Source organism: Prionailurus bengalensis, chromosome D1, assembly GCF_016509475.1.
Source record: "Prionailurus bengalensis isolate Pbe53 chromosome D1, Fcat_Pben_1.1_paternal_pri, whole genome shotgun sequence".
Lineage (NCBI taxonomy): Eukaryota > Metazoa > Chordata > Mammalia > Carnivora > Felidae > Prionailurus > Prionailurus bengalensis.
In genome coordinates this window covers 15,215,331-15,780,206 of record NC_057346.1, presented here as the reverse complement: position 1 = coordinate 15,780,206, position 564,876 = coordinate 15,215,331, and the positions used below count along the sequence as shown (strand labels likewise).

Genomic DNA, 564,876 nt, shown 5'->3' with positions numbered 1-564,876 from the left:
GAGGCTGGCTGGCAGAGGGTGTTGGCTACTGGGTTGGGGGTGAGATGGGGAGGGAGGAGTCTGGGCAGATCCAGGTTGTGTGGGGCCGGAAGCTTCTAAGGTTTTGGAGGCTTCTTGGAACACGAACACCAAACTGGGCAGAGGGGCTTGGCAGGGTGCACCTAAGCGAGAGATCTGAGGCTTAAGCTCATTAGCTGCATGGAAAATCCCCCTGTGCGTGGGAGACACATCTGTGACATCTTCCCTGCCTCCTTTTAGATTTCCTGCCTGCCCTCAGCAGCTGGCTTCCCTCGGGCAGCAAAGAGTTTCTGCTTTCTCCCTCCCTTCACGGGTGCTCCAGAGCCTCCGGCAGTGGTTCGGGACCAGATTCACGAAACCAGAGTCTGGGGCTCTCCTGGAGGCAGGAAGGCCGCACTGCTCTGCTGGGGGAGGGGGCTGGGGATGGCTTTTCACACCCAGTCTATGCAAATAGTGGCCCACAATTTTTCCACGGGGCTTCTGTAACTCTGTCCAGGTTAACACCTTAAATAATTCACAGGTGTGGAGCATTTTCTGTGGCCCAAGCACTATTCACACCTCGCCGCACCCGGGTGAAGGGCAGGTAAACCGTTCCCGCCGCAGAAGGCTCATGATTGGCCCAAGGGTACCTGGCGTGCTGTACCCTGGCGGGTGGACCTCACGCTCGGCGCCCTCGCTGCTTCACCCTGTTGCCTCTGGCTCGCTGTCAGCTCGACAGATACTTAACCCCGAGATCGCTCTTCTTGGGCACCTGCACAGGGCAATGATTCACCATGGAAGTGAAACCACAAATGATGTGGCTGGCTTTGATACTCTCCTGTCTTGCTGTGTTTTGATGGTAAAGGCATACGCACAGGTAGGGTGGAGCTTGACCGCCTTTCTGACCCTGTCTGTGTCGACACGGTGGTGAGAGCACGTTCTCACCTTCACCCCCTTCCTGGGCTGATGGGAGCGCTCACACCTGGGTGACCTCTCCATCTCAGGCTGTCACCCGTGCAACAGATCTCTGAGACTCAGCACTGATTTGCAAGATTGCCTAGGTGGCTTGAAGCCTGTATTTAATTTGGGCGTCTCAGCCAGGGCAGGGCCAGGAGAGGGGTGGCTGCTAATTCCAGCGGCTTTCATCAAGCAAGCAGTACTAAGCATCTGCTGTGTTAGACACTGTGCGAGCCCCGTCGGGATAGAGCTGAATCAGCCGCACCTTGTCCTTGCGGCTCGCTTCGGCATCTGCCTGTTCCGGGTACGGAACTGGGCGGGGAGACAGGAACATGGACGAGCAGCCAGCCATGTGTCTGTGCACGAGAAGCTCATGGAATATTTCAGGGTGTCAGCAGAGAAGAGGAAAAGGCCTGACATCATCTCTACAAAACTGGGAAGGACAGTTTCCCTGCTTCTGGTGCCATCAGCTTCAGTGAAAAGCAGTGGCTTTGACCTAACCTGATTCTTGGCCCCAGACACAGGCAGAGATGAGCCTCTGACCATCTTCACAAAAATGTAGAGTAGAGCCTTCTCTCTCTGTCTCTCTCCTGCTTCCCCTGATGGCAAGGATCAGAAATGGTGGAGTATGTGGAGTCTAAGCGTATTTCTGCTCCTGGACAAGTTCTTTGGCAGGGACTTAAGGAAATAGGGTGGGAATGGGTCAGGGGAGGTCAGTGGAGACATTTTCTCCAAAGGCTGCACAAAGGTTTGGGAGCCTCTGGTGTGGGGTTTAGTACACATCAGGGTGGGTAGGGCTACAAGAGAGAGAAAAGGGGGGGGGGGATCACCCAAGGATTCAAGTGTTTCTAGATGCTTCAAGGCCAGATGCAGAAAGCCCCAAAGCCTCCGAACCTGCAACCGTACAAAACAGCCCGAGTTTAGTGTATTGTCTGCAACATGCACGACTCAGCCTGTGCTGTGGCCAGGAAGCAAGAGGCTTGGGTGATAAGGATCACCTCTGAGGCTAGAGGACCCCTGGGGTGCTCAGAATGAGTACCTGCCTCTGTGTGTGTGTCAGCTGTCTCCCCTCCTCCCTTCTCCCCCTAAACATCTGGCAGACATCGACAAGAAGAGTCAAAGAGTGAAAGCCTCCTTGCCCTTGAACTTTCCCAGAAGCTGCGGGAGCCTGGAGACAGCAGAGGTGGCTGATGGTCGGTATGAGTGGCTGAGAGCCAGCGCTCTAGCTCGCCTGGGCTGTGCATGACTTCTGGTCTACTCGAGCAGGGGCCTGGCTTTGGGCAGGGGCCTCAGCGCAGGTACCCCTGGCTGGCCCTGCAGCACCTGCTCTTTGCAGGCTTTGGAGCTTTGGGACCTCTGGGGCCACCCCATGCCTAGGATAATACTTGGGAGAAAGAAAATGCTGTGTGATTTCCCAAAGCCCTTTTGTCTTCCCTCGTATGAGTCTCTCAACAGTGCCACAAGGCATATATATATCACTTACTAGCTCTTCATTTGACGGAAGATGAGCTTGAAGTTCCCAGTGGCTCACCCAGGATTGCACACTACTGTGTGCTGGGGCTCCAGGGCGCGTCCCTCGGAAGGTAAGCTCTGTGCTCTGTCTGGGACTCTGAATGGACTTTACAGAGCCTCCCTTAACCCTTTGCTCCTGAGAAGCCTGGGTCCTCCAGTCCCTAGAGACCCTGATGCAGCAGAAGGTAGTGTGAACTCAGTGGGACGGGTGCCCCCAACAACTCCTCAAGCCCTCCCTCCCTGCCTCCCTCCCTCCCTGCCTCCCTCCCTCCCTCCCTCCCTCCCTCAGCATCTGGTCGGGGAGATACAGTTTACGCAGAGGAAGTGTTGACGGCAATCCGGGCAGGTGGAGTCAGATCCTGCCCGGTTTTTGATCCCACCTCCCACCCATAAGCCATTTTGAGTATACACTTGGGTATTTATGTATTTATAAATTATATTTGGATTATGCTCTAGTATAAATGGCCATTAATCACACACACACACACACACGCACACACGGGAGAAAGATGGGACAAACCTGCAAGAATACAGGATTACAGCCTCCTTTGAAACGCTCCCAGAGGGCGAGGGCGGTTTACCTTCACTCTTTGTGGACTGCCCTCTCGGCCACCCCCTGCCCCAGGCCAGAGCTGTTCCCTTCTCTGGCTCACCGTGGCATCATCCCCATTAATGCCGGGGCAGTGGCCGCACTCCTGCCCTTGAGGTAGGGCTCTCATGTCCAGAGCCTGCTAACAGCATCAGGGAGACACTTGTCTCCTGTTGCCCCAAAGACTGCTGCTTGCAATGTCCCATGGAAAGTTGAGTGAAACGGCACTGTTTTTTTTTTTTAAAGCTAAAATAATACTTGTTACAAAAGTAGCACATTATGATTATTGACAAAACTGCTGTGGTTTTTACTTGTTCTTTTTTGCAGCTCTTCAGCTTGGAGGCAGGCATGAGTTGTGGGCGGAAGGAAATGTGAGGGGTGGTTTCCCCTCCCTAACCTTACCCAGGGCCTGTGGCGTATTGTTCCTTGAGGACATTTTCCTTCCCAGAGGGCATCTCTCTGTCTTCTGGGCTGGCCTGGTGTTCGGCCATTACTCATAAGCTTAATCCAGACCTGTGGTTTTCCAGCCACTTTGTCACCTGTGCCTTACCCCCAAGCCACTTGTACTGTTGTTTATTTTTTTTCTTAAACCTGGCTCACTTGCAAGAATTGAATCTCTTGTTTCTTGAAACTTGTCCTAAGTCACGAAATGCACAAAATCCAGATCTGCTGTGCTTAATTTCTCTTCTTAAACACATTAAGATACATGCACGACTATTAAAAACATGGCACCAGGCACCGGCATAATCTCCTCCTGATCGCCCGTGGGTGCACCCACGCTCTGGGGAAGACCGATGTGGAGGGGCGGTGGGGGAATCCTTGGCCAGGTTCCGTCTGAACCCGACAGCCACCTCCTAAAACACCGTTGACAAGTCTTGAAACACTCAGGGATGCTGTCGCCATTCCACACGTCCCAAGACACAGACCCTGTCCAGCAAACCTTAGGCACTAAAACTGGTGCCCCGGGGTGGGGGTGGAGGGCTACAGTGATCCCCAGCTCACGGCAGTCATTTACTTAAGCTGATGTAATGGCACCTTGGCCTTGAGTCCCCTAAGGTGAGTGACCACAGCTTATACCTCAAACTGGCTGAGACTGGCTGCAGATGTATGATGTATGCCTCCCCCAGATGATGTTTTGGCTCTACTGAGACACCGTCAAGGCTCTGTTCGGACCACAAGAGCTTCTGGGTGTCATTTGTCACGAAGGCCCTAGAATGCCAACCTTACCACCCTAGCGCAGGGCCAGGGCTCCGTCTATGTTTTCTCTGTCATCAGATACCCATTGGATCCCTTCTCTCAAGATCGCCACGTGAGGAAGTGGGGGCTAGCTCTCAGTAGTCTGCGTGCTCCTAACGTTCGCTTATTAGAAGTGGGGCTGGCTTCTAACTTTCTCATTGACTTTATCTTGCTCAGAGAAGTATTAAAACCAAGTATTCTTGGGACTAGAATCTATCAAGACACCTAAATAGCTGTTTATCTTAAAGGCTCACTGAAAACAATACATTTACAAACCTAAACACCTTTGTGTCCAACCTTAAGTATATTCACTATGACTTTCTCACCTTCTTCCTCTTCGGTGTGAAGTAACCAGAACGATTTTCTTTGGGAACCCCCTATGCCCTCACATAATAGACTTTGGTGGACCCATCACGCTGTCCTTCACACCCAAATGGTGGCAGTCTGCCTATAAGAGAGTTCCCTTGGGGGCTTATTGAAAATTACTGATTCCTGGGCTCCCACTCCGCAGAGTTCGAGTAGACAGGTCTGGAATGGGTTCCAGGTAGCTCCATTCTTGGAAGGATCCTTAGGGGACTCTGAAGCATTTGGGGGCACCTGCTCTCCACTTGCCCTGACTTGCCTAAATTTTGGAGAGAGCTTGACTCAAGCCTTAAGCTGGGGTCTGTGTTACACAGGGGTGTATTGAGGCCCAGGGCTGAGTAGGCAGGGAACCAGCTGATATCAAGATTGCATTTCTGCCTGGGCAGTTGGTTACCAGGACTAAGAAGCTGTTGAGGTTTCCTCCTCCATAAACCCTACCATTACCATAAAGGGTGATGGTTATCTTCCTGTGCGCTTTGGAAAGAGACTGTATCCATCTAATCTAAGAGTGCCATCAAATCATGTGGCGTCACTTAAAGAGCAAGGGCCCCACCGCTCAGCCTTGTTGTAGGTCCTGCGAGATGGTGATGCGTCTGGAGACCATTTCTGCCTACCCTCATTCTTATATTGGAATCAAAGGCAGGCTTTTGAACAATGTCGTCGGATGGTGATTGCTGTGTGGGCTCATGTGGCTTGGTGCCTAGCTGATTTCTGTCCTGGGGGTCAAATGCAAAGATAGATGAGTGCAAAGCTGCACACTCTAATGCTGTTCTAGATTTGACCTTCCGAAAGAAAGTAACATACTGAATATCTATTAGGTATCAGTCCGTGTATGTATCCTACTACCCCCCATTCTCCCACATACCTCCTTTCAATCTCCACAATAGCCATTGGAAGTTAATATTTTTATGTCCACTTTGATACAGGCAAGGATTGAAACTTGATCTTGTTCGAAGTAACAGTGTTTCACTCTGCAGATGGCCTGGTGCTCTCACACCATAATGTCCTATCACTAAAGCGAGTACTCTGGTGGCCAAGAATTAGGAAGAGCCGTCTGAAATCTGCTGTCTGCTCATTCGGGCCACTGGATCAAAAGAATGGGAGAAAGGTTAAAGTTTGAGGGGCAGTAAACGTTATCATTGTGTTTTTTTTTTTAATTAAATTTTAAGAGCAGTTTTAGGTTCCCAGCAAAATTGAGAGGACGATACAGAGATTTCTCATAAACACCGGTGGGGACACTTGCAGAGCTTTCTGTAATATTAACCTCCCAGAATGCTACATTTGTTACCACTGATGAAGCTACACTGATGCATCATCATCCCACAGAGTCCATAGTTTATACTCCATAAGCATTTCTTTTGTAAAAAATAAAAATGGTATGAAATTGCTGATATCTGTTCTTGACTTACAAAAATGGCAATTTTATGTGGTTCACTTAATACAAAGGCAACGTTGAAAATCTCTCTTCACTCCTACCCCTACCCCACTCCCACACAATTAGAGGGTCCTTTCTGTGTGTGCATGCACACCAGTGTGTGTATAAATAGGATCATACTGTATCCTTTTGCGACTTGGATTGGTCTTTTAAAAATGGAATTGACTTTTTAATTTGGCTTTAATTTGGAGTAATTGACGTAAAAAAGAAATACAGCTGACCCTTGACCAACACAGGTTTGACCTGCCTGTGTCCTCTTATATGCAGATTTTTTTCTTCTCCTGCCAAGAGCTATACTGTTTCCATTTGGTTTATGGCTTGGGCAGGGCTAGAAAGCTGCCTAGCGGCTGCGTGCAGAGGCTCTGGCAAAAGCCCCCACACCAGGGGGTGCAGAAGGACCCCTCAAAAGCCGTGGGCTCCGGGGGCTCCTAGGGGGCAGGAGGGTGAGTCTCTGGAAGAGGCGCTGCGCAGCCCGGCCCCGGAGCTCAGGCAGGTGCACCCCATCTTCCTGACGAGGTTCACCTGCTCCTCTAGGATCCGGTTTTCCGGCAAGACCCAGAGTGTGTGTGGGCGGGGCTTGCAGATCCAGAAGGGCCTGCTTCGGGGTTTTCTCCTGGGCTGGGGCGGCTTCCACGGAGTTCAGGGTTTGGCCCTGTCAGTCTTGGGAGGCTTCTGCTCGTCCTGGAAGAGGGCACAGCCGCGGTGCGGGGTTGGCATCGAGGGGCTCCCAGTGCCTTGGCGCTGGTCCTCTGCCCACTGGCGGAGGAAATGCCACATCGTCGCGGTGCGAATGGAAGCCCAGAGAGAGGTAGGGAAGGAGGCCCGCAAGATGCAGGTAGACCAGGGCTGACCATGGCTGGCACTTGGGTGGAATAATTCTGCAAATCTGGAAGCTCTTGTAGCAGGTGCAGATAAGGGGCAAAGCTCAAAATCTGGTGTTGGCTGGTCCCGGAGGCAGGGGGCAGTGAAGGTGGTGGGGAAGGTAGCTCCTATCGAGGAGGTTGGAGGGTGGTTGGAGGCTGGAAGAAGGGGCGTCCCTGGGTGGGTTCCGTCCAAATACTGTTGCAGCAAGAGACAGAACTGAGGGACCTAGGGTCACACTGTCTGTATAGGTTTGTTTGTTTGTTTGTTGCTGCACCGTGCTGCAAATGTATTTTCCTTATGGTTTTCTTAACATTTTTCCTAAGCCGAGTTTATTGTAGGAATACAATCTATACATGTTATATAGAACGTGTGTATATATATGTAGATACATATGTACGTATATAACACATGTACAAAACGTGTTAATTATGTTATCGGTAAAGCTTCTGGTCAACTATAGGCTATTAAGTTTTGGGGGGAGTCAAAAATTACACTTTGCACCCCTAGCCCTGAGGTTGTTCAAGGGTCGGGTGTAAATTTTAGGGTTCACAGTTCAGAATGAGTTTAAACAGATTGAGAGAAAAGAGCTGACGTTTGCATCATTTTATAGCATTGTTTGATAACAGGAACAATGGAAAAAAGTGGGGGGCACTCTGGGTTCCAACTGCGAAGTGTAGGCTCCATAAAACTTGACGTATGGGGAAGCAAAGGGAACCAGATTTACCAGAAGTCCACGGACGTCTACACATCTCGTTTTCTATTGCCAAAGCTGTACCCTGGCTGCCCTTTGTGGCTGCTTTCACCGTTAATCCGAGTACTGAAGCCTGGGTCTTGCCACTAGGGTTCATTATAACGAAATTTTGAATTTTAACTCTTCGGTCTGATTTTGTTTGATGCGGTTGCTAATTTTACTGTTTGTTTTTAAGCCCCTGGCCGCAGGAAGCTAAAACCTAAAGAGACCCAACTACCTGTTAGAGCTTCCCTCTAATTGATCAGATTGGAATTTTTTTTTTTTTTTTTTTTGGTCAAAATAAATTGGTAACTGGGAGTTGGAGGAGAATCTGGAGGGGAAAATCATGGTGTAGGTGGGTGGGCTAACCATTTGCAAACTTGGGTGGTTTTGGGTCGATTCATCTGCATGGTTTAGGGAGCACTGTGTTGCATAAAGAGTCATGGCTGCGTCTCCCCAATCCTGGCAGCTTTCCCAGTGACCGGCACACCTCTTTCTAGAACATGAGCAGGTGGGACCCTAACTGTAAGGATTTTGGCACCTCGGCCTTTTGCGTGGGCTCTAAATGTTACGTGCCTGCACGATACCTGGATCATACACAATCCATGTTAGTGCCTTTCTTCGAGTTTAAGGATTTAGGGACCTCTTCTTTCTAGCTGCGAGAGGGCATAATTAGAGGTAAACGTAAGCCGGCATTTCATTTTTTAAAAACAGCTTTATTTAGATGTAATTTACATAACATACAAGTCGCTGTTTTGGAGTATGTAACTCGGTGATGTTTAGTGTATTCACACGTATCTGCCACTATAGTCACAGTCGATTTTAGAACGTTTTCATCACTTCAAAAGACCCCCCCCCCACCAAATCCCATACCCTTTATCTATAAACCCCCCTTACCTTCCCGTCCCTCCCACCTCGTACCCCTAAGCAACCAATGACTGGTTTCTGCCTCTGTGGATTTCCCTGTTCAAGACTTCTATATGAATGGAACTGTATAATATGGACTTTGGTGACTGACTCCTTTCCCTTGGTCCGTCCAAGTAGTTTATCACGTATCAGTACTTTATTCCTTTTTACGGCCAAATAGTACTCCATTGTACGGATATAACACATTATGTTTTTCCGTTTGTCGTTGGTGAACGTCTGGGTTGTTAATGTCTTTCAGCTATTAGAAACAGGGCTGCGGTCAACATTCATGTACATATTTTTGTGTGGGTGTGTTATGTTTTCATTTTGGGCGCCTGCCTGGGAGTGGAGTTGCTGGGTCGTGGTAACTCTGCTTTGAAGGATTGCCACATTATTTTCCAAAGAGGCTGCACCATGTTATTTCTGTCAGCATTGTCTGAGCTTTCTAATTTCTCCACGTAGTCACCAACGCTAACCTGACTTTGTGATTCTAGCGGATGTGAATCGGTATCTCTCCGTGATTTTGATGAGCATTTCCCTAGTGGCTAATGATGTTGAGAAAATCTTTTCTTGTGCTTATTGGCCCTGAGTATGTCGTCGTTATAGAAATATTTATTCAGATCGTTTGCTTATTTTTATGTTGATTTATTTGCCTTTTTATAGTTGAGTTGTAAGAGTTCTTTTTTTTTTTTTTTTTTACGTCGATTCATTTTTGAGAGAGAGAACATGAGCAGGGGAGGGGTAGGAAGAGGGGGGGAGAGAGAAGATCCGAAGAGGGCTCTGTGCTGACAGCAGCAAACCTGATGCGTGGCCCAAACTCACTAACCGCGAGATCATGACCTGAGCCGAAGTCAGACACGCCACCAACTGAACCACCCAGGCGCCCCTGAGTTGTAAGAGTACTTTATATGTTTTGGATACAAATCCCTTATCAGATAGATGATTTGCACATAATTTCTCCCAATTTGTGAGTAGTCTCACTTTATTGATGGTGTCCTTTGAAGCACACAAGTTTTTCATTTTCATGAGGTCCAATTTTTTTCTTTCATCGTTCATGAAATGCTCACTCACACTTCGGGTGTCTTATTTAAGAATCCTTAACCAAATCCAGGGTTGTATTTACCCCTTCATTTTGGTCTAAAAATTGTGTAGTTTTAGCTCTGTTAGGTCTTTGACCCATTTTTGAGTTAATTTTTGTATATGGTGTGAGGTAAGGGTCCAGCTGTGCTCTTTGGCATGCGGCTATCCAGTTGTCCCAGCACAACTTGTTGAAAAGAGTTCTTTTCCCATTAAATCGTCTTGGCATCTCTGTAAAAAATGAGTTGATTATGGTTGCATGGATTTATTTCTGGATTCTCAGCTATATTCCATTGATCTATATATTTATCATTGTGCAAGGCTGCATTGCTTTATAGTAAGTTTTGAGATCAGGAAGTATGGATCTTATTTTTTCTTCTTTTTTTCAGGACTGTTTTAGCTATTTTGGGTCCCTTGTAATTACGTGTGAATATTAAAATCCACTTGTCAATTTCTACAAAGAGGTCATCTGGAATTCTGATAGGGTGTGTTGAATCTGTAGGTTAGTTTGGGGAGTATCGCCATGACATGCCGTTAACAATGAATTAAATCTTCTCGTCCTTGAACGTGAGATGTTTCCCATCTGTTTAGATTTTCTTTTTTTTTTCAACAGTGGTTTGGAATATTCAGAGTTTGGTTTTGCACTATTTTTATTAAGTTTACACTGTTTTATTAAGTTTATCCAAAGCACATTATTCTTTTTGATGCTATTGTGAATGATGGGTTTTGTAATTTTGTTTTTGTTTTTAAATTTTAATGTTTGTTTATTTTTTGAGAGAGAGAGAGCTGTGGGGAGGAGCAGAGAGAGAGGGAGACACAGAATCGGAAGCAGGCTCCAGGCTCCGAGCTGTCAGCACAGAGCCTGACGCAGGGCTGGAACCCACCAACCATGAGATCGTGACCTGAGCTGAAGTTGGATGCTTAACTGACTGAGCCGCCTAGGCACCCCTGTAATTTTGTTTTTTCATTTTTCATTTCAAGGGTATAAAAATACAACAGTTTTATTTATTGATCTTGTATCCTACAGCTTTGCTGAGCTTGTTTCTTCTAATAATTTTTTAGCGGATTCCGTAGGATTTTTTCATATGTAAGATGATGTCATCTGTGAACAGAGATAGTTTCATTTCTTCCTTTCCAATCTGGATGCCTTATATTTCTTTTTTTTAAATTATTTTTTTAACGTTTATTTATTTTTGAGAGATAGAGACAGAGCATGAACAGAGGAGGGGCATAGAGAGAGGGAGACAAAGAATCGGAAGCAGGCTCCAGGCTCTGAGCTGTCAGCACAGAGCCCGATGCAGGGCTCGAACTCATGAACCACGAGATGATGACCTAAGCTGAAGTCGGATGCTCAACCGACTGAGCCACCCAGCCACCCCGCCACCCCGAGGATGCTTTATATTTCTTTTTCTTGCCTTTCCTGCCCTGGCTAGTACCTCCAGTACAGTGTTGAACAGAAGTGGTAAGAATGGACATCTTTGTGTTGTTCCTGATCTTGGGAGGAAAGCATTCATTGTTTTTACCATTAAATCTGATATTAGCTGTGGGTTTCTCATAAAGGCTTTTTTCAAGTTGAGGAAGTTCCCATTTATTCCTAGTTTGTTGAGTGCTTTTATCATGAAATGGTGTTGGATTTTGTCAAATGCTTTTTCTGCGTCTATTAGATAATCATGTAATTAAAAATTCTGATATTATGTGTTATATTAATTTATTTTCAGATATTGAACCAACTTTGCATTCATGGGATAAATTCCACTTGAATGTGGTATATAATCTTTTTTATATGTTGCTGGATTCAGTTTACTAGTATTTTGTTGAGGATTTTTGTGTCTATGTTTATAAGGAATATTTGTCTGTAATTTTCTTGTGATATCTTTGTCTGGTTTTGGTATTAGGGTAATACTGGCTTTAAAAAATGAGTTGAGGGGCATCTGGGTGACTCAGTTAAGCGTCTGACTTAGCTCAGGCCATGATCTTGCAGTTGGTGGGTTCGAGCCCCACGTCTGACTTTGTGTTGACAGCTCAGAGCCTGGAGCCTGCTTTGGATTTTGTGTCTCTCTCTCTCTGCTCCTCCCCCACTAACGTTCTGTCTCTTTCTCAAAAATAAATAAACATTAAAAAATTTAAAAAATGAGTTGGGAGTATTCCCTTCCCTTCTGTTTTTGGGGAAGAGTTGGTAAAGAACTGGTATTAACTCAGAAGCGAAGATATTTGGGCTTGGGCTTTTCTCTGTGGGTAGGTTTCTGGTTACTAATTTTTTTTTTTTTAACGTTTATTTATTTTTGAGACAGAGAGAGACAGAGCATGAACGGGGGAGGGTCAGAGAGAGGGAGACACAGAATCGGAAACAGGCTCCAGGCTCTGAGCCGTCAGCACAGAGCCCGACGTGGGGCTCGAACTCACGGACCGCGAGATCATGACCTGAGCCGAAGTCGGACGCTCAACCGACTGAGCCACCCAGGCGCTCCTCTGGTTACTAATTTTAATCTCTTCACTTGTCATGTCTACGTAGGTAGTCTACGTCTGTCTATTCAGGTAATCTATTTTTTCTTGAGTCAGTTTTAGAAGTTTGTGCCTTTCTAGGAATTTGTCCATTCCACCTAAGTTATCTAATTTGTTGGTGTACCGTTGTTCGTAGCATTCCTGTTAAGCCTTTTTATTTCTGTAATGTCAGCAGTAATGTCCCTTTGTTCATTTCTGATTTTAGTCATTTGCGTTTAGTAATTGAGTAATTTTTTTGTCTTGGTTAATCTAGCTAAAGGTTTATCAGTTTTGTTGGACTTTTCAAAGAACCAACTTCTGGTTTCCTTTATAATGTCTGTTTTTCTATTTTCTATTTCATGAATTTCCTCCCTTCTGCTTGATCTAGGTTTAGTTTGTCCTTCATTTCCACTGTCTTAAAGTGGAAGAGTAAGCTATTAATTTGAGATCTTTCTTCTTTCTTAAAGTATGCATTTACAACTGCACAATTCCCTCTAATCACTGATTCCGCTGCACCCCGTAAGTTTTGGTATGTTGTGTCTTTATTTTCATAAATAATTGTTCTATCCAGTATTGAAAGGAGGATGTTGAAGTGTTCAACTATTACTGTTTAGTGGTCCATTTCTCCCTTCATTTCTTCCAGTTTTTTACTTGATGTATCTTGGTGCTCTGTTATAATTATTATACCTTCCTGATAGATTGACCCTTGGATCATTACGCAATGTCCCTCTTTAGTAATGTTTTTAAGTCTATTTTATCTGATATGAGTATAGCTATTTCAGCTTTCTTTCAGTTGCTCTTGGTATGATCTTTTTCCATCCTTCTGTATTCCACTCTTTGTTTCTTTAAATCGAAATGCTATCTCCTGTAGACAACGTTTAGTTGAACCATGTTGTATTTTTAAGCCAGTCTGACAATTTCTGCCTTTTCCTTTGATTGTTTCATCCACTCCTCTTTTTTTTTTTTAATTTTTTTTTTTTCAACGTTTATTTATTTTTGGGACAGAGAGACACAGAGCATGAACGGGGGAGGGGCAGAGAGAGAGGGAGACACAGAATCAGAAACAGGCTCCAGGCTCTGAGCCATCAGCCCAGAGCCTGACGCGGGGCTCGAACTCACAGACCGCGAGATCGTGACCTGGCTGAAGTCGGACGCTTAACCGACTGCGCCACCCAGGCGCCCCTTTAATTTTTTTTTAAACGTTTATTTCTTTTGGGACAGAGAGAGACAGAGCATGAACGGGGGAGGGGCAGAGAGAGAGGGAGACACAGAATCGGAAACAGGCTCCAGGCTCCGAGCCATCAGCCCAGAGCCCGACGCGGGGCTCGAACTCCCGGACCGCGAGATCGTGACCTGGCTGAAGTCGGACGCTTAACCAACTGCGCCACCCAGGCGCCCCCATCCACTCCTCTTTAATGCTGTTATTGATACAGTTGGATTTATGTCAGCCCTTGTACTTTTTGCTTTCTGTGTGGTTTGTGTCTCTTTGCTTATCTAGTCCTCCTTTACTGCTTCCTTTTGCACGAAATGGATATTTTCTAATATAGCGTTTTAGTTTCTTTAATGTTTTTTCACTATTTAAAATTCTTTTTAATGTTTAGTTTTGATAGAGGCGCGAGTGACGAAGGGGCAGAGAGAACGGGAGACACAGAATCCCAAGCACGCGCCGGGCTCTGAGCTGTCAGCACAGTGCCTGACACGGGGCTTGAACTCATGAGCTGTAAGATGACCCCAGCCGAAGTCAGATGCTTACCTGAGCCACCCAGGCGCCCCTGTTTTTTCAGTTTTTTAAAGTAGTTGCTCTAGGGTTTACCATACACAGTTTAGCTCACCAGAATCAGTTTCAGATTTACACTAGCTGAATTGTAGTGACATACTACATTTCTACATACTGCATAGAAACATTATTTCTATATAGCTCTATTCCATTTTCCCCACTTTTGTGTATTATTGTTATACCCATCACATCTATTAACGTTACAAACCCAAGTATATGTTGTCATGTTACTTTACTAATTGCAGTAATTTCCTTAGCCCAATATAGCTTTGCTCCCACCCATCTCCTTTGTGTTGTTATTGACAAATATTACATTTCTGTATGTTACAGGCCCAACATGTTAACTGCTACAGTTCCTTTTCAATTAGTTAAAAGAAGGAAGGAGAGAAATGTGCACTTACACTTTAAACATAATTACCTTTATTCGTGCATAATTAACTTTGTTTTCTTTGTGTGGAGTCACATAATCATGTAGGCTCATTTCTTTGCAGCCTGAAGAACATCTTTTAATAGTTCTTGTAAGGTGGGTTTGCTAATGACAGATTGTCTTAGCTTTTGTTTATCTGGGAAAATCCTTACTTGGCTTTCATTTTTGAAAGATAGATTTACCAAATATAGGATTCTTGGCTGATGCTTTTCTTGCTTTGAACAGTTTGAATATTGTTATTTCACTGCTTCTGGCCTTCATTGCTTCTACTGAGAAGCTAGCCGCTAATCTTTTTGGGAGTCCTTTGTAGGTGACGAGTCATGTTTCTCTTGAGGCTTTCAAGATTTTCTCCTTGTTTTTGACTTACAGCCTTTTTTTTTTTAATCATAGCATATTTGTGGATCACTTGGTGTTTATCATATTGGGGTTTATTGGGTTTCTTAGATGTATAGATTCTTTTTCTTTTTTTTTTTTTTTTAATTTTTTTTTAATGTTTATTTATTTTTGAGACAGAGACAGAGCATGAGCAGGGGAGGAGCAGAGAGAGAGGGAGACACAGAATCTGAACCAGGCTCCAGGCTCTGAGCTGTCAGCACAGAGCCCGACGCGGGGCTCGAACTCAAGGACCGTGAGATCATGACCTGAGCCGAAGTCGGACGCTTAACCGACCGAGCCACCCAGGCGCCCCGTATAGATGACTTTTCAATAAACTTGGGAAGTTTTTCTGCCATTATGAAAAAAAATGTTTTCTTTGCTTTTTCTCTCCTCTCATCCTTGTTCTTCTATTACATGTATGTTGATGCACTTTTTGGTGTCTTCTGTTTCTCTGGGCGTAGTTCATACTTCTTCATTCTTTTTCTTTCCTGTTTTTCAGCTTGCGTAATCTCTACCAATCTAGCGATTCATGTTCTTTAATTCTTCTGCTGGTTTAAGTCTGCTGAGCCCTTCTCCTGAACTTCTGATTTCAGTTTTTGTACTTTTCACCTCCACAATTTCAGTTGGACTCTTTTTTTTATATAGTTTCTGTTGCCCTATTAGTATTCTCTATATTGTGTGGCATCGTTATCATCCTTTACTTTTTATTTTTACAGTTTTATTTATTTAGAGAGAGAGATTGGGTGAAGTGCAGAGGGACAGAGAGAGAGAATCCCAAGCAGGCACCTCGCCATCAGCAAGGATCCCCATGCAGGGCTCGAACTCAGGAACTGTGAGATCGTGGCCTGAGCTGAAACCAAGAGTTGGACGCTTAACCTACAGGAGTCCCTATTTCTTTCTTTCTTTCTTAGTGATTGGCTGGATTATTTGAGTGAAGCCTATTTTTCCCTGCTAGCGTCCAGCCTCTGATGCCATTTGCTCCTCAGGGAGACGCAGCTTCGAGCACAACCACAGTTACCCTGGGATGACTGGTGTTTATAATGCTCTCTTCCTCGCTTTTCTTGACCACGCCCAGCTGTTCAGCTCCACTCAAGGCTGGTTGATGGCTCTATTGTTTTCAACCCGCTCAGAGGTGTAAATTGCCCTACAAATGAATCCAATCAAATTGTGGCTCCTTGGAAGGAATAGTTTCTGAGGTCTGTGTTTGAAATATGTTTGGGCCCCCCGCAAAGGTTTCTCCCAGGTGTCAGTCCTGCAGGCTAGCTAGCCTGCGGCCAAGCTGTATTATCTTCAGCAAGTCCCTGAATCTCTCTCCATTTGCTTTTCTCTGCAGACTCCACTTGTGTAGAGAGCAGATCTTAGGTTTGAACTCCGTCAGGTTCTGCTGCAAAGGAAGTCTGCTCCCGTGGGCAGAATACTATGAGCTGTTTTATGCCCCCGCCCCCTGGGGAGAATCTGAGCCAAGGCTATGGAGCTGGGGATGGGGACGATGGCGAATCCCTCTCTGAGCGCCACCTTGCCTCTGGGAGCCAAGCACCAGCAGCCTGAGGTCCTCTTGGTTTGCCTCTCCTGGTGTGGAAGCTCTCCCTCAAAAGCTGAGCCAAGAGTAATCGGGGGATTGAGGTTTGAGGGTGACGGGTTCATGGGGTTCAGCGCTGACGGCCAAGAAAGAATTCTTGAAGATGTCTTTGGTGCAAAAAGGTGATTTTATTAAAGCACCGGGATAGGACCCGTGGGCAGGAAGAGCTGCCCTGGCGTTGTGTAGAATGGCTGGTTACCTACCGTGGACTTTGGGGGAAGTAAAGTCAAAAGAGAAGTTTCCAAAGAGTCTTTCATAGGCTACAGACTTACAGATGATTGGAGGCCTAGCTGTTGTCAAGCTCAGGTGGTTTTTCCCTCTAGCAAAGCATTAACAACATTAAGACAGTAGGGAGTCCTTGGAGAAACGTTCCACCCCATACTGGCTTCAAGTATTTGTCAACGGGGCTGCAGGTTATAAGAAACTTGAATTTTACCTGCTGGTTTCCTTCTTGCCTTTGTTCCCCCTGTCACTGTGGAGGGGTGATGTTGGGGCCCCAGGAAATTGAGTCTGTAGGTTTCTGGAGATTAGGCTATTGATAAGATTGCTGTTTTCTCGTAATTTGCCGAGGTATTTGTAAACTGGTGGAGACTGGAGTTTAACCGTTTGTTTTCGGTCCTTTCCTTTATGCTTGGGCAGCCAGGAGCACCTGAGGGATGTCACACATACCCCGCCTGGGGGGTAGGGGTGATGCCAGCTTGTGCTTGGCCCTCAGCTTGCCTTATTGTTCCTCATCAGGGCGCCCCGCCCCCCCCCCCCAAATTCTCAGCATGCCGTGCCCGTCCACTTCTCAACTGCACTCACCCGGAACTTAGCCTCAGCAACAGTGGCGAGGGACAGGATGAGAAGTGCTGAGGTCCTGTTCCTCCTGGGAGGAAAGCCCTCTAACTGGGCTCGATGGGAGAGGGAGCCCTATGTTCCTGGATGCAGCAGTCGGGTCTGGAGTGTTGCTGAGCCGAGAGAGGGGAGGGAGGCAGTGGTCTTCGTTCAAATAGCGCATATCGCTGCCTTTCTTATCAAATTTTTGTAGATTTTCTTGCGTAGATGTTTCGTCCTTGGCTGTTTGCCCTTAGAACCGTCTCCAGAGCTTTACATGTTTTTGTTTGTTGTTGTTGTTTTAGTTTTTCATCAGTTTCATTGGAGAAGGAGCAGTGGATCTTCTCATGCTGTCAGGCTAGAATTTTCTGTCTCTAACTTCTTTATTCTGGAACAACCTTAAAGAGGCTGCTACAGAGCTCCTGGACCAAGGCAATCAAATACTGTTTTGGCCCAATCTAGTTTTCTAATTAACTGAACATAAGCCTTAATACGGTACCTCTTCCAGCAAAGCTACCTGTTCGACTGCTGGGTGTTCGGATTCCTGATTCCGTGTACTCCATAGCCCAGATGATAATTACTCAAGCCCCTCTCTGTCTGGTCTCCCTGCCTGTCTGTTTGCTCTCCCCTAATTTATTCTGCACACATCAGTCAGAATGGTTTTTAGAAAGAACAGATTTGGTTACGACATTACACCGCTTAAATGTTTGATTGGTTTCCCATCTTACACTAAAGTTCAGAATCCTTACCGTGTACTACAGGACCCCATTTATTTCTTCCATTTCCTCCTGTGCCCCTTTCTCTCTGTGCCCCACTTCCTGCTGCTTTTCTCCCCCATCCCACACCAGCACATACTCTAGTCTCACAACTAGCCTTTCCAGTTTCTCTTGTGCACTTCCCTTGCTGTGTTCTAGTTCAGGCTCTTTGCACCCAGAGTTCTCTTTGCCTTAAGCTTCTCTTAACTTCTGATTCAGTCTTGCTTGAATGTCACCTCCTCTGAGGAGGCTTCCCTCACCTCCCAGAATAGCTCAGGTTCTCCTGTTCTGATGGCATTCTGACACACCATATTTCCTAGAATGTGTGTTTTTGATCAACTGATTACTAGGATGGTTATTTAGCCTACGTCTTCCCTGTAGAACACGAACTCGTGAAAGCAGGGATCCTGTCTGTCTTGACCACTCTATGCCCAGTGCCCCTGGCACAGAGTAGGGACTCTATAAATACTGTTGAGTGTGGGAATGAATGCTGTATGGGGGTGGAGAATGCCAGGTATGGGAGGGTGGTCCTGGGGCTTGACGTAGAGCTTGATAGGGGACCAGGAGAAAAGTTCAGAAGGACGCTCCTTGCCACTTACCTTCATGACTGCAACCTGGTCTTACCCAGGGTCTTCTACCCTTGACACTGTGGTCCCTGAGCCTGCTTTCACTCAGATTTGGAATCGTGAGGTGGGGAATATAGATTGAGACAGTGATGATTTTTATTAAAAAAAAGTAAACAACAACAACTATAATTGCTACTTTTAAGTGTGCTCTTTGTGATAGACATAAATTATTTCAAAGCAATCTATGTTAATTTCAGGCAGTAGGCACTTTTATTTCCATTGGGTAGATAAATAAACTAAACTTTGGAGACATTAAGGACCTGGCTCAAAGACACATGATGAATAGAGATTCAAACTCATGTCTGTTAGGCACCAGCAGTCAAATTCTTAACCTCCGTTCTGTATTGCCAAGGGATTCTAGAGTTCTGTAAGTGATTTCTTGCTGTCTGACGGTCTCCTGAAACTTATGTGAACTTTCATCTGAAGTGCCTTTTGAAACTTCTACCTGTAAGTGCCTCGAGAGAGGGAGGTTTTCTTTTCATCTCTTATCATGAGATCATTGAAAACTAAAATCTCTTCGAAGCTTTCTGTGTTTGAGTAGACTTTCTCACTCTAGACTTTCTTGATTTTACACGGACGTTATCAGGAAGCCAAACACAACAAAAACAGTAGGAAAAGCCCCTTGACTGTACTAATAAGGCAGCACGTAAACAAAGGTGGAAGAGAACACGCAGGGGTTTTGTCTCATCTAAGCCCTATTTAAACTTACTACCTCTAAAATCTTTTAAGTTGGGAAAATGCTTCTCAAAGGTCTTAGAACCAAAAGGAGGGTAGGTTTGAAACCCTATCTACAGGATGAGGTTTTGGGGAGATAATCAGTGAAAGCACAGACTTAAATTAATAAATGAGAGGGTTGGGGCACCTGGGTGGCTCTCAGTTGGTTAAGCGTCCGACTTCGGCTCAGGTCGTGATCTCACGGTGTGTGGGTTCGAGCCCCGCGTCGGGCTCTGTGCCGACAGCTCGGAGCCTGGAGCCTCCTTCGGATTCTGTGTCTCCCTCTCTCTCTGCCTTCCCGTGCTCGCAGGCTCTGTCTTTCTCAAAAATAAATAAATTAAAAAAAAGAGGCTTCTTTTCTTAGCAACGTGGTAACTGCCCTGAAGTCCTCACGTTCTAGAATCCTTGCTAACTGGTCACTGAGAGAAATTCCTCAGATAGATCTTTAAATTAAAAAGCCAAAATTAAATAAAACACCGGGTAAAGTCTTTCTGCTGCCAAAATTGTTCAAAACTTGACTCAATTGAAGATGTCTGATCCTTGTTTAAACTTCACCCTAATTACAGACACTTTTAAAAGTGTATGCGTGCCAGTGCTTAACATAGTTATTCATTCATTTGAATGCATAAAAATAGAAACAAAAATGGCGCATCATCTCACTTTCCAGAAGACTTCTCCTGTTGTTGTTTTTTTTTCTAAATTAGACTAACATACATACCTGGTAATAAAACGTAAACCATCCAGGAAGATATAAAAAATAAAAGCATCTTCCCACCATCACCCAGTCTCTCCACCAGGTCACCCCATTATTTTTCTTCTGCATCTCTCCAGAAAAACTGTGTGTACCTGTGTAACAAAATATATTCTTGCGAAAAGTAGACCAAAAATTTATAAATGTACATGTGCAAATGTATGTACAAAGTATACACACGTAAGAAAAAATATATTCCTTTGAAAATCAAAATATAGGGGCGCCTGGGTGGCGCAGTCGGTTGGGCGTCCGACTTCAGCCAGGTCACGATCTCGCGGTCCGTGAGTTCGAGCCCCGCGTCCGGCTCTGGGCTGATGGCTCGGAGCCTGGAGCCTGTTTCCGATTCTGTGTCTCCCTCTCTCTCTGCCCCTCCCCCGTTCATGCTCTGTCTCTCTCTGTCCCAAAAAAATAAATAAACGTTGAAAAAAAAAATTAAAAAAAAAAAAAAGAAAATCAAAATATATAAATATATTTGTACAAATATATGTGTGAGACATATACATAGACATGCCACATTCTTTTAAATTTTGCTTTTTCATTTTTAAAATGCCTTGGCGATCTTATAAACCAGTAAATAGAGGCCAACTGTGTTTTTAAAATTTTTAACTATTTTTCGACATGATTACAAGCTTATAGGAAAGTTGAAACTAATATACCGACATATGAAGCAAATCACAACTTTTTCCCTGAATGGTTTGAGAGTAAGTTACTGACCTGATGCCCCCGTCACAACTGAATACTCTAGAGTATGTTTTCCTGCAAAGATGCTTCCCTACATAACCATGATACAGTGAGTGATCAAAATCAGGAAAGTAGTATCAGCATTAATTACTTTTGTCAGATGATTCCGGTTTTGTCTGTTGCTCAACCATGGCTTTAATAGCAGGAGGACCCAGTTCAGAATCACAGGGTGCGGTTAGCTGTCCTGTCTCTGGTAAACTGCTTCAGTCCGGAGCATGCCTCTTGCATTTTGTGACTGTTACACTTGACAATTGCAGGCCAGCTCTTGGGTAAAATGCCCTCCATGTAGGTTTGTGTGTGATGTCTCTTTGTGATTAGACTCCGGCTCCGCATCTTTGGCAGGAAGGATGCACCGTGTGTGTGTGTGTGTGTGTGTGTGTGTGTGTGTGTGTGTGTGTGTGATTGCTGATGATGTTTGCTTTATCGCTTGATTAGAGTGGTGTTTGCCAGGCTTCCCCTCTTTAAAGTTACTCCTCTTTCTCTGTAATTAATAAGTATTTGTGAGGAAGGACTTTGAAACCGTGTACGTATCCCGTTATGCACTAAACTTTTAATTAATTAGTTAATATCTATATGGATGTAGGTTTCTGTGTTTTTCAGGGGGTTGTTACTGCTATTATTTCTTTTGATGCTCAAGTTTTCACGATTTGGCCAGTAGAAGCTGGCTTATGTGTCCCCTCCCCTTTTTAAAAATAAGCTCTACATTCAAGGTGGGGCTTGAACTCACGACCCTGAGAACAAGGGTTGCAAGTGCTCCTGCTGAGTCAGTCAGGTACCCCTGTCCAGGTCCTTTTGACACGTCCCAGTTATTCTTTAGGCCCTTTTCTTTTGTGGGGAAGCAGGAGACCAGAAGATTTACAAGTTGGTCCTGTACTTTGCATGCCAGCCCTGGAATCAGCCTTTTATCCAAAGAGCCCTGCTTTCCTAGAGCACAGACTGGTATTTAGAAACCAAGATTTTGGTGTTAGATGTGTTCATTGATATCGGGGCACTGCTGTTCTCAAGCCCTCTTAGAGGACAGAGCTACATACGTACGCATTTCCATTTATTTCTGTATCTTTTCGTATGTAGAAAATCTGAATTTGTATCCATAGCTCCAGTCCAGCACAGCACCAGAGGGTGCTGAGAGATTTTACATCTCTCCCTTTTTGTGTGTGTAACTCCTTTATCCAAGAGTGAGAAATCCGGCCTCGATTATTAATATGTTTATTTATTTGGTTAATTCCCCGATGTATTCACTTGCTCATGCTGCTGCCCACCCGCTCTCTGTCCCCATCCTCTTATCACCCTGCTTGGGATCTGACGCCTCCTGTTGGGCGGCCCCATCGTGACTTTTCAACTCACTCTGTGTGGGCTCTGACCCTGTGCCAGGCCACTTCTCCAGGGGTGGGGGTGGGAGGGGGCTTGACTCCCCATGCTGGGCCCTCCCCTTCAACCCCGCCACGGGTGTCTTCCTCATTCTGCTCAGGCTCTGATTGCATGTGCCAGGTCACCCCTTCAGGAATACCCTCCTTACTTTGCTTGGGCTCTGATGTCTCATGTCAGGCCGCCCTCGCCTCCCGCGCGGTCTCCCTCCTCTCTCCACCTGACCCTGACTCCTCACCCCAGGCACCCCTCCTCATGGCTACCCTCCTCACCCCACATGGAATCTGACACTTTGCACTGAGCAGCTCTCCTCCACAGACACCCTCTTCACCCCGCTTGGGGCCACCATGGTACCACTCCTCCCGCCAAACTGCTGTTAGGACCAAAAAGAACGTGGGGGTATTCTGTTTCTCCAGTTCTTTCATATTTGAGAGTGTCTGCCTGCTGTTTTCATATTTCAGCAACATCTGGGCTGGATGAAATATTTTTGGGGTTTCGCTTTTCCCCCTTAGAACTTTCTAGACATTGCTCCATTGTCTCCTGGCGTTAGGTTTCTGTGAAGAAGTCTGAGGTCAGCCTAAACGATGTTCCATCCTCTTGCTCTTCCCCCAAGAGATTTTTATATTTCTGCCCGTCGGGGGGGTTCAGTAAGGAAACAGAAATCACACCAAGTATCGTAACAGAGTTTATCCCGGAGGATTGCGAAGTCCTCTGTCATCTGAAGTGGCATCTCTACCTGAAGCGGCAGGTAGAGAACACGAAGATGTCACGGAGGTAACAATCACAAGAGGCAGCCACTACCCTCTGGACTGACTGGGAGACCAAAGGGAAGAACTTGGCAGTGTTAAAACAGAGCTTTGAGGGGAACCTCAGACCTCGGGGGGAGGGGGCTTTGGCAGTCTGGTGCTCATGTTTCTGGAGTGGCGGGTGGGGAGAAATGAGGCTGGTTTTATGAATTTGAAAAATTGCAAAGCAGACCCAGTGGCTTGTGGAAGAAACAGCTGGGATGAGGCAGCGGCGGGTGGTGCTGACAGGAGGAGGCACTCCAGGGGAAGACGGTGAGAAGCAGACAGGACAGTGCAGCCGGAAGTGGACAGGTGGGAAGTAGTTACCCCCTTGCCTTTCAGTCTCCTCCCATCATTCCCTATTGGCAGAACCTGCCCCAGCTGGCAAAGGAGAAATGTGGTTTGCAGGGTCCCAACTGCATCATCACAAAGCTGAATATGGGGACTGGCCTTGAGGTTGAGACACGATAGCTTAATAACTGGAACAGCACTTTAATTAGAATATTCATTGATCTTGAGTGCTTCCAATCAATTTTTTCCCTGGAGCCTAGTATACTCTTAGTCTTCATATGCTACCCAGTCTTTTCAGGGAAATTCTCTTGTGTCCTTTAAAAAAACTTTTTTTCTTTTACTGTTTATTCGTTTTTGAGAGAGAGAGAGAGAGACAGACAGACAGACAGGGGGCAAGAGGGCAAGGGGCAGAGAGAGACAGAGGGAGAGAGCAGGCTCCAGGCTCTGAGCAGAGCCTGACGTGGAGCTCGAACCCACAAATCGTGAGATCATGACCTGAGCCGAAGTTGGATACTTAACTGACTGAGCCACCCAGGCACCCCTCTTGTGTCCTCTATTTTTGCAAATATTTTCTATTTAATTTATTGGGTGCTCAACCTCAGAATTACCAATTTTCCTTTGATTGGGTTATCTTTGTCTTCCATAACTGTTAGCTTTTTCTCTAATTGCTTTAATCTCTGAGTTTTTCTTCCCCATCCTCCATGCTTTTCTTTTTTTCTTTAATTTTTTTTTTCAATTTGTTTAAATTCAAGTGAGTCATCCTAAGTTTAGTATTGATTTCAGGAGCAGGACCCTGTGATTCATCACTTACGTATGACACCCAGTGCTCATCCTAACAAGTATCCTCCTTAATGCCCATCCCCCTTCTAGCTGATCCTCCCCCATCCTCCCTTCCAGCAACCCTCAGTTTGTTCTCTGTATTTAAGGGTCTCTTATAAAAAAAAGTCTCTTATGGTTTGCCTCCCTTTCTGTTTTTGTCTTATTTTTCCTTCCCTTTCCCTGTATTCATCTGTTGTGTTTCTTAAGCTCCACAAATGAGTGAAATCATATATTTCTTTCTCTGACTTATTTCACTTAGCACGATACACTATAGTTCCATCTACGTTGTTGCAAATGGCAAGATTTCATTTTTTTCATTGCTGACTAATATTCCGTTGTATATATGTACCACATCTTCTTCATCCATTCATCAGTTGATGGACATTGGGCTCTTTCCATCCTTTGGCTATTGTCGATAGTGCTGCTATAAACACTGGGGTGCATGTGCTCCTTTGAATCAGCATTTTTGTATCCTTTGGATAAATACCTAGTAGTGCGATTGCTGGGCGGTAGGGTAGTTCTATTAAACTTTTTGAGGAAACTCCCTACTGTTTTCCAGAGTGGCTGCTCCAGTTTGTATTTCCACCAACAGTGCAGAAGTATTCCCCTTTTTTCCACATCCTTGCTAACATTTGTTGTTTCCTGAGTTGTTAATTTTAGCCATTCTGACAGGTGTGAGGTGGTATCTCATTTTGTTTTTGGTTTGTATTTCCTGGATAATGAGTGATGTTGAGCATCTTATGTGTCTGTTAGCCATCTGGATGTCATCTTTGGAAAAGTGTCTATTCATGTGTTCTGCCCATTTCTTCACGAGATTAGTGTTTTGTTTGGGCGTTGAGTTTGCAAATGACATATCAGATAAAGGGTCAGTGTCCAAAAACCTCCATACTTTTCTTAGGCGTTGTCTCTATGTCAGTAATGTAGTTTTTCTAAAAAAAAAATTTTTTTAACGTTCATTTATTTTTGAGACAGAGACAGAGCATGAACGGGGGAGGGGCAGAGAGAGAGGGAGACAGAGAATCGGAAGCAGGCTCTAGGCTCTGAGCCATCAGCCCAGAGCCCGACACGGGGCTCGAACTCACGGACCGTGAGATCGTGACCTGAGCCGAAGGCGGACGCTTAACCGACTGAGTCACCCAGGCGCCCCAATGTACTTTTTAATAATGGCGATTCTATTCCTTGCTGTTTCTGTTGAATATATCATCTCCATTGTGATCTTATATGGTCCTCAATTTGTTTCCTTAATCTTTCTTCCCCTGTAACCTTCCTTTATTTTAATGCATGCTTTTAGTAAGTGCTTCTAAAGGGTGAAACTGTTTTGAGGAGTTTCATCCTACTTTTTGAGTAATGTTCTGTTCTAGGTTGGGGTTTTGGTCCCTTCTTTGCATTTGGTTTCATTTATATACTTACGCTACACTTTGCATGTGTGGTTGCTGTGCCGTTGATTTGGGTGGCTAAGTCCCGACATTATATTTGTCCGACATAATGGCAGCTGACTGTATTCTTGATCATGATTCTGTTTTCAAAAAGGGAAATTACGATTTTCATCCCAAACTATATATATTCACTCATTTCTTCATCTTCTCTTAATTCTCTTTTTTTTTCTCTCTCCACCCCTACCTCCTTAAAAAAATTTTTTTTTTCAATGTTTATTTATTTTTGGGACAGAGAGAGACAGAGCATGAACGGGGGAGGGGCAGAGAGAGAGGGAGACACAGAATCGGAAACAGGCTCCAGGCTCTGAGCCATCAGCCCAGAGCCTGACGCGGGGCTCGAACTCCCGGACCGCGAGATCGTGACCTGGCTGAAGTCGGACGCTTAACCGACTGCGCCACCCAGGCGCCCCACCCCTACCTCCTTAATACCTCTCACTCTTCTTTGTTCCCAGATTCTTTTTTCCTCTCTCACTTTTTCCTCTTTCTTCCTCACCTTTCCAAGTATATTTTCTACCAGTTTTCTTCCTTACCAAAAACCTGAGTTTCCTAGGTCAATAATTTATATAAGGACAAGCATAGGCTTGTTTGTGAAGTCAGCGTGTACAGGTTTTTTAAAAGGCGTTTTAAGGAATTGATGACTTTTTGGCCATATCCAGAGATATAGAAGCCCTACCACAGACGACACAAAATCTCCAAGATGTCCATAAAGAAACGGGAGGCACATGTTAAAGTAAGATAAAGTAGTATCGTATTAGAGGTTTTGTGTCTTAAGTCCCCACCGGTCTAACTTGCAAACTTGGCGGGAACTTGGCTGAAGATGCTTGGGGCATTTTTCCCCCCCTCCTCCTTACCCAAATCCAAATCCAAATCCAAATCCAGAATCTTACCATGCTCTGGCCTGTAAGGACAGGGAACTGTTGTAAGGAGAGTGCCTGAGCCTAAATGAGGGACGCATGATGGATAGACTGGGTCCTTACTGCTCCAGACACATGGAAGGAGGAAGTGGAGCAGGACAGCCATCACCATGGTCTTTTTGGCACTCACTGACCCAGCCCAGTAGGCAACTTGGGCCAGTCAGCCTGACTCAGGGGAGTAGTAAAGTAGGTTGGAAAAGAAGATGTCAAGGGTAGTCTTGAATGCATCTCTTTCCTTAGAGCCCCACGGTCCTTGTGTGATCAGGCTAATAAAATATTGTAATAGGGACTCCTTATTAGCCTTTGACTCTATGGCCACTGAGCCACACACAAATCTGCCTCTTATCGATAAGAGTGGGGAGTTGAGAGAAGTGGCCTCCATTTTTATTATGAAGCCGTAGTAATTAAGATAAGGTAGGGGTGTTAATGTGATAGACATTCAGGCCAATAGAAGGCAACAGAAAGCCCAGGAAAAGAAACATACGTGTACGGAAAACTTCATACACGAAAGTGACAACAGTGAAGACCATTAGGGAAAGGTGCGGAAAAATAATTTTCCATATAACACTTGGATCCTTACCTTACACTGGATCCAAAAAAATGAATTCCAGGTAGATTCCTGCTCTGTGAAAAACATAACTTTAAAACTTGTAGTAGAAAACTAAGGAGTAGGGGTCTTTTTAAAAAAATTTTTTTTTCAACGTCTATTTATTTTTGGGACAGAGAGAGACAGAGCATGAATGGGGGAGGGGCAGAGAGAGAGGGAGACACAGAATCGGAAACAGGCTCCAGGCTCTGAGCCATCAGCCCAGAGCCTGACGCGGGGCTCGAACTCACAGACCGCGAGATCGTGACCTGGCTGAAGTCGGACGCTTAACCGACTGTGCCACCCAGGCGCCCCAGGAGTAGGGGTCTTAATAAGAGTTGGAAAACCACAACTCTATGCCCTAAGCAAATTTGTTTTTTATGTTTTTAAAAATGTTTATTTCTTAGAGACAGAATCTGCAGCAGGCCTCTACACTGACGGCAGAGAGCTCGATGTGGGGCTCGAAATCATGAACCGTGAGATCATGACCTGAGCCACAGTCGGACACGCAACTCCCTGAGCCACCCAGGCGCCCCCCCACCCCCACCCCTTCCAGCAAGTTTAAAGGACAAATCACAGCCAGAGACACCAGGGGACCCCTTTGCAGACTTCTGGAAATCTCTCTGTGCAGCCAGCCTTCTTCTCTGGTGTTCTTGTCCCATAAATTTGAACTGTGGTGGTCTCCTGGATGCCAGCTTTTTTTTTTTTTTTTTTCCCTCAGCCTGGACTATTGGACTCTCTTTGGGTCTCACCTCCCTGTGTTTGGAGTTGGGAGCCGACCCCAGGCAGTAAGCTGGACAGTCCCAGAGCATACCCCAGTTCATCTCTGCCTCTTGGGAATCATCCTCTTGCGTGACCTTTTTCTCCATTATTTTACCTACTTTTGTCTGGTGTTCTGGTGATTTAAGCAGGGAGGGGAGTGAATCGGGTCTCTCTTCTTCTGCCACGGCCAGAAGTGGAAGTAACCCTCCTATCATTTTTGTAAAGTTTGAAAAGCAGAACAGTGATACAGATAGATACGCAGACACGAACCCATTTAATGGGAAAACAATGAAACCGCATAAAAAATGCCTAGGGCAGCTAAACATCAAATTTGAGAGAACAGTGTCTTAGAGGGAGAGGTGGGAGAAGGCTACTCTGAAATGAAGGTGACAGACGATAACGGCAGAACTTGAGGATTCTTTGAAGATTCCTAGGAGGTCCGTGGAAGTCCACCATGTGATTCTGTGTAGTTTCTGTGCACGTGAAGTCTAAGAAAAATGGAAAGGTATACCAAAGGGGGACTAAGTACAGAATGTTAGTTCCAGAGCATCCCCGAGAGATGAAGAAGTGAAAGAGAGTAGTAACTGTGTCTGGAAGCTACCTAAGCCAGAAGGCACCGTTGGTGGGGACAGAATCGCAGCCACAGAGCTGGTGCATCTCCTTTCCTCACCAGCCGGGTCTCCGGAAGGCCTGTGATTTCCCTGCTGGTGCTTTCCTCCTGGTACTTTTCTGTGATGAAACCCTTCAAAATCTCAGCTTCCACGAACACCGCGTTGCTGAGTCACCCATCCGCTCACCTCTGGGTCGCCCCCCCCCTCGCTCCCGAAGACTTGAGCTCTTGGGTCGTCGTCACGTTCTCCGTTATGCCCACGGATGGCCTCTCTCCGACTTTGGCCTCTGGGTTTCTCACACCACTTTCCTCCAGTGAGCGTCTCCTGCTTGGAGCTTCGCGGTGGCCTCTTGACTGGTTTCCCTTCGTCATCATCATCATCACACCCCTCACCCCGCTCCAGTCTGTTCTTCGCACGGTAGCCGGCAGAGTGTCCTTTTATTATTATTTTTTTTATTTAAAAAAAATTTTTTTTTTTCAACATTTATTTATTTTTGGGACAGAGAGAGACAGAGCATGAACAGGGGAGGGGCAGAGAGAGAGGGAGACACAGAATCGGAAACAGGCTCCAGGCTCCGAGCCATCAGCCCAGAGCCCGACGCGGGGCTCGAACTCACAGACCGCAAGATCGTGACCCGGCTGAAGTCGGACGCTTAACCGACTGCGCCACCCAGGCGCCCCCAGAGTGTCCTTTTAATATAAGGTCGTGTCCTTTCTCTGCTCCGGATCCTCTGGTGACTCCTGCCCCTGCCCGCCACTTGGGCCTCCTCGACCCTCCTGGAACCTGCTTGGCGTGCCCCTGCCTCGGTTGTGTCCACTGCCCCCTCTGCCTCGTGTGTTTTCTACTGCAGCTACCCACGTGGCGAGTTCCTTTCCTCAGCTTCTGTGGCACCTTCTCCTCAACTGTCCCCTTCTTCACGAGCCTGCCCCTGACTGCTTTATTTAAAACTGTACTCACATCCCCACAGATCTTTCCGTCTCTTCCTCTGCTTTCTTTCCTTCTCCCTGCCACCTATCGGTATGCTATAATTTATGTGTTTACTTTGTTTGTTGTCTGTCTCTCTCCACGGGAATACAAGGTCCTTGAGGACAGGGATTTTTACGTTTTACTTATTGCCGTAATACAAGTGTCTACAGGTGCCTGGGTGGCTCAGTCGGTTAAGCATCCGACTTCGGCCCAGGTCGTGATCTCGCGGCTCGCGCGTTCAAACTGACGGCTCAGAGCCCGGAGCCTGCTTCGGATTCTGTGTTTCCCTGTCTCTCTGCCCTTACCCTGCTCGCACGCGCTCGCTTTCTCTCTTTCTCTCTTTCTCTCTCAAAAATAAACATTAAAAAGAATGTAAGTGTCTAGAACAAGGGCCTGGCACAGAGAAGGTGCCCTTAGTGGCTTTGGGGATCCCTGTTGCCCCCATTTTGGGCTTTGAGTGTCAGCTGTGTGGGGTCCTGAGATCCCAGCTGTGTGACTCCTTCCATTCTCGAGGGTCTCTCCGTGACCCCTCTGCTTCTCCTGGGGACACACAAACCATTTGGTTGCTCCCGTGCCACGAGGGGACACAGCAACACTTCAGGGCTGTCTGAGGCTCCATCCGCCGAGGTGCTCCACGAAACTCTTCCTTGCTGGTCTCTTGTCTTTTCTGGGGCACAGTTCTGGCTCTCAGATCCCACAGCTCTGCCTGGACGTTCTATTGCCTTTGGCTCAGGGAACAAGGACTTGCTCTCTGGGACCCTGTTGACATCTTTTCAGTATTTTCCCGTGCTTTCCCCCCCCCCTTTTCTGGATCTCGCTTTTTCCCTTCCCTCCCCCAGGCTGGAGACTTTTTTCCCTGGTGTGGCGAGGAGGGCCGTCTTGCTTTGGCTCATCTCCTGTCCAAGTTGTGAATCCGTCCCATTTTTCTAAGGGCCTGGGCTTTTGAAATCTAAAACTAGGAGGACGGGCCCTTTCTTTCTGCACCGGGCTCTCCCCTTCTCTTTGCTGAGTAGATACTCACTGGTAATAACCGGGATGCTTTTCTGGAAAGAAGGGGCGTGGGGGAAAGGAAAGGCTAGGGCAGGGGAAATCGTGAAGTATTTAAAAAATACAGTCCCGCCATGTGATGATGATACCGACAACAATAATGTCATTAACGTTGTTCACCGGAGTCATCCGAGTGCTGTCTGTATGACGCCTCCGTCAACCATCACAACGACTCCATGGGTGTATGTTCTCATGCCTTTTTTTTTTTTTTTTTCCCATAAAGGCAAGTTGAAGTCTAGTGAGGGAAAGGGATTTGCTCAGGTCCCACATTTGGCAAATAACGGACCTGGGCTTCGGAAGCAAGCCTGCCCTGCAGAAGGCTGTGCTTAGCCACTAACCTCCTGGCCCCTTGGCACCCCGCCCCTCTCCCCCCACCGGAGCCTCGGGACCCTGGGCCATGGAGACGGGGGGTCGGTTGATTCTTCCACGCTCCTGGCACTCATCCAGCAAGAATGGCGCTGGCCTTTCTCTTCCCTCCCTGGCCGGGCAGGCGGGTCTCTCCATGGTGCTCCTGTTGTCAGCCTCTTCCTGAAAAGCTGGCGTCCCTCTCTGCTTCAGGCCCACGTCATTTCCCGGGAGGTGTCCAGTCCTCCCTCCCCCCTCCCCCCTCCCGCCCCCACTCCCTGCTTCCCCTTCCCCCCCTCCCTCCACCTTCCCTCCTTCTTCCCTCTCTCCCTTGGGTTTGGCTTTACAAATAAAACATAAATTTAGCTCGTACCACAAAAAGGGAAGAAGCAGCAATAAGTATAAGCAGCACACAGTTTAAAAGTAGACACCCTCCCAGTGGGGCCACAGGCTTTGCAGGGAGGGTACCGAAGGTCTTGAGGTCTCTGGGCTCTCCTCCACCACCCAGTGAGGCTGAACAGAGACCTCCTGGCCTCTCCCCCCAAACAGCAGTGCCTTTTCCAACAAGCAGAAGGCCTGTGGCTTCAAGAGGCCCTCCCAGCTCCATACTATCTCTGTTGTCAAGGGCTGTTCCTTTGGGTAAACAGGCTAACTCTCAAAATCTCCGGTATCAGACTCTGTATCAGTCTCCAGTATCAGTCTTAGTATGACTTGGCTCATCTAGCTAGCTCAGGTCAAGACTCCTAGGGGGCAGTGGGGAGGGAGGGGAGGAGACTTGGGACATGGGGTGGGGGACTGCGAGAGGGCTCTGGGCAGCCGACCAAGGGTGCCGTGTGTGTCTCTGCAGGTGAGGACTCCATCAGCACCCTGGGCCTGATCCTTGGCGTGGGGCTCTCGCTGCTGCTCGTGTCCGTCCTGGGCTACAGCCTGGCCAAGTGGTACCAGCGTGGGTACTGCTGGGAGGGTGAGTGAGCGCCGGACCCTGCCATCCCAGCCCCTCCTCTCCTGTCGCGGTGGGCAAGTTCGGGTGCGGCTGCACACCCTTCAGCGTGGCATCATGCAAAGATATTTCCTGTGGCGGCTGCAGTAGTTGAAGCCTTGAGTGGGAGTGGCTGAGCGCTTGAGGAGGGGGGTGTGGGGTACTGGGCTTTTATTGAGGGAGTGAGGGCTCCTCCTACCCAGCGGGTAGCTGTCTTTCTTTTCCCTCAGAGCCCACAGGAGTCCATCCCCAAGGCCCGTGTGGGGCCCGAGGCCAGGGGCCCCACTCGGGCTCCTTGTGTCTCTTTTCCCCTGCCCGTGGGTCCTGGGCACCCCCCTCCCGAGTTCGCTTCAGCTTCCCTGGGAGCCTTCGGGAATTTGCTGCGGGACTCCCAGCTCTGAGCCACACCTGTGCTTCCCACAGGACCGGGGAGAGTTGGCAGGGCATGCGGGAATCCCCAGAGGGAGAGAACATTTCTCAGGTCTGCAGTGGATGCCCACAGCGTCCAAAAATGTTTGTTGAGCACCTACTATGTGCCAACGCGCTTTCGCCCTATACGATTTTCTTTAAAATTCCATGTAAGGATGGGATTCTTAGTCTCTGGTTTTTATAGACGAGGCTGGAGGGCCGAAGTCACAGGGTTAGAGACAGGCGTAGTCCAGGTTCAAGCCCAGCTCTCTTTCTTTTGGACTCTAAGCTAGGACTGTCTCTTTCCCAGGGTAATCAGTACCGGTAATGGAGGGGGGGATGCCTAGCGGCAGGATCTGCCCCCCAAAACTGGTGGTTCTGTCTGGGCAGATGGGGTACACCAGTGGGCGTGGGGCAGGCAGTAGACAGTGAAGCAGCGTGGGGCCCTCCCACAGCATCCTGAGGTCCAGCCCAGCCACCCCCCTCCTCCCAGATGGGGTGAGGGAGCACCAGATGTTCTCAGACAGCTGATGGGCAGGTCTCCCTGGAGGTACTAACTCTCTCTTTTCTGACTGTCTTCCTAGGGCCTAATTTTGTCTTCAACTTGTATCAGATCCGGTAAGTAAATCCACGGCAGGGGTGGGGTTAGGTACAGAGCCAAAACTTAGGGTTTCTCTTCCTTGTCCCTTCCCCATCCCCCTAAGCACACCAGGGAAAAGGAAGGAGCCAGGGTCTGTTTACAAAGTGTCACGAATGAAAACTTGAACTTGGACCGGATTATGTAAGGCCATGCTGATGGTGACCCTCCTAGCATTTACCACCCTCCCCCCCCCCCCCCCCGGCAGGGACCAGTCATCCATTCCTTCATTCACTCATCATTTATTCAGGAAGGATCTATTGTCACAGGGGCTGTGGAGTTAGTGTCTAGGGGTACAGTGAGTGTGGTCTCTTGTCTTCAGCCATTTCACTGCTGGTGGTGGACACAGGCCTGACTACAAATCAGATAACCTCGGGCACAGCGTGACGTCAAAGGAAAGGAACAAATGAAGACCACCAGGGATTTAGGGAGTGGGGGTTAGAAAGTCCTCCCAAGCCGTCTTGTCCACTCTCTGCCACAGGGCAGGCCTCCTCCTCCTCTGGCCCCAAGTAATGGTCCTACTCCTGTTCTGAAACGCAAGTCAGTCTGGGAGTCACTGCTGGAAAGTTCTTCCCATGCGCTGGTCTAGGGAGTTGTGGTCCCAAGGAGAGATCAGGTTCTCAGCCCCAAAAACCCGATCGGATCATCTTTCTCAGGAACCTGAAGGAGCCGGAGGCGGGCCCACCCTTCACCATCAGTGGCCACCTCAGCAGTTCAGATGGCGGCTATGTGAAGTTCTCCGACAGGCTAGTCTGATGGGGGAGTGTCAGCCTCTGGAGCCCTGGAGAGGTGAGTGAAAGGTTGGCGAGCTCCTGGGTGAATCTCCTGGCCTGGTCAGGTCCACAGATGGTCGAGACACCCAAGCACTGCTCGGAAACCAAGAGGTGATTCTCTTCATCCCTCCCCGCTTCTTGAGGGGTGGGGTCTCTGGGAGGTGACCTCAGGAACCGAGGCCCAGCGTCACACTGTCCCCACCACCTGCCAACACCAGACAACTCCTTTCCACCTGTGCATTCAACCCGGGTCCTGCCTTCCCTTCCTGGGGAGGTTCTGTTTCTAATCAGATGGCAGCTTCTAGAGTCAGGCTTTCTATCTCAACTCTTTGCTCTGAGCCAAAGGGTCTAGATGGTCACTCGTTCCAAGAAGCATCGCTCCAGAGTGTCATTTCTGAACCGAATGCCTAGGCCATCTCTGCTTTGTAGCTGCCTGGCCCTTGGGTCACATCTTCCCTCCGCCTGCCTTCAAGCCCCTCCCCCTCCACATCACAGTTGCTTTTTCCCATCCGCCTTCTCTCTCGAGCAGTTCCTCATGGACCCTCCCCGCCCCTTTTTCTCTCAGCTTCTCTTCCTGCCTGGGAAAAACCTCGCCTGATGCAGTGATTTAGAGGAATTGTTTCCAAGCCTCATCTCTTTGTTGCTCTCCCTTTGCTTTTTCTGCAGGAGGAGGCTCCTGACTCAGCACCTGCTCCTCCGGGGTCCCCGGGCTACTTTCACCCTCCTAGGTCTTCAGGGTCTGGCCTGGTCCCTTGTTGTGGACAGTGAGGAGTCACTCTCGGTGCACCTGGGAGAGCCCCCAAGAGGGGTCTGGGCTCTGGAGACAGTCTGGTAGAGTAGCAGTGGCTTTCTCATACAAACCAAAATGGCAGGCATTGCCTAAGAGTAAAGACTCCTTCCTAGGTGTCCCTGGGGTTCCTGAGCCTGTGGGGGGGTTCCAGGTGTCCTGGAGAACAAAGCCCTCCCAGCTCAGCCCTGTGTGACCAGGGCCTGCAGACCCAGAAGGGTGCTGTGCATGGGGCATCCCCAGTCACTTCCCCTTAAAGGGCTGACTCCAGAGGCCGGAAAACCAGTCAGATCTTCAACAGGCAAAGTCATGTGGGAGTGGAGGTGATTCCAGATACTGTTTTTAACCTTCCTACCATAAACCAACTTCCTCTAAGAGCTGAAGGCTGAGCTTGGCCTTTGCCCTGCCCTTCCCTGCTCTGTGCTCAGTTCTGGTGCTTTTCAACCCTCCCGTGCCCCTGTCTGCCACCTGGGTCTGTTTTCCCTGCTGCTGACCAGCCGCCGTGCCTCCCAAATAATTTGGAGGTCGCTACTTAAAATAGTCTAGAAACATGATCTTACTCGATTTTCTAGGCTCCTGCAACGGGTGGGCATGCGTTGGCGGTGGAGAACTCTCCCTGTGTTCTGCATTTCCTGTGCAAGGCTTGACCTGTGATGGGGAGGGCAGACCAGAAATGGTAGGAGTCGGGGAGGAAACCAGGCGAGGCTAAAAAAAAAAAAAAACAAACAAAAAACCCAGCTAATGCACGAGGGAAGTCACGAACCAAGTGTAGGCTGATGGACGGTAGAGCTGTCTGCCTTGGGAGTCATTACTTGTTCCTCGGGTTTGTGCCCTGCTCGACCTGAGGTGGAGGCTGCCCTGGGGTGTCTTCTTAGTAGGCCTTTAATGCAGAGTTGTTCAATCCAGAGAGACTGAGCTCCTGGGGCAGCTGTGGACAGAGCAGAGCCTGAGAGAGGCACTGCCAGTGCTGAAACCTGAGTGAAAACAACCTGCTGACGTCCCAGGACCAAGGCCAATATGATGCCGGAGCCCAGGACAGTGATAGGCGAGGAGGAGAGAAGTCATATTATTCGTCTTCCTGTCCTTGCTTCCTCAGGGCATGGTTTCTTTCTTGCTTTGGGCTCTAGCCGATTGAGAAAGAAGGAAGGAAGGAGAGGGGGCATTACCAGCCCCTGTGCCCTCCCTCCCTGCCGGGATCCGGGGGCCATTCTCTCAGCGTAGCCAAGCTCTGACTTAGTAAACCAAATCTCTAGATTTGGAGGTCTTCATCTGGGTCTCAACTCTCTTATCCCTGAGTTGGTGAGAGTCGGGCAGAGCCTTCACAGGCTTTCTATCCCTCTCTCCCTTGAGGGCTTTATTGGGAGAGCGGTGGGAGAGCAGTGAGGAGGTTTGGATGGGCTGACTTTGACATCGTTCTTGGGTTTCAGTTCTGAGGCCGGGCCCCATTCCTGAACTCATGGGGCGTCCAGCCTCAAAAACACTCTCGACAATGCCCTGCTCAGCATGGATCCTGGGTCTGCAGCCCGTACAGGTCCCTGAAGGTGCTCAGGGCCTCAGCAACCTCAGCAACTTTGGGGAAACATGAAAGGTTGGGGCCCGGGGCCCAGGTGGCCTGCCCCAGGTTTGGTGGCTTCAGGTAGGGAGGCAGGAGCAGCTGCTGAGGGCTGGGAGAACGGAGGGTATTTCCCATCTTTGGGAGCGGAACTGAGACGGGGCTACTTCCTCTTTTAGGGTCCTCTGACGTGCTCCCTGTCCCCTCTGCCGCCTTCTTGTTTTCCTGACTTCCGCAGTCCTCTGGGCTAACACAGCTTTAGCCTTGACCCCGGGCCTCACCCAAGGATTTGACCTGAATTTTTTGAGAGCCCTGAAGTGGCGGCTTCCAGCGTATTCAGGAACGATTAGGGAACACGTGCCTGGAAACCTGGCTACTGGTCCGGGTGGGCCGGGCACTCAGACCCATGGCCCTGCCGGGGCCTCCCCCACAGCCTCCTCTTCCTCTCGACGATCCTTTCTGCTAGCCCCAAGAGCCAGGATGCAGTCAGGAGAGCCAGCAGTTCTATGGGCTGGCCATTCCCGGTCCCTCTGCCACCCTGTTCCTCTTTAGTGCCTTTGCCAGGGCTTCCGGAAATGTCTTCTCCCTCCCTGCGACCCCCTCCTAGCCACAGCTAGTCTCCAGGGTTGCCTCAAGTGTCCTCTTCCCTGTGGCTTCCTTCAGGATTCCCAGCTCATTGTCACCCGTTAGATCCTGATGGGAGGTGGCCACGTGTCCTCCATTCGTGCTGTTCCCCCACCAGGGTGAGCCCTTTGTGGGCAGGGTTATTGTCCCATAGGTCTTTAGTAACTGCCAGAAACAGGCCACGTAGGAAGTGCTCCAGAATACAGTAGGCACCCCCCAGCGTGGCTCCGGAGGGCTGCCTCGTCCTAGAGAAAGACGCCCAGTGACCGGAAGAGCCATACTACTTACACAGCACAATGTGCAGAGAACAAATTATCTTCACGCGCGTCACTGCGGCTTAACCCCTGTGGCAGCCTTGTGACGTGGGGAGTCTAGTAGTGGCCGCATATTGCCTCTGGTGACGCTGAGGCTCAGAGAGCTAGCCTGCCTTACCTGAGGCTGCACAGCTGCTGACTGTCCGGGAGCCTGAGTAGAGTTTGAGGCCTCACAGATGGAGCCTGACCCACAGGCTTAGTGGGCTGACGAATGAACACTGTCGAACAGGGTCCAGCCCTGGCCTGCCCTGCCGTGCTGGGTGGGGCCACGGGCTCGTCACTTCACCGTGGATCTGTGTCTCTGCATCTGGAAATCGAGGGATCGGACTATTTCTCTAAGGCTCTGCTCTCTTACCTGAAGGAGCCAAAGGAGCGTCTGTTTTTGTTGTTGCTTTTCTCTCTGTGTTGTGGCTAGCGTGAGACCTGGCACATAGTAGGTGTTCAATAAACAAAAGATGCAAATACAGAGTATATAGTTCTGATTTTCTAACTTAGGAGGTGGGCGGTAAAACGTGACTCCTGTAGCCCCTTTAGACTCCGGTGGTCTAGGATCCAAAATACTACTCAGCCTCTGACCAGCATCGAAGACTGGACCATTCCCAACCGAAACTTCTTTATCAGCAAACTAACGTTTGCTGAGCACCTGTGAGGGCGGGCAGGGGCTCTGTACGCACAATCTCCCTTCATCCTCACAGGGGAGGGAACAGAGGATCAGGGTCTGGTGAAAGGATTTGCTTAAGGCCAGGCAAGAATGTATTTTCTTTATAATCCTTTGTCAGCCACTTTGAGCCTCGGTCCAAGCTGGCAGCTTCCCTGAGTCCCTGGTCCCCCAGGAAGCTGGCCCCTCCCACTAGCTTCTGATCTCTTTCCCGGGTCCTCTGGTATGGTGAGAAAGGGCCCTGTCCTCAGCTCTGAGCTTCTCATTGACCCATTCCTTAGTTTTCCTTTTATTTTTTCTTACACCCCCCCCCCCCCAGCCTCCAAATCATCAAATTCTGCCCCTTCTTTATGCCAGCTCTGTTTTCACTTCCCCACTGGTGGGTCTTGTTGTCTTCTCAAATTTAATTACAAATACTCTCTGGCTTCCTTAACTGAATCATTGACTATTCCCTTCTATTCATTCATTCACACAGCTTCTCTAATAGGCCAGGAACTGTGTGTGCCAGGCACCGTGGGGGTCTCCCAGTCTCTCTTGAGATTAACTGAGCCCCCCTCCTGTTTGATGGGTACTTTGCCACAGGCAAAATTCAGGCCTGACACCTTTTCTGAATTTTCTGTGGCAGCTTGCATGGCTCTGGCCATAGCCAGGAATGTCTCAGGAAGTCATAAGGAGTATTGCTCAGTCTTTTCGGGGAACCTTGGGCTTTGCTTGATCCCCAGTCCAGCTTTGGGTGCTCTAAAAACCAAGGCTTTTGATTTTCTTTGCTCGTCCTCAGTCACGTGCAACCCTGTGGCCATGATCAGAGCACACACGAATCAGAGCACACACTCTGGACCCAGAGCACACACGAACGGTGACTTTGTCTGTTTAAGGGCTACCTTAAGGAAGGGTCGAAACCAGGAAGAGGCTGGGCAGGTGAGGAGGGGTCTCGGCTCCCCTCTAGGTTCTCTCTCAGTGGTACTGATCTTGCTCCCATGCCAGTGGGCCTGCGGGGCCAGCTTCTGTGGTGCTCTCTCTCTGCCCCAGTGGTAGGAGAACCTCAAAGTGGGGGCACACGGGAGTATCATTACCATATTTAAAAAACTGCTTAGTGATCAAAAGCTGTCTAGAAGCAGTGGTATTTAAGCAGATCTGGTACAAAACAGGAAGCCAGTGGCCTGGTGAATTCTCACATTTGGGGACCAGAAGTGAAAATGTTCTGTCTGCCCAGAGTAGCAAACAGGCCAACAAAACAACAGGTGGGGCGGCGCTGGATGTCAAGGCCTTGGTGGGCTTCCTGTGTCCTGGATTTTTCCCTGCAGAGCCGTGTGTGTGTGTGGTAGTGGGGGGGGGGGGTGTCTCCCCACTCCCCAAAGCCTAGGATAAGGCTTTTCATATATAAGCTGGGAGCCTTTGGGAGGGAGATGGGTGGAAAATGTAAGAAGCCTCCAGTTTCACTGTAGCCCCAGTAGCTGGTGGGCCCCAGGTGCCATCGGACCTGAGGACGGTGAGTTCCCTTCCAGCTGTGAGGCTCTTGCAGAGCGTGGGTGACTTCAGTGCCACGGTGCTGGGGGAGGGGAGCAGGGGAGGAGGTAGGTGGAGACACCTGTGCGTGTGCGTGCGTGCATGCTGCAGAGATGACTTAGCCAAGGATGGAGAAGGATCTCCATTGTCGCCCGCTGTGTTCCCAGAGGGCCTGCCCGTGGCAGGTGCTCAGTGAGTGTTAGCTGAAGGAGTGAATGACTGCATGCTGAATATCGTCACGGTCCTTTGCCTTGCCTCCTGACCACATCCCCTTGCATTAGGCTTCCTGTTGGGTCTGTAGCCCCGAGTTCCTACAGTACCTGAGAGCCATAGGGTGCAGATTGCAGGGAAGGGCATAATCATGGTATGATGTGACTAAGCTAAGGAGACAACAGGCCTGAAAACAAAATTTAAATCACGTTTAGGTGTATCGCCTGCTTTCTCTTGGGCTCAGTCTAGTGTGTCCCAAGGAACCACGCAGCTTTAGGTTACGTTCCCAGCATTGCCATATGATACGTCTGGACATCAGACATCTTCACCGTCTGTCATGTGCTTTTCCTTGTCAGGAAATCCGTGCGTTTGTGCGTTCGTGATTCATCAAATTTACCGAGCACCTAGGCATCGGCGGGGCGTGAAGGATACAGAGATGTTTCTGCTCTCTAGAGCTCTTAGTGAAATGAGCCCTAATGTGGTATATTCAGTGACAACAGTATGCCCGGGGCACGAAAGAGAGAAGTCAGCGTGAAGCATACTCTCTGCATTTGGCTGGGGAGACTGAGGCCCCCGCGTTGATACGACGTGACCTAGCTGGGTGATCCGAGAACCCAGGTCTCCTGAGTTCCGGGCCAGCCCAGTGTTCTTTCCACTTGGTGGCTCTGTGGCCTGTTCGTCTTTGTGGGCCGTCTCCAGACTGACAGCCTTGCCATGGAAACTTGGCTGTGGTCCTGTCCATTAGTCTGAGGGACTGGTGGTCACTCCCTCCGTGTGAGGGTCCTGTTTCCTTCGCTCCAGTGCATTGTGCCCTCAGCACCTGTTGGACGACCTGTGTCGTCTCTCGGCCCCAGGTTTGAACTGTGGGCTCGGATCTTATAATCTCAAGTTTTGGGAGAGTCTCCCAGCCTCATTTTGCATAATTTAATAAATCTCATTTTACTCCTTTTAATTCAGTCCAAAAAATGTGCGTTGAACACGCCAGCTGGGCCAAACACCCCCCTCTGTGACCCCCATGAACGTCTCCATCACAGCTCGGGCAGCAGGTGCCCCTGTGCTGTGCCTCCCATCCTTGGATCCACCTCTGATTCCAGCCGGTTGTCAACAGGCTACAACTTTGTGCCGACACGTCTCGTCTCCAGTGTCCGTTACATGTCACTTGCTCTCTGCCCTGGCTCCTCGTGTTCTCGGGGAGCCCAGACAGCCCCACGCACCAGCAGCTTGAGAGCGCAGCACCTCTGGCGGAAGCCTCGACCAGTGCGGGAGCTCAGGACTTCTGTCAATGCTCAGGGGACAATTGGAAGACGCTTCTACACTCTTTAAGGAACATTCCAGTGGGATCAAGGCCAGCACAGCCAGCTTGGTGGCAGGTCCTTGTTTTGGCTTTTTCTTCTCCTGGTTTCTCACTCTCTTGTTCCCTGTGATCACTTTCCAAAGAAACTACCTGCCCACAGTCCTTGAATCAAGGTTCTGCTTCTGGAGGGACAGTCTAGGCTAAGACCATACTTACACCTTCCATTGTACGTTTGCCCTTAATCATTTACTTGCTCATTCATTCTGCAAATATGGATGTCTGCTGTGTGCTCTTAGTTGTGGGACTGCGGGAGTGAGCAAAAGAGAGGAGGTCTCTGTCTTCATAGATCTTTCTCGGGAGAGACAGGCTGTGAGCAAATAAACACATAAATAGGTCATATAATTTCAGGTTATAAGTGCTCGGAGGAGAAAAGCTAGGGGTCGGGAGGGGCGGAAGGGAGATGGGGAGGAAACTTGGATAGGGGTTCAGCAGAGACCTTCCCAAGGAGGCTGTGTTTGAGAAGACACTCGAATAAATGACCTGAGATGGAGATTAGCTAAAAGCAGGATGGGCGAGAGAGAGAGTGCAGGAGGTGGTGTTGGGGAGCTGGCAGATACCAACTCATTTGGACTTTGCCTCTCCTTTGGCCCAAGAGCAAAGGGGAGGGCTTTCAACAGGGCAGTTGTATTTTATGAGGATCATGCTGGCTGCCGTACTAGACTACGCATGTGGTACGAATCCCACCGTCGGAGGCTAAGGCAGCAGGCGTGGAAGCAGAGGGACGCTGAGGGGATGAACTGTGGTCCCGGTGAGACGTGGTAATGGATTGGACCAGGAAGGTAGTGTGGGGGTGGGGACCAGCGATTAGACTGACCACATATCTGGAAGGTAGGGCTGATCGGACCTAACTGATGGATTAGATACGGAGTGTGAAGGAATGACTCCTGGTTTTTGTCCTGAACAACTGGGTGAATGGTGGCATCGTTACTCAGGAGGGGAAGATGGGAAAGATTGAGCGTGTGAGGGAATCCGACCTTCTTTTGTGGACATTACAATTTCGAGGTGCATGCCAGACATCTCCATGGAGCTGCTGAGGAGGTGGGGTTCAGGAGAGAAGTCCTGCTGGGACATTTGGAAGTCCTCGGCCTCCAGGTGGGATTTGAAGGCATGGTCTGGGTGACACCATCTAGGGGCAGTGGGGGGAAGGGTAGAGTTTAACAGAATAGACATCCAATCATCAAGTTCTTTAAAGCAGTGGCCTTTACATTTTAGTGTGCATGGGGGGGGTGGGTCACCTGCACCTCCAACACCTGTCACCTGTTTACTAAGCCGGACCCTGGGAATTCACATCCATAAATCCTGGGCCTTGGGGAGAAGCTTAGGAAAAACCACCCTTGGGTGATTCTGATGTGGGTGATACTTTGGAAAACTGCCCTTGGGTACAGGTAGATGGGCGTGTTAGGCGGTGGAGGGCAAGGAATACCGCCAGGGTCACGGTGACCAGGATCCTGAAGAATGCTTTTCTTCTCTCCAGAGCCATCATGAGGCCTTGACCTCCACCAACCCTTCCTTCCCTGTGTAGGTAGAGGTATATGGGTGCACCCTCTACCCAGGCTTTTGGCAGTCCTGTACCAGTGTGCTCCGGCCCCCCCCCCCCCCCGCCACGTCCGCTCCAGAGCTCATCAGCGCTACGGATCCGCTGATGTACTAAAAACTCTCAGCTGCACCTTTGTCTAAGCGACGATGAGGCGTTGATGAGGCTCCCCTGGGGTCTACGAGATGGGTGCCGAGCACACACACGGCTTCTGTCACTCTAAGGGCAAAGGGCTGGTAGCCTGCTTTTCCTCTAGGCGGGGGGTCAATAGGTGAGTGTTTCAGCTGCAGGTTGGCTGCGGGGTGGGGGGGAGTGTGTGGCCATCATATCTGTGTCCTCAGTTCCACACCCAGGTGTGGGCTCTCCCATCCAGTGGGGGCAGCATGAGCACAAAGGCCATCGCATCTGAATCCCCAGCTCTGAGCCCTCGCCGACTGCCAGGCCTGCCTTGCCAACTGCCGGAGGACTTCTTCTTTGGGTGACTTGTCCTAGGGCGCCAGAACTCATCCCCCACCGCGCCCCCCCCCCATGTCTCCTTCCCATGTGCGTATTTCTCTTTTCTCGTCCATGTTTGAGTGGGATCAGTGCCTCTTTCACTGCAGCCTGCCACTGAGTCTTGCCAGTTCTTTCTGCAGAATGCCTTTTGAATCGGTCACCTGCTCTCCATTCCTGCTGTCCCTGTTCAGTATTGTCATCGGATCGGATTGTCATTGAACCCTGTGGCGGACTGAATGTGTCCCTTCCAATTTCACGTGTTGAAGCCCTAACTCCTAATGTGATGGTATTAGGAGGTGGGGCCTCTGGGAGGCTTTTAGGGTTAGATGAGGTCATGAGGGGGAGGACCCCATGGTGGGATAAGTGTCTTTGCGAGAAGAGGAAGAGAGACCAGAGAGCTCGCCTAATGGGAGCACACACTCGCTCTCTACTCCCTCTCTTCCCCCTCTCCTCCCCCTCTCTTCCCCCTCTCTTCCCCCTCTCTTCCCCCTCTCTTCCCCCTCTCCTCCCCCTCTCTTCTCCCTCTCCTCCCCCTCTCTTCCCCCTCTCTTCCCCCTCCCCCTCTCTTCCCCCTCCCCCTCTCTTCCCCCTCTCTTCCCCCTCTCTTCCCCCTCTCTTCCCCCTCTCCTCCCCCTCTCCTCCCCCTCTCCTCCCCCTCCTCCCCCTCTCCTCTCCCTCTCCTCCCCCTCTCCTCCCCCTCTCTTCCCCCTCCCCCTCTCCTCCCCCTCTCCTCCCCCTCTCCTCCCCCTCTCCTCCCCCTCTCCTCCCCCTCTCTTCCCCCTCTCTTCCCCCTCTCTTCCCCCTCTCCTCCCCCTCTCTTCCCCCTCTCCTCCCCCTCTCTTTCCCCTCTCCTCCCCCTCTCCTCCCCTCCCACCTCCCCTCCCCTCTTTCTCCCTCTTCCTTTAGTGAGGACAAAGGAGGAGGGGGCATCCACAAGCCAGGAAGACAGCCCTCGCCGAGAACCAAATTGGCTGGCCCCTTGATCTTGAACTTACAGCCTCCAGAACTATGAGAAATGTCTGTTATTAAGCCCGTCCCCAACCCGGGTGTGGTATTTTTCTATGGCAGCCTGAGCAAAAGAAGACAGCTGCCTCTTCCTTCCCCTCCTCTTGCTTCCACCATCCCTTCTTTTTCCATCTCTGTTCCTCTCAGGGCGCCTGTCACTGATTGTAATGATGTATCTGTCAGTCCGTTAGCTTGATATTCATCTTCGTAACCGGATGGCTTCCTCCATGAAGCTGCACCTCTTTTGTTCACTGCGGGCCAGGGCTGAGCACCCTATCCGGCACATAGTAGGTGCTTAAAAATGCTTCTTGAAGAAATGAAATGCTGACTATAAGTGCTGCTGGCCAGGTCTCAGTACATCCTGCCTTGTCCCTTCTGACTCATGCCATGTGCTTTGGCCAGGGTTATCTTTTTAAAACACTGACCCAACCCTTCCTTGTCAGAGTGTTTATCGGGTCCCCCCCCACCCTTGTCGAATATTTATGGGAGCCATGCGGACCGAAGATGAAGCGGCTAGTGAGGAAAGGTGCTGTGAATCGTTAATAAAAATGCATTTAATTTTAAATTGTGGATTTGCTTTAAAAGAAACCCTGAAACCCAGAAGCACTACAGGAAATGGATGAGTCATGCCTCCTACTACCTGGTGTCCTCTAGGCTGGGGCTTCAGAAAATCTGCCCGAGCTGCCCGAAACACTCCCTCTCTCAGTCGCAAGTGCTCTGTCCCGGTTGGGCATGGCCCATGGCATCCCTCTCTCCGCCGTTCCCACGTGGGGTTCCTACAGTTTCCACCCAGCGGGGCAGTGTGGGCTCTGCGGCCATGACCACCCTCGCGACCCTGTGACCGTGTGTGTTCTGTGATAGTGTGTGCCTTGCAGGTGGGGTGAGGAGGGGTAGAGATCTTCGGGGAAGACAAGGCAGATTCTTTGACATAGCTATTTAGAAAGTTGGGAAAACAGTTCAATAGAATTTCCTGTTCGGTCAACGTGGGTCCATTTCCCCCCGTCTCCTGGGTAAGAGGAAGTTCCGTTAGCTCATAGAAACGCAGAATCACACATTCCTCAGCCTGGAAAAGCCCTTGAGGGAGATTACTCAGTTTAAGAACAAAGAGGGCCTTCTGTTGGGGACTTGAATCCAAATGGGCCGAGAAGCCTGTGAGCATCTCGGCACCGACTGTTGGAAGATCGCTGTTTGCCCCACGAGCCTTGGCTGTCTGGGCTGGGCAGGCAGAGAGGGGCTTCAAAGCAGGGGGGACCCAGCACAAACTCCCACTCATGCGTCACAAGGGAAGCAGGCGAGCCCACATCAAGGGACTCCGTTCTTCAAGCTGCTCTGGGTTTGGTCTCTTCCAGCTGAACTGTCCACGGTTGCTGGTTCCTCTTACTCTCTCAATCTGTGTATTCACCTCTCTGCCTGCCGCTCTCCACCCAGCCTGCCTCGGGGGCCTTTTCCTTGGGGCTGAAGCCTCTGCAGCATTCGTTTCCAGGAGTAAGTGGCCAAATCCACACTTCTTAGGAATAGGACAGGGAGGCCTCCGGGGCAGAAGTCTGAGCAGGTCCCAAACGGCATGGTATTAGTCAAGTTCTCTGAAGACGATAGGATCAGCACTTCCCCAGAACGGCTGCTTTTCTCAGAGTGGAATGGGGAGAAGCATCATTGGAGATAACCCAGGGGAAAGGAGATGAGGTGTCCCCATTCACCTCCTCGAGGATCCAGGCTGTGACAAAGGGCAAAGTGCACCAGAGACCCTGGCCCCGACCCTGAGTTTGCTCCATCTGCCGGGCTGAGCCTGGGGAGAGATTCAAACCCACGTGTGGCTTTTCGTGGAAAGCGAAGGTTGCTTTCAGAATCAAATGCAGATGGCTTCCGCACTTATGAGAAGCGCCCGTGGGTCACACCTCCAGGTCGAGGGGGTCAGGTGGCGGGGCTCCAGGAAGGTCTGCTCTCTTTTCCAAGCGGTCAGAATCCACACTCAAAACATTGTCTTGGGGGCACCGGGGTGGCTCAGTCGGTTGAGCGTCTGACTTCAGCTCAGGTCATGATCTCATGGTTTTTGAGTTCGAGCCCCCGCGTCGGGCTCTCTGCTATCAGTGCAGAGCCCGCTTCGGATCCCCTGACCCCTCTCTCTGCCCCTGCCCCCACCCCCATGTTCTCTCAAAAAAACAAAAACAAACAAAAAACCTTTGTCTTCTACATTTCCTTTTGAGCTTTCCAAAGGAGTGTTTCTTTCGCTGACATACAGTGTCATGATCTCTTTCATTACATTACATACCCATTTCGTCATGTTAGCACGAGGGCTCAGACCTGTGTCCCATTTGAGCCTAAGCCTTCATCCCTGCTAAAGCGACATCACCCGTTTTATTCCTTATCAACCTCCATGAGCAACCACTTGAGTCTCCCACCAGCCACCGTGTCATCAGAAATTTGGTTTCACAAGATTCCTGTGGTCCTGACAATTTATTGAAATAAAAGAACATACACCACCGACGTACAGAGCTTTTCTTTTAAGACCCGTTCATACCCACCCCCTCGGTGGAAACTCACGTCCCTGGGAATGAGACGCGTCAGGCATGGTTTTCTAGATTTGCAGATGAGGACACCGATGCTCTTCAGTTTACAGATCAGGAAATGCTATGCACAGTGGGGTCAGAACTGGAACCAGGGGGGTCAGAACCGGGTTCTTGAAATACCCAGAATTCTTTCATGGTATGGTGCTCTCTCTCCAATAAATAAGGGAACAAGATAAATAAATAAACCTTCCGAGGGAACCCTGAGGAACTCCTCAAGCTTCAGTGTGCAGAGGGAGTCATCAGATACCTGAGAACCTCTTGGTAGAGTGTGGTGGGGGAGCAGGAGCGGTTCTGGCTGGATTCTCTGAGCTGCTGTGTCTATTCTTGGAATGCCACAGAAAGATGTAGGGCTGAGTGATGACTCTTCGGGGGTGGCCGTCAGGCCTGTCACACCTCCCAGCTTCCTTGCCCATAGACTGTAAACTGGCTTTGAAGACAGAATCTTAACCCCGAGTGTGGGGAAGCAGGGCCCACAGCCGCCCCCTTTCTGGGCCCAGGGTCTGATGGTTCTCTCAGCGCGACACCGTGGACTTTTGCTAAATCTGTTAGTCCTCAGCGTGAGAAGGAAGCTGGTTCTCTGCAGATGTGGGTTCTACGGTCTGCCTCTTCCCAGCCCAGGCTCACACCGGGCCGGAGTCACCCCCGAGGCCAGCTTGGTTAACGTCCAGCGGGGAGGGGCCCCCTGGAGACTGAGTCCTTATTCCAACTGTGGCTGGCCCCAGCGCACACAGCTGAACCCTGAGAGAGCAGTGACATGTCCTGTGGGCCTGTAGCTGGATGTTAGCAGTAAACCCAAGTGCAGGTCCCAACCCGGACCCTCTGGGGCAGGCGAGCTGGCGCCCAAGTCCACAGACAACCTGGAGGGCTGAGTTTTGACCAGTGACCGGTACAAATAGCCACGGCTTCTCCAGTGCTGTCAGCAAGATGGTGGAGGCCACAGGGTAGGGTAGTGAGTGGCTTGGACACGGGGGCTTCGTCCCCTTGTGGCTCCATAATGGTGGTTAGTAGACTGGCTGACCAGGGCAGATTCATCTGAAGATCTTCTGTGACAAGCTCCCTGCCTGGGAGGACTGCCAGTCTGGAAGATTCTCCGTGTGACCATCCTAGAGACCACACCTGATCCCCGGGTCCTCCTGTTTCCTCCTAGAAATGACCCTGCAGGGAGGCTCTGAAGCCCCCACCCTCCCAGCCCTGCATTCTGCTGGAGGCCCTAGCACATGGTTAGCCTGAGACAGAGGGCTGGGTCTGAACCGACTTCAGCTTGGTGCCCTCACCACAATAGCTGGCCTCACCACATTTCCAGAAAACCCTATGATTCCCCCGAGCAAAGACTCTTTTACAGTATAGGAAGAGCCCCTAGAAGGGAGGAGATCTCCGCCCTGCCCTTCCTGGTCCTGCCAGAGTCTCTGGGGCCCTGTCTGCATAACCGGCCAGTGCCATCTGGATACCCTGCAATAGTATAACAAGATAGCCTCTTTCTGCCCTGGGCACCTCAGGGAGCCCTGCTGGGCCTGGCGAGGGCTGGACCTCCGGAACTTGCAGAAGAGTGCTCACACTGGCCTCATGAGTCACTTCTGACCCCTGCGGCCCCTCCTCCTGGTCCAGGAAGGGCACGGCTGACATCAAAAGCATCCCCTTAGCCTGAGTCACTCATTCGAGTGCAGGCTGGAGATCAGAGGCAGAGTGACCAGGTTTGAGTCAAAGCGGTCCAGGAGACCACCTGGGGCTGCCATACAGTCCAGAGGGGCCAGGTCATGGGCCAAGTTGCAGTCAGATGCTCCTAGGTCCCTGGAGCTGGTCAAACCCAGAAGTGACCACTCCTCAGTTGGCCGACTCCACTGTCCGGTTGGGGTCCCTGATGCAGGGCGAGTCGTTCCTGGGTCCTGTTTCAAATAGCCCTTGGCCAGGGCCAGCGGGGGCCAGCCAGCCTCGGCATCCAGGCATGTCCTGAACTTGGGGCCGAGGCCATCTGTCGAGGCAGGCTCTTCCTCCAGGCAGCCTGCCGTGGTTGCACTCTCCTGTGTGCATCTGGTCTGCTTTAGGTAGCCCCGGAATGCCACTGAGGCTGGGTCTTCCTCCCCAGGCACCTCAGGCCCTGGGGGATTGACACGGCCCAAGTCTGAGACCCCCTGCACATCCCCAGGCTGCCCTTCTGAGTTTTGGGCTAGACCGAGGCCGCTGTCGTCCTGGCCCTGGCTGCCCTTTCTCACCCGCTGCTCCCAGTGGGGTCCGGTGCCAGGACTCGGGCTGGACTCCTGCAAGCAGATCCCGCTGTCTGTGCTGTTGCTGCTGCCCCCGCTGCGGCTGCTCTCCGGCTCCCGGGGCGGCCCCTTTCCCACAGTCCCCGCCGCCTGGGGGTGGGGGACCGGCAGGAGGAACTGGGACCCCTCATTCTGCAGGGATGACTTCGCACTGCCAAAGCCGCTGTCTGTGCTGCCGTGCAGTTCCGAGTTCTTCAGCTCCGGGGACACTTTGGGGAAGGCCCCCTCGTCAAGGGGATGGATGGTGTCCTGGGGCTCTGGGCAGGGGAGCTGGAGGACCAAGTTGAACGGATGGGGCTTCCCGAAGACCTGGAGGGGAGAGGGCAGAGTGAGAAAAACAAGGGTCACCTGCAGCAACCCACTCCTGCGTTGCAGGTGAGGCCCTGGGTCCGGGAGGTGAGCCCAGGGAGGCTCCGCTCTAACCGAGGGGCCCCTGTGCTTTTTGTTGTCATTTCAGAACCGACCTTTCCTCTTAATGCAATTCTCAGTTTGGCTCAGGCCTGTGTGCTCACAGCCCGGGTGGAAAGGCAGGCGGGACAGGAGCCTGCAGGGAGTGGAGAATGTTCTCGGCTCCCTCGGCACTGCTTTCCACACCTGAGAGCAGGCCGGATTCCTTTAGATACATCTAGAAGTGAGTGCCAAACTTTTTTTGACGATGTCCCCAAGTAAGGAATGTGTTACAAAGTAACCCACCTACAAATAGCCCGTAAGCCTGTAACTCACGTTTAAATAACTGAAACCAGTTTCACAAGATAGTACTTACCATTACTAGCCGTGTACTTCGATCTACACTGCTACTCCATTCTATTCTATTCCTGTTTTAGTCTGTCCTACCTTTCCTGTCCCATCCTATCCATTATCCTAGCTTGTCCATTTCATTGTTTGAAAATGCTGGATGTGAGACACCAAGACTTGCACAAACACAGGTGGCTGCCACGTGGGGCGGTGGAACAGGCACAGAACTAGTGGCTGAGGAGGACCTGCTCCCCATTAATTGCCGGGAGTCCCAGGGAAAGTCACTTAACCCCTCTCCCCCTTGCTGTTCTGTCTCGGTCACACTGGGGTTCTTTCTGCCCTGGAACGCATCAGCTCAGTGCTCTCAGGGCCTTTGCACATGCTGTGCCCTGTGGTCGGAACACTCTTCTCTCAGCGCTTTCTACGGCTGTGTCCTCCTTAACACTCAGGTCTCCGCTCAGCTCAGCTCTCCCCAGAGAGGCCTTCCCGATCGTCCTGGCTAGAGCAGTGCTCCACACGGTCTCTGCATTAACCTAGTTTTTAAAAAAATTTTAAGTGTATTCATTTTGAGAGTGAGAGGGGGAGGGGCAGAGAGAGAGAGAGGGAAAGAGAGAATCCCTAGCAAGCTCTACACTGATAGTATGGAGCCTGATGCAGGGTTCGAACTTATGAAATGTGAGATCATGACCTGAGTCGAAACCAAGAGTCAGACTCTTGACCGACTGAGCCACCCAGGCGCCCCAGCATTAACCTAGTTTACTTCTTTCTAGTACTTGGTTCCTGGAATTATTTTTTAGTTTATTTTCCGCCCCCTGCCAAGACCCACGATACACACTACCCACACCCAGCAGAATACAAACACCTTGAGGGCAGGACCTGCCTAGTTTTGTTTGCCACAATGTTCCCGGCGCTTAAGCTGAGCTGGCACATACTGGGCACTCATAAGGTCTGCTGACTGACTGACGGACCCACTGTTGCACATCTGCCCTAATTCCCTTTGTAAGTTTTGACTCCAGCGCGACTCTTACTGGCTGAGTTCCTATTGCTATCCTGTAGGTTGGCGATTAAGGACAGCTGTTTCTAGAACCAGACTCCATGGCCCAAATCCCAGCTCTGCCTTTGCCAGCCGTGTCACCTTGGCTCAATTATTTGTCCTCTCTGTGCTTTGGTGTCTTGCCTGTCAAATGGCAATAGGGACGGTACCTGTCTGGTCATGTTGCAGTTAATGCATGGAGAACGCTTTGAACTGTGCCTGGTACATAGAAGGCACTCGGTGAATGTTCGGTGAATCGAATTTTATGCTCCCATCTCTAAGGAAGTGTTGTTTCTCCATTTCCTAGAGGAGGAAATGGAACCTCAGAGAAGTTAAATGACACGCCCAAAGTCACAGCAGCAAAGGACAGACCTGGGATCTGTACTCTGCTGGCCTGATTTGAAATCCCCATTTGTCCAAAGATCAGATCAAAACAGCTAATGAGTGGGACTAAGCAAGTGAGTGTGAAGGTGCTAGAAGGTGCCAGAAGTTATTGGTAGAGTTCGTAATGGCCACGATCATTTGATGAAGGGAACTGGGTTGCCTTTATCTTGAGGAGGCAAAAATTCTCAAGGAGAGATCAATTCTGTGATCCAGATGTCACAGAGGAGCAAAACCCCAGAGGTTGCTTGCCCTCTCCTTTGGCATTTTGGATCTGTGTCGATTTCACTGGGTCGCATTAGAGTTAAAAGAATATATATACGTCAGCTGCCCCAACAGGCTGTGATCAAGCCCCTTGGGACCAGGGGCCACTGCCGGTTTGTTCATCTCTTCCTGGACACCCGTCCTGATGCCCAGCTAGGAATCCCCGCTGCAGTTACCAGGACCACTCCTCCCCCACCCCTCTGCTTTCCGGTTATCCAGCCCGAAGGGCAGCCGCCATGAGGCACTCACCTCTAAACCTCCCCCATCCCAGCCCCAGGCCCTGCGTATCGGATATGCTCCAAGTACCTGTTAAACAGGCCAGTGCATACACGTTTATAGAACTGAATCTCCCCAGAGTACAGAGAAGGAACCGTGAGTTACATACTTCAGTTAGACACAAGGGAGAACTTTTTAGTCTCCTAAGGTACCCAGGGCACAGGACCACCGTCCTCTGCTTCCTGGACAAGGCTCTAAGTAGGGCAGGCAGTTGCTTCTCTCCCTGCCTCCCCACTTCCTGGAGTTCTTACTCAAAATAATTCCAGAGGACCTGTGTCTCTCTTCTTATTTTTCCCAGAAATCGTGGGATCCCTCTGAGTGGGGGGATACCCTTCCAGCGGTGGCCTTTCCTAGGGCCCCTGGCTCCCTGATGGGGCCGGTCCTCCCCAGCACAGCCCACGGCTATCACAGTGATGGCGGCTGGGGGGGGGCGGGCACAAGCTCTGGAGCAGCCTGAATCCCAGGCGGGACAGGCGGGACAGTTTGGAAATGCTGGCTTACTAGCCGTTGCTGGCACTGTAGCGAGACGAGACGCTCTGGAAGAGGGTCAGAGACCCTGGCCGTGACCTCCTCGGCATTACCACCCGCTCTGCTCTCTGCCACTCTGGTGGCAGCACTAGGTGGGTGCTTCTAGGCCTGAGTTCTTCCTCTTCCGGAGCACTCGTCATCACCAGCCGGTAGGTGGGGGCAAAGACTGGGCTTCGGCCTGACTCTTCCTGGCCCTGTGACCCCTGTGCGTGGAACAGTCACTCTATGCCTCCCCATAGGGGAAGATAAAATGAGGATAATACCTGCCTCAGAGGTACTAATAGTAAATAGTAACAAAAACACCTTGGGGGTTGGGACTACTCAGTATGTATCTTATCGGGGCTATTAGAAGATAATGTTCTCAGCACCGGGCTCTGCATGTAAGCCCTGCCTCTGTCCCCGTGGTCCCTGAGGAAGGTGCCTGCTGATAACGTCAGGGCTGAGGGAACGGACCGTCTGGGGGGAGCCCGCTGCCTCCTGGAGCCCTGGTGCGGCTAGGGAGGATGGGATAGTGGCCCCTCCTGGAGACTCACCAGGACGGTAGGCAGCTTCCTCTGGCGTCGCACGTACAGCTGGAGGGCCAGGCAGTAGGCCAGGGCTCCGCAGAGCAGCAGGACGAAGGTGAAGAAGATGATGAGGTTGGTCACGGTGAAATCTGTAGGCCCAGAGAGATGTGTCTGTGGCCCGGCAGTGTGGGACGCTGGAGGGGTGGCTCCCGGGAGCCACCGAGTGCGGGGCCCAGGTGATCCCCCAGGCTTCCTCTAGGCTATACAGCTAGATGTTTCTGGATTCTTGAGAATCCCTGCCTGGCCTTCCAACCTCTGTCCTGAAGGATTCCCTCACTAGGCACACTGACTCGGCTTCCGGCTTTGCGCTCGATTCACGCTACGGCACGTGGAACGGTGGGGCAGGGTGGTACAGCGGGTGGGAGTGGAGGCTTTGGGAGCAGCCAGACCTGGGCTAAGTCCCAGCTCCAACACTCACCAGCCGTGAGGGTATGAACAAATTACACAGCCTCTCTGAGCCTCCGTTTCCCCACACAAGGTGACTGTGAAGGACACAGCACCTGCGGAGAGCCTGGCTTCAGCAGCTGTGGCAGGGGGCAGCTCAGTTCGGCTTCCTCGGAGGGGGAGGCAGGGTTAGAAGGCCCTCTGTGCCCAGCTCCAAGGAAGGACGGCTGAGGAACGTAACAAACGGGAAAGACCACAGGTGGCGGAGGTAGGCTGGGGTGGGGGTGGGTTCTTGGGAAGCACGGCTGTGCTCACGTGGAAGCAGCAGCAGAAGCAAGAGGCCTGGCTTTGCCACCATGTCCTAGAAAGTTGTTTATACCCACAGAGCCTCAGTTCCGGCGTCTCTAAAATGGGGACAATAGGAGCTCACCCACAGGGCCGTGGGGAGGAGCGCCCGTGGCATTGGCAGCCCTCAACCGATGCTTTTCGGGTTGTGTGAGGCCCTTCCTGCCTCCCTCCCCACCCGGACAGCAGCCCTGGCCGCAGACTCACACTGTGGGGTAAGCACAATGCACTCCTCCTTGGACCACAGCCCCCTGTTCACTCGGGAGGCCACAGATGGCTTCACCTTGACACAGAATTCTCCCAGTTCTCCAGGAGGTGAGAGGCTGAAGGTTTCACGGTTTATCTTCTGCTTTATGAACTGAAACGAAAACAACACAGCCATAAACAAAATATCCCTGGCTCATGGGCTGCAGGAGCCGAGAGCTGGGGAGCCGTCAGAGGTGCTCCAGGCCGACCTTTCTTCAGTGTCCTTTCTCAAGCATCACAAACCCGCTATCATCAATGCAGCCCAAGAGCTCTGTGATTAACATGATTTATCTCGTACTAAAAGAGAAGTGGAACATTTTACGGGACACTGAGGACCTTTCTAGAAGGGGCTGGAATCAAATGGCGGAAAGAGCCTCCTCTTTCCTGGCAGATTCCAGATATCCCACATACGGGGTGTCCACGGGCAATCACATAGCCTCTCGGAGCCTCATTTCCCCACTTTCAAAAGGGAGTAAAATATCCACCTGCAAGGGTGTCGGAACTAACAGCTATCAGATGTGTGGCATGGTGCCTGGTGCTAGCAGGCAGGGTCCTCCCTGCCACCTGGCAGGTGCATCTTAACCAAGGGCTTCTCAACTCCCTTCCCCACCCCATGACCGCCCTCTGCTCTGCCAGCAGAGTCCCCCACGGGTGCACAAAAGGTGCTGCCGGCCCGGGGTGACAGGGAGCCCAGGGACTGCGGCCCTGAGGAAGTCCATACCGTAGAGTTCCCCGGCACCTTGCGCAGCTTAATCTCATACTCTCGGAAGTGTTGGAAGATGCTTTCGTAAGTGTCGCCTGTAGGGGCGATCCCGGGCCTGGGGAGCTGGATCCGCCCGAGGATGATGCCGTTGTCCACCTGTAGCTTCACGCTGACCATCAGAGTCACTGAGGGGGGAGGCAAAATCATGAGGCCGGCGGAGTGGGGAGGGCCTGGGTGCCCCACCCGTGCTTGGCCTCTAGAGTCCAGCTTTACCCACCCTAAAACCTGGGCCACTGGTTTGCAACCCAGCAGAACATCAGGACTTCCTGGGGGCTACATTAAAAATGTAGATGCCCCAGGCCCACTCAAGACACAGTGAATCTGAAGTTTTGAAACTGGGCCCTGGAAACTATTTTATTTTATTTTATTTTATTTTATTTTATTTTATTTTATTTTATTTTATTTTTTTAACGTTTATTTATTTTTGGGACAGAGACAGAGCATGAACGGGGGAGGGGCAGAGAGAGAGGGAGACACAGAATCGGAAGCAGGCTCCAGGCTCTGAGCCATCAGCCCAAAGCCCGACGCGGGGCTCGAACTCACGGACCGCGAGATCGTGACCTGAGCTGAAGTCGGACGCTTAACCGACTGCGCCACCCAGGCGCCCCTGGAAACATTTATTTTAAACACACTGCCCGGGTAATATTTCTGCAGCCAGCTGAACACTGGCCTGCGGGCCGGCGTTTGGGAGCCAGTGACCTCAACGACCATTGGTTCTGGCTCTGAATTTTGGAGAGTGGGCTCACCACACACACAGAGTATATGGTCAGTTCCAATTTGCCGAATAGAAGGATCCCATCAAGTTTGGGGCTTACCCTTTTATCTCTAGAAAGAGAGACCCCCAACTCTTCATCAGCATCTCCCTGCCTCAAAGCCTCAGACCCTGACCCCTGGGAATTCAGCCTGAAGCAGGTGAGGACTAGATCTAAGTCTGCCTACTGTTTGCTGCCCCATGCTGAGAGCTTATGGATTCACTTCCTCTTCCAGAACTCGATAAGTACACAGGTCTGGCCCTTGTGACTCAGCTGCTCCAACTCGCCCCAAGACTTCTCTTCTGTAGGATAAACAACTCCAGTTCCCTTTTAAATCTTGAACAACTTGGCTATTTTCATCTAAATCTTCCCCCAAAGTCCTGACTAGTTGTTTGGGCAACGCGGTGCCCGGCCAGGAAGCCCGGCTGGCTGGCCAGCTACGGGAGCAGAGTAGAGTTCTAGACTAGAGTTTCTGGCAGGAAGGGACCCCCAAAGCCATATTCCAGGTCCAGGGGAGTTTCGAAAAGCACCTTCATCCAGGGAGAAGCGGGTGTTGGTGTTGGTCCAGTTGGAGTACCGGTTTCCAGCCATTGCCCGGACCCTGGCTTTGTAGCTATTGTCGTGGTACAGGTCCAGGGTCATAATAGTGAGATCACAGGACAGCACCAGGGTCTGGTTACAGCTGGGGGTGGACTCCCAGGAGTCTCTTCCATACCTGGGGAGATATCCGGATCAGAGCATCAGTAGGGAAATTTGTGCTCAAACCTACCTCCTTTAAGAGGAAAGCAAGGGGCCCGGGGAGAGAGCTCAACGATGGTCCAGCCCTCAGGGCATTTTCTCTGGCCCAGGGCATCTAACTGCAAGAATCTCTCTCTTGGTTCTGGAACCGCATACCAATTTCTCTTAGATTGGAACATCTAACGGACTTCCCCTTCCTCCAGGAAGCCTTGCTACCTACTGCCACACGGCCTCATTTCTCCTTTCTCCCGACTACATTTGCAGTCCTTTGGGCTTTTACTTGTTTTCCGACCATATTATGGATGCACTTCCTGTTTTTCCAGTAAGATGGAAAAAACCTTGAGGGTAAAGGCAACACCTTGGCCTTTTCACCCCAGAGCTCCCAGCGCACTGCTCAACGCACGAGACTCAAATCAGTACTCGTCAACTGATGGATATGCACCAGGGTCCTTCCGGGAGTCACTTCAATGACAAGACCGATTTATCTTCCCGTGCCGGGAAAGTGCAAGGCGATGGGTCCACCCCCTCCCGCGCCCACCTCTCTCCTTTCTCCATCTCCCCTTTCCATACCTCAGAAGCTCCACTTCATAGTAGGTGCTTTCTGACTGATTCGGGATGGGAGTCCAGTGGAGGATATGGGAGAAAAATTCTGCTTCAAACCACACAGATGGAGGGCTGGGAAGTTCTGTTCCTGGGGCAAAGAGTGTGGATATCAGAGCTGGTGGAGCCCGCCTCCCGGGGATAATGATGCTGACGGTGGCCATCAATCTCACAGCCTCCATTTATTGAGTCCTTTGAGCTGAGCACTCTGCTAAGTACTTTTTCTATGTTGTGTCAGTTAATTATCCCGGCAGCCCTCCAGGGTAGGCATCTATTACTCCAATTTTACGGAAAAGTTAGGTGACTTGCCCAAGGCCCGTGGAGTGAGTGAGGGTCAGGGTGAATCCAGATGGGTCTGATTCCAGAGCTAGTGTGGTGTCCTTAAATTGCTGTCCTGTGCTGTCCGTGATTGGAAGCAGGAGCGGAGGCTGAGAAGCGTCAAGCTGAGTCGGATGTTATCTCAGCAGGGAAGGCACAGGCTGAGGGCTAAGGTATGTGTGTCTGCAATGGGCTCTCAGATGAGCTAGTCCCTGGCTCTGCCCGATCCTTGTCCCTGTTCCCGCCTCATCCCCAGGCCTGCTCCCCTCCCCATAGCTGGTCCCCATCCTGGCTCCAGCCCCAGCCCTCCTCTCTGCAGTTCTTGGGGGTACACAGATGTCCTGCTTGTTGGCATCTGTTTCTCTTCACAGCTCTCCTGGGCAGTCCCAAGCTGTGTGCTTGCCCCATTCCCCCGCTTCTAGAAGGGCTTTAGGCTGGCTGACAGACAGAACGAAGCAGTTTTGGTTCTACACAGGGCTGACGGCATTTCCACCCAGAGCCAGCACCCTTGGCTCCACGGCGAGATACTCAACACCACAGCCGAACTCCCATCTTCCGCCCTTGCTCCTCCCATTCACCAGGGGGAAACTCCAACTTCAGGAGGCCTCAAATGAACTTGCCAGTGTGACTTGGGCAAATTACTTAACTTCACCAGACCTCTCATTTGTAAGAATGTAATAAATACACCTATGCTGAGAGTCTTGCCAGTCAAGGGCAATGAGGTAGGTCAAGGCCAATACCCAGTCAATCCCTCTTCTCTCCTCCTTGATCCCTTAATGTCTCTCAGTCTGCCAGCCACTCTCCCAGGCTTCCTTTGTTCTCTAATGTCTCACCATCTCTAGTAATACTTCTTCTAGAGTTGACATTCGCACTGAGTATATTTCCCCTGTCCCTTTCTTTCTTTCTTACAATGTCTTTGATCCTCAAGGCGGTGTTTCGGTTTCAGAACATTGGATGGAAAGTGAAAAATGCAGCGGGTCTCTGTGGTGTTTGGGCTGCGCGTCCCCGACTCAGCTCTCGATCATGTGAACGGCTGCCTGCATGTTTTACTTTGTATTTTGGTGTAGACGCGGTTTCAGTCCCTGCTCTCCCTGCCGCCACCTCGCTGCCCTTTCATTCTCTCTCCAGGCTTGCCTCGGCTCCCCTGCAGAAACTTTCCGGGATAGCTGGCTGGGTTAGAAGATTGAGCTAAGGGGTAGGAGGAGGTAGGGGGAGGCGGGTGGCAGTGGGAGCACGTTAGGGGCTAAAGAAGAAGCAGGGGGTGATCAGCTGGAGCCACAGGTGACAGTGAGGGGAAAGGGCTGGGATGAGCCAGGGCATGGCACGGGGAAGAAACAGGTTAAGTGGACCTCTAAGGGAAGGTGGAGTCGGATGGGGAATCGAAGTCATTCCCCAGGGTGGGGAAGCAGTCTTAGCTGGCCGAGAACAACAACAAAAAAGGCCAAGGCTAAATTTCTGATCGGCCTGGAAGTGGATGGACGATAAGCCGGGCGCGGGGGTGTTATCTGACTTCTCTATCCACCCCCTTACCCCCCATCCATTTAATGCTCTTACACTTCCACAACGGGGAGCCTAAGACTCAGGCTTGCCGGAATGAGGGAGCTTCGGGGGGGGGGGGGTGTTGGACAATGGACTCCCCTCTCCCCAGAGGGACAGCCAGACGGGGTTCCCCGTGGAGCGCACAACTTTAATGCAGGGGCGACGAAAGGCGGGGGTCGCGTGCGGACACGCACACAGCCCAGCCGGGCGAGCGCGGAGCGGGCAGGGGAGGGCCGGGCTGCGATCCTTACCGTGCGCGCCGGAGCAGAGGCGCAGGCTGAGGAGCACCGCTAGCGGCACTACCAGGCGCGGCAGCATCCTGGGCGCGCCGCATCCTCCGGGGGCCGGAGCCGGGCTGCGCGCGTCCAGCCGCGATTCCGCGGCTCTGCCTCTGAGAGCTCCGGCTGGCGGGCTGCCCCGCCCGCACTCAGCCAGGCTGCGTCAGAGGGGCGGGGCCCGAGACGCCCCGCCCCCTCCCCCCCGAGGCCGCGCCTCCGGATGCTCGCGCGGGCAGCTGCCCACCGCCCTGAGCCCGCAGCTCTGCGCTCCCCGCCCACTCGGGTGGGGAGGATGCGGGGGTGGGGGAGTGGGCGGGCACAGGGCTGTCCCGGGGAGGGGACGCGGTTCCGGCGTCCCTTCCCCACTTCCCAGCCCTCCACTCCCGGTTTCCAAGGCCGGCCAGTGCGATCGCGTTAAAGCAAGCCCGGGCAGTCTGGGCGGGGGTGCGGAAGGTGGGGTGAGGGTGTCAGAGCTGATTTTGCGGGATGGACAAACAGGGTTGGGATTGGAGCTGTGGCCAAGGCCAGGCGCTCGCTCGGAGCTGGGGAAGGGAGGAGAGTGCCCCAGGCGCTCAGGCAACATTGTTAGGACACGTGTGTGACTCTCGACGTGGCCCTAGTGCCTGGGTGTAGGGTTATAAGCCAAGCCAGCGGTAAAATAGTTTGGGAGGGGTGTCCGAGGCCTCCTTCAGCTGCTTTTGGCTTCTGTCGCTTGCCTGAAATCTCACATTTAGAGCCTTTCTTTTCTTTTCTTTTCTTTTCTTTTCTTTTCTTTTCTTTTCTTTTCTTTTCTTTTCTTTTCTTTTCTCTTTTCTTTTCTCTTTCTTTCTTTCTTTCTTTCTTTCTTTCTTTCTTTCTTTCTTTCTCTCTCTCTCTCTCTCTCTCTCTCTCTCTCTCTCTCTCTTCCTTCCTGCCTTCCTGCCTTCCTATAAAACTCCTGGGGGACTGGGTAGCATATTGTCCGTTACTCATGCTTCGGTATCACTTGACTCAAACGAGACTTCACTCCAGGTGCACTGAAGATGTGAGAGCATGGGAGACAAACTTGTCCACTTCACTTTGGTTGTGCGCTGACACCTGCTTAAGAGCATGTGGGTGTCTTGGGGAGGGAGTCCTCTTCTGGGCTGAGGGTCTACTGTAGGGCTAGTAAGACCTCACTTTTTGATGATGATTAGTGAAGGTCAGGGATGCCCCACCTATGTGGATAGTGGAGAGTGGTATAGGGAGGCAGGACACGGCGTCAGTCAGAGAGCCACCCTAAGGGGACCGCTCTTGTTGCCACACCCTCAGATCAGCTGGGAGAAAGAGTTCCAGGGTTTGTAATGTGTGAGAATGTTTTCTGCACTCTCTGTTGCCCAACTGGAAGATTAAGTGGCCAAAAGTATCCAGGTATGACCCAAGGGGTGTGGCCGCCTTCTGAAATGACTTTTCAGTTCCCACTGACCTTTTGGAGGAGGAGTACACGACAGTTTCTTGTTGAGCTTGTCTTTACTTACTTTTTTTTTTCAGTTATAAGAGTTTAAAAGTCTTACCCCACTGCCATTGTGAGGGAGGGTCAGGATTCTTAATTCATTCACATGACAGTTTTTTTCTGTACACTCGGTTTGGGCCAGATCCTGTATTAAAGCTGAGGATAAAATGGTGATCAGAACAAGGTCCCTTCCCCCAAGAACTTTACAATTTAGCTAGAGATGGAAAGTAAACAGAGATTTTAATATGCCATGGGAAGTGTTCTGGGAAGGAAGTATAGGCCAAAGTGGGTACACAGGAAACGGGCACTCAACCATAACTTGGAGTAGAGGATAGGGAACGCTTCCTGGAGGAGGTGACATCTAAGCTGATGCTTGAGGGATTTGTAGGAGGTAGCTAGCTGGGTTGAAGAGCAGATATGGAGGATGTTCCAGACAGAGGGCAGTGTCCGCTTAGAGATGGGGGAACATGGCGCTTTTGAAGAACCTTGTAAAATGCGTAAGTCAGCTTTCCTGTTTTAAGATGAGAGTCACCATGGCTGACATAGATTAATGTTTTGCTCAGGCAGAGCCTGCATTTGAATACAGGCTATCCCCATGTGTCCTGCTGCCTCATAGCACTGAGAACAGGAATTAGGTCAGACATATGATTACCATATCTTTTCTTTTTTTAATGTTTATTTATTTTTGAGGGAGGGAGAGAGAGAGAGAGAGAGAGAGAGATACAGAATCCAAAGGAGGCTCTGGGCTGTCAGCACAGAGCCCGTCGTGGGACTCGAACTCATGAGCTGAGAGATCATGACCTGAGCTGAAGTCAGACGCTTAACCGACTGAGCCACCCAGGCGCCCCACCATACCTTTTTTTTTTTTTTTAAAGAAATTCATGTGTTTGTTTTGGTTTGTATGCAGTTATGTATTCTTGGTGTTCTGCTCTAAGGTTCTGCTATTCATAGCAACTAGATTTCCTGCTTCCCTTGCAGTTAGGTGGAATATGTGACTGGGTTTTAACCAATGTAAAGTTGAATTGATGGGTGCCACTTCCTGGCCTGGCCTGTAACTTTCCCTTTGTTATTCTGTCAGCTCACTGGAAGGGGTCCGGTGGAGGATTCCAAGGGGGTGGAAGGAACCTGGGTCCCTGAACCACATCTCAGAGGAAAACGATTCGGTAAAAGACGCCCAAACTGTGTGAGCCTGTGACTGGAGCGAGGAGTGAATTCTTGTCGTATCTAGTTACTGAGATTTGGGGATTTTTGTTACGCCGTCTGGCGTTGGCTATCCTGGTTCATGCACAGACGTTGTCTCGTTGAATCCTGACTGCCACTCTATGAGATGGGCTTCGTTACCCGTGTTGTAGAGACGGAGTGGTGAGGTCCGAGACTAAGTCGCTTGTCTGTATCACTCAGCCGGTGAGTGGCAGGCTACAGCCCAGGTCTCTCCAGAACTCATGCTTCCAACACTGTGTAAACAACGCCATTTCCTATCTTGGAAGAGCTGTTGGGGAAGACAAATGTGTGGTGAGTTGAGAGAGAGAGAGAGAGGGTGGGGGGAGGAGGAACAGCTCAGGGCTGAGGGTTGTGGGTGGAGGGAGTGTGGTGAAGCCCCAGAAAAGCTGTGGGTGGAGCTGGGTAGGGATCGTGTCCCCATGGCCACACTGGGAAAGTTTTAGGGCAAATTTTGAGCTCTGGATGGTTCCATTGTCTCATTTTCGCTTTACTTCATCTTGGTCTTCGGGATGACGCTTCTCAACGGGCATCCCTGGGGGGGAGGGTGGACATCTGGGAGGGTAGGAAACCCATGTTCAGTTGTGGTTATAGGCAGGACTTGCAGTTTCTGTCCCTGACTAGTGACTAGGGAAGTTCCAGGCCTTGTGATTGCTGTGTCAGAGCCACCCATAACAGAGAGCGCCCTAGAGGGAACAGACCCCGAGAAGCAGACAGAGGGAAGGAGACTGCCTGAGGACACTTGGTAGTCATTGGGTCGAGGACAGCCACAGAGGTGAGGTGAAGGGGCCACCGAAGAAGAGGAAACTCAGAGCACGGAGGTGACCCCCTGAGGGATTTGCTAGTTAATGGCAGAATCAAAACCCTGGTCTTCAGATTGAGGTTCAAGTCTCTTTCCCTGACATTCCACAGCAGCTAAGCTTGTGGAACACTAGGAAGCCTACAGCAGAGTGTCTTGCCCATCAGCCTAGAGGAAAGAGGAAGATATATATGTGTATATATATGCGTACACGTATATATGTGTATGTATATACATTTAAGCTTATGTATTTATTTTTGAGAGGGGGGTAGGGACAGAGAGAGAGTGAGAACATCCCAAGCGGGCTCCTTGCTGTCGTCACAGAGCCCAATGTGGGGCCTGAGCTCATGATCCATGAGATCGTGACCTGTGCCGAAATCAAGAGTCGGACGCTTAACAGATTGAGCCACCCAGGAGCCCCAAGAGGAAGAAATATTGATTTACCAGTTGAGGAACCTCTCCTGCTAATTCCCTTGAATCAGCAGAGTTGGAGCAAAGAGCTTTCTCACGCCTGCAACCTCACGCTGGGACATTGTGCTTGGTCAGTGCCCAAGGTTCACAAGGCTCCTGGGAGAAGACTGTGGGTCTTGGAAACTGGAGACCCAGTTCTAGCCCCGGCTCGGCCATGGCCGGCCGTGTACCTTTGGGCCAGTGCTTTCACCTCTGTTAGCCACTGACAAGACTGGAATCATTGTAACCCTTCCTGGGCTGTTGTAAGGCCGGATGCAAAGCGTGCTGACAATTGTCAGAGGTTCCCCAGATGACAGGGGGTGTGGTTGTTAGAAATGTTCAGCAGAAAGGCCTCATACTGGCCAGAGGGAGCCAGTCCTTTTTCTGGGTCTGCATGCACTTGATTTTCCTCCAGGCTGTATATGGTGCTGAGTCCCACCCCACTCTAGGGACTGGGGCCTTTGATTGTACTTGGGACCTCTCCCCGGCCAGTGACGTTTAAGGCAATCCTCTTATCAGGGAGGGAGAGGTCCTAGTCCACTGTCATTGCTTTGTGAACTTGGGGTGCAGCAGGTTAAGAACAGAGCATTGACAAAAATACCCCATGTCATTTCAAGAGGCAGCTGGGTATTCGTTCCGTGGCCCAGATGACCTTGATTTCTCCGGTTGTTAGGGGTGTCATTTCCCTTTAATTCTGAAATTAACAGCAGCCTGAGCTCCCATCCCACGAATGTAGGAAGTCTACCTGCTCTTGGATTCTCATTCCTGGATCACTTGTGGAGTTCTCCAGGGAAGCCTCACATGCCCGGAGCCATCGGGGGACCTCACAGCTCAGCTCTCAGTGCCTCACAGTGGTGGCCTCTGGGCTGAGGCTTCTCACTTCGTGCGTGGACATAGTGCCCATAGCATTCTTCTTTTAAAAAAATTTTGTTTTAAACATTTATTCATTTTTGAGAGACAGAGACAGCACGCGAGTGGGAGAGGGGCAGAGAGCTAGGGAGACAGACTCTGAAGCAGGCTCCAGGCTCCGAGCTGTCAGCACAGAGCCCGACGCAGGGCTCGAACTCACAAACCGAGAGATCGCGACCTGAGCTGAAGACGGACACTTAACCGACTGAGCCATCCAGACGCCCCTTGCATATTTCTTTACATCTGCCTTAGTCTTAAATAACAGTACAGGTGAGACAGTAGCTGTGTGGCCTCAGGTGGTGGTGGCGTGTCAGGCCCAGTCCAGGGCCTTGCCACAGTCATTCCTCCTTGGGTGGGGGTGGGGGTGGGGTCGGGGTGAAGACCAGATCTGCCTGCTTCTCCTGCCCTTGTCTGGGCTCCCGGTCCTCTGCAAGTAATACCGGGAGAAAGAACAATGATTTTACAGGTATTGGACAGGACAGCCCAGACTCAGACTTGGGGAGGACCATTTCTCTAACTTTGCAGGGCCATGGTTCTGCGAAGGAGATACGCAGTTGACATTGCCCAAAAATACCTAGAACGCTTCACCCGAGACACCCGCCTTGGACCCACGGCTGATGTCCAGGGCTTTGCCCAAAATGAGGGACGTGCACTTACTTTACATTGACGTGACCCAGGAGGTTCACCCAGGACAGAGGGAGGCTCCCACCTAAAGACAATCTTAATGCCTACTTTGCGGTATAGAAACTGCCTGTATCTCCTTGCGTTACGGTATTTAGTTTCAAGTATTTTAGTTTTTCCTCCAAGGTTTTATTTATATAACAGTTAGTTAACATACAGTATAATCGTTTCAGGTGGAGAATCAAGCGATTCATCACTTCGTTCATCACCCAGTGCTCATCCCAACCAGCGCCCTCCTTAATACCCATCACCCATTTAGCCCACCCCCTTGCCCACCTCCCTTCCAGCAACCCTCGGTTTGTAATTTCAAGTATTTAAAGGTTTGTGTCCCACTACGTCTCTGCTGGCAGCAATTGCGTGATGGGAAGACCCAAGACAGGGGTTCAAAGATCCAGTCGTTAGCTGTCGTCTGTGACTGGGTCTCAGGTCTCAGATTTCTTAGCTGTAGAATGAGGATGATACCTCTTCATTGAGATGCTGACACAGGAATAATGTAAGCAAACATTTTTAGGTGCCCTCCACTAGGCACCGTGGGGTACAAAAATTAGTCAACACTGTCCTTATCAGATGTATGGACTTTCAGGGGATTTAAACCTGTAATAAATAACTCTGATATATTATCAGAAGGACCAGCTTAGATAGATAGTGTTTTGTCAAATCCAAGGTGTAATACGCATGTAGGATATTGGTATTGTTTTTATCTATCTATCTATCTATCTATCTATCTATCTATCTATCTATCTATTGGATCAGGTCATCTATCTATCTATCTATCTATCTATCTATTTATCTATCATCTATCTATTGGATCAGGTTATCTATCTATCTATCTATTGATCTATCTATCTATCTATCTATCTATTGGATCAGGTCTCCTGTCTCTCTTTCTCTCTATCAGATCAGGTCTCCTATCTATCTATCTATCTATCTATCTATCTATCTATCTATCTATCTATTGGATCAGGTCTCCTCTCTCTCTCTCTCTCTCTCTCTCTCTATCAGATCAGGTCTTCTATCTATCTATCTATCTATCTATCTATCTATCTATCTATCTATCTATCGGATCAGGTCTCCTATCTCTCTATCAGATCAGGTATCCTATCTATCTATCTATCTATCGGACTAGGTCATCTATCTATCTATCTAATCTATCTACCTACCTACCTATCTATCGGATCAGGTCTTCTATCTATCTATCTATCTATCTATCTATCTATCTATTGGATCAGGTCTCCTATCTCTCTCTCTCTCTCTCTCTATCAGATCAGGTCTTCTATCTATCTATTTATCTATCTATCTGATCAGGTCTCCTATCTATCAGATCAGGTCTGTCTATCTATCTATCTATCTATCTATCTATCTATCTATCTATCTATTGGACCAGGTCATCTATCTATCTATCTATCTATCTATCTATCTATCTATCTATCTAATCTATCTACCTACCTACCTACCTACCTACCTACCTACCTACCTATTTATTGGATCAGGTCTCCTATCTATCATCCATCTATCTATCGATCGGTCGATCGATCGATCTATCTATCTGATCAAGTCTCCTTTTTGTTCACTGCCAGTCCAAGCATACCTTGATCAGCTCACAACCCCAAACCGTCTCCTCCCAGTCCCTCATATCTTGAGATTCCGATGTCCCCATAGAATCCTGAAATCCTTGTATGGAGGTCAATTCATCTGCCCACAGCTTCTGTCCCAGGTCATATTAGAAACACAGTCTTTCCTCTTTCACAGAATTGGCAACGAGTACAAGAAACGGTAACTAGAGGCCGGCCGGGGATACTGAGTGGTGAGTGTGCACACATGTCCGGCAGATGGGTGTGTGGGAGGGGGTCACGGAAGAGGGAAGCTACGGTCCTAGGGAAGTTCTTATAATTTATAAGAAAATGAAAGTCAGAGAGGAAGAGCTCGTTTAGACAATGGCAGATTCACACCTCACCCTCAGATTCATTTTGTGGCCATCTGACCTTTTGGGACATAAGAACGAGTGAGTTGATGCTTTTTGCACCTTCTTCCAAGCTCTTTTTCATAAGCCAACTGTGGGTGACTAATGCGGGGGGATCCTGCCGGCCTCTCGCATGTCCAGTAGCCAACATCCTTCCTGCCTGCACTACCCTGCCCTTCCCTCCTGCCCCGAGCCCCTGCTCCCAGGACACCGAAGAACCCCACGTGGAAAATTCTCAGGACCTGCGAGAGGAAAATTAGCATTTCTTCTGCAGCTTTTTTTTTTAGCATTCTCGGGTATGGCACGCTTGTTTTTACATTTCTTAAAGCTTTGGTTTGGTCAATAAATTTCTAACGCACAAAAATCCCTTGATCGAGTGATAGATGTTCAGAAATATATACCATTTTTATTGTAACTTTGATGCACGGTATGAATTCCACATAGGTGACTCATGCTTCGTGGTACAAATTTGTAGAAATTCCAGTTTTAGAATGCTGGAGGAAACAAATGCTCTGAGGTTCATGAAATTCTCATCAGCGGTCACTACTTGCTTTATAAATTATCAGAAGGGTTTCCACGTAAGTCCTGGGTGTTTGTGCACCCACTGGTCCCAGGAGAGGCTCCCTGTTCAACCACATAATGAGATACTTCTGGCTGTCAGTCCAGTAGCCTCTTTCTGTTACACTGTGTTCTTGAGCTCAGGACTTTATTCTTTCCCCTTGTCCATTTAATTTTCCTTCCCCAGTCCAACTGTGGTCACCGCATATTAAGGCCTAAGTCAGTAACTCAGCTCTTCTGATGTCCCACTTGATGACAAATCCATAAGTGCCACACCTTCCTCACGGCCCTTGTCCCTCGTGGGTCAGTAGCTCAAATCTGCTAACATCCATTGAGTACTTGCTTTGTGTCAGCCACTGTGCTAAGCACTGGGGTACAAAAATGGAAAAGGTATGGTGTTTGCCTTGGAAGCTGTTTAGCTGGAGAGAGAGGAGGTAAGGACACCTGGCACGCATTACCGTGCCAAGCTAGTGTGCTGCCATTACTTCCCCTGATCCTAGACGATGCAGTCTTTCCCCCTTGACACGAGGGGAAACCGAGTCTCAGGTTATATGGTTTTCCCAAGGTCATGCAGCCAATGGTACAGCCCGGGTCTGTGTGACTCCTCCACCATGTTCCTCCTCCTCTCCCCGCCTACCCCTGCCAGCCACAGACAAAAAGCAGCAGATGGGAGGATTCCAGCTACAGGCCCAGCTGGGGGCCGCCAGGCAAGGAGCCAGGTTGGAGCCTGCTGGCGGGAGTCCGGGGCCCCTGTGGCTCCACACGTCTGTCCCCGTGAGAGACCTGGAACTGGAAGCAGCCAGGGTGGGGTCTGTAATGACTCTGCGGTGCCCCTTGGGCCCCCTGGGTATGACAATGACTAGGAATGGTAAGAAAGGCTCCGATTTGTGGCGAGGGGTGGGGAGGTGCCTGGGTGGCTCAGTCGGTTAAGTGTCCCAACTTTGGCTCAGGTCATGATCTCACGGTTCCTGGGTTTGAGCCCTGCGTGGGGCTCTGTGCCTGGAACCTGTTTCAGATTCTGTGTCTCCCTGTCTCTCTCTGCCTCTCCCCTGCCCTCGCTCACTCTCTCTCTCCCTCCCTCTCTCTCTCAAAAAGAAATAAACATTAAAAACAAAGAAAGGCTCCGATGGGGTCTGTGTTTGGCACTGAGATCTATGGAAGAGGTGGCTGGGCGGACGGCTTCCAAAGCAAAGGCTTTCTTATCCTGCTCCCTGCCAGCTGTTCCCACCTGCACCTCTCCATTTGCCCCAGAGAAAGGCCCTCTGAGAATGTTTATTCATTCGGCAAATAGTTATTGACCACCTACCATGTGCCAGGCCTACTTTTAGGCAAAGTAGCCTGAACTCCTGCCGCATAGAGTATTCATGCCGGGGGGAGGCGGGGGAGGAGACTTGTAAATAACTAATAAGTTAGATACATATGTAGTATGTCAGACGGTGGTCGGTGCTACAGGGAACAATTAAATAAGGAAGGGGTAGAGGGAATGGGGTGAGGGATCGCAGTTTAAATAGGGTGATCAGGGAAGGCCTCATCCGGTAGGTGACATGTGAACGAGGACCTAAAGCAGGTGGGGAATGAGACGCGTGGATATGAGGATGGAGAGCATTTCAGGCAGAGGGACGACAAGGGCAAAGACCCGGGGGTGGGGGTGTAAATGGCAGTGTTTGGGCAAGGCCAGTGTGGGACTGGAGGCCAGGGAGTGAGGCTCGCCTGGCTGTAGGTTGGCTCTTCTATGGAGGTCATGGCCAGGGGGTGGGGTGGGGGGCATGAGGCCGAGGAAGGACTTGAGAACTCTCAGCCTCTCCCACTTCCGCTTGAGAATATTCATTGGGGAAGGGGAGGGGAGGCATGAACACGGGGCTCCTCTTCGGCAGTTGTGGCCCTGGCTGCAGCATCTGAGTAAAATCCACTCCCCCTACCCACTCACACTCCAGCCTTTTGTGCTACCCTCTCCTCTCCTTCTTCTTGATTACCCCCTTTCTTTTTTCATCTCCCTCCCCCCAATCTGAAGTGTCTGCTCATGGAGGGGGTTAGTGGAGGAGGGCCGGGGGGTCACAGTGAAGAGGCAGGTCAAGCTTGGGAGGTGTATCAGTTTCTGGGGGCCGCTGTAACACATTAGCCCACATGTGGTGGCTGACAACAACAGAAATGTGTTCTCTGACGGTTCCGGAGGCCAGGAGTCCGAAATCAGCTTCCCCAGGTTGAGATCAAGGTGCTGGGCCGGGTCTTCCTCCCTCCTGGGGATCTAGGGGAGAATCCTTCCTATCATAAAAATTTCTTTTTTTTTTTTTTAAAGTTGATTTATTTTTGACAGAGAGAGACAGAGCATGAGCGGGGGAGGGGCAGAGAGAGAGGGAGACATAGGATCTGAAGCAGGCTCCAGGCTCCGAGCTGTTAGCACAGAGCGCAATGCGGGGCTCGAACTCACAGACTGCGAGATCGTGACCTGAGCCGAAGTCAGACACTCAACCGACTGAGCCACTCAGGTGCCCCATCACAAAAATTTCTTAAGAACTTCAATGTGATGGCATTTAGGTCCCTCCCTGATAATTCAGGATAATCTCCCTGCCTCAAGAGCCTTTATTTATTTATTTGTTTATTTATTTATTATTTTTATATTTTTTAATTTACATCCAAGTTAGCATATAGTGCAACTGTGATTTCAGGAGTAGATTCCTTAATGCCCTTCCCCATTTAGCCCATCCCCCTCCCACAGCCCCTCCAGTAACCCTCAGTTTGTTCTCCATATTTATGAATCTCTTCTGTTTTGTCCCCCTCCCTGTTTTTATATTATTTTTGTTTCCCTTCCCTTATGTTCATCTGTCTTGTGTCTTAAGGTCTTCATATGAGTGAAGTCATATGATATTTATCTTTCTCTGATTAATTTCACTTTGAGTAATACCCTCTAGTTCCATCCACGTAGTTGCATATGGCAAGATTTCATTTTTTTTTGATTGCTGAGAAATGCTCTGTTGTATGTATGTGTGTATATATATACACATACATATATATACATATATATATATATATATATATATATATATATATATATACATATATACCACATCTTGGATCAAGAGCATTTATTTAATCACAGCTGCAAAGATCCTGTTTCCATAGAAGGTAACATTCACAGGTTCCGGGGGTTAGGACCTGGCTGCCTTCTGGGGAGCCATTTTCCATCCTAATCACAGAGGGTGATTCGTTTCTATGTTAATTCAGTCATTCCTGTATCCAACATATGATTATTGAGCATTCACGCAATACCGTACACTGCAGGATGCAAGGAATGTACGATAAACAAACTCCCTTCTGGAGTTTGTGGATTAGAAGGGGACATGGATGTTAATCCAATAATCACCCAAATAAGATGGAAGCTTGCCACTGTGGTAAGTGCTAGGAGGGTCTGTGATTGACCCTTGACTTGGTGAGAAAGACCCAAGAAAGCTTCCATGAGGTGGTGCTGCTTGAGTGGGGAATCTGAGGGCCAAGTTGGGGTAACTGATAAACAGGGGAGGGAAGAGTGTTCTAGCAGAAGAGACATGGCAGAGTTGGGTGCCACCAGCACTGGTGGGATGTGCTGGGCTTGGGGCGGAGCCCGTGGGAAGAGGGATATGGGTTTCAGGGGCTGTGTGGCAGTCAGTATTCTATGTCACCTCCCCACACTTTACCCCAATCCTAGCCCATGGCCACTACTCGGTATCCAGGGGCCCTGCCCCACTGCTCTGCCTTCACGCCCCATCTTTCCATTTCCTGCCCAATATGGCATGTGGTTTAGCAAGGAAACCCCCTGAGTGAGTGTTGGGCAGACCTCTGAGCTTTGGTCAAGCCTACCGTGTGGCAGCCATCGTGTCAGAAGTTATGGGGAATAGGATGAGAAAAATGACATTATTCTGGTCCTCGAGGCAAGATAGTGGAGGGTGGAGGGGCAGGCACACTGGGTCTTATGTGCTGAGTAGTCTGTTGACCTGGGTTGAATCTCACTTCTGCCACTTACAGGCTTGTGTGGTCTTGGGAGAATGACACCCCTCTGTGTCTCCGTCCCTTTCAGGAGCACCTAACACAAGTCAAGAAGCATTTAGTGTGGCTCCACTCTGTGCTTAGGCGGTAGGCCCAGAGCTGGCAAGCCTCGGAGGTCTGTCTGCCTAGAAGGAGAACCCTAAGGTTTCTAGTTTCCTCTCCCGCGACTCCGGCTCCAGTCCTGCTGTCCGGAGTGCTTGATCCAAATGGATTCTCAAGGCACGTGACACCAAGGGGTTCTTACACCGGACCCCACACCAGGCACGGAGCTCCAGGCGATGGCAGTTAGAAGAGACGCGTGTTCTGGGAGTGTGGACCCATCCGGCCTTGTTTCTGCTGTCTCCTCCCTCCTGCAGAGCATCCAACAGTGTCTGCAGAGAACCTTGTCTGACGCACTAGGCATTCTAGTCTTCCTGAATGACCCCCAACTTTGCAGAGCACTGTTGTAACCAACAATTCTCACCTGCCTCTTTATCAGCCACTGTTGCCAGCTGCCTCTACGTGTTTGTTTGTTTGTTTCTTTTCTCTTCCTTTCTTTTTTTCTGCTTTTGTGATGGCAGTGGCCCAGGTCTCTTCCAGCAAATCACTTGTGCGAAAAGCCCAAGGCGGGGGTCGCACAACCTGCCAACTGGCTGTACTGTTTGGCAAATGACTTTACATCTCTAAGCCTCCATTTCTACGGTCAAGTGAGAATCTAAATCCCTACCTTGTCATCCTTTGAGGGCTTTTGTCCAAATTGGATGCGATTCTGCCCCCGAGTCCTGTCTTTACCCCCATTGTGGTGCCCAATATGAGACCTAGGGGTAAGGGTGAGGGGGAATAAAACCTTGAGCATTGAGGGATCGAACTCTCCAGAACTGGCTGGGTCTTTTATTCAGTGATACCCTCCTCCTGGGGCCGTTGTGGGGGCAGGTGGCTTAACTGCCCAGAAATTATCTTGTCTGGTTTCTTTTCCAACCATAGTGGCTTTTATGTCTTCAACTCCCTCCTTGCTCTCTTGCCTTTTAACATCTGGGTGGGGGATTTTGTTCAGAGTGTGAAACAGGCTTCTGACGCTCTCAGGTCTTCTTGGGTGTGAGGTGTTCTTTTTGTCCTTTGGCAGGAGGGGATCTTGCTGTGTGAGCAGCGGTGACCCCCTCGGTCCCTGGGGCTGCTCTCGTGGTCAGGATCTTGCCATCTGTGATCAAGCACTCAGGCAACCAGGGGGGAATCGTGTGGGACTTGATTCTGGGGTGGGCTCTGGGGCAAGCCTACATGAGCGCCCACTGACTACACAACCAGGTCCAGCAGGGGAGAGAGGACAGGGAACCTCAGAGAAAGGCTGGGAAACGTGTGAATGAGAAGATTCGGAACAGGGCTCACCCAGCAGAACAGGATCTGGATGAGCCAAGAGTGTCTGGAGAATGCACTCCATTTTTACCGTGTGGCGTGAAAAGCACGCAGAAGAATACGATGGGGTTCTCGAGTAGAGGAACTCTCTGAGTCTCAGTTTCTCTGGCCATGAAATGGATCTGATAGTATTCACTGCATGAGGTTACTGTAGGGATGAAGCGAAATAAGATACACAAAAGATGCCCAGGTTAGTGCACCACACGTAGTAAGTGTCCAACAAATGTTAGAATTGGGAAGATTCAGTTCAGGTTGGAATGGTGCTCTGGCTGATAGCAACAACAGACTCTGCATAAAATGTGAGCAATCTCAACCGGGAGAAGAGCTGTATCAACTATGTGGAAGAATTCAAAATCATTTAGGTAGACACTTCAGCCTCACTTGAGGGGTGAGCATCTACTCCCCACTCCCCAAGTGTGGGCTGCACATACCGACTTCCTTCCAAAAGGGACAGTATGGATGGGGGGTGGGGGGGGGAGAGTAGCTCTTCAGAGGAGAAACCTGACAAACACAATCTCAGCCAGGTGATCAAGGTCAATATCAGCAGAGGTCACACCTGCCCCTGACATCAGATGATGAGAATAGCACTTAACCTCTGTGATCTTCCTCCCCCAAACGTATAATTCCAGCACAGTCATGAGAAAAGCATCAAATTCCAATGGTGGGGGGTGTGGTGCTCCGGGCTGAGAACAGAGGGTAGGATTACTGGTCTGGGTCCCTGCCCATGGGAGGCTGTAGGATGGGTTGTGCGGTTGTCTGGGGTTCTCTAGCTTCCTAGCCGGGTGGTACTGGGTACCTTACTCGGTAGGTGGGGCTACAAGTGAGCTACCCTGTCCTGGCCACATGGCAGAAGGGACCCAAGAAGGGACCTGCGTGGCTTTTTGGGAATCCAATTCAGGCAAGACTGTGTGCTGAGTTCTCTGGCCAGATGGGGTCACTGGTTTTGCTCTGCAGATGGAAAGAGCCACTGGCCAGTTCTCCATTCAAGTGCCGCTCTAATCGGGGCCACAGGGCAGACTACGGAGATTCCCAGGAACTCTGAATGGGTTTCCTGCCCAGCAGGGTTGCAGGCTGTGTTCAGCAGTGGGCAGAACTTTGAGTTAGCTCTCCTGCCCAGGTGCAGGGGCAGACTAGGTTCCAAGGCCAGCAAGGCTCTTTGAGGTTCCAAATCAGGCGGACTTATCCCCTGCCGAGTTTCCTGGTCAGACTGTGCAGCGAAGCTCGTGGTTGGGACTACTACTTGGGTATTACTAGTAGGAGCTCATTCTGCCCAAATCCAGGTGCTGGTTGCTGCAAACTCCTCCCTCCTCTCCATTGCAGTCTGATTCCCAGTGGTCAGACTCTGCAGATTCCCCCGTGATCCCCTGTGACCCCCACAAAGTGACCCACGATGCTGGGGGAGGGGCTGGGCGTCCATCCTGGGCTCTCTTTTCACTCTGGGGGAACCACAGGCTCAGAGAGGAACTCTCACTGGCCTGTGGGAATTGGAGGTGAGGTCGGAGCATAGCGGCTTCCCTTACCCTTCCAGTGCCTTCTGTCTCAGTCTCTGTGCTGCAGAGGGGCCTCAGCCTCATTTCTGTGTTCTAGGATTCTCTCAGTGATGTCTTGCCCATGGATAGTTATTAGTTGTTCTTCTCGTGAGGGGGAGAGAAGTCAGGAAAGCTTATATTGCCGTCTTTGTGGGGTCACTCCATCCCTGCCTCTGTTTGATGCATAGGTTAAACATTAAAAAGAATACATACGGTTTTATTTGTACCATAAGTGTAATCTGTATTTGGCTTTTTTTTTTTTTTAGTTTATTTATTTATTTTGAGAGAGAGAATCCCAAGCAGTCTCCATGCCAAGTTCAGAGCCCAACACAGGGCTTGATGTCTTGAACAGCGAGATCATGACCTGAGCCGACATCTTGTCCATCAAGAGTTGGACACTTAACCCACTGAGCCAGCCAGGTGCCCCTGTATTTGGCCTTTATAATTCATCTATGTATATTTGTATACATATGATATATATATATATATATACACACACACACACATATATGGTTGCATGTATATGCATCTATGTATACATACATGTATATATGAGATATATAAGATACATCTGTATGTGATTACATGTGTCTATGATACATATGTATATCATATGTGATGTGATATATATTATATATGTTTTTTCCATATTATCAAATGGCAGCTAACATTAATAGCTAACACTAAATGTTGAGCATTGTGTTAATGTTTTTTCATTAATTATCCTTCTTAATTTCACAACAATACTCTGATGTGAAAACTATCATCATCCTTGCTTTACGGGCAGGAAGTTGAGGCTTAGAAAGGTTAAATAACTTGCCTGGGAATTAGTGGTGCTGGCATTTCTATTTGAGTTCAGAATACAGGCTTTTAGCCACTAAGCCATACCACAATAATTAAAAAAAAAATTTTTTTTTAACGTTTATTTATTTTTGAGACAGAGAGAGACAAAGCATGAACGGGGGAGGGTCAGAGAGAGGGAGACACAGAATCTGAAACAGGCTCCAGGCTCTGAGCTGTCAGCACAGAGCCTGACGCGGGGCTCAAACTCACGGACCGTGAGATCATGACCTGAGCCGAAGTCGGCCGCTTAACCGACTGAGCCACCCAGGCGGCCCATACCACAATAATTTAAAAAATTGTGACATAATTGCATACAGTAAAATCCACAGGTCTTAAGTGTATAATTGGGTGAATCTCAACAAACGTATATACGTATGTCTTGATCATTTTTCATGACTGTGTATCTCTCCTCTCAGTCCTATTTGAATTTTGAGCTCTGTAAGTAAGAGGTAACTATCTGTACCATACTCAATCTGTCTTCTACTCCAGGCTGCCTGGGACATCCCTCCTGAGCCTTTTCATAATCTGGCAGCTGAGAGGTTAACCCCAGGTATGGCACACCCTTCAGAGCCCTCATTGACTGGTTGTTCAATGTTTGAATATTATTTCTGCAAACACCAGAGTCTACCTTGCCAATTTCTCTCTTGTTTGATGTTACACTAAAGAATTTTCTAGCTTAAAACACTGTAATGAATGTCCTTATACAACCTAACCTTTGCGTGGTTCTCTGCTTATTTTCTTAGGATAGATTTCCAGAAGTGAAATTACTGGGTTAAAGGGCATGTCATTTAAAAAAAAAATCGCTTTCGATGTATCATTTTCACGTGTAAGTTTCTCCTCTTTTTAAGATCATTTCCTTAGAGGAAATTTCAAGAACTGGGATTACTAAGTGCAAAAACATTCTAAAGGTCTTTGATGTGCCTTAAGGCAAGAGTGTTGCGCCCTGACCAGGCTCTCATCCCCTGGCTCACTTAGCAGATTTGAGTTTTGCCGTAGACTAGTCTTACTTGGGACAGCTGACTGAGGATCGTGCCCATGTCCCTTCCGTGGCCAACCCCGGAGAGGGGACAACTGGGTCTCAGTGGACCACTCCCCAACTTCTGGATTCGTAGCAAATTACCTGGAGGAAAAGAAGGATATTCGTATTTGTGGGAAGCACCCCCGCCCCCCCCCCCCCCGCCCCGCGCTCCGCCAACCTCTTTGGTTTTTCTTCTAGCTCGTGGTGGAGCCAATGCCTGCCTCCTCCAGAACTTGGAAGACACCTTGCAGAAGGGCATCTCCTCCAAGTCATCTTTGCGCCTCCAAAGCTAGCACAGCGCCTGGCACATATCGGCACCCCATAAACAGTTGTCGAATATACAAATGAGCATGTGCTATGCAGGAGGTGCTGCTCTAAGTTTGTTCACATACATCATCTAAGTTAAAGGCATAGCCATCCTGAGAGATAATGGCGTTGCCCTGTCCGTTTTGTAGATGAGAAAACTGAGACTCAAAGAGGGAACATTTGACATTTTGCCTGAAGTCTCGCGGCTAATAAGTTGCAAAGTCAAGATCTGACTCCAGATGTGATACTTTCTTTTCATTGCCATTGGCATGTGTTAGTCACACCATTTTAAAAACCGTGAACGGTGCCGTCTGTGCTGGGGTTGAAGGCAGACATTGAGCCTCAGAGGAGGGGACTGTGGGTGATGCACTCAGGGAGGGGGACGGGGCTCTCTCCCTGTGGCTGTCACTATCACGGTATGTGGCTCCGTCTTTGTGTCTGTAGATGCCCGGGGACTACAAAGAGAATTATCGTCCTTCCATTACGGGATTTCTCAGAGTGCGCTGGCTGCATCAGGACCCTCCCTGCAGCAGGTATAAAAATGCAGATTCCTGGGCATCCCAGAGCTACTAAATCACACTTTCAGAGAGTCAACCCGGTCAAATCTGCATCGCAGCTTTACCAGGCGATTCTCAGAAGCACAGCCTCACGTGTGAGAACCTCTGCCTTACAAGGGAGAGCCCATGGTGGGAGCCGCAGGCCCAGCAGGAGGGGTTGTAATCAGAACACACGTTCTGCGTTTGTGTTTGGGTCACCGAGGTGCACCGGGACTGTCCAGCGTGGTGAGAGGGCCCTGGGCCCGCACATGTGGCGGTGTCACATCTCTGACACACGGAGCTGCTGTGCTGTGATAGGACCCAATCAAAAGTACCATCTCAGCTGACATTTGGTGGAAGCAAGCTGCCATGCCAATTATCCAGAAGACTCTGCCGCCAGACCACAGACCAGGGAAGCGGTGCCTTGAAGCATTAAGTCTGTTTCTTTCCTTTTTCCTTCGTGTTTGTGGGAGTGTCCTTTGCTCTTCGCGTGGCTTCTGGGGTCAGAGATTTCAAGGGCAGAAAAGGAGGATCCAGAGGGGAGTATGGCACTTTATAACTTCCCAAGAGAGGAGCCGGGTGGGGCCCCGTGCTTTATAGAGAAACAGCTGGAGAAAAATGTCAACTGTGGTTGTTTGGGTGGAAGAGACTCTCTGAATTTTTCCTCCAACTTCTCTGTCTCCTCGGGTTTTCTTTAGGAGACACAGAGCTATCACACCTACTGTTATGTCGTGTGACAGCGTCGTAAGCGCTTTATTTACCTCACCCCATCCTCACAACCACCCTGTGACGGGAGTACTGTTCTTTAAAAAAAAAATTTTTTTAATGTGTATTTATTTGGGGGAGCGGGCGAGAGAGTGCAAGGGGGGAGGGGCAGAGAGTGGGGGAGACACAGAATCCGAAGCAGGCTCCGAGCCGTCAGCACAGAGCCGGACGCGGGACTTGAACTCACGGACGGCGAGCTCACGAGCCGAGCCGGAGTCGGACGCTTAACCCGCTGAGCCACCCAGGTGTCCCCTGGGAGTCCTATTCTAACCCCTCTTACAGAGGAGCAAGCTGAGGCACAGAGATGTTAAGTCATTTGCCCGAGGCTGCACAGCTGGTAAGTGGCAGAGGCAGGATCCAACCCGGGCAGTTGGACTTAGGGGCTGTGCGCTAACTTCTGCACCACACCGCATGCGATGCCCACGTGTGTGCCCATATAATGTGAAAAAGAATGTGAAAAAGGTACTCGGCCACAGTTATTCAAGTGCCACCCCTGTGTTACCCATTTCAAGTAAAGTGATAACACCAACCTTCGTGTACTTACTTGGGACCAACAGGTTTATCTCCATGGACTCATTTAATTTTTACAGCAGCCTAGGGCTACACTGTCCGGGGTGGCAGCAGCTTCCCCAGCGTGCCTACTGCGCGCCTGCAATCTCGCCAGTCTGCGCTGAAAATACGCACTGGACTTCCAAGACGGCATGGAAAGGAAAGACTGTCCAGGCGCCTGGGTGACTCGGTCGGTCATGCGTCTGACTCTGGATTTCGGCTCAGGTCATGATCTTACGGTGCGTGGGTTCGAGCCCTGTGTCTGGCTCTGCCCTAATGGCATGGATCCCGCTTGGGATTCTCTCCCTGTCTGCCCCTCTTCCTCACGTGTGCCCACGTGCTCTCCTCTCTCTCTCTCTCTCTCTCTCTCTCTCTCTCTCTCTCAAATACACTGAAACGAAAATTTAAAGAAAGAATATAAACTATCCCCTTCATTTTTAAAATTGACGATCCACTGAAACGATAAGCTTTGGGGTACCTTGGGTTCAATAAAAGATACTAGGATCGACTGCCTCTGTTTCCTCACTTGTCAGAGGAAGAAGCCCGCAGGTTAGGTAGCCTTCTGGGGTCGCGCAGCTGGGAGGCGGCAGAGGCTGGGTGAACACCAGGACCCTCAGGCTCCCCCTGGCCACCCTGCTTTCCCTTCTGCCCTCCTGTCTCAAATCTACACTGGTTAGACAAGCATGTGTGCGTGAAACGAGTCGTGGACAAGGGGCTCCGTGCCGATTCCCCGAGTCAGAAACACGTGCTGGGCACGTACGGTGTGGGCAGCGTGATGTCAGGGGCCAGCTACCCCCGCTGGGCCCCCTTCCGAGTGGCGGCCATTCGGTAGCTAACATTTATTCACCATCCGCCAGGCCCTGTGCTAGGCGCTCGATATGAACTACCTCATAGGATCGTCACCACCCCCCAGGACTGTTCTTGGCCGCCCTGATTACCCACGAGGGAACCGAGGCCCGGTGAAGTTTAAATCTGCTGCCCGGGGTTACGCAGACGGCGTATGGCCGGGACTCCACCTCGACTTTGCCCAGCGTGAGAGTTTGTGCTGTGAGACCTGCCTTGTCACTAACCCTAGACTCAGGGGCAACGTCAACGTGCACACTCCAGGAACTAGTATAGTCTCGGAAGGGACGTGTGACTGGGCACAGGGCCAGAGCCCAGAGGCACGCCCATGAACTACCGCTGGTGAGCAAAGCAAAGGAGAGGGGCTTCCGAGGGCTAAACCAGAAAATCGGCACGTCTCAGGGCAAATAAGGAGACCTGTTGGCCTCAGGCTGCAGGAAGGTCGATGTGCCAATGGCAGGAGGAACGTGTCAGTGAGGAGGGCGTTGACAGTGTGGAATTCAGGTCTCCCCGGGACTGTGAAGCAGGGAGCCTATATTCAGTACTAGAATCTTTCTAGAAGGGTCTGGCTTGATCAGTCCTGGGACGAGGAAGGCACTTTACAAAAGCAAGAAACAAAAAATGTCCATTTGTTTTTGAGAGAGAGAGAGCACACAAGTGGGGGAAAGGCAGAGGAGAGAGGGGGGCGGAGGACTCGAAGCGGGCTCTGCACAGACAGCAGAGAGCCCGATGCGGGGCTTGAACTCATGAACTGTGAGCTCATGACCTGAGCCAAAGTCAGATGCTCAACCAACTGAGCCACTCAGGCTCCCCGAGGAAGGTACTTTTAAAGGCAGAAGAGCCTATTAAGTTCATTCTCCTGTGAGGATTCCCTTCAACTGAACGAGCAGTTAGTTTTTTGAGGGTTTGCTTGTGGGGAGAGAACTCATCTCTACGCCAATGAGAGAATTCTAGACTGGGTGACCCCCGGGTTTCTCTGCGACAAGTTAATGAGTGCAGCTTCGGAGAATTCAGTGGTCTCGGCTGGTGGTATCTGGCTTCCTTCCTGGGTTCTTTCCCTTTGGTTTTATCCCTGTGACTCGGACTGTCTCCAGGTCTGGATCTTTCTAGAAGGGCTGCTTCAAGTGTCTGTCCCTGGGTGCCACCACAGCAGCCCTAGACGGGTGGTGCCGATGCCAATCATTTCTTTAGGACCTCATCATCTCAGAGAATTCACAAAAGCTTATTTCTAGGTTCCACAAGCTGAGAAACTGACCCCCGACGGAGGCTGAACCATCAAGATAATGTCATGCTGGCCAGTTAGCTCCTTTGCTCGACGACACGTCCCGTACAAGAGTTTCTCAGCCTCGGCACTCGTGATATTTTGGTCTGGACAAGTCTTTGTTGGGGAGCCTGTCCTGGGCACCGTAGGATGTTGAGCGGCACCCTGGTCACTACCCACTAGATGGTAGTGGCACCTCACCACCGCCAGCTGTGACAACCGAAAATGTCTCCAGACATTGCTGCATATGCCCTGGGTGAGAACCACAGCTCTGGTGGGTTTCTTTCACATTTCACCAGACCAACTGCTTTGGTGGACTCCAAGGAGTGAGGAGTTTCTTGTGTCCGGATGTGTTAGGACGTATCTGGATGTTGGGGCGAGCAGCAGGAGGAACACTCATGTAACAAAAAAAAAGTTTATTTATTTATTTTTGAGAGGCAGAGAGAGAGAAGCTGATAGCGTGGAGCCTGAGGCGGGGCTCGATCTCACAAACCGCCAGATCATGACCTGAGCTGAAATCAAGAGTCAGATCCTTGGGGTGCCTGGGTGGCTCGGTTGGTTAAGCATCTGACTTCAGCTCCGGTCACAATCTTGAGTTTCATGAGTTCAAGCCCCGCGTCGGGCTCTGTGCTGACCGCTCAGAGCCTGGAGCCTGCCTCGGATCCTGTGTCTGCCCCTCCCCTGCTTGTGCTCTCTCTGTGTCTCTCAAAAAATGAATACGTGTTAAAAAAAATTTTTTTTTTAAAGAGTCAGATCCTCAACCAACTGGGCCACTCAGGCGCCCCGGAACATCCCTTTTTAAACTCCTTCATGTATGTCATACATAGAGCGTAGTTCGGGGCACAGGGTTAGAGTCAGACCTGAATGCAATCCGCCTTCTCCCGCTTATCGGTCACGTGAGCTTTGGCAGGTTACGTAGCCTCTGTTAGCTTTGGCTTCCTCATCTGTCACGCGGACCTAACAGCGGTGCCTCGGTGCAAAGATGAAATGCGACGTGGGGAGTGAAGTGCTTGTAAAATGCACGTTAAACGTGGGAATTACATCCTAAGGATCAGCCGTGCCTCCTTGTTCCCCGGGACCTGGCCAAGGTGGGCTAGGCTCCGAAGCCCTGCTCCAGAGGGCCTGCCGGGGCGGGGGCCGGGGGTGCTGTGAGCTCCCCGCCCCCTCCCCCCCCCCCCCCCATCGCCTGCCTTCAGCTCTCAGCTTCTTTTCGGACGTGTGTTTTCTGTTCTGCTCCATGGGTGACCACCTCAGTTCTTCCCTTGATTTCTAGCAAAACCAGGAGAGAAACAAAAGGAAAAAGGACAAACCCCCCTCGCCAAAAAAACATTCGTGTGATCGACTTGCTGAGAATGAGGGGTCACGCTGTATCCCTTGTTGCACACCCAGCTGAGCTTGTACGTTGATATTCCCGTCCTTTAGAGTTACCTTGGTTACCTTGCGTTTGGGGTCTCTTCCCGACCGTTTCTCTGAGTCCTCTCCCCGCTCTTCCTCACCGTCCACTCTCCTCCCTGTCTCTCTCTGTCTTCTTCTCACTCTTAGGGCCTTGGCTCACCTTCTTGGAGAAACCATCCCTGACATCATTTTGTACGGTGTCTCCCCTCTCCCGCCAGCCGCTTCCTGTGGCTTTATCTTCTTTCTAACATTTACAGCCACGGAAGCCAGGTGTCTGTTGCCCATCTGCTTCTGCTAGAATGTAAACATCACGGGGACAGGACGCCCTGTCCTCGCGGACCTCTTGTCCAGATCTGACCTGAGCTGTCCTGGCGCCCGTCTTCCCGTGACAGAGTTAGGTCTGCGTGTGGCATCGTGTTGACCTTTGCCCTCCCTTGCTGGCTCCGTGTTGACTTGTTTGCCAGTGTAACTTCCTGCTTGATTCCCCCCTTGCTGTCTCTAAACCTTCTGTAAAGTGTGCTACATGCACAGCCTTTGGTAGATGGCACTGGTACGGAAAGGGAGCAACATGTAAAACCCAGAGCAGTGAGCTGGAGTTGTGACGCCAGCAGAATCAAGAGTGCAGATCTGGAGGTAATACTGGGAAACCCAAGTCCTCCTCCAGAATCCCTGGAGGTGTGGTGAGTGTCCCTGGATCCCCCCACCCGCCCCCGATACCTGGCCTAGGAAGCATAGGGGAACCCCAGCCAGTTGGATGCTTTAGGGACATCTAAGAAGCTGGCTACAGGTGTCATTTTTCCCTTAAGAAGGTGTTCAGGGGGGCGCCTGGGTGGCTCAGTCGGTTAAGCGTCCGACTTCGGCTCGGGCCACGATCTCACGGTCTGTGGGTTCGAGCCCCGCGTCGGGTTCTGTGCTGACAGCTCGGAGCCTGGAGCCTGCTTCAGATTCTGGGTCTCTCTTCGCGCGCTCTGCCCCTCTCCCACTTGCTCTCTCTCTCTCTCTCTCTCTCTCTCAAAAGTGAATAAACATTAAAAAGAAAAATGTTCAGGGCCAAGGCCACATAGCAGGAAGACAGGAGGGAGAGGTGGAAGATGGTTGATTCTGCTGTTTTGCAGAACTGGGACCTTGGGGTCCTGGTTTCCGGTGATTCTCAGCCTGGAAGATTCAGAGGCTGGCCAGCCTGGGGAAGGAGGTAGAGTGAGCAGGAGCGCTTTACCTCGGGGTGTCACCAGGTGGCGCCCTAAGCCAAGTGCTGGAAGGCTCAGCGAGCAAAGGGGAGGTCACCCTCCAGGCTACTTCCCAGGAAATGACTCACCACGATGACGTCATCCATTGGGTGTTCTTCCCTAGTTCAGTGGGGCGACACCCAGGGAGACTGTATGATCTCATTATATCTGCGGTGGTGGGTGCAGTTGGGGTAGTCTTCTTGACTCATTCGCTTATTCTGCATTCATCAACGTTCTAACAAGTGTCCGTGAGGCCCAAGACATTGCGTCTGGTCCAGAGGGACCTTGCAAGCACTTCCTCAAAGACACCCCTGTCCTGTTCCTTTGAGTTGCCCAGTGTAGTGGGGGATGGGAGTGAGGGCCAGGGATGGGTGTCTGAGCATGGAAAACTGGGGCGCTGGGGGTCGCAGTGGAGAATACCCCGGCCCAGCCCATAGTTCTATCTTATATTCTCCCTCCTCCGGAATTGGGTACCGCTTGTCTCAGGAGAATCCGGCCCCTCCAGCACCCCACTGAGGCAGGAAGCCGGCATGGAAACATGTCTGGGCGGAGCTAGACTATACCACGTCTCTGGCATTTCTTACAAACCACCCCACTGTCTGATAAGCCTTTTCTAAGTCCGTATCTTATCTCTCCAACCAGCAGAATGGTAAAACATGCTAGGTCAGGAATTACCTCTCTTGCATCGCTATTATCTCAACAGCCCCCACCCCAGCCACTGCCTCCCCGGCTTCCAGTACCGTGACTAGAACACGGGCACGTTCAAGATCGGCTGTTGCTGATAAACCCGTGTGCCATCTGCGGTGAGGCACTAGGAATGTGGCAGAGGCCCTGCCTGGCAAGCCCTGAATGTCACAGCTATTAATAAAGACGTCAGAGGTCACTGAGTCAGGGAGGTGCCTGGGCCGAATATGGATTGAGCAGAAGCGATCGTGTCTCCGGAAGCAGGTAGCAAAGAGAGGCCTCTCCACGAGGCCATCACCACCCCCATTACCATTCCTGTATCTCTATGGTTCGGATGAATATGGATTCGTTTATCCTAACAGTGTGGGCCCCACTGGGCGAGGACTTAACACGTAGCTCCTCCTGGTTTGAAACCTCCTGGTGGTGTAAAGGTACAAGTCAGTGTTGTTCCTTGGGCATGGTGATAGGTAAGGATATTCATTATTCATTCGTGCACGCGTGCGTGCATTTGCCCATTTGTTGAGCACCTACTGTGTGCCAGATACTGCGCTAAGTAGTGAGATGCGATAGTGACCTGAAACAGACACGGTCCCGTCCTCCCTAAGCTTAAAATCTTAACAGACATCAGTCAGGTCATCACACAAAAGTGAGCTTACTATTGTGTTAAGTGCTACAGAGCAGAGGTCCGTGGTGATGTGAAAGCTTGTCTTAGGAGAATTCAGCCCCTCCGGGGCCCCACCGAGGCAGGAAGCCGGCGTGGAAACAAGTCTGGGAGAAGCTAGGTGGGGCCTCCGCTGAGACCACCTGCTTCCACACGGACTTCCGGCCCCTCGGAGGCTAATTGACTGACTGCTTGGATTTGAGTTGGGGAGATGTCGTGTCCCGAGGCACAGCTAGAGACAAAAGCTCTACCACATGATGTGTTTGATCAAATAGCAAGATGCCTAGTTGGTTGCCCAGGATTCACTGATTACCAATTCTATCATCTTAAGTGGAAAGAGCTACTGAAAATAGGGAGCTGAACATTTTAGGTAGAATGGCCAACTCAGCCCGGGTTACCCAGGACTTTCCTGGTTTTGGCACCGAAAGTCCCCTGTGCTGGGACTCTTCTGGCTTTAGAACTGAAAATCCTGCATCCGGGGAACCCCCCGAGTCCCAGGAATTCCTGTCCTAGCCTCTGCGCAACTCTGCTTCTCAACTTCCTCCTCTATAAGATGAAGTTGGACTAGAATGGGGGATCTCAGTTAAAAATCACCAGGGGTGCCTGGGTGGCTCAGTCGGGTAAGCGTCCGATTTCAGCTCAGATCTCACGGTTAGTGAGTTTGAGGCCCGCATCAGGCTCCGTGCTGACAGTGTGGAGTCTGCTCGGGATTCTCTCTCTCTCTCCTTCTCTCTCTCTCTCTCTCTCTCAAAAATAAATTAAAATAAAATAAAAAGACTTAAAAATTTACCAAGGAAGCACTCTGAAATTAGCAATGCCCAGGCTTCACTTCCAGAGATTTGTTTGGGTGAGGCTTACATATCAGTGATGCTGCTATGAGACCAAGATTGAGAACTTTTGCTGTAGATAATCTAAAGTCTTTTCTGTGCTCTGATTCTCATCTATGGTGAGTTGCTCATACCAGGACCCATTTGTTAATTATCCCCAAGCTCCAAGCTCTGGCCTGTGTTGCTATCATTGTTCCTATCAATGACAGAAGGGCACCTTTCTCTTCTCTCTCCCTCTTTCTGTCCTTTACTACTCTCTTGGTCTTTCTACCTCTGATTGCCTGGCCTCCTAATTGATGCCTTCCAGACATACCCACTAGGCCTGGATTCAATCAATGGTATCCCTTCCTCTGTCTTGCCTCTGTCTTGGCCATTCCCTTCCCCAGCCTCTCTCACTTTTCACCAGAGAAGCTGAAAAAGACCTCTACGTCCAGATGGTTAATTGAGTTTTTAGCAAAGCTGTTAAGGTAATTCAAGGGGTAAAGATCATCTTTTCAACCAAGGAACAATCGGATATCCACCATGAAAAAAAAATGGACCTTGACCCTTACCTCACACCATACACAAACATTAACCTGGCATGGGTCATAGATCTAAATGTAAAAGTTAAAAATATAAAAATTCTAGAGGAAAATAGGAGAAAAATCTCTGGGGTCAGGCAAAGACTTTTGATAAGTAATGCAAAACACAAACCATAGAGGAACAATTGATATATTGGATCTCATAAAAATAAAACTGCTCTTTAAAAGACACTGTTAAGGGAATTAAAAAAACAAGCCACAGATTGGAGGAACTACTTGAACACATATATCCAGAGTGTGAAAAATGTATTCAGACTATACAGAGAACTCTTACAGCTCAATAATGAGGAAATGAACAACTCGATAAAAATAAGAGTGGGGAACAAAAAGATTCAAACACACACTTCACCAGAGAGCACATGGAAATGCCATTCAGCGCATGAGAAGATGCTCAACATCATGAGATGTTAGAGAGAAATGCAAATTGAAACCACATTGAAATACTACTACACAGCCACTATTAAAAGAAGGTTGACAACACCAAGTGTCGAGAAGGATGTAGAAAAACCGAATTCTCATGCATGCCTGGTGGGAATGCAAAGTGGCGACATCCCTTGGGAAAAGAGCGGGGCGTGTGTTGTAAATTTAAACATAAACTTCCCATGTGACCCCGCGATTCCACTCCTAGATACTTACTCAAGAGAAATGAAAACACGTCCATACAATGATGGTCGTGAATAGTCAGAGACGCTTTATTCCTAAGAACCCCTAAAAACAATCCAAATGTCAGTCGACTGGTAAAGGGACAAATCGTGGTATATCCATATAATGGAATACCACTAGCAATAAAAAAGGAATAAACTCTTGCCATATGCCGACATGGAGTAGTCTCAGAAACATCATGCCAAGTGGAAGAAGCCACAGCTAAGTAGTGCATATTTAGGATTACATTTATATGACGTTCGGGAGAAGCACAAAACAATGGATCTGTGGTTGCCAGGGGTACGGATGTGGACAGAGGATTGATTGAAAAAAGCATTAGAGAAACTTGCGGGGAGATGGAAATACTATTTTGATTGCAATAGCAGCTACACAACTACAATATGTATCAAAGCTCATCAAACTTTATACTCTAGAAAAGTGAAGTGTACTATAAATAAATTATAATCCACTAAATCGGGGTTTTAAAATAGGTGTTTATGCTTTCTTTTTTTTAAGTTTATTTATTTATTTTGAGAGAGGCAGAGACAGCGCAAGTGGGGGAAGGGCAGAGAGAGAGAGAGAGAGAGAGAGAGAGAATCCCAAGAAGGCTCTGCACTGTCAGAGCAGAGCCCGATGCAGGGCTTGAACCTACGAAGCCGCGAGATCATGACCTGAGCTGAAACTAAGAGTCAGATGCTTAACCGTCTGAGCCACCTAGGTGCCCCTAAATCTGATTTTTTTTTTTTTAAAGTGGGGCACCTGGCTGGCTCAGTCAGTAGAGCTTGAGATTCTTGATCTCGGCATTGTGAGTTCAAGCCGCATGTTGGGTGTAGAGTTTACTTCAAAAAACAAAAATAAATTGAAAAAGAATCAGATCATGCCACTACCCCGCCGCCCCCCCCCCTCCCCCGACTTACTTAAAAGGACACAATGGCTCTTCACTGCACGTAGAATGAAATTCAGATCCCTGCCTGGTATCCCTAGGGCCCCAGGACCGCTCTTGTCCTTGCTCATTCTGCCACCATGATGCTCCCTTTCTGGTTCCTCAAACTCACTGAGCTCTTCCTTCTAATTACAACACTGCCTCCATTTTGCCCAGCTGGATCTTTTTCATCATCCGGGGCCTTCCCTAGCTGCTCCATCCAAAGCAGCTCCCTCATTCTGTCCTGTTTCATTGGTTTTCTTTCCACTGCTGTGTGGGATGATTCTGTTTCCTTATTTTTACTTGCTTGCTGCCTGTCTTATTAGGATTTGAGCTCCATGGGGCCGGGAATCACATCTGTTTTGTTCACTAGAACTTGATCAGATATTTTCACCAGATATGTTCAGAATACCCAGCACCCAGGGGCGCCTGGGTGGCTCAGTCGGTTAAGCGCTTGACTTCAGCTCAGGTCATGATCTCGCGGTTCGTGAGTTCGAGCCCTGCGACTTCCAATTCTGTGTCTTCCTCTCTCTCTGCCCCTCCCCTGCTCACGCTCTGTCTCTCTCTCTCTCTCTCCCTCTCAAAAATAAATAAACATTAAAAAGAAGAAGAAGAAGAAGAAGAATGCCCAGCACCCAGCCTGGGCCTGGCACAGAGGAAGCCTTCAGAATTTTTTGTGGAAAAGTTTCAAAAAAGGTTAAATATGGAGTTATTGTATGCTCCAGCATTTCCACTCCTGGGTATATGCCCAAGAGAACTGAAAGTGTGTGTCCACACAAACACGTATATACAGATGTTCATAGCAGCATTATTCGTAACAGCCAAAAAGTGGTTATTTCCAAATAACCTAAGTGCCCACCAACTGCCACATAGATCAGTTAAGTGTGGTATAATCCTCCAAAGGAGTATTATTGCTCAATGACAAGGAATGAAGTTTTTTTTTTTTTAAAGATTTTTTTTTTTCAACGTTTATTTATTTTTGGGACAGAGAGACAGAGCATGAACGGGGGAGGGGCAGAGAGAGAGGGAGACACAGAATCAGAAACAGGCTCCAGGCTCTGAGCCATCAGCCCAGAGCCTGACGCGGGGCTCGAACTCACAGACCGCGAGATCGTGACCTGGCTGAAGTCGGACGCTTAACCGACTGTGCCACCCAGGCGCCCCATTAAAGATTTTTTAAAAAGTTTATTTACTGAGAGGGGGAGGGGAGAGGGAGGGAGTTGGGGAGGGGCAGAGACAGAGGGCGAGGGAGAGAACCCCAAGCAGGCTCCTGTCTGGCAGAGCAGAGTCTGATGCAGGGCTCGATCCCATGAGCTGTGAAATCCTGACCTGAGCCGAAATCAAGAGTCAGACGCTTAATTGACGGAGCCACCCTGGCGTCCCTAAAGATTTTATTTTTCAGTAATCGCTACACCCCACGTGGGGCTCAAACTCACAACCCCAGGTTCAAGAGTTGCAGGCTCTACCCACGGAGCCAGCCAGGTGCCCCAGGAATGACGCACTGATACAAGCTGCAGCCTGAATGAATTTTGAAAACTATTATGAGTGAGAGAAGCCGGTTACAAAAGACCACATATTGTGTGATTCCATTTAAGGAAATGCCCAGAATAGACACATCTATTGAGACAGAAAGATTAGTGGCTGCCTGTGGCTGAGGGAGGGAAGTTAGGGAGAAATGAAGGGTGCCACTAATGAGTAGGGTGTTTCTTTTGGGGGTGAGAAAAATGTCCTAAAATTGATTGTGGTAATGGTTGCATAACCGTGAATATACCAAATGGCATTAAGCTGTGCACTTCAAGTGGGCGAATTGTATGGAATGTGAATCTTAGCTCAACAAAGTGGTTACATGGTGTGTGTGTGTAGATATGTCGGTGTGTGTATAATGAATGAATGAATTTGCTCCTTCTTACCACGTGCCGGCCCTCAGGGGAGACAAATCAGGTAAGACCATGATGGGGTCTATGGGCCCGCGTGTCTGGACTGAACTCTGTTCTGTTTTGGAAACGCACGATTGATGCAGGCAGCTCAGACCGTCTGTGCCCGTGTCCTGTCCCCCTCGGGGATGCTAGTCCCATGGAGGCCACAGGGGTGTTGTACGAGACCTCATGGGAATGGTGTCCTGGAGGGCCAGACAGGATCCAGGCCCGGAAGGGGCTCCTGGGAATTTTCTCCCCAGCTTTCTGCAGCTAGAGCAAAGCATTCTCTTAGTCACCTGGGCTCTGTTGCCCCACCCGGGGTAATTACCCCTCGTGAGCCCCTCTGAATGTGTCATCTGCACATGTGGATAATTAAACTGAACTTGGGGCTGATGACTGGGGCAGCATTGCATCACATTGGCCTTGGCCCCAGTGCAGACTGGGAAAACTAGATCTTCTGGACGATTGGGGTGAGTGGAAAGCCGGGGCACCTGGTACCGGGAGGAGGGGGGTGGTGGCTGCCCAGGGGGGCTCTCTGGTCTCCCTCAGTCCTCACTCCGAAACTGGAACTCAGAGCAGGTGGGGCCATTGTGGTTCCAGCCAGGGCCGAGGGCAGCTGGCTGGTTAACCCTGTGGTTTGTCTCGAAGCTTTCGTCTTTGTGTAGCAAACCAAAGGTGCCTCGGGCAGCCTTTAGACCCCAGGGTGCGGGCTGAGGCTTGGGAGGGAAGGCCGAATGCAGGAAGCAGGTCTCTCGACTCCCGGCTTCTCCGAGTCTCTGATGCCTCGTGGCGGTGTGGGTTACCCCAGACTCAGAAACTTAAATGAATGATTCAGAAAAGAGGCTTTCTGAGGTTCCTTCTAGGTCTGACACTCGGTAAGTCAGATCGTGAGGACCTACTGAGCACTTAGACCGTGCAGTGGCCCTGCGCACATCATCTTGGTTCATACTCGTGTGCCCCTAATGAGGTGGATCCTCTCCACAGTAATATTTAAAAAAAATTTTTTTTTAACGTTTATTTATTGTTGAGAGGCAGAGGGAGACAGAGCACGAGCAGGGGAGGAGCAGAGAGAGAGGGAGGCACAGAATCCGAAGTAGGCTCCAGGCTCCGGGCTGTCAGCACAGAGCCCGACGAGGGGCTCGAACTCACGGACCGTGAGATCGTGACCCGAGCTGAAGTCAGTTGCTTAACTGACTGAGCCAGCCAGGCGCCCCCACAGTAATATTTTTTTGTGATGGGGATATCAGTGGAAGCAATTTAGGTATTAAGTAATTCCTGATTTGCACATAGTAGAGATTCAATAAAGACTTGTTGACTGACTAACTGATTGCTTAGATATGTGCTCGGTGTGAGAGGGATGCAAAAGAGTCCTATCAATCAATCAGTGCGTACTTATCGAGTGCACGTTATGGACAAAGTATAGGCCAGTCTTGGAAGGGAGACCAGACTTGCTTGGATTTCTAGATGTTGGCAGTTAGCTCAGATCAAAATAATACCATCCAAAGTGAATGAAATACACTGGGAAATAATGAGAAATCCGTATCTTGAGTTTCTGACATAGGGCTCACCGAAACCCTTGTACATAGGGGTGCTAGGAGGATCTCTTGTTCCAGTCTTTAGTCTTTGACCCTGGTTCCTAACACAGGGCTCCTAAAACCCTTGGAATTTCCTAGATGATAGGAGTACCTTTTGTTCTAACGAGGCAACTCCGGATGGGCTCCTGGATGGCTCCTGGATGGGCGCTGGAAAGACCAAGCCGTGATTAGAAGCTTGGAACTTTTAGCCCTGTCCCCCATCCTCTGGAGAGGGGAGAGGGGCTGGAAATGGAGGTAACAGTTGACCATGACTATGTGAGGAAGCATCCGTAAAAGTCCCAAGAGCATGTGGGACATCCAGCCTGTGTCACAGAAGTGCTTGGGGGGGAACGGGGACCCTCACACCCCTGGTGTCAGCATGTTATGAGTGTGGCGACAAGGAAGAAATACCAGAGCAACACGGGTATTCCCAACACAATCGTCTTAATCCAGCTAGAGAGCAGCCAGTTTTCAATGCTTGATGTGGACGTTGTAAATATATTGAAAAGCTCCAATATCCAAGACGACTGAAAAAATTGGGATGAAGAGAAAAGTTGTATATCACGGCACACACTACCCTTTTATTGAGCACTATCTCTAATCCTTGTAATTCCATGGGGCAAAGAAGGGATGTTATAACCCATGGCATGGGTATTCTTCTTTCTCTTTTACAGATGAAGAAACAGATTCCGATAGTAAATTTGTAAGTCATAGCAGAATTCCAAACTGGGCTGTTACTTTATGTTATGTTTTTAACCGTAGTCTACTCTGCATTCCTAACATGATGTTCTTTTGCCGTTTAGATGAGGAGCCAGCTGAGAACAGAGCACCAACCACAGAGAAAGTTGGAAACTTATCTGTACCAAGAACTGTCAGGTAACACTCTCCAGGATGCTCTGAGGGAACAGACCTCATTTCAAGCCTCATGAATTTTCCGGAAGACCGAATGACCACGAGTATTTATATGGCTGAAGTTGACATTGAATGGGGACACTGTCGCCTGAAAAGCAGTTTCAGAAGGTCAGACAGATTTGGATTCAAACCTCATTTCCAGCACGTCTTGGGCATTTGGAGACTTGATTGCTTCCTCCTTTGTAACATGGGAGTAAAAATATCTATTTATAAGGTTGGGGTGGCAGTGAACGGTGCACATAAAGAGGGTTCAATAGACATCAGCTTTCTTTTCTAGTAGCCAAGTCCTAAGGTGAGAAGGGCAAGGATAGAGGGTTAAGGTCCGTGAGGACAGGCACAATGTTGAGCTTTTCCCGCTGTTTTAGTGGCCTGAGCAGTACTTGGAACATGGTAAGTACCCAGTAAATAATTGTTTACAGATGTATACGCATTAAGCATGATCTTAGGGGCTGAGTGAGTGGGCTTTGATTCACTAAACGGAAGGGAACCCATCTCAGCAAGATGATCCATGCACTAACCATAGAGTCATGGGCCTGAGTCTTCTGTTTTTACGCAAGAAAGGGATGTAGGAGTCACTCCAGTTTTGTGAATTGTTAACAAGATTTTAAAAAAATGTTTATTTACTTTTGAGAGAGTTGGGGTGGGGGAGGTGCAGAGAGAGAGGGAGACACAGAATCTGAATCGGACTCCAGGCTCCCAGCTGTCAGCACAGAGCCCGACACGGGGCTCGAACTCACAAACTGCAAGATCATGACCTGAGCTGAAGTCGGACGCGTAGCCGACTGAGCCACCCAGGTGCCTTGGAGTCATTCCAGTTTTGAATGCAGCCTTCTAGCAAGTGGTCCAAAGAGCAGTCATAGCCCAAAGGCTTGGGATGATTTTGGGCATTTTCTGGAAATCTTGTCTTGGCCCCCCCCCCCCACCCCGAGCTTTCATGATTGGGGGCATTATCAGGAACTACCAGGGACACCAGGACGCCTCAGTGGGGGAAAACTAAGGCTGAGAAGAAAAAAAACAATATAAACGTATAACTCCTGGAAGGTTGGACTTGAATTCTGATGTGTTACAAAAGGGCACCGAGTAGAGATCAGAAATGTTGAGTGGAGACCTGTCTGTATAGTTTTAAAGCTTACAGTAATAACGTCTGATGTTCTTAGAGCACTTCAGAGTTTTCTAGATGTCATCTCACGGTACCATTTGGTGTCTAAGGAGCAGGCAGAGCCCACGTTATCTTTACTGGATCCCATTTGAGAGGATTTAAGTAAAGTAACTGGCCAAGGTTCCACTTCTGGGAAGTGGCCAAGCCGGGGCTGGACCTGGGTCAAGACGCATTGTCCCTAAGAAGAGCTATATGTTGGCCATAGGGACAGGTTCAAGGGAAGTATTCATATCTTCCTGGATTTTATGTTGCTCACAGTTATTGAGGCACTTTGAAGCTGTTTGGGATGTATTAATTTGTTCTAGACTGAGAATCGTTTGAGAGCCAATAAACCAGAATGTTTTCTTTCCCAACTCCGAGTAACCTATGGGAGAAATGGAATAATGCGGAGGCACGCTCTGATACGTAACGTTTCTCATGTTAACTAGATTTAAAGTCTGGATAATTCTGTAACTTTGGAAATGATTCACCTTTGAAAAGCAAAAAATTCAAAACGCGTAACATTTCCCTTTTACTGAGCAGACAATATAAATGTCTGTCTCTTGGTGACAGTTGGCAAAACACAACATGATTAATCTGAGGACCTGTGGGGGTTCACCTGCAGTGAGTTCACACTTATCATCTGCTCTGATAAAAACACATCTGGGGCAGCCGAAAAAAATTGAACTAGGAGAAGACTTGCACCGAAATAAGGTATTTCCTTTAGAAGACTCTTGGTGGTAAAGAATATAAAGGTTCTAACAAGGATGCACAGACTTGACACGTTCAACTTTATCATGAAAAGAGCATATTGATATTCAAGAACATTTAAAAGTAGAGTGACCCATTATACCTGTTACAACCGACACTTCTTGGTCCGAGCAGAGATGTGGGGGCTGCAAATGTGGATTTGAGCATTAGTTCTATCCTTATAAGCCGTTGACAGTGGGGAGTTTCTTTCTTTGAGTCTTTGCTTCTTTGTTGCAAAAAGAGAGGGTGATATTAACCGCTGTGCTCTTGTGTTCTGAGGACAAAGTGAAATAACGCGTGGATGCAGAAGTGCTTTGCAAGTGTGAGTTTTTATTTCCTGGTGCCTTTGTTATTTTTAACCATGAATATATGTGTATCGTTTCTACTCAAAAATTTTATTTGTTGCCCGTTGCACCTGTTTTTGCTTTCTGTCTGGTTTCTGATCGTTCTTCTGTTCCTGTGTCTCTGGACAGTATTGGGGGGGTATTTTCTTCCTCCTCAAACCGTGACTCGGTTCGTGTCAGATTCTCCGGTTCTCAGCTCTTTGGCAAGGAGCTCCACGCCACCTGATTACCTTCGTTGGCTTTCTTCTCTGGTGCCAGATCTCTCTACTTAGAGATTACCAGGCTCTCTGGGCTTGAAGGACACCTCACTTTGGAAAGAGGAACTATCTGAGCTCTGGGGGCCCTGGGCAGAAGTTGCTAGAAGTTGTAGCTCTCTTAGCTACAACAGTAACTCAGTCCTGAGTCTCAGCCCGGGGCTTTCTCTGCCGAACTACCAGCTAAGGACCTTTCTGTTTGGGCTTCCCATTCAAAGCACACGTCTGTCTTCATGTTCTCCACACCTGCTCAGGGCACTGCTGTTGTTCAACCAAACATTGTAACCTATCATAATGGCTACTCCTTATTGGTGGATGCTGTGTACCAAGTCCTGTGCCGACTGTCATTGAATGGACATAAGTACTTTTTCTGAGAGGAACAATTATCCCCCTTTTATAAATGAGGAAACTGAGGTTCTAAGATAGTAAGGAACTTGCCCAAAGATGTAGAGGTAGTGCCTGGAAGAGCCGGGATTCCAGAATTATCTGCTCTCCGAGTCCCTTCTACAAACCGCTCGACGCTCACTGCTCTGAATGTTCCTTTCCTTCCAGGCCCGTCAAGCTCCCCGTGACAGCCCCAGAATGCCAGGCTGTGGTACCGCCTGTCTTTCTAGAACCTTCTGGAATCTTCCCCCCTCCTCCAGAAAGCCTTCTCAGACGGATCAGAGGGAAGTAAAGGCATTCCTGTCTGAGTGTGGGAGTCTCGTGCTCCCAGTTGCATGCTTCCGGTTCATCCCCACTTAGGCTGTGAATGTTTGGCTCCAGCTGTGTGCACGTGGGCTCATGTTCGCCTCTGCTGGGCTCAGGCCCCACAAGCCTGTCGGCATCGCCGGTCTGTCTGTAGCTGCTTCAGTTCTGTGGAAATAGCAGCAGCCCAACGGGCAGTTGGCTGGTGTTGTCTGAAGGAGGGGCCCGTGGAAAAATGGCTCTGGGGCCCTGGTTCTGGGCCCGCCCTTCAGGAGGGCCACAGTGTCTGTGGGGTTTGTTTTGGAGAAGTCCACGGAGGTGAGGGGACTTGGAGTAAGTGAAGGAGGTGGGTGCGTTCCCGTGGCAGAGTGCAGACTCCCCAGGCTCCCCACGCTGTCGCCCTCAAGGGAGAGAGGAGAGTCACGAAGAAGTGGGATTTGACTTTTGCAGAATGTCCCTGTGGAGGGGAACTGGGAACTCCAGAGAAACGGGTGTGGGCGAGTCACGAGGAAGAACAGCTGGGTCCAGTCCTTCTTTGGAAACAGGTGGCGCCTAAGTAATACCAGATGGTGGCCGTTCCCTCCCCTGGGAGCCATCTGGGACAGCTGGGTGGCCACCAGAGGGTTCACCTGGGAGGCCTCGGCTGCGCTGGCCCCGGGGGCCCCTTGGGGGGCAGGGCCGGTCTCCCATCGTCCAGTGCCCGCTGGCTGCCCGCTGTTCAACAGGGTGGGGACCAGCGTGTGCCGAGGGAGCCGGGGATTCTGCGAGGGGCTTCTGACCTAGTTTGTCCCATCCGAGTCTGGAGTTTTGTTTTTTTTTTTTAATTTTTTTTTTCAACGTTTTTTATTTATTTATTTTTGGGACAGAGAGAGACAGAGCATGAACGGGGGAGGAGCAGAGAGAGAGGGAGACACAGAATCAGAAACAGGCTCCAGGCTCTGAGCCATCAGCCCAGAGCCCGACGCGGGGCTCGAACCCACGGACCGCGAGATCGTGACCTGGCTGAAGTCGGACGCTTAACCGACTGCGCCACCCAGGCGCCCCGAGTCTGGAGTTTTGATGTCACCACGAGCCCAGTGACGATTACAGGGAGAAGCATGGGGCTTTGTTCCTCTTTGTCCTGGGCTGGTCCTGAATGAGACACAAAGGGGCGGCCGAGCCCATGCCTAAGAGAAACACTGGATCCGTGGTTCACGATTCGAGACTCTCCGAGGTGCAGACCTGCCGTGGGGTCATCAGGTGGTCCTTTGGCCAACCTTACGCTTCCCGCCCGTGTTTATTTTCTGGCTTCCCCTCCTGGGTGTGCCTGTCCTTCCTCCCCCTCCTGTCCCCATCACCCAGAAGAGAGGCCCCAAATCTGCTGGAAATAGGGAGCCTCAGAGTTGCCCCACCAGCAGAAACCCCTGTAAGCCTTCCTTCGGGTGGCTGAGAGGCCAGCTGGGGACCAGGAACTTGGTTTAGTCTTCTGGCCTGTTTTGTCTCGGCTTGAAAAAACAAACAAACCAACCCATCCTACCTGGCCTCCCTTTACAAAATCCAGGAGCACCGTTGACAGAGTGCCTGGTGTGGGTCCGGGGCAGTGACCCAGCTGCTCTGTGCTCAGAGAGAGCCACCAGGCCTAGGGACAGGGGCGTATAGGCTCTGGCTCAGGGGGTTTCTCCCAGCGACATCCCCTTGAGGGTGGGCTCGGTGTCTCCTCTCTGCCTTGTCTGGCCTCTGAGTATGCTGTCTGTGCCCGGCCCCCTCAGGGCCCGAGGGAAGCCCCTCTGTTGTGCTCTGAGTGATGGAGAAGCTCCAAAGTGGGGTGCAGAGCGGGGAAGGGTGCTCAGGGCTTCCACGGAGAGAGCTCAGGAGGTGATCCGGAGTAAAGCTGATGAAGGAGGACTCAGGAAAGAGAAGCATCGATAACAAGGCAAGAATATAAAGGCCAAGAGCCCTATTTCCATCCGTAGCCCCAGGAAGGGGCTCCCAAGGCCTCCGTGGTGGCAGCCGTGAAAGCAGGGAGCCGGGACTTTAGTCTCAGAATAAGGAGTGCGGTGTCTCCCTCTGGCTGCCTTGAGGCCCATGCTTGTTTGCATGGCTGATGTTTTGTTTTGTTTTGTGTTGTTTTGTTTTGTTTTTTAATGTAAAGCTCCACCTCAGATGGAAATGACCAGGAGGTGGGAAATGACCGGGAATGAATGGGCCTGGTGGCTGGCAGGGATCCTGTGGGGGTCGGTGGCTCGGTCAGCAAGGACCCCGGGACAGACCAACTTGTGTCTCTGATAAAACAGCAAGAAAGGGCCTACCGGGTGCCGGACACATGCTCTGGTCTGATGTGTGATCGCCTCTTCCCAGACGTTCGGTCTGAAGACCTCCAAGTTCATGTAACTGGCCTTCACCTCCGAGTCAGGGTTTTCACCTGCTCCACTTGGCCCAGAACCCCAAGTCTGAGCCCTTTCTTCCCAGAGGCTGGTGGGGCCTTCGGGGGAAAAGGTGGAGGGTGACGCGAGGAGGCCGGTGGTCCGGAGTGGGGGAGGGGGGCACGGAGTGATGGACATCACGGCCCAGCAGCAGTAGCTCTCCGGTGGCCAGAGTGGGGGCTGGGTGCTCCCTCGGAGAGAGGGAAGAGGAGGCGCTGGGGACATGATCCGGTGCCTCCTCGGGACCAGATGACCATGTGGTGGTCCCTCTGCTGTGACAGGCTGCTCAAGACAGCAGGAAGGGGACGTGGCCTGCGGCTAAGTTCTGCTCTCTTGGAGAGCCAGGAGTGTGACACCGAAAATAACTCAAGGTTGGAGAACGCCAGGGTCCCTGCCCGGGCCCTCCAAAATCTCTCTCCCCCATCTGCCTCGGAATTAGGTTTTCCTCGGGACACCTGAAGCTGGAGCTGACGGTTTCTACTCTGTGCTAGAAGTTTCTGTTTTCTTGCAGGTAAATGGGGAGAATATGGTCACTTCCTTTAAGTCTTTGCTCAAGTGTCAGTTCCGTGAACCCCTGAAATCAGGGTTGTTTCAAACTGTAACTCTGCTCCCAGCCCTCTTGATCCCCTTCGCTCCTTTATTTTGTTTCATAGCCCTCCCTCCCTCCCTCCCTTCGTCCTTCCTTCCTTTCTTCCTTCCTTCCCTCCCTCCCTTCTTCCTTCCCTCCTTCCTTTCTTCTTTTCTTTTCTTTTCTTTTCTCTTCTTTTCTTTTCTTTCTTTCTTTCTTTCTTTCTTTCTTTCTTTCTTTCTTTCTTTCTTTCTTTCTTTCTTCTTTTTTAATTTACATCCAAGTTAGTTAGCATATAGTATAATAATGATTTCAGGAGTAGAATCCAGTGACTCATCCCCTGTGTATAACACCCAGTGCTCATCCCAACAAGTGTCCTCCTTAATGCCCCTTACCCATTTAGCCCGTCCCCCTACCCAACACCCCTCCAGCAACCCTTACTGTGTTCTCTTTATTTAAGAGTCTTTTATGTTTTGTCCCCTGCTTGTTTTTACATTAGTTTATATTATTTTTGCTTCCCTTCCCTTACGTTCATCGGTTTTGTATCTTAAATTCCACGTATGAGTGAAATCATAGGAGGTTTGTCTTTCTCTAATTTCACCTCGCATAATACCCTCCAGTTCCATCCACGTAGCTGCAAATGGCAAGATTTCATTCTTTTGACTGCCAAATAATATTCCTTTATATGTGTATGTATATGTGTGTGTGTATATATTACACACATATATATACGTATATATATGTACACATGTGTGTGTATATATGTATATGTACACACACATATACATATACATACATTCATATATCTGTCGATGGACACTTGGGCTCTGTCCATGCTTTGGCTATTGTCGATAGTGCTCCTATAAACATTGGGGAGCATGTGCCCTTTTGAAACAGCACACCCGTATCCCTTGGATAAATACCTAATGACACTTCTCACTTTCTAATATACTGTTCTATCACCTATCTGTCTGTCTGTCTGTCTATCTATTCATCTATTATCTATCTACTATCTATCTACCATAGATATCTGTTTGTCTATAATCTATCTATCTACCTATCATCATCATTTATCTGTTTGTTTATTTTTATCCCCATACTAGTGCCATGGCGCGGGGTACTTGCCCGCTCTGTTCTCCACGTCCGCAGCCCCCAGCGCAGTGCCAGGCTCCTAAGAGGCACCGAAATGTTTGTCGGGTAACCGAGTGGAGGATGGGTGAGTCGCATTGTTGTAAAGATGCGTTACCCACGTTACTGTATGTAAAGCGTTCGGCAGGGTCGCCAGCACCTTGTTATTATTGCCGCTGCCGTTTGTTGGATGGGAGTTGTGCAGATCCCTCAGCCTCTCCGGCTGTCTCTCCATCTGTAAAACCAGCAGCTCGAATCACTGGATGGTCCCTGGGCTTCCTTCAGTCTGTAGAAAGTCTGCAGTTCCAGCACCTTCGTGCCCCCAGATGCTCAGCCACGGAAGTTCTTCCCAAAGCCCACCTGAAACTTCTCAGTAGCAGCCCTGCTGGGCTTGGGGGTGCTGAGCACCCCTTGGGAGGCAGCTCTTCCTCTGTTTCTTTTGACAGATCAGCACGGGGCGCAGCTGGGAGACCGTGAGTCAGCTCACTACTTCTTAGAACGGTTTCCATTCAGATACTTCTGTGTTTTATTTTAATTGGCTTTTGACGTGCTGTTTCATAACGTTTTATTGTGTTCAATAGAGGCGATTCGTTATGTGCATAATGAGAAGCCGTTTGATTTTAACTTCTTTGGTAAGAGTTTTCACGGAGAAAAAGTTCGGCAAATGAAAATCTTGCCGCACCGGGTGCCTTGATTTGGGGTTTTGGACACATGGTCCTTGGAGGTGAAGGTTGACACTGCCCTGTCCTGGGTGGGGCTCTGGTCCCTGGCCTTGGACGTTCCCTACAGGAACAGGGTCATACACCTCAGAGGGCCCGGGAGCATCTGTTGTAGGGGCTCAGGTTGCCAGGACTAAGACAGCCTTCACAGGGCCTGGACCTTTTCTCTCAGAATCCCCCTCTGAAAGAAGCATCCTGGAACCCCTTGTTTCCTCATAGCTGACTCTGGGGGGGAAGTTTGAGAGGTAAAGCCAGCCTCACACTCCTGGAATTTGGTATTTGGTATTCACTGAGTAACTGGGATGGCCTCGGAGGAGGGGAGAGGGACAGGTCTGGCCAGTTCTGTGGTGTTGTTTATACTTGAGATTACCTCACAGGTCCCAACCCGCTTCCCCGCCCCATCCGGTGGGGGCTGGCCCTCAGCCTGCCAGCCCCCTTTGCCCACATGCCGGGGAAGCCAGGGGCCAACATGGATCTCCCTGTGGACATCAGCTGAGTCTGGAAGCCTCACCCCTCAGGAGACTATGGAAAGGGACGGCAGCCGGGTGAGTGTCCCCGGGCCTTGGGCCAGAACTTCCCGGCGGTGAGGAAGCAGGGACAGGGCTGGGAGGTAGGTGGGGCGCCACCTGTATGCCTCTGGTTTGGGGGCAGATTGAGTGTGGTTTTCCTCATTTGAAGCTACTTGGGATTGAGACTGTTTGGCCTCCTTTTATCCTGGTTTCTAGGAGGGGCCCCTGGGAGGAGCGGACGGGATTTGGGATCTGCTCAGGAAGCACCACCGGGCTGTGTGCCTGAAGTTTGGGCTCCTGCTCTGTGTCCTGGGAGCACCCTGGCCAGGGCATTAATGCTGTTAGATCATCACTTTTGCTGGTTTGAGAAATCCCTGAACCTTGGCCTTCTAACTGGATTTCGGCGTTATCCTGGCCAACCCCCTCACTAGACTCCTAAGCCATCCTAGAAAAAGTGACTTTCTATGAGTATTTGGGACCTTCAAGGAGACTTGTCATTATCCCTTGGTTACTTTCAGGCTTCGTAACATCCATGCTTGGAAAGGGCTTCCTTATGTCTAACCATAATTCCTTCTGCTACAACTCAGGTTCCTTACCTCTTCTTCTGTTCTTGTTGGTGGTAGAGAGCGGCTAGAATGTCGTCTGTGGAAAAGCCAGTTATATACACGTGAAGGCGTCCGGAGATTTTGTTCCACTGTGCCTCAGCTCTCTTTCCTCGAGGGACGTACTTCTTGTGCTGTAATTCCTCCTTAGGTCTTGCTTTCTCCTCCTCTCCACCTTCTTTTTTTCTTTACCGATGTCCTCTTCTACCGACGTAGCAGAATCGGAGACTCTGGGAAGGATGGGGCAGCTCTGGGTTTGAGAAGGATCAGCTCAGCCTACATTCTGGCTTATAGTTGACTTGTGGGCCATTCTGAACCCAAGATACGTTTCTGCAACTTTCACTGTCACCTTTTCCGCCATTCTTCCAGCCCCCCTCTTGACTTTTCTTTCCCGTGCCTCCCTTTTGACTTCTGCACTGTTCTCCTTGGTTCCTGTCTCCACCTCACCAAGGTCACTGGGTCCCGGGCGTCTCGGGTCACTGGAGCCTCTTGTGAGCAGTAAGGGCAACGCATAGGGCAGAATGGAGTCTTGTCTGAGGTGTGGGGAAGGTGAACCCACAGTTACAGCCATGGGGCATGTTTGTTGGTGACTTTCTGGGAGCCTGCCCTCGATGATCCCTAAATACAGAGGATGAGAAGGGCTGATTTGTCTGAAGGAGGGTAGGGCCAGTCCCCGGGCAGGGTCATAGGGGTGACCTCTGCTTATGACGCTCATCTTTCCAGAGGTAGGGACCAACATGGAAGGTCACTGGAGGGGCACAGTGGCGAGAATAGACTTTTCCTTCCCGATGGAAGAGGTTTTAAGAGGTGTTGTAGGTGCCCTGTTCATTGTGGGAGCCTGTCCTAGCTTACTTTGGAATGAAAGAATTGGACCACTCTTCCCTCATTTAAGGTGCTTAAAGCCACCCCCTTGTTTAGGGTAGAACCTCCAAGATAGTGAGCTTGAGGTGGGGAGCAGGGGGAGCTCCCGGGGGCTCTTAATCTTATCTGCAGCAGATTATTTCACATCGATTAGTTGAATAGGAGCAGACTGGGAGAAACTGGTTGGCTAAGTCCGTGCCTTCTCTCGGAGGGCTTCACCACAGGGAGATGGACGTTGTGGCTTTTGTCCTTCAGCTCCTTAAAGTAGTGAGGCAGATGATGGCCAACGGACGTGAGCCTGATGAAGTTCCTGTGCATGTCGGTTGGGTCTTCAGGGGGACCTTGGACAGGAGGTAGAGAAGGCTCACAGCCTCTCTGTCTTCAGAGGAGGCGCTTCCTCCTCGGTATCATCATCCTCTAGGGGCTAGTCCTGACTCCCCTAACAACGTGTACAAATATCTCTTCTCCGTGCCTCAGGTTTTCCACCCACCAAAGAAGAGGGTTGGACAAATGCTTCCTCCCCCTCCCTCTGGCCCCTTTCTGGCTCCGTGACGGTCTTTGGAATTATACAGAATGGGGTCGGAGGTGCACCACACTGGATATGTGCATTTGTTCTTGAACAATAGTGTGTGTTTTGTGGTTTTTTTCCAAAAGGTGTCACATTCTTCATGCTTACAGAAGTGCAATGCTTATTACAGAAAACCGAATGGACCCGTTGCTAAAACAATAAGACGGTGTAGACGGGTCTTCTTCAAATAGACCAGGTTCTCAGCCAATCAGTCCAAGACCACAGATGCTGTGGACTCGAGAGCAGCTGGTGGTCCCAGGTCGGGTCCAGGATGAGGTACCCTCCCCTCAGGGGGCTGGGCAGGCTCCTAAGACGGAAGGCCAATAGGCTCCGGTCACCGTGCCATCAACCCCATAGTGCAGGCTCCCCCCGGACCCTTGGCGCCTGCTCTTTGCCCTTCTAGGCATGCTGCCCTCCCCTGAGACCTCTGTGTTCCATGTTATCATTGGTGCTGAGCAGCCTTTCACCTGGGCCTGTCCCACCTGCCCCTCCCCCCCTCCCCGCCCCCGCATTGTCCCTGTGACTTGGCAAATGTGAACGAGAATGTGTGGGAGTGTGTGTATGGGGCTGCAGGTTGGGGTGCTGGGCGGGAAGGCCGACTGATGTAACAATAGCCACTTAGCTTAAGTGTGTTGTTTTGGCCAAACAGCTTCCTCTTGGTACAGCAACAGCGGGGTGGACTGTGCCCAGCCAGGCAGGCCGGGTGCTGCAGGGAGGGGTGAGGCAAGCCGGCACAGGGAGCCCGGGGCTTTGGCAGGACCTTGGCAGGACCATGTGGAGTGTGCCTCCTCTGATAGGACCATCGGAGAGCCTCCGTTAAGTACCAGCCCTGAACTGTGTCACCACCCCAGCATTGGCGTGGGAGGGAAAGGGGGGGAAACTGAGGCCACCAGCCCCTGGGCAATCAAATATTAGTGGCTTGGCAGTAACGGGCCCTCGATGTTCTTTAAAGTCTTGATGAGGGGCGCCTGGGTGGCGCAGTCGGTTAAGCGTCCGACTTCAGCCAGGTCACGATCTCGCAGTCCGTGAGTTCGAGCCCAGCGTCGGGCTCTGGGCTGATGGCTCAGAGCCTGGAGCCTGTTTCCGATTCTGTGTCTCCCTCTCTCTCTGCCGCTCCCCCGTTCATGCTCTGTCTCTCTCTGTCCCAAAAATAAATAAACGTTGAAAAAAAAAATTAAAAACAAAAATAAAGTCTTGATGAATGAACACATGCATGAATGAATAAACTAATGAATGGACAAGAAGGTGTTTTGATTCTGGTCTAACGGGGATCTCCGAGGCTTTTTCATGAGGCCCCGTAAATTAGAAGGCACTTTAATGCTCACCCAGGCCGGTCATTTTCAAGTTCTTTGTAGCCGCAGCCTCTTTGGTTCAAATGAAATCGTATGTGGGGCCCATTGTACAAACTGCAAAGTGGGTCTCCTCTGTTTGAAGTGGGGTGAAGGACCCCAAGCCCTTTCCCTGCTACAATGGTCACTGAGACATCTCCACGGAACCTCTAATGCTCCGGGAACACTGCTTGAAAACAGCTGATCGTCTGCTCCCTTCATTTGCTAGATCGGGAGCTGAGACTCCGAGAGGGATGCCGCTGTCCTTCAGGTCACGTGGATATGGGAGCAGAGCAAGCCTCCCCTGGGTCTTCCAGGCCTGGGACAAGGGACGCCTCCACTCGGCTTCTTAGTCTGGAGCCCAGTGTGATGCCAGGGGTTCCCCAGTTTGGAAGGAGGTGCTGGCGAATCTGCCTGTGCTCTGAGGGGAGCCTGTATTTGTGGGATTTCTCCGGGTTCAGGGAGAGGGGGCAGTGGGACAGAGCCCTGTGTACCTGGAGGAACAACAAAGCCCGGGTTGGGCAGTGAGGATGGGGAAGAAGCATGATCCGCTCCGTCCCAGTTCAGACCGGTTCCTTGGAGACCAGTTCAGTCCAGTCCAGTCCACAGTAGAATGGGTTCAGGCCCCCCCCGCCGTGGCCCAGGGGCTCCCCAGCCTCCCAACAGGCCAGGGGGCCTTTTAGCTTCCTTGTACCTTTCAGTGCCTCCCGTAGGGACTGGGGGCATCTCTCCCTGCCTAGCCCAGGGTGGGGGCCTGCCTATGCCTCCCACTCTGAACATGCTTGATACTCACTGTGAGAGAGAAGCTCTCATGGGGCCTCAGTCTGGTGAGGAGTCCTTCCCCATCGGAGCCTGGTAAGGGGCGGTGGGAAAGCACAGTGATGTGCAGCAGCCGAAGAACGGGAGCCAGAAGGTTAGGGTTCGGGTCCCGGCACCACCCCTGACTGGCTGTATAACCTTAGACGAATCCCATTGCCTTTCTGGGCCTTCATCACCTTCTCAAGTGAGGTGATGCAGGCTGTATGAAGGGATGGCCCAGGGCAGAGGAGGGAGGCCCCACCAGCTTGGGCTGGACTCGAACGGGCCCTGACGGACCTGGCCTTGGGTCACGAAGTCATGTTATCATTGCTGCCTGCCGCCCAGGTGGACATTCTTCGGGTCTCGAGGGAACCCTTTCCTAGGCTCTTCTCCCTGGCATTGCCGGCTGGGCCCGTCAAAGGCGGGACCACTCGGGCTCTTGTTCACTCACTGCCATCCCCCACCAGGTCAGGGCCCACGGGACAGAGACTGCCACCAGAAACCATACCTGGGGTGGGGAATCTGCCCCTGGAAGCTGTGGAATAGAGGCCCGCAGACTAGGTGCAAGGGGCCCTGGGTTTTGGTCCCTATTCTGCTGTAAGAGGTACCTAAGTGACTCTGGGGAGAGCACACAAATGTTTCAGGCTTCTACTTCCTTGACTGTAAAATGGGAATAATAATTCTTATTGACTTCTGTTCAGGAAAGTGCTTGGAAAGAACCCCAGAGCTTGGGACTGCTCTTCTCAGCCCTCTCCCTGGCCTGTTGCTCGCTGCCTTCCCGTGGATCCCTGCTCCACCGGCCTTCAGGCCAGGCCACCTCATGCCCCAGGACACCCCCAGGGGTCTGTTGTGAGTAGGGACCCCTGGGGACTGCAGAGGCCCAGGCAGGTGGTGGCGGCGACAGCCTGGGGTATAGGCCTGGTCTGTGATAAAGTGAGGGCTCACGACTGTATTACCCCAGGGGCTCACCTCAGAGAGCACCCTAGGGGGAGGAGGGCGGGGAGAGGCAGGGCCAGGGAAGAGTGGCTGGCAGTGCTCGGCCAGGGAAACGGTCCAGAGTCGGCCACGCTCTGGCTGCGCCCTGTCCATCTGCCCTGCGTGCGGGCTGGGGAGAGCCTGGACTCGGCCATCTGCGTTCCATTCTGGGTCTTCTGCTCACTGGCGAAGGCCAGGATTGGGCCGGTTCTGGTCCCAGCTCAGCCCCTTGTATCTTGGGACTTTGGGCAAGAAGCCTCCTCTCTCCCTCTCCCCCACCTACTCCAGGCATCTGCTCTGAGGGTGAGGCCAGGCCACCAGGAGGGAGGCTGGATGCCAGCAGTTGCTCTCCAGGAACTGAGGAAAGGAAATGAGTTGCTGCTGTCGCAGGTTAGACAGCAGGAAGAACTTCCAGCAGGGTGGGGCGGCACGCCGTGAAATGGGTAAAGAAGGGTGGCGGTGGAATCTTCTATTCCAGTGGCCCCTGGAGACCTCTTCCCAGCCTCCTGTGATGGTCCGGGTTGAGGTTCGGAGTCAGGGAGGTAGAGCGGACAGCCTCCCTGTGGAGGCTGCTTTCCTTGGGTCTTGGGGCTGTCTGTCCATCCTGCTGTCCCTGCTGGGGTTCACGTTCCCCACACGGCAACTCTCCTGTGGGGCTGGGGCTCAGGCCTCTTCTCTTGCCCTGGTCTTCGGGGCCCGAGACTCTGTACGTGCCTCCCCCTGGCTCTGGCGCCAGAGGGCTTGCTCTCCGGAGGCCAGGACTCCCAGGATCCCCAGCTCTTTCTTGGATATTGCCCTGTCAATCCCCACACGCCTACTCCCCAGCCCTGGGCAGACTTTGTGCTGGGTTGAGGCTCAGAGTCAGCGGCTTTAGAGTCTGGCCGGGGACTACTCACCCCCTTGGGTACCGAGCCCAAGATTAGTCCCATTTTACATGCCCCAGCTCTCTCTGGACTCCGAGAAGAGGGACCCATGGGAGTCTCCTGCCTAGACCCTCGCTTGCCTGCTCAGGGGCTCTTCTGGCTGCCTCCTGTGCGCCAAGGCCGTGGGTGGGCACGCTGGGACCTACCGTGCAGGTGGAACATTGGGGAGAAGGTTGAGCAAGGCTCAGGAGGTCCCCCCACCCCGTTGCCTTTCTGGCTGCTCCAGGCTTCCCGCTGTGCCTGCCCCCCGCCAGCTACCCCTCTGGTCTCATTCCCTCCCCCTAGCCTTCCCATCATCCCCCTCTGGGCCTCCACCTGCTGTTCCTGCCATGGTGATGTGGTACCGGGACCAGGGCCCCGGGGTCCTGCTCAGGTGGGGACAACCTGAACTCTTGAATGAGAATCAGAGGCTTATGATAAGTCCCTGCAAGCCCACCAATCAGTTCAGCGGCTTTGGGCATGCTCTCTAGTCCCCTGCACCCAGTTTCCTCACGTATTAACTGGGGATCGTGGTTCCTGCCCAGTTGCTAGCAAGGCCCTGTGAGAATCACATAAAATAATGAGTGTGGAAGCTTTTTGCACATCGTAAGCCTCAAGGAAGGGAAGGAAGTCACTGGGGACACTCGTGATACTGTAGACTCTACCTGCTCTTAGTAGGTCTGGCCGGGACCCCAGCCCTGTCACTTACCTGAGATGTGAGTTTGGGCATCTTCTTAACCTTTCCGGACCGCGGTTTCAAGATCTGTTAAATGGGGCTCACACTATCAGCTGTGAAGAGCTTTGATGAGGTTGAGATGGGATCCAGTTAAGTTCCTAACAGGCTGCCACATTTGTTGTGGTGTGCCACACATTTATAGACCAGGTTCTTTCATGTGTATCCTGCGGTGATCTGGGGGAAGGAGGCGAGATCGGTCCCATCTTACCCGTGTGGAGATAGACTGAAGTGTTCACTTACTTGCCCAAGGCAGCCCGTTCGGGAATGGATGCAGTCATATTTGAGCACACATTTTTCTATTTCAAGTCCGTTGTCTTCAACAAACAGACACCCACTGTCACAGCTGATGGTCCCCAAGTCCTTACTTTCCATATGGCGTCTATAACAAACAACGCTGTGAAGCAGGGTCATTGGCTCACCTTACAAATACGGAATCTGAGGTACAAAGAGGTTAAGTCACTGGCCCGGAGTCACTTGCTGGCGTGGGGAGTGCTTGATGACTGGCAGACTGTCTCTCCTGTCCCCTGGCTCCCCCAGGTCCTGGCAAGTGCGGCACCCACCCGCGATTCCTGCCAGAAAGAAGTTCCACAAGACTGAGATCCCTGTGGAACCACCAGCCCCACTTCCAGGCTCCCCATGGTGCTCCCAGCCCTGCAAGGGCCCAGCTCCCAGTTCTCAGGCCACGTCCCAAGTGCAGAATGAGTGCCCTGTATACAGGTGCAGGGAGAAGACTGTGCCGGGGCTCTTGCTGCTGACTCGAGAAGGCAGGGGAGCTCAGACATAGGCAGGCTTGGGGCAGAATCCCGACTGTGTGGTTCTGGCCAGTCTGAGCTCTGGGCGTTGGTTTCCTTATCTGTCAAATGGGCTTCTAAAAACACCAAAGTCTCTGGGGACGATGGAGTGAGGACCTCACGAGCTCACAGACATGGAAGCTTTTTGTAGATTGTAAAGTGCTTTACATCGTGACCTAATTATTTTATTGTCGCACGTAATGGAAATTGGCCCCCAAGGGTAGGGAAGGCTTATTGTGTGAGCACAGCAGGGAAGGAAGCCTGGCAGGCCAGATGAGCTGCCCAGTGCCAGGGTCCCGGGCAGGTGCTAAGGCTTAGGCCACCACTGGTGGGAGGCACGGGGCTCTAAACAGTCTGGGTCTTAGGAGGGCCTTCGTCTGGCCTTTATCTCCCTAAGATGAGCTCCCGCCACCTTCGGCCCTTTGGTCATGCCTCGTGGCTGTTGACGTTCATCCAGGTGGGTGCTGTGTGGGCCAAGGCAAAGGCAGAGAGAAATGGTCATTTCCTGCCCAGCCCCCATGTGCCAGATACAGGCAAGACATTTTCTATTTTATCTCACTGAATCCTCAGCATCATTAGTCCTATCCTACAGACTAAGAGAAAGAAAGGTTCAGTGGCTTGCCCGAAGTCACGCTGCTGGCTGCAGGATCGAGACCCGGGTCTGCCTGCCTCCGAAGCCATCGGCTGTCAGCTGACGCATGCTGTGTTTTCAACACATCCTCAGCGCCTCTCCTTGCCCCCTCCCCCACCCCAAGTCCTGTTCCCCTTGGAGCGTCTAGGGGCTCACCTGTCTTCATTTTATGGAAGTCTAGCGTCTGAATCCGAGCTCTGGTTCAGCGGTGTCGGCTGCAGCCCATCTTCGGGTCCCTGAACACGTACAAGTGTGTCCCTGCTCAGCTGGTGGGGCCACCTGGGTCCACGTGTATTTACCCACATCCATTAATTAACCCCAGTAACTCCCTGGGATAATGGCTCCTGGTCCCTGCCCGCGGGAAGCCCGAGTGTGGTCAGGGACTGGAGATTCCTTCTTGAATTCATCTCGCAGCCTCGAGAACAATGAGGAAGTGACCAAACCAATTACCTCTGACTCTTAGAAAAGGGAGTTTTAAAAAAGGAAAACAAGAAGCCCCCCCCGCGTGGTGGAGGTGATGGTGTTGCCTTGGGCCGATGTGCTAACGAGGAGGACTTTTTCTTAACTGGTTTGCTTACTAATGACAAATGTTAAGCATGGTGGCAGGTGAGGGTTGTGAACAGGTCCCAGCGGTCCCAAGCCTGTCCCCTCCACACAGCCCTGCCGACTGTGCCCCCCCCCCCCCGCCCCCTGCCACTCCTTCTCCTGGGCTGCCTTCCTGAGCAGACCAGTCAGTGCTCAGCAGAACTTGGGACGAGGGGCAGGTGCGGTCCCTGCGCCAGGTCAATTCCCAGCTCCCCCTGCTGCCCCTGGGGACTTCCGGAGGGGGCTTAAGAGGTAGAGACGGTGGGGCGCCTGGGTGGCGCAGTCGGTTAAGCGTCCGACTTCAGCCAGGTCACGATCTCGCGGTCCGTGAGTTCGAGCCCCGCGTCGGGCTCTGGGCTGATGGCTCAGAGCCTGGAGCCTGCTTCCGATTCTGTGTGTCTCCCTCTCTCTCTGCCCCTCCCCCGTTCATGCTGTCTCTCTCTGTCTTAAAAATAAATAAACGTTGAAAAAAAAAAAAGAGGTAGAGACGGTACAAGGGGCCTGAGGGAGGTGACAGGGACCGGGGGCCCTGCAGGACTGCCCACCCGCTCCCTCTTAGATTTAGAGCACCCCAGAGGCTCCGCTTTCCAGGAAGGAACAGGCCCCACATTCACGGATGGCCTCCTAAGACCAGCTGCTGCACTGTCACCCTCGTCCCTCCTCAGAGAGGCAGGAGAGCCTCGTGGTCGGGTTGGCCACCGAGCCTGACTCTCTGGACTCCCCCTCTGGCCCTGCCACTCGCCAGCTATGACGGCATGATCACATTGCTTAGCGTCTCTGCTTCTGTTTCCCTTGTGCAAAATGGGGGTGACGGGGCTGTTGTGAGGGTGAAGTGAGTGAATACATCTAAAGCTCTGAGAGCGCGGGCAGTCCCCTGTCCCCGTCCGTTAGAGCAGACGACTCCAGCGGCAGCTGCGTAGGGTTGAGGATCTTGTGCAAGAGGGATAGACTCCTACCCCAGCCCGTGCCTTCTTCTGGCTTTGCCTCTCCCGTTTCCCTGACGCGCTGCTGAATCGGTACATGTGCGCCCACGCGAGTGCGTGTGGGTGCAGGTGCATGAGTGAAAGAGAATTCTGGGGTCACTGAAAATGGTGGGCTGCAAGGCAGGCCAGGGTTTTCCCTTGAGTGAGTGCTTTCCACACTCTTCAATGACAGCTCGTAGCAAGAACGTGGTTTTCTCAATCTGGGGCCCACAAAAGACAGGGGCAGGGTGTGGGGTGAGAGAAGTGAAGAGGGGCCGAAAGAGTGATTACTTCCCCCATCGGGGACCACACCTCCCTGAGCGACTCTCAGAGCGAGGGTCCCTATACCCAGGTAGCCAAAGCAAGGGCCCCCAAGCCCCAAGCGGAGGGCCCACGGCCCTCTGCCCGCTCCGTAGATTCCCGTGATGGGAGAGGGGTGTAGGGAGCTGGGGAGAGTAGGGTTTTTGAACTTGCACTCCATCCTGAGATACTCTTCTTCTCAGATGCTTCCCTGCCAGGGGGCGGTGGGGCGGGGGGTGGGGGGGTGGGGGGGAGTTGCTCAACCCCTGGCCACTTGCCCTGGGGCATTTATCTGCTGGCTTAGCAGGGCTGACAGTTGGGGAGTAGCTTCTCAGGGGAGTAGCCTGAGGGATGCCCTTCATTCTGTTTTCAGAATGCTTCCCCCGCACGGACGTCTCCAGCCCGGGCATCCCCTTCCAGGTCAGCATCCGGCAGGTCATTGTCCGCCAGGTCAGCCTCCACGGCCTCCTCTCCGACGAGAGTGTACCTTGTTAGAGCAACACCAGTGGGGGCCGTGCCCATCCGGGCATCTCCTGCCAGGTCGGCCCCAGCCACCAGGGAGAGCCCAGGTAAGGGGGACGCTGCGGGGAAGGCAAGAGCACAGGGAAGGGGTCGGTGGGTGGGGAGGAGGGGGGAACAGTCAGACGTGGGCAGGGGGGGCCCGGGGAGGTAGGGGCCGAAAGGAGCCATCCCATGCAAGCCCGAGACCGTGGAAAATTGTGGCCAGCGGGGTAGGGGAGAAGAAACCAGGTCCAACGAAGCAGCTGTAACTTTGGGGGCCGGGCAGCCTGGGTCAGAGGACAGATTTGGAGAGCTGGGGTTAGAGAGCCCGGTTAGAGACTGGGGTTCTTTCCTCAGGCTGCCCCGTGGGTCTGCCGGGAGGCCAGGGTCTGCCCTAGAGCAGGGTCCTGATCACGGGTCCATCTGTGGTAGAGGAGGAAAGGGAGAGATTCTGACCAGGTAGGCGCTCTCACACGCCAACTCTCCAAACTGGCTTCTGTGGTTCAGGTGCTGGATGGAAGTCACAGCGGCCAGATGGGCCTTGGGGCTGGCTCTGCCCCTAACAGAACAGTGTTCCTGCCCATCCTTACGCTGCCCTCCTCCTATCCTAGACTTCGGCCTGTCCCCACCACCACAATACAGACTGGCCCGGAGAATTGTCCCTATTTGGGGTCCCTTTCACAGTCTTGCCCTCCTCAAGGGCTGGTGAGGGACCCTCGGGTCGTGGCCTCTGGAATCAGACACACCTCATTTGAATCCCTGCTCTGCCATTCACTAGCCAAGTAACCTTGAGCAAGTTCTTTACCTTTTTGTGAACCCCAGTTTCCCCGCTTCTAAAATGAACCTGGTAACGCGCAGCTCACAAGGGTGCCTTGAGAATTACATGAGAGAACGCTTGCGAATGCCTGGCTGGCCCGTAGTAGGTGCTTAGTGAAAGGGAGCTGCAGGTACCGGGTGAGGTGGCGTCACATTCTGGAGTGCAGGGGTCCTAACGGGGCCCTCCCAGGCCAGCCTGCTTCCTCCTCCCTCCTCCGCTCCACCGGACCCCTCTCAACAGCCTTACCCTCCCCTGCTCCTGCCCTGTCCCTAGGTGTCAGCTTGCCCAAGTTCACCTGGCAGGAGGGCCAGAAGCGGCTGCCACTCATCGGATGTATCCTCCTCCTCATCGCCCTCGTGGTGTCGCTCATCATCCTCTGTGAGTTTCACGGAGGGAGCAGGGGCGGGCTCTGGTCATGGCAGGCTGGAGTGGGGTCCCCGGATGGGGGTGCGGCGCGGGGAGTCCTGAGTGGGGAACGCACACTCGCTGGCTACCGTGCCCCCTGGAGACACTCTTGCAAATGGCCTTGGACCACAGGGCCTGCAGGCCCCTTTGAGGACACGGGGTGAAGGGGAACCGGGCTCGGGCTTCGTCTGTGCTACTTCCTGGGCATCTTGCCCGGGAGAGTGAACCACTCTGAGCTCAGCTTCTGCATCTTCGGATGGGGTTAAATTCATTCAGTTCGTTTGACTTACTCTGTGCCCTGTCCGTGCTCATAAAGACTTCACTGGGTTATGGGGAATAAATGAGATGAGGGCACAAAACCTAAAAGTGCTCATTATTTTTTTAAAAACTTAAAAAAAAAAAAAAAACCCAAAAAACAGAGTAGAGAAAGTCAGGCATTTTCAGACAATGAGATAAAGTGCTCAGGGGCTTAGGCTTCCTTAACCTCCCCACCCCCCAAAATACCCCACACATGTACTTTAGAAAAGATACCCAGGACAGGGTCTGGGGCTCTCTGCTGGGGAGCCCACCGTGGGCCCAGCACAGCGTGGGACCTTAGGAGGGAGCACACATCAGGCCACACTGTCCTCAGGGCGATCACAGTCTTCTGAGGGACATAGCTGGAAAATTAAGGTCACATGTGACCGTCAGGAACAGGTGACAGCTGCGTGGGCTGGGACGGTAGAGGCCAGCTCACGAAGGGTCAGGTGACGGCCTGGAAGACGGGAGGGCACGTTGACAGGGGATCTGAGCAGGATAAGCAGCTGCAGGAAACATAGGGGGCAGGTGGGCAAGGTCGGCGTGGGGGAGGGAAGGGACCCACTTAGCCAGAGAGGGAAAAATACTATTTGGGGCCGTGGGGGCCGTCTGGGTATGGCTGGGCCCCACTGTAGAGAGCTTGAAATGCCAGGCCGGGGGTTAGGCTTCTGTTAAAGAGGCAGCACATGTGGTGAGGAGCCGGCTGGACCACTGCAGGGAAACACGGGCTGGCCAGGCTGCTCCAGGAAGGAGATGACGCAGGGGGAGCTAGTGTGTTGGTTAAGGGCATGCCCCGCCCCCCCGCCCACCATAACATCCGGGCTCTGCCACTTACCAGCTGTGCGACCACAGCAAATGGATTAACTTCAAGCCTCAGTGTCCCCACATGCCTGACAAGGTGGCGGCGTCACTGTCACGACGCACATAAAGGTCTCAGCCCGGTGCCTGCCACATGGTGTCCATGTGAACCTCCAGCCAGGACTTGCTGTCCCTCCCACACAGGGCAGCGCTCCGGGGAACCCCCCGGCCATCCTCTGAGAGGGGAATGACCCCTGAAGGGATGAGATGGCATCCAAGGGCCCCCCCCCCCCCCCCCGGATAGGCTTATAGTCATGGTGTGGTTTCACAACGTTTCTTGAAGTCCCCTGACTGTCAAGGTGGCCCCTCCATTCAGAGGGGGACTGACCCGGGTTCCCGGGAGCCTCAGTGCCCAGGGCGTGGGAGGGGGAAGACCAGGGCACAGAGAGGAAGGGCAAGTCCAAAACATTAGGTGGCATTGGTGCCGGGGTCTGGAAGGAGCAGACACACAAGGGTGACCTTCACCTTGGGTAACTGAGCGCGTGGTAGGGTCAGTGGGGGAAGCAGGGGGTCAGGCTGAGGAGCAGATTGAAGACGAGGGGCAGGGTGAGGAGTTAGAACTCGGGTTTCTTGGGCACTCGAGGGAGGCTGTCTCCAGGCAGGAGGGATGGGACTCCCAGTTTGAGAAGAGGTTGGTGTTTGAGACAGAGGGAGTCACGAGGCTGACTTTCACACATGGTTTGTGAAGCTTGTGCATTTGGGAATCAGCCACCTAGAATTTTTCTTTGAATGGAAAGACATTTAAAGGCATAAAGACAAGTAATGGGGCAAGAACTGAGTAAAGGACACATCCCTTGTTTAGGGGAGAAAGAGAAGGAAGAAAATCCAGGAGTTTCTGGGACTAAGGAATGGCCTTGGAGAAGACAGGATGGCTAGTGCTTGCGTGTGGGGACTGTGGAGACAGAAATGTCTCTGCCATGACCCACAGAGCAGAGATGAATGGATGCCAGAAGGGCTCTGAGAGGGGGGCTCTGGGATGCTGGAGGAGGGCTTTCTCTGGTCACCGCTCTGGCCCATGTAGGGCATGGAAGCTTCCAAAGCAGTACCCGCCTCCACGCCTCCCTCTCCCTCTCTGTCTCTCTCTTTGTCCCTCCCTCTTTCTTTCTCTCTCTCTCTCTCTGGGTGGCTGCTTGAGTCTGCCTGGTGCTACCCTGCTTGCAGGAGCTTTCCAGAGCATTCTGGAGCATTCCTGAGCAGCCTTTCTCTCCATACAGATGGGGGAAGAGAGCCCCAGAGTCCAAGAGGGATTGCAGGTCGGTGTCTCAGAACCCCCAGGGCCTCGGGCTGCTTAGCGTCTGGTCTCCCGGGGGCTGGCAGTGACCCGGCTGTCTGCTTCACTGTTTTCCAGTCTACTTCTGGCGGGGCCACACAGGAATCAAGTACAAGGAGCCAGTGGAGAGCTGCCCCATACATGCCGTGCGCTGTGATGGGGTCGTGGACTGTAAGCTGAGAAGTGATGAGCTGGGCTGTGGTAAGGACGCTGGGCACGGGTGCGTGTGTGAGAGGGTGTGAGTGCACACTGCAAACCGCCCATGAGCTTGAATAGGGGGCAGTGGACAGAGAGCCGGAGGACCTGGGCTCTGGTCACAGTAGCCTTGGGTCTGAAACCTGGCTTGGGGTGCTGTGTGACTTGGGCAAGTCACTTACCTTCTCTGGGCTTCAGTTTCTTAATTTGTGAAATGGACGAGATTAGTAGTTCTCAGAATCTGTCTACTCCCGAGTAGCAGACAAAATGAAGCTGCTCTGGCCGGAGGCAGGTGTGGGGTCCAGAGCCCCGTCCACATGCCCCTGCTCTTTGCCCAGCAGGTGACCCCTGACTCGGCACCCCCTGTGGTTTCATAAAGTCAGTTTGTCAACAGCGGGCCTAGATGAGCACAAAGGTCTCTTTGAGCCCTGATCCTCAGTGCTTTCTATGTATATGTATAGCCCCGATGCAGGTGTCTATGTATAGCCCCGTTGTCTATGTCTAGCCCCGATGCAGGTGTCTGTGGGTGCATATCGCCTGTGTGTTTACGCGTATCATTGCCCATAAGCACGTCTCTCTGTGACTGAACACGCAGTCGGATCACAGACCCTATTCCCCTTGTCACTCTCTCGTTCGGGCATGTCACTGCCCTCTTGGGGTGCTGCCTCCTGGCGTTGCTCACCCCGTTTTCCCAGCAGAGGTCCCCTGGGTCCTGTGGCATGGAGGGCTGTCCGCCCTGCCCCAGCCCCTGCCTTGGCTCTGCCTCTACTGAGTGTCTGGGGCTTCTGAGCCCTGGCCAGTGATCATTACCTCCCGGATCTGGCTCCCGGACGTTCCCCAGGCCCCAGCGAGGAGCCTTAGGACAGGAGCATCTCAGAGCCTCACTCAGGACATTCCTCAAGACTTTGGAGCTTCCTGGGTGCTGAAAGCCCGCTCTGCCCTTTTCTTGCCTGGCAGTGAGGTTTGATTGGAACAAGTCTCTGCTTAAAGTCTACTCTGGATCCTCCCATCAGTGGCTTCCCATCTGCAGTGACAGCTGGAACGACTCCTACTCAGAGAAGACGTGCCAGCAGCTGGGTTTCATGAGGTAAACCTCTCCCCAGGGTCCCAGCTTTGGGGATGCCTCGGGCTCTTTGCAGGGGCCTCTCAGGCTCATTGTGGGCACCTTGAAAGGGCACCTGGGTGGCTCAGTCCGCCAAGCGTCCTGTTCTTGATTTTGGCTCGGGTCCCGATCTCGCGGTTTGTGAGTTCGAGCCCCGTGTGGGGCCCTGTGCTGACAGCGCGGGGCCTGCTTGGGATTCTGTCCCTTGCTCTGCCCCTCCCCCACTAGCTTGTACCTGCTCTCTCTCTAAATAGATAAGTAAATAAACATTAAAAAAAGAAGATAAAAAAGATCCTCGAGGACCAGGGATGAGAGCACTAGCTCAGGACACTCTTGAGTTAGGCAGAGACAGTGGCCTCGGGAGCCCAAGCCTGGGGGGTAAGTTGTTCCCACGAGGCCAAAGTAATTATTTATAGATCTGCCGGAGGAGGTCACTCCCGCCCGGTTCTCTGCATCGAAGTGGCCTTGTGTCCAGTGATTGCATTTAATGGTCGCGGTGGCCCTGTGAGGGGGATGGGCTTTGGGGCCTGTCTTGTCTTCTCCTCACGGCTGGGAATTAGGGGCTGGGGCTCTGAGCTACAGCAGTTGTGGCTTGAGCTGGAACTCATCAAAGGGGGAAGGAGGGGCACCTGGGTGGCTCAGTCGCTTAAGCGTCCGACTTCAGCTCAGGTCACGATCTCACGGTCCGTGAGTTCGAGCCCCGCGTCAGGCTCTGGGCTGACGGCTCAGAGCCTGGAGCCTGCTTCCGATTCTGTGTCTCCCTCTCTCTCTGCCCCTCCCCCATTCATGCTCTGTCTCTCTCTGTCCCCAAAATAAATAAACATTAAAAAAAAATTTTTTTAAAAAAAGGGGGGGGGAAGGGGACGGGCAGGTGTGGCCAGGTAAAGTCTTAGAATCTTTGGCTCTCAAGATTTCCAACCAAAGCTGATGTTAGTGGGTGGGGCGGGGAGTAGGGTTAGGACAGCCTTCCTGCTTGAAGGGGTTCCCCATCCTTCCCTTATTTGCAGGCCACAGAGCCAACTCCGTCCTCCCTGCTGGTCTGCGCTTTGGGGGGTTCACCAGGGTGTGTGAGGTCGTGGGGAGAAGGGTTTAGGATGCCGCTGAGGACTCTCTGTAGAAGAAGCACCTTGAGAAGCGGGGCTCGGAGGCTGGGGCTTAGAACCTGTTCTCTGCCCTCACTTCAGCCTCAGAGTTCTGATCGTCAGAGAGGGACCCAAGGGATCCGGCTGGAAGATAGTACACATCTTTCATCATGGGGTTGTGAGGCCTTATGCAAATCTGAGCCTCCCTGGGGCTTCAGTAGATAGTGGCGTTTATTCAGAGAATGTAATTGAGATTTAATATGTGCCAGAGACCGTGTGGCCCCCAGACAAGATCCCTGCCCTTAGAGAATCTCTGGTATGGTGTGGGCAAGAGAGGCTCGAACGAATAACCAAGATACGATGTGACGTGTAATGATAAGGGCAAAGGAGGGGGTGCACCTGGCAGAGAGCAGGGAACGGAGGAGCCCCCAGGGAGAGGAATGGCACGCACTAAGGCCCACTCTCGTACAAGGGGTATCGTGTTCTAGAAGTGCACAGAAGTGCCACACCGATAGTGATCCATGCATCCCCCTCATCCGAATCGCCTGGGGTGCTTGTTAAAATGCACCCCCAAATCAGAATCTGTGGATTGGGGTTTAGAACCTGCTTCATAAATGCCCCGAGGTGATTCCTATAGACACTGTGGTCTGAGATCTGGTAAGCGACTACAGGGTTCTCAGACTTTAATGTACAAACCCATGACGTGGGGATCTTTAAAATGCAGAGTCTGGCCCAGCAGGTCCGGGGTATGGTTGCTGCTGGCCTGTGGATCACAGTTTGGCTAGAGAAGGGCCAGGTCAGTGTTTCTCGAACTTGCATGTGCACCAAAATCACCCGGAGAGCCTGTTAAAAACACGGGGCCAGAGTTCCTGGTTCGGTAGGTCTAGGGTTCAGAGGACCCAGGAATTTGCATTTCTAACAAGTTCCTAGGCGGTGCTGATGCTGCTGTCCGGGATGGGACCACACTTTGAAAACCACTGGGCTGGTGCACAGGGCTAGTGGACAGTGGTGGCCCAATAGTGGGGACTATTGGGCCTTAGCCGCCTCTGGCCTCTCCCAGCAGGACTCTAACACATGCCCGGGGACCGGGAAGGGTGCGGGCTGTCTCAAGGGGGGCTCATTCTTCTTTCCGTCCCCTCCCTTACAGTGCTTACCGGACAACCGAGGTGGCCCACGGGGATCTCACCAGCAGCCTCTCAATCTCCACATACAACTCTACCCTCCAGGAAAGCCTCTACAGGTGCGGTGGGGCAGGCCAGGCTGCCCGCCTGTGCGCAGGGAAACGGCGGAGCGCTTTGAGTCGGGGACCCCCTCTCCTTTGGCCTTTCTGGGACCCAGCCTCCGGGAACCCATCGCGAATGTCAGGAGCATCCCAGAAACAGTCCTCAGTTGCCACCTGTCTCCCGACTTGAAAGTCCTGATTGAAGCTCGGTGCCGAGAGCACCTCAAGGTCAGGGGTGGCACAGAGTTTATCCGGTTGCCGGAGACCGCGAGTGAACCCTGGGGCCACCAGGCAGCCAGGTGTTTGAGCTGGAAGCTGCTGCAGGGAGGGGGCTTGGGGTGGGCGGGGTGGGGGGGAGAAACGTCACGGGGGTGAGCAGGTGCAGGGTAGGGAGCAGGAGCAGGAGTGCCGGGTGCCTGTGGTCAGGGACAGGGAGGCCCCACTGCCAAGCACTGGCCCCCTCCTGGGCCTTGCCCTCTGTCATCTTTGCACTGTGGCCCCGCCCTTGTCGCAACCCCACTCCCCACTCAAGGGGAGGCTCCAGCAGCTAGCAGTGTTTACCCTGGGGAGGGGAAAGAAGAAACAAGACTTCCAGAGCAAAAGGGATGGGGAGGGCGGGGGGGGGGGCGGGGGAAGGAAGGGAAGTGAATCAGCCGTACCCTGGATGCCTGCTTTGTGTAGGTGTTTTGCGTGCTGCGGGGCCGGCAGAGCATTGAGGAACTGTCAGAGGAGGGTCAGGCCACCTGTTCAGCTGTGGAAAGATGCTGGGACAATGAAGTCATGAGTTCAGAGGACATGGATCTATGCAAATGTGTGCCATCTACCATAAGAAAACGGGGGGTGGGGGTGGGGACAAGAGTGGGGATGGTTTGCACTGAGCCATCCCCATTCCTGGAGAAAGCACTAGAAAGATCTGTCTCTCTGGGAGGGACATCAGAATCTCTCTCCGATGCAAAGGAGACGGGATAGGAACTCAGAGTCAACCAGGGAAGGCTTCCTGGAGGAGGTGTTTAATGTGCCCTTTTCACATCTTCTGCGTCTCTTCCTGCAGGTCTGAATGCCCTTCCCAGCAGTATGTCTCTCTCCAGTGTTCCCGTAAGAAGATGCTCTTCCTCCTGGACTGTGTGGCCTGTGTGGGGGGGGAGTCAGGGAGCAGAGGGGTGGGACCTCTCTGGGGGCGATGGTCAGCCCTGGGGGTCCAAGCCAGGAAGACGGTCTTAACTAGCAGGACTGCTTCAGGGCTGGGGGCCCCGTAAGGCACTGAGACAGTCTCAGGGTGGCATTTGCCCTTCTGACTCTGCCCAGCTCAGCAACCTTGTTCCTACAAGGGAAGCCATTCAAATCTCATGGATTCCGGGTGGTGGGAAGGACTGGGAGAGCCAGTCTGGACCAGCTTAAAGCTCCCGTATCAGTAGACGCGGAACTAGATCTAGGGCCAACATTTACTGAGTACCGTCTGTGCCGTAAGGCACCGGGCTCTTGATACACACGATTGCATGGGATTCTCACGGGGCAGATGCCATTACTGTCCGCTCGTTGATAAGAGGCCGAAATGTTTGCCTTGCTTAATGCAGACCGCTGGTAGGTGGGGAGTCAGTATCCAACCTCGGGTCTGACCCCAAACCCCAAGCCATGAATCAGCCCACAAGTGCTGTGTTCTCTGTAATGACCAGGTAGGGATGCTCCCCGGGGCAGGCAGGCACGGGGACTACAGACGGAGTGCCCACCCCCTCCGATCGCTGCTGGTCCTTCACTCTGTCCCCTTTCGAAGAAAAAAGGACACGTGTCTGAACACACTTGGGGACTGCCCTCCTTGTCCACAATTTTGGGGGCACGATTCACTCCTTCTGGAAATGTTCCCTTGGGATCCATACAGGGTCCCCAGTAGCCCTGAATGACCCACTGGGGAGCCATGTGGGCACAGACCCACCCGCACATCAGGGAAAGTTCATGTCTCCTTTGTCTGCAAATGATAGAGGTCCCTGTCACCATCCCCATCAATTCAGGGTCATGTCAGACTTGCTCTGCTTCCCCGACCTCCTGATAGCAGCCTTGGGGTTCACCGTCACCACCTCGATGTTTGGCACGGTGCCCAAAGCTTCAGGCACTTAGTAAGCCTTTGCCAAGGAGAGAAGGAATGAGTGGCAGGAAAGAGGAACCTGCCTAGGATGCAACTTCGTGCTGGGTGATCCCAGAAGTCTGACCTACTGCTCTGCTTTGGCAGGAAGCAGCCGAGCCACATCAGATGAAGTGAGCAAAGCAGTGTCCGTGGGCGGGTGGGTGCCCTCAGGATGAGGCTGCCCGAGCCTGCCCTGGATCCAGGGAGCACGGTGGCGGCTCTGAGGACAGCAGAGGTCCCGGTTTGTCTCTTCTGCCTCTTCCCAGACTGTGGACTGAGGGCCATGACCGGGCGGATCGTGGGAGGGGCGCTGGCCCCAGAGAGCAAGTGGCCTTGGCAAGTGAGTCTGCAGTATGGCACCACGCACATCTGCGGGGGCACGCTGATCGACGCCCAGTGGGTGCTCACCGCCGCTCACTGCTTCTTTGTGTAAGTACCCGGAGGGGGGGGGGCTGACGCCGTGCCTCCCGGGTTGGGGATCACCAGGAGGGCCCGATGGCAGACTCACTTGTCGGTCAGCAGAGGAGGGTTTGGGCTGTGACCCGGCCCCCGAGGGCAGGCGCCACTGGTGCGGCCGGGGCCGTGGTTTGAGGTTGCGATTTGGTCCTGGGGAGTGTGAGTTGGGGCTTCTGGTTCCGAGCTCGGCCCAGAATGAGAAAAGAACCGTGATGACCCCGAAGGGAGGGTGAGGCGGGCCTACATAAGGGCTTGGGAACCTGCCCCTGAAGAGGTCTCTGCTTTCTGCAGCAGGAACTTACAGGAGGGGAGCCCGAGGAATCGGGAACGCAGATCCGGGAAGTGAGGGATGGGGATCGTAGGGAGGGTGGAACAGTCGGCTTCTGACCGTCACCAGCCAGGCTTGTCCCTTTGAGCCGGTGAGCGGGAAAGGGCCTTGCGGGGGGCGGGCGCTGGCTTCCCCAGTCGCGAGTGAGTCTCTGGCAGATCCATTTGTGCCGAGGTGTGGCCTGTCCACCTTGTAGGAAACTTGGTGGCATGACGAGGAGGCGGTGGGGGTAGAGGCTCACAGGTTGTGCCCGTGCCCTCTCTTTATTACTGGGAGGTGCAGAGTGGCCGGTTCACGAGGGGCTTGTGGAGGCAGGGGATTGTTTTGGAGCCCTGGGCTGGGATAGACGGCTCCCCTTAGAGGTCATTTCGTCCATCCTCCTGCCTGTAAGCTGCAGCCACGGCCGCGGCTCCCTGGGTGTAGCAGGTGCTGCCACTGGGCTCCACCAGACCACGGTCTCTTGTGGCTCCTGCAGGACGCGGGAGAAGATCCTGGAGGGCTGGAAGGTCTACGCGGGTACCAGCAACCTGCTCCAGCTGCCTGTGGCGGCCTCCATCTCCCAGATCATCATCAATGGCAACTACACGGACGAGGAGGACGACTATGATATTGCCCTCATGCGGCTCTCCAAGCCCCTGACCCTGTCTGGTGAGTGGATCGACACCGGCCACACCCACCCCGGCTCCTCCAGGCGACCCTCAGGGCCCAGCCTTGTGGCCTCCGTGCACCCCTTTTGGGGTTCCCGAGTCTCAGCACGGTGGCGGTCAAAGGCTCTTAGGGGTCATTTATTGCAACACCTCTACTTTACCATTGAGGAAACTGAGGCCCAGAGGCTAGAAATAAGGTTGTCCCAAATGACACATCTCGCATCGCAAGCTGGTGACAGAGACAAGGCTTGGATACTGGTCTCAATCCAAGTACATAGATCGAATTGTTTCATGTGTCTTTATTGAGCACTTACTAGGGGCTGGGCACCGTGGTAGGCGTTTTACATCTGCGGTAACACTACACTCTTCACAGCCAGTCCTGTAGAGCAGGTACTCTTGCTAGCTTCGGTTTACCTTTGAGGAGATGGAACTTTCCAGAGAGAAGATTACCCAAGGCAATGAAGTAGTAAGTGGCCGCTCCGGGACTGGATCCAGGAGGGTCCCCCTCCCCAGCAATGCCGTTTGCCCTGGGCTCTCCGCGGGCCGATTGCTATGACAGCCGTGGAGAACACATTCCAAAAGTGGATTGCCACGGGGTTGACTAGAGGAAGGACATGCTCGGAGTTGTCAGGAGATCAAAGGAGGCTTCATTCATTAATTCACTCTCTCCTGTGCAAACTTACCAAGTACTTACTGTGTGTCTGCTGCTAGGTAACAGGCTGCACAGTTGCAATTCAGTTCTATTCAAATCGAACAATGGGTGACCCACACAGACAGTCCCCAGAGGCCGATGACGTGATGATGAGGACGGCTGGGGGAGCCACGGTGGCACAGATGGGGCTTCCTTGAAGGATAGCTGAGTGCATCAGGCTCTCCAGAAGCCTCCGAGGGCTCTCTGGTTAGTCCTGCCTTTCTCGTGCTCTGAGCCCGTGAGCTGGTCTTTCTTGGCACATTAATTACAGAGGTGGTATCGGTCATGACTCAGACACTGGCTCATCAGAGTGGGGTGAGGAGGAGGAAACCACAGCAGAGCTCAGTTGGGTGGGGCCGGTCCAGAGCCACACCACCCAGCCACCCAGCGGGCAAGCCCTCCCTGCCCTCTTCCTGTCCTCCAGCCTTGTTTGTGGAGCCTGGGACTGCGAGGTGAGGGGGCATTCCTCTGCCCCCGCCCTGCCCTGCCCCTCACGCCCACCCAAAAGGGGGGCAGTCAGGTCTACAGGACCAGGATAGGCCTTTCCAACCTTGCCGAACCCAGACTCCATTTGGCTAAGCTTCCAGATCTCCAACCACCCCAACCCCCCTTAAATGTTACTTGGAATTCCAAATCAAATTAAGTAATTTGTAAAACCAAATGAAAGGTATTACGATATCTCACGTGCTTTTCAGACTGTGGCAGGCCCCTCTCCAGACTCCGATAGGCCCCTGGGCAGGAAGCACACGTGTAGTCTGAGAAGCACAGCTTAGATTTATGTAGTCCTCTGGTCAGACCATGTGCCCTGAGTTTGGGTTTAGAAATCAGGCAGGTTTTCTTCAACTCCTTCGGCAGGCCTAGCACCTTGAAGTCACGGTACTATCGGTGAAAACTTACAAAAACTCACTGATACATGCAATCCCCCCATAAAAACGAGCGGGATGTATAACAGTGTGACATGTTTTTAAGACCCTACATCTTAAAAAATGAGCATATTTTAAGAAATGAGGTTTTGCTTTTTTTGGTTAATTATTGATGCCATTCCCTCATTTATTTTTTTTTTTATTAAATTTTTTTTAATGTTTATTTTTGAGAGAGAGAGAGGGACAGAGCATGAGCGGGGGAGGAGCAGAGAGAGAGGGGGACACAGAATCCCAAGTTGAGTCTGTCCGCACTGAGCTGTCAGCACTGAGCCTGACACAGGGCTCGAACTCACCAGCCTCGGGATCATGACCTGAGCCAAAGTCAGACGCTTAACCGACTGAGCCACCCAGGCGCTCCCTCCGCCTTTTTTTTTTTAACCCTCATTTATTTTTTGTTTGTTTACTCTCCAGCAGACGAACGTGTTAGACACCAAAACTTAAAGCCCACTTTATGGAAGAATCTAGCATTGATTCTCACTCCCGCCCTCCCTTCCTCTGTGTCTGTCCTTCCTTTCTTCCTTGCTCTGTTTGTTGAGCACGTTGCACGTGTCGGGCACTGTTCCAGATGCAGGAGGCTGCAGTGAGCGTAACAAACAATTGAGGACACTGCAAACATTCTATCACCTGAGAATTTCCTCTTGCAAGTTGGGGTTTGGTGGTCCATGCCCTGGTCTATCTAAGGACGCCAGTCCTCGGAGAGAGCTTGTGAAGTGATCTCCAACAACACCTTCTAGATGTTTCTGAGCACGGGAGCAAGTGAGCAGTGGTTTTGTGGTCTGTGCCTCTAGGGCTGTGCTCTTCCCGCCTGGAGAGGTTGTCTGACCTGGAGGGAGTGCCTCAGGCCCTGACCCACCAGTGGGTGCTCTCCCCAGACCAGGCGGGACACATCACTGAGATGCCATGGTGAGAATGCCTGGAACTTAGCCTGTGGCTGCTCTTTGCTCTGATGGACGGGCACGGAGGAGGCTCAGCCAGGAAAGCCGCTCTAAGAAGGGAGAGATGTGTGGCCACCCAGGATCGGCTTGGCACAGGGGAGCTTCCAAGGCCTATGCTTCTGTCCACAGGGCACCCACTGAAATCAGAATGCTTGAGGGACTCTGGTAGTACCCTTTACAGGCTGGAGGGTCAAGATGAAGTGACTGAGTTTCTTGCCTGGTCAGTTCAAGGGCCCAGAAGATTCAGAACCAGTCTGGGGGCAAGGAGGAGGGTCCTAGGACACTGGGACTCCCGTCCCTTTGAGCTACCCTCCCAACCAAAATCTCCGGCCTTGTCCCCGCACTGATGTCTTGAGGTCTCCTTGCAGCTCGTGTCCACCCTGCCTGCCTCCCTATGCATGGACAGACCTTCAGCCTCAATGAGACCTGCTGGATCACAGGCTTTGGCAAGACCAAGGAGACAGATGGTGAGGGGCCAGAGATGCTGGGGTATGTGTGTGCGTGCATGTGTGTGTGTGTGTGTGTGTGTGTGTGTGTGCATCTGTATGGAGTGGGTGGAGGTGATGTGTTGGGGTATATAGAGGGGGGCCTATCTAGATGAGGGTTTGGGCATTAGGGATTCATGGGCCTGGGTGTGGATGTCTGCATGTTCACCTCACTCCCACACATAGCGGACTGTCTGGTAGCCCGTAACAGAAACTTTTAATCTCGCGAAGTCCACCCTCGACCCAATCTCCCCATCTTACACATGAGGAAACCGAAGACCTCCGGGGCTAAGTCACTTGCCCACCGTCACCCCGGTACTTTCCAACAGACAGAACTGAGTCTAGAACACGGTTCTCCTGCCTCTTTTTAAAAGTGAAAAAAAGAAAAAAAAGGTTGTCTTGGCACGGGCAGCGTTAGTCAACCGAAAGGAGAAGTCCCAAATGTACGAGTGAAAAAAATCCCAGCTGTTGGCACAGGCTTCACTAACCTCAGCTACTTTTGCATACGGCTACGGAAGTTCAGAAAGCTCTCCTGTACGTAGACACAAGACGTGTTTGTACACAGGTCCGTACATGAGGGCCTGGACATTTATTGCCTCCGAACTCTTAGGTGCCACCTCCCGGTGAGGAGGCACCAGCGTTTCATTCCCATACCTTACGAGAAAAGAAAGACTATTTCCAGGACTGACAACACTGTGCTGCCTGTGTTCAGACCACGTAGACTTCGTGGCTCAGATCCTTCCATCGCTGCAGACCACACCAGGTGCCTGCGTCCCCCTAAACAGCTTTGCGCAGAGCGTTCCAAAGTAAAAGCCTGTAAACCAACCCAAGGTGGGGGTGTATATCCCCACGTGTATGTCAAAGCGGTTGGTGTGACAGTGCCCTCCAGCCAAGCCCACCTGGAAACCCTCCGTAGTTGAGAACACCTTGGGTTCCTTGCTTACTGCACTGAGGGGGGGACGTGTACCACGGAGAACCGTGAAAGTCTTACTAACAGAGTGCTAGACAGGACTTATCATAGGACCTGGGTGGTTTGGGGATGCAGGTTCAGAGAAGCGGAGCACTTGTCCAGACTGGATGCTTTCAGGAAGCAGGAGTAATTCCACGATTGGGTATCTTAATAGTCTCCTCTAGGAGTTAAGAATAAACTGAGTCGAAAGCTCTGATGGGTGAATAAACGGTAGCCACTCCTACTGGCTGGGAGAAGGGATATTTGGTATTTTTGTGGTTTGCGCAGTAACCTCCCTTAAGTTTCGTTTATGCTCAAACAAGAGTAAGGTGGCTTCCCCGCCATCACGGACGGAGTGGCCTCGTCCGATGTCGGCTCCGATGTTTGGCCCGAGAGCGCCTGGCTGGCCTCACTGTTAGACTCTGGCTAGCTGCTGGGGGCAGGGCCGCTGTTCCCTTGCTCAGTGTGACGGAGCGGTGACCGGCCCGGGAGCAGCCCGGTCCTGATCTCGGCCCCAGAACTGACCAGCCGTGTGACCGTGGGCACGTCGCAACTTCGGCCACGAGTTTCTCCAACTGTAAACGGATTCATTGCGCCCCTTCCGGGCACCTAGTTCCTGAAAACCAAATGAAATGGTGGATCTGATGGCGCTTTGAGTACAGAAAGGCGCCGTGCAGCGTGCAGGCAGCCTCGTGGGCTGTGAGTTTGAACGTGTACGGACGTGTATGTCTCTGTTAAGTGTGTGGGAGTGTGTGTGCGTCCGTACGTGCTGGGGGGCCAGCCGTGGGAGTGGTGCCCTCCGCTTCCGGGAAGCTGGGAGTCCGGGTCGTGGGGTGAGCGGCTAGAAGGCCGGGAAGCTGCCGGAAGTCTCACTCTTTCCCATCTTCTCTTTCCTCGACTCCACTGAAGAGAAGACATCCCCCTTCCTCCGGGAGGTGCAGGTCAACCTCATTGACTTTAAGAAATGCAATGACTTCTTGGTCTATGACAGTTACCTTACCCCAAGGATGATGTGTGCTGGGGACCTTCGGGGAGGCAGAGACTCCTGCCAGGTGAGGCTGCCTGGGAGAAGGCTGGGGTGTTGGGTTTGGAGTGAGAATCTGGTGCCCACTGTTGCTTGCTCAAGGACCACCTCCCGTCCCCTGCTGATAATGTGTGCTCCCTCCTCCCCGCCCCCCCCCACCCCCTGTAGGGAGACAGCGGGGGGCCCCTGGTCTGTGAGCAGAACAGTCGCTGGTACCTGGCAGGAGTCACTAGCTGGGGCACAGGCTGTGGCCAGAGGAACAAGCCCGGTGTGTATACCAAAGTGACAGAAGTCCTCCCCTGGATCTACAGCGAGATGGAGGTGAGAGCCTGCAGGGGGTGCTGCGCGGGGCAGGCTGGGAGCTCCCAAAGGTGGGGTGCCTGCAAGAGGGCCTGGGCTTTCCCCAGGGGCTCGGCAGAGTTCCCCTCACCCCCTTGTGCTTGGGGTGTTCAGAAGACTGGGGCAGGACAGCAGTCGAATGGTAGGCCGACCCCAGCTGCCCGTGTTTCTGTCCCTCAGATTCTTTCCCCTGAAGGGTTGAAAAGGGGTGGGCCCAGGCTGGGTGCCGGCCCCGGGAGCACCGTCCTCCCCCCCCCCGGGATGGCCAAGGTGTGAGTTCACACAGCCCGCTGGAGGGGCGTGTGCAGGCGGCCTCCCTCCTTGGCAGGAAGTTAGTCTCGTGGAGATGGGGGAGGAGGGAGATTTACCTCCTCCTCTGCTGCCCCTGCTCAGCCCCTACCTTCCCTGAGCCTCCTGTCTTGGCTGTAAAGCAGGAGCTCCGTGCTCCCCTCTCCTTCCTCTGCCAGAGCGAGGGCAGAACAGAGAGCTTGGGTGGGCCACTCTGGAAATCCAGTCCGGTCGGTCTCTCTGCTTCCATGGTTCCTCGTTGCTGCTTGTCTCCGAGGAACAGTGCCCAGTGACAGCTGGACTGGATTTTAGGCTCTGGACCCCCACCTTCGGCCTCTGTATTCCTGGCCCACCCTCACCCTCTTCTCCCTTGTTCTCTTCCTCAGAGTGAGGTGCGCTTCCGGAAATCCTAAGCAGCTGTCCTGTCCCACCTCACAGCCCTGGCTGCATAAAGACTCTGGCCAAAGTGACTGGGCCATTTGCAGTGTCATCTGGGCCAAAGGTTCCGAGGCACCTGCGTCACTCCCACCTACGCTGTCTACTGCCTCTGTGAAAGTGCACGTGTGTGTGTGTGTGTGTGTGTGTGTGTGTGGTTGCTCTCCCAAGGTTTTCCAGAAACCAGGAGAGCTGTCAGCCCTTTCCAAACCCCAGGCTGGAAAGCACCTGGAGATAACAGTTTGGGCGCTGTGGACCTTCCTGTAAGGGCGTCCGTCACGGATGGAGGAGGTTGAGCCCAGACAGCGCCCAGAGGAAGGGCCTAGAAGATCACATCAGAAATTCCTGCTCCTCGGACCCTGGCTCAGAGACTAGCCCAGACTGAGAAGCCACCAGCATCGCCGCCGTCCTGGGATGGATTGCGGGTGTTGTCGGAGTACCGGGGCCGTCCCCGGCGGGAAGGTGCCCCCCCGCGGCATTACAAGCATCCTGCCCTTTCTCAGGCCTCCTGCGGGTGCCCTGGGTGTGGAGGGCTGACTGAGCGGTGGCTGCCCAGGCTGACAGCTGGCCGTGTGTGGTCACAGGCTACTGGCGCAGATTTTTATTGTATTTTTATATTCAAGAAATGGAACTGGATGTGTTTTTAAAGATTCTCCAAAACTTCCAGGAGCCTGAAGAGCTAACATCCATCACCCCAAACACTCCAAGAGACTCTTGGGGGCTGTACCATTCCAGAGTCTTGCTGAGTGTTCCTGACATCCAGGGACCCGAGGAAGGAGCCCCTTCGGGGCGCTTAGGGAAGAGCGTCCTCGCGTGGGCTGGCGGGCAGGCCATCACAGAGAGCCACGACTGTCGCTGCGTCCAAGGGCTACACCCAGGGTGTGAAGACATGGCTGCTGCTGCTTCTCCGTGGGCGTCGGAGCCCGGGGACAGTCCGGGTGGACAGACACCTCTCATACCCAGCGCTGTCCCGGACCTGCCAGTTTCTCTCAGCCCCTCCGCCTTTCAGTTTCTCAGCTGCTTCAGAAACAGCACGGACACGAACGCTGCCGTGGAGAGAGGGTGGACACTGTCCCCAGGCCCTCCAGATAGCCGTCGTGAAGGATCTGAGTTGCTGTGCTCCTGTAAGTTGTCAGTGTGCCTGGCCTCCGTGTCAGCTCGAGGTCTGGGCCTCCCTCAGCCTTTCCTGGCCCGTCCAGTTCTCCTCACTTTCCTGGGACTCCCAGAGGCAGGGTCCAAGCAGGGCAGCCCAGCCCAGCTCACGCAGGTGGCTGTCTGGGGGCTAGACCGCCCAGGAAGAGCAAGGCTGGGCAGAGCCCCAGGGGGCTGGTTGCATGGTATCGAGGCCGGGGGTCCGGGAGGGCAACGTTCATGTCCACGGCATCCCCAGCAATGGTTTTCAGCAATAAAAGTTGTGTGACCCGAAAAATGTCTTATTGGATGTTCTAGGGATCCCCTACGTAGAAAATTGAGATTCCCCAACCAGTGCCCAGGGAGCCTCAGTTTGGGTTCTTAGTTTGGGTTCCTCTGCTGTGGATTCTGCATATATATTTAGCCAGCCGGCCACCTCCCCACCATATCAGCACCTCCTCTGTCCTGGGTACCCACGCCAGGCCCCCGGAGTACAAAGATGATGACAGTGTCCTCAGGAACTCTTGGGTGTGACCCGGTGGAAGGTGGATGAGCGTGGACGCCATGCTTGGAAGCTCCCAGTTGCACCTAGAGAGGTCAGGGAGGGCTTCACGGAGGAGGTGAGGTTTGAAATGAATCTTAAAAAGTAGGTAAACCTTCACAGAAAAGCAGATGGGGTGGACGAAGGACAAACCAGTGCTCGTCCTTTTTCCTTTTTCCCTTCTTCCTCTTTCTCTGCCTCTGCCTTTGTCAGCCCAGCAAGAGGCATGTTTACCAGAAAGCCCCAAAGCCTACTCCATTATTTCCAAGACACTCAGATAGCTGGTCCCACTGGCTTCTGGAAGATCTATCCCTCCTAGCTGTGCACCTACTTTTCCTGCATCTGATATACTGACCTCCGTCATTGTGGTCCCGCTGATGAGTGGCCAGTAGCTGAGTGGGTGAGTGGCGGGGTGGGGGGGGGGGCGGGGAAGGGAGAGAGAATCCCAAGTAGGCTCCACGCTGTCAATGCAGAGCCCGACGTGGGGCTTGATCGCACATGATCTGAACTGAAATCAAGAGTTAGATGCTTCACCGACTGAGCCACCCAGGTGCCCCAGATGTGTCTTCTTTACTCTCTCATACCAACGTGAGGGGAAGTCCGTCCTTCCATTTTTTTCTCGCTCCATCCGACAAAAAGGCGTGGGGGAGGGGCAGCCACCAGGCTTAGTGTGCCAGCAGTGGGGGTAACGCAGCTACCCCCGTAGATCCCACAGCTCCCCACAACCTCAGTGGCTTAACCCAAAGGTTATTTCTCATCGGTCTAAACTTCCAGGGAGGGTGTCTGATCGGTGGGTGGCTTCCTCCCGCATTATTTTTCAGGGGCTCAGATTCTTTCTACCTCGTGATTTTGTCACCTGCTTCTGGCCACGGGAGAGAGGAGAGAGAAGAGGATGCTCTGGGCCAGCAGCGATGTGTGTCAATTTCGCCCCCATTTTGTGGGTGTCGACATGTAGGCACCCCCCAGGTGAAGAGGGACAGGGATATGCAGTCCTCGGTCGGTCCCCGGGCAAGAGCAAAGCCCTCATGTTGGAGGACAACCAGCTGTCTGCGCCCACCAGACGTTCATGGGTCACAGCCAGGCCTTGTGGCAGAGAGTTCAAGTGTAAGCCATTTATTTTCATTTCGCCTTAGAAACCAGACCCTTTTCCTTCTCTGCCTGGCTTCCTAGGACAGAAGCGACTTGTAGGGTTACAGGGATGTGGGTGTTGGAGGAGAGATAAGGTAGAGAAAAGGCCTTTTCTTTTGAAAGGAAAAGAAAAAATGTTCCTTAGGTCCAGGACATTTATAGAGGCCATAAAAATCAGGGAAGGGGGTGACGGGACTTTGCAAATTGGTCCAGAATTTCCAGGAAGATGGTGCGTGTGTGTACGGATGGGGAGGTAGGGGAGGTTGCTGGTGACATCGTCCTCTGGCCAGTGCCTGGTTCCCAGGCATCTGCGGGTACCAGTCAGGCTCTCCGGCTTTGTCAACTCCATTGCCTGCTGAATTCCCCCTGGGAAAGGGAGGGCGGGGCCAAGTGAGTGTCTCGGGGGGTGGGACAGTCTCTCTTTGGGGACAGAGCCAGTTACAGCCTCAGCCTCGCTGCCCATCCAGCTGCCTCTGGAGTTTGGTTAGATTCCCAAGGGCTTTTGTTTCCCAGAATTGCTCAGCCGATGTCCTCATGTGCTATGGGGGGACATTGGAAGATGTGGAGAGCTCCTTGTAATGAGAATCAAGAGGATAATGATGCTAAACGCTAGCACTTGCTGAATGTTCGCTATGCGCCAGATGCTGTGCTCAGCCCCTGACGTCTCTTCTCTCCTGTAAGCGTGAGGTAGGCATCGTTATTATCCCTATTTTATGGATGAGGATGCAAAGGCCAAGGCAAGCCAAATAAGCTTCCCCAAACTACACAGCTACTGAGTGGGGGCGCTGAACCTGAATCCAAGCTGTGTGATTTTAAAAGCCGCTTTCCAAAGTCGGCTAGGGTTCCCCTAGCTGTGACCTCATAGGCTCGGCCGCCTGGCTCGCCGTATCTGTCCATTCTCCACCAGGCCCCTGCTGTGGGAGGGGCAGGGCGGGAGAGCTCCACGGAGAAGGCTGGGCACACCCCTCGGACAGTCACGTGACCAGAGGCTTAGCTCCTGCAGTTTCTAGAACCTGAGAGAAACGCATGATGAATTAGGAACTATGAAAGGGAGGTGGCCCCCTGACTCCTCTTGTACCCACGTCCCAAGTGGATGGTTTCTGGGAGGCCCTCCCGTGCCACAATAAACTGTCACCTCAGGACGCCTCCATGGCTCCTCAGTGTGAGTGGGTGGCTCCAAGAGTCGCATGCCGCTCATTCTCTACCTCCTCTGCCCTGACCCGGGCTTCCCGTTCCTTGGAAACCTGCTGCCCAGCCCAGGCAGCAAGCTCATACGGGTCTTACAACGGGTCCACTCCAAACACGGAGGACCATTCTCTGCAGATAAGCAGCCTGGATTGTCCAGACAGAGATTTTCTTAGATGAGTCCTTGGAGAAGGGGAGGGTATGGCCCGGTCTTTGGTCCTCCATGGCTCAGTTCCTGCCGGCGGGACTTGAGATGTGGACATAACAGGATGCCTCCCCTGTCCAAGGCCCGAGTCTCGAAAGAAGTTCTTCATTTCTCCTACAAGGAGGGGGCTGGGGATCTTCTTAGAATTCCGCCCGATTACCCTGTGGTTTAGTGGCAAAAGCCCAGAAGTTGGAATCGAGGGACCCGGGGGTACAAACTCCAGCCACGCCACGTACTTAGCCGTGTGATCTTGGGCGGGCCGACCTCATGTGACCTAGGTGCCCCTCAGAGGATTTTATAGGTACAGGCAGTAGCTCACAAATCTGCCCCTCTCTGTACCTCTGTACCTCTATTCTCAAGACTCCCGCCCCCTTCCCTGGGTCAGGCTCACGCTCCCTTCTCTTCAGCTTTCAAAGCCCTATAAACAGACACAGTTCAGGCCTGTCTCCATTATAAACATCGCACAAAGGCCTATAAATTCTCTTTTGAGTCAAAGCCATTCCTTCCTGATAAGATCATGGCAGAAACCAAGGTGGGCATAGATTTTAATAATTGTGTACAGATTTTCACGTAACCTAAGTTTTCACTCCCCCAGGATAAATTACTACGGGTCATATGGTGATCGTATGTTTATAAGAAACCGCCAGGCTGTTTTCAGAGGACCTGTACCAGCCTGCCTTCCCACCTGCAAAATATGAGTTCCATTTGCTCTTCATCCTCCCAGGAATCGGTATTGCCCATATTTTTTTATTGTAGCCATTACAATTTTTTTTTAATGTGTATTTATTATTGAGAGACAGAGTGCAAGTGGGGGAGGGGCAGAGAGAGAGGGAGACACAGAGTCCGAAGCAGGCTCCAGGCTCTGAGCCATCAGCACAGAGCCCAGCGCGGGGCTCGGACTCACCAACCGCGAGATCATGACCTGAGCCGAAGTTGGATGCTCAACCGACTGAGCCACCCAGGCGCCCCTATTGTAGCCATTTTAATGGGTGCGGAGGTGTATCTCATTTTAATTTGCATTTCCCTAATGAGTAACGATGGCGAGCATCTATTTTACGTGTTACCAAAGATCCTCTTTGGTTAAGCATCTGTCTGTTCAGATCTTCTTCCTCTTTCTTTGTTGGATTGTTTGTTTCTTCCTTTGAATTCTCAGAGTTCCTTATCTATTTTAGATACTAGTCCTTGTAGGGTATGTGATTTATAAATATTTTCTCCCTACGTGACTTGTCTCTTCATCTTCTGAATTGTGTTTTTATAGAGCAAAAGTTTTTAGTTTGCTGAATCCCGATTTATCATTTTTTTTCTTTTCGGATTGGGCTAAGACCACTTTGCCAAATCCAAGCCCTCAAAGATTTTTCTCTGATGTTTTCTCTTAAGGATTTTGGTGTTTTATGCTTTTCTATTTGAACCTAGGACCCATTTTGAGTTAACTTTTGGATACTGTTGTGGTCTAGATTGAGGCTCATTTGTTTGTGAATGGACGTCCAGTTGTAACAGCATCATTTGTTGAAGACTGCACTTTTCCCATCCAGTTGCCTTTTCGTTTTGTCAGAAAGTCAATTGAGCACATTTGTGTGGGTGTATTTCCAGACTCTATGTTATTCCATTGGTCTATGTGTCTGTTCGTTCACCACCCTGTGAGCTTTATAGTATGTCTTAAAGTTGGGTAGGGTGAGTCCTCCAAATTGTTTTTTTTTTTTTTCAAAATTATTTTGGGTATTCTAGTTCCTTATTTTTCCACACAAGTTTTAGAACCAGCTGGTTTCTATCTACAGAGAATCCTGTTGGAATATTTATTGGGATCGTGGTAAATCTGTACTCCATTTGAAGAGAATTAACATGTTAACTATTGAGCCTTCCACACCATGAACATGGTATGTCATCCATTTCTTTAGATTTTCGTTGCCTTCTTTCATTTAGGTTTTATAGTTTTCAGTATACAGACCCCGTACCTATGTCATTGCACTTGTAGCTAAGTATTTAATCACATGTTAACATAAATAATCATTTTGTTAAACTAACTCTATTTTTTAAAGAAGAAAGAAAAGGTGTTTTACACTTTTGCAAATCTCTTTAATATCTGGCTTAATAAATCTAGCTGGATTCTAATACTTGCTTCAGTATTCAATATTTTGTGATATATTACTTGGGATGAAATATATGAAGAAAATCTGAGCTCACACAGATATGGAGTGGAAAAGTGAGAGTATTTTAGTAGCCCTTTCAAGTGATCGTGATTACTGTGACACGAGACACAAACTTGACAAGTAGCAGTTCTGTAAAGGTCAGTTGCAATGTGGAATCTGAAATCTGTCAATGAACGTTTCGTGCTTGGTTATCTTAAAATCTCTTGGTCTATGTTGCACTCTCAATGGGTCTCTTACCCATGCCTGATTGGATAACATCATACATTGCTCATTTGGAAAATACTGGTTCTGAGTTATGAACGTCTCCCAAATGTTGATACATTCTGGTACAATATAAAAAGTAGTACCTGTCCATATCACCCCTGATCTCATCAGAAAAGCCTTTAAGGATTGCGAAGGTCATGGAGAAGGATCCACATTTTCCACAATCCGAATTTTCTTTTTTTTTTTTTTTAATTTTTTTTTTTCAACGTTTATTTATTTTTGGGACAGAGAGAGACAGAGCATGAACAGGGGAGGGGCAGAGAGAGAGGGAGACACAGAATCGGAAACAGGCTCCAGGCTCCGAGCCATCAGCCCAGAGCCTGACGCGGGACTCGAACTCACGGACCGCGAGATGGTGACCTGGCTGAAGTCGGACGCCTAACCGACTGCGCCACCCAGGCGCCCCCACAATCCGAATTTTCAATTGTAAGTTTATATCATTAGTAGCAAATGTTGTCAGATGTTTTCTTTGAGGTGACAGTCTCATTTTGCTCATTTTCGAGAAAATGGTTGCCAGCTATCAAGTTGGAGTGGTCATAGCTTGTCAATCTTCTTTCAAGTAAAAATGGTGTTTCATGAAAACAGTGGCTAGTTCAGCCTGCAGCTGAGACTTACAAGGGCTCTTTCTCGAAACGAGCTTAGCATCTCGGTGTGTAGCAGGACCGCTTTCATTGTTTTCACACGGAATATTAAAAAAGACATGTACTGGGGATTAGGATTTCAACAAATGCATACATTTGAGTCATGAATAATCTCTGCTGCTTCGATGTTCCTAAGTGAAACTGGCAACTGTGTAATCGTGAAGGCAACAGCGACTACAAGTACGAGCTGGTGTCATTGCCTTGATTCGTGAGAAGGAGCGAATGGTCTTGCCCACCATTGCTTTTGTACCATTGGTGCAAATGCTAACACAGTGAAAAAGGCAACTGACGTCGTAGTATTATTATGGAAATAGTTTTGACCTGCTGATCCCCTGAAAACGTCTCAGGGACCCCCACACTTTGAGGACTGCTACCTTAGACAGCCGAAGACAAAAAATGGAAATCTGCGAGTATTGTCTTTGGATAGTTACTTCCCGGAAATGCTATTGGAACCATGTCTTCATCTGACTCTCACCGCCCACACTCAGGAAAAAGTGAATAATCTCTCATCTAAAGAAGCGGGAGTCTAGTCAGTTTATGTATGCGGTGAGGTTGGGTCTTGTTGAAGAAGAGAGATGTTAATTTAATTGCAGTTTAATGAAGAGCTCAGTAGGTGGGAGACAGAACAGCGGGGATTTGCATTTTCTTAACTTCTTGGGCTTACTGAATCCCAGGGGAGGGCTCTTCTTCTAGTTAGAAAAACACAATCACTCTGCCCCGCTGGGGAAGCATGGCTGACGCCCTCAAGGTCAGCGGTGAAGTCTGGGTGGGATCTGCCTTGTGGTGGGACTAGAGATCAGTACTCCATCAGGTTCTTCTCTGATAAACCTTCTAATAGTTCTGAGTAATAGATGCTCCAAATCCAGTGGAATTCAACAAATTGTCACAAGCACTTACTAATACCAAAAACCATGTTAAATGCTGGGGTTGGAGGTAGAGGTCAAGGACATATACCTATCATTTATCATGGTGCCCCCTCATTGGCCCTTTCCAGCCTGGTCTATTTTTTTTAAGTTTATGTATTTATTTATTTTGAGAGACAGAGAGAGACGGGGGGGGGGGGGGGGCGGGTAGGGCAGAGAGAGGGAGACAGAGAATCCCAAGCAGGCTTTGGGCTAACAGTGTGGAGCCAGATGCAGAGCTCGAACCCATGAACCATGAGATCATGACCTGAGCCAAAACCAAGAGTTGGATGCTCAACGGACTGAGCCAGCCAGGCCCCCCAACCCCCCGCCCCTGGCCTGGTCTGTTTTTTAAAGCTTTGTTGTTTTTGTTATCTTATAATTTAGCTCTCACTACAGGAGAGTTTTTAAAAATCCAAACGATCCTAGAAACTATAAAAATAATGTAAAGAGAACTGTTTATTTGTGACAAGCATCGTGTGATAAACTCTCCACATCCTCACACACTTTACCTCATTTAATCTCTCAACAACATTACGAAGTAGGTACTATTGCAAAGAAGAAAGTAAAAATCACCTTAAATCCCACCATCCAAGGGTGCCTGGGTGGCTCAGTCGGTTGAGCATCAGACTCTCGATTTCCAATCAGATCATGATCTCCTAGTTCTTGGGATTGAGCCCCACATTGGGCTCTATGCTGACAGCACAGAGCATGCTTAGGATTCTCTCTCTCTCTCTCTCTCTGCCCCTTCCCTGCTCATTTTCTCTCTCTTAAATAAAAAAACTTAAGAAAAATTTTTTTTTAAAAATCCGACTCTGGGCGCCTGGGTGGCACAGTCGGTTGAGCGTCCGACTTCAGCCAGGTCACGATCTCGCGGTCCGGGAGTTCGAGCCCCGCGTCGGGCTCTGGGCTGATGGCTCAGAGCCTGGAGCCTGTTTCCGACTCTGTGTCTCCCTCTCTCTCTGCCCCTCCCCCGTTCATGCTCTGTCTCTCTCTGTCCCAAAAATAAATAAACGTTGAAAAAAAAAATTAAAAAATCCGCCTCTCCAAAGGTAAATAGTATTACCATTTGGGGAAAATGCTACAACTCCATGTGTCCATAGAGAGGGCTACAATTTTATGCAAGTAGGATCATATTTTATAGATTATTTTGTACCTTGATTTCATCTTCTCAACAGTAGGAGATAAGCACCTTTCCCAAAGGCATGGGTATTATCATCTTTAACAATTGCAGGATATTCCATTGGACAGATATGTCAACCTGTCAGTGGACATCCAAGGAAGAGTAGTTGGTTTCCAGAGTTTGCTATTATACACACTGCTGCTGTGAATTTCTTTGCACCTGCTTCATTCCGAAACAACGATCTTCTGAGGGTAAATTTCAATAAGGAGGCTCGTTTACATTTCCATTCAAAATGCTGCACGGTTTTCCAGGAGAGCTGAATTAACTTCCATACCTCCAACAGTGTCCCAGTGCGCTACTCTATTCTTCGCAGAATGTTAAGGGCAGCATGAAAGCACGTGTGAATGTGTTGTCGTGTCAATACCTGTGCGTATATGTGAGCTGCCCACGTGTGGGGGCGGGTTCATTTATCCATTTAACAAATGTTTCTGGGCATCTAGCACGAGGCAGACATTCAGGTGGGGCTGTAACTATGAGAAGCTCAACATGATCCCATCTCTCACGGGGTCGAAAGAAAGAAGCCTGGAGAGGCTGGGGCCCAGAGAATGAGTGGGGAGAGTGGAGCCCAAGGATGCAGAAAGGGGTGGCAGGACCTTGTGTCTGGTCGCATACGTCTGAACGTGTACGTGCACTTGAGCACACGTGTGACCATCTGAGAGCTCGCTGGGTGGACGAGGACACGGGTTCTCCATATGTGGTCCCCTGACCAGAAGCACCCACGTCCCCCGGGGGTGGCGCCCAGCAGCTTGTGTTTTAACCCCTGGCCGTTGGGTCTGCACTTCTGTTCGAGAAGCACTCCGGAGGATGTGTTTGTCGGGATGCACCTGCGTGAGAGGCTTTGGGATATTTGACTTGCAGGTGGAGGTTTGCATATAGGCGTCCTCATGGCAGGAGACTCCTTCCGTCTTCTCGGCTTTGTCCTCTCAAAGCACTCCCAAGTCCAGGGCAGTCACTCGGAGGCACTTAGCAGATATTAAATGATGATGATAACGATGACAGGCGGCTATGTCTCCAGCTGAGCCCCCATTTCTTACCAGTCCCCGGGAAGAGCAGCCATAAGGCACCCTTCTTTTATCACAGACAGAAATTTAATCTCAATGGTGCAGGAAGCAGGAAATTCACAATGGGAGAGCAAGAGAAATGGCTTATTCAGAGTGGAAAAATGCCTCCCTGCACCGCCCCTAGCCAGATTCCCAGGGCAAAGAGAACAACTTCTGGCCAGTCCCTGGCTAATGACGCTGGGCGTGCAGAGAGAGAGAGAGGGTGGGGTGGGCGCCAGGGCCTTCGGGCCACACAGGGCAGGGGGTGCGGGTGGCAGGTGGCCATGAGACGGTGTCCTTGTGACATAGGACTGTGCACGGTGGGAGCCCCAGAGAGCAGGATCTCCTCGTGGGAAGAAGGGGCCAGGATGCCCGAAAGCCAGGCACTAAGGTTGTATCTTCACTGAACAAAACCCCAAACATGTATCCGATCTGCACCCAGATTCTCGTCCTGGCTCGGCCCCTTATCAACTCAGAGATGCTGGGGAAGCTGCTTCGGTTCTTTCGGGCTCGGTTTCCTTGTCTCGGAAATGGGGGTGATCACGGGATCTTCATCGCAGGGCTGCTGTGTGGGCTAAGGGAGGTGATGCATGGGAACTCATCAGCGCTGTGCCAGCCTCATGGGAAACGCTCACTTCCAGCTGGCGGTGGCATTTGTGTTAATTCCTGGAGACGCAGTTCTCTGGCCGCACTACCCGAGCCAGCTCAGTGAGTTCAGTTGGGTTGATCAGGGTCCCCGAGACCTGGGGCGGCCAGCGGTGCTTTCCTCCCTCCTGGAACACCCGGTGTCCTGGTGATCTGCAAACGTACAGAGGTCCGAAGCCCAGGGCGTGTTACTTGGACCCCACAGTCGCTGCTGTCTTGTGTCTCTGCATTCCCTCTGTCCCTTTGTCACAACGGCTGCCACGGGGTGGAGCTCACCGTGAAGAGGGCCACAGGGAAATGGGGGTAAGGAACACCTAGGTCTCAAGGTTGCTGTGTGACAAGGTGTGTAACATGCCTACTTTCATGCCTGGCCTGTGCTAGGTCCATAGCAGGTGGGAGTTAAAGATTGAGTCGTATCGTGGGGCTAGTCAACGTGGGTTCAGTTAGTGCAGGAAGTCACGAAATAGATGTTCGTTGAGTAACTGCCCTTGCCAGACATCACAGCAGGTATGTTCCGTGTGGTCTCGCCGTGAGTCCCCACAACAACCCCACGGAATGAAGGCTCTCGTTACCACCACCTTCCCCGATGAGGAAACGGACACTCAGAAAAGTCTGGAACTTGTTCGAGACCAGCAGTCCTGGATTCTAATTCTCATTCTACTAGCCTCTTACTACTTGTCCGAAAGAACCTGTTCTTTGGCGTGGAAACTGCAGACAGCGTTCCTGATTTGTCCACTGAGCGAGAATTATTTGCCAAAGAAATAAATTCACCAACCTCACTCATTTTGCCCACCCTGACCCGAGGGGTAGTTCAACACTCTGCTTGGCCTTGACCTCTCCTACTATGAGCAGCATCCCTTCTCTCTTGTTCAATCCTCAGCAGAGGGCAGCTGGGAGCATTTAAGTTATGTGCTCTGTGCACAGCAGCTCTTGGGAAGAAAGGGAAGCTAAAAATAAACTCGCTTGGGTGGTATCTCTGGGCCTCCTCTAATGATAAAGGTGGGGGGGGCTGGGCTTCGAGGGGAGAGAAGGGGAGAGAGAAGAACCCCAACACTGGGTTGAGAAGACTTGGCCTCACAGAAATAGTTCTGGGGGCCACTTCTCTCCCAGGTCCCAGTCAGCTTTCTTAGCAGCACAGGGGGGCAGCTGGGGACTCAGGAAGTCCGGGTCATAGGCCCTCCCAATTGGGCGGCTGCCAGCCCTGTCTCTCTTCGGCTGGTGGAGGAAGCAGATAAGAAAACTGACCCTGGATGGAATCTTCTAATTCCCTATTCCCTCCCAGCAGGACTTTCTTTCTTACTTTCTTTTGGTTTAAAGAATTTTTTAATGTTTTTTAAATTTATTTTTGAGACAGAGAAAGACAGAGCATGAGTGGGGGAGGAGCAGAGAGAGAGGGAGACACAGAATCCGAAGAAGACTCCAGCTCGGAGCCGTCAACACAGAGCCTGACACGGGGCTCGAACTCACGAACTGCGAGATCGTGACCTGAGCTAAAGTCAGATGCCCAACTGACTGAGCCACCGCCCCCCCCCCCCCCCCCCAGCAGGCCTCTCTGAACCTGCCAAGTAGCTCACACTGTATTTGCCACAATCTCATTCCAACCTCTGCGCCTGGGCTCACTCTTCTACCCCAAACCTCCATCCTCTTCCTTCAAAGGTCAACTCTTCCAGGAAGGCAGCCTAGATTAGTTCCACCTCTTATTCTGATCTTTTCTCTTACCCTGGATTAGTTGGGACATTAATAATCGGTACTCACAAGTACATGGCCTAGTTAACATGTTAAGATATTTACCATGAGTTTAAGAAAGTGTATGTTTCTTAAAACTCATTTACCATGAGTTTAAGAAAGTGTATGTTTCTCAGTTATGACATGGAAATCCTGGGAGAGAGGTCTCATCCAGCTCAGATATCCATCCTGTGGCTCTGTTCAGAGCTCTGCACGCAGAACTCTCTCGTGCCCTGTTTCTTCCAAGACGTGGCCTTGTCTCTCTCGCTGTGTGTGTCCCTGTTCCGGGCTCCTGTGCACTCCAGGACTTCAGACCCACTGAGTCTGCGAGCCATGTATGAAGCAGTTCATGGGGGTATTCAGCTCTTTCCCGGTCCCAGACAGGTTCTGTTAAAAAGCTGAGGCCCAGGCCCCGCTCTTGGAGAATCAGATTCATGGGCCTGGGGTGGGGCCTAATCACCTTGCCTGAGTCGTCTCTTGCTGCAAAACAAAATGCTCCCAAAGTAATGGTTTAAAAAAACAACAACCATTTTATTTACTCAAGATCTGAGGAATAGGAATTCGGGCAGGGCCCAGCTGAGTGACTGGTGGTCAGGGTTGCGCAGCGGGTGGCCCTCGGCTGGGATGGGCCTTTCTCCATGTGGTCGCTCTCCATCTCTTTCCAGCAGGGTAGTCTGACATCTTCTAAGGCGGCTGGCTTCCAAGAGGTGGTGTTCCAAACACCTACAGCAGAAGTTACAGCTCTTTTTCTTTAAAAATTTTTATTTATTTTTGAGAGAGAGTGAGTGTGGGAGTAGGGGAGGGGCAGAGAGAGAGAGAGACAGACAGACAGACAGACAGAATCCGAAGCAGGCTCCAGGCTCCGAGCTATCGGCACGGAACCTGACGTGGGGCTCGAACTCATGAACCAGTGAGATCATGACCTGAGCTGGAGTCGGACGCTCGACAGACTGAGCCGCCCAGAAGCCCCCTGTCAATATCACTCTAATCTTTTGCATCAGTAAATACTGATCATCCACCAATTATATTGGCAGGTGTCAGGGAATGGCTGTTAAAAACATAAAATATAAAACAAACAACTCCCCCCAAAAGACAAAATAAACAGACAGAAAACATAAACTAGACACCCTTCCTGTCTTCAGATTACTCACCATCCAACAGTACCCGGCTTAGGTGATTCCCTGGGTCAAAATCATTGTGTTCCTCCTCCCGATTCGGAAGCTGAAGTTTCTGAGTTAAACTTAGGAAGACAATTGCACACTCTCTTTTAAACAATGTGCCAGGGAGGAGTTGCGTTCCAGGGCTCTATAAATGTTTAATATTAGGATAAATGGCCAGAATGGTGAGAGTTGTAGGCCCATCCCCTCCTGTCAGCCCCATCTTAGGTTCCATCCAAGACCTGAAAAGTGAAAATCAATAGAGATAATGCTTTAAACGGTGGACATCAAATATGCTTTTGGTCTGGAAGGCAATTACATGAACGACATCATCAAAGAGAGAACGGAATGGAACGAGGGTTGAGAGAGACGGAGAAGCCAGTGGACCCAAGAGTCTGTTAGAAACCGACGAGAGAGGCAAGCGGTCTGCTGACCTGCTCGGCGTCCCTCTTGGGTGCCCCTTGTCATCAGAAATGAACCCGCTTCCCGCGACAGGCCAGCCGCAGCCCCGGGATGCCAGGCCTCGGGCTGGTGCCGTCTGCTCCTTGGGAGAAATGCAGTAGGCCCTGAGTTCGCCCTGCAGGGAAGTTGTTCTCCTCTCCTGGAAGTTCATCTGCAGGCCTTGCCTGATTTCCCTATAAAGTTCAGCAAACCAGCCAGCCCCAAAACATTTTATTGCTTCCCTCAACTCTTGCTTGGGCTTTGGGGAGGGGCTGGGTGGGGAGGAGGCAAGAGGGAAAAAGTGGATTCGAGTCTTTCCAGCCTGGAAACGTGACTGGGCTCGTGGGGTATCGTCTGATTGCGGGGCTGGTCTAAAGACTGAATGGAGGCCCCTGCTGTGTCCCTATGGTTCTTTCTGGCCTCTGTTCTGAGCCTGGATCCAGGGGGTTGGAAGAAAGTATATGATGATAAACAGGTGCCTCGCCCTGCAAACGTTGGCGCCAGGCACTCAGGGAGGGGTGGGGAGTTCAGACGCCTGCTTATGCTAAAAGGCTGTCAGCTTCTCTGTGCACAGGGGAAAGCAGAAACGGGAATCTATTCTGGTCTTGTCTAGGGAGCCATTATGTATTGAATCCCCAACGTCATTATCTCCAAAGGGCAACATCACTCGTTTTCTCCCATTTGCCTTCACCGGGAAGAGACAAATGGGTGCATGTTTGCAGCGTGGAAAAGCTGGGGAGAGGAGCGGTCATGTGCCCCGTTTGGATAACGAGCGGCTCTGGAAGAGGCGTGCTCGTAATTAGAGATTGGCACCTTGAGGCGAACTTCACACTCACAAGACAAGTTTAAGTTAATCAGGCAGAATTAGTTCTCCAGACTAATGGGACCGGGGTGGATTTTTCACTTAGAAACAAATCTCATGCATGCTTTGGCATGCCTTGTTTCCTGACATATGTTATAGTTTTCCTGTGGGAAGACAGGGAGAAATTTTGTTTCAGACTTCCCCCACTCTGCCTGCCTCTGCTTTCTTCCCTTTCTCAAAAATCAAGATCCTGAGGTACAGGTAGCTAAGGGAGGGGAAAATGGGGGACCGACTCCAGGAAGAGAGGGGCTGGTGTCTGTTTCTCTTTGGACATGCTAGCATGTGTCACGCGTGTGTGAGTGGGGCTGGGATTGACAGGTAGAGATCCTGCGGCGGGGGGGGGGGGCGGGGAGTTTCGCTCGTGCTCAATTTCTGCTTTCCCATGATGCCAGGCTGTCTCCCCCCAGCTGTTCCATCCTATTTGGTCAAGTTGGGACTGTGTTGGCTGCGTGCAACAGAAAACCAGCTACGGTCCATTTTCTGTAATGGGGGCTGAATTTTCTCAGGTGACAGCAACTCTGGGGGGCAGGATGGCTGCTTTACCTCCAGGCATCACGCCCAGGTTTCTGACCAAAGAGGGTGAGGAGGAAGAGGTAGAGAAGCAGGAGGGAGGAGAGGAGGGGGGAAAGGGGAAAGAGGAGGTGGAAAGGGAGGGGGAGGAGGAGGAGGAGGAGGGAGAAGAAAAGGGCCCAGGGGCGAAAGTCACATGTCTTTCTTAGAATTCTTAATATAATTCTGTTGCTATCTCCTGGGCCAGAACTGGGTCACATGGACACCCCTAGAGAGTCTGGAAAATGAGTAGTTTACACAGAACACACGCACCTCGGTTAGAAAAAGGCGACGATCTGGTCTGGGGAACCTGCTGTGTCTGACATCCTCCCCAGTCCCTGCGGCTCCACACGTCGGCGGAGAAGTCCTGCTTTTCAACCCCCAAAGTCAGTGCCAGGGTCTCCTGCTCTACCTCTGCAGACGGCCTGGCCTGGGAACCCTGTGAGGCTCACTGCTCACCTCTCCTCTACCTGTGGCCTCAACAACACCGCTACTCCGTCCCGTCACCTTGCGAAGAGAGGACAAAACAATGGCAGGGCACACGTGTGGTGCAGGCCCCGGGGTACCAGTGTGTGGCGGGGGCAGGGGGGTAGGGGGGGGCAGATCTGCAGGCTTGGGTTAGGCTGTGAGATCGCTGGGAGAGTGGGGGAAGAAAGTGTTCAAAATGAATCTGGAGAGGTTGGCTGGTTGGGTCACCAGGCAAGACACGGGGGTCTCAGATGGAGCGAGAGGCCGGGCTGACCCCAAGCAGTTCCTGTTCCGTTAGGGCAGCAGATGTGCAATTATACCCACCAAAATTTGGACTCTGATAGGTACCCTTATACGTGTAAGGCACGACACTGTTCCCGACAGCATGGACAAAACAGCCTTAATGTCAATGAGGCGACGTCTGAATTGAGCTTTGTGGGCTAGGTAGGGTTCTCGCAGGCAGGGAAGGGAGAGGGGATGTTTTAAACAGAGAAACTCTACGAGTAAAGATCTGGGGGGCAGGCCAGGAGGCAGCATATTTGAATTTTCATTTTAATGTTTATTTTTGAGAGAGAGAGACAGAGACAGAGAGCGTGAGTGGGGGAGGGGCCGAGAGAGAGACACACAGAATCCGAAGCAGGCTCCAGGCTCTGAGGTGTCAGCACAGAGCCCGACGGGGGGCTCGAACTCATGAACCGCAAGATCGTGACCTGAGCCGAAGTCAGACGCTTCACCGACTGAGCCACCCAGGCGCCCCAAGGGGGCAGCATATTTGGATAACTGAGTGGCCCTCTTGGGCTGGGGGACAGCATTTGCAAGGATTGGGGTGACAGGGGCGGGGATGGGATGGGGAAGGCAGAGCAAGGGGTGGGGTCAGGAGACGAAGCAGAAAAGGTAGGTGGGTGCTGGGCTGTAAAGGCTGAGCGTCGTGTTGAAAAGTCGGGCTGCGGTGTGCAGAAAGCAGGAAACTGCTGAAGGTCTGAATCACGTCCGAGTTGTAGAGAATGACTACTACCAAAGAGTTGACAGCCTGAGGGTGGGGAGACTGAGGCAGAGTCTCCAGCAGGAGGCTGGCAGCAGAGGGGCCTGATCTAGAACCCAAGCAGTCAGGGGAGAGGAGTGAGGATGGCAGGTGCCTTCCTGGGTGAGTGACTGGGTGGGGGCAGTGCCATTGATGGACTCAAGAAAGACACAGGAGGGGAAGCGTCTTTGTTGGGGGTGGGGGTCGGGTGCTGGATTCAGCATGAGCAGGGCTGGGTCCCTGGGGATTACTCCTCTGGGTCTCTGGGGTGAGGACCAGGCTGGAGAGTGCGGGGCCATCGGCCCTAAATGGATGAAAACCACGGTTGTGGAATGGATTGTCCAGGAACTGCGTAAAGCAACAAAGGCCCCAACACAAGCTGCTTGAGGGAGAAGCTGACGGGGGTCTAGAAAGAAAGGTCAGGGAGGGTGGAACAGACCAGGGTCAAGGAGCATTGTGGGAGCGAGCAAGCTCTTTCAGCCCAGGAGTAAGAGAACAGTCCTGTCTTACGGTTTGGGGGCTCGGCATTTGTCTGGGGTTGGGGGAGGTACATTCAAAGTGAGTGTGAATGGGGGCTCCTGGGTGGCTCAGTTGGTTAAGGTCTGACTTCGGTTCAGGTCACGATCTCCCGATTCGTGGGTTCGAGCCCCGCCCCGCGACGGGCTCTGGGCTGACAGCTCGGAGCCCGGAGCCTGCTTCGGACCCTGTGTCTCCCTCTCTCTCTCTGCCCCTCCCCTGCTCGTGCTCCGTGTCTGTCTCAGAACATAAATGAACATTAAAGAATAATTTACAAAGTGAGCGGGAAAGGATCCAAAGTAGCACTCGGCGGAGCTGCTCTGAGCCCACAGTCTGCACCCCAGGACGAAACGGTACCTCAAAAGCCACTTTGGAGGGGTACCTGCTAGGAGAGGTGGGGAATCTCTCCCCGAGACTCCGGGCCTTGCCGCTTTCATTTTCCCTGCTGGCCCTCCGCTTCCGGGCAGCGGCTGCGTGGCCCTGGTGCCGACACGCTGAAGAGCTATTTTTGCCTCCGATTCTGGAGGCCTGGGGAGCGTTCTAGAAACGGTTTCTGTCCTTTCTTGTCCTACTTCCACCATGGCCATGCACCCCTGCCCGGCGCTCTCCTTTTGCTTCCAGCGCCTTTCGAGAAACAGGGTGCTCTTCATTTGGGGGCCAGGCCCCGTGTCTCAGCCTCACACGGGCACCGCTCTCCTCGCAGCCCCTGGCTCCTCATTGAGGGGCGGCCCCTGCATCCTAAGCTAGCCATTCCCCAGTTCTCGCTTGCAACGGGTTTCCTACCGCCCTTCAGTGGCTTCCCAGTTTCCTGAGGATAAAAGCTGGATTTGCCCAGGAACTACCAGGCCTGCCTGATCTGGCATCTGTCTCCTTCTGCGACCCGTCACCCCTGCTCCAGGGCCACCGTGGCTCCTTCCGTGCCGTGCTCCTTCTGCCTCAGGGCCTTTGCACACGTTGCTTCCGTTGGTATGTCAGAATCTTTTCCCGCTCCTGTCTGTCCTTCCAATTCCTGGCTCCTTCACCTCCTCTCTTTTAACACCACCTGACCCTTTGGCTTGCTTTTCAAATGCTACATCCTCAGGGCTCTGGACCAGGTTTTACGTGCACACTTATTTGTAGGACCAGTTGATAAATATCTGTCTTACCCATTAGCCACGAGGGACCCTGACTTTCCTTTCACTGTTGGATCCTGGAGCTTGGCCCAGGGCAGAGTGGCTCCTCACATCAATAAATGCGCTGAAGGAACAGCACAGCTGGTGACCCTTCCTGACTCACGCCCACATTTCATAGGGGCTGGATGCCTCTTTTCTCCCCCTGGAGGGAGATGCTACCCTTCCTAGAACAAGCTTGAGCGGGATCATAGCTACGCCGCCCCACACTTCTTCCCCAGTGGTCCTGGAGGGACTGTGAAGAAGCACCGTTTGAGAGGCAAGCCGTGGCCCTTCCTCCAGGGATCGGAGGTCCTGTTCTACCTCTGCAGCCTTTTGCCAGGCAGGCGTGGCGGCAGGTGTCCCCAGAAAGTCGTGTGGCCAAACGCCTTGGAATTCTCTGGCGGAAAAGGGGCTGGTACTCCAGGTGACCTGGCTTTGGGGTTCCTTTTTCCCCAACAGGCGTGCCAAGCCCTGGGTTTGATGTGTCTCCACCAGTAGGGGACTTTGAAAAAGCAGCACAGAGAAATGGCCCAAATGGCACTTAAGGGCATCTGGGAAGGACGAGTCCACTTGCCCAAGGACATGAGCCTACCAAGTGGTGTGGTTTCGTCTCTCCCCCCCCCCCCCCCCACCGAGAGCAGAAGACAATGGAGGACAGCTGTCACCAAGGTCTCACTTGTAGAGGAAAAGACAGGGACAGAAAGGTTACTTGGTCCCCGTCAAGACCCGTGGATTCGCCAGGATCGAGCCAGCCTTAGAGTTTTAGCTTTCGGAGGCACCCACAGAACTTGGGGACTGTCCCAGAACCATGCCCGTCTTGTCCAAGGTCCTGTGCTCGACGGGTCGGAGCTGTCCCCCTGCCGGTCTCCCTGAGTGGGGGGCTACCCACTTGTTCTCAGTACTCCTTGATGGCGTCCACATCTGTGCAGAGCCTTTTTGAATTCTTGAGTATGTCCTGCCTTGGGATTTTGAGAACTTCTCATTTGTTAAAAATTAGCTAGTCTCCTTCATTCTGCAGATGAAAATACTGAGGCTGGGAGCTGGGGGTGTTGGAGGTGGGGCTGGGTCTCTTCCTGGCCATATCCCTCTGTCCCAGGGTCTGTAAGAAAGTCTCTGTGGTCCCGCCTAGGTGTGGACAACCAGTCTCTCTCAGGAAACCCCTCTCACCCTGACAGCCTCATGGCAGGCAACGTGACTTCCCGGCTACGACTGCGTGGCCAGCCAGCCTTTACTGTGTTTTTCTGGTTTCTGCCCCTGCCCGACTTGTTCCCCTCTTATAAGCCCTGCTGCTCACAGCCCTGAGGAGTGAGCAGCTTGCTCCTTCTGCCTCAGGGCCTTTGTACCTGACTATTGAGCACTCACTCTGAGCTCCTGGGCTAAGCCTCCCAGGAGGTAAGTGTAACCCAGCCATCGTCATCTGTGAGGAAACTGAGGCTCAAGAGCTTCCTTTAGCGATTTGTTCAAGGCTACCTCCCGGGGAGAGTCGCAGGGCCAGGATTTACATCTTGAAATTCAGATGTCATCTTAAATTTGGACCCTGAGGACTGGGTTGGGGGGGGGGGCAGTCTTGCGACCTGGCAGGACAAGGATGAGGGGCCCTGAAGAGGAGGTTCTAGGCAGCACACCTGTCACTCGGGTGAGCGCCCCCCACCTGGCTCCAGCTGAAAATGACAGCTACAACAGGGCGGGCTCAGGCGCCTACGACACAGCCATTCATGCTTTCGGTACACATTCCCCCTAATTGCCAAGGCTCCCAATTAACGTGGGTTGCTGTGTCTGGTGCTGGGTTATTTCCCCGTTCCCCTCGGTTTACTATTTCGGAGAGACACTAGCTCTGTCATTGTGTTTGTCTCGCTGCCTTCCCACCGTCCCCGGAGGAAAACCAAGAAGCAGCAGCTGGCGGCAGATCCTGGGCGCGGGCCCGCCCCCTCGGCGGCCGTCTCCTGTTGCTTCTGGAGCGGGGCCTGCCCCCCCCCCCCACTCCCCCCCTCCAGAGGCACCCACCCTCACCCCGGACGCGCCACGCTCCCCGGTGACACCGCGGCGGCCCTTCCCGGAGCCCGGCCCGGCCGAGCCCCGCCCCCCTCTCCCACCCGCGCCGGCCGCGCCGCTCCCGCCCGCCCCAGCCCTGCGCAGGAGGGGAGGCGGGAAACACGCGAGAGCCTCTCCCACCGCCCTGCCCCCAGCCCCGCCACTCCCAGCTCCTCGGACTCCGTGCGTCCTCCGGGGATTGTCTCCGAGGGGCCCGCGCTGTGCAGGTAAGCGGCGGCGGCGGGAGGCAAAGTTGGGCGCTTCTTCCGAGGACGGCAGGAGGCCGGGGTGGGGACCGAGCGCGGCGGCGCCGGGAGCTGCCGCGTTTTGTTTGTTTCGGTGGGTGTGAGCGGCCCCCGAGGGCCCCCGGCAGCCCCGGCGGCGGGAACGCGCTGGGGGCTGTAAACCCGGGGTGGGGGGGTGGGCGTCGGAAGGGGAGCGTGGCCTCTCGCGGGGGAGGCCGGCCAGGCGGTGGGTGCGGGTGAAGCCGGTGACGGCAGCGCCCTCGCCTCTGCCCGGGGCGTGGGGCTACGGTGTTTTGGAGAAGGGGAAGGGGCAGCTCCCACCCCGATCTAGCGGGAGCCTCCCCTTTGTTACTGGGCGGCCGTGGACACTTGAGTGGAGCGTGGGCATGTGAAGACGGGGACGTGGCTGGAGGCGAGTGTAGACACACGGAGCCATGCAAAATGGGACGGCTGGTTTGGTGCTTGGGTGGCGTGGGGGCTGGGGCAGGGCGGTGGGCAAGGGGCTGGGGGGCGGCGGGGGGGGGGTGGGGAGGTAAAGAAGGGCTGGGGTTCGGAGCGTGGATTCATGAGAATGTCTGCATCAGTTGTTTTCCCTCCTTCTTGTTTATGCAGTCCTGTTTTCTTCCAGGGGGCCTCCCCCATCCCCGGTTCTCTCCTTTCCTCACGCCCAGCCCCTTTCCCCAGCAGGGCCGGCCCTGGCTGAGCCTCCCCCATTGTGTCTTGCTGGGCTTCCGTGGACAGTTGGAAGGGCGGCTCTGGCTCCTGGCGCTTGCTTCTGGCTCTTACAAGTGGTGGCTGGTCGGGAAAGCACCCGAGGGTGGGCGCAGGGAGCGGCGGTGCTGGAGAACTGGGCCCGGTCAGGCCCCGGCTGCCAAACCCCACACATGGGAGGGGTGGGCGGGGGGGGGCTGTGGCCTCTTTCTTCCTCCACTTCCTTTGTCTCCCCGGCGGTGGGCCCTCCGGCTGGGCCCGGATTTCCAGGTTCGGAGGTGGGTCAGTGCGCAGCTCCCGTCCTCTACGGAAGGACCCCCGCCCCGGGGGCCCGCCGCCCTCATATTGTGGATGCGTGGATGTGTGTATCTGTTTCCGCAACTTAGCCTTTCGCACGTGACCTCCCTGGCAGTTGCCATGGAAACCCCTCTTCAATTCTCAGCCTCCCTCCTTTTCCTGCCCATTCCTCACCTCCATATCGCCTCCCCTCCCCCCCCCCCAACATGGTTGCCTAGAGACTGGTTATCCCTGGCTTCTCTGGCTCCGAGACCCTGGGTAGCCAGCTCCCACCTGGAACCCAGGCGGTGGCTTCCTCGCTCCAGCTGCCCCCCCACTACACCCCGCAAACGTGCCCCGAATGCCCCAAACGCATATCCATCCGTGCATACCGCGCCGCACACACTCCCTCACACACACGCACCACGCGTTCTGTCGTGCCACGCACTCGAACACACTACAGGTATGTGTGTCTCATCCCGCAGATACACCGCATGCACACCCAGTTCATCCTACACAGGACCCTCAATGCCACTCCCACATTGCGTGTGCTCTCACACCAACGATAACACGCACACGCACACACACACACAGTACTTCGAGAGAAGTCTCGAGCTGGAAGAGAGAGGGCAGTTTCCTGCCTCATCTGGCTCTGTGCGGGAGTGTGTGTAGGGAAGGCCCAGGGAAGGCCAGAAGGAAACATCTCCCTGGGGACGCTGGGTTAGGAGGTAGAGAGAAATGCACTCGCAACTTCCAGCTTCCCTCAAAGAGGAGCCCCTCCCCTAGATAGTAGCCTCAAGAGGCTGAGCACACACCAGAATTTAAAGCCCTCCCTGCCCAGACCCTGAGAAAGCCTGAGGCTCCTGGCCCACCCTGGCGGTCTCATCTCAGCCCCCCGAGTCTTCCTGGCTAACAGGATCGGGCAGCCCCGGGACCAGCAGAGGGCTGAGAGCCTCCACAAAGGAGGGAGGGCGGGTGGTAGGGCTGAGCGAGGGAGCAAGTGGGCGGGGGGGAGGGGTGCAGGGAGGGCAGGAAGAGGACTGAGTGGAGACAGGGCCAGGAGGGGCTGGAAGGAGAGGAGCCAGGCGGTAAGAGGGCGCGCGTCCCGCGATCTGCTCCTGTTGGGGGTCCAGGCCACCCTCTCCCCTTTAGGCACATTTCCCCGCTTCCTGTGGCCCCTCCGGCCACATCTGTGCATCTGGGAGAGGAAGCCAGTTTGCAAAGGGCTCCTGCATTGCTGGGGCTTTTCCAAGACCCGTGGCTTCGGTGGTGTTCAGGGCGAACACCTGGGTGGACACCAGAGGGAAGAATTGCCTTCCCGGCCTCCGCTTGCCCTTTGGACTGACGGAGTATCCATTTCATTCATTCATTCATTCATTCATTCATTCATTCATTCAGTGACTTGTTTTGAGTACCTACTGTGTATTAATTACTAGGGACACTAGAGTGAGGAAGAAGAGAATCCTAGATTTCTGAGGGTCACAAGGGGCCCTGAGGGAACATCCAATCAGGACGTCGTGAAGACGAGGAAACAGGCTCAGAAGTCACACACACACACACACACCCAGCGGTGGCTGAGGCTTTCTGACTTTTCAGCTAGGATTTGTGACACCACACTCCCATCCCACATCTCTTGCCTTCTTTTGTCTATTGCTGGCAATCCTTGGTGGACTGAGCTATCCCTCCCCAAAGGGCAGGTGCCCAAGGTGGGTACCCGAGTGAGCCAAAAGCCTGCTCTATTGTATTTTCTTGGAGGGTGTGGCTAGGAGACGGGGGAGAAGGAGCAGTTCCCTAGACCCTGGAAACTTCCCGCAGCCTTAGGGGAGTCAGCCCACCTGGATCCCCCATAAACCAGAGCACATGCTCCCCTGCCCCGCAGCCCTGTTGGACTTAGCTGGCTGCCATCTGGAGGGCAGACTGTGCCAGGCAGCCCCTAGGACTCACTGTCTAACAAATCACCCACCTGCTTCTGCCCCAGTGCTTGAGCGCCCCGGAGGAAGCAAACCAGTCGTGACAGGCACAGTCCCTGGAGGCAGAGAGCCTGAAGCATAAAGGCTATGAGCCTGGAGGCACAGACCCAGGTTCTAGTCCTGGCTTTGGCCCAAGGGCAAGTGCATTCATCCCACAGATACCCTTTTGGATGCAAACTGGGCTTCTGGTGAAAGTCAGAAATAGTTTAGGCTGATTTCAGGCAGGTGAAAGCCTCCAAAATTTTAGACCTCTGTTTCCACCTCTGTCAGTAAGGGGTTTCGATTCCATGATTTCTAAGCCATTTCTTCCTCTAATTTTGGTAGATTATACAATCTTGAGAGCCCTTTTCTCTCCTGGTGCCAAATTGTGCTCATTATTTCGTAATACAGGGTTGCAGCTGAGCTGAGCAGGAGAGGGTCCGGTCTCTGGTTCCTTTGGAGAAAGCCTCCCCTTTCACCCAGTCCAACGGGAGTTGTCCCAGACGCCGAAACTAGGTTTTCTTCTCTCGGGGTGTAGGAACCAGCCCCTCCTGGACACTGATCTACCTGTTCTGTTCTGCCAGGATTAAAACAGGCTGGGTAGAAGGTTGAAAGAGGTGTTCTCTGCAGAGGATGAGACCCAGGGCCACCATTTGGTGGGTCTGTGAAATCCCCGAGAGGGAGAGCCTTTGGCCAGGTTGTGGCCGTGGCCCCAGGAGTTGAGCAGGGCTTTCTGTGCCTGATGAGAAGCAAAATATCTCTGGCCGAGACAAAAGTCTGGAACCAATTGTCAGCATCGTCTCTGCTCTGGAATAGGAGGGAGGAGGTGAGACCTTGACCTGGGGAAGTCTGAAGTCAGCTTGGATCCCACACAGGAACACATTTGTTACTCAGATGTTCAGAGCGGCTGGGGGGGGGGGGGGGGCGGAGCACGAAGTCCAGGAAGGGGGCTGGGACCCTGGGGACCAGGCTGGGCCATGGGAATGTGACTGTTCCCTCAGAATATCTGACTTGGGCCTCCTTTTAACAAACGTCAGCCGAGTCCCTTGGATGCATTAGGCCGCGTCTCAGGACCCAGCAGAGCCATGAAAAGAATAGCTTCTCATTCTCAGAGCCCTCCTGCTCACCTCGATCAGTCGCCTTGTCCCGTCCCTTCCTCCCATCAGGAAGGCTCTGCAACCTTCTTCAGCCGGAAGGGCCCGGCACTCATGCGCACGTGGGCTCACACGTGCACACACTTTCCCTTTTTGACACATACGTAACCTGCCATCCCTCTCCCGTGGGCACGTGCTCGCAGGTCCCCACACCCCTTCTCGCCTCACCCAGCTGCAGTCTGGCACCCAGACCGTTGTGACGGTCCCTTGCCTTGTTCTCTCGGCCCCGATCCACTTGACCGGCGGTGCCGCCGACGGAGTCCGGCTACGTCACACCTCCCGTGGCTCTCCGTGGTCCGTTGATAAGGACAGGTGCCTGGGCATCAGCACTGAGGCTCTCGTAGCCTGGGTGTGGCCATGCACCGGGCGTTGTCCCCAGGTGGGGCATCCCTGGCCTTGTGTTCTCCTCCTGTCTGCCTGTGCTCAGGTCCTACCCGGAACGAGCCCTCCCTCGGGCCTGCCGAACAGAGGCTGGCGCACGGACTTGGGTTCAAATCTGGATTCTGATGCCTCCTAGGTTTCTTAACTTTCTCGGCCTCAGTTTCCTTATCTGTCACGCGAGCATGGGGATGACGGAGGTGAGCTGTGTAAGGTGCTTCACACGGTGCCTGGCATGTAGTAAGCAGGAGATATTAGCTGCTGTGACGATAATAACAGTGATGACATTATTATTATGGGAATGGAGTAACTCGCTGTCGTTACATCAGCCTCTGAGGCTCCTCTCCAGTGTTCATTCTTGCAAATAGGTTTTCCTAATTCCCAGTAAACAGAAGTGCTTTCCTCCCCCTGGGCCCCCTGAATGCCCTGTTGACTCTCTGCCTAGAGTACGAGGCCTGCCGCCTCCCCTCCACCTTCCTTACCTCTTCAAAGGCAGGATCTGTCCCCCACACGGTGCCTGGCATGGTGCTGGGCACCTGGAGAAAGTCCAGTGAGCATGTGTGAACTGAACATATGGGAGAAAGTCCTCGCCCACCAGGAGGTGTTGAAAGCCCACTTGTCCTGCAGAACTGCCTCCCTGCCAGTCGCTCAGACCCAGGAATGCATCCTGCGCGTCCCTAAGGCGTGCGTTCCTTCCTGCCCATGCGCCGTCGCGGCGGGGGCGGTTCCCCTGGTAGAATCCAGAAAACAAGAATTCGACCCCATCCGGGGTCTGGAGGATGCCGAAGGTCTGAGGTCAGTGGAGGGAAGCTGACTCATAGCGTTTTGGTGAGTGGGGTTTGACAGAGCCCCAGAGAGCAGAAACGAGGCAGTGGAAGGGAGGGGCGCTGAGAAAGTTTTTAAATTCCTGAAGAAGCCTGTGCAGGTGCCTGGGTTGTTCTGAGCTGGGATTGGATCATAACCACAAGGGATAATCATACGGAACATCCATGCAGTGGGAAATCGACATTTACTGAGCGGCTGCTTTGCTGAGCGCTGGAGCCCCGAGGATGCCTAGCCTGTGCCTCCACCCCCAGGGAGTTCATAGTCTGATGGAGGAGACACACACTGGTGGTGGCAGTGCATACGTGGGAAGAGGCAGGGGCCTTGGCTCAGCGGGAACAGGGGAAGGAAGACTTGTGGCAGGAGGGAGGGGACAGTGCACGTGCACGTCCCTCCGAACGTGCACATGTACCCACCCTTGCCATCTGGAGGCAGGGCAGATTTCCCTGGGGTCAGGGTTTGTCCCCATGCTCCCACCCCTGCCACTGCGAAGCAAGACGATGTGAGTACATTCAAAGCACCCTGCAGGCTGGGACGTGCAGGCCAGAGCTGTGCTTTCCAGGAGCTGGGCTGTTGGATGGGGAAGGGCAAGGGGCCTGGCCAAGCTGCCTGGTGCTGTGGTCTGACCGTGGGCAGGGTGCTGTGGGCCTCTGGCCTTGGCAGCTGCTCTGAGTTTCTGTTTCTGCCTCCGGGAATGCTTGTCTGGCCTCTCTTGAATGGGCCTTTGTCAGCGGGCATGTGGAGGAGGTGATCCCATTGCTGGCCTGACTCATTCACGTCTGCCCAGCCTGCCCGGGGTGGGGTGGGGGGGGGGCTGGCCCCGGGCTCCTACGCGATGCCGCCCACCGTCTAGGTTCCCTGGAACAAGATCGAGTTCCCTAGGGGAAGGGGCCTGGGCCCTCTGAGCTTGCAGCCGGCAGGCAACAGTCCTGCTCCCTGACTCTGGGCAACTTGTGTCCCTGGCCTGTGCCAGAGTCGGCCACACAGCCCTGCTCTGTGTCTCTGGGCTGTCCTGTCCGGAAGAGCTCTTGGGGCAGTGGCTGGGATGGCATCGTGAGGATCGTCACAGTTGGCAGGGATAGCGGGGGCCAGCGAGGCACCGGGCCCCCACTGGTGGGTCAGCTTGGGGTCTTTCCAGGGAAATTTTTAGAAACCAGGCCTGTGTTTGTGCTTTGTGAACTCTGTGTATCCCTTTCCAAGGAAAGGGCCTTATTTCTTTGCGTGGTCCATTCTTTTTTTCCTTTGACTGTGTGTCTCTACCCCCAAAGGAACTCCATGTTAAAGATAAAGGTGCCTCTGGGTTGAAATAATAAGTCCTCTCTACATAATAAAGGACCTTTGTCCCTCCCACTCCCCCTGTGCAGCCAGGCTAGATTGGGTTTGGGCTCCAGAGAAATAGCTTTGAGTCACAGGGACCTGTGGGCTCAGCCTCCCGCCCTCCGCTGTGGGGGCGCCCTCCTCTGTGAGTGAAGGAGGGTGGGGGCAGACCCAGAGAGGGGGACACTCGGGGAGGCCCCGCAAGACAATGAGAGGGATTCAAGAGGAAGGGGCCACTCTGGGAAGTGTCAGCATGATGGTCTGGGCCCGAGGTGCCCTGTCATGCTTATAGCCGCCTTGGGGCAGTGCAGGGAATTCAGTAACTCAGGCCCCTTGGGCCTGTGACAGTGTCACTGCCCTCTGCCGTCTCCTTAATCCCAGGCTTAGAGTGCTGTCTGTTCATCAGCCCCTCTTAGGAACTTTGTAAGGGGCCAGTCATTTCAAGTTAGGTTATTAAACAGAATAATTGATGTTTACTGTTTATTTGACGGGCATTTAAAATGCAAATCAAGGGAACAGGTTGCATTTTCCTCTGGAGGCCACAGATCCATCAGTGACCTCTGGTTAGACCCAAAACACTTGCTTTAAATGCAGCTTTAAAAGCCTTTGCTGGATTTTGGCTCTGTGCTTCTGAGCTGTAAAAGCCTGGCCTCTGTTACAGGAGCGTCAGACGTCATGAACAGGGCACAAGGCTGCACCCTGCTTGCCAGGAAGGTGAACAGACGTGGGAGGTGATGGGATGGGCTTGGGGGCTGTTTTGTTTTTAACTGAAATAAAAAAAAAAAAAACTTTTTTAACATTTATTCATTTTTGGAGACAGAGAGAGACAGAGCGTGAGTGGGGGTGGGGCAGAGAGAGAGGGAGACACGGAATCCAAAGCAGGCTTTGGGCTCTGAGCTGTCAGCACAGAGCCCAACATGGGGCTCCAACTCATGAACTGTGAGATCATGACCTGAGCTGAAGTCGGACACTCAACCGACTGAGCCACCCAGGCGCCCCACTAATACGTTGCTATTAATTAAAGTCCATACTTTCTTCAGAGGTCCTTCGTTTTTACCTAATGTCCTTTTTCTGTTCCAGGATCCTGTCTGGAATAGCACATTCCACTCAGTTGTCTTGTCTCCTTAGGCATCTCTGGACTGTGCCAGTTTCTCAGACTTGCCTTTTTTTTTTTTTTTTTGATGACCTTGACAGTTTTGAGGAGGACTGGTCATCCATATGGTAGGACACCCCTCAACCTCGGATTTGTCTGACTTTTTTCTCATGACTCGACCGGGCTTATGAGTTTCGGGGAGGAAAATCACAGAGGCGGAATGCTATTTTCATCATGCCACATCAACATCAAGGGTACGTGCGATCCGTGTGAATCATCACGGTTGCTGTTGATAGGACCGGGTTTTCGGTGCCCCCACACCTCCCCGACACAATTCCTAGGGCCTGGCGATTACAGCTGTGCTCCTTCAAACATCTGTCTGTCAGCTAGCACTCACTGGCTGGCTGTCCGGCCTCAGTTTCTTGCAAGTCACGGGGTGGCACAGAGACTTTTCAGCTAGGAGAGCCTTGTTAAAGAGAGCCTGAAACAGAAAGTGCGGTGTGCCGGATCAGTGCCAATGACAGGCAACAGGTGCACGTTGAGTCTGGGGGAAAGAAGCATACAGTTCAGTCCGTAGGCTGGAGAGGTCGTTGGACAAAGACAGCATTTTTCAACCTTGGCTGCACGTTAGGGAAGGGCATTCTCTCTCTCTCTCTCTTTTTTTAAATCTTATTATTTTTTAATTAATGTTTTTCAGGAATAGAATTTAGTGATTCATCACTTATGTATAAAACCCAGTGCTCATCCCAACAAGTGTCCTCCTTAACGCCCCTTGCCCGTGGAGCCCATTCTCCCCTACCCCCGACCCAACACTCCACCAGCAACCCTCAGTTTGTTCTCTGTATTTAAGAGTCTCTTAGGGTTTGTCTCTCTCTGTTTTCATATTCTTTTTGCTTTAGGGAAGGGCATTCTAAGGGGTGGGAACAGCAGGAAACAGGAGTCGACTATCTTAGCTGAAAGTATGGGAGAAAATACTGGAAGGGTAGAAAATGGATAGACTTAGAGGTATTTATACGCCACAGTAAAACATTTCTTTCTTTTTTTAAAAAAAAAAAATTTTAGAGAGACCATGAGAAGGGGATAGGGACAGAGAGAGAGAGAGAGAGAGAGAGAATCTTAAGCAAACTCCTCACCCATTGCAGAGCCCAATGCAAGGCTTGATCCCATGACTCTGGGATCATGACCTGAGCTGAAATCAAGTCAGACACTCAATTGACTGAGCCACCCGGGCTCCCCAAAACCTTTCTATTATTTATTTATTTATTTATTTATTTATTTATTTATTTATTTATATAAATTGTATTTTTTTTCAAGTTTATTGATTTTGATGGGCGGGGGGGGAGAGAAGGCCAGATTGTAGAGATATTGCAGGAGTGAGCATGGCCGGGACCATGTTGTTTGCCCTGGAAAGAGCTGTCAGGTCCGACAGCAGTGTGGAGGCTGGGGGGCAGGGGGGACCCTGTGGATTCTGTTAGACTGTAAGCTCCTGGAGGCAGTGATTGTGTGTGTGTCGTACCCTCGGTGATGACTAAGTTGCCCAGGCAAAAGCAGGCCATCAGTAAAGCCGTATTAATTTGATTCCCGGAAGGAGAATAGTGCCATTCTCTCCCAAGTTACGCCCTGTCCCAACCTTACTTTTCTTTGCTCCGCCTAAATGCAGGCCGATCTCCGCGGTCTGGGAAGCAATCTGATCTAAGAATGCAGGCTGAAATATACGCGACCGTTAGGATCGGATAGTATTTGAAAAGAAGCATTTGGTGAAGCTAAAGCATCTTCCCGTGGGACAATGTTGTGGATGTGGATCTGTTTTTGAGGAGGGGTGGTCTTTCGTTCAGTTCTATACCCTGATCTAATTCTGAGCCATTCTAGAAAAAAAAGGAGGCGGGGGGGATCTGCAGCTTGGCAGCCCGCTCTGAAAGGCTGCTGGGGGCTGGGCTGGTAGTTCTGTTGGCTTCCCCAAGCTCCGGTGGACGGGATTGCCTGCGGGTCCTGTGGGACACTGTCCGGCTGCGGCATGAAGGTGCTGATGTTCGCGGTCCAGAGAGCATCAGGGTACCTGGCAGCTGCTGAGGGCGGTGGGGGCCGAGGAGGGACACGAGGGTGCGTCAGCTGGGGGTGAAGGGGCAGAACTGTGAGCCGGGGTTCGGCGATGGCCGACAGGCCAGGCCTCCCCTCTCCTCCCAGGGGGCTCCGGGGTCCCAGCCCTCCCCTGACATCGGTCATAGTGGACAGCGCAGAGTTGAGCTGGCCACTGTGAAGGATGAAAGTGACATGACGCGTGCGTGCGGAAGTTAAACACAGCTATCTAACTTAATTTGGGTTATGCTTACCCGTGTTTCCCCTCTGGCCTGGGGGGAGAGCACGCCCATCAAATGAGCCCAGCTGGGGCGTGGGGTCAAGGTCAGTATTTTCATCTCCCTTAGTCCCCACGCATTGCCACACTGGCCAGGGAGGCAGCAAGAGTTGGAAGGGCACTATCAGCATTCGGCCTCCCAGAGACTCAGGAGCCGATACCGTTTGCCGCGGGGCCGCGGGCGAGTCACGGCGGGCCTCACCTCCTCTGGTCCGTAAAATGGCCGATTCCCCAATGTCACACGTGGTTGTGATACTCCTTTGAGCTGGTGCTTGTGAAACCGTCTGGTAAGTAGGCTGTCTTGCAAATGATGTTATCAACATCGCCATCGCCACCCTCGGCCCCTTCAGCCCCCCGTGGGCGGGGATCGGGAGCAGGAAGGGTGCTCCCCGTTTCTTTGACAGCAGCCGCAGGTGCACTCGGAGGTCCAGGGTGGAACAGTCTCTGTCCTGGTGTACCTTGTCCCAACGCCCCTTCAACCCAAGAGGCAGGGGGATTAGGGCTGCCCGAGGCATGAGTGTGCTTGACCCTGTGCCTGTGAGTCTCAGCACCCAGCCTAGGGCACGCAGGGGTAGGGTGGAGGCCCAGAGAGGGCCTCGCAGGGAGGACGGTGGCACGAAAGCTTGTTTGGTGTTTCTGCAGAGCAGACTGGCTCGTCTCACAGCAGTCCCGGCCTTTCTGCTTTGCCACCTGTGTCTCTCTTCCTCGCGTTCGGTCTCTGCCGGGACTCTGCCCTTGGCCAACCTCGCTTGGTTGGTTCATCGGGTCTTTCCTTTGTCAGCCTCCTCTCGAGCTTCCCTTTGGGTGTCTCCCCTGTTCAGTTTCTCTTCCTCTGGGATTTCCTTCCTCTTCTGCTACCTTGGGCCCTCCGTTTCTCTTGCTGCTGTGTCTCTGGGTTGGGGCTGCCCTGTGGTGGCCGACGTGTCATCAGCTCTGGCTGCCCCGGTGAGACCCGCTCTCCCCCATGCCGCCTGTCTGTGGCCCTGGATGACACTGGCAGTTTTTCTTGAGGCAAGAGAAAGCAGTGGCTCTGGGGGGGGGGGGCCTCCCCAGACCCTCTCTCTGCCTGCCTGTGTCTTCTGAGGGCCGAGGTCCCTTTCCCACCGGTCAGGAGGACACCGGAGCCTTCAGAGATTGGAGGGTGGCTGGAGGAGGAAGGGAGGGAAGTGAGAGGAAGGGACCAGGGCCCTTTCCCTGGCTCCGTTCTCTCTTTCTCTTCCCCATTTCCCACGAGAAGGTAGAAGAAAATGGAGGGGAAGCTGAGGAAGGAGTTGGGGAGTGACAGTAGTCACACTATCAGCCGCTGATGCTTAAAGAGCAGTCTCTGTTCGCCCGGCCTGGAACTCGACTCTGACCTGACAGCTCTTTCCAGTGCAAACAACGGAAGGCCGACTCCAGCTTGGTTAGACAAGGCAGGCACCCCGTTCGGGGCCAGACCACAGGATGCACAGCACTGGTGTGGGAGCGGGGGGGGGCGGGGGGGGGGGCTGGAGCACACCCAGCCCTGACCTGCTCCCTCTCCCTTCTCCCTGCTCCTATGTTCCCGCAGGTGAACTGACTCCCCTACAGGCTTCCCCGCCCCCCCCGCCCCCCAACTTCACAGCTTGGCTGCTTTGACCCTTCCTCCCTTTGTTCCCACCAAGTGACAGTCCCTGGGGGACCACTGACGTCTCAGACCTGCTCCTTTTAGCCAGGAGACCCGTAGGGTTGGGGCGGGGGAGGCGCCCTCTCCCCTCCGAAAGGAGATCCCCTTCCCAGAAGGGAAGGGCGTGGGCCGACCAGTGTACTTGTCGACACACAAAAGTGATTTCTTAACTTCCCTGGCCTCAGTTTCTCCATCTGTCTAATGGGGATGATCCAAATCAGAGCCACTCCCTAGAGCCGCTGTAAGGATTAAATGAGTTAGTATATTTAAACCACTGAGAACAGTACTTGGTGTGGCACAAATGCAGCCTCATCAGCTGTGCAATTCTGTAATCTGTTAAAAAAAAAAAAAATCACCCTCCTGAGTAAACAGCTTTCTGTCCAACAAGGGAATATAAATTCTCCCTCCGGGGTGAGCTGGCAGGCACTGTGTGTTCACTGTATGAATATGCATGAAGCTAGAGACGCGGGGAGCTTGCTTGGTAAAGGCTCACCCTGAGACAGGAGCGCCCTCTGTTGTGGCCCCCGTGCAGAGCTCAGCCCAAGAGGCTGGGGGAGGAGCAAGAACAGAGTGGCAGCTGCCTGGGAAGGTGCCCCCCCCCCCGCCCCTCCCCTGCCTCCAGGGAGCCGCAGTATAGGTGGCCCTCCCCTGGGATGAGTTCTGGGCTCCCAGCAGGAAGCCCACAAAGCTGGGTCGAAGCCTAGAATCCAGCTGTCACCTGCCAGGGGACCTCTCTTTCTCCACCTTAGTTTCTTTGCCTCTAAAATGGGTTTGATGGTAATATATACTTCCTAGGCTACTCATCATGATTATTGTTATCACCTCTTATGCCACTCCAGGCCCCGAGACTGGGCTTCGGATATGGGCTTTCCACCTCAGGCTTTTCCATTCCTCACACTGCCTTCCATGGGGTTCACAGAAGGACTGCTATGTTGCCGGCAGGCCTCTGTCCCCAGCCCCCAACCCCCCATTGCCAGCACCTTGCTTCTTTATTCCTACCACCGAGCTCACTGTTTCCTACCACCTCGAAAACTCCCCTGTCTTTCCTCCGCCTTCCTTTTCACGCTCCCGTCAAGGCTGTGCCCCGAGAGGTGTGTGATGTGAGTGGGGACTGGGCCATGTGTGAGCTGCGGGGAGAACCCCGGGCCTGAACGTCCCTCTTCAGGAGGTCCGTGTTCTGTCGCCCTTGGTTCGTGGGCGTGAACCTGAACCTGAGGCGGAGGCGCCCTGGCCTGGGGTGGGGGATGGGCTGCACATTGCACAGAGGCGTCTACGGGTAGGGAGGCCGCAGCTATGTCACGTGGCTATTTGAGGAAGGGGGATTTTGAGCAGCTTCCCCGAAGAGGGCCCAAGATGATGAGGAATCCAGCCTGTATCTTACACATGATGAAGCTTGGGGGAGGGGCCGAGGGTCCTGTGGTTGGGGAGCTTCAAGGCCGGAGTGTAGCGGTTTGGGGCCACAGTGTGGTCCTGGCCGTTTCCAGGTTCACTGGTCACGTGGAACATGAGATGAGGAGCAAACCCGGCCCCCCCCCCCTCCGCCCTCCCCATCCTGCAAACAGCCGCGTGGCAGAGAAGGAGCCAAGGGAGTTCTGGGCTCAGCAGGACGGAGCCTGGAAAAGTGCCCCCTTGAGCTCTTCCAGACACAGCTGTCAAGTAGATGATGACTGTCCTTTTGTTCTTTGCTTTCTCTTTATTCTGGCACATAAAAGCCCGAGAGAGCTTTAGGCCAAAGCATCCAGGGGTGGGAAGCAGCAAGGTGAGGAGCGGTGCGGGGAGGACAGGGTCTCTGTGTGTGAAAGGAGGTGGGGGTGTGTCTGAATGCCTGGCTGTCCCTGCATGGATGGGGAAGCAGGGAGACCTCAGTGGTGGAAGGGGTGCCCGAGAGGATCAAGAACATTCCAGTCTTTCCAGCACGGAGGCGTTATCACACCTACGTTCTCATCAAGGTACAGCACGGGTGTGGGCTTTATCTGCTGGCTTGTGCTGGCCACTTCCCCGAGCCCCGTCCATTAGCACGTGTCATTGGAACTATTGGTACCACTCATGAGGTGCACACGCGACCCTTTCACAGAATCCCAGGCGAAGGAGGCCTGAAAAGGCTGCTGGGGCCAGTGCCCCGTCTGTAATACGATCTTGACACAAATAGATCAGACAGTCTGGTCCTGTTTTCCTGACAAACAGTCAGACTTACCAGTGTCTTAGGAACTTGAAGAACCCACCTCTCTGTCAGTAAATCAGACCAATTTGTCTTTGATGTTTTTTAGTCCTGGGCCTTTTCTCTTTTTGGTCCTTCACCGAGCCTCAGGCTGTCCAGATCTAGGCTATAGGTAGTAGCCACCTGCACCAAGATCAGCCACACGGCATGGCCGGGATAATTGGAAAGGACTGTTAATTTTTCTTTTCTTGCCTTCCTGTCTTTTACCCCCCTGTTGAGAGACTAAGAGTGGGGCTCCAAGCCTCCTGAAGGTCTTTCTGGACGTGATACTCTTTCTCGCCTTCCAGAAGCCAGCGCTGCCCCCCTGAATGTCCTCAGTCAAAGGTGGTCTTCTAATGGAGAGCTGAGGAGCCTGTCAGGTGCTTCCCTCCCACCCCCTCTCATTGCTCTGGTGCAACCCCATTCCTATCTCCTTCCCGGCTGCCTTCGTGGCCTCCTGTCCTGCAGGCCTGGCCTGCCCCTCTCCCTATCCGAGCCCACCAGAGCCTCAGACGGGAGCCGCAGACAGTTCTGTGCCCTGGCTAGCTGTGTGAATTGGCCGCATCACTGCTCTGCTGGGGCCTCGGTCTCCTCAAATGAGAAGTAAGAGCTTTTATCTCAATCATTCTGACCCTGGCATGCTGTGATTCCAGCTCCATCTGGTAAACCTCACATCTTGGCTTTGTCCTATTTATACACAGTGGAATCTTCTCTTAACGGGCTTCTTTGTTGCAGAGATCTGGATACATCACAGGCTAAGTCGTGTCTCCTGGCATCTGATTACACAGTCGAGGGTGACCAGTCAGCCTAAACAATGGGGCCCAGGCATTCTGTGGCCCCATAAACGGGTCCCCTCCAGCATGTCCTGTCTGGAGTGGGGGGTGGGGCTCATGTTTCTTTGGGGATCCTGCCAGGACTCAGGCGTCAGTGATCCCTCCGGGCATGTTTCTGATGGGCTGAGCCTGAAGAAAGACAGGCAGGCCAGATGCACTGGACAGGGCTCGAGGCTTTAGGGGCGGAGGGAGAGAGGCACGAGCGTGAGATGATCAAGTTCCACTGTAATTTGGAGGCTGTGCGCTTCAGAGGGAGGTTGTTTCGGAGTTATTTTCACAATGGAACTGGGTATTCTGATCTACCTCACTGCTGCATGGAATCAAAAATAATAGAGCATATGTTGCTATATCATCAACTAGTGGCTTCTTTTTCTGAGCAGCTTTTACCCAGCAATTATGTGAAATTATGTGACTCAGAATGGAAAGATAATCGCCGGAGAAACTCTTCTGATTGCTTTCTCCCGCACATGCAGAAAGCAACTGTGCAAAAGGCAGGAAGATCGGGGAGCGAAATTAACGTGGAAGGGTTGCTGTCACCTGAAATGTCAGCTGTTTACCGACACAGAGGTAACTGTGAACGTGGAAAGGAGGAGAAGAACCACCAGTGGAAACCTGAAGTCTTTCTCATAAGATGCCACGGGCCACGGAGGAAGCAAAACGTGGCTGGTCCTATTTTCCCCCCAGCTGGGAAGGGTGGTCTCGATGGTGTAGAATTTCAGAGCTGGGGAGCAGCAGAGTAAGGGGGCCAGGACCCCGCCCCCCGCCCCCTCCCCCCACTGTCCTGAGACCCTGTCCCTGAGAGCCAGGTCCTCAGGCTCCCCCGAGGCAGGGTTCCGGGGCTTCACGCACATCTGGAGGCTAATGTGGTTTCCTGAACCCTTTCTCCCAGCTCTGCCCAACTCAGCCTTGCTTCTCCCTCTTCCAGAGATCCCTCCCTCCTTTCTTCCATCTACTCCTTAGACTCTGTGGCCCGGAAATGAGACTTCTCACTTCTATTGCCTCTTTCTCTGCCCCTCCCGCACCCACCCTTCGCCAGCCCCAGAGGGCCCTGCTTCCCTCCTGGGAGAGATGAATGTGTGGTAACTGGGAGGGCGTGGCACGCACAGGGGCGGTTGTGTGGGAGGGAGGGGAGGCCCCTCTGGGGTTTCTTGGTGCGGCAGTGAGAGAAGGGCATTGTGTGTCTTTGCAGAGGCTCTGTGTGTGTGTTTGGCCACTTGACTCAGGGGCAACGCCAACGGTACCGACGAGACTTTACAAAGTGGGCGCAGGGGCCGAGAGTCACCCCGAGGAGGCCTGTGCTGAGGTGTGGCTGGTGGAGGCCAGGCCTGGGCAGCAGGTTGGAGGGACAGGGAGTTGGTCACTTTCCAAATCCGTAACAGTATTTCTTTCAGCACACTGTAACTTGATCAGAAATGTTTTCTCTGGAACACAAAGACGGGCCTTTACTCTTCGGCTTGGCATTCGAGAGAGAGCCTCCACAATCTGACTTATCAGAATTCTCACCACCCACCCCTCATGCCTCGCTCAACAGGATCGTTCACTGTTTGGAGGGTATCTTGCTCTAGAAATGGCCAATACTTGGCCGATTGCTGTCCCGGACCTTCCAGTGCTGTGCAGACATTACCAATGGGGCCAGGCCCCCTCTCCTGATGGACCCCATTCAGAATCCTTCTGAGGTAGGGGCGCCTGGGTGGCGCAGTCGGTTAAGCGTCCGACTTCAGCCAGGTCACGATCTCGTGGTCCGTGAGTTCGAGCCCCGCGTCGGGCTCTGGGCTGATGGCTCGGAGCCTGGAGCCTGTTTCCGATTCTGTGTCTCCCTCTCTCTCTGCCCCTCCCCCGTTCATCCTCTGTCTCTCTCTGTCCCAAAAATAAATAAACGTTGAGAATCCTTCTGAGGTGAGGTGGCCACTTCAGGCAGCCATCATCCAAGGAGTGCCTCGAGGCTCAACTCGAACTGAACTTGAACTGAGTACTGTTTGTTATCCCTGCCTCCCATTTCTCCTTCTCACTGCCTTGGCTCATGTTATTTCCTCTGCCAGGGAGCCCTGGCTTTTCTCTCTTCTTGCCCCTGTCCATCAGAATCCCATCCTCCTTCCGAGGTCCAGCTGAAATGTCAGCTCCTCCATGGGAACGTCCCAGGTTCCGTGTTGTAATCCCTGCTCCCCCTTTGCCTGCCCCGATGGACCCTCCTTTGTAGTCTCTACGTCTCCTGAAGCTCTCTTCGCACTTGCTGATGTACTCGAGCCCTTTGCTTCCAAACCCTGCCAGTCCTTGGAAGCCGAAGCTGTATCTTGTTTACCCACGTATCCCTTGCAGAGCCCAGAAGAGGGTGGCTCTTTCTAGAATTCAGTGTGTGTTTGTAGGATGGACTTGAACCTCAGCAGCTGTGAAAGGGATCTGGGGGGAGTTGAGGGGAAGGCATGGCAGTAACTGCTTCCCTGGAACTCTTAACGTGTGTCTTTCCTGCTCCTAGGAGGGACCCTGTTGCCAAAAATCCCTCTCCTGTTGAAAAAATTAATTAAAAAAGGGGGCACCTGGGTGGCTCAGTCGGTTAAGCGTCCAACTTCCGCTCAGGTCGTGATCTCGCAGTCCGTGGGTTCCAGCCCTGCGTCAGGCTCTGTGCTGACAGCTCAGAGCCTGGAGGCTGCTTCGGATTCTGTGTCTCCCTCTCTCTCTGCCCCTCCCCTGCTCGTACTCTGTCCCTGTCTCTTTCTCTAAAAATTAAACATTACCCCCCCCCCAAAAAAAAAAAACAGCCCCTCTCCTGGCTAGCAGCCAGTCCCAGCAGCGGTCCCCACTCAGGGGGAGGGCATCACACCAAGGCCGGAACATTAGGAAGTCAGAATTCCTGGGATTCCCCTAAGAGTTTGTCCACCGGAAGGGTGAAATGAAAACATTTTCAGTAAACAAAACCTGAGTTTGTAAGTAATAGATCTTTGTTAAAGAAAATTGTGACAAGATGTTCTTCAGGAGTGAAGAAAAGGTCTTGATGCATGGCTGAGGTTCAGCAGAAAGAATGATGAAGAAATCAGTTAGTAAATACAACGTATCGGTTATCTCCTGCCGCATAACAAATGAGCCTCAAACCACAGCATTAGTTCTCTCAAACAGTTTCCGAGGTCAGGAGCGAGGGAGCAGCTTCAGCTCCGAGTCACTAACGAGGCTGCAGTCAGGCTGTCAGCCAGGGGTGGGGATTGTGTGGAAGCTGGAGGATCTGCCTCCAGGCTCACTTACGTGGTTCATGGCAGGTCTCCTTCCTGGCGGGCTTCTGAACTGAGGCCCTCAGTTCTCTGCCACATGGGCCTCTCGGCAGGGATGCTGGAGGAGCCTTAAGACACGGCAGATGCCTTTTCCCCTAAAAGCAAGCAGTTGGAGAGAGGGAGAGAGCAAGGGAGCAAGCACAAGCCAGAAAAGAAAGCCATCGTGCCTTTTATAATCTATTGTTTGTTGGAAGGGACATATCAATTCTGCTGTATGTTATTGGTCACACAGATGGTACAGTGTGGAAGGGGACTGTACAAGGATGTAATACCAGGGGGTAGTGGGGACCGTCTTGAAGGCCGGCCACCACACATGCGAGTGAATCTAAACAAACATGTTTCCATGAAATATACCTTCTAATGTCTATGTCATAGAATCGAAAACGGAACTGAAATTTTGTACAATAGCACATGTATTAGGAGGGAGGTGATTCGTGTTGTTGTCTTTTTCAGGAAGGGTGTTATACCCAGTAACCATGATACGTTTTAACTTTAGACTTTGTTAAATCAAAGACCGTCTTTGTCTGCTCAGGCTGCTACGGCAGAGTACCTGAGACTGGGGGACTTACAAACAACAGAAATTTATTTCTCACAGTTCTAGAGGCTGAAGTCCATGGTCAAGGTGCTGGCAAAGCAGGTGTACAGATGGCCATCTTCCCACTGAGGCCTCACTTGGGGGGAGAGGTGAGAGAGCTCTCTTTTGTAAGGACTCCAATGGTATTCATGAGGACCCCCCCCCCTCATGACCTAATCACCTCCCAAAGGCCCATCTCTAAATACATCCCATTGAGAATTAGGTTTCGATATATGAGTTTGGGGGACACAAACATTCAGTCTGTAGCCAACACACATGGTAAAATTCCAAAAGGAACCACGAAAGGACTAGAAACAGCGTGTATAATCAACCAGTAGAGGGAGAAAGTGAATAAGAAAAAAAAAAATCTAAAAAAAAAAAAAAAAGGTCAAAAGAGAAACAAATCAGACCAAATATGTCCATGGTCACAATAAAATTAAATGGGCTAAACTTGATAGTTAATAGAAAATTATCAGGTGGAATTAAGAAAAAAAATGTTTTTCTTAGGTCTTTGCCATTTACAAGATGATGAAATATACGTACAACACATGAGGACACAAGAAGGTGGAAAGTGAAATAGAATTTAATCCAACCCATAGGACAATGTAGCAATTTTAATTTTTCTGTTAAATATTATAAGAAACACAGGGATAAATACATAAATCCTTCCTCATAGAGGTATCTTTTAAAGCACCTATTTCCATTGTTGAGAGGCCAGTCGAAAAAAATAAAGTGTGTAGGAATTTAAACCACACAGTTTAATAATCTTAATTTGATAGGCACATAAAACTTTCTTCCCAACAATGAAGGAATTTTTAGTCTTCTAATAAATGGAGTATAATTTTTAGAATAACTAACCATATATTAGGTCAATACATTTTGAGGCATCTGTATCCTCAGACCACATTCTCTGACCACAGTGCATTTCAGTTAGCAGTCAATTATGAAAGTAATTTAAAATCACTATACTTTTGGACATTTAACATACACACCGCTTTATAACACTTGGGTCAAATAAGAGGTTACAGTGCAAATTTAAAGTACTAAGAACTTAACAATAAGCCGTAAGCCACATTTCAAAGTTCATGTGTTGGGGTAAATGTAGCACTTGGAGGATTACAGTCTTAGATGCTGATATTAGAAAACAAGAAAAGGGGGCGCCTGGGTGGCTCAGTCGGTTAAGCGTCTGACTTCAGCTCAGGTCACGATCTCGCGGTCTGTGAGTTCGAGCCCCGTGTCGGGCTCTGGGCTCATGGCTCAGAGCCTGGAGCCTGCTTCCGATTCTGTGTCTCCCTCTCTCTCTGCCCCTCCCTCGTTCATGCTCTGTCTCAAAAATAAACGTTAAAAAAAAATTAAAAAAAAAAGAAAACAAGAAAAGCTAAATATTAATGAACCAGGTATCCAACATAAGAAGATAAATATAAAGAAAGAATAATAGAATGAACCCAAAGAACATGTAAAGGCAGAATGAAGGATAATTTAAAACACAGTAAAAAGGATCAGCAAAACCGAGAGCAGGTTCTTGAAAAGACACACAATGAGTGAACATCTGGTGGAGCTGATGAAAAAAAAAAGTCACAAATAACAATGTTAGGAATGTAGAAAAAGACATAACTACAGATCCAACAGAAGTTAGTGATTTCTAAGGGTAAGTATAAAATGCTATAAGCAACTTTCTGATAATAAATTTGAAAGCAGAAAAGGGCAAATCGCTATAAAAAATTATACTCATTGAATATGTTCCAGAGGAAGAGAAATCTGAAGAGTGTCATGGCCATTAATGAATTGAAAAGGCAATTGAACATCCTCCCACAAAGAGAAGACTAAGTCATACAATTCTACCAGGTGTTCACAGAGCAGATTATTTCTGTCTTCTGCAAACTCTTCCAGGAATAGCAAGAGAGGAAATACTTGTTCTGTGAGGCCAGGACTATCATGATACCCAAACCGGGCAGGGTCAACACAATAAAATAGAAATTACGGCCCAATCTTACGCACATAAATGCAAAAACCTCAACAAGATAGCAACAAACCAAATCCAACAATTTATTAGGAAGACAGTAATACATTGGTTTGATCCCAGTAGTGTAAGGATGATTTGACATTAGATAACCCATGCACATAATTTCCTTCGTTGATGGATTAAAGGTTAAAAGCTGTAGACCCAGAACATTCATTCATAATTAATGTAAAACAGAAACACCTTGGAAAACCAGGATTACAGGGGCACTTATAAAACATTAGAAGAAATCTATCTAAAATCAGTAATTCCCTTCTTTTTATGGTTGAATGAATGATATTTCATTATATATATATATGTACATATATATATATATGCCATATTTTCTTTATCATTCCTCACCATGCACACAAAAGATAATTATGGGAGGTGATGGAGGTATTAACTGACCTTATTGTGGCAATATGTGGCAGCATAAACATGCATCAAACCATCATCCCTTAAACGTACACAATGTTAGGTGTCTCATCACAGTGAAGCTGGGAAGAAATAAAAATAAACACACACAAATGAAATACGAGTAAAAAATAAAAACCAGTAATAAGACTGCATGTGTGTGTATGTGTCCTGTATTACTGCCTCTATTCACATTGTACTCTAAGGCCTAGCAGTACAGAAGACCAGAAATAAAACCCAACAGTGTAAGCACTGGCAAAGAAGAAACAGTACTGTATCATTTGCAGATGATATGTCGGCAGAGAAAACCCAGGGGAAATCTGTAAGTAAATTATTAGAAATATTAACAGAGACTTAATGAGTGAGATTGTTGGGTTTAAGATCAATATGTACAACTCAATTGCCTTTCTCTGTACCAGCGAAAATTAGAAAAGACACATGAGATTGCGTTTGAAATGGCAATGAGAAGTATAAGGCACCTAGGGATAAATCTCGTGGGAGATGTGCAAGACCTATATGAAAGCATTTATAAAACCAATATAAGACGTTGAAAAGGATGTACAAATGGAAAGGCAGACTGGATAGGAGACTCAAGATAGGAGTCTCAAGACTCCTTTATGGATAGGAGACTCAAGATTCAGATCCATTGTCTCAATTCCAGTGAGAATCCCATCAGCTTCAGATGAATTTGACAGGCTGATTCTAAACTTTATACATAAGAGCGAAAGACAAAGAGGAGGGAAGATATTCCTGAAGGAAGAGGGGGAAGAGGGAGAGGGAAGAAGTTTCTCCTACCACACGGGAAGATCGCTGTCAAGTTGTAGCCATGGAGACACGGATTCGGATGCAGGGACACACAGACCGACCCCTAGATCGAAAGGGAAGTTGTAGTAGCAGATACACCCCCTGAATAGTAAAAAATTGATCCCTGCCTCCTGCCTCACGTGAACAACAGTTCTGGGTGACATGAAGATTTAAATGTAAAAGACGGAGCTGTAATATGTCCAGAAGAAAATTCTTTCTGACTCAGGCTGACGGTATCTTCAACAAGACACGCACAAAAACAACACCGCGTCCAGTTACGTTAGCCTTCAGAAATTCTGTTCGTTGAAAAACAACAACAAAAAATGAAAAGCCGCTAAATAGGGAAGAGACCTCTGCAGTACTTCGTGACAAAGATTTCATATCCAGAATAACACCTGAGTAATACTAATAATGCCCAACCCATTGGCAAAGTGAGCAGAAGACCTGAAAGACACGTGACCGATGAAGGAACAGAAGCCCGACTCCTTTAATGAGCGAGCACATTAAGACCGCATTTCACACCTCTAGGTTGGCGGAAATTAAGCAGGCTGACCACGTCAAGTGTGGATAAGGATGCCGAGGGATAGGCACAGTCATGCAGGTGGTGTGGTGGGGTGTCGAAACGGGGATGACCGCTTTGGGAAACAATCCGAAAGTATTCTGCGAGGTTGACGACTTGTACTATACAACCCAGTGACCACACTCCTAGGCCTGTCTCTAGACTATACATCTTCCTACTGCGGTATGACCCGTTAGTGGGTCTAACCATTTTATAAATATATTTTTTTTCAACGTTTATTTATTTTTGGGACAGAGAGAGACAGAGCATGAACGGGGGAGGGGCAGAGAGAGAGGGAGACACAGAATTGGAAACAGGCTCCAGGCTCTGAGCCATCAGCCCAGAGCCCGATGCAGGGTTCGAACCCACGGACCGCGAGATCGTGACCTGGCTGAAGTCGGACGCTTAACCGACTGCGCCACCCAGGCGCCCCTAACCATTTTATTTTAAAAAGGGAATCAGAACAGAAACCGCCAGAGGGCATCATTCATTTTAAGGTTAAGAGTTGTTTTGTGATGTTGTTATCCCCGGTATACGTGAATATGTATTTGCACTGGGTTCCGACGTAAAAAGTATTCCACGTGAAAATGATGGCAAAAAAAAAAAAAAAAAGAAAAGAAAAAGCGTCTTACGCTGTGCAGCACGCATAAAAATGTTCACAGCTGCATTATTTATAATCGCACAAAATGGGAAAAGCCAAAAAGATCTCCACTGAGAGGAGAATGAACCAATACATGATAATTAAGCTGCACAGTGGAATACTACACAACTTTGGAAAGAAATGAACCGAAGGTTACATGTCCTAATGGGTGAATCTTAGAAACAATGTTGAACAAAAATAGCCAGTCCCAGAAGACTGCAAACAACATAGTATGATCATTACAAAGCTCAAAAAAGCTCCACGACCCGCATCTTCTTAAGATAATATGTGCATGACGAATAGATTTTGAAGAAGAGTGGGAGGGATAGCCCACTCTACAGAGGAATATTACTCAGCCATAAAAAGGAACGGAGTTCTGACACGGGCCACAACATAGATGAACCTTGAAAACGTGATGCTAAATCCCAGAAGCCAGACGCCAAAGGCTACATAGCGTATGATTGTTTTACGTGAAGTGTCTAAAATAAGCGAGTCCACAGATGCAGAGAGTAGGTCAGTGGTTGTCAGGGGCTGGGGGCCGGGGTGCAGAATGGGACCGATGGCTAGTGGGTATGGGGTTTCTTTTTGCGGTGATGAACGTATTCTGGAGTTAGTGATGATGGTGGCACAGGTTTGTGCGTATACCAGAACCATTGAATTGCGTGCTTTGTGTTTACTAAAAAAAATTTTTTGGATGTTTTTACTTGGAGAGAAAGCACAAGCTGGGGAGGGGCAGAGAGAGAGAGAGAGGGAGCCGTGAGATCGTGACCTAAGCTGAAGCCAGACGCTTAGCCGACTGAGCCACCCAGGTGCCCCGAAAATTGTACATTTTTAAATGATGAGTTTCATGATGCGTGAATTTTATCTATCATTAAGAAAAAATTCTTTGAGGAAGAACAAGGGAATGATGAAAAAAATGTATGGATATACGTTGTCCGGGATGCTGTTTACCTCTGGGAGTGAGGCAGAGGGACGATTTGGAGGAAAATGTAGGTAAATGTAGCAGGTGCTTGCAAAGTTCTAGTTTTTAAGTTATGAGTGTTCATCTTATTACTATGTATGCGGGCGTGATACATATATTTTTATACGTATAAAATGTAAAACTTATGTAAAATTGGAAAAAATGACAAATAATAGATGAGATGGCATTAGAAGCAAATTACTGCCTTTTGATGAACACCGAGCGGCTTTCTCCAAGTCCCCAGCTGGGTCTCAGCGCGACTCTGGATGCAGCTGTTCTGACCCCTGGTGGCCGAGAGGTGAAGGGCAGCTGAGGATGCTTGCGTGGGGACTGCAAGTAATGGGGGCGATCCCTCAGGGCCAGCATGGTCCTGGCCACTAGACACTGGTCTGGGGGGAGTCAGGCCACTGCCAGTCTCACCCCCTGGAGGAAGACAGACAGCCTTGCGCTTTCCTGGTGTGGGTTTCTTTCTGCCTTTCCTTGATGGCTCTTCACCAAACATACTTCCTTAAGCCCAGGAGTGACTTGCGTGTGACTCCACTGAAATCTGTCCCTGGCCGCCTGCTGCCTCCATCCGGATGGCCCATCCTGGGGCCCCTGGCCCCAGAGTCCAGGGGCTCGATGAGCTCACGGACAGAAGGGGAAGGTCAGGATGCTGGCACTCAGAACCGGTCTGCACGTTGCCTTTGTTTGACCAAACGGCCTTTCTGGAGGATTATGAACTAAGACTGGAGGAAGAATTGGCTCGGGCACCTTAGAGGTGAGGGTGTCGGGGGCAACTTAAGGGAGAGCTGTTGGCATTTCAGGGTTTACCCTACGGAGACCAGTGAACAGCAAGTCTCCCGCCCCACCTGGCGGGCGGGCTGGGCTAGAGAGGCATTCGCTTACCTGCCCCATTTAATCTCCTAGAAGAACGAACTTCCGACCGTGGGTGTTGGCTGTGGGGAACCAGGCCAGGAAGTCCCGGAAGGATGGCCTGGAGAGGAGGGCGCAGCTGGGGTCATCACCAAAGCCTTGGGGTTTTCCGGCTTCGGCACCAGAGAGGCAGCGTGGTGGAGGGGTTAGGACCTGGGCTCTGCCACTCACTATCAGGAGTCTCATTTAACTTCTTTAAACTGTGGTTCTTCGCCTGCAAAACGGGTCAGTCATTGCGCCTGCTGATTGTCATAGTAGGCAGCTGTGGTAACTAAATTAATGCGTGCGGAACCCTCTGTAAGAGCTCAGTAAGTGTCAGCCACTTCCATTCTGTGGCTTGAACTTTTACTGTGTGGAGGGTACTCGGAATAGAGCCGGGAGCCCTACGCGGCCCCTGACCCGGCCGAGGGCTGGGGTGGGGGGTCTCCTGTGCAGAGACTCACTTTCCTTCCTTTGTCCCCAGACGCCATGGAGGTGGTGCTGATCTTTCTGTGCAGCCTGCTGGCTCCCAGCGTCCTGGCCAGTGGTAAGTACCCCTCCAGGTCCTGGCCCTTTGGGACATAGGGCTGGGGGGCTCTCAGATTCTCCATGTCTGATCAGTGACTCCCCTGTCCCCGCTGAAGTCAGCAGAGAAACTGCTGGAAGGCAGCATGTATTCACAGACCCTGTTCCAGCCCGCCCACCTCTCCCCAGAGGGTCCAGCAGGCTCTACTTTCAAGCTCTCAAGCACTCCAGGTCCCTGTAGACTTTTTGCCTGAACCTTGAGAGCCAGGCCTGCTCATCAATGTCTAGATTCTGGCTTTGTGCAAGTCGCATGTTCTTCCTTGGTCTCAGTTTCCCCACCTGTAACAGGGGGCGAACAGACCCTGCCTTTGGGGCATAATGTAATAATGCAAAGGGGCAAGAAATGTGGATGTGCTGTGCACCGGGGCTCTGAGTGGTACCCAGTTCTGCTCTCGGGCTGGCCTTAGTGGGCAGGCCCTTCTGTGCTTCCCCGGGCACCTCTGCTTAATGGGCTCTCTCTCCCAGGAGTCCCTTTGTGGGAAGTGACACTGGTGGGGTATTAGGGAACCAGATGTGCGGCTGTCTTCCTCTTGCCCACACTCGTTTATTTTTTCAGCAGCTGAGCAGGAGAAGGAAAAGGACCCTTTTCATTATGGTGAGCGGTGATGGTAACCCTGGCGGGGGAGGGGGGGGGTGTGGCCCCGCCCTGGCGGGGGGGGGGGGTGTGTGGCCCCGCCCTGGCGGGGGGTGTGTGGCCCCGCCCTGGCGGGGGAGGGGGGGTGTGGCCCCGCCCTGGCGGGGGAGGGGGTGTGTGGCCCCGCCCTGGCGGGGGGGGTGTGGCCCCGCCCTGGCGGGGGAGGGGGGGTGTGGCCCCGCCCAGGGACGGGAAACCGTGCTCTTCCCTTCCTTTTGTCACCTCTGCTCCTTTGGCAGACTACCAGACTCTGCGGATCGGGGGACTGGTGTTTGCTGTGGTGCTCTTCTCCGTGGGGATTCTCCTTATCCTGAGTAAGTTTGTTCGTTCCCTGTTGGCTCTGTAGAGTGATGCCTGCAGCTGCCGGGGGAGTGGAGAACAGTGTAGGAGCCCGGCCGTGCTCTCTCGGGGGGGGAGAGAGATGGCCCGTTCTCCCTGTTATCTCCAGCACCTAACATCGTGCGGGGCACATAGTAAGTGCTCAGTAAAACAGGGCAGCATGGACAAAATAGGGGCACCTGGGTGGCTCAGTCGGCTAAGCGTCCGACTTCGGCTCAGATCATGATCTTGCTGTTTATGAGTTAGAGCCCCGCATTGGCTCTGTGGCGATGGCTTAGAGCCTGGAGCCTGCTTCCGATTCTGTGTCTCCCTCTCTCTCTGCTCCTCCCCTGCTCATGCTCTGTCTCTCTCTGTCTCAAAAATACATAAACATTAAAGAAAAGTGAACAAAATAAATGCTTGATGAAAACAAGGTCATCAGAAAGGGCAGGGTGGCTGTCCTGGTGCTGTGTCCAGTAGGCAGAGGTCGGGGAGTCACAGGAGATAGCGAGGAGCTGTCCTTAGAGTGCTGTGAGAGAGGTGCCCCCGCGTTTGTTCTCTGCACACGAGAGCCCGGGCCGCGCGGAGCCCTCTGCACTTGCCCGATCAAGCAGACTGTGGTACGGCCATCATCCAGGCATTTGAATGTTGAACCTTGACCTCAGAAGAACCCTACTCCCACAGAGGATTGCTACATATAATTATGCTTTTTATGTAGCCCCCTGTGGCAGCTTTGCTGTGGTCAAACCAGGAGCGTGACCTTGAACTCGAGCCGGGAGCGTGACCTTGGGTGGTTTCTTTGCCTTTCAGGTCGCAGATGCAAATGCAATTTCAATCAGAAGCCCCGGTAAGGATGGCTTGTCTGTGGATATCGGAGGTGACGCTAGGAGGGGACAGGGCGGGGGACAGGGCGGGGCCCCCTGGTGTGTGCCAGGCATGTTCTGGCAAACACGAGGGCAAAGCATGGAGGGTTAGCCCCTCCTCTCTTCTGATGTATATTGAGATCAGAAGTGTATACTCTCTTCTGATGTATATTGAGGAGGGGAGGGAAGCAAGAAGGTGCTGGATGCGCGTCTGAAAGCCCTTGAGACAGTTGGGCTTGGGAGAAGGGAAGCAGAGGGCCTCAGAGCCTCTCGGGAGGTCCATCTCATCTCTACAGGACCTGCGACGCTGTCCCTGCTCATCACCTGTGCATGGGGCTCTTTGGCTGAGGAGGAGCTCGGGCTCCGTCGTTCACCTCTCCCCCCACCCCATACCCCATTAGTCTACCGCAAAAACCAGGGGCAGCAGTGGACCTCAGAAGTCCAAAGTCTGGCAGGACACGATGCCAGCCCCCAGGGGGCCCCAAGCCACTCCTTCCCAGCGCACAGTGGGGCCAGCACTGAAGGGTGCCTGCGAGTTCCCCTGGCACCCCTTCAATCCCAGCTTCGCCCCCGCCCCCGGCCCCACACCCCTTGGTGGAGAGTGCCACAGCCTTCCAGTGATTCGCAGGGGCCTGCTCCAGATGGCCCTGCCCCAGCAGGGACAGCGGGTTTGCCCCACAGAGCGCCGACAGAAGCTTCTCCTTCTCTTGCAGGGCTCCGGGGGATGAGGAGGTGCAGGTGGAGAACCTCATCACTGCAAATGGTAGCGGTCACGACCACCGGCCCGGGTGGGATAGAAGCAATGGGGGAGGGTCCTCGGATGGCTCCGGGAGGGATGGTGGTCAGACACCGTGGCCTCCCTAGAGCCAACCGGACGTGCTCCTGTGTCTGTGCGGGGAGAGCGGTCTCCGGGGCCCCTGCTCTGGGCCGTCCCCTCACCTCCACCAAACCGGCTGCTACCCCTGACCGCCGCTGTTTATAGGGCATGTGCTTTGTGTCGGGCACGAGACAGGTGCTTCATAGAACCCCCTTCGTGTGCGCACAGCCCCGTGACAGAGGCTCGCGATCTGCATTCGATAACCCAGGGACTCAGAAAAGTTAAGGAATGTGCCCAATTCCTATAACCAGCAAGTCTGTCTGACTCAAAATCCTGCCAAGCCCCCTCTTTGCTGCACGGTTCACACTCCTCCAGCGTCAGACCTGGGCACGGCTGCTGCGGCGGGTGGCCCGTGGGGGTGAGGGGTCCATTCACTGCAATCTGTTCCATTTTTTTTTCCAGCAACGGAGCCCCAGAAAGCAGAGAACTGAGGTGCAGCCCTCAGGTAGGAAGGTAGGATCCTGTCTTCCCGTGTCTTCCTCTGTCTCCGTCACTGTTCATTCCTCAGGGAGGTGCTGGGCCAGTTTTGCAGTGGGCACAGCATTTATTCTGAGCCAGGCTGGGGAGTCTTGTGTCTGAAAGGGCAACGGGACAGATGGACGGAGACATCTGAGGGCACCACACATGCGCGGTGAAAGGCTGGGGAATAGGGCTTCTGCTTCTGCACGACCGGAGGCCAGGTTAATGGCAGGTCACCTTCCCTGCGATGGGGGCAGGACTTGGGAGAGAATGACAGTTCGTGAACTCCTCCTAATATCAGAGTAGCTCAAAGATAATGGCTTTTAGCGATGGTTCAGGAAGTAGCTTAGGGCCGCTTAAAAAACGTCAACACTTTAGAATCAAACTTGCTAACTCTACACACAACCAGGGAGAATAGTGTATCTCCCCCTTCCCCGATGCCAGCGTTAGCCGTTCTCAGTTCTCAGCTGTTAGGGGGACCGTATTTAGCATTTGCTTCCGTTGTTCATCGTAGGGACACGGGAGAGTGTTTGCCGTGAAATGTCTTAGTTTTCAAAATGCTGCCCCGCACAGACTTGCCTGAGCCTACCGGAAGAAGCAAGTAGGGCAGGTGGGATTGAGCCCCACTTTATAGATGAAGAAACTGAGGTCAGAGAGAACAGCCATCCAAGATCGTGTTATCACAACAGCCTCGTGGGTGGGCAGCGCGGGGCTCAGTTTGTCCATCTCCTAGACGGGGCTTGGGAAGGTCAGTGATCTCCTACACACGAGGTGGCCCTAGATGCCAGTCCAGGAGTCAGGTGTCCTAGCTGGTGGCTCGGGGTTCTGTCCACTCATGGGCACTGGCCGGTCTGATCTTGGGGATGGTGGGGGGAGGCTCAAGGGAAGGAGGCTTGGGGTTGGTTTTTTGGTTTTTGGTTTTTTTCCTAAACTAGGGCTTCCTCAGAAACCCTGTTCTCTTAGGTCTCGGGATTGTGAGCCACGACTGGGGGTGTCCTGAAATAGAAACCCCGGGTTTAACAATTTTCTTTCCATGTCTATCAGGTTCTAGCCTTCCTGGGAGAAGCGCTTCCCTGGGCCCCCCTCCCCCTCCCAGGCCCCTCCCCCTTCCCCTGCATTTCAGCCTCGTCCTCCTGTGTCACCGGGGATGTGAGCTCGGAGTGGGTCTCCTTCGAGTTTCAGGGGGGCACAGGCGCTGCGTTAAGGCAGGGAGACAGCCAGTAAAGACGCCAGAAAGGAGGCAGAGTTGAGTTTTAATTTGGATTCTCTCCCCCTTTAGCTCCCAGAACCTGAAAGGAGCTGCTTGAACCTTTAGACGCAAGTGTTGATGCTTAAGAACACCGGCCACTTCAGCAGCAGATCTTTCCCCAGGAGAAGCCAAGAGTGTGTGTGTGTCCCCCTGCCCCTTCGCCGTCCCCCGGAACACGATCCTCAACTTAACGATGCAACTGACACCCGCCTCTCCTGCCCGCAGCCCGCGGTCTCGTCCACGTCCTGTGACGTGTCTGTGTGTGTTTGATGACTGTGATCTCTGTGGCTGCTTGTTTGTGGATGATGTTGTATTTTAGTGACCCTGAACTCGCTTTCCCGGGTGGGTGCTGAGCCATGTCACCGTCAGCCCCTCCCTGCCCCCCTGTGGCCCCCACCCCCATCATCTCCCACTCCCGGGAGTCTGCTTTTTCCCTGAGAGACCAGTCCCTTCTCTTGATTTGGGGGTGGGGGTGGGGCTAGGGGGTGTGGGCGGGGGTCTCCAGTTGTCTTGGGACTTGGGAAGGTTTACATCACCTCCGTGATCATTTTTCTTGGCCTCTCTTCACTTCATTCACAAGAACCTTGCTTCTGTATTCTAGTCCGGACCCAGGTCTGTTCTGAGGGTCTCTTGGCAATTGGGAGGTTCACGGCAAGGAGCTGGTGAGCCCAGCTTTGCCTCCAGGCAGGCTGTGCCCCTTCCACGGTCCTTTCCCTCTTGGGGCTTCCACCCCGGGGTCCTCATCTGCCCTGCACCGTCGCAGAGCAGCCCGGGATCCCGGGCCCCGGGCTTCTAGTCTGCCCCTGGGGAACGTGCCCCCTGCATATCTTCTCAGCAATAACCCCATGGGCTCTGGAACCCTGCTCCTCTCTCCTACCTTCCCTGCTTCCCAGACTCCCAGCTACAGCCCGGCTCTTCTGGACTCAGACTCCTGGCCCTGAATGAGGTCTCTGGTAGGCAGTGGCTGAGGGGCTCCATTCTGTGGGGGCCAGCAAAGCAGCAGGGAGAGGAGGCGTCCTGTGCTTCTCTGGCCGCGTCCCGTCGATCAGGGAACAGCGATGGCTCCCAAGCCCTTTGCTCCACCTGTTACTGGTTAGAGCGGCAAGTGCGGCGGCTACACGTGGCTTAGAGACCCGGGGCAGGTGGGCACAGCCCTGCTGTGGAGGGAACTGCCAAGAGGTCGAAGGTCATACAGAATGGAAAGTCCAAGCAGACCCCGCCCCTCCCGTCCATCGTGTTCTCGTGGCATCCAACCAGACGTGCCGCCGTGACCGGGCCGCTGTCCTCCGTGCTGTGATCGATCCTCTCCACAACAAAAGGGAATAAAACACCGTTTGTTTCCTAGTGGCTCCGAAGTGCTTTCCTTTGTGTCAGAGAGCTGGAGCGTTTGTAGGGCCGAAGGGACTCGGTCCTTGGTCAGAGGGAGGAGGTGACAGCTGTTTGGTCCAGCTTAGCTCCTCCCCTCCCCCCCGGAACCCCTTCCCCCTTTCCTCCTCCCACCGCCCCCTGCTCCTGGGTCGGTGCGCCCGCGGCAGGACCTGAACCTTACGCATGTCGTGGGTTCAAGCCCTGCATGGGGCTCCATGTTGAGTATGAAGGCTACTTAAAAAAAAAAAAATACAAAACTGTGGAGGCCACGCGGATGGTGTCCATAGTGGCTCATAGGGGCCAGGGGTCACCCACAGTGTCCTCCCAAAGACACTGCAATTCAGTCTTTGGTAAAGTGCTGTTGGCCAAATAAACACAGATGCAGGCTGATTCTCCCCGAGGTCGCTGCTGCTCACCGTCCTCTCTACGTGCTTTGTGTGTCTTTATCTGAGACGGTTCCTAGTGGGCAAGGACTATGTCTCGTTCTAAGGTAAGAGTGCCTGGAACACCTTCACCCCGCCCCCCCCCCCCAAATCTTCAGAGTCCGTCTAGAGTCTGTGAGTAGTGTAGGGCTGCAGAATTGGCAGGTGCAGGTCCTGAGGGACTCGGGGGTCCAGTCACCCCCCTGGCTGCCCCCGGGACACTTCTGCACCTGCCTTTGCCCTGTGTCCCCCCAGGTCTTTGAAAAGACCTGGGGCTTATCGCTGAGATCAAGCTCCACATTGTCAACTCAGTGATCGCGGAGGCTACACCATCTCTGGTCACACCGAAAGTTTAAGTCAGCTAATGAGCACCATTTGTGGGAACACTCACGGGTCAGGGAATTACCAGGCTGACAGCAATGTCAGAGCTTGGCCAGATGAAGACCCTCCGGGGCCCCAGGAACACAAAAGATGGTGGGTACCTCCCCACATTCATTCTTAAAAATAAAACCTTGAACTCTAAAAATAAGTATGAGGAAGTATAATGGGGGAGATTCGGGTTTTTCTCATAGTAATCATGAGATTATCAACTCTAGGGCATTCTAGAAAATAGTTTTCCCTTCTTTGCCAGACTCTCAGCGCCCGCTCATCTTTCCCCCAGATAACCCAGTCTCATTTCTGAGGTAGGTAGGATGTTCACACTTTAGAGATTCTCTGAAATGTTTGTGAGTGGTTGAGGTCACACGGCTGCGAAATGGAAGGGCTAGGAACCCGGCCTAGGCTGTCTGTCACCAAAGCTCTCTCTGGCACGCCATGTGGCCTGGCTTCCTTCTGCAGGGGAGGGCTGACGTCCAGGGGCAGGGAGAGGATCGCCTGGCACGGTGCGACCACATCTGGAGCCTGGCTGGCCCTTCAGGGCATACGCTACCTAGCCTGTGCTCTGGGAAGGGTCTTGTGGCCTGGAAACAAGACACATACGAATAGTCAAAGGAACTGGTGATCAAAATGATGGCAATATTATTATTCATAACTAAATAAAGCAGCTAAATACATCGAGCACATGCTATTACCAAACATGGGGCGGACGATGTCACATAGATCAACTCGTTCAGAACTCACGGCACTACCTGATGGTCTCCTGATTTTACAGATGGGGACACTGTGGCTCGGTGCGACTGGCCTGAGTTTGTGCTCCGAGGGGCAAAGCCAAAGTCCAGCCCGGGCCCGCCCAGCTCCAAGCCCGGCTCACTCTGTGCTGCAGAGGAAAGGGCTTAGACCCATCAGGTGTACGTGAGAGGAGGCAGAACTTGGCCTCGTGTGAGGCAGTCCTGGGTTCCCTCAGCTGTGACAATCCCCAACCGGAGCGGCTGTCCATCTGGAAGTGTTCAAGACCCTCCGGGCAAAAATGGACTCTGCGAATCTGCCCAGGACGGCCTAATCTGGCCAGGTCCGGGCTCCGGTTGAGGACTCCACTCCCCCTCCCCCCCCACCCACATGGATGAGCCCCTTCCCCCTCTCTGGACTAGCACTGCAGGGCCAGGGAAGAAGACTCCAGAATCCAGGCACGGATTGCTGTTTAGTGTGTGTCTTCCTTCTGGACCAGTGCTCTGTGCTGGCAGGACTGTCTACCTGTCCACTTCGTCCCCAGACAGGTGACTGAGGTCTGTCATTTGGTTGGATACAGAACTGTATAACTTGGTTATATGGGAAAGTTGACCAGTTGTGCCTTTTCCCAGAAGGGAATGCTGAATCCCCTGGCCTCGGACAGTGATCGATCTCAGGTGTCCTGCACCCTTTACCTCCCAACTACTGCCCCCCTCCCCAGGGATCCCACTCCAAAGATTTTCAAGTCTGCGCACAGAGGTGTTTGCGTTATTTCACACCACATAAAAATAGGTCATTCTGCCTACTGGTCCCCCAGGCTGTGGCCCTCCCTACCATTCTGGGGTTTTTTTTTTTTTTTTTTGCAGGTTGTGGATTGGAACTTGCCAAATTGTTCTTGGAAGAGAGTCAGAGGCAGAGTGCAAGCAGCAGGGAGGGTGGGGTGGGTGAGGGGGATGCCAGGCTGAAGCACATGCCAAGGTCACCGGGCTCTTTCTCTCCTTCCTCTGGGGAGGAGGGCTCTGCCTTCCCAGGGATCATGGGCTGGCAGGGGTGGCCGGGCAAAGCCAAGGTGGGAGGGCGGTCCAGCTCTATCTGGTTCACCCCACCTTGTCCCCAGCAGAAGAGAGAAAGAGAGAGAGAGAGAGAGAGAGAGATCAGGTGTGTTTACCTGAGCCAGGGGAGAGGCTTTGGAAATACCTGTCTCCGGGCCACGAAGAGGAAGAATGTCACCTCTCACCATTAGTGTGATTCATTGCTGTCACAGCTGAACTCCAGGGGGCCAGAGACAGCCAGCTCAAGCCAACCGGTTGTTGATTTTATGGAGCCGGCTCCAGCCCTGTGCCTGCTTGCACAATAATGGGGCACCTGCCAAGGCAGGGATGTCAGAGCAGGTGATGCTGGATGGGACATCATGGAGGACGTGGGCTGGTCGGGGCTGTTGCGGGGAGGGTCTCCCGCACTGCTCAGAGGAGTGGGACCCGGCCTCAGAGCCAGGCTCGGAGGCAGGCCGGTGGAGGAGGAGGAGGCTCAGGACATTCTCTGGCATTCCCCTCTTCTCTCTAGCTGTGCGAGCTCAGGCAGACGCCGGCGCCTCTGTCACTGTCTTCGCAAAATGAAAGGCTTCCTAGCCATAGGGTAAGCTGGGCCCCAGTTATCACCCTGAGAAAGCCACGGAAGCCTCAGTTTCCTCACCTGGGCGATGGGTCCACCGATCCCTCTCCTGGTCCCTCCCAAGGTCAAAGTGATACGAGGGGCATGCAAAGCCTTTGAAGAGTCTACATGTGGGTATTGTGTTGTTAATATTTTTACTACCATCCATTTCCTTATGCATCCTTTCTTTGAAAGCAGAGTGGCCCTTCCGGGAGATCTGGGCCTGAGTTCTGACTTGCCTCCGTAATAGGGCCGTTTCCTCCTCTGTGAGATGGGGACCACAAAACCTGCTTGGCTGAGTCACTGGAAGGAACAGAGCAGATCAAGGAGGCAGAAGCTCTTCAGAACTATCGAGAACCATGACGTGGACGGAACCGTTACCGAGGAGGGATTTCTGGCCACCAGACTGACATTTAACAGACACCAAGAGCTGAGGCCTGGCACAGGCCAGACTCGGCCAAAGAAAGGACGAAGATGATTATAAAGCCAGATATGAGCCATCTGGGCCATGCCCGTGTAATCCAGAAGGTTGTGGAGGAAAGGCAGGAGCAGAGAGGGTGGGCTTGCTCCTGGAGGTCTTCCTGGAGGTGGTGAGCCTGGAGCTCTTTTTCAGAGATAAGGGGGAATGGGGTTACCAGGAGGTGAAGACTGCAGCTGGGGAGAATAGCCTCTAGTCTAGGTCAAGCCCAGACTTGAGTTCTGAGAAAAGTCAAGAATGCATTTCTCTCCAGGGTATTCACTGTGGGAGAGGTGGGTCAAACAGGTTTGCCCTCGTCACCAGCTGTAGAAACAGAAGTGGACGTCCCCATCCCCTGCCAGCTCAGGGAGCAGAAAGCTTCGGTGACCTTGACTCTCACAGTACATTGCCCTTTGGCAGCTCCCACGACCTGTGTGCCCCACGGCTCAGGTCATCTTGAAGCCAAGACTTAAGGAATGGACCCTCCAGGACCCACCTCCCCTGGCCTCGCCTTATAAGACCCCGGTGACCCTGGCGTCTGAGGCTACAGCAGGAGACAGGAACCCACACTCCTTGGGGTTCAGGAACTCTGGGCAGCACAGATGGGTCCTGGGAGCTGCCACCTTCCTTGCCAAGGGGCCGTGCATGCCATGCAGCTGAAGACCGACCCCAGCCCGGAAACAGAGCTTTCTAGCGGTTTCTGGCTTCTTTCCAGCTGGGAGCCAACACCAGGAGGATTGGCTGGGGACCTCGAGGCCGGGGCTGCGCACTCTGACGTGCGGCCCCTAGACACGCAGGGACGGTGGAGCTGGAGAACCCCATCTCGGGAAGGCTGGTGGAGGGGGAGCCCCAGGCGGCGAGTGCTCAGCTGATGCTCCAGCGTGCCACCTCCTTAGCTTACCATCTCCAGAGTGACCACCCAGACTCCTGCCCTGAGACTGAAGACTCAGGGCACGGGTGGAAGGCTGCCTGGGGAAGACAAGGGAGACTGAGGCATGGCGACCAAGGACATTGTCCCACTGGGTGTGACAGTGCTGGAAGAGGGACCCGGGACTCGGGGCTACCTCTTCATACCTCCCGAAGATCGCCTTGATCTGTGGGGCTTGGGAGGAAGGCAGTGGATGGCTGGAAAGGCCCCCTCTGGCTCCAGCCTGGAATACGCAGACGAAGGGAGGGAGGCTGGGAGGTCTTTGCCTGCCCTGGAACCTTTCCGGGACTCCCACCCCCTTTGGCTCCGTATCCCGAGAATGACGAAAAGAAATGCAGCCGACCCCGACCCCAGCAGCGACCGGCAATGCTGTGTAGGTGTCGCAAAGGGGTGGGAAGGAAGGCTGGAGGTCCTGGGGCTGGGGCGGCTGGCAGAGATTGTGCTGAGGGGCAGGAGGGGGAGGGGCTCTGGGAGCCTGCTTCAGGGACCATCTTGGCAGGGGACTGAGCCCGGGGCAGGGATTCCAGTGAGCGTGCTTGCCTCCTGGAAGGCCATTTCAGGTGAGGATAGCGCAGCGACCATTTATTAGGGCTTTCTTTGGTCAGGCCTTTTACCCACATCCTCTCAATTCCTACAACGACCACGCAAGGTAGGTGCTGCCACGCCATTTTACAGACGGGAAGAAGGAGACCCGGAGACGTGACCTTCCCCCAAGCATCACAGAGTCCACAGTGAAGAGCGGGGGTGCAAAGGGGCTCGATCGAGCGTGGCGCGGAGCGCTGGCCGCAGGCGGAAGGAGCCGGGGGCTCCCTGATGAAGAGCAGGGCGTCTCAGAGGGGGACTTCCCTGTCCCCAGTGTCAGCCAGGCCGATGACCTCAGCTGGAGGTGGACAAGAAGTCTGAGGGAGGACTTGGGTGTGAGCAAGAAAGGGTGGACCTTCCTGACTTGGCCTCGGCCTTCCCCCGAGAGGAGAAATAAACACTGTCCTCAAAATCGCCGCAGGGCTCCAGGCGGAGAGCTGGGGGTGGGATGCCCCCGAGGAGGACTCCGGGGGAGGTGCTGGCAAGTTGTGGGGGTTGCTGGCCACCCACCGTCTCTCCTTGGGGGCTCCCTAGTTCCTGCCGCCTCTTACAGAGCAAGTGATTCCAGAGAAGGAGGCTGCGGTAGGCAAGGTCAGGGCCCGCCTGTGCCCCTAGAGAAAGGATTTCACCTCTGGGACTTACTCATTCGCTGAACAAAGCCAGGGGCCCGCCACAGGCCAGGTCCTTTTCTAAGCACTGGGAATTGACGAATGAACAAAGCAAACAAAATCCTCGCTCTCCAGGGGCACCTGGGCGGCTCAGTCGGTGGAGCGTCCGACTTCGGCTCAGGTCATGATCTCACGATTCGTGGGTTCGAGCCCCGGGTCGGGCTCTGTGCTGACAGCTCGGAGCCTGGAGCCTGCTTCGGATTCTGTGCCTCCCTCTCTCTCTGCCCCAATCCACTCGCATTCTGTCTCTGTGTCTCTCAAAAATAAACATTAAAAAAAAAAAAAATCCTTGCTCTCCTGGAGCTCAGCTTTTAGCTGGAAGAAAGACCAGAAGACGATGAGGAAAATAATTGGTAACTCACCAGATATGGTAAGTGCCAGAGAGAAAACAAAACAAAACGACTAAGAAGGGATTTGAGATGTTGCAGAGGGTAGGTGTGAAATTTTATTATTTTTATTTTATATTTTTAATATATATATTTTTAAGCTTTATTTATTTATTTTGAGAGACAGAGAAAGAGCACGAGAAGAGGAGGGGCAGAGAGAGGGAGCGAGAATCCCAAGCAGGCTTCACACTGTCAGGGCAGAGCCTGACACAGGACTTGAACTCACAAACCGTGAGATCATGACCTGAACTGAAATTAAGAGTTGGATGCTTAACCGGCTGAACCACCCAGGTGCCTGCCCCTCAGAGTGTGAAATTTTAGATGGGGATGTCAGGAAGGATCTTCTGAGTCAATCTATGAAGAACAATGTGAGCAAGGTTAGCCAGAAGTTCTCTGGAGGAAGAGTGTTCAGGAAGCGGGAACAGTCAGTGCAAAGGTCCTGAGGCAGGAGCATGCCTGGAGGGTTAGGAGACCATCAAGGAGACTGGTATGGCTGGAGGTGAGAGAAAAGGCGGGAACGTTGGAGTCAAGGTCAAAGAGGTCGTTAGGGCCAGATGAAGGAGTGTCGTAAAAGAAAGGAGTTTGGTTTACATCCCGAGCCCTCAGAGGATTGGAGTAGGAGAGTGAACCCTTTGTAAGTGATGGGGATGGGCGGGATGACTTTGGAGGTTCTTTCCAGTTAGCGAGTTCATGACACAGGGTCTCCTTTTGGGATCCAGATGCCTTCCCTCACTGCATTAGGGTCCGGTAGGTAACGCAGACTGTGTCCATGTGTGTGTTTGGGGGAGGATGGGAAGGGACTTCCGGCTGCGATCTTCACTTTTCTGAACCACCGATGTGTTTGGAGCAGGTAGCTTCTGAAATGTCATCTAGCCCCGAGATGTATGAATCTCCCAAAGCGCCCCGCTTGGGGAATTTCCGTTCGGCAGCCCTGAGCTGTCTGAGTGTGCAGGTTTCCCCTTGGGAACGTGTGACACAGCCTGGTCGTGGGAGCCGCTCGGCCCCCCCGAGCAGGGCCCTCAGGACAGACCTCAGCCCCTCCAGGTCACACCCCTCCAGGCCCCCGGTTCTCCATTTCCCCCGGGGTCTTCCAGCTTGGAGGTGGCTCTGGCGTGGGGCAGGGTCGTCAGTCTTCCCCTCGGGGCAGGAGATATGGCTAAGGAGGGACAGAGAGGCAGGCTGCCCTCTGACTGGAGCCAGGGAACAGAGACTTGGTGGAGAGCCAGCTTGGGGGGCTGCTCTGTATCTCCTGTGTGGGCTCCTGGCTCCTGCTGGGGACAGGCCCCCTGTATCTATCTCCCTGGGACCAGAAGTGCTGTCTTCCGGCCATTCTCCGAGGCCTCGTGAGGGCTGCTGGTGTCTCCGGCTGGGCCGCTGAGGTGGGGCGGGCAGGTCTGACGTCACAGCCTGCGGGAAGTCACCGGGAGCTACGAGAGGCCGAGGCGGCCCAGCTGAGGAAGGGCAGGCTGCCGTGGAGCTGCTCCACCCGGCCCCCGGGCCCCCAGCTGCTTCCCTTCTCTGCCTACTAAGGACACAGGAGGCTCAGCTGAGTGAAGGCCTACAGGGATCCACAAATGGCCCCGAGGATCTCCCTCAGTGACCTTTGCAGGCACCCTGGGCAGCCTGGAGGGCACTGGCTGTGGCCTCTCCCCCGGGCACACAGGGGCCGATGGCTGTGGCTCGCTTTGCTGTGGCTCCCAGCTTCCCCCCTTCCTCAGGTGCCCGGTGGAGTTCAGAGAATGTCTCACGTGATCCCCGCCCCAGCCCGCCCCAAGGGGCAGGCAGGCACGAGGTGAGGGCTCCCTTGTCCGTCCCTCCTCCTTGACTCTGTCTCTTCCTGCCTGTGGGCTCGGGCTCGCCGGGCGCGGAGGGAGGGAGGGAGGGCCGCACTCTCCATCCAGGCCCTGGGCCACCAGCACGTCACCGCTCTCTCCCACCGAGGACACAGCCGACAGCTCCTGTCATGGACAGGTGGTACCTAGGTGAGTCCCCTCAACCCCATGCCTCCCACCTGCTCAGACTCGGATGCAGGTGTCTACCTCATCACGTTCAGGGGCACCACCTGCTCCCCAGAAGTGCGGGGGAAGGCAGAAGCGAGGACAGGCAGCGTTTCTAAACAAGGGCATCTCAAGGTGGAGCCCTGGGCACGTGGTGATCTCTACTCTGAGCATCTCTGTGCCGCTGGGGCTGGGAAGACAGCTGGTCCCGAAGCCTCCCTTTCTGTCTGTCTCTCCACCTGCTCACCTGCAGGAATTCTAAAGCCAGCCTGCTGGGTTTAAATCTTGCTTTCCCCACTTCCTAGCTGCCTGACCTCTGGCAAGGTATTAAACTTCTCTGTGCCTCAGTTTCCTCATCTATAAAATGGGGATGATGATAACACTTCCCTGACCTCAGAGCTGCGATGATTATGTGACTTGATTTTCATTACTTGCTTCCAACAGGGCCTTGCACATTAGAGTTACAAATGCAGCTGACAACTTGTTTTTCCGACTTCCCCTTTTGTCTGAAACCATCTCTCACTCTTTCCCCTATCTATCTATCATCCATCTAACTTTCCACCTATTTTTTTTTTACCCCTTATTCCAGATGGGATCCGCAATAACTTACAGAGACAGACAAAATGCGCCAAGATATGCCAGGAGAATGTATAGGAAGGGGCACCGGTGTCTTGTGTGGGAGACTGACGGTAGCTTTGGGAGCCCAGCCTTGGGGGTCTGGCTTTCTAGCCCTGGCTTTGTTACTAATGGGAGGTTTCGGTTAAATCCCTCAACCTCCATGCCCCTCAGTCTTCTTGGGCTGCCCAGTGGGAGACACGGCACCTCCCCGGCCACCTCCAGGGGCCGTTACAAGGAGCAAATGACCAGCCTCAGTTTCTTCACCTGTAGAACAGAGCAACCGCGCACTCAGTGGGACAGTGCGTTTAAAGAGCCTGACACATGGTCGGCCCCTACCGAGCAGGAGCTGGGTTGTAATATTCTCATGAATATCCATCGCTTGGTTCTGGAAGCTGAAGGTTGCCGAATGGGTGTCGGGGCTCCTGGTCTGCGAGGTCATGACATTCTCTCTCCGTCTCACCCCGTGCTAATTTTCACTGGAGGGGAGTTGGCTTTCCTGTGTCCAGCAGCTGACGTTCAACAAAAGGTCAATGCCGTTTATTTCTCTAGTCGGCACAAATCCGACAGGGACAATAGTGACACTTGCTGTGTATCTGGTCCCGTGCCCGGCTCCCTACATGCATTTTCTCCCTTTCTCCTCACCACAAATCCCTCAGGTAGGGAACAGTCCCATTTTACAGACGAGAGGACTGAGGCACAGAGAGGTTCAGGAACTCGACAGGGGTCATTTACTTAGCAGGTAGAGGAGCCAGGAAATGAACTCAAACTTTGACCCCCTACAGCCGCTCAAGGAGGATTAAAACGGGTTCTTTTTCTTTGGAAGGACCAGCCCCTCCTTGGTGGATACGGACTGCTAGCTTGGGTCCCTTGGCCCCATGGAGCATCAGCCTCTTCTGGAGGCCAGTGCAGTGAACTAGAACTTAGCCGGGAATGTGAACAACCATGGACTACCCAGCCCTGGGGTCCCCGAGGCGAAGGAGGCCACCACAGAGTGGGGAGGCAGCCTCAGAGGTGTGGGGAAGCACCTGACCCCTAAAGCCTAAGGCCTGCCTGTCATTCTCCGCTCTGCCCGTCACTGGCTGTGTGTCCTCGGGCCAGGGCCCTACCCTCTCTGTGCCTCAGATGCCTCATCTGCAAAATGGGAGCTCACACAAGGCACAAGGAAATAATAATTAGGAAAGCGCTTTGTGAATTACAAAGGCAAGACGTTCTCCCCGTGGCAGGACTTGGCCCCTTCCTGGAAGGCGCCTACGTGCAACCTGGGCAGCTGGTGTGGAAGCAAGAGGAAAATGCCAGAGGCGGCAGGAAGAGAGAGATTAGTGAGGGATGGCTGGAGCCTTTCTGGCTGAGGTGCGAGCTGCTAGAGGCAGCCTTGATGGATGAGGGAAAGAACAGGAGTGGGCAGGCGTGGGGCTGTGAACGTGCACGGGGGGCTCGGTGCGAGGTGGGAGAGGGGCGGGCACCTCGGGACCCCCTCAGGGGAGCCCTGAATGCCGGGTAAGAAATAGCAGCTGCAACAGTGATCTGTCTCCACGGTGGTTGGTGAGGTGGGCGGCTGCTGGGGTTGGGGGCCTCTGGGGGCCCCGTGACATCGTCCCCCAAGCTGTAGAACCCACCGAACGTAACTTAGAAAGTGCCACTTCCCCGTCGCCACAGCCCCAGCCACGACGTCTCAGGCCTACCTCTCCCCGCCCCGCCTCTGGAAATTTCCTTTGGGAGGATTTGGGAGCCCAGCCCCTCCCTGCCCCTGCCTGCCCCCTCACCTCCTCGTGCCTCGGAGGGAGCCCCTCCGCTCACACTAGGGTTTCTCTTGTGACTGGGGTAAATATTACCCAGCACTGTTAATGTTTAATGCCCCCACCTCACCCCTGGCCACCCCACGGCCCGGCACTCTCCCCGAAGCAGAGGCAGAAGAGGGCAGTGGAGACCAGCCCAGGCCGCTAGGGAAATGGCAGGGCTGTTGGCGGACGACGGTGAGTGTGTGCGAACGTGTGCGAAGCAGGTGGTCTCTCCTTGGGCCACCTTTGGAGGGATGAGTTGCACCCCTGCCCCCTGCCTTCCAGAGTCCCCGGCGCCCCTCCCCCGCCCTTGCCACCCAATCCTAAGAGGATTTTTCGAAACAATTTCTTTGAAAAGAGGATCCTGCCTTAACTCTGCTTGAAGGCAGAGCCTCGGGGGCCAGGGAGGCGCCGGGGGGGTGGGGGTGAGGGTGAGCTTCTGTCTCGGCCTCCTGGCATGCACCTATCCTGGTACAATGCATCTTGGGGGACTATCCAAGCTCGGAGCAGGAGGTAGAGGGGGCCAGGCTGGCTTTGGGGTGAGAGCCCCTCAAGTTTGGGACACCCCTGGAAGGATCCTGCCGTGGGGGTGATTCGGGCCTGGAGGCTAACAGGGGCCTCTGTTGACCACGGTGGGCTTTGAGCCAGACCTAGGAAAGATGAGGGCTTTGGGCGGGGTGGGCTCACCAAATGGATGGTTTCCTGATGTGGTGAGGGGAGCCGCCAGGCCAGTCGTGGCTCTGGCGCTCACCCCCCATGTGACCTTGAACAAGACCCGAACCGGATCCTGGGAGACAACCTCGGTGGGCTCCTGCAGGAGGGCGGGATCGGGCCCCGCAGTCACCCCCGTAGGCCCAGGCACTGACCCCGCCTGGCCAGGGAGGCTGCCCTGGGGATAACCGGGCTCACCAGGCCCCAAAGCCCCCCACCGTGACCCAGGGCACGGTTCAGCACGCCACTGGAGGTGACAACTTGTGCCTTCCTTCTATCTTACGCACGGCTTACTTACCGCCCAGAAGGGGCTGGAGCAGGGCAGGACAGAGGGGCCACCCTCAGCCATGGCAGCAAAGCTCTGGCCAGGTGCCCCCCGGCTGCCCAAAGACAAGTGTGCTCTGTTTACGGGGCTGGGGGCAGAGCTCCACCCCTGGTGGGGAAACACCACAGGAGGCAAGGGACCGGACCATACTTGACCTTGAAACATCTTGTTCCTTCTGACCATCTGAGAGGCAATGTAGCAAAGGGGTTAAGCACCTCGATTCTTGGCAACCTATTGCCTGGGTTCAAATGCCAGCTCTCCCCCTTTATGGCATGTGACTTAACCCCTCGGTACCTCTATCCTCTTATGGATTATACTGGAATAATATTAATGCTTCATAGGGTTGTTTGAGGGCTAAATGAGCTAATGTTTTGTTAGCCTTGGCCTGGCATGTGGTAAACACCATACATTAATGTCTCCTCAAAGGATTTCCTTCCCGTTGAGGATAGAAACGTAAGCGAGAAGAATCTAGAAACCTGAGTTCAAGACCCAGTTCTGCTTCGAACTTTCGTGGGGACTTTAAACGAGTCTCCAGACTGGGCCTCGGTTTTCCCCTTCTGCTCAGTGAATGTTAAGGGCCTCTCCATTCGTTGCATGAATGTCGCTAGGCATCTGCTAGGCGTTCAGTAGTCACATGGAGAGGGACTAAGAAGTCACGTGGAGGTGAGTCTAATGGGAGATGTCTCCCTCGGCCTTGCTTACTACTGTAGGAAGCAAAGAGAGGAAAGAGCCACCCCCCCAGGGTTTCCAGAGGCCCCCACAGGCAGCACAGAGCTCTGCTTTGGATGCTTGGTATTTGGTCCCAAGGTGACTCTATCTGAAGCAGCCTAGGACAGATGTCCCCATTGGCAGTGGCATTAGCAGGCCCACCAGCCTCCTCTTGCCCACTTGGCCACTTGGGGCTGACGGATGGGACGGATGTGAGTTCCACGGCTCCTGCGACACGCTCACCCTGCCTCTGGCTCTCTCTGCAGGTGGCAACCCCAAAGGGGATGTGGACCCATTCTACTACGGTAGGCCCGGGGGTCCCTCCTCGGCCCCTCTTCTGGCCACCACGCACGGATGCCCGGGTCCCGGCATCCCCCAGTTATGTTCCCCCATCTTCCCCTGTTAGCATGGGGCTCCTGCTGGGGTGGGCTGTGGGGAGGGCTGCCTGGGGCGACCCATCCCACCTCCTTGCCCTCTCCTTCCTCAGACTACGAGACCGTCCGCAATGGAGGCCTGATCTTTGCTGCCCTGGCCTTTGTCGTGGGGCTCATCATCATCCTCAGTGAGTGGGGCTGGCCTCATGCTGGCGGGGCGGGGGGGGGGGAGGCGCTGCATGGAGCCTCACCTCTTCTCAAAGCCACTGGGCACTGGTTCCCCGGGCGGGGGTGGGGGAAAGCCCTCTCACTCCCTTCCCAGATCCCAGAAGGGAAGTGAGTCTTTCCGCTCCCCTCCATTGCCCCATGCAGGATGTGGGAACTGAGCGACACCCTGATAGACAGAGGCACCCCGGGATGCCTCCCTGCTTGGTCCTTGGACCACCCAGAGCAAGTTCCCTTTTCCTCACGTGCGCCCTCTGGTGGCCAGTGGAGGAGCTGCTGAGATGGGAGGGCAGGCTCTTCCAGCCTGGGACACTGCAGTGTCCGCGGGGTTCAAGGGGAGGGAACCAACCTCCAATGGACGCCTCCCTTGACCAGATCCGGTCACTTTCCTTACTTGGCATGAGCTACATCTCAGTCCTTTTATTTTTTTTAACCTTTATTTTAGAGAGAGAGAGAGAGAGAGAGACAGAGCATGAGCAGGGGAGGGGCAGAGAGAGAGGGAGACACAGACTCGGAAGCAGGTTCCAGGCTCTGAGCTGTCGGCACAGAGTCAGACGCGGGGCTTGAACCCACAAACCGTGAGATCGTGACCTGAGCCGAAGTCGGACGCTCAACCGACTGAGCCACCCAGGTGCCCCCATCTCAGTCCATTGAATCCTCTCGGCAACACTGAGGGATGGTCAAGGCTATCACATTTGATAGATGAAAACCACTGACCGTGGCAGGTGTACCAATTTTCTCTGGGTTCCACAGCCAATCAGAAGCAGAGCTGGGTTCAGCTGTCCCCCCCCCACCCCTCCCCACCCCCCGGACCCCCGCCCACTGCTGGAAAGCAAATGAGGCTGGGAGCCAGAGGCATCAGGACCCACTGCTAGTTTACTATGGATCCCCAACTCCCCGGGCCTCAGTTTGCACATCTGTTAAATGGGGACGATCCCACTGATAAAGCCAGGGCTATCATCCAAAGACACGGCAGCCAAGAAAGCATTCAGGCATAGGCATAGAGTGTTCTGGGGGAGCGAAGGGTCCTCGTATATCTCCCAGCCCCAGCCCGGCCCCAGCAGGCACACAGCAGGCACTTAGTAGAGGCTTACTGGCCTGTTTTGCTGCAACCGGAAGAAACACACCCAGAAACGCAATCAGTTCTGTGTCCTGGGATTCTAACCCGCCCATGGTTGGTGCCATCCCATCTGAAGGCTTCAGTCTGCAGACATGGCTGGTCTCCCCAGTTCATCCGGAAGGTGTCTCAAGGGCGGCACCGTATAGTGGCTGAGCACACAGCTGCAGGAGGCAGACAGGCCTGAGCAGAGATCTTGGCTCTGGCCTCACAGTCGTCCTCCTCCAAGAGCTTACTGAGCGGCGACTATGTGCCCAGCCCTGGTGCTGGGGGCACCGAGATGGCCCAGGCTCGGCTACAGCTCTCGGCGTGCCCAGCCTACCACGCAGGATCCACTGCGGTAAATGTTTGTTGACGGACTGACTGAACGGCTTGGGCCCCTGAATGCTTATGGCCCCGCCATGTGTGAAGAGAGAAACAGTCACCTGTGGCTTTGGCAGAAGGGAGGGAGGGAGGAAAGGGAGGGTCTCCTTGGAAGCGAGCGGTTGAGGGAAACTCACCTCCTTTCTCTCTTCCAGGCAAAAGACTCCGCTGTGGGGGCAGAAAGAAACACCGGTGGGTGTCTGCCCAGGGTAACTGAGTGAGGCAGGGACACGGGGTGGAGGGGGATGGGAAGGAGGGCCAGGCCAAGGATTTTGGTCTCTGAGGCCTTTGAAGGGGGGTCCCCAACCTCAGGGACCCCCCCCGGACTCACCACCTCCTCCTCTGACCTCTCACCTGTCTTTTTCCCTCCCCCACCCCAGGCAAGTCAATGAAGATGAGCTGTAATGATGGGTAAGTTGGGGAGGGACAGGGGAGGGGGCCAGCCAGGGAGGGCTGCGAAGAGAAAGGTCGATGAATCAGGAATGAAACAAAAGGCCCTGCTTCGGCCCCCACTGCAGCCCAAATCCCATCTTTGTCTTTTCAGAGTCTGCCGTGCCCCCGTTCCACTGGGGTCATTGGGAAGCCTTCCCTGAGCTGTAGACCTTTGTCCCCAGCACCGTCAGGCCCTCGGCTGAAGGAAGCGCCAGGCTCCGTGTGACCCCTGGGTGCACATGGCCTCCTCCCCCCTCTCGGCCGCCTCCTGTTAATAATAAAGCCAGCCTCAGAGATGGCTCCTTCCCTGGCCTCCCTCCCTCCTCCTCTATACCTGCCACGACCAACTCGCCCTTCCAAGCTGGGGTGCAATGCAGCCTGGTCTCTCCCGGTTTTCAATGAACTGCTCAGGTGCCCGTGCCTATTAAAGCAGGAAGTTTCGCAGGACCACCTGCAGGCCTCTTCTTGCCCCCCGAGCCCCATGGGCAGAGGACTCAGCCTGTCTTCCCAAGGCAGAGAGACAGAGAGAGAGAGAGAGAGAGAGACAGCCGGGAAGTCTGAAGGTCAGCGATGATCGGGTGCTGCTTGGGTTTCTGCCTCAGGCCCTGGATGCTGCTACTGGAGCTCTCTGCTGGGGGTTCCCGCAGACATGCCCTGAGCTGTCTGTGACCACAGCATGTGCCCTGCCATCTCACACGTGCGCCAGCGTGCCGGGCCGGGCGGGTCCGGGGGGCCTGGCGCAGGCTTTGGCACACTCTCTCCCTACCCGCCTCCCGACCTTGGTGCCGAGCTCAGGCCGCGCCCTTTCCACTCTTGGGGCGTGGGGACCCCCATTGGGCCTATTCTCATCCGCGTATTGGGGTGCTACCCTGGCGAATCCCAGGGCCGAGGGGTGCACAGTGACGGTGGGGCCCCTTGGTACCCTTTTCTCCAGCCCCGTCCATGGTGGCAGGCAGCCGTCCATGGACAACTTGACCCAAGATGGTGCCAGGCTGCCTCTCCCACCGGGGCCCAACTTCCTGATGCCCGTGGCCTCCTTGCAGCGGAGCACGGTCCCCTCTGGCCGTTTCAGAAGGAGCCTGTCTTCCCTCTTCCACTCTCCCCTGCGGAAGGGAAGGATCATGGCACCACCTAGTGTCCAGTCCCCCCATCAGGACCTGCAAGCATGCCAGGGCAGGGAGGAGAGAACAGGCAGGGGAGCCCGGACAGCAGCACGTTAGTGGAGTTTAAAATGAACAGGGTGTGTCCGGGGGCCAGAGGCAGGCAGGCCACCGTTCCATTTGCAAACTGAGTCCTCTGTCTTCCTCCACGGCCCCCAGGCCCTGAAGCCCCCCGACCCTCGCAGAATCGCAGGAGGTTTGAACACAGAAGACGCTTAGCAAAACAGACAAGCTTCACTTTTCAGAGAGGGAAACTGAGGCCCCGGGAAAGGCAGTGACTTGTGCAGGTGGATCAGGGCCAGAGCTAGAAACCAGGTCTCCGGTGACTGTTCCAGCTTTCTTCTCACTGACCCCTGGGGGTGGTGGGCAGAGCCCCACCGACCCCCTGTGGGCTTGGAGAGCTGAGGGAAAAGAGAGAGGGGCTGGCGGGAGGACACGTTCCAGGGAGACCAGGAAAGCCTGGCCGCTGACAAGCCGGGGCCAAGGTCTTTGCAACACCTGCTCCAGATGGGGGCTCACCGACGACAAACGAAATGTGACAGGCCACACCCCTAAACAGAATTCAGTATTTCCATACACAAGATGGGGCGTGGACTCGAGCTACTGGTGATCATGGGAGAAGTGAACGGGAACTGGGGGAGGTCTGGTCAGGGGCGCTTTCCACAGGAGGTTGCCTCCTGAAGCTTCTCCATGCGACAGCAGGACAGACAGGAAGAGGGGGTGTTCCAGGTCTGTGGGCCACCTGGGGAGGAATACGAGCAGTGGGGAGGAGTTACACTTCTAGAATGTTCTATACACGGGCCTCTCAGGGTGCCAACTGGGAGGGGAATTCCACAGGGGTAATGGTCCCAGGTGAACCGCTCCCCCCTCCACCCCTGGCCGCAAACCCTCCACCCTTGTGAAAACTGAGGCTCCTTTGGGTCCCCGGTTACACACCCCAGAGAGCCCAGACACCCAGCATTCCCTCCAGAATATTGAATATGAATCTTGGGGTGGGTGAAAACTGATGCGTAGCTAGCTCCCAGCCGGTTCTGGAGACCAGCGAGGGCTGAGAACCATGGACCCAAGTGCCATTCTGAGGTCTGTGACCTGTTCCTGGTCAGGGCCCTTATGAATACTTTCCCTTCCCTGTTCACAAAGCTCACATGGGCTGGGAGCTACTGACTTTCGCTTCACTTTGGGATTTCTCACAATTCAGACATGGTTTGAGTCACAAAGAACAACTGGATGAATTACTCTTCCTCATACAACAGCAACAACAACAAAACGCCTGGTCCGAGGGGATGCAATTCCCACTATCACCACCAGGGGGAGCACGTGTCTCAGCCCAAACCTTCGAATTTGGCTTTTTCAACTCGGTCTTTCCAAGGCCCTTGGCTGACAGTAGGCCCCCCTGAACGGTCTGCCTGGTGCCCTGGTTTCCTGGGAAAGCTGGGAGCTCTTCTCATTCCGTTTGCACATCCTGCAGGTAGATCACTTGCCCTATTCTGGGGGTGCTTCTCGGCTGTGGGTCTGGAGCTCTCCTTCTGGAAGGTAGGGATCCAACGCGGTCTGTGCATCTTCCCCAGTGCTTGGGGTAACCACGAAGCCTCTAACCCTATGGTCTGAGTTAATCAATGGCATGAGCAGGACCTGAGAGAGGCAGAGCACGCTCCTCTCGACTCCAGCCACAGAAATTCTGACTTAACTGTTGAGATGTTGGTAGTTTTTAAGCCCGCCCCCAGGTGGATTTGTCATGGAGGCCCAGCTGCAAGTTACTGGCCCGGTAGGTGGGCCCAGCCAGGGCGGGGAGGAGGGTGGGAGGCAGGGGGAACACATACGGGGTGGAGACGCCGAGGGTCCAAGAAAACTGGACCTGCTTCGCGGGCCGACAGCGCCACCCTGCCCCAGAGGCAGCCTCGCCCCAGCACCCTCCAGAGGGAGCTTTCAGGGCATAAAAGGTGTGTGCTGGCCTTGGATCCTAGGGCCATGGGGTCTTTTCCCATGCCTGCTCCACCCTGGCATTTCCTCGTGGCCTCCGTGCATAGGAAGAGTGGGGCATGAGGGCAGGAGAGGCAGTATTAGGGCGGGGACCCCATCAGCTCGCGTCGCCCCCGTCCCGGGCTGGAGTGCCCAATGCCCGATCTCACCCAGCCTCTGCACACTGGCGCATGAGGAGCTCACATATGTGTGGGGTGGGGGCTGAGAAAGAGCCCAGGGTGGGGAGCGGCGGGAGATCCCCTCTTGGGCATTCTGGCTAGGTGGCCCCCTGCACTTGGCTTCCCCATCACAGGGACTGCCGGCTTGCACCGAATGGTCCCTGGATCCTGCAGGCATTGACCTCCTTTCCAGAGTGAGGGTGCCCCCGGCACGGGCCTCTGGGTTTTCTAAACCTTGGGGGACTCCCCTGCGCCCCCAGCAACCCCAGACTCTCCCAGGCTGATCCAGGAGGGGTGCCATAAATGGGCCACCGTAAGCATGTAGTCTGGTCCCACCTCGATCAGAGGCAGTGGGGTCTCTGGGCAGACAGGGTGGAGGGGGCGTAGTGGCCTTGCTGAAGAGGGCCCGGAGCCGAGAGGGGAGTTGAGTCCTCCCCCAGGGGCTCCTCCTGTTCCTGCCAGCTCTGGGGCAGTGGGCGGGGGTGGGGGACGGGCTGCCGCTGGAGAGATTAATGGCCTCCCTGTTGATCTGTGGCCCCAGGCAGCCGAGCTCTGAACTGCGGTTCAGCAGAGGCCTCTGGGGCGGTGGCAGCGGAGCGCCCCTTCATCGTCCACCTGACACACGCTAGGCTGGAGGGAGATCAGACGCAAATGCCACCGCTGCTGCCATGGTGGTGAGTCCCCGGCTGGAAACATGGATCAGGTAGGGCCTTGGAGCCAGGGCCACTTGGGAGGACAGTACTGAGCCCCGGGCTAGCCTGCGGGAGCCAGATGGGCACCCAGGTGACCCAGCCGTGGAGGGGAGCCCCCTGCTCAGCCTCGGTGGCCTCCCTCCCGCAATGGGGACACTTCGTGTTTGCAGTCGAGCGACTGAAGGCTTGGAAAGACATCCTTCTTAGAACTCGGAACCTTGGCGCTCGGGGCTTCAGCCTCAACCCTGGAGGGCTCGGGGAGATGGCAGGGGCGACCCGAGTCAGGGGCTCTCCCCGCAGGTGCCGGTGGGGGGCCTCGTGCCTGGAGGGAGCTGCATGGGGTGCGGGCGGGGCAATCCCCAAGCTCTGATTTGGCATCTTACTTTCTCCCTTGTTGGGCTGCCTGTTCCGACCCTGTGTCACCTTCCAGAGTCCTGCCTCCCCAGGGTCTCCTGGCTGCTGTTTGTCTGTAGAGCTCTAAACTTGGTTCCCTTTTCAAGAAATTCTCTCTGTCGCTTCCCCAAAGGGCTTCTTTGGTATCACTAGGAGGAGTCCCCCAGGTGAAGCGTGGCAGAGGAAGGGCAGAGGAGTGGAAATTTCCAGCTGGGGCAGCAGGCTGTGGCCCCAGAACGTCACCGGTGCAGCCGGTGCAGGAGAAGGTGGAGAACAGGGCTCGCTGCCAGCTTTGCCCTCAGCCTGCTGTGTGACCTTGGGAAGAGCCGAGTCTGTCTCTGGACTTGGCTTTGGGAAATGCAAACACGAGACAAAAATCCCAGGCATGGGCTTCAAAGTCAGGGGGCTGAGGGCAAGGGTAAGTGCGGGAGCTGTGGCTGACCCCCTGCTCCTTCCAGCCCCCGGGAGAGCCATGATCAGGGGGAGCTGGGTGTTTGTACGCGCGTGCACACACACGCACACACACACACACACACAGACCCCACAAATACACACTTGCTTCCTCTTCCTGGTAGTTAAAGCAGAGGCACCCTGCACGTGACGAAGGCAGACAAAAAGACGCACTTGACAAAGCGTAGAAGATGAGGCCGGCTTGGCCCCGAGCCAGGAGCATGTTGAATTCTCTCGTGGTCTTTGTTTCCTGAAAGGCCTATCAATCAGGAACAGAGTCGTGCCAAACCCAGCCTGCGTGGGGAGTTGAGTGTCCTCCGCTCTGAAGTGAATAATATTTCAGGTCTCATGTCCGTGGACCATAGGCTTCCGACACAGTTAATAACATCATCGGGGAGTGGCCTCGGCCCTCAGATGCCTGCCCAGGGCGTGCATGGGACAGGCCCTGCTGGGTCTCAGCTACAGCCAGACCCCTCCTGACCTGTCCTCAGCACCCCTGGAGACTGCTGGGGGCCCCATCCCTTCACATCTGTCTGCCCTGCGGCCCGATCTGATGGTTCACCCACCAGTCCCCAGAGCCCAGCCTGCCCCGGGCACGTAGTACGTGCCCACGAAGTGTGGGTTGAATGCGCGCATGACTGGCCGACCAGAGGGCTGAATGAGTGACGAGTGACCACCCGCAGCTGGCCCTACCACCTCCGGCTCCCCCAAGGGGCCAGGAGAGCTGCTGACTGTTGCCATCGGGGCAGGTGGCTGGGGGGTGGTGGGCATGTGGTCACTCGGGAAGTCCTACCGCGGACCTGTCCAGGGGACAGCCAGCATTTCTTCCTTAGCATTGCAGTTAAGATCACAGGCTTTGGGACCAGCCAGCCCGGCTTTCAGACCCTGGCTTAGCTAATTGTGACCAATGGGACTGTGGGCAAGTCCCTCCTGAGCCTCAGTTTCCCCCGTGGAGAGACGGTTCCTAACTCTCCGTGGTTCCTTGCTCCCGACCAGTCTTTAACGAGCTGAGGCTGTTGATGATTGTTGCTGAGGCTCTTTCGGTGCTAACACTGGATCCGTGGCCCCTTCCCGGACCCCTCGAGGCTCCTCAGCCCTTTACTGCTTTCCTCTTTGTTCTTCAGTGTGTTTTCCTCAGGACACCGTTCAAGAGGATCAAGGGGTAGGGGTCCTCGGGGCCGCCCTCCCCCTCGCCGGGTCTCAAGGAGAGGCCTGTGCCACCAGAGGCCCTGGCTTCAGACACACCTTAGCACCACGCAGACCTGGCCTGGTCCACCCTCGAGGAGGCCCCACCCCTGGGCCACGGCCAGCTCAGTGTGGGCGCCCCACTCCCTTTGAGACCAGTGGAGGGCGGTCTGGCTCCCGTGCTGGGACCCGGGAGGGTTTGTGAAAAAAGGGGCTTGATGACAGGTTTCCCCTTGGTGTGTTTTTGAGTGTGAGGGTATGTGTGTGCGTGAGAGAGGGTGTGCGCGCGTGTGTGTGCGTTCCTGGTGGTGTTGGAGCTGGGGAGGGGCCCGGCAGACGGTACGGGAGTGTGGCCCCAGCAGCAGGAGACCTGGGTACCGGGCTGAATGCACCTGCCTCCCTGCGGGCCCCTCTCTGGGCCTGGGCCCCTCAGCTGAGAGTAAGGGCCTGGGTCAGAGGATTCCATTTGCTCATCCTTTCCAGTAGTTCTCAGAGGCCGAGGTGGAAACAGCTGGGACCGGGAGTGAGCATGTGAGGCACTGCTTGGGGTAAGGGCAGAGACTCTGAGCTGTGAGGGAACACAGAGGCCCACGGTGCCCCATCCCCTCTCATGGCACTAGGGGGAGGCAGATACCCAGATTCCCTGCACAGAGCCTTGTGGACGAGGGGTCTGTGGGGCCGTGGAGACTACCCTGCGGTAGGGAAGGCAGCTGGATGGCTGACCCCAGAGGCCAGGCAGAAGAAGGGGAGGCAGGCTCCTGCCCTTCCCGAACCGCCCTCTCCGGGGAGTAGAGCGCCGACGTTCTGGGCCACCTGTCAACCCTCCCTGGAGTTCGGCACCGAGCCCCTTTCCGCAGATGAGGCAGGATTTCTCCAGACCCTGGGGTCGCTGGACAAACTCCTGATGTCACCTGTCCCCAAATTTGAGGTAATTCCTGACAGTTTAGGAAGACCGACTCTCTTCTAGATCTGACATTTTCCCTCCTCTCAAACCATGCAGTGAAAACGCTATCAAGCAGGCCTCGTGCCATGGGAGAGGCCCCGGAAGTGGGGCAGAACAGACGTGGGTTCGAAGCTTGGGTCTGTCACCGACTAGCTGGGCAGCCACGGGCGAACCCCTTCGTGTCTCTGAACCTCAGCTTCCTCTTCGGTAAAAGATGGGGACTATAGTACTCAACTCATTAGAGGTCGAATGAGATCATGGATACAAACATGCCATAAAATGCTACAAAAACACAATGTGGATGTTAATTGAGTGGTGAAGCAATGTCAACCAAGGCTTTCATTGACTTGGGGACTGCATACCGTTTTGGTCGTTTATTCAGGAAAATATTGAAGTATTTGAATATCAAGTGAGGTGCCGGGCACTGTGTTAGGGGTTTTGACAAGCTTAAGTGGAAATTCTTTATGAAACGACAGAACATAAACCCATGAAAGATTCTTCCAGCCTAGCGTTTCCCAGATGCCAGCCCCTAGTCTCACGCTAAGCTGCTTACGTACAAATTAGCTGGGAAATGTAGAATATAGATCCCTGGTTCTGCAGCCTGGGATTTCTCTGTCTCCTTTGCCCCGCCTGTGCGTGCACGTGTGCGTGCACGCGTGTGCAGTTGCGCGGTTGAGTTTGGGAGCCGTTGATCTAGTTCACTGAACAGTGGAATCTGAGCCTCACAGAGGGACGATGCACTCGGAGGTCGGCAGATCACACGTCCAAGGCTTTGGGAGCACCCATACCTTTTACGCTTTTCCACAGGGGCAAGGACGGTCATTCTCAGGTCTCCTCATAGAGGTTTGGTTTCTGAGGATGTGCCTCCGCAGAGTGCCCAGAATATGGGATCAGAAGGCCAAGCTCTGTCATTTTAGTGGCTGCTCCCCTCTAGCAAGTCACTCGCTTCTTGAAGCCCCAATTTCCTCGTCTGTAAAATGGGGCTATTGAGGCCTGTCTCATTGCGGGGTTTTCCTGCGAGCATGCTTTGAAGGTGGCAGGGCTCCACTTTTTAACTCTGGGAACAGCCAGACCCAGATTGACTTTAAAAAAAAAAAAATTTTTTTTTTAACGTTTATTCATCTTTCAGAGACAGAGAGAGAGACAGAGCATGAGCGGGGAAGGGGCAGAGAGAGGGAGACAGAGGATCTGAAGCAGGCTCCAGGCTGCGAGCTGTCAGCACAGGGCCCGACGCGGGGCTCGAACCCACAAACTGCGAGATTGTGACCTGAGCCGAAGTCGGATGCTCAACTGACTGAGCCACCCAGGCGCCCCAGATTGACTTTTATAAGGAGAAATCTCACAGACTAAACTTCCTTCCACTTCCCCCAAGTCCAACTGGATCTAATGTGGAAAGATAATCCCCTCAAGGGAGTGGCCCCCTGCCCACCTGGCCGCGTCCTGCTGGTCTTTGGGCGACACCTGCTGGCCACGGCAGGTACTGCAGCCTCCCCTACCCAAACAAATCCACAGCGAAAACTTGCCCATCTCTTTGGACATTCACAGCCACAGGCACACACAGTGAGGTAGGTCGGTGTTATGCTCCCATTTTACAAAGGAGGAAAGCGAGACATGGTTCTCCCAGTTCATGAGTGGATCTCTGACTGTGGACTGAATCCAGGTGGTTCAGCCACATCTCCTCCACACCCCTCGCTCTTAGCCTGGGCAGGATGGGGAATCATTCCCTCCTAGGCAGAGGAGGGCACCTTACATCATCTTGAAATAGGGACTGGGATGAGAGGAGCGGCCAGGGTTGGGGGCTGGGTCTAGGCTGGTCAAGAGAGACTTATGTTTGTGCCACACTAGGCAGAAGACCAACACATCCGGCTGTTTTCCACCCCCACGGGAGCTAGACCGAGGGCAGGGGCTTCAGCGGCAGCAAGATAGTCCGAGGAGCCCCAGAGAGGCCATTTGGCCAGGTCGTGAGGTGAGGGCTTTGGGACAGGCTGCCCAGTGAGCCGAATGCATCTGTACCCGGTGGGCACAAATTCAGCTGTTTTAGGCAGTGGCTAGCCTGACGTCCAGTGCGTGTGTATACGTGGGGGGAGGGGGCCATACCTGGCCACAGCTCCTTCTCAGCCAGAACACGTAAAGTGTGGTGACTGAGAATGAGGATTCAGCCTTATTTTTTAGAGATGCACACTGAAAGATCTACGGGCGTAATTATATAAGGCATGCAATTTGCTTCAAAAAAATCCCTGGTGATGGGAAGTGGTGGGGGGCGGGAATATGGGAATAAAAAGGAAACGAGATTGGACACGAGTCAACAATTGTGGCCGTTAGAAGACGAGCACGTGGCAATTCGTTATACTAGTCTCTACTTCGGATGTGACATTTTCCTATATTAAAACCCTTTATAGAAAATGTGACAGCCGGAACACTACCAACCACCTCCAAGGGCGATAAAGCAGGATGAAGGCTCTGAAATCAGCCTGTCCAGCTCAAGGCTTGGGCATCTGATGCGTTGGACAAGTTACTTAATTTCTCTATGCCTCAGTTTCATTACCTATAAAAGGGGGATGATAATAATTCTGGTCTTAGAGGATTGTTTCGAGGTTTAACTGATATTATGCATCTATAGTACTTAGAATAGTGCGGGACCCACAGCAAGTGTTCGGTTATAACAATCATTATTATCAGGAGTGCGTGACTCTGGTTATAATCTGCCAAAAGGAAAAAAAGCTACCTTGGCTGATTCAGACAAGCAATTGACCGATCCGTTCAGCTCCAAGGTTCTACCCAGGGCGTCTGGAACGACACGGCCCTCGCCCCCTTGTTCTGGGTGTCTCAGATGAGCGGGCACACATCACAGAGCCAGGTTCTCTGGAAACCCCTTCTCCCAATGCCCGATGGCTGCTGTGTCCTTTTCCCTCCAGCTCGGCCTATCCAGGGTCTTCCTGTCATGCAGGCCCACCTCCTGCTTTGGTTTTCTCTGAGCTTAAGGAGCTTTCTTTACAGATTCATCAAATCCCAGCCCTAGATGGGGCCTGAAGGGCCATCCAGCCCAGGGACGCCTGGGTGGCTCAGCTGGTAAGGTGTCAGACTCTTGGTTTCAGCTTGGGTCATGATCTTGCAGTTGATGGGATCGATCACCTGCCTTGGGGACAGCACAGAGCCTGCTTGGGATTCTCTCCCTCCCTTTCTCTCTGCCCCTCCCCAAGTCATTCCACCCCCACCTCAAAAAAAAAAAAAAAAAAAGTCATCCAGTGACCTGGGCCATGAGGACCACAGTAGACGGAGTATGGGGCCGGGAGTCAGGAGCCCAGCAGCTAAGCCCCGCCCTAACACTCAGGCCAAGTGACAGGGGATGTTCTCCATCCACCTGGCCACCACGTCCTCCTTTGTGACACAAGGTGCTTGTGGCAAATGGTCTCCAGCCCCCTTCCCACTCCGATCTTTTGACTCAGCATGTGGGCCTCCCTTTGTTGCTCTCTGTACGTCTTCCCCACGGGGGTGCAAGCTCCCCCGAGGCAGCACGTTCCATGTTGGGATTTCTAGGAACGCTGGGCGCTGCCTGCATGGAAGCTGGGAACTGACTCGCTGAAAGAATAAATACACTGACGAGATGCGGGAGGTGGTCAGCGAAAGGACAGAGTTTTTAGACCAGGAGATGCGGGAAACAGATCCCCAGATACCTCACACTGTGTCTGCTACGTGGAGGTTCGCCACGCCCGTTAGCGTTTCCAAGGTTCTGGGCATCTGCTTACCTTCGGTCATTCCAGTGTTTCCCAAACCTATTTGATCATAACTCCGTTCTTGCGTATGACCTATTTCCTTCTCGTGACACGCTCGAGGAACGTGGTGTTCGATCTGTTTGCCTTTTCAGCTGGTTTTGTTCAACGTCAAGTCAAGCCTGGTGAAGATACTAAGCTCTCGGCGCCAGTGTGGCGTGAAATTGGGACCTCTGGTTCCTCAGTCCCGTGTTCTCAACTGAGGTCTGTCCCCCTCCCTGGGGCCGTGAGGATTTCAGAGGCACGGACAGTCTTACCCCATGAGTATGTATAAGTGTCATTCTTTGACCCACAAGGTATCACATCCACCCACCATTCAACAAATGTGTCTAATCGTGCTCACCTCCCCCGCCCCCCAGACAATCCACATCAGGGTCACGGGGCTGAGGGGAGCGTCTCGGCAGTAATTCACGGAAAGAGGCCCCGCTTTGAGCATATCGGCCAAGAAGGCCGTTCAAGCCTTGGTCAACATTACGAGTAGTTTAGAGACCTCTCGAGGGGGTGACAGTGCCTGTCCTCGGGGCTGCTCACGTCTGGAGGGTTGGGTCCATTCTGGTTCTAAGGGAGCTGGAGTCAAAGTGGCGAATGTGTAAAAAGGGAGACCGGGAGAGTGACGGGTCTGGAAATTAGCTCACAAGAGAGGAGGTGGACGAAACTGGACTGTTCAGCCTGGCGGAAGGAAGGCTTTGGGGCAGGCCACCGTAGCTGTTGTCAAATATCTGAAAAGCTGTCGTCGGGCAGAGACCGGGCACATCCTGAGGGCTACGGCAGGCTGCGTTCAATAAAGAAAAGAGTGCGTACGTGATCATGAGTAGTAAAGTTAGCGTGGACTTCTGGTTGGGCAGGGAGCCCCTCGTCCCTGGAGGCATTCAAGCAGGGACTGTATTAGCACCTGTCCAGTGGTATAGGAGAGCCTGCGGGTGTGATGGGCCGATACAGCCCGCTGTCCCCCCCCCACCCCCCAGCGTCCTTGTCTGCCTCTGCTGTCCCAAACAGCCTTTTGCCCACTGCCGCAGCACCCTGGCTCTGTCACTTTGACCTCTGGCAGGTGGATTGCCTGTTCAGAGTGACTGGAGGGGCTCGCTGGGGTGTTCCCCGGCTCTTGGGCTGTGAGGGGCATCTCAGCCCTCTGTGCATATGGCCCCCGTCACAGTGACAGGAGGGGTGTTGCCCACAGAGGGGGTGTAGAGACCACTTGGGCAGCACTGTCTTCTATCCCCAGGATCCTCCGCTTTGTGGACTGACAGGTCGGGCCCGTTGTGAGATGGCCAGACTTCTCAGGAAGAGGACTTGTCATCAAGTTGAGGTCACTGCCACGGGCCCAGCCTGGACTTCCCCTTCACCGTGAAGGACAGTCCCCTGGGGGAGCTGTGGCATTTCTGAGCACCTTCTGTGTGCATAGCACTGTACAAACACATAAATTACACACTGTCTCTGAAGCAAAGGATTGTGGGACGAGCCCTGGGCCAGAATCCAGAAAATCTGGTTCTAGACCCAGCTCAGCACCACATTGTGGCCTGAGGAGTGTTCCTGGGATGCGTTCAGGTTTTGCTGGACCCAAAACTTACACACCCCTTGGAGGGACTTCTTTAAGGAAAACAGTACAAGGTTATTATCATAATATTAGGCACAAATGCACGGAGTTCCTTAGAATGATAAAAAGGACAGTGCAACAAATTACAGATCTTGAAAAAATTCACAAATACCACAAACATCACAAAATCTGAACAGTGTTTGTGTCCACTGCCCGACACACCTCTATAATGCTTATTCTTTTTTTAAAAAAAATTGTTACAATGTTGCACAGACTGGCTTCTGGCTCCATGCAAACACTTTGACCCTTTCTCTCCACGATGCACGATGCACGCAGGCACGTAACTCTCGGGTAGGCCCCTTAGCGGGTGGGCATATTGTGATACAACTATGACCCTGCCCTTCTGTGGGACACAGCCCCGCGAGCAGGTGCGGTATTCACGGAGGAGTATTCATGCAAGCCAGTCTCCACACTGGGATGGCTACACCCTCCTGCCTGTGCAGTCCAGAGATGTATCTCACCAATCCCAAGTCAGACGGGGCTCTCCCTCACTCACTTTCGGGGATCCCGAGTCACATCCCCTGAACGCACATCAGACCCATCCAGAGTGGAAAAGAGGAGCGATCGTAACGGATCACGCTTAAAACTGTTCTCCCAGAGTACCCACGGTGGCTGACCGTGTGAGCACGTGACCCGGGCCCTATAGGACCCAGAAGCTTGGGCTGTGTTAGCTTCGCGGTATATCCGCCTCTGGGACACCACAAACCTCCCTGGGCTTCAGTTTCTTCCTCTGTGTATCGAGCAAAAACAGTTCCGGGCCCACCTGTCTATTTGTTGGCGAGGATCCGAAATGAATACACACTGAAGCCTTTGGATCCCGAAGGCCGTGCTCAGTGACTAGGACAATGAAGCCGACGGTGACGCTGGCTGAGACCGGCATTCGGGTCAGAACTCCCGCAGGCTCTTCTACCCTGCCAAGGGCTCATCTTCCAGGCCACAAGCTCCAGGTCGAGAATTACGAAGCTTAAGGCTTTGATTCCGGTTAAGGGACATGCCTCTCTGGAAGGCATGACCCATGACGTTGTAATCAGGTCTTTGTAACTCTGTGAGGATGAGCTCGTCCAGTCGTTCGATCAACATTTACCGAGTGCACCTGGTGTGAGCAGGCACCGGGCTAGGCTCGGCAGGTGCAAATCCAAAGGGAATGTGTCTTGAAGAGGAGACAAGTCAGACACGTGCATGGATAGCCACAGCACGGGACAAAGAAATGACAGCCACAGGCCGTGCTGACACGGCCAAGCCGAGCTAGGCAAGCCGAGCTAGGAGGAGGGCTGGCTGGGGCTGGGGCTGGTCCTGGAGAGCTGCGGTGTCTGGCCAGGCCTCGCGGCCGGAGAGGGCTCACACAGATGGAGAAGGGGCGCTGTGTATTTGAGAAGGAAGGAGTGGAGAACAGCACACCCCCCCTGCCCACCCCCAGACAGAAACGTGACCGTGAGCTTCAGCTTGACAAAATTTGGACTTCAGGGAACCTCTCTGGGTTGGCTTCTCGGCCCATCTGGGAGTTGTGAGCTGAGAGAGAACAGCCAGAGGGGGGCCATGGGTACTGGGGGAGCTCCAGCCTTGCTGGGGGCTACTGCAGCCCCTGCCCAACCGTCCCGAGACAGTGACCTGAAAAAGAGCAGTGAGACCCCAGAGATCCCCTCCGTGGGGGAGAAAGCCTCCGGGATTTAAGCCTGGAACCGTGATGTTTCAATCCAACGTGTTGAGAGCGTACAGTGGTACCTACCACATACCTAGACATCCCCCTAGACAAGCATATAGAAACGTGGTTTAAGGAAAGCCTGGGTAATTCAAGGATATATACTACCTTTTTATGTAGGCATCACTACTTATGAATTGCAGTGATTCATCTCAAAAAGATGGAAATATTTTAGATGTATGTGCATGCATTTGAAGCGAAACTGTGTGTGTGTGTGTGTATGTGTTTGCTTCTGAGTATCTGTGTATGAAAATTTGTATCTCTTTGTTTCTTTGCCCGTGTATGTTTGTGGGTACGCACACAGCTCCCTACATAGGACAGGACTGGGACATTACATATCTGTGCTCACCTCACCTCTGGTGTTAGGAAGGGATCTTGTTCGTGATTCTTGCTCAACTCATTCGGTGAGGAAACTGAGCCCAAAAAGGCAAAGTGACTTGTCCGACCAAGATCACACAGATGGCTAGGGCGGCCTAGAGGAGATTAGAACCCAGGATTTCTGATTCACAGTCCAGGACTCTTTCTATAACATGAAAATCAATTACAAGAAAAAAAAAAAAAAAGGAAATCCTTATTTGTTTTTTTTCCCTTCCAGTCAATGAATTAGTGCAAAGAAGGTCAATCCTGAATTAGCTATATAACCCCAAATGTTAAGTTTTCAACATTGATCTGGCTCGGTATCAATTTCTTTTTATAAAAACCCTATCTATACTGAAGTTGTTAAAGAATTGCAGAGCACATATGAAGGCTTTGCTAAAATAATTATATGCCTTTGTTTTTGAAGGAAAGTATCCAAAATATAGAAGCTGTTGTTTGAGTTCAACAATAAAAGCATGTGTTCCTTCTCCTGATGGCTCTAGTCCTAACAAGGCAAAATAATACCCCCCAAATATCCATGATTAACCTGAATTGGAGAGGGCTCTCGGTGCCTTCATATAGCTGCTTGGTAGCTTGGTAACACACACGCGCGCACACACACACACACACACCCCAACCACGTTATCACCCAGCATCCTGATGTAACAGAATATTGAAATTAATCACTGTTTTTAAATGAATCCCACACACTTGAGGCTTTGGTATAAATAAATAAATAAATAAATAAATAAATAAAATAAAGGCATCTTCATAGGAGCCAATGCAGAAATTTTGGATTACACTCAAATTGCATTTGGGCACAGGTGTGCTGTTGTTAAGTGTTTACACTTACCTGTACACATGAATGTTTGCCTGGGCAACTGTGTTTGTTCTCACTTTGGTGTGCAAGTATTTGTGTGTGGGTGTGAGGGCTTCCATTTAATCGGGGACTGAGAAGGAATCGTCCCTTTCAACAAAATAAAAAAAAAAATAGCTCCTCCCCGAATGAGCGACGGAGTTCAAGTGCACGTGGGGGAACCCAGCCGCGCCCTCTCTGGCCCTGAGACTCACTTTTTCCTTGGCGTTCACTTGCTAGGATCCTTGCTGACTCTGTCAAGCTAGTTCCCGACACAACTCCAGTTGAGAGGGGACTTCTGAACACATCTGAGCCAGATTGTCATTTTCCACAGATACTTTCCTAGGTGCTAAGGAGGGACAAAACAGCTAGAAAATGGAAAACATAAAAAGCCTAAAAGTGGGGGAGACCACTTTCAGGTCCTTCCCTTGCTGGCAGTTTCCCCACACTCTTCCAGTCCTGAATGCACCTTCCTTCCGTGTTTCTGTGACCTCTGGCTTTGTCAAAGCACGGAGTACTGGGTGTTATCCCAACATCTCCCCGGTAAAGCGATTCTCTCTCCCACCCCTGGGCAAAGCCAGTAACATCAGTGACATGTGTACCTGTGTCTACGATGTGTTGGCCCCTGGGCTTGTCTTATTTGATCCTTATGACAACTCCCTGAGGTAGAGGCTGGGGCGGTCCCCACTTTATAGGTGAGGGAACCGTGGCTTGGCGCACATAAATTCCCCCAGGGTGCACAGCCCGTGAGTGGCAGAGTGGGGCTGGGAACTCAGCTCTGACTCCAAAGCCACGCACTTAACCGTGACATGCTGAAGCCTCCTTGCCCGGAGCATCGCCAGGTCGGCCCTCCCCACCTGCCCACCCCCTGTTCCCACACACGTGCCTCCTGTTCACGGAATAGCCAGACTATAGTTACTGACACAGTGAACGACCTCATCCTGCGGTAACACTCGGACCTCTATACACAGTGCTGTGATCCCTTAAGGGCCGGCAGGTGTAACCTACATAGACGAGACATCCAGGTTCCAGGACGTACTTCAGGTAAATGGAGAAGGGAGGAGCCTCTTCTCTCCTTTCAGCACATGGGACCCAAGCAGCTGTACACAACCCCACCGAGGGCCTGTCGCCTGCCAGCAGGCAACAGCCCCTTTCATCCTGTCTGACGGAGCAGGTTATTTTAGGCATGGCCCGACCAGGTGCTCTGGGTCAATAGGCTTAGTTTTAAATAACTGGATTCTTCTCAGTGACTGTCTCCTTTAGAAGGGAAGGGACATGACAGGAGAATGAGCCCAGCAGGCTGGGGGCGGTGAGGGAGGGGAGCTAAGCCAGAAGTGTGACGACATCTGGGCTCTGTCACTGCCGGCATGACCTCAGGCGGCTCCGTCTCTTCCCCCACTCTGGGCCTCAGTTGTCTCTTCTGAAAGCAGAGGGTTGGGCTGGGTCCTCTGGAACACCTGTTGCAGTCTACCCCGCGTCTCTGTTCTCTGCCTGTTTCTAGAGGATGAAACCCTCTAGTGAAAAAGCATCCGCTTCAGAGAGGTGACTTAGCATCGTAAGGCTGAGCACCAGGGAAGGCAGCGCAGTGCAGAGCAGGGAGCTCTGCTCCCGAGTCACGAGACCCAGGTTCCGGTCTCATTTGTGAGGCAAACCGGGTGACCTTGAACAAGCTAAGCTTCAGCGTTCTCCCCCCACCCCCCCGCCTGTTTTCAAAGAGGGTGATAAAGCATCAAAGGTGCTTGTGAGGATTACACGGAGTAAGTGCAGGTGAGAGTCCTTTACACCCTTAAAGCACGCTACAGAAAAAGTCAATGCACCTGGCACTTCCTTAAAAAGTTAAAAACGCAATGACCGTATGATCCAGGCATTCCACCCCCAGGTGTAGGCCCGGCTGAGTCCAAAGCAGGGTCTCCAAGAGGTATGTGTATGCCCGTGTTCACTGCAGCATGACTCCCAATAGCCGGAAGGTGGAAACGATCCAGGTGCCCCCTGACAAATAAGCAGATAAACAAAACGTGGTCAGTGCATGCCGTGGAATAGTATTCAGCCAAGAAAAGGAGAGAGATGCACCTGCTAAAACAGGGCTGAGCCTCGAAGACATAACGCTAAGTGAAATCCGTCGGACGCAAAAGGACGAATACTGTAGGATTCCACTTACACGAGGCCAAGTGAGAGAGACGGAAAATTAGTGATGCGCAGGGGATGGGGGGCAGGGGAGGATGGGGAGTTATTGTTTAGTGGATACACAGTTTCTGTTTGGATGATGGAGAAGTTCCGGAAACGGATAGCGGTGATGGTCGTACAACATCGTGAATGTACCTGATGCCGCTGCACGCTTAAAAATGCTTAGAACGGTAAATTTGCTTATGCAGATTTTAACATATCAAAAAAGTAAACGCACGCTTTCCAACTTTTAGCTAAAATGTCTAGAGACATCTTGGCAAAACCCGGGAATGAGGAGACCTACTTCTTCGGTCTGAACTTAGGCAAGACATGTCGGGGAAGTAACTTTTCTTCCTCTGTCCAATGGAGCTAACCGCAGCCCCTCTATCTCCCTCGCCCCTTCACATCCCCCTCTGCCTGCACATCTCAGAGAAACGGGTCGAAGCGCGCCAAGCCAAGCAGCCAGAGCGGGTCGAGGCGGCCTCCCTTATGCTTCCTGAGAGGCGGTCCAGTCCTGTCTCGCATCCCATTCTCAGGGCTACCGTGGCCCCCTTCTCCGGGTCCCGCGTGGGCCCTTATTCTGGAATCACCAACACAAGGAGGGCTTCCTAACCACAGCAGCCTTGTCACACAGCAGACCTGACTCGGCCGTGCCTTTGTCCCCAGCGCCAAAGCCCGTGCCTGGCGCACAGCAGGTCCTCAACATTCATTTTGGAACTGAGATGCCCTCACTCAAGCCCCATGGAATCCCATGCCAACTCTAGGCAGATTGGTATAAGGAAGAAACCAATTTCTGCCTGCTGAGAAAGCTATGCGGGTGGGGTAGGTGAAGATAAAGGAGGAAGATACACGAGGTAGAACAGACATTAAACTATTTATTGCAAATAATTGTGCCAAGTGCTGAAGACAATTGGGAAGTCGCGCTGTGGGGGGGGGGGGGGCGGTGAGGGGGGGGTTGGCTGGGCTCAGCCCCCGCTCCCCAGGGGCCAGGCTTGCAGACCTAGAGGTTGGAAGGGCACGCAGCTTTGAGCTTTGAGGTGGGGAGTAGCTCCGGGGGACGCCAAAGGATCTTAGTCTGGATTTTATTCAGAGCATCCCTGGGTAAACTGAGTCCGCAAGAGGCAGGCAGCATTCGCCCCAGGTGCCGGGCCGGGAGACGCAGGGCCTCCTTGGCCCGAGCATGGCGGGCTCTTGGCGCACGTAGGACACATGTCACCCTCCGACCCGGCGGGCGGCGGGGACCCCTGGCTTCTCGGACGGCGAACCCGGGCCGGGGGCCGGCTGGTCCCGGCCCCCGCCCCCGTCCCCGGGCTTGCGGGGCCGGGGGCCGGCTGGGCCCCGGGCTCGCGCGGCGCTCACCACCCGGGGTGCCGCGGGGGGGCGGGGAGAGCGGCCGCCTAGCCCAGCCCCGCGGATGACAGGAGCCAGGGAGCCGAGGAGGGAGGAGCCGCCGCCGCCGAGCGCTGGGCTCAGGAGCAGAAAGAGCGGGGCGCGGAGTGCGGGCGGCTGGGAGCGCGCTGAGCGGGGGAGAGGCGCTGCCGCACGGCCGGCCACAGGACCACCTCCCCGGAGAATAGGGCCTCTTTATGGCATGTGGCTGGTAACTTTCCTCCTGCTCCTGGACTCTTTACACAAAGGTGAGACCCGCGCGGGCGCCGGGGCGGCGGAGGCGGCGGAGCCGGGGTGCGCGCGGGTGGCGGCGAGGCGGGGCGCCCGGCGGGCTCCAGGTGCCCGGGGGCGGGGGGCCGACCTCGGTGCCCGGCCCCGGGTGGGGCGCAGCGGGGGCGGGGCCGGCACTCGGAGAGAGGTCAGGTGAGAGGGTGCCCTCGACCGCGCCGCCGGCCGCCCGCGCCTGCCGTTTTGGGGCGCGCCCGGAGGGGTGGTGGGGGACGAGCCCCTCGTCTCCCCGCGCCCTGCCGGGCCGCGGTTTCTGCCCGGGACCCCTCCCCCAGCCCCTCGCCCGCCTCCTGCGGCTTGGTGGCGCCGGGACCCCGGGGTGCCCTCCGAGCGGAGGGGTCCTCAGGCCGTGACTGTTGGTTGGCCCGGGAGTCCTCGCTTCTTCGGGCCTCGGACTCCGCGGCTCACTCCTCCTCTGCCGCCCTGCGCCCCTCCGCCGCCCCGGACCCCCAGCGCCGCACCGCAGGGCGCTGATCCGCGCCCGGGCCCGATGCAGGGCGGGGAGAGCTGGGGGTGCCGACAGCCGGGGTCCCTCGGATGGCAAGTTTGTTCTCCAGACCCAAAGGTCGCCTTTCCCCAGCCCCGCCTCACCCCCCACCCCCTCCCTGCCCCCGGCACTAGCCGCGGCTTCGCTGCGCCGCCTGAGCCACCTCGGGCAGCGCGCCCCAAGGTGCGAGACTCTCCGCTTCCGCGCCGGGTCAGCCGGACGCGGGGACACTCTTCAGTTTGGGGGGGAGGCGTGTCGCTTTCCCCGGAGAGAAGGCGTTGCTAGGGGTGGGTCTAGGTGTCCGGCTTGTCCAGACCTGCCGCTCGGGCGCCGCGCACCTGATCCTCGAGGTAGCCGGGACTGGGGGGTGGGGAGGGGGCAGACATTCCTGACCGGAGGCACCTGGGCACTGAGTCGGGACCGGGCTGTCGCCGGCGTTAGGGCTTCCAGGCTATGGCAGAGGACGTGCCCCCGGGCGCGCAGATGGCGGGAGATGAGGCGGCCGAACTCCGCGCCCTTGCGCAGCGAAGCACACACGCTCGAACCAGCTCGGCTTTACCTGTTCAGCCCTCTAACTTTTCTCCTCCGCGCCCTGGGGGCGGCTTCTCCCCGCTTTGCCCCGCCGGGGGCCCCCGCCGAGCCGCAGCTCTTGACCCCTAGGCGATGGGGGAAGGGCAATCCAGCAGGGGGTTGGCGCTCCGGGAGGGGTCTAGTTTTTTCCCCCGTGCGGATGCCCCAGGGTCTGGAGTCTGCAACCTGCCGGAGCTGACGGCAGTATCTCGTGGCTTGGGGGTGGGGGGGCGGCGGCGCGGGGAGCAGGGTGACCCTTGTTTTATCTGTAAATACCGCCCGGTCAAGGCCAGAACGAAGGCCCAGGTACTGGTTGGGGATTGCCTAGAGATCGGGGTGCGGGCGAGAGGTGGCCTCTGAATCGTGGACAAAGTAGTTGAGTTTCTCAGACCCAGTGGGGGCCCACTGGGTGACACGCCAAGCCAAGGCTGGTCTAGGTTGGTTAACCCCTTGTCCCCCGCTCAGCACCCTCTCCTCCCACTTTTGGGGAGCAAGAAGCCAGTCTCCTGCGCCAACCCCCCCCCAACCCCCTAACCCCCTCCCCACACCCCACTCTCCCTCTCCCCAGGCTCTTCCTGCCTCCCTCCGCCCCCGCAGGCTGGCTCGGCTCGCAGCTTTAATTACATTAATATTAAAAATACATAAGGTGAAGAGCGGCAGCTTTCTCTCTCTCTCTCTCTCTCTCTCTCTCTCTCTCTCTCTCTCTCCCTCTCGCTAGTTCTCTCTCCACCCCCCACCCCCTTTCCATTTTGTCAGGCGAGAAAGCACAGGCCCAAGGTTCTGCCACACTCTTGCCCAGCTTTGTCCCCGCCGGGCCACCTCACTCCTTCCAGAGGACTCCGTTCCCCAGCAGTGGATGTCCCTCAGCAAATACCTGAAGGACCCTGTCCTCCCCCTCCCAGAAGCTGGGCATTAATAAATGAAGCCTGAGCTATTTGATAGGGAGGAAAGCAGATGGGGGCTGGGGGGAGGTGGAGAAAGGCCCAGAAGGGACAGGACAGCCTGAGGGGCAAAACCCTTTCCAACTCGAGAAGGAAGTTGCCACTGGCCTTGGGCCTAGGGGTAGGCTGGAGGTGCCAGGTGAGGCGGGACCTCGGCGGCCTTTCGGTCTGCACAGCCCTGGCGGCCCTGCCGTTCGGAGGCTCCAGCATTCTGTGTTGGGCACCAGGGCGCCTCGCCAGACAGGCCTTTCTTTCCCTTCGTGCCTTAATTGGGTCTTAGGTGCCAGGCTGGTCCCCAGGGCCTGTTGTGCTTGGGGTGGCGCGGTGGGGGGGGGGGGGCGACAGAGGCGGCTGGGGGAAGATGTGTCGCCGTGAGAGCAGGGAAGATGGGGTTGGGTGTATTTTCTCTCTCGTTGCCAGTCACCCCCACGGCACCAAGGAAATGTAAATGTGAACGTTCGAGCCTGTTACAGAAAACAATATCCTCTTGCAATAATTTGTACGTCCATCTGTGAGGAGCGGGAGGAGGCAGAGAGAGAGAGAGAGAGAGAGAGAGCGGAGAAGAAAACAAAATGGGATGGAGCGTCCTCTGGATGGAATGAAGCAGTTATTGAATGTGGTTTAAGCTTCTGTTACTCCCATTCCTCTCGAAATACCTTTTTTTTGATGCCTGAGCTCAGGCCGATTCCCCAGAACTGAACTGGGAAGGTGTTTTAATAATCGATTATCGAGTCTCCAATAACTGCCTTATTATTGCCCAAACAGATCCGGATTTGGGCAGCCAGATGAACCCCAGTGAGGCGCTCTCCGTTGTTACATCCAGCGGGCCAGCATCTGTGTTGGCTGCATTTGCATTTTTACTGTGTAGAAAAACAAGCTTCCCCGGCACTGAAATTCCTGTTTTCTAAAAGCCAAAATAATGGGTTGCATTGATTTTTTTTTTTTTTCCATTTCCCACCCCAACCTCTCGGATGGGGACTCATGGTTCTTCTCTCTTGAGAAGACTGAATTAAAAGGCTTCGTCAAGCCATTAAGAAAATCTCTAACACTCTGTTCGGTGTCTAATTAGAAGGGGGGTGGGGTGCGCTGGGGGAATGTGTTTTGAAAATCTTGAAATGGCAGACACAACTTAGGAGCAGGTGAGGGACTGGCGAACACTGGGAGGGGGTAGGTGGGCGTAGAGGCCCCCGTCGCTAGAATAACGTGTGGCGGAGAACCGAATTGCCATCACGCCCGGCGAAGCTTTCAGATGCTTCGCGTTTCTGGCCATCAAAGTCAGCTGCCTTTAATATATTTCTGCAGCAGAATGGGGAGCTCAATTAGAAACAAAAAGCAAGTAAGCAGTTGACCCAAAGGCAGTGCTTAAGTTGAGCAGGTCCCAGGAGACTGGCTGGAGAGGCTTGTTTTTCTTAGACTGAGGAACGGGGAGGAGGTGGGCAAGCCAACGGGCGTTTGGCCCAACCGTGCTTTGCTAAACAAGCAAGCCCCCAAGCAGGCAGGCTGGGAGCCCCCAGATACCGGGCGGGAGTCTGCCGAGAGCATCTCTTGGGTTGTTGGCCTTTGACGGGGGCGGTGTGGACCTCTGGCCCCATTTACCTTCTCCATGTCTTCAGGAACCCCATCCTTGTCACTTGCTTGGTCCCCTGCTCAGCCTGGTGAAGGTGGATTTTATTTGTGGTTGAATTGAAGGGAGAGTGACTATTCAGAGCGCCTTTTTTTTTTTTTTTCAGGGGTAGAGCTACCAGGCTGAGAGAGTCTTTCCTCCCGTGTGATCTTGGAAGAAGTGTTTCTTGGAGACTTTGGAAGTAGTCTAGGGGAAGAGCCCCCCAAGTTCCCAAAGTGCTTTCTCAGCCCCTACCCCAGTAGGTCTAACCAGGACCCAGGTGCCTGACCGGGGTGAGCCACAGGCAGCAGAGATGACAGGGTGCCAGGAACCCAAGGGCAGGCCCTAGATTTGCATATGATTTGCATGCAGATTTGCATGCTGACCTAGCCCGGCCTAGAGCCTCGCCCTCTCTGTGTGAGTAGCCTCTTGATCTCAGCCTCAGCAGCAGCCGGTCACTTTTTCCTTGCGTGGCATGGGTGTGGGGCAGGAGTGTGAAGAAGGACCATTGCTTCTGGCAGTGCTCCTCTCTTGCCTCTGAGTTCGAGGCCCACAGGGGCTCGAACTGCTATCGCGGTAAGATGCGTGCTGGTGGGCAGGGACGCCTAAGGCAGACCAAACTTGGGGTGTGGGTTGTCCCTCTCGGGCTGCAGGAAGGAGAGCATGAGGAGAGGGGACCACACCTGCTGTGGAAATCCAGGGTCAACACCAGACTTCTGGTGAGCGCACCCTCCGAATGCAGGAAGCCGGGTGCTGAGGGCTGTGGGCAGAAGCGAGAGAAGCGGTGTGGATGGGAAGAGGTATGATGGGAAGCAGAAGGCTCTTTCACCCTCCTGGTTTGTCCACTTCCAGCTCGGGATGGGGCCGTGGTCTCTGTGAGATTAGGGGAAGCGCCCCGGGGCTGCTTATTCTGACCCTGGGAAGGCAGGTGCGGGGTCACGGAGGGAAGGAGGTGGCCAGAGCTGGGAGGAACACTTGAGAAGCAAGCATTTAGGGCAGCCGGGAGTGTTCCTTCCCAGGGAGCCAGCTGGGATGTCTGCAGTGGGAATGTGGCTTCGGGAATGGTTTCGTCTGCATTTCCGGGGCAGGAGCAAACCCTGGCCAGGCAGGTGCAGCTCGAAGGCCTCCCAGAGTTGTTTTTTTCTGCCTCTCTAATGATCCTGGAGGGCCCTGGTTCACCTGGAGCCCACAGAGCTTTCTGAAGGAGGTGGTATGGAGCCCTAAGGCATTGGGTGGAGCCTGGGGGAGGGCTGGAGGTAGAGAGGGGGAGGGCCAGCAGGCAGAGTTTCAAGCTCCTCCCTCCCCAGTTCTTTCAATCAGAGCATTTTATGTATTGGAGTTGTAAAGAAAAATAAAAAAGATCGCAACTCACCAGTGTGGTGGAAATTTGGAGTCAAAGCAAACCCTTCATTCACATCCCGGCCCCGCACTTACTAGATAGGTGACTTGGGGTCTCCCTGAGCCTCACTTTCTATTAATTGGGATTAAAGCCGATCATACACATAAACTAGCCAGAATGCAGTTGGTACTCAATAAATACTGACCTCTCCTTTTTTTCCTGCACTGCTCCCACTTTCCTCTCTCTGCCCATACCTCCAAATAGATCATCGGATCCTGTCCTGAGTAGTTGACTCAATCAGCTGCAGTTTCGGCCAGCCACCTGGCTCAGATTTGTAGCAGTAAGAAAAACTGTGTGGTGGCCAAAGCAGGGGACATCACGGCTTCCTTCTGTCACGTAGCCCAGTAGCCTGGAGGACCCATCCTCCGCGAGATAGCGGAGGCCATGCAGGCACCTGGGTGTCCCTGGGGAGCCCGGCACACCCCTTTCCCCAGCCACAGCTAGGGCAGCAGAAAAGGGCAGAGGTCGGCTCCGGACTTGGATCTGAGGGTGAGGCAAAGGCCAGTCACACACGCCTGCTGAAGGAAGGCCACGTTGGTTATGAAATCTCTACCGTGTAGCCGAACAGAGTAAGAACTACCCTGGATTTCATGACATAAAGCCTATGTGAATGGGCTACGCAGGAGAAGCCCCCATGCCTTTTGGCTGGGTAGATTTCTGTGTTTCTCCCTGGTGGGACGAACCTCGCTGTTTTTCAGGTAGTCCCCTGACAGCCCATGACCTTGGGGGCCCCTCGGCCACTTCTCCCTTTATGACCCAGTCAGCTAGCTGCAGGGAAGCGGCATATGATCCAGAGGTCAGGTGCTGCCCGTGGCAGGCTGCGGCCTACGGGCTCCACGAGTGTGGGAGAGGCTGGGGGCACGACAGCCCGTGTGCCCTGTGTAACAGATGTTTGTCCAGTGCTGCTTTAGCGTGAACAGCATTAGCCTCGGGTACCACCCGTGCCACCCAGCTGCTACTCCCCTCGTCCGTTCAGCCCCACCTCCCCGTGTCCTCGCTCTTCGTGATGCTGGCATTGACAGTTTCCAAGGTCACCACCTTCATTAGGAACCGAGTTATTCAAATGCTAGTTGCACTTCCGTTACACTGTGTGTGTGCGTGTGTGTGTGTGCGCGTGTGTGTTGGGAAGAATGTCGTCTGCAGACCTAGATGACAAAGCCCAGCCTGATTTAGGCAAGTCACCTAAGAGGTCATGTGTCTCTGTTTCCTCATCTGTGAAATGGGGGGGAATGACCCCTGTCCTGACTGTTCCGCAGGGCACCTGTCCTTGCATGTGTGCAGGAAGGATGTGGGGCCCATCATTGTAGATCATGCGATGATGCTTTGTAAACCAGACCGGGCAACAGAGAAACACACACATGTAAGAGCCACAGTAAACCACTTTTATAACCTTATAAATCCTTCGCTGAAACGTGAGGTATAATTACCGTCACTTCATCATCCAGGAACAACGAAGGTCTCCCAGCTGTGTGTGGCTGTCTCCCCACTCCTCGGGCCCCCCGCATATGGAGAATTTTGCCAGCGACGTGGGGAACGGCTGACAGGGCACAGCCAGGCTGGCAGTAGTCTTCTGGGAGCAGGCTTGGCACCGTCCCTGTGGCTCCGGTCTCTGGTGGGAGTGGGAAGAGCCTACCTCTGCTCCCTCCCCAGGTCCTTGGGTGTGAGTTGCTTCCGTAGTCCTCTGGACACCCTTCGGCAAGGGTGATTGTCCCTGCAGAGGATGCACGGTCTTTTGTGGGAGGAGCAGTTGGCATAGAGTCCTATCTTGTGCGACCTCATTTGAGGAGACGGCAGTTACTGGAATCCGGACCCTGAGAGCCCGGCTGAGTCAGGGTTATGGCCACCCTGCTTCTGGGATGGCCTTCCACAGCCATGGGGTCTGAGGGTTGGGGACCTGCTTTGCGGTGTGAGAGAGAGAGAGTGAGTGAGCGAGCGAGCAGATGACTGCCACGGGCTAAAGTCTTCTGGGTTGGAAGGCAGCTTTGAGTACGCGGGATCCAACCCCTAGTCGGATGTGTGACCCCATGCAGGTTTCCCACTAGACCCACTGTTCTTCTGCTCCGGCCCTTGCAGCCACAGGAAACCCCTTCCTCTGAAGGCAGCCCCTTCTGGCCACACGGTTCTATTACAGAGCTCGTCCTTAGGATCCGCGGTCTGGGTCCTGTACCTTCTGTTCACGGGCCTTGATTCTGTGTTTTAAGCACAGGGGTATAGGCGAAGCCCTCTTCTGCTGGATAACCCTTTGGCCCTCTGCAGACAGATGTCTGCCCACCGGAGGCCTCTCCTCCGGGTATCCAGCCCCTCTGGTTCCTCGAATGCTCCCTCATCCACGTCATTTCATTTCTCTGTGAGGCTCCTTTATTCCTCGGCTGCTGGGCTCTGTAAGTGGGGTGGCCAGAATCGAAGGAACAGTAGAGACAGGGGTCAGGTCCCGGCCAGGACACTGGGTAGCTGTGTACCTGAGGTTACTTACTCTGTGCCCCCGGCTCCCCATCTGTAAATGGAAGAGATTGGACAAAATAATCTCTTAAGTCCCTGAAGCGTTAACAGTCTAAATCTGGGAATCTCTAGGGACAACTGTGCTGTCTGAGCCGACTCCCTAGAAGGACCTTCTGGCCGTAAGAGGCCTTCCCTTCCCCAGGCCTGTCTAGAAGGGGCTGGGAGATTAAAGAGTCTGTTTGACTGTCAGCTGTTGGCTCATAGCTTCTGGAGCCGGTGGTGAGGGGCCTTGTAGGTTGGAAGATGACTGATCTTTGCTGGGTCTCACAGGTTGCTGGTTGCAGGAAGTATGTTTGTGCTGAGGATCTTAAAAAACCAAAATCCGAACCGAAAACCGAGGTTTCTGATGGGGAGGTAGAGCCCCTGGGTGCTTGGAGCTGTGCTGCTCAGTGGGGGGCGGGGGAGGGGGGGTAGGACTGCTTCCCTAGGGTAATTTGGAGCTGGAGGGCTGGCATTTAGTTGTGGGAATGGGGGGTGCACTAGGGATGAAATGTTGGAAGCCCGGGACAATCCCAATTCAGTAAGAAATGTCATACCCCAAATTGCTCTCCTTCATCGGAAAACCCCCTGATGGTACGTTCACACCCTGGAGACGGTCTGAGTCTAGAATGTGTGGTGCCCGTTGAGGGATACCGGCCGGAAGGGAGGGAGGCCTGGGTTGGACGTGTAGGTCTGCCACTGTTAGCTGCGTGAAACTAGGAGATTGCTTGACCTAACGTCCTGTGTTCTCCTCTGTACAATGGGGTCTCGTGGTTAGAGGCGGTTGTAGGGGTTCAATGAACAATAACGCGGGGGAAGGGCGTCTCACGGTGCCCGGCACCAAATGAGTGCTAAAAACGAAACGATGGCCGTGATGATGGTGAGGACGGTGGTGAAGCAGGTGCGCCAGGTTTGGGGGACAGCGACGGACGGGAGGCCTGGGACTTGGTCCTGGCCGTTCCATCGTGCCCCAGGGAAACTGCCAACTCTGATGGCCTGTAAATGCTCTGATGCCGTCCGGGGAGACCTTCCCCAGGGTCTAGCCACAGTCTGTGTCTGAGGCGTGGACGCACAAGAAGTGAGTTTCCTGATGAAGGAGCCAGACCCTGTCTCGCTGGTCCAGACCTGGGGTCTTGGTCGAGTTGAGGTCCCGCCGGTGGGTCTCCGGGCCTGAGTTCGCCAACTGACTATGGGATAAGAAGAGTCAGAGCGAGGGCAAATAATATATCGCCTATGGAAACCTTTGTGTGCAAATGCAGTGCAGTAATGAACCTGGCAGATTAACCTAAGAAACTCACCAGGCCACATCTGCATTAAAAAAAAACTGTGTGCGAGCCTGCGGGCAGCAGCGTGAGGCTGTTGCAATGCTTTACTGTTATCGATCACACACTATTACTTCATTAACTCGATCGCCAAATTAAGTTAATTAATGTGGTGCTAAGGTCCTGTCGGCCAAGCCCATGGAAACTGCCTATTGTTGGAAAAGGTGATGTTGGAGGTCCAGCGTGGCAAAATCTACTTTTCTCTGGGGAGTGTTGCTCTGAGCTGTGGATGGAGGACCGCCCGCGTCAGAAATCGTTTCCTGGCCCTCGGACGCACTTGGTGAACCTGTTGTCTAAGGATCTGTATTTTTAACCAGCTCTCCGGCTGATTCTGTATCAGCCCGTCTGAGAACTGTGTTAGATAGTGGTAGTCGTTATTGCTGTAGGTGAGGGGTAAGTGTTTGTTGTGGGATATTTATTCTGCAAGTGCCGCTTGCCTGTTATAATGAAAATACTCATAAACAATAGCAACGGATACTCAGGTGGTGCCGGGCGCGAACGTATACCCGGACACCGTCGTTGACGGGGACTCGTCCAACCTGACAACGCTTGAGGTCACCCCCATTTTATGCACGGGGAAACTAAGGCACAGAGAGGTGAGGTCATCTTGCCCGAGGTCACGTTGCTTGTAAGCGGCAGAGCAGGGATTCAAACCTGAGGAGCCGGGCCCTGGAGTCTGGGTGCTAAGTGCCCAGTGCTGTGCTAGGCCCAGGGGATAGAGTGGTGGCCGGGGCAGGGAGCTCACAGCCCTGCAGGGGACCCCTGCCGGTTCCCCCCGCCTCTACTGTCCTGGGGACCCACCGCTTTCCCCCCATCCACACTTGCCGTGCCGGGGCATGGAGACCCCTGAAGCCTCTTGCCCGTCTCTGGGGGGGCGGGTGACAGGTCCAGCACTGGCAGATGCTCCTGGATGAAAAGTCCAGTGAATGAGATGAGTAAATATTGTAAAGGAGGAGAGCAAAATGACTCACTTCTCCCAGTGGAGGTGGCGAGGTGTTAATATTTCAGCCCCCTTGGGTTGTCATTTATGCTGACTGGCGACGATCACATGGGGACAATTCAGCATACACCTGGGAGGAAGCCTCGGTGGGCCCACCCCAACCCCGGCCAGTAGGGTGGGGGCCCACGGGCGTCAAGTTTCCTTCCCCGAACTAATCCGGATGGCCAGCCGGTGGCGGGAGGGAGGGCCAGCGCTCCGAGAGTTGATGTGATGGATATTCAGATTTCAGTGGTGACCCTGGGGGCAGCCCAAATGCCTGGGGGCGATTTCTGGTTTAAAAATATTGCGGTGTTATTTCTACACTTGTAATCTCCCAGCGATTTGGAGCCTGTTTTCTGAAACACGGCGTCAGGGTGGTGCTGCGCGTTAAACGGCAGAGAAGATTAAATGGGTTTAAGTCTGGGCGTCTGTCACATCACAACCGAGCCCATAACTTCCATTTTCTATTAAAAATCCATTTCCCCCTTTGACCAGAAGAAGCTTTGCTGTTGATCTGAATGTCTCCCTCTTTATTTATGAAGTGTTTCCCCCTCCTCTCGTTCGCTCTGTAAATATGCCTGGTTGTGTCTGCGGAGGGAAGGAGGAGCTGGGGCAGGGTTGGGGGGGGGGGTGTGAGGGGGCTTCCCTGAGACTTAAGGGGGCAGTAGGAGTTTCCGGTGCGAGGACGTGCTTTCCAAACTGGGACTGGCTTCCAGGGAGGGAGTGAGGGGGGACCTCCCAAGGCCCCTAACTTTGAATTCTTTTCCTCAGCGTCATGACAGAAAAAACTCAGGCTTGGGACCGGGCAGACCTTGACCGAATGTTGGCTCTGCCTCTTTCTAGCTGGACAATCTCTCCGTGAGCCTCCCTCTCCTCACCTGTAAAATGAGATGGACAGGACCACCTTGGACCTTTGTGCGAGAATTAAGTGAGAGAGCACCCTGGAAGGTCAAGACCCCTGACCACCACCCCCCCCCCCCTGCCCCCTACCCCACGCGCCTGGCACACAGCAGGTGCTCAGTCAGTGTTCGTCTCCTTTCTTTTGAGAACTTGCACCGTTAGCTAAGCCACTAAGCCTTCAGGGAAGTAAGTGGAAGGTGAAAATGAAGTCGGGCCTGGGGCGCCTGGGTGGCTCAGTCGGCTAAGCGTCCGACTTCGGCTCAGGTCACGATCTCACAGTTCGTGGGTGCGAGCTCCGCATCGGGCTCTGTGCTGACAGCTCAGAGCCCGCAGCCTGCTTTGGATTCTGTGTGTCCCTCTCGCTCTGCTCCTCCCCCATTCACGCTCTCTCTCTCTCTCTCTCTCTCAAAAATAAACGTTAAAAAAAGATTTAACAAAATATGAAGTTGGGCCTAGGGCTACAAGAACTTGCATAAACTCAGTCCCCCAGCCTGCAAACCTCCTTGTTGTCTCCTATCCCTGAGGGCCAGCTCGCCACTCCAGCTGTTCCTGCCTCTCGTCCCCAACGCTGCCCCCGGCAGGTTTCTGTGGGGCTCCCCAAACATGCTGTCCCCACCTCCGCCATAGCGCGTCGTCGTTTGGGCTGGCCTGGGTTCTGGGAGTGCCTTCATTTAGATCTTATTTCAAGGCTCAGCTTGAGCCCCGCCATCCCCAGAGCTGTCCCCCTGGCTGCTGAGTAACGGTGCTCTGTAAATGTCTTCTGAAAGAGCAAGACTTCTCTGGTCCCTAGGTCGGGAAGGACCTGGGGAAGGAGAGCCTTGGAGGCTGGAGGAGGGTCTTGAATTCTGCAGGGCTGCAGAGTGGCGCTTGTGCCCCGGCCACCCTTTGCAGTAACCGTAAGCACCCTGGATCCGTTGGCCAGTGGGGGGGGGAGGGTCCCTGGGACCGGAATAGCAACCTCGTCCCTCCTACTCACACCTCCTCTTTATGGGGAACCAAGTATTCCCGCATTCTGTTTGCTCTGCTCTGCAGTCCTGGAGGGCAGGTCAGATGGCACAGTCCCTGTCTTTTGTGAATGAGGACATCGAGGCTCAGAAAGGCTCGTGGCTAGCCCCGGGGACCCACAGCAGGTCAGGGGTGAGTCCCAGGAGGGAAGGCAGCTCGTCAGACTCCTAGCACAGCTCTATTGTCCCATGCCTTGCTCTTCTCGGTGCTTGCTGAGGTTTTGTCACTGCTCTGAAGATTCGAACCCACCGTAGGGACCATGCCGGACCCCATGCGGTTGGAGTGAGACCCTTGCTAATCCCCCTTTTAGGGCCGGGTGACCGAATGGACCCATTGCTGCCGCGGCCACTCACTGGTGCCCCTGTGCCAACCTTTGCACTGGCACGTGGCAGAGATTTGAGATACCGGGTGGTCAGTGCCTCAGTTTCCCCTTTATAGATTTGCTCCCTCCTTTCTCTTGGCAGCTGGGGTGAGGCTAAATTAATGTTTATTAGAGGGCTTCTGCATGCTGGGCTGACAGGTGCCTTGTGATGGTAAAGTATGAGCCCGACGTAAGTGCAAAATGCTATTGTTTTACACCTGAGGGTGATGTTTCATAATGGCAATGCGCTGTCAGAGCCGTAAGCAGAAATGAATGGTTTGTCTCATCCTCCCCAGCTCCCCCAGACTCAGAAGACAGCAGCTCGCATCCCGGGGTGGGAGACATATGAGGCTACTCACCTTTTGCTATAAATCTGCCGTTTCATCAGTCCTGACAGGTGGCTGGACAATCCCAGTCAATTCATCAATTAAATCTACCCATTTGTAGTTGCTGAGAACCCCGTGTCCTTGGCTCTGGAAGGATCCAAGGCTCAGAGTGCGGGAAGGCTGCTCTCATTGTGGCCGATGCTCCTGGTGGCAGTGGAGGAGGCCCGAGGGAGGGGCCGTCTCGCAGGTGGAGGTGTGGGACGGATTTCCAGCCGGGAGAGAGGGAGACGAGGGCTGTGTGTTTGGGGTGGGGTTGAGATGGAAGAAAGGATGGGGTGGGGCGTACCCAGCCCGGAAAGCCAGATTTTGTGGTTTGTCTCCTCCGTGGCTCACGGAATAGAGCGGTTCTATCCCCGGGTCCGGGAGTAAGGCGGCGTTGGGATTCAGTCCCAGCTCTGGCACTGACACTGTATTGCTTTGGAGAAGTTAGGTAACTTTGAGTCCTAATCTCCTTATCTGTGAGATCAAAATAACAATAATACCACTCCGCAGGGAGTCGTGAAGATTAAGTGAGATAATATCTACAACGGGTCTAGCCTCTTATAATTGCTGGTGGTATTATTATTACTGAGGGCTACATCACAAATATTTTCTTACCCTGTTCCTTGAATCAGATAATTCTGAACTCCTCTCTGTCGGGAATCTTTCTCCGCTTCCCCCGTCCATTTGTCAGGCACAATGTAGAGTCTTGCTGTACCTTGATGGATTTCGGCTCCCCAAATCCATAAAGCTGCCGTGGAGAGGATGTCTGATTAACTAGGTTGTCTCAGGAAGCCTCCAGAACCCCAGAGTGATGGACCTGCTCTCACAGGCTAAGCATTGTCTGAGATGTCGAGTCCGACAGGGGGCTCCTCCCAGGAGGAGTGTGTGCGTGTGTCTGTGTGTGCAGGTGCACAGGTGTATTAATTCTGTTCTTGGCCATCTAAATTTGGATGTTGGTGGCCAGGTGGTGTTTGAGGAAGGCGAGGGCCCCCTCTTTGTTACTGCAATGGTTACAATCATCTAATTGTTCCGAACAATTGTTCCAGACTCTGGGCTCAGATTGCCTGTGTCTGCATCCCCGGGCCCTCGCTCACTGCTTGTGTGGTCTTGGGCAAGTTGCTTTGATCTCTTGGTGCCTTGGTTTCCTCATCTGTAAACTGGGAAGGACAGTACCCCCTACTGCATAGGGTTGTTGCAAGGTTAAAAGAGGTCGTATAAGTAATGTGCTTACAACAGTGCCTGGCGTGTGGAAGACGCTTCACAAATATTTGCTGAATGAGTCGCAGTGAGGAAGTCTCTCACAAGGGGAGCAGGCCACGGAAAGGGAGCCTGGCAAATCTGGGTCCAAAGAGAAGCCTTCCTAGGCCTCAGTTGGCTGACCCGTGACGTGCCGGGGTTTCGTGATTTTGGAGAATACTCTAGCCGCTGTGAGTGAGGCACGTTTCTGAGCTTCTGAAAGTCTTAGGAGACAGGCCGCTCCCCTCAGAGCAGGCTTGCTCAGTCATCAACACAGGGACTGTCACCAGGGGAGGCAGTGTGAAGAGGAGGATGGAAAGGTGATACCATTCCCTCCCCAAGAGCCTTTCAGCCGCTAAGGGTGCTGCGCCTGGTGGGGACAGCAAATGCATTTGCCGCTAAGAGGATGCCCCTGACACCCCAGCAAGGAGCCCCTGGACGTGTTTTCCGGCACTGATGCTAATGGCTTCATCGTGGCTTTTTGTGAGATGATGGGAATCGCTCTGACCAATGAGGCTTAATGGCCTCCCTCAACAAGTTGCCCGATGCATTCTCCCTGGAGGCTCTGCTCAGAGTTAAGCCAAGAATATTAATACAGTCCGGATGCAGGCCCTCCTCCTTCTCATAAAGTTGTGGAAATTGAGGTCAAGTTGGGTCCCCTGCAACGTTCTTTAAATAAGCCGCGGAGTGGTTTGTTTGCTGCGTGATCTTCCTGGTGGAGAGGGAGGGGCTTCCAGCTGGAGACCTGGGACTGGGCTGTCTTCTTCTTCTGGGTCGTCGCCACTTGTTCAGAGGTGGCCCTTCTTAGGGAGGCAAGGCTCCCCAGCAGGGAGGGAGGCCCCGATTCCACCATTTGGGGCTGCGTCCCATCAGGCAGGAAAGACTGAGGCCGGGCGCCGCTGTGAGAGCCACAGACAGCTGTCCTCCCGGTCAGGTGGCCCTGCTCGAGTCAGGCAGCTGCACTCCTGAGCACGTCCTCCCGGTGGCCGAGTGCTGTGATGGCGACCGGTCACAGATGCCTGAGGTCTCTGCAGCCCTGTCCCCCCACCCCTACCCCCACCCCATTTTATAAGCAAAGGAGCAGAAGGACAGAGAAGGGGAGCGTCCCCACAGTCAGTCAGTGTCAGGGCTGGGTGGGGTTGGGGCGCCTGGGTGGCTCAGTCGGTTGGCTGGCCGACTTCGGTTCAGGTCATGATCTCGTGGTCTGTGGGTTCGAGCCCCGCGTCGGGCTCTGTGCTGACAGCTCGGAGCCTGGAGCCTGCTTTGGATTCTGTGTCTCCCTCTCTCTCTGCCCCTCCCCCTCCCTCTCTCTCAAAAATAAATAAACATTAAAGAAAAAAAAAGCAAGCTGGTGGGGCTCTTGCTTCCTCACCCAGGTCTTATGCACCCACGGTACCTCTGGTCCTTGATCAGTCCCTGTGGGGCTGTGCCTTTTCCAGAGTGGCCTCCAGAGGTGGAAGACTGCTCGCAAGGTCTCCTGCCATCGTCTCTGCTCCAGGCGAGCATTCCCCTTCTTCGTGCACCATGGTCTTGAGACCTTTCACCTATGGTATGATAGAAAGTGCTCGAAGATCCTCCCTAGAAGCAGTGGGTTCACATTTCAGTTCTGCTGCTTATTAGCAGCGTGATCTCTGGCAAATCACATGACTATTCTCAGCCTATAAAAGGGAATGATAGGGGCGCCTGGGTGGCTCGGTCGGTTGAGCATCTGACTTCAGCTCAGGTCAGGATCTCATGGTCAGTGAGTTCGAGCCCTGCGTTGGGCTCTGTGCTGACAGCTCGGAGCCTGGAGCCTGCTTCGGATTCTGTGTCTCCCTCTCTCTCTGCCCCTCCCCCACTCGTACTCTGTCTCTCTCAGCAATAAATAAGCATTAAAAAATTTTTTAAAACTTGGAAAGGGAATGATCAAAAAAACGATACCAGCTCCTCTCAGGGTTGTGCAGATGAATTGAGGTAATGGGTGTGAACCTGCCTGCCATATAGTAGGTGCTCAATAAATACTTACCAAAGCCATTTCAGTACTTGTCCTAACGTGTGGTTGCCAATAGTGGATCATGGCTTCAGACCCTTCAACCTAGCGGAGTGGTGGCCAATCCCCTCTCCGTGGGCTTGGCTTGGTATGGGAGGTGAGATGTTTTCACTCAGGCCGTTCAAGTGCTGGGCTGGAAGCTTCTGTGGGGCAGGAACTGTCTCACATCTGCCTGTGCCAGTGCCCGGGGCACTGTCAGCTCAGTAAGTGCTTCCTGAGTGACTGGTGCTTAAATTATGAATGGGTGTGGGGCACATGGCTCTGTGGTGTGGGGGGTTATTATCAGAACATGGCTAACCCAGCCTCTCCCCTTGGCTCCCCCGCAGCTCGCCCTGAAGATGTCGGCACCAGCCTCTACTTTGTAAATGACTCCTTGCAGCAGGTGACCTTTTCCAGCTCCGTGGGGGTGGTGGTGCCCTGCCCGGCTGCGGGCTCCCCCAGCGCGGCCCTTCGATGGTACCTGGCCACGGGGGACGACATCTACGACGTGCCACACATCCGGCACGTTCACGCCAACGGGACGCTGCAGCTCTACCCCTTCTCCCCCTCCGCCTTCAATAGCTTTATCCACGACAATGACTACTTCTGCACCGCGGAGAATGCGGCCGGCAAGATCCGGAGCCCCAACATCCGCGTCAAAGCAGGTAAGGTGTCAGCCACCTGCTGCCTCCTGGAGAGCTCCGTCTTAAGGGTGGTGACGGGGAACGGGCAGAGCCCCTTGTTCTGAGGGTCCATGGGGGGGGCGTGGAAGAAGTCTGTCTCTCAAGGAAAGTCTTCTGGTCCTTTGGAGTCTTGGCTCCTTACGGGGTGGGCGTCCTTAGGCGAAAGGGACACCGTTCTGAGCCTTCCTTCCCATTCTCCTCTGCAAAGCTGATGCCAACACCTACCCCATTCATCACTACCTGTGATGGTAACCGAAATGGTGCTCGTTTATTTATTTTTTTAACGTTTAGTTTTATTTTGAGAGAGAGAGCACAGGTGTGCACGCGAGAGGGGGTAGGAGGGGGGAAAGAGAGAGAGAGAGAGAGAGAGCACGCCCGCGAGGGAGGGAGAGAGAATCCCAAGCAGGTTCTCTGCACTGTCAGCACAGAGCCCAACTCGGGGCTTGAACTCACCAAATGTGAGACCATGACCTGAGCTGAAATCAAGAGGGTGCTTAACCAGCTGAGCCACGCAGGTGGCTGGTGCTCATTTATTTAAAAAAACAAATTTTTTAAATAATGTTTGTTTATATTTGAGAGGGAGGGAGATAGAGTGTAAGCAGGGAAAGGGCAGAGAGAGAGCGAGACACAGAATCCGAAGCAGGTTCCAGGCTCTGAGCTGTTAGCACAGAGCCCGATGTGGGCCCTGAACTCATGAACCGTGAGATCACGACCTGAGCCGAAGTCGGACGCTTAAGCTTAACCGACTGAGCCACCCAGGCGCCCCAAGGCAGCTGGTGCTTGTTTAAATTAAGTGTTCATTTCAGTGCTTGAGTCATGGAAAATATCCAGTGAGTTGCTCGCTTCAAAAAACAAAAACCCCCCAAACCCACCCCTTTTATTGAAATATATAAAGAAAAGTACACATATTACGAGTAGGTAGCTTGATGAATTGTCACAAACTTTAACATCCAGATAAAGATACACAACATCAGCACCTCAGAGGCCCCCCGTGTCCTCTTTTCTGTCACCACCCCCCTAGGGGAAACCATTGTCCTGACTTGTAGCAATACAGGTGTTTGTCTCTTTTTGTGCTTTATATAAATGGAGTCCTGCATTGTGTATTCTCTTGAATCCTTTGCTCACTCTTGTGACAAAGAAGAGGGAGACACAGAATCGGAAGCAGGCTCGAGGCTCTGAACTGTCGGCACAGAGCCGGACTTGGGGCTCGAACCCACAAACTGTGAGATCATGCCTGAGCCAAAGTCGGATGCTTAACTGACTGAGCCACCCAGGCGCTCCTCGGCTGTTCTCTTTAAAGAAAATAAGAATTTTCATTTCTGGGAGTGAGGTCAGGAGGTGAGGGAAGGGCTTAGGTGGAGCTACTCTTAATTAGAATGTCACGGTGCCCTGGTATGTCATAATCCGTTGTAAGGTGTACCTCAAGTAGCAATAAACCACTGACGTTTTGGGACTGATTTTCTTAGAAGAGCTTTCTGGGTGGGAGAGGACAGATAATGTTTTAGCCAACCCGCTCTGATGGCAACAAGCCTTGGGTGTGCCATCTTTCCTGGTGATTGTGTTGGGCAAAGAAGGGTAGGTTCTGGGGAAGGCCTCCCAACCTGCCGGCCAAGATCCTGCAAGATCTCTGACTTCCAGGATCCTTCTGCCTCAGGAGTGCCTCTCACAGGTCCAAGGTTCCAAGGAGCTGGCAACAGGTGTCCTCAGGGGGTGAGGTGGGGAGGGCACTCTTGATTAAAGAGCTGGTCTTCATCCAGTTGGTTTGGTTGGGAGTAGATGTGAGCTCTTCGAACCCAGGACCGTCCTCAGGGTATCGCTCCTGGGGCTCCCTGTGGAACTTCTTCTCAGGAGTAGACCCTTTGCACTGTCCCCCTAACACCCTCACGTGCCGGGCCGGAAGCCCTGAGGCCAAGGTTTGGTGCAGTGCCGGCCTCCACAGCCTAGAGGACTGGTTTAAGAGAAAGTAATGTCATATTTCCAGTTGTGTGCCTGTCACTGGGTTAGGATGCAGTTGTCATCACAATCCTGTAAAGTCCTTTTTTTTTTTTTTTTTAATACAGATGAGGGACTAAGACGAGGAGAGGTTAAGTGGCTTGCCCAAGGGCACATGGCCAGCTAGTCAGAGGTACAAGCTATAAGGACAAACAGTATTTTTGCAGTGCTTTCCTGGGCCAGGCCTTCTACACGCTGCTGTTATCATTGTTGTGATTTCCTTTTACGAATGAGGAAACCGAGGCTCCAGAAGCTTAAGTACCTCTTGGGCAGAGTCACACAGCGGCTCAGAGGAGGCGGCAGGCCTGCTTGCTCCCGAGCCCGGCCTCTGCCGGCCCCCTGGGCGTCTTCAGGGCCGTGTGCACCCAAAGCCCAGCTCTGTCCTCTTCCACTCTGCTTCCTTCCCGCGTCAGCTCTCCGTCAGCCTCCTGGGTGCTTCTCTCACAGCCCTGGGCAGTGCCCTGCCCACACCCTTCTCCACCTCTCCTCCACCTCAGCTCTCTCTCTTCTTTGGCACAGTCACAACAGGGAGGTGGGGAGAGAATAAAGGCCTGGGGAGGCCGGGCAGGGCTGGCCTGACTAGAGACACAGCCAATTAAGCGGCTCTTGATGAAACCAGAGGGGCTGCAGGTGCACAGCCAGAGGGGCCGCGGGGCCCTGAGCGTCACCCTGGCAACCGTGGCGGGGAGAGCAGGAGGGCACGCTGCCCAGGTGCCTGCTGAAGGACAAGGTCGGTAGACAGCGGGGCTCTGGCTGCACCAACTCGGCTTGGCAGAGAAGGGTGGAAGGATGGAACGATCCCTGGAAGAGGCCAAGCAGAGGAGGACAAGGGAGAGGCAGGGCCCCTTGGCCCCACCCCCGAGGCTCAGCCAGCCCACCCATGGGACCCGACATGTAGCGTGGCTGCAGGTGACAGCGGCCTAGAACCCAGCCGTGGGACTGAGGCAGGAGGTCCCCACTGCACACTGTGGGGAAGGAACGGAGAGTTCTGGAGGCAGGGGCAAGCCTGGGGGTCAGGCTGTAGGCAGTAGGCAGTGTCAGGAGGTAGGAGAGAGCAGTAAGGATTCTTTGTTGCGGGGAATCTTAGAGACCGCCCATTTTCAGACCATCACAATTTCAGATATTCTCCTCCATTGTCCTCATAAACCACCAGGCCCTTCCGGAAAGTTTGGTGTGTGAGCTGCATTTTCCCAGGCTGCCTGTCACGTTGAAGTGGCACGCACAGAAGTCTGTTGTTACATCCCGTGTCGCAGTTTTTATTTTTGGCAGGTTATGGTCACCGTGCCTAAAACCATTGCCACCCGGGGCCCAGGAAGCATGTAGGAAATCAAGTGTGGTTTGCTTAGAGGAATTCTATCGCATTTCCTCGTTGCCTCCGTACCCCCTGGTTGAATGTGATCACCACGCAGCACTTAGCTGCTGCCCTCAGGCCCTCCCCATCGAATGGTTTGTTAATCCTCCCTGAAATTGGACAGGTTAGAAGCTGGGCTTATGGTCTTGCAGAGGAAGGCTGGGTATTTCTGAGGGGGAGTAGACTCCCCCATAGGGCAGAGAGGACATGACTCAGGCAGGAGGAAGATCATGGCAGGAACCTTGGGGCTGGTTAAACGGGAGGTGGGGGAGGAAGTGATGGGGGGTGGGGCCTGGGGGGTGGGGGCGGAGGGGGCTGAGCGGGCTCTCCGTTCCCTTCTCAGGGCCCTACCAAGTCCCAGCCTTGTGACATCCCCCCTCTTTCCCGCTCCCTCATCTTTCTGCAGTTTTCAGGGAACCCTACACCGTCCGGGTGGAGGATCAAAGGTCAATGCGTGGAAACGTGGCCGTCTTCAAGTGCCTCATCCCCTCCTCAGTGCAGGAATATGTTAGCGTTGTGTCCTGGGAGAAGGACACGGTCTCCATCATCCCAGGTAAGGCAGGACTGTGGCGCCGCGGCGGGCAGGGGTGCTGCGGGGCGGGCGGGGACTGGGGGAGAGATAAAGCAGAGGTGCTGACTTGGTTGTTGAGCTGAGATCTTGAGCTGGTGGTCTTGGTTCTGGTGACTGATTTGTTATTGTTCTAGTGATGCTTCGGCAAAAAAAAGGCATCTTTGGTCTCGGCTGGGCACGTCTCTCCGTGGGGCGGTGGAAACCCACGTGTCAGCGGCCTCTCTCTCTGCTGGGCGTGCGACGGTCCTGTCTGGCACAGGGTGCATCCTCCTCCCCCAGAGAGCGGGGTCTCCATCCTTTCTGGCCCCTGGACCTTTGCTTGCCCTTGCTTTTTGCAATGGGAGGTGAGGCTGGAGGCTCCTTCACCGTGGCGGGCTGTGGGGAGAAGACAGCCAGGAGGCTGGCTGTGGTGTGCATTCTCGCATGGAATGACCAAGCAATGAGCACCGGATCCTGAGGGCACCAGACACGGGTAACATGCGTGTGGGACTTTGTTTTCATGACTTAGCCAAAGACCCCATTAGGATTCTAGCTGGCCCGAGCCTGCCTGTGCCTGGTATCGGGAGAAGAGGTCAATGCCACGTCGTGGGTTCACCTTGCTAGAGCCGCCATGATCGCGAGGCCCTCGTTCTTGGTTCCCTTTTCCTATGTGGTGTTGTCCCTTCAACGGGAAATCTGGTCTGGAAACCCCAAGAGAGGACCTCAAGTCCTCAAAACGCCTCCAGGCCTCCGGTTCCAAAAGGGTGGTTTCCCCCCACCGCTCCCGGCCCCTCTGCCTTCATCCCGGGCACGGTGCGCACGATCTCCTGTTTTTTCTTCCTTTCCCGGCTGAGCACCTTCGTTTGTCCTTTCTGTGAAAGGGAGGAAGCTGACCAGGTGTTGAGCGCCCTTGCAGCTTTGATGTCTCATTGTTGGTCGTATGAAATGATTCTCGTTGCTTGGGTTTTCGGGTTGGTTAGGGAAGGCAGACTTCGATGCATGAAAGCTGTAAAGCCGGGTTTCTAAATCGTGCTGCGCAGTTGAGTCCCCGGGGGAGCTCTTTGGAAGACACTGGTGCTTGGGACCGCCCCCAAATCAGTATCTCGGTGGTAGAGCCTGTGCATCAGTGTTTTTAAAGCTCTTTACCTGGTTCCAGTGCAGTTAGGAGGAGAGCCAATGCTTAGGCATATTTACAGCTGACATGGCGGGATGCTCTTCTGGAGACATTAATTTGTGTTTTGCTCCTGGTGCTTTTTCCTTCTCTCAGTTCCAAGCAGATGGCCAGGCCGTTATGTTTCCCGGCTTCGGAGCTTGTAGCAGGACAGGAATCCGAATCTACTTTAAGACAACCGCTCTTCCTGCCTTTTGTGAAACCATAAGCTCATAGGAGAGGTTAGGATGGGTGTTCTGGCTGGGGAAGAGGGCCTCTGAGGACAAGGAACAAACGGGACATAGACGAGTCCGAATCCCAGGGATGGGGATGGGACTGGAGGCCGCTTAGTGGGTGCAGCTGGAGGAAGCAGTTGGGCCCCACAATGGGTGGCTGTGTGTAGCTCTGCGGGGTCTGGGACCGAGTCCAGGGTTCTTGCGTCCAAATGAGGCATGGGGTGCACAGCTCGAGACCCAAAGGGATCATGCAGGCAGGGGCAACCGGCTGGTGAGAGACCGCGGACCTTGGCACATCCCTGGGGGAAGCCCCAGGAACGAAGATCGAATGGCCCATTTATCCCACAGAGTCCGATGGAACGTGATTGACAGAACATAAAGAAAGGTGGTATTTTTTTATACACTTGAGTTTATGGGCTAAGAGTTATATTCATTAAAGTAATATCAATTAGTAATATTATTAAATAATAATTATTGTTTGAGTGCTACTACCTGCCAGACACTGGCTAAGAAATGTTCCTATGTGATCTCATTTTGTTCTCATGAAAAGTCTGTTAAGTGTATTTTTTCCCTCCACTTTACAGAAGAGGAAGTAACTTCTTCCGGGTAAGGCATCTGTTAAGCAAAGGGGGGGGGGGGGGCTCGAACTCAGGTCTGTTCTTTCGACCTGTGCACTAACCCCATGCAGAACTGCCTCCCAGCACCCATCCACGTATATCCAATGCAGTGTTACTCTGAGTGCAACGGAGGCTTTAAATGTGTGCTCTAGACAAGGAGGCTTTTGGCCTTAGGAAGGGGAAAAAAAGTCCCTGTTGCGTTTTAGGGAAGGCTTCGTGGAATTGAGTCCCTGGAGTTGGTGACCAGACCCCCTAGGTTGAGACTCATCCCACTGTTTAATGAGCTGCGCAAGTCTTTTGCCCCCCTGTGCCTCAGTTTCCCCAGCTGTAATAAAATGGGCATGATGATTGCCCAACTTTACACGGTTTAAGAAGTCAATATTGTAAAAGGTTCCAAACGCTGCCTGGCACACCGAGGACAGCTGTGACCATGATGATGATGACCCAGTGGGAAGAGGGCATTCCTGTTCCTGCTGTTTCCCATGGCAGTGTGTCTGTTTCTATGTAACAGGCCCCGTGGCCCCCCTTTTTGAGTTTCCCAGCGTGGGAAATGGCTGGCTCATCCACACATTCCCTGGCTTCTAACACGTCACCTTGTACACGCAGGGCAAGTGCTTGCTAAATGTTCCGTCGGAGCATGTATGGGTGGTTGGAAAAGTCGAGAAGGAACGTGGGAAGAGTGTTGAAATAAGGGCGATCGAAGTGGGTGTGGGCTCGGACGACATGACGACATCCGGTGCAGACGGGAGAGCAGGAAGGTTAACCCGACTCCTAGGCGTAGGAGCTGGAGGCAGTGAGCTTCCCCGCGGCAACCCTTGTAGTTGGGGCTTCGGGGCAATCTTTGATGTCAAGACAGGGCTGGGGGCCCCAAAGGGCATAATTATCAGGGAAGTGGGCTTGGTCCTAATCTGCAGGGCTCTGTTAAACTTCAGTTCTGTAGCACCTCTTTCTTTCCTTTAGCCTTGGAGAATTTTCCCCCCCTGCCCAGCCCTCGGGCACCATCCATAATCATTCTAGATCCTTCTACAGCCACGTTTTAGATCCAGGGACAGACTTTCCAAAGCACACAAATCCAACTAACATGCTCCCAGAGGAATCCATGAGAACCAGCGACTAGAGGTTTGCTTCCTCCAGCCTCTGTAGATGAGAAGCCAGAACTTGGGCCCACACGCCGCATGCTTTAATTTTGGAAAATGCAAATTGTTCATTGTTTTTTTTTTTTCTCATAAAAACAGGATTATCTGCCTTCCATACTCACACTGTACCCAGTGTGTGTGTGTGTGTGTGTGTGTGTGTGTGTGTGTGTGTGTTGTCTGGGAGGTCGGATATCAGCTTCTCATGGTGGGGGAAGGTTTAATGATTAGGTTGCCGTGAGGTTAGGGGAGGACCCAGGAGCCGGTTATCCCCCCTGATGCTTTAGAGTAGGCTTCTGGAGCAGACAGAACAGTGCTGACTTTGATCTCAGATCCTTCACAGACCACAGGGCCAACAGAAGCAGGTGCTGGAGAGCAGGAGGAGGAATGGGAAGGCCGAGGTGGGTCGCTCAGGGCCCCAGGGGACATCTTCTTGGGGAGAGCAGCAGCCCTTTGAGGAGGGGGCGCGAGGGGGTGGGTGCAGGCCTCTGCTAATGAGGAGCTTACCCTTCAACCCCTCTCTCTGAGGGTGTTTGGAAGGAATTAAGGGCTTGGTGCCTAAACACGCTCTGTGAGTTGGGTGTTTGCTCACAGGTTAGCCTTCCCAGCTGTCCAGGGTGGGGAGGGGCAGATAAGCCTCCGGGAGCCGGCCACAGAAACTCTCAGCAGCTTTTTGCCTGTACTTTTCCCAGGTAGAGGCTGGAGAGACCAAGATGCAAACTTTCCCCAAAATGCTACTTCCCAGAACTCCCTACTATACCCCTGCCTTTTCCCTCCAAGCTGGACGTCTCCCTTCCATTGGGGCATTTAAAGATGTAAGAGCACAGAGCCTCTCACCTATGATCTGGCAATTCCTACCCTTTACTCCTGTCTCGGGGGCCTTGGTCTTGAGGAGAACTGGCTCTCCAGTGTGGGTGGGGTGGGGGGTAAGAGGGCAAAGGGCTGTGCACAAACATAAATCAAAATTAAGGCCTCCAGTGAAGCTGAGATGTGGTTTAATTTCCCATCTGCATGATCACCATTACAATGCATGTTATTGGATATAAAGATAAATCCGGCCCTGTTCCTAATAGCTTTTAATTTCCACCAGACCTGATTATATCGATGCGGGCTCCTTGTGGGAGTTTCCCAGCATGCTCTTCACCAGCATGCTGACTGGCTGTCATGGCCCCAGAGGGGAGTTTTGGACACTGCTCAGATGTGGGCCAGATGTGTCCACCGGTGCTTCGGAAGACAAGCCTGGATCGGCTCCCTTGTCTCTGAGGATGGGGTTCTGGAATGCTGGGTTGTCATCAGGCCCTGGCTGGGCTGGGAGCACGCTGGGGGCCCTGTGTGTTGGTGGTGGGGGAGAGATGCAGGGGCCAGGAGGAATCTGGTCAGAGGGGGTCAGGGGCCTCCTAGTGGGCAGGGCTCCTGGACCACAGCCCACCCTTGATGGTGGAGAGAGTCAGCGAGCCCACCTCCCTGATGGTCCCCAGGGTTCCACGTTATTCCTGGGTTTTCTCAGACCTCTTTTCATCGCTGTGATGTCTGCTGTCTCCTCTGTACCTGTCCCCTCCTCTCCTCTTTGATACCCTACTTCTCTTTGGTCCCTTAAACTCGGTCCACATGGGTCCCCTTCCGGGAGGCCTTCTGTAAGCCTGCCGACAGAACTTACGTCGTATTCTCTTAGGTGATGGGTGGTTGTTTCTGTCTCCCTGCTGCAGGAGGGTATAAGGCTGTATCTTTTTCATCTCTTTATCCTCAGGGCCCTCTTAGCACCTGTCACAGCATAATAGTAATGAGATTAATGATAATATCTATCATGTATTGAGACCTAAATTATCTCTAATCCTTGCAATAACCCTTTAAGAGATAACATTTTTTGTTTCATTTTTTTTTCTTTAATTTTATAAATGAGGACATTGAAGCCCAGGGAAATGAAACACTTTACCCAAGGTCACATAGCTAACAAAGGCTGTAACCTGGGTTTGAACTGGGGTCCTCCTAGTCCTTCTATCTCCCGCTGTCTCTCCAGGGCAAGCTTCTCATTAAGAATGGACTGTTGTTGGGGCGCCTGGGTGGCTCAGTTGGTTAAGCGACTCTGGATTTCAGCTCAGGTCATGATCTCGCGGTTCGTGAGTTCGAGCCCCGTGTCGGGCTCTGCGCTGATGGTGTGGAATCTGCTTGGGATTCTCTCTCTCCCCTTCTCTCTGCCCCTCTCTGGCTCGCTCACTCTCTCTCTAAGTAAATAAGCTTTTTTAAGAACCGGACTGGCCTCCGGTTTTCTTACGGGAGGAGGGCCTGTCCCTGTCTCCTGCACTCGCCTAGGGACAGAAATGTATCACCAACCTTTCTACCGACCTCTGGCTGTGTGTTCAGTGACCAGAGGCCCTGGCTTTTCTGAAGGGCAACAGATCTCTAGCTGAAAGATCAGTGAATAAAACAGCCATTCTAACAAGAAGGCTTTATTGGGCACTGGCTCTGTTTTTGGCCCAGTGGGTGACACAAAGACCGTCCTCATCTGGGGGTTTAGGATTCAGTTCATGCTGTCAGCTCTGATGGACAGGGATAGATAATCTCCACGCAGTAAACAGTCATATACGATCTTGGTTTGCTTTGGAATACAGATTCAGCTTATTAATTGCATTTTTCTCAGACTGATACCAAGACTACCTCAGATCCCATATGTCTCCACCGACTTGGATGGGGGACGGAGCAGACAAGAGAGAGCTGGGTTGTGCCTGGAGACCAGTTTGGATGCATGTAGGCCACAAACAGAGAGAGTCACAGACTGTCAGGGCTGGAAGGGCCCTGGAGGTCCGGGAGCGCAGCCTCCACGCTTACTGATAAACTGATACTCTCTCGGGCCCCCCTTCACCCCTTCTCTCTTGACATTCTCAGAGCCCATTATTTTAACTGCTCATGAGGTGTTTTGTTTTTACTATCAGACTTCCCTCCTTCTTTGTGCATCTAAACCCTACCCATCTTTCAAAGCCTGGTTCAAATACCACCTTTTCCATGATCTCTTTCCCGATTTCTGCTAAGAATGGATTTAAAAATCACCCCGATTAACCTTCTTCGAGGGGATCCTTTTGTGAACTCCCTCCGGACTTTATCGGTTCCTTGCTCAAGGCACTAATCGTGTTTTGTCTAGTATATTTGCAATCCGTGTTCTCCCCACTACGAGAATATATAACCAGCAAGGGCAGGTTCCTTATTTTATTCAGGCCCCTCTTCTCTCCAGTCTTTTAGAAGATGATTAATGAGGATGACAAAATGCCAGTCTCTCCCCCACTAAACTGTCATGTGGCAGGGAGGAAAGAGGCCTAGGTAAGGTCACACAGAAACCCGGTGGCATTACAGGGTTTTAAGCTGGGTGGTCCTTGGTCTTTATTTCACTGAGCTGCTCCACAGCTGCCCAGAGAGAGAAGGCTTCTGTGGGTTCCCCTGTGATGCTCTGTTGAGACGCAAAATGGGGGATCTCAGCTCTCGACTCTCTCGGGCCGTAGAGAAAAGGGGTTGGGATGGTCAGTCTGGGCTAATGTGAACTGGATGGTGTGCTCAAGGCAATTTAACGGTGGGGTGTGGGCCCCTGCCGGGTGAAGGGCACAGGGTCAGGGCTTGAAGAGGAGTCGAACTGACCCATGACCACCTTCTTCCCTTCGGCAGAGCTCCGGAGTAGGGTTGTAGTATCTTCCCATGGAGAGCACGATATAACAGAGCTGCGATTCTTTCTGATGGTGGCCCAGTGAGCCCTCACAAAAGGGAGGGAAGCCTGCCCCTGAGTCTTGGGATACATTCCCCGGGGCCATGGGGGCAGAAGGAGCGCTTTGGGTGGAGGTGGCAGCAGGGGCAAAGGCAGGAAGGCAGGAGAGGGGGTGGGGGTGACCCAGAGAGTAAATGAAGTGGTGAGAGCAGTTTGAAAAGGATGCCAGGATATGAAGTTCCTGCCAGTTCTGGGAAAAAAAGCAAAAGCAAAAGAAAACAAAATGTGTGTGGGGAGGGGCAACATGGTAACGCCCAACTCTTACGAAACCCTTACTAGGGTTCCGGGTTCTGCGTTGGCTCACTTAGCCTGCAAAGCAATCTGATGAAGGGACTATTATTCTCCCATTTTACAGATGAACAACCTGAAGCACAACGAAGCTAAGTGACTTGCCTAAAGTTAGGAAGTGTTAGACCCACACGTGCACATCCGGATGCCATTCTCTGCCTTCCTAAGCCCTACGCTGTATTGCCTCCGGAACACTTGACACACAAAATATATTTTAAAAACTGCCGCAAAGCCGCAAGAAAAAGACAACCGGATGGGAAATCGGGTGACAGATGGGAGCAGACAGCTTACAGAAGAGGTAGTGGGCTGCGGCAGAAAGAAGGCAGGCTGTGGTCTTCTAGCCCTGATCCGTGCTCTTGAGCAAGTCAGTTTCAAAGCCTCTTTCGTTCGTCTGTGAAAAGCGGATAAGGAAACCTGTGCACGGAATCCCTGCCAAAGAAAGCAGGCCTCCGGAGAGGCTTGACTTCTCAGGTGGGGAAGGAGGGGTCTAAACACGGCAGGGAGACGCTACCCCTGACCCCCAGCTTCATGACGTCGTCTGGCCTTGGGCTGTGCTGGGCGCCGGGCTGGCGGTAGAACACGTGACCTTGAGAAGACGGGACTAAGGCGAGACAGATGACCACAGGGGCAAGATGAGGGAAACGAACCGCCAAGACGGTGTGGAATTCATCTCCTTTTCACCTGTGCCTCGCACGGTACCTGATAGAAATGACATTGAGGGAAGGGATGAAGGCCTGTGGGGTCCGGTGGCAACCCAGCGAAGCTCCCTTCCCGGGACACGCTGCCCGGTCTAGTCTCAAAGGGCTCAGACCCTGCTTCAGCAATAACTAGTGTCTCCACAACCCCACACCGTGTAGGAAGGGCTTTCTCGTGATCTCATTTGCTCTTTGCGGTAACCCCCGTTACCTTCCCCACGTTCCAGACGGGGAAGCAGATGCCGTGAGGCTTGGGGACACGCGTGGTTAGGCGGGAAGCGTATTAAGACACGTGTGTCTGGGGGCGCCTGGTGGCGCAGTCGGTTAAGCGTCCGACTTCAGCCAGGTTACGATCTCGCGGTCCGGGAGTTCGAGCCCCGCGTCGGGCTCTGGGCTGATGGCTCAGAGCCTGGAGCCTGTTTCCGATTCTGTGTCTCCCTCTCTCTCTGCCCCTCCCCCGTTCATGCTCTGTCTCTCTGTCCCAAAAATAAATAAACGTTGAAAAAAAAAATTAAAAAAAAAAAAAAAGACACGTGTGTCTGTAGGGCCCGGCGGCAGGTGCCTGGACGTCCTGCCATTGAATTCTCCTCTTAACCCTGTGAGGCAGGCCTGCTACCCGCCCTCCCCTAACTCGTAGGTACACAGGAAATGAGATTCAGAGAGGCCAAGCAATTTGCTCCGGGTCACACAGCTGCTCAGTGGCGAAGCTTTTGTCGCTGGGACCCAGAGTCCATGCTCTTTGCCTGTAATGCACTTTGGTGACTCTAGCCTGAGGTCTGTCTCGGGGACTCGTGGCAATTACTATTTCCCGCAGCAAGGCAGTTACAGAGAGGACACAGCAGCTGGCCCTTAATTCTGTTATTATTGTTTGTTTATTGTTTGCTTTCGTGGGGGAAGGGCCATCAGAATCAGACAGCCTTAATTTATTCCTTAGAGTGCAGAGAGAAAATCCTACCTTCTAAAGCCATAAACCACACTCTGCAGGTGAGAGATGACAGGGAAACATGCAGAAGCAGCAAAGGAATTCTCTCCCTAGTCGGGTGGCCTGACTGGAAATGATAATCATGGTGATAATAACGGTCAGTAAGCAAAGAAGTGATCAATTTACTGAGCTCTTCTGGGATACGTGCTTTTCATGGGCCATTTTGTTTCATCCTCCCTAGTGTCTTATGTAGCGGCTGGTATTGTTGGCTCCATTTTGCAGATGAGAAGCCTGAGGCACAGGGAGGTCAGTCACCTGCTCAAGGCCACAGAGTGAGGAGCTGGGCCCAGGGCACGTTGATTTCAGCTCTGAGCGGTGACTTGGGCCACCTCTCACACAGTGCCCTGTGCCGCCTTTCCTCTGTACAGCGTGCTCTGGCTTATAAAGCCTGCTCACAGGCATAATCTTACTGATCCTTTGCCATCCCATCTGAGGGGGACACGTTCTTCACTTCACCTAGGAGGGAAACCAAGCCTTGGGGGGATTGCGAGGCCTGCCCAAGGTCACCCAGCCAGGAAGGGGGGGTGGGTACAGGAACTCCGGTGTGATGCCTGCCCCTCGGGAGCCCTTGAGGCCCCCGCTGGACCGCACGCCCACGGCTCCCCAGCACCCCTTCCGATCTCCCGGCGGGCGGGCCGCTCTGCAGTTGCCTGCCAGTTGGTTGGTTCCAGAACCATCAGCCGCGGCTCCACAGTCGAGCAAAATAGTCTGTGTTCACAGGTGCTTCTGGTGGTGTGTGCATGTGTCGTGTTTTGCTTTTCCATTTAGTTCATGGCAGGTGCTGCATTTCCAGAGCACCCACTGGGTGAATTTCAGCAGATTTAAGACAACTGCCGGCAGACGCTTTGCCCCGAGATCACGCCGTGGCAGTGGACGCGGAGCAAGCGGCATTGTTTGGTTAAGTTGGCACCTCTGTAAGTTACCCTGAAATCAGAGCGGGGTTCTTTATGGAAGGTTATCCTACACATAAATCATCATTAGACTACCTCATTTTTGTTTAATGCCTACCTAACTGTGCTGCAGTCTAAAAATGTGTGTTTAGTGAAGTCAAGGGTTGCAGGGAAATTATAGGGTTTTCAAAAACCCATTTGCTTTGCTGGTGTTCACATCAGAATCAATCTTGCTTTTAGTTCTCAATCTCATTGCAAACATGCAGGACTGCTCGCCGAATTCTGGCATTTAATGTAGGGTAGCGTTTATTCAGGAGAAGCCAACGGTGCTTACAGAATGGCAGAGCTATGTATAGATGGCACTTCCTGCCAAGCCTGTGATTTTGAACTCTGTTGCGTATCAATGAGACCTCACCGCCAGAACGTGAGCCGCCAGGGGACGGGCTGTGGTTCCAGGCAGAGGTCCGCGCTGGCTGGGTCGCTGCGGGACGAGGGTCCACATCCGTAATGCCACAAGCGTCACTGAGCTCCAGCACAGAGTAGGCGCTCAGATGAGGTTTATTGGATGCCTACAAGAGACGTTTAATGGGGGGGGGGGGGGGCGGGTGCTGATCTCTGGATTGGGCTGTCAATGGCATGAATTAAAATAAAGGGAAGGGGGAGGCCCTGGGGCTGCTGGTCGAGCCCCCCTGTGCTCCTGTGATGCCTCAGATCGGCAGGGCTTGCTGGGAGCCTCTTCTTGATGGAGTGAAGCTGTATAGCAAAGCGAAAACGGTGTAGGCTCTGGCCAGAGATCTGGGTTTAAATCTGAGGCCCGCTCCTTGCTTGCCGTGTGACCCTAGGTGGGTCTTTTTATCTCTCTGAGTCTCATTCTCAGCAGCTGTGAAGATTAGAAGTTAGGTACTTTTTCTATGTGGAGAAAACATAGTCTCCATGTATAGCTAGCATTTTTTATATAGACCTGGTTTTTTGTTTTGTTTTCGTGTTTTGTTTTACAGAGAGATCCTCTCGATGTAGGGTTTCAACTCTGTTTTGTGCTGAACGGATACACGCTAACTGTTCCAGGGTTTGTCATCCCCTCCAAGCCTGGAAGGTCTCCGGGAGGAGTGAGTGTGCGGGTGGGAGCAAGTAGGGGCATCCAGGGGACGAGCGTCTGATTGTGGGTATCTAGGAGTGAGCGCGTAGGGGTGAGCTTGGGTCTCATTACATTGGGGCTGAGCGCCTTAGGGCAGGATGTTGAGGGAACAGACCCTCATGTTGGGGCAGTGGCAGAGTATTTCCCAGAAGGCCTATATACAAGCCCGATATTCCATTGGCTTTTGTGGTCCAGCAGGCACCTTGCCGTGTGCAGAAACCTCAGGAGCTTAGGCATGTGTCTTAGTCAGCCGAAGCCTGCCTTTCTCAGTGGGATGCTGAGCCAGCAAAACCAGGAACAGCCTTCTGCATTCCAGGACAGTGACAGTAGGGGCTCGGAGGCTGGCACGAAGGCCTCTAAATTGGAAGCTTCTTCCTCTCGCATCTAGAGGCTTCTGCCCTCCACATCAGGGTCAGAACATACCTGAACGCCCACATCTTTAGGAACACAGAATCTGCTGGAAGCCCGGAGGGGTGGCTGCGGAGCAGACGACAGAGTGGGAGACGGAGCCTGTGACAGTGAGTGGCAGTGGGGGTGGGAGTTGGAAGCGAAGTCTGGGTTTTCCGTTCAGCTGCTTATGGGCTCAGGAGTCAGCCAGGTATCGGATGCTACCTCTGTGTGGGGGTCTGGGGGCTCTCTGAGGCCTTGTTAAGCAGAGGAGTCCCTTCAGAGAGGATGCCGGGGGATCCTCCTCACCACCCTCAGAGTGGGACACAGAAGGGAAGAGGCTCGCTATCTAGAATGTTCCAGAGCCTGTCGTTACACAAGCCCAGGAAGCCGGGGTACCTGCTCAGAGCCTGCGCCCAGGGAAAGGCACAGACGCCATCAGGCTGCAGCTGGCAATGCCATGTCTTACGTTGGCTTCACCCCCCGAATCTGTCTAAATGGCCATGTTGGCATTAGCAACAAGCAGTGGTTGCATTTTCCGTTCATTATTTAATTTAGCAAATGTTTTTTGAGCATTTCCTGTGTGCAAGATGCTGTGTTATGTAGACAGGGATTCCCAAGGGTCTTTGCTCGAGGCTCTCAGGGGATTTGGAGAAATTCCTCTTTCCACACACCAAGGAAACTCATTTTAATTAAACTGTGTATGTGCGAATGGGTGCGAATAGTATGCGCGATGTAATTTGTACATGGTGAATATGTACATACGTGTACCCACGCACGTACGGCTTTTTTAAGTTTTTACTTAAGTTCCAGTTAATACAGAGTGTGATATTGATCTCAGGTGCATGATATGGTGGTTTAACGCTCCTATACGTCACCTGGTACTCATCGCGACAAGTGTACTCTTTAATCCCCATCACCTCTTGCACCCATGCCCCACCCACCTCCCCTCTGGTAACCATTAGTTCTCTATAATTAAGGGTTTGTTTCTTGGTTTGCCCCTCTGTCCCTTTGCTTGTTTGTTTGTTTTTATTTTATTTAAAAAAAATTTTTTTTTTCAACGTTTTATTTATTTTTGGGACAGAGAGAGACAGAGCATGAACGGGGGAGGGGCAGAGAGAGAGGGAGACACAGAATCGGAAACAGGCTCCAGGCTCTGAGCCATCAGCCCAGAGCCCGACGCGGGGCTCGAACTCCCGGACCGCGAGATCGTGACCTGGCTGAAGTCGGACGCTTAACCGACTGCGCCACCCAGGCGCCCCTGTTTGTTTTTATTTTTAATGTTTATTTATTTTGAGAGAGGGAGAGAGAGAAGGAGAATAAGAGCGGGGGAGGGGCAGAGAAAGGGAAAGACAGAATCCCAAGCAGGCTCCCTGCTGTCAGCACAGAGCCCGACATGGAGCTCGAACCCACAAACCATGAGATCACGACCTGAGCTGAGATCAAGAGTCAGATGTTTAAGTGACTGAGCCACCCAGGCACTGCTGTTTTATTTCTTAAATTCCACATGTGAGTGAAATCATACGGTATCTGCCCTTCTCTGACTTGTTTCGCTTCGCAGAATACTCTCTAGCTCCATGCCTGTTGTTGCAAATGGCAAGACCTCATTCTTTTTAACAGCTGAGTAATATTCCAGTGTGTGTGTGTGTGTGTGTGTGTGTGTGTGTGTGTGTACACACACACACACATACACACCCCATATCTTCTTTATTCATTCGTCAGTGGACACTTGGGCTGTTTCCATAATTTGGTTATTGTAGATACTGCCGCTATAAACATCACGGTGCGTTAATATTTTTGTATTTGGGTAAATACCCAGTAGTGCGATTGCTGGATTGTAGGGCAGTTCTATTTTTAGCTTTTTGGGGGACCTCCATACTGTGGTCCAGAGCGGCTGCCCCAGTCTGCATTCCCACCAACGGTGCCCGAGGGTTCCCCTTTCTCTGCCATCCTCGCCAGTACGGCTTGTTTCTTGGGTTGTTGATTGTCGCCATTCTGACCCATGTGAGGGGATATCTCGTTGTGGTTTTGATTTGCATTTCCCTGATGATGAGTGTCGCTAGGCGTCTTTTCATGTATTCAACACTCGGGGTTTTTGCCTCTGGAAAGAGGAGACTCCCCCTCACCTGCGTAGACCCCCACACGCGCCCTCAAGAGCAGAGACCCAAGGCAGACACCTTGGCCACTATCTTTGGGGAAGGGCATAGGAGCATCTAGCTCCGGAGCGCGTCTGGGTGACTGTACAGAGCTTGGCCTTTTCTCCTGAACAGCGGACGGTCCCCTGTTCTCCTCTTCATCTTCTGGGCAGGAATGAGGGTGAACTCGGTGTCCCGAGTTTTGTGGACACCCTTGGAGCGGTCACTATTTGATGAGGCCTGTGAGGTGTAGGTACAGGAAGGGTGGGCAGAGGCCTGGAAGATGCGACCCGTGCCGGCCGTTGAGGGGCTTGCTGCCTGATAGGCAAGTCGAACGTGGGATACAGGTGACCCCCAGTGAAGGAGGGTGTGATTAGGGCACAGGAGAGGCACGGCATCTGCGGGCTCACGGGTGGGAAGCCCTGTCTGCTGTGGTTAGAGCAGGTGCCACATCAGAAGCAGCGTTTCCCAGGGGTCCTGGAGAATGGGTTGTTTTGGCAGGCGGTGCTCCCGCAGGGGAGAGTGTTCTAGACCTGTCTGCTCTCAACGTTAGAATCACCACTATCGTCCAGGCTCACCCCAAACAGTGAAGTCTGAATCCTGGCGGGGGGGCGGGGTAAGACCCAGTCGTCTGTATCTGCGAAAGTCCCCTAGGCGATTCTGGTAAGCAAACCCGTGCTCTGCATACAGGAGGCCATGGGGGTAAAGTCCCCGGGTGCCCGGTGAACAAAGGCTGTGCTCTTCCGGGAGACTGGCTGGTGTGTCTGGAGATCACGATATATTTATTTAAGGGTGGGGAGTAATTAATGCTGTACCGAGTTTTATGTAATTAAAGGGGAATGGGGAGTTGTTGAAGGTTTTGAGTGGGGAATGGTCCGGACTTTGGGGAGCTGGTCTTCGGTGGTTAAGGATGTTCCCAGAAACATAGAGATCATCTGCCACCCGGAGTCTAAGCCTGCCCTTAAATTTCCCAAGAATTATCAGTGGGCCTCCTTTGGGCAGGCACGCCTCAGAGTCTAAGCAGTATAGGGATTAAAGACAAACCGAACAGTCTCTCTCTTTTTACGACATTAGTGAGTTAAATTTGCATTGTGCGTTTATAGTTTATAGCTCACTTTATACATATTCTTTGACTCTCACAAGGTTTCTGTGCAGCACAGAAAAGTCCTTCCCATTTCCAGATGAGCAAACAAAGGCTGTGAGAGATTCGGTGACTTTGCTCTTTCCTCCGGTACCTCCGATGGCACGGGCCAGATACGGAGCCGGGCACTGTGGTAGACGTGACGTCATGTGGTAAAGACCGAATATATTTCCTGTTTCCACGCGGTCTGTGGCCCACGGTGAGTGGGAAGAGGCTCTGCCCCACCAGCAGTTACACAATTCGATAAATAATCGGTGAGAGCTCCAGTGCGTCTGTGTCGTGAGCTGACCTCATCGAGGCCTGTGGCATCGATTGATCTCATTGTATTGTTGGGATAAAATGGGATCACGGTGCCATTGTCCCCATGTTCAAGTGAGGAAATGGGGCCTCAGAAGCGCCCTGCCCAAGGCCCAGGAGTCAGAGGGGGAGGTGAGGCCATGCTGGGCAGAGTGCGTGGAGTTTGGAGGGGAGGGTGGTGATAAACCCATGGTACTTGCATGTGCCAGGCACGGCGTGGATTACTTTATGCAGGAGAACTTGTGTCGTCCCCCCAATATCATGATAAGGTGGTTGGGATTACCAGCCCCATTTGACTTATTTATTTATTTATTTTTAGGGAGAGAGAGAGAGAGAGAGAGAGAGAGAGAGAGTGAGAGAGAAGGGGGGGGCATAAGTGAGCAAGGGGCAGAGAGAGAGAATCCCAGGAGGGGCAGAGAGAGAGAGAGAGAAGTGGGGCTCACCCGAAGCGGGACTTGAGCCCACCCGATATGGGACTTGAACTCACGAACTGTGAGATCGTGACCTAAGCCGAAGTCAGATGCCCAGGGGCCCTACCAGCCTCATCTGAAAGATGAGGAAAATGAAGCACATTGAGGCGAAGTAACTTACCCGAGGCCACACAGTTGGTAAGGAGCGGGCTAGGGACTCAGTCCCAGGTCATGTGGTGCCAGGACCCACTCTTCACCTCTAGGCCACGTGTCGGGGTCTCTCGGGTCCCAGGCCCAGGGTCTTCCTGCGACGCAAAACAAGACCACAAAAGGCAGACTTCAGTCTGGGTGCAGGGTGTCCGGATCCGAGGTCTCTGTCTGCGTGTCCAGGAGTGAGATCTCATCTGGCGGGGGAGTGTGAGACGACCCTCCATGCTGGGAGGCCCAGCGCCCAGGTATAATCTCCTTAACACCTCTCTTCCCTTTGTCTTTGCCCTCTCTCGTGCGGATTGCGTGCCTGCTTGTCATCAACTCCCCCAGAGGATGCTGAGGATTGGACCAGAAAGCTGGGGGAGGGGCACGGGTTTCTGGCTCCCGCTCTCTCGTTAACTGCCTTCAGTTCCCTTCTCTGGATGTCACTTTCCTCATCTGTAAGTGGAGGGGCTGGAAGAGATGATTCCACACATCCCTTTCGGCTTGGTTCAGTTTAACCCACTCTTTGAGCCCCATGCGCCCCCCCCCCCATCATACCGGGCACCGGGGGCACCGTGGGTGACAGGTCTGTGTCCTGCTGGGGAGACAGACATGTCCGGAAAAGAGCTCCGACACGCATGGTCCTTAAAGACACTCTTACATATGGGCAAGGCAGGAATTGTCATGGCAACTGTGTTTGTGATAGTAAAAAGAATTGGAAACCAATATAGATAAATTAAATCTCTTCTATTTCCACAATGAAATACTATACTGTAGGGGAAATGCATGAAGCAGAGCTTTACAAATCAGCCTGGACATGTCATGAAAAGGAAACCGAAAACAAACGTCGAACGGAAGAAAGCAAATCGCAGAAGGATGTGTACATTATGGTACCATTTGTATAAAGTTTGAAAACATGCAAAGCAGTACCCTGCATTGTTTCTGGATACATACATATGTAGCCAAAGTAAAAAAACATGCATGAGGATGATAAACACCATATTTAGGGTAGTGCTTACCTCTGAGGAAGGAGGCAACGGACTCACTGAGGGAGCGACAACTGTTTCCAGAAGGTTTTATTTCTTAAAATGTTTCTTCCTAAAAAGAGCTGAAGAAAATATAGCCAAAATAAACATGGGTGCTTTTGTATTATTTTTACCCTTTTTCTATAAGCGTGGTGTATTCCATTAGGAAGAACCCGTTTCAACACAGTACGCAAAAGGCGGGGAGAAGGGTGGGGTCACACTGGGGGCCCCTTCTGTGGCATTCCAGGGTTGGGGGGCTGGGAATGCCGAGAGAGCTCGTGGCTGGTGAATGTGGGATTTGGGAAGCCGATCCCAGGGGCTCTTTGTGGGTGGAGCTGGGGAGAGGTCAGGAGACGTGCCCACATCTCAGTGATGCTCCCCCCCGCCCCTCCCCGCCCCTCCCCACCTGTTTCCTGCCTCCTCTGCCCCGGCCACCTTGGGCAGGGCTGGCGCTCAAGAGCTGTTAAATAACTACGTTAAAAGTGGTATAAATATAAGAGGGGGAGAGATGTATCTACCTCGGGACTTCGTTGTAATCTGTTTTGTGGTTTATTATTTTTTTTTCAACATTTATTTATTTTTGGGACAGAGAGAGACAGAGCATGAACGGGGGAGGGGCAGAGAGAGAGGGAGACCCAGAATCGGAAACAGGCTCCAGGCTCTGAGCCATCAGCCCAGAGCCCGACGCGGGGCTCGAACTCACGGGCCGCGCGATCGTGACCTGGCTGAAGTCGGACGCTTAACCGACTGCGCCACCCAGGCGCCCCTGTTTCGTGGTTTAATGAGAGCCTGGAGACCCAGCGTGAGGGCCCTGAAAGTGAATACCGGCTGTTCGTGGGGCTGGGAGACCCCTTGCTCTGCCATTGTCCTAAGAGCTGGGAGCCTAGGGGCGTCCTGGCAGCCGTGGTCATACGTCCTTCTGTCCCGAGGGGCAGGAAGTCCAGGCCAGAGGCCAGCTGGGGAGGGACAAGTGACTTGGGGATGCGGGGAGGGGCCCCGATCATTACCTGCCTTGAAGGGTTTACTCCCAGTCCCAGCTCAAATGACAAGAGAAATCTGGGAGCCCAGGTCGTAGCAGATGAGGAAAGCCGAGAGAGAAAGGTGATCTGCCCGTGCTCCGCAGGGGCAGAGTGGTGAGAGGAGGGGGGGGTGCCCCATGGGACCTGGAGAACAGAGGGTGGGTTGGGCAGGGGGCAGGGTGGGGCTCTCCAGCTGCCCCCTCCTCCTTCCCCTCTCACGGCACCTAGTTCCATCCCAGTTTTTCCTGCACCAGTGGTTTCCTGTTCCTTCTCTGGGTCTCCTGCCCTCTCGCATACCCAGGTCTCAGGTAGCACCTGCACATGGAGCCCGTTTTACAGACACCCCCTGTGGCCTGGGTTGGGCCTGGCACCAGGCCTCAAGAAGCGCCCTACCACATGACGAGAGAGGCGGTCTCATGGCCAGTGGGGTACCTTTGTGTTGCGATGCCCCCAGGTCTGAAAGTATTGCCAGAGTGACAAAGAACACAGAATTAGCGTGCGTGTGTGTGCAAGACAGAGTTTCTGCCTGGTTTGGCCTAAGTAGGCCTGTAATAGACGTGTTCCTGAAAAGCAGTGTATGCGATCTCACCTCAAATGGAAGAGTGCTCTTTCCAGGGAAACCTGGAGGTGATCTCGGCAAGCCTGTGAATAGCTGGGCGCCCTCACGGACCACTGATGCAACTAGACAACCTTTCCGGGAAGCAGTTGGGCGACGTGGGGCCATCAGGGCCTGCACACTTTGGGTTCTGTCCTTAAGAAGTAACCGAGCACGGCAGTAAAGATTTCTGTTTGCTGCAATGTTATTTACGACAGTGAAAATTTTTTTTAAAGGTCCCGCATACCCAATAATAGGGTGATGATTAAATAATTTATGGGTACAATAATGTAATCAAATATCCCAATGCATTTTTAATTACACGAGAAAAGGATCATAATACGTTAAGTGGAAAATACATTTTTACCTATGGAATAGGATTCCAACTGGTTAAAAAAAAAAACACCTATCATAGATGAATGTCTTGAAAGAAATGCTTCCGCGGCGCCTGGGTGGCTCAGTCGGTTAAGCGGCCGACTTCGGCTCAGGTCATGATCTCGCGGTCCGTGAGTTCGAGCCCCGCGTCCGGCTCTGTGCTGACAGCTCAGAGCCTGGAGCCTGTTTCAGATTCTGTGTCTCTCTCTCTCTCTCTGACCCTCCCCCGTTCATGCTTTGTCTCTCTCTGTCTCAAAAATAAATAAACGTTAAAAAGAAAGAAAGAAATGCTTCCATTAGTGATAGTGATTGTTGTGGTTACTACTTTGGGTAGTGAGATCGGGAATGATTTCTGATCTCTTTCGTGCAGCTTTCTAAATTTTGCAAGGATGTGTTTGAGATTAAACGTGAGGTGGGTCGAGGAATGAAAGGCCATATCTAAGTGCAGGTACTTTGCAAAGTAGCTGCCACTCCTGTGTGGTTTTTCTGGTTGTTTTTTTTGTCTTTTTGTTTGTTAGTTTTTAGCAACTGCCTCTTTTATGAAGTTCCTTTTGATGTTGGGCTGAAATGTGCTTTCCTGAAATTCACCCCTCAGGTCCCCTTCCCGCCCCCCCGCCCCCCAGACTGACACAGAATGAGTTTTCCTTTTTGCCTTTGTGGCACCCTTCAGAGGACAGACCTCGTCCTGTCCTGCACCCCCCCCCCCACCCCTTCCATGTCCCTTTCTCCCGGCCCTAGGGGACCGTTTCTGCAGCAGGTCCCTTCTAGGGTTTGATCTCCTATGTTACCCTGGGTGCCACCTCCGGTCAGACTCCAGTTCGTCAGCATCTTTCTCAAAACACAGGGCCGAGAGACGCCCCACACCACAGATGGTATGAACAGAGGGCTCAATGAGACTCCAGCCTCTCCTGGGCCGGAACATGCTGTTTCTACCAGTACAGCTGGGATCAGGTTTTTATCAGCCACCCTGTGGCCTTGGCTCCTTCTGGCTCAGTAGCTCTGGGCCCTGAATTTTTCAACTGCCTCATTTCTAAAATAAGAACATAATATTTTTCTATAACCCGGATATTGATAGGGTGGCCCCTGCCTCTTACAAGCTACAAAATTACCCCTAATCTTAATTCCACTTCCTTGGAAATGCTTCCGGGCTCATAGCCGTCCCTGGCTGTGGTTCCTTAGCTCCGCCAAATTCTCCTTTTTTGGCTCTGTGTTTCAGGGATGCTTCTCTTTCTTTGTCCTGATGTGGAGCGAATGTGGCATCAACCTCCTTCCTGATTTTCCCCCAAATCCCACCCCCCACCTGGGCCTGCAGGTCTCCCGCAGAATTTTTTGAGGGTTTTACGGGATATGGGACAACATGGCACCAGAAAGGCGTGCTTGTCCTTGGGAATCCATTGGCACCCCCCCGTGTTGAGTGGCCTTTCTCCCTGTCCCCAGCTCGGAACCAGAGCTGTGAATCCCGTCTCTGCGAGGAGGCCGGCACCAGTTTTCTCTCTCCCACCTCCCAAGTTGACCTTCCAATGGGGAAGATTCAGAGGGTCATTCAGATCTTGTACACAATTCCAAGGAGTCTGTTGGCGTTGATGAGTAGGAATGTATTTAATAGAAAAGCCATGACGGTGCACTTACCTCTCTTCCTCTCCTCTGATGTTTTACCAAAGACGGGGCTTCCCTCCTCCCAGGAAAAGGGCCTGTCCTCCCGAAGGTAGGGGACGTAACAGCGACTCCAGGCGCACTGGTGGGATGGGTACAGGCGCGGTGTCTCGTCTCAGGGCCGGGCCGGGACCAGGCTGCCTTACTCTGCGGCAAGGTGCTGCCTTGTGTCAGTGGTGTCAGCCCTAACACTGGGAGCCCACCCCCCGCCAGGGCCAGGAAAACTTTCTAATCTGGTTTTGCGACTCGATGAAGAGAAAATGTCAGAATTTCTTACGAAGGTTCAGAAACAAGAGCTCCTTAAAAAGGCTCGTTTTGCATTTCTGACGCCACTCTGTGGTTTGATTAAAGTCAGGAAGAGTTGTTGTCTACTTGGAATTCCTGAGCAAGTGGGAATCTTCCAGAGGAAGAAAGCTCTGGTGCAGGAGGGAGAGAGCAAGCCAGAGGAGGCAGGAAGGAGGCAGGAAGGAGGCCAGGGCCTGGGTCTGGGCTGGGTCTCACCTTGGACCAAGTTGGTTCCCTCTCGGAACTTTCTCATCTGTAAAATGGGGGTACCGATGTAAGTCATTTCGCTAGGGCTATTTCCTTGGCTATCCCTCACCTCAACCAGGAGCTGGGACCAGCTGCTGGTATTTTCCTGTGGATCTGCCTCCTTCCTTTAGGGAAATTCTTCCTTAAACCTCTCTTCCATCATCGATGAGCATTCACATAATCCACCTTCTCTCTCCCTGGCCTTATGACTATTTTATATTTCCTTGCCAGCCCTTTGGGGCTCCATTTAGAAAGAGGAATTGGACTCCAGTGCTGCCCGGTGACTTACACGGAAGGTCATTGAAGGCTTTTGAAGCATTGTTTTCTTGGACGGACAGATCTCAGAGCTCGGTGCCCTAGGGCAGGGGTTCCTGGTTCCCCATCTCAGCACCGATAGAACAAAGATAACACTGGTTTGGCGTGTTGGGGGGAAGAGGAGGACCATCTCCCACGGAGGGTGACCAGATCCCACAGGTGGTGGTGGGGGTCCGCCCGCCCCAAGTCCTGCCCGACTTCTCTCGGAGCGAGGTATCTGCGCACATGGGAGATTCTCCCGTCTTGGAGTCCGGAGGAAACCCCGAACGTAACAGGTAGGTAGGAAGGTGCCTGTACGTAGGCGAGGGGGGCAGTTGGAAGCTGATTTTCTGTGGCTGAGGAAGTGCCGTGACAGCACAGAGTGACCCAGGTAGCTTCCCCGCAGCCCCTTCTCTTTTTCTCCATCTCCCCGTGACTCCTCCTGGGGGGACTTTAATGGTACAGTCACTGTGTCAGGAACAGCTAAAAAGGGGCGAGCCACTTAGCTGTCACCGTCAGCTTTCAAACCTCTCCTTCTTCCGCTGGTGGTGAAGGATCCGTCACGGCCCGTGGTCCTTCATCTGTGTATGACAGCATGTGTGTGTGGAGCCATCTACCCACCCACCCATCTGCCCTCCCCCTCTGGGCCCTGGGTCCTGGCCCGTGATATAGTCACAGCGCAGGTGACAGTCAGGGGAAGCTTCCCTTCTCAAGGAGAACTTTCGACACGAAGGTGGGAAAGATCAAGGAGCGATGGCTGCCGAGGGGAGCGGGTGACGGAGACAGAGTGATGGCAGTGAGTTGAATTAATTCCCTGGTGTCGGATTTAATGAAGGGCTGCCTTCTGTGCTTCAGAAAGGCACATCATGGAGTGATCGGTGCTGGATGCACGCACAGCTCCAATTAAGAGTTTCTGCACCTCACAGGGGCAGGGTGCCTTTGAATCTCTAGACTCAGGGGGCTTTTCAGCCCCCACCCCCTTCCCTGGCTTGCACAGCCTAATCCAGAAGTCAGGGATCTTTGCTCCTCTTAAAGGGAAAGGACCCCTCCCTTTTTCAGCTGCCTCCATGCGTCCCCCGAGTGGCCCTGCCTTCCCCGACCTCCCTCCGGTGTCCTTAGGCCTAAGCCTCTCCTTTGCAAACTGCCCATTTCGCCTGATCCCCAGTGAATGCATCCTGGAACCACAGAGGCTTAGTACTGGGAGGAGACTTGCAGGTAATCTGGTCCAGAGTCCTGTAATCAGTGACGGAGCCGGGACTAGCACCGGGCTCTCTAGAATCATCTCCCCGGCTTCCTGTCTCGCTTCTGGCAGCAGGCGGGGTGAGTGACAGCTGTTCCAAAGCCCCACTGGGTCGTAGGTCTCAGCTGTCAATTCAAGGCGATTCTCATGGCCGTCGTCCGGAAGGAGGCAACTTAGCCACGTGTCACTCTTGACAATCGAGAAAAACGTATGCACATCGTCTCCGGTCGTTACCGTTGTGTTGAAGCCCAGGGAGGCACCCTTAGCCCGGGGTCTGCATCCTAGCTCAGCCACGAATACATGACCTTGTGCAGCATCTCGAATTTGACTTCTCGACACCCACGTTTTCTCATCTGAGGATGGAGAATCACAACACTCATTGCTCAAGCTCGTAGCAGAGTAGGCTCTCGTTTTGCAAATGAAGGATAAGGCTCCGAGGCGAGGTGACATGCCCCCAAACACAGCAGCAACACGTGGCAAAGAGGGAGCCAGAAGGCAGGTCTCCTCACTCGCGAGCTCGTGCTGTTTTGCATCACGTTGGGCTGAAGTGACATTATCCTTATGCTTCTCCGTCGTCGTCGTCGTCATCATCATCATCATCATCTCTGCCACCGTTTATTGAGCCTTTACTATATGCCAGGAACTATGGTAAGTGCTTTACAGACTTTATACCATTTACACTTGACGACGACCCTGTGGGGTAGGTGATTCATTTATTCCCGTTTTACATTTGAGGAAGCAGGCTTAGCATTGCCCGAGGTGGCTTGGCAGGACGCACAGCCGGGACGGCCCAGCCCCCATGCCCATGTCATTCGTGGTGTCCCCACCACCCCTACCACCATCCTGGGGTGATGGCTGGCTCTCCCTGGCTCACACACCCTGGGATGGGGGGTGGCCCACTCGGTCCTCCTGGAGTCCTTGTGTCACTATGGGGCCCTCGTGCCAACCCACCCCTTGAGGTTAGAATTTGCAGTGTTTCCCCACGATGACAGAAATAGGCTGCTTCCTTATTCCCAGAGTGGGAAACTGAGGCCCAGAGAGGAAGCCGTGCTTAGCGGGTTCACCCGGAGCCTCTGGCAAACGGCGACATCCTGGCATCTCTCAGGCTCCTCTGTGGAATGTGCCCTAGTCCTGGAGAGCACCTGGAAAGACTCGTTCTTTGACCGATACTGAAAGAGGTCTTCTTTGTCCCAGTGACCTGCTCGTGGCCCCTCTCTTCCGTGTGCGCTGGCCTGGAGGGGTCTGGCTGAAGCCCTTTGGTAGATCCAGGGGCCTTTCCTGTCCTCCGAGGCTCTGTGTCCTAACTCACCGTGGGGTAGGACACGGCCGAGAGATACACTGAACGTTTTATGTGCCCCAACACCCTTCCTCTTTCCCGGTGGGACTACTCCTGAGACCCTGACGTGAGCCACTGGAGTACATAAACACAAATTATTGTCCCGCCCTGTACCCTTCGGGTTTGGGCTGACAGAGCGTTCCCCTTTCTGCTCAGCTGTGGCTTTAATAACGAGCCACTCAGCTTTCCCAAGCATTGCGTTCAGTTCAGTTGAACGGGCCTCCCAGAATCAGAGCTGAGAGTGCCTACGTCCCCTGCCCTGGAGTTGGGACTTGTGATAGAAACGGGAGGGCTCACGTTAGGGAGGCAGATTCTGCCTTCTGTAATATTCTCTGGATCATTTAAGTCCCGCACATGCGCACACATGCAGACGTTTATGAACTGGTGGCGGTAAATAACAGTTAGGTCAATAATGCCTTTTGTGTGAAACCTTTTAATAAATGACATCCATTGATAATTAGCCCCCGTGAGAATCTTAGTCCGGGGAAGCCCTGATGAGAAGAGGATCCAGACGCAGACCTAGTGTTGGTGGTTGAAACTCTTCTTTTCGAGGAAAACCTCTTTCCTTGCTCAGCTTCGCTTGGGAAGGGCAAGGCTACGGCCCTGGGTCAATTTCTGCAATTGCCGTGGCCTTGACCTTGAACAAGGGCACTGTCTTTTCACCGCCCCCGCGCCGAGCCTCCGTTTTTCTCCCCAGGTGGCTTCTGGGGTTGCTGAGGAGGCTGTGGGTCGAGAACGTGGTGCTGGCTCTGTGGCTTAGGACACTGCTCGGCCCCCAAAGCTCATCTGAGACGTGGGCTCTTTCCTCTGCTCGTCCATGGCTTTCCAAGGAGGTGGTGACTTCTCTTGTCTGTCTTCCTGCCCAAGCCCAGAGATGGTGCCCAGGCATGTTATACGGAGAAGTAGCTTGAGAGGGCTGAGAAACTGTCTGAAATGATTCCATCCTTCCCTGGAGACTTGGCGTGAATTTTATCTAATCACCATGGCAACAGATAAAAAAAAAAAAACGAAAAAAAGGTGTGAGCATATCGCCTTTGCTGTGATAATTCAGATTTATATATTCAGATCAGATTGGAGTTGGAGATTTTTTTTTTAAGGCAGCAGATGCAGCAGAAGGTGTGACTGCAAATAATGTAGCACAAATGTTTGATGATCCTGCCCTTTAAGAAGTGGGACGCAGTTTCCTGCAGTTTTTCCAGAATATAATTATTCCATCAAACCCATTGCAATGAGGACTCATTACGGGCCAGGATAATGCAGAGTCACGTCCCTGCCAACAACACGCCTGCGCACACACAAACACACACAAACACGCATGCATGGGCCGCCCCCGCCCTCAGCCTCTGGCCTCCCCCAGATGGAAGCCTTGGAAAGCCCCAGAAAAGCACAAGGCCCGGGCAGGGAGCCTGAGAAGGCTGACACTGAAGGCTGGGGTCGAGACAGCGCAGACCCGACCCTGGAAGGGCGGGCTACCCCTGCCCCTCGCCCCCTGGCTGGTGCAAGGTGGTGGGACCGCCCTCCCCCTGCCATCCTGCCCACATGAGCCCGAGGCCGTGTTGTAGAGCATAAGCCCTCGGAGGGCAGGGGCTGGGCGGGGTGGTCCCGTTGTACGATCTCTGAGCAACCCGGCTGATGAAGTCAGACGTTTTCGTAAATTACACGATTCCGCTCATTTGCTTGAGGTGCTCTCTGATCTGAACCGGTCTCCCAGCTCCCAAGCCAGGCATTTTTCCTCTAGAGGCTTTACTTTGGGATTAGAGTTAGCACGGAGGCCTAGACTCTGTTTTCTTGTATCCCTCCCTCGCTTACCCCAGGGAGGGCAGGCATGCGTGCCAATAGCCCATGAACCTGGTGGATTAGACACACCCAGCAGGTACTTTGTGAATGTTTACCGGGCATCATTTACCCTTCTCTGCCCAACACACGTGCCTGCAGCTACCGCCCTTGGGAAGCTGACAGTTTCCCTCGGTCTCTCGGTTTCAAGTCACTGGAATTCCCCCAGTGTGGTCAGCTGAGACTGAAAACACTCCTCTGGTTCTGCTGAAGGGACACAGTTTCCCTGCCCCTACCCTGGGCCCGGCGAAGAGGCAGGTGTCTACCTGCCCAGACCAGCCCTTCCCACCACCCCCAATCAAGAGTAAGGGCAACGCCAGCGTATGCAGCATGAGGAAACAGGGGGCAGGGAGAAGAGACAAAGCCCGAGAGGCTTTGGGGAATCCCTGAGCGTGGGGTCCCCTTCATGCCGTGCCCACTTTCTATTTTATTTTATTTTGAGAGAGACAGAAACAGAAGGGGAGGGGCGGAGAGAGAAGGAGAGAGAGAATCCCGAGCAGGCTCTGCACCGTCAGCACAGATCCCGATGTGGGGCTTGAGCCCATGAAACATGAGATCATGACCTGAGCCAAAACCAAGAGTCGGACGCTCAACCGACTGAACCTCCCCGCTGCCCCGCTGTACCCACTTCTCGCTGCCGGATGAATCCTCCATTGTTCTGTCTCCTCTACCACAGATGCCCCTGAACCAACATGACCCAAGTGAGAAAGCCAGGCCCAGGCGGGTCGCGTGGCTTGTTGGGGGCAAAGGGAGAATGAGAATGCAGGCTCCCAGCTTCTACGCTGTCACTCCTCTGTGCCTCTTGTCAGCCAGATCAAACCCTGACATGTCACCCTGGTGTCCGCGTTCCCTGCTCGGGGTCTCCCCTGGCCTGGGTGCCTGCCTCATGGAGCACCCCCGGAGCTCGAGTTCGCACAGATGGCCATCATCTATCCCAACACCTCCTGCTGGTCAGTCCTTGGACTTGGCCTCAACCATCTCCCTGCTGGAAGGGCGGCTCCACGCGCCCTGTGTTTTGTGTCGCGAGAGCTTCGTGCCCGGGCCTGGCTCCCGGCAGGCCTGTACTTCCCTCCGATTCAGCTTAGCCTGACGGAGTTCCGGCCCATTAGGAACCCCCACTGGAAGGCTGGGGTCATCTGTGTCTGGGCCTAGCATCTCACCAAGGATTCAGGCCGCCTGCCACCTCCTCCCCAGCAGATGGGCAGGTTCCGGAGGCCGAGGTCCACGGGTCGCGTTGAAGTCCCTCTGCCAGCCGTTTATGTGGGATGTCTAGGCTATTAGATACGGAGCGCTGGAAGGTTCCTGCACACAGTGCCTGGGCTCTCAGCAACACTACAGCCTGCAGTTCAGCCCTCCTGTCCTCCAACCCACATCTCCGAGCGGATCCCAAGTGACACAGGGCCCAGATCCCTGCACCGCGTACCAGCCAGAATGGGCGCTCTGTCCTGGGCCACTCCCTGCAGGGTGCTGGAGGTGTGTGAGCTGGGAGAGTCAGGTCTACGGGAAAAGCTGATAGCCTTGTGCTGAACGGCTGGGGGTGTGCAGATTTGGGGAGACACGGTTCCTGCCTACCTTCCAGTGTCCCTGGGGTGCTGCCACAGGGAAGGGGGAGCGGGCCTGTTCCGGGAAGCTCCAAGAGACGGAATGAGGACCAGCGGGCGGGCAGACATGGGGAGGACGGAGGCGGCTTAGCATCAGTGGAACTTTTCTAACAAAGTATCAAGCAGCAGCTTAGATTCCCTCATGAGGTAGCGAGCTGGCCGTTATGCACAGTGTCCAGAGCAGGGCCAGATAATAATAATGTTAGTTACCATGTATTGAATGTCGACTGTGTGCCAGTTTTTCTTGCTCTGTGTTTACTTTCTCACGTCAACCCACAGTTTATATCGTCTTATCCCCGTATTGCACAGGAGGCAGTAAGCTCAGAGAGGTCAAGTCATTTGCCCAAGGTCACACAGCTTGTAAAGAGCAGAGCAGGACTGTGCCCAGCCAAGCCTGTGTTCTTCCTGGCATTTTGCCGGGCTCATGGAAGGGAAACCAGCTTCCTGGGGGAAAGGCTCTAGACCCTTCTCCTTCTGCAGACTTGGTGGCTTGTTACCCCGTGAAGGCATCTTTCCTCAGTCCTCTGTCTTTGATCACCTTGTGTTTCAGTCTGACCTTAACACGTTGGCTTGTCTGAACCCTCAGGGCTTACAAAAGTGCCCCACAAAGTTGTGCATTCCATACACGCCACAGTTGTGGGAGTTGGGCATTGTCCCTCTCCCGTGTCCTCCGAGGGGACCGAGGTCAGGAGACCCGGATGGTCTGTCCAAGGTTGCAGAACTTCAGGGTTCCATGATGAAAGCAGAGTCCTCCCTCCCGTGCTCAGCCTGGCTGCTGTGGTGTGCCAGGCCCTCCCTCCCCCGAACAACCCCGTAGGGCCGCACCCTGTTTCTGAATAGGATGGGTTTTCGTGGAATCATCTGGAATTCCAGCTTGCCCTTAGCTTTGTGCCGAAGGCACATGTTTGAGGAGGGACGGGGAGAGGACAGTGGACACTTAGGAACTGGCCGCTGATCACCCAGGCTACGGAGCGACCAAGGCTACTTGACATAGGGAGGTGTGCGTGTGTGTGGGGGGGTGGTGGTCCCTTAGCGGGCCCAGGCCGGGGTGACGTCAAGGTAGGACCTAGAATTGGAGGAAATGCACTTCTGGGTCTAGGTTTTGAGACGGCTACAAGACCTCTGTGGTGCCTAGCTTGTGGGGAGAAGGACCGTGTTGGCAAAGTTTAGGGTTCAAAGTGGGGGGGGGCACAGGAAGGAGGGTGGCAGAGACAGTGCAGACAGTGAGTCTGGATGCTGGGAGGGAAGGGGCAGAGGTGGGCAGAGGAAGCCAGCAGGTGGCAGGGAGCCCGGCTTCTGGGCCCTGGGGGAGGGGGGGGAAGTGTGGGTGGCCCTTGGATCGGATCCCCTCAATCTGTTATTTATCTCTCGCGTGTTGGGTGCCGTCAGGGAGCCACTATCCAGGGTGGGACAGGTCTCCAGAACTGCGAGTTCTCAGCCAGAGTTACTATGTGTTACACTGGAGGCGTGTCCGAGGGGCTAAGGGAGCCCTGACAAGACGGGGGGCCGGGCCGCCTTAGGGGGTTTCCACGGAAGACGTGGGAGGTCAGGTCCCCCGAGTCCTGAAGTACGAGCAGGAGTTTGCCAGGCGAGGAGTGGGTCCCGGCTGTGGAGACAGAGTGTGACAGAGCCTAGAGGAGCGAGAGAGCACCTACCCTTGGGGAGCGAGCGCCCTGTGGTCCCCAGTGGCCACCGGCACACCCAGAGCTGCGAGGCGTCCTGAGGTGGGGGTGTGTAATCGCAAAGATGTCTCTGACAGCAGTGGGAGGATGCTGTGGGTCCGAGGAGACTGGCCCCTCTTCTGAGGGCTCGGAGCACTTCCTTGGGCCTCCTGGGTCCTGTGATGGGGCAAGAGGCCCAGAGAGGGAACTGCAGAGCCCTCGGCCACACAGCTGGCTGCAGACAGCCCTGGCACGAGGCCCGGCTCCCTGTCTCCTGACCCCTGGCCTGTTCCCAGATGCTCATATTGGAGGTGCCTAACACATCTGCAAAATGTCGAGTGTAATAAGAATTCACGTACAGAGCACGTGCTATGGGCCAGGCGCTACTCCAAGCACTGACCTATAGGAATTCACCGGATCCTCAGGATAACCTAGGAGGGGGGTGTTGCTCTTCTCCCCATTCGATGCACAGCGACACCGAGGCACCGAGAAGTGGAGGGGCTTGACCAGAGATGCATACTAGGAAGTCACACAGTTGGGGTTTGAGTCTGGGAGGCCTAGCGCAGACTCTTCCATGCGTAGCCAATACAGCACAACGAGGCGGAAGGTGAGGAATCTGGGCCCAGTCCTGGGGCGACGTGAGCCTCTCTGGGTACCGACGTCCCTCAGCCTCCGGCCCTGGTGAACAAAGCGTGGGAGAGAAAGGGGGGGCGGGGGCCAGGGGGAGGCTCCCTCTGGTCGGTGCCGATCTGCACGTGCACAGAGGGTGGCAGGGTTACTGCTCCCTCACCCCTGTGTCCCCGCCTCGCCCCACCTTGTCTTAAGGGGAGGAGAGCTCCCTGAGGTGCCACAGGCTGGACTCCCTCGGTAGCCTGCCCTGGTTTTGTTTTCTTCTGTTTTTGTTTGGCAGCCAGGTCGTGCGGTGGTGTTTTGTTTTTTTTTTTTTTAATTGACTTTTTAATGAGGTATAGCATTCGTATGGAAAAGCACACAGACCTTCCGTGTACGGTTCGGTGAGTTCTTACAGAACGAACACGCCCATGGAGCCACCCCGAGATCAATCTCACCAGCGCCCCGGAGCCTCCCGTGTGTCCCTCCAGCTGTTACCCCCGCCCCCCCAGGTGACCACCCTCCTGATGCCTGTCACTATAGATTAGTGCTGCCTGGTCTTGAACTTCATGCAAATGGAAGCGTGCGTGCAGCCTGCTGTCCCAGGCCTGGCCTCTCGTCCTCCACGCTACGTCTGTGAGGTTTGCGGGTGAGGTTACTGCTGTCTCGATCCTTAATCGCTGCTGCTGCTATCGGGTGGCTCCTGGCCCTGCCCGCCCCCGACACCCACACCTCCTCTGGGTCAGCTGGCCCTCAGTGGTGGCGGGGGAGGCTGGGCCGCGGGGCCTGTTTATCTCCGAGCTGACCTGTTTTGTTTCTGTGACTTCCTTCACTCGACCTGTAGCTGAGAGTTTACCCCCAGCGCTTTCCTGTCTCTTTGTCTGCAATCAGAACGAGGCCTGGGGGCAGATGTCCCCTTTCCCTGCCTCTGGGCTCAGGCCTGAATGGGATGTGCAGAACAGGCCGAGGGTAGGGTTGGCGTGGACTTTGCCCCGCTGGAGCTCTGGTTACCAGGGGGACTCACGGCTGGGGCTCGGTGGAGAGTGGAGGGAACACCCAGCAACCACAGGCCCCGTAGGATGCCGAGCAGGGAGCGGGGTTGAGAGATTGCCGGGGTTCCTTCCAGCTCAGAAATCCCGGGAATCCAGGTTGCTTGTGAAGCCAGTCTTTCTGCAAGAAATGAAAGGGAAGGCGGCCTGTTTATCCTGGGGCCTCACCTGGCAAGGCCTGGGACTTGTCAGGCCCCACCCTGCCCTGCAGGAAAAGAATCTGCAACCGGCTGTTACTTCTGCACCTTAGGGTTTGAGAGGCCCTGCTTTAGGCAGGACTGAGGCAGTCAGGAGCTTGGACTCCGGGCTAGACTGTTTGGGTTTGGATCCTGGCTTAGTTACTTGCTGTGTGACCTCACGCAAGTTACTCAACCTCTCTGAGCATTATCCATAAAATGAGCATAATAATAGTACCTGCCTCAGAGGGTTGCTGTGAGGTTTCGGTGAGGTGACCCACGTGAGCCACTCTGGGCGACGCCTAACACGTGGTGAGCAAATACGTTACTATCTCTTCCTAGGCTCCAGGCACTCGGCTAAACGCTGGCCATTCACCATCTCATCTAACAGCAGAGCCCTGATGGGAAGAGGTGCGATTGTGCCCATTTTACAGATCAAGGAGCTCATTTTTCAGATGAAACTGAGGCCGATGAGCTAACCGGTTCCAGGGACAGACGGCCACACAGGTGGTTATGCCAGAGAGTGGGAGACCAGGTGGCCCGAGGTTTTGGATTCCGTGCGTCTCACGGAACTGCTGGGCTCCCTGGGGAGCTTGGTGTGGCTGGAGATGTCCAGAACTGAGGGTATCTGGGAGGCTTGGGGCATAAGCCGGTCACAGCTGGGCTCCGGGTCCCCTCCTGTTCGTGTGTGTGTGCGCGCGCGCGCGCGCAGGCAAGTTGTTCCCATGGCCCTCAGGGGGACTGGCCCCGACCCAGGAGCCTGGCGTCCTGTCCGGGCCCCCTGCGCCCCTCTGCCTCCACCTCTGTGCCCGTCTCCTGCTCGTGTCCTGCAACCTCTGTCTGCCTCCTGCTCTCTCTCACCATCTTCTTCGAGTCTGCTCCCCGGCTGTGCTACCTAAGACCACGCTGTAATTGCTCGCTTATGGGTCCGTCTCCCCTACAGACCGTGAGTGCCTCGGGGGCAAGAAGCCGTGTCTTATACCCTGCACAGGGCTTGGCACAAAGCGGATTCTCTATACCCGCCGGAGGGGCGGGTGGGATGAATGGATGGGCGGTGGGAAGAAGAGTGGGGGGACCATTTCCATAGATGCAGTCCCAGAAGGGACACTCAGGAGACGGGGTGGGGCCACCTGAGGCCACAGTGTCCCGAGTAACGCAGCTCCCCAGTGTGGGTCACTACTGTGGGGTAGGGGCCCCTTGGTGTGCCGAGGCTGGATTCGAGAGAGCCAGCTCTTGATCAGAGACAAGATGGGCCCCTCCCTCCCCCACCCCCAGTGGCCTTCTCCAGATATTTATTCTGATTCAAACATATTGACTCTGCAGACGGACAGAACTGGAGCTGAAGGGAGAAATCCAAATGCTGCTGTACTCCTTGGTAAATGGCGTCCCTGGGAACTTGGTGCCTGTGCCGTGCAAGGGCCCTGGGGCCTGCCTTGGCCCCCCGCATGAGGCCGCTTGGCTCTGTCTCCCTACCAGGCCCGCTGCACCCAGCTGCCTCACTCCCTCCAAGCCCAGGGTGTCACCACATGGACTTGATCCTATTATTTGTCAGGGCATTTGAGATTCGCGTGTTAGTGAACAGGAGTGTCTCCCAACAAGGCTCGAGGTGGGGCCCCAGGGCCTCCACTGGCCCAAGGCGCAAAGTGGGTGCTTAACTATGTAGGCGAATCGGCCGCATGGTTGTCCTGTGATCACTGGATTGGGAGTCAGGAGGGCAGGTTCCGATCTAGGCTCTCCCTTGAACGCAGTGCGCGACCTCGGGTTAGGTCATTTTGTTGGGTTTTATAAATCCTCACCATGCCTCCTGAGAGTCGGCTGGATCCAAGCTTCTGGAAGTGAGGCCAGTACAAGGAAGGGTGCTGTTGTCTAGCCACGGGCCAGGTTGCTCTCCGAGGACCCATGGTCAAGGAGCCGGTGCTGGGGAGAGACGATGCCCTCTTTTGTTTCGTCCCCAGCAGCACGAAAGCCCTATCAACCTGACCAGTAAGGACCAAACCTGTGGGCTCCACGGTCTACTTTGCCTTCCCTGGGGAGGAGGAATGTGGTAACAAAGCCAGCCTGGGCTCGGCCTGGGGTGCGGAGCTGGTGTGCCGTGACCCCCTGACATCCCCAGGGCACAGGTGGCATTCCAGGTGATGCTGAGGTGACCAGGGACGAGGTAGGGACTGAGTCCAGAGGCCTGCAGCCCCAGCAGGGAGGGAAGCCGGCCTGGCTCGGCCACGAAGAACACCGCCCTGTGTGGAGGAACCTGGGAACCACCTCCCTCCCCTAATGGCCGTGTGTTCTTAGGGAATCCTGGAGCATCTTTGAGCCTCAGTTTCCTTGTCCCTCAGTGGGAATAACACTGTATTCGTGAAGGTGGCCCAATCCGTTTTAACACAAAAAACCCAGGTCTCGGCCGCTGAACACGGCTTATTTCTTGCTCATGGAGAATGTGGTAGGCCGTTGGCGGTGTGTGTGTGGGGGGGACTGTTCCACCTGGTCACCCAGAGCTCCAGACGAACCAGGGGCTCCCTCTGTTGAACGATCCGCGCTCTCAAGGTGGCCCTCGAGGTCGACACCCAGAGGTGGACGGCGGAGGAGGCAGAGGCTGGAGGATGAAGGGGCGAGTTTTTGGCAGGCTGGGCCCAGGCGTGGCCTTCACGCACACACCCCATTCACAGGCCGGGACTCTGTCGGCGCCCTGCAGAGATGTAAGGAAGTCTGGGAGAAGAATGCTTGCCCCTGGCTGGGCAGCCACTTCCAGCAACAAGTCCACAGCGTGAAAAGGGAGGCCCAGCCTCTCTGACAGAAGCATGGGCCTCTGGGATCGACGTGACTATGTATAAAAGAGAGCCCAGAGAAGAGGCGCCCAGGCCCCAGTAGGTCCCGGGTGGATGTCCTGCCCCTTCTGCCTCCTCCTGCGTCTGGATCAGAAGGCCCGCCCGGGCTGCTTGTCGCGGGGACGCCCCTGGCCGTGGACTGGCCGAGCCACACCCGGCAGAGCCCCACCGTGGCCCTTCAGCATGCTGTCCGGGGTATCCTTGGAGTCGGGGAGGCTCAGGACAGGCCGGCCACGGCAAAGGCCTACCGCTTCCTGAGCCCAGGCTTGTTTGTCCCCAGCATTTGTCAGGTGGCTGGAATCAAGGGAAGACGAAGTGACAGGGCCAGGGTGCAAGGGTGTCAGCAGCGAGCTTTTCCCGGGATAGCCGGGCCGGGTGCAGCTGGCTGAGGTTGTCCGCGTCAGTAATGAGGTCCCTGACTGGGGCTGGGCTGGAGAAGAGAGAGGGGTTGGAAATGGAGTCCTGGCAGACCCCAGAAAGGAAGATTCGTGGTGTTAGGGTGACTCTCTCGTCCCAGTTTGCCCGGGACTTTCCCGGTTTTAGCACTGGGAGGTTCCGTGTCCTGGGAACTGCCCTCTCAGCCCTGTCACAGACACACCGGGGTAGTTGGTCACCTAGTGCTGAACTTTGGAGTCAGGCCCCAGTCTCAACCCTGGTTCTGATATTTACTGGCTGTGCAACGCAGGGCGACTTCTCCATGCTTCCTAAACCTCAGTTTTCCTCATCAGTAAGTGGGGTTAACACAGCCATTTCCATCGTTAGAAAAGACAGTATGTGCGGGGAGCCTGGTCCTCCCCTGCTATGGGTGATCGTTCAGCCTCTGCCCGACTCCCCCTGTGACCAGGGAGCCCCGCCCTCCCGAGGCAGTCTGTTCTCTCTCTTTCTCACTCTGGCTGTTAAAAACATCCCTTCTGGGAATCCTTACTCACTGGTTCTTCTGGACTGGTCCATACCATAGCCCCTAAACTCTAAAGGTGGTAGCTGTGTGCTCAGCTGTCTGAACAGATGGATCGGTGTGGAGATTGAGATGTGCCGTTGCAGAGGGGGCTGGCACGGGGTCTGTGGTGAGGAGCCCGGGGGCTCTAGACCCAAATGGTCATAAATATGCGATGTTGCTTCGTCGGCCTCCTCATCCTGTTTCTAGGCAGTCCCAGTTTTGCAGCCACCAAACGAGACCCATAAGCACGGCCACCACAAATGGCGGTGCGGCCCCTCTGCTTCTGTTTTGTTCCGAGTTGTGCAGTGCACAACCTGAATAACCATGCACAGGGTCCAGAGTATATACTGGAGGTTTTAGTGGATAACTAAGGTTAATTTCCGTGAGAGGGCTCACGCTGTGTGCAGTTGAAGCAAGCAACCACCACCTGCTCCCGGGCACTCCCTGTCGATATGCAGGCTTTGTGGGATTAACGTCCTTTTATCTGTTACACCTCATTAGCCATCTCCACGTCCTAGGTCAGTGTCCTCAAACTTGCAGGCACATCCGAGTCGGCTGGAGGGCTTGTTAAAACATAGATTGCTGGATCCCACCCCCAGAGTTTCTGATTCAGTGGGTCTGGGATGGGGCCCACGACGTTGCATTCCCGGCGATTTCTCAGGTGAATATTGGTCCCGGACCCCAACCGAGGATGTGGCCACACACCTCTTTGCCTCAGCATCCACTGCAGGGTGACTTCCGCCTGGATACCCGGTAGCCCTCAAGGTGGGCGCTCCCCAAACCGAGATGCTCTTATATACTGGTGTAGCCAGCAGCTCATGGACGTTAATCTAGGAGAGGCCTGTGCTAACCTCCTTGCCTGGTCGCCAGGAAAATCCCCGCCGAGCAAGAATGCCCAGGCAACCCAAGGCTTTGGCCCTGGAAGCCCGATGGAATGTGCAGAAGGCTGATGGTTCATATTTTTATGCATACATGTGTAGGTAATCTTTTTTTATAGAGTGTGTGTGCGACCAAACGTGCACGGGAACCCATGCTTCGCGATAGCAGGTAAGGATAAAGTGTGGTTGACATTGACGTCGTGTGACTAATGCTGAAGTCAGCCAGCAGGGTCTGGCTGAAGTCAGCATCCGAGGGAAGACTTGAGAAACAGGGAGCTAATTACTGCTGGGCCCACAAAATCCTTTATAGGGAGGGAATGACCTAGAATGCAAAATAGGTTTCGTTCTGTTTGGGAAACTGGGAGGATTCTAGCAAGAAAAGTCCCGAGAAAGTAGAAATTGCTGGGGTGCTGGCAGGAGGTGAGAAGGGAATTCAGAGTGTGTGGGTGGAGAAGCAATGAATAGATGCCACTTGAAGCAGTCCTGTTCTAGAACGGGGCATAAAACGTATCTGGGTGTTGGGGCGCCTGGGTGGCGCAGTCGGTTAAGCGTCCGACTTCAGCCAGGTCACGATCTCGTGGTCCGTGAGTTCGAGCCCCGCGTCAGGCTCTGGGCTGATGGCTCGGAGCCTGGAGCCTGTTTCCGATTCTGTGTCTCCCTCTCTCTCTGGCCCTCCCCCGTTCATGCTCTGTCTCTCTCTGTCCCAAAAATAAATAAACGTTGAAAAAAAAAAATTAAAAAAAAAAAAAACGTATCTGGGTGTAGATGTACACTCACACGCAATCATTCAGAAACCTACATTTCCGCGTGTTTCAGGCAGCCATCATCTTTCACCCCTGCAGCCTGCAATTGCTTCCTGACTGATTTCGGTGCCTCCAATTTCTCTCCACCTCTGTCTAAAATAGAGATCTGATCATATCACTGCCCGACTTTAAACCTTTCGTGCCTCCTCGCTGTCTGCGTAATAGATATCTACACCCACTGGACTCTTCCCCGTCCCCGGAGCCTACCACGCCATCTCTCGTCTCTCTGGCTTTCCTCTAGCCTGGCCCACTGCCTGGGTCACCCTTCACGTGGGAAACCCAAGTGATCCTCCATAGACCCCTCTCGGCATGTGTCTCTCAGACACGTGCCTTCCCAGAGCCCAGCAAAATGAACCCGGCGTGGTTGCTGGATTGGAGAGTATCATTGATTCGGAGCTGGACTACCATGTTTTTAATCAAAGTCAACACTATCTTAAATGTACACATCCGTTGCATCATGGATCCCAGATTCAGGATCTTCTACCTGCGGAGCAGCAAACCCCTTCGAAGGAAGGTTCTTTGCTCTGTAGGCCCATAGCTCGCTGTTCCAATCTCCTTCCGCCTCGGGTACGGCTGATGGGCGTAACGCTTGACACATCGTGGTCACTCGGTGTACATTTGCCGGTCAAGTGGCCAGACTCTGTGGGGACGTGAAATCCAGCAGGCACAGAATCTCTGCTACACTCGAACTTTAAATCCCGAAAGGCCTTCTTCTATTTATTCTCTCTTTTCCATCATTACATTCCTGGAAAGGATAAAATAATGAGAATTGATTTGTTTCCCGGGTGTGGACCAAGGGAGTTGGGGCCCAGGAAAATTTTAGAGCGGCTCCCCCAAAGCCAAGAGCAGTGTTTGAGCTTCCTGATTCGCCAGACCGCGTTCTTGCGGCGACAGCTGGACATGGGGTACTAAAGAAACAGCAAATTTCTGCCTGGAGCCTGATACCCATGCCAAAGCAAGTGGTTTGCCGAGCTCCTACTATGGGGGCTTGACATACATACGTTGTCTCGTTTACCGCTCACCACAGCTCTGCAAGCTGGGTCTTATTTACCCCCATTTCCCAGATCAGGAACCCGAAGGAGGACGGGAAGTGACTTGCCCACGTTTACAGCAGCTCGTAAGAGATGGGCTATGAATCCGGACGCAAGCGGCCCTGTGATTCATGGTTATTCTACTCTACCCGTTTACAGATGGCTTCTTCATTATTGCCAAAGCTTCTTTCTCATCACATGCTCCTGAGGGCGTGGGGCCAATGGTCCTATGATAAGAAATACTCCTAAGAAGCGTCTGGAAGTGTGTGGGATGGAGAGAGATTGAGGCAGGAGAGGGAACCGGGGGTTGTATTCTGATTGCAGAGCGACTCGGGGAGCCCCTGACGTTTGGAGGGCAGGGCCAGGGATGCCACCCTCGGTGGAGTGATGTCTCCAGGAAGGCGACGGCGCCCCCCAGGCTGGTCCACGCCCTCCCGTCACACCCTCCCACGTGGTACCTGCGTTGGTCTGTGCAAACCACCGGCAAATGACAAAAGTGATGAGGTCACTTCTGAGATGAAGCTTTAAAAGACTGTGGCTCCGGGCTCGGGCTCTTGCCCTTGGATTATCGGTTCTGGGGAAAACCAGTCACCGCATCTACAAGCAGCCATAGGGAGATGCCCACGTGGGGAGGAACTGAAGCCCCGAGCCAACAGCCAGGAGGAACCAACCCACCTGACACAACCACGCGATGGGTGGGCTGGGGACGGATTCTCCAGCCCTGGTTGACCGCAGCCGTGGGCAACAGCGGTGCAGTCTCACGAGGGACCCTGAGCTGGAACTCCCCGGCTCGGCCACTCCCGGTTCCTGACCTTCAGAAACCATGTGGGATTATACATGCTGGTTGTCTGAAGCTGCTCAACCCGGGAGTAATTTGTTATGCGGCGGTAGGTGACGGATACAGCCCCGTCAAGAGACGCTGCTGGTCTGATTTCTGGGAGAGCCCCGAGGAACCCTGCGGACGGGGGCTGGGTTCTGAGAAGCAGTCACACTGCTGAGAGTCCCTGTTTGCTGATGGGATGAGCCGTGGCTTTGGGTTTCTGCCCTGGGCAGCTGGGCTCTGGGCCTCCTGGCTTCTCCCTCAGCCTGGCGTGAATGTGTTCATCTGTCTGCACCTCTCCTGGAGCCCCGGGGTTGGGGCAGAGCCTGGGTGCGGGAACAGCCCGGCCGCTGTCTCCTCGGCGGTGACGGTGACAGGACACGCTGGACACAGCTCTGTGCCCAGCACAGTCTATGCTTTATTAGAGCCCCTCTTGTTTTTCAAAACCTCTTTCATTTTGTATGAGGAGACAGATGTGAGGGCCCCGCGGGCTCACACAGGCTGCCGTTCTGGGAAAAGAAAAAGATATTTTGTGTTCCCCTCTCTTTCCCTGAAGGTCCAGGCTTCTCCTTGCTTTATTTTTCATGTGCCTTTTAAAGGGGTGATTGTTCCCCTCCTGGAGACACACACACACAGCCCCTCCTCTCTCCGGGGGCAGGTGTCCTGGATCTGCCTTTTTTTTTTTTTTTAACCTGTATGACCTTGAGCTCGGTGTTGCCCCATCTCTGAGCCTTAGTTTTCTCATCTGTCAAATGAGGATAGTAATACGTGCCCCGTGAGATGTGGAGTAAGGTAATGAACGCGCGAGTTCTTTGCACGCTAGGGATCACGGCTCTGCCATTGCTGTTCGGGGTGACCTGGGACCCAGTGCTTCCCCTCTCCGGGCAGAGGTCCCCCCGTCTGCTTTCCTTCCCCCCTGAACGCGGTGCAGCGGTGGCCAGGAGCTCCTGGAAAAGGAGACACGAAACGATTCTCAGAGCCCATCTCTCCGCGCCACCCCCCCAACCCTCCGCCTCCCCAAATGCACCGTGAGGCCAGGTGATGAGGTCCCCGTCCCTCGGGAGGGGATCTGCCGTGTGGAGTGAGGGCCTCCCACCGCATGACCTGGATCCCCACTAAATAGCCCCCAGGCTTTCTCGTGGAAAGGTGACCAGCCACCTGGAGAGACAAGAGCAGCAGCCCCACCTCCAGATCTCCGGGCTGTGTCTGTGCTGAGTGTCACATGCCCGAGTCCTTCGCCTCCAAAGCTCAGCCCTCGCCTTGCCTCCTAAGCGTTTCTCCCGCTCCCAGGCCCCCGCCTCGTCTCTCCACCCAGGGATCGTTTGCTCAACAAACACCGTGGAGGAAAACAGTCCTGTCCCTGTCCCCAAGGAGCTCACAGAAAACAGGAGACAGACGTTACCCAAACACAAGTGCTCGAGAAGAAGACATCATAAGGAGAGAACAGAGGTGGAGGGGTGGTGCCCCAGGAGACTTTTCTGATGAACCGCCAGTGAAGCAGAGCCCTCGTATAGGAGTCCGGGCAGAGTTGGGGGAACAGTCTCAAGGTCACTTCCAACATCCTGTCCCTGTTCCTCCCCCGCTCCTCCCAACTCCTTGCGTCCTCCCATGGCTGGTCAGGGCGCCGGTGTCAGACCGCTTTCCTCTGCGGGCTGGTATGACCGTGTCCTTCGGGCAGCCGTCACCGGCAGGTTTCATCTGTGATCCTTTATTAGCCTCTTTTAATGGCCTGGTACCCCCCTGAGTCTGCCACCTCGATGCTCACGAGGACGAAGCAGCCATTCCCGGGGAGCAAAGGCCCACAACGTCTGAGCCGTGTCTCTCGGCCTACACTTACCGAGCCCTGCCTCGGGCCGGGGTCTCGAGGTGAGGGTGTGCGTGACCACTCCCTGCTTCCGCTACCCGTCATCTGCGATTTGCAGAGATCCTGCGGGGTGCCAGGTGCTGCTCGAGGCCTAAACGGAGAGCATTATTTTGTTCTAATTTTGTTTAATGTTTTGTTTTCTTTATTTTTGAGATAGAGCATGAGTGGGGGGAGGAGCAGAGAGCGGGAGACACAGAATCTGAAACAGGCTGCAGGCTCTGAGCTGTCGGCACAGAGCCCGACGCGGGGCTCAAACCCATGAACCGTGAGATCATGACCTGAGCCGACGTCGAACGCTTAACCGACTGAACCACCCAGGCGCCCCCACGGGGAGCATTTTTAAGCACTTTCAGGAAACGGGAGTTTCACAGCATAGAGCCAGATCGATAGCTGCGCTGGTCTTCTGGGCTTTGCAGGCATGGAGCTATCCACCCACCCGTTTTGAGCTTCCCAGGGACCAGGCCTCAGCCTCTTTGGAAGTCAACTGCCCCGCCACCCACTCCCCCACGCCCGGGCCTGGCTGCTACGGCACAGGGCCTGGCCTCCCTGCCTCCTGTTCCTCCTTCCTGCCTCCACCTCGTGTCACAGGACTTTTCTGTCCTCCTGCCTTGCCAGTTCACCCCCAACGATGATATTCCTATTTAAAAATAAATCGCTGCGATCTTTAATTGCAGACTAAATAATTGCTTCATTTTATTTAAATGTGGCTCTTGGAGGCTCTGGGAACAATTAGAAGAAAACATAGGGCAGTGCTGGGTGCATGTTTTCAAGCATATTTTTTTTTTTTTATTATTATCATACCGATGTTTGTAGGCTCTGGGAAAAGAAAGCGCGCCCCTCCTCCCGAGTTAGTCATGCACAATTTACATGCAATAATAACACTAATAATGATAATAATAATAATTCCTGGCTTTTTCTGGATTTCATGCTTGGCTCCCAGGGAAGCTGGGCAGTCACCGTGCACTTTTCAGAAGGAGAGAGGTGAGAGCAGACCAGCCTGACAAGTGACCCATACCCTGGCCCTTCCTGTGTGGGTGTGGGTTTGACGTGGGCCTGGCGCTGTCTGTGTGTGTGTGTGTGTGTGTGTGTGTGTGTGTGTGTGTGTGTGTCTGTATGCGCGCACTCTGGGAAGCACTGGGCAATCGTGTACTCTCAGGGCCCCTGCCCGTGTCTAAAATTCCACTAGTAGTATAAGAACTCATTGGGTCATTTACACATCTCTCTCTCTCTCTCTCTCTCTCTCTCTCTCTCTTTTAAATGTTTCTTTGTTTACTGAGAGAGAGAGAGAGAGAGAGAGAGAGAGACACTCCCAAGCAGGCTCTACGCTGTCAGTGCAGAGCCTGATGCAGGCATTAGTTCTCATGAACCACAAGATCAGGACCTGAGCCGAAATCAAGAGTTGGAAGCTCACCCCACTGAGCCCCCACAGGCGCCCCTATGTGTCTCTTTTTATAATGGAGGAAGCTGGGGGCAGAGGAGTGATCTTTGCCCTCGGGGCACAAAGCTTGTTAATAGATCCACAAAGAGGGTTCTGTATGTGACCTAGGAAAGCAGAACTCTTAGGACCAGGAAGACCCAGATTTGAATTCCTGTCCTGCACATCACTCTTGGTGTGAGCCGGGGCATGTTTTTTTTGGTCTGGAAAAATGAGCAATAATGATACTTGCTTACTTTGAGGACAAAGACTACTGAACGTTCCAAGTCCCTACATACAGTGGATCCTCAACAGATGATGGTCTTTTCTTTCTGATGCTCCTCAGTCTTCAAGAGTCTGCTGATTATACACATCTGTACCTGGGGGGGGGGGGCAGGTGGAGGAGAAAAAGGCCATTGAGTGTGGAGGGTACCTGCTAGCAGGAAGAGGAAGGAAGGGGGAAAGGATGGCACCCACCCGAGACACCCACCCTCTTCTCCACCCCTACCCCACCCCCCGTCCTTGACACTTGTCCTTCCTTGCTCCCGTGTGTCTCAGGGAACAGTGGGAGACAGGGTTGGTGAGGGAAGTGGGGTACTTTGTGGGCTAGCCTTCCGGTGTCCATGTTGAAGACCTGGGCCATGAGAAGGCAACGCCTACCCCGGTCTGGAATCTCAACTCAGGTAAACCAGAGGGCTGTGGTTGGCTAAGGCCAATATCTAAGGGGCCGTTCGATGATTAACTACCTCCTCAGGGCAGGACAGGGAAGGCAATCTATTTTTTTTTTTCAATAAAATATTTATTGAGATCTGTAACTCACATACGGTATGATTCACAGTTTATAATTGTAAAGTGTACAGTTAGATGATATTTAGTATATTCACAGAGTGGGGCAGCCATCACTACAATCAACTTTAGAACATTTTTCATCGCCCTGAAAAGAAACCCTACGTCCATGAGTAGTCGCTCCCTATCTCTCCTCCTGACCCACACCCTGACCAGGCAAATGCTCATCTCTGCCCGTATGGATTTGCCTGTTCTGGACAGGCAATACAATATGTGGCCTTTTGTGTTGGGCTTTTTTTCACTGAGCATGAGGTGTTAGACGGTTTTCTGTATAGTAGCATGAATCCGCATTTTATTCTTTCACCTACTGAAGGACATTTGATTTCGTTCCTCTTTTTTTGCTATTATGAGAAACATGGCTACAGGCATTACGGGTGCATTCACAGGCTCCTGGAGGTTAGGGTGGTGGTCATCTTGGAGGGTCATTGTTCTGTCACAAGAGCCACCCTCGTGGGTGTCAGGTGCTATCTTACTGTGGTTTTGATTTCTATTTCCCTCAGGGCTGATCACAGTGAGCATCTCTTCATGCGCTTATTGGCCATTTGTGTATTCTCTTTGGAGAAATGCCTGTTCAGACCTTTTGCCCATATTTCAGTTAGGTTGTCTTCTTATTCAGTAATGAGAATTCTTTATGTATTCTAGGTACAAGTCACTTATCAGATAAAGGGTTGCAGATTATTTCCTTCCATTCTGTTGTTGTCTTCTCACTGTGATGGTGTCCTTCTAAAGTGCAAAACATTTCAGTTTTGATGAAATCTGTTTTATCTATTTTTTTTTCTTTTGCTGCTTGTGCTTTTGGTGTCCTATACATGAAACCATTGCCTAATCTGCAGTCTTGAACATTTACCTGTATGTTTTCTTCTAAGAGTTTTGTATTTTTTAGGTCTCACATTTAGAGCTTTGACTCATTCTGAATTAATTTTTGTATATGGTGTGAGGTATGGGGTCCAACTTTATTCGTTTGCATGAGGAAATCCAGCTGTCCTCCCACTGCATAATCTCGGCACCCTTGTCAAAAATCAATCGACTCTAATTGTAAGAATGTATTTCTGGACTCTCCTTTCTGTTTCGTGAATCAAAGTGCTTATTCTAATGCCAGTACCACACTATTTTGTTTATTGTAGGTTTGTAGTAAGTATTGCAGCTGGGAAATACAAATCCTCCAGCATGTTCTTTCTCAGGACCGTTTTTGGCTATCCTGGGTCCCTTGCAGTTTTTCGTTAATTTTAAGATAAGTTTGTTGATTTCTACAAAGAAGTCAACTGGAATTCTGATAGGGACTCTGTTGAATCTGTAGATCAGTCTGGGGAGTATTGCTATCCTAACAATATTTTCAGGCTATGAACATGAAATGTCTTTGTATTTATTTAAGTCTTCTGTAACTTCTTTCAGCCTATTATAATTTAAGTTTGGTGCTTTTTTTGTTAAATGTATTCTTAAGTGTTTTCTTTTTGATGCTACTGTAAATGGAATTATTTCTTAATTTCATTGTTGGATTGTTCATTGCTAGTGTATAGAAATGCAACTGATTTTTGTGTATTGATCTTGTATCCTGCGATCTTGCTCATTTCATTTATTCCAACAATTTTGAGTGAATTCCTCAGGATTTACTATATACGGGATCATGTCATTTGCAAATAGAAGATGGTTTTACTTCTTCCTTTCCAATCTGGGTGTCTTTTATATTTTATTTCACTGCCTCATTTAAATTCCCTGTCTAGAACCTCCAAGTACAGCATTGACAGAAGTGGTAAGGGTTGACATCCCTGTCTTGTTCCTGATCCTAGAGAAAAGCAACCACTCTTTCACCATTAAGTGATGTCAGTTGTAGGTTTTTTTGTAGATGACCTTTATCGGATTGAGAAAATTTCTTTCTTTCTAGTCCTGGTTTGTAGAGTGCTTTATTCATGAAGGGTGTTAAATTTTGTCAAATGCTTTTCCTGTGTCTGTGGAGTTGAGCACGTCCCGTATTATATTGTTGTGGTGTATGACATTAATTGAATTTATAATATTAAACCAACCTTGCATTCCTAGGATAAATCCCACTTGGTCATAACAGAATCTTTTCTTATGTGTTTCTGGACTCAGTTGGCTGGTAATTGATAATAGTGGGGTGATCATCCTTGGAGCCCGCTGACTTCAAGGCATGGCTCAGATATCACTTTGGGTAGGAAACCTCCCCCAGGAGCTCCCCTCCACCCACCTAAACAGCGCCCTCTGCTTCTGTGCTCCTACCCTTTCATCCTTCCCATGTAACTTGTGGCAGCGCTAGCCATTTTCTCCTAAGGTTGACTAGTTGACTGTCTCCCCTGCTCGAATGCTAGCTCTTCAACAACTGGGTCATTATCCTATTGGCCTGGCCAATGCTCAGTCAGTGTTTGTCAAATGATTTGTGTCGATCTGCCCAAGAAATTTTCTAGGAAGAGAAGAGATTAGAAGCTCTTAGAGATGATTCAGTGTCTTGGTATAGTATACATGGGTTTTAAACATTTTTTTTAAAGCAGCAAAATCCTTACATCAAGTGGAATCTTACATAGAACCCTGACATTTAGAGCCCATAAAAGAGGCAGTTGCTCAAGTTGAAGCAGGGGTAGAGGCCCTGAGCCCTGCCCCCTGTGCCTTGTCCTGCTCTCTCTTTCCTGCTCCCTGGCACATCTTTAGGGAGTTCCTCAAAAACCTTGTGACTTCACGGGACAGAGTTTGCAAACCACAGGGGAGTGGAAGGAGCCCTGGGCAGTCTCTGTCTTGGTGACCTTGGGCATTTGGCCTCACCTCCCTATACCTGGCGTCTTCATCCTTAACAGGAAGAGTCACACCCAATTAGAACTGGCCCAACTTGGCTTGAATGGCAGCACTCCTGCCTCTCATCATTCACCCCGGCTGATGTTGGAACTCTTTCTCACAGAATCCAGAATTCTCCATACAGAGGTCTAGGGAGCCTCAGCAGGTCATGAGGGAGGAACCTGTGTACCGTACCAGGCTGAATCGACCCTCAAGGAGGCCTGCTGCGGTGCGGTTTGTAGGAATGGGGTCTTACTGCCTTGCTCAGAAAAGGCAAGTTGGGTTACAGGTTTGGCTAGCTCTAGGATTTATCTTGGTTTGGGGATGCTTCCTAGGATCCGGAACTGAGTGGTTAAAGACCAGCCTCGTCCCCTGCTAAGCAGGAGGGTGTACATGGGGACCAGGCCATGTGCATGACCAGGCCATCTGCAGTGGTACAGGGCAGGAGGGGACCTAAGGCTGTGGGAAGACCCCATGACAGGCAGAGGGTCACCAGCCTAAGAAATACTCTCACGGACTCCCTCAGAGTTATAGAGAGACCTAGAAACAAGAGACTGTGAATAACAACAACGGCAGTGGTCCTGACGTTAGCGTGATTTACAAAGCTATCTCTTATACGTAATCCATTTCTGATTTTGAGTTGCCCCACAGCCATGCTGGGCAGGCAGAACAAGGTTTCACACCTCCGCTCTCATTTCAGGAAGCTCAGTGCCTTACCCAAGGTCGCCCAGCTGGTTAGGACTGAACCGGAGTTCTTTTCTGGCCTCTCGGCTCTTGACCAGTGTTCTCTTCGTGCTACGTGTCCCCACTTCACCCAGGCTCCTCACCTGGGCTCAGGAGCTCGTCCCACTCCGGCACTGGGAGGCCTGACAGGCTCTAGAAGGTGCCTGGCCAGCAAGGGCCTTCACCCTCAGGCCAGCAGCAATAGCTCCAACTGTAGGGGTGCAGTGAGGACTGAGTGTGACCTGGGAGTCAGTAACAATGACAGCAAACCAAAGACACAAGCAGTGGGGAGGCCAGGAAAGGAGGAGACTGTGACCATTTCTCGAGACAGCTGAGCCCATGGCAAACCCCGATCTCTGGCCCCAATTCGTCTTACGGCCTCCAGGAAGTACCTGACCCCCAGTCCCTCACCTGAGCAGGGGCATGAGGGCTGCCTTTTGAAGGATGAGAACTCTGTGATTCTGACCCCACTTTGCTGGAAGCACCCCAACTTTTGTTAAGTGCCTTTGTGTTGCTCAGAGGTGACTTCCTTCCAAACCAGTATCTTTGCAGAGTCAGAGCTGAAACACCAGCAGTGAAATGGCTCAGCCAGATCCGAGGGGATGGGAGGAGGCCAGGATGAGTTTCTCCAAGCAGATTCGGCACTGCTTCTGACATGGGCTGTGCCCAGACGGCATGAAGGAATCTGGATCCCTGTCAGTGTTCACCTGGCTGTAGTCCCTCACCTCACTGGGCTCTGATATTCTACCATTAGAAGTTCATTCCTTTGACTTAAGAATTTGTTTCAAGCTGAAAGGCAAATACATCGGGAGAAGTAATGTGCTCGGTTCTGCGGTCACACGCCATCGTTTCTGGAGGGAGGGTTTTGCTTGGGGACAGTGGAGAGTATAGGTGCTAGGGAGGGAAGAAGAGAATGAAAAGAAAGAGCTAGGGTCATTGTCACCTCTGGCCAGTGACCCACCGTTTTCCTAAGGCTTGTCTATAATCTACGCATCCTCTTAACCTCACAGTGTTTCAAAGGGTTAACACGGTCTTGGTGGTTGAGGTGGGGGAAGATCTAGAACTTTCATCATCAACAATGATAACCGTGGATCTGAGTTCAAATCCTAGCTCTTCTACTTATCCTAGCTCTGTGACCTGGGGTAAATTATTTAACCTCTCTGTGCCTCCGTACTTAATTTATAAAGTTAGGGGTAAGAACACTACCTACTTAAGAGAGTTTAGTTAGAATGGAATGAGTCAGTGAACGTCAAAGGTGTGAAACCGTCTGGCACATGGAGCACACTCGAAGAATGTCAACCATCATCATCAATGGGAGCCAACATTTTTTGAATGCTGTGTGCCTGATATCAAGCTAAATGCCCCCTGGGGGACAGTATGCCATGCCATTGCTTTGGCCGTTACCCCAGGGTCTCCTGTTCCTACATGTTGCCTGTGCTGGTCCAGCTTCCTTACAAGGGCGGAAGCCCCCACACTTCGTATCACGATCCCACCATCATTCTCTAAAGCCATCTTGATATGGCCCCTTTCCCTCGCTAAGCCTCTCCCTTTGGGACCCCTGGGGTTCTGTCCTGCCCTCAAACCCTCTTTAGTGCCACCCCCAGCTTAGCTTGACCTTCCGACTTTGCAGAGAAAGGGTTGGAATTCTGGGTCCCCTCCCTTCTGCGTGGCCCCACCTTCCCGTGGGCCGTAAGCCTGCAGGAGGGAAGCCTTTCTAAAGCCCAGAGAAAACATCCTGACGTATGCACCCTTGGCTTGGGTCAGGAGCTTCCCAGTGGCCTTATATTCATATAAATAAATGTAAAAATATGATATGAAATAAAAATAAATCACCCAAGAAATTTTTCCTATACTAATAACAACAAAAATCGCACTTTTGTGAGGTCCCCCCCCTTCCCCCACACAGAAGAATCTGGCTTAATGGTTTGTTTATTTATTTATATTATTTTATTTTGAGAGAGAGAGAGAGAGAGAGAGCACACACAAGTGGGGGAGGGCCAGAGAGAGAGGGAGAGAGAATCCCAAGCAGGCTCTGTGCTGCCAGTACAGAGGCCGATGTGGGGCTTGAACCCACGAACCCTGCCTGTGGCGACCTGAGCCGAAGTTAAGAGCCGAATGCTCAACCGACTGAGCCACCGGAGTGCCCTGGCTTAATGGTTTAAATGCCACCTCCTAAAGCACCTAGTTACACACGTGACCTCCTCTGATCTTTGCACCAGTGGGTATTATTACCCTTCTAACAGATAAGGGAACCGGGCTCAAAAAAGCCAAGCAGGCTTTTGGCCACAGCACCAACGCTCTTGCCCCCTACACCGTTGGCCCCTCGCAGGATGGGGTCTTGTGGGCTGCCGTCCCCTCTGGGGATAGCGCATCCAAGAGAGGGCGGCTGACCTGGGCGGAGGATGTCAGGCACAGTAGGTTTTGTATGTCCCTAAAACATGGGCCCGGGGTGGGGGGTGGCGGGGGGCTGGGCAGGGACCATGTGGGGCTGGTGGCTCAGGCCCAGCGGGAGCAGCTGCAGTGGCACAAGGCCCAAGGGGGACAGATAGATGAAGGGACGGATGAGGGGGACAGGGAGTAAAGCGTGGATTAAGAGCAGCCTTGGGGCTGTGGCGCCTCTTGCTGAGGCCCAATGCCTGCCGCCTTCTCCCCCAGACCCCCTCCCTCCTTCTCACCACATAGCCACGGCCCGCTCCCTCTGCAGAGCCTCCGTGGGTCTCCAGGCCCCGGGAAGGTCTCCCCTCCTTCCAGAGGGCAGGCCTCTCTGCCACAGGCAGCAGGAGGGGTGTGCTTTTTGGCTCCACAGCCGCTGATCGGAACGGATGATATGTTTTCACTCTGGTGTGTTCAACAGTGCGGATCGGACAGGGAGCGGAAACGGGAAAGATAAGTGGGAAATAAATCACCCAACTTGATTTAGTCATAATAGTAAGGAGAGGGTGATTGCTGAGCCGCGATCAGAGTCGCAATCAGCGCTCTGGGGGCCGGAGAGACGAGCCGCCTCTGCTCCGCAGAGGCCCCGGCAGAAAGAGGTCCCGCTGGGCCAGAGAGGGGCGCTGGGCCGCAGGGGCTCCCTCTGAGCCCCAAGGCACAGAGGCCTGCTCTGCCCGATAAGCCTGCACCCTCCGAAGGGGCAGACAGAGGCATCCGGCCTGCCTCCTGGCCAGGGAGACCCTGCCCAGCCCTGCCTGTTGCGTTTCTCAGCGGGACTCGGGGTTCGTGCAGGAAATGCCGGTGCTCTCTGATGCCTCCTATTTTTAATGCTTTCCAGAAAGCGTCTTAGCCTTCCCTTTCTCTAGGCAAGACTGGGCCCGACGCCACCAGCTGGCCTTCGAGGATGTCCGGAGAAGGAGCAACCGCAGGGACTCTCTGCCCCCCACCCCCACCCCAGGGCTCACCCCTTGGAATGAGCCCAGGTCTCATCTGGAGCCTCCCCGCAGTCGGAGCCGGTTCCCCTCTGCTGGTGGGGGGTGGGGGGGGGGGCGGTGGATGGTGGCCGCCACATTCGGGGAGACCGGCTCCCGTCCTCCACGCCCCCCTGCAGGGCTCTTGGGCACAGGCCCTGGAGAAGCGCAGAATGTCGTGGTGCTGTGGAAAAAGGGCAGTGATTCTCAGAGGCCTGGGTGTTCGGGAGAAGGCAGCTTAGGTGACGCAGGGATATCCATTCCAATTCACGGAGGGATATCTGCTCTGGCAAGTTATAAAATACCATTTCCACCGAGGCTGTAGAATTACTTACAGGAGCCACAATGAAACCAGACAACCTTTCAATCAAGCTGCCTGTTGTTCCCGCTTCAAGGCTGGCGAAATAAATACTGAGCAAATAAAGTTAGTCGGCATCTGAGCATTTTAATGAATAAAGAGTAGCAGGAGGGCCTGGTGTGGGGAGCGGCTGCACGTCCCGGTGGGCAGCCTGGAGGCGGCCCCGTGTGATGGCTCCGGGCTGGGGCCCTCCAGCCTCCCGCCCTCCTCCTGGGGGGCGGTGGTGCTTCCTCCTCTTGCTTCCGGCTCTGGCCCAGAACCCCGGCCTGGAGACCCACCCAGAGAACCCCTCATGGCGGGACCAGGGGCCTCAACCCTGTGCCTCTAGCCCCGGAGGGATTCACATTCTCACCAGACCAGGAGTTCTTGGGGTCAGCTCATCACGCTCTGTAAGACAAGGGTCAGGAAGGCTAAAGCCCACATGAAGTCAGCCGGAAGGAAAGAAAATGTTGTTGAAGCCTTAGGAAGGGACTCTTAACGTTGTTTTTGTGGCAAGAACAAGGAGGTGTGGGTTTGCTGATGGGCACAGATGGCATAGTGCTCGTGGGAGTTGGGGGCAGCTGGCAGAGGCAGGCTGAGAGAAGGGTGGTGGGACGGGGGTGCAGGGGGCCTCCGTGAGGGACGGCCACGGCCCAGCCCTGTGATGGGGACACCTGGCCGGCACAGGGGGCAGGCGCTGCAGGTGAGGTGGCTAGATCCCTGGGCCTCCCAGAACTACAGACAGAGCTGTAAGTCGAGAGACAGGCAAGTGTTCTCCCCAGGGGGGGAGAGCCGGGGAACGCTGCAGACAGCCCACGGAGGCGCTCAGCGCCAGCCCCAGGCAGGCTTCTAGAACAGATGTGGAACGGATGATGGTAGACACAGGCAAGTCAGGGGCGATCACCCCGAATCAGGATGGCTTCCTGACAGACAAACCTCTTGTTTTCTTGTGAAGAGCTGGTAGGTCAGAGCCTGTTCTGGACAGAGGGTGAGGATTTCAGCATGGTGGTTGGCATAATCTTTCATGGCATCCTTGTGGACCAGCTGGAGGTTGGCAACCCGGATGGTATCCCACGAGGAGTGTTTGTAACAGGTTGAAGACCCCGGGGGGGGGTGAACGCCTAATAGACTGAGATCGGTCTGGACGGAAAGTTTCTCGGGACATGGGGATCCCTGTTCTTTCAGTGACTAATGATGTGGAGGCCATGCTAATAAGATTCGTGAATGACCTCAAGCTGCAAGGAGATAATACCTTGTGCACTAGTGATAAGGAAAATAATAGCCCACGTTACAGGACACCTACTCCGTTCTAAACGTATCCCTTGGAAGGGATAGGCCTTCCAAGACAGCTCTGGGACAGTGACAGGCCAGTCGGTTGATAGCCGTGACCCCAGGCTCCACGTTTTCAAAAGGACGTTGACCAAATGTAGCAGGTCCCCGCCGAAGGAGGGGGTCAGAAGGGTGGAGTCAGGAAGCTCTGACCGCAGTAACTAACGAGCTGAGTAATATGTCAACTATTGAGGAATGGCCTGACGTAACTGGAGGCAGGTTGGGGACGGTATGGTTGGTACCCGTGTGGCCCCTGTGTGGCTGGCGTGTCCGCAGGGACTGGACTGACTGCATCTCCAAAGGGAGGACCCAGGACCCACGTGGGCAGACTTTACAGGGAGGCGCGTTTTGGCTCAGTGCAAAGGAGCACTTTCTAGGTCTTTAGGCTCTCCGGTATTGGGCCCGTGACCGGAGCATTATTTGGGGAAATACCTCAGCACTTGCTCAGCACCGTGCTTAATGCACGATCATTGGGCTTATGGGGATTTCCTTAAGCGTGCGAGCCCAGAATCTACTGCTTGTCTGTTCACCCGAGCCTCAGTGTCCTCATCTGTAAAATGGGGACGATAAGGCCTACCTTGGGCATCTTCTACAATAGGCACCGGTAAATGCTTCCTCGGAGGACAAAGGCTGTGCCCTGCCCCTGTCGCGGGGTTTACTTAGCTCAGCCTCGGGAGTCCCCGGCTCGCAGTGACCATGGTGGCTGCCGCGTGTTTCTGGAGTGCGTGCGCTATGCTAATGAGCGTTTCTTGCCTTTAACCCTCGCCGCACCCCCTGGAGGTAAGTGAGGAAACGGGAATGCAGACAGCGGGACAGCCCAGCTGGAAGCCAGGTGTGGCTGACTCAAGTCCATGCTCGGATGTCACTCTGCTGGGACTGAGCGGCTTATTTGGGAAGTGAGGAGGAGGAGGAGACCGAGAGGGGCTGGAAGGCCGCAGGGGGATCGGTCGGGCGTTCCCCTCGAGTGGCATTGCTGCGGAGCCCTGGAGAGGGGAGCTGGCTCGCCTTGCGCTCTGGCCCCGGCTCTTTCGCCCCCCTCCTCTCCTCCAGCAGCAGGCTTTCCCCTTTCAGCCTGTCTGACTCCATCTCGGCACTTTGTCCTGCTAATTCCCAGGCTGGAGGGCGTGTGCACTCTTTATGCCGTTCAGCCCTAATTAGAAGTTCCTGACAGCTTGTTTGGGGCCCTGTCAGGCGCTCTGCCTCGCCTTGCACCAATAAGTAAAAAGGAAAATTGCTATCTGCTCCCTACCTGGATGCCTGGGTGTCACTGTGAGCGGCATGTGTGGGCGGGGGAGGGTGGGGGCTGCTCACAGGCGGCTCCTATTCTGGGCCTGCCTCTGCTGACTGGGCATCGGCGGGGACCAGCGGGGGCTCCTTGCCTTCAGGGTCCGCCAAGGGCTCCGGGCGCCACGGCTGGGAGGAACTAATTGATAGGGACTCGATGGAGGCTGGGAGGGAGGGCAGGTGGGATGGTACACCACTGGAACTTTCCTACCCGGATGCCGAGTCCTTTCTGCCTTGGAAACCGCACGTGTGTTCAGGGCCAGAGGCCACAGACCACAGTCGGCTCTTTAACTGGCGATGTGTTACGGGGACGTGGTGCGAAGTGAGTTCGGGTCGGACAGTTTTCCAGGGACAACAGAATGAGACAGCAGAGGTCTAACCCCCTGAACCTTCTGCCCACTGACCAGTCTCGAAAGACTGTCTCAAGAGATAAGCAGTTAAGATTCTAGAACGGTGAACTAGACCTCCTGGGTTCGGATCCCTCGTCTGCCCTTGCTAACCTATGTGCCCTTGGGTGAGTCATTTCACCTCTCTGGACTTGGTTTCGTCATCTGTAAAGTGGGCATAATCGTAAAGTGGTAAGGATCAAGAAAGCCTTCGGAAGAGTACCTGATTTCTAGTAAGCACTCCACACTAGGAGTATTATCCTTATTCCAAGATTCTTAACGAGAACAAGTGGGTACAGTGGTTTGAATTCCAGCTACACTGCCTGTTAACGTTGTGGTCTTGGGCAGAGAAGCTAACCCTGCCTCTGAGTTGCTTGATTTCTGAAAAGGGAGTGTCCTAACAGTGCCCACCTCCTAGGGTGACGGTGGAGATTGAACGAGATTATGTGTGTAAAACACTCAGCACGCTGCCTCGTAGAGGGGTCAGGAAAACTGTAGCCCTCAGGCCAAATCAGACCCACCACCGGTATTTGTAAATAAACTTTAATTTGAACCCAGGCACAGTGTCTTTTTTCCCCCTTTATAAACATGGTCCATGCTGCTGAGCTGAAAATTTATTTATGTAGCCCTTTAGAAGAAAAAGCTTGCTGCCCGCCGGCCTAGAACATAGTAGATGCTCATTAAAGGCTAGCTGTCGTTATTACCGGGTGATTGTAGCTGAAATCCCCTAGCTGCTTCACAGAAGAGTTTTGACCCCAAGCCGGCACTGGCAGGTAACCAGAGGGGCGCCTGGGTGGCTCAGTCGGTTGAGCGTCCGACTTCGGCTCAGGTCATGATCTCGCGGTTCGTGAGTTCAAGCCCCACATCGGGCTCTGTGCTGACAGCTCAGAGCCTGGAGATCACTTCGGATTCTGTGTCCACCTCTCTCTCTCTCTGTCTGTCTCTCTCTCTGTCAAAAATAAAGATTAAAAAAAAAAAAAAAAAGCCTTTCTAACCAGAGAGGGATTTTTAAAGGTCTGATATGATGGGGGTGAGGGGAATGCTTATCTTGTTTGTGTGTATTTTCAGAAAGGAAATTGGGAGCAATATTTCGTAGGCCATACGCCCTCCCCCTGAGCCACGTATTTTCTGTCTTAAGGGATATCAGTAATTTAGGAGCTCTTCAATTAATTAATTAATCCCATTAATGAATTCTGTCACCGAGGAAAGTCTCATCCCCCACTCCCTGCCCATACCCCTTACTCCAAGAAATCTCTTGCTGGATTTCAAATATCCAGACGTCTCTGTGTTATTGGACAAAGGCCACCGCAGCTTTGCTTAGAACTGTCCACACACTTCTGTCCTCCGAAGCGGGGGGCCTCGTGAAGGGTCTGGGAGCCTCCTTGGGGGTCATTCCAGCCTGAGAACCCTGCCCGCCCGCAAACGCCTTGCTGGCCCAGGCCAGGCCGGGGGTGTGTGGGCTGGTGGGGGAGAGGCTGGAGCCCACGTCTGCCGTGCCCCGCCGTACTATCGCTCAATTGTTACGCTGTGTTCCGGAAGCTTCTCCTCCTGCGGAGGGACGTGCGGCCGTTAAAATATTAATCTCTGGCATGTGGCAAACATTTAAAATATGCTGAGACATGGGAACTGTTGAGCGGGGGCCTTGTTGACACACTGCCTCACCTGGGTACTGTTTGCTATGTAAATGCCACGGATTCCTCCCGAAAGTTGGAACCCGTGCTTTGTATTTCCTCCTGTTGACCAATGGGTGGGGGGCAGAGTGGTTCGTCCCCCGTCCTAGCAGGTGCCTTTCTGGGCAGTTCTTGGAGAACAAGCCAAGAGGTGTGTTTTCGTGCCAGTTGCCAGGGAGCCCTTGAAAGGACTGATTTGGGGGTCTCGTCAGGACCAGCTGTCCTGGCCTGCCTTGAGCCCGCCCTGGGCCCTGCCCCCTTATACACTTGACCCTTGAACTACACGGGGTTGAACTGTGTACAGATTTTTTTCGATCGATGCAGTCCGGTGCTGTAAATGTATTTTGTCTTCCTTATGATTTCCTTAATAACATTTTCTTTCCTCTAGCCGACTGTATTGTAGGAATACAGTATAGAATCCATACAACAGACAAAATATGTAGTAATCTCCTGTTTATGCTGTTGGTGAGGCTTCCGGTCAACAGGAAGGTCCGGGGGGAGGTCAAGAATTAATACGTGGAGGCGCCTGGGTGGCTCGGTCGGTTAAGCATCTGACTTCCGCTCAGGTCATGATCTCATGGTTCGTGGGTTTGAGCCCCGCATCGGGCTCTGGGCTGACAGCTTGGAGCCTGGAGCCTGCTTCCGATTCTGTGTCTCCCTCTCTCTCTGCCCTTCTCTTTCTGTCTCTCTCTCTCAAAAATAAACGTTAAAAAAAAATAATATGTGGATTTTTGACTGCACCCCTTTTGTTCGGGGCTCAAGCGTAGTTCACAAGGGGGTTGACGCTGTTCCTCGGTGCCCAGCACACAGCATAGAGCAGGCGAGGCAGGGACCTAGGATAGTCCCAAGCCCTCCCCGCCCCCCACCCACAGCAGCCCTTGCTGGGGGAGCAGGATGGCCTTGGCTGAGCTCCCAAGCAGCTTTGCGCTCCTTATCAACACCGGAAGCCACCTCCAGTCACTTGGAAGCGGGCTGAGATGAAACCACTTAGTTGTCCTCGGTGCAGGAAATGAGGACTGATGTCAGAGAAGCTCTGTTGGAGGGCTGAGGGGCTTCTGAAGGAGGATGGAGCCCTTCCAAGCGGAGACAGACAAGGCTTCATGGAGGAGGTGACCTTTGAGGGGTGTGTAACACAGAAAGTGTGGCTGGGGAAGGACGGCGCGCGTGGAGGGCACAGTATGGAGCACCAGGGTGTGTCCTTGGCTTCTCTCGCTCTACCAGGTGGCAGGAGCCGGCCTAATCACCCGTCCCAGTGATGGAGGCTCGGAGCTGCCTCTCGACCTTGGCTTCCCTCGGGGGGGCTTCCCTTAGCTAGGAAAAGCCTCCCGAGATCCTTTCCTCCCTCTGGAAGAGTCTCCATCCCAAACAGAGCAGAAAGCAAATGCCACCAACCTGGTCTCAGACACGCCAGTCATCTAGCCGAGGTTTGGCAGACGTTTCCCTGTAAAGGACCAGACGGGAAACGTTTTGGGCTTCGTGGGCCATAAGATTTCTCGCAGCCGCACAGCTCTGCCGCGTAGAGCGAAAGCAGCCGCAGACTGTACGTGAACAAGCAGGTGCGGCCGTGTTCCAAAACACCTTTATCCGTGGACGCTGGAATTTGAATTTCATGGGACATTCATGTGTCATGCAATGGTCTCCTTCTTTCGATTCCCCGCCCCCTCCGGTATTTCAACCATGTAAATGGCCATTCTTAGCTCTCGTGTGGCACGAGGCAGGTGGCGGGCCGGACTTGGACTCCTGCTCTAGCCGGATCGCGCCTCACACTCGGTTGGCCCTTCTGACTTCCAGCTCTCCGCTCTTGCTCGGTGCACTCACCTGTTCCGACAGGGTAGGGTCACGCAGAGCTCAGGGCGTTCACGTGGCCGCGGTCTGTCTCCCGACGGGGAGGTGGGCGCAGGGTTGTCGAGGTGAAGCTCGTAAAAGCCAAAAGCCAAAGCTCTTGTGTGGGGACAGCTCTCCAAGCTCCCCCGGCTCTTTCCGGAGACCTCAGTGGCCAGAGAGGGTCAAAGATGAGGAGGTGGAGACCCAGGGAGCGGAACCGATTTGCTCAAGTTGCTCAGCTGGTTAATAGCCCAGCTGGGACGAGGATGCCGGGCATCCGGGCCCCGGTGTCTTTCTGCTCTCCGAGAGATAAAAGGGTCTCCGGGTTAAGCATGTTCTTGTCCCCTTGCTCCAGGCTGTCAGAGAGGGACCCTGGCCTCTGCTGCCATTGTCGCTCAGGCCCACTTGGTGCTGCAGCTTCTGAGAAGGACACAGCCAATAGGCACCAGCGTCGGGTAGCAGAGAGAGAAGTAAACCATGATAAATTGCTCCTAATGCTGCTGGGTGACTGAGATAAAGCCTTGATTGTTTGGGCAGCATAAATCAACACCCTGAGCTGGATGGGAAATAAAGCAATAATTTAAATCTATTTTCAGGGTCTTGTGGGCCGAGTGACCGACTAGGAATTGATATCCCAGAATGGAGTAATGGATGGGGGAGGGTTATATATGGTTAAACCACACCGAGTGGATATCTCTGTACTCCCCCAGGCCTGTCGCCAGCCCTGTGGGTGGGCTCCAGGCAGAACCATAACTCCTGCCTCCGCTCTGTGAAGAGGTCCCAGTCATCCACCTGCCTGCTGGCCTTCCCCAGCCAGCCCACCCACAGCCAGCCTCTGCCCCTCCCCCTCCCCCCAAGCACCCCCGCCCCTCCCGCATCAGACTTGTTAGGCCCTTGGTGGGCACAGAGGATTCAAAGATGCACAAGTGAGATCAGTGTCACTAGGTGGTGACTTCCATGAGATCAAGGGCTGTGACTCTGTAGTTCACCACCATGTTCCCAGTGCCGAGGACAGCGCCTGGCACGTAGCAGGTGCTCAGTATATTTTTTGGTGAATAAGAAGATGACCAAGCCAAACAAACAATGACGTCACAACGCAGCATTAATTGCCACGGAGAGAAGAGATCGTGGCGGGGCTGGAGGGGCAGCAGAGAAGGGGCGAGGGCGCCATTAGTTCTGGGACATCACGGGATGGCTAAGGGAAGCTGAAGAAGAGGCAAAAGCTCAGCTGAGTCTCGAGATGGGAATGGAGCTGGTCAAAGGAACAAGGAGGGGAGGAGGGCATTTCAGGGGGTGGGACGAGCTCGAGCAAAGACCCAGAGAAGCTAAGAACCATTGGATTCAGAAACCAAAGAGCGTTGGGAGCTTGAAGAACAGTCACGCCAAGCCGGCGCGTTACGGTGTCTGGTTTCAATTCATATTTTCCCACACCGCTTTCTCTTCTTCCTGGCGTGGTCTCTTTGGGTGTGTGATAAACCGCGTGGGTGGGAGGATGGGCGTTTGCGCGTTCAAGGGACGGCGTGAGAAGAGGACACCTGGACTGGTTAGAAGCCCCAGGGTGACCGTTCCAGCCTCCTTGGACCAGCCCCTTCGAACCTTTCTTGTTCTTCCGCTCCGCCTGTGGAAAATGGCAAGGTGGGTAGAAGGCCGTTAGATGACCTTCTGGGCTCTTACGGATGCTTTAAGCCATTTCTGGACAGACACCGCGGGCCTCGCTCCTTCAGCCCTTAACCACGTACGTGTTAGGCACTTGGTAGACTTCAGTGCTTGGTGATGGGTAACTTCAGGACAGGTTTCCCTGTCTCTCAGAAAAGGGGAACAGTTGAAGCTCCTCAAGAAACATCGGAGCGATGCATGGTTTCCCGCCTTGATTCAAACCGTAGTAACAGTAAGGCCCAAAGAAACACAGGTGACACAGTCCCGGCACCTTAGATGCATTAACTCAGCTAATCCGGCAACAAACCCCGAGGGATAGCTGCTCTGGCTACTTCCCCTTCCACAGATGCACAGATGAGGATCCGGAAACATGAACTAACTCACCCAGCGGCATATAGTTATTAAGCGGGAAAGCCGGGGATCGGACCAGTAGTCCGGCCAACCACGATGATGTGACCACCGTGCTCACTTGCCCCGTGCCACTCTGTGGGCTGCGGAGATGGGCGGTCAGGATGGTGGTTCCAGGTCGACTCCTCCCTCAGCGGCGGAGTCTGGCGAGGCATTCCACCCCTGCCGTCCGCCACCTTCCCCGTGGCCGCACAGCCACAGGCCGTTTGGTCCCTACAAGGTGGTGACATGGACGGGCTCTGCAGAATCTGTCAAGGCCTGACAAGGGGACACATCTGAACGGGTGACGGAGGTCGTAAATTTTTATGTTCATTATGTTTGTTTTGTTTGGCGTAATTAATGGATCTATTAAGCTTAATCAAGCTCTGACCTCTTTTATAACCATTATAAATCAGCCCAAATAGCTCTGGGAGGGGGGTTGGCGTCGTGTTTGCAGGCCTCCCTGGGAGAGAGTGGTCATTCCCTGGGCAGGGATGGGACTGGAAGCTACCAACAGGGCATTGGGAATGGAGGGAACCATGGGGGAAACTGAGGCAGGGAGGCTTGTTATGTGAGTCCCGCGTCAACGACAATGGTTCATGTTTCTGTAAGTCCGACGTGGTTGGGGGTGGGGGTTTGCTGCCGGAAGGGGGGTTGGGAGGGAGGAAATAAAGAATCTCACATACCTTCTACCTCTTGGCCCTAAAATTGGCTTTCCTAAGGAGTGGTTTACTCCACACGGCCCCAGAAAGGGGGCTGGCATGGAGGAGAGGTGGGGAGGGAGAAAACGGGGGGCCCTGGGGGAGGAATTAGAGGGGCAGAGCTACCGCCCAGAGCACGAGCCAGGACGAGGACAGTCACGTCTTGTGCATCTCTGCTCTCTCTGGTTTGGTGAGCAGAGTGATTGGGTGTGATTGAGCAGGGACGCAGACGCTCGTTCTCAGCTATTAGGATGAATGGATCCCCGGGATACCAGCAAGGATGCTGTCGTCTGCGTGCACTTTAATACTAATAAAAAAAAAAGGAAACTAACAAAATACCATGCCCCATCATTAAAATGCAGAAGCAGATAAAGAGCAGCTCCTGTGTAATTACCCCAAATTTTTATTTCCATAAGAAACCAGCGCTTCATAAATGTTCCAACCTGAGCCTTTCTCTCCAGGGAGACTGGATTTCTATGAATATAGAAATTTGGTAATTGTCCCCGAAACCGTGCTTTTCTGTGTTAATGAGTAGCCGGACGGAGCTTGCTTTTTGCTTATAGCCCTAAACCGAACAGGTTCCTTCCCCGTCGCAGGGTCCGCGAGCACCCACCCCCACCCGCACCATCCACACACGTTAGACCCATTAGGGCCTCAGGGTTTGGGTTTCAGGAGGAGTGATTTCTTCTCAGGGGAAGAAGGAAGTGGAAGAGGTCTGCCAGTCAGGAGCCTGGTTCTGCGTTTCCCCAATTGCATATATATTCTTCCTTACCACGGGCATGCTTTTTTTTTTATTTCAGTGCAACGTGCTCTCAAAAAAAAAATACATGCACTATTAGATTAAAAAATGTACAGCATTATATAGCTTATAATGCCATGGTAGATTTTAAACCTCTAAAAGCATATGCATTAGAGCAATTTTCTAAACTAACATAGCAAGAGGTCCACAAAAGCATTGCAACATTTGATAATGGTTGCCATCTTCAGTTGGAGATAATGATGTTAACAAATGTAATGGGAGTAATGAATGGAGATTCGAAAAGCTGCTTTTGTTTAATTTTTTTGTAATGCAAATTCAGTTTGGGCCTGCGAGAGAGGGGAATGGGGGGAAAAAACCCTCTTATTCGAAAGGAATCTTAATCCTAGCGGGTGAGAGGCCAGTTATAAGCAGAAGTGGCTTCGTTGTGGAATTAAACAATCCAGAGATGCAATTATGAAGGTGATGGGGACGCAATTGGAAGGAGGAGGAAAAAAAAAAAGGAGCTGCAGAATCGAATCTTCTTTCTTGAGGGTGGAATTGCAGATGTTTGAGTAAAGAAGCCAAGGATGTTGTCCCTGGAGTTGTCTGTGCCGGGGATTGGATGCCTGTGCCCGGTTGGGAAGAGAGGGTGGAAGAGAAGAAACGATGGTGGGGGAAGGAAATGCCCCGGAAGCTCATCCAGGCCAGATTGCTCTACGGGACCTGAGCTTTTTTATCAGGCCCCACGGCTGGTTCCATGCAGGGACTTCAGCAAGCTCTTCGGCCCCTCAGCTTTCCTCTTCTGTAACTTGGGAGCACCGGTGCCTTCTCACAGTTAGTGCAGTTTTGAGGGGGGTGGGGTTCACATCTTAACTCTGCAAAAGAAAGGAGGGTCGCCCAATGCAGAGCAGCCGTAACTTCTCCCAACCTCATTCTGCTTTGCCCTTCGCTGGGCTCAGCCTGCCCCACGAAGCAGAAATCATAGCTACAACTTTGACGCACAGAGGAAAAAAGGCTGTTCAAGAATGCCGTCCTGGAAGGCTCCGCCGGGGTCACTTAGGAATGCACTCAATTTTCTTGGTTTTCTCTGGAGAAGGCAAGAGCAGCAAGGCTTGACCACTGGATACGCTTCTCCAACATTCTGCCCATCTTGGGGGCGGGGGTGGGTGTAGATCCGGAACAGGCCTCCCTGAGTACAGCCGTGTGACCTTGAAGTGATCCAACTCCAATTGCATTGATGACAGGTACCACGCGGCTTCGGGCTCAGCATGCTCTTTCTTTCGAGTATGTTCCATTTCCCCAATTAGACTGTCGACTTGCAGAGGGCAGAACTCTAGTGTGGCTGCTGGGTTGTGTCTAGGGCCGTCCAGATGCTGGGACCGGCAGACATCACCTGACAGTCACCATTTCTTGAGTCCCCTGTGCGCAGGTACATTTCCAGCATTTTTCATCTCATACTAACAGCAACCTACCAGGTAGACACTGTGATCATACCCGTTTCACAGACAGGGAAACTGAGTCACGGAGGGGTTAGATCACATAGTCACGCAGGTTGTGAGCGGCAGACTGCAGTTGAACTGAGAGTCTGTTTCCCCAGTTCTGTCTAGTCCCTAACCCTAACCCTAACCCTAACCCTAACCCTAACCTGGATACATTTGTGGGTCGCTAAAACTGGGGAGGCCGCTCTTTGCCCAAAATGTGTGTCAGATCCCAGTATCCACGGGCAGGAAGCCATGACTGGAGCCCAACCCAAGGAAGGCTGTCTGCTGGCTAAAGACAGGTTTGGGGGGTAAAGTTACTCTTAGGAAGAGTATCAGAGAATGATACGATTTTGAGAGGTGCAGAGAAGTGGGGAACATGGCTTACAGTCCCTAGCTTCCCCAGTTTACACATTAATTAATCTGAAATTGCAACATAGATTTTTATGATTAGCAGCGACATCTCAGTGAGCAGAGAAGGAACCTTTAACAATGATCCCAAGATGAATCTGGGAGTTGAAATATCCATGCAATAAACAAGGCCGTGTTAGAGGAAGCAAAGTAAAATACAAACCCCGGGCCGTCAGAATAGGAATCTGTCAGCGGGACAAGGCCTTCTTGGACCCATTCCTCGCAAAGGGACAGCCATCCTTGCACCAAGGGCAGGACTGCGCTGAGGCTGGGTGGAGTCCGGTGATAGATTTATTCTTTGCATGTCTTACTGAGGAGGCCCGGCATGAGGCAGGGATGCTGAGCCGGCTCTCTGCATCTGGGTCTGTCTTAGTGTCATTGTTACCTTTAGGGATTGGATCCTCAGGGACCTGGGCCCGGACCAGCTCTCTGAGGTCTCCTTTCTCACGGCTGCTGCGCTGAAGCTGGTGGGTCAGGACACTTGCCTGTTGCCCAGAAGAGGCTAACCTATTGGCTTCTGTCTTGTGAAACCTGACCCCAAGCCTAGTGAAACTGGAAGGAGCTTGGGGGTGGGGAAGGGAAGGATGTGGTTATGTAACGATCTGCCTCCCCGTAAAATTTATTGAGATAAACAGCCCCTTTGGGCTACTTTAATGGACTGAATATTTCTTTACCCTCCCCCCTGTCCCGACGCCAAATTCGTGTGTTGAAGTTCTAACCCCCCACGGGACTGTATTTGAAGACTGCATCAGTAGGATTAGTGTCTTTATAAGAAGAGGCACCCAGGAGCACACTCTCTCCCCTCTGCACCATGTGAGCACACAGCAAGGAGGCAGCTGTCTGCAACCCACAGAGAGCGTCCTCACTGGATACTGAGCCTGCTGGCACCTTAAACTTTGGATTTTCACTCTCTAGAACTGTGAGAAAAGAAATTTCTGAGATTGAAGTCACTTAACCAGTGGTATTTTGGTATGGAAGCCCAAGCCGAGTGAGATGGCTGCCATCTTGTTTCACGATGGCCACTGGCTGGCTGGCCCACCCATTGATACTAGGCTGTATCTGAAGTCCTATAGTAATGTATTGAGTTTGGCATAAGTCAGGTACCTCATTTCAATTTATTCCAAACTGAAAAGTCCACGAGGTGGGATCAACATCCTTATCTCACAGTTGAGGAAACTGAAGCTCAGAGAGCTTAACTTTCTTGCCCAAGTCAAAAAGCAAGTGGGTACACTTGAAGAAGCTTCTCCAGCTTGGGCGTACTATGATTCTAGGATAGGACTCTGCCTTGGATGAAATCAGGATGGTTTACTGGGAGGCATGTCATGGGAGCCTGCACCTCAACCCACCGCCGACCTCCAGTAGGACTCAGATAGCCTTGGGCCTTGATGGGACGCTATTGTTTCACTTGTGTGCACTGTACCAACTCTGACCCATGCTCCCTGCCCATGTCTCCAGAGCACCAGAGAGCACCCACTCTCGGGACAGCCAATGTCCCTGCTGAAGATGAAAATATCGGGAATGCCTTAGGTACAGAGGAATGTATCAATTCCTCAAAAGCAAAATATTAGCCACTAACATTTCTTGAGGGCTTACGATGTGCCAAGCACTGTCTGTTTACTATTTCACATGACTTGCACATCCATCCTTTGAGTTCGGTATTACTGATCATCCCCGTGCTATGAAAAAGGAAACTGAGACTTAGAGAGGTTAAGAAACTTGGCCAAAGTTAAACAGAATTTAATTGGTTTGGGAAGAACACAAGGACCTTGAGTAACGAAGGAAGTTTGAGATTAGCTTGAGGAAGTAGGAGACCAGCCCGCTTTACAGCAGGACCGTCCAAAGAGATTTGGACAGATGGTGAGTTTCTTGTCAGTAGTCTTCCAGCAGAAGGGAGACGCCCCCTGCCAATGGAGACGATGTGACAGAGCTGTGGATACTGGGGTTACATTAAGCAGGTTTGAAGTCCCTTCTGACCCAAGTCTTCTTGGCTGCCCACAATTAGTGTGGGAAAATGGAATGTCACACTGTCCTATGGATAGGAGCAGGCAGTGTAGGGCCCAGAGCAAGAGGCAGGGTATATGGGAGACACAGTCTGTCCTTTGCGACAGACGGTTCTCACATTCACCATTGCCCTAATCCAGTCTGGGTCTTCACCCCTTGGTGAGTTTACACTGGGAGTCCGGTCTCTTTTTTAACCTCTCAGGGATGGAGAAGGCTACTCGCCCATGCTCCAAGACTGGAAAGATGGCCTCATGGTACCAGTTTCGAAGCCTCTGGTCTACCTGCGGCTCAGACGTCTGTCTCCACCAGCAGTTCGGCGCACTTGCAGGGGGCTGAGCGTGCTGGCTCGGGAAGACATTTGGAAGACTGGGCTTGGGAGGCGCTCCCTTTGGGAGGGGGGTAAAGGAGCAGAGGAGAGAGATATCCAAACGAATGTCCGAGATCATTCATTCTCTCTTTTCTTTTTCTCTGGAGACCAGGACGCTGATTCCACCATTTTTTTCCTAGCTTTCAAAGGTAGTATTTACTTAATCACCCGAAACGTGAGCTCTCTGGACAAGGAAGTAACTACCCCTAACTAGTGTGCTCGGTCACGGGGGTCTCCTTGCCCACTACCACCCACCTGCTGGGCCGGGGATCAGTCATGTCAGGGACTTGGAGCGCCGGCTCCCCCAAAGTACAGACTTTATAGGTAACTTAAAACCCCCTCGGTCACCACCAGGAATCCGGCCAAAGCCAAACAAGACTACACGCTAGAGCAAAAAGAGAACTAGGATCTCTTCGCCCCCCATGCGTATGTGCATCGGGGCCCCTCTGCAGTGCCAAAGTTTCACATGCGACTTGGTCACAGAGGCGCGTAACGTCCGTGCTGGGACGCGGGCCCCGCGATGCTGCTTTAGGAGAGCCTTTGATCTACTGCCCTTGTTTTGCAGAGCAGAGAACAGAGGTCTGAAGCCCGGGGTTGTCACCCTGTGGTTTGTGAACTTCTTGAGACTCTATGTGATGTGATTCTAGGTCACTAGTTCCGCGAAGATTCCAAGGATCTGCGCTTTAAAATAAGGGCCCCGGGTGGTATTTATAATTGAGCAAGTTGAAGAGAACTGAAGTTAGGGCCTTGCCGGAGATATTAGTGGCAGAAGCGGGGCTGGACCCCTCACGCTACACTGGTGTGCGCAGATGAGGGCGTTTGTTCGGGGGCACGAGTGTTTGCACCGATGTGGCCCCCTCCGTCCTGGCTTGCGGCTCACCAGGAGAAGTCAGTGTGGCCCAGGGCACGCGTGCTGAAGCGATTCGCCGCACAGAGGGTCTCAAACTCCTACCTCTGCCTTCTAGCCCTTAATCCTGCCGCATTACCTAAACTAAACACCGCTCTGATTGCAGTCCTCCCTGGGAACAGGCCAGCATGGGGTCACGGGAAAATTAGAGACGATCTGAACTCTGCTCTCTACCTAAGTGCAGGCTTCGGCTTCCCCCACTGTAACATGGAGAGGCTGAAGCCAGCCCACCAGCCAATCTCCAGACCTAGGCAAGACCTCCTGCGAGCAGAGACTGCTCATGTAAGTTGGAAGGGAGGAGGGGAACTTCGTGGAGGGGCCCCCGTGACACGTGGTTTTGGCGTCTGTAGCTAGCAGGAAGAAGTCTGGATTTATATGAGGAGGGGGCGTACTCTGTCTGGTTCATCGAGGGTCCTTTATTCCCAGTCGCCTCCCCAGATAAAGCTCAAAGGCACCCTCTCCTTTTCAACTGTATCAAAGAGGACCTGGCTGGGCAGAGAAGCCAGGCGTGCATCCTGAAGGTGCTCTACCTGTCCAAGTTCGCTGTTAACGGAGGTTTGGGAGTGAGGTCCACCTCGAAGTGCTCTTCTCCCGTGCCCGGCCGGCGAGTGGGCACATCACGGTGCAAGGTACATATTCTGTCTCCATTGTACAAGTGAGAAGGTTGAGGCTCCGAGGTTCAGCTCTGGCTTAAGGTCACACTCCTTACCTCATCCTGCTTCCTGCTTCCCCCATCATTGAATATGTGGGAATTCAGAATTCCAGATGTCACTACCAAAGAGACAAAACATTCTGAGACTCTGGGGGTGGGGGTGGGGGTGGAGGGACTAAGAAGACATACGCCTGCTGGAGACTCTGCGGTCATAGTTCTGCTGAGAGGCAAGCGGATGGACGAGATATGTGGGTGAGTGATTTGGACCCTTATCAGGCTCCCTTTCTGAGCATCAGTTTCTCCACTCGTAACTGGAGATAATTCTGGACCACTCCCATGGTGGTTCTGAGCCTCAGAGAAGTCCTGTGTTTATCACAGAGAGTATCTACTGTACCGAACATATGTTAATCACGGTAGATGATGGGGGTGAGAAGCAGTGGAATTTTTAGCAGGGGAAGAAAATCTTTCTCCTTCGCGGCTCCGGAGGGTGGAAGTGTCTTGTCCCTAACAAAAGAAAAATATGGAATGTGATCTTAAAAGGAACACAGTGTTCATACTTAGAGTTAATTGGCTGTGAATTAGGATCGTCCAAGACAAATGCAGACGCCCGGGCTGGATTTACACGCCACCTTGCACTCACCTGGCTTCTACAGCCTTGCGGGGGGTTCTCGGAGAACACAGATTCATTTGAGTAACAGCCTGAGCCCAGTAAAATTAGGGAGGTGATTTTGCTGGGAGGGAAATCGTATATTGCCAGTCAAAGGCAAAAGCGCACTATTTTTAGGTTAGGCATTGTAGGGGGTTATCTGCAGTCCCCACCCTTCCCAGCCCCCCAGGCGTGCCTCCCCTGGCGTGGGCAGGGAGAGTCAACACACAGCACGCACACTGGGGCGCACAGGCGTACCTCGACAGTGCTCTACTTAGCTCACCGCCTTCACCGCCCACCTAGTGCGCGCAGGAGAAATGGAAATGCTTTTCCAGTGTTCCCCTGAATGAAGAGTTCTCTATTAGTCACCACCAGCCCGGCTGGGCCCCCAGCGGATAGTACCGTCCCTCCTATGAGGTACCAAGATAAATGGCTTTGGAGGCGCCATGGGGAAGTATGCTGAGACTCGCATACAATTAAAACAGTTATTAATACTCGCATTGTTCCTGGGCTGTGGGTGTGCGTGACATCTACCTTTTCCCTTCGGCTGGAGCGAAACCGGGGAACATATGTGCTTGCTGCCGGGGCTCCCGGCCCAGTCACCAGGAGGATGGTGAAGTGTTTTGAGGACCCTCAGCCCCTGTTCCTCCCCACCAGTCTGCCTGGCGCGGCCCATGGTGTCTGTGCTGGGGAGCCGGATATGTGAGTTTCAACCATGAGATTCTTCCAGACTTCATTTTTGCCATCTGTTGGAAGACAGTGTTTAAAGAGCATATCTGGGAACGGGCGAGGGTGAAGGTGGGGCTCGGGACAGGGGCGGAGGAAAGGAAGGAGAGCTGGCCAGACCCCCTGGCCTGCCTTGTTGGGCTGTAGGAAGAAGAAGGCACAGATGTGAGGGCACTTTGAGCTTTTCAGGGAGCATAGCCAAGGCATGCTAACCAAGTGCTTATTTCTTTGCTTATTTCGGGAGTAAATTTCATGATAATCACCTGGCCTCCTTTGCTTTCAGGTCATTGTGTTTATCGTCCCCTCCTTCCTTCTTTTCCTTATCTCCTCCTCCCTTCGCCAGGGTCAGGAGCAGGAACCTTGTCAACTGTGTGATCCTAGACAAGCTATTTAGCCTCTGAGATCTCAGTCTTCCTGTCTGTAAAACGGGCCCAGTCCTGCTGGTGAGAACTGACCTAGATGATACCAGTGAGGAGTCCAGTGTGGGCGGAGCACACAGTGGGTCCTGTATAACTGCGGGGGGAAGGAGGGTGACAGTTGGTATTATTTTTTTTTTAATTTTTTTTTAACATTTATTTATTTTTGAGACAGAGAGAGACAGAGCATGAACAGGGGAGGGGCAGAGAGAGAGGGAGACGCAGAATCTGAAACAGGCTCCAGGCTCTGAGCTATCAGCCCAGAGCCCGACGCGGGGCTCGAACTCACGGACCGTGAGATCGTGACCTGAGCCGAAGTCGGACACTTAACTGACCGAGCCACCCAGGCGCCCTGGTTGTTGGTATTATTAACATCATCATTACTTCCCCTTCCTTCCGATGTTTATTGCGCTGCCTCTAGGCATGAGGTTCTGGGCCAAGCTCTGGACAGAGGAGGTCTGTCCCACTCCATTGTCTTAGGGGTTGACACGCTTGCATCCACTTCCACTCAGCTCTCTTTAGACGTGACATTTTGCATGGAGTTAAGGCTGAACGCCAAAGGAGAACCCCTAATATCCAGGTACTGGAAAAGGTCAGGAGTGGAACAGAGGGTTAGATTTGGTGTTTTGATGACAGGATAGCTAATGGGCCTAAAATCCGTCTGTCACTTGGGAACCGAGGTTTCCCGGGACCAGAAAACTAGCAAGCGCATTAGCAGTAGGTTTCAGTGTGCCTATTTGCCACGCGCGGTAAGTAAACAAACTCTCCCAGGTCGGAGTGCGGTGTCTGGGGAGGGGCCCTGGTGGAGGGCAGGGGCCCGGGCGTGGAGCAGGTGACTCTCTTAGAGGCAGACCAAAGGATTCCACATGGGACGTGGGACTGTCTTTCTGGGTCCCCCTTAGAGCATTAGGTGGATGGCAAAGACAGCCCGATAATCTGGAGATGCAATAGCCCTGGGGTAATTGAGAGTTGGAGGCCTGAGCTCTGAGCAGTATTCCTTCAAAATCGCTGCTTTGCATAATGAAGTTGCCAAGCAGCCCTTTCTCCACTCGTCCCACGTTCTCCACGGGCTGCTGCCCCTCTATCTGCATGTTTATGGGACGAGCCGCAGCAACCGTGGTCACATTTTCAGAGAAACTGCAAGAGTGCTCCGCTAACTTAAAGAAACCTCCAAATTCAGGGGCACTGGTTGAGCACCTGGCTTCGGCTCAGGTCATGATCTCGCAGTTCGTGAGTTCGAGCCCCGCGTGGGGCTCTGTGCTGACAGCTCAGAGCCTGGAGCCTGCTTCGGAGTCTGTGCCTCCCTCTCTCTCTGCCCCTCCCCACCCCTCTCAAAAATAAAGATTAAAATAATTTTTTTAAAGAAGCCTCCAAATTCACACTTACCAAGTACATAAATTAGGAGATGGTTATTTGTACTCCAGAAAGCCTTTTCTTTTACAGTGAGCCTTAACCACAAGAATCCCTTAACGATCAGTTTCTCCTAGATCATTTTGAGGTCGAGTTATACCTGGCAGAGGCTTTGGCGGGGGGGGGGGGGGGGGGGGGGGGGGGAGACATATAGAGTTAGAGAATTAGAACCACGGTTGATATCTTAACAGTTGGAAGTGAGGATGAATCACCTCGGATATTCTAACAAAGCTCCAGGGGAAAATAGCGTTTGATTCGCAAACACTTGGTGATTACACAATTTTTATAAAGCGGTGTGCAATTTTCGTTCATCCATTCATGCAACGAACACGTATTGAATACCTACTGTGTGCCAGGAAATGTGAGAGGAATAACTATAAATAATAAATAGATAAATACCGTTGTTTTCAGGGAAACCTCAAGGAAGAAGAAACGGACATTGATGGTGTGGGATGGAAATTGGCGCCAGGGGGGTAGACAGCAGACACAGCAGACTGATAGAGGGGGATCTAAATCAAAGGTGAGGAGGAGCAGTCAGGGAGGGCTTCTTGGAGGAGGTGAGGCTTAAGCTACAGAGAGTGAGGGTTTGCTATTTGAAGAAGAAGAGAAAGGGCTACCCCAGCAATGGGAGGGAGGGGAGCCTTCTACGGGGAACACAACAAAGCCACGACCACAGCTACCGCGCACGGTCCGTGTCGTGCACGGCGCCTGCTGTTTGTCCTCCATACGTTTGGCGTGGGGTGAACGGGAGCCTGGGGGGTGAGGAGGCTGGGTGTTCAGTGTGACGTCCCCAGGACAGCAGGCCACCAGACCTGAAGGTAGGAGGGTGAGGACTGAGCCGGGAAGCGGAGGGCGTGGGTGACAGAGCAGGACGGGTAGAGTAGAGGGGCTGTGCCCAAATGGCAGGGCTGAGCTCCTAAGTGGCATTTTGTTGGAAGGTGCTGGAATAAACATTTGGGAGGTGGGAGTGCGGATGGAGAGGCTGGCCTCCTCCCACCCCCAGCCCCCTGCTGCTTTTGCCGAGGGGGGGAGCCTTTGCCCCAGCCCTCCGGCTCTTCCCTGAAGCAGAAGGCAGCCTTGCCTCCTCACCCCCCCCCCCCACCAGAGGTATCTCATCCTGAGTTCGGTGACAAATATTGAACTATTTTTCAGGAGTGTTAATTGGGATTTTTAATTGACCATAAGCAGGCTATCAAAGCCTGTTTGTCTCTAGTGGTTGTTGATTCCCTGGGGGGGGCGGGGGGGGGAGGCGAAAGCACCCAGTGGTGTCATCGCTCAGTAAGCGTGCATTGCCCTGCCCGCCACCCACCCCCCCCCCCGCCCCATTGCTTCTCCTGCTTTGGTTTTGTCTCATTTAAAAAAAGAGAAAATAGGGGCGCCTGGGTGGCTCAGTCAGTTAAGGGTCCAGCTTCGGCTCAGGTCATGATCTCGCGGTTTGTGAGTTCGAGCCCCGCGTCGGGCTCTGGGCTGACGGCTCAGAGCCTGGAGCCTGTTTCCGATTCTGTGTCTCCCTCTCTCTCTCTGACCCTCCCCTGTTCAGGCTCTGTCTCTCTCTGTCTCAAAAATAAATAGACGTTAAAAAAAAATAAAAATAAGAGAAAATAAAGCAAACTCCGTTCTGTCTTCCAAGGCGGGGCCCGAAGCGGTTTGTTTAAGAGCTCGCAGTGAATGGCTGTGTCCCTAGTGGTGATCTGGTGAGGGGAGCCCCTGGGCCACATCAGGGCTTCTGCTCTCGGCAGCCCACGGGGCGCTGCTCCCGTGGGGGCAAGTCAAGCGGAGAGTCGCCACTGTCCCATCGCTGCCCCTGCCAGGAAAGCCGTGCTCCTTGCTTCTTCCTGCTGATCTTCCCTCCTCAGATACATCCTAGGAACCCGGTTGGTCATGACTGAGGTATTAGTTATTGATAGTGCAAAGTAGGTCGGTCGATAGCCGGCTGGCCTCACGCGTCTCTTTGGGGTCTGACTCCGGCGTTGTGCTCTGAGCTGCTTGCTGCTTCTCTGGGCTTGGGTTGGGATCGGCTGGGATGCCCCGGTGGTCACGAGGGAGCTGGGGAGCAAGGGCCTTGCACAGCAAGGGCTGTCCAGGGGCCTTTAGATGGAAGGGTTTTATTGCCCTGAGCCCTGAGGCTGCAGCCGGCTTCCTCAACCTCTGCGGACCTCAGGTTAGCATCTTTGAGGCCATCTCTGCCCAGCCTGCTTGATAGGGTCATGGGGAAAATGAAGTGGGTGTTCAGGTTGCGGGGGGGGGGGGTGGCACCAGGGTAGCTCAGTCGTTGGGCTCCAGGCTCAGTGTGGAGCCTGCTCGAGGTTCTTTCTCTCTCTCCTCCACTCATGGGCTCTTGCTCTGTCTAAAAAAAATATATACATCCGTATCTTTTTTTAATCAGCACAGAACTAGGGGAAACTTTGGAGTATGATTATGAATACACCCATTCGTTCTTCAGATATCTGTTGAGCAGCTGCCAGGCATGATTCAAAGCCCCCTGGTTTCAGAGTTGAATACGACCGTAAACTTAGGCTGCCCCTGTTTGGATTACCATTCCGCCTCTAGAAGCGCTGGGGAGGCCGAGCCCGGGAGGGAAGTGGGCTTTAATGGAGGGCTGGATCGGGTGGGGGCCGCAAGGGTGATTGGCTGTCTTCTGGGTCGGTTCGGGTCCTCCGCAGAGCAGATGTGAGGCGGGGTTAGACTGCAGCTGACTTATTCAGAGAAAGTTGTGTGGAGGACAAAGAGGAGAGAAGAGGGGGCGGGAGTGGGTGAGGTCCTGCTGGGCTGTACCAGCAGGGAGAGGAGAGAAGGAAGGAAGGGGCCCCGGGGCAGGCAGGGCCTCAGACCACAGTGCAGCTCCAGGAGGAGTCTGTTCGGGGTGGCCCAGCTCTCGAGCCTGTGCCGGCTCCGTCGCTGGCACGGGAGCTAGGATAGGGGCCCAGGTGCCGGGGATAGAGGCCGGTGGCCAAGCACGTGGCATGGTCCTGTGGCCACCAGGTCCTGCTGCTGTGTATCACTGGCCCCTGGCCTCTAGCATCTTTCTTTTTGCTGCAACTCCCACCCCAGACAGAGCCTGGGGTGGCCTCGTGAAGTCAGAAGCCCCCGTCGATTCGCCTGGACCTAGAATCTTTTCCCCTAAGCCCACCTCCCTTCCCTCCTCCCATCTAAGAGCCTGTGTTCCTGGCCCCTTCCCTGTACACTTAACCCCTCCTCGCTCTGCTCACCAAGGCCAAAGCTTTCTGCGCAGACCTGCCTCACTGCCACCTTGGCCAGCCCCTGCCCGTGTTTGCTCACGCACCTGCTGCCTGGTCCCCTCTCCTTCCCTCCATGGCCGGATTCCACCAGGGCCTGTCTTGGCCCCGTCTGGACCTGCCTGTCTGGTGGCCATGTCCTTGCTTGATGACACGGTAGCAACACAGGTTAAGGAATCCAGGCTGGAGTGTTAATGAGTCATAGTTACCTCTTCTGGGTAATGCTGACAGGCTGACAGTTTTCAGTGCCTTGGCCCAAAAGAGTATGGCGCTGTTCCGGAATGTTCTGTGCTTGGCAAACCTAGTGGGATGGGGTGGGCAAAGGAATCCTTTTCACCTACATTCACAGCAGGATTATTCACAACAGCCTAAAGGTGGAAGCAATCCAGGAGTCCTTCCGCGACAGGTGGCTGGATAAACGGAACGCGGTCTAGACATACAATGGATGAGGTATTAGTTATTGATATTGAGCTTAGGTATTGATATTCAGCCCTAAAAGGGAAGGAAATTCTGACATGGGCTACATTCTGGGTGAACCTTAGGGACACCATGCCAAGGGAAATAAATAAGCCAGGCACAAAAAGGCATATGTTACATGATTCCATTAACATGAGGACCTAGAGTGGGGAGCTTCGTAAAGGCAGAAAGTTCAGTGGTGATTGTCTGGGGCGAAGGCGAGGGGGGAATGGGGAGTAAGTGTTTAATGGCTAGGGGCTTTCGGTCTGAGAAGATGGAAAAGTGCTGGAAATGGATGGTAGCGATCGTTACATAACAATGTGAATGTGCTTAATGCCGCTAAACTGTATACTTAAAATAGTTAAGATGTATGTGTGCAGTTAAATTGTATGTGTACTTTACCACAATAAAAAAAAAAGTGGGGGCAGAGGAAGCATGGTTTACCATAAGAGAAGAAAGAGACATGGGGCGCCTGGGTGGCTCAGTCGGTAAAGCGTCGACTTTGGCTCAGGTCGTGATCTCGAGGTTCGTGAGTTCGAGCCCCGAGTCAGGCTCTGGGCTGACAGTTGGGAGCCTGGAGCCTGCTTCGGATTCTGTGTCTCCCTCTCTCTCTGCCCCTCCCCTGCTCGTGCTCTGTCTCTCTCTTTCTCTTTCTCTTTCAAAAGTAAATAAACATTTTTTAAAAATTAAAAAAAGGAAGGAAGGAAGGAAGGAGAGAGAGAGAAAGATTGACTCCAGGTGTGCCCGAGAATCTCTACGTCACATCTTCCACTCAGGCTGTGCCACAAGGCAGGACCAAAGTTTCGAACACAGGTTGGAAACTGGGAAGGACTGCTGGCCGGGGTCCCTACAGACTAGAGGGGCTCCGTGAGGGCAGGCAGCCGGGTGTGGGGAGCTGAGCTCAGGAACTGGGAGTCAGCCAAGCCACAGCTGTATCACAGAGAGCTGCTAAGTCAGTGCTGTGTGACTTTGGACAAATGAGATAACCTCTCTGAGCCTTTGATTCCTTATTGATAAAATAGGGTAACAAAGTAACAGCCCCTTCCCCCCACCCCACCCCCTTCCCGAGCTGTTGTGAAGCTAAACGTAATCTGTCCGCGGCGTGCAGGAGGAGGTTCCTGGCAAATAGAAGGCCCTCGCTGAATGTAAGCTCGGGTACCAGCCCCTGAAGTTTGTGTGGAGGAGGTGGGGTTTGCAGGCTGTTTAAATGCCAGCGGCTGCCTCAGATGACAAGGGAGGTTGTACTATTAATGGGCGAGCATGCGAGCTGTCCTTTCCCAGGGTGTTGAGCAGGAATTTAACATGCTGAGAGCGAGCCGAATAGCGAGTACGAGCTTGTGGTATCACTCTGAGAGACGAGCGTTTCTAGCCCCCATGTGAGTCCAGATAACCTCGAAAGGAAAGTCTGAATCGCTGGGCGCTGGGGAGAGCCCAGATGGCAGGACGTGGGGCCACCTCCCCGCTGCACCCGGCTGGGGGGGAGTGGGTTGTGAGGGGAGTGTGAGAGGGACGAGCCAGGAGCCCACCCTGGGGACAGCCTCTGCTGGGGAGATGGTGGCCGGCTGACGGGCGATCAGAACACGAGCGAGCAGAACTCCCTAGTTTCTGTTGCTCTGTAGTAAGTGATCTTCAAATAGCACCCTGTAAATGTCTGGCCTCCAGCCTGAGCTGTGACACCGGAGCTCCTCGTTCTTGTGGTCCCTGCCCCCGTCCAGGCATTTCCCTGTCTCCACAGCCCAAGCCAGCCGAGCCCCTCTCCGCACAAACACACCCCCGGGTGTGGACCGGCTGGGTCTGCTGTCTGTGGGCCCCAAGGTCGCCTGCTGTTGGTCTGGAGGATGCGGTAGTTGGACCCTGGGCCAGGTTTCTGGCTTTCTTCGGCCCAGTTCTTCCAGGATGTCCCTTTGTCATTAGAGATCACTCCTCCTCAAGCGTAGTGCAAACCACCAATGCGGCCCTCCCACATCATATGATGGTGAGTTGTTCAAGTGTGTGCCTCCTTGGCTAGGGATGGGGCGGGTACCTTGCTCTCCTCAGCTGTGGCTCTCTCAGCCCTGCTGTGAAAGTAGAAAGGATGAACACTCTGTAAATGTCTTGATGCACACAGCAAGGGTACCAGGAGACTATAGGTGGAAACATATCTGCATTTGCAAAAAAAAAAAAAAAAAGTAGAAAAAGAGAGACGAAAAATGACAGGGGAAAGAACCACACTGCATTTAGAAAAAGATGTGCGGTCATTAGGAACTAGCTTGTGTTTGCTCAAAACGAGTCACGTGAGAAAACTCCTCTCCTGTTTGCAGAAGGACACCGGAGAAGAGAATATTATAGCCACGGGATATCTTGACTTGAATGAGGCTCTTGACAAAGCCTCTCGCTGTGTCCCTGTGGGCAAGTCTGAGCAACGTGCTTGCAGGATGGTCGTTGATCCATCAAGAGTATTGAGCTAAAGGGGCACCTGGGTGGCTCAGTTGGTTAAGCGTCCGACTCTTGATTTCAGCTCGGGTCACGATCTCACGGTTCGCGAGTTCAGGCCCCACATTGGGCTCTGCGCTGGTGGTGCGGGGCCTGCTTGAGATTCCCTCTCCCCCGTCTCGCTCTGCCTCTACCCTGCTTGCTCTCTCTTTCAGAATTAATTAATTAACTAATTAATGTAAAAAAGAGTATTGAGCTAGGAGAGAATATGGGGCCATCCAATCTAACTTCTCCCATATGGGTGAAGAAACTGAGAGTCTAGAGGCTCAGTTTGCTAAAGAAATGCAGCCTATTGGTCCCATAACAAGGCCCGTGGTCTATTTCTCCCAATTCAGAGCCTCTGCCGACACAGGGCTTTTCCTAGAGTCTGTGGTCTGTGTCCCACTAAGCAATCGGTGGCCAAAAGAAATCGGTGACTGACGTCTGCCTGGCAGGAGATGTGTGATGATGACTACAGGGCTTCAGCCTTGACCTGCCCCTTGAGTAATTTATCAAGCCTTAGAGTAGGACCCAGAAGGCGTGCTTTTCAAATACGGGAATGACAGAGATGTAGTAGGGGTGACTGATATGTGGGACCCCAGAATCGGGATCCGAAATACCTTGCAGCCTGTGATGACGGGCTGAGAGCACGGAGATGAAACTAACAGGAATAAATGGAAAGTCCTGCACGGAGGTTTCCAAAAAAAATCAATTCTGTAAGCGTAGGCTGGGGAAAACTTGACTCGATGTAGGTTCAGGTAGCAAAGGCCTACGTGTTTGAGTTGATAGCAGGAACATCTTAGGGTGTCTTGGCTGCTCAAACAGGCACAGCAAGATGCCAAAGACAGTTCTCGCTCTGAATCAATAAAAAGTTAGATTCCAAAGCAGAGGACGTGATGCTTCTGCCATATCCCGCGCTGTTCCAACCGTGTCAGAGCCCCAGTGTTGAGCACCACACTTGGGGAGGGGCTTCGGCAAACGGAACGTGTTAGAGGCGGGCACTCAGGATGGCGATGAGTCTAGAGATTTTGTCGAATGAGGCACGCTTGAAGCACTGCGAGCTGTTGGTCTGGAGAAAATACTCAAGGGCGTTGCTCTGTGTGCCTGGCTCTGTGAGCTCCCGAAGGCAGAACCGGGGAGCTGTAGGTCGGCAGATCTGGGTCCCGGGCAGGGAAAATATTTCTGCTGGGTCTCCCCAGCCAGCACCACCTCCGTGCAAACCGTGAACTCCGTGCCGCTGATGGTGGGCTCGTATAAGGCCTGGATGACCCCCCTCCACCCTCGACAGGGAAGCAGACGGGAGGCGCCCCTGGGAACAAGGCTGATTTAGGTGTTCTTGAGGGTCCCTTCCGATCATTAGCGGCTATGATTCTCTGACCCTGCATTCTTTTATAAAACCGGGCTTGAGAAAAACGATGCTCCCCTTTCTCGCCCCAGTACCATTCTCCAAGCTAACTGGTCATTTTAGTGTAAAATCCCAACCGGCACTTAGCCATTGAGCACCTCCTCTGAACAGAATCCTATCCTAGGTGTCTTTTTTTTTTTTTTTTTTAAGCTGAATAAGATTAGTTTATTAGGTAACTTAGAAATGAGGAAAGGAAACGATGGTGATGGTAACCTTACAATATAATTCATGTTCTGGGCACACTACACACTGTATACCTAGAATTTTATCCTTATGGCGATCCTTTATTTTTAATGTTTGTTTATTTTTGAGAGAGAGAGAGAGAGAGAGCGCGAGCCCAGGCGGGGGAGGGGCAGAGAAAGAGGGGAACAGAGGATCTCAAGCGGGCTCTACACTGTCAGCACAGAGCCCGATGTGGGGCTTGAACTCACTGTGAGATCTCGAGCTGTGAGCCTGACTCGAGCCGAAGTCGGACGCTTAACTGACTGAGCCACCCAGGCGCCCCTGGTGGTCCTTTAAAAAACAAAAAAACAAAAAACCAAAACATTTTATCGAGTTACGGTACATAAGATAGATAGATACAGAAAGCTGTATATATTTAACGTATACAATGTAATAAGTCTTATATTTAGGGGGAGAGAAATACACACAAAAAGGCTTACACCCTTTTGCATCTCGTGACAGTGCAAAGCAGGCTGGGAACGGGGAACAGGGGCTGAGACAAGGAGGGGGAACCACCGAGCTTGGCCAGACGAGCTGTGGCCACGGACTGTATCACCGGGAGCCTCGCCGTAGGGGAGGGAAACCGCACCTGTCCCTCTGCAACACAGCTTAAATGCTTTACGCTCCCTTAGGCCCGGCTCTCCAGCCCAAATGGACTTATTTATTTTTAATGGAGCCCATTTGAGGTAGTTGTGTTTTCAAAGGCTGATGGACTCATAAGTACTTTTCATCCTCGCAGGTTACAAAAAATCCTTTCATTCGGGAATGCCGAACTGGGGTTGGGTGGAGGGAGGAGAGGCCAACCCGGAAGCCCCTGGGAAGAGGAGGGGGAGGGCGAGAGGGGACAGGCCCCAGCCCACCCCTCCCCCACTCCCTCTCCGGAGCGAACGCACAGTGTCGACGTAGTCATGGCTTTTAAACAACATTACACACACTTGTCGTCCAAGATAAAATGTTATTAAGATTAAATGCCGAGCAGGGAACGGAATCCGACTTCCCACTGTCATATTTCAGCTATGGTGAGTGATTGCCTTTCGGTAACCCCAGCTCCTAAGCAGGGAAACGGCATTATTATCATTAATAAGCCCATAATGGGGAAGAGAAATTATAAACATTTCTGCAACAAGCGGCCCTCCAATGTTAATATTTTATGAGCACACAGAGAAGCCAGCGACTGAATGTAAATGGCAGAATTATACGTAACTGTAATGTAAACACGCATAATTGGGTTCAGCTGGTGGGAGGAGCGGGAGGCTGGTGGCCTTGGACACTTGGGCTGACGGTGGCACCCGGGATGCCCAGTGGATCCCCAAGGGCAGAAAGTCGGGAGCCCGAGGCCCCTGTCGCCAGTCTGTGTGTTTCCAGGGAGGCCCATCTCTCTGGGACCCCCTCAGGCAGTGACACCCATGCTTCCACGCCCTACGTATCAGCCTGTGACATGGGTCACTCTAGACTTATTCTGGGGACAGACGATTACTACTGAATGCTGTTCCTGCAGCTCTCGAGTCTGCTCACGTGTGTGTTTCCTTCTCCCTAATGTGGCTGTCGTGTCGCGGGCCCGAGAACCCGTCTTCTCTTCCCGTGTCATCGCAAAGCGCACGATCCTTGTGTTGCAGGAACCCGAGGGAGATTTCTTGGGGTGTTCGTTCTGGTTTGGGTGTTCGGCCGTGGACCCTTTGGTTCAAACGGACTGTTTGATGAGAGCCCGCTGAGCAAGAGAGCCCCTCTCACTGAAGCAGGGGCTCCCCAGAACCCCACCGGCCAGGCCCCCTCCTCTCCCAAGGGTCCCCCAGGCACAGCCGTAGAGCACAGCGTGAGAACTACTGAAAAGTTGCCCCCTCTCTGTTTCCAGAAGACGAAGCCGAGATCCAGAGAGATGGGACTCGCCTGCCCCAGGGGCTGAGCGAGGTCCCCTGCCCCCCGGGGAGGTATGAAACACGGTCCGGGAGGGGGTCTGGGTTCTTCCTGCAACTCTGCGGCTAACTGGCTGGTGGCCTTGGCAAAGCTCACTCCTCCTCTGAACCTCACTCTTCTGTTTGGAAAATGAATAGGGATAGCAAGATGGTCTCCAGTGTCCCGTCCAGGTCTGAAATAGAAGGCGCGTAGAGTCCTCGAGGAAATCACATCGTCCGGTGCCGCGGACGTGAAAGGCTCGTCAGGGAAACCTGCACGCCCCTGGATGCCTGCATACCTTGACTCACATCCCCAGTTGCCAGGGCTCTGCCCCCAAGGGCTTTAAGCTTCCCCGACAGGGGTCTTGACAGCCCTCCCCTCTCCGAATTGCCGGGTTTGCCCACAGGAGGCTCAGCCCACGGCTTGACCTGGCCATGAGGGCAGGGACCGCAGTGCCCAGCACGGTGCCTGACTGTAACAGGTGCCCGATAGAATCTGTTGAACAAATGAATGGTTGGATTAATGAATTGCTTAATAGTCCGTCGGTACACTGAAGCAGTTCTCTTTTTAGCTTTACTCCATTGTTTGTTTGTTGTAATAGCGTGTGGCTTTTGAAAACCGTTGAGTGACTACTGTGTGCTGGGGCCGTGCTAGTGACTGTATGCAAAGACGAGAGCACCTCTGGCTCGAAGCCCATCTCTCTGCCTTCCCCGTCCCCTGCCTCCTTGATTTTCCCTTTCCCTCCGCTCCTATTCATTATTTCTGTCTGCAGTTATGTTATTATTGGCCTTGGCAAAGAGTTTCAGGGGTGTCGTTTGTCTGAGCAACATTATGCAGAATTAAGTTCCAGGGTAATTTCTGATGCAAATACCTATCCTCCAGGAGAATGTGAATTAAGCCTGCTGGTCTCAGCTCCACAGAGGTGGCTGCATTTGAATCCAAGTCTCCAGCAGACAGGGGAGCTCCAGGGGCATATGGGACCCCCTCGGGCTCCTCCTCAGGAGACCCCAGAAGGGCCTAGGATGTGGCTCCCAGGGCAGGAGGGAGCCTTGAGCAGTCCTCTTGGTTCATCGCCCCCCACCCCGTATCTCATCTGAGCATCCCACAAACCTGAGGATCTCGGTCCAGACCTCCTCCCTCCCCTCCATAAGCGTATTTTTATAACCGGCTGGCAGGAATTTTTTCTTCAAGGCAAACTCAATCTTTCTTGCTATGGGCCACTCTCCTTTAGATCCGCGCGTCTCAAACTTCAGCGTGTCTACCGCTTACCCGATCTTCCTAAAAGCAATGGATTCTGGGGCAGGGTCTGTGATTCTGCATTTCTAACCAGTTCCTGGGTGGATGCTGTTCCACAGGGCACAACCCGGAGTAGTGAGGCTTTAGAAGACAGATGGGCAAAAAAAAAAAAAAAAAAAAAAAATACATAGAGAAGCAAACATACAAACAAAACTAAGTAGCCCTACTTATTTGAGTGAGTCTGTATGGTCCCTTAAGCGTCTCTGGCTCTGGGTCGCCTGGGTGGCTCAGTCGGCGAAGCGTCCGACTTGCTCTCAGGTCACGATCTTGCGGTTGGTGAGTTCGAACCCCGCATCGGGCTCTGTGCCGACAGCTCAGAACCTGGAGCTGCTTTGGATTCTGTGTCTCCCTCTCTCTCTGCCCCTCTCTTGCTTGTGCTCTGTCTCTCAAAAATGAATAAACTGAAAAAATAAAGCTTAAAAAGTGTTTCTGGCCCTGCTGAAACTACTTTGTCTGCAAATTCCTTAGCCTCTGTGAGTCTTGGCTTCCTCATCAGTGAAACAATAGAACAGCTCTCTCTGCGGTCGGTCGTGGTGAGGGTGACAATCACCGTGCCTGGCACGGAGGGGGGCTCAGCACCTGCCTTGGCTTCCTGCTACAACGGACACCCCTGGAAAGAGGGAGGGGGAGGGCGGCCATGCCACTTCCTGGCGCTATAGGGTAGGGAAGCGATCCGTGCAACTCTGGAGTCGGTTTGTTCTGTGGGACGAGTGTCCTCAAAGGTACCTGGTGGCCAAGTGCTGAAAAGGTTACTCAAGCTTCCACGGGGAGTTTGGAGGGTGCCCGCAGGGGTGAGCCGATCCCCAGCCCCATTAGGCTGACCTCAGTTTAAGAGGGGGGAAAAAAGACTGTGTACTTCAGGATAGTATTCGGCACTTAATAGGTTTGAAGATGTTGCTGGTGATTAGATAGTACATTCATCTAGAGCTTTTATTCTTTTTCATTTTTTTTTAACGTTTATTTATTTTTGAGACAGAGAGAGACAGAGCATGAACGGGGGAGGGTCAGAGAGAGGGAGACACAGAATCTGAAACAGGCTCCAGGCTTTGAGCTGTCAGCACAGAGCCCGACGTGGGGCTCGAACTCACAGTCCGTGAGATCGTGACCTGAGCCGAAGTTGGACGCTAACCCAGGCGCCCCTAGAGCTTTTATTCTTTTCGAAGTCTTTTCCCGGTTATTGTCCTTGCTGCCCTTAAAGGTGGGGGCTGCAGGTCTGTGACGAGAGGAGACAAGGAGGGGGCGAGTCTGCTTGGCTGACGATGGGCTGAGGGGGCTCCCCTCCCTCCTCTTCCCAACCACCGCTCTGCTGAGACTCGGGACCCTTGTCAGGGCCCAGCTCGGAGCACAGCCCTTCCACGCTTCCTCTGCCTGGAGGTGAGAGGAGATCCCGAACCCACCCTCCACGTCCACGGAGGTGCCACCCTCCGTGGTTCATGGGCACAGCCAACCGTGTTCCTGCCTGCTGGGTCTCTGGGGTTGGCACCGCAGTATCAGACGGAGTCCTTGTCTTCCCGGGACGCCGTTCTGGTTTTCTCTGTCGTCGCTGCTGCTGAGAGTCCCCTTCCCCCCTCCCTTCTCCCAGCACCGGCTCTTTCCCCAAAGGGGCCCCGCAGGAGCTGCTTTTTCCTCTTCTTCCTCCCGCAGCTGTCAAGGAGAATGGGAATGGGCCGGCCTGGTTCTGGGCCTGCAGGAAGGGCCGCCTGGGTTCCGTCTCGGGGCGCTGCTGGACCCCCTGGGGACCTGGACCACACGGCTTGCTGGCCAGGAGGACACTTGTGCTTGGATCCACCATCCCGGCCTCCCAGCCTTCTTTCTCCTGAGCTCCCTGGGGGGCTTTTGTGTGGGAAGGCAGGACACCTGCCGTCTGCGAAGCTGCCCGTAATGGTTTTAATTTGTCGGAGTCTTGATTTCTTTCCTTACAGCCTAGAGAGATGACTCTCCGAAGCTTTGATTTCCTCACTTTTCAAAGGAAATGGTAATGTGAACGTCCCCGGGTCCCGGGGAGCCTTCTGTGTACCCATAACGCTGGGTACACAGGCACACGGTCAGTGGTGACAGGAACAAAGTGCTGCCGAAGGCCTGGGGGATTGGGATGCAGATGGGCCCCCAAATCCAAAATACCCCTGGACGTGTGCCTCCTCCTGAAGTTCCTTTAACCGTGAACTGTCCCACTGTCCTCCGCCTCCTCCGGCCTCTTCTCCTCGGCCTCCTTTCTTTCTTGTACATCCTTCCCCACCTGCAGCCCTCGGCCTTCTCCCTGGTCCGCATTCGGCGTGACTTCATGCACCCTGTGCCTGCGGCCCCTGGAGAGATGGGGTCCGTCAGAGACTATCCCCAGCGAGCAACCCCCTCACACAGTCATGGAGGCTTAAAGACGGACGATGCATTCATTGTGTCGCAACCCACCTTCCCCCCCTCTGTGCCCGCATCAGCTCTTCTTGGAGCCAAGGCGGAAGGACTTATCCGAAAGGCCGAGCTGAGTCGATGTGGGTTGTCACCATCACCGTGAGCACCGTTGTCCTGGGGCTCGTAGAGGGTACGACAGACAGACAAGCTGTACCCATGGCCAGGGCACTCCTTGCCTCTGTGGTTGGATTTCACAGGCCCTGGCCTCCCTGGTGTCCACTCTTTCTTCTGTCTCCCACCCCTGGTTATGTGCCTGCCCCTTCCTCAAAACGCTGGCTCCCTTTCGCATTCAAGCACCCTCAGGAAAGGCAACTCGAAGTCGGTACAGCCATTCATACCTGACTGTGACTGCGTTGGCCCCCACCAGTGGTAAGGGGACTTACGTGGGGACTTACTCTCCTTACTTGCTCAGGAAGGAGATGACAGGTCTCAGGGGGGCTCATAATGGGAGCTCTGCGGAGTAGGGCAAGGACCCAGGCTGGGGAGGCTGGGAGGCCGGTGAAATAATGACGCCTCTAGACCTGCGGTGAGAAGGCCAGGTTCTGCTCTGCCAGTGGGGTGAGCAGGCCTAGTTACCACTGGGTCAAACCCAGTGACATGCTGTCATGTGCTCTGGAAGCGACTCACGGCTGGTACTCATGGAGGACTGTATAAGCACTTTTACTGCACCGCCCCCCGCCCCCCAGCCCCCGGCCATGTGCAGGGCGGGTCAATATTGGGGGTAGACTCATGACTGAACTCTATGCCAAGGGGTGAGCCACCCGAGCCCACTACCCCCCACCCCTGCCCTCCTCCAGTCCACCGTCCAAAGTCAGGCTGAGCTCTGTCTACTTCGCGTCTTTGGCCAGGAGCTGGTGCCCCCGGGGTGGGGATAGATCCTGGGACGTCACCCCCTCTTCTCTACAGCCTTATCCCAATAGGCTGTTGCCTCTGGGCTAAATCTGGGAATGCACATTGACCAGGAGGTGCGGCTATAGAGAACCCGCGGGCGAAAAACTCCCTACGCCAGGGAAAGAGATCGGAGCACATTTTCAGGGCTCAGGATTTCTCCAGGTTCTGCTTTCCAAAAGTAAGCTTGAAATGAGGTGGGCACTAGGGGTCCATTCTCACTGTCTGTAGAGTGGTGGTTGTACCACCACTAGCAATCATCATCCGCCTTCACATGGACGGGACCGTACAACTTTCAGGACTTTGGAACCCACGCCTGATCTCACCACACCCTTGGGAGCCAGGCAGGGCAGGTTTGCAGAGAGGGAAAGGCTTAGAGAGGTGGAGTTCCTGCCCAGACTCACCCAGAAGAAAGAGTGCTTTCCACCTCTTCTTGGAGAGTTCAGAGCTCACGACAGCTCAGGGGTAGAAAGCCAAGCTTTGGCCTTTTCCAGAACATCTGTCGGGGCCATTTAGAAGCCTCATCCCCTCAGCATCCTACCACAGGTCCGTTAGTTAGAGGCGATAGGGCTCCAGAACCGCCACTGGGGTCCTGTGTGCCCCGTCGCTCTGCCCGGGGTCCACATGGCATGCCCTGCCTGTGACCCCGGTGTCCTTCCGCATGCTGACCTGACCAGAAAAGGTGAGGAAAGGGGGTGAGGGGAAGGTGGGGTGATAAGAATAACACCTTCCTGGAAACCAGGAGGCCTGGACTCTGGCCCTGGCCATTAATTTTCTGTGTGCCTTTGGAGAAGTCACACACCCTCTCTGAGCTTCACTTTCCTCATCTGTAAAAGAAGGGGCCTTAGGTGACCTCTAAGATTCCTTGCAGCTCTGAAATCCTACCCCTACGAGCCCCCCACAATTATATTGCCCACTATAGGATCCAATGCCAACGTATGTTGGAAGACCAGGAGGAAGCCACCTGGAGGTCTCGAGATACCTCCCTTTTGATGGGGGACCTCCTCTTTGCCAAGCTTTCCTGTGACAGGCCCCGCTGCGCGGCCCCGAACTCCCCTGGGGCCCACCTTGGCTTTCTCATCAGGGAACTTTGCAGGCCTTCTCCCCTGCATTGCAATAAGCGAGCAAATTCAACCCCACCTTTGGCTAAAGATCTGACAGCTGGCAAGCCCCAGCCATATAGGAAGAAAGGGGTTAGACCCTGCTCAACACCTCCTTTTCCATTCTCAAGCACACACACAAATACCCTTCGGTTTTATATTACTGACTAAAAGTGTTTAACGTTCAGCGATACGTCCTAAAGCACACAGGCACATCTCATCCACACAGAAAAACTAGCACAAAGACAGAACGGGCCCCCTCCTTCCAAACCTGCTCTTGTCTTTTTTAAAGGAAACTCCATCCCCCCCCACTCTGTTCCTCCTTACCTCCGAGTCTCTGTATATAAATTAGTTAAATGATTTTGATATGCTACAGCATCTTCACCCCACACACCCTCTTTCTCTTTTTTTGGTTAATGAAATGTGTGAACAGTTTGTTCCCGGCTAAAAACAAGCACCTGATGGGTTGTCTACCTTTCTGTGTGGGAGGGAGAGGTAGGTTCTGAAAGATGCACTGACTGGTGGTGGGGAGGCCGCTGTTAGGAGGTGAGGCGGGGAGGAAGACGGAGGGTGGAAAGATCAGTACAAAACTTCATGTGTGATCTGTTCCTCTTTCATTCTCCCTGTGTGCCAACCCTACCGTGGTCTGTTTTTTTATTTAATTTTTTTTTTCAACGTTTATTTATTTTTGGGACAGAGAGAGACAGAGCATGAACGGGGGAGGGGCAGAGAGAGAGGGAGACACAGAATCGGAAACAGGCTCCAGGCTCTGAGCCGTCAGCCCAGAGCCCGACGCGGGGCTCGAACTCACGGACCGCGAGATCGTGACCCGAGCTGAAGTCGGACGCTTAACCGACAGCGCCACCCAGGCGCCCCCTTCCGTGGTCTGTTCGATCGATGTATGGGCACAGGGACCTGGGGAGGCCCCGCCCCTTTCAGAAGTGAATCGGCACATCCACGGGTTAGGAAAAACGGATTGATGCTGGGGATGGCCTGAACGGGAGGGAAAATCCTCCTAAGGGTTCATTCCTTGGCATCCATTCCCAGGGAGGGAAGGCAAGGTGTGGAGAGGCAAATGACTCCTGCCTACTGTGGGTGCCATCAGCCCATAGAAATCTGTGTGCGTTTGTGTCCGTCTTTCCCTGTCCTTCCTTAAATCCAGTATCGGGACTTTGATGGGGGTAATGGGCAGGAGACAGCCAGCTGTGAGATAAAAGAATAGTCCCAGGATACAGACGGTCCCCTGTTTCTCCCATTTTATATGCGGGCACACGGAGATTTTGAGACGTCGAGTAACCTACCCAGAGTCACGCACCTGGGAAGTGGTGGGTCCAGGATATGAACGCAGGCAGTATGGTTCTGGAATCTACATGCCTAACCCTTGCGCTATACGGGAAGGGGCCTGGAGGCAGAGGAGAATAACTAGGGGAGAATGAATGAACGGATCAGTGAGTGGACCACCCAGGAAAGGAGCATACCTTTCCCAGAGGAGCTGAGGGATGTTGTGGCCTGGCGGAAAGGGCAGATCTGGGTCTGGTTCCTGTTTCAGCCAGATAATAACAAAGGGATCCCGGACAAGTCACATATTCTCTTTGATCTTCAGTTTCCTCATCTGTAGAATGGGGGGAAGACAGTCGATGGAAGGGCCGAGAAGCCGGCTCAGGGCAGTTCTCTCCCCTCCCACATCTCTCCATGGCCTCTCCAGCCAGCCTCTGGCCTTCATACTCTTCCCCAGGAGGGCCGCATACTTGTCACATACCTGTCTCTGTCACCCTCAGTCTCAGGGACACGGGTCAAATTGCCTCCAGAACTCTTCAGTGCACGGTGGCTTTAGGTCCCAAGAGCTACAGGGTTGGCTGTGGGTGAGGGTTTGGGGGGTGGAGGGGTGCATTTTCCTTATTGCCCCAGTGGGGAAGGAAGACACAAAAGTACTCTCTACCAGCCACCACACTCTCATGAGACTCTGGGAGTTTTGTCATGTGTCCTGCTCAGAGTTGGGCTTGAGCTGACATTCGGAGACAGACCAGAAGGTCCCATTTAACCCCCTTCACGGTTGGGGCGTGAGAGGGGCAGCATTGGTGTTGAATCGACAACATGAGCAGGAGCTCCTCGAGATGAGGGGGGAGGGAGCCTGGAGGGACTCTCAGGCAGCAGAGAGTGGTTCATGTGAGCACAAGTTCTGTTCAAGTTCACGGCTGGAGCTGGAACAGGTAGAAAGGGGGATGGCCGCTGTAGTGGTGGAGGGCATACCAAGGTCATGGGAAGACACGACCAGGAGGGTAGAGAAGGGCACCCTGAGGCCGCGACCTTGCCCTTGCGCCTTTCACGATCAGCCGCTGCCAGCATTCGAGGGGGAAAATTCTCTGGTACCCAGGCACCTCACCTCGGTGACACCCCCAATTCCCAAACACCACCCAGGAGGGGAACCTCTCTGCAGGTGGTAGGAGGCCCCTGAAGGGTGAAGCGGGAGTGACACGACGGAGCCAGCGCTCGAGAAAGCTCTGTGTGGTTCTGAGTGGCGCTGGTGGAGAGACTGGAGGCGGGGCGGCCAGTCAGGAGCTTAAATAATCATATTAATTTGCGGTGATATTAATAGAAGAGGCTCCTGCGAGCTGGAGGATTTTATGTGGGTGTTTGCGATTCTTCCTGGTGCCTTAGGAGGGTGCAGTGAAGAAAAAAGTCCGAGGATTAATTTATGAAATTAATTAAAGAAGCTGTATCCACTAACGGTGTCCTCACGTGGGTTTTGTGTTTCCTTTTTAAGTGGAGAAAGGGGCGGGTGCTGGTGGTGGGCAAGGTGGGCAAGACGGGGGTCGGGTGGCAGTGGAGGAGAAATCAGTTTCCTGCGAATTAAAATGTGGAAATTCCATAAAGGCCTGGCACGTCGAGGGACTTTTAGTTTTCCAACTTGACATCCTGCCTGACTTGGAATAGCCTAAAAAAATAAAGGGGGAAGGATTCCTTTCGCTTTCCTGGGATCAGTGGGACTCTGATGCCCTGTGATCCAGCCAGGGGGCCATTCAAATTTGGGCCGGTCCCTGTCTCCAAAGTGTTTTTTCCCAGACCTGAGTGCGCATGGGACTAACTGCGGACACTTGCTAAAAATGCAGATTCTGGTTCCTTGGGCCCAGCTGGGGTCCAAGATTCTGCATTTCTAAGGAGCCTCCACGTGGTATTCATGCTGCCGGTCCAGGGTCCACAGTTCACGAGGGGCAAGACCTCAAAGCCTTGTTGATCCCAGGGCCATCCCTTTGCGGAGGGGTTTGCTGGGTGCTGGCCAAGTCTGGAGGGCGTGGGACAGAGAGAGAAGCTTGAGTCTGAATCTATATGGGTTTTGGTCACTGGTCTGAAACATGCAAGGCGGGAATCTGGGCTCAGAGGGGGACGTGGGGAGCAGAGTCCCCTCCGCATGCAGACATACACATGCTTCGATTAACTTGCCACACCAGGGGCTTCATCCTCCTCACCTCTGTGCTCCCAGAGCTGGCCAGTCCCTGAGGAGGCATAAAATCCCGTGGCCAGATCGTCCTGTGTCTGTGTTCACTAGGGCCGTGAACACATGCAGGCCACCAACCCCCGTGCTTCTTTGGCGGGCAGGGGCCCCAGAGGACTTGCCTTTGGTGGGGACGGGACCGCTTGAGCTGTCAGACCCCGCCCCCCCACAGGTGCCTGGTTTGATCCCCCCCCCCCCCCGCCCCCCGCCCCCCGCCCCCAGCAAAGTGGGAGGATTCAGGAAGCACGTCCCCAAGGAGGCTTGGAGGACTGTCCCGGTTATGACTGACCCGGTCATGACAGCGGCCTGGCTGGCACAGCCACATTGCAAGAGTGATGGGAAGGTAGTGCCAGTACCTGGTTACAGACTCTGGCTCAAGTCAGTAGTCAAGGGTCCGGGCAAATCAGAGCAGTTAACCCGCAGGTCCCTCCCAGCCCCGGACCTCTGTTCCTGTGCTTTCTAGATCTGTGGGAAGGCCCCTACAGCTCTGCACGCCCCTTCCTGCCCTTTCTGCTTACTGGCCTGGTAGGATATGAGGGGCCCCAGTGCAGACAGGTGGGATTCCCTGCACGGGATCATTCAGGGCTGGGGGGACTCTGGGCCCACCAGGCGTGGGAATTGGAAGACCCGGTTCTTGCCATGTGGTCGGGAACAAGTCACTTGGGTTTGCTTGGCCTTGGGATTCCACTTGCATAATAGACAAAACAATCCTTGCCCCATTTTAGTTCAAGAAGATGGAGAAAGAAAGCTGGATGGTAGAGCCCCAGAGATCATGGGTCAGGTTCCTGCCTTCGGCTTTAAGAGGGCGTCACCTTCACCTGCCAGCTGAGCAACTGAGGGAGGCACAGACGGGTCACGCAAGGTGCCGGGAATCCGAACACCCAGAGCTCTGGCAGATGAGGACCTGTTCACGTCCAGGGAATTATGAGACTGAACTTGTGAGCCTAACTCCTCCCCGCCCGTCCACCTCACGGAGAGGAGGGCCTTGTATCCAACTTCAGAATTCTGTAGAACCTTTGCAGAGGGGCTGGTCTTCGTGGTGGGCACGTGCTATCCATTCTTAGAGGAAAAGGCTGCTAAGCTTAGTTTCCCGCTTTGAATAAGGAGCCGAACCAAATCCGCCTGGTGAGTTTGTAGGCCTCCCGCTGCTGTTCTGGAATCCAGGGGGGCTTCGGCAGGCTTTTGGTGGATTACATTAGAACGGGCCTTGGCTCAGACAGCAAGAAAGGTGAAGGTGCCAGGCACGGAGGCCCCCAGCTCCCCCCGCCTCACCTCTGCCCAGAGAGCCAGAAACTGTCCTAGAAAGGGAGGAGAGGCTGCGGGCGGACAGGCATCTGGGCGGGTCACGCTGGGGCGAGGGGGACAACGAAAGTCAGGGGGACGCGGCCGCTCACCAAGGACCGCAGAGAGCACCCATCACCTACCCATCTCAGCCAGAGTTCAGAATAGCAGTTACCTTTGATCTCCAGGCCTTCTCAAGCGGCCCTCCTCCCGTTGGTTCTCCCTGATCCTCACCAGGAGGGGGAGGGTGACTGCCCCCTTCTTCCTGCCCCTGCTGATGCTGCTTTCCTGCAGCTCTGACCCCCGCCACCTTGCTCTCTGGTGAGTCCAGGATCTGGTTCACGAATCCTGGCATCTGTTAGGGCCCTGCCGACTGCCAGACTTGGGGGTTTGGCCCCAAGGCCAAGAGCGTTAGCGCTGCCCGTTGCTCTGCCTGTACTCCTGCCTAGCGATGATCGCCAGATGGTAGCCAGGCCCGCAGGCCGCCTCTGAGGTGACAGAGAGGAGGGGGCGGACCAGAGGAGGCCCCCCCCATCCAGCAGCAGGCCACGCGGCCACTGAGCCTGGGGACCCCTCCCGCTGTGTGCCCTCCTAGCTTAGCTTCTGCTGCAGAAAACCTCGGCTTGAATCCCTCCTCATCCCCGAGGCTCACTCTGCTCATCCATAAAATGGGGGAAGCATCCCCACCCCCACCTCATAGGGTTGCGGGGATTAAGTGAGACAGTAAGTTTAAATACTTAATACAGCACTTGGTATGATGAAGTACTCAGTGAAGATTTGCTAAAAAGCCTTCTCAGAAATGCATAAATCAGCATTGATGTCTCTACTTTATTGAATAGGCTGGGCTCCTAGAGTATACTCGGGGAATAGCTTGATTTTCCTCTCCCTCTGCCCTTCCAACGTGCTCTGTTTTCCTTCTCGGCTCCTGCCTGAAATCTCAGGCCATCCTATGGCATTTCCGCTCTCTGACTTTCTAGTGTTAAAGACTCTCTTTACTCTCCCACCTGGAACCTTCTGATGGCTTTCCTGTCGCTCAGAGTCAAAGCCAAAGTTCTTGCCCACGGGACCGTGGCTCCTGCTATCTCTCAGACCTCATTCATCTCCTACCATGCCCCCCCCCCACCCCTGCCCCAGGCACAGTGGCCTCTTGTCTGCCTCAGGCATGCCTCTTGTGCTGGCTTTCTGCTTGCCCTTCCCCTTCCTGGAATGCTCTTGCACCCCATACCCACCGGGGCTAACCCCCACCCCCCTGCCATCAGGACCATCTATCTGAAATACCAGGAATTGCTAGGAATACCTTCCATGACCCCTGTATAAAATAGCATCCTCTCCCGTGCACCCTCGCCTTGCTGAGCACTTACCCTTGCTATAGTCGTCAACGCCACGTGGCATACAAAATATTTACTTGTTCGTCACTATTTGCGCTCTGTCCCCTGGATCGTAAGCCCCAGGAGGACAGAGACTGTCCATGTTCTTTTTTGCTGCATCCCCGGGGCCTAAAACAGGTCCTGCGCTTCGCGGATGCTCCGTAAACGTTCGCTCGTGACTCTCCATCAAAGCCTCAGTCTCTCTCTCCTCTGTCAAGGCGTCTCCTCACCTCCTTCCCCAGGCGTGGGCCTCACCAATACAGGGCAAGCTGCAAGGACTACGGAGGGGTGGGGTGACTTATTTTTGCACGCTCCTGGCCTCACCAATGGGGGGTGAGAGAGAAAGGGCTGGAAGGTCGTTGACTCTGCTGCTGCCGCTGTAGCTCGCTCTTGACGGGCAGCCGCCCCCTCCCTCATGGATGGTTTGGTGAGGTCTTTGGAAGCGGCTCTTTGGCACCATTAACACCGCACCGTTTCCCGACGCAGGCGGTGACCTTTTTGCTTGATGTCTCCTGAGCCCCCATTAGCACCTGTTCTAGAATACAGCACACGGCCTCATTCTTTGGCCTTGGAGGGCAGTCCTTGGGAGCGGTTTCCTTCAAGGCAGCTCTACAGAGGGGAGGTACAGCGTGGTGGGTGGGAGCAGGGCTCTGGAGCAAGGCTGCTTGGGTTCTTATTCCGGCCCTGAGCTCCGCAGCTCTGTGACCTCGGGCATGTCCCTTCACCTCTCTGAGCCTCATTTACCTTCTCCATAAAATGGGGTTAATAATAGCATTTGGGGGCGCCTGGGTGGCTCAGTTGGTGAAGCGTCCGACTTTGCCTCAGGTCGTGATCTTGAGGTTTGTGAGTTCGAGCCCCACGTCGGGCTCTGTGCTGACAGCTCAGAGCCTGGAGCCCGCTTCGGACGCTGTGTCTCCCTCTCTCTCCGCTCCTCCCCCACTCACCCTCTGTCTCTCTCTCAAAAATAATAAACATTAACAAAAATAGTAATAATAGCATTTTGTTGGTGGGGTGTTGAAACAAGATGATGTGTGGAAGGTCCTTAAAAAGGAGCCTGGCCCATAGGAAGTGCTCGGTAAAAGCTAGCCGTGGTTATTACCCCTCTGCCCTCAGTGAAGGGTACTGCCACCCTCTGCCCCCCAGGACGGGTTCATTACCAGCCCCTGCCTACAGCCCCGGAACCCATGGCTCGCTCTCCCGAGGGCTTCCTGGAACCTTCTCAAGTTGCTGGGGCTTCACCCAGCCCTTCCCTTGGACAATGGTGGTGGGAAACATGCTTCAGACCCTGCAGGGAACCCACGGAGCGCCCACTCTCTTGAGAGAGACCCTCACACTATTGTCTCTTCAATCTCTGCTGGAGCTGGTGGTGGGCTCAGGGCTGGAGGCCAGCGTGCCTCACCCCTTAACCAGCCCCTTGAGGAAAGTCTGGTGACTCTCACCCTTTGGGCTCCACCAGAAATACCGAGACCATGGGAGAACACCTTGTTTTATACCCCGTCATAATAGATTTAGGGTGTTGGAGCAGGAAGATGATTAATAATGATCTCCTGGTTCAAACCTTCACGTAGATGTGAAGAAACCAAGACGCGGAAAGATGAAATGATTGACGTAAAAGTCTCCCGCTCGTCGGGGGCGTCCCCATCGGTGCTTTGCAGCCTGCTTCTCGGGGAGAGAGGTGCAGTCCTCGCCCTGGGCATGGCCCCCCTTTACTCAGCTGAGTCTCCGGGGCCTGCCCACGCTCCCTGGGGAACGCACGCCTAGCGGAGGACTTAGTGGACGCTGGACAGCACTCACAGCCTGCCCTCGGGCCCGTTTCCCAGTGACGGTGGCCCTGGGCCCGCTGGAGGCCTGTGGCTCTGGGGGCTGCTCCATGGGGGTGAGGTGAGGCCCCGGCCCGTGCTGCTTGCTGGGTCCCCTCGTCAGCCACCGGTCCTTCCAGACAGCCCCGGGCCCTCCCAGCCCGCCTGCGATGGAGGCTGATTGGGTGGAGGAAGCAGAGGGGAGGGTCCGGTCTCAGAACGCGCCATGTGGGGAAGGGGGTCATAGGCTGTGAGGGGCAGGTCTTCACCCTTCAGCCTGTTCTCGTGATGGGGGGCCATGGGACTGGAAGGAGAGACCCAGGTGTCCCCACTTTTCCAGAGGGGCTTGCATCCAAAATGCAGCCTTAGGATGTTGACAGAAGGGTTTCCCTGTGACCCTAGTCCCGGCTCTTTCCTGGCTCCTTTTGGAAAGTGGAGACTTCTAGAACTTGTCAGAAGCGTGTCCACTGTCTTTTGTTCGCAGGATGGTTGGCTCCTTTCCTGCTTGTGACTTAGGAAAACTATACCGTCCAAGGTGTTGCCTTCCTTCCTCCCTTATGATTGCTTTTTTTTTTTTTTTTTTTGGTAATCGAAACCGGTAATGATTTTTTTTTTCTGCCAACTTGTGATATTATTGCCAGTCCTTTAATTGTCTCTCTGCTCTATTTTATCGTTTCCATCGTGATGAACTTTTCTATGAGGGAGTCTGGTGGGTTTGGAAACTGTTAGCAGACTCACGGCTTGCACCCGTGTTTCCTTTTCTGCTTCCTGGTCTCTAGCTCATGCTCCCAGCCCTCCGCTCAGAGTCCCCGGAGCGGGCCTCCCTCAGTGTGGGGACAGTATCACAGTCAGAAGAGTGGCCTCTTCGGGGGAGTGAGGGAGACTGACACCTGGCAAAGCAGCCTCGCAGCCGGCCTGTCCTGATGGCGGCCCTGTCGTGGGCAGCTTTCTTCCCACAAGTCCAGCCATAGTGGGACCCAGGTCCAGATCAAAAGAAGGCCTCGGCCTGCCCGGCCAGGGGGGGAGGTTTCATGATGGTCGGAGCCATGGTGTTCTGCGTGCGTGGAGAGCAGCACGTACGGAGATAGACCGTCTGTCCACGTGTGTCAGTATTAAAGTCACCCTGTGCTGTTCTGAGTCCTTCACGTATGGCAGCTTAAAAAAAAATTTTTTTTTTTGGTTTTGAGAGACAGAGTACGAGCAGGGGAGGGGCGGAGAGAGAGAATCGCAAGCAGGCTCTGAGCAGTCAGTGCACAGAGCCCGACGCAGGGCTCAGACTCACGCAACAGGTCATGACCCGAGCTGAAGTCGGGTGCCTGACCGACTGAGGCACGCCGGCGCCCCGCGTATAGCGACTGCTCACATCTGCGTGACCTCTTTGTGCGGGAGTCTTCTGCTGTCGTTCTGATTTGATAAACGGGAACCCGAGGCACGGCACGAACACTCCCTTACCCGAGGTCTGTTCGCTTAACTGCTCCACTCACTACCTGAGGAGATACTTGTACGTCTCACAAATCTGTGCACGCACCATCTCCCGTGGTCCTTAGTATCCCTAAAGGGCGAGTAGGGACCGCAGATTTACCCCTTTCTACATGTGCAGAAATACAGGCCCAGAGAGGTCATGTGATTTGCCCGAAGTCACACAGGGGGTAGCAGCAGGGACTTGGAACACACAGGCAGGGGAGATGTGAAACACCATTTCTTTGAGGGCTTTCTGAGGCTGCTCTTTCTCTCGGACCACTCACTCAGCCCCTCGCTCAGCGTGACGGTCTGTCTTCAGTCCATACGGAAGAAACGGGGGACCTGGCTGGGTACCGTGTGGAGGAATGGGGAGATCCTGAATCTGAAGTAGGATATCGAGGGTGAGATAACACGCAGGGCCGCTACCTTCGTGAACGTTCCATTAATATGCAAGAGAGGGCTTCCCACCGGGAGTGCGTGGCACCAAGCACCGTATCGGGACAGGGTGCGTGAGTCATTTGAGAGGCCCTGTCCCCTGGGTCCGCTGGGAGGAACGTGACAGATTCACCTGGTCTGTCAGAAATGCCTCTACCCGGAAGCCCCTTACCTTGTCATAGAATGGGCCACCGCTCAGCTCCCCCTTCCCCTAGAACCCCCTAGAACCCCCTAGAGCCCCAAAGGTCCCGGAGTAACTGCACCCCGGTGCACCCGCCCCCCCCCCCCAGTAGCCACCAGTCCCTGGAGACAGGCCTGTAGGAAGCCTCAGAAGGACCACTGGCTCTGTGCCCGGACCACGCGTAGCACATGTCAGGCACACATGGGCGTGAGGCAGGGGAGGATGGAGCGTCCCCAGGAAAATATGTTCAGGTACACAGAAGACCTAGACAAGTATTGACAAAGTAAATTGCTCTGGATGCCTTGCTGTCACTCTCATTTTTCCTGGGGGACCCTTCTATTCAGGGCTTGGAAGATGCGGGGGGGGAGGGGATGTGGGGCATCCCACCCCATGGGTGAGGCCGAATGAAAGGTGGGACTCCGAGGGAAGAGAGCGGAGTGGATGCTTCTAATTGAATCCATTTCCTGGCACCGTCTTTCCAGTCCAGAGTCACCTGCACGTGTGCACGGAAATAAGGAGATAAATAAATGGAAACGCCGAGTTCCAGGGCAGCCTAAAAGGTTGGGGAATGAATCGATGTTCTCCCCAGGCAGCTGTCCGGAATGAAGTGTAATAGTTAATAAAGGCTGATTGTGCACACACAGCTGGGGCCAGCAAACAGAGCAAGCCGAGGCCCGGGAGGCTCATCCTTTTCCCGAACCGCCCCCTCCCCCTCCCCAGTGGTGATCACTGGCTGATTAAATCAGACTTCTCGGCCGCGGATCCAATTAGGGGGGTGCGGGAGGCTTGGACATTACCAATGACTGCACAGAGCATGTCAAGTAATCCTTAATCTCTCTGATTTGCTTCTCTGGGCACGGGGTGCAGGGTGGGAGTGGAGGGGGGCGGTGAGAACAGGGGACGGATTCCAGAGGAAGGTAGAGCATCCGACCATGAGTGCTTGGGGTAAGCCCCGGTGGGAAGCACTGTCTCAGGCATCACGGGAAGAAAGGGAGAGGAGAGGAGGCAGGCTCCCCACCCTTGGGGAGCTGACCGGGCTACTGGTTATAGTCCATACTCAGGAAGGTGCTTAACGTAAACAGAGGCACCAGCACAGATCTTAGAAAACCAGAGGATGATTCAGAAATCATTGATATTTGGCTTTGGAATGTATTGATTTTCATCCCAGAAGATTTACCTACCTAATTCCGCTTGGCTTAAGCAAGTAATAAAAATGGGTTTGCCTTTCTTGATCACATTTAGAGTGGCAGCAAGGGGCAAGGGGGTTCCGAATCCTGTGGGCTAGCTGGAGGAAGGTACTTGGGATTTATAGCTCGTCTACACAGAGCCTTAAAAACGGGTGGTGAAGCTACCCCAGGGGTTGGACGGACACAGCAGAGCACAAGTGGTCTAGAGAGACTAGCCTCGGGCGGGTGGTCAGGGGTGGCTTCCCGGAGAAGTTTCCACCTAACCTGGGGGACAAGTATGATAACTTACAGCCCGCCCCCGTGTCCCCCTGCCCTTTCCAGCTCCTACCTCCACACAGAGGAAAACCCAACCAGCGTGTGTCTCCTTATCTGGCCTAAAAGGCTACCCGTTCGGCACAGATGATTGCCCTTGGTTGTCACAGCACACCTCCGTTCAAAACAGACATGTCAGGCCTATAGTGATGCTCGATTTGAGGGCTACAGGAGAAGCATCGGACAGAAAACCCTGGATGGTAAAGCCGCGGAGCCTATAAGAAACAGACACCTGGACAGGTGCATTGTCCGCTCTGTGCATTGTCCGCTCATGGGACAGGTCTCTGTGCATTGTCCGCTCATGGGATCACTGGGATGCCCTTGGGCTTGTTCCGGAGTTTCTGCTCCTGCTTCTCCAGGAGCTATTTGACGCGCCCGTGTTCCCGTTGGATTTCCTGAGTGAGGCAAATCCTCATCCTCAGAGCACCCTTCCTTCTGACTTTGCCATCGATGTGGAAGGAGAGGCCATTGACGTAGAAGGCATCTCCAGGAATCTCTGTGTTAATGGACGGACCATGTGCTTGGGGTGAGGAGAAAATAGCCCCTGGGGAACCTAGTGGGTGCCCCTAAGGGAAAAGCGGCTGGCAAAGCATCAGTGACCCCAAATCGTACACCGGGGACTGCCTGCCCTTTCTCTTAAAGGGCACTGGGCCGGGAGGCAAGAGGCCTGGGTGGAATCCTTGCTTTGACCCTGAAACCCACTGATTTCCTGGGGTAAGTCCCTCAACCTCCGGGAGCCCCGGCTTCCCCCTCGCCAAAATGAGAAACGAGGGCACTAAATTGGAGGACCCTCAAAGTTTCTTTTGACTCTGAAGCTCTGTGATGCTGTGAGATGAAGCGCCTCTCTCCCTCTCTCTCCCCCCTCCTCCTCTCTCCCCCTCCCCCACTCTGATGCTAATACTGTGGCCACAAGGGTTCTATTTTTATTTCCTTTCATGTTCCAGGATCTGAGCGTTGCTTTTGACTGACTGTAGGTGTAATAGAATTTGTACTTTCCCCCAAATTTAATTACTAGCAGTAAATGATCAATCAATCCATTGATTAACCACTTATTGATTCCCCCTGACATGGCTCTGAGACAGTTAGGCTGCGTTTGGAACACAATCCTTTGGTAATTGGCTTACCCTGCTGGGCCACAGCCTCTGTTAAAAGGCATTTGGGTCTTGGTAAATGACGTTTTATCTAAGTATTTATTTCTCAGATCCCGGGACTGCTGTTGGGAGACATTTTGTGTGCACTGGGTTTAGCAGGTAAGCCCTGAGATGTAAATATAGACTCTGCGTGGCCCCCTGACATCCAGTGTGAGAGCTGCAGCCCTTTAACTGAGGGCCCCAGGATAAGTTATTAACTGAGGGTCCCAGGATGAGTCATTTTACATTGGTGCGGCTCTGATAGCTTCCCTACGAAAGGAGGGCATAGGGCTCCAGGATCTCTCAGGCAAACTCCTTAACTCTGATTCTAACTCTCTGTCTCACAAACAGTCTAGCTTAAAGAGATGGGAGATTTGCATATCAAACACTGCTACGGGCACAGGTTGCCCAGGCTTCGTCCCTCTCTGGGGAAGATGTGGACGGGGTTGGTGCTTTGAAGTCTAGCATCGAGTGCCTTCCTTATGCCAGATACCGGCCTCACGGTTTCCAAATGTGCACCACTTTCAAGGTGCAGCCAGCTCTCAGTTATCCACGTGGATGTGAGCACGGAAAAAGGAAATCTGGTCCCCCTTCCTCTGCCACCCAGGCCCTCTGGGATCCTTCCCTTCTGTCTAGTCATTGCGTGCCCAGGAACGCAAATTCCTTTCACTGTCAACAACGGCCACGCCACACTAGGGGGTGGGCCCAAACCCTTAATGGATTCTAAAGTCAAGAAGAGAGGAGCTTTGCAGTATCTGTTGGTTTTCAAGATTAGGGCATAAAAGTAAGCGGAATATACTGGAAATAGGAACAGAATGGCCCCCAGGCACAGAGGGGTGTGAAGCTTGGTCTTGTCCTGGGCAGTAGGCACGTGCCCTGAGGAGTAGTCGTCTCTTCTCACTGGACAGTCACAGTGGCCTCTGCCTCCTCGGTGGACCCCTCCCTCCGGTCCCCTCCACGCTGCAGCCGGAACCTCCTGGTGCATTAGAGTCTGAGTCTGTGCGACTCCCGTTTCCAAACCTTTGTGCAAAGGGTCTCCAGGCTCCGGAATCGAGTCCAGACTCTCTGCCGTGACGCACAGAGCCCGTCCTGCTCCGGCCAAGCTTGTCACGTGACTCCTACCCACCTACCTTTCTGCTGTGCGCTTAGTAGGTAATCAGTATTTACTGGCGTGAATGCATCGATGAACGAAGGGTCTGGCCTCCAGCAGTAAAAAGAGGCCGAGGCACACAGAGCGTACTGAAAATTATGGGGATGAAAAGCCTCAGAACTGCTGTCTTAACTTTTTCCCCGTCCTTCCCGAAAGGCAGAGGTCCCTGAAGACCTCGGGGCCAGAAGGGCTTCCTCCTTTCAAGACAGTCTAGCATCCTAGGCTCGGCTGGGCCATCAGCTGGAGCTTCAAGTTCCACTGTTAACTCCAGATGCCGCACCGGGGTCCTGAGGACCCCTTGGTCTGGCCCTTGACACTGAGCCCATTCATGCCACAGTCCCCATTGCAATCTCCATGTCTCAGGCAAACCAGGATCTTTCGCGGCCACCTCCACCCCCGGGGCCCTCGCGTGTGCTGTTCTGCCTGGAAAAGCCCTTCCCGCACACACTGCGCATTTGACTCCTTCTCCTCCTCCTGGTCCCAGTGTAAACGCACCGTTTCCCAACCCGTCTAAAGTAGCCCTTGTCCATTGCTGCCCATCTCACTCCCTTCCTGGTTTCTGCCCTAAAGCTTTACTGTTTTTTCCTGACGCCTCTGACGAGGCTACAAGCCACCTTAGCTCAGCGTGTCTGTCTGTCCGTCCGTCTGTCTTGGGCACTGGTATTTTCCCCCACCTGAAACCGTGCTTGGCATTAAGAGTGTGCTTTAAATAGCTGCTGAATGAACGAGCCAACAACATAGAACGGCTTGGACGGGGAGAAGCCATGTCAGCCCGGGCCTCTTCCTCTCCCTTCCGCTCACTCAGCTCAGGCAGATGGGGACCTTCCAGGTCTCTCGGGGCGGCACGCCACAGCCGGCCATGTGAGGCAGAGCTTTCTCAGAGCAGGCCCGAGGGCCTGGCCCCGGCCATCTGCCCACCCTGGTGCCCGCCCAGGCCAGTGCTGCCAGGCCCATTGAAGCTGCCTTGCAGCGGAGGGTTGCCTTTGAGGCCTGCGCTTCCCAGCAGGGACCCCTTTGGCTTTCTTCTTTCACGGGGAATTTCTTGCCCCTGGATTGACTCTAATTGTTGGATTTGCATTTGGTACACCTGTAGCAAGAGGCCCCGGGGGCACCTAAGCCTTTGGAAATCCATAGGAATAAACAAACAAATATATTCATAGGAGGGGGACCTGGAGAAGGAGGGGAGGCCAGAAGGGAAGGGAGAAAACAAATCAAAGTGCCAGGCTTAGCCGTCTGCAGCCGAGGCCCCTTCCGCCTCCCCCTCCGCCGCCCCCACCAGACCGACGCCAAGCTGTGTGCCAAAGTCCCCGCCTCCTATCACCACAGTGAAACAGAAACTGTAATTTCAGGGCTAGCCTGAATGGGCTCATTTCTTTTTATTAACTCCAGCACCGGGGTTTTAGGCAAGTTGGCTATTGTTCGAGCCACCCTCCTCTCCTCTGCACTCCCCACGCTTTGAAGCCCCAGGAACAGCCTGGGCGGCAGGAGCGGCTAGTGTGGGTAGACGTGTGGCTGGTGAGGTAGAAGCGGCCAGACGGGGACATGGTGCCGTCACACGGAAGCCGGGGCCAGAGCGGTGCTGAGAGGGTCAGGGAGGGCAAGCGCTCTGCTCTGTTCAGGGACCGGCTCAGGTGTCTTCCTGGGTGCACCTGCTGGGGTCTCACAATCAGAAGGGGCCCTGGCCGACCTCCTGGGGTCACGACCTCCTAGCATCGTGAGGCAGAAAACAACCAACACGTCGTGCTCTACGGTTTAAAGGGAACCCTCACATATCTGTGTGTAAGTCATTTCCTGCTGCAAGCTTGTGACACACTTCCTGAGGCATCCAGCTGCTGGGAGCGGGGTGGGCGGTGGCGGGCCGGGATGAACCGGTCCCATGCGATCTGTAGACCTCCGGCCTCCCTGCAGAGAGGTGTGAAGCGTGAAATCACTACCGAGGGCAGATATCACGTGGCCTTCGCTAACCTCTCCGCGCCTCAGTTTCCTTATCTGGACCGTGAGCTCCCATGAGGACAGCAATCTCATTCGTCGCTATATTCCTTCGGCCATATGTGGCACGTAGTGGGCATTTTAAAATGTTTTCACAGGAACGCATAAATAAGAAATGAAAGGACGGACAGAGGGATAATAATATCGACCTCCTAGGGTTGTCGTAGGCATAACTGGGACGTGTATGAAACGCTTAGCACGTAATGCATGCTGATGCTGTTCCGTTGTTACTCTCAGAGTGGCTAACTTACTTGTTCCAACGTCAGATGCCACACGAGTGGCGGTCACTAGGTCTCCTATCCCTTCTTCTCTGGTGGAGGAATTACTAAAACAAATACAACTTTAATATGTTTAGATACAAGGTCGCCCCTGGGCAGGAGGGAGCGTTGGGAAACAAATCGGTGGGAAGCAGCATCTCCTCCTGCAAACGAGAGGGACAATAGCAAAGGCAGAAAAGGGGGCCGAGTCTGGGGGTCCTAGGTCCCTGGGCAATCACAGCAGGTGTTGGTAGACGTGACTCGCACCGTGCCGAGCAGACCTGCAGCCGGGAAGGGCCGTGGTAGCTGCTGCCTCAGCTAAAGCAAAGCCAGGATGAATGGGTCCGTGGGCTTATTCTTTCAAAGAGAGCCGGAGGCCTTCGAGAACGTCAGGTCTCCCTTACTGCACTATGTATTCTCATTAGCATGTACACCAGGCCATTGGGAGACAGTTCTGCAAAACCTGTGAATACTCATAATGCTTGCCGGCTGAAAATGGACTGAGCTACCTTGATGGAATATCCATTAAGAGCTAGGCATTGTGCTAGGTTGGTTTTTATAATTGAGATGAAATTCGCTTCAAGCGCTGGGCACTTGTCTTACGTGACCTTGATGCTCCGAACCAGCAACGCCAGCCAGGTACATATTGGCATCCCTATTTCTGCAGAAAGGGAAGAGGTGCCTCAGGTTATATGACTGTGCTCTAGGTTGCCCAGCAGACAGGTGTCATAAGGGACATTGGAACAGATTTCTCTGCATCCAAAGCCCATGCCCTCTCTAGCACACCACAATTTATATCTTATGCATGTAAACTGGAATAAATTAAACGATCCGCGCACAAAGGCTGTCACCAGCCGGTGCTTCCTTGAGTGTCACTGTTGCAGATCTGGGCCCCAGTGAGCCTGGGCCTCTGGTTCTCTGCAAGCCTGGCTGCAGGTAGGCCCCTCAGCTCTTTGCCTAGAGACCCCCCTTTTCCTCTCCACGGCCAGGATCCCTTCCCTCTGTCTTCTCCCCTTGCATCCTGGAGCCACACCCTCTCTCTTCCCAGGCACTCAGCCCCTTTGCCTCGTCTCCTCCTGGCCACTGTGAGCCACGGCATTTTCCGGGGCGCGCTGTTGTGTTGCAAACGTTTGGTGTTTGCGCTGAGCGCGCAGGCTCCCTGTACTTGTGACAGCTCACTGGAAACACCGGAGCTCTTTGGAAGAGCAGGGGAGGAATAAATGTTTCAGTCATGCTATAAATAATGTAGCGGGGAACGATGTTGCAAAAGTGGTGCTCTGGGTTTTGCCAGAAGGTATGTTTTCCTTCTTCCTTTCTTTTTTTTTTTTCTTTAACCTTCCTCCCCCAGCACCCTCCCCCCCCCCCCACCCCACTTGATTCAGTCCGATACAGAACGCCTCCCACCAGGGATCAGAAGAAAACAGCTCTGCTCCCAGGGAAGGAGAAGATTAAACCGTTGAAACTAAACAAATCAATCCCTGTAGGGAAAGGGCAGAGGGGAGGGGAGAGTCTGGCCCGACTGGACACTTGGCGCTGATTTGGGGACTGAAAGAGAGGGACCGTTCTGGCAGAGGCCAGGTTTCATTCATTCTGAGGCAGTGTGGGGGAGGAGCAGAAGCCCTGAGGACAGGGAAAAGGAAGGTTGGGATGAAAGTCTAGCCCCTTCTTCTTTTTTTCTCAGCCCAGCAAGTGAGAGGGGGTGCTGGGTGGATCCTCCTTGCAGGACCAGAGCACAAAGTCGAAGGAAATGATAGGGGACAGCCCGAGGGGGAGAGTCCTGGGAGCCAGGCTGGGTAGCTCAAGGCAGTGAGCTACCACTGGCCAGAGACAGAGCCCAAATCTTGGTCAAGGGAGGAGCCAAGGACTGAACCTAGGAAGGAGGACCCGGTGGAGCCATCAACGGGAAGGAAGTTGCAGGACCGGAAGCATCAAGGACATGGGCCAGCTCCCAGGACTGAGTCTGTGGTGGCCAGGGTCCCAGAGCCCAGCTTTGCAGTGACGCCGAATGTATTGCTTGGTGATGGGTCTTGGACTGAAAGTTGCCTCCATTTTCTCCTGGTTACTCTGGCCGCAGAATTTTCTGGGGTTCAGCCAGACGAGATGGGGGCCTCTTCCGTCTCCAGGGGCAAATAGATGTGGAGAGTCCAAGGCAGGGGCAGCTCTGATGGGGCTGATTACCAGGGAACCAGAGGAACCCACGGCTTTTTAGTGTCGGTCTACATTTCTTAAAAGTATGTTCCGGTAATCCCAGGCATAAGAGTCATCTGGAGTTTATTTTAAAATACAGATTTCTTGGGGCGCCTGGGTGGCTCAGTTGGTTAAGCATCCGACTCTTCATTTCGGCTCGGGTCATGGGCTCATGGTTCGTGGGTTCGAGCCCCGCATCGGGCTCTGCTTGGGATTCTGTCTCCCTCCCTCTCTGTCCCTCCCCTGCTCGCTCTCTATCTCTCTCTCAAAAACAAATAAACAAACATAAAAAATAAATAAATAAATAAAAATAATAAAATACAGATTTCTTGTCCCAGTTTCAGACCTACAGAATCCAACTTTTAGGTGGGGCCCAAGAATCTGCACTTTGAATAAGCACCACGGGTGACTCCTAATTATTTTGATAACCCCCAGGAGGAGCCACGGTCGATGCCTTTGGTTGCAAAGAGGTCTGCTGGAGAAGGTGGCTCCCACCTGCTTGAAAGCTGATTCCCTGTGTGATTTACTATTGTCCTTTGAGCAGACTGAAAACATTGATTGGATATACACTGTGTGCGAGGCCCTATGCCAGGAGCTGCTGTGTGGAGTCACGGGCGCAGAGTCTCTGAGTTGAAGGGACCTCAGAGCCCATCTGCCACCCAGAGAGCAAGTCTCTTCCACGGCTTCCTTGACCAGTTGTCATCCATGAACCCCCCACTTTGTGAGGTGGCGAAGTCCATGGTTGGCTGGTTTGCAGATCCGAATCTGCCTCCAGGCACACGGGCCAAATCTGCTTCCACTTATATACGACAGCCCTTCAGATTCTGAAGCCGGCTGTCATGTTCCCTTGAAGTCTCTTTTCTAGACTAAAAAATACCAGTTCCATGAAAGGAAGCGTTTGCCTGGATCTCATCCTTCTGGTTTCCTGTTTCTGGGTGCTGGGGTTTGTGACCGTCCTCTTTACCAGTGGTGCCTTATTCCTGGAAGTAAGTTCACCAGCAGAGGGAGGGACTAAAATCACCCCCCTTCCCTTTTCTGGATACAGACCAGCCTTTTCTCTGGAGAGGGAGACTGGCCCCCCCACCCTCTCCCAGGACAGCCTTTGGGGGATAGAAGGACTCCCAAGAAAGGCAAGAGACAGGTGTATCCAGGCCCCTCCGACCCTTTCCCTCTTCCTACTGCTGAGGCCTCACTTGCCCAGAGTCTGTGGACCAGTATCTGGCCTTCACGGAACTGTTTCCTCTGCTCCAGCAGGCGGGTCCCAGCTTGCATAGACTGTGCCGGAAGGAGCAAAACTTCTGGTTCGCAACCTACCATTCTCGGTCATAGTCCCTGTCTCCGCACCCATCCGACGTCCTTGGCTCTTCCCCTCCACCAAGGCAGCACCAGGAGAAAGGTGCCCATTAGAGAAAGAAAGGGGAGAAAAATACCCTTGGTGCAGACCAGCCACAGGGGACCATGCCCTGCGTCGTGCTCTGTTGCCTTGGCCTTGGGAAGGGATGCAGGGGAGGAGACCCCAGAGGACCAGGCGGCAGGCAAGGAAGATGATTTGAGCAGTGGCATTTGGGCTGATTGGAGGGGAAAGAGTCTGGGGCTAGGACGGCTTCATTATAATAATTGTCTCCTTCCCCCGCAGTTACGACCTTGCAGAATGTAACTTGATGTTTGTAATGAGCCATAATTAGACAATCACCAAAAGTTTCAGTGAGTAGAGTGAATGCAAACCCCAGCCAGCGGTGGTATTCACTGTTGGTGTGCACCTGTTATATGCTCCTTTTCCTCTCCCTTGTGGTTGGAGCCGCAGGGGAAGGCCTTTCATTGCCATGGCTACCTCCTCAGCGGCTCTGTTACTGCTTGGCCAGGGCCTGGGGTCCTGTGAGGCACCCCTCTCTGGTTCCCAGCCCTTGGATTTCCTCCTGCCATTTTGGGGTTATGTCCCAGGATCATCAGCCCTAAGAAATTTGAGCGTGATTCCAGGGTTCTGGGTCCCAAGGAAGAGAGTCCAGGGGCCAGGCCACGGCAACACCCCTCGTCCCCGAAGAGGTGGCCAAGCATTTTTGTCACTGTTTCCAAGAAAGAACGAGACTGGTGCCCAGGACTGCACAGCTGGGAAGTGACTATTAATAAAACACATTCTCTCTTGTGTGTTCTTTGCCTACTCATAGGAGTGTGATCCCTAACTCAAAGGAACCCCTAGTGATGGGATTTTATATGGCATGTGTATATAAAATATGAATATATATGTGTCTCTAATAGGATGGGAAGATATTGGGGGCCAGGGGTCTTTCTCCAAATCAAGCCACAAGACCACCTCTAGATATATGCAACCCACTAGAGGACACCCCATCTCCTCCTGCATGGGTGTTCCATATGAACAAGATCCCCCGATAGAATTTTGCATCAGCAACATGTACGGGGCACCTGTTAATGCTAATGATGGCAAACGGTGCCCTGACCCCTCTCGGCAGCTGGGCCCCAGCTCCCAGGGTGGAGTGGGTTTGAATGTTCACAACATTTACATTTTAATTAAAATCCTTTTTGGGCTCTCTAGAGTTTCCACGAATGTATTAGTGCCTGCCCCAGCCGCCCCTTTTATGGCAAAGTCATTTCAGAGGATGGGATCTATGCTAAGGCTTTGCTCTTGCTGCTTATGAAATGAGTCCCCCCAGAGTCTTTGAGAGCAGTAAGGAACTCAGATGTTAGAGGATCCAACCTGTCCTTTTCCAGATGAGGAAACTGAGGCCCGGAGGAGAAAAGCCATGTGCCCAAGGATGCGTGGACTGTGGCTGCCCTGGGCCTTCCGTTTCTCTCTGGAACTGAAGATAGGTCCTCATTGGCACCAGTGAGGTCATGCTGCCAGCTCCTTCCCAAAGCAAAGGGACTGGGGAGGGGCAGGCTGTGGGTGGTCTAGTCCCCCTTCCTGGAGCTTTGGATTCTGAGCCGCTCCTATAGGACTGGGGCCCGGGGCAGGGACTTGGAGTCAGAAGCAGAGTACCCTGCTTGTGCAGTTGGACCATTTCCTGCAGCCTGTCTCAGGAGGAGAGAGAGGAAGAGTAGGAAGCAGGAAAGGGTGACAGGAAAAGAGATAAATGGTTCTGGTGAGCTAAGGACACGGCTGTGAGGTAGATGATAGAGGGTCAGGGAGGGTGGGGAACTCAGTAGATGGCCCAGAGCAGCCCTGATCACCCCACAGAGCCTCCCCCACCGCCCCGAGGAGGTACTTAGGCGAGCTAACTAGGTCCACAAACCGGTGCCTTCGGGCCTCAAAAGGGTCTGGGCTAAAATAATAAAAATGCCTTGACAAGGGGCTCGATCAGCCAAGCTGTTCTGGAAGACCGTCTCATTTCACCAAGGAGGCAGGAAACCAAATCTCTGCTTCTGACTTCGTCATTAACTAGCCGGCCTAGATCAGGGCCCTTAACCTCTTGTGGCCTCGGTTTCCTATTGTTCTATGAGACTATTACCATTGGCTTCATATTCTGTGGTCAGGCTTACATTAGGCACATCTAAAAGCACTCCATAAACTATAAGCATAATAGTGATATCCCGGGGCTGGGTGTGACCCCCACTGCCAAGGGATTCATGTACGTCCGGGTGCTGGGGAACATGAACAAAGACATACCGGTCAAGTCTACTAGCTCTGGGTTACAGCAGGGCTACTCTGAACTAAGCTCGCCTTAAACCCCAGCGACTTCACCCTCCAGAAGCCCAGAGATGGCAGCAAGGCCCTACGGGGCTGGGAACAGTGCCTACCACCCGATCGGGCTGCCTGGGAGTCGCGCTGGCCGCATGGGTCAGCAGGGGAGGGAGGTGCCTCTATTTACCACCGTGATCACAGGCCCGTGCCCCTGGAGGTCAGATCAACATGCAGACTGGAGGGTGGGGACAGATGGGCTGGCTGGAGAAGCTAGAGGCCCACGCCTCACCTCATGCCCTGGGAGCACCAAGTGAACGGATCTTTCCTGAAACAACCCAAGGAGTATCTGGACCTGGGGCCGCTGGGGAAAAGGCGCAGGCTGTTTGATCGACGCTTTTGTTTGTGAGGTTGGTTCACGAAGGGGAGAGTCTTGGCCACTTGAGAATGTGTTTATCCTGCTCCTTAGCTGTTAATTGTCTTCCTCTGGCTGGGCTGACTCCAGCTTCTGTCACTGTTCTCTGAGATGTTAACCCTTCACTGGTCCGGATCGGAGCTGTTACCTTGGGCCCTGGGATGAGATCTAGCTTTGCCTGACCCCTGCCGAAAGTTGTACCTTCTTCATAAAGGTGACGCCCTGCCAGTGCCTGCGGGAGGCCCCGCCCAACCTCAGATCTCGCTCTGAAGATGTGAGTTGTAGCTCTTGCTGGCTACTACACCGGCAAGTTGTCATTTTTCTGGGCTTCGGCTTGCCAAACTGTCAAACGAGGGAGTTGAACTTCGTCGCCCTGAAGAGGTGGATCAGGAAGGCCTCCTTGACGTCCAACATGAGATGAAGGTAGCGGGCCCATTATCTGGGCTCGATATCGGCAAACAGCTCAAGCTTAGACCGACACGGAGCCCGGCCTGAGCTCCAAAGATTCTCGGGCTGCAGAAGGGCCGCCGCGGTGGCTCCTGTTTATGCTTCAACACGAGTCCTGAAAGAGGCTCGCGTTCCATTCTGTGCTTGTCCTAAAGACAGCCTCATGACTTCACAGTCCCCGCTAAGCCTTTGTTGTCAATTAGCAGGGAGTTGCGTCGTGGAAGGGCCATTGTTCTCGAGTAGTCGGCTCCTTGTGCCTCCGTGCCAGCTGGCGTCCTGTGACCAAGCCCAGCTCCAGCACCGAAAGGTGACACCAGCAAGGAGCGGGTCTGTGCTCACTGTGCTGTGCCAGCACATGCCCTAGAGTCGATCGCTCCTTGGCGTTCCAGAAGCAGAACACCCTTTTCCAGGAGACCGTGGAGAGGCTTGGCTTTTTTGTGGGGGAAGAGTGCAGGGTAGACTATTTATTGATCACTGTCCCAGAAACGCAGGGTTAAAAAAGGGCCTTAAAAGGTCACTAATCCAGCGCCCTGTTAATGCTAAAATCCCCCACTGTAATCCAGGGGCCGTCTATATTGCGCGTCCTACCAGCTTCCTTCCCAACAGGAGAACAGGGACCCTTGACAGCTACAAATACAGTCAGCAAAGCGGATCCCAGATAGATGAGAGGGTGGGATCAGGAGGGGGCCGTTCTGCCGGGGACCTGGGATCAGACTCTCCCTGACACCGCGCATTAAAGTCAACTCTGAGCTTTCGTGGCAGCCAAGGCAAAAGTGGAAATATGGTTGTTATAGGGGTGTCTGACAAAGGGACTCTGGCAGGAGAGGCGCTCTCTCCCCTGGTACTAAATTTTAAAGCAAGCCACGTTCATTTACTGGCCAGGGCACCTGACCCTGGGGGTTGTGACTTCTCATTTCCGGTTCCCTTCTCTTGCTGCACTGCCCGTCTGTTCCAACTTTCTACGTGACTTTCAAGGCTTTCTCTGCCTGGTTCCTTTTCCTCTGTTTCTTCTTTCAGGGGCCTACTGAGTTATGCACAGGCCTGAAGTCCTAGGGATCCAGGTTCCTTTTGGAAATGTAAGGGCTTTGGGGAATCTGGAAGGAAAGCATTAGGATAGGCGTCTGTCTTACTTGAGATTCTGCACCCTGCTTCTTTCAAAAAATGTTTTATTTATTTATCTTAGAGAGAGAGAGAGAGAGAGAGAATGAGTGGGAGAGGGGCAGAGAGAGAAGGGGACAGAGGATCCAAAGCATGATGCGGGCCTCGAGCTCACCAACCGTGAGATCGTGACCTGAGCCAAAGTCAGACGTTTAACCGACTGAGCCACCCAGACGTCCCGCTGCACCCCACTTCTGGAGAGTGCGAGGAATCACCCTCTTTGTTCCACCCTTGAACTCGTGGGTGGACCCTCCCTGAATCTCAGCCACACTGCACACTGCCAGCCCCGTGCCAGAGGCACGGACCAGGAGCCACCTATGGGGGGGGGGGGGAGGGTGAGTTCGTCTCGGCCACTCTGGCAAAGGGAACTGAGGGGCAGGGCTGTAGCCAGGCTCCTTCTGTACCCAGGGTTGCTTTTCAGACTAAGAGCTTCAAAATATGCCTGCCCTCTCCCATGTCTCCGTCGTGAGGTTAAACGGAGGCCCCTCATGGCATCTGACCTGAATGTGACACTTGGGGCTGGGCCCAGTTCCCACAGGAGCTGAGATTACCCTTTTACAGAGCAGTCATTTTCAGGATGCTTGGGTGGTCTTCGTCTTTCCGACTCCTGGGAGAAAGCCTGAGGGGGGAATTGTAGATCAATTACACTTTCCACTGATTTTTGCACCAGACAGACCTAGTTTTAAATCCTATCAGTAAAGGATTTATTAGCTGTGTGACCTTGGGCAAGATACTTAACCTCTCTGAGCCTCGGTGTCCAGATCTATGAAATGAAGATGATGATATGTACCTCATCAGGTTGCTGTGAGTCCTGAGTCATACTCCCTGTAAAGTCTATGCCTGTGACAAAGTGGAAGCTATTTATTAATAGCATCGTTTTTATTGGTAGAATGATCATTATCAGTATAGGATCCCGTTGCTCCAGAATTCAAGGCCCCGAAGTAGCCAGCCGCCTTCTGCGCGCACACTGAACCTCCACCTGTCAGATGCCCGTGACGTGGCGGCCCCAGCCCCGTGTCTGCGGGTGCGGATCCCCCCCCGCAGATGGACCGCGGTATCGGGATATCAAGAAGGCAGGACGGGGGGCCTGCCCCCAGCCCCACGGGGGGCTGCAAGGCTGGCGGCCACGGTCAGCCTGGGGCTGTCCACTTGGAGTTCGGAAAGAGGGAAGGAATGTGCTGGCAGCTGCCGTAGCGGGACACCTGGCACGGGGGCTGGGAGGCAGACGTGGGAGGCGGGTTTTCTGTTTCAGAGAGATTTCAGAGAGCCTGTGTCTGATTCTGTTTTACGTCCTGGGGTGCAGGTGTGAGGGAATGCCATTCCAGGTGGCCGTTCCCACCAGGGTACCCTAAGTAGAGCATTGCCAGTCCTTCCCGCGCCTTCTCCGTCGGCTCGGTGGCCTCCCTGCCTCCGAGAAACGTTTGTGGGTGGGGGGAAGGGGGCATATGTACCTGGGCAAGAACAGCATCATCCTACCTGTGTCCTTGATTGCTCTCTCAGGCCCCCTGTAACTAAACATTCCACGGGGCTCGGAGCCTGTAACTCAAGGACGTCGCAACTTCCCAGAGCAGTGACATCTCGACAGTAAATCTTGTCCATTTAAATGATGCCTCTGTTCCTATCCCTCTTGCCAGGGCACCTTCCATCCGTTCTTCCTCTCAACGCTCCTCAGAGGCAGGCATTCGTCTCTCCCTGGCTCGTGGAGGGGCCGGCGGCCGGAGAAGGAAGCCGCTTCTCCTGTGTCACAGAGCAGACTGGTGGCAGATCCAGAAGGTCGGCCCACATCTCCCAGGCCCAGGTTGATGCTCTCTTTAAAAAAAATCTTTTTATAATGCTCTATTGAGATGTAGTTCACATAGCATACAATCCACCCCTCGGAAATATACAACTCACTGGTTTTTAGTACGTTTCCAGCCATGGGCAACCACCACTGCCATTTTCGAACATTTCCATCACCTGAGCGAGAAAGCCCCTACCCTATTCGTGGTGCCCCCTAAACGCCTCCCCCCGCCTCCCCCACGTCCTCAGCAACCCACAGTCTACTTCCTGTCCCCGTAGGTTTGCCTAGTTTGGACATCTCGTGTAAACGGAATCCTGCAACGTGTGACCTCTTGCGTCTGGCTCCTCTCGCTCGGGGTCAGGTTTTCGAGGTTCACCCCCGTTGTGGCCTGTAGCCATGGCTCCTTCCATTATAGAATAATAGAGTAATAATAGAGTAATAGAGTCTACCATAATAGTCTTCCATAATAGAGTAATAGTCTCTTGGATGGATATGCCTCCTCTCCTTTATCCGCGTATCAGTTAAATGGACAGTTGGGCTGTTTCCACCTTTGGGCTACCGCAAACAACGTCACCATAAATAGTCACGTACAAGTTTCTGGGGGGACATACGTTTTCATTTTTCCTGGGTATGTGCCTGGGAGTGGAATTGCTGGGTCAGTGGTAACTCTGTGTTTAACCATTCGAGAACAGAAAACCCGCTCGGGGCTAATTCTCCCGGGGCCGTGTCTCCCAAACGGACAAGACGCTGCAGAGGCCGAGTCGCCATGTCAGAGTCTGGGGCCTCGTCTGCTAGGAGGCCTCCATGGCTGCTGGATCATTCTGATGGTCCGAGGGTTGCCTTTCAGCCTTGGAATCTGAGAGCTCTGACAAGGCTGGGGCTGCAGAGGGGAGCCTCAGGGCCAAAAGCATCAGGCCGTGCTGGTTTAAAATTTTTTCTTAATGTTTGTTTATTTTTGAGAGAGAAACAAGAGTGTGAGTGGGGGAGGGGCAGAGAGAGAGGGAGACACAGAATCCAAAGCGGGCTCCAGGCTCCGAGCTGTCGGCACGGAGCCTGATGCGGGGCTCGAACTCGCGGATCCTGAGATCGTGACCTGAGCCGACGTCGGACGCTTAACTGACTGGGCCACCCAGGTGCCCTAGGTCTTGCTTGTTTAGAAGAGCCACTCTGGGGGTGCCTAGGTGGCTCAGTCAGTTAAGCATCTGACTCTTGGTTTCGGGTCAAGTCGTGATCTCACAGTTCATGAGTTTGAGCCCCTCATCAGGCTCTGTGCTGACAGTTCAGAGCCTGCTTGGGATTCTCTCTCTTTCCCTCTCTCTCTGCCCCTCCCCCGATTGAGCACGCGCTCTCTCTCTCTCTCTCTCTCTCTCTCTCTCTCTGATTCTCTCAAAATTAAAAACTTAAAAAAAAAAAAAAAAAAAGAGCTGCTCTGAAGACAGAGGCTAGCCTGGGGGCCCGGACTCACGGGTACGAATGGTGGCAGCCACACTTGTCCTGTAGTATCCACACTGGCATCCCGATGGCTCCTTGGGCAGCAGGAGAGAATGAGAACCTCCGCCTTGAAGGGATACTGTGACAAACCAGATAATGTCAAGAAGATACTCTGCAAGTCTGAGGGACAGCACATTTTAAAGGGTCTGATTATTCCTACTTTGCTGGAGATGCAGCACGGGGCAAGCCAAGCATCGGCGAACGTAGGAGCAGGGAGGACGGGGTCCTCGGGACACAAGTCCCCCGCCTTAGCTCCTGCCCGGGTGGCCTCTGGGGGCTTACCCATTTCTTTTCATTGTCCCATCCCCAACCTAAGACCAGGGCACGGGGACGCTGGTCCAGCTGCCATCACCAGCCTCAAGGACAAAGCACTCTGGATGGAGGTTTTGGTCAAAGCCTGGCCTTAGTCCGTGCCCTGCGGTTGGGGGAAATGACTCACAAAGCAGGTCCTTTCTGTGTCCCTCACGGTCACAGGGCTGACCTCCAGGGTCCCTCACTATCACCCACCCACCAGCGACATTCCTTCATGCTCCCTAGAGGTCTCTGGGGAATCCTCACGGCCTGGACTTTCCGGGGGCCCGCCCAGACTGTTCTGACCCACTTTGGCCCTGGTACGCATGCTCCCTGGAGCTCGAGGCCCTGACTGCAGCCACAGTGGGAAGCTGGGCACTTGTAGCTGCTTGGTTACCTTCAGCTTTTCCCAATAATCTTGATAATCCTAGCAAGCCCCCCAGCCCCTCATCACACACACACACAAAACAGGACGATTCAGCCCAGCTCTAAAGAGAGACTTTGATTCACAGCTCAGTGCCATGACCTTCCTTTAGGTGTGTGTTCAGACTGTCACAGGCTCCGACCGCCCCTTTGCACAAGCCTGTGTGTGATCTCTTCTGACTTCCTACCTAATTGTCCTGAAAAAGCTGGAGAGAATGGTTTCTAAAGAGCTACAACTGCTTCTCTTCAGGGACTTCGTTCATTCGTTCATTCATTCATTCATTCATTCATTCATTCAACTATCATTTACTGAATATCTTCTGAATGTCACAGCCAAGGCCTTGTGAGCCTGCAAGAGAGACACAGGTCCCTTGAAATCGGTAGTTGCACAAGCCTTCAACACCGGGCCAATCTCTGGGTTCTGCAGTTCGGGGGCTCCCTGAACGGGCCGTGGCTCTGAATCACCTGGCAAGTGTCCCCAAACAGATTCCCAGGCCCCACCCTGCAGATCCAGGCTCAGAAGGCCCAGGGTGGCACCTGGGAATCCGTACTTCCTTCAAGTACCCAGATGAAGGCCATGAGGTGCCATATGTGGAGACCCCTGATGCAATCCACCCTCTGATTTCACCAGTGAGGAGACGGAGACCCAGAGGATTATTAACTTGCCCGATTGGTGGCATGGCCAACCTCCATTCGGCGCCCTTTCTAGGATGTTCTGCCAACCAAAGGGAGGATCAAGCAGGGCACTCCGAAAAGGCACCACCTAGAAAGGCTTCCCAAGAGGCAGTACCTGGGAGGGTTGTGCTTCAGATGGGGGGAGGAAGGACCTTGCAGGCTGCTGGTACATGGGGGGACCACGCTGGTGCTGGATGTGAGCATACCCTGGGCCTTTCTGGGGAGAGAGGCCCAGAAAGGTAGTTTGGGAGCAAATCTGGGACCAAGAGTTACATGTTATCCAGGAGGCATTTCAAAAGTTTTAGCCAGTAGTATTTTAAGACAATTACTCTCATGATGAAGTGAGCGGTTAGTTCAAGGGGGCCAGCCTAGAGTAGGAAGGTCAGTGGCGAGCCAGCCAGGAGGGAGTCCGGTGTGGGGCTTGGGCTGCCGCGGAACCGGAGAGAGGCAGAGATGCCGGACCGGGTCTGGTGACCACAGGAAGCGAGGGCGATGGCGGGCCAATGAGGTGAAGGTTGAACCTTTGCATCTGGAAGGACAGGAATATGGCCCGGGGCCACAGGAGACTTGTCTGGGCCCGGAGACGTGGATTTTCTCCTTTGGGTCTGCAGCAGAGATAATGTGAGTAAAGCCCTGGGCACAATTCCTGGCCAGGACGGATGCTCAGGAGTGAGTTTGTTGCCCTCTAGACCACTTAAGCCCGAGCCTATGGGAATCTCGCATTCCCCACCGGGGTATACCCCTCTTGGCAGGCACTCACCTCCTGGGGAACCAGCAAGCATTTGCAGAGAGATTCGCTCGTGCCTCTGGAGGAGGTCCCCGTGAAGTCGGGGCCACCCGGCTTGCCAGAGCTGGAAGGGGAGAGACCTTTATTGAGCAGCTAAGCAGAGGTGAGTGTGCACCGGGCCTCTGGCTGTGTGATTTCTCTCTCCCCACAACCACGGGGTGAGGCGTCGCCACCGTCCCCATCTTGCAGACGAGGTGAGTCATACCTGGGTCCCTCTGAGCCAACCACAGACCCGGTGTCTGCGTCACTCTCCTGACCAGGACCCATGACTTTCATGCCCCCCCCAACCGCCCCCACCAGAGACCTTCCTTCTCTTTGCTCACACTTGATTTCCTCTAATGGCCAGGAGTTGAACTCAGCCCCTTAGTGACCAGGGCGGGCTGAGGTGGGCGGAGACAAGTCTGGCTTTGCTACTAATCCTTTTCAGAAAGGGGTGTGGTGCTTAGGAGATTGGCTGCCCGCTCAGCCCGGTGCCTGCCCCTCCCGGGAAGCCAGGAGCACCCCTCACAGCCTGCCCTGCCTCTCCCCCCCCCCCCCCCCCCCCGGGTTTCCAGGCCGGAAGTCACTTACCCCAGGGACACACAGCTGGGCGGAAGAGCCAGCCCTCCCGCTCTCCAGGTCGCTGCGGCTCTCCTCCGCACAGGGCGAGTGCTCCAAGAAGGCACAGATGGCAGGGAGAGGGGGTGAAGGGGACCGGGCTGGGGGGGTAGTGGCCGGTCGCCAGGGATGTGGACAGGCAGAGCCTCTGTGCAGGGCCGGGCGGCATGGCCACCGTGGGCTGCTCCTGGGCCGCAGCGCCCGTGTTGGGGCACCTCTCTGAGCCTGTGCGTATGCCACTGGATGAGAAGTCCCAACGGGCGGGCCACAGGGTCCCCACGCTGCCCCCCGGGGAGGGGAGGAGGTGTGAGCAGAGGCCAGGCCAAGCGTGGCTCCGTGGGGCAAGTCTCCCCGGCTCCTCTTTCCTTCTCCCCGCTTTCTGGGCCCGTCTTCCTGCACTTTATCTCCTTGCGTTGCTGTATCAGGTTCTGCTGCCCGCTTGCCGTCTTCTAGCTACAGTGGTTCTTCTCAGCTCCGTCTGTCCTGCCGCCCCACTCCCCGAGTCCCCCTTCTCCGTCCCCTCCCCTCCCCTTCGCTGTCAGGTTTGGCCCCAGCTCCTGCCTCTCTTGGTTGTCAGCACCGCGTGCCTGCTCCAGCGACATAAAAGCCTGGAGTGGCACCAGACCGCTCCCATCGGCCTCGTGCCCCTCGGCCTCGTGACTCACACCTAGGTTTCTGGAGACTTCAGCTGCCCTCTGACCCTGAGCAACCCCACCAGGGAGGGCCAGTGCAGCTTGCTGTCCCTGTGCCCTCTTTCTTCCAGTCTGGGAGCTGAGTGAGCGCACCGGGGGACGGGACCCCTGCCCGGCCTGGCTCATCAGCCTGAGCCCATATAAGAGTTTACTAAGCACCTACTAGACACCCGGCCCTTTCCTGGGAAAGCAGGGTGAGGACAAAGGGACAGGAAGTGCTTGGTGCACCGCCGTCCCCACCCCTGTGCCTTTGCTGAAGTTGCCTGGGCTCGGCCTCAGGTGACCCCCGTCTCCATCTCCAGCTGTGGCTGAGCAGCCTCACAAGGGGGTACAGGGTGGTGATACCGTGTTAAAGTGCCAGGAAAGGAGGCTGTGTCACTAGTGAGCTTTGTGACCTTGGAAATGTCCTCTTATCTCTCTGGACTTTGTTTTGCTCTCTCCCCGAGGGGCTTGGACAGCGTAGCCTCTAGGGACCCATCCAGCCACAAAACACTAAGCAGCCGCTGCTTGGCTGAGGTGAGCCTCCTCCTGCGCTCAGACTCATACCTGAAATTTGACCATTTGTGATTCATTCCTTTGACTCCTGAGTGTTTTTCTCCTCTGGGAGAACCCTTGAGTGCAAATACTCTTGGAACGCTCAATACCGGTGGTGTGCTGGCAAAGGGTTAACAGCCAGCTCTCGGGGAGAGGGGAAGCCTGAACTGCAGTGTCTGCAGGTTGATTTGCGTGGCAGAAACACTCCTACAGTGGCCAACTGCAAGCTATTAAGGTGATGTCCCTGAATAAGGGGCTGGGAAGAGGGACACGACTGGCTCTCTGAGCTCGTATGAGCAGGTCCAGCACATACAGTTAACAGTCTGTTGACATGTGACCGGTGCACATAATAGATGCTAAATAAGAACTCCAAGATCAAAATCACTGGCAAGAAGAGAGCAGAGGAAGGTACCGGGGTGTGGGAGGGGAGTAAGGGGTTCTAGACAGGATGAGGCTTTGGGGGTACCTGGCAGAGACCGGCCAAGATTAGATTCACCCCCCCCCCCATTCCTCCCTTCCTCTCCTGTTCCTTTTTAGCCAGCAAACATTCTGGGAGGGGGGGTTCATCTTGAAAGCTTGAAAGAAAGCATTGCTCTGGGATTTCACTTTTCCAGAGTCTAGGGAATCTGCAGCAACCCCCTTCCTCCACCCCTACCCTCCAAGCAGGCCAGGCTGCAGCCACGGAGACCATTTTTCCAAAAAGAAAACTCAGGATGCATGGCCTGACGGAGGGCCCTTTTTCCTTCCTGAGTTTGAATATATTTAAATGAAGTCTTCCAGGGTCTAGAAATTAAATCCCGGTTATACACTTAATGAAATGCCTTTATTGAAAAGAACAAAATTATTTTACATTTGAAAAGAGCTATGAAAATTCAGCTAACCATATAGCAGCTAATACCATATTTGAAAATAGAAATCATTCAAGTTATTAGGATTTGTGAAAACTGGTAGTGGGTCTACAGATGTTGGTTATAGAATTCTTCCTGTACGTTTGAAATATTTCATAATAACAAAGAAAAATAAGTGACTCGAAAAATCTAGAAGCTTGGCTCTCCTAATTTCAGGCTTAATCCTTTCTGGGATTTCTTTCCCACCCTGCTTTTAATCTTAGGGAGGGGAGAAAATCAGCCTCAGGTGTCCTGGGCCCTCAGATAAAGGGGCGTTGAAGGGACACAGGGCAGGGGGGTAGAGCTAACCCTAACCCTAACCCTAAACCCTAACCCTAACCCTAACCCTAACCCTAACCCTAACCCTAACCCTAACCCTAACCCTAACCCTCTGTCTTCTTGGGACTCATTGTCCTCATCCATCAAGAGGGGAGGGAGTTTCCAGGACCTCTGAGGTGCTTTGAGGTCTTTAAGGCTACAGCCTGCTGTCCCCACGCCTCCTTCCGGGGCCCAGGCAAGCCCTACAGGCTCCTGTGGAAAATGTTTCCCTTCCCTGCTCCAACGTGAACTCACCACGTGCAAGGCTGTCTCCAGTCTGCGAGCTCAAAGGCGGACTGAGCTAGGCCAGCCCACATCAGGGGAGTAGGGTCCCCACACCGGGGCTCCTAGGCCCGGTCTATGAGTTTGAGTGGCTCCATGGGGGTCTGGGACAGAGTAGGAGTGAGTTTGCTCTGCACCGTTTGAGTTGGGGTCTGACGCACGAGAGGTGGGTGTTAGGCTAGCTGCGCTCTGTCCTTGTCCAGCCACCCCCAGCCGAAATCCCTCGGCCACCCCATTGTGGTCCCCCAGTGGCTGTTTGAGAGTGGGGCCAATTGCATTAGAGCTCGGGGTGTCCCTTTGGCTCTGCCCGTTCTGGAGAAACATTTGTAGAGAAACATCCCCGACCCAGAGGCTGAAATGCAGGCTGTGCAGCCAAGAGGGCTCCCAGCCTCCCTGTCGGCTTCACCATGACAGCTACAAATAGTCTCTTGAACGTATTTAATAAACCCGGGGAAGGAGTTGTGGCTTCCTCGGCTCTGCTGGGGAAAGTGATGGATGTCTTCAGCGAGGAGAGGAAAGAAAACTTTCTAGATGGGTTCAATTGAAGGAAGGAAAGCAGTCTGGAGGGAGTTTTTGGGTGACAGCATATATGCACCAGTGCACAGGGGGGCGTAAGCGTCTTCGTGACCCCAGCAGGGGCTAGAAACTCCTGGAGCTTTAGGACGTGCTGCTCCTGCAGGCCCAGCCCCGGCCTCGACTCTCAGGACAAGTGAGCCCCACCCGGAAAACCAGGCAAGCCCTGGCTAACCTCTCTCCACTCGACGCGTTCGGCTCCTGGCCTCTAAAATGAGGGTTGGAGGGGCGCCTGGGTGGCTTAGTCGGTTAAGCATCTGGCTCCTGGTTTCAGCTCACGTAGTGATCTCACAGTTCACGGGTTCGAACCCCATATCGGGGGGCTTCACTGACAGTGTGGAGCCTGCTTGGGATTCTCTCTCTGCCCCTCCCCTGCTCATGCTCGCGCACGCTCTCTCTCTCAAAACAAGTAAACATTTAAAAAATAATAAAATGGGGGTTGGAGTGGCTGATGTCTGACACCTTGGGATTCTACCCTGTCGTTTCCAGAGAGGGGGCTTTGCATCTTGTACCTGGACCTTATCAGGCCTGGGAGGTGTGGCTTCCAGGTGTGTTTCAGTAGGGAGCAGGGTGCAAGTCGAGGGGTCGAACAGACCTACGTGACCGAGAGCACAGACCATGACCGTGGCCGCACACAGGGCCTGTGGTCCTTGCACAGAGAAGGAAAGCTCTTGGGGTAGGAACCGCGGGAGCCACGCAGGTGTCCAGCCAGGCTGTACCCCAACATTAGTTTCGTAGCCCGAGGGAGCCTCTCTGTGCCCTCCACCTAGACAGGCTCATACTAATATGCTGCTGTGCCAACTGCCCACCTTCCGCCCTGTGGATGGGTCTTCCTACTTTTCAGACCTCTTTTCTTACCTGTGGAATGCAGATAAGGCTTTCCCAGCTCACCCCAGGGGTGATGGCGAGGCTCACCAGAGCTGAGATATGTGCGGGCACTCTGAGCCCGCAGGACGGGGCTCAGTGTGAGTGTTGACAGGTGTATGGATGGTTACCCAAACATCGTTTCTTTGCAATCGGGTCACCCTGCAGCCTCTCCCCGCCACTGCAGGAAATAAAGCGTCCGGGTCAGTTTCCCGGGGCTGAGGGTGGACCGCCCAACCCACCAAAAACGATACGAGCCTAGGTGGGGGCAGGGGAAGTCTTTAAAAAGTGATTCGGCTCTTCTCCTCGGGTGAATGAAAGGCATACAGAGGAATCCTCCACCTTCTGGAAAATTAAAAGATAAATCTGGCATCTTCAAGAGATCAGACTTACAGGGGAGGATTGAATTTTCATCCCTACGCCAGCCACAAAGAGTGGGGCCGTGGAACAAAAGATATGGGAGTATATATTAAGGGGGGGGGGAATGCATTCCCCCTCCCCCACACACAGTCATGTACACATCCAGTCTCTGGTTTCCTTTGATTATCCATCATAATCTGACATCCTGCAATGAGCGAAACCCTCTCCGAAGCTCTTTATAGTTGGAACTTGTCCCGCCTCTCGGGGTCAGACGCTCTGTAAGTTTACAGGCTTCCTTATGAAGTCACACTTTCCTTCTCTCAGGTTTCAGCTGGCCCCGTAAAAGCCTCAAAGGGAACCGCGTGGATGCCAGCAGATGTAAAGAGAACATGGGGTGGATAAATTCAGACTCGGAGCTAGGTAACACGTGTACCGAAGGAGACGTCTGAGATCCCTGCAGCATGCGAGGTGCAGGTTTTGGTGGAGAGCTCGGTATGCACAAATCAGGGGAGTTTTGTGTTTCTAGAGAGGAAGGCTGGGGAAAACCATCCTGTTGCTCCATGAGGGCATCCTGGAAGAGGAAGCCTTACCCAGACTGCTTAAACACAGGACAGCTTTGGCAGCCTGGGCCAGGGTGGGAGGAGGGTGGGACCCAGGAGCAACATGAGCATCACGAAGGGGTATTCCTCAGCCCCACCACGCTGATGTCTCATCTCAGCAGCAGCAAGAGCCAGAAGGAAGGAGACCCCACAGAACCCACTCCGGACCATGGCAGTCCAGCCGCAGGGACACGACTCTCCTATGTCTGCGTCGCTCCTTTCCAAACCACCACCTGGATGCCTTTCTGTGCCTCTGCCAACCTGGGGTCCCACCGAGCATCTTGCCAGTGGGGCCTGATTGTTCCCAGTCTTGTCCCCCAGACCGCGCCCAGGTGGCCCGCGGGGGCAAGGCTTATGCGCCGACCCGGGTGGACGTGCTGATTTTTGCAGACAGAACCAGAGCCCTGAGCAAGACAAGGGGAGGGCGGGGATGAACTTGGAGGCAGAGAGGCTCTGAGATGGACAGATGGGGGTAATACTTGTATTCACCTCATAGGGGCGCTGTGGGGATTAAAGAGAGCACCTGCACACCGCCCTTGGCCAGCAGCTAGCTCCTAGTAAGTGCTTAATGAATGACAGTCAGTAGTGTCCAACCCTGGAGGAGACACCTGGCCTCAGTGTGGCCTCCTGTGACCGGCTAGGGTGAGGTTTCTGGGTTTGACAGAACTCAACGACTTCCTGTTTGTGGGCTTTCTCCTAAGGGGAGGGGGTTCAGTCCCCTTGCAGGCATGGAAGAGGAGAAATATAGAACGGAAAATAATTTAGTGAGCATCTCCTATGTGCCAGGGGCAAAATCCCAGATGTAGTATATCCTTTTTTTTTCCTGCATGTTTTATTTTTATCCTTTTCGGTATGATTATTATGAAAATTTTTTTCAAATATATCCGGGAGTAGAGAGAGAAGCTACACAGCGAACCCCCTTACGCCCATCACCCAGTTGTATCAATTGCCGTGAATTTGCCGCGCTGAGTTCATCTTCTACTGTCTGGCTCGTTTTATTTTTACTCTTGCCGAGTTATTTTAAAACAAACCCCAGACATCCGATCATTTCACCCCTACGCACGTTAGTGGCCGTTTATACAAAATAGGAACTTCTCGCAGGACCATCGCACTGAAAGAAGTTAACAGTAATGACCTGGTATCATCTAATACCCAGTCCGTACTGAGATTCCCCCCCCCCCAATTGTAAACATACTGTTTTTCATCCTCTTGACCTCCCTGTGGACTCAGGATTCTTGTGTTCCTATTTAACCACGCAGCACAGAGGTTACGTAGGGCACCTGGGTCCCAGCCAGCAGGAAGTGACCAAGCCCATGCATTCTCCCTGATGCCAGGCTCAGTGGGGGGTGGGACGGCCTGGGAAGCTCAGGGGACCAAGGGAAACAAGGACAAAGTCCAGGTGGCACCTCCCACTGGCGTGGGCCTGGCTCGTTCTGGCAGGTGCCACCCGGACTTACATGCTAGCTCTCTTTAGGGCCTTGCATCTGCTTAGCGAGTAGCACCGCGACGTCCAGAAGCGTGTTAGAGACTCAGATACAACAGGCCCCCAAGCCAAGGGTTCTGCCCTTTCGGAGCTTATGATCCCGTGGGGTTGGGGGCGGGGGTCACAAACCAGATGCAGGCGAAGAGCAGCGGTGAGGGCTCAGGGGGGAGGTGGAGATCAACACAGGGGGAGCTCAGAGGAGGGACTGGAGGAGTCAGGGAGGGGAGCCGGGCAGAGGCAGGTGGCAGAGTAGGACAGCCCTGGCTTGGTGGCAGAAGATGTGGTCTAGAACCCCAGCAGTGCCACTCATCAGCTGTGTCACATCAGCCCCCACCCCCAGCCTCAGTTTGCCTCGTTGCTTAAATGGACTCAGTAATACCTCTTTGTAGCACATGTGGCATATCATGTGAGGGACATACTGGAATTGTCCGTCTCCTCCTCCCTTAGTTTCGTGGGGGTACAGGCCAAGGTGGTACCCTCAGCCTCAGCTCCCTCTGCGTCCTAGGGCAGGAATCATCAATCGGTGATGCTGCTGTCATGGTCCCCAGCCTCAGTCTCATCCTTCTCTCCAGGTCCATCTTCTACTGCACACAGAGCTCCCTTGTCTGGGAGTTTAAGGCAGGTCTAGTCTCTCACTCGGAGGCTGATACTGACCCCGTACCCTCCGTGCCTCCGCTAGGCAATCAGAAGCCTCCACAGCAGCAACCCCTGGCCGGGTCACAGGGGAAGCTGCTATAGTCACATGCAGCTCTGTGGAGGCCGAGCAGGTGTCTGCCCCGGGGAGGGGGGGGGGTGGCCAGGGGTGTGCGCGCGTGAGACACCAGGGAGGTCGTTATATCCTCATCTTCGATGCCGACAACCAACTGCAAGAGGCATGATTGCACCGATGTGATTACCGGGGATGTGAAGTCAAACTGGAAAGATAAAGAGCCAGGACCCGGAACTGCCCACTCGCCCTGCTGCCCTCAGAGTGATCAGGCTCCGTTGTGAGGGCTGGGGAGACGGTGGCACTTAGTCGTCTGTGTCACAGATGATCTCTGTCCAGGACCCTTGGGTCAGCCAGCTCTCGGTCCTGGCACCTGCTCTGAATGGCCAGAACCCGGGGGCCGGCTCTGAGCCCTGACCTTGACATGTGCACCTGCATGATCTAGGGTAAGTCATTCAGATAAACTTCAGCCCATCTGTAAGGTAAGAGCAGCCACCCCTCCCCCACTTGCTTCCCACGATTCTCCTGAGGACTAAACGAGATCCCGTATGTCAGGGTCTGTGCCACCAGGGCGTTAGGATAACAGCGGCAGCGAGTAGCGGACGGGCCACGTCAGCAGAGAAGGAGCTCTTGGTCTGTCAGGGGGCTGTGGTCTGGGTTTTACGTGTGTGAGTGGGGAGCAGGGCGAGGAAGAAACGAGGCAAGAGAGCCGCTTCTGCAGCCCGAGCATGAGACCTGAGTGCGGCTAGCCGTGTATTTGAGGACTGATTGCAGAATGAGGGGTGGCCGCCGCCCCCGAGGCTGCCTGGGGACCCCAGAACTGGGGTACACCCCTCCTCGCCCCCACCCGCCCAGCTCCGTGCGCCCCGTCTGGTCTCTCGCGTCTCCTCCTGGAGGACATTCCCGGGTCGCTAGGAGTCCCTTCCGTGATGAAAAGACAGGAACGGAGAGGCCAGGTGTCAGAGGAAAGAAGAACGGATGGGCAGCCGAGCCCCACGAGAAGAGCGGGAGGCACAGGGGAGGCAGCAAGGGCAGGGTGGTGGCTGCGATTTCTGGGGTCTCTGCGGCCACCGCCAGATCTCCCACACTGGGTGGCGGCGCGGGCCCAGCCGGCAACACCTGAGCCGGTCCTGCCACCCGCCACAAGCAGGCCTTCAGCAGAATGGGGCTGGAGCGAGCCACAGCATCCATACCCTCCTTCCCGCATCCCTTTGCATTCCTTCGCCAACTGTCCCTTTCCAGAGCCTTCCTCCAGGCCCTGCAGTCCCAAGAGCAGGGTTAACAAAGCCGAAGACTTTTAGACCTATTTCCCTCCAACCTCCCAGCCAACCTGGGCAGCCTTTCCCCAGGCTCCCGTAGCTCTGTTGGGACACTTCTGATGTCAGGGCTGTCACCACTTGCGGGCACCCTAGCTCGTTTCCTCCGGGCTCTGGCTGTGGCAGTGTGCTGGCCACACGTGCTGGGATGACTGTACTCGGAAAGACAGACAGACAGTAACGGGGCCAGAGGGCGCGGAGAGATTAGAACCCTCACGCGCCGCTGGTGGGAAAGTTTGCCACTTTGGCAAACAGCCTGGCAGTTTCTCCGACAGTTGAACATAGAAGTACCATATGCCTGGCAATTCTCCTCCTAGGCGTCCACCAAGAGAAGTGAAAGTCTACATCCGCACAGGAGTTTGCGCATGAATGATCATAGCAGAATTGTTCGCCATAGCCCAAAGCTAGGAACAGCCCAAAGGTTCATTAATGCATCGAACAAGCGGTCCATACTATAGTATATCCGTACAAATAAAGGGAATATTATTTGGCTGTGAAAAGGAATACTGAAAAAATGACAAGGAACCTGGGTGGCTCAGTTGGTTGAGCGTGCTATTTTTGGCTCAGGTCATGGTCCCAGGGTCGTGGGATCAAGCGCCACGTTGGGCTCTGTGTTGAGTGTGGAGCCTGCTTAAGAGTCTCCCTATCTCTCTCTCTCTCTCTCTCTCTCTCTCTCTCTGCCCCTCTCTCCCGCTTACACTCTCAAAACAAAACAACAAACAAAAAACCCCCAAAATCGTTCTATAATACTATGCTAAATAAAAGAAGCCAGTCAGAAAGGGCCACCTATGATGTGATTCTATTTATATAAGGTATCCAGAATAAGCAAATCTATAGAAACGGAAAGATTGGTGCTGCAGGGGGGAACAGAGAGGTTTGCCTGAGACTGAAGGGCTTCGCTGAGGTCGTCCTAGGCAAACTGGGTGGGTGGTCACTCCATGTGGAACTGGGTCTCCTTCCCCGTGCGGATTGGTGTGGGGTCTCCCCCTGGAGTCACCCAGAACACGTCCAGTCCCTACGTTGCCCCATAGCAGCTCAGCTTTAAGAGAGGCGTCGAGAGAGGCCCAAACCACTTGCACTAAGCTGCTGTCTTCTGCCCCTCAGCCATGTCTCAGGACATGAGAAGTGGGATCCCCTCACCATGCACGGTGGTCTCCAGAGAATGGGCTCTGCCATGTTGACGGGTGTTTAAAACAACACCCAGCACCCCTCCTGTGGTTACCCACGTAGGGGGAGCAGAGACCTCGGTCTCTCTATCTGGAAATTATTTCTCTGTTAACGCAACCACATTGCATTGGCTTCTGACGGGAAACCATATCTCAACAAGTGATCCTGGTTAGACCTCTAAGTTGTTCGTGTGTGAAATTGTCACTTCTCTTACCACGTCTCCCTACTCATTTTGATTCTGGTTGTCTGATATTCCCTCACCTATCTCATTTATTGAGCACCTACTATGTACAATAACCTGGGAGACACCAAAGTGCACAAGGCCTGATCCCTGCTCTTAAGGAGCTCACAGTCTCAAGGGAGGATTCCAGACTCTTACACAGTTAAGACGCTCTGGGACAGCTTCTAGAATTGTAGCAAGCGCAGGCGGCCTGGGCGCACAGGGGTCAGGCCTTGAGGTCCAGATGGGAAAAGCTCTTCTAAGGCGGTGACTCCCAAATTCAGAGTGGATGGATGAGTAGGACTTAACCAGATAAGGTAGGTGGGAATAGAACCAGATAAGGTAGGTGGGGATAGAACAGCGTTTGCAAAGGCTAGGAAGCAGGAGAAATTGTGACCCCACGAGCTGTGATATAGTTAGTTGGACAGACCAGCATGGACTCATGTGCTCACGGAGCAAGGTGTATTTATCCGAAGCTTCTGGAAGTCCTACCTCTGCCTTGTCTACAAACAGTAATGTAAGAATAACTCTTCCTGTTTATTCGCTCACCACTGCTCAGGGGCTGTACCAGGTTCTTTTCATATGTAATTTCGAATCCTTCCAACGATGCTATAAGGTAGATGTAAATTTTACATTTTGCAAATCAGGAGAGGGAAGCTCCGAGAAATCAAGGAATGGCCTATGGCCACACAAGCAGGAACTGGGGAACCAGTTTTCAAGCCCAGGACCACCTGACTCTGCGGCCGGGTTTCTTGCCAGCCGTGCTTTGAATAGGAAGTTTGGGGGCTTCCAGTAAGTTTTGGGGGGAATATGGCTACGTACGGCCTCCCTCGGTGGGGAGGGGGGAGGTGAGAGGAGCGTGGGACCCCCTCCCCGCCGCGGCCCCGTGGCCTGCATGCAGTGGAGCCCGGGGAAGCCATTCGCGTAGCTGGAGGGGAAGGGGCAGGTGTAGAGAGACTTTCTGAGGAAAATGAGTCTGGTTAGGGTGTTCACACATGCTGAGCTTCTGGGTCTCAGGTGCTGGGTTTTGCTAATCCGAATACATTGGGAATTGTTTAATAGGATTTTTTCCTTTTAATTAAAATATGATAATGAAACTTGCTGTTTCGCTCTTAAAAAAAGGAACGCTTTGAAAATACTCACCTATTCCCCAAATGTCTGGCCAGGAGAAACACGGGTGTGATTTTATTCACCGCAGCCATAGCACCAACGGAGGACACGGTTTTTCCTCATTCAGACGCAGCGCTTCCCCCGTTACCGCTCTGACCCCTTTTCCATGTTCTCCCCTCACCGGTCAGGGCGGAGCCCCCCCCCCCCCCCCCCCCCCGGCGTCAGGGGGCAGGGCAGGGTGGTCAGGCCTTGGCTGCGATCTGGGCCTGCACAGAGGAGAAGTTGCCAGAAGCCCTGAGTCTGAGTCTGAGTCCAGTTTGGCTTGGCTGCTCTTTGGAAGGGGTGGGGAGGAAAGGACCGAGTGGCAGGGGTGCAACCCTGGGACGAGGCATTTCAGTGATACAGGCCTTGCTGCCGCATCTGTTCCCCGGCCCTAGATTCCGCCTTCCAGACCTCCCGGTGGCTAAAGCGCCCTTTCCCAGCCCGCCTCCTGCCTCTGCTGCGTCCCCACCTCCTCTCTTGCGTGTCCTAAGGATGGCCTCCTCTTTTCCCCCGGCTTCTCCTCCTGTCTCCTAAACCGTGCCCTGCTTTCTGTTTGCCCACCTCCCTCCGTCTCCTTTGCTCCTTCTCCTTCCCATCGATCTTCTTTGTGGCCCCCCCACCCCCCGTTTCCTCATTTCCTGCCCTTCTCTCCTTCCCCAGGCAAGCATGAGTCCCAGGCGCACCCCGCTTCCTTCTCCTGAGCCCCTAGGGGCACCCTGCAAAACGGAGAATGACAAGTGAGTCACAGAATTTAAAATAAATAAAACACATCGGGAAGTGAGGCATTTGAGGCCATAAAACCCACCCACCGGCACCACCTCCCTCAGACACCCGTGATCCTGGTGCTGTGGAAACACAGCCCGCAGCTCGCTCAATTCCTGACCGGCCAGGGATGAAATGGTACAACTGAATCTGCCCGGAAAGAACGGGCAGACGGAGCCGGGGCCCTCCCCACCCCTCCCCGGGCCCCTCCTCCTCCTCCTCCTCCCCCTCCCCGTTCTGTGCACCAGACTGAACACGATTGTGTGTCGCTGCAGAACATCAAAGAGCAGAAGAATCGCCTAAGAAGAAAATATTGGGGTTATGCATCCGAGAGCAGCCCGGGCTTCCAGTGACCTCGGGGGCTGCACATCCATCTTTAATCAGCCCCCACGAGGCGATTTGCTCACTGTTGAGCAGCCGGTCGGGGGCTTGGTGGGCGGCGGGCGTGGCATGCCAGCCGAGGAAGGACAGGGTTTATGGTTTGGCCATACTCCTCCAGTGCCTAGCCATGGCACGGCGTCACAGACGAAATCTGATTTCGAGGCCCGTTTATTGCCAGAGGCCTTGGCTCTCAAGAGGCTCCCGCTTCGCCTCCCGCGAGGACCAGGAAAGGAGAGCCCAGGCCGTGTGGCTAGCTGAGGGTCCGGACCCACCAGGCTCCGCGTCTGTGACCTTGAGGGGCAGAGGGGGCCACCTTGTGGCTGGGCACCCAGATTCAAGGGTACGTCGGTGGCAGCAGCGGGGGGCGGCGTTGGCAGGAAGGGAGAGGGTTTGCGGGTGGACGTGTCTTTGGGGCTCTGCCGATCAGTCCCTGCCTCCAGAGCATTGAGGAGAGGTCCCTAATGCAAGTTCTAGGTGGCACGGACTCCAGGCTTACTCCTAGGGCGCTGAGCACCTTGGACTGAGCCTGCAGGCCGGTAGCATCTTGCACAATTGGTTTCCTTTTGCTGGCCCTCTAGAGCCTCACGTGGGAGCTGGAAAGAGCCCTAAAAGATGGCCTGTTGTACCCAGCCAGGAGAAGACATATGGTGCCGCCGTTTGTACCCTACAAAGTGGAGGCAGCTATGGGTATAGTTGATTCCCAGTGACCCTTTTCCTGCTCACTACAGGACGACCTTTGGGGGCATCCAAGGTTCCGGTCCTTAAGAAACACAGTCCCCACCCAGGCTCCCCCAGTTCCAGGGAGCCTTCACGACAGTCTCCTCCCTGTGTGTCATTTGCTGCTCCTTATAGCCCCCCGTGCCCATCTGCCCTGTATCCAGATTCTCTAGCCACCTCCCCTGCTCCACCGTGATTTCCTCCAGGCCAGGGGAAAACTTTACTGATGGTCGTGTCCCCCACCAAGCCCAGCACAGCGCGCGGCACACGAGAGGTTGTTACTACGTATTTGTTGAAACTGAATTTGAATCGCCTCCCCCACCTTGCTCACGGTAGGGTGGGGAGCAGGGTCAGGTCAGCGCCCATCCGTGCCGGAGCCTCCGACCTTCCCTCCTCTCGCAGAGCCCCGCCGAGTGAGTGGAAAAGTCTGGAGGGTGTGAAGGGTTGGTGCCGTCAGTCCCCCAGGTGGTTCTGCGCCTTGGCTTCGCCCTCCAAGGGGCCGAGCTTCCCACGCAGCGTTGAATTTTGGAGACACAAGTGTCTTCCCCCACCCTTCGCTCCTGAGGAGGGATTTGCACTCTGATTATTTTTGAAAACAGGTTTGTGTAAAATTTGATTTAAGGAAACATTCTTCTCCCCCATGCTGGAGGATTGAGGGTCTGTAATCCCTCTCAAATCGCCCAGACGAGGCTGGTACTGCAACGTCGGTATCAGAGCTAACAAAGGGGGATTAGCAAGGAAAATTCTGCGTGAAAAGCTGCCACGCGCTGAAGGCTTTCAGTGCAAAGCAGATAAGATAGGTACAGCCAAGCCATTTTTAACCCAGTTTTGAGAACACTCACAGCCCTCCTTCTGCGCTGACAGAGAGCTAAGGCTGGATGTGGCCGTGCCTGTCTCCTCCCTACCCCCCCCCCCCACCCCCGACCCCAGCCTTCTCAGCTGGGAGATGTGTTTTTAGTGGGAGCAGAAGAATCTGCTGGAGCCCGGGCTGGTCAAGTGTGGCCAGGGGCAGGAGCCATGACCCCTCAGCCAGCGGACGCCCGGGTGCCCCCCAGGCCACAGGGAGTCACACACCGTCCCCAATTGCCCACTCTTCACGGTCATTGTTACCCCAGATCCCAAGTGGCAAAGGGACCTGGCTTTGTGTTGTCTTCCCTGATCAAAAGGCCAAAGGACAAGGTGGTATCCTCCTAGGGTCGTTAAGACACTTAGAGCCCAGCCGGACAGGCCTTCTTCCGAGAGGCCGTGTAGCCTGATGGTTAGGAACTCTGGCTTTTGAAGTCACCACTCCCTGGGTAGACACGGTGTAAACGTCGGCAGGGCTCCGTTCCTTGAATAAACAGCGTCCGCCGCCTCGCATTGTTGGTAGAATTAAATGAGCTAATAGAGCTCTTCTCATGGTACCTGGCACATGATAAATGCTTCGTAAATGGTGGTGACGGTGACCGTGAATGACTTAGTACTGCCACACACAAAAAAATCAAAGGAAAAGGGACCCACGTGAGCCTGAATTTTTTGAGTAGGGGACCTGATGGGGTTCATCCTTTAACAAAGCCACATCCGGACCTGACCACATGTTGGGGCCGTGCCATAACATTTGGTGCAAGTCTGAGCCGCGCTCTGGTGTGACTTTTGACCAAATTAGCCAGTGGCCTCCCGGCTCCCAGAACTGATGCCTTCCATAGCCTGCTCCATTGAAGCAGGACGAGGGGCTTCGGGCTGGTGAGGGGCTGGAAACTCATCCTACGAGCAGAGTTTAGAAAAGAAAGCTTTGAGGGGCGCCTGGGTGGCTCAGTCGGTTGGGAGTCCGACTTCAGCTCAGGTCACGATCTCGCGGTCCGTGAGTCGGAGCCCCGCGTCGGGCTCTGGGCTGATGGCTCAGAGCCCGGAGCCTGCTTCCGATTCTGTGTCTCCCTCTCTCTCTGCCCCTCCCCCGTTCATGCTCTGTCTCTCTCTGTCTCAAAATAAATGAACGTTAGAAAAAAAAAAAATTAAAAAAAAAAAGAAAAGAAAGCTTTGAGCAAATAGTCTCCACCATCAACTACCTCCAGGCCTGGGAGAAAGCAGGACCAGCGGCATGAGTTCGGGGTTGGAGAGAACGGATTCTTGTTTACAGTAACCCAACAGCTAGAGCGGCCCAAAACTCAGTGGCCTCTCTGGATAGGTGGTGAGCCTCCCATCCCCGGGAGCATCTCAGACCGCAGGTGGATAGCCTCTGTGAATGAGGCCGCAGAAGACCTTTCTCTATGGTGTGGAGGCTGCAGCTGCTTTGTGAACTTGAGTGCCCGAGTGCGCCTTGGGGACATTGGTGAGCATGTCCCGTGGACATGTGTGGGTGCGCCCGTGTAGACATGTGTACGTGTATGTGATGTCCCGGAGCCGGTCAGTGCTCCGCCCTGGGCCATGGCATCCTCCTCAGCAGGTGCTGGCCTGGCGTGAGCCTGTGACGTGACCAGGGGCTCCCGTCTGGAGACCTCCCCTCCTCTGCTGAGGGGGCTTCTCCCCAGGGACAGGGTCCAGATGGCTGTCCTCTGTCATTGCAGAACTTGGCTTAGGGCCTGGCCCTGAGGGAAAAGGCTTGAGTGGTTGGAGGGTTAGATGGGCAGATGATTGATTTATGGAGTGCCGGGCACTCGTGAACGTGCACTTATGTGCACACACACTGACCGCATGCTCACACAGGTGCACACACACATGCACACATGTCCACAGGGCACACCCGTGCACACGTGCGTGCACACACACACGCTCACTGAAACATCGGCATGCCCCTGCTGTCTGATATTTGAACGCATCCTTTCCTAATAAGCATTGTTCTCTCCCTTCGGGCTTCTTTCGCAATGCAAATGTTCCTAAAGAGACTGCCCTTTAGGCTGAACTGAACTAATTTCTCCGGTCTCTGAGACTAGGCCGCTAAGAGTTCTGGATCCAGTGGAGAGAAGACGCTGGAAAAGATTGTTTGGGGTGTGTGAGGTGAGCATCGGCTGGGGCCCGCCTGGGTCTCCTCTCGGGAATGCTCCTTCCCAGGGAATACTGAATATGGAAGCAGGTGGGTCTGTGGTTCCAGAAGCCCTGGGGAGCTCCCCTCTCTTTGTCCCCTGGTCCAGCAGGGAAGGTGTCTGCAGGAGAGGCTTCCTGAGACGTGTCAGCTCCGCTGAGCAGAGCTGAAACTGGGGGGCAGCAGGAGGCCCCCAGGAAACCCGGATTTGGGCCTTCCGTGTTGCTGTGTCCCAGGCAGGGACAGGATGGTGAGCAGTGTTGTCTTTGCAAAGACGCCTTCGTCCTTCCCAAGGGCCTCTTCCTCTTCCTCCACCCACCTCTTCCCCGCCTTTTGGCATCAACGCCCTCCTTTCTATAAAATAATAAGAGCTCATGTTTACTGAGCACCTACTATGTGCCGGTTTCTCTTCTGAGCATGTTAGGTGACCGATTTCATTCGGTCTTCACAACCCTCGTCCCTAAAGGCTGTCACCCCAGCTTTTTAGATGAGGAAACTAAGGCACAGGGTGGTCATATGATCTGCCCGAGGTCACACCTCCAGGAAGGGTGTCAGAGCTGAGGTCTGAAGCAGGCTTTCTTGATCTGACTGTGCTCCCGGTCCCCATGCTAAAAAGGTCCGGTACGGTTTTTCTTTAGGATGAGCTTCTTCTCACTCCCAGAGTGCGGAGTCTGGAGTCCAGCTGCCTGCTTTCAGACCCTGGCCCTGCCCTCCACTCACTGTGTAACTGTGGGTGGCTTATTTTGCTTCTCTAAGCCTCAGTTTCCGCATCTGTAAAATGGGTGCAACACGAGTTCTTATTTCTCAGAGCTACGGTGAGCCTCCATGCAGTGGGACCATAGGCTCCTGTCACACTGGCCGAGTGTGTGGTCAGCCTGGGTTTATGGGAAGACAGGCCTGCCAGGCCTTCCTTGTGCCCCCAGGAGGGGGCTTCCTGGCAGCGTGGGCTGTCTGCCTGCCCCCCCCCCGCCCATACTCTGCCTCATTGCCCCCCATCCACACCCAGAGCATCCTGGGAGCCAGCGCCTTCAACTGGAATGGCAGAAGACGCTGTGTGGAGTCGGATGTCTGCATGTCTCCAAGGCCACTGAGCCGAGCAGATGCGTGTTTTCTTTGTTAGGCCGATTAGGGAGCCGGCCTATCGAGTGCATTTGGTGGCCCGCTCCGGCAGGGTGGCCGGGCCCGCTCGGCCTGTCTTGCTGTCTGTTCCCTTCCTCCCCACTCTCCTCACAGTAGGTTAGGGGCCTTTGAGATGAAAGAGGAAGGGGCTGCAGAGTGGGAGACATCACCCCTGTGTCCCACAGGAACACCCGTCTCCTCCCCCTGCTCCCTCTTCCCCATTTCTGCGCTTCTCTGAGACTCAGACGGTCTCTCCCGTTGTCTGTCACTTGTGGTTTCTGTTGCTCTCTGCCTGCCTACATGGCTAGTAGTTTCTCATCATCCTGTCCAGGCCTCTCTGGCCGGGAGAGCATTGTCCTCTGTCCCCAGGGCTCCCAGGGTGCCGTCCCAGATCCCAGAGCAAGCATGCGGCCCTCAGGCCACCCCGTCCTGCAGGCCCAGCAGACGCTCAGCACAGACAGCCGTCGGCTCTGCTGACCCCTAGCTCGAGGAGGAGGAAGCTTGGAGCTTCCTGTCCTGGCCAGCTCAGCAGTGACACAGGCCTCTTCGAGAAAGCGGCTGGGAGCATTGGGAACACTGGGGGATGTTGCCTTGCCGAAGGCACTTGCCTGTCAGCACCGCTGAGCCTCCAAAACTAGACCTCACACCCTGCCCCACCCTCCAGGTGGTGACACATCCCAGTGAAAATCACCAGACCTCTCTGCGAATCACATTTGCTCTTGAAGTAGAACTGATTTCTTCTTCTTCTTTTTTTTTAATCCCTAGATCTGTTGGGTTTTTTTTCCTTTTTTTTAAGCTTCATTAACACTGCTCAGTCTGCCATTTCTAATTTCCATCTGCGTTTTGGGGAGCGCGTGCACATTCTCCTTGGATTGCACGTGCTCGGGGCCCGGCCGGGGCCACGCCGTGTGGGGACTTTGAGTGACTTTGGCAGAGGGAGACAGGAGCAGGGCGGATGTGGAAGCCCCGCGAACACATCGGATCGAAGGGAAAGCAGAGGCAGGACTGTCTGGGGAGTCCAGAAGCCCCGGTCCCACGTAGGGGGAGAGAGAAGCCTGGAACCAAAGAAAGTGGGGTACCTGGTCGAGCGAGGGGACGGGGGGGGGGTGGTGGAGGAGGGTCAGTGCAGGGCATGTGTGGGGTTTCGTGCTCAGGAACTAGGCTGTCCCTCAGGGACCGTGCCCCAGGTGCTGGAGGTACGTGGACACGTGAGGAACCACTCCCGGCCCACTGAGGTGGACTTAATAGGACTTGGCAACAGATCAGCTATTCAGGGCAAGAGCACGAAGGTCAAAGGAAGCCAAAATAATAAACGCTAACACTTAGTACATGTACAGTATACAAAGGAGGCATTATTGGTACCACCCCCATTTACAGATGAGGAAACTAAGGCCTGAGATGGTCGGTATTCTTGCTCAAGGCTGTGCCTCTGGGAACTGGGGGCTGGAATGTGAGCCCAGGCAGTCTGGCTTCAGAGTCTAAGCTCTTTTTTTTTTAAGTTTACTTATTTATTTATTTATTGAGAGAGAGAGAGAGAGAGAGCATGCACGGGGGTGGGGGAGCAGAGAGAGAGGGAGAGAGAGAATCCCAAGTAGTCCAGTGAGGAGCCTGATGTGGGGCTCAATCCCATCAACCCATAAACCATGAGATCATGACCTCGGCCGAGACCAAGAGTCAGACACTCAACCGACTGAGCCACCCAGGCACCCCCAGAGTCCAAGTTCTTAATCAGCTAAGTTCGTCCAAGGTCTGAAAGCCAACTGACAGGAAAAGTGATGGTGCCGTGAAACACAAGGAGATCACTCTAATGAAATCCAAAGTCTGGCCTCCAAACCTTCCTTGACCCCCTCTCACCCTGGCTCACTCCGCCCCAGTCACCCTGGCCCCCTGCCTCGGGGCCCTTGCACTTGCTGGTTTCCCATCGGGAACAGCACCCACAGGGCTCAGTCCATCCTGTCCCTCAGGTGTGCACTCCAGCATCCTCTCAGAGGCCTTCCTTGAGCTTCTAGGTGAAATAGCTTCCACATCATTCGCTTCCCCTTTCCCCCACTTCATTTCTCTTCATAGCACTTATCAACCACTTGGCCTACAATATCAAATTCCTTATTTGTTTACCGTCTCTTTTCCCCAGTAAGAGTGTAAGCTTCACAGGGGCAGGGATTTTTTTCTCCCCCCTCTGTTTTGTTCACTGCCGTGTCCTCACAACCTAAAACGGCATCTGGCCTACGATAGGCGTGCAATAAAGCTTTTTAAAGATAGCGATTAGATATACATAACATAAAATGTTACCATTTTTTTAAAGTTTTCTTGTCTTCCTTAGCAATCTTTATACCCAACGCAGGGCTCAAACTCACCACCCTGAGACTGAGTTGTGTGTTCTTCTGACCGAGCCAGGCAGGTGCCCCCATCTTGACGACCCTGTGGAACTTTTTCATCGTCTCAAACTAAAGCTGTGTACCTCTTATACAGTAGCTCCCCACCTCCTCCACGCCCCCAGCCTCTGGCAACCACCATTCTGCTTTCTGTCTCTGTGAATTGAATTTCTCTAAGTATCTCATCTAAGTCGAATCATGTAATATTCGTCCTTTGGGGACCGGTTTACTCCTCTCGGCCCAGTGTCTTCAAAGTTCGTCCACGTCGGTCCACGTGTCAGAATTCTTTTTGTTCTTTTTGAGGCCGAGTAATAGGCCGTTGGATTTATTGACCACATTCTGTCCGCGCGTACTTGGATTGCTTTGACCTTGGGGCTTTTGTGAACAATGCTGCTATGAATGTGCGTGTACAGACGTCCGTCGGTAAAGATTCAGCAGAGGAGCTTTGAATGAATGAATGAATGAATGAACGAAGCCTGGGAGAGGAGCTGTGTGCGGGGAGGGGGTGACGGCAGGCCCCTGTGAAGACTTGGCTTGTCTGAGGGGCAGGTGGGGCTCAGGGGACGGGCTGGGGGCTGGGCTCACAGATTGAGGGGCCGGCAAGATCCAGGAGGGGGAGCGGGAAGGGGAGACTTGTCCTGCTCTAAAACCATTGGTTCTGACTGTCCTGGGAGGCTGGGCAAGGCAGGCAGGGGTGCCAGGACTCAGAGCCTTTTGCTGTTCCCTCCTTCACCCAGGGGACATGGGGAATGTCTGTGCTTCCCCCCCCCGCCAGGGCGGGGCCCTGAACACAGGCCGCGCCTGGTGCCCCTCCTTCACGGATCCCCTACACCACTGTTTTGCTCGGGAAATCCCGGGACAAGGGGCCGGAGATCTGCTTCCGGTTCTGTCTTCACGTCCTCTCAGCTGTGTTAGCTTGGGGCACTTCGGCCTCCAACTCTGATGCCGGAATAATGACGCGCTGACGTCTCCCTCACAGGCTGTCGTAAGGTTCAAATGCGCCATGTGACGAATGGGCTTTAGGAAAGGCAAACGCCTTCACCATGTCAGGGTGATGATTGCGAAATCCCAGGTGCCCCGGCCCACGCTGGTCTCTGTGGGCCACGCGGGGCAGCGGAGGATACAGAGACGCCTCTTGTCGCCTCGGGGAAGAAGTGTAGTCTTGTTAAGTAATCCTAGGGCTGGAGGAGTGTGGGGCTCTGGTGAGTTCTGGAAGGACATGAGGAGCCTAATCCCTTATAAAAAGAGAATGTGTGGGCAATGGGGCCGGGGCCGCTGGGGGAGATTCACTGGCTTTGGGCCCAATGGCCATCCCAGGCTGGTCACGTTCCCAGCTGTGTGCTCTGGGACCAGGCACTTAACGTCTTTGAGCCTCAGTTTCCTTGGCTCCTTCTCCAAGATTTGAAACCTCCTTTGAAATTTAAACGAGGTAATAGATGCAAAGAGCCTGGCCCAGAAGTTCCTGAAATTCCCTGCTGGGCACTCTAGAGGTAAGCTCCCGCAGAGTTTATGGCTGAAAGCGGAGCCAAGCCATGGTCATGGACGGGGTCTGCATGGAAGGGTGTACCTGGGCATCCAGATGGTAGGGAACATGAGTGTGATGGCTCAGAGGCTGGAGTGAGTTCACCCCGTGTACCCTGGCTCTGCCACGTGCTCCACCATGAAGGGCACGTGACAGCCTTTAGCCAAAGCCTTGAACTAAGCACCAGCCACCTACGGAAGGAGCCGGCCTCAGGGAAGCTGGGCAGAGCCCCTGAAAATCCCCCTCAGGGAAGCTGGGCAGAGCCCCTGAAAATCCCCCTCAAGCTTGACATGCAAGAAAGGGCTGGAGAGGTCTCTGTAACCTCGAGGGGTATCTCTCGGTGGGCCAGGGAACCAAAGAGCAAAACTCCCTGCTCTCTCGGGTTCTGGTCCGGCAGGAGGAAGGGACGAGCCCTGTCATATCCGTCCAGGAAGAAAAGGAATAAATTGTGTTTCTCTTGTAATATGTGGCCACCTCAAAAAAGAATTAGAAAATTAATTATCTGCTGTAATTAGCGTAATGACCTACGCTATCGGAGGTTATTTACCACAGAAATAAAACTTCTCGCCATAAATGTCAGCTCATCTTCCTAAATGTAAAGTCTCACAGGAACCACCGCCAACAGGCCTGGCTGGTTTCTTCTGTCAGTTTCCTTCCCCCCCTTCCTCTCTTCCTCTCTCTATCTTCCTGGAGAACTAAAGTGCTGGTCGTGGGTAACAGGCCCTGAGGAGTATATTAGGAGAGTTGCCCTACTATGTGCCTGCTTGCTAGGCCCTCTCGGTCCTGACCCGGGTGGGTAAGATGTGGAGGACTGTTCTTGGGGACCTCAGGCCGGTGAGCTGGGCCCCACTGGGCCCTGGGTGTGCAGGTGTGGGCCCTGGAGACCGAGGGGTGCTGGGACCCTGGGACAGATGAGAAAATAAGCCCCCTCCACCCCGCACAAAGGGGGCTTGTTGGTGAAGCGCTTTAGAACCTGCCACACACTTTTACACACTTCGCTTCCTGTGGTCCTCACGACAGTAAGGCAAGCAGCATCACCACCCTCCTTTACAGATGAGGAGACTGAGGCTGGAGGGGACACATGACTGGCCCAGTGACTAAAATAGCCCTGGAGTCTCCCTAGCTGATAATGGCTCATCAATCCAACCTTGCCCCTCAACGCCAAACCAAGAAAGCATGAAGATCCTTGGATTAAGAAGAGAGAAGCACCCCCCGAAAACAGTCAGCGGTCGAAATGCCCACCACTCCCCACGAGCGTCCTGGTAATGCCGGCTGGCGTCCCGTCTGTTCGAGCAAGGGCAGTCGTCCCTGACGTGCCCTTCCCTTTGTGTAGCACTCGCACGGGACCAAGGCCACTCGGGCCGAGCAGGGGCAGATGGGCATTTGGTCGGACCCTTTGTCCAGGTCTGATGCCGGGAGAGGGGCGGGTCCCAACAGGAGGAGCCTATGTTGGACGTCACCGCCCCCCCCAAGGGGCATTTTTACCTTCTGACCTGAAGCTGGTCTCCGGCCTCTCCTGTACCCACGGCTTAGCTCCAGATCGTGGGGCAGGAGCCCGCTGGAAACCCACGGCCCACATGCTGGCCTCACAGCTGCACAGATGCTGCTTCCTCTGCCAGTGATATCCCAGTGCGACCAAGCGTGGGACGGGGGAAAGAAGAGCCTTGTAAGCAGCTGCAGCCCGTGGCTTAATTGTGTTTCTCAAAGGGGACACCGGTGGCATCTGGGGCTGCGCAGGTCTTCTGTGGGCAGCACCGGCCCATACATTACAGGGTATGGAGTGTCCCTGCACCCTGCCCACTAATGCCAGAAGCATCCACAGACATGGTTAGCAAGAAAAAAAGAAAGAAAAAATGCCCGACATATTTCCACAGGCCATTTTGGGGCAGTGCGATGTCTGATACGGGACATCTGTGGGACACGCCTCCATTTTTCACAGTCAAGGCCGTTTCCTCACCAAGTTGTGTCAAGGGTGAAGAGTACCCTCTGTGCCCACAGGCTCTACTGCTGACCTGCTGGATAGATGGCCCTGGCCAGGTCCCACTCTGGGGCCCCGTTTCTTCATTTCTAAAATGAGGGCACCCCCCCGCCCCCCGCTCTAGGTTTCCCGTTTCCACAGGCAGGCAGCATGGAGAAGCTTCTCGTCAGGCACAGCTTAGCGTGAGTGGGAGTCACTTTCTCTCCCCCCAAGGGCCCTATTGTTTTCAGCCTTATGGCTCACTGTGGAATGAAGAGGTTTGTCCGGTGAAAGGCGATTCAGGGCGTAGGGAGAAGGGGGCAGAGGTGTTTTGAAAGCCAGAGAGGGACCTTTCCGAGGGCCCCGGAATCGCTTTCTTCGCATTCAGATGGCTTTGCTGAGCTGGACTCCCCCTGCCCAGCGGTGTGTGAGGTCCCCGTAGGGACTCCCTGTGTCCCTTGGCGGGGAGAGCCTGAGGCTGGGTGTGAAGGAGGTCCCAGACCAGCGACTCACATTCGAGTCACCCGGGGGACTTTGAAACTGTCCAGAGCGGCGGCCACCCTGAGACCAATGCCATTCAGGCATTGGTGGATGTGGAAGCGCTTCAGATGATTCCAGGGTTCAGACAAGTTTGGGAACCACTGACCTGGACCCAAAAGCCAAGCCTGCCCCCCAAACTCTGCTTCTCTCTCCTCTTCCAGGCCACAAATTAATCTGTGCCCCTGCCAGAGAAATCCTTGCTAGGCTTCTCCACCCCGCAGGCTGGCTCTTGAAGCTGTGACTCTAGCCAGAGGCTGCACTTGAACCCGGGGCTCATGAAGTCTGTCCATGAGGGACGGATGGGAGTGCCCCCCTGGCCCCAGCTGGGGAGTGAATTCGAGGGCCGTGGAGTGAGTGTGAGGCTCTTCTCTGGGGGCCATCGGTGTACCTGGCAATGTCTGGTAGGATAAGGGGTTATCTTACCTAGATGTGAGTGAGCCATAAAACGAAAAGGCCAAAAGACAGAAAAGGACAAAAATGCGAGCGTAAAGGGTGCATCCTTTTTAACTTGTAAAGGGGGGCGCCTGGGTGGCGCAGTCGGTGAAGCGTCCGACTTCAGCCAGGTCACGATCTCGCGGCCCGTGAGTTCGAGCCCCGCGTCGGGCTCTGGGCTGATGGCTCGGAGCCTGGAGCCTGCTTCCGATTCTGCGTCTCCCTCTCTCTCTGCCCCTCCCCCGTTCATGCTCTGTCTCTCTCTGTCCCAAAAATAAATAAACGTTGAAAAAAAAATTAACTTGTAAAGGGATGACTTCCCACCCCCTCCCCCTCACAGCCCACTTACAGGTGGGTTTGGAACCTCCAACCTCCCCGTCCATTTGCAGGTTAAGATCACCTTGCCTTCATTCCCCTGTCGAGAGCCGCAAGGTCAAAAACGGCTCCAGTCATTCTTCAGAGACTAAATATGAGTCACCTCCTCTTTCCAGGCCTTGCTGAGGGGCCCTCCTCTGGCTGTTGCCACTGCACTGAGCCTCTGCACCTGACCCTTCTCACCCTTCCCAGGGAGCACCTTATGATGCTGTCACTTCAATTCAGCTCATTTCAATCAAGTCGAAGCTGGTGGGTGGCTTAGCGAGTTGGCTAGACTTAATCTGGAACCAACAAACGGTAAAAGGAAAGTTAATGGTTTACTGAGAGTAAGCTATTCTCTGTCTCCACTGTGCCTCCTGTACAGAGAGCCCTCTCCCCCCTGTCCTTTATGGCACCCGACACCCACCAGTATTCTCTTTGGAGTAAAGCCTTCACAGCGCCTGCGGAAATTGTAGCTACCTTTCATTCAGGGGAACAGCAAGCCATTGTCCCCCAAGAGTGATACCACTGGTGTTGGTACCAGAGAGCTGGGTTCAAATCTCACGTGTGTGATCTTGGCAAGTTACTTCATTTCTTGAGCCTCTGTTGCCTGATCTGTTGGGAAATTTAGTTAATAATAGCCAAGGTTTATTGAACATTTACCGTGTACCAGGCACTGGGCTACGTGTTTTAGAGGCATTGTCTTATTCAACTTTCCCAGCAATACAGTGAGATCCGTATCAATATTATCCTCATTTTAGAGGCAAGGAAACCGACCCTCAGGTTATTTAACCTCCCCAAGGTCCCATAGCTGGTAAGTGATGGAGCAGAGACTATTTGACCCCAGATGCCATGCCAGTGTGCTTTCCGGTGGAAGAATTTAGCATTTTAGACTAGCAGATGCCCTTTACCATCCTAGGGGTTTTATCTGATGAAAACCAGGGTTCTCATGTCCCTGAAGAGGGAAGAGGGGTGAGGATAGGGCTTTGAGATCTTGAATAATGTACGTGAGGTCCCAGAGCTGGGGTGGAACCAAGATTTGAGCTCAGACTAAGCCTACATTAAAGTCAACACTCATGGGGCGCCTGGGTGGCTCAGTCGGCTGAGCGTCTGACTTCGGCTCAGGTCATGATTTCATGGTTCATGGGTTTGAGCCCCGCATCAGGCTCTGTGCTGACAGCTCAGAGCCTGGAGCCTGCTTGGGATTCTGTGTCTCTCTCTGCCCCTCCCTTACTCATGCTCTGTCTCTGTCTCTCCCTCTCAAAAATCAATAAACATTAAAAAAGTTTTTAATTAAAAAATATAAAATCAAATTAGGTCGACACTCATGATGGCCGTGGTATTCTGCCCAGCCAAAGATCTTGGGTGTGTGTCTGTATCTTGTAGTGACTCATACCCAGTATGGACTTGGTGAATATTATTACTTCTCTATAAACATACGTCGTATATATGACTTACTGAATCTGTTGCCCACGCGATCCTGTAGAAGCGCCACGTAGGGAACGTCTTATGGGCTAACGAGGAGCCATGGTCTCCTTCCTCCGAGACCTGCAGTGGAGTGGGGGCTCCAGAACGTACACACGAAACTCCTCCATACGAGGATGAAGGGAACATTCAGCTCATTTGGTTAGGACGGCTTTCTCGGAGACCCAGGAAGTTCTATGTGTCTGCTCCACTTTGAGCTGTTAGCTGTACAGGCTCCGCATCGCTGTACGTTGTCACCGGCTCCGTGAGACCTGCAGGCCGTCCGGCGCAGGGGGAGGTGAGGGAGGGCATCTTTGTCCCAAAAGACAGATCAAAATTCACGTCTTAGAGATAGATGGTGGCTGCTCAGTTTCATCGTCCCACCCCAAAGAGGCCGTGTAGCTCCATGGCGAAGCCAGGGGACTGGCACAAAACTGCCTCCTCCATGGAGCTTCTAGGCCGCTGGCCCTTTGGGATGAGCAAAGCTAAATATGGATCTGGTAGAAAAAATCAGTGTGGTAGTGATCTGGCCAGACCTCCTCTCCTCTCGTGGGGGTCGTCATTTTGGCAAACAGCTGAGCCTGGCTTAGGCAAATGGTGAATGGTCTTTGGGTCCACCACTCGTTCATCCCGCAAACGCGGGACTGAGGGTCATCTAGGTTTCAGACCATGTGGTCTGATTGCCATACTAAGAGCGAAATATTTAAATAGCATTTCAATTTACGGAACGCTTTTTACAAAACACATGCTTTCCTTTGATCCTCAGGGTAACCTCACGATGACCCCACTTTTCCGATGGTAACACTGAGGCTCAGGAAAGATGTATGTGTTACTTTATGGGCATGCAGCTAGTAAGTGGCAGGTATTTTCCCACATTATCTCCTTTAAACTTTGAGTTTAATTCTTTGAGGTAAATATTATCTCTAGTGGGTAAATAAGGAGATGAGGCTTAGTGATGTTGATTAACTTACCAAAACCACACAGCCAACAAGTGCCAGAGCCCAGCTCCTAGTTCCTTATCTATAGTATCTTCCCCAAAGAAAGACATACAGCCCTACTCTTGGAATCCTAGAGTCCGGCTGGGCAACAAGGTATATAACATTTTCAGGAAAAATGTACCTGCTAATGTACACATGGATCCTTTTCCTGAGCCTCAGAATCCCCTGATATCTTCTTGGGAGCACTATCCTCCAGGGCCTTGACCTTTGGTTCAGATATTTCCGGGTCTACTAGAGCTGGTCTGCAGTGCCAGATTTCACAGATAGGTGTCACCACAGAGCTACCTGCAAATTACTCAACCTTGGGTTTTCAGACATCAGCAGAGGCATTGGTCCCTAACTGTGTACAAAGTTGAGCATCCACCTATCATGTTTACTTATAATTGAGTTTCCTCTGTAGTCTGAAATGTGTTCATAGGTGCTGAAAGGCATCCAATAAAAAGAACAATAAAACCTGAGTGGTTTGATCAAAGTGAGGCTTCCTAATGGAAGGAAGTTTTGAGCAGGGCTTTGAAAGGAATGCGGGTATCTCCCATTTTCAGTTGAATTGCCCCAGGTGCCATGTCCATAGACGGTGAACTATGTAGCTGGAATAAAGAAATTCTCGCAGGCTGGGAGGCTTTTCTGTCTCTGCCGCAAAGCTGAAATTCAGGCTTTAACCAGGCTGTCCTTCATGAAGCACCTACTACGTATGCCTGGTGCTGCATGAAACGTCTACATGTGCATTATTTTCCTGAGTTCTCACAATCACCCCACCCTTGTTATTATTACACCCATTTTGCGGTTCAGAAAACCAAGACCCAGAGAGGTTTAGCGACTTGCCCAAGGTCACCCAGCTAACAGGTGGTGGAGATCGAATTGGAATTCATCTGTCTGATCCCAAGTCCACTGTTTTTAGCTTTCTACACTGACTTACTTTTCTATGCATTTGGTCTCCACTTGTCCCTGTGGGGTCGGCACCCCATCCTGCCTGTCTAGGCCTAAGATGGGTTTGTAGGGGCAAGGGTGTTTCCTCCGTGACATGGAGAAGGAAAGAGAGGAGGTGTGGCAAGGTGGGGGGGCTCTAGTCCAAACTGGTGGCAAGCAGACAATCCTGTCTGAGCAGTGGCTCGGAAATCTCCCCCTCTGGAGTTAATTTCAGTCACAGTGTCTTTCCTATTAAATGGAGCAGCTGGTTGGCTATAGGTGTCAGAATGGCCTTATCAACTGGAATTCAATCTAATCTTAGTGGGGAGGGGTATACGTCAGTGTGGGGGAAGAGAAGAGAAGAGAAGAGAAGGGAGGGAGAGCGAGAGGGAGCAGGCAGTGTTTACACGTACTAGCAGGGTAAAGAGACCAATTTGTTAGCTCTCTGCTGTTAGCGGCTGCTGAAATTCAGACCTAGTTCAGGTTTGTGCAGAGAAGCTGGGTCACGTCTGCTGGTCCGAGCCGCTTCCTCGTCTACTTTAAGAGCTTCGGCCGAGGCTTTGAAGCTAGGATGCTGTTTGGGGACTGTGTGCATTTGGGACCTCAAAGTCACAAGGCGGTAATTTACCAGGATAATCTACTCAGCAGTGATCTGTTGTTTCCAGTGGGCCAGCCTTCGTGCTAAGTGCCTTGCCAAATTTGTTTTAATTTTCTCACCAAATTGACGGAGTAGGGATTACTATCACCATTTTATAGATTGGGAAACTGAGGCTCAGAGAAGTTGCCCAAAGTCACAAAGCTAATAAATGCAAGAGTCAGAATTTGAACTCGGATTTTTTTTTTTTTACATGACTCCCCCGCATCGTGCCTTTTAGTGCCCTGTCAAAAGAATTTGCCAAGGAACAGGTAACGGTACCCTATGACCTACGACCGATGACAGGCTGTGGATGTGTGGAAGCATATAAAGGTGCATCCATAAACCACGTCTCCACTAACAAAAAAAGTAAGAAAAAGAAGGGGAACCTCGCATTTCCAAAATGTTGTCCTAGTTTTAAAATCTTCGCTTATGCCCCTTGAAGTATACCAACACGAACATCTTGGAATCAAAATATGTTATCCGCAGTCACTTTGAAGTTCTTCAGTGAAAAGGAACAACAGATTTGCAAAGGGCACAATAAAAAGATTAAACGTCCTTTCCACCGTCCTGCAAATAATAATTTTTCCAAAATGTAATCTCCGCTCTGTGTGACCTACAGATTCATAACGGGTGGGACCCTCCAGCCTGAGAGGGTCATGCTCGTCTGCACTTTTCCGAGGACCTGGATCCTGACCGGGGCTGGTACCCCCCGGGGGGCCCGCCCGGGTGCTCATCAGGTGCCCTGGGGGCCAACAGAAAGGGTTCTGCTGCACCGCCACCACGCGGAAACATGGCCCTGACGTGGCAGCCGGGCTGTTTCCTAGCGACCAGGTTGGGCAGAAAAGGCCTCAGTCCAGCCACTGGGGCTGGAGGCGAGTCGCCGAGCACTGGTCCCGACTTGGCAGTCCTTGTGGGAAGCATATGGGACTGAACAGATGGGCTGGCATGGGCGCCCTGAGCTAGAACCATAAAGGCGAGAGTGGAGCTGGGGAGGGGACGGAGAGAAAGGCAAAGAAGACAGGGCAGGCATTGGCTCCCTGAGCCCGGCTGCGACGAGGCGCTTTGAGTCAGCCTTGACGGCGGGATGGTACAAAGGGGTACAACTTTGTACATGATGATGTTGTGCATCATCGCGGCCTGGCGTAGGGGTCCCGCTCCAGCGCGACACCTTCCCCAGTGAGCGCTGCTGACACTTAAAACTGTCCCAAGGGGCTGAGGGACAAGCCTGCTGGTGCCGGACTTGGGCTGCCTAAGACAGCCTTAGCTGCAAGAGATCCCGTCTCTCAACCCTGTGCTTTCCTTTACCCCGCTGACACGCCTCTCCCCTTGCCTGCGCATTTCCCCCAGCTCAAATAGTAACATCTATTTGCCTGCAAAGACCGATTCTTGTTTTGTTTTAAGCTAACCAAACCTAAGCTACTATAAAGAGATGAAGGTCACGTGAACACTGTAGACCAGGGACATGTTTTGTTTTAAGGCTGGAATTTGCTCTTCAGATGGATGGGTTCCGGAAGCTGGCTTGGAGTGATAGAAAAGGTGACAAGAATCCAGGATCCCCTGCCTATAGAAGGGAAGGCTTGGGCTGCCCGGGGGGGGACCGAGACTCAGTCAGGTGACGAAAAACTGAGACACTTGTATGAAAGAAGGAGTTCATGTATTCTCCAAAGAGCAGAACCAGCAGGTGGGAGCTCCAAGGAGATAAAACTCAGCTCCATTCATTGTACAGAAGATGATCCTCCTAAGTAGAGCTGTCTTAAAATGAAATGGATGCCTTTAGAGGGTAGCGAGCTCCCCATCAATGGAGGTGTCCCAGCAAAGACTGAACAACCACCCTGTAGAATGTTGGGGAAACCATGAAACATTGTAGCGAAGAGCTCAAATATTTGATTGGGGTAGTGTTGAATTCCGTGTTCCTTGGCAACTGTCCTTTTTGATAAAGTCATCCCGAGAAATGTGTTGTTGAGATCAAAGGCAGCACATGAGAGACAGAGGTAGACACAGAGACAGGCAGAGACTAAGAGACAGAGAAACGGAGACAGAGAGACAGAGACAAAGACACAGAGAGGCACGCAGGGGCTAGTGTAGACCTAGATTATTAGGAATCTGTGCCAGTCACTCAGAAGGCATCGTCCTGCATGGTCACCTGGGCATGGACAGCGTGTCCTTCAACAAGTGCCAGCAGGACCTGGCCCTGCCAGCCCCTCTTGGTGGCCAAGAGGGACAAAGGGGAGAAGGTGCAGGCGTGTACTGAAGTGTGACATGAGCCATTTCTCTTCGAGCATCTCAGAGAGGCCCCGCCATCCCGTGGCCTGGAAACGGGGACTTATTCTGGGTCACGAGACTGCAGGGAGTGAGTGTGCGCCCGTGTGTCGTCTTGTGTCAGTGTGTTGTAGGTTGTTGGTTTTTCCTTCCCCCTAAATGGCTTAATACGCCAATGTTTGTGGAGCATCCTTGGAATCAAAGTGTCTTTGGCGTAATTATTGTTAATTGCTCCGACTATTCTATAAACTCATCCAATTAAGAGAAAGTTATTAACTTTATAAAATATCGCAGGCATCCCACAGTGCCATGTGTAGATGGAATAACAGTTTGAGAGGCAGAGTCAGCGTGAAATATCATGCAAATGAGGAGGCTTATTTACTTCTCTTTAAAAATACGACAACATCCACACTATGGGGGTGCGTTTCCTCTCGGGTGGCCGGAACCACTCGGGCCGGTGGCCGAGGCTGGAGGGCTTCCCAGTCCGGCCCAGCTTCCCCAGAACCAGCTTGGGGGTGCATTCAGGGAGGCATCCTATGAGCTCAGGAGCTGTCAACGTGTTGGACCCCTGACAGCGGACTCTAGAACCCCAACTGTACCACTTACCGGCTGGGTGACCTTGAAATACTTACTTACCCTCTCTAGGCCTCCATTTCCTTCTCTGCGAGATGGGAATACTGACGTCCTAGTGTTGTCTTAATTATCACTGGACTTTTCCTTTTTTTTTTTGTAATTTTATTTTTTTTTTGAATCTCACTTTTTGTCAAATTGGCTCCCATTCAACACCCAGTGCTCATCCCAACAAGTGCCTTCCTCACCGCCCATCACCCACTCCCCCTCTCCCTCACCCCATATCAACCCTCAGTTTGTTCTCTGTATTTAAGAGGCTCTTATGGTTTGCCTCCCTCCCTCTCTGTTTGTAACTATTTTTTCCCTCTTCCCTTCCCCCATGGACTTCTGTTCAGTTTCTCAAGATCCACATATGAGTGAAAACATATGATATCTGTCCTTCTCTGACTTATTTCACTCCTGTTGCTAGACTTTTCACTATAACTGTAAAAGGGTCAGCATTTCCCTCAAAATTTCCTCCCTCTGTTGCACCTCAGTAACAAAGTGTAAAGTGCCCTCATGCTAGTCGTTAGAGCATGACTATTTTAAGATCAATCATGGTGGGGCCCTAATGTTGTTAAATATTGTAATAAAGAATAACATACATATGTCAAAGGGCATAGATTATAGATGTACAGCTTGATTTTTCACAAAGTAAACCTATCCGTATAATCAATTTAACTTGAGAACTAGAACATCACCAGCACCCCGGGGACCCCTTGCATTCCCCTTCAGTCATTAACATCCCCCACCCTGGAAAAAAAAAAGCATAAAATTGAATTATACAAAGGATACTCTTTAGGGCTATGACTTCTTTTGCTCAGCCTTGTATTTATGAGATACGTTCATGTGGGATTCATTCACTCAAGATTGAAACAAACTCAAACGTCCATCAGCAATAAAATAAATAGGGCTATATTCAGGGGTGCCTGGGTTGCTAAGTGGGTTGAGCGACCGACTTCGACTCAGGTCATGATCTCGCAGTTTGTGAGTTCGAGCCCCGCGTCGGGCTCGGTGCTGACAGCTCAGAGCCTGGAACCTGCTTCGGATTCTGCGTCTCCCCCTCTCTCTGCCCCTCCCCTGCCCATGCTCTGTGTCTCTCTGTCTCTCAATAACATATAAAGGTTGAACAATTTTTGTTAAATAGGGCTGTATTCATATGGTGAAATACTACACAGCAGTGAAAAGCAACACACACATATCTACTTGGGGATCTGAGGTCTACTTGTTAGGAGTGAGGGTCTTGGACCACCACGTGTGACCACCTTCCTGAGCCCCTGAGACAGCTCCAGCAGCAGGGTCACTTTCTCGGGCTCTGGCAGCGGGCCTGGTGACTTTCTGGACTTGCTGAGAGGACTGATCCGTGCCCCAACCCAAGAAGACAAGGTCTAGTGCATTTGAGTGGAAACCTAGGGAGGCAGTGAGCCTCCCATCATGAGATGCATGTTAGTAGACACTAGAAGCCTGTCCGCAAAGGAGGTTCAAGCATCGATAGGCCAGCTGAGCCGATGACAGCCCCGAAGTCCCTTCCCTCTTTGTAATTCTATTAATTGCAAGGACTGCCACGTTTGACCCCTGAGTGGTCTGTAGCCATGAGGCCTGACGGTGGGACAGAGCCTCAGCACCACAGCCTAGACGAGGTAGAAAGGGTGACTGAGACCTGGCTGCAGATCCCAGCTCTGTCCAAGCAAGCAAAAGCTTTCCAGCAAGAAGCCATTCCCCACGCCGCTCCCCTTCCTGCTCGTGGGAGTAAGATTCAGTAAATGAACACTCACTCTTGACCCCAGGGTCGTTGATGGGGACACGTTAGCCAACAGCTGCTGATTCACCGGTGCCAGGCAGATGTGTGACACTGCCTTTGTGAGGCTTTCCTTCCCGGGAAGGGGATGCTGCCTGGGGCTCAGTGAGGTCCACACCTCGATGGACTCCCTTCCCTACCACCCGGCCGGCCATATTGCCTCAGCAAGAATGGAGGACATCTGGGAAGCAGCCGCCTCTGAAGGGGGAGACACCTGCCCCACCTGTCCCTGAAACTGGCCTTGCTGACCAACAGGTCCACGTCACGGGAACGCCCCCCCACCCGCCCCTCTCTATACACGCCTGCTTCCATGAGATCTTTCCCAACGTCAAGAAAGCAAACTCCTTGTGGTCCAAAGGTCATGCACTGAAGATCGCCAGGAGGATTAGCTGGCTTCCCTGGCAGGCCCAGCGCCCCAGACTTCAGGATGCGATGGGCTCAGATGTGCCGGAAAAGGAAGCAGAAGCCAGCAGCTCTTCCCCGGGATGAAGGACACAGAGCAGCATTTTCTTTCCATTTTGACATCACTGTACCTGCGTTTTTTTCCCGTCACCCTCCCAGCAGCCTATGAGGAGGGCACTACTGTCCCTACTCCGGGGTGGGGGTGGGGGTGTTCTTCTGCCGCTGGGGACCTAAGTCACCCCTCCTGGATCAACAGACCTTGGTTCCACATGCACCAGAAGCACCCTGAGACGGACTGGTCCGCTGTGGGTTCTCTACCGACTTTCTCCTGTGTGCAATTAACTGACCACAGGCTGCCCTCTGTCTGTTGGCATCAGAACCATGCCAGGTCTTGCATGGCAACGGTGGCTTCTCTTTGGCCCCCTCAACTTGTCTGCCCCACTGCAAGAAATGAACTACAGTCTGTTGCAGGTCAACTTCCTGGATGTCAGGACCCTTCCCGTGGTTTCCATGGGAGCCAGGGCCGGGCACCACAAGGACCTCAGGCCTCTATCCCACCTCCGTCACCCATTAGCTGTGTGACCTCAGGCAAGTTGCTCAACTGCTCTGAGCCTGGGTTTCTTCTTAAGTCTCATGGGGAAAATCGCTGCCCCACCTACCTCAGGAGAGTGTTTTAAGAATCAGCAACGGGGTATTAAAGGAGGAGGGGGAAACAAACTGAGAGGATAAAAGCTTTTTTATTAGATAATGTAGCTTCACATTAGAATCACTTAGGGAGCTTTTAAACACCTCCCCACCCCCCCAATGCCCACGCGGCACCCCAGGCCGATCAATCAGAATGCAGGCATCCAGGTGATTCTCCCCTGAGCGCTGAGCTGAGACCAGAGGTAGAAAGTACTCCACCCACACGGGGGGGGGCCTTGGACTCACTGGTATTTGGTCTGTTAATTCACTCACCGAGGACCTCTGTACGCCAGGCACCGGGCTAGACGTGGAGGGTTGCAAAGTGAACAGACACCCGGCCCTTGTCCTCAGAGGGCTTCCGATCTCAGGGATGACAGACATCAGATGAATGACCATCCCCGTGAATGCAGAATTGCCCACTGAGCGCATGCTCTGAGGGAAAGAAATGCACATATGTGTACGTGTATATACATCTGCGGGCAGCTGGAGGGGCGCTCCTTCCCTGATTTCTTTCCTCTCCCCATTCCAGAGAAGCATGCAGGAAAAGTAATCATAAATACCCACAGCGCCCCCTCCCTCACCCGGAGAGCCCCTAAACTTCCCTCCAACCCCCGCCCCACCCCAGCAGCCAGATCAGGTGTGGCCAGTAGACCTCCGTGGCCCTCCCTCCAGACTCCCCACATTTGGGGAACGGGAGGGGCGGCCGTGGTCTGCTTGCAGCCCAAACCTCTGCCCTCTGGAGGGCCTGCTCCCCCAGTCCCCGCTGCCCTTCCCTGACTCTGACAGGACGCAGCTGGGAAGAACAGCCTCGGTCCCAGACCCCCTGGGGCGGGTTATATTTGGATGTTAAAAGTAATGACACATCTCCACGAAGTTCTCCCTCCTGCCTGCCTAACACCGTGAAGTCTCCTGGCAGGGAGGGGGCTGGCTTATATTTAGGTCTGGCATTCCCTGGTAGGCATCCTGTTCTGAAATGGAAATTCTTTTAATAGCTAGCCAGCCCTGAGCATTTAATGAGCTGGTGTTTGACTTTTTGATTTCTTGTTCTTGGTGGAGGACTGTGAGCTGCCTCAGCTAATTAGCGCCCCCCCCAACCCTGCGAAGCATCCCATTTTTCAGCACGGGGAAGAGGAGAGAGCACCCCATTATTTGTAATGCCCCCTTCACCTTTCCCTTTGAAGCTTCTGCATCACCTGAGAGTTCTGCCTCCTTATTGAAATTTACTTCTTCCAGGAAGCCTTCCCAGATTTATCCACCTGCCTCAGCTCTCTCCGTACTATTACTCTGAACGTGCCCTGGAGTCTTTTTCTGAGGCGCCCTCTGTGTGTCCCCAGCAATATCAACAGCACTGTAAGAGTACCTGTCTCCCGTTTGGAATCAAAGAATGCTAGGGCTGAGTTAACTAACCCTCTAGGGTCAAAGAGCCCTTTAAGAATCTGACATTAAAGGGCATCGGGTAGGGAGGAAACATGGACCCTCTACCCGGCGGGGGGGGTTGGGGGGAACATGCAGAATTTGAAGAGAATTTCAGGGGAACATGGGCCCTCAGAAGTGCCTCCGTGGACCTAGATTATCTAGATTATCTAGTTAAACTCCTTGACTCACAGGAGAAGCTGTGGCCAAATCAGAGACACCAAGTTACTTCCCAAGGTCACACAGCCAGTCAGTGGCAGAACTGGGACTCAGACCGTGGCCTCCTTTCTGTCCCCTCACCCCACCAGGCTTCTTCCTTCAGTGCTGACCTGCTTCTTCATAGGCTGCTCACCTACCCTCCAGGCCACTGGCCCACAGGGCCCAGGCAGGGGGCTCTGTGCCTCTCGGTGAGGACCAGTGAGTGACTTCTCTGCAAGGAGAAGCAGGCTTGCCTGGTCCTGGGCATGCCAGGCCCCTGCAGGTGCCGAGGTGTGGAAGGAGGGAGGCAGGGTGACACAAGGTGGGGAGCGTTGCACAGTGCGATCCTGCTGGTGGAAATGGCGAGGGTGTTGCTGGCCTCCTCGCTCCCGAGCATTCCAGTATAACCAGTATTGATCTCTTTATTCCCTCCTGGAAGGGCAGCTTCGTTTGTCAAGCAAAACTACCTTTGTATCTGCAACACAGGAATTGATCCATAGCAGGACCAGTGGTTGGTATGTGAGGGGTGGGGGTGGGGAGGCAGGAGACGAAAGCAGGCTGGAGAAGAGATTGATAGCCTGATGCTGATGTGGAAAATGAAAATAGAAACCTTCCAGACTGATGGGAAACATCTGCCTTGTCTAATGATATTGCCTGAATCCTGGGATGGGGAAAATGTAGTTTGAAAGTTGGCAAGCCCTGGGGTTTGGCTTGCCTGTGCTGGGGGGAAGGCGGGAGGAGGGGAAGAGGGTCTCTCGGCCTTGCCTGAGACCTCTGTCTGGAAAGCCCCTCCAAAAGTGCAAGAAGCCCAGAGGGGCCCCTTGTACATGAACGTCATTTGGTCTGATTCTGTCTGGAACCTATCGAACACCTACCGCGTGTGAGCGCTGTGCTCGGGGCATTCACAGGTGAGCGAGGATGGCTCCCTGCCCTCCTCACATCCCTCCTTCACATCCGGTGGGGGGACAGGAGATTCCATAGACGATTCCAAAACTCAGCCAAGTCAAAGGCCCTCAGGAGCTCTCGTGACTGGGCTGGGGGCGAGGTTAAATGTGACTGGGAGGGCCGGCAGGCGTTGAAAAAGATGAACTATGATCTCGAGGACGAGCAGGACTTCATCGGGCACCTGAAGGAGGACAGGGCACTTCAGGGAAGGAAATGATGTAACCAAGGGCGGAGAGGGGGAAGAGTCATTGCTGCCGTGAGGGGATTTGACCGTTGCTGGATACGGAGGGAGGAGAGAGAGGAATTGAGGAGAACTGTAGGGTTTCTTGCCAATATGCTAGATGGGTATTGATCTTTCACTGAGAAAAAGAAATGGGTGCAAGACGGGAGGTGTAGACACAGGAGGTGATGATTTCGTCGGTCTTTGGTCACCCAAGAAATACATCAGCTGCCTTCTGGAGGCCAGACACTGCACCTGCTCTTAGAATACCAAGGTGAGGGGCGCCTGGGTGGCGCAGTCGGTTAAGCGTCCGGCTTCAGCCAGGTCACGATCTCGCGGTCCGTGAGTTCGAGCCCCGCGTCGGGCTCTGGGCTGATGGCTCAGAGCCTGGAGCCTGTTTCCGATTCTGTGTCTCCCTCTCTCTCTGACCCTCCCCCGTTCATGCTCTGTCTCTCTCTGTCCCAAAAATAAATAAACGTTGAAAAAAAAAAAAAAAAAAAAAAAAGAATACCAAGGTGACTGGGGCGCCTGGGTGGCTCAGTCGGTTGAGCGTCCGACTTCGGCTCAGGTCATGATCTCATAGCTCGTGAGTTCGAGCCCCGCGTCAGGCTCTGTGCTGACAGCTCGGAGCCTGGAACCCGCTTCAGATTCTGTGCCTCCCTCTCTCTCTGCCCCAACGCACTCGCATTCTATCTCTGTCTCTCTCAAAAATAAATAAACATCAAAAAAAATTAAAAAAAAAATACCAAGGTGATCAGGAAGAGACATGGTCCCTGCCCGCATGGAGCTTAGAGTGCAGTCGAGAGACAGACCTTTGGCAAGTGATCCCATAACCACCGTAAAGAGGCCAGTGACAGGCTCAGGGATGGGCAGCATACCCTAGGAGTTAGGCCAAGGGGCTAAGTGCCGGCCCTGGAGATTCAGAGAAGGCTTCTATCTGAAGAAGGCTGAGATCTGAAGGGTAAGCAAGGGAGAAAGTAGAGGAGAAACTTCCAGGCAAGGGAATGGCATATACAAAGGCCGTGCCAACAAGGATAGGGGGAGGGGAGAACCTTGCAAAAGCTGACAAGAGGCAGGCTGGGGCCACATCATCAGGGCTTAGTTGGCCAGGTGGGGAGTTTGGGTTTTTTCTAAGTGGACTGGCCTCCTATGCTGCTGGTGGGGGCTGGTGGGGGGGGTGGCTAAGCAGGTCCACTCTACCCTGCAGGGAGGGGGAATTTGGCAGGAGATCATAACATTGGGACCATGCATACCTTCGTCTCAGCCATCCTACTTGTAGGAATTCACTCTACAGAGACGGAAGTAGCCATTAGCACGTGAGCAAAGAGACGCGTGCTCAAGTTGGGGATTTGTTGATGTTGTTTTGCAGTGTTGCTTGTCGTAGAAACCCAGAAGCAGAAGTTTCCATGCTCAGGAATGGAGACCTAGTTAAGTAAATAGACACGGTGGTGGATAATTGAATGTGAGGGACCCGTGACTTTGCGGGTACCAATAAGGAATAACCTCCGAGATATTTTAAGAAGAAAAAGAAAAGCAGAAAAGAGGAGGCCAAAGGGTATTGCAGAGGTGCGTGTCAAAAGACCTAATACCACCATTACCCCTTCACCCCAAGTCTGTCCTCGCTGTCTGCCCCCAGGAACCCTGCCACCTGCTAACCCGTGTATTGTCACTCCATGGGGGCGGGGGAGAGGAGACGTTGCCCCAAGAAAGTGACTAGAGATAGTTATTGACAAGGTCTTTGTTGACATAGCAAACCCTTAGTCGGAGGACCTGCTGAGGATCTCTCCCACTGCCCAGTGTCTTGCATACCGGGGCGCCTGAGTGTCCTGTGTGGTTGGGAGAGAGTCGTTTAGGAAGAATGTGTGGCCAGAAAATATAGTTGTAGCAACAAAAGCGGGTGGGGAGGGGACTGGTCTCTGGAGCTCCCCGTTGAGTCACAGGGAAAGAGCCGAGCAGTCGAGAGTGTCTTGTTGGCATGAAGAATGTGTACAAAGTATCCATTGGAACTGGCCTAGATTTCTCTCTCCCCAGCCGTTGGCTGGGAACAGTCTGGAAGCCCAGGTGCGGACAGCGCTGGCGCCTCCTTGAGGGGGCAGCTTACTCTGTGGTATGTGTTGGTGGTTTGTTACTCTTCCAGGGGGAGGTGGGGAAGAGATGGTTTTCAGGTCAAGAGCGACCTGCAGGGCATCCTCAGAAGTTCCTGTCAAGCAGCCTGCAGGTTTTGAAGAGTGCGGGAGACAAGGTCAGTTCCAGAAAACCTCTCCGTTTTGGCGCATTGCGGCCAGGGGCAAAGGCCAGAGTGCAAAGCCAGTCTTCCAGACTGTTCACCATCACACCTACCACACCACTTCATCCAACGAATAGTATATAACGCGAAAAGCCAGCCACACGATGAGAAAAGGCTATCTGAAACGAATATAGCAGTGGGCAACGATAAAAACCCTTAAAATACAGTGCTCTTCCAGGTTATTAAGAAAAGGCGAACATCCGGAAAGAGAACCGGGCAAAGAACACGACAGAGAACGTGTAGAAGAAAGAAAGAATAGTTGCAGAAGCCTAAAGAAGAAAACCGACCCCACTAGGAATCACAAATGGAAAGCAAAGCAAGCCTCGCGATTTGCCGCGTATTTAAAAATCTGTATCGTTTCATGTTGGCAAAGGTGAGCAGGGCACTGAGACTATTGACGGTGATAAGTGCCAACACCTGTGGCAATATGTATCCCAGAGCCTTACAAATAGGATTTCCTGTCGACCTAATAACTTCATTTCTGGGAATTTATCCTAAGAAAATAATCAGAAATACAGATAAAGATTTATAGGAGCGAAAAGTTAGAAATAGTTTAAAATACCGACGGGGGGGGGGGGGGGCTATCCCATGGGCATCCTACCTGCTGGTTCATGAAGAATGTTCAAAGATATAAACATGTTCTCAGCTGAATGTGAAACGAAATAAGCAGGAAATATAACTGCACGGTATGATCTCAACTATACCAGAACGTATGGGTGTATATGTGGGTGTGCGTTGTGGGGGTGTTTATATATACATATAAAAATAAAGAATGATGTTAAGGAAATACACCAAAATGTTAATAGAGGAAGTTGGCTTCTGGGTTTCAATTCTTTCTTTTATTCTTTTCAATATGTTTCCATTTTTTTTATAATCAGTATACTTTATTTTTATGATCAGAAAAAATTACTCAATAAAAGTTACATCTATTTGCAAGGCTGTGTTAACCATACCAGATCATCAAGTATTAATGTCATCTCCCCGTCGTAGAATTGTTATAGTTCACGATTGCATTGCTACTAAACTTTTCATTTGCTCATGCGTATCCCCTGTCTGCGTTTCCCCTGAGGTCTCATCCGCCCAGCATCACCCACAGTACTTGGCTCGATGCCCTTACCCAGGAGCTCTCGAGACACATGTCGCGAATCAAAATGTATACGCGGCCGTGCAGAAACTTCTGTTAGCTTCCATGACTGGTCTCGTTGCTTAAGAGGCGCCATGATGCAGGTGGAGAGAGAGGAAGTCTTACAATTGTCCCTTAAAGAGAACGCTGTCTCTTCCAGTTTAAAGTGGTCTGTTGGGACGTAAGGTGCAAATACGCTTGTGAGGGTCCCACTCTTCTGGGGGACTCTTTCTTCCCTACTAATAAGGCCCCTGCAGTCTTTACTACCCAAGATGGCTTCTGGGTGCCAGGGAGACAAGGGATCGGACCCCTCTGGTCTCTCTGCCATCCTCTTGTCATAAGGTCCTGCCTTCCTCACCTGTCCTGCTAAGGTCTCCACGGCTCGTGGAGGTATTGTCCTGCAAAGTCTTTTCTCTCAGCAAAGGTGAGGTGTGGGGACTGTCTTCTAGGAGCCAGGGTCCCTCTGTGTGATGCCTAGGTCCCCACTCCAGCTTTCGCTAAGGTGCTCTGGATCCACCCACACTGGCTGCACCACCCCTCTGTGGCTAGTCCCTTCCTTCAGGCCTCTGCTTGTGACGCTTTTGAGTTGAATTCTCTTTGGGGCGCCTGGGTGGCGCAGTCGGTTAAGCGCCGGACTTCGGCTCAGGTCACGATCTCGCGGTCCGGGAGTTCGAGCCCCGCGACGGGCTCTGGGCTGACGGCTGGGAGCCTGGAGCCTGCTTCCGATTCTGTGTCTCCCTCTCTCTCTGCCCCTCCCCCGTTCATGCTCTGTCTCTCTCTGTCCCCCCCAAAAATAAATAAATAAATAAACGTTGAGTTGGATTCTCTTTCCCACTGGGACCTTGGTGGCTCCCAGGTGGCCAGCGTTGGCTAGGGCGGTGAATGGCAGAAACCCAGACCAGAGCAGAGGCAGACTGGCATCGCTTTGGTTCTGCACCGATGTGTACACTCCTTTCCCCTGAGATGGATAGGCTGACCTCCCGCTCTGAATCAGTGGGCTGCCGCCCCATCTACCCCTCCTTCCCTTTCCTCCGAAGCATGTCCTGACCTAGTCTCCAAAGTAGATAGACTCAGTCACAAACATCAAGAGCCTACGCTGGGGTCAGGAAACAAGGTGGTGGGGAGCTTACCCCTGGAGTCATGGATGGCCGAATGTGCACGTCTGGAAAGAGTGGGTATCCACCTTGCCCCCTTCCTATGAAAGAGACCCTCGCTTCTGGGTAGTCTGCTCTTGGAGCCTTATGCTTACAACTCTGGTCCTAGTCGATGGTGAGCTTCCTGAGGGCAGGACCGATTTAGGCATCTCTGTATTCTGACCACTCAGCACTCTGCCTGGCATCTGGAAAGTTCTCAGTAAGTGTTGCCTGAGAAAGCAAGTTAACACTCTCCCTACACCGATTCCTATATCAAATTCCACTCTTCCTCAGTGAAACACTTCCCCAGAAGGTTTTCCTGGGTGAAGAAGCTGTAGGCTGTTTGTGGCACGTTTGAAGAAAAGGGACATTCGAATCAAATCCACATTTCCTTCCTTGGGCTACAACAACGAGCTAGCCTTAGCAAGATGAAAACTCACAGAGATAAAGAAGATCCCGAAAATCTCCCATTCAGGCAGACAAAGGGGGAACCTGGCAGACTGATGATCTTTGGAGCCAGAACAGGGTCAGGGTGGGTGGGATGGATGGGATCCATGGCAAATTAAGAATGACCTTTTTGGAAGCACTTGGGTGGCTCAGTCGGTGAAGAATGACCTTTGTGGGGCACCTGGGTGGCTCAGTTGGCTAAGCATTGGCTCAGGTCATGATCTCACAGTTCGTGAGTTCGAGCCCTGCATCAGGTCCTGTGCTGACAGCTCAGAGTCTGGAGCCTGCTTTGGATTCTGTGTGTGTGTGTGTGTGTGTGTGTGTGTGTGTGTGTGTGTGTCTGCCCCTCCCCTGCTCGTGCTCGCTCGCTCGCTCTCTCTCAAAAATAAACACTAAAAAAAAAAAAAAAAAAAAGAATGACCTTTTTAATCAGTATATCTAAGAGAAGAGAGATATTCCAGATAATTTTATAGCTGTCTCGAATACTTGAGGGGGCCACAGTACAGAAAACAGCACGTTCCTTTAAAGGTCTAGCTGTAATCTGGGTGGACCTTAGGCAAGTGGGTTTATTTATTTGTAAGGGGGTTTTAGTACTTAGAGCTGCTTACAGGTGGAGCAGGCAAGGCGTGCGGTGGTGCATTCCTGTCACAGGCAGGGCTGACACAAAGACTGAGCAACCTTCTCCAGGAGCGGCGAAGGTCGGGAGGCTCCTTCCGGCAGCCACAGAAGCCGTGGGAGGGCAAGGAGGTGTTCCCCGGTTTCCGCTGTGTTCCTCAGAATCCACTCACAGGGAGACCTCAGGAGGGGAGGGAAGAAAGGACCCCAAGAAAGTGGGATCCCCGGCCCCCTGCAAACCTGAGAGCTCCGTGAGGAGTCATCATGGCATCACTGGCCGTTTCAAGAATGATTTTCCATGTGCCCAACGGAAAAGTTCAGCCTTGCTCTCCCCGTTACACAGAACAGAAGACTGAGGCTGGGGAATGGGCAGGATAGTAACTGTTGCCCCGTTCTGCGCGCTTACCAAGCCCTGGGCTGGGTGTTGTACGAGGAAGTTGGGGTTCACTCCGGTGGATGGATGAGGAAAACTCATGCCCAAGGACATTAAGTGACTCCCCTACCCCACAATGGATCAACTAGAAAGAACCCAAGCCAGGGTCCAAATCCATGTCTGTCTGGCTTCAGCACAGCAGGACATCCCCTGGAACAGGACGTTCTCATCCAGACAGCTTGAACTAGGGCCAGAAACCCCACCTTGACCCCCTCATCTCTCCCCGGCACCCCAGACATCTCTGCCACTTGTCCAATCACCCCATCCTCAGACACCTCCCTCCTCCGCCCTTGCAGGCTACCCTGACCTACTGGAGAAATCTCATCCGACAAAGACAGACTCCATGTGCCCAGGACTAAAAGAAGCCAGGTGGTGGAGTAAATGAAAGTTGGCTGAGAGCCCCCGTTTAAGTGCTGTTCCATTCTGCCTTGTCTTTGCATTCTGGGCTGTGCTGCATTTACTGTGACTCTGCATGGTGAGAGGGCTCTGTGCCGGCTGCAGAGGGAGGCTCTCCGGGCTGGAAACGGGGGGTTGGCGCAAGGGTTGGCGCGAGGATGTGGGAGGCCTGAGCTGAGCTCTGCGAGATGAAGGCGTGGGCAGCCCCATCTTTGCCAGCCCTGCGGGTGACCCCGGGAAGTATTTGTCAGACTGCCCCCACCATTGGGTGGGGGTAGGGGTCCCGGCAAGGAGAAGGAGAAGGGCCTTGAGGACTTCAAGCCTGGGAGGGCTGGAGGGAGGCAGAGGAGAGGGAGGAGGACGCTCTCCAGCTGCCGTGGGCTCCATCTACAAGAGCCCCTCCGATCGGGTCCCTCCCCAGGCCCACAGCCAACAGACAGCCTGTGCCACAGGCCAGGTGATAGCGGTCCCCAGAGCACCTGTCTCATGTCTCCGTGGCAGGGAGCCCTGGATCCCAGACAGGCCTTGTTGCCAGGGAGGCACAGGCAGGCAGACTGGCACGGGAGCGATCTCCTTCCGTTTCCATCTCTGGCCCCTCCGTCCGGGCTCCTGGGACCATCGAGCTACTTGGCTTTTCCACCTCGTCTTCCACCGGAGCCCTCGGAGAGGAGCGAGTACCAGAAGGAAAGGGGGTGGAGAGCAGGACTCAATGAGGAAAATGATGTCTGCGGCCGGGCTTGGCCTACCCCACTGGAGCATGAATAAATAAACCCCTGCAATAATGAGCCAGCCGCCATGCCACACCGCTTCACCAGCCAAGAGAGAATGCCTTCAAAAGAACGGAGCCTGCTGTGGGTTCATTATTCATGAGCGGAGCCCTCCAAGGCGGGGCCTCTGTTGTTTGGTGTGATTTAACATGGGCCTTGGGGGTAGGAGGCGGTCCTGGGAGGAAGGGAGGGAGATCTCTGCGCAGCAGCCAAAGCCGGTAAGAGGCCAAGTTCCCAGGATTCATCTCAGAAACATGGCGGCAGCTTGTCCTCACCGGGACACTGGTCTGTGTGCCACGGCCGTGTTGGGCCACTTCCTGTCAATGGCACCTCTCCATCCCCTGGTAGTACGTGAAATGGATTTAGGCCACCAGATGTTCGATTCGCTGTCACGTGCGGGGCACGTGCCACAGGCCAGACACCGTGCAAGCGCGCGAGGGCTTCTCGAGGTGGCTGAGAGGCTCACATAACCTGCGAGGAGCCTGTGTGGTAGTAATACCTGGGCAGGGATGGCAGCCTGCTTAGGAGGAAGCCCTGGGCTCTGGGTCGGACAAGGCTGGGTTGGAATTCTGTCCCCGCCGGGGCCCAGCCCGCGGGGCCCTGGCCACCGCACCTGCCCATCTGAGTTTCCTCCGGATTAAATGGGGATAATACTGGAATATGTCACTTTGGAAATGTCGTTCTGAGGATTATGAATAAGGCATTTGGCACAATTCCTGGCACGCGGTAGATGTTCAGTGAATTAGGGCTTCTGCCTAAAGTGATATTGGACGACTGTACGACCCTCCTACAAATATCTGTCTTCAAGATCATTCAGGAAATCGCCTACGCTTTTTCCGTTTCTGTCCAGATTGCTTGACACTCCTGAGTTCCTCTTACGCTAGCCCTCCTGACCTCCAAATGACTGTGCACCGTGGCACCTTGCTGGACGAGACGAGTTGGTCTCCCGCTCTGAATTTAAAATGTTTTCCTTCAGAACGAATACGGGGGCATCACCCTGTGGTGTTAGCCGTATGCTTTAGGAAATAACAAAATTAAATGGTAAACATCTAGTGAGGGCTCACCGTGTCTCAGGTCTCGGATCCGTGTGTCATGTAATCTTCGCAGCAAGCTTTGACCTAGGTAGTTCTCTGTCACCATTTTACGGATGAAGACACCGAGGCCTGGTGGGGTTAAGCTCCCCACGGCCGGTCAGCAAGTGACGCGGCGAATACTCAAGTGTGCCCGACCCCAGAGCTCTCGGCCACCACGCTATTGCCATGTGCATTTCCTTGCACTTGGAAGCCGTGTGCAGTAACATCTGATTCAGGATAGAGGTGCCATAAAGGGGCAACGTTAGGACCGAGCGTAGCAGCGAGCCGCGGGTGAGGGTTGCAGCCCGTGAGGATTTCCAGGCCGGGCGCTGGAAGGTTCTGCCAGGTCAGTGGACTCTGCCTGCCCTTTCCCATCAGGGACCTTGAGCCGCTTTGCCCGGGTGGTAGCTGTGCGCGGGGTCTTGCCTTCCTAACCGGACGGTGATGTACTCAAGGGCAGGGGCGGGCAACCAGTCAGCTAGTACTCGTTGAGCTCCAGCCGAGCGCCTTGCCTCGGGCTGAGCACTGCAGAGGCTAAAGAGAGGCCCTTTCCCCTTCAGGAGTCACAGGCACGGGGAGAACAGTGACCCGCCCGGACAGCCAGCCACACCAGGCCACCTGTGCCCAGGGCCTGATGTGGAGCAGGTGGAGTTCTCTTGCCAGGCACCAGCTAAAAGTCCGCCCATCTTAGGGGCACAACGTAGAGGCTTGTACCCGCCTGCCAAGTGGAAGTTCCTCTTTGTCGAGATCAACAAAAGGCAGCACTTCTGGGCACAGCCAGGTAGAGTTGCTGCTTTGGAGGCGGCAACAGAGGCACGAAATGCAAAATGACTTCTTGATCCATCTGTGCCTTCGAACGAGAAACAGACCTGGGCTTTGTGGGTATGTTGCCTCAACACAGCAGCCGAGAATGTCGTGAGACTGAAAGGCGGTCCTACCAGCTCCTGCTCAGGGATTGAACACAGGGTCCTGCTGTCCCGGAAAGCCTATCTCTGGATAGACGCCACTCAGCTGGGCTGGTTTGGACCCCCGCGTGTTCAGGTCTCTCCATCCCAGGAACCCGTGAGTCAGAGCTGGTCCTGGGGGGAAAATCGGAGCAAGGCTGGGCTTCCCAACCCAGATTGTCTTGCCCTGCATTTTTCCTCCTAGTAAGACCTGCTCCCACCCATTCAAGGGCGTGATACTCTCCTGTGTCTCTCTTTTCCTTTCAAATCAATGCTTATCCTCGGAAAAGGCTATAGAAATTTATTCTTACTAAGAAGTAAATAACTGAACCCATTTTATAGTGTTCCCTCTCTCAGGGATGTTAGCATTTAAACCAGGATCAAAGGTTTAAGCAAAAGGAATAAAACATGAATAGTGGAATTTCAGGTCATAGTGGATGCTGAATAGTGTTTTGGATGGTGTGGTGCTTCTGGATCTTTCATAGTGGTACCACCTGCTCTAAATGTAGGCTGGTCCTGACTTTAGGAGGGGAGGTCTCAGCAGGACGCTCTATTGACCTCGAAAGGTTAAAGTAAATCTCCTGATGAAGAGTTCCAGCACCCCACCCCACCCCCTTTGTCCTGGGGTTAAGGTCCCTGAACCCTGGTTTCCTGATAGGCTGGGAAGGGTTGATGATCCAGGGTCAGGAATCAGTGTGAGATCCTGTGCCTTTGTGCCTTTGGTGTTTTTTTATCTCTGTGTCTGAGACCAGAAATGCTGGACCAGCATTCCCTGCCATCATAGCATTTGGATCTTACGGTGGTTTATTTCGAGCTGGGGGTATGAGAAGGGCGGAGGGAGGAGCAGTGGGTGCAGGGTGGGGGCAGGGAACAGCTGGCCTGCCTTTGAGGGAGCAGCTGCTACGGAGCCTGCTCTGTGCGTGTACAGCAAAACGGTGGCTTTTCCTAGTTTTCAAGGGATCATCTCATTTAAAATTCCAGCTGAGGAGGTGAGAACTACCCTCAGATGATTCCTGTCCTGCTTCCAATCCTCCTGCCGTGTCCTGCAGAGACCCTCCCCAGTGCCCAAGCGCAACTGGGTCCGTGGGGTCCTATCAGCTTGTCCCATGCCGCCGCCTCCTCCCGCGGTAGCCTCCGGGCCTCCTGCAGAAGCCAGCTTGGGCAAGAGAAAAGGTTCCGGGCCCTTCATCAATCACCTTCTCCCTGCCTGGCAGTGCCCAGGGGAGGGAAGCCGCCATACAGCCGCATGGCACGGTTACCAGCAATGCCAGGAGATAATGACAGGTTGAGTGTTTTCTGCCTGGTGAGGAGTTGCATGCAAATGACTCAGCTCTGAATAGGCTTAATTGTCAATGCCTGATGTGGTGGCTCAGACCAGCCCTCCTCCCTCCTCTGGTGGGGAGAAAAGGGAGTAGGGAGTGAAGGGGATCCTGTGGTGTGGGGAGGGATAGGCTCAGAATGGCCAGCGGGACCCAGAGCCCAAGGGAGAGGGAAGCTGGCATTTCCCTTCCACAGAGCCGGGCCTGCTAGTGCACAGCTGTGAGCAGAGAGTGGGGATTTACTCCCCGACATGATCCAGAGTGAGATGTGACTCTACAACCGTAAATCCCTTTACGCATCGCAGCTCAGCCGAGAGAGGCTGTCACGTGCCTGCAAGATGTTCCCGCTCGGCCAGCCAGGCCCAGGCCCAGGAGGAGAAAGGAGGGGCTGCCAAAGACAAGGCAGTGAGTGCCCTCCCTCTGTGGTGCATGAAGCGCTGCCCCAACTTACCCCCCAGGGACTCCCACGTGGGTGCTGGCAAAGCCAGACAGAGACCAGGCAACGAAAATTCAAGGGTGGTCAGTGGTAGGGAAGGCCAACACTTACGGAATGCTTCCTTCGTTTCAGGCCTTTTGGAAATCAATGCTTATTCTCAGAGGAAACTCATCCACTCCTCACCCTATCTCTGTAATGTAGGTTCTGTGAGTATTGCCCACTATGTTTGCAGAGAAGGAAGATAAGGCATAGAGAAGTTAAGTAACCTTGTTCCAGATCACACACGTAGGCAGAGCTGAGATTCAGATGCAGAACTTGGCCCTTCACTTTGTATCCTGCCATTCCCTCCCCGAGGGCAATGAGCCACGCACCCTGTGCTCTCCTGGAGTCAGGGCAACAAACAGCTGAGTCCTCGGTGCTAAGCTGGGCTTTAGTGTCTGTCTGTGAGTGACCACCACCGTTGGTCTAATGTTTGTACAGCTGTGTGTATTGTATGCGTATCTTCTGACCCAGCTGGGAATCCTTTGACCCAACAAAGGCCGGGGTCCTGCAGCCCTTACTGGGTTGAATTCTGGATTGGAGTCTATTTGGATGGAAGCACAGAGTGGTGCCAGATAACTTTTGTAGGAGGAGGAAAACACCATGTTCACAGAGACCACCTTTTTTACCCATTTTATACCTGGGGGTTCCGTGTGGGATTTCATTGGGAGAAAGGCATCCATACTCCAAAGAAAATGATCCAATACTAGAAGATTCCTAAGGGCTCATTCCATAGTTCCATGAATCTAGATAATAAGGAGCCACTGAAGACTTTTGGGGGAAACGGTTTGGAAATCCTCTTCCAGCCACTGGTATCCCAGGGTATGGGAGTAAGGACTATAATTAAACTTGGACTTCCAGTGGCTTCGGGCTGGATAATGAAGGGGAAGCAACTGCACGTTCCCAGTAGCAACCAAAATATAGGGATGGATCCGATATCACCTAGTCATGCTAGGGTCTGGGGCAAAAAAGAAGGAGGTATATACCTGTGAGGTTCTAAGAAAAGGTTCCTGGTTTTGCAGCAACCACCCAGGAGTTACCCCGAGCTGGAGCAAAATGTGTCATGTTAATTGGTCAGAAATTCTCTAATTACTGAAAGGAAATTGGTGCTGAGATCTGTATTACTATAATAACTATAATTCCACCACATTAGTGTTATTAAATGTCACTGAGTGATTGCTTTCCAGGTGTTTAAATTCTTAATGCATTTATTCTTTCAAAACTTTGGGCACCAACATCAAAAAAAGAAACCCAGCCCCAAATGAGACAGTCAGAAGGCCCTCTCAGAGATCTTACTCAGTTTAAACCCAAGCAATTTAGCCCTGATTTTGAAATCACAACAAACGTACTTGGGGTTTGTAGAACTGCATCGCCAGGATGCTATGATGAAAGTTGACCCATTGCCACACAAAGTGCCTCCCTGCTCATGTTCCCCCCTTTTCAATAGCTCACCCCCACCCCAAACTCTGAAATTATATAGACAAGGGCAAAGAAAGGTTTGGAGTTTATATTTGATGGGCCTGAATGTAGACAGAGATCAAAAAAAAAAAAAAACAGCCAGAATTTCTCCATAGAGTCAATAACTCCCAAGGTGGGGAAAAAGTATACTGAAGCCCAAACCTGTTTCAGCCTAGGGTCCTGTGCTGCCCTTTGGAAAGCTATCATCCCGTAAATCACCCTAGACACCCCAGATGATATAGCAGGATATATCTGGGATATAAGCAAACCTGAGTTCTGATTTTTCCTTTACTCTTCAGTCTTGGGCAAGTTGCTGAACTAATTCTTACCCTTAAGTTCAATGGGGTAATCAGTTTTACCCATAGGATATGGGAAAACGTTAAGGTTCTATGGAAACTACCATCATTTTTATTGTTGCCGTGTCAAAATGCATTATACCAAAGGTAATCCCCTTGGAAAATCTCAGAAAATAACCAGAATAGATACATCTGTTAGGCTGGCATTTCAGGTCTCTTAAGCTTTTACAGTGGGAGAGAGGAGAGTTGGACAGAATGTCTGGAAGTGTCGTATTTTGCTTTTTCTCATCCACCCTGTTGGGGAAAATGTTAAACAACTAAATGACCGATGAATGTTTTACTTCTTCACTCTGTGTATGTTTTTGGATTCTCCCTGCCCAGGGCTTGACCTAAGTTTATGGATAGAACTAGACATAACACGCCTTATATGCTCAATATGCCTAGACTCACCGTATCTCTGGTTGATTTTGTTTTCTTTTCAGTGATGATATTTGCAAAGATGCAAAAAAGAAAGAGGGCTTATGGATGATGATTCTAGGATTAACAATTTTCTTTTCAAGTTAAAGAAGAAACGTTTAAGTTGCAAAAAGAGGTCAGGAGAAGGCAGCACCCAAGTGAAAAATTAACAGTAATCGATAGCAGCTCCTTCTCCCGGGCTGACAGAGGCCTTGGCCTTGAACTCCGGTTGGGTCTTAACTGCTCACTGCCCTGCCCTAGCACACCTTGCTTCCAGATGCCTTCTTTGCAGAGCAGTCTTTTTGTCTAGCAAGGGGGCGGAGGCCCTTCTGGCGCTGTCCCAGGTCCTGAAATGCCACGGGTTCCTGTCTTCGTGATTAAACTGGCTCTGGAGCGTTCCCCTCCAGTCAGCTGTTGTGTGGAAGCTAATTTCCATATAATAACATTTTGTTATTTGTAATAAATCATAGCCACAGTAAGGTGACTGGGTTATGTCATTATTTGCAAACCTACAGAATGTAATTATAATATGTCCGAAAACCTCCATGCAGAACAGTGCAGTTCCAGCCACAGCACCGTCCAATAATAATAAAAATTTATATTGTGCTTTATGTGACCGCTCATCACTGTAACCGCTCTATGCCAAGGGAAAAGAAAGCCCACACCAGTGACAAATTCACGGACGTGGAAACCTTGTAAATGCCAAACTAGGTGATCCCGAAGCTAGCTACTGGGTTTCCTCCTTTCTTTTTCTATGAACCTTTTATTGTAACAGACTGGATGTCCAGGTTTGCCTCTGCATTCAGAATTATAAGCTCTTTTTGGAGTTTCCCTTTTATACATCGAATACACGTGTGTCAGCCTTGGCTAGTCTTGGTTCATAGGGATTAACTTTTTGAACAATATGCCTCTGTGTGCTCTCTTTTGCGTCTTTCTCCCCACATCTCTATCTCCCACCTCCCCTGCCTCATCATTATTTTTCTAGAATGCATGGTTCCACAGTGCTTTTTGTGAGCACCGTGAAGCAGCTTCCATAGGCAGTAATCCTATGCAGTATTCATCCTGCATCTGTTTTCTCTCATGTTGAATGTCACTCAAGCCTAGAAATATATTATTACAATTAGAAGTGGGCTTCCAATTGTCTCTCCTGCCCAACCTTCTGCTCTGTGCCCTTGGCATGCCCAGCTGGGATTTTTTCCTCATAGGAATGGCAGGTTTCTGATTAGAAGATGCTCTGAACTTCCAGGGAGGTTGGTTTCCTGGTAAGAAACCCATTAAAAGTAGAGCTTCTTGTTTCAAAAGCTCTGGACTTAGGACTAGAATTCTCCACCATCCCATGCCCGAGATCTTGTATAATTCTGGGAGGAAATTCCCCCACTTGAGCCACAGTGGTCTTACTTTTATCGCGTGCATGGTGGTGGCAGCTCTCTCAGATAATTTTGCTTAGGGCTGTGGAATTTGCCTTCAAACCTGAAATTGAATTCAATCCACTGCTTTCAGCCAGAGCGATAGCCTTGTGTGTATATCTCTTTCCCAGGTATGTTTGCAGTTATTGATGCTGAGTGTGGTCATTTATCATGGACAATACAGAACAGAAAAGAATTTATTAATAAATTTCCTGCTCCCGTATGATTTTGTCTTGGAGCTTAAGACATGACATTTCGCTCCTTAGCCACTTTTTGCTACGTATTTCCACAGCTGCTATCCTTTTTATCCTTTTACTTTGGGCGGGTTGTTGAGAAAGGTGGTCTTACGTTGGTTGTGATGGAATTAGAACTTGGAAGGTGCTTTTGTTTCTGTACATGAAGTTCCCAAAAGCCCATCTCAGGGTAGCCCCCACAGGGGTGCAGAGGGGGAGGGGGAGGGGGAGGGGACGGACCTTGGCAAGCTCTTCCTGACTGTGAAGTAAGGTAGGGAAATGCATCGTTAGGGAGAGAGGCCCATCTTCTGTCTTATGAGATTTTTGTGGAACTACTAAGCAGGGCCAACCCTAGCATCTTAGGGTTCTGGAAAACTCGGGAGGTCTATCACAGTCTATCCACACAGAGGAGTAGAGGAGAATAGTAGGTAGTCTTAAAGTGGTGCTTTCAAAGCTGGCTTACTGATACAGAAGAAAGCCCTTATTATAATATAAGGTGGGGGAAAAAAAACCAACACAGAAAATATTGCAAATAAAGCCTGATCTCATGCCCCCCCCCCACAAAAAGACTGGAAAGAAATGCACCTACAAAGTATCTGAATGTTAACTAATATCTCTTCTTGGTGGGATTGCCGCTGATTTATATTTTATTTCTGCTTTTTAAAATTTTCCAAAGTTCTTCCAATGAATATGTATCATGTTTTAATGAGAAAAAAAAGCAGATGTTTTAAAAGCTCTTCAGAGACAGTGGCTCCACTGACTTCCTTGATCCCTATTCTAATGACTCTTCCATCCGTCCCCCACCCTCACTGTGAAGAAAGCCTTCCTCATTAAAGCTCCCCTATAGCCTTCCCTCACCCTCATTTCTTCAGAGAAGTGCCTTAAGGAAATATCAAAGGGTGTGTGTGTGTGTGTATCTGATTGTGTGAGTGAAAGAGAAAGAGTAATCATTATATCAGGAAGGAGGAAACCCACCATAGAAATGCAAAACAGAACCTCCAAGAAAGGCAAGGGTGAACTAGAGAGGAGGCCCATCTTGACAAAGGTAACAATGGAGAATTAAAATGCCACCATAGAAACTGTCAGAGGGCAGGGGATTGACAGAACTGAATAATAGAGAGGGTCTATCCAGGGGGAAAAGGGGGCACACCCTTTGCCCTTCCCTTGCCCCCCTTCTCTCCCTGGGCTCCAAACCTAGGAGACTAAAGACCTCTGAGGAGAGGAATGGGGATGCCACAAACCAGGAAGGGACCTGGGGAGTCTGGCCAGGGAGAGAGGAGTAAATAGTGAGTTAGAGAATCTGGCCCCACTACAGGAGATTGTCTAGCCCACTGGGGACGTCTAGAGCACACATGTTAAGGCCGGAGCACAGCGCCCTATTTTGCAGAAGCTGATGCCCAGAGGAAGTCGTGACTCTTCCTGGAGTCTTAGAACAAGAGACCCAAGCAGGTGTGCGTGCCATGTTAGGAACATTGGCAAGTTGGAAGGGCTTCTCCGCCTGGGTGGTATCCCCATCCCCGTGGGTGTGTGAACACCCTGGGGCATGTTTGGTTGTTACAAATGACCACGGGGTGCTACTGGCATTGAGTGTGTGAAGATACCTAGACTCACAAAGGAAAGTGCTGGCCCAAAATTCCAGTACCACCCTACGTTGAGAAACAGCAGGAAATTTACTCTGGAGTTGGAGTCAAAAGCAGGGACCAACATCCATGTATGTCTCTTGGAATTCCTTGAGATTTGCCTTTGCTCCCTTCTCTTTGCTTTGGCAAAACTGACAAAGGCTGATGTCTCGCTTCCCTGTATGACCATACCAGGTGGGACCCACCTCCCATTTTAAGAAGGCCCTTAGAAATAAAGCTGGTTTGGGGGTGCCTGATTTGGTGAAGCATCCAACTCTTGATTTCAGCTCAGGTCATGATCTCACCATTTGTGAGTCTGAGCCCCACATTGGACTCTGTGCTGACAGTGCAGAGCCTGCTTGGGATTCTCTCTCTCTTTCTGTCTCTGCCCCTCCCCAGTGCACTCTCTCTCTCTCTCTCTCAAAAATAAAATAAACATGAAAGAAAGAAAGAAAGAAAGAAAGAAAGAAAGAAAGAAAGAAAGAAAGAAAGAAAGAAAGAAAGAAAGAAAAGAAAGAAAGAGGAAAGGAAAGGGGAGGGGAGGAAAGGGAAGGAGAAAGGAAAGGAGAAAGGAAAGGGAAGGGAAGGAGGAAGGGAAGAGAGGGTGCCCGGGTGGCTCAGTTGGTTCAGCATCTGACTTTGGCTCAGGTCATGATCTCACGGTTCGTGAGTTCAAGCCCCGCATCTGGCTCTGTGCTGACAGCTCAGAACCTGCCGCCTGCCTTGGATTCTATGTCTCCCTCTCTCTCTGCCCCTCCCCTGCTCGTGCTCTCTCTCTCTCTCTCTCAAAAATAAACAAACTTTAAAAAAAAAATTTTTTTTCAAAAGAAAGCTGATTTAATACAATGGTTCAAAGACAATGGGAACCCCACATCCTGTGACAGGCAGAAATCAGGTTCCGCTGCTCTGTTTCTGGAGGCCTCAAACCCATGCAGCCTTTTGTCTTCTACCAAATGACCCGGCCTCTGGGACTGGGGGGTTGTAAGAAGCCTATAAGGCAGCCCGGGGTGGTTAGGGCCGGCTTCTCTTCGGCCTAATGCTCCCCTCTGCAGGGAGCATGGGACGACTTTCATCCTCGCGTTTTGTTTGTCAGACTCTAATTAAGACGCCCGCCCAGCAGCCCTGAGGTGCTACCTAAATGACCTGCGGCCCCCCGGGTGAGGCCCACGAAGAGGCAGCTCCGCAGCTGCCAGGGGTAACCTGCCTTTTTAGGCAAGAAGTACAAGAGGTGGGGACTGGTGGAGAGGGTGGAAACAGAGCTGAGCTAAGGGGCAGAAGACGTCTGTTTTTCTCGGTAGCGAGGCCCGAGTTTGCTGACCGCCGAGCATTTCTCTGTGTAGACCGGGTTGATCAGATAACTGTCAAGGGCGAGACAGGCAAACACGGGGCCTTTAGACCATTTATCAGCGGATCGAGAGGCCGGGCCATTTCCCGCTGCCGCCTCTCTGCAGGGGCGGAGGCAGGGACGCCCTCTTGTTCCGTGACGCATAAGTACCCGGGACTGTGCTAACACTTGGGACCCTTATTCCCTCTAAGCTTCACAGTCCCCCTCTGAGGTGGCTGTTCTTAGCCCACTTGTGGGAGAGAACACCGAGGCCGGAGGCAGTCACTACACCAGGGAAACACTGCCGGAGTTCACGCCCAGAGCAGTGTGACGACAGAGCCCTTCCTCCTGAGCCCCGTCATGGCAGCAGTTTGCTGGGGCGGCTGGGAGCTCAGGCTCTGGAACCAGGCTGCCTGGATTCAAAGCCTGCTTCTACCCTTCGCTAGCTGAGTGACCCTGAGGCACAGAATCAGCCTTATGACGCCTCGGTTTTTGCATCTGAGAAATGAGGCTAATAATTATTCCCACCCCACAGGGTCACGGAAGGGACTATGTTATTGAACACTCTCAAGCGCCTCGAACATCGCCAGGCATGTGGTGGAGACTCTGTGACTGTTAGCTATTAATACAATGCCTGCTGTCCTAGGGGTCTCCAGCCTTCAATAGGGAGAGACCTTCAAAGTTAGACGTCCAGGGTGGATGGCGCTTCGTGGCCCTGTGCCAGGACACAGGGGAGACCCTAAAGATGGCAAAGGCACAGACCCAGCCCTCAGGGAGCTTCTGGGGAACGGGAGGGCCCGCACGCACGCGCACGCACCCCATGCTTCAGACACCGAGTGAGGACAGCGTGAGCTGGGGGGGGTATAAAGTGCCGAAGGGCTGCTGAGGCTCCACCCAAGCTGTGAGGCGTTCTTGGCTGGCACGGCGTCCGGGAGGAGGTGCACTCTGAGTTAGGGTACAGAGGGAGTACAGGATGACAGCCTGGAGTCTCTGATCAGGAGCCTTCAATACGGAGGGAGGCCCCGGTGAGGGCTTCGCGTGCACCAGCAGGAGAGTTCTAGAGGAAGGAGGAATCTCTTGGAGCCGCCTCCCCGGGAGCTGCTCCTCCCTTTTTCCAGAACGTGCGGCGAACGGGGCTCCCCAAGCCTTCTGTGACACCAGTCTCTGAGGGAGAGAAGTCAGACGCTGGCCCCAGGTCCGCTAAAAGCCCGACGGGGAGCAGAGGTAATTTATGAGGAGGACGCTGAAGCAATGCAGGCAGAGCAAGGGAGGCAGAGGGAGCGCAGCCCAGACACATAAATATCAAACACAGAAGCGTGGGTTCCTACCTCCCCACGTCCCGAGACATATAATATTACAGATCGCAGCTTGCACGGGCGCTCGCATATTCCTGCCGCTCTGATACAATACAGTAAATGCTTTGTGACAGTAGCTGAGTGGATTCTGTGTGCCGAACAGATGTCTTCCAGCAGACGAGGTTTCTGTGACTGTATCACATCGAGCTTTCATCAATTATACATCCCTCCTCATTACAGAAGCTGGCGCTCATGACGGCACGCAGCGGTTAAGTGAGAACCTGGCCAGGCTGAGAAGCCGGAGGCAAACTTTGAAGGTGCTTTTTGGGTGAGGGGGTTGCTGGAACCACCTCCTTTCCCCAAAGACCCCCGCCTCACCCCCCCCGACCCTGCTACCGCCTTATAGGTCTGATACCCCCTTTCTTATGCTACCTGAGCTAGGGTGATTTTTTTTTTCCATTTAAAAAAAGGACTGTTGCAAATATTTCAAATTGGGATCAATAGTGAACTTCATGTACCCATCACTCGGATTCAACAACTGTTAAGATTTGTCCACGTTAGCTTCCTGTCTCCCTGCTACTTCGTGCTGAAGTGTTTTAAATCTTTTTTAACAGTTTATTGTTTAATTTTGTTTAATGTTTGTTTATTTTTGAGAGAGAGAGACAGGTAGATTGCCAGGGACAGAGGGGCAGAGGGGCAGAGAGGGAGGGAGACGCAGAATCCGAAACAGGCTTCAGGCTGTCAGCGCAGAGCCCGACATGGAGCTCGAACCCACAGACCATGAGATCATGACCTGAGTCAAAGTCGGACGCTTAACCGACTGAGCCACCCAGGCGCCCCTGATGTTTATTTATTTTTGGGAGAGACAGAGACAGAGACAGTGGATGGGGGAGGGGCAGAAAGACAGGGAGACGCAGAATCCGAAGCAGGCTCCAGGCTCTGAGCTGTCAGCACAGAGCCAGGTGCGGGGCTTGAACTCCTGGACTGCGAGATCATGCCCTGAGCTGAAGTCGCACGCCCGACCGACCGAGCCACCCAGACGCCTCTGAACTGTTTTAAAGTGAATCCCAGCCTCTTGTAATTTCATGTCTATAAAACTCAGTAGGAATCTTTCAAAGAGGTAGGGCTATCTCCCGTAGAACCATATCATCATTAATGCTGCTTACAAAATTAGCAACGCTTCCCTGTCCTCAGCCAGTACAGGACTCTGTATTTGGGGGTCTTTGTGGCTTACGTTCTCCTCCCTGCCACTGCCCTGAACCCCACTCTGCAGGTAGAATAGCTATTAGAGCTTGCCCGGCGGTCTTTCTGCAGCAGCTCTGAAATTCGCCCGTCCCCAGACCCCAGCCAGAGCTCAGATAATATTCTGTCCTCAGCCTCCTCTTCCGGCTCGCGGGGACAGCGGGGCCATAGTTCTGAAGAGGACCCTGTGCACGCACCCTCCAGGCGGGACTTGTGTGGCAGGACAAGCAGACCCAGCAGGTATTGGGGGCGGGGTGGTGACAGGGACAACTTAGATGTGTCAGGCTGCAGCTTTTGTGCGCAAGGCCTCACTTCCCAAAATGTGGTACGCGTGCCCTTGTGGTAAAGCAGGCAATTCTAGGTGGCGCATAGACCAGCACTTAAAAGGAGAAGTTATGCACTTAATTTTTATTTTAAGAAAGTCAGAACCAGCACATCAAGCCCAGGGTTTCATGGACATGGTGATCGTCAGATGGGTTCGGCCAAAAAATGTCTGCTAATTTAAGGTCTGTTTTGAGAAGAACGTTACATAAATGATAACGCAGAGGCACTTGGAGAAGGCGGAAAAATTCCTAGGGGGACCCAAATCCCTGAAGCGTAGGAGCCCCAGTGTGGTGGAGGTCGGAGATTTGAACCAAGGTACTTTGAATTTCAGTCCTAGTTGTGCTGGTTACTGGCCAGTAACCTTGACCGGATCACTCAGTGTCTCCGGGCCTCACCCTTTCAACTATATAATGAGACTATGCCTGTCTTTCTCAGGAATGTCTAACTGGGTGTTTTCTTTCTTTTTTTTTTTTTTTTAATGTTTATTTATTTTGGAGACAGAGAGGGACAGAGCATGAACGGGGGAGGGTCAGAGAGAGGGAGACACAGAATCCGAAACAGGCTCCGGGCTCCGAGCGGTCAGCACAGAGCCCGACGCGGGGCTCGAACTCATGAACCATGAGATCGTGACCTGAGCCGAAGTTGGACGCTTCACTGACTGAGCCACCCAGGCACCCCTAACTTGGTGTTTTCAAATGGGAAAACCTACAAAGGCAAATTTTAAGATACACCCAGAAGTCCCTAGTCTCGAGCTTCCTGTAGCTCCCGTCGCCTACCCACTCCCTGGGGTTCCACGCAGCTCAGAACCTGGACCCAGCCACTCCAATCATCTCTGAGTGCTGCAGGTTGTTAAGCCTGGCCATTGTAATAAGCATCGATTATCATTATCAACATTATTATATTTACCTAAGATCCCTGGTGCATACGAAAACGCAGAGGGCCCTCGCACATCCTTTGCTTTACAAGAACGATTTGCCGTGTCTAAAAACCATTTCTAGAATTAATTTGCCTACTGCAAACAATTTATATTAATGAAAACACATTGAGTTGGGGGAAGGGAGGGCGGTTCTGCCTGCAGAATGTGTTTGCTTTGTTCACCTACAATAAAAAGACTTTGAGTGCGTGTTTGTTTTGAATAAATGAATATCTGGGTGACGGGAGCAAGGGCTGCCCCGTGCCTCTGATGCAACTTGGTCTAGCGGCCCTCTCCGAGGCGGATCGCGGCATCGGCAGCAGGCAGGCTCTGGTCGCTTGCATTTTAATACCTAGTGATGCCTGTCATCTGCATCGCTGTATTCACAGGCCCCCTCTCGGGCTCGTAGTTGATCATGGCGAAGAAAGACGCTGCCGCCCCCTTCCCCGCTCTCATCTGAGGCTTGGAATAAGCCAAAGCGGGGCGCCTCTGAGCCCCAACCCCAGTTCTCCCTGCAGGAGCCTCCCCCAACCATGCCTTGTGCTTCTTTACAGCGGCTACTCTCCCCCTGCATGTGCTTATTCTATCTATTTGGGTCGATGAGGCTCATTTTCCTCTCTACAGATGGCAGCAGGGTCCCCTGATCCTGCCCTGATGCTCCCCGCTTGTCCGAGGGCGCGGGAGATGGGAGGAGAAAGAGGAAGAGAAAAGTAAGGGGGATCCAGCGAAGTGGGGTGGCCGTGAGGATGGGGACGGGAACCCCAAGCCCACCTCACCTGCCTGCTCCCCACCCTGGACGCCGAGGTCAATGTGTGGACCTCAGCCTGGGCCACCCGCCTCACTGGATCCCCCTGTTCGGATTGCAAGCATCGCAAATGTTTAGCGCTCGACGGTCCCTTGATGATATCGTACACCAGAGCCCTCTGCGGCGCCCGGCCGAGGCTGTGGGGCGTGGAGCCTCCAGTTCTGCCTCGCTGGCGTCCAGGGCGCCTGTGTGTCTGCAAAATAACCTACAAAAAACTTCCTGCCCCTCGACGCACCTGCTCAGGGGCCCCTGGGAGAGGAGAGCTTTGTCGATGTGGCTTTGTTTGGGAGCCGTAGCCTGTGTTATCCCGGATTAATCTGCCCCTGCAGCTTGCACAGGCTACCTAAGGCCAGACGGGAAACCAGAAGTGACCAGAATGGGCCCTCTAATTAGCAAGGTGGCACGCAGGCCTCGGTGAGCGGACCCCGCGGTCCCGAAGGGGAAGGAAAGGCTACGGCAGCTGCACGTCGTGCCTTCCGAGAGGGGTCACAGACGAAGCTGGCAGAGAGGCAGTGCTGGTGGTGATATAGAGCCTGGACCCTGGTGCCAGCCTGCCGTAGTCTCCCCCTGGCCCTGCCCCCTACTAGCTCTGTGACGTTAGTGCCTCAGCCCCCCCGATCCCGAGCTGGGAGCAACTGCGAAGCCACCCAGAGTTGCCCTGGGATTCGGGGAATTCGGATCCCCGGCCTGCTCGGGATGGCGCCTGCCACACCGAAGGGCCGTGCCAGCGTCTGTGACATAAACGCGGGGAACCGTTTGTCCCCTAGCGGTGGTGGATCGTTTGTCCCCTAGCGGTGGTGACGTTTAGGATGGTAGGGTCGTCACGTCCCAGGATGGCAGACTTGAAGATCCTAGTCCCAGGCGGAGAAGGGCAGTGACTCCTTCAGGGCCACTGGGCTCTTTCGGGCGCAGGAAGGTGACCCGACCCGGCTCTCCCCGCTGCCGCCAAGGAGGGGGCTCCCTCTGCGTCTGACTCACTGTCAGGGCCGGTGGAAGGGACAAAGAAGAGGTGTGACCAGCACGAACGGCCCTAAATCCTGAAAACCGAGGGAGACTTTTTCTTTTTTTTTTTTTAAGTCGCCTTCCCTTCCCTTTTTTCCCCACTCCCAGAAGAGTCACTGCTCCGAATCAATCCTCTGCCCCTTTCGTTCATCATCTCTGCGACGGCTCTGCAAAGGCAGCTGGGGTCCCGGGCTGCAGAGAGGCATGGAGAATATTGGCCTGACTCGGCTCTGACAGGCAGTTCCTCCACCTGGGGTCCCAGGACCCCTGAAGGGGACAGGAAGAGGGAGGGAGATGTCACGAGCACTCGCAGCCCGGACCAGAGTGACAGCACTCATTGGCATGCCCCAGACCCGCCATGGGTCTGGGGAACAGAGCAGGTACTGGGAGGCACAGTCTGGGGCTGCAGGGGAGCAAGGTGGCCGGGGCAGCATGGTGGGGACATTGGGAGAAACACAGAGGGCAGTGTCACGAGCCTGCCCGGCTGGAGCCCTGGCTCCTCTATCTTCCAGCCGGTTGACCTCGGGCAAGTGACTGACCCTGCTTCACTGTCAATTCCTTCAACTCTTAAATAGCGATAACGACAGTATCTACACCGCCGGTCTTTGTGAGAGAATTAAATGAGCTAGTGCTCCTGGCACATGTTCGCTGCCTGGCATGTCAGCTGTTTCGGTTATCCAGAAGAGTGAGGGTGGTGGTGGCAGATCTTGACCTAAGAAGGCATCCCCGGGGACAACAGCAATGGGAGTGATGCCCGGCAAAAGTTGAGCGCCTCCCCCCCTGGGCCTGCCACAGCGCGTGGCCACCCAGCCAAAGGATTTGTCCAGAGAAGAGCCAAGCTGGCTGTGTGTGCGCGTGTGTGTGCGTGTGTGTGTCTGTCCTAGAAGACGGGATCCGAGGGGGCTGTGGGAGACGGTGAGGCAGCAACACACCGAACCTCACCTTGTGGTCGTCACCTTCCTCTAAAACGGTCTGCTGGGCCTTGGCACTGGGCAGTCTCTCTCCCCCAAAGCTAGGGTGCCAGGTGCAGTAAATCACTAAAACACTGGGGGCTGTGGGCCTGGGTGGGGGAAACCATTCCTCCTTGGGCAGAGCACCCCACAGTGTGAGAGCGCTTTGTGTTGCTCTGCTCTCGGGAGGGCTGGGTCCCGAAGGCTCCTCCCTGGAAATCCATCACGGAAGCGGCTCAGTTTCTCTGACCTGCCTTGCACGCTCCCAGCTCCTGTCTCTGGACTTGCTGGAGTGTTCCTGCTCTCTGCTCTGTCTCGCCTCCAATCTGGATCCGATCCCGCCCGCCCCATCGAATGGAACGGATTGAACAGCCCAGCTGAGAGCAGAGAGAGCCAGGTCAAGGGCTCAGCCCTGCAGCCTCAGTCCAGCTGTCCCCCCTTCCTGGGCCTGGGCCCCTCCACTCCGCACTCAGCTGGGAGAGGCGGTGGCTAACTTATTGCTAAGACCTTTTTCTGTTCCACCTTCCTATTAGCCAAAGTCTAGCTTAGCTATCCGGTGGGGCCCCAGCCTAATGTCTGCAAACCCTGGAAAGGGCTGCCGGTGCAAAAGGCAGGATTCCTTGGTGTCCCCACATAGCCACAGAGAACAAACCTCTGAAAGATTTTGTTCTTGCGAACCCTCCAAGATTTTCTTCTTTCTACTGGAGCTGGCCTCTGCCACGAAAACATCCCTTTTGTCCTTTCTGTCTTATTGGTGCTGCTGCTGCCATTACAACGAGGGTCTCTCAAACTCTTGCCGTAGTGACATCAGATGAGGTCCGTCCCTATTTGTTGGTGCTGTCTGACTGTGACATTCAGGAGTAGAGACGTGTTGTACAGCCCTTCCAGTCACTGCTGGCTGGGGGCTGGGGTGGGGGGGATGCCTGAAGAACAACTTTGACCAGGGAACGGTTCCGAATGGCACTTTGAATGGGCCTCCTGCTCCACCATCGCCAAGGAAACGCAGACTCGGGCTGCAAGTGGGAAAAGACGAGGCAGAAGGAAGAGGGTGGTGGGGGAGCCGCGTGGAAGGAGACGGAGTCCGGCCCTCACCGGGCTGCTTTGCCAAGGCACTTGGTTTCTAACCACCATTTCCCTGGGAAAGGCCTGTGCATGTGCTCAGTTGTTCTCCAAACCCTGCCGAGGGGGGCATCCTGGTCCCTAGCGAACGTAACTGCTGCCCAGAGAGGGCAGAGCTTGGTTGATGGGGCACAGCTAGAAAGAACAGAGCCGGGATTCCGGCATCTGTGTCCACACATTTTCCAGGATACTACACCAAGCTTCAGTTAGTTCGCCTGTAGAATAGTTCACCGGATTGCACATTGCTTTGTAAACAGTAAGGGTAAACATACATGTGGGGAGAGGAGTGGATGATGGGGGCAGATGTGACAGCTGGGCAGAGTTGAGGCCACCCTGGCCGGCAGCCCCCTCCCCAACACCGTTTAAACACCCCCCGTGCCTTAGGTGGGGGAAGGGGCACTGGAGAGAGCAAGGTCAAATCCATCACTAGTATGGACTGTCTGATCTCCCCCAAAGGTCCCAGGCTTGGACTTTCATGTCTCGTGGCAAGCTTACATCTGCGCAAACAGGCCAGTAAAATGCGCATTTGGAGCTTGGGCACGAGGTGTCTGGGAAGAGAACATCGGAGAAAGAAAGCGTCCTTGCTAGGGCTGATTTTGGATCTATAAAAGGAAGAAGCTGTCCCAGTTGGTTCTCAGGTCCCTACTCCCGGCATTCCAGTGATCTGGAAGTGGTCAGTCACCCAGGGGCATTCATGCCTTTCTCGGCGAGCATTTCCTGAGAGCCGCCCCTGCTCCAGGCACGAGCCGGATGTTCAGGACATTCCTTGAATCAGAGACCATCCTGCCCTCGGGGGGCACCTTCGGTGAAAGGCCCCTGGTATAAACGACAAATGCTCTGAGAATGCGGAAAGGTGTGATTCATTCTGACAGGAAATTGGCCAAAAAGGTTTCGTGGTGGGGGGGAAGTGACATTTCAAGCGAGCCCCCAAGGAATGGGCCGGGTCCCCGGCCTGGGGACTCCATGTCTCTGAGCTCCCCAACAAAGGCACCGGTTCTCCCACCTGCTGCCTCCTTCTGCAAGCGACAGCTCAGGGAAGATCAACAGTGGTTGCCGTAGCAAGTCGGCTGGGTGACCCCCCGAGCACTGAAAATATGCCCCGAGTACTGTTCTTATTTCTGCGCGCGTACAGATGTATTTGCAGAGGCTGTAAAACCACCATTTCAAGCAGCAGATAACCCCTCCCCAGTCATCTCCATTTGATTCGGAACATGCTTTTGGGGTAGAAAATACGAATTCCTAATTCCGTTTTGCTGAACATCGAAATGAAATGAGTCACATGGAAACGCTGAATGACTGTGAAGTCAGGAAGCCCTGAATAATCCCGAGAGAGAATACTGGCAAGGATAATCTGGACCAAAATCATCAAAATGAGGCTGCCGCAAACACCCGGGCCGTCCGTTACTCACTGGTACTATTTGCGATGGCCCTAAGTCATATTGTAATAACAGGAGCTAATATTTTTTTGAAGGCTTGCCACGTGCCAAGCACAGGTCCGGGTACTCTCCTCCTCCGACGACTCTGGGAGGTAGGTACTGCTGTGAAGCCATTTTACAGATGGGGAGACTGAGTAACCTGCCCCAAGCCTGTGCTCTTTTCCAGTGGGTTACACTCGGATATGCCACATCATCTCTGTTCACGTCTAAAGAGCAACACTCCAAGTTCCTGAAACCGGCAAAAGCGACCGCACACAACACCGGCGATGACGCGCACGTCCCATGTCTCCTGACTCTGAACACAGAGCAAATCATGGAACTTCCAGAAGCCGTCCAGGCCCCGAGAGCTTTGCTCTAAGGACTCTGAAACATCGGGAGAGCAGGGGTCTGCGTTGCTCTGAGCAAGTGACATTGGTTCCACCAGGCATCCATGGGCGCCCTCCGGATCCGGGCAAACCTGGGCGAACTGTGAGGTTCCTTGATACAGCTCTGATCAGGAGTAAACTGGCTCGGCTTTGGGATTGGTTCTTCCTCCTGAACATCCCCATCTTGGGTCGAATCTGGCTCCTGACAGCCGGCAGGACTCTGACCTGGCAGGGTGGGCGTGGGGGTGTGCCGCAGGTGATGAATCACACCGAGGGTCCCCTGCCTGAGTTTCAGACGTGAAAAGGGATCTAGAACAAAGACAGTGTTCCTGCCCCTCGGGGTTAGAGCCCAAAGTTAGAGACAGGGGAGATGGGGCCAGATGAGTCAGTCATCTAAATGCAAGGGGACAGAAGCGGAAAAGAATTTAAATGTGTTTCTATTTCCTTAGTTCCCTGAGGATCCCTCAAGGTTGCATGGGGAGGTGGGGGAGGAGGGAGTGGGGAGTAGGAAAATCTCTACAAAACAGGCCTGGCCCTTGGCAATGAGGAGTTGCCCCCACCCCCCGCCCCCACAGGGTACCGGGGAGCTCCCCCACCCGCACCCCAAAATGTCAGAGCTTTGGCTGAAAGCACTGCACCTGTCACCATGCAAATTCCTGGAGATCAGCGATGTTAGAACATGGGGGTCTTTCACACCCCTGGCTGATGAGGCCCTCGATCTTAGGGAGCGTGGGCTGGAAAGGGACTCTGAGACCTTTGGGCTCCACGGCCTCCCGTGTCGTGATTGGAGATGGGCAGAGGGCACGCTGTGCCCCAGGTCTCCGGTCAGAGGGTGGTCTGGGCCCGTGCTGTCAGGCACTCCCGAGGGACCCCCAGGCTAAAGGGGGTGCAGGGAGGCAGACTCGTACATAGAAGGAGGGGACTGCAAGGCACGGCAGAGTAATGGTGCTCCAGATAGCCATCGAAGGGGCAAAGCTGCAGGCTAGGGTAATCAGAGTCACCCCAATGAGGTGGTGCGGCAGCTGAGCCTCGAAGGGGGGCAGGCAGGGGCCTCACGGAGGGCGAGGTGACGTCAGATCACAGAAGCTGACCGAGCAGGCGCCCACGGTGCATAGAGTCCCTTAGGTAAAGGAAGCCCAGGTGTGTTGGGCAGAGGGCTGCTGAGCTGGCAGCAGCGTTCTAGAAGATTTGCCTGCTCCCAGAGTGCCCAGGAGGAACTGGAAGGGGACGGACCAGAGGCGAGGAGGCTCAGGTGTGAGGGGTCTGGTGATGGGGATGGAAGGGGCTCTAGAAACAGGGAAGAAGAAACGAGGGGTGAGGATCCCAAGACCGTCCGGTCCCCCAAAGCAGTGTGGAGAGGGGAAAGGCTGTGGTTTCATGACTGAGCAAATCACCTGGTCACTGGGTGACCTTGAGTAACTCACTTCATCTCTCTGGGCATCAGTGTTCTCATCTGCAAAATGGGAATGACCATACTAATACCACCACCCCATACGCACGCACAAAGCTGCTGTAAGAATAACATGGGATCATAGTACGACAGCTCTTCGGAAAGAGTGGAGGGCTCAGTGTTTGGTCCATCTTCCCCCATAAAAATCAATATTGGAAATTCCATCCCCATACCCTGCCCCCTGCCACCAACCACCCAGGCTCCTTTCCCTTCAACCTGTTTACTTTAAAACACAAACGGAAAGTACTTGCCAGCAACTAGGACAAACTGACCAGTCTGGTGGCAGCCAGAAGTCTGGGTCTGGGCTTTCCCAGGCCACCCCATGCTGCGGGAGCTGCCCTGGGGCTGAGGGATCAACATCCGGCGTAGACACAACCCGTTGGCCAGGGCACCAAGCTCAGCCAATCCCAGAGACAGAGGGTCCTGGCGTCGAGGCAGGGCCCTGTGGGGTTTGTCCTCTCCCTTATAGTACTCTCTTGGTTTTGCTCGGCAGGCCATCCAACCGTGAGCACCTCCCCCTCCCTCCCCACATGCTTGCCCAGGCGTCCTTAGGCATAACCATTTAATTTATTTATATTTATGAAACCTTCCAACTAGGTCAGTGCACTTTCATGCACATCTTAATAATTGTTGATATCGTGGGGGAAGGAGGGGGTCACGTGGGCTGCAGGAACCGACTCATCCCCCTCTCCTCCAGCGAGGTCATCGGGGACCCCGTGCAAGGAAAACTCTGTCGGGGTACTAATTGCTGAACCAATTTCTGCACCGCCTTCCCCAGCCCTGGCCCGCTCTTCTCCAAGGATACGGAGAATGGTTTTGTGGTTTCAGACCACATTGTACCCCCAGGTCCCCCTGGACTTGTAAGTGGATACAGAGCCCAAAATCAGCAAAGCAGCGGCTGAAATGAAATTAGACGCTGAGTCCAAAAGACACCAGGTGGTGATTCTCAAAGTCAATGGAGCCCAGCCTTTCTCTTCCGCGAAGTCCCGGATGCCCTTCTTGTCCCCTGGATTCATCCCTGTCTTCTCAAAATGCACTTGCTCTGACTCGATCCAGAAACCCACACCCCACGGTCATGGAGGTTTGTGCCTCCGTGACAACCCTCAGGGCTGTAACCTAGGGGTCACTGAGTCATGTAGAAAAGAAAGCTCATTTTGAGGAGCTAGCCATGAGCCCAGGGGACAAGAAGGGCCACTGGAAAAGGAAGTACAATCAGGGCAAACAACCGAATGTGCCCATATGGGTTTCTAGAAAAGCTATACCCGATGGGCTCGTGGAGTGCCACGGTGATAAAATCCATGGCCTTTGAGATCAGAAATCCTGGCTCTGTGATTTACTGGCCGTACGACCTTAATCGAATTAACATTTGTAGGCCTCAGTCTCTTCATCTATAAAATGGGGATAATAATAGTGTGCAAATTAGAGTTGTCCTGAGGACGAAAGGAGATAACGCGTGCACGTAAGGCTCTTCGTGCACAGATTTCACACGCATCCATCTCAATGCATTATGCTCAGATGCTTGTCCTAGGTGCAAGGAGCCCGTCTCGAGGGCTGTCTGCCGTATAATTCCACTTCTGTGACATTCCATAAAGGGCAAAACTCTAGGGACAGAAAACAGATCAGTGGTTCCCCGAAGCTGGGCGTGGGGAGAAGGTCTGATGACAAAGGGACGTGAAGGCACGTGGCAGGTGATGGAGCAGCTCTGTATGTTGACGACGGTGGCGGTTATAAGAGTCCGCGTGTATGTCACACCTTGCAGAACTAGGTAGAAGGGTGAGCCTTACTGAGGGCAAATTGGACCTCAGTAAACTGACCCCCCCCCCAGAGAAAAAGACCGTGCATCGTGTCAAATCCTTAACACACGGTGCTCACTAGAGGTGAGTAGGTGATACGTGTCAGCCTGTATTACTCTCGCCATGGGGGGGGGGGGGGCCGCCTTCTCGCCTCCAAGTGCACGTGGGTGTGGCACATTCTTCAGAGGGGCCAGGGGCTGGGGTTGTCTGCAGTCCTTCTCAAAGAAGGCGGCTTTGCTCCGTGACCTGCCTTGGTCCTTTCCAGTCTGCGACATTTGTCGAAGATACTGCACCTTTTTGGCTCACCAAGTCGTTTTGCCTAAGAGTGACTGCAGGGTTTTGAGTCCTGGTTTGAATGCCCTGGCAGGCTGGCAGGCCTGGGCCCCAGCCTCAGAGCTTAATAGCCACTTTCCCAATGATTTCATTGTTCTGTAATCTGTATAATTTTAGGACCCTGTTCGGCACCTTCTCCATGCTCATGGTTCCCATTAATAATCATGATCAGCACTTACCTAGGTGCTTTTCATTTTCAAAGCCCATTAATTAACACTAATTAATCCACACAGCGGTGCTGGAAGGAAGGGGAGCTATCATTATCCCGGTGGCAAAAAAAAAAAAAAAAAAAAGAGGAAGAAGGCTCCAGGTGACTTGCCCATGGCTGCAAAGCAGAGAGGGAGAAGGAAATCTAGGCAAAGGACCCTGGTACCCCAGATCCCAGCTCAAGGCCACAAGTATTCACGATCGTTATAATGGCCAACGTTTACTGAGCAATTACTGCGTGCAAAGCACCTCGCAAAGAGCTTTCCATGCATTTCTCATTGAATCACCACCGCAATCTTGTAAGGACCTGAAGCTGGGATGCATTCCTTTTTATGAATCAAGAAGTGGAGGCAAAGAGAGACGTAGGATCTGCCCAAGGTCACACAGCCAATGCGCTGTCCACACATCACTCTGGCCTCACTACCCCTAACCCTAACGCTCACCCTGACCACCTCTGCCCCTTAGAGCTCAACTGGCGCCGTGTCCCTCCAGCCGACGCCTAGTGGAAAAGCTGCTGATGGCTTTGCCTTGTTCCCCTCACACAAGGAAGGAACCAAAGCGGCTCCGGAGGCAGCACCAGCCCAGAAGGTAGAGAACAAAGTTGAGCCCTGGGATCGACACGGGAGCTGTAGGCATCATGACCCCCGAGCACATTTCCTCCCTATTCTCTGCCTCAGTTTCCTTCCTTAGCTCACAAAAAGACCATCCATTCGTTCTCACAAACATTGATGGACCTCAGCGCAACCCTGAGCTCCTGGGGACCCTTGAACGTGAGTAAGGCATGTCCCTGTCTTCCCAGAATTCACTGTGTCCCCGAGAAGCAAAGCTTGGACGCCTGAGGCCTCCAGACAACTAAACCGCTATGGCACGCAGTGCACTATTTAATTGATTACCTTCCAAACCGCATTCTCGGGCTCCTCAAAACTTTTCCCTGGAATAACATAATTCATCATTAAATATTCCAATTGTGTCCTGTACCCCTAGACCTGGATGGGAGCTTACATCTATTCACTTATTCACAAATATGTGTTGGGTACCTACAGAGTGCTAAGCGGCTCTAGGCACTAGGAATACAGTGGTAAGCAAAACAAATGAAGTCTCTGACCTCGCGGATTTTACGATCTGTGGGAGACGGTCAACAAACGAGAAAAACGGCACCAACTATTAAACATCAGACAGCGGTACGTGCTGGGCAGGGAACAGAAACCGACAAAACCATAAGGGGGCGCTCCATTTCGACAGTGGTCTGGGGCGGTGACATTTAGCGGAGGCCTAAGTGACAGGAAGAGCCCGCTGGGTGATGGTCAGGGACAAAGCTTCCCAGCAGGGGGGCAGCTGGTGCAAAGGTCCAAGGTGGAAATGGTCTTGTACTCAAGCGGCCAGAGTGGTGTCCCAGGCAGAGAGCCGCAGAGATGGGGCCAGGCTATGTATGGAAGGCTTTAGGTCCCAGTAGGGAGTTTGGATTTTACATTAAGTGTCCTGGCAAGCTATTGGAGGAGATGCGTGTTTTTTAAAAGCAGCACTTTGGCTGCTGAGTACATGGGTTGCAAAAGTGGAAGCAAAGGGAACAACCTGTGGTGAGCAGGTGGAGGATGAGAAGCCTTAGACCGGGCCGTGGCAGTGCACGTGGAGAGATGGGGCTGGGGTGCATTTGGACATCAAGCCAAGAAGACTTCTTTAAAAAAATTTTTTTTAATTTATTTTTGAGAGAGAGAGAGACAGAGCACGAGAGAAGATGGGAGGAGATGGCAGAGAGAGAGGGAGACACAGAATCCAAAGCAGGCTCCAGCTCTGAGCTGTCAGCACAGAGCCCGACATGGGGCTCAGACTCACGAACCGTGAGATGGTGACCTGAGCCCAAGTCGGACACTCAACCGACTGAGCCACCCGGGTGTCCCAAGCCCACAAGACTTCTGATGATCAAGTGAGGGCGGAAAAGATAAAGGAAGAAGTGTGGATAACTCCTGTAGTTTTGGATTAGCATCTAGTATGGATTGGAGTCCAGTGTGGAGACCGGGAAGATGAGAGAAACAGGTTGGAGGGCAAAGGTGGAACTCAGCTGTTTGGGGCACTGGAAGGACCACTAGACATCCAGGTGGAGGCGAACGGTAAGCATTTCTGGAAAAAAAAAAAATCAGGGCTATAGATTCACACCTGGAAAGCCATTGGCATAGGGGTGGGTTTAAAGCCCCGGGAGTAGATGAAAAGCCCAGGAAGAGTCTCAACAGAGAAGGGGATTCCGGACCTCAGGGCACATCACACTGAGATGTGGAACAGAAGAATCAAGAAAGGGGGTTGAGACAGTGTGGCAGTGAGGGGATAGGGCCAGGTTCTGAGAGCCACGAAGCTAGTCCAGCTCCTGGCCCAGAGACCAGAGAGACCGAAGACCCAGCGCTAACACCAGTACCAGGGGATCCTACGACTAGAGCACAGGCTGCCTGATGTGGTGCTTTGTTCATGATGCTGTGTTGCTGCTCCAGTTCGGGGCAGACAGGATTTGCCACGCGGAAATGACTTGCAGAGTAAATTTGACTCTGATTCAGGGATTCAGTTTTGCGATGAAGCTCGAGCCACGTGGAAAGCGTGGTACCTCCGTGTAAGATGCCTAGAATGTTCAAATCAGTGGTAATTAGCCTCTGAAGGCCACCGATGCTCTGACTCCAGCCCGGTTCTCAATTCTCCGCCCTTGGATTATCCACTTGCACTGACGAAAATGTTGACTGTGCCGCTGATTATTCCCTGACACTCAGCACACAGCCGGATCCTTCTCTCCAGCTGCCTTTGCACGCCCAGGAACTGAAAACTAAAAGGGTTTGGGGGCTAGCAGGACAAAAGAACTGTCGCAAACGAAAAGGCTTCACTGGTGCTGTCTGGGGCTTGGGGACTTGGAGGGGAGACTCCCGTTTCTCGAGGACGCCTCACGGGCCAGGCGCTGTGTTAGGAGCTTCCCGTATTGTATACTCTGCCCTCATACGTACAATATCTTAGTTCTCTTATTCATTTGTATTGACTGAAGTAGACACTGGAAGCTGGGGGGAGGGGTGCAGGAAATGTTGGCAGTCAACTGAGGGGGGCTGGGTAGAAGGCCAGCAGACAGATGTGAGGGGAGCCCGCTGTTGCAAAGTCATCTCCTCACCCATGCAACGGGGAGGGGCGAGGCTGGGCCCACTGGGTGAGCCAGGTCCGTCCTCATGCTCTGTGGTGGCCCCCTGCCTCACATCTAGGAATGGTTGTTACCCTCTCCCCACAGACGGGAACCCCCTCACCGCTCAGTATGGAGTCAGTAAAGCCAAGAGTGAAGTTCTGACCCCAGGCCAACTGGCCCTCCCAAGGCAGGCTCCTCAACATGGCCTGGTTTTAAGTGGGAGCAGGTGGGTTTGGGTGAGGTCATGGCTGTCTCAGCACCGCGGCCATCAGAGGGGGCCCGTGAGGATCGGTGCAGAGCCGGCGTTCTGATGGAGGACAGGAGCGTCACTGGACAAAGGGTGGTCTCTATCGAGGCCGAGTTTCAGCATGTGGGCCTCTGGGCGTCCCATCCGTGGCCCAGATCGCCCGGGGGCCAGCCACCCTCTCTCTGATCTGCGGTGCAGGTGGGCGGCCCCCCCCCCAGTGGTGTGGGCACGCGCCATGTGGCATGCCCCCCCGCCGTGTGGGGCGGAGACCTCTTCTTGTTTCAGAGACCGTGATTCACAGCAGCTCATTGCAGGCGGGGGGGGGGGGGGGGGGGGGCGGTGAGGGCAAGCTGTGGGTGCTCCGGCCATGCAGCAGGATCCCCAGGAGAAGTGTGATAAAAGCAGATGTCAGGACCTCCCCGCAACCTACAAAATCCGAACCTTCACAGTTGGGCTCTAGGCTTCTGCACGTTGGAGAGCGGTCCCAGGATGCATCAAAGGTGGGGAACCGCTGATCTAAACTCGGCTCTCGGATCCCCTGCAAGACTTTCCTCTCCCAGAGCTTTTCTGAAAACCACATTGGCTCCTGACCCTGCAGTTTTAGGACATGGCCAGCTCGCTGGGGGCGAGGTCTCCCTTCCTGGGCCTGGGCCTCTTTCCATGGAGTCTGGTGGGTGCTGGTGCCCAGGGGCTTCTGCGGTTTGCCGTAGGCCCCGCAGCAGGCAGGGGGCGGAGCCCAGAGGGCCTGGTGCCCCGCTGCTCACCTAGTCCTGGACCCGAACCTGCCCTTGGGAGGTGGAGGAGAGCAGCCTCAGGGGCCCACGTACAGCTAGCCTCAGAAGAGAGATGGTGACGGAGGCCCCATGCGGATGCTATAGGTTCATAGAGTTCATGTCCTGTGGCCTAAAGAGTCCACAGGTTGGGGGAAAGGCCAGTCCACAGCTGTCTGGCAGAGGCCTAAGAGCGGAGGGCAAGTAATTTGCAGAAAGGACAAGGGCCTCCAAGGCAGTGCAGACCATGAGAGCTCAGCTTCCGGATAATCACAGCAGGCAACCCCTCACATCTGTGCCCCTCACATCTTCTCCTCACAGTGGAGGAGACTAGGGGGGCTTTTAAGACCAGAGGAGACACCCTCAACACCAGACCTCTGTGGGACCAGCCAGAAACTCAGAATTCACTGTTCCTTCCCCAGCTCCTAAATGAATGGGTTTCCTCTAAGGATACAGTGCCCAGTTTTTCTTCTGCACCATTGGATCCTAAAACTGAGACCCAGGACCAGAAAGTAGCCCTTCAAGAGTGGTCCAGCAGCCAGGGTCAGAGGGTTGGCAGGCACTGTAACCTCCCTCCCAGCCCATCCACCTCCTAAAATGCGGGGTTTGGTACTCCCTGGTTCTCAGCTCCAGAAAGCCATGGAATGTTAGCGCTGGAGGAACTCAGAAACAGGAAGGGAACGAACACCTGCCCACCTGAGAGCTGCTTTGGACCCGGCCCTTCACTGCAGGGAGGAAGAAACTTTGCCAGAACAGGGCTCACATAAAGCTGGAGCTTGGAGATGGTCCTGGGATACAGCTTGACTCCTCCCGGGGCTCATGCCACCACTGCCCTGGGGACACCTCGGGTCACAGCTGTCCCGGAGGGATGAGGAGGACCCAGGATCCAGAGAGCTGTGGCCAAGGTAAAGACCCAAGGGCTCTGGCTTCCCAGCCTCTGCTCTGACACCAACCACAGCGTCCTCACCCCAAAGGGCAGTCCCACCTGAAGGTCAGACTTGTAAAGGTCTGCCTTTGAAAGTCAGGCTTGTAGTAGCAACCGCCTGAAGAGGGAATTAGCTGATCCTGAGACCGCTAGAATGTTCGCCAATGCCTGCAGACAGGCGTTTGCTCCAGCTGTGCCTCCACTCTGCTGCCCAAGTCCCTCATCGCCTTAGAGCCTGAGTGCCGGTGCTGACCAGAGCTGGAGCTGCCTTGGCTGCCTGTGCACCTGCACTCTCTCTCCTCTGACCTCGGTACTCACTCCCTCATTTCGGGCATGTTTAGTGGAGTCTGGCTGAACACCCTGCCACCTGTGTCTGCCCCATCTCCCCCACTACGCTGCACGCTTCCTGAGGGCAGGGGCCGTAAAAGGTGCTTCTTTGCATCGTTTTCTCCTTGCCCTGCATGCACAGGACGCAGCCGAGCACATCTCGTGTGTGTGTGTGTGTGTGTGTGTGTGTGTGTGTGTGTGTGTAAGTTGGGGTGGGCCAGCCTGCGCTAACACACATCGTCAAAAGTATAATGGCTCAAACACAGTAGAAGTTTATGTCCAAGGCAACGGCCTTGTCGGTAGGTAACTCTTTAGGCAGTGGGACTTTTCCTGTCTTTTCTCCTCCACCGCTAGAGCATGGGCGGGGCGGGGGGGGGGGGTGCGTGTGGAATAGAACCTGGGAATCCTCAGCTTCCAATAAGTCCCAAGACAGCACCCCGGGGGCTGGGAGGTGAGGTCTATCTGTGTGCCCAGGAAGAGGGGGACGTGGGTGCTGCTGAATAATTATCAGTGCCACCACACCCAAGACAGGATGCTCGGCCTGAGTCATAAGGTTTGGGGCTGAACCAACCCACCAGGGGGTCTCCCCTCTCTGGCCCTCAGTTTCTTTGTGAGTGAATGAGCCTTAAGCACCTGGCCTTCCCGCCCTCCAGGGCGGTGATGAGGGCCAAAGTTGTAACAGCTCCTACAAGGATCTCATCCCCCCCGAGTACTGGACAAGTGAGTACTTTCATACTATTCCCAACTGTTGCTGCCGCGGACAGGCCCTACCTCCTGTGTGGCTCCTGGTCTCCAGCAGCCTCTGGCTCTTGAATGTTCCATCAAGTTCAAAAGACCCGCCACAGCAGAGGAAGGTCGGGGTAGCTGGCGGGCGCTGGGCCTTGTCCTTCAGCTGTGTTGGGGTTCCCAGAGGATGCGATGGGCTGGCTGGGAGGAAGAGGGTGGCTACGTCCCCCTTCCCACGATCTCCTTAGGACTCTGTCCTTCTGCTCTTGCCTGAGGAGGTTTAAAGGAGAACTTGGCATTTAGGACTTAGCACCACCAGGGGATCCGAACGGGTTCTGCTTTACTGATGTAATGCCAGCGGGGTGGGCAGCAGGGGCCCAAGAGGGAAAAGGCTGTGGCATCACTGGGAGCTGAGTCTCGGCAGGACCCTGCTGTACCTCTGGGGTGGTGACTCAGGGCTCCCACCCTGGGGGATCAGCTGGGGCCGGCAGGGCACAGGGGTGAGGCCGCCCAGGGCCTGGGACTCTGGGGTCAGGGGAAGGTTCTGGATGGAATGGAAGATAGGCTCCTCTAACCTCCCTGCAGCTGCCAGGGGCTGACAGAGGTAGTCCAGCCTGAGCGGGGTCTTGCAAGATTCCTCCAGACCAGCATCTGATTGATCAGCCCCTGTGTCTGGACACCTAGACCCATAAGTAAGGATGGGAGGCTCTGGAAACCTGGCTGTGGGCACAAGCTAGCAGAGGGCATATGGACAGGCCACTCTGGGCACAATCTGCCGACAGTAGGGGATCAGGTTTGGAATGTTCGGATCAGCTCCGACTGCTTCAGGACCCGCATGAGCTTTGAGGGCTGACCCGTGCCACTCGGGAATAGCAGCCTGAACTTGAGCCGGCCCTTAACCTCACGTTGCCCATTTGGGAAAGGGATGCTAGAACAATAGCTCTCTCACAGGCCAGGTAACAACGTGCAGGAAAGCGCTGGGCTTCCCGGGCTGACACCTGGGATCGCTATGGTTACCACTGTGACCTTGAAGGCTGAAAGGGACCACTGTGTGAAGGTTACTTTTCTCTTCCCTCTGTCCACGGGGCAGACCCCATGCTCTGAGGGGCCAGGGACTCTCAGGCCTTCTGGCCTGTGCTTGATCCGACGAACAGGGTGTGGCAGAGAACCATCGAAATTTGGCAAGGATTGTTTTGCTCGCTTTCACTCAACTGAATTTTGAGGACCAGCTCTTTGCAAGGCACATTCACTCAGCTATTGGCTTTCCTAATAAGTAATTACTGAGCATCTTAAGAGCCCATAATTGGTGTTAGATCAGAAACAGAGCTAGTGTTGCCTGAGTGCATACCCCAGGATGAAATGGGGAGGTGGGGGGGGGGGGGGGAGGCAGGAAGATCCCGGCAGAAGAACAGGGTCTTGGGAAGGGCAATGAAATGCCAGATCCAGAATCAGGAATCTTCACTTCTTAAGTCTTCTTCACCTCTGGCTGGGTGACCTGGGGACAAGTCCCAGCGCCCTGCTCACCTTCACCCCCCCTCAGCTCCGAAGACCGGGCTGGAAATCCAGCGAGGCCACAGCCAAAGTGAGCCCTTCTTCTCACTTCTTCTGCCCTGTGAGAGCTGTCCCTTACTTGAAGAGGAAGGTCAGAGCGCACAGTGTGGGCGGGGAGAGCAGACAGTGAGGACTTTCCTCTTCCACCTTGCTCTCAAATAGCCGCTCTGAACGCGACGGCAGAGAAACTGGGTCCCAGAGCCAAGCCTTCACCTGGGAATGCCCGGAATCACAGCAGCACAGAATGACAGAGGCTAGGGCTCCAGGAGGCCGCGGAGAATGGAGGAAAGAGCACTGGGCAGGGAGTCCAAAGACTGGATTCCTCCTCCCAGTCTGGCCACTCACTTAGTCCAGGAACTTGGGAAAGTTAACCCCTCTCCCCCCTCTCCCTCTCCCTCCTCTCCCTCTTCCCCTCCCCCTCTTCCCCTCCCCCTCTTCCCCTCTCCCTCTCCCCCTCTCCCTCTCCCCCTCTCCCCCTCTCTTCCCCCCCTCCCCCTCTCTCTCCCTCTCTCTCTCCCCCCTCTTTCCCCCCTCTTTCCCCCTCCCCCCTCTCCCCCCAACTCTCCCTCTCCCCCTCTCCCTCCTCCCTCTCCTCCTCTCCCCCTCCTTCTCCCCCTCCCCCTCTTCCCCTCTCCCTCTCCCCCTCTCCCTCTCCCCCTCTTTCCCCCTCTCCCCCTCTCTCTCTCCCCCTCTCTCTCTCTCCCCCCTCTTTCCCCCCTCTCTCCCCCTCCCCCTCCCTCTCCCCCCCAACTCTCCCTCTCCCCCTCTCTCTCCCCCCCTCACTCTCTCTCCCTCTTCCCATCCCCCTCTCTCTCCCTTTTCCTCTCCCATTCCCTCTTCCCTGAGCTCCAGTGTCCTCATCTGTAAAATATCATTAATAATACCTACCTCTAGGGTTGTGGAGGGGACTCTGCCAGTGTCTGGTACATAGTAACTGCTCAATTAATGGTTGCAATGACAAGGGTGACCTCCCAGGTCCTCTCCCGCTCTCCAGACCTCTGGTCCCCAGCCAGAAGTATCTCTCAGCCCCCTACAAAACTACTTATGCCAGAGCAAAGAGACCTGGGCCCAGCCGTGCATCCTCTAGAGTTCTTGTCTCCCCATACCTTGCCCACCAGGGCTCAGTTCGCCGGGTCCTGCTGCTTCCCCATAATCAGGCTTGGATTTCATTATCTCATTTGTCCGGGGCTCCTGGCGCCCCACTGAAGATCACCTGACGTGGGAGCTGTGTTCTGCACGGGGCCTGTATTAATCCTTGAAGGTTAGCATCTACCCTCAACTGCCATGTGTGGAAAGCTGGCCTTGCAGCTGGCATGGAGCCAGGCTGGCGGGGAGCAGGAGACCTAATCCTGCTTTGAGCCCTCCAGGGAGCAAGGCTTCAGCCTCAGCACCAGGTTCCAGCTGTCGTGGCCAGCGGCTTCCTTGTGCTTTAGCCGAGCCTCCCCGCCTCCAACGCCATGAGGGGTCATGGCCCTCAGCGGCCCCTGGAGTAGGTAGGCACAGTCAGCAAAAAGCTCTACCGTCTGCCACTGGCCACCAGAGCAACATTTACAAAGTGTGATAGTCAAGGGGAATATTAATAGGTCTTGCACACAGAGTAAGCCAGTTCCTTTACTGCAGGACTTCTCAGAGCCTTTGATTGCTCAGTTACCCAAAATGCATTGAACACCTGTTAGGTGCTTGGTACTCGTCTAGCTGCTGGGAAAAGGTGGTGAGTAAGACAAGATTTATGCTCTCGTGGGGCTTATATCCTTGCACAGGGATCAAATACATTTGTAAGTAACCAAGGGAGCTTCAAATCATGGTGGGCACTAAGAAGAAAGTACACCAGTAAAGGCACAGAGAGGGATTGAGGTGTTAATGTGCACTCTCCAAGGGTAAGCAGAACCACGTGTTCTCTGGACTGGAATTCCTGGAAGGATCCTGAGGAAACACAGCACTAGAATGATCCTTCCAGAGTTCATATTAGATGTGTCAGCCTTCGGCATAAAATCCCCAGAGGCACCCCCCCCCGCCCCCCATCATCTCCAGGACAGCATTTAAGGCTTTCATCCTCTGGCCCCGACCCCTTTGGCTCTTCTTCCACTGCCCCTCTATAAAGTCTGGCAGCTTGAGTTTCCTCTGTCACATGCTACAAATTTGCTCAAGGTGTTTGGGCTTCTCAGAAAGTCCTTCCCTGCTTTCCTTGCCTTGCAAACATGTCCTCATCCTCCGAGGCTGTATTAGCAGTAATAAATCTGCTGGAACAAACAGCTCCAGAGTCTCAATGACTCAGTACCTCACAAGTTTATTTCTCACGTCACATCCCTCAAGTCAGTTGGAGACAGAGCTCTCTTTCTCCCGGGGTCTCGGAGCCCTCCAAGGGGGTTCCATGTATCTGGCCGGCAAGGGGAGAAGAGGGAGGGTGGAGGAACAGGAGGAACGTCATAGGAGCCCAGTCTGGAGGGGGTGTGTCACTTCAGCCCAGGTCCCATTGGCCAGTCTTACACCCCCATCTGGCTGCAGGGAAAGCTGGGAAATGTAGTTTCACTTTTAGTCCACAGGAAGAGAAAACTTGGCTAAAGGCCTTGTCTGGGCCACCAAGATCCAGTTCAAATGTTACCATTTCTGTGAAGCCTTCTAACCTTCCCCTTAGCAAAGGCAGTAGGGGATAAACGAGGGGCATAACAGAAGGGGTGTAGGACGGGGATCAAGGGACCCGGGCTCATGTTCTGTCTCTGCCGTCTGTGAGCCGGGACAGAGGGGAGCCTGACTTCTGACTCCTTCACGTCACCACCTCTGTGCATTTGTACACGTGGCTCCAGAGGCCTGGAGTCCCTTATCTGTCACAAAGAGATGATGATGATGATGCTAACAATGACCTGGGAGGATTGTGGGGAGGATCAAATGAGTCCAGGCACATGAAGTGCCTGACCCACAGTGAGGACTCAGAAATGTTGTCATCAGCCAGGTCAGGCCATCAGTCCTCACACCCCAACTTGGTCATGAGGGTGACAGTGAGGGGGTAAAAGAGAGTTCTCCAAGAGCTGTCTGCCCCTATCACAGGATGCACCTGCTTTTCTGCAGCTTTCAGCTCCAGCATGCGGGGGACAGGGTCTGCCCTGTCCCCAGTCTGGCCACACTCCAACTCGGGCTTCCAGCTGCCCAGCCCCGAGTGAGTGTGCCTGGTTGTGCCCCCACCGTCCCCAGAGGGCAGGCAGTGTGGCCTGGCACGCCTAGGCCAAGAGACAGGAAGGCCAAGGGCAAGGGCAGAAGGCCTGAGGGCCACCAGCAAGGTGATATATTGGACGTAAGCCCGGGGGATATGAGCATGATGGAGTCGTTTCATTCCATACGTACCGGGCCCCTTCTATGTGGTAGAGACTGATCCAGGATCTTAGGACAGATCAGCGAATATAACTGAGATCCCCACCCTCGCGGGACATTCTAGTAGGAGGAGACAAGGCAAGCAACATAGGAAATCAGCACTTCCTGTGTAGATAGTGCTGAGGTCGTGTGCAGCGAGAAGGTAGATTACGGAAAGGGGGGTGGGGAGGAGAAGGGGAGGCAGGACGTGGAACAGAGCCTCACTGAGAAGGTGGGATGTGAGCAAAGACTTGAAGGAGGTAAGAAATGGGCGACATAACCTGTGGCCAAGAGCTTCCTGGGCAGAGGAACAGCCACGGCGAAGGCCCGAGGCAAGAGTGTGCCGGCTTCCACGCCAATGACGGTGGGAATACCGCCGGGGCCCGCGAGGCCCGTTGACTGAGAGATGATTCTGGAGCAGAGAAGCATCTTATTGGCCTCAAGAGGCATATGTTCTCAGGTGAACAAAAACAATTATAGCTAGTAACTGCCTTCCCAAAGTATTCAAAGAACAAAGTGATTTCTGAACAAAGTAGATTTCTCTGTTCCCGCACATGGGTTCTCTTGGCAAAGGCTGTGAGCCCGCCCGTTGAGTCTAAGTCCAAAGTGACAAGGACGGGGTGACGTTGCGTTCCCCGGGTACGTTTCCACGAAGCAGGAGCACGCGTCCGTTCTTTGAAGCCTTAAAACCAGACGACTCTTTTCCATCTTGCGGATGTGATATTATCGGGCTTCTTTTTCCCCAAACAGACTTGTCTGGCAGACTTTGAAAGCCTCCTGGGGCAGGTAACCCTGCGCCTTGCTCGTCCCCACCAGTGCCCCGGGAGCTCCTACGCGTCAGCACTGGCCGCCTGGCCGCCTCCTTGTGATGTTGGGTGGACCCCCATGGGCCCCAAGTCTGTAGGCCCGCCCTCGGCTCGTTGCCAGTGTTCTGCCTCCGAGCCCCTCGTTCGCCGATGGCGAACGGCACACAGAGCACGCTTTCCATTCATCTGGTATTTCTTCTTGCCGCTTGCTTCTATCGCCAGGCCGCCTGGCCTGGCCCCTCTCACTCCGTGGCCAGTGAATTCTCTGCCCTCAGAACGGTCCCTGCTGTCACATGCTCCATCCTGACACAAGCAGGGCAACGTGTGCCACCGTCTCTGCCCTTCTTGCTTCTTTTTTCATGTTTGGTTATTTTGAGACGGGGGGGAGGGGCAGAGAGAGAGAGGGAGAGAGAGAATCCCAAGCAGGCCCCGAGCTGTGACCATGGAGCCCGATGCGGGGCTTGAACCCACAAGCTATGAGATCATGACCTGAGCCCAAATCAAGAGTCAAATGCTCAACTGACTGAGCCACCTAGACGCCCCGGCCCTGCACGTCTCACTTTTAAAATTACCCTCACTCTTGGGGCACCTGTGTGGCTCAGTCCATTGAGCGTCCGACTTCGGCTCAGGTCACGATCTCACGGTCCGTGAGTTTGAGCCCCGTGTCGGGCTCTGTGCTGACAGCTCAGAGCCTGGAGCCTGCTTCGGATTCTGTGTCTCCCTTTCTCGCTGCCCCTCCCCTGTTCACACTCTATCTCTCTCACTGTCAAAAATGAATAAATGTTAAAAAAGTTTGTTAAAATTACCCTCACTCTGGAGTCCATTGGAATAACCTTCCCATTGTTCCCAACACATCCTGCTTTTATGTTTTCCAAACGGGAAGGAGTTGACATAGCGGTCCCCAGGCTCCTCAAAGCTGAGCACAAAGTCCGCGAACACGCGAGTGACAAACAGTGGGGCAGAGGAGGCCCGTGTGAGGCAGGCGGGCGTCAGGAGCCTCAGCGCCGCCGATGAGACTTGATTTCCCTCTGGCACCTGACTTCGTTCACATTCGTGCAAGTTTGGAAGTAGAGAGCTCACAAGAGGAAGAACTTTTATTGGCTTTTTAAGTTTATTTATTTATTTTGAGAGAGAGAAAGAGAGAGGAGGGGCAGAGAGAGAGAGGGAGAGAGAGAATCCCAAGCAGGCTCTATGCTCTCAGTATGGAGCCCGATTCAGGGCTCCGTCCCACAAACCATGAGATTGTGACCTGAGCTGAAATCAAAAGTCAGATGCTTAACCGACTGAGCCTCCCAAGTGCCCTATTGCTTGTTTTTAAAATGCAGCTGGCCCCGTCCCTCCTTCCCAGCCCATCTGGTTTGCACCTCAGCTTGGGGTTCAGTATTTAACAAGCTTCTAGAAGCTGGGAAACCAGAAGGCCCAGCTGCTCTGCCTCAGCACCAGCGTGCTCCTGTGCCCTCCGTCTTGTATGGCGCTGATCGGCTCTTTGGGTTTGGGTTTTTTCCCTCTTTCTTTTATTCTGAATCTCTTGACTTTCGCCCTATACACAAGAAATAAGCATGCTAAAATAAAGTGGCCAACTGCCCCCAAGTTAACTGCAAGCAGCCTCCACTCCAGGACTGGCTTTGGGGTGGGCAGCACACCATCAGGAAACGGGCTTGGCCTTGGTAACCGCTCTTGACTTTGACCTCATTTCAGTAATGAGGTGAAAGGGAGGGCTGGGCTGGACGGGGTGCGTGGATGAGTAACAATAATAGAAACCTTTGTTTTCTGTGTCAGACCCCTCCGTGTAGTTTCTGCCGGCCTCTATCCCCGTGATACAGATACGATAATCCCCATTTTAGGAAGAAGGAACCGGAGTTTAGAAAAATGAAGCACCTTCATTCATTCATTCATTCATTCATTCATTCACAAAGGGTCTAGGCTGTGCCGGCTACTGGCTAGGAGCTGACATTGAAGCCCGAGTTTGCTGGATTTCCCCTAACTCGTGCTTCCTTGACATCGGGCCTCAGAGAACCTGCCTTCCAGCCAGGCAGACCACATGGCAACATTTTGCTGCGACTCGCATAGCGATGTGAAACGCGTACCCCGTGCTGTGGGAACTCAGAGGGGGAAACGGATCCAGGGGATCCGGGAACCACCCAGAAGAAGTGGCATTTGCACGGGCGTTGGTACGCACACCCTGGTGAGGAGCCCTGGAGTCCAGGCACAAGGGGGACAGAAGTTGCAATGGGTTCAGGGAGCGGCATATTCTGGGTGCGGAGCATATATGGGGCTCAGGGGCCACCAGGGGAATCATGATGTGCCACTAACGGGAGCTGGGGCCCTTCAAGCCCTGCCTGGCAGGACGGCATCTTAGAGGGCCACTGCCATGCCCCTGGTAGCTGGGTCAGACCCAGAGCCCCAGAAACCCTGCCCTTCTGAGCCAAGGCCGCAGGCAGAAGGACCCTCATCCTCCGTGTCTGTGATACCCCTTCTCTCTCCGGTCTGTCTCTCCCGTTCTCCTCTCTCCGGCTACTCTAGCTGCCTCCTCGCCCTCACCCTTCCCTCACCCCTGCCCCCACCCTGCAATACGTTCCTCCTGGGCTTCTGTGCCCATGAAATCACTGTATGCAATCATTTATTCATTCCACATCTACCAAGCGATACTATGCAAGGCCCTGGGGATACACCCAGGGTCAAAACAGACATGGCCCCATCCTGAGGGAGCACATACTTAACAGGGCAAGGCCTACATAAAAGGACGTTGCAGGGTGGTGGTATGCAGAAAGCCAGGTGCCCTGGGGGCGGGTACGAGGGCCCGCAGCCCTTACTGATGGTCCTGGAGGGGTTTGCGGTGAAAGCTGAACTACAGCCTGCAGATAAGATGTCAATGGAGGGGCTGGGTGGGGGTGGGAAACAGAGACCCAGACCAGCGTAGGCGGGAGAACAGCATGTGCAAAGGCCCGGAGGAAAGGGAAAGAGAACCGGGAGGAACTGTTAGTGGTTCTGGGCAGGTGGAGTAAGGTGAGGGGCAGGGGATGGCGGAAGACGTGGCTGGAGGGGTGGGCAGTAGCCTTATCACAAAAAGCCCCACTGAATTATGGACGGGAGTTGCCCACAACAGCAGCACGGAGCCACTGCCGGGGTTTAGGAGGAGGAGTGACAGGATCAGAGTGCTCTAGCTGGGCGAGGTCTGGAAAGTCCTGTGGCACAACTCCTATGTTGCCCAGTAAAACTAAAGGAGAGGAGAGGGGAGGAGAGGAGAAGCGAGGGGGCCGGGATCACACCAGAGAATTGGTTCGGATGCGGGACTCCTAGCCCAGTCAGTGCCCGCCGCCCTGGGCCACAGGCTGACTTCCCATTAGGGAGGGATCCGGGGGTGCACAGGGAGAGGACCCGTGCAGTGGGAGCTTTCCTGCCCCCCTGCTGGACGGTGGCTGTGCCCAGGGGCCCCAGTGCCCACCCTCCATCTCTAGCCCCGGGCAGCCCTGGAGGCCAGCCGTCGGGACAGCTCTCCGGCCAGGCCAGACGGGACTGAGGAGTTCGAGCTTTGTTAAGTCTTCCCCACCACCGCCTCGTGAGTCTTTTAGTAAATGAGGATGAATTTTACAACGAGAAGTAAATCCTCTGAGGGAATGGGCAGGAGGGGAGAGGGGGGCGCCGGCGTGCCCTGGACGAAAGCCCTTGCCCCGGAAGCAGGGGTGCCGGGCAGGATATTTTGCCAGGTTGCTGATACTCCGTGCCCATGGGGCCTCTCCTAGATCCAGTACACCGAGTGGGGAGATGCCTCCGGTAAGTCGCACAGGAGCTAGATCAGTGCCACCCTCATGAAGAGGCAGGGGCAGAAGCAGGGCAGGAAGGCTTGCCCTCTCCATGTTCTAGAGGGTTCTAGGAAGAGCCTTGGCTAGGAGTCAAGAGGCGGAGTTCTGGTTCTGGCTTTGCCATAATTAACTGGGTGTCCTCTGTTTTCTTGGACGTAAACTAGATCATTGCTCCTTGCCCGGCCTACTTTGTGGGGCAGCGTGCTAATCAATGAGAAGTAGATTTGGAAGCCCCGCTAGATAAGGCACGGTGAGAATATGACAGCAGAGAAGGGACTGTGGTGGCAACAGGCCTGTTTCTACACAGCTTGGGACATCACTCCTTGGGCTTCGTGGCATGCGGCGTGGGGTTGCTGTGCTGATTAAATGAGATACGACATTAAGAATACCTAACTGGGGCACCTGGGTGGCTCGGTCGGCGGAGCACCTGACTTGATTTCGGCTCAGGTCGTGATCCCAGGGTCGTGAGATCGAGCCCTGTGTCAGTCTCCAGGCGGAGCATGGAGCCTGCTTAAGAGTCTCTCTGTCTCCATCTGCCCTTCTCCTCCCATCCCTCTCTCTCTCTCTCTGTCTCTCTCTCAAAATAAGAACACTTAACTGGCAGCTGTATTAGCTATGTACGTGATCCTCGTTATCACAATAAGATACAGTCCTTTCCAGTCCTTGATTTCTTGGGTATGTCCCGGCTCAGAATGATCCCTCTTCCCTTCTTTTTTTAAATTTTTTTTTTTAATTTTTTTTCAACGTTTATTTATTTTTGGGACAGAGAGAGACAGAGCATGAACGGGGGAGGGGCAGAGAGAGAGGGAGACACAGAATCGGAAACAGGCTCCAGGCTCTGAGCCGTCAGCCCAGAGCCGGACGCGGGGCTCGAACTCCTGGACCGCGAGATCGTGACCTGAGCTGAAGTCGGACGCTTAACCGACTGCGCCACCCAGGCGCCCCTTTAAAATTTTTTTAACGTTTATTTATTTTTGAGACAGAGAGAGACAGAGCATGAACGGGGGAGGGGCAGAGAGAGAGGGAGACACAGAATCAGAAGCAGGCTCCAGGCTCTGAGCCGTCAGCCCAGAGCCCGACGCGGGGCTCGAACTCACGGACCGTGAGATCGTGACCTGAGCTGAAGTCGGATGCTTAACCGACTGCGCCGCCCAGGCGCCCCCCCTCTTCCCTTCTAAAGAAGGGGCCTGCCTTCTCTCTGGGGCCCTCACCACCTTCCATCCTGCCTGCACCCCTCCCAAAACCTGCCCAAGGAACTCACCTGGGGCTGGAGCTTCTCCGGGCCTGGGGAACGCCTTTTCAGGGGCTTCCTCCCCGCCCCCCACCCCGGGCCCCAGCTCCCCTTTAACCTGGCCGTGACTCACCACAGCCAACCCGCACATCTCTGCCCCTGAAAGCGCCCCTCCTGTGACTTCTGTCCCTGCCCAGGGTCTCCCTGTGTTCCCCTTTTCCTCTTTGCGCACCGTGGAGCTCCCTGTCCCCTTCCGCAGCCCGGCCACCTGCCATCTGACCAGTGCCACTGTCCCCAAGGCGCCTGGACCCGAGGCAGCCGCTCCGCCTCGGAGAGCCAGCCGCCGCTCCTTCCGTCTGCTCCGCAGCAGCCAGCGCGGCCCTGTGCCTGCCAGACACTGCCGAGAGCTGATGCCCGTCCCTCTCCTTTCTGGCTTTCTCCTCTTTCCCCTGATTCCCCCCCAGTCTGGGTTTCTCAGCCTCAGCGCCGTTGGCATTTCGGACCTGATCCTCCTGTGTTGGGGGCTGTCTTGTGCTGGTAGGGTTTCTAGCAGCATCCCAGGCCTCTGCCACTGGATGCCAGCTCCCCCCACCCAGTGTGACAAGCGACAACGTCTCCAGATGCTGCCGAGTAGCTTCGCGGGGGTCCCAACCACCCCTACTTGAGAAGCGCTACCCTACGCCTGTACCCTTTTGGCCTTGAACGCCCTGTGGGATCCTTTCCCTCTCCCCGCCCCTCTCCTCATCCCAGAGCAATGTCCCTCCCACCACCACCACCACCACCACTCTGCAGCCCAAACTGGACTAAGCGCCTTCTCTGGCTGGAGCCGCTGGTGTTCCTCCTGGCTGCCCAAAGCCAGGGCCCCTCAAGATGGAGACGGAAAGTAATGCAAATTGCACATGCGCCGAAACGCTTTGCTAGTGCCTGGGGCTCCCCCTTGTTTTCTGCTCCGATGAAAAGCAGGGAGAGGGGCTGAGCTGAGTGAGGCAGGCTGGGGCTCCGGGGAAGCCACAGCTACACCCCCTCCAGGCCCCACTGCACCCTGGCCCTCGATGAGGCCAAGTACGTCCGGGCGGGAGGGCAGGAGGAGTGGGCTGGGGCTGGCCTGGAGGAGGCCTGGTTCCCCAGGATAGGGAGCCTGAGCGAGGTCTGTGCTCTACCGAGGTAGAGAAGGCAGGTAGGAGCGGGATGGAGCCTCTTCTCTGGAAAGCGGGCATCTTGAGGCCCACGTCTGTTCCAGGGTAGCACCCGGGCTGGTACTAAGCACTTGCCCAGAAGGTCACCTTCCGCCTCCCGTCAGGGCCTCTGCTGCTAAACTCGGCCCTTGTGCTTGCTTCCGCAAGCCTCCACACCCTTGACCTCCCATCCATGGATACTTGACTCTCGCTAGAGGATCTTGGGCACATTTTCAGTTCCTCCAGCATCTTCACATAGAGCTCAGAAGACACCCTCATGCCCGTTTTAAAGATACTTCACCCAACATCTAGTCCGGCTCCTATCCTGCGGGGGCCCTGTCGGGCCTGGCCCTTCCCTGCACCATCTCCGGGAAAGGCACGACTCCCCTCTCACTTGGAAGATGCCAACCCACACCCCTTTAACTAGCACCCTCTTCCCCACTAGACCAGCTCAACCCAACCAAAATGGGTTAGCACACAGCCGAGAAGATGTAGGCATATAGGCTCTCGGGCTCTAGACGAACCGCTGTCAGAGGATTGCAACCCTTCCCCGGTGCGTACAAAGTCCCGCTGGACGAGCTGGCTTATCCAGGCCCTTGCCCTTCACCTGAGAGTTGAGGACACCTGTCTCTTTGGCTCACGGTGTTCACGCAGGCTGCGTGGGTGCGTGGCTGCAGCGCCAGGCAGAGTCCCCAGCCCCGGCACCCTGGAGTCAGGGGGATCCCATGCAGGGCATGTTGATAGTGTGTGTCTTGTCTCCAGCTTTTGCTCATGTCCCCGGCACCTACTTCCTCTTGGGACCCCCTAGTAGAGCCAAGTTGGAAGATGAGGGAAATTGGGAGGGACTTGGGTTGATGGAGCTGAGCCTGAACAGGAACAAGTCCGATTCTCCCTTCCGCCCTCCCTGCCTCTCTCCGTCTCTCCCTCCCTGCCCTAAAAGCAGAGTCCTGTTCACCTTCCTAAAGCCCTCCCCCTGTCCCGCATGCCAGCACCCAGTAACCTTCAGTGGCCCTGCACGGCTCATCAGATGCTACCCAGCTCCTCACGTCGGCATTCAGACCCTCTGCCCTCCAGGCCTCCCCTCTCAACTGCCTGGACCTCCCGTAGCCCCCAGCATAGCCCTCAGCTCCAGTCACAGGTTTCACTGTCTCTGAACATCCCACAGGGACCAAGGATGTCCCCTCGCCCCCATCGTCCCTCAGGGCCACTGAGCACTTGCTATGTGCCAGGCCTCACTCTCATCGCTTTGTGATGGTTTGTCTCATGTCATTCATATGCCACAACTGTGAGATCGGTGCTGTGATGAACCCCCTTCTTCAGACATGGAAACTGGGACACAGAGGATCGAGAACTGGCCCAAAGTGACATCAGTAAGTGACAGAGCCGGGTCTTGGCCCTAGACAGCGTGACTTCAGTCTCCCCCTTCTGCACGCCACATTCTCCTCTCCCCCTCCCCTCCCCCCATCCTGCACCAGGACGCCTGCAGAAGATTCCTCCTGGTTCCCGCCCCCTCCGCACCCACCAGGGAGCTTTTCAGGAATCCAAGCTGGTTACATTGGTTGAGAGCCGACTGTGCGCCTGGCTCCGGGACCTGAGCCGTGACCCGTGACACTCTCTCCCCTCCCCAAAGCCCTCAGCAGTGACCTCCCATGCACAGGCTAAGAGGGAGGCTCTTCACACTCTGGCCTCATCATGTCCAAACTCATCGCCCCCCAAAACCCTGCTATTCTTCTGCCCTGTGCAGCCCCTGCTTCCTAAGGCTCCTTGCTCTGTCGTGACACATGGCGTCCCCTTCGCCTCATCCCCACACGGGGAGGCAGACACACAGGTGTCCTTTGGGCCCCCCGCTCAACTTGACTTTCTCTGTGATGGAGTCATCATTCAGTCCTCTGGGCCGCTCCTCTCGGGGAGTCCTTTCTGGGGGTGAATCCTCCTCCCCAAATTGTGAGGCCCTGCAAGTCAGAAGAATTCTCGGCGACCTGTCCCTACTGAGCGCCTGCCATGTGCCTGACACCCACATAGGCCCCGGGGGTCCAGACCTGAACAAGACCTTGACCTTCAAGGACCTCGCCGTCTAGAGGGAAGATAGCATGAAAATGTCCAATTTAGAAAAAAGTGGTAAATACCATGAGGGTGGTGGGCATGGGGTGGGTGCTAGGGGAGCCCGAACAAGGGGTAATGCACCCAACCAGGGCAATGCCCAACCTGAATGCAGAAGGCTGCAGAGGAAGCTGTCAGGCCAAAACAGGAAGTCGCCCCAACGGAAGAGGGCCCTCTGCGGCAGCCAGAGGCACAGAGCGTGGTGTTTCCAAGGGGTAGGAGGTTCCAGCATGCCCGAGAAGCTTGAGCAGGAACACGGAAGCGCTGGAGGTGAGAAGAGTAGGCGGCCAGAGGTGATGAGCTTTGGGTGCGGTCTCCGTGGCGACCGCATGTGGCTGCCTGTATACAAGTCCTGAGCAGCGACTCGGCCAAATTGGAGAGGTGTGTTTGTTCATATAACAGGGAGCCTGGGAGCGGGCAGTTCAGGGCTGGTCCAATGGCTAAGAAAGCAGGCTCCTTTCCCCTTCCTGCGCTGGCCCCCTCATGACCACAAGACAGCCACTGCGCCCCGAGCCTCGCGTCCATCTATACAGCGAGAAAAAAGGAGGAAGGGCACAGGCTAAAAGGTCTGTGCAGATAGAATCTACCTTTGTATTGTTTGTTTAAATTATGCTAGGATAGGGGCCCCTGGGTGGCTTAGTCGGTTAAGCGTCCGACTTCGGCTCAGGTCATGATCTCGTGGTTCCTGGGTTCGAGCCCTGCCGCCGGCTCTGTGCGGACAGCTCAGAGCCTGGAGCCTGCTTCGGATTCTGTGTCTCCCCCTCTCTCTGCCTCTCCCCACTCTTGTGCTCTGTCTCTGTCTCTCTCAAAAATAAACAAACATTTAAAAAATGTAATGAAATAAGTTATGCCAAGATACCTACAACAAAAGTTGACGGTCGTAAGCATTTTCAAGCGTATGGCATTAAGTACCATCACGCTGCTGTGAAATCCTCACCACCATCCATCTCTGGACAGGAGTGTTTAAGTTCACTTTCATCTTGCAAAACTGAAACTCTGTCCCCGTGAAACAAGTGCCCGTCTCCCCCTCCCCCTGCCCCTGGCAACCCGTGTTCTACTTTCTGCTTCTATGAAGTTGACCGCTCAAGGTACCTCGTGTAAGCGGAATCATCCAATATGTGTCCTTTTGTGACTGGCTTATTTCACTTAACCTACTGCCCTCAAGGTTTATGCATGCTGTGGCACATGCCGGAGGTTTCTTCCTTTTCGGGGCTGACTAGTATTCCATGGTGTGACCACATTTTGTTCACCCCCCTCCCCATCGGTCAGTGGGCACTCGGGTTGCACTCACTTTGGGGTTACTGTGCACAGCATTGCTGCGAACATGGGTGTGTAAGTACATTTTAGAGTCCCTGCTTCCGACTCCCTGGGGTCTGAAGTGGATTTGCTGGATCGCGTGCTCTAGTGCTGTTTTGGACTTCGGCGGGACCACCTGCTTTCCGTGGTGCCGCACGGCGTTGCCTTCTGTCCCGCACGACTCCAGGCTTTTGTTTTTCCGCATACTCGCCAACGCTTGCCGAGAGGCTGGACTTGACCACTAACAGGTTTTAAGCATCTTTGTGTACGTCCCTAACGTAGCACGGCTCCAGGTATGTAATAAATGCTCCCTAAATGTTTGTTGAGTGTTTATCTGACTCCTCCTTTATCTGCCCAAACCCCACACATCCTTAAGCCTCACGGAGGGTCCTGACTCCTCTGTGGAACCCTCCCTCCGGGTGCCGGTCCAGTGGTCTTCGCCCTTGTAAGGCTGCCATGGCCTTAGTCCCACGCGTTTGAGTGTTTCGGGCGACAGGGGAGGGACCCCGGCTTGAACTCTTATCACTCCGTGGATCTGACTCCTCCTCCCCGAGTGGATGATAAGCTTCTTGAGGATCAGGACTTTGTCTCCGACCTCAGCGGTTTCCCCAGGCCAGCTAGGAGAATACTGAGTGTCACAAACGGATTCTCAGGTTGGTGCCAGTTGAATTGCCTCGTGACTGCCTGGCCAAAGACAAGGCAGTGGAGTGACTTTGTGGCAGCAGAAACGACCCTGGATTTCACGCTAAAGCTTGCCGCTTCCTCTTTGTTACCTGCGACAGGACACGTATCCTGTTACCTCCGCTCCAGAGTGGCTGTGGCAGTCAGTCCCCTTGATGGAAATGTCTCACAGATTGTGAGGCCCTCTGGCGTGCATTATCCTTTCGAATCCCGGCAAGGACCCCGTGAAGTGGGCAGGGCTGAATTTATTTAACCTGTTTTCAAGATGAGAAAACGATGATTCAGAGAGGTTAAGTGATTGGCCCAAATCGCTCAGCTGGGAAGGGCCCGAACGGGCCCTCTGACTCCCCAGCTCTGTCATCCCCTCCCCGTCGGTCCAGCTCACGGGACAGCGGGGCTGCGAGGAATCTGTGAGAGTCTGGACGGGAAAGTGCCTCATGGGCACCGGGGTGCCTTCTGCTCCGCAACGCCTGCGCGGGTTGGGGATGGTCCTGGCTGATGCGCGGGAGATGGGATCAGATGGGGTTTGGGTCAAAGAAGGAGGGTGGAAGGAAGGTTCTGCTTCTCTCCCGGGCACCTGAGGGTTCAGACAGCTGTCAGGGCAGGGAGGACGTTTGCACAGCCGAGCCGGGAGGCGGCTCTCAGGGAGAGTGTTCACCCCTGTCCCCCTTTTGAGGGGAGCAGGGACAGACAGGCAGGCGCTGTTCCTCCAGACGCCTGCCGGCCACGCACCTGCTCCCCTGGAACCCGCGGGCTCCGGTGCCACGTGTTCCCTGCCTCTCTCCTTCCTTCTCCAGGGCTAGCCCCCTCGCCCTCTCCCCCCCCACCTCCTCTTCCCCCTCGTGCTCCCTCCTTTCACGAGTATAATGAGCTTGATAAGAAATTGTCTCGTTAACAGGATTAGCCACGGAAATCTCTTGTCCCCTCCCATTCACTCTGTAATGCTCCCGTCTCGTGTCCTGTAATTTTCTGCTCGTATCAGAGGCTGCGGACCACCTCAGGGATATTAATTCCTACTTGTTCTTTGATGGTGTGACTGCTGATATGCCGGGATGCCCCCCACAGCTGCCGGGCCCCAGGGCCTTGTGGGTAAATCACACCGAGGCCCTGGCAGGCTGTCTCCTGCCAGCGTCAGCTGCTCCCCGGTTTTCTGCTGCCATCACCCCCCCCCGCCCCCTCCCCTGTTCCTCCTCAGCTTCCAGTTCTGGGGGCAGTGACTGCTTCTAACTTATAGGCCAAGGAGGCAGAGCTCAAGCTGGAGCCTAGGCGGCAGAAGAATGATAAAAATGATAGATGCATGCCCCCAGTGTGCTCCTTTCCTTCCCTCTCAACCCCTTCCCCTCCCCACCCCCACACGTGTCCCTCAGAAGACTCTAGAGAGGGGACATGCGGAGGTAGCTCGGCCCAGGCGGATAAGAGCGTCGAGCTTTGGGCCCGGGTTCACTTCCTGGGTCTGTGCCGCAGACAACACCTTGTCCAACCTCTCTGAGCCTCAGTTTTGTCATCTGTACATTGGGGATGATAATACCCATCTGGCAAGGTGGCGGTAATGCACTAAATATAGTACCTGACACATAGTAAGTGCTCAACTAATGCTATTTTCCTCCTCTGCTCTCTCCAAGACTGGAATTTGGTGGGAGTGGGGAATACAGTTCCTAGAACTTACCGAGATATTGTTTCAACCCTAAGTTGTATCCCAAACTCTTTCCTTGCACCGACGTGCTCTGACCTTTGCCCTTCCAAATTTCTTTCTCTTTATACATCTTTAGGGACTTTTGCAGAGGGACCTTATGACCCCCTCAACCCAGAATGCTAATTACAAGAAAGCTCAGCATAGAGGATGAATCCCAACAAGGGGTAGCAGGCAAACAAGGGTCCTGCCTGTCCTGTGCCCCTCCACTAGGGATGAGGGCAGAGCAAAGAGGCATCCTGAGAAAGGGACCAAGTCTAGAATAGTCCATGACCGGGGGCAAGAGGGTCGTGCTGGGCGGAAGCCCAGGCTCTGGGTCAGCAGGGCATGTTCAGGGAGAGGCAGAGATGCAGGGAGGCCAGAGGCTGGAGGAGGTCACCTCCCTCAGCTAGGAAATTGCTAGAGTCAAAAGAGGGGAGACCAGAGCAAAATCTGGGTAGATTTGGAAGCAGTTGTGTGATGCATTACCCAGAACGCATCAGAGAGTGAGAGGTGGGACATTGTACCTGTCTGGTGAGGGGGCTCAGCATCCCAAGTGCTGGGGCCACTCTGCACAAGGTGAGGGAGCAGCACGGGCCCAGGGACCTGGCGGGGCCAGAGCTGTGCTCCGAGGACACTGGTCAGCGTCACCGCTGGGAACGGCACATGCACAAAGAGCCTAGCGCGTGTCATCAGTAAGTCCTCAGCGTGTACCCCAGGAAGCCTAGGGTAGTCTTCATCTATGCTTCTCATTTAATGTCTGTCCACCCTGAAAGATGGCCATCGTCCACAGCTAATGTCAGTAAACACACCTTGGGCTCGCAGGCCAGGCCCGTGGAAATCCCACGGGGCAATCTGAGGCTTCTGGCCTCAAGGAGTTGTGGAGTCAGACAATCTGGGTTCATATCCCAATTGCGTTGTTTTCTAGCTGTGTGGCCTTGGGCAGGTATCTTATCTCCCTGAACCCGGTTGCCAGAGCTCTAAGATGGGGATGATCTTGCCTGCCCCCCAGGATTACGATGAGGCAATGCGTGTGAAGCATCTGCCTGGCAGTCATGGAAATCCGTAAATGAGACGCACCACCCCCCACGCTCCCCCTCTCCGTCCCCTGCGCACTGTCACCAAGGAAGACAAGCCACTAACGCATCGCAGGTATGCTTGCGCATGAGCAGGGTAGGGGCCGAGGGAGAGAGGGAGAGAGAGACTCTTATGCAGGCTCCAGGCCCAGCATGGAACCCAACTCAGGGCTCAATGAGATCAGGACCTGAGCCAGAATCAAGAGTCGGATGCTTAACCGACTGAGCCACCTTGCATTTCTAAGATGAATGGCAAAAAGTGAGTGTGTCATGAAAGCCTAGCAAGGGGTACAGATACCACAGGTTAGGGGAGCAAGAGAGGGCAGGAGGCCTGGGTGGGGAGAGGGGAGGCTCCCAACAGGTAGGATGTAATTTAGAGCTTAGAGGTGCTGCAATTGCACAGCGTTGGGGAGAAGCGTGTGGACCGGTACAGCTGGGGCAGAGTGCTGGTGCGTTTCATCATTTCAATAAGACAGACTCACTTCGAGGGCCGATAAAATGCAAACGGTGATGGGACTGTGCGCGTTTCTCCCTTTCCTGACGAGCTCCCCGGCTGGCATCCCTGGCGTGCCATACAGCCAGGATGATTAGCCTGCAAACAAAAAAGGTAGGTGTTCAGAATAACGGGATAGCCTCTGCTATTTGAGCAACGTCAGAGGATTTTCAGGGGCTCTAGCAAGAGGGAAACGGGATGCGGGAATAACCCAGATCCACCTACACGAGCGGTCACTCCAAGTTCCCGAGTAGCTAGAAGTCAGCGTTAGGTAGATTCTTCTCTCCCCAGAAGCGGTGTAGTAATAACAACGAGAGCTGTCGTCTGTTGAACAATTACTGGCAGGCACTGGGCCAGGCAGTTTAATTTTTGCGACAGATCCAGCCCTGAGATTGGTATAGATGAGGAAACTGAGTCGCAGAGGCAGAAGACCACACCGTGGAGCCAAGATCTGTCTGACTTCAGAGCCCAAGGACTTAACCACAGAGGTGAAAGGGCTGAGATCCATGTACTCATTCATTCATTCATTCATTCATTCATTCATTCGACAAATATCATTGAGCACCACTGTATGCAGATGTTGAACCCGAAACTGAGCCCAGAGTCATGGGCAGGCAAGTAGCCCAAGCGTCATGGAGGTCACGGTCTCATTCACTGGCACGCACTTGGCCTTTAGCAAGTGCCCTATGGTATGGGCCATACCAGGACCTGGGAGGCAGAGGTGCTGCCAGCTGCTCTTGGCCTTCAGGGATTCTGACCATTCATCATAGGAGCTTCCTCTCCCTGCAGCGTGTGGACGTTGGAGGCCTCTGAACCAAGCAGGCCCCTGGAGTGGAGGGTGGTGAGTCAGGAGGCAAACGTGGGAAGGACAGAGGGATGGTCTCCACTGCCATCCCAGTGCCCTCGGAGCCACATCAGAGGGCTTCAAGAGGTCACAGTATGATGCCCCTCGCAGCCAGACCTCCTCCTGGGACACTGTAGGACCAGCTTCCTCATCCTCTGTCTCTACCCACCCAGTGGTCGCCAGACAGTCCGGAGGAAGGACAGGGACAGAGAAGGGAAGCGTCCTTGAGGTGCTGCTTCTGAGGCAGCTCACTGAGACCCCACCAGAGATGAGGAGCCTGGGGCTGAGGCTTCCTCTCCAAGACCTGCATCCAGGTCGCACAACTTCCACAAGGGGCAGCGCCTGCGTTCCCAGCCCTGGCCCCGATGTCCCAGGTGATCGGAAGAGTGGCATACAGTATCTTTAAGGAAAGTGCATTCGATCCGGGAATACCAGAATGGCTCCTATGGGCCAGTAGGGAAACAGTCTAAATGTGAGACCTGAGGCCCCCCTGGGTCCCAGGGTGTGGCCCCACAGTAGGTGCCGTGCACCGTCTGGAAAAGGAGAGAAAGTCTACATTAGATGGGCTTTCCAAGAGGACTTCCAGAAGAAAGAAGTTTCCAGAAGGGCCTTGTTGGGGTTCAAGGAGGCTGGTGGCCTTCTCTATGGGCAGGAGCTGGTGGGAATGTCCAGGGCAGTGCAGGGCACAAGGAAGTGGCATAGCAAAGCAAGGCTTTGGATTTGGACAGCCCCCGCTCATTGATTTGGGGCGAATTAGAGGAGAGGGAAAAACCTCTATCTCAGTAAGGCCGTAGCAAGGATTAAATGAGACAGCATATCAGGAAGAGCCCCTAGCATGGTGTCTAGCATCGGTCCCATTGGTCTGAGCCTCCACCTGTTCTGAGCCAGGGCTGGGCCTACAGGGGTGGCCGGGACCCTCAAGGAGCCTGCCAGGCCTCTGGGCTTCTAGTGACTCAGCACACATTCCATCACAGCTGTGACCATGTGCAGGGAATCAGGACATGGGACACTCATGGGGAAGGTCATCTTGAGGAAGGGAAAGTGAGCCGAGCTCTGACAGGGGGGTGGCCAGAGTGAACTCTAGGAAGGAAGGGGGCAGGTGTCCCAAGTAGCCAGGCTTGGAGGAGGAAGGAGGTGGGACTTCTGGAGGAGCAGAGGAAGGCCAGTGTGGCTGCAGTTAGAACCAAGATGGCCCTACGTGGGGTCAGGGGAAGGATGCTGGGTTCTGGCTGCCCTGTTAAGGATTTTAGTCTTTATCCTGAGAGACATAGGAAGCCTCGGTGGGATCAGATGTCCGTGGCTGTAGCAAGGTGCGTGAATTAGATGAGGCCACACGCAGGTATGGACATATAGTAGGGGGCCGGGATGGAGAGGCGGCCCGTCATGGTACACGCACTTGCAGCGAGTGCTCGCTGGGGAGGTGGGTGGGGCCCGATCGAGGCCTCCAAGGACCAGGGGGTCAGAACGGGTCTCCTACTCCGCCCATGACCGCAGAGTCACCCAGGGTACAAGGAAAACCCCAGCTATTCAGTGGCCCATGGGGGTTCGAGATGCAGCGTGGTCACAGAGGGGAGGGTGGAGAGCAGGAGGTGGGAGCCACACCTTCGAGGCGAGACCTGGGTGGGGGGGGGGGCATCCCCATCCACCTCCCCCAGGTCCAAGCACCCAGGGTCCCCCTCCCTGCCGGCCGCCTGGTGACCGGGGTTCTGTAGAAGCAAGGCCGCTTTCCCAAATCGTAATAATAGTTATTTCCATTACGCCATGAGCATCTGACACATGGAGCGGTGAGGAGCTATGAAGCCCCCCCAGTGGGTAACATAAAAGTGGGGGTGGGGGCTTCCGGGAGGCTGGGAGGCCGCCTCTCGGGCTGGGCTCTGCCATGTGCAGCCGGAGGAGGACGGGGAAGAAAGAGGCTTATTTCAGCACCCTGTGATTATGGCATCTTGTTTTTGTGGTTTGTTCAACAGACCTCTCTCCCTCTCCCTCCTCCCCCCTCGCCTCTCTCTTTTTCATCTTCCTCTCTCAGCAAATCCATTTAAATGCGATGCTATTCTTAAAGCGCCCCTCTCATGCATGTCTAATGAATGTCAGGAAAATGCTATTACAATGGGGCTGAGGAGGATCCGATCGGCACTGTGTGTACAAGTCATTTGAAAGGAAGCCGGGGAGTGCTCCAGTTTTATTACAGCATAATTAGAAATAAAATCTTGTTGCAATAGGAGAATGAGAGATGTGTGCTAATCCTGGGGTAGAGAAGGAGAGAGCTGTATTTGGAGAAAAGGACTCAGGGAGAGAGGAAGCCGGCCACTGCTCTCTGTCTCCCTCCACCCGGGCTCCCCGGCTCGTTCCCCTTCCCCGAGTCCTTTCATCCTTGTGCCCCCTGTGAGCTGCAGGTCCCTGGGGGCGCTCCAGTGACAGTGCTGACGCCCTTCTAGGTCTCAGCGGCCCAGAGCAGTCAATCTGCTCCCCCGGGGCCCCAGGGAGCCGAGCCTGGTCCCTCCCTGGGATCCCTGGGAACCCACACCCTCCTGCCTGCTTAGGAGGCCAGCCTGTGGGCAGCTGGAGGTGGTGGGAGTGGTCAGAGCCCCCTGCGCTTGGAGGCTGAGGCCCAGGTCAGGCGGTGAGTGCCCCCAACCCCGCCGCTACGACAGTTGTATATTTGTTTATTCATTAACTCATTCCGTTCTTCAGTAACTTCCAACTGACTCCTTGCACAGCAGGTATCGCACTGGGTGTATTCACTGACCCATCTCATTCTCACAGGAGGTAGGCTCAAAGAGGTCCAATGGCTCCCCCAGCACCTTCAGCAAGGAAGGGAAACTTTCGAATCCGAGCCCTTCTGAATCCAGACGGGGCCTTTTCTGCTCCATCATGCCGTCACCTTCCTTGGTCCTCGTGAGACCTCAGGTTCCTGTGCCTCCAGTGACCCCGTCTCCTGTAGAGGCCACAGGCAGGGAAAAAGATCGGGGACCTGGCTAATCTCCCTTACAGGGCAGAAATGGGGAGTCCTGGGTGGTAGCAGCTTGGCATGATCAGGCTAGGGCGACGGCGGGGGTCAGGGGCTGCTGTATCCGTGTAGATGACTCTGGCCCTGGAGGGTTGAGTCCGTACTGTCTCTTGCGCTCAGCACCCCTCAGAGCTCTGACCAAGGTGGGGTTAAAAAGAGAGACACCCACCCTTGTCCAGCCGAGTGGAGGGAAATCGTAGAATCACAAGGAAAGTGAGGCTTGGGAAGTATCTTCAAGACCAAATGGTTCCATCCCCCTGTTCATCATTTAGGGAAACGGGCCCAGAGGGGCACCGCAACTTGTCACAAGTCACCCAGCAAGTTCAAAACCAGGTTTCTCCTCTCCCAGCCCCACCAGGCCTGCCTCTGCATAAGTGTTTCCGGAAGAGAGACTCCCCTAGATGACATTTCTAGGCCATGGTAGCCTTCCGAGCAACGTCTCATCCCTTCTTGGAAGACCATGGCCGGGTGGAGGTATGAGGCGTGGAGATGAGGAGACCGCCTCAGTGCGCCTAGTTCAAAGTCAGCCACGTGCTGGAGCTAAGCCTGGCCCGTGGCTCGACTCAGCCTAGGGAAAAAATGACCCCTGTGGGCAGCTCTGGGACCCTCCCGCCTTGCGGGAGAAACTGAGTCGGAGCCACACCCCGTGAGAATAGGATAAGGTCGGCACCCCTCCAGAGAGTCCCATGCCCTCCGCTCTGACACTCACCCTCTCACCTACGGGGGTAGTGGTGGAGACAGAATGGCATAGACCTGTCCCCAGGGCCCCTGGGAACACGTGTGGTACATGGTGCCACCCGGGAGCCCGACATGCCAAGCCCAGCCCAGCCTGGCATCAGATTTGGGGGCCATGGTGCCTTCCCCAGCACCTGGGAGCCCTTGCGCCAGGAAGCAGGCTCTGGCTTAGCTGCCCACTGGAGCCCTCGCCTGAGTATTCCCTTGTGCCTCCTGCCAGCTGGAGACAGGGCAAAGTTTCTGGCTCGACGTACCCCATGCAAGCTTCACGGCAGAAGTCCTACCGCCCGTCCCTCTAAGTCCCCCTCGCAACCCAGAGGTGCGTGCCCTGCCCGACTTCCGTTCCGTGGGGAAAGGGCAGCGGGCCCGGACGAGCTGTGGGACCCTCTGTGCCTCGCTCCATGCAGTGGGTCCATTGGGTGGATCAGATTTGGATGTTTGATACCAAGTGCAGACGAGGCCGTCCCTGGGACCCAAGGCCCACGCCCAGGGCCGGTTCCCCGCCCACGTCATCGCTGCTTCTGACACCCAATGCCCACTGAGGGGGTCTTGGCTCAGTCCCCGCCCCTCATGCTCTCACTGTCTACACCCAACCTGTGTGGCACGCCCGACGACCTTCAGGACCAGCTCGCCTCTGTCCTCCTCCCCGTTCCTACCCTAAAGTCCTCACCCCGCTATCTTCACACGGCAGATCCCGACTCGAGAATCTTAGCGCTGGAAGGGCCCTCAGAGAACAGCATGTCTGGAGGAGGGGTGTATTCGTTTTCTGGCGCTTCCGTAACAAAATGACCGGAGTGGCGGGTTTGGTTTCTCCTGAGCCCTCTCTTCTTGCCTTGCAGATGGCTGCCCTGTCACTGTGTCCCCGCCGCGGTCTTCCCTCTGTGCGCATCCGTCCCTGGCATCTCCCCCTCTATTTATAAGGACACCATCATATTGGATTAGAGCCCCACCCTTATGATCTCACTCAGCCTTAATTACCTCTTTAAAGGCCCTATCTCCCAATACAACCACACTGGGGATTAAGGCTTCATATAGGAGTTTTGTGGGGACACCATTCAGCCCATAACAGGGAGAATCTAGGACTTAGAGCCAGCCAGCACTAGCGGTCGGGACCTGGATCCAAATTCCTGACTCAAATGCCATGTGCCGTCCACCTTGCTGCAAATCTCTCCTGGGATCTTGGGGTGGGGGGCTTATAATGCTGGGAGGCCAGAGTCCGAGGCAGAATGGGCCTTGGCTTCCCTGGGGCTTTTCAAACCCAGGCTGGCAGGTACCCCCAGGGTCTCACCATCAGCAGGAGACACAGGAAGGAATAAAAGGAAGCAGCTGGGCAGAGCTGGCCCTAATAGCTTCCTGCAGGGGAGCCTGGTGCCGGACCCCCAGGCAGGGCTAATTCTACCAGCCAGAAGCATCAACCACCCCCACCCACCCTGCCCCGAGGGGAAGACAGCCCGGGAGGGAAGAGCTTGCCTGTGGTTGGGCTGTGTTGCTCACCTCTGAGCTGCAGGCTGACCACATCGTCGCTGTAAATCTGTATTGGATGGAGCTGTAACTCATAACCTGTATTGATCGCAATTACTCTTGTGGAATTGGGACGGCCCTGGGGGCCGAGAGAGGCCCTTCAAGGCTCTGGCATCCTGAGGCTGCCCCAGAAACAAACTTGGGCCTTGGCAGGCTAAGTGTGTCTTCTTTTCCAGGGCACGATGAAGGATTTTTCTAACCCTAGCCAAGTCCCGCTCTCGGTGCAAAGCCGCGCGCATTTCTTCCCACCTCCCTCCGTCCCCAACTCCATATCCCTGTTGTGGATTGAGACCTTCCTTGGAGGGGTGAGGGGTGTGGGCAAGGTTGAAAACCCCTCCCTCAGCTTCTGGGTTTCTTGCTTCGGGAAGGAAGCAGCAGCTTCTCTAACTCCAGCAGCTGAGAGGCATCGTCCCAGAAGCATCTCTACAGCCAGGATTCGCTCATTCAACGCGATACCTGCAAAAATACCTGTGCTCCACATGTATGTCATAATCACGCATGCATTTGTGATACTTCATATTTGCACACTTGCGTCTGCTATTTGCATACTTCGTATTACGGTAGTAATCCTTTACACACGTATAGTGTGGTATATGCCACAGCACCCTCTCGTAGACATTGTCACGTGGACCTTGCAAAAGAATGCTGTGAGCCGAGCACGCCGGGGGTCAGTATCCCCGGTTAGGGGATGAGACAGCCGAAGCCCAGAAAGGTGAAGGGATTTTCCTAAAGCGACACGGTTGGTAGGAGGCAGGTCTCAAACCTCCCATTTCTGACCCCAAGTATGCACTTCCCCGAGCTGCCATCCCCTTCTCTGGCCCCTGCGATGCCCCACCGGCCTGTGTCAGCGCACCTGACGTTGTGCACGTGACAGGACACGCGCTCTATTCTGTCACAGACACATGCAGCCACCAGCCCCCGATCACGCCTTCCTGCTGTCACAGGGCACCCCGACATGGCAGGGCGTCTTTGCTGCCTAGGTCTGAGGCCTCCGCTGCCGGATGCCCCTGACCTCTTACGTCACTGCCCAGCAGCCTCCTGGGGGACACAGTGCGTCCGTTCTTGCAGTCGGGACTGTAATGCCTTCTGGTGCTGGGATCATCTCATCCCTCACCTCCCTGCTCGCCCACCACGCTGGTCCCGGCCAGGGACAGGGCAGCCGCCTCTGGAAGAAGCCAGAAGGGTTGGAGAAGTCCACCTCCTGGCTCTGGCCAGCCCCCTCCAGATTACAGTACACACCCTCCTGGCAGCTGGGCTTCGGGACAGCGGTTCTGGGTTGGTTCAGGAGACCCGGGTGGGAATCCTGCCTCTTCCACTCACTAGATGCGTCACTTGAACTTGGGCCCCGCCTGAGCCACAGTTTCCCCATCCTTAAAACAAGAGGAGTAGCTCGTGCTGCTGGTGATGGGCTGCGGATGACGCTTAAGAGAGGGGCCATGTGGGAACGCGCTTGGCACATGGGTGCTCACTGATTCATGCACTTTGGGGTGTCTTTCTTGCTGAGTTTATAAAATGATTTAAGACGCTTTACCAGCTAGGCCTGGATTTGTCTCCCAGCCCGAGCAGACCCCACCCATGAGGGATGCCCAAAAGGGCCCAAGAGGGGAAGCTCACCGCTACGGGTTCCTGGACACGGGTCGCCTTCCTCAAAGGCCCCAGCCGTGGGAACCTCTAGCATCTGGAGGCAGGGAGAGATGGCCCCGCCCACGGCAGCTCAGTTCTGCTGCTGCCCACAGAGGGGCGAAGCGCCTCTCGGCCTTCACCACTGCATTGCATACCTCTGGTCTCAGAGCTGGTCCGGGGACCCTAATGGGGTTCCATCCTGGAACCAGTGACCTCTGTTGTTAGTGGTCTCTCCTCCAGGCGAGGGTAGTATTTCCCCTCCAATCAGCTAAGGGAGAGGTAGGTCCTGGGTCGGGGAAGGGCAGTGGAAGGCCAGCCTCAGGCACGCTTCAGAGGGGCTGTTTCTGTCCCTTCTTCTCCCTGGGCCGGCTGCCCTGGGTCTCCATGTGCTTGAGTAGTTCCTGGGAAGGTGAGGTCACTCCCTGCAGGGGCCACCCTCTGAAGATGAGTCAGCCAGAGTTTATTCTCCAGATTGCCCAGCCACGTCCTTGTCTGTTTACATCCCTGTGTTAGCTCCAAACCATCATCAGTCTTGCTTTAATGTCCCGCCTGGACTCAGCTGAGCTGGGGAACCTAAGGGGGGAGCAGTGGCCCAAGCCATGACAGTATGGCAGCCATGGGTAAGAGGGGAGAGACCCCAGGGTGTGGGGGACCTCGGGACAGGACTCCAGGCTGGAGCCTGATGTCTCACTCCATGGGCGGGGCCTCCTCTCCTACCGGGGTCCCTCCATTCCCTCCGCGTGCACTGAATATCTTCTATGTGCCAGCCATGTTCTGGAGCGGGGATACTAAAATAACTCCTTGCTGTCAGCGAGAAACACCACGTGCTCCGAAGACAAACAGGCAGGGTAAGGAATTGGGCAGGGACGCGGAGCACAGTCTAATTTTGATAGAGGGGGTCAGGCAAGGCTTCTCCAACGAGCTGGCACTTGAACTGAGAGACCTGAACGGGGCCGGGGGTGAGTCAAGGAAAAAGCATTTCAGGCACGGAGGAATAACCACAGCCAGAGTCCTGGGGTGGCGACGAGCACATGTACCCTGATTTAAAAACCACTGTAGCAGCTGATCTCCAAGAAGTCTCGCAGCTCTGCCGTTCTCTAAGCTAGGAATTTATACATATCTGGGAAGGGAGGGACCTTAAAGACGACCCAATTTGTTTCTCTTATTCAATGCTTAAATCCTCTGTGCTGTATCTCAGCCAAGTGTCTCTTCAGCCTCTCCTTAAATACACCTGGTGACCGGACACTCACTGCTTCGTAAAGACACTCATCCCAATTCTTTATCATCTTGACTTTAATTTTTTTTTTTTTTTTTATTTTAGGGGCACCTGGGTGGCTCAGTCAGTTAAGCAGCAGACTCTCTTTTTTCTTAATTTTTTTTAATGTTTCTTTATTTTGAGAGAGAGACAGAGAGACAGAGTGTGAGTTGGGGAGGGGCAGAGAGAGAGGGAGACACAGAATCTGAAGAGGCTCCAGGCTCTGAGCTGTCAGCACAGGGCCCGATGCGGGGCTCGAACCCACGAACCGTGAGATCATGACCTGAGCCAAAGTCGGCCACTCAACCGACCTAGCCACCCAGGCACCCCCGGCGTTGGATTCTCTTGATCTCAGCTCAGATCTTGATCTCAGGGTTGTGAGTTCAAGCCCTATGTTGGCTCCATGCCAGGCATGGAGTCTATTAAAAAAAATAGCAATACCATTTTTTTTTATTTTAATTGTGGTAGAGTACACATAATATAAAATTTACCATCTTAATCAGTTTTAAGTGTTGAGTTTGAATGTCAGGAGAATTTCAGCCCAGCCTAAAGTCCAGTCGTGTTTAAGGGCAGCTGTATCTCGCAAAACTGAAACTCGGTGCCCGTGGAACATCCACTCTCCATTTCTCCCAGCCCCTGGCATCTGTGATTCTACTTTCTGTCTGTGTGAAGCTGCTCCAGGTAGTTCATATCAGTGAAATCAGACAGTATTTCTTTTTTGCGACTGCCTTATTTCACTTAGCACAGGGTAGTCAGGGTTCATCTATACGGTAGCCTGCGTCAGAATTTCCTTCCCTTTTAAGGCTAAGTAATATTCTATCGTTTGTCTCTACTATCTTCTCTCTGTCACTCATCCATCAGGGGACACTTGGGTTGTTTTTGTCTCTTGACTCCAGCGAATAATGCTATGGGCATGGGTGAGAGAACATCCTTTTAAGAACCTGCTTTCAATTCTTCCGGGTATATACCCAGACGTAGAATTACTGGATCACGTGGTAATTCTATTTATATTATCTCAAGGAACCACCATGCTGCTTCATCTTGACTTTTGAATCCTCAAAAGTAATCCTTTTTAAACATCTGGTTGAATACAGCAGGAACAGGGATGAGCAGTGCAAGAGGTTTGCCAGATGTAGAAACACTCAGAAATGGGAGTGGGCTAATCTGGGAAGGCTTCCTGGAGGAGGTAGAATTATCTGACTTCTCTGAGCGGCCATCTCCTTGTGAGTGGAATGGGGATAAAACTACCTTAGAGTTTGGGCAAGTTTCATGCATTCATTCATTCATTCTTTCATTCACTCTAGAAAGGTTTATTTCTAGGGCATCTATTTGGCCATCAGCACTGAGTGAAACGAGAAACTATTGGAGGGTTTGGGGCAAAGGAGCCACATAATCCGACTTGGGTTATAGAGCATCACTCTGGCTGCGGGTTGGGCACGGTTGGAGGAGGGGCCAGTTCGGCAGCTGCTGTCCCTGTGGCATTCGGAGTAGGCCTGAGTAGGACCCGTCCAGCTCACACCTTCCCGAAAAACCCTCGGTCCTTCCTCCTCCTCTGCCCGGCACCCTCTCCCCACCAAACTTCCCCTCACACTTGCCTCTGAGAGCAGAGAGAGGCCGTGCCTCTGCAGAGGGCAGCTGTTCCCCCTCACAGCCCTCTGGAGCCACCAGGAGCCCTGAGGTTTCTATCATCCTCTCTCCGAGGCTCCTGCAGCTCTCAGGAGTCTCTGAGGCCCGGCTCTCTGACCTTTTAGAAAAAGAGAAGATGCTGTTGGCTCCCTTAGCAACTGTGTGCGGGGCCTCCAAATTGCAGAGGAGGGTCCCCTTTATTCCCAAGCTCCTGGGGAAGAAGGCAGGGGGGAAATCTGCAGGAAGCCTGGCCACGGGGACTGAGAGCCCCTCACCTCCTTGAGGTGGGGCTGTTCGTGCTGGGGACCCTCGCATGCTGTATTTCGTCTGACTCTCCCAACAGCTCTGGGACACAAGTCCCGTTTATTAAGTCGTTTTTCCTGAAGGAGAAGTGAGACTCCAAAGTTTGGTGCCATCATAGAGACATCAGTTGTCAGAGCAAAGGGGCCCCAGGAGTTTATCTCACCCAGTGGTTCTGTGCCCTGGCTGCACATTACATGACCCGAAAAGCTTTTTTTTTTTTTTTTTTTTTTTTTTTGGATACCGGTTTCCAGGCCACACGCCCAGAGATTCTGAGTTTAATTTAAAAGCTCCTTAGATGATTCTAACGTATAGGCATGCTTAAAGACACACACCGGATCCACCTTCTTCCTCTTTTTGCAGACGGGACACCTGAGGGCCTGGGAGATGACCAGACTCCCCTCAGGTCACCCTGTGTCGGTTGCCCGGGTCTCCCGTAGCAAATTGCAACAACCAGACGGCTTAACCCAGGGAGATTTACTGCCTCACAGTCCTGGAGGCCAGAAGTCCCGAATCAGGGTGTGGGCGGAACCTGCTCCCTCCTCAGGCTCTGGAGGAGGGTCTTCCTCGACTCTTGCCTAGCTTCTGGGGTTGCTGGCAATGCCTGCATCTGTTGGCTTACAGACGCATCGCTCCAATCTCTGCCTCTGTCTTCCCATGGCCTTCTCCCCGTGTTCGTGTGCCTGTGTTCAAGTTTCCCTGTTCCTAGAAGAACACACTGGATTCGGGGCCCACGCTCATCCAGTATGACCTCACCTTAACTTGATTGTGTTGGCCAAGATCTTATTTCCAATAAGGTCCCATTCACAAGCTCTGAGTAGACATTAATTTGGCGGGGGCGGGGGGGGGGGGCATGGGGTAGATACTCTTCAACCCAGTACACACCCCACCATTAGTGGCAGAGCCCGGACTCCAATCCAGTCTCTGAAATCCAGTCCCGGGCTCGGCCAACCACACCAGCTAGCTTGGCCCCTCTTAATCTTCCTCTTCTCGCCAATGGCCTCCGTTGAATCCCCTCCCCACCCTTCAGCAGCCCCCAAACGGGCCCCTTCCTGGCGGTAGGACATTGTCTTCTAACTGTGGAATCCCAAAGAGCAGAGACTAGGTCCAAGACCTCTCCAGGGAACCCAGTCCAGGACTGAGGGGTGCCCCGGAAAGACTTGATAAATCAAGCCAAACTGAACTGAACGGATGAGCGTTCCTTTGTAAGGTAGTGACCACCCCACTGACAGAAGCGGCCAAGCAGAGGCTGGCTGACCATACGTTCCTATGAGAGGTGCTGCTCTTCTAGGAGACTCAGTCGACACCGAGACTTGGAAGAGCGTAAGAAGCAGACTAACGATCTGGGCTCTGCCGCTTATTAGCTGTGTGACTATGGATGGGTTATTTAACCTCGCTGTGCTTTGGTTAGTAAAAATAACAGTATCCATTGCAAAGGGTTGTGGGGATTGAATAAGATAGTGTGTATAAAATCCTTGCCCTGACATGTATTAGGTACTTGGTAAATATGCAGCTTTAAAAAAAGGAGAGGCCTGCTCCAGATCACCTGGAAGAAGGAGGTGAAGCGGGTGGAGTATTTTTAGTAATAGTAAAAAGAAGAGGGACGCCTGGATGGCTCAGTCGATTGGGCGTCCGACTTCGGCTCAGGTCATGATCTTTGGTTGACGAGTTCGAGCCCCGCATCGGGCTGTGTGCCAACAGCTCGGAGCCCGGAGCCTGCTTCGGATTCTGCGTCTCCCTCTCTCTCTGCCCCTCCCCGAATCATGCTCTGTCTCGCTCCCCTTCAAAAATAAATAAACATTAAAAAAAAATTTTTTAAAAAGAAAGGTTTCCTTAACCACACGCAGCACTTTCCTGGTCATGGCCCCGTTCACAGATGAGCCACGGCCTTTGACATGTGACACACAAGCAGCATCAATGGCAGAGTCCACGTTTAGACACAGTCCTTTTTTTCTGGCGCTTAATTATTTAGTTTGAGAGACAGAGACGGAGCACGAGCAGGGGAGGGGCAGCGAGAGAGGGAGACAGAGAATCCCAAGGAGGCTCCTGGCTGTCAGCACAGAGCCCGATGCAGGGCTCGACCCCACGACCGCGAGATCATGACCTGAGCTGAAATCGCGAGTCGGATGCTGAACCAACTGAGCCACCGGGGCGCCCCTGCACACGGTCTCATGTCCCAAGCTTGGCACCTAAGGGAAAGTGATCTTGCAGCGTAAACCCATATGGACACTACTGGCATTTGGGGTCGGACAGTATTTATTACCCAAGATATCCAGCACTGCTGGCCCCTGACCACGAAATGCCATTCGTACCTCCCCATCTTGGTGTCGACCAAACAAGACCCCAGACACGCATTCCCACGTGGCCTCAGGATGCAAGCTGGACCCAGTGGTCCCGGCTGCCACTCTGTCCTTCCTCCGGCTGGACCCAGCCTACCCCCTGGCGGAAGGGGCCAGGGTATAGGATAGGTGCTCCTTTACCCATTCCAGGGATGGCTGGTCCCATTTGGAGTGCAGGGTGGGGGCTGCCCGACTGCCAGGGCACCCCATCGGAGAGCCAGCCGTTTTGTGGGGCCCCGGCCCCTCTGAACCCCCCACCAGCTGGCTGTGCCCCCCCCCCCCCCCCCCCGCCCAACGCCGCCTGCCGCTCACTCCACAGGCCTCTTGCTGCTTCCCTTCCCCAGCAGGGCCCGTCATCTGATTCTCATCAAACATGCAGAACTGATGTTGCACAAGCCCCCCCCCCCCCCGCCCCCAGGGGGGATTAACATAATACCCTGATTTCTCCGTCCCCTCTCTCCAGCACTGTGCATCCCCCTGGCTGCGGCCGGCCCGCCTTTGTTTCAGGAGGAACGATACACTGTGTCTGGAAACGTTACTGCAATTAAATATGCACAAGAAGGGGGGAAGGGAGGGGGGAAATGAGGACAATGAAGGATGTGAAACATCAGATGCAGCAGCTGCTTGTTGCTATAGAAACCCCAGCTCCCCACCACATCACCGCAGCACCCCTTCCCAGCTTCGAATTCCAGTAGGACCAAATGCACCGTCTTCCTGGGGTGCGGGGAGCTGCGAGGTCACGGGGGCCAAGCTGCTGGTGCCGGATCGGGGGTCCTTCCTGTTTTTCCTCACCCTGCCACCACGCCCCCGGCCGGGTACTTCTGATCAGCAGCACCCTCCCATACTTCTGTATTCCAGTCCCAGTTACATAATAAATCACGGGAGAGCTTCCGCATTTGACTTTGGGATGTCACAACATGGAGACAAAACGGCACGTTCAGAGTCTGGCGGGGAAGCCAGGCTTTCTCTGTGCTTCCCCCGGGTCCTCTCCGACTGCCGACAGCAGGGCTGGGCTCCCTCCCACTTTCCTCCATGTCTCTTAACCCACAGCACTGAGCGGGGGTCTGTGAGGTGTGGTCCGTGTGCCGGAGGGGCACGGCGGGGGTCCAGAGGACTGGCATCCTGCCACATGGCCAAGCATGCACCCGGGGGGGGGGGGGGGGGGCAGCAACACGTCACTCACCGGAGGAACCATGTGACGTCCCAGGTGTGGGCCCACAACAGCCAGGTGTCCGAGGGTGGAGAGACGGCAGGTGTCCTCACAGCGGTTCACAGACACAAGACCAGGGCGCTGGCTGAGTGCCAGTCGAGTGTGAGACCATGGCGTGATGGGGCTGCCTTCTACTCCCGTTCTGTCCCCTGTAGGAAGCAAACCATGTTGGGCTGGGGGGGTTGGCAGTCCAGCCCTCTCCTGCGCTGGTCACGCGAGGCCAGTTGCTAGGTCCCGGCCACTTGGCCAAGTGGTGGCACATAGTAGGTCTAGTCCTATACAACGGTGTATGGGAGAGCAGGAAGATTAGGAGATGTGCAGATAAACCAAAGTTTATTAAGAAACAAGAGGTCACCCAGATGGACGAAGTTATTTGAAACCATCTTAAATAAATACTAAAACACAAACCCCTACGCTGCTTAGGCTGCAGAAACATTGAAGGGCACGACAGCTCCCTTCCAGTGTGTGTGGCAGTGTGGCAGTGACCCGGGCTCAGGATAGCTCTGTGGGGCTCTCATGAGTAGAACCAGGACCCGTGGAGGGAGCCTCGAGGAGACCAACTGTGACCCAGGAAGATCTCTCTAAAAGTCAGAGCTCTCCACTTTGGGAGGGGCTGCTGAAGCCACAGATCCTCCGAGGAAGGCTGGAGAACCTTGTCAAAGCTGTGGTAGACACTTTAAGCTTCTCAGCCCTACGTACAACATGCCTTGTCACAAAGCGTCACCGGTGAGATCCCCGTCCCCCGGTACTGAGGCTTGTGCTTGGTGGGTGGGGCGTCACGGAATATTCCTTTTTTTAAAAAAAATATATATGTATGTATTTGGGGGAGAGCACAAGCAGAGGGGCACAGCCAGGGGGACAGAGGATCCAAAGCAGGCTCTGCGCTGACAGCAGTGAGCCCGACGCGGGGCTCGAACCCACAAACCGCGAGATCATGACCTGAGCCCAAGCCGGATGCTCAACCAACTGAGCCACCCAGCATATTTCTAATAGAGTGAGCCAGTATCAGAGCTCTTATCAGGGGTTGAGGGGGAGGGGGGTGTCACTCAGCACCCAGGCGGGAGGAAGCAGCCTAGCCCCCAGAGAGCAGGCAGAGGCACCCAAACTTAGCTCCTCAATCCCAGTTTGGCTGGCTCTTGGGTGGGAGGGCCCTGCCATGAGCTTACGGGAGTCTGAAGCTGAATGCAAGCCCCCCCGCAACTGTCAAGTCCACATTCTCCCCTTTTAAAATCAGCGCTCACTAGCTCAAATTCAAGGTCTGCCCCAGGACCTTGGAAACCCATTCCATCTCTAAGTGGAGTCATATGTCACCATCAGCAAAATGGGTGTCTTACTGCCTGTCCTTCTGGCTTCCCTGCCGAGTCCTGACAGTAGGACCTGGAAAAGCAAAGCACAGTGCCTGCACCTGCGCCTTGCACAAAACGAGCATTCGAGAACTGTGTGTTGAATTAGTACTGTGTATCTGGATCTCTATATCCCCACTACTGGCAGAGCTTGGCCTCAGTAACTGTTTGATGAGTGAATATACGATTGAAATCGAGAGAAAGGGATTTACGCTTGTGTTTGGTTTAGTACACAGAGCTGGGAACCAGAAGGCTGAGTTCTGCTCTCCTTACTGGCTGTGTGACCTGAAAATGGAGAGGACGCACAAACGGTTGTAAGGACAAATGAGCGATGGACGTGAAAGAGCTTTGCAAGCTTTTGCACAGACATAGGAGAGATGAGGACTGACATTCACCGGGTGACGCTGACCCTCACTTGCTATGTGCCACTTTATTATTATTTTTAATCCTTATATCCACCCCGCGAGGTGTTATTTGCACCCTGTTGTACAGATAGGGCTCAGAGAAGTGAAGTAAGTTTTCCGAGATCACACAGCTGATAAGTGGACAAGTCAGTTTGGAACCCAGGTCTCGGTCTGACCCTAAAGCCTACTATACTTCTATAAAACTCTGAAGCATCTAACACTGAAAGGAATAACGGTTCTGGGAGAAAGGCCGGCCGCCGGCCTGAGTTGCTTCTGGTGGTGTGCCCAGCCAAGGGAGTAATGGATTATATCTTGATTCTGTCTCCAGAAAACAGGTTTTTTATTACTCACCACGGCGGGCTGTACATCTCTGACGTGCAGAAAGAGGACGCCCTCTCCACCTACCGCTGCATCACCAAGCACAAATATAGCGGGGAGACCCGGCAGAGCAATGGGGCCCGCCTCTCTGTGACAGGTAGGTGAGGGGGTTGCAGCGGGCACTAGCCCAGCCCTGGGGTGGGCACGTCCGCACCAGGGACCGGGAAGGCTGCTGTGTATCTAGGCAGTCGGGAGCCTCGGAGAAGGAGCTTAAGGAACACAAACATAGGACCTCCTGGGGCAGAAGTCGTCCAGCTTGGTGTGGAGGGCCCTTCATGTAAGAACTTCAGAGTCTGTACCTAAGGAAGCGAGCTCATCTGAAGAACTGATGTGTTGCCATTTATCAGATAATGAGGGTTAATGGAATCCATCTTCTGTTTCCTTTTTTTGCCTTTGCTGCCAGGAAGCTCCTAAATAGAACCTGATATTCAAACATAGTTAACGATTAGGTGAAATTAGATCAGATAGGGGAAGGTTTTTTTCCTTCGTGTCTCTAAATGTATCTTAAGATTCTATTTGACCTATTTCTGGGTGCATGTGTCTCTTTTGTTATAGCTTAAAAGTAGGCAGAATAGAATTCAGAAGCAAAACTATTTGTAAATTAAATAAAGGATGCTTATTCTGGAATGATCATCACTTTAAAAAAATTTAATGTTTATTTTATTTATTTTATTTTTTTTTTTTTGAGAGACAGAGACGGAGCGTGAGCAGGGAGGGACAGAGAGAGAGAGAGAGACACAGAATCTGAAGCAGGCTCCAGGCTCTGAGCCCTCGGCACAAAGCCTGATGCGGGGCTTGAACTCACAACCCATGAGATCATGACAGTGGGAGGCAAAGCCAGGACTCACACTCTGCATCCAGAGTGTGGACACCCCCATGGGAGGGGTCAGTTGAACACCCCATTCATGCCCCAGTCACAGAGTAAAGGAGGACACATGGTACCCCTCAAGGAACAGTGCCTTTCTGGAACTGTAGTTTTTCAAACTCTTTTGACTGCGATCTACAGATAGACATTTTTATCCTAACCTGTGCCAGGCACTCTGGTATTTCCTACCATGTGCATTTAAATGCACTCTGATATTTTCTATTCGATGCTGTCCAATTTTGATTTACTTAAATGCTGGTCGCAACTTACCAAATGGAGTTCACAAGTTCCTCGCGGTTTGTGACCTGCAATTTGACCATCTCTGCTGTTCGAGGAGGTGGGATTGGAGTGGCTTTTGGAGGGAGGGTGAACGGATAGAGCAGTGGTGTTGGAGGTTAGGCTCACCCAATCACGTGACCTCTTGGGGACCCCAGAGAAGTAGCTGGACTAGATGACCACTCTGATTCTGTCTGACTCTGACCTTCTGGGGTTTGGTGAGGACCCAGATGAACTCTAGCCCAGACCCCTCTCTCATTTGCCCGGCACGTTTGGAGACAAGAACAGGAGAGTGGGAGCCAGCAGGGCAGGGGTGGGGCTCTCCGATTCTCCCCTGTGTCTCCAGCACCTGGGCCTAGGCCTGGCACGTAGTAGGTGCTGAGTAAACATTTGTGGAATTAACCAATGCCAGGGGAAACTGTCACGCGGGAAGGCAAGGCGACTGTACTAAGAGGCCCTATCTTCGTGGCTGGACTTCAGAATCTGCAGCCCGGCTCCCAAATGTGTTGGAGTGCTTCCCTTCCAAATTATGGGGACTTGTCTACATGCTGTTTTGCATCTCATCTGCATGCTTCTCCTAAAACGTGGGCACAGTGCAGACATCCCCCTCCTGCAGGCCGGCTTCTTTCTCCAGCACACATACTTGGCCCCTTCATCCTGCCAATCTCACCTCCACTTCTGGGGGGGAGCGTGGGCAGGTGTCTCTCAAAAAAGACACTCTTTAGACTGGAGGTTATGCCAGCCGTTCTCCTGCTGGTCTCCATTCCCCACCGGCGGTGAGGAGAAGCGGGGGAGGTAGAAAGAGAATAAGAGACGTACCAGAGACGAAGAGACACGGGAGTAAAGATAGGGAGGCCCCCGGCCAGACGAGGGGAGAGGCGCAGGTACAGAGTAGACCCGGGACAGGGAGAAAATGGAAGAAAACCTACGCAGAGAGACAAAGGCAGAGGGGAAGACAAGAGTGAACGAGATCTGAGAGGAGCAGGAGGGACCTGGGGGGAAGGAAGCAGAGGGAGCCAAGGGGAAGGGGCCCCGCCGGTGACACGGCCCTGATGTGATGTGATGTGACAAGGCCATCTGCAAGCTGCTTGTCTCGGCAAAAACGCAAGTGATACGGGAGCAAGGCGGCGCAGAGGGGGTGCGAGGGGGGCACGTCGGGGAGCTCGGGGCCTCGGCCTCCGACCCCACACGCCGCAGATCCTCTCCGGCTTGAGGCGGGGCTCCGTCAGTCCCGAACGAGAGAGGCTGGCCGTGGTCTCCGCCGAGACGGTTCACTCTGTAGTGGCCCGCACCCCCGAGGGCTCCCCGCCTGGTGGCCGGGAAGGGTGCGGCCCCTCTCTAGCCAGAAGCTCCGGGTCAGCAGATGGAGAGGTGGCACCGGGGCGGGGGGGGGAGGGGGTCTGAGCCCGCGCACCCCAAGGGACGGCTGCCCCTGTCTGCCCAGGCCCTGAGGCGAGAGGAAGGAGCAGAAGGACCCAGGTGGCAGAGTGTCTCTGATGGTCATCGGACGAGGGCCTCCACCATACCCTTCGGTCCTCGCAGAGCTGGATACAGAGGGCGGGGAGGAAGGACTCTGAATCCAGCCCAAGGTTTAGGCTTAGCCTCACCACGTGCAAGTTGGCCCAAACGAAGGGACGTCCCAAACCTCAGCTTCCTCGTCTGTAAAATGGGAGCGACAAAACATACCCCGCCCCCCAGGGGTTGCTGGGAAGAATAGATACCAGATGGAAAAGGCTTAGTCTGGGCTCTGCCCCGCAGGGAGCGCTGTTTTGGCAGTGGCCTTTTGTTGCTGCGTTAGTATTCCTCCTCCCTTCCAAAGTGCCTGTGTTGGGGAAGGGGAGGAGAGCCATTTTTCTGTATTGTCCAAGGTGAAGGAGGCAGTGACAAGAGTAGCCCGAGCCCCCTATAACGCACCCCCGAAACAACCATTCTGTGCATGTACGTGCTTGTTTAGCGTTTACCAGGAGCTTCCGCGAGCATTAACTCCGTGGAATAGACATTATCTGCATTTATAAAGAGGAAACCAGTGACCAGAGAGGCTGGCGGACTAGCCCAGGGCGCCCCAGCTCGGGGAGTGCAAAGTCAGGTGCAGAAGCCGTGTTCAGGGTGCCTCTCCGGGGCAGCGCTGCTCGTCCGACCGGGGGGAGGTCCCAGCAGCCTCCCCGGGGCGCCCCCAGCCCCCCAGCCCCAGCAACGCCCCCAGAGATTTCTCGGGGCCCAGCCATCTGTCTCCCCCAGCCCCGCACCAGCCCCGGCAGCGCCCGATCCCCCCGGGCTGTCGCCCGTACACGCCGCAGCATTTTACTTCTGCTCCGGAGTAATGAAAGAGGTTTCTTTCCCTCAGAATTTAATTTCACGCCTGAGACTCGGTGATTAATTCCCTCCCCCCGCCCCTTCCTCCACCGCCCCGTCGGCCCCTCCGCTTGTAAATTCTGCGCTGTGCCACGGAATTTGTGTATTTTGCATCAATTAAGTGTCACATTGAGTAATTCTTGCCTGGCACCGGGTTTGTTTATCCCGACCGTTCCCACAGGGTTGTGTGGGGAAGAGGCCGCAGACGCTGGTGGGGAGGGAGGGCGGGTGCCAAACAGTAATTGCCGGGCACATCTGCATAGTGGTTTTGCTCGGCCAAGCTCTTTGGCGCTGGGACACAACAGGACTCACCCACGGTCACACAGTTTATCCGTGACCCGCACCCGCACTGCGCTGTCCTGATCCTCAGCCCAGGCTCCCTCGGAAGAGCTACGAACGGTAGGGAGGGAGTAGAGAGTCTTCGAGAAAGTCTTTCCCCCAGAGAGCCTTCCTAGGCCAACCCTTCTCCAAGGGAGATGCGCCGATGACGGAAGAAATTTGCCATCAGTCAAGGAGGGGCCGGGGTGGGGGGCGTCTGCCGCTCTCACCATTCGCTCTGGAGCAAAAGTCCGTATTAGATTATTCCGTCTCGGCCTCCATTTTCTCAGCAAGGGTCAGGGACACCATGGCCGGTGATCTTGGCTCTGCAGTGTGATCCTGGATAGGTCACCGCGCCTCTCTGGTCTCAGGGTCCTCCCCTGTCTGTGGTCTCCAAGACTGCTAAGCCAGCTCTCCTAGTCTACGAGCCTATAAAAACTCTGCGAGCTGGCAAATCAGCCCACTGGCCCGCCCTGTGCCCGAGTGCCCCATTCGTCCTCTTCCCGACGTCCGTGGTTCAACAGCCACGGCCCTGCTCTCTGCAGGCACGGGAGATACAATGGATCACCACTGTCTCAAGATGCTGGCGGTCTCCTGCAGAAGACAGATGCGTGGCCCGGTGCTAACCGCTGTTGCAAAGGGCCCCGGGCAAAGCGGCAACAGTGGGGGCCTCTGGGGAGGGAGATGAGGTGGCTGAGGGCAGGGGCGAGGGAGCCTCCCTCTCACACTCATGCCCTCATGCCTCTCTCTCCTTTCTGAAGTTTTGCCGTGTGCGTGTGTTACATTTTTTCGCCCTTTCATTACAACAAGAAAAGGTTGTTTGAAAATAAAAGAGGAAGAAAGTCTATGGGGACGCAATGAGAGTGGCGGGGGGGGAGGAGGGCATCCAGAAGGGGCGACATGGAAGCTGGTTTGTGAAAGATGAAGAGGCATCGGCCGAGCAGAGCGGGAGGCTGGGCATCCGGCGGGGAGGGCAGTGTGGGGACACAGCATGACACCAGTGGGAAACCACTGCCACGAGGAGGTAGGTGAGGGCAGCCTAGGCCAGGGACCTGGCCGGGACCGGACCCCACATCATAGCAGGCCCAACTCAGGATAAGAAGTGTGAGTTGTATCATGGAGGTAGAGGGGAGCCTATGCAGGTTTTATAGCAGGAGGAGGTCCCCCAAGGCAGAAAACTCGGGGAGGCCTCTGAGGGTAAGAACGAGGCTGTGAGCAGCCAGATCACCACTCAGAAATGTCACAGCATCACACACAGAACCCTGCCAGCCAGGGGCCCGGGTCTTCTGCGGTTCCGGGCCACGGGTCCGGCAGCCACTGGTTTTTTGGTATGCGAATGGAAAATAGAGAATCGTTCGGGGTGGCAGGTGTGGTTTGCAGAAGGCTTAACTTCTGGATCCTTCTGGGTGCAGAGGGAAATGCACGGCCCTCTCTGAGTTTGCCAGGATTGCGGGTGGGAGGAGACAGGACAGGGCAGATTGTTCCCCGCATCCCTGAAGGGCACCCCCCAGTCCAGTCTGAGGCCCAGAGCAAGACTTGACAAGAATCGCAAATTCGAGAAGTCCTGATTCTCGTGTCACAGGGTACGTATGACTGCTCCTGGGTCTGGGCCAGACTCCAGGCACTGTTTCTGTGAAGGGAGCTCTCACACACACCCTCTCCTTCTCTGCACCTCTCGCTGTTTCCGTGGTTCCATCTGTCTGTCTGTCACTCTAGCCTAGTCTGCCCTCCCCAGCCTCTTCCCCCACAAGCCCCTGCTTCCAGTCATGGTTCTCAGGACCTATGTCCGGCCCGAGTAGGAGAGCTTGGGCCAGAGTCCGAGGCCCAGGGGACATCAGGAGGTCTTGTCCACACCGGGCCATCCGGGGGTAGCAGGTGCCTGTTTGGGGGCTTGCCTCCCCACCCCCACCCCCAATTCATCCTGTTCAGGCCTCGCCAGGGCCACTGATGCTCTCTGCCTTCCAGACCCTGCCGAGTCGATCCCCACCATCCTGGACGGCTTCCATTCCCAGGAAGTGTGGGCCGGTCACACCGTGGAGCTGCCCTGCACGGCCTCCGGCTACCCCATCCCTGCCATCCGCTGGCTCAAGGACGGCCGCCCCCTCCCGGCCGACAGCCGCTGGACCAAACGCATCACAGGGTTGACCATCAGTGACCTGCGGACTGAGGACAGCGGCACCTACATTTGTGAGGTCACCAACACCTTTGGCTCAGCAGAGGCCACAGGCACCCTCACAGTCATTGGTGAGTGGGAGAAGCCCCTGTTCCAGCCCCAGTAACCTTTGAGAGCACTGCAGTGTGACAGGGAGGGACCGCACCTGCCTCTGGCCGGCCCCAGGGGATAATCCCCTGGTTTGGGAAGACAGTTTCACATCCCAGAAAACTCTGGGCTTGAAATCAGAAGGTCTGCTTTTGGCTCTGGTATTAATTTTTTTTAATGTTTATTTATTTTTGAGAGAGACAGACAGAGCATGCGTGGGGGGTGGGGGGAGGTGCTGAGAGAGAGACACACACAGAAGCAGGCTCCAGGCTCTGAGCTGTCAGCACAGAGCTTGACGTGGGGCTCGAACTCACGAGCCATGAGATCATGACCCGAGCCGCAGTCAGACACTTAATCGACTGAGCCACCCAGGCGCCCCCGGTTCTGGTTTTATCAGAGAGCAATCGACTTTGGGCAAGTCACATAACGGTGATCACCACACAGTGTCCTCTTCCGCAAAATGGGATAATGATCCCGGGAGCTTCCTGCCTCCTGAGGTCACGAGGGTAAGAAGGAACCATGAGGGTGACAGTGACGTAGTGAGCTCACAGCGCTTCCTGGCCTGTTGGGAGAAGGGAGTGTCTGAACTAGTCTAAACAGTGCTGATGTTAATCCAGTAGAGAGGATGTATGTATCCCATCAGAGACAATATTCAGAATATTTAGCAATAATTGAGCGGGGCACTGATCAATCAGATCAGACACAGGCATAACTGACCAAGGCAACTTTCCCAGGACCTACCAGCGGGGCATCAGCTCTGGTCCTGCCTGTTCCTTCCCCAATCCCAGATCCCCGGGCCTCCTGGGGTCCAGCGAGCCCCTGGGGAGAGTGGAAAGCCTTAGCAGACCCCTGCTGCTGCTGAGCCCCCAGGTGGGCAGAGGGGCCGGTGCCAGAGAACCCCTCCCCACCCCCGCCTCGTGTGACCTGGCCTGGGGCTCCCCGTCGGCAAAGTGGAGAGGCCCCTTCCAGCCCTGGAATCCAGAGGCCTACTCTCTGAGTTGCCTGCTGTCTGGGCTGCAGGAAGGGCGTGGGCAGTAGGTTGCCTGGGATTTGGAGACCCTTGGGGAATCTCACTCCTGCAGAGCAACAGCACAGCCTGAGGCCCTGAATGTTGTACTGAACGGCATCGTGAGGGTCACTCAACCTGGGCAGTGGGAGGAGGCCGTGCAGAGAGGATCCAGCTCCCATCCTGCAGAGAAGTTCCCTCCATCATAAAGATTCAGTAGGGAAGCCCTCCCGCCCCACCCCCACCCCCACCCATGTCAAGAGCATAGAGCTGCAGGTCTGCAGACCCCCGGATGTTCTCCCCGCCGGGCTGGCCTCCCGGGCCTGGTCTCCTGTCATCCTCAGCCCAGATGTGACCCCGTCTCCTTCCCATAGACGAGGGCATCTTGACAGTCGGGGTACGTTTATCATCTGCATGCAGTGCTGGGAAGAAGTCCCCCCACATGTGAACACATGTGAAGCGGGAAGAGCAGGAGCCTCAGGAAACACTGTGGGAGTGACGGTGCATGATGCAGATGCTTGGGTTAGAGCCCCGTTTCAGGGGACGGGGGCTCCTCACGTGCTAACGCGCCCCAGCCAGCACGGCAGACAGGGGGAGGGACCAGGGCTGATACCCCACTCCTTGCCCTAAGTACTGTCCCAAATCATTCAATATGCTTTCCCCCCTGTTCCCCACCCTCCTGCTACACACACACACACACACACACACACACACACACACACTCTCTCTCTCTCTCTCTCTCTCTCTCTCTCTCTCTGTCTCTCTCTCTCATCTCATGCTCACATACATACACACACGCTGTCTCGGGGCACAGGTCAGGAGGGCGGCACACCCCTGAGTCCTCGGAAAATTAGCAAGCCTGACTCTGGGTAATGTGGTGTTCACAGCTCCCGCCTCAGGACACACAGGCGAGCAGATACTCACATACACACGTAGACACACGCACATGTACACACACGTTCAGGCAGGTGGGTTGAAAGTTCACATGCCCGTTTCTCCGTACGTACATGCCCACGTATACCGTACCCATACACAGCACACAGGCACCCGTGCTACCTGACAACATGCTCACATCCGGGCACACGCGCCCGGACGTACGAGTGGCCGCCCCCAGCCATGGGCACACCCCAGCTGGCTTGTACATGTAGGTGCACCTCATTCCCCCTCTGACCCTCAGCTGCCCATCTTCCTCCCACACTGGGCTCAGCTGGACAGCCAGGGTCAAGGGAAAGTGACATAACTTTTCTCTGCCTTCCGTCCTCTCTGACTGCCCCTCTCTGCCGGGGCCATAGACAGGAAAGCATGCTTTTCACACACACACCCCCATTCTGCCCCCCAAGCCTCTGCCCATCTTGTCTCCAAGTGTGCAGGGCAGGAAGGTGGGAGCCCCAGCTGGGGACTGGGACGCACGGGATGCTACCTGCCTCGTGTGCACTGGCGGCTCCAGGGCGGGGACTCGGGGAGAGCCGGAGAACTCAGCGTGAGCAGACTCCTGTGCGCTTTGACTACACCCCGCCCAGCCAGGCTGGGGTCCCCTATCCTCCAGGCTCCGTCACGGGGGGGTCCTGTATAGGGTTCTCCTATAGGGAACCCCAAGCCCGCGGGGCTCTGGGGAGAGAGGCCAGCCTGGGGCAGAGATGGAAGGTGACAGACGTTGTTCTGTCCTCAAGTGCTCACCACCCAGAGGGAGAGACAGACACAGAGAAGTGATTAAGAGACCACGTGCTTCGTGTGGTCCTAGTTACACACAGGGAGGCCCAGAAGAGGGGTCCTGACCCAGCCTGGGACGCGGGTGGTATCTAGGAAGTCTTCCTGGCAGAGATGTCCTGAGCGCAGTGTGAAAGATGAGTAGGCCTTAGGCAAAGGGGGACAAAGAATGCTCTAGGTGGAGGCTCTGGGGCAAGAAATAGCCCAGGGTGCCCAGACAGGGCACTGCTGCTCGAGGAGTGTGGAGCTGAGAAGGGGGGGCAGGTCCTCAGGGGCCCCGGTGGCCTTGAATGCCACACGGAGTTGTTGGGCACCATGGCCATTCCAAGCGGGACAGTGGCCAGCCACAGCACAGAGAACGGATGGAGGGACGCAGGGAGGGAGGAGGATGGTTGCGGGCTGGGGGCTGGGGGCCTGCAGCGGGGCAGGGGAGGTGGGGGTGAAGAGCAGAGTCCTGGTGCGTGTAAATTGGTTACCTGTATGGGTGTGAGAGACAGGTGGCGGGGCCCCGGGGGCCTCCCTGGTTTCTGGGGTGGGGGTCAGGGGAGATGATGAGCCAGCCAATCTCCCGTCCTCCTTATGAGCTGAAGGGTGCTCCCCGCCCCCCCCCCCCCCCACCGACGTGCACATTGAGAAAGTGCAGGCCGTCATCACAAGAGGTACAGAGCGATCTCCCGGCCTGACGCTGGCATTTGACAGACGGGTAAACTGAGGTCTAGAGAGGGAATTCACTCGGCCCGGTCCCCCTCACCAGGAGTCTAGAGACAGAACCAGGGCCTCCCCCAGCCCACCCCCAGCCACACTGCTCCACGGTAAGCCCCTTCTCTTTTCTTTTCCTCCCCCCACCTTTCCCCCTCCCCCCTCCCCTGCTGGCTTGGCCCAGACCCCCTTCACGTGACCCTGACACCAAAGAAGCTGAAGACCGGCATTGGCAGCACGGTCATCCTGTCCTGTGCCCTGCTGGGCTCCCCGGAGTTCACCATCCGCTGGTACCGCAACACTGAGCTGGTGCTGCCCGACGAGGCCGTCTCCATCCGCGGGCTCAGCAACGAGACGCTGCTCATCACCTCGGCCCAGAAGAGCCACTCCGGGGCCTACCAGTGCTTCGCCACCCGCAAGGCCCAGACCGCACAGGACTTCGCCATCATTGTGCTGGAGGGTGAGCTGGGGCAGCCAGCACAGGGGTGGGTTCAGGACCCCCGGGGCCTGGCCGGGAGGTGCCCTGCCCCAGGCTGCCTCCCTCCCCTCCTGATAGCAGACATCCGTCCAGGCAGGTGCCTGGCTTAGTTCCTCCTCCCACGGGCCCTGTGGGGAGATGCTTTTTTTTTTTAAGTTCCCTATTTTTATAGTTGAGGAAACTGAGGCTTCAGTCATTTGCCCGAGGTCATTCAGCTCTGCCAAGAGTCAAGAGTTGGGATCTTAACTCAAGTCTCTTAACCACCGGGCCATCTTGCCCCTGCCCTCCGAAATCGCCAGAATCTTACTATTAAAGGAGTGTTCTTTAGGATCTCAAAGGCTTTCAGTCTCACCAAGGCCCCGGGACTGCCCACCAGGAGTCACTGCCTTTGGCCCCTCCTCTGCCTTCTTCCCTGAGCCCTCTTTTTCTAGCTGTCCTTCTCTCCCCATTCTCTGCCTTTCTTGCCAGCCTCATGGGTTTTTGAATCCTCTCCATGACCGAGACCTCTTCACAGCAGGCTCTGTTTCTTATCACAGACCTGGGTTTTCACATGCTTCTCTCTCCCTGTAAAGCTACTTACTACCACCCAGGGTTCCTCACCTGGCACATATGTATGGTTGTCCAGGTTGTTCACTGCACAAAGCGCCCAACCCAGAGGGCCGGACCAAGAGTAAGGACTGAAATCCAGCTTGAATCCCACTTGCCAAGCCGTGAGCCCTGGCACCAGGCTGTGACCACACAGAGGAGGCATCTTTTTCTTATCTGCACAAAGAAGAAAGATACAGTGTGGGTTAGCAGAGACCCTATCCTTACCAATAAATTTAGTGGTTTCCGGGCTCCTTTGTTGCTACAAAAGCAACAACAACAACAAAAACCCCTCAATCCTATTGCTTCCAAGGATTTTTCACTGTAGTAACAAAGGCCCCAAACCCAGGCAAGCTCCACAGGTCTACCTGTCACAGCCTGTGGGTCCTCATTCCTAGCCGTGGGACTAGGCACCCCCTTATCCCTCACCCTAGGACAGTGCCCAGTAAAGTGCCGTCCTCCCTCAGCCCCTGCCTCTTCTTGTCCAGCCAGATCCTGGCCTCTCTTCCTCACGAGGAAGCACAGAAGGCAGGCACAGAGCAGTTCAAGATGGGCCTCTTACATCTCTGGGGACTCCCTGACTAACTGACTCCCCACACCGCGCATTTTCTCAGAGGAGGCCATTGATGGCCGGTCCGGAGTAGGGATGTGGGAAATGAGGCTGGTGGGAAGGGCAGGGAGTGGGGAGGGAGGGGCAGCCAGAAAGGGAGAGAGCTCAGGAAAGGAAGTGGGGGGGGGGGTTGCGACGGCTGTGACCCCTAGTGCGGAGTCCCAGGCTCTGCCAGGCACCAGGCTCTTTCCGTATTTTAGGTAAAAGTCTCCCCCAGAAATGGAGCTGGGGACTGGCAGACCAGATTAACGTCAGCATCTTAGTGTGAAACGTGGGTGGGATGTAAAACACCATGTTACATTTGCCTTACCTTCTTCTAAATGTTTGTTTCGGTTTTTACTTGCTAAAGTGCATAACACGTACTTTAATCCTTTACAACGAGCCTGTGTGGCAGGATGGCCAGGGTCAGGAATTACATGCCTCCTGTTCCATGGAGGAAGGTAGGGCGGCAGGGTTGATTGTCCTGTCCAGGGTTACTGAGCTAGCCGAGACTTAAGTTCCAGCCACACACATGCACCAGTGCCTCTGGGCAACGGCTAAGCCTCAAACTTCAGGCTCTTTGCTAACAGGACCACAGCACCCCAGCTCCCACCTGCTGGAATGAGGGCTGGAATCAGACTCTGCGGGTCTGGCCCAGTCAGGTCCTGGTTCCACACGGGGTTCTTGAGCCCCGTCGTCTTTACTAACGCAGGGAGGCGAGAGGCAGAAAAAGAAAAGGCGACAGGAGCTGACATTCACTGAGCGCTTACAAAAGCGCCCTGCAAAGCATCTTTAACGCAGTCGTCCGTTTCGAACTCCCAGCATCAGTATGAGGAGGGTAGAGTGGCTGTCCCCAATATCTCCATCCTCCACAGATAAGAAATGGGAAGATTCAGAGAAGTTGAGCAGCTTCCCCAAAGACACAGAGCTCACGAGTGGCTGCAGGAGGATTCAAATCCGGGAGTCCTGAATCATGGGCGTGTACCCTGAATCGTGGGTAGTAATGGGCGCGTCACAGGGCTGTGTGGATAGCACATGAGTCGGTGTCCATGGGAGCTCTGTCGTGATCATTGTCGTCAGCGTCCGCTTTGTCTCCTCCCCTTCTGCCAGGGCGGGGTGGCCTGGCTGGCGGTCTCTCTGTGGCTCCGTGACCCTCAGCGGGGGGGCTCCTCTCTCCCTGCAGATGGCACGCCCCGCATTGTCTCGTCCTTCAGCGAGAAGGTGGTCAACCCCGGGGAGCAGTTCTCGCTGATGTGTGCGGCCAAGGGCGCCCCGCCCCCCACCGTCACCTGGGCCCTGGACGACGAGCCCATCGTGCGGGACGGGAGCCACCGCACCAACCAGCACACCATGTCCGACGGCACCACCATCAGCCACATGAACGTCACGGGCCCCCAGATCCGCGACGGGGGCGTATACCGGTGCACGGCGCGGAACTCGGTGGGCAGTGCTGAATATCAGGCGCGAATAAACGTAAGAGGTGCCTGTCTACATTTAAATATCAGAATAGGCTTTTGAGTTCCTTTGCCATCTCTGTGGTTACCATCATTCTTGTGGTGATTAGTACTTATTATTAACTGTCATTTTGATTTTAGTAGAGGTCTCTCTCCTCTCTTTCTCCCCTCTTCCCCGCCCTCCACAACCCCATCATCCGTGTGTGTGTGTGTGTGTGTGTGTGTGTGTGTGTGCGCGCGCGTGCACGCGGTACGGTCACCCCCACCCTTTGCATTCTTGTCCCCTCCTCCTCCCCCTTCTCCTCCTCCAGTGGGACCTGTCCCCTACCCCAACCCTCCCCATCAAGACTCTCTGGCCCCGGGTACGACACACCCCACACCCCATAGCAACCACCAGCCCTACCAGGGCCTTGTAAGGACAAGGACAAGGATGGGGCAGTGGGGCCAGGCTTGACCTTTGATGGGGGTGTCCATCAGAGCTGTGCTCCCAGCGTCCTCCCACCGAGCCGGCCCTTGAATGCTGCAGGAGGCGTAAGCAGCCGGGAGCAAGCACACTGTCTTCCCCCCAGTTTGCCGTCCCCTCTTCCCCACCGAGGCCCAAGCCATCAAGAGCGGGAGGCTCAGGCTGGGCGGGGGTGCCCCGTGGCAGACACCCCCAGGAGTGGGGGAAGCAGTCCTCAGATGATCATCCCCATATCTCAGCTCTCCAAGTCACTGTGGTGACAAGGGCCCCCTCAGAAGCTTTGCAGCCCTGTGGGTGAGACGGTCCTCATCTGGCCCCTCCAGGGACTCCTAACCCAAGGGCACAGGAGGAGGAGGAGGGAGGGGCACGGGTGGCTGCCATGGGCACAGGAAGGAGAGCAGCGGTTCCCACTAAATTCACCTGTGTCAGGTCTCCAGCCCCCACATGAGAAAGGTGGGCTCCCATTGGCCACCCTCCTGCCTTCTTCACATGGGAAGGCTTAGAGCTACAGGGTCCCGGGATCCCGTGGTCCAGTCCCTCGTCTTCTCAGGAGGCACCTGAAGCCTGGAGTTTCTTGTACCCACTCCAGCACTGACCCTGCCTGGTGGCCTCTGAGCCCTCTTTACCACTCCCACATTGCCACCTGCCTGGCAACCCAGCTGAAGACACCCCCTCCCCATAGTCAGTGCGATCAGAGCCCCTCATTTAAGGCCCCTTCTCAGGGACCCACAAAATGCGCTTAACCTGTTTGGAAAAAAGTCATCGGCTCATCCAACAAAGACCTTCCTACTGTCCTTTAAATATATAACGTATACAAGATCCTTTTTGGTTCCAGACCATGATGAGCCAGTTGAATGAAAATAGCCAAATCTCCACATGTCCACCGGGACCCCCAAATCGGAATCTTGTAAATGAGGACCCGTCCTCCCGAGTCCCGGTCACTTCCTGCCGAGGCTTCCCTTGGCTCACACACCCCGTCCCATCAGAGGGATGGATTCCGGCCCCAGGCACGAATGGAGCGTGTCTGTTTGCACCTCTTTGAAGCTAGTCACGGGGAGTCCTGGAGGGACCAAGACTGCCCCTGCCCCGGTCCAGCCTCTGCCTTGAGCCTTGCAGTAAAGGCCCCCCTCCCTCCTCCACAAATTTCCATCCCCTGATAGTTTCAGAGCCAAGCAACTGAGAAGAGAGTCCCAGGGCAGCTTCCGGCTGTCCCTGGCTAACCACACCCCCTGTCCCTCCTGACTCCTGCCCAGGCCCCCCCAGCATCCGGGCGATGAAGAACATCACAGCTGTCGCCGGGCGGGACACCCTTATCAACTGCAGGGTCATCGGCTACCCCTACTACTCCATCAAGTGGTATAAGGACACCCTACTGCTGCCCGACAACCACCGCCAGGTGGTGTTCGAGAACGGGACCCTGAAGCTGACCGATGTTCAGAAGGGCATGGACGAGGGCGAGTACCTGTGCAGCGTTCTCATCCAGCCCCAGCTGTCCATCAGCCAGAGTGTCCACGTGGCCGTCAAAGGTAGGCCCCCTCCCCAGACCCAGACACCACGTGGTCACCCAGGACTGTGGGTGCCTCCCTGGCTGGGTGCTCAGGCAGTCCTGAGTCAGTGGAAGGTGGAGGAAGAGAGAGTCCCGACCGGGCGTGTGGGAGAAAGGGGGCAGCGTGGAAGATTGGAGGGAGACAGAGAAGGTCAGGAGTACCTGTGCACCTAGGATCCCTCCGCAGTCTACGGGACAATGCGGGTCTGATCCATGAGGCATGAGGGGCGGGGGGGGGACAGTGACGCACAGAGAGGGGCCTGGTCACCGTCTGGACGAGAGGCCCTGGGCAGAGATGGTGGGCAATGGGGAGCCGCATGACGTCAGCAGGGAGCCAGCGAGAACTCAGTCCAACAAGAGGGGGCGAGAGGCAGGAGCCAGGAGAGCAGAAGCGGCAGGACGCTGGTGGAGGGGACACATAGTGGGTGCCCTGGCTCCCTCCTGGGGCACAGCTTGGCCAGCTCAGGCTGCTTTTACGGGACCGGCCGGTAGCTTCCACCTGCTAACGCCGCTTGAGGTCTACAAAGCACCGCCTGGGACTTTGGAAACCTCCTCCAGCCCAGGCCCTTCTTTCTCACTTGGTTGGGATACGTTTTATGCAAGGGTACTCAGCACAGTGTCTGGTCCCTGGTGGCCGTTCAGTAAATGCCTGTGGAGTAAGTGAACGGATGAACCAAACTAAGGAAACGAAGGAACGTGTGAGTAACTGACGACTGTCCCCTTGGCTCTGGGGCCGTGTGGGTGTGTGGACGAAGCGCCCTCCCAGATACGTTCTTTGGAACTCCCAGGCCTGGAGACTTTCTGGGCAGTGAGTGGGAGCAGGGGGGCCTGGTTGCTCGGGGACAGGATAGGGAAGTGGGTCCTGCCAGGCCTGGCTGTGGAGGGGTCTGGAAAAGCCAGGCGGCTGGGCTGGGAGGACAGAGTTGGTGATTGGCTGAAATGGTTAAGGGTCAAGGTGAGTTCGAGCACTGGGAGAGCCTGAGGCTCTGGGAGCACAGAGGTGTCACCTGGGGCTCCACGTGGGAGGCAGGAGAGAAGCGCTATGGTCTCCAGGCCACCATCCGGGTCTCCAGCCCCAGACGGCAATCTTGGTCGTAATAAGACAGCTATCACTGTGGGGGACCCACCGCACCCCAGTCACTGTGGCCGGATGCCCTCCTTGCTCTGTTTCGTTTAACCCCACCCCTGCCCACTTGTCTAAGGCAGGTACCATCTTATCCCCAATTCCCAAGGCAGAAAAGGCCGACGGGCGCCAAGAAGTACGTAAACTGTCATCTGGAACCAAAATTTTGCCCAGGCCTGTGTAACTCCAGGCCCCGGGCTCTCACCCAGAGCTGGGGGGAGGGCAGACGGGGAGGAGGGAACATTGGCCCCACTCCACCTCAGGAATAAAGAAAGAGGACTTCTGGGACCCCGAGAGGAAGTCTGAAAGAGAGAGGAGGTCCCTGAGGGTGCTGAGAGCCCCTGTCACCTGGGCATCTGTGTCACCCCAGGGCAGCAGGGAGGGGAGGCCCCCTCTGTATCCCATGGGACACATGAACCAGGAGAGGAAAGCTGGTGTGGCTCCCGGGGCCCATTGGCAGGAAGAAATGGCAGGGGGGGTGGGTCCCGGCCTAAGGAGGGACCCGGGCACAGGGGAAGGCCGCAGTGGGTCCCAGACTTCTGGAGCGAGATCGAATAAAGGCTTTGTCGACAGGAAGAGGGAAGTCTGGGCGAAAGAAGAATCTGGGGAGACAGACACGTTAGGCTGTGACCCCTTCCAGAATCGGTGGTAATGGCAGATCTGGGTGGAAATGTCCGGTGGACAGCCAGAAAACTGAACAGTAGCAGCAAAAGGCGTGGTCAATACCTCTCTCCCTCGCTCCTTGTCACCGGGGCTCATGCTCGCCAATGCACAGGGACCGTGTCACATACATCCTTGTGCACCCACCACCTGTCACAGTGCCAGACGGTGAGCATTTCCCCAACGGCGACGGAGACAGTAGCCTGGGTTGGAGTAGCTTGCCGGGAAGCCTCACGTTGTGCCCCGGGAACGATGGGGCTGTGGCCAATTCAGGCCCGGGGAGGTGACAGGAGACCTTGACGGCATGGGCCTTCCGCCTCCCTGCCTCCTGCCGCTGCACCCCAGCTAGACTGAGGGGCACCCCGGCCCCGCCTCAGCCTAATGCCTCTGCCCGGGTTGGGGCCTCGTGCTGGCGGGAGCCTCACCCCCCACCCCCCACCCCAGGCCACATCCCCAGCTTGGTGGCCGCTGAATACAGCACAGCCTGCCTCCCCCCCCCCCCCCCCCCGCCCCAGCATCCAGGGCGGCCGTATCCATTTCCGTTACACGCAGTGGACCGAGAGTTTACATTGTAAACATCACATATTAAAACATCTAACCTTTGCTCCACTCCCTTCGCCCGCCCGCACCAGTGAGCATTTGGCCGGGTTTGTTGGCTTAAAAAAAAAAAAAAACAGGGCTCCAGCGAGCCTCGGAGTACGCCGAGCATCCTGAAAGCTGCTTCTGCTCATCAATTATTCAACCCCATTCAGGGAGCGATCAGTCCTAATGAATTGAATCTGATGCATTCCGTCTCAGCGACTCTCTGGGCCTGTTGTGATTGTGCTGAGCGACAAGAGGAAAGTGAGTGTGTGTGTGTGTGCGCGTGTGTGTGTGTGAGAGAGAGAGAGAGATACTAGAGGGCAGAGCCCATGCACCAGGCACGTGTGTCCCCCACACCCAGCACAAAGCCTGGCATTCGTCAAACAGGGCATGTGTGTGTACAGAGTAGGGACACGTGTGCACACATTCCCTCTTCCCGCCCTCACAGTCTGAAAATCCAGCCCTAGGAGGGGTGTGTCGTCCCTTGTTTTCTCCCCAGACCAAGAAGCAGCATTTGTGTGAGGGGCTCCGGGACCCCAGGCCCTGCCACTCTGAAAGCTCCGGCCCTTCACCCTCCCACCCCCTGGCTCCCTCCCCCCACCTCATTAGAATGCACTTTTGCAGAAGAACCCATCAGAGCTGATTAGGAGCACACGGCTTGATTAGCTGATGTGCTGTTCCAAGAGCTACTCGAGGAGGAAGGTGGAGGCGGTGGCCCTGGGTGTGGAACCGCCACGACGTGAGTCTGGGTGAGGAGGGACAGGCCCAGAGGCGGCACTCTGCCCGCTGCTGCGACCCGGCTGGGACACGCATCCCGCTCAGAGGATCAGAGCAGAGACCCGGAGTGTAGACGAGGGCAAGGCAGAGGTGGGACAGGGCACCGGATGCGTGGGATCGAGCGGAAGACGCTCCCGCCCCCCGCCTCCCTGTGGGGCCATGGGCTCTCTCTGTGGGGAAGGGGCAAAAACCCATGCTGCTCCATGAGCCGGAAAAACAACCGCTGACACCATTCCCTCTGGGACTGCTTGTATTCTGATGAATTTTTCAAACGCTGGGCTGAGAGCACAACACATCAGACACGCATGCACACACATGTGCAGACGTCTTTGTGCACGCGTGTGCACGCATGTGCTTATTAGCACATACTGTACGCGTGTCCGTGCAACAAATGTACACACACATCGGTTAATATACATTAACCTGTCCACCCTTGCAGGCGCATACACACACACACACGCACACATGCACGCACGCTGGCAGCCACACGTGCACAAATGTTTGCTCTGCCCCTACCCTCCCGTCAGGCATCATTCCTGAGCCACGAAAGGTGGCTGTAAGTGGAACCAGATAAAATATTGCCCGAGTCCGCCTACCATGGCCCAGCGAGGTGGGAGGGCCGAGGGGAGAGAGTGAGGATTTGGTACCTGTGACACTGGCTGGCGGGGGGGAGAGCAGGGCTGCAGGGAAGGCAAGTGCTTGTCTCTGGGCATCCAGAGACATCCTTGGCAGGATGCTAAGAGGAGGGCACATAGATCCAACCTAGATTTGATGTCTTTAGGGCCCCCTGTAGCTGAAAAATAATGTGGCATAAAAGCATCTCTGGGCACGCGGGCTGAATGTTTAATTAACTAAGAAGGCAGGCTGCAACTGGGGCTCCTTGGCTCTGGCTCAGTGAGAGAACATCTCCATCCCCAAATCTGAGCTTCTTAGGGCCTTTGGAACAAAAACAAGGGCATAAGGGGCTTTCTGCCCATGCTAAGCAAGGCCGGGACCAGAAGATAGTACCAGGTCCCCGTGGAGAGCTAACATACTCTCATTCCCAAATGCCCCTGCTCCCCGCCCACACTCAGTCTGCCCCCTGCTGCTCTAACCAGTGCCTGCCACGTGTTTGGAGCTTTTGGAAGAGGGCCCCTTCTCCCTTCGTGAATGGGTTGGGGGTTTCTGCGATCATAGGGTGGGGCTTAAGAAAGAGCCAGTCACCTAGCCACTTGCCTGCTATCAGCAGAGGTGGAGGTTTGGAAGGAACCCACCAGCATCCACAGGAAGGGGACAGGGCAGGTTCCACAGGGGCAGATAGCCCAGTGGCACTTGGGAGAAGGGGGCATCAAGAAAGCTGCTGCCAGTGGCCCTATCCCTCAGCAGAGGGGCCCTGGCACATAGGAGCAAGCGTCCTCCACTGGACAGAGCTCAAGATGATGACAGTGGTCAGGGTGATGACGGTGATGTGGAAACAGCATCTACGGATTCAGTGACATCTATTGTGCTGCCTCTGGTTTCTGGGCACTATCCTAGGAACACGGCTGTACTCAAGACAGACAAAAATCCCTGCCCTCAGGGAGCTTCCACTCTGGCGGGCAAATGGAAAACGCATAACGTGTGTAAAAGATGCCCCGTGTCAAATAGGGAGCACGGATGAGAGTGCCAAAGGGAGGGGGGAGTGGTTTGCGATTTTAAATCGGGTGGTCAGGGGAGGCCTTCCTGAGAAGAGAGGGTTGTGGGGCAAAAAACGCGGAAGCGAAGTTATTATTATTCCTAAAATATAGAGGCTTTAGAGATGACTTGGCCCAACTCCTCCACTTTTCCCATGAAGGAACTGAGGCCCAGGGGCAGAGGCAGGGTGGTGGGGGGGAAGTGACTGGCCTCCGGTCACTTACACGGAAAGCAGAGTCTGGCCCCCAGCTGCTAGGCATGGCTCTCTCCCCATCTCCGGGCCGCAGAGGCACCCACTCCAACTTTCCCTGGTTTCTGCTCTCTGCTGAACAGGTGCAGTAAATAAGAAGGATCAATCTCAAAGACAGATGATGAGAGGGGCGCCTGGGTGGCTCAGTCGGTTGGGCGGCTGACTTCGGCTCAGGTCACGATCTCGCAGTCCGTGAGTTCGAGCCCCGCGTCGGGCTCTGTGCTGACAGCTCAGAGCCTGGAGCCTGTTTCAGATTCTGTGTCTCCCTCTCTCTGACGCTCCCCGTTCATGCTCTGTCTCTGTCTCAAAAATGAATAAACGTTAAAAAAATTTTTTTTAAAAAAGATGGATGATGAGAGACACCATAGAGTGTTTACAGTCTGGGCCGGTGGTCAGCACACCCCTGTCTGTGCAACACTCCCAAGCAGCTGGCCATAAAGGCTTTATGGTGGCCGGACACCTCCTGGACCTGCCATGACCACTGTACCCCCCCCCCAGCCACTCTGCCCTCTGGCCGCTTTGCCACTGTAGCACCTTGCTCCGGCCCCGCCTCTCTCAGGGCAGAGTCGCCCTCTTACCAAAGATGACTGTGGCCAGAGCAGGGCTTTCCCGAGACAGGACCGCGGGACACATGGTGTCTGTGTCGCCTACGTTCGGGCTGGGTGCTGGGGATATGCTGGGGCTCAGGGCCAGGAGGGGGGCCTTCACGCAGTCAGCACTCAAGAGGTCTCTGATCATTGCTGCCACAGAGGTGGTCACCGCCCACCCCACCCCCCCACCCCCGCCGTCGCTGAGGCTTGCTTTCCCAGAGGCAAAAATGGACACCCACACATTCGATTAGCTCATGCCCACCTCTGAGCGCTGGGGGAGACATTACGGACTCACGGGTCAGAAAGCAGCCCCGCGTCAGCTCAGCTGCCCACGTACCCATCACAGGGCCCACACACACTGCTTCTTAGAGCCTCTCGCTCACAGGGCCCCTCCTGGTGGTCGGCAAGCCCGTGAAGGAGCCAGGATCCCTAGACTTTCTTCTTCCTCCCGCTGCGCCTGCAGTTATGGGGGTATTGGAATAGTCGCCTGGAGCCAAGAAATTCTGTGAGCAGCTCTAGCCCCTAGCACTTCCACCGAAAGGTTCCTAAGGGGACATGTATCAACCACACCGTCGCACCTGTCCTGTTGGCCTGCAGCAGGGGCAAAGGGTGGAGGGGGGCCAGGAGCCCGCCCCCGATCTCTGGTGAGTTGTCTGGTCATCTGCCTCCCACAGGACATCTCTGGCCAGTGCATGTGAATGTCTAACTGCCCCCTCCCCCGATGGATATTGGCCACTGTCTCCTCCACTGGCCTCTCAGTAACCATCCACGTTGTTCCCGAAGGCCAGAAGGGAATGACAGCCCTCGGGTGGCCTCTGCCCCATGGCTCAGCCTTTCCCCTCTCTCTCACCCCATGTCCTTTTGACAGCAGGTGGGTCCTTTAACTCTCTGTCCAAATGCTACCTCTTCCGCGAGGCTGCGGTCACCCAGCCAGATGATATGTCTCGCTGCTCAGAGTTCGGCATCTGTATATCCCAGTGGGGCTTGTCCAATAATCACTGAGGGAAATATCGTGCCTTCCTTAGCAAACGATGAGCTCCTGGGGGCTCTATCTGTATTTGAAGCATGTTTCTACTTTCCCCAGCCCACACAGAGCATAATAATGCCTTCACAGAGTAGGCATTTCATAAATATTAGATGAATTAGTTAATTAATGAATTAACCTGCCTTAGTAACTTGTTCCATTATCCAAATCCCTTCTTACTGAGGAGAGTCTTCCCCTTCCTTGAGCTAAACCTCCCTGCCTGACTTCAATCTTTTGCTCTCTACTTGCTCTGTTCTCAGTGGAAAGGTAGCCCTTGACCGCCCATCCCCAGGGCACAGTCCTTCAGACTGGACAACCCTCGGCCCTCTCCTCCCTTGGCGGAACCTCCCGGCACCTTGCTTTGTCCACACGTCCTCCTCCGCAGCCCGTCACTGCAGCCTGTCTTCCCTTGGTCATGTTCAAGTGTGCATAGGAGCCAGTTCTGGGGCTATGATAGCAAGGGCCTGACCTCCAGGAAGGACCAAGGGACAAGCTCGTGGCTCCAAAACCCCATAGCATAAGTGCAGTGTCTTGAGGAATGGCATAGAACCCCCGTCTTTTTCTGGATGGACCCCTCTCCTGTGTTCTCCCCACCCCTTGCCCACCTGGCAGTTCAACTTCTAAAATCAACCCAGGAAATAATATCCGATCATACATTCGTTCTTACCCCCACACACACACGCATTTTGCCAGGAAAATCAGTCCTAGTTACTGCCCTAAAGGAGCTCCAGCCCCCCAGGGAAGGTGGCAATGCAAACCACCACCTCACCGCCATGTGACAGCTGTCATGGTGAAGGTATACACTGGGTGCTGCGGGCTCTGGCTTTGGGCCTCTGTGGGAAGGAGAACTGGACCAGGACCGGTTCTGTTTGGCCTAAGGAAATAGATTGGAGGCATATCAGGGTCTCTGCCGCGATTTCATCAAAAAGTCCAATGAGGCCAGAAGCCTCGGTCTGATCTCGGCACCCGAACAAGCCAGGGGGTAGGGCGGGAGATCAGCGGAGCTCAACAGAGAGACCTCTGGGAAATCTCAGCAATGGGCATTGGGCTGTTACCAGAGTCAGGGTTCTAGAGAAATCTATGTGGAGATACCCAAGGCCCAGCAAACTATCCAGAATACTGGGGCAAGGCCCCAACCCAGGGGAGACGGGGATGGGGAGATCCAGACGATGACCAAAGCCCCAGAAAACCTGGCTGGACTTTGGGCCTGGATGTGGGCCCTTGGTGGAGCACACGGTGGGAAATAAGGCCAAATGCCCAGCGGTGTTCACCCAGGCACGAGCTAAGGGTGGGAGTGGTGGGTGTTCGTGGTGCATCGATGGAGCCCCTGTGGCCGGATGAAGGGTGAGGTGGGAGATGACATTGGGAAGGTTCATTCCCGGCTGAAGGGTATGGCTCTATTCCCAGAGGTCATGGGGGCAATATCCCTCCTAAATGTCGCTTCCTCTGGACCCAGGCTCTTGATCAAGAACTTTCCGAGGGATCCAAAGGGCTGCCAAAGGTTATTCTATGCCCACACCAGGCCTCTCTGCTGCGGCGGCTCTCTGCCGAGCCCTGAGAATGTTTAGGGTGCAGGGAGGGCCTCCGGCATGCATAGGATGCTACCCCTCCTTTCCCCCCAGGGCTCGCCCTTGCTGGTGGCCACTGTGAGTGGGCCTAGCGTGGAAAGTGGCAGGCTTCCCTAGGGGGTGGGGCTGGTGCCTGGGAGAAGGCCAGAGGACTGTGGACAGCCTTGTAATTTAATTATTTGACTGCAGAAAGGAGATCTCATCTACTGGGTGCTCATCCTTGTTAAGCTAATTGTCTGTCTCCTTCTCTCCCTTCTCCCCCCACTTGCTGGGGAAGTCACTGTGGCCTAATTGAGTTATCATAAAGATAATGGCTGGTGCTCTAGCCAGAGCTGAGAAAGGAGGATCCCTCTCACGGCAGCTCAGGCTCCAGACAGGCCCCACAGGGGCCAAGATGTGGGCGGTGGGGCGGGCTGGAACTCGGGGGATGGGGTGGGGGGAGAGGGAGGCTGCGTGGATGCCACTTAGCGGGACAAACAGCAAACTGCTTGCCTCACAAATGACAGGGCTCTCTCTCTGCTCCTCCCTGCCACCCAAAGGGAGCTCACGGATGAGACAAAAGGGTCATTGGGCTGGGCTTGTCTGGGGCTTTCTCAGAGAGGCACGCAGGCAGCATAAGGGAGAGAGCTTGGACTCTGAGAGCAGGCAGACCAGGTCCCAAATCCCACTGTCACCTCTTAGGAGCTGGATGACCCAGGGCACATTACTTCTCCATTCCGAGCCTCAGTTTTCTCGTCTGTAAACTGGAGACGGTTAAGCCCACACCACGTTATTGGTGGGAGGATTCGGTGAGAGGGTGAGCATAAGGCAGACGCAGCAACCAGTGACGAGGGCTTCCCCTCACCTGTGCTAACACTTGATGACAGCGGACAGGGCTGGGGCGGGTGACGGCACCTCGGCAGGAGGAGGCCAGCAGGCAGCACCCTGGGTTTAGGCGCACAGCTGTTGGGGCATGCACAGGGGACAGTCTCAGAGCCACCCTTCCTCCACCCCCAACATCCGGGGCACAGCATCCCTGTCGATCCCAGGCCCCCAGAGAGCCGATGCATCTTTGGGATGAGAAAGTGACACAGGGCCATCGAGGAGCAGCAGGGCCGTCAGGGTGAAAGCCGAGCTGTGTCCACAGGCAGATGGGAATCAAGAGGCACGTGAATCATCACCAAATTCCGGGGAAAATCTGAGGACCAGGATTAATGCCGGCCAGCCAGTGCCCTACACAGAGACAGTGGGTCCAGGCCCCGGGCACCAAGGGACAGTGGCACCCCAAGGGATCCTGCGTGTATGGAACAAGGCCCTGGTGCCCCCGGGAACTCTGTTCCCAGCCCCAGGGTCAGGAGGAGTCAGGGGGTGGGGCAGGGAGCCCGTGCTGCTGGCCAGGCTGGGGCGAGAGGGAGTGGGGGCTGACAGCAGCACTCCCCCTTGCCTTCCCAGTGCCCCCTCTGATCCAGCCCTTTGAGTTCCCACCTGCCTCCATCGGCCAGCTGCTCTACATCCCCTGCGTGGTGTCCTCGGGGGACATGCCCATCCGTATCACCTGGAGGAAGGACGGACAGGTGATCATCTCAGGCTCGGGCGTGACCATCGAGAGCAAGGAATTCATGAGCTCCCTGCAGATCTCCAGCGTCTCCCTCAAGCACAACGGCAACTACACGTGCATCGCCAGCAACGCGGCGGCCACCGTGAGCCGGGAGCGCCAGCTCATCGTGCGTGGTGAGCAGAGAGGCCGGTGGCGAGGGAGGGAGGGTCCGGCTCGGTCCGCTGCTGACAGTCTCTCTAGATTCGAGCCCTGAATCACGGGCTGAGGGAACGTTGGCTCCATTGGGAAGCCTTAGAGATCAAGAAATCCAAGTCTCTTACTTTCCGGGCCAGGACCCGGAAGACCCTTGGGGGAGGAGAAGACCCTTGTTCAGCTAGTCATTGGCAGAGTCAGAGCTGGGGACTCACGACTCCCGGTGCTCAGCAAAAGCCCTCAGCATCTTGGGTTTCAGAGCCGCCTGCTGCCGGCTTGATGATGGTCCAGACGGGGCTGGCACAGAATAGAAGGTACCCAAAGCTCTAGAAGACCCGTTAGAGACAGATGATCTGTTTCTCCCCGCCTTCCCTCTTTCCGCAGTGCCCCCTCGATTTGTGGTGCAGCCAAACAACCAGGACGGCATCTATGGCAAAGCTGGTGTGCTCAACTGCTCAGTGGATGGCTACCCCCCGCCCAAGGTCATGTGGAAGCATGCCAAGGGTGAGCCCCTGGCCAGCCAGCGTCTCCGAGCACGGTCAGGGAATGGGGAGAAGGGACTTGGGCCTGTTTCCTGCACACAACTCCCAGCCTTGGCGGGGGTGCAGAGGGGTGGCGGGAGCCGGGTTCTGAGCTTTAATGGGACGCCAGGCTATACTCGCTCTGGAGATTATCCTCAGCCACCCCTAGGGCTCTGCAGACCAGGAACGACGGTCGTGCCGACTCCAAATTTCCTCTTGTCCCCACCGATTGATCTCTCCCCTCCCCCCATCCAGCCCTAGAACTCCGCGTCTGCCTGCTTTCCCCAGCCCTCCCCACCCTGCCCCGGGGACCCAGAACCTCCTTGACTCCCGCTTGTCACCGGTCAACTTATTCTGTGATTATGGACCTTCTTGGAGCCCTTCCTCTCCCTAGGGATACATTTGGTGTCTAGGTCCCATGCTAGCCTCTTGTCGTAGACCATGCCCATCACTGATACTGGGGGAATGGGGAGGAGGTACCGTAAAGCCCCCCTTGGAGGACGGCTGGCCTCTATCCAAGACCAGGCGACTGCCACTGGAGGGTTCCATCTTCCCTTTGCCTGTGGCCAAGCGGCCTGAAAACAACTCTTCTTCTCCAAGTGCAGCCCCGAAGCTCAGTGCCCAGGTGTCACCCAGAGGAGTCCTTCGGGGTGCCACAAAATGGGCCTAGAGCAGCAAGAGAAGGCCATGAGGGCATCCCTTGGGGCAGCCCTTCCCGACCCAGATGGTTTGCCCGCTCGCCCGGGGAACCAGCCCCCTAACGGCCGCCTCCTTCCAGGGAGCGGGAGCCCGCAGCAGTACCACCCGGTGCCCCTCACCGGCCGCACCCAGATCCTGGCCAACAGCTCACTGCTGATCCGCCACGTCCTGGAAGAGGACATGGGCTACTACCTCTGCCAGGCCAGCAACGGCGTGGGCACCGACATCAGCAAATCCATGTTCCTCACCGTCAAGAGTGAGTCCTGCCCGCACGCGGCCCTCCCAGCGCCCCCCCCCCCCCCGACCACAGGCCGGGGCCCGTCTCCGCACCCACCTAGCTTCCTGGCCCGGCTGCCGCTGTTCCAGATGTGGGCGGGAGGCAGGGAGGGCTCCCGGTCGGAGGTGCACTCGGGACCCCCGCTCATCTAAAACAAGGTCCTCTCCCTGAACAGCCCCAGCTCACTCCACTGCCGTCGTGATAAGCTCCTGGTTTGCTGAACCCGAGTACCGGGTCACATTCTGTGCGCTTTGCTCCGCAGGTTGACAGTTCCAACTGCACGATCCTAACACTTCACTTCTGCCACTCAGTACACACCTGCTGTGTGTAACGTGTCTGTGGCCTAGAAAGGAGGATACCTCATACACAGTGTGGGGGAAAGGCCTCTGGGTGGAAAAGCTTGGGCTCCGAGTCCTACGGGATGAGCCTTGGGACCTTGGCCAGGTCACCTCACCTGTCTAGGCTCCAGCTTCTTCCCTGGGCCCGAGGTTTATTTCCAGCCCACCCACCAGACCACACTGTCTGAGTAACGCGGGAACTGATCACAGAAAGGGGAAGATAGTGGGGGAAAGCCAAAAGAGCAACAAGACGCATCACTAGATGCTCTATGGTTTCCAAATCCCCGGACCTAGAGCTGGCCTCGTGGGCCTCGGAAGCCCAGAATAGTCCCGAATTCAGTCAAGTCACCCAGATATTCCTACCAGACGAGCCTATCCCTTGACACTCGTAGGGGTCTGTATCATGGGCCCCCAGGTATCGTGTCAGGGGAACGGTGTCCATCTGGCTCTGGGTCAGGCAACGGACCGTGGGCCACGAGGGACGGCGGTGGGACCCTGTGTTGTAACACCAGACCGAAGCCAAGTGTGAGTCTGGGCGCCACGTTGTACTTATTGTGACCTTGACGAGCTTGCCTGGCCTCGCCGTACCTCATTTTCCCCGACAGAGAAGATGAAAACTGTGGTAGTACCTTTGCCTGTTACGTTCCGTGTCGAGCGTGCGTCCGGTAACATGTGTCAAGCAGCCGGTATGGTCGCTGGCCCCCGGCACGCTGCGGAAAACTTAGCAGTTTTGTTATTCGTACTAACAGTCCCTGCGGGGTAGGTGTGGGAATGACTGCCCGGCGTGGGGTCCCCCGGCTGAGGATCATAGCTTCTTCATCGCCTGCCGGCGCCCGTGTTCAGCTCAGCACAAGACAGGGGAGCCCCAGCGATCGATGCTCAGGGAGCTCCGAGCGCCGGAATCCCCGCCCTGGGGAGCTGCTTCCTCACACTATCAAAAAGCACTTTGTCCTTAATAACACCAGGCAATCAATCTACATCCCTCAGCCGGGGCGGACGTCGCTAATTCTGCCTGCGTGAGGTGAGAGGAATAGCAGGCTCCTTCTGGAACCATTGTTGGTATTTGATCCTTAGCTCGCTGCTGTCAGAGGCAGAGAGGAGGGAGCCCAGACCCTTAGGCTTCCCCCCGCCCCGCTTTTTGCCCTTGTTTTCTCTAAACTAGGGGATCCTACCAGACGAGCCTGGCTGTGGCTTCGTGGCGCATGGTTGGCGGGACAAGAGGGACCTGGGTGATGGGTGATGCGGCAGTCAGGAGGCGAGCTGTGTGAGGAGACTCGGTTCACGTCAGGCCGTCGTCCCTGGTGTCCTGGGGGTGGGGGGGGACCCTGAGCAACTCACCTCACCTCCCAGGGCCTGCATTTTTTCTGTGCTGTCCGCACTGCACAACCCAGGAAGCAGCTCTGTGACACCCAGAGATACTCAGAGGAAGCACATTTTGTAAATCCAGCCTTGTGAGCATGTGCAACACAAAATCACACACACACACACACACACACACACACACACACACGGACCTGCTCCCTAATCTCAGCCGCCTTGTCGCTTTCCTTTGCTTCCTTCCACGGCGAGGCACACGCACATGCCTTTCTCACATCTGCTGTCTCACCAACACCTCGGGTCACATTTTCCCGCTCGCCGCGCCTCCCGCCCCACCGCCTGTGAGTCGGTCTGTCAGCACCTCCTCACACAGCCTCTGCTCCGCCACCGCCCTCAGCCGCCAGGCTGCCTTCCAGCTGTGCCGTCTCACCCCCCTCGCGCTCGCGTGCTCCTCAGATGGCCTTTTCCTGACACGCTTTCTGTGTCGCAGACGCCCCCTTGTCTCCCATGCTCCCCAGTGACCTGCCCCAGCCATGCCGGGGGCCCCTGTGCTGCCCCGAATGCCAGCAAGAGAGGAGGCGCAGGGCCAGGGGCAACTGAGGCCCGAGGGCAGTGGGTGTGGGCGGACTGAGCACGGCAGGGCCTCTGCCGGGGGCTGGAGGGTCTGTCTACCCTTCTGCGGCAGCCCAAATCATGCTACATACACACTACTCAGCTGCCGGAAGATTACCTGTGACAGAGTGGCAATGTTGAGGAAGGGGGGTGCGCGCTGGGGTGGGGCACGGGTGTTCCCAGTTTTCTTCGGGGACTGTCTCTGAGCTAAACCCTGCTGCGTGTACACAGCCATACTGTTCCGGGTAGCCGACCCCCAGCTACTCCCCTCGCACGTCCCCCCATGCTGCTCTGTCCTCTCCTCCTCCGTTCTCCCTGGGCCTTCTCCCATCTCCCCGCTCTGACTTCAGCTAAAAGGGCCCTGGAAGGGCCCTGGAAGCTAAAAGAGCCAGGCGCATGGGTCATCAATGAGATTGCTGGAGGGCAAGCCATTCCCAGCCATCCCTGACCCATCTCGGATACAGCACCACCAGTGCTCCCCCCCACCCACTTGCAGAGCTGGCCACAGAGACCTGCCATTTCCAGGCCTCCCTCAAAGCCCATTTCCAGGCTTTGGAAATGTGTTAGTGCCTCTAACACACTTGAGAAAATGTTGACCCAATATGGCTCCACCTTATCAGACCTCACGCTTTTTTACTGACCTTAATCCCCACTTTAGACAAAAAGAAAGAAAGTAAACACATCAAAGGGACATACGTCATAAGAAGCATCATTTGTGGCTGGTTTCTGTTGGGAAGTGTCTACACCATGGACCCCTACAGTTTCCAATGATAACTCAGTAGATCTCCACTGAGCACTCACTAAATACATCAATAAAACTCTGTGACTACAAGCATAGACTTTAGAACCAGACAGATCAGGGTTCGAATTTCAGGTCTGCCCCCCCGAGAGCTATGAAGTCTTAGACAGTGACCCCTGCAAGCCCCAATTTCCTCCTCTCTAAGTTTGAGGTTACAATACTTTTTATTCATCAGGAAGGTTCACACGAGACGTGTGCTCACAGCAATCGATACAGTACGTGACACAAAATATGCACGCGATAATCGTTAGTAATCATTAGTTTTAGGTGCTGAAAATCTAGTGATGAGTAAGACACCGTTGCTGCTTTCAGGGAATTTAGAATCTTGAGGAGGAGGTAGACCTATACCCCAAATGACTATAGTGCACAAAATAAATGCCTCCAAAGGCTGCAAAGTGATACAAAGAGAATCAGGGATGGAGAAATCAATTTTAACTTTGGGGTGAACGAGGGAGTGTCAAGAAAGGCTCCACAAAAGCAATAGTCTCTAAGTGGGGCTGGAAGAACACAAGGATTCTGGCAGGAACGGACGGCGGTGGAGGTATCCCATGCCGGAGGAAAAGGCATAGCGCGGGGCATGGAGGCATCGAAGGCCACCAGTGTCGTCTGCTGAGCTGGAACTTAGGTGCCTGCCACACACTGGAAGGAGGAAGGACAGGGAAAATGAAATGCCAGGTGCTTGTGGTTTTTGGAAGCTAGGTATTTTCTTTCTAAGTAGCATGGACTTTTTTTTTTTTTTAATGTTGATTCACTTTTGAAAGACAGAGAGAGACAGAGCACAAGCAGGGGTGGGGCGGAGAGAGAGGGGGACACAGGATCCGAAACAGGCTCCGGGCTCTGAGCTGTCAGCACAGAGCCCGACGCGGGGCTCGAACCTGAGGACCGCGAGATCGTGACCTGAGCCCAAGTCGGACGCTCTGCCAACTGAGCCACCCAGGCGCCCCAGTAGCATGGACTTTTGATGGGAGTTGGCATTCCAGAGCTGATGCTTGTAGGATTGCCATGCAGAGCCTATCCTCAGGGCCCTGGGTTGCTAAGGGCATGTTAGAGTGGGCAGGTGGTTTTCCAACCCCCGGACATCCTTGTTGGCAACCAAGCGGGCCCTCTTGGCCCCCAGAGTGCTGGTGTGAGCTAAGCCCCTGATTGCCTGAGCGTCCAGGCCAGTCTTGCCGCTTTCACAAGGCCAGCACTTAATAGTTTACAAAGTTCTTCCCCTGCCTTGCCTGTGAGGTCAGCAGGCAAAAAAAGCTCCTTCTTAAAGAAGGTAGGGCACTGGATCAAGGTCACTGGCAGATACAGTCCCAGCTGAGACCAGAGCTTGCCTCTGTGGACTCATGGTTTGGTAGGAAGAGCAAAGATCTGGAGCTGGAAGACCGGATGCTGGTCCTGGCCCCGTGACCCACCAGCCACGTCTCCAAGAGCCACCCCTTACCGCCTCTGAGCCTCGGTTTTCTCGTCTGCACAAGAAGAGGCCCACACTAGCAGCTAGTCGCTAACCGATCCCAACGTCCTCTCCAGCTCAGACGATCCATGACTCTAGCAGTGTGCACATGGTCCTTTCGGGACAGCAGACCTCCTCCCAGAATTTGGTTGAATAAATGCAGTTAACAGAAGAAAATACCACATCCAGCTACCTTTTATCTCCTTTTTAAAATGCAAAAGAGAGAGAGAGATAATGACCAAAAGGAGGAGGAGGAGGCAATCCCTGCTCCAGCGGGCACACAGGAAAAAAAAAAAAAACCATCTTCAAAGGGAATGCTTTATGGAGAGGCAGGTACAAAGCCAGGCTGCTTAGTCTGGAGTGCAAGGGGCTGCTTGTGTTTTGATGTTGTGCCACCACACGGCAGTGCCTCCCTGGACTCAGAAGCCCTCTTAGGCAGCAGGTTACCTGATTAGACAGGTTCCGTTATATCCCCCAGACTCCCCTCCACTTTGTAAAGGCTCCAGTGATTGGGCCAAGGCAGAACCCATGGCCAATTAAACCCATAAGGGCTCTCTGTTTGGTCTGAGTTTTGATTTGTTTGTTTAGCAAAATGTCAGACCAATTAAAGCCAGATCCAAGAGCCCTCCACAGGCACACACCCGGCCGCAGAGTCACTGGAAGGCAGGAGAACGGAGAATGGAGCCCAAGTGGGGACTGGAGGAGTGGAGGCAGCCCACCCGGGGAAGGGGGTCCCAGGCCTGGGTAGCGGTTGACCGTTGGTGCAGTACATAGGGCGGGATGCAAAGTCTGGTGTTTCCAATGACCCGAGATGGTCCTAATTTCAAATTTGCCCAAAGGAAAGACTTTCTTGTCGGGCAGAAGCAGCACTTCCCACAGACCCAGTGACTGGGGCTCCGGCTCTAGAAGGCCTCCTCGGCCCTCAGAGCCCCTGCCCCTCCCACAGGGCAAGGAGTCTATGGCCAAAGGAAATGACTCCCCAGAGCCCCCAACTCCCTTTCTGGACCACATTCCAGGGAATGCCCCGAGCTGACTTCTAGGATCTTCCACAGTGTCTTCCTCAGTCTGTCCTCCCAGGGATCTGACTCCCTGCCAGGAGCATGACCCCGAAGCCTGAGGGACGGCTGTTTGCAGGGCACACAGAAGGCCCTGGACGTGTGGATTGGGATGTCCGCACACATACTCAGAAGGGCCCTCTCTGCACACAAGAAGAAACAGGCATGAGGAGGCCAAGTACCTGGCCCAAGGTTTTCCTCTGTGCTCCCTGGCGGGAGGGCCTGTGTCCTCACCAGACTGGAGTCCCTTGCAGGCTGGGCCCTCTGTGGGAATGCCTGCTCAGCAGAGGCCTCTGCCCACTCTGGCCTGCCCTGCTGGGGACAACAGGCCAACTGACCCCAGCCCAGAGGTCTGGTCCCATCACGCGGGGTCACAGGTCACCCCCTTGGTGCTTCCCTCCGCCCTGATGAGCCTCCCTGATTGGCCGAAGGGTGGGTTTCATAGCCTCTCTGCCAGTTCGGCAGTCAGGGGACGAGGCAGGAAAGCAGAGTGGCAGGTGGCAGAGAAGGACAGTGCTTGGCTGCTGAGTCACACCGGCCTGGGTCCGCCGCTGGCCCTGCCACGGCCGGGGAGTTTGGGCACATTACCTACCCTGCCCACCCCAGTGCTGGTCACCAGTCAGCCTCACCTGCCCAGCCTCGAGGCAGCCGAGGGAGCACCACCCTGGTGTGTGCCAAGCCTAGGGTCTCTGCAAGCCTGGGGCCTGGCCTCCCAGCCTCTGGTAAAGGAGGGAGAGACGGAGGGGAGGGGAGGAGGGAATGAGCCATTGCCGTGATTTCCATGGCAATAATTATCCAGCGGGCTCTTTGGCCTTATTGATCTTCAACTTCATAGAGTGAGGAGCGGCACTTTGTCTCCTGCTTCCTCAAACAGGGGTGAGCAGAGAGGTTGGACACGTCCTGTCACCAGGCCAGGCTCCGTCCTGCATTCCCCGCCCCTAGACCCTCCCCAGGAGGTACGCAGCCAGGGGCCCGCCCAGGCTCTCCCCACCCTGTGCAGGACCCAGGGACGCCGAAATGAGTGGATGGCTCAGGGGACAGGAAGGCCCTGAGCAGGGAGAAGGGAGTCCTGATCTCTTATCTCAGTGTCCCCCATTACACCCTGGGTGACCTGGGGCCAGTCACTTCGTCTCCCTGGACTCTGTTTGCTCCTCTGTTAAGAGAAATCAGAATCCTTCTCTCCCCTTCCCTCAGCCCCTAAGGCATTAACAGAGCTCAACAAATGGGCCACGTTCAGGGTTTACAGAAAAAGACAAGTCTGAACCAAAGAAACGTGGGAGATCTTACTGACCTCCAGAGGCCAGCTGTGTCATTGGAGCAAGTCACATCACATGCCAAACCTAGCCCCCGAAGGGTCCTTTGCACAGGTGTCAGGGTAGAATGACAGTGTCCACGTGGGACAGCCCCCTTCCCTGACCTCTCCTCCCCTCACCACCATGACAAGCCGGGCCCCCTGACAAGCGGAGGAGTGTTTTACTGAAGGGATAGGAGGAGGGAGTGACCTTGCCCATGTACAACCTCCGCTCCCAATGTGAAAGTGCTTGTACTGGGGACGTCTTGTCCCCAGGCTCTTTGGGGCCCCTGCGCCCTTGTTAGAGGCTTTAGGCAGTGGGGGCAGGAAGTCCCTGTGACCGTGACCACAGAAGAGCATCCGGATGGTCTGGGCTCTGAGGTGTCATTCAAGGCCTTCCTTATGTTCAGCTCCAGCAGATCTGATTAACAAAGGATTATGTGTGTCCTACGTGCTAATCAAGGTACAGTAAACACTTTGAGACACAAGGGAGCTGGGGTTATCACTGGGTAGCTCAGTTTACTGGATAAGAAGCAGGCCGGCAAAGAGCTGGAGCAGTGCCTCCAGACCCCACCCTAAGTGAGGAGCCCAGATCTGCTCTCCCCGTTATGATCGAAGCCTCTCCGCATGGTAGGAGCAGAGTAAATCATTAGAACAGTCAAGCGGTAAACATGCACTTCCTGATAAATCACCACTCCTGCCCCCCAAGGAACTGACAGACTAGTGAGGGAGCTGGAAACAAGGCAAGATCACGTGCAAGGGGTCTGGGGCTATCGGTGCAATGTTAGGTCCCGGAAGGAAAACCCCAGCGTGGACAGGCATGGTCAGACAGAGCTTTCTGGAGGAGTGGGACTTGAGCCTTAAAGAAGAGGTGGTGGAAGGAATAGCACGAGCAAAGGCCCTGGGGTAGGAAGCCGTGTGGAAGGCCGCGAGGAGAAACTCTAATGACAGGGTGGCAGCCTGGGATCGGGGAGAGAGCTCTTGTGGAAAGAGTGGCACCGACATCTGGAAGCGATGCTAGGATCTTGAGCAGGGGATCTAAGAGTCATTACGAAGGAACAAGCACCAGGCGTTGATGATGGGTTGGACCAAGGCGCCGGGAGAGCCAAGGCCTGAAGCCACGATGAGAAGCACCGTGGTGCCACCAGTAGAAATGCAGGAGATGAGAATGGAGGGCGGGTGTGTTCGCTTTGGCCAGGGCAAGGTGGGACGGCGGCGTGCTCTGAGGCAGCCGGATACTGGCTGACACACTGCCAGGGTTTCTACCTAGAGCAGCCTGCTGGCCCAGATGCAGTGCCCACCCCCCTACGGTGACTCACGAGTCTGTGTGTAGCTGGCCGGTGCCCTGTCCTGGGCCAGAAAGGAGGACACTGGTGGGCAGACTGCAGAATCCCCCCAGAACCGCTCCCCCTACCCCATCCCTGCCCGGTCCTCGGGGCCTCCAGCCCAGGAGCACCGGGCTCGCATCTGGCCTCTCGGGTCTGCAGAGGCTCGAGACACGGCCAGATGGGGTTTCTGAAGATTTTCTCCAGCTCACGTCTGCTCGTGCCCAAGCCTGCCGCCGTTCATTCATTATTCAGCAGTCACGGAGCGCTCACTGAGCGAGTGTCTATCTCTGGGGTTGGGGGTAGGGGTCGAGTGTGTGTGGCCCTCCCAGACTCTTGAACCTGCTTGCCTACCGCCAGCCCGCGCGTGGGGTGGGAGTGTAACGGGGAGCGGGCTCCCTACGATGCAGGGGGTGGAAAGTCCCCTCCAGCTCCACCGAGGAGAGACGCGGCCTCTCCTCCCTGGCACTTGGCGGGAAGATCTCTCTCCCGCGCTGGATCCCTGTGTTTGTTTCCTAGGAGCGCGAACCAGGGGGACTAAAAAACCAGAAATGGGTTCTCTCGCAATCCAGGGAGGCTAAAAATGCAAAATCAAGATGTCGGTAGGGCGGTGCCGTCTCTGCAGCCTCTGGGGAGGGTCCTTCCTTGCCTCCTCGGGGACTCCCCGCAGCCCTCGAGTTGTGGGTGCAGCGCCCCAGCCTCTCCCCGGGAGGCCTTACACCCCTTTTCCTCCGTGCCCGTCTCTCCTGGGGACTTGACGTATCCCTTTGCGGGGGACACCTTCAGGCCGTACCAGTACCCATGCCCGGTGATGTATTCGATACACGCGTGCTTTCCAGAAGTCTGCAAGGCGAGACGGCCTCCCTTCCAACATCCCGTGGCTGTCCTTGTCTCAAGGCAACCAGTGTCCCAACCAGAAACTCCTGTGTGCCAGACTCTAGGGCCGGGGTGGGGTCAGCGCACCGGGGCTGGGGCCAAGCCTGGCCAGCTTCCAGTTTTGCTGGAACGCAGCCTCTCCCGTTCCTCCCGTCTTACCGTCCACGGCCGCTTTCGAGCTTTGGTGGCAGGGCTGAGTCATCTGAACAGAGACCCAGGGCCTGCAAAGCCTAAAATGTTTCCCGGCTGGCCCAACACACAGAAAGTTTGCTGACTCCTGGTTTAGGGTGCTCTCACGGCGACGACCTGGAAGTGTTTTCCAAGTAACTCAAAATGGCACCACCTCCTTTTGTTCCTGAAAGCGTTCCGATGTTCAGGGTAATTTCAGAGTTGAGTGTTCTCGCATCTCGAAAATGGGAATAAAAACGCCTCCCACCTTCTAGAATGGTGGGGGAGTCGGGCCGAAGAATTTAATGAGATAAATCATTAATCGAGGCGCATGGCACATCATAGGCATTCCGTAAGTGTTAGCTATTTTTATTATTAGCGATCATTTTTCCCAACGTTCTGGAGAAGGAAGACCAGAGACGGGGGAGAAGCAGGCTCCCACCCCGACGTGAGAATACTCCCCAAGTCCGCTTTGTACTCCTTGGCAGGGAGCCAAAGAAGAACTGCCTGACCCCATTTTATAGCCGGAGAAAGCGAGGCTCGGTGGGTCTCCACCGAGACCACCCTGGAGCAGGAGCAGGTTTGCGGTCCAAGTCTCACAGATGCCGCCCTTCACGACCCTCAGCCCGGCCCTTCACACACACGCCGAGCCTGCCAGCCGTGCCCGCACGCACGCAGGCGGTGGGCAGCTAGGGTCCCACGGGCCCCCGGCTCCCCGGGCGTCTCCCCACCACCCCTCAGAGCGAAGCTGATTGCTTCCATGCAATTTGAATTCATCTCATGCTTCAGGTGGAGCTTGGCAAATCAGGGGAGACGTGCAGCCCAAGTGGGTGCAATCAAATTAACAACGCCACGGCCCTGGCTCTTTAAGAAGGGAGAAAACAAAGCAGGCACCAGAAGGCACCCCCCCCCCCCACACACACACACCAGCTCTTCTCTGGGGAAGCCTGGAGCTCCTGCCTGGCTGAGCTGAAAGAGCCACCCTCCCTGCCACCTCGGCACACCAACAATGCCCCTTTGTGGCAGCTTATCTCACACCTCCAAACAGGGCTACGTTCTTGTGTTCTTGTCACGATCTTGTTAACAAGGAGGAGACACAAGCCTGGGGGGGAGGAAGGGGAGTGGGCTGGATGGTGGGGGGAGGGGGGAAGGAGGGGCCCACTCACCTCAGATGGGTACATGTAATCCTTCCAGAAACAAAAGATGAGAGCTGCTGAGAGCTGCTGAGCCAGGAGGCTCCCTTCTCCTCTGACAAGTGGGTTTACAGAGCTCTCAAGAGCCTTTGGGGGGGGGGGGGCGGTATCTCCTGTCCCCTGGAAAATCTCCTCTCAGAAGGCAAAGAGGGGGATATCCAAAAAAGCATTTTAGCATGCCCAGAGCTTCCTAACTAGGGAGAAGCTCTGTGCAAATCCTGAAGACATTTCAGTTAGACTCTCAGAAGGACTTCCTGGAAAAGGAAAGCTTCTTCCTCGGAGACGGTGAAGAAAAGCAGGACTTTGCCGCCCTTCCTCCAATCCTATTGGCTTTAAGATTGTCCTCCCCGCCACAGAGGAGGAACCAGAGGTGGAAGAGGAGGCCCATCCAGCCCCGCGGTTCCTCCCCAAACCATGTGTGACAAGCCCCCCCACCCCGGCCTCCACCCTGCACCAATGAAACCAGAGCCTCTGAGCATGGGGACTGTGCAACAAGAAATTTTTTGAAGTTTTCCAGGTAATTCCTATGTGCAGCCAGCCCTGAGGACCTCCTGCACCCTCTCCCCCAGGCCCCCCACCTAGGAGAGCAAAATAGCCCAACCCCTTAGTCTCCGGGTTCCCAGACCAGTCTTCTTGCCCCCAAATGTGACCACATTTCTCTTCGAAGAAGCTGGGCTCTTTGCCCCCCACCCCAGTGCTGGCGACCCGGTCGCCTGTCTACTGCTCTTCTCTGGCCGGTGTCTCATCGTGGGTAAAACCACGGGCCCCTGGGGCGAGTCCTGGCTCTGCCACTTACTAGCTGTGTGACCTTGGGCGGTTTACTTCTCTGAACCTCAGTCTCCCCATTTGAAACGTGGGAACCAAGATAAGGTGGTTGTGAGGATGATGTGAGTTTATGCACATGAGAAGCCCCGGACGGTGCAGGCCTCGGGAACGTAAAACACCGTGAGGACTACATACTCCGGTCCAGGAGTGACATGGAGAGGTGCCCGTCCTTCCTCTCTGAATGTGACACTCCGTGCCTTTTCCACATGTTATCGGGCCTCTCCCAGCAGCCGGTGGCATTCCCGTTCTGTGTCTTCCACATTCTCCTTCCCACACACACTGTTCCTCTCCTTTGGGTATTCATAACTGAATCTTCCCTCCCTGGTGGCTTGGGGACTTGTCAGAAACACCAGCTGAGCTCCACTCACCAGGCGGAAGAGAGGGAGGGAGACGGAGACAGAGGACGCCTGACTCACGGCCAGCCCCACCTGGCCTGGCCTCCTGGCCCCACCAGCCCAGCCCCGCTCCAGATCCCGGGCTCCTGCGCTCCCCCGGGGATTCATCGGCACTACATCATCCGCACCCCCTCCCCCCCGCCAGCTCCCCACTCTTGGGATAAAGCCCAGAGTGGGAGAAAAATCAAGCAGGCAGAAGGAGAAGGCTGAAATGGAACCAAAGGAAAGGGAGCTGACGAATTGTCAGGGGACTTGGGGCTCGGCCTCCTTCCTGCCATTCACCAGCTGTGTGACCTTAGACAAACCACTTAACCTCTCTGAGCCTCCACTTCCTCACCGGTAATGTAGGGGCTGAGACCCCCGCCCCCAGGCCCCCTCCTTAACAAGAATTAAGCTCCTTGCAAAGGCTGCTCAAGGTCTATGCAAACTTGCCAGGAACTTTCCCCGGCCTGGGAAGCAGGGCCCCAGAGCCCCATCTCCAAGCCTGGGGTTGGTGGGAAAGTCTGTGGAGGCTGGGGGTGAGCAAGGAAGCGGAGCTGTCTCGCGGTGTTTTAAAAATCTATCAGCCTCTCACATCAAATTAAAATGTAAATAGCAGCTGGTCCGGGCAGGACCTCGGGGGTGACAGGAGCCGGCCTGCGAGTAATTTCACAGACGGGAACCGGTTACATCGGATTCTGACAACTGTCTTGTTTCTGAAATTGATTTCCTCTCCCCTCGGCTTGCTGCCCCAGGAGGGTCCCGGAGCGAGGGGAGGGGGCGGATTCCGCCCAGCCTGGTGCCTTTCTCCTCTCCGTGACGCCTGCCAAGAAGGCCCCAGAGGAACCAGGAGGAGAAAATCTGAAATTTCGGCATGGCTGTAAAGCAGCGGCCTGGGCACCAAAGGCCCGACAAGGTTCCTCCCTGCCCTGGAGCGAGTCTGACTGCGGGCCCAAGCAGGTGGGCCCGGGGCCCTGGCAGGGAACAAGAGAGGTGCCTTGCGCGTGGGAGCTTTCCACAGATATGCCGAGCCCTGAACAGAGATGCTTCCCCCCTGGGGAGTCTCACAGCCAGAGACAAGGATCCCAGGACGCTGCCGTCTAAGACACGCACCGTGCCGGGGATGCCCTATGCCCATAAGAGGGACAAGTGCAATGACACGGGGTATCAGGGAGGGGGCCCTGGATGTCATCTGTGGCCTCGACCAGAGTTGCTCTGATTTGGCCACGTGTGGTGCCAGGCACCAAACTGGGCGCGGGGACTGTAACGCTTTGGACAAAACTGGCCCAGTTCACACAGGACTTCCTATAGGACCTCAGGGAAATGGCCCGCCCTCTCCCTCTCCGCCTAAAGGGGCTGTGTTGGAAGGGGCTGTGTATTAGAGGCGGCTGGCCTACATGGGTCTCCTCCATGCCTCTCCGCCCAGCCCCTCCCTGTTCCCGAGTCCCCAGAGAATCTCCCCCTGCACCCCTCTTTGTAAAAAGAAATTAGGTTTTCCTGGCTGTTAATTGAATTACACTGCGGGAAAGCAGAGAAATTGTATCTCATTAAAGCCTCCTGTGTCCCATTGGCGCATCATGTTGCCTATGTGGCTGCTATTAGCATTTGTCACACAGGACTCAGCCCCCGTGCATACAATCCCTTCTCTTCCTCCCCTGCTGTGCCTCTAAAGCTGCCGTCCCTGATGCCTGCCCGGGAGTGTCCTGCTGGGGCTGTCCACCACAGAGGAGCCACGGCCCCTCGGCGCCAGCCAAATGCCACTTTCCAAGGCCAGATGCCGTGTGCGTGCATGGCAGACAGACAGTAAGAGGTGGCCATCCCCTGCAACCACAGTAGCGGGGACTTAGAGAGGGAAGAAGTGCCTTCTGAAAGCCTTGGTCTCCTCATTCGAAAAATGAGGATAATAAGACTTCTCCTGGTTGCTGCTGAGGGGGGAATCCCTGAGCAGTAAAGCCAAGAGGCAAAGCACGCAGCTTATCGCCTGCTCCATCGTGGGCATCACGGGCCCGGGGAGGCCATAGAGCTTAGTCAAGAAACACGTTGGGACCCAGGCTTTGGAGCCGGGAGTATAGACAGGACCTACGTCCCCTGAGTTAATTCAGTTAAAGTACTAAAATACTGCCAGCACATGGTAGAGGGTAAGTTCCCGGTGAAAGGTAATCATAAAAGTGTGTGTGTGTGTGTGTGTGTGTGTGTGTGTGTGTGGACGGTGGGGGCACTTATGTAATGGAGGGCTGTGGGTAGATGTACCCTAGGCAACATCAGGGTATCGACATGCGGCCGACAACCGCATCATGTTATGTGTATGTGACGCCACGTATGAGTCTATGGGTAAGGATGTCAGAGCACAGGTGATTGTGTTGGTGACTTTGGGGTGTGCTCTTATCACTGCTTGTGTGTGTGCGTGTATCTGTGCTCCTGTGGGTAGGTGACTGAACATGAACATCTCTCTAGGGAATCCTTATGGGCGGGGGGTGGGGGGGGCCTGCCTTCAACCCAGAAAGCCCCCTGGGGCACAGAGCAGTGAGTGTTTAGGTTCAGTCGTGTTGGTGACCGTGAATCAGTGGAGCAGAGAGACCTTGCGATCCGGAGCAAGAGGCAAGGGGGAGGGGGAGGGAAGAGGAGAGCAGATGGGCCCCCGGTGTGTGGGCACAGGAGGGCACTGTGGCCCTGGGAGGCAGGTTGTCTGCTTCTTGCCGAGGACAGAGGGCTGCAGACTCCTGTAGGCAAGGAGAGTATGGTGGATCGGAGAACTGCCTCCCAGAACAGTGAGCCAGATTCCCAGAGACCCAGACATTTTTCCCTCTCTCCAGAGACCCAGACACTCCCAAGGGCGAGGTCCTCTGGTCCTGCCTGGGTCTCCTCTGCCTTTGCTCAGGGTTGCCTACTTCTGGTGCAGGGGATCACTGCCTCCCATTGCAACACTTTCCCTAAACAACAAAAACTACCAGAAAATTCTTTCTTCGGCCACATAGGACGTCTGTCCTTCCCCCTTTATCAAGAACCATTGTGTCTTGTTCCCATGCCCCTCCCCGCAAGTTACAGACCCCCGGTTTTCGGCCACTCTTCAGATTTCCCAGTCTGCGATGTGCCCATCTTCCTGGTCACACTCCAGCTTGTTAATGTCCTCCGTCGAGTGCCCTGGACGAGCCCTCCTGTTTCATGAGTCACCTGGGGCTGTCCTTGTGATGCTAAAGAACTGGGGAATCTCTCTCCCAGCATCTGCCATCAGTGTTCCAGCCCTGTGTGGCGAGCTTCCCCTCTCCCATCGGCCCGCCCTTCAGATACACTGGGGTTTCCTAGTGGTGTGACCGTAAGCAAATCACTTCCCTGTATGGCCTCAGTTTCTTCGTTTGTAGAACAAAGGGTCTGGGTCACTCAGCAGGAACAAAGCCAAGTCACCTGTGTAACTTGAACTCTTCTCATTGTCCCACGTTCAAAAAGTGAAAAAAGAAACAACTGAGATTCATAGTAATAGTTTGCAGTTGACTCTTGAACGATGCAGGGGGTAAGGGTGCCGACCCCTCAAAGCAGCAAAAAAATCCGTATGTAACTTTTGGGTTCCCCAGAACTTAACTGCTAATCGCCTACTGTTGACCAGAAACCTTACCATTACATAAACAGTCCATTAACACATACTGTGCATGTCGTGTGTATTATAGACTGTGTCCTTAACAATAAAGTCACCTAGAGAAAAGAAAATGTTATTAAGAAGATCGTAAGGAAGAGAAAATACATTCACAGTGCTGGACTGTATTCATTTTTTAACATCCGCCTATAAGTGGACCCATGCAGTCCAAACCTGTATTGTTCAAGAGTCAACTGTATTTCATTTAACTCAGTGTCTCTAAAATATTAACGTGTAACCAGTGCGACATTCTTGAGGATACAGTTTACATTATTCTTTTTCTTCCTACGTTTTCGAAGCCCAGTGCGAGCGGTACATTCACAGCACATCTCAGTTCGTGGGAGCCACATTTCAAGCGCCCAGGAGCCACACGTGGCTGGTAACTGCCGTATCGAACGTTACTTGGGTTCTGCAAATCTAGGTGTCTGTGATTCTGTGGAATAGTCTGGCAAGTGACATCTTAAGAGGTGGATGCGTTTATCTGGGGCTTGTCTTGGAACAGCAGAGGGAGGGGCCTGAGAGCCCTGGGATGGGAATAGTGCCCAGGTTTCTCCAGCAGCTGCTACGTGGCAGGCCCTTCACGTATACGGACTTATCGGCCCCCAAAACAACTCTGCAGGGAGGTGGCCTGTCTTCATACCACAGGTGGTGAACCTGAGGTTGACTCTACTGTATTAAAGGCTCCATACTTGGTGAAGACACAAATAGGGCCCACGCCTGCCTGGCCCCCAACCCCTTCAAGCTGGGTGGGGGGGGCCACAGAAGAGCTTCCTCTTCTTAGATGGGCTCCTCTGAACATGCTCTGAGCTTTGAGGCTGTGAGGAGAGCATTGGGTTGTACTGAGCCGATACTCACTACAATAACCGTGGTTGAAAGGAACCCACCCCCGCCCCGGGGCTAAAGGACCAAGTGGGCTCTGAGACTTATCCAGGATCTCCCGAGACCCTCTTTTCTCTAATTGCCCCCATGTCTGTCTCTTAAAACAAACATGAGGGGCGCCTGGGTGGCGCAGTCGGTTAGGCGTCCGACTTCAGCCAGGTCGCGATCTCACGGTCCGTGAGTTCGAGCCCCGCGTCAGGCTCTGGGCTGATGGCTCAGAGCCTGGAGCCTGTTTCCGATTCTGTGTCTCCCTCTCTCTCTGCCCCTCCCCCGTTCATGCTCTGTCTCTCTGTCCCAAAAATAAATAAACGTTAAAACAAACATGATTGGGAAGTCTCCCTGGGGTGGGACTGCCATGTACAGATGCATAGGTTGTGCACTGCTCAAAGGTGCAGGGCCTAAGGGGCAAGTGGAGCCTGAAGCCCAGGTCTTTTCCCACTGGCCAGACTATGGTTCTTGGCACCGGGTTGCATCCAGCCAGAGGGGTGCCTTTATAATCCCCACACATGCCCTGGACAGGCTAGGGCAGCCCTTCCTGGAGAACAAAACAGGGATGTGCTACAAGTTTCTTGATCTGGTGCGGAGCTTTGAAGTGCTCCTACCAGAAGAAGATTCTTCTTTTCCTCCGACTTCCTCAAACCTCTTCTTCTCCAGGAAGGCCTCAGGGCTTGGCCCACTCAGGGGTCCCCGGCCCCTGTCTCTGGCCATTCACCGTGGGGCGAGCAGAGGTAGCCCATGTGCCCCTGCCCCCACACCCCTGCATTTCAATCCTTCAGAAAAAAAAAAAAAATGGAGGCATCTGAAATGCAAGGCCTGACTTGTTGATGTAAAATCTCACTCTATATTCTACCCAGGTTTATACGAGTGAATTATGCAAATCTTTGATGGAAAATATTCCTCCACACATCCTTGAGAGTGTAAAACCTTAGTCAATAATTCATACACGGATGTCTCTGACTGCAGGCTTTTTCTTCATTATAACTTGCACCTCGTTATTTGTCTTTCGCGTTTTATTGTATATCCTGGTGTAATGCTGTGCATTATAAAATTTATCTGCTTCGTTATTTGATGAGCTAGGGCTGGGGATTGTGCTCGGAGGCTGGTGCAGGGGCCAGGGGCCAGGGCTGGCTTCAGTGTCAAGTCCCGTAAGACAGAAGGCGGAGAAGGTGGCTGGCTGCATCGTGTGACTTCTGGGACACCAGACACTGCCCTTCATCCCCCACACCTGTTTCAAATGTCTCCTCACCCACCGACTGGTGTCTCAGGGCACATCATCGTTAGGGCTGCATGGCATCCTTTGTCCTTAGAAGTCAGGCGACCCTGGAGAGTTGCTGGGAAGAACTTTGAGTAGGTCTGTAATACTGGAGGGTATTGCAGGGAGAGGGGCGCCTGGGTGGCTCAGTCAGTTAAGCGTCTGACTTCAGCTCAGGTCATGGTCACGCGGTTCACGGGATCGCACTGTGCTGACAGCTCGGAACCTGGAGCCTGCTTCAGATTCTGTGTCCCCCCCCCCCCCCCCAGCTCGCTCTCTCACTCTCTCTCGCTCTCTCCATTTAAAAAGATTAAAACTGGAGGGGAGAAAAGTCCTGAGGACACTGGGAGGGAAAGAAAAGATCAGCCACTGACATGGAGCAGGGACCCGGTGCCCCAGAGGGCAGCTGGGGGGTGTTGGGACAGAGACTGGGAGCCGTCTTGCACGGTTGCCCAGGCAGGCCATTGATGGGGTATGATGATGAGCTGGGTCTCTGCTCTGCAGAATTCAGTGTGGGGAGGGGTCTTCTTCCCACCATGGGTGGGGGTGGGAAGGTGGAGTGATGTCTGATTCTCACTGTCAACCACTGCCAGCCCAGTCTGTGGGCTCCTGAGTGGCTAATGGGCTAACGGCATCCCGCAGACGAGAGCCACTGCGTCCTGTACTCAGACAGGCAGGTTTTCCCAGAAAGGGGGTGAGGAGAAGGCAAGGGCAAGGACAGTCTTGCGGGTGCATCACACCACTTTGCTTCCTGGGGTCTGCCCTACGTACGGCTGTCTCTGCTCTAGCAGGCCCCATGGCCTGGGGTCCGCATCTAAGTCCCGCTGTGTCCCGTATGCATTTCCCCAGCATAGTACTTGCCATCCTGTGCCAGGATTGCTAGTCTTGTCTGTGCTCACCGCTACCATGAAACTCCTCGAGATCTGGTTTGTCCTGTTCACTGTTGGAACCCAGGACAAAGCCCGGCACATAACAGGTGCTCAATAAATACTCGTTGAATGGATGGATGGCGCCTCCCCAGATACCCTCAGTCAAAGGTAATTTCTCCTAATACCTCTGTGCGACACTGCTCAGATCCTCCACATTTTCATGGGGTTCCTGCAGGTGTGTGTCCCCCTCCCCTCTCCCCCTCCTTCCGAGAGGCAAGGACCCTGTCTCACAGCGTGCGTGTCCCGCAGGCCTGCCACAGTGCCACGTAATGGCATGGACGCTCAATGCATATTTGTTGACTTGGAGGGAGGAGAGTGGGGACAGGATTTCCCTGGCAGCCGAGACCATCCTTCCCTCTGCCCGGCCCCTCCTCCTGCTGCTAGCCAAGGTGCTCAGGCCCAGAAGAGGGTCAAGATCTAGACGCTTCTTTTCAGGGCACTGGGAGGGGCCTCCTGATGGCCAGCTGGGGCCTTGGTTGCTTCACGGTGATTTTCTCAGCTCAGCGGGGAGGTGGGGAGAAACCCGTTAAAGCTGCTTGAGAGACCTTAATAATGGCGACGCTCTGCGGGGTTTTGTGTTGCATTTTGTTTGGATGAACAGGGGAGCTTCTCAGCTGTTCGAGAGGAGTAAACCGGCTGAGCCTGAGCCTTGGAGAGAGCCTGAGCCATGCACACAAAGCAAAGGCCCCCGTGCTTTAGAGTAGGGTTCATAACTAACCTAGGGTCCGGAGACCACCCCCCCCCCGCCCCCTCAGAAAGTCCATGGATCTGATCCAAGGGGTCTAGGAATTTGCATAGGAGAAGAGAGCACATCTTTTTTCCCCACCAACTTAGAGCTGGCATGTAGCATTTCCTTCCATGTTGAATATAAGCAACAAACCACAGCAGAAGCAGCACCCGAGCCCCCCCCCCCCCCCCCCGGCAGAAAGCCACAGGTGCTTTCGTACCCCACCTCTCGCATTTATGCTTATTGCCGTTACGGAATCGTGCTGATGTAACTCAGCACTAGACAGCATTTGATAAAGGGTAATAAAAAACCCCACATATTGATATGTGATATGCTATGTGAAAAGTTTGCCTTTGGAGGCTTTTAATATTTGTATAGCCATACTTCAACGTATCTGGTTTCCTTTGTAGTTCTGTATATATTGTGCGTTTTAAAACACGCTGAAAAGGTGTCCGCGGAATATAAGAATCCCTGGTGAAGAGAGAGGCCACGCCAGCCATGGGTGGGGAGGCGGAAAAGGAAGATAGGCAAGCGGGGTTTCTGACAGCCCCCCACAACTTTTGATAGACCCCGTCCCTGGGGCTAAGGCGCTCTGCAGGGGAGGGGTAGCGGGGGCGGGGCCTCTGCGCAAGGCACACGCCCCTCCCCCAGGCTGGCCGCCCCCCTCCCCTCACTGGGGCCTCCTGCACCTCCTCCCCTCCCCAGTCCCGGCCATGATCACCTCCCACCCCAACACCACCATCGCCATCAAGGGTCACGCCAAGGAGCTCAACTGCACAGCCAGGGGTGAGCGGCCCATCATCATCCGCTGGGAGAAGGGGGACACGGTCATCGACCCCGACCGAGTCATGAGGTACGCCATCGCCACCAAGGACAACGGCGATGAGGTTGTCTCCACGCTGAAGGTGAGCAACCACGCCCCGGTCTCAGGGGGACCCCACTCTCTGAAAGTGGGGAGCCCGCAATTTTACCGCTGTATCTATTGGAGGTAGATGGGGATCTGGGAGCCCCTCCCCTCACCCCAAAAAGCACCTTCCCTTTCCTACCTATTTCCCTTCTTCATTGGGGAGCCTCTACCTTAGAACCTCACTATGCCTCCTTCCTGACAACCCTACAGCCATTAAATGTGTGGAACCCTCAGCCCTTCTCCCTTTTCTGGAACCCCTGGACTCCATCCTCCCTCCCGGACCCCTCCGCTCCTCCCTCCCTCTGGGACTCCTCAGTCCCTCCCCTTCTCCTTCGACTTTCAGCCCTTCCCTCCCTCTTGAGATCCCCTCAGCCCCTGTCTTTCTCCCCCTTGTGCCCCCTCAGCCCCTCCCTGCCTGGACTCCTCCACCCCTCCATCCTTGGAACTTTGAGAGAAGAGGAGCCCTTGACAAAGCCCTTGTGGGTCCCTCTCCCAGGAGAGGTGGCCTTGCTGCCCCCCCACTAGAGTGAGCGCCCTTCAGCAGACCAGCTCTCAAGCACTCTCCCCATTTCCTCCCTCTCTCCCCATCCTCCTGCCCTGCGGGCCACCTCCCAGCTCAAGCCAGCTGACCGTGGGGACTCTGTGTTCTTCAGCTGCCACGCCATCAACTCATATGGGGAAGACCGGGGCTTGATCCAACTCACTGTGCAAGGTACCTGTGCCCCACCGTTCCCAAGCCCTTCCCCAGGGAGCCAGCTGCCCGCTGCCAGCTCCACCTCAAGAACGGGGTCATCACCCACACCGTGGTGGAGGATGATAGAAACCAGCCTCTGAGAAGAGCCTTCCTACGCTCTCCCTTCCGGCCAGAGCGGGGCAGTAAGGGCCCTTCCAGGCACACTTCGGACGGCAGGGTTTACACCAGCCACGGTCACTGTAGAACGCACTGCTGCTTCCAGAAGTGGGGGGCATCTGGGTTTGTGGCCCCGGACCCGGGAGGAGATGAGGGCAGGGAGAGTCAAGCCGGGAAAAGTTGAGAGCTCTTCACGGAGGACAAACAGACTCTCGGGTCAGGGGGATCCCTGCAAGAGGGCCTGCCCTCCCACCGGCCAACGAAGAGAAGGGGAACAAAGCAGGAGACCAAGCTTAGGCCCCACTCTGCCTCTGAGCCCCACCGCTGGGCCTCCCCCTGGCCCACCTTGCCCTGACCCCGGGTTCAGAGCCCATGGGAAGACCACGGCTGGCACCAATTCCCCGGGACACAGCAGAACCCTGGCCTTCTCTGGAGATAGGCAGGAGGCCATGCTCTCTGCTGCCGTCCTCACTTCTCCTTCCTTCTGCCGCTCCCCAGAACCCCCTGACCCCCCAGAGCTGGAGATCCGGGAGGTGAAGGCCCGGAGCATGAACCTGCGCTGGACCCAGCGATTCGACGGGAATAGCATCATCACGGGCTTCGATATTGAATACAAGAACAAATCAGGTAGGGTGAAGGCTCAGCCTACGGTGGCCCTGTGCCCATGCCCTGTCCGTGCCCCCCCCCTGTGGGGGAGTCCTTGGGCCTCAGAGCTGCCCATCTGAGACAAACACACCAGCACCCACCAGGGCACAGGCCCTCGTCTCTCCCTAAGGGCAGGACTCTGGTTGGGCTAAGAGCTCTGTGAGAGGGGCGGACGATGGGGCAGTTAATGGGGAGGGAGGAGCGTCAGTCCCTTCTTTCCAGGACTGTCCCTGGGCCAAGGGCGACAAGGTGGTCTGACTTAAAGCAGCTGAAAGGCCCGGAGGCAAAGGGCTATGGGCTGAGTCTGTGGGGTCAGAGACATCATGGATTTGGCTAGTCATCTGGACACTCCTGGTTTGGGATTATGGGAGTGCTTGGGGGTCAGAGAGCTGGACCTTGGTGGTCTGCGGGGGACGGGATCCCCTGGAAAAACCTAGATCTAAGTCTTGTCCTCCTGGTATCCCTTCAGAGCCCTCCCCTGGGACCCTAGCTAGCACCGATGAGGCCGTGAAGCCCTGCGGAGCAGAATGACAATGGGCCCCCAGGTCTCTGGGGAAATGGGGGACCCGTGGTCAGGTGGCAGGAAATGGCAAAGAGGGGGCCTCAGAGGGGGCGAGAGGCCTGGAGTGGACCGAGCCACAGAGTTGCCACAGGGGCTCATGCTTATGTCTGTTTGACTCTCTCTGGAAGGTACGTGAGAAATGGGCCACCGGGGTTACCCCCGAGAGGGCGCCTGGGTGGCACCCACGTGGGAATGCGAGGCAAGCCTGCTTCTCACTCTGGCTGCTTCTGGACCTTTTGCGTTCGTTTAAGCCTTTGTCAGCTTTTCAAAAACAATTCAGAAATGGGAAAAGAGAGCCTGGAGAACTCACCCCTCCCCAGCCCCCTTTCCTCTGCCAGCTCCAACTAGCTTTCAGGTCTTCGTGTAGCTCCAAGGTTTTGTTTCTCCTGGGGGCTTCTAGACCCTTCCTTAGCACAGCGCACAGTCAGTGGCTGGCTGGGTGTCCTCTCCTCGGGAAGGACCAAGTCTCAGTCCCTGCTGTGTTCCCAGCACCTGGCACACTGCCCGCCACGGGCTTAGATGCTTGGCAGATGGCTGCTGAGTGAGTCAAAGTGAGACCCAGGAAAGCAAAGTCAGAGTTGCATATTCACCTCTTGAGAAGCAGCTCCGTCCGTGACACCAGGTCAGTCATCTCCGGTACAGGTTTCTCCAGGGAGGCGCCCTGCCCTTGGAAGCTTACTGGCTCATTGGGCAGAAGAGTCAGGCTGCAGCCGGCCACCCAGGAGTCCATCCCTGAGTGTGGGAAGAGGGTGACAGAGAGGACTGGCTGCCACTATCAGAGGCACCGGGGAAGGCTCTCTCTCGTCCCTGCAGGTGCCGCATTGAGAGCTAGGACTTGGGGGTTGGAAGGTGATGGGCCTGGGTTCGGGGAACGGGGAAGGGCAGAGCCCGGAGCAGGTGGAGTTTACCGCAGGGAGTGGCCTGTCTAGCACAGGGCTCTTGGATACAGTCCTTGGGACTAAAATGTGTTCTGGGGCCTCTGGGCTGAGCTTTTTACTTTGCTGGGGAAGGTCACTGAGAGCCACTCTCGATGAGCTCCCAGAGAGAGACTTGGGTAACACGGCACCCTGGAAAGATACATCTGGCGTCCGTGGAAGAATGGGGTTCTGGGAAGTGAGTGGGAGGCTGTGGCTGGGGAGAGGTGGTGAGTGGCCAGGCCTCAGCAGAGATGCGGGGCACGAGGGGAGAGGGAGCTGACTGTGTCCATCTCACACGTCAAGACCTCCTGCGGCTGCCCCGGGAGAGGGTGGGCCTGTAGGCCCAACCCCCGTATGGCACTGCCCGCTCCGTCTCCCTGCCAGGTTGCTATGGCTGGCGGGGCTCCGCCCTGTCATTGTCAGAGGAGGGGAGGGGAGGCCTGGGCTGTCACTCGCACCCCTCCCCGACTGTCCCTTGCAACCGCCTCCCCGCCCTCCTCCCCCATGCTGCCCCATTGCCTGCTCCCCCTCCGCGGACCACTCTCTAATGTGTGGCAACCTTTCCCGGGGCCCCGCTGAGCAGGGCAAAGCTGAGAACATCACACATCTGGAGAGCAATGCAGGAGGAGAGAGGGGCAGGAAAGATGCTATCTTCAGAGCACATCCATGCCTTGCCCAAGCCCCTCCGGCTCTCCCGCAAGATGAGGGACTGCCATAGCCTACCCCCAAGCTGGGGGTGCCAGGATGGGTGGGCAGAGTGGAGAGGGAGGGGTAATGAAGACGCTCCCTTCAACAAGGGCTTTGCGCCTAGGAAAATAAATCACAGGATCAAGAGCGGGGGGATGCCGGCTGGTCCTTTCCCCTACCTTAGGGTTGGACTGCTCCTTCCTGGGGGGACGTCTGTCCTGGCATTTAGGAAAGGGGTTTCTGGGGGAGCTGTAGGGAGTCATCCCTGGCATCAGGCAGAAGCCATGACCACAACACAGCTTCCTCGTCTATAAGGTGGGAACGGCAATGCCTATCTCGTGGGATTGTTTTGAGGATTAAAGAGAAGGCATCTACAGGGGCGCCTGGGTGGCTCAGTTGATCGAGTTCCCACTCTTGATCTCAGCTCAGGTCTTGATCTCAGGGTCGCGAGTTCAAGCCCCATGGTGGGCTCCATGCTCGGTGTGAAGCCTGCTTTAAAAGAGAAAGAGAGAGAGAGAGAGAGAGAGAGAGAGAGAGAGAGAGAGAGAGCGCATCTAGCACAGGGCTGTCGTAAACCTTTAATAAATGTGAGTTCCTCTCTCCCTTCTAACTCACATACCTCATGTGGCAATTTATAGTCCTATGGGACTCGCAGGCTGAAATATATGTCTGTCAGTCAGCAACATGAACTGAGTGCCAATAATTTTTTGCAGAATCATGCAGCAGCCATGTGGTAGGGAAAGAAAAAGAAATAGAGTGTTGCCCTTGAAGCTTACAGCGCAGTTGGCGTGAGAACATACACTGCGCGCGCACACACACACACGCACGCACACACGCACACACGCCTTCAGAATCATTACAAAGCACTATCCAAGCATGTGTAATACTCCGCAAACAGTATTACGTGATAACTGAAAAAGGTATCCTAGGGAACAGATGGGTGACTCAAAGGAAGGAGGGAGCTGTGTGTGTGTGTGTGTGTGTGTGTGTAAGTAGATCTCTTTCCACACAAGGAATAGTAGAACAAGAACAGTTCTTGAAAGCAGAAGACTTGGGTTGACCAAGCATCAGAACTGTGTGATCTTTAGCAAGCTACTTTGGACATCTCTTTGTCAAATGGAGACAATAGCGTGTAATTCTCAGAATGGCTGTAAGGATTAAACAAGTGTGGAGACTTACGTGGAAGCACTTAGCACAGAGCCTGGCACATCCTTACCCTCCACGGGTCCCTGTCCTGTCCCTCTCTCTCTTCCTCCTGCCCTAGACCACCCCCAGGCTGGGTCTCCCTCCCTCTCTCTTCCTCCTGCCCTAGACCACCCCCAGACCAGGTCCGGACCAGCTGCTCCTGACCCCCTCCTTTGCCTCAGTTTTGTCTTTGCCAGGTTTTCTGCCATGTTGCTCATCGTGCTAATTTTCCAAGGGAAATTACCAAGTCTGCCCTTTCTAAACCATCCCGCTCACGCTGACTTCTCCTGGCCCCGGGCAGCAGAGTAATAATACATGAATGCTGAATGATAAATAGCACCATCCACACAAATCTATCAGATGGCGCTGTGCAGTTTTAAAAATGCAGACACTACATTTCATTTCTGTTCCCCAAGCAAGGAGTAGGAATGGGTTCTTTGAGGATGGCCCTCCAAGCCCAGAAGGCAGCCTCCTGGTGCGAGCTGTCGGCCACTGTGGGGTGAGCCAGCCTGGTGTGTGCTGTGATGTTCTGTGTTAGCTGGAGTGTGGCTGTGAGAGGGACTGATGCTGGGATGTCGTGTGCGGTCGTCGTGACCCAGGGAACCTCTTCTGGGTGCTGCAGAGAGATTGCCATGGGTGGGGGTGGGGGCGGGGGCTTAGTGCTGTCATGCAAGGAGAAAGTCAGAGATGCAGAATGGATTTGTTTCCCAAGTGCAGGCAGCTAAATGCTCCGGATGTGGCTTTTGTCCAAGCTGCTCTCCCTCTACAGCAAATGTGTCTTCTGAAAGACCAGAGGCTCCAGGTCCCCTCCCGGCAAGCAGTCCACAGAGTAGAAGGCGCTGACATCTCCCCAGCCACTTCCTTATTTTTTAAGAAGAATATTTTTGCATCAGAAACCCTTTGATGAAGAAAGGGAGAGAGCGCCCTTAATGAAATATGTTAATCTGGGTAAGCCAGGCTCATATGAAAGGGAATATTAAAACAGACAATATTCGCCAAACCCAGCTCAGTACTCAGAGCTGAAAAGGAAAGAGAAGAAAATAGGGCCCCTAATTTCAGCTATTCAGGGTCAGAGAGATGGCAGTGATCAAGTTTGGAAAATCAGCTAAAGGCCTTCAGATTTGACTCTGATGCATTAGCCTGAAAGGGCTGTGGGGAGAGAGTTTTTATGCCAACATCAAAGATGATTTGGGAACACAAGGTCAAATCCACCTGCAAACGACTGGTAAAAGCAGAGAGAAAGGGGCCACTTTCTGGGACCCTCCAGGCCCCAACCCTTCTGTGATTGGCGGCCTAGTGTGGCAGGGAAGGGAAAGGCAAGGCGGGGTATTTATTGTGACTACAAAATGCAGAGGAACTCTGAGTCCAAAGTAAAGGACACACAGTGGCTCGGATCTAACACCAACAGTGGGTTTTAAGTGCCCAGCACATGCCAAGTGGAGACAGGCAAAGCTTTATACATGGCTCCCGCCTTTAGGGAGCTTAGTGTCTCCTTGGCCAGTTGCTACTGAAACAGTGAGCCCTGTGCGGCAAAGAGGGCTGTAAATGCTGTAGGAGTTCAGACGAAAAGAGTGGAGAAACATGGAGCCCGAAAGGTATACACAGGCCAGATGTTGTAGGGCCTGGGGTCCCGAGAAGAAATTTTGTTTTTGTCCCAAGAGCAAGGAAAAACTATTGGAGAGTTTTATGCAAGGGGACAGCAGTATCAGATTTGTGTTTGAGAAGACCACCCTCAGGGCCGGGACAGTGTTCGGCCAGCAGAAAGTGCTTGATCCTATTTGTGGGGTGAAGGATGGCTTCAGTGTGTTGAACACATGGAAGGGGGTGCACAGTAGGTTCTGGGATGTTGTTTCCCTGGTCCGAGGGGGAGGTGACAGTGGCTTGGCTGGGGCGGGGATGGAGATGGAGAGAAATGGAGAGATTTAAGAGATACATGGGACACAAAAGCTATAAGACTTCATAGAAGAGTCCAGAATAACACCCGGCACACCGTGCGCCTATTTCCTGAGGTGCGGACGTGAGGAAGGTGATGGGTTTATAGGGGGGATGGTCAAGACTTCTGTCTTGGACATGTTGAATGTGAGCTGCCTTTGAAACATCCAAGAAGAGACGTCAAGTAAACAGTTGGCTGTAAGAATCTTGAGTTCAAAGGAGATGTCCAGCTGGACACAAATCTTCACGTTATCTGTGTATAGATGGAAATAGAAGCCAAATATGGGGAAATTCTGTAAAACGAAAGAAGTAAGACCTAGGATGGACTGGAAGAACTCCATCTAACCATTAATGGGAGGGTGGGAAAAATGCACCTGCAAAGCAGAGAGAGGAAAAATAGCCCAAGACGTAAGAGAAAAGCCAGAGAGTGTTTTTATCAGGGAAGCCGAGGAAAGAGTATGTCAGGAAAAGGGAGAGGTCCAAGTGTTGAACACTCCCGAGAGGCCAGGTGAAGAATTGGATTTGGTGACGTGGGGGTTGCCGATGCCACGGAGATATAGTGCCGATATCATGGGGGTGTGAAGAGTAAATGGTGAATGTTTACGTTGTCCAGCACCACACCTGGTGCATCACAAGTGCTTGGGAAATATTGGCTCTTCTTCTCCACTAGAGTCAGCTGGTGCACCCCACCCCCACACTCTCCTGTGGCCCTGCTAAAGCCAGCAGGTGCACACAATCCACGCTAGGGACAGCCCTTGAGCATCTGGGTCTGGTGGCTAGGCAGGCTTATGTTTCTAGGCCCCATGGGTCTGAAACAATCAGAGAGACAATTCTTGGCAGGCTCTCACCCTCAGGACACTGCACAGACAGCAAACTAAAACACACCCCAGCCTTCTTGTGGAAAGGACCTATTTACTTGTCCTAGAGCTTCAGCCTAAAGGGCAGGCTTCGGGTTATGACACATCCTAAGACTACCGAAATGTTCTAAGAGAATGTGGGCTAAGGGAATGGCATCCTTGTGCTTTCCCTTGGCCTCACTACAACATACCAGTACATCCCAGGAAGGAGCTCATACACTTGTCTTGACTTTTGCAACTATTGCCAAGGGGACACCTCCAGATGGCCTGGTCTGGAGGCCAGCAGGGTTTGTGATTGCGGTCCCATTGGACAGTATGTATTTGTATACTTTAAAAGCTGCTGTCTAAGAATCTGGCTTCCAATCAGCCTGAAAGTCAGCAGGTGCTAAGATCCCTCCCTCTGGAACACTGACAGGTCTTGGCACACCCTCAACAACTGGGACCGATCCAGAATAAATCAGGCTGTTTAGACAATCACAAAGGTTCAAGAGACAACCAAGGGCTAGGGCAAGATTAAACAATATGGTTCATCACCTACACAAGGCCACTCCTTCAAGACAAGGGGAGGTGGCTATTTTACCTAATGCACAGAAACAAACACAGAGTCAAGCAAAGTGAAGAAACAGTGGAATATGTTCCACATAAAAGAATAACATAAAACTTTAGGGGGAAAGAACATAATGAAATGGAGGTAAATAAATTACCTGATAACCAGTTCAAAGTAATGGTCATAAAGATGCCCGTGGAACTTAGGAGAAGAATGGATGAACACAGAAGACTTCAATAAGGAGACAGAAAATATTAAAAAGTACCAAAGAGAAGTCACAGAGCTGAAGAACACACCAGGGGGTTCAAAGCAGACTAGACAAAGCAGAAAAAAGGATCAGTGACCTGGAAGACAGGGCAGTGGAACTCTCCCAAACAGAGTGGCAAAAAGATAAAAGAATTTTTAAAAGTGAAGATAGCTTAAGAGACCTGTGCAGCAATATCTAGCAGAGTAACCCTCCCACTACAGGGCTCCTGAAGAAGCAACAAATGGGCAAGAAAATGTATTTAAAATAGTAAAGGCTGGGGCGCCTGGGTGGCGCAGTCGGTTAAGCGTCCAACTTCAGCCAGGTCACGATCTCGCGGCCCGTGAGTTCGAGCCCCGCGTCAGGCTCTGGGCTGATGGCTCAGAGCCTGGAGCCTGTTTCCGATTCTGTGTCTCCCTCTCTCTCTGCCCCTCCCCCGTTCATGCTCTGTCTCTCTCTGTCCCAAAAATAAATAAACATTGAAAAATAAATAAATAAATAAAATAAAATAATAAAGGCTGGGGCACCTGACTGGGTCAGTTGGTAGAGCATTGGACTCTTGATCTTGGGGTCATGAATTCAAGCCCCGCATTGGGTGTAGAGCTTACTTTAATAATAATAAAATTAATAATTAAAATTATTTTAGTTTGATATTTAACTATTATTTATTATTTAATTTATTATTAATTAATAATTTTAATAATAAATTAAAAATACAAAAATAAAGTAATAATGGCTGAAAATTTCCCTACCTTGGCAAAAGAAACAAACATCCAGATCCAGGAAGCCCAGAGAGTTCCAGATAAGATAAACCCAAAGAGAGCCACACCAAGACATATTATAATTAAAATGTCAAAAATTAGGGGTGCCTGGGTGGCTCAGTCGGTTGGGCGTCCAACTTCGGCTCAGGTCATGGTCTCACAGTTCATGGGTTCGAGCCCCGCATCAGGCTCTGTGCTGACAGCTCGGAGCCTGGAGCCTGCTTCAGATTCCGTGTCTCCCTCTCTCTCTGTTCCTCCTCTGCTCATGCTCTGTCTCTCTCTCTCCTTCAAAAATCAATAAAAACATTTAAAAATATTTTTTAAAAATGTCAAAAATTAAAGATAAAGGGAGGATCTATAAAGCAGCAAGAGAAAAATAACTTGTTATGTACAGGGGAAAGCCCATAAGATATTAGATTTCTCAGAAACTTTGCAGGCCAAAAGGGAGTGGCATGGTGTATTCAAAGTGCCAAAGGGAAAAAATTTCCAACCAAGAATACTCTACCCGGCAAGGTTATCATTTGGAATTGAAGGAGAGACCAAGAGTTTTCCAGACAAGCAAAGTTAAATGAGTTCATCACCACTAAATTGATCTTACAACAAATGTTAAAGGGACTTCATTAAGCTGAAGAGAAAGGGCACTAAATAGTAACAAGAAAACATACAAAAGTAAAAATCTCACTGGTAAAGGTAAATATATAGTAAATATAGTGGGTTAATCACTCATACGGCTAGTGTGAAGGTTAAAAGACAAAAGTAGTAAAAAATGCATAACTACAATAATTAGTTAATGGACACACAAAAAGATGTGAAGTGTGTCATCAAAATTATACAACAGGAGGAATAAATAATATAGAGTTTTAGAATGCATTCAAACATAAGTTGCTCTCAGCTTGAAATAAACTATTATATATATAGGCTATTCTGTGTGAGCCTCATAGTGAAAACCTAGGTACACAAGAGAAAATGAGAAAAGAATTTAAGCACAGCGCTAAAGACAGTCATCAAACCACAAGTGAAGAGAGCAAAAGAAGAAACAGAAAGAAACTACAAAACAGGCAGAAAACAATTAACAGAGTGGCATTAGTAAGTACATACTTACCAATGATTATAGGCATACATCGGAGATGCTTGCAGATCACCAAGAGAAAGCAAGTCAGATGAACGTTTTGGTTTCCCAGTGCATATAAAAGTTACATGTACACTATTCTGTAGTCTATTAAGTGTGCAATAGCATTCTGTTTGGAAAAAAAAAAACTATGGACCTTAATTTTAAAATAGTTTATTGTAGGGGAGCCTGGGTGGCTCAGTCAGTTAAGCCTCTGACTCTTGATTTCAGCTCAGGTCACGATCTCATGGTTTGTGAGTTTGAGTCCCTCATCTGGCTCTGCACTGACAACACAGAGCCTGCTTGGGACTCTCTCTCCTCTCTCTCTCTGCTCTTCCCCTGCTAGTGCTCGCCCACGCTCTCTCTCTCTCTGTCTCTCTCAAAATAAATAAACATTTTAAAAAATAATTTATTGTAAAAAAAACCCTCATACTATCATCTGAGCTTTCAATGAGTCATAATCTTTTTGCTGGTGGAGGGTCCTGCCTCAATGGTGGTGATGCCTGCTGATCAGAGTGGTGGTTGCTGAAGGTTGGGGTGGATGCAGCCATTTCTTAAAATAAGACAGTAAAGTTTTCCACATCAGCAGACTCTCCCTTTCACGAGTGATTTCTCTGTAGCAGGTGATGCTGTTTGATAGCATTTTACCCACAGTAGAATTTCTCTCAGAATGGGCATCCAGTCTCTCAAACCCTTTATCAGCTAAGCTTATGTCATATTCTAAATCCTTTGCTGTCGCTTCAGCAGTCTTCAGAGTGTCTCTCCCAGGAGTAGATTCCATCTCAAGAAACCGCTTTCTTGGGGCACCTGCGTGGCTCAGTCAGTAAGCGTCTTCGCTCGGGTCATGGTCTCGCGGTTCGTGAGTTCAAGCCCTGAATCAGGCTCTCTGCTGTCAGCACAGAGCCCGCTCTGGATTCTCTGTTTCCTCCCACCTCTCTCTCTGCCCCTACCCTGCTCACCCTCTCTTTCCCAAAAATCAGTAAAACATTTAAAGAAATTTAAAAAAAGAAACCACTTACTTTGCTTCTCCATAGGAAGCAACTCCTCATTCATTCAAGTTTTATCCTGAAATGGCAGCCATGCAGTCTCCTCTTCCTTCAGGTTCCGCTTCTGATTCTAGTTCTCTTGTTATTTCCACCACACCTGCAGCCTCTTCCTCCACTGAAGCCTTGAACCCCTCAAAGTCCACGCGAGGGTGGCAATCAGCTTCTTCCAAATTCCTACTAATGTTGATATTTTGACCTCTTCCCATGAATCACAAATGCTCTTGAATGGCTTGTAGAATGGCAAATCCTTTCCGGAAGATTTTCAATTTACTTTGCTCAGATCCATCAGAGGAATCACTATCTGTGGCAGCTATAGCCTTATGAAATGTATTTCTTAAAATGATAACACTTGAAAGTCGAAATGACGCCTTGATCCACGGGCTGCAGAAAGGATATCGTGTCAGCAGGTGTGAAGATGGCAACCGTTGTACATCTCCATCGGACCTCTTGTCAGGTGCATTGTCATTGAGCAGTAATATTTTGAAAGAAATCTTTTTTTCTGAGCAGTAGGTCTCAACAGTGGGCTTAAAATATTCAGCAAACCATGTTAGAAACAGATGTGCTAGCATCCAGGCTTTGTTGTCCCATTCATACAGCATAGGCGATGTAGATTGAGCATAATTCTTAAGGGACCTAGGATTTTTGGAATGTTAAATGAGCATTGGCTTCAACTTTAAGTCACCAGCTGCATTAGCCCCTAACAAGGCAATCAACCTGTCCTTTGAAGCTTTGAAGCCAGACATTGACTTCCCCTCTCTAGCTATGAAAGTCCGAGGTGGCATCTTCCAATAGAACAGTAGAAGGCTGTTTTATCTACACTGAAAATCTGTTGGTCAGTGTAACCACCTTCATTAATTCTCTTATCCGGATCTTCTGGATAACTTGCTGCAGCTTCTTCATCAGCACTTGCTGCCTTGCCTAATACTCTTATGTTATAGAGATGATTTCTTTCCTTAAACCTCATGAACCAGCCTCTGCAAGCTTCAGGCTTTTCTTCTGCTGCCTCCTCACTGCTCTCAGCCTTCAAAGAATTGAATACACAAGAAATAATAAGTGTTGGCAAGGATGTGGGAAAAAGGGGAACCTTCTTGCACTGTTGGTGAGAATGTAAATTGCTGCAGCCACTATGGAAAACAGTGTGGAAGTTTCTCAAAAAATTGAAACAAGAATTATTGTTTGATTCAGCAACTCCACTTCTAGCTATTTATCCAAAGAAACCAAAAATACTAATTCAAAAATATGTATGCACCCCTACGTTCGTTGCCGCATGATTTACGATAGCTTAAGATATGGAAGCAACCTCAGTCCATTAATAAATGAATGGATGGGGGCGCCTGGGTGGCGCAGTCGGTTAAGCGTCCGACTTCAGCCAGGTCACGATCTCGCAGTCCGTGAGTTCGAGCCCCGCGTCAGGCTCTGGGCTGATGGCTCGGAGCCTGGAGCCTGTTTCCGATTCTGTGTCTCCCTCTCTCTCTGCCCCTCCCCCGTTCATGCTCTGTCTCTCTCTATCCCAAAAATAAATAAAAACGTTGAAAAAAAAATTTTTTTTAAATAAAAAAAAATAAATGAATGGATGAAGAAAGATGTGGGATGTATTCACACACACACACACACACACACACACACACACACACACACAATGGAATATTACTCAGCCATAAAAAAGAGTGGAATTTTGCCATTTGCAACAATACAGAGTGGACCTGGAGGGTATTATGCTAAGTGAAATAAGTCAGACAGAAAAAGGACAAATACCACATCATTTAACTTATATGTAGAATTTAAAAAAACACACATAATAAACTTTGTAGGTGTAGAGAACAGACTGGTGGTTGCCAGAGGGAAGGAGTTTCGAGAGTGGGTGAAATGCGGGAAAGACGTCAGGAAGTACAAACTTCAGTTGTAAAATAAATGAGTCACGGGAAGTAATGTACAGCATGGTGACTGTGGACAATAGTATTGCATTGCATGTTTAAAAGTTGCTACGATGTGGAGCCCCCAGGTGGCTTAGTGAGTTAAGCGTCCGACTCTTGATTTCAGCTCAGGTCGTGATCTCACATTTTATGCGACAGAGCCCCACATCCGTCTCTGCACTAACAGCATGGAGCCCACTTGGGATTCCCTCACTCCTCTCTCTCTCTCTCTCTCTCTCTCTCTGCCCTTCTCCTTGCACTTTCTCTCTCAAAATACGTAAATAAACTTATTTTTAAAAAGTTGCTAAGAGACTAAATGATGAGGATTCTCCTCATAAGAAGAAAACTTTGTAACTTTGTATGGTGACAGATAGCGACTAGACTTGAGGTAGTGATCACTTCACAATGTATGTAAGTACTGAATCATTGTGTTGTACACCTGAAACTAACATAATGTCATATGTCAATTATACTTCAATAAAAGAAAGAATTCTGTGAGGTAAATGGATGCATGAAACTCTTGTACTGTTGAGGAACTGGGGCACAGAGACTTGAAATTTCTAAAGTTAGTTCTTACAAAGAACACGGAAATTTCAAAGTGGAATGGGAGATTCGGTTTGCTCATTTTAAGGAGGTGCGTTGTGCCACAAGGAAATTACTGTCTGAACCTTGGGGGGTCGTGTGTGAAGCCTCCACAGGATTGGAAATGACTCAGCAGAGCACGTGTGATACCTGTCTCCCGTGTTTCTGGGATTTCTGAACCAAATCCCCGCTAGCTCGACCGTTTCCCTTGCAAATTTCTCACACGAGGCAGAAGCAGAACTCTAAAAATGCCTTGACGTAGAATTCCTCAGAAGTGCGCCCAGATTTTCCCAGGCCCCTAAAAGTGATGGAAAAGCAGCCTCACAGTTCCAGGGGACAACTTTGGGCCTCAATGTGAACGTGACAGAAGTCCACTGGAGCAGAAGATGCCTGGAGGGTTGGGGAGGAGTCCCCCTCTGTGACAGCAGCAGAAAACTTAGGTGTCTCAAAAATCATTTCCATTGAAGCAAATCTTCCCAAACCATATGTTAAGGTCTGGCTTCCTCTGTGACCTCTGACCTCTCACCTGTGTCCTTCGCTTCAATCGCTCCCGCCCACCCGGCTGTGTTGGCTTTTGTCTCCTTCCTCCTCACATCCCATGGCTCCTTCTTTTGCTCCAAAAAGGTGACCAGGTTGAGGTTAGAGACAGTAAGCCTGTTTGTTAGAAAAAGGGACATGGGTTTTGCTGGAGATTCTCCAGTTTCCAATCCAGTGTTGTGCCTGGGTGAGAAGAGAGGATCTTCTTCTTGTAGGATATTAGAATATTCTAGAACATGATGTCCCAAAATACTGTTTTCTGACAGCACCTTTACTGTTGCTAGTATAGTAAAAACTTCAGATCCTAAGTTCCACTTCGAAGTATTTCTGGGTCAAATCTAAGGGGTGGAAATTGGATATTAAGATGGGGGCCACAATAGTTTATGCCACTGAATGTATAGAATTACCACTAATCGCAAGTAAAGGGTGTAGGTTACCTCAGGAAAGATGAAGTTTAAAGGCATGATGAAACACCATGAAGTCGTTCTTCACCAACAAACCCCTAGTTCCATCCTTGAAAGCAGGGATCTGAAACTCTGTCACAGGAACTGGAAGCTCCAAGAGAGATTCTACAAACAGTGGAGCCAAGAGCTGGAGGATAGACTAGAAGTTTCTGGGGGGAAGTCTTCCTCACCTACAGAGGCCAGGTTCCTGCAGTTCAGCAGCATCACATCCCTGTACAATTCCTGCTCTGCATGAGACGGTTCTATGTCTACACCCCTGAATGTCAGCCATCCTTGAAACACAAAACAATCTACTACGTGGCCATGGGCAGAGTTCATAATCTGACCCAAGATGAGACCAGAGAGCTAAGAGAACTGGTGGTGACTTAGGAGAGTGTCCTGCATTATCCAATAAGATCATTTTTTGCACAGTAACGTTCTCCAGCTCTGGGGAAAGAAGATACCATTTGCTCCATGGAAACCACTGTGGAGCCTCTATTTTTCTGGATGATAAATTATAAAATTAAGGCATCAACACAGGCATACACATTTTTGAGTGTGGTATTTATGGGATACAGGGTAAATTGTGTATACGTCTCAGATGGAAAAGTTATGGTGAGTCAGAAGTGTGCTTTTCAAATTTTAACGTGTGCAGAAACAAAATGGACCCCTTGTAAAAATGCAGACTCTCTCTAGTTCACTTCTGGGGCGGGACCTGGGTTTGCACATTTTTAACAAGCTCATTTTTAACTAGTGAACACCAATGTCTGTGGTCCAATGAAAGGGTTGTATGGAATTTACAGGCCTAATAGGATCGTGAGCATAGCAACAACAAACCCTTTCGAAAATTTACTATGTACCGCATATCTTTCTAACAGTTTTTTATATATGAATGCGTGAACCACATAAATAATCTGAGAATAATAATATTATTCTTCCTCTTTTATGAGAATATTTTGTCAAACATCCAGTAAATGGTAAAGCTCGGGTTTTACTCCAATTTATCTTAACTAGAATTTATCTGAAAAGAACACAGAACAATACTCAGAGACAGCCCTAATGAATGTTTATAGCAGTTTCTGTAACTGAGAAGAATAATAGAAACACGTTAAGAAGGTAACAAGAAAGAATGAATCAAATAATGTTAACATTTTATGCACATAAACATACATAAAAAGTGATAGAGAAGTGATAGAGACCAAATTTTCATGTCAGCGAAACCAAGATTATTTTCAATTCTGTAAATCTTTTAAATCTATTTTTGGATGCTGGTCTTTGTATTTTGTAAACACACTAGGGAGATGAACACACACACTGAGATAAAATGAGTTAGAGCAATCGTTTCCAAGTCTCCTATTTCTTTGAAAATTTGTATCATTTGTGCTGAGCTATGTTTTAGAAACTTAACACACTTGACATGCGTTAATAATATGATTCTTGTAGACTTTTTTTGAAAATACAAAGAAGTAATAAAGAAGAGAATGTCTGTGACATGAATGTGTGAACTATAATGGAAACAGAGGACCGAGGCCTGATGGATTAAAACCCCGGTTTGCAAAGGCCAGTATCTCCAAGGAAACAAAAGTGACAGCCTTCATTTTCCAAAGCAAACTACAAGCAAAGAGAAACTAAGAAGACAATGTGATGGTTTATATACATCTCTCAGTAAATCCCTCCGACGCCTTTACTAATGATAGAGGGGGACGTATTAACTTTATAATAAGTACAGGAATCTGACGGAGGGCCACCTAAGCTAAGTGAACAATGTTAACATCCACTGTCCTGGGACAAATTGATAGCAGGTGACTCACACCCAGAGGGACACGTTATCGCTGCTGGGATATTGGTAAAAACGAGGAACCAATAACCTGAATCTATTGTGAAGAAAATGTCAGTTTTATGTATATTTCCATCCACAGTACCTCCCATGTTAATGTTTCTTACCAATATAGAGAGCAAGGCTCTTCTAATAATATGTATATGCAAATATATATATATTTTTTCCTTAGTCTCTCTGTGTTCAGACACATCATGTGGGCCTCCTCCCTCACTGACTCATGGTTAATGTCCCTCTCCCATAAACACGGGCAAATTGAGTACGAGGTGTGAGCTGGCATCAGCTCCCAGGATGCCACAGAGAGAGGTGTAGGCCATTCCCTCCCAAACCAAAGAGGTGTCCACAGCAGGCAGGAGCCATCGTATTTGCAACCCTGGCTTAACCTGCCAGCCACAGAGTGACTCTCTGGGTGGTTGGGGTGTTTTTAAAAGACAAGGAGAAAATAATGTGCCTCTGAGCATCCACAGCCTGCCATTTGTGACTTTGGCTCATGAAACCAAAGAATTAAATGCAAAGCTGCAGATGGGGAGGCTGGGCCGGTGCCCTCCACAGATGCCGAGCCTGTGAAGCTAGAAGTGGTGTTTTGAAAACCATCAAGACCTCAATTAACCAGAATCTGAGGGCATGGGTTAGTCTCTTCTGGTGAACTGATTTATCAGGTATAAGCCTTTTTTTAAACGGGCGGGTGGGGGGGGAATCTTCCTAACAGTCTTTCTAGAATATGCTTGCCTCCTCTCCTGTTCTAGGGATTAAACAGCAGTGAATGCAATTTAATCTTTTCTACTGAGAATTTTCAGGATCCTCTACTGTGGATTTAAAAGGCGTAGAAAATTAGACTGAATAGTGACATCAGGACATGCCCCGGGAAGATTTTTAAGCCTTACTATCAGCTTGTTTCCTTGTGCTCTGCCTTTTTTTCTTTTCAAAGTGAAGGGCCAATAAAGTAATCTAGTTATGAATTCTGGGTTTGGAAGATCCTAGCTGAGGCTTTGCTGTAACTGCAACCCCTTCCCATTTTTCTTGGGAATCCCCCGGTAGAGGCACAGCAAAAATATATCGAATGAATGACTGGGTTCCTCTGGACATGCAGAATGTTTACTGTCACAGTATTCCTGTGTGGCATTTTTCACTTGCTAAACAGCCCTGGAATGGCCTGCCAGTCCCCTTGGATGAATCGGGAACATGCTAATCTCTTTGTTGGCTCCTGACCTTAAAGACTTAGAGAGCATTCTCCTGCTAGTGAGCAAGAGGGTAAGGTTTGGGCTGGGGACTCTGGCACTCAGTCTGTCCCCCCAAAGACCGAGTGGCACTCAAGACCACCACCACACAAGTGCACAAAGAAACGAAATACAGAGGCATACACAGAAGGAAAAAGGGGGAGACTTGGCTTCACCCGTGGCCCTGGGTTGATAGGTATCTCATGGTTACAACTGGTCACTGATGTGGTGTGGGAGACCGAGAAGGAGGGCACTGGCTAATCACACCCTTAAGGATAGCGAGCAAATGGGGATCTTGAAAGGGACCTTGAGGAGCATATTGTTTGACCCCTATCTGAGGCTTAAACTCACAAGCTGGCTCAGGTTCTCCGGCATCCCTTGGTCTCCTTGAGTTTCATGGAACAGAATCCTTGTACTCTCTGTGAGGTGGTTAAGGCCTATGCCCTCTGGCTGTAGTCTGTGTGAGCTGGCCCTCCTCTGGGAATCACAGTGGAGATTGGGATGTGCTGGTGCTTGAGGCCGGGGAAGGGCTGTGAGGTTTTCCCGGCTGTGGTTTGAAATGGGTGCTCTCTCTCCAGATTCCTGGGACTTCAAGCAGTCCACACGCAACATCTCCCCCACCATCAACCAGGCCAACATCGTGGACTTGCACCCAGCCTCTGTGTACAGCATCCGCATGTACTCCTTCAACAAGATTGGCCGCAGCGAGCCGAGCAAAGAGCTCACCATTAGCACCGAGGAGGCCGGTGAGCACTCTGGCCTTGTGGCTCTTTCCCGTGACCTTGGGGATCAGGGCCATCTGAGGTCCACACCCACCCTGTCCACTGACAGGGCTTACAATTAGAACAGGGAAGGAGAGATCCCAAGGTATTTGTTTGTGTCTGCCTTTGGATCATTGGAGGCTCTTAGGTTTGACCTTTTCCAGATGGAGTTCTAGACACTGGGCTTTGGGGAGCTGTCCATGGTTCTTACCCACTCCTCTGGCTCCAGCCTGTCTGGAAAGGGTGGAGCACTAGTGCCCTGTATTATTTTCTGTGACCTTTGTTTTGGAGTTTTTCTGAAAACTTAAACAAGCTTTCTCTCCCTATATGTTCTCCTGCTATTGCAAAATAGAAAACAATACCAAAAGTACATGTCACATATATGTGTAGCTTTACAAATAATAATAAACCGGGGCACCTGGGTGGCTCAGTCGGTTAAGCATCTGACTTCAGCTCTGATCATGATCTCTCAGTTCGTGAGTTCGAGCCCCACATCAGGCCCAGAGCCTGGAACTTGCTTCAGATTCTGTGTCTCCCTCTCTCTCTGCCCCTTCCCTGCTCACACTCTGTCTCTCTCTGTCTCTCAACAATAAATAAATGTTAAAAAAAATTAAAAAAATAATAATAATAAAGCAAAAAATAGGATAAGCAACACTCACTATCAATTACCAGCACGCCAGGGGTCCTCCCTCTGCCCCTTTCCAACCATAACCCCATGCCTCCCTTTGAGGTAACCAGTAGTCATTCTTGCTTTTCTCTTTTATACTGTCACTACAGTGTATGTATGCAGAAGCATGTTGTTTGGTTTTGCCCATTTTCCCAGGGAATGTATTCATTAAATTATTCTTGATATATTCTGTGTCTTCCTTGCTTTGATCATTAGTATTTTTGTGAGTTTCATCATTTGTGCATTTTCAGTGCTCTGTAGTACTCTCTGCCATGATTATACCACAGCCTCTTTGTCCATTTTAACAAAGAGGGACATTTAGGTGGCTTGCAGCTTGGACCTGTGAACATTTTCATACTTGTATGCTTGCAGAGGTCTGTGAGTTTCTCTATGGGATAGAAGTAGTTGCAGAATTACAAAGACATCAGATGAGGACACTCCTACCTTTAACCGGAAATACCAAGATGTCTTCCAAAGTATTGGGCCAGTTTCCTTTCCCATGGCCAGTAGATATAAGAATTCCTGGGACACCTGGGTGGCTCAGTCAGTTAAGCATCTGACTTCAGTTCAGGTCATGACCTCACAGCTTGTGAGTTTGAGCCCCATGTCTGGCTCTGTGCTGACAGCTCAGAGCCTGGAGCCTGCTTCGGATTCTGTGTCTCCATCTGTCTCTGCCCCTCTCCCACTCATTCTTTCTCTCCCTCTCTCTCTTTCTCTGTCTCTCTCTCTCTTTCAAATATAAATAAACCTTTAAAAAAAAAAAAGAATTCCCACTACTACACACCCTTACCTATACTTGATACTATCAAACTTTTAAAAATTGTTCCCAGTCTGCTAAATGTAGAGTAATATCTCATTGTCATTGCTCGCTGCATTTTCAGCAAATTATGATGGAGAATGGAGAGGAAAGGTAAGCCCTATGACTGTTTTATGGGGGGTTCTCTGCTTTCATATATGAGCTTTTCCTTTGTTCCCAGCAATCCTCCAGCTGAAGAGGATGAGAGTGAGCACATAAGACTCTTTTCTTCCCTGACTTAACTTGTAATGTTGTTTCCCCCTCCACCAGCTCCTGATGGGCCCCCCATGGATGTCACCTTGCAGCCAGTGACCTCACAGAGTATCCAAGTGACCTGGAAGGTAAGTGAGGTCGAATTTCCCACTGAATGCCTCCATGCCTCCTCCCTTCTCAACCCAGGAATAAAGCCCCAACAAGCTTGCTGATCTCTGATCTCTTATAATTCTCATGCCCAGTTTTTGTTTTTGTTTTTGTTTTTGTTTTTGTTTTTGTCTTTGTTTTTGTTTTTGTTGTTTTGTTTTGTTTTGTTTTGTTTTGCTAACCACAGTGAGGCCGGAGGGGAGGAAAGACGGGAGGATAAAGAGATGGGTCCCCCCACCACTCCCCACCCCCTCTCCGCCTTGGCACTCTGAGGCAGGCCTGTACCTGAGGTGGGATGAAGAATTTGGCAATGCTAAGCAGGGAAGATGGGTTTTCCACCACACCGGCCTCTCTTCTAAGCCCCACATGCTGTAATAGGTCAGGAGTTGGGTTTGACTTTGTACAAAGTTCAAGGGAGCCCTGTGGATGATGAGAGATGACAGAACAGGGTCTTGCCCTCATCTTGGCCCTCTGACTGGAGCTGGGAGGTATAGCAAGGTGATCTCCTATCTTCTCCTGGTGAGGCCTTCCACAGGAGTCTTGGTGTTTTCAGGCCTCAGTTTCCTCCTCTATGAAATCACTGAAAATAACTGTCCTCCCTACCTCTGGGGCTGGATGAGGGGCAGAGACCTTAAACTCTACAGGATGTCCTGAAGACCCTGTCACATGAGAAAACTCTTAGAGGAGACCCCACAGCTGGGCAGAGAAACAGATCGGAATAACCTGGAGCAGGAGGGAAACACCATCCCGGGTAACTCTGGCGAACTCACCACCACATTGCTGCCGTGGGCCCTCAGGGCCGCCTGTTGCACTGACTCTTCCAGGCTTCACGTATTTTCTCACACTGGCTTATCTGACCCTCTGTTCCTGGAGGGTAGCCAGAAGAGGTACTTTTATCCCGACCCATCAGAGGAGGCCACGGCACGGAGTTTGGGAACAGAGAGCTTTCGTAGGGCCTGTATGTGTTCTTCTTCTTGGAGCTTTCCCATCCCAACAGTGGAGCTTGGGGGGAATGCCTCCTCTGCTCCTGGGATCCGACCTCCACAGTCATTTTCTGGCTCTAACTGAAGCTCAGGCACTTTAGTTCTCCCCAGGCCCTTCAACAAGGTAGACTTGAGAACTGGAGAGATGCAGAAGGGCTTAGTGATATTTTCCTTAAAAACACTACACTCTTGTGTGTGTCTCCCCACCCCACCCCCAAACCCACACCCACATAGACACAGAGCAGAGCCTGGTTCCTTCTTTCCCCAGAGAAATGACCAGAATGAAAGTGAGGTAGGGACTACACAGTTGGGCCTTCCTGGGAACCATGCCCAGAGCCATGGTTCCACTTCACATCCAGATCTGGGCACCAAGCCTTTCCTCAAAAACTTGCGGGGGGGGGGGGTGAAGCCTAGAGTCCAACCCCAAGTCTGTCTGCATCCTGGTTCTGGACCCATTTCCTAGGAATACTGTCAGGAAGCCAGGAGGTGGGGGCAGGGAATGAATACGTATGTAAAACACTGAGCCGTTTGGCTACAAAGCTCTGACCCGGAGGTCGATAAAAATTTAGAATCAGATTTATTTCTCCAAAGTCTCATAATGAAAAATAAAATTGATTAGAAAGTTAGAACTTCAGAATGAACCAACCCATCAATAAATTTTGGCCTGACTTCTCAGGGGATTTTTTTTTTAACACCAAGAAACAGATTAATGAAAAATAAAGATTCACTTGAAAGATAAGTCACTTCATTTTAAGACCCTTTCCGCGAGATGGATCGCCACTGCTTTATGACATAAATTTGCAATCAGCCCTATTGATTTCTTAATGCTTCAGAGAAATATTGTTAAGATTGATTTAAATCCTGAGTGTGCCTGTTGGGGGTGAGGGGAGCAGTGGAAGGGAGAAGAGAGAGAGAGAGAGGGAGAGAGAGAGAGAGGGAGAGGAGGAAAGAAAGAGGAGGGAGGGAAGGAAGATCTGTCAAGATTTGTATAAATATGTGAATATATATATGTATATAGCGGGGTGTGCCTGGATGCCCATCCAAGGCCTCTGTCAGTATATGTTGATGTGAATATGTTGGTATATATCATGGCATAGATGGCTGTGGTCATGTGGACACGTGTGTTACTCTCTGAGCGTGGCAATATGGGTGTGTGTATGTAATATAAGAGTATGTGTCATTATGAAGATGGGGTGTCACTCTTGAAGGTATGTTTGTGTCTACAATAGATGTCTCTGTGTGTGTGGGTGTGTATGTAGATTTACATGGGCAGATATGAGAATTCAGAAATTTGCTCACTTACAAACTAGCAAACAGGACTGCCCAAGTGCAGAGAAACATTATTCAGGCATTAACAAAAAGTCAAGTCAATTAAAAACACACACACCTATTTAGTGAGTTCAAAACAATTATGTTAAATTAAAAACTTCATTTTATTGAGTTAACAGCGAGCTGAAAATGCAGTTCATTTAAAACATTCATTGAATTAAAAAAAAAAAAACAGTGGGGCTGTTTTACTAACTTAATTGTTTTTGATCTCACTATTTTTTTGTATAATAAAAGGTAGGCTTTTAAATTAACTTCATTGTCTTTAAAACCCTGATTCAAGTTGTTTTTATATGCACTGGGGTGGGTGCTGTCTCTCAATTTCTAGATGGGCAAGTCTGCTTGTTAAAGGAGCCAGTTTCTGTCTGTGAGTCTAAGTATACGTGACTGTAGGTAGGTGGGTGGATTACGGTGTTTGCTTTGATGGGTCCGGATGTGTGTGTTCGTGGTTCGGGATGTGAGAGGTATTAGGATCGCGTGTGTGCATCTGGTTGTGTATCAGGGTTGAAGCTTGGAGTGAGAGCATGTTTTCTAGCCCCAGGCTCATGGCACTGGTGTTTTCTCTGTTCTCCTGGCTGACTGGGGCCAGTCCTTCATCCCCACCAGCCAAGCCAGGGCTCCATAATGCCCCCTTCTTACTGCGTGTCCTCATCTACCTCTCTCCCTGCATCTGGGGGCTGGCTTCAGGCCCCAGTCCCCACATACCCCAGCCCCTTACCATGATGCCCAGGGCAGTGTAGCTCCCTGCTCCAAGAAGGGCTGGGCACACACCAAAATCAAGGACTCTTTGTTTGTTTTAAATGTGGTAAAACATACCCACCATTTTATTCATGGCTAAGTGCACAGTTCAGTGGCATTACGTACATTCACAGTATTGTGCAACCATCACCACTGTCCATCTGCAAAACTTCTTCATGATCCCAAATAGAAACTCTGCCCCCTATTGAATGATAGCTCCGCCTCCAGCCCCTGGTAACTTCTAGTCTGCTTTCTGTCTCTGTGAATTTGACTATTCATGTGACCCCATGGAAGCTGTATCAACACAATATCTGTCCTGTTGTGTCTGGCTCATTTCTCTTAGCATGATGTTTTCAAGGTTCGTCCACGTGATAGCACATGTCAGGACTTCATTCCGACTAAATAAGAGGCTAACTGTCAGGCTGAATAATATTGCATTGCACTCATGGGCCACTTTTTGTTAATCCATTCATTCGTCAGTGGACACTTGGGTTGCTTCAACCTTTTGGCTGTGGTGAATAGGGCTGCTCTAAACATGGATGTGCAAGTATCTGAGTCTCCACTTCCAATTCCTTGCCGTCTATACCAAGGAGTAGAACTTCTGGATCATATGGCAATTCTATGTTGGGCTTTTTGAGGAACTGGCAGACTGTGTTCCCCTGCAGCTATGCCAGTTTGCATTTCCACCAGTAGTACACGAGAGGTCCGATTTCCCCACATGGTCACCAACACTTGTGGTTTTCCATTTTTTGATGAGAGCTGTCCTACAGGGTGTGATGTGGTATCTCGGGCTTCTGTTTTTATTCAAGCTAATTGCTCACCTCCTTCTCCATCTGGTTACTTTTTGTCTGCTGTTCCCTTTCTTTCAGGTCCCCGAGCCCATGCCAAATGATATTCCTATTCATTCGTTCATTCTTTCATTCATTCATTCATTCAATAACCATGTATCGAAGGCTTGCTACGTATCAGCCATCGTTGTAGACACTGAAAGCAGAGCAAAGAGCAAACAAAACAGGCAATGCTTTTCATCCTCATGGTGTTTACATTCTGATGGGAACAGATGGACACATAAATAAAATATCCAATGATGCTGAGTAAATGCAATGCAGAAAAATAAAACATGGGGAAGAAAAGATGGGTTCAAGAGGAAATGGGGGCCAGGAAGAAATGTAAGGAATACTGAGCAGAGGGCAGGGAGCAATCTTACAGAAAGAGCATGAGGAGGGACAGCTGGGTGGCTCAGTCAGTTAAGCATCTGACTTCAGCTCAGGTCATGATCTCGTGGTTCGTGAGCCTGAGCGCCGCGTCGGGCTCTGTGCTGACAGCTCAGAGCCTGGAGCCTGCTTTGGAATCAGTGACTCCCTCTCTCTGCCCCTCCACTGCTCACGCTCTCTCTCTGTGTCTCAAAAAATTTTTTTTAAAAAGTTAAAAAAAAAAAGATCGTAAGGAAGACCTCATTAAGACGGGTATTTCAGCAAGGACACCACAGGGCTGAAGAGGCAAGCTGTGGGGGTATCCAAGGCAAAAGCATTCCCCTTCAACGGACATGGGCCCAGTGTGAACAGCAAGAGACCAGTGCTGGAGCCTAGGGAGCATGGGGAAGAGGAGATGGGCCCAAGAGGTAATGGGGGTCAGATCATATAGGGTCATATAGTCATTATAAGAACTTTGGCTTTCACTCCGAGTGAGACAGGAGCCTTTGAAGGGTTGGGAACAGAGGAGTGACATGATCTGACTTTGGCTTTAAGAGCAGCATCTCAGAGCACCATTGTGTCTTTGTCTCCCCTCCCCTACCGTGCTCACAGGCGCCCAAGAAGGAGCTGCAGAATGGCGTCATACGGGGCTACCAGATCGGCTACAGAGAGAACAGCCCTGGCAGCAATGGGCAGTATAGCATCGTGGAGATGAAGGCCACCGGGGACAGCGAGGTCTACACCCTGGACAACCTCAAGAAGTTTGCCCAGTACGGGGTGGTGGTCCAAGCCTTCAATCGGGCTGGCACAGGGCCCTCGTCCAGCGAGATCAATGCCACCACGCTGGAGGATGGTGAGGGCACCAGCAGAGGGTAGGGGTGCAGAGGCAGGCTGCCAGGGAGGACTCAGGGCCCTTCCACTGCTCCTGGTCCCCATCACGGTCTTGTGAGGCACACAGGCTCCCTGGATCCCTCTGTCTCCTCTCGCCCACTGGCTCCTCCAGAGATGCTGGTCCACGGAGCCCCCTAGACCCTCAATCCAACGGCCAGCACTCTATCCACTGCTTGTTGACACTCTGCCTCCCTAGCACCTGCCACCCGTCTGACTCTCCATCCGTGTTTCTCCCTCATTCTGGCCCTCGCTTGTCTCTCTCTCCGGGCCCTTTCGTCTACATCCTGCTCCTGTTTCTCTTCCCTTATAACCTGCAGGTCGGACAAAGGGCAGAAACCAAGTTACCTTTGTAGTTCTGGGCTAGAACCTGTCCACTACCTGTTTCAGGGACCTGAGATGAGACTGGGGTTAAGAGAGTCCAAGATCCATGTGGCAGGCGATTTAGAGGCCACTGTTTAAAACACGATTCTATGAGGACTAGAGAGGACTCTTGAGTAAATACAGGGCCCGGTTTTCAGGGGAACAGGGTTAGGAGAAAGCAGGAACGTGCCCGCTCTCCGAGCACAGAGGAGGGCCCGCTGGTACTTGAGCCTGTGCCAGGTCGAAAGAGGACACATGGCCCTTGATGCCTGCAGCCTCCCGAAGGGCAGATCAAAGAAGCAGGGTGTTCTCCTCGGCTTCCGGCTTGACGTCCCTCAACCCCAAACCAGAGTCTGAGACCAAAACCTGCGCTAAGTCTGACCCTGCCCCAGCAGAGGGAGGGGAGTAACTGTCCAGAGGGCGTAATGCCATCGGAATACCCAACATTCCACTGTTAGAAAGTCATTCCTTTAGGTTAGGCAACGCCTTCTACCTACCTCACCTTCTCTGAAAATGTAGACACCCTTGGGAGGGAGGACGCGTCAGGTCGGAAACACCTGAAAGCGGACTAGTGCGCACCAGTGGTCCTTAACGTTAGCTCCAGATTGGAATTCTCTGGGGAGCTTTCAAAATAATGGTGCCCAGGCTTCATCTTCCAGGATTCTCATTCAGTGGCTTTGGGGCACAATCTGGGCTTCAGGGTGGAGCCCTGAGCCCCTGGGGAAAGGGAGAATGCAAAAAGAGGGAAAGGCACATAGAAAGCAGAGAGGCACAGGGGCGCCTGGGTGGCGCAGTCGGTTAAGCGTCCGACTTCAGCCAGGTCACGATCTCGCGGTCCGTGAGTTCGAGCCCCGCGTCGGGCTCTGGGCTGATGGCTCAGAGCCTGGAGCCTGTTTCCGATTCTGTGTCTCCCTCTCTCTCTGCCCCTCCCCCGTTCATGCTCTGTCTCTCTCTGTCCCCCAAAAAATAAATAAACGTTGAAAAAAAAGAAAGCAGAGAGGCACAGAGAAGCCTGGGTGGTGGTGGGGAGGACCACAAGGCAGCCAGCCCCCCCATTCCACACTGGCTCCATGCCTCCCCCCCCCCCCACCCCAGCACCTCCCCTCCGTGATGCTGGCCACAGACCTGGCTGGGTGGAGGAGGACCACCCAGCTACCTCTTCACATGAGCAGTACTAGTCCCAAGTGGTACTCTAACCCAGTGGTTCTCAAACCTGAGTGTATATCAGAATCTGCTGGAGGGCTGTAAGCAGGTTGCTGGGCCCTCCCCCACAGAGCTTCTGCTTTAGCAGGTTGAATCAGTTTTGCATTTCGAATACATTCCCAGATGACGCTGGTGCTGTCGGCTCGGGGACACCTATGAGAACCGTAGCACTGACCTCTAGGGCCTTACCCACACAAGGAGCCAGGGTTCACGCAAGCTAAGTAGCCTGTCCAGAATCACCTATGTAGTAACGAATGGAGCCCGGATCAAAATCCAGGTCAGACCCTGAATCCCGTACTCTATCTTCGCCCCGTTGTTATACTCTCGCTTGAGAGCGAGGCGGGATACGGGACCAAGTGACGTGGATGCAGGATGCCCCGGGGAAGGCGCGTCCAGGGGAACAGCTGCCCTGAGCCCACACGGACATGCCCCGCCATGCACTGAGCTTCCTGTCCTCCAGGGCCAGGCCCGCCTCTGGCCTTCATCGGGTCACCGCCTCCCTGCTCTGGGGTGGGGGTGGGGGTGGGGGGTGCAGAATTTCCAGGAGGGCGAGATCAGCGTGGGCTGTAGAGTCATTTTCAAAACAAAGGAGGAGAGGGAAGAAAGTTTCCGGCGGCAGTTGCCCGGCACTTTTTCATACTTAATTAAGGCCCTCGTTAGCCTGTCAGATCCCGATCGTTTCCTGGCAATATTAGCACTCCTCCTGGGGTATTCAAGGGCCCCTGCTTTAGCAGTAGTGTCTTTTCCATAATTATATTACCTTCATTTTGTTCGAACGGGCGATCTGTATTAGTTTATTACACTGGGTCCCTAATTACATGGTGCTTATATTTTTACACCTAAGTAATATGAAACAATAATCATTCTCAAAGAGGATCGTTACGATGATGTATTATCATTTAAATGCTCATAAAAATTAGAGTTGCCTCTTGTGGGGCAATGGGATCTAATTACCTTCCATCCAGCCTGTGCCTCCTTCCTCCCTCTCAGAGCAAAGCACACATGGCCCTTCCCTTTGGCCCCCGCAATTCGGAAGCCAGCGGGAAGGGCCACCAAAGTTCTCCCCAGCCAAGGTGGCTCCTAGAACCTGGCATCCCTGCCGTCTGCCATCTCAGAAAAAGTGGCCTGCACCGGGGCAAACCCCTGAGGGAGAGGGATAGGACTTGGGTTAGGCTCAAAGATGGCTTTCCAATGGGGAAGGTTAGAGGCAGGGCAGACCACCTACATTGGCCTCAGAAAGTGCTTTCTCGTCATCCCGGAGATTTTGATATATTCATGTTACAGGGACAAGGGACAAAGGTGCGATGGTCCCAGAAGTCCTAAAGGTGTCTATGGCTCCCCTTCTCCTCTTCACCAGGGTGAGGGGACTGCTTCCTTCTTTTCCTTCCCTTCAGCTTGGCATTAAGGACACAAGGGGCCCGAGAGCCAGGCTGGGCTCAGACCACCTGGTCAGATGACACAGCAGGACCAGCAGCCATCAGATAAGACCCAGGGCTGGCGTGGAGATCTTCCAGGCTCTGTAGCATCCACCCTGGGCTTCGGTGCCCACTGGTGAATCCCCATGGGCTCGTGCCCAGAGTTCATCACCTTCTGCCCCCGGCATTTACCCAGAACGGGGAACGGGCCACCGGGAGGCCAAGGCGCTGAGACTGTGAGGACCTCTGTTTACCCAGAAGAGGACACTTGCTTCACTTCCCGGCCACACAGCCCAGACTCTCCTCACTCGTTGTCAGGAGCTCTTTCCATGTTCCTCTGGCGGGGGGCACGGATGTCGGGCTGTACCTCCTGACGGGGCCCTTTGTTTCTCTCCCCGCCCCGTACAGTGCCCAGCCAGCCCCCCGAGAACGTCCGGGCCCTGTCCATCACCTCAGATGTGGCGGTCATCTCCTGGTCAGAGCCCCCACGCAGCACTCTCAATGGCGTCCTCAAAGGCTATCGTGTCATCTTCTGGTCCCTCTACGTGGATGGGGGTGAGTCTGCCAGGAGTGAAGGCCGGGTCTCGGGGTGAGAGGTGCAGGGTCTGTGTCCACGCTTGGAGCTGAGCATCTTCCCATGGGATGTCTGGCAGAGGCGCAGCTCCCTCTGCTGCACGTGCTACCCCAGCCAGAGCCAGAGACCAGGGTGGGTCGCCCCTGTGGTGGGGGGAGGGACGCCAGCTGCTCCTGGACGGCAGTGTGTCTGGGAATGGCTGGAGCTGTGATGGTGCACGTGTGTTTCTAATGTCACATGTGGATGTTCGGTCAGGGTCCGGGCAGGGAGCAGGAGGTACCCGCGAATGGGGCGGTTGAAGAGTTTCATGAAGGCGCTGCTTGCAGAGGGCTGTGGAAGGAGGGCGGGGCACCGAGGAACAGTCCTCACCACCTAGGCCGGAGGGGACAAGAGGGGGAAGCGGGGCTACCAGGACCTGGGGGAAGGGGGCACCCCTTGGCCAGGCCGTGGCAAGCGGTCTGCACAGATGAGCCGCTTGGGACCCGGAGAAGGGTGGGGAAGCGCATGCAGTGAAGCCGGGGTAGGAATGGCAGAGGGACAGCAACCAACCCTGTGTGTGCCTTCCTCGCCCTGGGACGCGCGGGTCCAAACAGTCATGTGTAGCCTCAAACACACCAAGTCCCCGCCCGCTGGTGGCCACGGGAACCCTGCAGTGATAGGGAAGTCTGCCGCTGTGCGAGGCAGAGACCCAGCATCCCCAACTATGGAAATGTTCTATTGGGGGCCGTAAGGGCCCCCGTGAGTTTACCTCCCTGGATCCTGAACCTTCTGCCTCCAGCCCCGGGGCCCTCCCTTCTCCCCAGGAGGACCTGAGACTCTAGCTCATGGTCGTTTCTCCAGGGCACCTGCCTTCCCCTTCCCCTTCCCCACCTGGATGCTGCTGTGCCCGGATACACTGCCAACAGGAAGTGTCCTTCTTGCCTCTATCTCTGTCATCTCCTCTGAAAGCACAGAGACCTGGAGCTCAGGAGCTGGGTTTCTGGCAGTGTCCTCAGTTCATGCGTTGGGGGACAGCCTCGTGCATTTCTGCTGTGCCGCATAAGGGGTGGTCCCTGGCCTTCCAGAGCGTGCTTCCTCTTTTCTTTTTTCTTTTTTTCTAATTTTTTTAACATTTATTTATTATTGAGAGACAGAGCATGAACCTGGGAGGGGCAGAGAGAGGAGGAGACAGATTCCGAAGCAGGCTCCAGGCTCCGAGCTGTTAGCTCAGAGCCTGACGCAGGGCTCAAACCCACAAACCGTGAGATCATGACCTGAGCCGAAGTCGGACGCTTAACCGACGGAGCCACCCAGGCGCCCCTTGCTTCCTCTTTTCTAAGCCTGTAATCTTCCCTAAAGTCACCTGGGTTGTTGGCCATACTGTCCTCTTTTGGGGTCTTTCTCTGGCTCCGGTCCTGAACAGGACTACCCTGATTTCTGATTTCCTAAAAAGAAAGGTCCCACTGCTCAGGCTTCTGAGGTTCCCCCTGCACTGACCTGGAGCTGCCTCAGGCCGGGCGCAGTGTTCTCATGCCCCTGGCCCCGGGCAGACTGTTGCCCTCCCCTGGCCAGGCTCTCTGCTTCGGGCTCTTTGCCTGCACCGGGTCCCCGGTGAGGTGCTGGGGTGGGTTGCAGGCACCTGTCTCCTACGAAGCCCGTCCTCAGCCAGTGCGTCTGGGCCCGTCTTTTGGAAAGCCCGGTGGTCCCAGTGGATGGCTGTCAGCTCAGGAGCCTGTCTCTTTTCCTCCTTCTAAGACCCTGGTCTTCCCGTGGGACCCTCTCCCTAAACTCGTCTTCCGTCTATAGCAAGTTCCTTGGCAGAGTCAGATGACGGGTCCTCACTGAGCCGGAGGAAGGCCCGGCCCTTCCTGGCGGGGGCTGTCCCCTCTACCAGCCTCGCCCGGGTTCTCAGTGTGGGTGCTTCCTGGGGAGGGTGTCCCCAGCGGTGGGGAGAAAGGAAGGGGCTTAGCCACTCACAGACACCACTGAGCATTCAGGGTGCTGGCCCAGGAGCAGTCAGACACAGAGGAGGCAGCCTCAGCCTGCCCCCCGTCATCCCAGGGTAACACACTGCCTACTGACCTGAGAGCCGAAGGAGGCCCTGGGACAGCAAAGCGGAATGGCTGTGACCATCCCACCTGGCCTAGGCTCCCTTCCAGGAGATCCTTGGGATCCCTCACATGGAGAGGGGAAGGGGAGGAGAGGAAAGGTGCTCAGATGGAAAGGGAGAGCATTAAGCTCAATTTGGTACGAGGTCAGCTGGGGCTGAGGCCGGGCACATGCCGCTCGCCCCAGTTGGGCCACTTGCGGAGACGCGCGGCCTGGGAGCAGAGCCCCAGACCTGCCCCCCGGCGCCTGAAGGTGGCGGTCCCCCCGGTCGCCACTACTGTGGAGTCGAGGTCTGAGCCCAGTGGAGCTGGCCCGACCGGAGCCCAGGCTGGCCGAGGGGCTGCGGCAGGGGCCCCAGGCCCGAACGGCCTGGCCGCACTCCGACGCTGCTTGTCTCGGGCAGAGTGGGGCGAGATGCAGAACATCACGACGACGCGGGAGCGGGTGGAGCTGCGGGGCATGGAGAAGTTCACCAACTACAGCGTGCAGGTGCTGGCCTACACCCAAGCCGGGGACGGCGTGCGCAGCAGCGTGCTCTATATCCAGACCAAGGAGGATGGTGAGTCCCCTCCACTGCGCCCAGCCCGGCCTCGCCCACTGGCCAGGCTCCCTCCCCGCCCACCCCGGACCCGTCGCTGAGCACTGTCCAAGGGGAAGGGTGAGAGCAGGGCACTGTCCTGTCTCCTGTCCCCGTAAGTCACTGCAGGGTGGCTTTGAGCATGCTGGGGCCCCGCTTTAGGAGAACACAGCTTACCGCAGGTGGCAGTGAGATGCTCTGGGACTCCCCACTCCCTCAGCTCCCCTTGCAGCCCTAGGTCGGAGGCCAGGTAAAGCCTCTCTTCCCACCCCCTCCCCAAGGGCATCCTTTTTGTGGCAAGATTCGGCCTGGTTTCTTCTGGAGACGGATGGTTGGGGTTGGGGGAGGTGGGGGAGAGGATCATCACTGCACACATCTCAGGTTAGGGGCGTGGCAGAGGCCCCAGAGCGGTCCAGGCCCTGGACTCTGGCATGCTGGGGAGGCTCTCAGGGCGAGAATGGGATGTGCCTCCATTTGGAGCTGTGATCTCCAGGCCCTTCACCCTGGGGCAGAAATGGAGGAAAATAAGGAGCCAAAGCTCAAGGGCAGAATGACAAAGTGAGGAGGTGGGGGAGTGGAGAACCCAGCAGAGAACAGGCTGGGAGAAGGGCCACACTGCCAGGGGGCCTCCTTCATATGGAGCGTGTCCAGCAGGTGCTGTGTGTGCCCACACGCAGCTCTGGGCTCCTGCTGCCAGCCTCTGCTTCCTTCCTCACGTCATCCCAACACCGTCACTTTTTTTTTTTAATGTTTACTTATTTTTGAGAGAGTGCGAGTGGGGGATAGGCAGAGAGAGGGAGGCACAGAGTCCGAAGCAGGCTCCGGGCTCTGAGCTGTCAGCACAGGGCCGGACGCGGGGCTCGACCTCACAACCTGTGAGATCACGACCTGAGCCGAAGTCGGACGCTCAACCGACTGAGCCACCCGGGCGCCCCATCACTTAGCTGATTCTTAAACCTTCTGAGGCAGGTGCTATATTTTAAAAGAGTTTGTGTGGAGAGGGGCTGGCACCAATGGGTACTTAAACTAGCCAACATCGCCGTCATGGCTTCCTACCCTCACTGCCTCCATTTTCTCAAAGTTCCCACAGTCTGGGCCCCTCCTGTGCCACTTGGCAGAAGGTGCTGGAGGGTGAGAGTTGTTGAGAGGAGGGTCTCAGGCTGGGACTGATGGTAGAGAGCTTCCCAGGGCAGCCCAGCCCTTGGGGAACAGAGCAGTTTAATCCAGCTCCCCACTCTCCCTAAGCCCTGCCCTTCTCTCAGATTGGCCCCCTCCACGCCGTAAGCTCTGAGCAATTAAATATTTACCAACCTGCCTGCCCTACTTTTCCTGCCATTAATCCCCCCATCAAGGTTTCCTGGGACGGCTCCAGGCAGAGCCACCTGCTCTTATGTGGAGACCAAACGGGGACTGTGCTCAGAGCCCGGCCCCTTCCAGAGCCTCTGCACCACATACACGGGCACCTTCCCAGCCTCCAGAGAGGAACCACTGGGGCCCCCAGACTTCTTGCAGCCTATTCTGCCGCAAGGTCTGAGCCATAAGCACCTCCACATGTTTCACAAAGGTAAGGGATTCCCCACAGGGGAACCCAAAGTTCCGAGGAGCTTTCAACCTTTCGATTTAGAGCTGCCTGCAGAGGCTCACAGGGAATGGGGCCCTACCGTGAGGCTCCGCAGAGCGGAGGGGCTCCCGTGAGCGCGGCAGAAGAAGGGTCCCAGCCCTGCCAGTTATTGGCAAGTCACTTAACCTTTCTGAACCTCAGTTTCCTCGTGATAAAATGGGGACAGTGATGCCTCATTGGGTTGTCCCAAGAAGCACGTTAACTGCAAAATCCTTTCTAAAACGTGCGGTGCTAGCAAACAGCAGGTGCCTAATGGCTACCAAGGTGCTGGCAGTGAAGTGACTGCTTCGGGAGGACCCAGGCGCCCCTGAGAGGCTCAGTGCCCCCCAGAGGGAGGCCCCGTGCCAGAAGGAATCCACTGTCAGATGAGGTCTCGTCAGAACAGCGGCCACACTTGACATGTGTACCACATGTGGTCATAAGCGTGGCTGAGCCTCGCCAGTAGCCCTGTGAGGTACGTCTTATGTCCATTTTAGAGGTGAGAAAAGTGAGGCATAGGGAGCTAAAGCAACTTGCTGAATGTCACTCAGCTCCTCGGAGGCAAATGAAGACCTTCTTGCCTCCATATCGTCTATTCTGTAGGAGACAGGAAGCTTTGGGCTGTGAGTAATACAAGTTAAAGAAAAAAAAAAAAAAGGTTTCAGCAGTAAGTGGATTTATTATCACATGTAACAAGAGGTCTTGAGGAGGCAGCTCCACAGGGTTGGTTCACTCCGTGGGCCCCCGTCCTCGGCACGTCACCTGTTCCTCCCGCGGCTCCCGGCATCACGGCAGACAAGACCGAGTTCAGAGTCGGAGAAGTGGCCTCCTCCTATGGGCCTGCCTCTCTCGGGGAGTGAATAAAAACCGGCCCAGAAACCCCTCCTCAACAGATTTATCCTCATGTCCCATTGGCCACCCTGGGGCAACGTGCATCTTGCGAAGCCAGTCACTGAAAGGGGAACGGAATGATCGTGGCAGACTTCCCCCGAGTATGGTGAATCCCCTGGTGGAGGTGATGGGGACAGCTTTCTCTGAGGGACAGAGGGGCATGGGTCCCCAAGGATCAGGAAAGAACGACAGCCGACGGGCGGGCAGACAAGCGGGCACTACACCAGCCCGGCCCCACCTCCTCCAGGTTCTCCCATTGTGTCGATGGCAGTTATTACAGCTCTTTCCGGCTGACTTGGGAAGCAGACAGGCCCGCATTCTGGCTCCAGCTCTGCCATGGGAGCTTGGACGAATAGCCAAAGACACTGTGACTCCCTACCTACCTCCCCCTGCCTGCTCCCCTCCCCACCCCACCGCCAGCTCAGGATTTTGCATGTTTCCAAGGAAAAAATGAGCAGGAAAGGTAGAGAAAACCAAAAATAAATTAAAAGATAAAATGAAAACAAAGTCAAATAAATTCAAGCTCATTTCTTTTTTTTTTTTTTTTTTTAATTTTTGAGACAGAGAGAGACAGAGCATGAACAGGGGAGGGGCAGAGAGAGAGGGAGGCACAGAATCCGAAGCAGGCTCCAGGCTCCGAGCTGTCAGCACAGAGCCCGACGCGGGGCTCGAACCCACGGACCGTGAGATCGTGACCTGAGCTGAAGTTGGATGCTTAACCGACTGAGCCACCCAGGCGCCCCCAAGCTCATTTCTTACGTCCGAATCCCCCAGTCTATAACTTGGTCTCAGGCTGACTTGACTGGACTTTGCTGTTCATGAGCAACAAAGCCTCTTGCTGACACCCCAACTCCCCTGGGGATACCAAATCAGAGTGAAGGCTGAGCTGGCTTTTAAACCATTTTAAAGATATTTAGCCAAAGAGGAGGCTTGGCTGGACCTGTGTTGCAGGAAGGTAACCCTCACGGAAGCGTGGACGACAGATGGCAGGAAGGGGCTGGGGGTGGGGGCAGGGATGAGGACTGGCCTCAGAGAAGCCTGTTAGAACCTGTGGGCATCTAGGCAGAGAAGCAGAAGGTGTGTGCTAGGGAGGCAGGAGGGGAAGGTGGAGGGAGGGGTGGAGACAAGCTCAGAGAGACGTGTCAGAGGATTTGCACTTCTAGTAACGGTGGACTACGTGGCTCAAACCCACTCTCCTTCTTGCTGAGAACACTAGGAAACCCGGATAAAATATTTTTTAAAACACCTGCTTGAAGGCATCAGAGAGCTGGCGGGAGAGTGCAGAATTACTGGGCCAGGATCCAAGGGAGAGTGGAGGCCCAGGAGGTGACCCTGGCATTTGGAACCGCTCTCCCCGTGGGGGACATTTGCCGAATCTGGACGCAGTGGCTGAGAACCGGAGCAGCACTAGAAAGCCGTGGACTGGAGTCAAGGGCCTGTTGGGGCAGGCGGGTCCCCCTCACTTTGAGTTGAGACCATGAGGGTAGCACTGTAGGATTAAAGGTGCACCAGAAGTACACAGCCCAGCTTCAAATCATCTCAGTCCTGGAAGTTAGAGTAAGGTAACCCCCGATTGCAGGTCCCTGTCAGAAGCAAACACAGATTCTCCCTTTAGGAAGATTACATCATCTGAGGCCTCAAACTATTTCTACAAACAATTTTGCAAATGATGTGTCTGGCACCCAGTAGAAAATATGAGGAACAGCGTGATCAAAAGCAGGAAAAAAAAAGAAACAGATAAAAGAAACAGACCCACAAGGAATCCAAACACAGGTTTTGTCAAATATGAACTTTCAAATAGTTATTCTTAACAAGATTGAAATTTTAAGAGAACTGGAGACTATCGAATGGAAAATCTAGAAACCAGAGCAACTATTAACCTGAAATTAAGGACTCGGTAGATAGATTTAGTAACAAATGAGACACAGCTGGAGAGATAACTAGTAGACTGGAAGGCAGATCAGAAGACCCAAAAGCAGCTCAGAAAGACACACGAATGGAAAATAAAAGAGCCAGTCAGAGATAGAGCAGTGATTTTCAAACTTGACTGTGCACACCAATCACTTGGGGGTCATATTAAAATTCATATTCTGATTCGGTAGGGTCTAGGGTGGAACCTGAGATTTTGCATTTCTAACATGCTCCCAGGTGACGCTTCTGCTGACAACTGGACCACATTCTGAATATCCAGGGCACAGAGGATGTGAGAAGAAGTCCCGAAGAAGAGGAGAAAGGGAACGGGGCAGAAGAAAAAAATGCCTGAAAACTTTTCAGAATTGATGAAAGACATCCATCCCCAAAGCAAAAAGCACTCTGCAGACTCCACAAGCAATAACTTAAGGAAGTCCGCACCTAGGCTCATCGCAATAAAGCCGCTAAACAGGAAACGCAAAGGGAAAATTCCTAAAAGCAACCGAAGCGAAGAAGACCAGTTACCTTCACAGGACCAACAATTAGATTAACCGCTGCTTTATCAGAAACAATGGAATAATAAAAACAAGACAAGAAACAGTGGAAGCCGAGGAAGCCAGAGAACAATGCAGTGGTATAAAGTGTGTAAGGAAAATAGTTGTCAACCTATGATTTTATGCCGAGCCAAAATACCCTCCAAGATTAAAATGAAATAAAGACGTTTGCAGACAAAAACTGAGAAAATGTATCACCAACATACCTGCTCTAGAGAAATAGTAAAGGGTATTATTCCTTAGCTAGAAGGAAAATGATCCCAGCTATGAGTTCCATGATGCAAGAAGCAAAGAACAAGCAAATGGTGAATGCATGAGTAAATCTCCATTAATACTGACTGTGTAAAATGATGGTGATAGTGATATCATCTTGGGGAGGGTCTAATATCTGTGTGTGTGTGTGTGTGTGTGTGTGTGTGTGTGTGTGTGTGTGGCTAAGATATACAACAGAGGCATAGAAATTGGGTAAGAAGTTTGAAGTCTCTTGCATTGTCTGAGAGAAAAAAAGGTGCCAATTAATGTTGTTAGGCTTTGGTAAAGGTTCACGTTGAGTAACCCCTAAAAGGCTGTCTAATAACCAATCTAATAAAGAGGGGGAATAAAGTATTTTTTTAAAAGACTCGATTCAAAAAAAAAGAAAAAAGCAGGAAAGAAAATAAAAGTATTTAGTAAGCTGAGGTATTTAAACCCAAACATATAAGTGATTGCATTAACGATAAATCAACTAAATTGTTCAATTAAAGGATAAAGACTGTCAGACTCATCCAGCAATGAAACAAACCCAACTATGTGCTGTTCATAGGAGACACCTAAGATGTAAAGGTAGAGAAAGGTTCAATGTGAAAGGATTAAAGGCATCATTAGAGTTACAGAAAGACACTCTGTTAGGATTAAAGACCCAATTTACTAGTCAAATAAAACAGTTTCGAATTTGTTGTGAACCTAATAACATAATCTCAAAATATATAAAAGCAAAGACCGACAGGACTACAAAAGTTGACAAATACACAGTCGTGGGGGAGATATCAACATACCCCTCTCGATTACTGCGGAGAAAAGAAGTGAGCAAGGGCGGAAAAGATCTGAACCTGAGTTAGCACGCTGGCCAGCCCCAGTGGCCACCCGTGGCCCCCTGCACTCCACAGCATGCAGAGACACCAGCAGAAGCAGGATATCAGGGTCGTAGCTGTGAGGGAGGGCTCAGGCCCCTGGATGGATGGCCATGATGGATCGTCATTTTATTTAGCCTAGAAGTGTTGACCACTTACTAGATTTTTTTAAAAATCACAGTAGATGCTAGAGCAAAACTGATTATTGTCACCGTTTATTGTCTTCTGTGTGGCAGGCACTGTGCCAGGTGCTTTATTTTAATTAGTACTAACTGTCTCTACAAACCTTTAATGTGGTTGTTATTATGTCCATCATCTCTATGGGGAAACTGAGACTCAGGGAGGCAAAATGAGTTGAGTAGAATGCCATCACTGTCCTCAAAGGAGCATATAAAGCTCCCAGGAGGGAAGACAAGTGCACAGCAATTCAAGGGACAGATGAAGGGGAGCTGAAAACAGGAAGCTTCCAGTCTCCCAAGCAGAACCCTGGGACCCAGCTGGGCCAGGCAGGACCAGAGATGGGGACAGTGGGAGGGCAGAATACATATGAATTGGTATCCCCTTAGGATGAATATCCCGGCCGATTCTCAAGTAGACTTGCCCTCCTAAAAACAGAAAGGGCCTAAGCAGGATCCCAGGGGCAGTGCCCTGGGCGCATGGCAGGAAACCCTGTCACCCATTGGCTGACGCCAGCCCCTGACCCTCAGGACACAGTCCACTCTGCGAGTCCATGGAGCCCCCAGCCTCAAGGAGCTCACAGGCCAAAGAGCAAAGTGACCAGTATATATGTTTGGTCTGTATACAAGCTAGTAGTTGAACGTTGGGAGAGGAAGCAGGTTAAGTTCCTAGGGATCAATGTGAAATCCCCATGGGTTCTGTTTCTGTCTTGAGTGTCCTAAGTCCTTGGTTCTGGCCAAACAGTTTTGAAGCTGGCCCTTCCCAATGCCTTCATCTTGGAAACTTTGTTACAAGCCCCAAACGATCACCTTTCTCCTTACCTGTTTGCCATGCTGGAACCTCCCCCCTTTAAACCATGGCTCAAGGATGCCTCCTCCAGGAAGCTCTCCCAGATTGATCTGCCTCACTCTCCCCACCATGTTATTCTTTCCCAAAGGTTAACCTCCTCCCTTCTCCAAACTGACCTGGCCTTCTCCCTACTTAGTTCCAGGTCCCCCTGCAGGCATCAAAGCTGTCCCTTCGTCCGCCAGCAGTGTGGTTGTCTCTTGGCTCCCCCCAGCCAAGCCCAATGGGGTGATCCGCAAGTACACCATCTTCTGCTCCAGCCCTGGGTCCGGCCAGCCGGTAAGTGGGCCCGGTGCCCAATGATGAGAGGGACAGGAGAAAGGGAAAAGTACCCTGAAGACCAGCTGGCTTCCGGGTCAAACCCGGGGGCTGCTTATGTCCATGTTTCTACCTAAATTCATGGATAAGAATGGGCACTGGTCACCCAAGAGCAGCCGAAGCCTTACCTGGTGCCCGTCTTGGGTCAGTCCTCCGATCCAGGGGCTGCAAGGTGGTCACAACCCCTGGAGGCTTCTTTTGAGTCAGGGGTCACCACCAAGCAGATGTGAAAGGGAGACCAAGGCCTTGGCTCTTCTGGTCTTCTGGTCTGGCTGACCAAGGAAGGTTCTATCAGGCCCCAGAGCTAGTGACTGGGGCCTGCCTGGTCCATGGCCTCTGGAAATGAATCACGCTCCAGCGTGAGTGGTCTGGGCTCCGAGGGCTGCTGGAGCTCTGCCCTGAGCGGCCTCGTCAGCCTGGAGCCCACTGGAGGGAGGAGGAAGATGGCAGACAGTAGGAGGAAGGCAAGCGCATCTCTCTCTGGGCCAGGGCTGGGCCTCACTGCTGGGGAGAGGACTCAGACTTCAATATCTGCCCAAAGCTGGGAGTACAGTGCAGTACTAGGGATATGCATATCCATATACTATGCATATCCATAGTATGCATCCTTCCCTCTACCTTTCCCGATCTCCAGCCTGTCAAGCACTGAGTTCTGCTGGGTGGCTACTCTGGAGCACAGCCGTTCTAGTTACGTGAGCAGGTGCCCCTGCCCTCAAGGGGTGTCCAGTCTAGTGGGGGAGGGGGCGGGGTGCACCAGGGGTGTGCGGGAGTAGTAGCTGGGAGATGTGCTCAGGACATCTCAGGCAGGCAGCAAGGAGCAGGAGGTGGCCAGCTTCCCCCTCCGCCAGCAGCTCGTGATGGGACAGCAGCCCGAGCATCTGCGGATGAGCTCCTGGCAGCCAGGAAGCATCTCTAGCTCTGCTCTGCTCTCCTGTGGTCTTTCTGAGTTACCCTCTGAGCAGTAGGTGGCCCAGCTCCGTACCAGTGAGGCCAGAGTTCTTTTGCCAGAGGAGAAGCCCAGAAATGTGGGCTTTTTAGTGACTCTGCGTCCTCCCCTCCATCCTCACGGCCACCAGCCCCTATGCAGAAAAGTGCACATATCGTGGACGTACGGCTCCGTGACATTTCCTAGCACATTGGGCAAGCAGCACCCAGAGCAGGGAACACGACATCAGGACACCCCAGAGGACCTCCTTGTGCCCCTCCCGGTCACCACCCTTCCCCGGCCAGGGTGACGACCATGCTGACTTCAGATTAGTGTTGCCCGTTTATGTCCATTATATAAGTGAAGTTCATACCATTAATCCGGCTTCTTTTACTCAACATTATTTTGAACTTGTGAATTTCCTCCACACTGTTGGGTGTGGTTATAGATCATTCACTCTCACTTCTGTATAGGTTTCCGCTGGGTGCGTGTATAGAATTGTTTCACCCATTTCATTACCCATTGATAGGCATTTGGGTAGGTTCCAGTTTGGAGCTGTTCCTTGCGGCACTGCTGTGCACACCCATACACGTGTGTACGTGTGCCTGTCGGGTGTGTACCCAGGAGAGGAAATGCGGGGCCCTGGGGTCTGGACGTTGAGAATGCGCTGCCATTGTTGGGTGTCTGTGCCAACTTTCCAATCGATGTTTTAGCCGTGCTGTCTGCCCCTCCTTCCCTTCTCCCTCTGTTCCCCCACCCCCCACACACATCCTAAGCTTATCACCATTCTGGATGCCCGCTGTGCCTTTTCCCAGCCCACGCCTCTGCCACTGCTGACCCCTGCCGTGGCATGGTCTTTATCCTCTGTCATACGCTGAATGCATTTGATGGCAATTAGCTGCTCACTTCTCTGTCTCCTGTGCTGGTCCGTGGGGCCCTGTGAGGACAAGGGCAGCATCTTTTCATCTCTGGGTCCCCCAGCTGCCAAACACTGTGCCTGGAACATCATTGTCACTAAATGCATGTTTGATGAATGAATTACGAGCAGCCTGGCAATTGTGAAGGCTTAGACATTGGGCAAGTTTCCCTTCATGAATTGATGGGAGAGGGTAGTCATTCTCCAGCTTGGCTTTGTGCGGTCATTTCCTCCTCCGACAATGAAGCCTTTCAAAGGAGTGCTGCCTCCTCATTAACTCAGGCTTCACGAGCCCCCAGAACGGAGCTCCTGGGGCCCGTGCCCTGCTGGAGACCCTGGGACCCTCCCCACTTCTCTTCATGTCCTGAGCACAAGCACGTAGGAAGCTCCTCTCTCCTGGGGACGGTTCCTATCTGACAGTGGCACACAGGGGCCAGGGGGCCTGTGCGATGAGAACTTCATTCAGTTCAGCCACCTTATGGAGGAGGAACCGCCTCAGCGAGGGACCCAGACACCTGACCACCACATTGTGTGATGTGTGATGTGTGATGTTACTGCTCTGCACAAATATACTCCAAATTCCAAACAACTGCACTACAAATTCGCTTATGAAAGAGACCTAGGAGTGAGCGCTGGGGGTGAGGACACAGGCGTGTACACGCGACAGGGCAAAACCACGGGTGTGAGTGTGAGGTTAGAGGCAATGCACGTGAGTCTAATGTATGCACACGTACTAGGGTGTAAGAACACGCATGTGTGGAACCCTGAGAATAGACGGGAACCGCTGGTCTGGGCTCCCGCACGTTATGCCCTTGGCGGCAGCCAGAACTGCAGTGAGTCCCGTTAGAAATTGTACCAAACGTGTTCATACACTTGTTGTTTTTCTCTGATTATCAAAATGATGCAATTTTATTGCCCCAAATTCTGTAAATACATAAAAGAATAGACAGGAGAGTAGAAATTACTTGTACTTGTTCCCTGATTATCTGGAACGCTGGCAGTGTTTTGGTAGATAGCCTTCCAGCCTTTGATCTGTGCGTATGTTATGGGGGGGTTTTTAATAAAAAATTAAAATGAATTTTTACATAATGTTATATCATCTGTGTCTTCCATGTAATATATCTAGGCACTGTCCCACACCATCACATACTCTTTTCAGACATGACCTTGAATGCCCATATGTATGTAATCTATTTAACTGGTGCCCTCACTATTCTTTCATCTATTTTCAAATGTTCAACATTGTACATAACATGTCATTGAACATTCTTCAGATAAGTCTTTATGCACGTGTTTTTTCATTTTCTTAGGTAAATTTCTATGGTGATTCCTGAGTCATAAAGAACATGGATATTCTTAAAATGGGCATACGTGTTTGTGAATTACCCCTCAGAAAGTTGGAACCAATTGATGCTTCCACCAGCAAAATAAGTCCATACTTGTTTCTTACCCCCATGCTCATCCAAAATATTATATTATGTTTCATTTTTGCCAGTTGGATTGGAAAAAAGGGGTCCTGTTTTGGGTATATTCCTTTCATTACTACTTAGGTTGATTATTGTCATGTTTATTGACTGGTTTTTTTTTTTCATCTTTGGGTAAAATTGTCAATTCATGTCCTTTATCCATTTTTTATTTGGGTGGTTCATGGTTTTTTCTCATTGATTTGTGAGTGCTCTTTACATAGAAGGATAATAACCTTTTTAAAAATCGTATTGGCTGCAATTATTTGCCAGCTCATTGCTTGCCTTTTGACAGTTTTTGGTGTGCCGTAGGTTTTGTTTTTATATAATTCAAATTTATGAATCACTGTCCTTTGTGATTTTTGCCTTTATTTTTATGATTAGAAAGACAAATATGTTCATAGTTTTACCTTTTTCTTTTTAACTTTTGATCCACTGGGACTTTATTTGGGAGTACAGTGATGTGTTTTTATTTTTTATTTTTTTTAACGTTTATTTTTGAGACAGAGAGAGACAGAGCATGAACGGGAGAGGGTCAGAGAGAGAGAGGGAGACACAGAATCAGAAACAGGCTCCAGGCTCTGAGCTGTCAGCACAGAGCCCGACGTGGGGCTTGAACTCACGAACCACGAGATCATGACCTGAGCCAAAGTCGGATGCTTAACCGACTGAGCCACCCAGGCGCCCCCAGTGATGTGTTTTTAAAAGCGATTTCAGGAGATTCTTGGGGAGCCCAGGTTCAAAGGAAGACCCCGGGATCTGGATACGATGCTAACACCTTCAAAGGAAAGCCAAACCTTTCCTGTGTAGACACAAACGTACGCTCACGTACACACTGACACACAAGCACGCACATTCGACTTTTCTCCACACGTGCACATGCCCACCTCAATCCTCACGGAAGAGTGAGCCGGGAGAAGAACGCGTCCCAGTTTACAAAGGACTCGCCCAGCCCTTGCCTATTTGTGCCTCTCTGTAACCACACGGGGTAGCAGAGCAGTATCGCTTTCTTAGTTCACAGAATAGGAAACCGAGGCCCCAGGAGCCTTGAGAGAGAAAGGTGTATGAGCTGTGAGACTCACACTTGGTAAGAAGGGCAGGCGGGTGTTGGAGCCACTACACCACCCACTTCGTGCACAGACAGGAACTACAGGTACCCGCACGGTCCCCTGGGTGCCATAGCCCGCAAAGACTTCCCAAGTACCAGGGCTGAAGGTGGCTTTGCACCTGTCTGCAGCAGGGACCCCCCTGGGTTCAAGGCCAAATCTCCATTAGGGAGGCAAGAGGGAGACTTTGCCAGGCAGCTCTATGTGTATTGAGGAGCCGCCTGTGCCTCCTTCCTAACATCTCCCTGCAGATGGCCTGGGGCCAAAAAGGATGGTTTCTCCTGCCATAAGTCATTGGGCCCCTCAGTCCTCCCGTGGGGCACAGAGAATGTCCCTCTGTGACCCCATCTCTATCTGCAGGTCTGTCCCTCAGCATGTGGATGAATGCGTCCACGTGTCCGTGTGCGTGTGAGCGTGCATGTGAGCATGTGTGTGCACGATCCCGTGACTGCAGAGATAACTAATTATTAGCTCCCTCTGGCCTCAGGGCCCCCCATCTGTTCCGGGGGCTGCTCCCCCCTCCCTAGACTTCTGCCCTGATTTCAAAGAGGCCCCAGTGCTGCCTTCTTTTCCCTTCCCCGCGGCTGACCAAAAAATAAAATGAAAGTCAGCCCCATCCCGCCTGGACCAGGGAAGGGGCTGACAGGAGGTCTGCAAACTAGCGCTTATCAAAAGCTCCTTCTCAAATTCATTTCAATATCTGAGCCTCTGGTTTCCAAGGCAACATAATCTTTTCATCAAAGCAACTGGTAAAACCACTGGGATCCGATATTGTTTTGTTGGCAACTTGTCAAAACTGTCATTTGGTTAAAAAAAAAATTTATAGATTTATACAAGCTACAAATATATACGGTGATCTGTACCACTAATAATCATTAATAAAGTGTTGTCCCGTGAAGCTTTCCGAGTTCCGTCTCCCACCCCTTCTTCCCCCAGACGGTTTGCTCCCGCAGAATGAAGGAGTGGTAATTAGACGGCAGGGTGGGGAGGTGGTGCGGAGCGGGCTCGGGCTGGGGGCGCCCGTCTACAGCCCTAATAAGGCAAATGCGGTAACTTAGTTTCTTCCCAGAGACTCCCTCTCCCCGGGGTCTTCCTGGGACCCTCCCTCCTCCATTCTCCCTTCTCCGGACTCCCTCCATCACTCACCCGAAACACTCACATCCCCTGACCTGCAGCCACACTTGCCAGGGTCTGGGTCGGCCAAAGAAGTAAACCGAGGCTGGCCCAGCACCACGCCAGCACAGGCCCACGAGCCCCCAGGGCCAAGCCCGGTGCAGACTCTGCTCACTGCTGCTCCCAGACCACAAAGGGCAAACGAGGCAGGATCCTGCCTCCTGTCCCCACCCCCCTGACTGGCCCACCCCCCTACTCTGAGCCCAGGTCCCCCGAGGAAGGGTGGGGTTGGAGGCTGGAGGCCCAGGAGGCTGGGTTTTACACTTCTCTGCCCCTGTCGCGCAGGCTCCGAGCGAGTATGAGACGAGTCCAGAGCAGCTCTTCTACCGGATCGCCCACCTAAACCGTGGGCAACAGTACCTGCTGTGGGTGGCCGCCGTCACCTCTGCCGGCCGGGGCAACAGCAGCGAGAAGGTCACCATTGAGCCTGCGGGCAAGGGTAAGCAGCGCAGGCCGGAGGGGAAGAAGCAGCCAGAAGCCCCCTTCTAGAATTCGGGCTCTCCCAAGAGAGGGGGTGTCTCTCTCCACCCTCTCTGCCACCTGGCTGAGAGGAGCCCGCGCGGGCCACCCGCCTCCTCCATCCCGCATCCGCCAACACTGGGCCTCTGCTGCCCCCTGACTCCCAGAAAGCCTTACAGCACACTCCAGGCCGCGCAGCTACTCAGGGCCGGGTGGCATGGAGGGCCCCGGTCCCTCCTCCAAACTCGACTCCGGGGCCGAAAGAAGGGACATCAGTCTCGCTCCCAGCTCGCGGCAGAGCCTTTGTCCCAAGGCTCGGCTCCTCCAGAGGGGGCGGTGGCAGGGTACGCGGCTTCCACGGGGCTGAGAGCCATAAAGGGAGCTTCGTCGTTTCAAAGCCTAGACGTCTCCTTAGAGGTAATGCCTCTGATGGCTGATTCACTCGATGCACAGACACTTAGAGAGCGCAGACCTACGAGGCCCTGGGCTAGATGCTGCACGCGGAGTTTGTTCTTAGGGCACACCCCATCGAATCCCTGGCCTGGGCAGAAGAATGGCATGAGGGCATATGCACCCCCGCGTTACAGGGAATGACAGGTGTGAGGCCCCAGCCCGGGAGCAAAGAGGCAGCCGCACAGCAGCTGATGTGCCCTCTGTGCACACCGCAGGCCATGGGATCGACCCGCTGCCAGCCCACAACTTCAGTCCTCTGCCTTGGTTCTGGGCCTCCGTGGGAAGGCCACCTTCCTCTTGGGCCGGCCTCCTCCCTCAGCCACCTGAGTCTCTAGCCCTGGGGCCCTGGGAACCCACCCCAGCCACGTGGCAGCACCAGGTCTGGAGCTCTGCAGCGTTTGGTGGCCTGGTTAACTTAACACCTGTGACACGGCCGGGGGGTCTGTGAGGGACCTGACGCGACTACCCTCTCCGGGTGCCCTTGACATCTTTGCCTTTCTTGCTTTCCGGTGCTCCGACCATGCTCCTGTCAACCCCGGGGGACGTTCCTTTCTCCTCCGTGGCTGTATGTTACTGCCACCCCTGTGTCAGTCTACATTCCTGCTCCCGGTGACTCAGTCCCTGGGCCGCTGACTCCCACATCGGTGTCCACGGGACACTGGTGTATCTGGGTGCTTCCCAGTTACTCCACGCGGGTGACCCCAGGTTCAGTGGGAGCGAAGTATCCCCGTTCCTCCTCCTCCTCCTTCCGTGTGCCTGGTCTCTGTGAGGGCACCAGCACCCAGCCGGAATCGGGCAGTCATCGTCCCCTCCCCCTCTATCGCTTCCTCGAAGCCAGGTCCTTCCCCGAGTCCTGCCGGTGCTTCCTGGAGCCCCTAACCTCTTGCCCCACTTACGTCAGCTCCAGCCACCATCTTGCTCTCTGGCCACCATCTTGCCCCTGAGCCACATCCTCTGCCAACCCATTCTCTGCCGGCACTGGGGCTTTATCTGCAACTCTACTTTGAACAGTCACTACTTACTTATCAGCTCATGACCACAAGAGGAAGTCCAGCCTCCTTGTTCTGCCGACAGAGCCCCCCCCGCCCCCCGCCGCCCATGCTTCTGCTCCTGCTCACCACTGTCCCCCTTCACCCACCCTGGGCTTTGGTCACGTCAGAGTATTTGCAGACCCTCACACTTCCCACGGGTCCCAGGCCTCCAGGCCTCTACTCGGTGCTGCTGCCCCTTCCCACCATGACTCTCCTTCCCTGCACAGGGCCTTCCTTTTTAGCCTTCAAGATTCAAGGTAAAGCTTTCAATTCCAGAAGCCTCCCTGGCTGTCACCTCCACCACCACCGAGCAGGCGGAGTCCATTCCTCCTGTGGGTTCCCACAGTTACTTGTAGCTATCCTTCCCGTAGTATTCTCGACCCGTGGAAAAAAAATGTTTTTAAGTTGGGCTCCATGCTCAGCGTGGAACCCATGACCCTGAGATCAAGACCTGAGCTGAGAACAAGAGTCAGATGCTTTACGGACTGAGCCGCCCAGGCGTGCCCCTGCCCCCATAATGATCCTTTTTAAGTGTCTGTCCTGGACGATGTGCAACTCGAGGACAGAAAATAGATCTTCTTCACTGTGTGAGTCTTCAGAGCCTCATGGGAGACCTGGCCCATAGCAAGTATTTATTTGATAGATGTTTGTTGAACCAATGACTCCCATCTGAGATTGCCTGCACCCACCCCCGCTCCAAGCTCAAAACGGAGGTCAGGTAGGAGACGGGGGGCTTGATGCGTAAATTTGGCGAGCCCCAAGAAAGGCCGCCCAGTACAGCATTGTGGGTAGGAGTGGGGTGCCCTCACGTTCTCCTCCCCGTAGCCCCAGCGAAGATCATCTCATTCGGAGGCACCGTGACAACACCCTGGATGAAAGACGTCCGGCTGCCCTGCAATTCAGTGGGAGATCCAGCCCCTGCTGTGAAATGGACCAAGGACAGGTATGTGCGGGACCCTGGAGGGCTGAGTGACCCAAGTGATGGGTGGTAGATGAGCCATAAAGAAAAGAATCGGGTGCCTTTACCTTCCAGCTGACCAGAGGCCCTGCCGGGTGCACGGCTACTGCTCTCCCAGGAGGCCTGGGCTCCCTGGCTCCCCACCGTTGACGGCTAAGGATCTCCCCTCCCTGGGTGCCTGAGAGGGCAGGGTTACGGGATATCCCCAGGAAGTGCTGAGCAGAGCCAAGGGCCCTGGGCCGCCTAGCCAGCCTCCTTCTGCTCCCAGCCCTGTGTGTCTCCAGTCCTGAGGGAGGCCCCGGGAAGAGGGGGTGCTCACCATAACCCATCTCTGCCCCCCCCACCCCTGCAGTGAAGACTCGGCCATCCCTGTGTCCATGGACGGGCACCGGCTCATCCATACCAACGGCACACTGCTGCTGCGTGCCGTGAAGGCTGAGGACTCGGGCTACTACACCTGCACGGCCACCAACACTGGAGGCTTCGACACCATCATCGTCAACCTTCTGGTGCAAGGTAAGACCCTGGAAGGCCGGCCGCCTGGCAACCTCCCCAACGACCTGGGCGACAGACCCTCAGTGGGACAGAGGTGCCACATGGAAGAGAAGGCAGGAGGGATGGAGAGAAGGAGCGGGAGCCGGGGAGGCTCCAAGAGGGTGGGAAAGCCGGGTCTTGGCCCTCACTTGCAGCTGGGAGACCCCACGCCCCCGTCATCGGATGTTAACGCTTTGTGGTGAGGGCTGGTGGCTTTCCCTCACAGTTCCCCCGGACCAGCCCCGCCTCACTGTCTCTAAAACCTCCGCTTCATCCATCACCCTGACCTGGATTCCAGGTGACAATGGGGGCAGCTCCATCCGAGGTGAGAGGGGTCTGGATGAGGAGGGGGGGAAAGGGGAAGAAACTCTGGGCCCAGGAGCAGGGGAAGGGCTTCACCCACTCCCACCACTTGGTCCCCATAATGCCCCAGAAGTGATCAATGGCCAGGGGGATGGGCAATTCGGACCAGTAGGAAGTTACCCAAGTGCCACAGAAAGTCACCAGCCTAGGTATCCCACGTTTAGACGGCCCACCCCAAATGCTGTTGGTGAGCTGTGTGAACCTGGAGAGATCTGTTTTCTTCTCTGGGCCTCAGTTCCCAAATCTGTAACAGTAGACAGAGAGTGCTTCTCGGCCTTGAATAAGCACATGAATCACCAGGAGGATCTTAAAGAATGCAGGTTCTGATTCAAGAGGTCTGGGATGGGATCTGAAAAGCCCCCAGGTGATCTAATACCGCTGTCAGGGGGACCCTCCCTGGAGTAGCAGGGTCTAAATAGGGTCCCTTTTAAGCCTCAAGGCTCTGGATTCTGCTCCCTTCCCCACCTTAGCTGCTAAAGAGAGAGCGGGAAAACTCCTTGCAGCTTTGGGTCCAACCTGCGTGGGCCCTCCCCCCATCACCAAAGGCCCCACTCTGCCCCTGCCGGAGCCCAGCCCCACGACGCCTGTTGGGGTGTCCCAGGCCCCGCCACGCCCGCCCTGAGCCAGGCAAACCTCCCGGGCAGGCTTCGTGCTGCAGTACTCGGTGGACAACAGCGAAGAGTGGAAGGATGTGTTCATCAGCTCAGGGGAGCGGTCCTTCAAGCTGGACAGCCTCAAGTGTGGCACGTGGTACAAGGTGAAGCTGGCAGCCAAGAACAGCGTGGGCTCCGGGCGCATCAGCGAGATCATCGAGGCAAAGACCCACGGGCGGGGTGAGGCTTAGCGATCACCCAGCTGGGGAGAGATGGGCCCAGGCCATGGGGATAGAAGACGGCTGGGGTAGGCAAGGAGGGCGCTGGGAAGCGGAGACTGAGGGGAGGGGCTTAGCCGCGTTCCGGCCTATGGATAGCACCTTGACCAATCACAGTAGGAGAAACAGGCCCCACCTCCCTGGCGGGGTAGCCAATGGCGACAGCCTCCTCCTTCTCGCCACATCCCTTCCTCCTCTGCCAAGGCCTTCTCTCCAGGTCCTTCCCTCATCTCCCTCCTCCTCTGTCCCCTGGGGCATCCCTAGTCCCATCTGTGCCAAACGCTGTTCCCCAGAGCCACTGCAGCCCCCCTGGCCCAGGGTACTCCTCCCCCCGCGGATGAACGAACCCTCCTCCTCTCTCTTGGTCTCTAACCACGCTCTCTCCCTGTGCCCCACCCCCCGCCCCCCAGAGCCCTCCTTCAGCAAAGACCAGCACCTGTTCACCCACATCAACTCCACGCATGCTCGGCTTAACCTGCAGGGCTGGAACAACGGGGGCTGCCCTATCACAGCCATCGTCCTGGAGTACCGGCCCAAGGGCACCTGGGCCTGGCAGGGGCTGCGGGCCAACAGCTCCGGGGAGGTGTTTCTGACCGAGCTGCGAGAGGCCACGTGGTACGAGCTGCGCATGCGGGCCTGCAACAGCGCCGGCTGCGGCAACGAGACTGCCCAGTTCGCCACCCTGGACTATGACGGGAGTGAGTCGGAGAGGGTGGGAGGGGCAGCACCCGGACCGCAGGGAGGTGTCCCCAGGGAAGCTGGCAGAGAGGCAGACGCATAAAGACAGGACAGACAAATCGAAAAACAGACAGGGAGGGAAAAGCTGGAGACAGGGAAGGGAGCAGCAGACCGGTAGGCAGGCAGGCCGGTGGGCAGGTGCGCCCGTGACCGATACAGACCTGCAGACAGGCAAACGGGTCACACTAAGACAGACGGTCTTGGAAGGTGCAGTCCTTGCTCTCTGTTGCTTCAGAGAGATGGAGAGGAATGTAGAGGTGTAGTTGAGGCCCTGCCCTCGGAGGACCCTCTGCTAACATGGTGCATTAGCCAGGATGGGATGGTCTGTGCTGCAGTAACATAAACACTAAAAGCTCCAGGGCTTAGCCCAGTAAAGATCTGCTTCTTGCTCTCATAACGCCTTGAGAGGGTTGGCTGGCCACCATCTTCTAGCTCTGCCATCTTGAATGGGTAGCCTCCAAGGTCACCAAGAAGAGAAGGGTAAAAGAGGCACCCCAGTTCTTAACTGCCTTGGCCAGGAGGTGACGCACGTCACTTCTGTTCACACTCTGTTGTCCGGAACTAGTTACCTGATTCTCGTCTTACTGCCAGGAAGTCTGGGAGGTGTAGATGAGCACGTGGGTGTTTGGTGTCTGCCATGTGGGGCACTTCCTACACATGCATACGCTCACACACACGCATGCACACACATGCACATGCGTGCACACACACACGTGCATGCATACATTAAAGGTACATAGAAGGCTGAATTCATAGAGATCCATTGCCACAAGGTAAATGAAGTCGACCTGTGCGTTAAGGAAATCGAAGAAAAGCAGTAGCAGAAGGGGGTGGGCTCAAACATGGAAGCTTCATGAAGGAGATGGCTCTTATTCAAGGCTTTGAAACAGGCCAAAGAGGGGCTTTGCAGAGGGCTATGTCAGCAGAACTTACTGCCTCTGTGCAGGCACCCAAAGTTAGCAGATACTGCCCATGGGAGGGGGGGGAATCAAGGAGACAATGCAGCATTGAATGGCTTTGTTCCCGTCTGGGGAAGAGACCCTGGGATCCCACTGCTCTGACAGTGCTCTCTCTGATTCCTGCCATTCCTCCCCCATTTTACGAGCTGGATGGGGGCATCTAAGCTCATCTGTCCCCCCTCTAGAAATGAACATTGAACTCCAACAGGAAGGAGACTATCTCTGAAAGACTTCAGGATAACTCTAAAACAGCCTCACGAAGTCATCAATTTCATAATGCAGCATAGAAACTACATGATTGTTCATGGATGTCCTGATCTGACCAGAATTTGGGGGGTGGTGGGGAGGGCAAAAGGGGAAGGCTGGGGCTCTGTGCCAGGAAGTGGGGGTCAGAATGAGACCAAGGGCAGCAAGAGAGGTTCGAGGGCTACCCCACCCGGAGGACTCTGTATAGATCCTACTCATAAGGGACATCTGACTCCCTTCTTCACCCCATTCAGGTACCATCCCTCCCATCAAGTCTGCTCAAGGTGAGGGGGATGATGTGAAGAAGCTGTTCACCATTGGCTGCCCGGTCATCCTGGCCACTCTGGGGGTGGCACTGCTCTTCATCGTTCGCAAGAAGAGGAAGGAGAAGCGGCTGAAGCGGCTCCGAGGTAGGCAAGTTTCCTACGGGCTCTCCAGGAAGGAGTGTTGGCCCTCAGCCACGCTGGCCACTTTCATTGGCTCATGGCACCATCTGGGCAAGAGAGTGTACCTGTGTCTCATTGAAGGGAGAGCTGCTACTCCAGTCTTCTGAAACTTTAGTTCTCACTGCTTCCTCCTCTGTGCCCCCAAGACTTTGTGCCTGACCTAACCAGGGCTGAATTTTAGAGGTGCACACTGGCAAAGCCATATTGGTTTAAATATTTAAACATTTCCTTGTTAGGGGCACCTGGGTGGCTCAGTCGGTTAAGCATCTGACTTCAGCTCAGGTCACGATCTCGTGATTCATGAGTTCGAGCCTCTTGTCGGGCTCTGTGCTGACATCTCAGAGCCTGGAGCCTGCTTCCGGTTCTGTGTCTCCCTCTCTCTCTGCCCCTCTTCTGCTTGTGCTCTATCTCTCTCTCTCTCTGTCTCTCAAAAATGAATAAGTGTTAAAAAAAATAAAGAATAAACATTTCTATGTTGTTCCCTTCCACCCTGGATCTTCCTTCTCTCACACAGGATCCCTGCAATTCTTCTAGGAGCTGGCCACTAAAGCATAGACCTGCAGGTGGTCTCTAGGACCTTGCTCAGTTCTGACTGTGTTGCTTCCAGAATGTGTCTGATGTTAAATATTTTGAATATCACCCCTATCCTAATACATGGTACCATAGACAGGCATGAATGGGTCTGATTTACCTTGATTTCCCCAGGGCCTAGTACAGTGTCTGGCACCTAGTAGTTGCTTAACAGATGGTCATTCATTCATTTGGAAAACATTTATTGAATATCTGCTGTAGATACTTCCATACATTGGAGATATAAAGACAAATGAAGAAGGAAGAGTCCATAGTCTTCATAGAGGACTCCTATGAGTCTAGTCCTCATAGAGTTTACAGTCTAACGTGAGAAGCCAGGGCACAACAGTAGTACAAAAGAGGAATTACTAACACTGCCTTGCATGTTTAGGAGTCGATTGGATGGATGGGTGGATGGATGGATGGATGGATGGATGGATGGATGGATGGATGATTGGATGATTGGATGATTGGATGATTGGATGAATGGTTGGATGATTAATTGGATGGTTGGATGGAAAGATATATAGATGGAAGGATGGCTGGATGGGTAGTTAAATGAAAGGCTCAATGTATAGGTGGTTTAATGGATAGGTGGCTGTATAGATAGATGGAGGAGTGGATGGATGAACGATGAGATAGATAGATAGATTAATGGTTGAATGGATTAATGTGTGGATCCATGGGTAGGTGGATGGATGGATGTATATTTCAATGGATGGATAATAGATGAATGATTAGGTAGACGGGTAGATAGTTGAATGGATGTTTGGATGGCTGGAGGATGGATAGATGGATGGATAGATAGATGGATGATAAGATGGACAGATGATTGTATGATTTTATGGATGTATGGATAGGTGATTGAATGAATGGTTGAGTAGATGAATGGATAATTGGATGGATAGATGGATGGATGGATGGATGGTTGAACAAGTGGATTGTTGAATGGGTAGATGATGGATGAATGACTGGATGGGTGGGTGGAGAAATAAATAGATTGATAGGTAAATGGATCAATGGTGAATGGATGGATGGATGGATGGGTGGGTGAGTAGATGGTTGGATATATACATGGAGCTAGATTCATTCTGACAGATTAGTTTCATGATTCTCATTCTCCTCAGAGGTCTAATGGATTAACTAGGCCCTTTGCTTCTCTCACTCTTTTTTTTTTTTTTTTTTTTGTCAATTCATCCATGGACTTCTTGGGGACAGGTGCCCAAGAGGAAGAAATGAAGTCTCTTGGTTGATAGTCATTTAGGGATGCCCACTGACGACCTCAACTTCACTCTCTTCTCTTCTCAGCAGACAACTGAGGATGGACCCTCCACTGGTACCCATTCCCAGCCTGCTATGTTGTCTTGTTTAATTAGAGTCGATTCAAGACACAGATGGAGCAGTTTACATACCCTCTCCTTTGGGAAGGACCTCCATATTAGATAAAAATCTGAGGAAAGGAAAACAGACCTGAGCCAAACCTCACACCAGGAGCAGTCAGACCTTATTGCGTTTTAGACCATTTTGGAAGCCCTTTCCCTTCTCCCTCTTCTTCCCAGGAGACCAGCTCTGGTCCCGTTTTAGGGAACTCCCCCACCTTTTCCCTCATGCCTCTGCCAGTTTTCATCCTGCTCAGACTCTATTCTCACCGAGCCCCTCTCTCTACTCTTTTGCAGATGCAAAGAGCTTGGCAGAAATGTTGATAAGGTAGGTGTCACATGGCTGCTTCCTCCCCTACAGAGGACAGGCTTCTAAGACCCCACTGTCCTGCTAAATCCTCTCCTCAGCCCCTCATGGCTGCTGAGTCACCCACCGCTGGCCCTTCTCCCCACAGCAAGAACAACCGAAGTTTTGACACCCCTGTGAAGGGGCCTCCCCAAGGCCCGCGGCTACACATTGACATCCCCAGGGTCCAGCTGCTCATCGAGGACAAGGAGGGCATCAAGCAGCTGGGTGAGTGACAAGAGCCACAGGCTCTCTGTCCCGCTCTCCCCCAGGCCACAACCCACAAACGGCAGCCACCAGCCCTCCCAGCAGTGCCCAGAGCTCTAGCAGCAGCCCCACCAACAACTCAGCAACCTCAGAACTCACTGAAGCTTCTCTCAAGGGCTAAGTTTCCTCCTCTAGCCACAAGAATGATTCTGTCCTTTCTGGGTCTCAACATGGGATAAAGACAAAAAGACATTTGCAACGTCCAAAGAGAAGGACTCCTACTCATTGTCCTTCTTCCCCCAGGAGATGACAAAGCCACCATTCCTGTGACGGATGCTGAGTTCAGCCAAGCTGTCAACCCGCAGAGTTTCTGCACTGGTGTCTCCTTGCACCACCCAGCCCTCATCCAGAGCACAGGACCCCTCATCGACATGTCTGACATCCGGCCAGGCACCAGTATGCCTTATCCCCAGGGAGACAGACCTCTTCCCACACAGGGTGTCTTGGGCACAGCATGGGGCACAGGCAATTAAAAAAAAAAAAAAAACAAGGTGGGAGAGGAACAGCATGGAAGAATGCAAACAGCACTGGAGTTAGAGTCTACAGACCTTGACTGAAGACTTACTTAGCTGTGACCTTGGGTATATTGCTAACTTTGTCTCTCTGGGCCTCCGTTGCCTTACCTAGACATTTGAGGGTTGGGTGTTCTTGCTCTCCAAGGGCCTTGTGCCTCTAGCGCTGCAGCTCTGGACATCAGGATAGAACACATCAAGGGCTATGGGGAATGAGTGCACAGGAGGCAGCAGGAGAGGAGGCGATATTCTTCCCCCCGCGGAAGGAAAAGATGGGGTGGGGGGGGAGGACCAGGATGCCACCCACTGCCCCCACACCTCACCACCGTAGCTCTGTTCCTCCGGGGCCAGCTATGTGGGTGGGAGAGGCAGCATGCTCAGCCTCCCCACGGGAGCTTCTGTGGCTGCTTATGCCTCTTCCCTGGCTCTGCACTGCCCTTCTGGTAAGTGCCAGCTGCCCAGGCCTCAGTGCCCTCAGCGGACGTGCTAGCCATCGCTTCCTGTTTGCAGATCCAGTGTCCAGGAAGAACGTCAAGTCAGCCCACAGCACCCGGAACCGGTACTCAAGCCAGTGGACGCTGACCAAGTGCCAGGCCTCCACGCCTGCTCGCACCCTCACCTCTGACTGGCGCACCGTGGGATCCCAGCATGGTGTCACTGTCACTGAGAGTGACAGCTACAGTGCCAGCCTCTCCCAGGACACAGGTGAGCCCAGGGCCCTGCCCGCGTCTTGCTCTCTGTTCTTCACTTCCCCTACCTTCCAGCTCCCCCTTCCGTTTTCCCAGCCTCTACCCACCAGCTCATGGGGGCCAAGACACAAGTCCGCTTCATTGCCAGCTGGCCACTGACTTACTGTGTGGCTGGCGCAAAAACACTTGACCTCGCTGAGCTCTGCTTAGTCAAGGATTTCACTTTGCTATCCCAGAAGATGTCAGAGAAAATGGTATGTGTGATGTTTGTTGGAGAAAGAGCAGAGTGTTCCGGGGGTGGGTGCTTATTTTCAAGAATGGAAGACATTCTGCCCTTTATTCACCAAAGACCCCACTTCGGCCACCACTGCTACCTTCCCAGGGGGCGATCAGGGTCCTCAGAGATGACCACTGGGGTCAAGGGTAGGGGCACCGCTCAGTCTGGTCTCGTCTTTGTTTTTATTTTTTAATGTTTATTTTTGAGAGACAGAGAGAGAGAGACAGAGCGCGAGCAGGGGAGGGGCAGAGAGAGGGAAACACAGAATCCAAAGTGAGCTCTGGTCTCATTGGTAAATGAGACCCTTCTCCCCATGACCCGCCCCCCATTTCTTCTTACCTCCACGCTTTCCGTCTCCCCAGACAAAGGGCGGAACAGCATGGTGTCCACCGAGAGTGCCTCGTCCACGTACGAGGAGCTGGCTCGGGCCTACGAGCACGCCAAGCTGGAAGAGCAGCTTCAGCACGCCAAGTTCGAGATCACCGAGTGCTTCATCTCCGACAGCTCCTCCGACCAGATGACCACAGGCACCAACGAGAACGCGGACAGCATGACGTCCATGAGCACGCCCTCAGAGCCCGGCATTTGCCGCTTTACCGCCTCCCCGCCCAAGCCCCAGGATGCCGACCGAGGCAAGAACGTGGCTGTGCCCATCCCGCACCGGGCCAACAAGAGTGAGTGCTCGGCCCCCCTCCCCTGCTGTGTCCCCTGCCCTGCCACCACGTGGGGCCGGCCCACCTGGGCAGGGCTCCTTGGCGGCGTGGGCAGCGCAAAGCAAGGACTCGGGAGAGTCCAGGTCAGGGTCCATATCCTGGCTCAGCCGCTTAATACCTCCGTGGCCTTGGGAAGTCACTTAGCCTCTCTGGCCTTCCTTTTCTCGTTTGTAAAATGCAAGTGACAGCATATACTCTGCGTTGTCGTAGCAGACACCAGAAGTTCTGGACGTGCCCGACGCAGGGCAGGTTCTCAGGACGTAGTGATCCTCCCCTTACCCCGAGGCTGTGCCAGTGTGGGGACACGGCTGCCCAACGGCCGTGGGTCTCAGTGCCTTTCAAATCAATCCAGACGTGAAGGAACAATCCTGGCAGCTCAGCCCATGGTGGCCAAACCTCACGGTGGGCAGTGACCTAGCCTGACTGGGGACTGTCTGACCCAGGGGCCTGGCCAGAGCATATGCCCGTTGGGGTGGGTAGGACAGCCGTAGGATAACCGAAGGGGGGTCCATCAACGGGCACTGGACCACACTATACCGTGCAAATCATGCACAGTCTGGTCTGCTCGCTACTGGCCTTGCTCAGTGGCCAGGCTGATCGGGGCCCTCGGGACCATCTAGAGAAGAGCCCAGGGTGACGAAGTACAAAGGCTTTGGAGATTCGCAGCCCTGAATGACACCCCTACCCCTTCTAGCTGGGAGAATCGGGGCAAATTACTTAACCTCTCTGAACCTCAGTTTCCTCATTTGCAAAATGTGGGCAGGTATTAACCTATATCCAGGGGGCTACAGGGACTAAATGAGATCATGTAAGGAAAGTTGCTGGCACAGTCACAGGACAGAGGCACATTTACAGGTGAGGATGCTTATTGAGCCGAGGGATCGGGGCGCAGGGGTCCCGGAAGCGTGTCATACGGAGGTGGTTTGAGAAATCAGGAAGATCCCACCTGTGAGAAAGGAGAGGGGTGAGGAAATGTAGCTGACTTCAGACCTCTGGACGGCAGCCGTGGCAAAGGTGGAGGTGTGGGGGCGCTTGCTGTGTGGCAGAACATGTGGCAGAAGGCAGAATCAGGCTCAGCGTGGGGAGTCGTCGTTTTCAGAAATGAGCTCTCCCCCAGCTGAAGCTGAGCAGCGTATATCGGCCATTTAGCAACAAGTATCAATTTATTGAGCAACTGCTATATGTGCTAGCCATGGTAACTGAAGCACTTTCCGTATTTGATCTCAGTCACTACTGACGGTAATCCTATAGGGAAGTGCAATTGTCCACATCTCACCGATAAGGAAACCAAGGCTCAGAGAGGTCAAGTAACTGACGATTGGCCGGCTTGTGGAGGGACTCCCAGGTCAGATGGGGGGAAAGATCGGGGAGTAGGGGGTGGCACGAGCAAGCTGGCTCCCAGAGGCCTCTGCCTCCAACCTTTTCTGGCTCTGTGATTCCAGGTGACTACTGTAACCTGCCCCTGTATGCCAAGTCGGAGGCCTTCTTTCGAAAGGCAGATGGGCGCGAGCCCTGTCCCGTGGTCCCACCCCGAGAGGCTTCCATCCGGAACCTGGCTCGAACCTACCACACCCAGGCTCGCCACCTGACCTTGGACCCTGCCAGCAAGCCCTTGGGCCTCCCGCACCCAGGGGCCCCTGCTGCCGCCTCCACAGCCACTTTACCTCAGAGGACCCTGGCCATGCCAGCACCCCCAGCCGGCACGGCCCCCCCAGCTCCCGGCCCCACCCCTGCCGAGCCCCCCGCGGCCCCCAGTGCCGCCCCTCCGGCCCCCAGCACCGAGCCTCCGCGGGCCGGGGGCCCACACACCAAAATGGGGGGCTCCAGGGACTCACTTCTCGAGATGAGCACATCGGGGGTAGGGAGATCCCAGAAGCAGGGGGCAGGGGCCTACTCGAAATCCTATACCCTGGTGTAGGGGCACGGTGAGAAAAGTGGCCCCACGCTCGGACCTGTCTGCACCTCCAGCCCTCACACACCAACTTGGCTGTTTTCCTGCATTATTTATATTAAACTGACAGACAGAAACCAACCGACAACGAAAAGAAAACCCCCCGAGTCATCAACGCTTGTACATAGAACTCTTTTGTACAAATGAAACTATTTTCTTCTTCTCCATGAAGCCAGGGCACAAAGAATTTAACAGTACAAATCAACCCCTCCAACCCCACAAAATATGCGTGGAGAGATCTATATACATATATAGGGAGATGGGAACGTGTCGACAAGCTATGTATCTATATATTTCTCTCCCCTTATTTTGAGACAGAGGCACAAAGACTCAGCAATTTTTCCCTCCTACTCACTCAACCCTCCTTTCAATCTAGGCGGTTTTGACAAAGACCAAACTCCCAACTCAGAGACACTGCATGCGATTTTACTGTTCCAAGAAAACCAGGACTTGCTTCAATTTGCAGATGCTTATGTGTTAATACCTTTTTCTATGAAAAAAAACCCAGCGCCGTGTGCAATAAAGGTTATGTTTCTACGTGGTAGCTTTTTTCCCATCTGGCAAGGGCCAGTGGGGAGTGGGGGGAGGAAGGAAAGGCCCCTATGCCTAGCTGGCTATCTCTCATGGGGAGACTGTGAGAAGCGCGGGTTTTAGCTCAGCAGGTTAAACTTTTTAAAAGGCTTTTAATTAGCCCGGGTGCATTCTTGAGCACCTGTTCTGTTCTCAGATCTGGGCCGGCCCCTAAAGGGGGCCAGCTGTGTGGCTTTGAGCACGCTCCTAAACCCCTCTGGGCCAGTTTCCTTATCTATAAATGAGGCAACCTTGCTGAGAGCTTGGGGAGTTTGGAATGGGGGGTGGGGAGGCTAAGTGCTGGCTTCTCTCCTCCAGGAGAACATGACCGTGCCCAGGGAAGTAAAGCTAGGCAAACCACAAGTGCTCACTTAAGTCACATAAGAGGTGCCTATAAACTGGGAGGAGGAGGAAGAGATTCTATGTATCCTGGGGGTTGGGACAGAGCCGGAAGTTCTAGGCTGTTAAGGCCAAGTGAGGCCAAGGAGAAGGAGTGAGGCCATCAGAGTTTGGAGAGGTGAAAGGGGCTCATGGAGGAGGGAAATGGAGCTCCAGCAAAGAGGATGGGCCAGCAGGCATGCCGGGGACCTTGCCTGGTTTTGGAGGAGTTGGCATCAGGTTGCCAGGTGGAAGGGAATGGGGGCACAGGCAGATGTGCCGAGGGTCCTTATCTGATGAAAGGACGTGTGGGCGGGGCCTCCAAGGACGTTCAGGTTTGAGTAGGCCGAGGAGACGGAAAGACGGCGGGTGGCCATTTCCCTCCTCCCTCCAGCACGGCCAGGAACCCCTGGGTGAAAAGACAGTGCACCTAAGAAGCATATAGGGGGTTCAGTGCCCCCAAGTGAAGGCTGAGCTCTGGATCGGGAATCTGGAAGGAAGGTGAGTCTCTGAGGCCTGCCGTACCCCCGGAAGCTGAGAGGAGGGACTGGGAAGGGGCCCAGAGGGCTGGAGAAGAACGGAGGGCTTTGTGCAGGATGCAGGTGAGCTGTCCCTGCCCGTCTGGGCCACAGCAAGACCCTGCCTGGGATGCATGACCTTTAATGGAAGCACTTTCCAAAAAGCAACTCCTTCCTCAAACACTCCGTGAGCACCCAGGGAGTGTGGGATACAGAGGAGCTGTCCCTGTGAGTGTCCCCGGTACAAGGTAAGGGGGTAGGCACCATGACAGGGGCGGGGGCAGAGGCCTTGTTCTCCTTGGTGACTCCTAGGCCCAGGGGAAACTCCATTTCAGCCCCCACGCCGAGGACCCAACCAAGAGAACCAGCCAACAGCAATAATGAGAATAATGCGAAGGGCCTGCATTCCAGACACCGGCTGATAGCCCAGCTTCACTCCTTCAGTAGCCAGGCAGGACGCCTCCCATGGCTGCGTGCGCCATCTGCAGGTCACCTCCCGAACTGCAAGCACAATGATCCAGCCTGGGAGTTCTAGATGGGGGCTGAGAGCCCCCATTCTGCGCCCTGCCCCCACCTGCGCTGGACACTGGGGAAACACGAATCGGACCCAACCCGGACCAGCATGAGGGAATGAACAAATCTAGAGTAGAATAGAGGCACCTGCTTAAGGTTGCAGACGGAAACCCTGTCGTGACCGTACATTACCAAGTTCTCCACCATGTGCCAGGTATTGGGCAGAAGGCTTTTCTCGTCTCGGCCCATGTGACCTCAATGCAGTTTTGGGAGGCAGGTGTCACAGTCTCCGTCTGACTGGTGAGAAGCTGTGGTGTGGGGACTTAAGTAACTCATCCAAGGTCAGAGGGGCAGGAAAAGGTGCACTTAGATCCGAGCCCCAGGGTGTCTGATTCCTTAACCGTAGAGTCACACTGCCCGGGGTTGTGCTCGCTCAGAGGCTGAGCTGCAGTTCTGTCCCTAGGACGTTGCAGGCGGGGCGTCTGCCAGGACGAGGGAGACCAGCTGGACTGACTGTCCGGAAGGCGGTCAGTGTGGAGCCGTGAGTGACTGACTCCGAGAGGTGAGCCAATATGCCGGGGCTGGATGGAACGGGGAGCCTGATGTATCTCATTCTGTCGCGAGGCGGTGATAGGGAGGGAGGGACGGACTCAGCTCTGGGGGCCGCGGTGGGCCAGGCAGGATGAGACGGATTTGGAGAGGCAACAGAGCATCAAAGGTGAACGAGCCAGTTTCACTTGTGGTCAGCTTAGCTCTGGATCCTTAACTCTCAAACACAAGGGGCAGAAATTCAAACAGACTTGTGCAGAATCCACAGTGTTGTGTGCCGATCATCTCTGGCCTCGGTATGTCCTTTAGGTAAACTGCAGACCCACCTGTCTCAACTGTCCCCGGAAGCGAGTTCCAAAGTCAGCCAAACCCCCAGTTAGTTACCACAAAACTGTCTGGAGTAATCATCCCACACACCTCCTTGCTCCTTTCCAGACCTCAACTCTGTCCACCACAGATGAGGCCACTGTCTGTCTCTAGAACACTGGTAGTCAAAGCACAGGCCACAGACATGCAGCGTCAGCATCGCCCAGGACCTTGCTAGAAATGCACATTCTTAGGCCTCACTCCAGACCCACTGGATCAGAATCTGTAGGTTAACAGACTCCCCAGAGGACTCACATGCACCCTAGAGCACTGGAAGGATTCAGAGAGACCTCTCCCCTGCTCTCTCCTGGCAACAATTGCATTGAGCTAGAGTAGTGGGGCTCAAACCTAGTTAAGCATCATATTCACCTGAAGAGCTTGTTCAATCCCAGCTGAATCACCATTTGTGGGCCTGGACTCCAGGCATTTGTGTGTGTGTGTGTGTGTGTGTGAGAGAGAGAGAGAGAGAGAGAGATAAGAGAGCCACAGGGAAATTTACCATTTTAACCATTTTTAAGTTGACAGTTCGGTGGCGCTAAGAACATTCACTTTGTGCCACCACCGCCACTGCCCGTTTCCAGAACTTTGCCAGGTCTGCAAACAAAAACTCTATATTCATTAAACACCCACACTCCCTTCCTCCCAGCCCTGGCAACCACCATTCTACTTTCTGTCTCTATTAAGTTGACTACTCCATGATCACTCATAGGGTCTTTGTCCTTTCTGTTGGCTTCTTTCACTTAGTATGTTTGCAAGTATAATCCATGTTGTAGCCCGTATGAGAATTTTGTTCCTTTTTAAGGCTGAATGGTATTCCATTATAGGTATAGACCACATTTTTAATCCCATTACTTTAAAAAAATGTTTTTAATGTTTATGTATTCTTGAGAGTGAGAGAGACAGAGCTTGAGTGGGGTAGGGGTGGGGTAGGAGGCAGAGAGGGAGATACAGAATCCGAAGCAGGCTCCAGGCTCTGAGCTGTCAGCACAGAGCCCGACGTGGGACCCAGACTCAGGAACCATGAGATCATGACCCGAGCCGAAGTCTGATGCTTAGCCAACCAAGCCACCCAGGTGCCCCTTAATCCCATTATTGATGGACCCTTGAGTTGTTTCCTTCAGCTATTATGAATACTAATGTACAAACATCAGTACATAAGTTCCCATTTGAATCCCTGTTTTCAAGTCTTTGGGTATATATCTAGCAGTGCAATTTCTAAATCAAATGATAATTCTATGTTTAACATGTTTATGAAGAAAAATATTTTCATTGAGGTATAATTGACATATAACATTATACTAGTTTCAGGTGTATGATGTAATGATTTGGTAT

General features: G+C 53.5%; 5 protein-coding genes and 2 long non-coding RNA genes across 15 annotated transcripts; 4 read left to right on the top strand and 3 right to left on the bottom strand.

Annotated features, from left to right (window-relative positions):
- Window positions 1–45,906: 45,906 nt before the first annotated feature.
- Window positions 45,907–58,161, bottom strand: IL10RA (interleukin 10 receptor subunit alpha). Its single transcript, XM_043579459.1, has 7 exons — window positions 58,019–58,161; window positions 55,881–56,001; window positions 55,103–55,287; window positions 53,779–53,945; window positions 53,019–53,169; window positions 52,050–52,171; window positions 45,907–48,608 (listed from the first exon to the last, which is right to left on the bottom strand). Exons 1-7 carry the CDS (start codon window positions 58,083–58,085, stop codon window positions 47,685–47,687), a joined length of 1,737 nt encoding a protein of 578 aa, XP_043435394.1. The 5' UTR covers window positions 58,086–58,161; the 3' UTR covers window positions 45,907–47,684.
- A 40,507-nt stretch (window positions 58,162–98,668) lies between these two features.
- On the top strand, window positions 98,669–127,825 carry TMPRSS13 (transmembrane serine protease 13). Of its 3 annotated transcripts, XM_043579455.1 has the most exons (14): window positions 98,764–99,025; window positions 109,402–109,597; window positions 110,620–110,724; window positions 113,121–113,159; window positions 113,255–113,377; window positions 114,329–114,458; window positions 116,703–116,795; window positions 117,829–117,872; window positions 119,163–119,325; window positions 120,156–120,328; window positions 123,245–123,343; window positions 125,220–125,362; window positions 125,503–125,655; window positions 126,348–127,825. In XM_043579455.1, the coding sequence occupies exons 1-14, from the start codon at window positions 98,783–98,785 to the stop codon at window positions 126,372–126,374; spliced, it is 1,731 nt and encodes a 576-aa protein (XP_043435390.1). In that variant the 5' UTR covers window positions 98,764–98,782; the 3' UTR covers window positions 126,375–127,825. The 3 variants fall into 3 exon arrangements, with proteins under 3 accessions (XP_043435392.1, XP_043435390.1, XP_043435391.1); XM_043579456.1 differs by lacking the exon at window positions 113,121–113,159 and having other exon boundaries at window positions 98,834–99,025; XM_043579457.1 differs by lacking the exons at window positions 120,156–120,328; window positions 123,245–123,343; window positions 125,220–125,362; window positions 125,503–125,655 and having other exon boundaries at window positions 98,669–99,025; window positions 119,163–119,194; window positions 127,194–127,825.
- Window positions 127,826–147,296: 19,471 nt separating this feature from the next.
- FXYD6 (FXYD domain containing ion transport regulator 6) lies at window positions 147,297–178,739 on the top strand. Of its 5 annotated transcripts, none has more exons than XM_043579449.1 (8): window positions 147,297–147,556; window positions 172,895–172,957; window positions 173,552–173,590; window positions 173,869–173,943; window positions 174,758–174,794; window positions 175,524–175,573; window positions 176,090–176,140; window positions 177,426–178,739. In XM_043579449.1, the coding sequence occupies exons 2-7, from the start codon at window positions 172,900–172,902 to the stop codon at window positions 176,116–176,118; spliced, it is 288 nt and encodes a 95-aa protein (XP_043435384.1). In that variant the 5' UTR covers window positions 147,297–147,556; window positions 172,895–172,899; the 3' UTR covers window positions 176,119–176,140; window positions 177,426–178,739. The 5 variants fall into 5 exon arrangements, with proteins under 5 accessions (XP_043435384.1, XP_043435386.1, XP_043435387.1 ...); XM_043579451.1 differs by having other exon boundaries at window positions 147,313–147,556; window positions 173,555–173,590; XM_043579452.1 differs by having other exon boundaries at window positions 147,362–147,556; window positions 176,090–176,132.
- A 6,059-nt stretch (window positions 178,740–184,798) lies between these two features.
- Window positions 184,799–190,809, bottom strand: LOC122483014. The gene is made up of 2 exons (XR_006297283.1): window positions 190,457–190,809; window positions 184,799–184,882 (listed from the first exon to the last, which is right to left on the bottom strand). It is a non-coding gene; the product is annotated as an uncharacterized LOC122483014 (long non-coding RNA).
- On the top strand, window positions 186,787–193,914 carry LOC122483012 (sodium/potassium-transporting ATPase subunit gamma-like). 2 transcript variants are annotated; one of them, XM_043579454.1, is made up of 6 exons: window positions 186,787–186,942; window positions 191,364–191,402; window positions 191,585–191,659; window positions 193,332–193,368; window positions 193,557–193,587; window positions 193,721–193,914. In XM_043579454.1, the coding sequence occupies exons 1-5, from the start codon at window positions 186,924–186,926 to the stop codon at window positions 193,579–193,581; spliced, it is 195 nt and encodes a 64-aa protein (XP_043435389.1). In that variant the 5' UTR covers window positions 186,787–186,923; the 3' UTR covers window positions 193,582–193,587; window positions 193,721–193,914. The 2 variants fall into 2 exon arrangements, with proteins under 2 accessions (XP_043435389.1, XP_043435388.1); XM_043579453.1 differs by lacking the exon at window positions 186,787–186,942 and adding an exon at window positions 189,424–189,548.
- An 18,568-nt stretch (window positions 193,915–212,482) lies between these two features.
- On the top strand, window positions 212,483–561,187 carry DSCAML1 (DS cell adhesion molecule like 1). Its single transcript, XM_043579447.1, has 33 exons — window positions 212,483–212,645; window positions 228,690–229,007; window positions 232,775–232,921; window positions 456,061–456,207; window positions 461,887–462,165; window positions 465,778–466,053; window positions 468,429–468,725; window positions 470,416–470,688; window positions 480,367–480,645; window positions 481,049–481,168; window positions 481,964–482,140; window positions 501,896–502,095; window positions 502,713–502,809; window positions 503,446–503,574; window positions 520,546–520,713; window positions 522,462–522,532; window positions 527,404–527,644; window positions 531,069–531,215; window positions 533,726–533,881; window positions 541,127–541,266; window positions 547,174–547,327; window positions 549,657–549,774; window positions 550,142–550,305; window positions 550,550–550,648; window positions 551,331–551,519; window positions 551,968–552,255; window positions 553,755–553,910; window positions 556,193–556,223; window positions 556,351–556,469; window positions 556,752–556,904; window positions 557,531–557,725; window positions 558,349–558,660; window positions 560,142–561,187. Exons 1-33 carry the CDS (start codon window positions 212,600–212,602, stop codon window positions 560,615–560,617), a joined length of 6,162 nt encoding a protein of 2,053 aa, XP_043435382.1. The 5' UTR covers window positions 212,483–212,599; the 3' UTR covers window positions 560,618–561,187.
- On the bottom strand, window positions 550,657–552,107 carry LOC122483010. 2 transcript variants are annotated; one of them, XR_006297281.1, is made up of 3 exons: window positions 551,994–552,107; window positions 551,320–551,541; window positions 550,657–550,930 (listed from the first exon to the last, which is right to left on the bottom strand). It is a non-coding gene; the product is annotated as an uncharacterized LOC122483010 (long non-coding RNA). The 2 variants fall into 2 exon arrangements; XR_006297282.1 differs by having other exon boundaries at window positions 552,006–552,107.
- Window positions 561,188–564,876: the final 3,689 nt, after the last annotated feature.

Excerpts from the sequence above, each read along its gene's own strand:
- IL10RA (XM_043579459.1), bottom strand. The coding sequence starts at position 58,085 with ATGCTGCCGCGCCTGGTAGTGCCGCTAGCGGTGCTCCTCAGCCTGCGC. Across the intron at positions 55,288-55,880 it reads TATGAAGTGGAGCTTCTGAG|GTATGGAAGAGACTCCTGGG; the intron begins GTATGGAAAGGG and ends ATATCTCCCCAG. Across the intron at positions 53,946-55,102 it reads CCGCTTCTCCCTGGATGAAG|TGACTCTGATGGTCAGCGTG; the intron begins GTGCTTTTCGAA and ends CTCCCCCCTCAG.
- TMPRSS13 (XM_043579455.1), top strand. The coding sequence starts at position 98,783 with ATGGCCTCGGAGGAGGGGAGAGGGACAGGTCTGGCCAGTTCTGTGGTG. Across the intron at positions 119,326-120,155 it reads GCCGCTCACTGCTTCTTTGT|GACGCGGGAGAAGATCCTGG; the intron begins GTAAGTACCCGG and ends TGGCTCCTGCAG. Across the intron at positions 125,363-125,502 it reads GAGGCAGAGACTCCTGCCAG|GGAGACAGCGGGGGGCCCCT; the intron begins GTGAGGCTGCCT and ends CACCCCCTGTAG.
- FXYD6 (XM_043579449.1), top strand. The coding sequence starts at position 172,900 with ATGGAGGTGGTGCTGATCTTTCTGTGCAGCCTGCTGGCTCCCAGCGTC. Across the intron at positions 172,958-173,551 it reads TCCCAGCGTCCTGGCCAGTG|CAGCTGAGCAGGAGAAGGAA; the intron begins GTAAGTACCCCT and ends TTATTTTTTCAG. Across the intron at positions 173,944-174,757 it reads GGGGATTCTCCTTATCCTGA|GTCGCAGATGCAAATGCAAT; the intron begins GTAAGTTTGTTC and ends TTTGCCTTTCAG.
- LOC122483012 (XM_043579453.1), top strand. The coding sequence starts at position 189,524 with ATGGCAGGGCTGTTGGCGGACGACG. Across the intron at positions 189,549-191,363 it reads AGGGCTGTTGGCGGACGACG|GTGGCAACCCCAAAGGGGAT; the intron begins GTGAGTGTGTGC and ends CTCTCTCTGCAG. Across the intron at positions 191,403-191,584 it reads TGTGGACCCATTCTACTACG|ACTACGAGACCGTCCGCAAT; the intron begins GTAGGCCCGGGG and ends CTCCTTCCTCAG.
- DSCAML1 (XM_043579447.1), top strand. The coding sequence starts at position 212,600 with ATGTGGCTGGTAACTTTCCTCCTGCTCCTGGACTCTTTACACAAAG. Across the intron at positions 502,096-502,712 it reads AGGTTGTCTCCACGCTGAAG|CTCAAGCCAGCTGACCGTGG; the intron begins GTGAGCAACCAC and ends GCCACCTCCCAG. Across the intron at positions 531,216-533,725 it reads GTCCCTCTACGTGGATGGGG|AGTGGGGCGAGATGCAGAAC; the intron begins GTGAGTCTGCCA and ends TGTCTCGGGCAG.